The sequence below is a fragment of the Homo sapiens genome, chromosome 1, assembly GCF_000001405.40.
Source record: "Homo sapiens chromosome 1, GRCh38.p14 Primary Assembly".
Classification (NCBI taxonomy): Eukaryota; Metazoa; Chordata; class Mammalia; order Primates; family Hominidae; genus Homo; species Homo sapiens.
In genome coordinates, this window is record NC_000001.11 from 228,068,051 (window position 1) to 228,558,364 (window position 490,314).

Below are 490,314 nucleotides of genomic sequence, written 5' to 3' on the forward strand. Positions count from 1 at the left end.
AGCATGGGGGATAGTGTACAGGGATAGTGTAGGGGGAATAGCATAGGGGGATAGTGTAGAGGGATAGTGTAGGGGATAGTGTAGGGGGATAGTGTAAGGAGGATAGCATGGGGGATAGTGTAGAGGGATAGTGTAGGGGATAGTGTAGGGGGATAGTGTAAGGAGGATAGCATGGGGGATAGTGTAGAGGGATAGTGTAGGGGGAATAGCGTAGGGAGACAGTGTAAAGGGATAATATAGGGAATAGTGTTAGGGGATAGCATAGGGGGATAGTGTAGGGATATAGTATAGACGGATAGTGTAGGGGAAATAGCATAGGGGGATAGCGTAGGGGGATAATGTAGGGGCGATAGCATAGGGGAAATAGCGTGGGGGATAGTGTAGGGGGACAGTGTAGGGGGGATAGTGTAAGGGACAGTGTAGGGGGATAGTGTAAAGGGGATAGTGTAGGGGGATAGAGTAAAGGGAATAGTGTAGGAGGGATAGTGTAGGAGGATAGCATATAGGGATAGTGTAGCGGGGATAGTGAAGGGGGACAGTGTAGGGGGGATAGTGTAAAAGGGATAGTGTAGGGGGATAGTGTAGGAGGGATAGTGTAGGAGGATAGCATATAGGGATATAGAGTAGGGGGGATAGCGTAGTAGGAGCACGGTGTAGGGGGACAGCATAGGGGGATAGCCTAAAGGTATAGCGTAGGGGGATAGAGTAGCGGGGACAGCACAGGCAGATAGCATAAGGGATAGCGTAGGATGGCATGGGGGGATAGCCTAGGGGGATAGTGCAGGGGGGACAGCGTAGAAGGATAGCGTAGGAGGGATAGCATAGGGGGATATCGTAGGGGGGATAGCATACGAGGATAGCATAGGAGGGATAGCGTAGGGAAAGAGTAGGAGGATAGTGTAAAGGGATAGTGTAGGGGGTACAGTGTGGGGGGCACTGTGTAGGGGACAGCATAGGGGGGATTCTGTAGGGGGATAGTGGAGGGGGCATAGCATAAAAGGGATTGTGTAGGGGGATAGTGTAGCGGAGAGTGCGTAGGGGGGGTAGTATAGGGGGATAGCGTCGGGGATAGTGTATGGGGGATAGTGTAGGGGGACAGTGTACGAGGATAGTGTAGCGGGGATAGAACAGGAGGATAGCATGGGGGATACTGTAGGGGGGAGAGAGTAGGGGAGAGTGTAGGGGGATAGTGTAGGGGTATAGTGTAGAGGGAGTGTAGCGGGGATAGATTGAGGGGATAGGGTAGAAGGACAGCGTAGGGGAATAGTGTAGGGGTATAGTATAGAGGGATAGTGTGGGGGGGATAGATTGGGGGGATAGGGTAGAAGAACAGCGTAGGGGAATAGCGTAGCAGGGGACAGCGTAGAAGGGATAGCATAGCGGGGAGAACATAGGGGGATAGCGTAGGAGGGATAGCATAGGAGGGATAGCATGGGGGATAGCGTAGGAGGGATAGCATGGGGGATAGCATAGCAGGGATAGTGTAGGGGGGATAGCATGGGGGGATAGCATAGGAGGGATGGCATAGGGGGATAGCGTAGGAGGGATAGCATAGGGGGATAGCATAGCACGGATAGCGTAGGGGGGATAGCATGGGGGGATAGCATAGGAGGGATGGCATAGGGGGACAGCATAGCAGGGATAGCGTGGGGGGATAGCATGGGGGGATAGCATAGGGAGATAGCAAGGGGGGATAGTGTAGAAGGATAGCGTAGCAGGGATAGCATAGGGGGATAAGGTAAAGGATAGCGTAGTGGGATAGCAAAAGGGAATAGCATACAGAGATAGTGTAGGGGGATATCATAGGGGAAATAGCGTGGAGGGATAGCGAAGGGAAATAGGGTAGAGGAATAGGGTATGGAGACAGTGTAGGGGGATAGTGTAGGGGGTATTTTGCAGGGGGGATAGCAGAGGGGAGATTTTGTAGGGGGATAGTTTAGGGGCGATAGTGGAGGGGGATAGCATAGGAGGGATAGCGTAGGGGGATATCGTTGGGGGATAGTGTAGGTGGATAGTGTGGGGGGAATAGTGTAGGGGGGATAGTGTAGGGGGATAGCGTAGGGGGATAGAATAGGGGGATAGTGTAGGGGGATAGAGTAGGGGGATAGAGTAGGGGAATAGCGTAGGGGGGATAGTGTAGGGGGGTAGTGTAGGGGGATATCGTGGGGGATAATGTAGGGGGATATTATGGGGGAATAGTGTATGGGGACAGTGTAAAGGGATAGTGTGGGGGGATAGCGTTGGGGGATAGAGTAGGGGGAGAGTGTAGGGGGATAGTGTAGAAAGGATAGTGTAGGGGGATAGTGTAGGGGAGAATGTAGGGAGGAGAGTGTAGGGGATAAAGTAGGGGGATAGTGCAAGGGGAAAGTGCACAGGGATAGTATAGGGGGATTATGTAGGGGGATAGCATAGAGAGGATAGTGTAGGGGAAGAGTGTAGGAGGGATAGTGTAGGGGAATAGTGTAGGGGGGATAGTGTAGGGGGGATACTGTAGAGGGATAGTGTATAGGGATAGTGTAGGGGGATAGTGTAGTGGGAGAGTGCAGGGGGGACAGGGTAGGGGGATAATGTAGGGGAGATAATATAGGATACAGTGTAGGGGGATAGCGTCGGGGGATAGTGTAGCGGGGATAGTGTACGCGGAGAGTGTAGGGGGAATTGAGTAGGGGGAGAGTGTAGGGGGACAGTGTATGGAGATAGTGTAGGGGGAACAGTGTAGCGGGATAGCGTAGGGGGACAGCGTCAGGGGGATAGAGTAGTGGGATAGCGTAGGGAGTAGCATGGAGGGACAACAAAGGGGGATAGTGTAGGGGACATAGCATAGGGGGATAGCGTAAGGGAGACAGCATAGGGGTATAGTGCAGGGGTATAGCATAGTGGGGACAGTGTAGAGGGATAATGTTTGGGGGATAGAGTAAGGAGAATAGCATGGGGGCATAGCGTACAGTGAATAGTGTAGGGGGATAGTATAGGGAGATAGTGTAGGAGGGATAGTGTAGGGTGACAGTGTAGGGTGATATAGCAGGAAGGATAGTGTAGGGGGGATAGTGTAGGGTGATAGTATAGAGGGACAGTGTACAGGAAGCATGCAGGAGGATAGTGTAGGGCGATAGTGTAGAGGGATGGTGTAGGGGGATAATGTAGGGGGGATAGTGTAAGGGTAGAGTGCAGGGGGAGAGTGTAGGGTGATATTGCAGAAGCAATAGTGTAGGGTATAGTGTAAAGGGATAGTATAGGGGGGATAGTGTAGCGGGATGGTATAGGGGGAGAGTGTAAGGGATAGTGTAGGGGTGATAGTGTAGGGGGAATAGTGTAGGGAGATGGTATAGAGGGATAGTGTAGGGGGTAGTGTAGGGGAATAATGTAGGGTGAAGAGTGTAGGGGGATAGTGTAGGGCAATAGTGTAGGGTGATATTGCCAGGGCGATAGTGTAGGGTATCATGTAGGGGATGCTGTAGGGGGGATAGTGTAGGGTAATAGTGTAGGGGGATAGTGCAGGAGGATAGTGTAGGGGATAGTGGAGAGAAATAGTGTAGGGAGGATAGTGTAGGGGAGTAGTGTAGGGGAATAATGTAGGGGGGATAGTGTAGGGGTGATAGTGTAGGAGGGATAGTTTTGGGGATAGTATGGGGTAGAGTGTAGGGTAATATTGCAGGGGTGATAGTGTAGGGGACAGTGTAGGGCAATAGTGTAGGGGGATAGTGTAGGGCAATAGTGTAGGAGGATAGTTTGGGGGGATAGTGCAGGGGGATAGTGTAGGTGGATGGTGTTGAGGGGATAGTGTAGGGGGATAGTGCAGGGGTATAATGTAGGGGTATAGTGTAGGTGGATAATATTGGGGGACAGTTTAGGGGGAGAGTGTAGGGTGACATTGCAGGGGTGATAGTGTAGAGGGATAGTGTAGAAGGATAGAGTACGGGGGATAGTGTAGGCAGGAGAGTATAGGGGCATAGTGTAGGGGAGATAGTGTAGGGCAATAGCGTAGGGTGATATTGCCCAGGCTATAGTATAGGGGGTGCTGTAGAGGGATAGTGTAGGGGAGGAAAGTGTAGGGGGGATGGTGTAGAGCGATAGTATAGGTGATAGTATAAAGGGATAGTGTAGTGGGGATAGTGTAGGGGAACAGTGCAGGGGGGATACTGTACAGGGATAGTATGGGGGAGAGTGTAGGTGGATAGTGAAGGCGGATAGTGTGGGGCATAGTGCAGGTAGATAGTGTAGGACAATAGTGTAGGTGATAGTGTAGAGGGATAGTGTAGTGGGGATAGTGGAAGGGAATAGTGTAGGTGGATAGTGAAGGGGAATAGTGTGGGGCATAGTGTAGAGGGATAGTGTAGGGGATAGTGCAGGGGTCACAGTGCTGTTGGGGTGCCAAGGCACCGTGCTCAGTGTCCATGATGGTTTGTGTGCTTTGTGTCTGGAGCATCACGTGGGGACCCTGCAGACACAGAGTCCTGGTCACCCTCCCTGTTTCTGTGTCACTTGGCCTGCCTCAGGTGGAGGGTCAGAGGTCAGTGTGTTCCCCGTTAGTGTGGGCACTTTCCTGGGCTGTGCCTAACCATAGGTGGCTCTGCTCAGGCCATCCTGGCCCAGTGCTGCCTAAAGGTGTGCAGCTGGCCACCACCCACTCTGAATTGCTTCTTTGCAGGCCAGTCCAGGGTCAGGAAGGAGGTCTGGCGTCTGCCTCTGTCCCCTCTTCTGCTGCCTGGGACTGATAAGCAGCCTCCACCTTTATGGCATGAATCCCACCCCGGCCCCTTGGACATCGTGGCCTGCCGTGTAGCACAAGGGGCTTCCTCGGGCTTCCACACCACCAGCCTGGTGTGATGCCTGGCTCCCAGGCTCCAAGCCATGTGCCTAGTCAGCAAATGGGGCCCCTTGACTAGCCCCCAGCATGGCTGCTGTCTGCACCTGCAAGTCCATTGCACCAGTGCATCAGTTGTTTAGATCTTTCCCAGCTGTTGCCAAGGGTTCATCTCTCTCCTGGATCACAAGCACCCCTGTGTGCCAGGTGCACAGGACCTCCTCCCACCACCTGCCTACTTTGGCTCTGTGGGGGCCTCCGGGCCTGGACCACAGCGCTGGGAGACCCGGATGGGTGCCCAGGCTCTGGGCGGGTGGCTGTCCTGTGGGCCACGGTGACACTCTGTCACCTCCTCGTCTATCATCTCCTCCCATTGGGGCAGAAGGGGGCCTGGCACTCGCTGACTGCTTGAGTTCTTCTTTCTCCCCCTTCTCCTCCAACCACTGTCTCCCTCACTGCGGCCAAGCCCCCGGGCATACGCTGAGAGGGCAGTGTGACAGCCCTCCCCTGCCCTTCGTGCCAGCCTCCCTCACGGGGCCACCCACCCTCTGCATGTTCCTGTGGCACCCAGAACCTTCCACGGCAGCCCTGGCTACTCCCTGCCTCCTGAGAAAGGGGTCTCCCGGGTGTAGGTGTGTAGCTGGGCCTGCAGGTGATGGGCAGAGGAGCTGGAGAGGGCAGGGTCACCGCGCAGTCGCCTGGGAGCCGTGGGCAGCACCCAGACCCCCAGGGTAGGAGTTAGGAGCTGAAACAAGTAGGCCGGGGCAGGCCGGGGTGCTCTGGTGTCCCACAGCCAGCCTTGCCCTCCCATGGTGGGGCATTGGGGCCCATCAGTTCAGGGTATCCAGGAGAGTCTCCTTTTCATTAAGGCCAGAGGGGGCACTCACTGAAGGACCCAACAATGAGCACGGTCCCCCGCCCAGGCTGGCTGCAGGCTGCAGTGACAGGCATGGGGGCTGGAGGCCCCTGGGGCATGGTTCTGCCCACCCCGGTAGCCCAGGCCTTGGGCACAGGCAGGCGGATGCTGGCAGCAGATGCTAGGAAGACAACAATGTCTTCAGCTGGGCTTTTTAATTAACCTCAGCCGGCCCCTCCTGAAGGGCCCCAATTAAGTGAAGAATGCATGGCAGAGTGGGGTCATGCTCCGGGCGGGTTTTAATTAAAGCTCCGTGGCCTGGGCAGGAGCGCCCCCGCCTGACTGCCTCCTCCCTTGTTCTTGTGCTGGGCGACCACACACCTCCAATGGGTGCTACAGGCCTCTCCTCCTCCCGCCTGTCAGGCCCCAGACCAGGCAGCCCCTCTCTGAGCCACCATCCCGTCCTGGCATAGTCCCACCCACCTGCTGGTTCAAGCATTGGCTGAGCGTCTGTGGTGTGTCCACTGCAAAGGCAGACAGAAATCACACAACTAGTAACCATGTCAGATGTGCACATGCCATGAAGAAAGCAGGTGAGGTGAGGGACAGAGAGGGCTGGGCCACCATGCCCAGGAAAGGAACCTGCAGGAGGCAGGCAGGGAGTGCACCTGGAGGGTGGGCTCTGTGGACAGGAGCAGGGGCCTGGCTGAGCAGCTGAGGGGTCAGCCTGTGGACGCCCGCATGCAAGAATGAGAGGGAAGACAGACATGTCTCCGGAGAAGATCTATAAACAGCAGCAAGCACATGGAAAGACGCTCAAAGTCACGAGTCCTTCAGGACAGGCAAATCAAAACCACCATGAGACACCAGCTCACCCCATCAGGATGGCAGCTATTAGAGAAACAAACAAAAAAAAGTCACTGGATGCAGTGGCTCTCGCCTATAATCCCAGCTACTCAGGAGGCTGAGGTGGGAGGATCGCTTGAGGCCAGGAATTTGAGATCAGCCTGGGCAACATACTGAGACCCAGTCAGTACAAGAAAAAATATATTAATTAGCTGGCATGGTGGTGCGTGCCTACCATCCCAGGTACTCAAGAGGCTGAGGTGGGAGAATTGCTTGAGCCCAGGAGGCGGAGGCTGTAATGAGCCAAAATCACGCCACTGTACTCCAGCCTGGGTGACAGAGCAAGACCCTGTCTCTTAAAAAATTTAAATTATTTTTAAAAGGTTAAAATGGTAAGTCCTATGTTATGGGTATTTTACCACAATTTTTAAAATGAGAAAAATTTGAGGACAGAGGGCTGTGGGTATGGGGGGCTTTCAGCCGCACTCAGCAGAACAGGGGCTGCGTGGGGCTTCTGAGCAGGGACCCACACCAGGGGCCTGGCTCCCCACAAGACCCCCAGCCTCACACAATGGGGTGTGCCCCAGGACCGTGAGCCACGTATTCACGGGTCCCACCAGAAGAGCACATGCGTCCAAGAACAGCAGCTGGGCAGGGGTAGCAGGCAGGCACGTGTGTCCTGCTTTGTTCAGGGCATCTTTGCATTAATCGCCACTGCAGGACCAACATTCTCCACAACTGGCTTCCTTTAGAGACACCTGGCCTTGGGAGCAATGAACGAGGGAAGGGAGGGTCTCCTCCAGGGTCACCATGAGCACTCTCCTCTGCCCAAGCCACGCCCCCTGGCCAGCCCCGACTCTCTCTCTCAAATCTGAGCGCCAAGGACTCCCTCCCCAACGAGCCTTGTGCTGGGGGATCCCCTTGGTTCTTCTGGGGATTCGGGATACAGTGTGCCCAGGAAGGGAGTAGTCTGATCCTAGCAACCAGAGTCACCGTGGCAACAGGTGACATCAGAGCCCAGCAGCCCTGAGCCTTACACGGGACCCAACCTGCTGCCCAAACTGACCCATGGGGGAGACACATGTCCGGCTGGACAGGTCAGGTGGCTGCCTGCAGAAAACTCATGACCCTGAGGCCGTGTGGGCAGACACCCTATGCAGGGGTGCAAAGAGGATCATCTGAGGAACCCCAATGCTTTTAGCCCCAGGTATTTGACTCTCCCGGCCTTGGCACCAGACATGAGGGAAGGAGGTATACTGGCATCACAGGGTGGCCACAGCAAGTTACCACAACCTGGGTGGTTCACAACAGCAAGGGAGGTATTTCCTCGCAACTCTGCAGCCAGAAGCCCCACATTGAGGTGTCCCGGGCATGCTCCCTCCAAAGGTTCTGGGGAGGACCCTGCACAGCCTCCTCCAGCTCCTGGTGGCTCAGGTGCCTCAGGCGCATGGCCACACACTCCAGTCTCTGGCCTGTCTTCATGGCTGGTTCCCGATCTGTGCATCTCAGATCCCCCTCCTCTTTCTCTTAGACGATCACCTGTTACGGGTCCAGGGCCCACCCTAATCCAGGATGGCCTGGTCTCGACGTCACTCATTGAGGATGTCTGCCAAGACCCTGGTTCTACAGGAGGTCCTGCTCCAAGGCTCCAGCTGGATGTGAAGGGGGGTGCCCAACCTACCCCACTACAATACCTTCGAGGTAAACCCAGGCACTGACACCTCAGTTGAGACCTTAGAGCAGAACCAGGTTGCCATGGAGCCCAGGGTCCTGCTTCCCAGGAACTGTGAGAGACCATCTATGTGGACTGCTGTTTTAAACCACTAAGGTTTGCTAGAATTTGTCACCAAGCCTCGGAACACAGACGGGGACCAACAGTTCCCCTCTCCCCAAACAAGACAGGGGCCATTCAGAATCCAGTGCCTTTGTTGTGGACTGCTGTGTCCTCTGGGTCCTGTCTGCCCTATGCGGAACAAGATCCATTTGGTTTTTTGTTCTTTTTTTGTTGGAGACAGAGTCTCGCTAGAGTGCAGTGCAGGCTAGAGTGCAGTGGCATGATCAGGGCTCACTGCAGCCTCGAACTCCTGGCCTCAAGTGATCCTCCTGCCTCAGCCTCCTGAGTAGCTGGGAGTATATATACATCAAGACACTCAGCTAAGTTTTTAATGTTTTGTAGAGACGGGGTCTCACTATGTTGCCCATGCTGGTCTCAAATTCCTGAGCTCGTGATCCTCCTGTCTCAGCCTCTCAATGTGCTGGGATTACAGGCTGAGCTACCATGCCTGGCCACTTTGATTTTAGTGTCCTTCTCTGGGGTAGTGAAAAGTTGACCACCCTATAGGAGTCCCCAGTATCATTTTGAGACATTACTGCTCCGTGCAGCCCCAAGCTGGGAAGGTCACACACAGAGTGAGTCTGTGATGCATCTTGGAGACAAGGCCCCCAGCCCAGGCGTACCTCTCCTGCTAGCCTCTGCCTGGAAGCTTGGAAGGTGAAAAGGAAGCCCTGAAAGAGAGGTGCAGACCCCAGCCCCCTAAAACCTGGAGGTGGGTCTCAAGAGAAAAGCTTCACCCAGGAGGAGCCCGGCAGGCACCTTCACAATGTGCCTCTCCCTTTCCCCCATCCGTGGGGGCCTGGCCCTTCCTCACTCCCAGCCCCGCCACCTCATAGGGACGTCACCCAGGCGTTGCCATGGCCCCATGCCCTGGTCAGCCTCCTGCTGGTGTCCTCATCACACCTCCATGTGGAACCTCTCTCGCACCCACCTCCAGGCCTCATCCAGATGAGACCCCTGCCCCTTCACCCACATGGCCCTTCCCAAACGGGGCACACTCAGTCATTCTCTAAGGACAAAGGGAAGCCCCCCAACCAGCTTTCCTCACCAACACATCTCTCCCATCTCTGACTTCCTGCCGCACAAGGATCGCCTTAAACAAGCCTTACTTGATGCCAACAACCCCCGACAAGCAGAGCCTTTTGTCAAAAGTCTGCTTAGCCTCTTGTATGCCCACAGCAATGGTAGCTCACTGCCAAGATGCTTCCACATTTGGAGATGCAATCTGTTCTGTGTTGGCCCCTGCCACTGGCCTGGCTGTGTCCCCTGCCACAGACCCCGTCTGTCTCCCAGTCCCTGGTTGCCCCCAGAGAGCTCTGACTCAAAAAGGCCCTAGAGCAAAGTAGCTCCACACCTTCAGCCATGTCTCTTCAAAGCCGTGGGGCAGCACCCAGTGCATTCCCAGGGCTCTGAGCTCAGATACAGGTCTCGACGGTGGCCAAGGAGATCCCAGGCAGGCCTTGAGCTGTAGGGCAAAGTTGGTCACTTTACAGAATCCCAGGTTCTGACATCCAGCCTGGAAGTAGACCGGAAAGATCCCTCTCCCCCAGGATCCCCCCGGGGGTCTCAAGGCTCAAGTAGCCATGATCATGCCACTGCACTCCAGCTGGGGTGACAGAAAGAAGGAAGGAAGGAAGGAAGGAGGGAAGGAGGGAGGGAGGGAGGGAAGGAAGGAAGGAGGGGGAGGTACTAGGGTGGGGAGTTGGCAGGTAGACAACTTGCCCAAGTCCCACGGGCAGAAGGGAGTGTCCGAAAGTAGGCAGAGGCCCACAGTCAGGGCCACTGTCTGAGTCCAGGACAGGCAGAAGGCTCATGTGTGCAGGCAGGGACCACTCTAGCTGACAAGTGGGGTTTCACCAATGCCTACGATAAGTGATGCACGGGACTGGGGAAATGGTGCCATCAGACACTTTAAGACTTGTGGCATGTCACTTTGGGGATGCCAGGTATTTTGTTATCCTGATAGGAGGAGTGGATCGGTACATGTACCCAGAGTCAGAACTTCTTTTGTTATTAGCACCTGAAATGATAAAACCAGGCCGCCTCTGTCACTCCAGTTGATCGAGGAGTATAAACAATATTTCCAGCCAGGCGTGGTGGTACCCCCCTGTACTGCCAGCATTTTGGGAGGCTGGGTTAGGAGGGTCATTTTCCCAGTTCAATACCAGCCCAAGCAACAAAGCAATACCTTGTCTTTAAAAATAAAAATAAAAAAGAGAGAAAATATTTACAGATTTCATGCAACAGCTCTGAGATGAAAAGTTCTGATATTTCAGCAACAAAAACCACAGGTATTGCTAATACTGCTTTTGGGGAATGCTGCTTGCATTTAAGATGGGAGGAAATGCTAAATGTCACTCAGAGGTTAAGAAGAGCCAAGATGTGCTTTTCTGCAATCCCTCCCCAGGGTGCTCACCTCACCGGCTCCCCATTTGTCCACCCAGGCATGACAATAGGCTGGAACCAGAGAGAAAACAGTCCTTTCCCTGAGAAGCCAGCCTGCCTGGGAAAACAAGGTCCCCTGAGAGCTAGTCCAGGGGAGGGACATGTGCAGCTCTAGGCTTTCATCTGAGGTTTGGAGGGCTGGCAGGAGATGGGGAAACTGAGGCCGGAGTGAATATAAGGGGAAACAGGTGATGCTTTAAAAGGACCAGAAATCAGACGACTGTGAGCAAACTCCCTGGAGTTCACGGAACTCAACTGTAATTTCCTAAGCCACTGTGTAGTGCAGGCAAGCCGCTGGGACCCTCACCACTGGCCACCGGCTTCCCGAATGACCCCAGACCCCAGCCCAGGCCCAGAAGGCAGGGCAGGGCCACCCTGAGCTGGGAGGTGGGGGCTTCTCCCAGGGCCCATGCAGTCAGCATAGCCGTAATAATTCCTGTGGCGTGCTCCAGGTCCTGTGGTGTGACCAGCCAGAGGGTAGGCTTTGGGTAGGGGTCTGGGGAAGAAGGAAACAGGGCCAGGCAGAGGGGACAGCAGGGTCCTATCCCCACCTCACCCCCCAGAGAAGTCTTTAAGGGTATGAGTTCTTCCTGCCACAGGTCTTAGAGGTTGAGTGTTTGGACTAAGCCCTGAGCGTGAGGAGGAAGTACTGACTCTGGTGGAGGCAGCGCCACCCTGCAGAACACCCTGGCATCTTGCAGTGTGATTCTCCAGCTTTAGCCCACCTAGAGTCTCCCAACAGAGAGAGCGGGCAGAGCAACCATGTTGGAGACAGAGTGGGGCAGGATATCCAGAGAGGTGAACTCTGTCCTGGGATGCCTGGTGTAGTAGTGAGCTCCCCATCACTGGAGGAATCCAAGATAACATTGCAGTCTGCAGAGGCACCAAAGTGCTTGTTCCCCAAGAGGGAGGGCAGGGCTGGGGAAAGAGTAAAGGTGTTGGCAATAAGCAGACTTGGGCATGGAGTAGTCAAGCTCCAGAGGGGTTCCATCCTAGCTGTGTGACATCAGGTACGTGTGAGACCTCTCTGAACATCTGTGGCCTGGCTCAAATGCCGCACACTTCATAGCCCTGCACTCAGAGGTTGACCAAAGTGCCTGCCAGGCCTGAGGTGGGCTGGGGTCCCCTTCACCTAGCCACAATGGCTGCCTACTAGGTCTCCCACATGGGTATTCCTGCTCCTTTGCCCCAGACAGCCCATCTGTCCTTCCAGCCACCTTCCCTAGGAGGCCAGCCCGTTCTGTTGTTTGGCATCCCTGTCTCTGACCTGGTTCTCGGGTGCAGCCACCCCCAGAGGAGAGAAGCCCAGCCCAACCTGAGCTGGCGTCTTTGAGACTGACAATGGAGGCGGCCACGAAGGCTGGAGGGTCCCTGCCCAGCCTGGCCCCCAAACCCCTCCCTCCAGTCAGCTCATCCCACCCCTCTTGGCTAAACCTCATCTGATCCCAGGGACCTCAGAGGAGAGAGAAAGGGATCCCTACTCCCTAGGCAGCGTTGGGGGAGCACCTGGGCCTCAATTACCCCAGGAACTCACTGCCTGACACTTCTTAACTCCCTAGTGGGTCTCCTTCCAGGGGCAGAAATCTGGGTGTGACTACCTGGGCTCCCCTGCGCCTGTTTGGCCTGAAGACATCATCTTTGCCCCGGTGGTGGTGGGGAGCCCAAACCAGGAGCACAGAATCAGCAGGAAGGGACTTTTTATTATTATTATTTTCAGACAGGGTCTCACTCTGTCACCCAGGCTGGAGTGCAGTGGCACAGTCCTACTAGGTCACTGTAACCTTGAACTTCTGGGCCCAAGCGATCCTCCCACCTCAGCCTCCCAAGTAGCTGGGACTACAGGTGTGTGCCACCACACCTGGCTATCTTTGTAAAATTTTTGTAGAGATTATGTTGCCCAGGCTGGGGAAGGTACATTTCTTAACCCTAGGGCTGGCTATACAGGAATCCATTTTATTACTTTTTAAACTGTGCATGTATCTGACATACACTCTTTCCTGTCTGCATTTTTTCACATTAAAAAATATATATTTTAAAGGGGCCAGGCACGGTGGCTCACACTTGTAATCCCAGCACCTTGGGAGGCCGAGGCGGGTGGATCACCTGAGGTCAGGAGTTCGAGACCAGCCATGGCCAACATGGTGAAACCCTGTCTCCACTAAAAATACAAAAATTAGCTGGGCATAGGGGCAGGCGCCTGTAATCCCAGCTACTTGGGAGGCTGAGGCAGGAGAATTGCTTGAACCCGGGAGGCGGAGATTGCAGTGAGCCAAGATTGTGTCACTGCACTCCAGTATGGGCGACAGAGCAAGACTCCATCTCAAAAATAAATAAATAAATAAAAAGTATTTTAAAGGAAGGGGAGGCAGGCTCTGGTTCCCACACAATCCCCGCTCAGTGACCCTGGAGCCACCCCTGGCCACGCTCTGCCAGCAGAGAACCAAAGCCAGGTCCCTTCAGCCCTAAAGAGGCCATAACCACATGTAACCCCCGTGAAATGTCCGCACATGGCCCCGCTCTGGCTGAGCAGGGAGAGGCAGCACAACCAGAAGGTTCCACAGGCATCCACAACCCTCCCTGGGGCTTTCCAAGAGTATCTGAGATGCCTGTAGGGTGGGAGACGTCCTTCCCCTAAACAGACAACCCTGCCACAGCTTCACAGAGGTGAGATTTCGGAAGGGAGCCCCAGGCAGAAAAAGGGACTAAATTTGGGGGCAGGAGGGTCACCGCTTTTGGGGACCTTCGTAGCCCCCGCAGGTGCAGCCCTGGGGGAGAGATCTGCCCATCGCAGCCTCCAGAGGCAGTGAGGACGCCCTGCCCAAGGGGCAAGCAACGTAGGTGATGGGGGCAGCAAAGGGGCGCAGGAGGCCTGGGCCAGGCCCAGTGATCCCACCCCTCAGGCCCTGCCCCCGGGCCTCGGCCTGCACAAATCAGGTTGATTCCCGACCTCCACAATACCCAGGGCACTGTGCTGCAGGGACACTTTCCCACAAGCCCAACCCCTCACAGCAGCACAAGGGAAGAGGCAAGAAGACCTGAGGGTGGTGGGCAGAGCCAGGCCTCCAGCACACGGAACACAGAGGGACTGCAACGGTCCTCTGTTCAGGTGCCTGAGAGCGGGATCTCCTCCGCCTCAACTGGATCTCAGCTTAAAGGCCAGCTCATTAGAGACCACTGTGACCTCCCTTCTGGGCGGCCGTCCCCAACCCTGGGCCCCACCCCCACGGCCCCCGCCTCACCCCGGGGTCCCCAGGCCACCTCCTCCTTTGCTTCATCTGCGGCCAGCTCCCCGGCGTCTGCTCCGGGCCCAGGTATGAGCCCGCGCGTCACTGCGGCCGCCGGGGCGCCGAGGCCAGTGCGGGGACACAGCAAGCCTCCCGCCTTCGGACCTTCCGCCGTGGCCCCGCGAGTGCCACAGGTTTCCACAGGGCCGGGGCACGTGGACCCGCGCAGCCTGGGAGCCAGGAACCCCAACCCCGGCGAGGGGCGCCTCGCACCCCCGTCCTCACGCAGTCCCCGAGGCCTCCCGGTGACTGCCGGGTGTGGGAGGAGGAAGGTGGCAACCAGCCCCGCAGCTCCAGTTGCTGCAGGAGCCCCCCGGGCCTCAGTCTCCAAATACGCCAAACGGGCGGGAGTGAGCCACAGGCTGTCTTCGCGGAAGACTCACAGGCGCAGGCGCAGACGGGTGCGCGCCCCTAGGGTGCGCGCGAGCTAAGACCGCGGCCCGGGGCAGGGTGTCCCCGGCCCCGCCCCCTGCAGCCCTACCGGAGCCAGCGCGCCTGCGTCGCGGGCGCACGGTGGGCGGAGTTCCCGGCGTCTCCGCCCCTTACCCGGCGTGCCCCGCGCCCGGAGGCGCTGACGTGGCCGCCGTCAGAGCCGCCATCTTGTGGGAGCAAAACCAACGCCTGGCTCGGAGCAGCAGCCTCTGAGGTGAGGGCGAGGGGCGCGGGCCGGTGTGGGCCGCAGAGACGTTGGAGCCGGCGGGGGCTGGGGACTGGCCTCGGGGCGACTTGAGGTTCGCGAAGGGCACGTCGACCCCCGCGGCGGCGGCGGCGACAGGGCCGGGCCGGGGGCGGACGCAGACGGGCCGGGCTGAGGCTGGGGCCCGGCCGGAGTCGGGGCTGGGCGGACGGGCGGGTCGGTGAGCTCCTCGCACCCCTCACAGGTTCCCGAAGTCGCTCGCGGCCGCTTGTCCTCCTCTGCCTGTCCCTGCCCCCGCCCGTCGCCCGGAAGTCCGCTTGGACGCCGGGCTCTTCTCCAGGAAACCTGGGCTTCCTGCTTCCCTCGCCTCTGCCTTTCTCGTTTCCCGAGGCCGCCCGCGCGTGGACGGTTGGGATTAGCGGCCGCGGGGGCCGGTGGGGGTCGTGGGGCCTCCCCCACCCGAGTACAGGCGAGCGAGCGGCATCCGGGCGGACCCCCGCCTCGGGGACCGGGAAACTGAGGCTCGGGCGGCCTGAGACGCCGTCAAGGTCATGTAGGTGGTGGGGGCTTGCATCTTCGCCTCCCGACTCCATCCAGTTCGTGTTTGCTGTGAAGACGGTACCGGGTCAGGGGTGGTGAGAGCGGGCGGGCAGGTGGACAGGAACCCCGTGCCCTTCCCTGTCTGCTGAACGGAATGCGTGGACCTCCGGGGGAGCCCAGAGTGCCTCCCTTCACACCAGTGAGACGCAATTTGGGGTCAGCACTCAGGGCACCGGTGGCCTCCAGAGGGCCGGTCGATCTTCGCTTTAACTCCAGGGTGGTTTCCTTGACGTTGTCGGCAGTAGATAAGAAGGCCTCTTCTGAGCTGGTGAATCTTTAACCTACCTGAATCTTTAACCTGCCTGCGGAACGACCTGCTCGCAGACTCTAGGCCGCAGAGGCCGGCCCCAGCGCTCTCTCGGAGCACAGCCTGGGTGGTTACGGCGTGTGAGATTGGGGCTGGACAGCCGTGCGCACCTAGAGTGTTAAATAACCATTCCGACGGCACCTCCTGGCACTCCCTTTCAGTCCAGGCAGCCAGTTGCTGCTTTGCAGGAATTGAGCAGAAATGCACTCGGAATCGCGGGCAGGAAAAGAAGGGAGGTCGGAGGCTTTGGATGGTCCCCGAAGTCGCCGCCTAGTTGAGAGCTGTAGAGTTGGTGCCACTGCCCCTGTTGGAGTGGGCAGTTGTAGTTCTTGTTTCAGAACTAGTGGTCAGCAGTTTTCTTTGCCGGCTGTTGCAAGGCTGGTGGTTCTGGCGTTTTCCGCAGTGTGTTGGGAGGAGTGTGAGATGCCGCGGTGCAGTTGTGTGCGGCCCCTGTGGCCCTCTGCTGTTGCGTTAGCCATTGTCTAACACGTGTGACCGCATGGATGGTGTCCTCATTTAATTTGAATTTTCACCAGCACTGCCTAGGTAGCCAGAACCATAAGGTCCTGAAATGCCGTACTATTAGCTGGGTCCAAAATTGAGAAGAATTGAGTAGTGTAAATGTTAGTCACACATCTCATTGGACACATTGTTAGAGTGTGTTGTCCATGTTTTCACATGTTGGTAGACTGGAGAATAGCTGTCACTTGTCTTCAGGCGTATCTTGTTGAAAATAAATCCAAATCACTGCAGCAGTAGGAATATGCTGTTGCCTGTGAGGCAGATTTTCGGATTTGCTAGTTGAAAAAGATTTGAAACAGTTGGTTTGGACAACAGCTGAGTCACACAATGACTGTGAGTGAAAAGCAAAAACTGGTTCTGTGCCCCTCACAGTTCTGGTTTTGTACATCATGTGGTCTAGCTATGGGCTGTACCTCTTGCACAATATGGAGAGGACATTCAGACATCTTCAACTGCTCATCTGCCCCTACGGACCAGACAGGCTTGAAACTATAGGAAGATGCATTTGACCTTTCATTTTTCAGTTCAGTAGAATTTAATATGGACTGTCAGCCGCTGCGGTGATCATGGAAGTAGACCTAAGAGAAAAAAACTTGTGCAAGTTCACACGTGGAGTAGTATATGACCATGGTTTCAGAGAACTGAAGCAGTTCTTTTTAGATTCTTCAAATTAAATGTCTCCTTGGTGTATTTAAACCTGCTGTTACTCACAGGCCAGGCTCCACCAAGCTTTCCTACACACTTCTTCCTGAGCTGTGACCATTCTCCTGAGCAAGAGGCTGCAGCCAGCCTGGGCTGGCGGGCCCATACTGTCTCTCATAGGCATTCTCTCCCCTTGACCTTTCACCTCCGTAAATTCAAGAGGGTGAAAGGAAATAGAGTGCACTGTCAAAGATAATTGGGAGAGAAACACGAAAAGGCCTCGCAGTGGGGATCTTAAATTATGAGAACTTGTGTTTTCTGTGTTGTGCCTGCTCCTCATTGGCGTGGATGGTTGGTAGGGGCATTCTGCCCGTAGCGTCTGAAGTGGTCTTTTGGAAAAGATTTGGCCCCTTCATGTTGGGATTCCAGGACTTGCCTTCATCCTCAGGTTAATATTCTCCTGTGATTGTTACAAGCTCTCTAAGGCATAGTTGCATTTATTGCCTTACAGCTGCGCAGCTGCCGCACCGTCCAGATAGGTAGTTTCACATTCTCAGGTGGGTCAGATGACCTTGTTAGCGACTTGACAGACATGTCCTGGATGCTCTTTGTTCCCAGGAGGCTCTCAGGTCCTCCCCCAGGGTCCTGTCACTCAGCCACCTACAGGGATGGGGAGACAGTGAGGCTGGCTGATAAGCCATAAAGTCCTTGACTAATCCTGGTTTCCTGGTTCTCACACAGTGGTAACAAGGGCTTGCAGCCGGTTGTCAGCCAACAGACTGGGAAGGGTGGTGCTTCTTACAGGCCCTGATAACAGGAGAAGCCTAAATGACAAGAGAAGAGACAGGGAAAGCATAAAAGGCAGGCAGATTTTCACAGGCACAGCAATTGAAAATGATTCTGTTTAGAAGGCAGACATTCTCCCACACCCTTGAGGCCCAGGGCTCACTGCTGGTGTACAGCATGAAGTGGACAGGAGAGTTGATTCAGTCCATGAACATTTCAGGAAGTTAGAAGTCTATAGTTGTGGATTGCAAAATACATATCTGGCCTGCCTCCCATTTCCTGGCTAAAATACTTGGAATCTCCGAAGTGATGATGTCTTTTTGTACCCTAATGAGTTGACCAGTGATGGGCAGCCCCTACGAAACTTCAGGGTAGGGCTAGTCACAGGGCCAAGGCAGGATTAGAGGGTTTCAGCCCCACCCTCCAATTTTCCCAGAGTGGAGAGGGACTGAAGATTGAGCTGGTCACCAATAGCCAATAATTTAATCAATCACACCTATACCATGAAGTCACACTTTTGCCTTCAGTAGTTAACAGCATCTACAGCCCCGTGTTTCCACATTTGTACAAAGGAATGTTCAGACTGAACCACACTTAAGTACAATTTTGAAACAGCATGAGGCTGGGCGTAGTGCCTCACGCCTGTAATCCCAGCACTTTGGGAGGCTGAGGCGGGTGGATCATGAGGTCAGGAGATTGAGACCATCCTGGCGAACATGGTGATACCCCGACTCTACTAAAAATACAAAAAAATAGGCCAGGTGTGGTGGTGTGCACCTGTAGTCCCAGCTACCCGGGAGGCTGGGGCAGGAGAATGGCGTGAACCCGGGAGGTGGAGCTTGCAGGGAGCAGAGATCGCGCCACTGCACTCCAGCCTGGGCAACAGAGCGAGACTTTGTCTCAAAAAAAAAAAAAAGAAAAAAAAGAAACAGCATGAAATTCCTTGTTGATGGGAAATACCCGAAAGGCCTGCCTGGGTTTTCAGAGAGCTTCCAGAAAGCTGAATTCATGGAGGTTCCTGGAGAATGGCACAGCCAGGAGGGAAAGGTAGCGCCGTGTCTCTTCCCTCATACACCGCCCACTGCATCTCTCCATCTGTATCCTTTGTAACATCCTTTATGAAAAACCAGTAACCTTTAGTGTTTTTCTGAGTTCTGTGAGCCACTCTAGCAAATTAATTGAACCCAAGGGGAAGGAGTTATGGGAACCCTGATTTATAGATGGCTGTCCAGAAGCACAGGTAAAATAACCTGGAGTTTGTGATTGCCTCCAGGTAGACAGTGTCAGAATTGAACTGAATTAAACGACACCTAGCTGGTGTCTGCTGCAGAACGCAGAACTGGTTGCTTGCTTGGCATGTAGGGAGAAACCCCTGCTCATGTGGTGTGAGAAGCGACCTGTGTTATAAGAGTGTGTGAGAAACTGAGTTTGGGTTTTCCTATGTCCTCAAAATAGTATATTTTGAAAGCCTTCTAGGCAGAATGTATTAAAATAGTTTTTACTCCCTGAAGGGATGCCAGCAAGCTAGAAAGATTCATTTCCAAAGGGCTTCCAGTGGTAGCATGGCTAGACATGAGACATCTTTCCATTTGTGTCATACAGCAAGTTATTTTTGCAGTACCATATACGCTATGCGGGAAACTTTTAAGTATTTTATAGGTTTGATTTAGGTACAAATGGCCAAGAAGCTATCATCTATACTCATCCTGGGGATTGGGAACGGAGGCAGTTAGATGTGCCTGTGCTTTGTACCTTCTGTAGATGGGAATGCAGTTGCTCACTCACCAATCAAATTTATTGATTTATATTTAAAATACTATGAATACATCTTCTGGCAATTTTGGTGGTGACATTTTCCTTAAAATATTTGTACTAGCCAGGCACTGTGGCTCACACCTGTGTAGTGCAATCTACTTGGGAGGCTGAGGCAGGAGAGTGGATCACTTGAACCTAGGAGGTCAAGGTTGCAGTGAGCTGTGATCATAACCACTGCACTCCAGCTTGAGTAACAGAGCAGGACCCTTAGCTCTTAAAAAAATTTATACCTACTCATCAGCTGAGGACCTGGGGGCAGGTTTAGAAAACAGATTTTGAACACACATCCTTCCCTCCCTCTTGTGTCTGACATCACTGAGCTGCCACACTTTTGCCTTCAGTAGTTAACAGCATCTACAACCCCATTTTCCCACATTTTTATGGTCAAAAGAATGTTCAGACTGACCCACACATGAGTACAGTTTTTAAAAAGCATGCAATTCCTTGTTGATGCGATAGGTTTTTCGTGACGAACTTAATTTTTAGGGAAAGCACATCTGCAGATGTGTACAGTTGATCTTCATGAGCCCTATGGGCCTGATAAACATTCTTTTGCCATTGTTTTCTCCTCTCCTTGGTGGTGAGTCACTTGTGCAGTGCCCAGCGGAAGAGGGTGGGAGGCTGGGGAGGAAGGCCTGTTCTGGGCAAAGGAAGCCCTGCTTGATGAGCATGAGGCTCCACGGGGGCAGTGGCTGTGACGGTGAGTGCCACACAGAGCTGCCCACACTGGTGGAGGGAAGGCAGGGAGATACCAGGACCATCCGGAAGGGGCTGAGTGTCATTTGACAGGTGCCATGTGAGCAGAGATGTGAAGGAGTGGCCCGGGACAATCAGGGCAGAATCCCTGAGGTGAGTGCGCTGGCTGGCAGAGTTTGGAGACCTGTCAGGAGTAGGGTGCATACTGGGTGGGAAGCCTGCTGGGGTGTGCAGTGGCCCTCGGAGGGGGTCCGCGGTTCCCAGAAAAAGGAATTTGGTAATCTGTGGTGGCATTTTTGGGTGGCAGCACTGGCACCTTTGGCAGTGGCAAGAACACTTCCTGTCTGACCTTCATGTAGGGGAGGTCGTCTGATGTCCCAGACCTGTTATAAATATGAAAAAAAAATTTTTGTGCATAGTTTTAACAGGTGTTCTGAAGTTCCAGGAACAAAATCACCTTATAAATCAAAGATGACTGTGTATTGTTCTCTTCAGAATCACAGCAAGAATTCAGTTTCCAGAAGGAAAAGCTACAGTAGTTGCTTCATGGACATGGCTTGCCCTTGAGGTTGGTGGTGTCAGTGCATGAGCAGCCTGGTAAGGGTGGTTCTCTGGCCGCCACCCTTGGTCCTCTAGCGTGGTTGTGAAGTCACTTTCCTTTACTCCCCATTGCATCATAGTTGGGACAGAGCAGTGGTTCTCTGCCGTCTTGTGCGAGTGCTGGGATGCTGTCTCTACTTCCTTTTGGGTTGCCAGAGGCAGCATTTAGAGCACAGTGTGGGCATTATGTTGTGGACCAAGGCAGCCTATTGCAAGGACCTGATCGGGCGGCAGCCGTGGGGCAGCTCTGAGTAGAACATCGGGTCACCTGGCTGACTGGTGTGCTGAGAACACGCAGGAGGAGGCTGGAGACGGGGTTCTTGCCTGGGGAACAGGAGGGAGGCTACTCGCATCACAGCGGAGAATGCCTGTTGGGTTTGGGAGGGGGGTTTCGGCTGCAAAGCTGGCTGTCAAGGGGCAGGAATTGGGAGGAGGGTCTAAAGTCTTGAAGAGAAATGTGGGGTCGTTGTGTAGGGGCCACCATCACCTGGAGAGCAGGGCAGATGCCAGCGTGTGTGTGAGAACTAGGTCACTTGAAGGGAGGTCCCCAGAGTGTCCCCGGGGTGTGCCTTTCTCTCACCTAGGTCTGGAGTGCCTCCAGAAGCGAGGATTTCCTGCAAGGGCGGTGGCCTCCCAGGGTCTGTGGGGGGGCATCCCCGTCTCTTTACATGTCTGACTGACCAGAGTGGGGTGGGGTGGCAAGGTGGTGCTCGTCCCAAAGCTGGGGGAAACCTGGTGATGGTTCCCACTCCCATTGTTGCACTTCGCTTTTGATTTCTCTGGAAGAGCAAGTCTTTGTGTGGTGTTTCCCCTCAGCCTACATTTTTAAAATGAACGTTTCTTGAAGGCAGAAATCAAGTTTTAGGCATTGGCTCAATCACTGGTGCAGCCATTGCATTAATTTTCTTTAACCTGGTGCGGAGAAGCTACAAGGGCCCCACCCCCTTCTAGTGGTTGGAGGAAGGAGCAACTTGCTCTCCCAGTTTATGACAGCAACACCAGCAGTGTGCTGTTCCAGTTCCCCTTTTTTTTTTCAAGTGGTGTAGAAAGGGGCCTTCAGGGCCCTGGATCCCCCAGCCCCACACAATGGTGGGCCTATGTTCGTCCAGAACAGTGCCTGGCAGTAGCTCAGTGCCCAGCATGTCTGTGGTGAGTGTGTAGTTCAGGAAGTGAACTGGCAAAACTGAGTATCACCCTCTCTTCCTGGGTTCTTGCCACTCCCCTGAAAACCAGGGTAGCATTGTCACATCAGATAGCTCCGCTACGTGTGCGCTGACCATGCTGAGATGGGCACTGTGGACTCAGCCTCTGGTCATTGCTGGAACCAGCGGCCTCCATGTGAGGTACAGGGGAACGCACTGCTAGCAGATGGTTGGGATGTGGACACTCGTCCTGCCCTCTTGGCTTGGTGCTGTGCCATCGCACAGTCATTCGCTGTTTAGCATGCATGGGAGAGAGTGAAGCACAAGGGCCCAGGCCCCTGGGAGTGCCTGCCCTCAAGTTGGAAGAGCCCTTGGGCACAGCATAGGCGCCTGGCAGAATTGGACTGGGCCATGATCCAGGGCATTGGGACCTCACCTAGGAGTTGGGGTTCTGGTCAGAAGCCCTGTGGAGACAGGGTCTCCCCTGTGGGCACCAAACTGACCTCAAACTGCTGGTTCTTTGGCCCTGGGGACGGGGCTGGTTGAAGTACTCTCCCGGCAGCTGTCACCTGCAGGGAGAGGTGGGGGTAGGGGTGCTGTGTTTCTTAGCTGTTCCTCGTTGCAGTGTTAAATCCCTGCAGGTTCCTTATTCTCAGCTTGTGTTGTGAGTTTCAGTGTTGGGGGCTAATGTGGGTTTGCGTTTTTGGTCTTGGTTTTCCCAGTGGCCAGTCCATCAGCCACTGCACTGGGGGCCAGGTAGAGGCCAACTGCACCCTGCCTGCCAGAGTAGAAATACTGGTAGGCCCCAGGCTCTGCTGCCCCTTCCATGTCCTTGTGTAAGCATCCATGGACAAAGCTGACTCACGGGGTGTGCACAGCTGCAGGGAGGCCAGGAAACAGGGGTTTTATTCTAGAGGGCCTTGTGCTCAGTGACAGACCAGAGTCCCATCACTGAGAGAGCAGGGCTGGGGCAGCACAAAGGACTGGAGAGCATTTGCCATGATGCCATGTGCACAGCCAGTGCAAGTCCTTCATTGTAGCTGTGGTCAGAGGTCATGAGACACTGCCTTCAGCAGCCCTGGGAGTCCACCTGGTGTGTGGTTAGAGCTGTGCATCTGCAGATTTCAGAAGGACTTACGTTTGGTGAGGTGCTTTGAAGTAACACTTCACAAATACCAAGAAGCAAGAAATACACAAATAAGCAGGTAATGGTTCTTTGGTGTTTACATTAGCTAGTGGGCAACGGTTCTTTGGTGTTCACATTAGCTATAGTCCCAGAACTCAGTCCATGAGGTGGAATCACAAAAATGGAATTCATTTCTGGCTGTCAGTACACAAACTGATTTAAGATATCACCTTGAATTTTAAGCTGACAAACAGTGATCTAAACTGAATTTCACTGATTGCCCCACCTGAAAGTCAGACCTGATAGATAATGCCCTCCCTTAACTCAAGGCCAGCAGCAGATGTGTTAGAGGGGACCCTTGTGCCTCGCAGCCCTCATCTCCTAATGGCTGTGGGGTCACTGTGTCGAGTTGTAATGCCTAATGAGCTCCTCTAAAAACATCCTGAAACTTGTGTAAAAAAAACAGCAGACTCCCAGTGGAACTCGCCTTCAGATGCAGCCCAGAATAAGAGTTCTAGAATGTGTGTGCCATCCTTTTGTCTCAATCTGCATGATTGCAAGTCTCTTCAACATGATTGGGTGCGTGGAGTGTCTCGGTCATGTGTCTTCCCCTCTGAGCATGCCTTTTGATTCGCACCTGTGTCACAATTGTGCCAGCCTGTGAGATGTGTCTGCCTGTCACCAGTATCGGCACATTTAGTTTTCCCTTTACGTGAGTTTTGGTAAAATAGTGACAAAATGTAATGCAGTGCTCAGTCACAGAAAAATGTCAGGCCTACAGAAATGGAGCATTTGGCTGGCGGGTAGCGTGATGACCATAGGCTTTATTTGGCTGGTGTGGTAAACAAGCAGCAGCTTGTGCAGGTGAGAATAAATGGCCATATTGCATTTCATTTTAAGGACTCCCTTAAAATGAAAATCTTCGTGTGGGACATGAACACAGGCTTTCACGAAATTGATCATCTACACTATATGTATGACTGTTGAAAGGCTGTTGTTCCTCAGAAATTCTTAAAATGTTATGTAATGTACATGAGTCCCTTCAGGAAGTCATCAGCTTTGTTCAGTTTCCTCAGATTAGATAGTAAAACTGAGATTATGAACTATAAAGATGTGTGTAATTTATCTGTCAGTGAACTTGACTTTAATAAAAGCTTTTTGAAAAAGAACTCTGGGTGGGGTGCATTGGCTCACACACATAGTCCCAACTACTGTGGAGGTCAGGGCAGGAGGATCACTGGAGCCCAAGAGTTCAAGATCAGCCTGGGCAGGATAGCGAGACCCTGTCTATAGAAAATATTAAAAATCAGCTAGGCATGGTGGCTTGCCCTTGCATTCCCTGCCACTTGGGAGGCTGAGGTGGGAGGTTCGCTTGAGCCCAGGAGCTCAAGGCTGCAATGGGCTGTGATCGAACCACTGAATTCCAACCTGGGTGACAGAGTGAGGCCCTGTCTCAAAAAGAGAACTCTCGATGTCACTGGCTTTCCATGTAAGCAGAGCACATCATGTGAGCCCCATTCGTGGATGTCAGTCAGCAGAACAGAATCTTGGACCTGGAGCTTGTTTGTCCTGTGCTAGAGGTTGGAGGTGTCTCTGTCTTTCTGTTGGTTCCTGTCAGTTCAGGTCACTTAGAGATTCTGTTACATACACCAGCTCTGACAGGTTGGGGGAGATGATCAACCTTCCGCCTGCGCCTGTTCCCTTCCCTGACTCATGCCAAAGTATCCCTGAGATCTGCAAGGGACCGAGGACAGTACTGGCTGGTGGTCTGGGTACAGGCCACAGAGGCATCTGGACCCCATGTGCATCTGGACCAGTTTGGTTGGATCCATTCATGGACACAAAACGGATGTGAACTCACAGAGCTACATTTTCTCCCTGCCCCTGTTCAGGCACAGTGAGGTGTCGGGGAATGTAGCTGCCAGAGTTGACTGTCCCGTTCTTTGGTGTAATGCCTGAAGGCCACCTTTACCATTGGTCTGTGGTCCTCACTGAAGAAAGAAACATTCTTCCTAAAAGACTTTTTTTCCTCAGAGTTGGAGCCCACAGCGTGGTCAGGAAAGAGAAGTAGCCACTGGTGGCTCCTGGCATCCTCCTGCTGGGCAGCCCCTTCTCAAAGTGTGAGGGGTCCCCTTGTGTACAAGCAGGAAGGCTCTGAGAAAGTCAGGTTTGCTCCTACCACAGGATAATTCCGATGAACCTGAAAAGCGGGTTTTGGCTTGTGTGCAGGGACTCTGGTGGAAGAAAGGGTGACAGCACCTGGCCTGGGCATGACACAAGTTAGGACCCGTACCAAGAGGCCCTGGAATTGAGGGTGGGGGTTGCTGTGGACTCTTTCTCCCTCTTAGGAAACTCTATTGGGTCTCCATCTGTCACAGAAGCAGTAAATGATGTAGGGGCTGCCAGGTATAGGGTCCTGTGGGGATGCTGGAACATGCCGAGGCAGGACGTGCCAGCCACCCTCTGCCCATATGTGCAGCAGGGCCACAGATGTGCTTGTCGGTAGGAGAGACCAAGCTGTCTGTGTGCCGATGTCTTGACACCTGAGACTTCAGGTTCACCCATCCTGGTTCTGCCATTCCATTGCAGGGTGGCTTCCCTCCTTTGGGGACTCTTAACGCTTTGGTCTGTTAAAAAAAAAAAAAAAAATCCGGGCGTGGTGGCTCACTCCTGTAATCCCAGCACTTTGGGAGGCCGAGGTGGGCTGATCATCTGAGGTCAGGGGTTCGAGGCCAGCCCTGACCAACATGGTGAAACCCCGTCTCTACTAAAAATAAAAATAAAAATTAGCTCAGCGTGGTGGCACGCGCCTGTAGTCCCAGCTACTCGGGAAGCTGAGGCAAGAGAATCTCGAACCTGGGAGGCAGAGGTTGCAGTGAGCCGAGATCGCACCTGAGAGGTTGCAGTGAGCTGAGATCAAGCCACTGCACTCCAGCCTGGATGACAGAGTGAGACTCTGTCTCAAAAAAAAAAAAAAAAAAAAAAGCCACCAATGGGGAGGGCCTGGGATTACTGGCATCACAAACCCCACTGCCTGCAGGCTGCATGATCTCCTGGGCATGGTTGGCGGCACTGCCCCGGGCATGAGGAGGCAGCAGGCATGTGTGGATCACGGACAGTGCTGGGGTCGAGGGGGTTGGTGACGGTGTGACACCCCTTCCCCTGAGTGGCTGGGTGTTACTGTCAATTCTCCCAAGTGCTGTGCTTCAGTGGTCGTGGCAGTCTGGTGCTGCCTCTGCCCAACTGGCAGGCGACCCTTATTCCTGAGTCCCTGCTGACTTGGTGTCCTAGGTTTATTCCTCCTAGACTTGTTAACTTGTACAGTTAACAAGCCTTTGACACCACACACCCTCGCCTCAGCTTTCCAACCCCCTAGTAATAACAACATCAGGACTCCCTGAGTATCCTCCACCATATGTTTTCCTGGAGTAACTCATAAAAGGCCCTCTTTTCGTTCCATTTCATGCTTGGGTTTTTCATGCGAACCTGTCATTATTAGTTTTTCCGCATTGCCTAGAGTTGCCCAACCCCATAATAAGAATACGTAGGTGGCGTGCCCCATTCTTGCAGGTGTCCACTTCCTGCTCCAGTCTGAGGGGGTTGGCTAGGCTGCTGCTCTCTCTCCATGTGGGGTTGGCTAGGCTGCTGCTCTCTCTCCACGTTGCTGTGGGCTCGCATCCTCTCCCTGGTTCCCTGGGGGAGCTTCTTAGGGAGGGAGCATGTGAGAGATCTGAGGCCCTGCAGTTTGGGAGTTATTTTCATTCTCCCCTAACACTTGTTGGATACTTTGGCTGGGTATAGAATTAAAGGGTTTCGAAAGCAGTGTTTCAGAGTCTTCCATTCTCTGGGGCATCAGAGGTGTCATTTGCCCCTGTGCATTCTGGAGTCCACCTTGCACCTTTATTGGGTCTCATCTAGGTCCTTGGCTTTGCGCTTCAGCCCTTTGAGGCCGAAGCCCAGATTCCTGGGTCCCCACTCTGGAACAGGGAAAAATTTCACCCCGTAATTTCGTACGTTCTTTCTTTTTAGGGTTTCTGTTGGTTGATATCTTAAGTTACTCCTCATCTTCCTTTTTCATTCTGTTTGTTTTTGTTCTGCCTTCTGAGCACCTTCATTTTGAATTTTCCTTTTCAGCTATTTGTGTATCTATCAGGTTTCTCTCCTTGTCCTTTGTTAAAATAGTATTCTGTCTTCAGTCTCCTGTCTTGGTTGCCTCCTTGCAGATTCCTTTTATATTTGGGTCTCTTATGTTGGTGGCCTTTCAAAGGCAGACAGGCCTGTCTCTTGGTGGGGGGTGGGGGTGGGCGGAGCTCCAGTTGCTTGTGTGTGGATCTGCTGGGGCATATAGAACTCTCAGGAATTATTCTGGAATTTCATGGCTCAAGTGTGTTGTCATGGCTCAGCGCAGGCCTAAGCCCTGCTGCAGCTGCTCCCCTAGACCAAGCTTGTCCAACCCTTAGGCCGCATGTGGCCCAGGATGGCTTTGAACCCGACCCAACACAAATTTCTAATAAAACATTGAGATTTTGGGGGTTTTTGTTTTGGTTTGGTTCACCAGCTGTTGTGTTAGTATATTTTGTGTGTGGTCCAAGACAATTCTTCTTCCATTGTGGCCCAGGGTAGCCAAGATTGGACATTGCTGCCCTAGGCAGTCCCAGCTTCATCCCTTGGGTCCCAGGCGGTCCAGTTTTCTCTGCCTGGTCAATCATCACATCCAAGGTCTTCCTCCCTTTTCTCTCTGCCCTTCAAGGCGTGTGTGTCATTTTGGTGTCTTCATTGGTAGTGGTTGCAGGAGTGGACTGAGAGGGCAGGTATTCAGTCTCTTCTGTGCTCCATGGGTGGTGGTCTTCCTCTGGGCTTAGAAAACCTGGCCGTCCCCAAAAAGGGAACACTACAGTGAAGGTCCTTATAAATTTCAGAACTCATTTAAATTTCAGAATAGGTGACATGTTCAAAACCAAGAGCAAAGTGTCCAAAGGACACTGATCCAGCTTGAAGGGGTTCTGTGGCTCATCTGGGATGATGGCAGTGTTAAATCAGACACGGGCGGCCAGTTCACACCCACTGAAACACACAGGCATGTGTGGGCTCTTGCTGATGTTGAGAAATGGAGAAGAGGCATTTCCTTGCCGTAGCGTGCTGGGGTGACTGGATGAGAGAGTCACCAGCGGACAGTCATGGCTGTGATTCAGCCAAAAGCCACCTGTGTGTGGAACCCCTGGTGGAGGAGGTCTGATGAGGGGTGGGTGTGCTCACAGGCTCCTGGCATGTCCTCTTGAAGGCAGAAGCCTTCCTCACTCGGGGTAAGCCCCGCTTGCGGGTGCAGTGAAGAAGCAGTCATTGTTTCAGAAAGTGACCAGTGTTTTCTAAAGTCCCTGTTCGGGATAAAATCACCTGATTCGTGAAATTGCCCACTGGCCAGTGAGGCCAAAGCCTAACAACTTCAGTGTCCTCACAGAGGCGTCTGGGCAGTGGAGGCCCTTCCTGCTGGAGTCTCCGCAGGGCTCTGATGGTGGGTGCCAGCTGACTTAATTGCTGTCCCCGATATTTGTGTTCTGCTGAGGGAACCCCTACCCTTGCGGTGTGGGGCAGACATGGCGGGCGTGCCCCATCGAGGCTGTGTCCTCATGGGAGTGTGTCCCTGAAGGTGTCCTGCTGAGTCTGGCGTGGCCCTGTGTGCTCTGGTCCTTGTGAGTGTGGGCAGGCACAGTGAGTGGTGCTCTCTGGCCCTGGAAGGTTCTGTGTTGGGGTGTAGAGGAGCCTTGCACGCACCTGGAAGCCAGTCCTCAGGCAGCCAGCCTCCCCTCCTGCATAGGCTGGGATGAGGCAGCCTTTCTGGCCATGCAGCTGTGGGGACAGCTTCCCAAGATGAGGGCAACAGTTTCTCAATTCCTGACTCAGCCATTTTCCCTCAGCCCCCATCCTGAGGTGGATTTGGGGGGCATGGGAGGCAGGGCTCTTTCCCTGTTTCCCTGCAGGCTTCCAGGAGGTGGGGTGAGGCAGTGGTGCATCCCTGGGTGGGTGGGTTCTGAGCAACCACTGCTGGGCAGCACAGAACCAGACATGGAGCACCTTGTCTCTCCAGGTGTCCCTGGCCAGTGTCCTTCCACCTGTCCACAAGCATGGGGAACATCTTCGCCAACCTCTTCAAGGGCCTTTTTGGCAAAAAAGAAATGCGCATCCTCATGGTGGGCCTGGATGCTGCAGGGAAGACCACGATCCTCTACAAGCTTAAGCTGGGTGAGATCGTGACCACCATTCCCACCATAGGTGAGGTGGGGGCCAGCAGGGAGTGGGCTGGGCTGGGCTGGGCCAAGGTACAAGGCCTCACCCTGCATCCCGCACCCAGGCTTCAACGTGGAAACCGTGGAGTACAAGAACATCAGCTTCACTGTGTGGGACGTGGGTGGCCAGGACAAGATCCGGCCCCTGTGGCGCCACTACTTCCAGAACACACAAGGTAAGTGGCTGGGGCCTGGTCCCATGGGCACTCCTGCTTCTAGAGAGGGGGGGCCAGCCCATAGATGGGGCATCGATGCCCATAGATGCGGCAGGGGGGCTGTGTTCCCATGACCATTTGACACTGGCTGCCCGGCAGGCCTGATCTTCGTGGTGGACAGCAATGACAGAGAGCGTGTGAACGAGGCCCGTGAGGAGCTCATGAGGATGCTGGCCGAGGACGAGCTCCGGGATGCTGTCCTCCTGGTGTTCGCCAACAAGCAGGTAGGCGCCCGGGCCAGCCTGGGGAATGTGAGGAGCCAGTGTGGGTTCCGCCTGGTGGTAGGGGTTACTGGAGGCTGGTGGGGCCCCTTTCTCTGTCCTGTGGACAGCCCTTCCCACCAACCCTTCCTTCCCCCAGGACCTCCCCAACGCCATGAATGCGGCCGAGATCACAGACAAGCTGGGGCTGCACTCACTACGCCACAGGAACTGGTACATTCAGGCCACCTGCGCCACCAGCGGCGACGGGCTCTATGAAGGACTGGACTGGCTGTCCAATCAGCTCCGGAACCAGAAGTGAACGCGACCCCCCTCCCTCTCACTCCTCTTGCCCTCTGCTTTACTCTCATGTGGCAAACGTGCGGCTCGTGGTGTGAGTGCCAGAAGCTGCCTCCGTGGTTTGGTCACCGTGTGCATCGCACCGTGCTGTAAATGTGGCAGACGCAGCCTGCGGCCAGGCTTTTTATTTAATGTAAATAGTTTTTGTTTCCAATGAGGCAGTTTCTGGTACTCCTATGCAATATTACTCAGCTTTTTTTATTGTAAAAAGAAAAATCAACTCACTGTTCAGTGCTGAGAGGGGATGTAGGCCCATGGGCACCTGGCCTCCAGGAGTCGCTGTGTTGGGAGAGCCGGCCACGCCCTTGGCTTTAGAGCTGTGTTGAAATCCATTTTGGTGGTTGGTTTTTAACCCAAACTCAGTGCATTTTTTAAAATAGTTAAGAATCCAAGTCGAGAACACTTGAACACACAGAAGGGAGACCCCGCCTAGCATAGATTTGCAGTTACGGCCTGGATGCCAGTCGCCAGCCCAGCTGTTCCCCTCGGGAACATGAGGTGGTGGTGGCGCAGCAGACTGCGATCAATTCTGCATGGTCACAGTAGAGATCCCCGCAACTCGCTTGTCCTTGGGTCACCCTGCATTCCATAGCCATGTGCTTGTCCCTGTGCTCCCACGGTTCCCAGGGGCCAGGCTGGGAGCCCACAGCCACCCCACTATGCCGCAGGCCGCCCTACCCACCTTCAGGCAGCCTATGGGACGCAGGGCCCCATCTGTCCCTCGGTCGCCGTGTGGCCAGAGTGGGTCCGTCGTCCCCAACACTCGTGCTCGCTCAGACACTTTGGCAGGATGTCTGGGGCCTCACCAGCAGGAGCGCGTGCAAGCCGGGCAGGCGGTCCACCTAGACCCACAGCCCCTCGGGAGCACCCCACCTCTGTGTGTGATGTAGCTTTCTCTCCCTCAGCCTGCAAGGGTCCGATTTGCCATCGAAAAAGACAACCTCTACTTTTTTCTTTTGTATTTTGATAAACACTGAAGCTGGAGCTGTTAAATTTATCTTGGGGAAACCTCAGAACTGGTCTATTTGGTGTCGTGGAACCTCTTACTGCTTTCAATACACGATTAGTAATCAACTGTTTTGTATACTTGTTTTCAGTTTTCATTTCGACAAACAAGCACTGTAATTATAGCTATTAGAATAAAATCTCTTAACTATTTCACCGGCTCTCCAGTGCTTCCACACAGGCATGCTGCCCCCAGGAGATGGTGGGTGCATCAGCCAGCTTTACTCTAGGAAGTACAGGTGACTGCCTAGGGCCGCCACCTCAGTCCACACCCTCCCCATGTTCCCTCCTGAGTGTGCAGGCACTTCTCTGTGTCTGTGTGAGAGGCTCTTCCAGCATGGTTGCCCACAGTGACCTTGATCTCGTTTGCAGTCCTGTCGGGCCCAGCCAATGAGACCTGGGCCATACAGGGCAGGGGTCAGCAGGCACCATGGAAGACCTCAGCCTCCGTCCTTCCCTCCATCGGCCTGCTGCTGAACCCCACTTTGTATAGCTGGCTATGGGGCAGGGCCACTGCTAGCATACATAGGGCTTTGTGCCAACCAGGGAATGGTCCCTGCCTGAGTGGGCACAGCCCCCACCTCTCCTCAAGATGCCATGCAGCAGGGGGCTGCCAGTCTGGGGGTACCTGTTTCTGGGATGGGGCCATCAGCAGGTCTAAGGTCTGCCTTCTGTTGGGCAGAGTCCCAAAAGAGAGGGCTGCCCTGGCTAGGTGGCCCAACCTTCATCCCCCTTGACAGCACCCAAGACAGCACAGTCTCTACTCCAGTAGCCACCCGAGGGTGAGGGCAGAGGTCAAAGCCACAAGCTACACCTTGGCCAGGGCCCTGAGGAAGGTCTGCATAACTTCCCTTGAAATCAGAAACAGGCCAGGTGAGGGAGCTCATGCCTCTGATCCCAACACTGCAACGCTGCATTGAACTGTGATGCAGCCCAGGTGCCATCTGTCTTTATGCCATGCAGCCTGGTGGCCGCACACATCCTGAACAGCCCTGATCCTTCTTAGGGTCAGGCAGAAGGGACACCCAGCCCACTGCCTCTGGAGAAGCGGAGCTGAGGGTTGGGGTAGCAGGCAGTTGGAGGAGCTCCCCAACCCCCACACCCAATTGAGGCTGTGCCTCCACAGACTGCAGTCTTTGACCTCACCTGTCGCAGGGATAGGGCTCCCTGCCCCAGGTTCCCACATTGCCAGCTGAGCACCTGCTTCCAGGGCCTCAGCCCTCCCTGGGTTTTGGTGGGGGCTCTGGGCACACATGGGAGGACTACATTCCCCCAGGACATTAAGAATCAGATGGGCACCGGGGCTCACACCTGTAATCCCAGCACTTTGGGAGGCCAAGGCGGGCGAATCACCTGAGGTCAGGAGTTCAAGACCAGCCTGGCCAACACGGTGAGACCTCGTCTCTACTAAGAAATAACAAAAATTAGCCTGGCGTAGTGGCAGCGCCTGTAATCCCAGCAACTCAGGTTGAGACAGGAAAATCGCTTGAACCCGCGAGGCGGAGGTTGCAGTGAACTGAGATCACACCATTGCACTCCGGCCTGGGCAACAAAAGTGAAACTCAAAAAAAAAAAAAATCACCAGGTCTCAGACTCCTGGGAGACAGACCCCAGCTCCGACGTTCCAGTGGGATCTCATTAACCCCTGATACTGACCTTCCAATTTGATATACCTTCCTTTTAAAATATATTTATTGAAATACAAAGAGTCAATATAAAGAAAAATAGAGGTCACCATACTTGGCCACAGTTAGACCGCTCATAGGCCCATGGCTGCTGCAACCATGGGCAGGACACAGAGGGAGTCCAGCCTCTACTGATAAATCTGGGCAGGTTCACCTTCGCAGGCCAAGCCAGGGGCCATCCCTGGTATGCGAAACCTGGAGGTTTTCCAGGAAGCCGGCTGCTCCAGAGCTAGCTGTCAAGTCTTTAGCCCCACAGGCTGGTGCCCAGAGCCACTTCCACAGGAGCAGCCTCGGGCTTCACCCACACCCAAGGAGCTTCCGAGGCAGGAGGCAAGCAAGGTGAAGGGAGGGTTCAGGGTCCCACAACAGCAGTGAGCAGGGTCCAGCCATCAGGCCTCAGAGCCTCTGTCATGCCACCTGCGAGACGGGCTCCTCCTGTCCCCACTGTGTCCCCGCTTCCTCCTCTTACAGCAGGGGGAGTTGGAGTCGGAGTCATGGTGGTGGTGCCTGGGCCTGGGGAGACCAATGGCAGTCAGTCACTCGGAAGGAGTCAACCAGGCCCCCACCCCCAAGAGGCAGATATGGACCAGGGCATACCTCTCAGGAGATGTGGGAGAGGAGGTGGCCTCAGCTGGCCGCCTGTGCTCTTTGTCTTTCTTCTTCTTCTCTTTCTTGTGTTTCCTCTTTTTCTTTTTCTTCTTCTCCTTCTTGCTTTTCCTGTGGCTCTCACAACTACAAGGAGGATACAAGGTGTGCCTCAGACCCTAGTCTTGCAAGCCAAGAGAGTGAACACAAGCAGGCCCCATCCAGATGAAGCCACCACCCACAAGTGCGTCTTTAAATCAGTTAAATCAAACTACAAATTCCACTCCTCAGTTACGTAGTCACGTGGCCAGTGGCTACGTGGGTTAGAAACAGATGCAATATCCCCATCTCCACAGCACGCCCCTGCCCCACCCCAGCCGTGCCCTTGGCAGGTTGACACCTTCCTACCTGCACCCACCAGGCCACTCTTAGGGTCAGGCCCAGGCTCACCATCCAGGAGAAGCCCTGGAGGTGCCACCCACGGCAGGAAAAGGCCCCGCCCCAGGTCCTGAGTGCCCTCCCACGGCACAGCGCCCGACCACTGCCAGTACTTAGGACCTCTCTTCAAGGGTGACCCGAGAAACTCCCCTAGAGAAAAACCTAGGAGTAACTGGGACAGGAAGTAAAGTAGGGCAGGCCACCCGCCGGGCCGGTGCGCCAAGAGAAGCTGCCACCTGCCCGAGTGGGAGCCGCTCCGGTCCTCCCGAGACCCCCCACCCCGGGGCACAGCTAGCCCAGGTGGCACAGCCTCACCTGCTTTCCGTCTGATCCTCCGCCCGCGGCTTCCTCCTGGCCGAGGCTGCCGAGGTCCCGGGCCCGCCGCTCTCTACGCGGTGATGCTGCGGGAGAAGCGAGCTCTGCGGAGGAGTCTGCGGGCCGGCCCCACACCACGCCCCGCAGCGCCCCGGGGAGCTCCGTTCAGTGCCCCCGCCCCGCCCCACCCCTGTTAGCCCCTGCTGCGGTCAGGCGGGGCGGGGGATTACCGTGAACACAGACAGCCCCAGTTTGGCGGCCTCCTTGTCCTCTCGGGACATCGCCACGCGGCCCACGGAGCCACTGCAGGGACATGGCGATGAAGACAGTACGGCAGGGGTCCGCCTCACCCGAGCAATCGAGCCCAGTGCTGCCCTCCCCTGGAAACCCGCCCGCACCTTGCGCTCCCCAGCCCCAGCAGCCGGTCCACGCCCTTCTCCTCGGGGTCGCCTCCTTCCCGCTTGCAGACCTCCGCGAAGTCCTGCAGGTGCGAGAGCACAGGGAGCGCTCGAGTCGGCCCCACACCCACGGCCCTCCACGCGCCCCCCACCCCGGGGAGTTACCTCCTTGCTCAGGCCCGTGGGCTGCTTCTTCACGTTCTTGTAGCCACTGCGAGAGGGCCGGGGCAGGCGTCAGGACGGACGGACCTCCTCCCACCACAGGTCCTCACCACTCCAGCCTTCGTCCTCAGGGTCCCGCCCGCGCGAGTCCCCGCAGCCCCGCTCCCGCCCAGCCCGACCCCCAGTCCCCGGCCCCGGCCCCACCCTGCCCCGGCAGCGCCGTCCCAGGCACCGACCGCTGCCGTCCGCGGACACTCACAGGGCGGCCAGCAGCGCCTCGCGCTCCGCCTCCCGCACGGCTGCCAGTTCCTCCTCGCGGCTCGGGCCCGCGCATGGCGCCCGGCCCTTGGCGTACCAGGTGAGGTCGCGGCCCTTCTGCCAGCGGCCTACCGGCGCCATCAGCGAGTTGCCTGCGGACGTAGACGCTGTGAGTCCAGCGCCCGCCCGGGATCCCGGAGCCCGGAGCCCGGAGCCCGCCCACCGCGCGCACCCACCCAGGTAGTTCTCCCGCTGCTTGTCAGTCTTCACGTCCTCCCAGTTGAACTGGTCCTGCCCGCCGCGCACGCCTCCACGACTGGAGCCGAACATGGCGCCGGGAAGGCAGTTGCCTGGGGCCTGCGGCTTGCAACCTGCAACCCGCAACCCGAGACCCGCTACCCACTACCGTCGGACCCAGGCCCGACCCCGCCTCCGCGTCGCGCGCCGTGACGTCACTCCCGCGCCCACTCGGCTTCGCCGCGCGCCTCTGCGCAGCGCACTGCCCCGGATCTGTGCTCCCGCGCATCACCTCCACGTCGGCTTTGGGCGCCTGCGCACTGCGCCTACCCTGCCGGGCGCGGGAACGCCTCTGAACTGGAAGTTTAAAAATGGTTAAAACGGGGCCGGGCGGAGTGGCTCTCGCCTGTAATCCCAGCAAGTTGGGAGGCCGAGGCGGGCGGATCGCTTGAGGTCGGGAGTTCGAGACTAGCCTGTCCAACATGGTGAAACCCGGTCTCTACTCAAATACAAAAATTAGCCGGGTGTGGTGGTGCACACCTGTAATTCCAGCTACTCAGGAGGCTGAAGCAGGAGAATCACTTGAGCCGGGAGGCAGAGGTTGCAGTGAGCCGAGATCGCGCCACTGCACTCCCGCCTGGGCGACAGAGCGAGACTGTCTCAAAAATAAGAAGTTAAAATGGGCCAGGCGCGCGCGCGCCCCTGTAGCCCCAACGCTTTGAGGCTGAGGCGGGAGGATCTCGAACCCAGGACTTCGCGCCACTGCACTCCAACCTGAACGAGTGAGCGGACCCTGTCTCATAAAAAAAGAAAAAAGAAAACACACAAGATGCGCCTAGTTAACACCGCCAATTGGTCACTGCTAGTCGCGATTCCATATCGGGAGCTTAACAAGGTAATGACCTTAATGATTTGTGGAATTTCTGAGTATTACCCAGTAAACTTCTGGATGAACCAGCAGCTACCCAGACACCCTCAGAGCACTGGTCCTATCCCTGCCGTGTTAAACTGAATGTGCACCCTAACTCCCATGTGAAATCCTCACCCCAAGGCGTTGGTGCTTCGGAGGTGACTAGGTCATGAGGACAGAGCCTTCATAAAAGGGACCCCAAGAGCTTTGTGCAGCTTTCTACTGTGTGAAGGCAGCGGGAAGGAAGTCTGCAGTCTGGAAGAAACCCCTTACCAGAACCTCAGCGTGCTGGGCACCCTGATTTTGGAGGTTGTGACGTACCCCTGCTTCCCCTTTCCACTTTCATTCCCAGTGCTGACTGAGAAACAGAGTCCCTTGGCCACTCTGTGACTTCGCCAACTGTATAATTTCCTCTGCAGACTTGAACCCGAGCCATAGCCATGAACGTTCCCAGGCACAGATGACAGTAACTAGGTTGTTGCTCAAAACACAGAAAGAAACTGGACTCAGCCTGAGCCAGATTCCTCAAACCCTCATATAAATTCCATTCACCAACCCCCTCCCCCACGGACATACCTAGAGAGAACTTCATTTCTCTCACTGCCTATTGCAAGAACTGCTGCAGCCCACTCTGTACAAAAGCCCCACGAATAAATGCTCTGGGCGAATCACCCTGGCATGCTCAATCTGTAGAATCCTAACCAGCCCCATCTCAGGATGGTGTGGGGCACTCCCTTGTGGGAACTCTACTGCCACCACTTTTGGGGCAATTCCAGCCACAGGTTGAACTGGATGAAATACAGGTCTACTGTCCTGTGGGAAATTTCTGTTTCTTAGTGACCCAGTCCATGGGTCAGGCTGTTAGAGCAGGCTGGCAGACAGCCACACGTCTGGCTCATCTATCTACTTAGCAAGTACTGGCTGCCATCTCCCTCATGAGGCACTGCATGAGCTTTCATCATGGAGCAGGTGCATGGCGAGGGCAGAGCAGCAGGCCACAGCCAGGCACACAGAAGGTGACTGGCCGACTCCCAGGAAGGCTCCCTGGGGTGTAGGGCATCATCTCCTGGGTGCCATTGCAGCTTGCCAGGCCAGGGTGGACTTGGGCCATGTGGGCAGGGCCCAGCTGTGGAGTCTGACCACTGACTGGATGTCAGGTGTGGTGGAGAGGGGATAGCAGGGCCAGGTGGACATTGGGCAGGAGTCCAGGACGGCTCTGAGGCTCTGGTCTGGGCAACTGTGAGGATGAAGCAGCCACCTGTCAACATGAGGACCAGGTTTGTGGGGAAGACCTGGTCAGTTTTGAGCCCATTAGCCTGACAAGCCGTAGGCCACAGGAGGAGGGGTCACCAGGGTGGAGGTTGCATGGCCTGTGCCTGCTGGGTGGAGGCCCAGCTGGGGGCACTGGTCACAGTGGTGTCCTCTGTGACAGCAGCGAAGCTGGACCCAGGAGGGTGGCGGTCAGGGAGTGGAGGGGCAGTGGAGATCCCAGGGGAACCCACTATAGTGGGAGGAGGCTGGGTAGTGGAGGGGGGGGGCCAAGTGAGTGCACAGAGTGGCCGGGCAGCTGGCTCTATATGCCACAGGGATTGAGCCACAACTTCAGAGACGGGGGCTCCAGGGAGGCTGCTCAGGAAGTAACCCTGCAAGGCAGAGTCCCAGGCAGCCACACAGCCCATCCACGTGAGGTCAGGCACTGCTCGGTCACAAGGACAGGGGCAGGGCCAGAGGACATCCCTTGCAGGCTCTTCTCAGCAGAGCTGAAGGCCAGCGGGATGAGCAGAGGGCCAGGAACAAGCTTAAGGGGCAAGGGATGGGCCTGCAAGGTGGGGACACTGCCCAGGCTCCTCAGTTATAAGCACTGTCATCACAGGGGCATGACAGAACACACTCCCACACCTCCCTGGCAATCCCAGAACACCACTGCAAGAAGTCTTTGTCGGGCACTCCAGGTGTCAGAGAGACAGCCTGCCAGGTGGGACCCAGTAACATCCCAGGACAGGGACAGGAAGCAGTCTGGGCCCTGAGCTGTCCAAAACCTGGGTTGTTGTGCGTGTGGAAGGTGCCTGCACATTAGCTGGAGCTGGTCCTGAGTTAAATCAGCCTCTGGACAGATGAAGCAGGGTCCGTGGATCTCCCTGGGCTGTGTGTAACTGCAGTGCTCTGCAGACCCCATTAAGAGTCAAGGACAACCAGGGCTGGCTGCTCCTCTGGGGACCCTCCCAGGGCAGGACCTTCCCTGGGGCAGCCTGGGAATGCAGGGCCAGGGCAGGGAGCTGCAGGCTGTGGTCCAGATGGTCCTAGGACTGCCCCACCAAGGTTGATGCCTGAGTCCCAGAACACCCAGCCCCTCCTAGGAACCAACCTGAGGGCCACTGTGCTGTCAGAAGGGCAGTCACCTTGGTGCCCCTGAGGCTGGGAGGGCAGAGCTTAGAGCTTGGTGGTGTTGGGTACTGCCCACATGGTTGTCCACGTGCACCACAGCCCCAGAGCAGTGTCCAAAACCCACAGGTTTGATCTACACCAACCCTCACCCTGCTAGTCCACTGAGCTCTCTCTGTGCTTGAGCTGATGCCTTTCAGGGGATGAGCTGCCAGTCTGGGGCACACACCAAGTGGGGAGACAGACACAGACTCCAGGTGGCAGCTTCAAGAACGAGTGATTTAAGAACAGCCCTCCCATCTTAGCAATGTCCCGGGGTGGCTGGAGCCACGGTCACTTCTTGGTCCTGGTCCAGAACTGTCGGTAGCGCTCCACATGCAAGTCATCACTGAGCTCCTGCTCGTACTCCTTCCTCGACTGGAGCTGAGCCTCACGCTTCCGCAGCCTGGCCCGGCGCTCCTCAGGAGACAGGGTGTCCAGATCTATGGGCATCTGCAGGGGACAGACCAAGTTTCGTCCATGTGGATCGAGGGACCTTGAGAGCTACTGGGGGGACAGCCCAAGGCCTTCCTCTCAACTTACGTCTTCCATCCTATGCTAGCTTAATTTTCAAACATTCTTATTGGTCTCTCCCTTCAAAGCTTTCAATCTTTAAAATAAATTGTTCTGTGTTTTCCCCAGATTTGATGTTTTTAAAAACACACAAGGCCAGGCATGATGGCTCACTCATACCTGTAATCCCAGTGCTTTGGGAGGCCTAGGTGAGAGGATCGCTTGAGCCCAGGAGTTCAAGACTAGCCTGGGCAACACAGAGAGACCCCATCTCTACAAAAATATCTTTCAAAAAATTAGTGAGGCATGGTGGTGTGCACCTGCAGTCCCAGCTACTTGGGAAGCTGGGGTGGGAGGACCGCATGAGCCCAGGGGGTCAGGGCTGCAGTGAACCGAGATCGTGCCTCTGCACTCCAGCCTGGTTGACAGAGCAAGACCCTGTCTCAAAAAAATAAATTTAAAAAATAAAAACACACTACTGGTTAGTCCTATCTAATTTTGGTGCTTAGAGTCAGTTTTGGATCTAAGCCTTCCTCCACTCCTCCAACAACCACCTGCTCCCCTGACTCCTGTCATGTGGTACAGTGACCACAGCCACATGTCCATCCGAAGGCGACTGGTCACCAGCACCCCCACCACAGCCTCGACCCCAGCCCGGCACCTGGAAGCACCTGGAGAGGGAAGCTTACCGCCAGCATGCGCCGTGGCTCCCTGTAGCGGATGTGGATGGTGGAGCCATCCTGCTTCACCAGCAGCACGGGGTAGAGTCGTGCATAAGCCTGGCGGTGCACACGAGTGAGTGAGGCCCTGCTGCTGTCAGCTCGCCAGGAGGATGTGTGCAGGCGGCGGAGTGCAGGTCCGGTGGCCTTCACGGTGCTCTGCCTCAGCCGGCTGCAGATAAATGTTCAAGCTCTGGTCAGCCGACAGTGCTGCAGCAGAGTGCCAACATGACTGAGGCTGGCTGTGATTGGGCACTGCCGGGCCACAGGAGACATTACCAGAGCTGGTGACCCGTGCCGGGGCAGGATGAGCCTCGGGGCTTCCTCAGGAGCCACAGGCTGTGGTCAGAGGCGTTCTGGCCCCCTAGCCAGGAAGAGGCTGCCAGGCTGAGCAAGGGCACAAAGCTTCCAGCACAGGGGACAGTGGACAATAGCAAGGACTAGGGAGGATTAGAATGGCGGTTTCCTGCTGAAGAGAGGGGTTCCCTGGGGTGGCCCCTGACAGTAATCCCCAGGGACCTAAAAGTCCATGCTTACCCAAGCAGGCTGCCCACGGCCGCCATTCCTCCTTACAGCCCCAGTGGCACGTGGAGGTGGTCAGTACAGGCCCTGGCGTGCAACCTGCTAGGCAGAGAATGAAGAGATCTTTTTTAAAAGGAAGGTTCTTCCACCTAATGGTTTCTTATCAAATCCCAGCCCAGGATGCTTCCAAGACACATGTAATCACCACGCCACTCACCAACCTCTCCCAGCAACCCTTGGACTTCTCAGAACCGCCTGTAGAGGTTTTTCCAAAAGCAGAAGTTGGTCACTACTCCCAAAGATTCTGAGTCAGCCTGCGGCAGGGCCCAGGCTGTCTGTTCTGGCCGTTACCGAGTCTGCGAAACCTCTCTGAATGGACTGCAGCCTCAAAAGTGGAGCTGAGGTCATGCCTTGCTTTCTAAGGTCATTGCTAGTTTTAATAAAAACTCAGTGAAGTGAGGATTGTCATGCTTGCTTAAAGGAGAATGGAGGCCCAGGGCTGCTTTGCTGTGACCTGGATTCCCATGGGAGTCTGTGCTGAGGTGTGCGAAGTAAAAGCCCAGTTTTCAATACTCAGATTCCAGGAGATGAGGCTGCACAGAGGCCGAGCGCCCAGCTTCCTCTGGCGTACCCCTGTCTCTCACCAAGGAAGGGACCTGAAGACAGGTCCGGCTGCCTCTAAAATGGAAATCCTGCTACGTGTCCTATGCCCACATCCCTCTCCCTCGGCCTCACCAGCACAGGAGCCTGGGGCTGGTCCAGGAGGGTCTTCGGGGAAAGCTCCCTCTCCTTTCCTGCTAGACTGCATGGGGACAAGGGCTTATCACAGGTGCAGCCCCCTGTCCCCTTCCCTGCCTCCCTCCCTCCCGACTCCACCGGGAGGGTACAGCGCCTCCCGCCTCTGTTCCCGGCCCACACGAGGCGCCAACCTGCGGCCGCCACAGTCGCTGCGGAGGGGTCTGAGGACAGGCGGTCCTGACTCCCGCTGCCCGGTGGAACTAAGACCAGGGACGAGGCCACGCAGGAGATCAAGGTACTCACTGCGTTGGGTGCTGCTGCGCTGCAGCCCACGACGTCACTGGCAGGCGCTGCGTCGCGCGGTATGACGTGTTCCATGGCAGGGAGAGGCAAGAGTGGGCGGTGAGACACGAAGATATACGCCCCTGTTGGGCGGGGCCGGCGCGGCGTGATGTAATCTCGGGGGCGGGACGAAGCCTAGGTGGGCGGGGCCTGCGGGGGCGCTGTGGCGGTACAAGAACCCAGGCGGGGCCGGCGAGCAGGTGACCTCCGTCCCTACCGGGAGGACCAGGGCGGGCCGGCGAGGTCGAGGGGGACCCGCGGGTCTGAGGGAGGACGGAGTGGGGGAGTGCTGAGGGAGGACCCGGGGTGGGGAGCTGAGGGAGGATCCGCAGGGCTGAGGGAGGATCCAGGAGAGCTGATAGAGGTCCCGGAGGGCTGAGGGAGGACCCAGGGGTCCTGAGGGAGGACGCAGGGGGCTGAGGGAAGACGCAGGGGGGCTGAGGGAGGATCCTCGGAGCTGAAGGGGCATCAGCTGGGCTGAGGGAGGACCCAGGGGGACTGCGGGAGCACCCGGGCGGGGGCTGAGGGAAGGAGGATCCGCGGGGCTGAGTGGGCACCAGCTGGGCTGAGGGAGGATCCAGGGGGAGCTGCGGAAGGATCTGCGGGGCTGAGAGAGGATCTAGAAGGGGTGAGAGAGGTCCCAGGAGGCTAAGGGGGGAATCTGCAGAACTGAGGGAGGTCCCAGGGGGCAGTGAGGGAGGATCCATGGGCGCTGAGGTGGGAATCTAGGGAGGCTGAGGGAGGATCTGTGGGGATGACGGAAGTTCAAGGGGGGCTGAAGAGGCACGCAGCGGGCTGAGGAGGACCTGAGAGGCTGAAGGAGGATCCGAAAGGCTGATACAGCGGGGCTGAGGGGGGATCCGCGGGGTTGGCGGGGGCTGAGAAATGACCCTGTAGTTCACAGCAAAATGGAGTAATTTATGTCACAACGTAACCAAAATGGAGTGGGGAGGGCCCTAAGGAAGCAGCTGTCACGCATTTCTGAAATGCCAGAGAGGCTCGCTATTACCTTGTAAACAGAGCTTATTCCGGGCATTTCCACTGGCCTGCAGTATTCCAGATGAGATGTTTGGACCAGGGCAGGCAGATAGCATCGCCTATCTGCCTCAGCGAACCAGGGTCACTTTGTGCAATGAGTTCATGAGACCAGGGCCTTTGTTTTGTGAAAGTTACAAATAAGGAGTGAAATCACTTTGTCAGGCCCAGACAAACAGGGCTGGGAAGAACAGGAGGCTCAGGCTTAGTGTCTGAGATAAGAATTATTCGCAAGGACTTTCTAAAAACCCCACAAGAAACCCTTTTGTGTCATTCACGGGTCTCCTACTTTGACAAAATTTAGACCATCTTTAGGACTGCAGTAATTCAGTTAAGATGCTCGGAATAAACACTTGCCCAGTAATGGCAGCGCCACCAATGAACTGAGGACAACTTTGAGCTTTGGCGTTGGGCCCCTGGAACCAATGAACTCTTTCTAAGCAGCTTCTGTGAACCGCTCCCTTTTCGCTGATAAAAGTTCCCTTTTCACTGATAAAAAGTTCCCTTTACCCTTCCCTCACTGGGAATGCTGGTGGCTTGCTGCTGTTGATGAAAAGAGTCAAACTTTGTAAAATATTTTAAGAGATATATTCTGAGCCAAATATGAGTAACCATGGCCTGTGACACAGCCCTCAGGACAGAGGTCCTGAGAACATGTTCCCAAGGTGGTTGGGGTGCAGCTTGGTTTTATACATTTTAGGGAGGCATGAGACATCAATCAAATACATTTAAAACCTACATTGGTTTGGTTCAGAAAGGCAGGACAACTCGAAGCAGGGGTCAAGGGTGCTGGCTTCCAGCTTATAGGTAGATTGAAAAATTTTCTGTTTGACAATTGGTTGAATTTACCTGAAGACCTGGGATTAACAGAAAGGAATGTCTGGGTTAAGATAAAAGATTGTGGGTGGGGTGCAGTGGCTCACACCTGTAATCCCAGCACTTTGGGAGGCTAAGGCAGGCGGATCACGAGGTCAGGAGTTCGAGACCAGCCTGACCAACATGGTGAAACCTCCTCTCTACTAAAAATACAAAAATTAGCTGGGCGTGGTGGTGTGTGCCTGTAATCCCAGTTACTCAGGAGGCTGAGGCAGAAGAATCACTTCAGCCCAGGAGGCGGAGGTTGAAGTGAGCCGAGATTGCGCCACTGCACTCCAGCTTAGGCAATAGAGTGAGACTCCATCTAAAAAAAAAAAAAAAGGAAAGAAAAAAAAATATATATATATATGATTGTGGAGACCAAAGTTCTTATTTGCAGATGAAGCCTTCAGGTATTAGGCTTCAGAGAGAATAGGTTGTAAAATGTTTATCGGACTTAAAGTCTATGTTGATGTTAATGCCAGAGAGGTATAATGAGGCATGTCTGACCCCCACTTCTTATGGCCTGAACCAGTCTTTGAGGTTAAATTTTAAGAGTTCCAGGCCAGGCACAGTGGCTGACACCTGTAATCCCAACACTTTGGGAGGCAGAGGTGGGCGAATCACTTCAGGTCAGGAGTTCGAGACCAGCCTGGCCAACATGGTGAAACCCGGTCTCCACTAAAAAATATACAAAAATTAGCCAGGCATGGTGGTGCGCACCTGTAATCCCAGCTACTCAGGAGGCTGAGGCAGGAGAATCACTTGAACCTGGGAGGCAGAGGTTGCAGTGAGCAGAGATCGCACCACTGCACTCCAGCCTGGGTGACAGAGCAAGACTCCGTCAAAAAAAAAAAATTTTTTTTAAGAGTTCCCTGGCCGAGGAGGAAGTCCATTTAGATGGCTGGGGAGCCTTATAAATTTATTTTTTATTTTTGGTTTACACTTGATAAAAACTTCAGCCGAATTAAATTTAAAGTTTAATTGAGCAATGAATGATTCACGAATCACGCAGCCCCCAGAATCACAGCAGATTCACAGAGACTCCAGCACAGCCACGTGGTGGAAGATTCGTAGACAAAAAAAGGTAAATGATGTACAGAAATTGAAAGTAAAGTACAAAACAGCTGGATTGGTTTCAGGTTGGTGTTTGCCGTATTTGAACACAGTTTGAACGCTCAGCAGTATATGAATAGTTGAAGTGCAGCCTCTGGGATTGGCCAAGACGCAGCTATTGTTACAGTTGCATACTCCTGTTAGGTTTTCAATCTATCTACCTATTAAGCTAGGTTGCAGTTCATCCACAAGGACTCAAATATAAAAATATGAAGTCCTTCTCAGGCCATATTTAGTTTGCTTCAGCAACTACCCTCTTTTGGTCATTTTCTCAATTTTGAGAGATTGACCAAAACTTTAGTTGTTGTCACTATCACCATAGTAAATGTACTTATTTGCTCCTGAAATCCAGTGGGAAACAGTAGAACAATGAGTTTTCCAAAGGTAGGAACAAAGACTGAGTAGAGGGTACCTCTTTATGCTGGAACATCCTGTTTACAGGAGAAAAAACCTGGTCTGTTCTAGGATTTATATGTATCCTTAGTTTGATTATGTCACATTTAGCATGAGTGACTCCATTTTAGTTTGGTTTGTCCTGTTGGGACCTAGTGCATGAGCTTAGTCCAAAACAATGGCCTCCCATAATTGTGTTTTTTAAAAAATTCCCCCTTTTTGGTCAGGTTCTTACTTAGGTGAGAGTGTGACCAAAACTTGGGGCCTTAGCACCACTCTCTGTTACCATCATTTTGTGTTTCTGGTGTCAGCACATCGTTCATAGGTTATGGTATCCTCATGGTCACATATTTCTTTCAGCTCTTTCATTCCAGTTGAAGAGAGACCATTTGACGTTCTAGAGATAGCTGTGTGCAATCATTTAAAATCTTTGAGAGAATACAGTGCACCAGGGAGACTATTATTATGCCTATTGGGAGCATAATACCAAGAGTTTGGAGTATGCTCCTTACCCAGGGTCCCCATAAACCAAACCACCTAAAATTAAATAGATTAAAGAATGAGTGAGATGAAGGGTCTACTTGCTTGACTAAGTGATCTTTTCATTAATCTTCTACAACTGAATTTTTATAATCTACATTTAATGTATTCCTCCATAGGCCACAGCTGCCAGCAGCTGCACAGGTACTTTTCTATTTAACTAATTCTATTATTTAGCATAACTTTCACAAGAGAATTTAAAGTCTGTTGTGTAACGATAGTCTTTACAGTAGAATCTGCTAGAAAGCCTATTATGAGGGATATATTTCTAGTTATTGCCTATTTTATTCTAAACGATGGAAAAAGGACCTAACAAATGATGTCCTTTTAGAAAAGTGAAGGCCCCCTGACAATGTTCTCTTTAACCCATGATGTGGGTTAAGAGGAGTTTTTACTGATTATGAGGAAATATATGTACAATTAAAGTTTTTCACCTACATTGGGCCTTCGTCTTGTCTTTATCAAAGTATAAGTTTATTCATGTATAAGGCTGGCTACAAAATCCTTCACAAATAAAAGTATACCTTATAACTGAACATAATAGAACCCCTTTTCATTTCTATTATTCATAGAGGCATAAACAAGGAAAAAAATATTCAAAGATAAGAGTCTCATTATAGAAGCCTTGATCCATGATCATGGGAAAAGCTGTTCACATCAAGGATGCCATCTTCTTCTGGGAAGAAACTTTCTGGGTTAGTTTTACCTTAAGGATTCCAATGGGTGTACAGTTCCAAGAGTGTAGAGGGACCCCTTTCAGTTGTTTATGAACCCAAGGTTCAAGGTTCCAAAGTTTTGTTGCAGTGTAGAAGGACAGTCTTTCTCTGATGTTCTCAGAAGAGTCAGTCTTCAGGTTCTGGATTGTGAAGGGGTTGATTGTCCTCAGTGAACCATAAAAAGTTTTCTTTATCTGGTGAAAATATACTCTGGCATAATAATTAGCTGTTATAACATAAAACATGCATTGAAAATGACAGTGGAATGAAATTCATTTATACATGTTTAAATGACCCATCAGGTAGCCAAATGTACCTGAAGGTTTGATTACCTTCCCAGGAATATGGAACCAACCATTGGTTTTATTTTATTTTATTTTATTTTGAGATGGAGTCTCACTCTATTGCCCAGGCTGGAGTGCAGGGGCATGATCTTGGCTCACTGCAGCCTCCACCTCCCGGGTTCAAGCGATTCTCCTGCCTCAGCCTCCTGCGTAGCTGGGACTGTAGGCACCCGCCACCACGCCCAGCTAATTTTTACATTTTTAGTAGAGACAGGGTTTCACCATATTGGCCAGGCTGGTCTTGAACTCCTGACTTTGTGATCCACCCACCTCAGCCTCCCAAAGTGATGGGATTACAGGCATGAGCCACCATGCCCAGCTGTGTTTTTTTTTTACAAGAATCATCTGCTTATTTATTTTACAAAGTAATTATTTAAATTGAGTACATTTGGGCACAGTAGATATTGGACATGAAAAGTATTTGTATCAGAATGGGCATCAGAAAAATAGCAACTCATCTTACACATAATAACTAGAAAATATTATTCTGTCTGATCATTTAAGTGTTACAAATCCTGAGAATGTTATACACTGAACAAATTAGGTACTACCTTAAAATTAAATCTTGCTTGGAAATAATCCTTTAAAAATGATCTGAGGTACAAATCATCTATGTATTAAACGTGAGTCTTTGACATTATACAAAGAGTTTAAACAAATATATAAATTACAGGTCAGTGGCTCTTAAAATAGCTACCAGTCAGGTTCAAGGACACACTGTTCCGCAATTTCCCATAAGCTGGGGTTTTCCATTGCAGCCTCCACTTGCTCTTTGTTGTTTATCTGCATACTTATATCTTCTGTTGAGTGGGTTCCTTCAGAAATGTAGATTTCCAACTTATGTTTAAATGGTAAACACTGCTGAAGTTTTATTCTTAAGCACAGCCCCATAAGAATCGCCAAATATCAATGAGGTACTCTTGGTGTAAACTTGATAATAACCAGATAGTCTTCTTCATTTATCTCCTGAACTTCCATATAACTTTCCGTTACCAATTCCAGTTCTTCTAAAGTATTGGGCTTTTCTGGGTCCCAGATAGTTCGAATCAAATCATAAACCTCTAGCACTTTCTCTTCCATGATCCGGGGCTGCCGGGCAGCTCCCCACTCAAAGAGGCCCGAGAGCCACAGGATTCTGCTCAGTGTCCAGGAAAGCAGCCTCAGCTCTGCCATCCCTGGCAACTGTGGAGGTATTGGTTTTAAACAGTTTTCACAATTTACAAGTTAACCACATCAGTATATTAAATTTGGGTCATTTTATCTTTTCCATGATGAATCATAAAATCCAGAACCATTAATAACAAAAGCCTTAGAGTCTCAAGAGGGACAAGGTGGCCATCCTGGTTCTCCATGAGTCCATGCTTAACACTGGACTTATGTCCTCTTGAATACCAGTTGTTTCTCCAATTTATCATAGGTAATTTGACTCAGACCTTGGAGTTCAAATTGTATATCTAAACAATTTTAGTATTGGCTGGCTTAACATGAAAATCTGGCAAAGTATTTTCTTGGAATTTCAATAATTTTTTCTTTTTTTGAGACAGAGTCTCACTCTGTTGTCCAGGCTGGGGTACAGTGGCATGATGTTGGCGCACTGCAGCCTCCATCTCCTGGGTTCAAGTGATCCTCCTGCCTCAGCCTCCCAAGTAGCTGAGATTACAGACTTGCACCACCATACCCAGCTAATTTTTGTATTTTTAATAGATACAGGGTTTTGCCATGTTGGCCAGGCTGGTCTGAAACTCCTGACCCTGTCAGGTGATCTGCCCACCTCAGCCCCGCAAAGTGCTGGGATAACAGGTGTGAGTCACTGTGCCTGGCCTGTATTTAATTTTTTCTGTTCCACTTGAGTTAGCAGTTTTATGCAAGGGAATTTGGTTATTTCTGTCGTGTATAATAACAACATAATAACCATAATTATGATTGACAATATATATTTAGACATATTAGAATTTTAGAAATCCTATATAATTTTGGAACATATATTATTGTCCACTAAAATACAAACTGAAGATTATACATTATTTTTATTTTGACAATGCTTCTATGTAACTTAACATGTTAAATAATTCTGTTTACCTCTCTTTTGGAGGCTTTAGGGGCCCTCTGTAGCATTCCAAAGTTAGAGGTCAGAAAAGACCATTTTGGGGCCAGGTGTGGTGGCTCATGCCTGTAATCCCAGCATTTTGGGAGGCCGAGGTGGGTGAATCACCTGACACCAGGAGTTCGAGACTAGCCTGGCCAACATGGTGAAACCCCGTCTCTACTAAAAACACAAAAAATTTTCTGGGCATGGTGGCAGGTGCCTGTAATTCCAGCTACTCAGGAGGCTGAGGCAGGAGAATTGCTTGAACCCAGGAGGGGGAGGTTGCAGTGAGCCAAGATTGCACCATTGCACTCCAGCCTAGGCAACAAGAGCGAAGCTCCAGTCAAAAAAAAGAAAAAAAAAAAGAAAGACCATCTTGGGCTGGGTATGGTGGCTCACACCTGTAATCCTAGTAATCCTAGCACTAGCACTGTGGGAGGCTGAGACAGGCGGATCACTTGAGGTCAGAAGTTTGAGACCGCCCTGGCCAACATGGTGAAACCCCATTTCTACTAAATATACTAAATTTACCCAAGCATAGTGGTGCATGCCTGTAGTCCCAGCTACTTGGGAGGCTGAGGCAGGAGAATCACTTCAACCCAGGAGGTGGAGGTCGCAGTGAGCCAAAATCAAACCACTGCACTCCAGCCGGGGTGACAGGGCAAGACTCCATCTCAAAAAAAAACAAAAACAAAAAAGCCAGAGAGACAGAGAGAAAAGACCATTTTGAAGATGAAATTTGATTTTTGGAAGACTATTAAATATGTTAAAGGTTTAAGGCCAGGCACGGTGGCTCATGCCTGTAATCCCAGCACTTTGGGAGGCCAAAGCAGGTGGATCACCTGAGGTCGGGAGGTCCAGATCAGCCTGACCAACATGGAGAAACCCTGTCTCTACTAAAAATACAAAATTAGCCAGGCATGGTGGTGCGTGCCTGTAATCCCAGCTACTCAGGAGGCTGAGGCAGGAGAATAGCTTGAACCCAGGAGGTGGAGGTTGCGGTGAGCTGAGATCGTGCCATTGCACTCCAGCCTGGGCAACAAGATCGCAACTCCATCTCAAAAAAAAAATGTTAAAGGTTTAAAACATTTGATATTATGAACTAGAATTCCGGTTTACCATAAGTCATTCATTTAGCCAAAATGATGACTCAAACATTTTTCAAAAGGCAAAAACCTTTTACTCATTAATAGAAAGAAGACTTACCTTTCCAAATAATCTGTCTTGTGTATTCCCCCCTCCCCTTTTTTTTAGTAGTGTATTTAAAAGGCAAACAAAATCTTTCATTATCTTTCAATATTACATGAAAATTTTGTTCAACAGAGAAAGCCAAATTTCACCCTTGCATTAGTGTACTATTAATGTCAACCACAGTTTTTAATATAACCTCATAGACAAATGTATCCAATCTTAATCAGTTTGACCATAAGGTGAGATTTTCATAAACCTTTTATAACCCTTTACAAATTTTTGTTAAAAAGCAGATTAGTGCTTTAAGAAAACCCTGTTGTACTTTTATTTTGACGTTCAATTTAGGGAAAAAACAAATAATACCCCTTTAAATTTAGTCAATATTTTCACACATAGAATTTCTTTTACAAGGTTAATTTTTACAAACCTTCCACGATTTCTTTAAACCTTTAATTTAATTTAATTTAAAACAATCCCTTAACCCTCTAAAGTAGGCAAAAATTTATATTCCCATGCCCTCTTATAATCTCTTAACCAAAAACACATTTCATTTTCCTTACACACCTCGTAAAACCTATTTTTTTCAGTAGTTTCAATTACATGTTATAATGGTAATTCTTAGCAACTTTCACTTTTGGTGCATAAATTTTCTTTTACGAATCCTTTCACAACTTACACAGAGCATCTATGACATGCTTGGATTTTCTGACTTGTCTTAAACATCCCTCTTTTAAATAACCAGTCATTTTACTTCAGGATAAGAATTTAGCTTACAAGACCCTTTCTTATATAAAGTCTCTTTTCTTTACAAACTTCTTTTCATAGCTAGGGGGCATGGCTAATTCCACATATTCCCAGGCCTTATTTAGAATTTAATGTCTCCAAAATTATTTGAACAATTTTCAAAAGTCAAAGCAGTATATGACCTTAAGGCATTAAGGAAACCTAATATCTGACCTGCATAATTTAGACTAAATACTAAATAATAAATATCTGACCTGCATAATTTAGACTAAACACTAAATACATAAATTTTAGGCTAAAATAAATGTCTTCATTTTATTAATAATTTTTTTTCTTGGAGGCAGAGTCTCGCTCTGTTGTCCAGGCTGGAGTGCAGTGGCATGATCTGGGCTCACTGCAAGCTCTGCCTCCCCGGTTCACGCCATTCTCCTGCCTCAGCTTCCCAAGTAGCTGGGACTACAGGCCTGCCACCATGCCTAGCTAATTTTTTGTATTTTTAGTAGAGATGGGGTTTCACCATGTTAGCCAGGATGGTCTCAATCTCCTGACCTCGTGATCCGCCCCTCTTGGCCTCCCAAAGTGCTGGGATTACAGGCGTGAGCCACCGCGCCACCTGGCCTATTTTATCAATAATTTTTAAGCTGTTTTTATTTTCCAAAGATTACTAAAGTTACATGAATAAAAGGCATTACAGTTTTTATTTTAAAATATTTAAGTGCTTATTTTTGTTTAAGCCAATTAGAGCTCTTTTATATAAACATTACACACACAACAACACATATATAACTACACAGACAGACTGAAGAAGATTACTACAGTAGTTGTAAGATTTTTTCCCAGTTTTTAAGTTTCTTAATTGGATTATTCACTTTAGGGCGGAGTCCTCGGAGGAACAGGGCCAGGAAAGGGTCTCTGGTGCCTCCTGTTTTTCCCAAGGAGCTCCAGGCTGTTAGAGCCTGAATATCTGCTTTTAATTAAGCTGACTTTTAACCATAGAACTCTTTAATAAAGTCTTTCTAAAATTTCTTATTACCTGACTTTAGCCAGGCCAAATGGCTGATATTTCTGGCTTTTAAACTTTACCAAAAGTAACCTCATAGGTGCTCTGAGAAGGGAAAATTCAAGACAGTTGGTGGAGGGGAAGAGAATTTAAAAATGGCAAAGGTCACCCAAATATTAATCAGAAAGGTTCATCCCTTAATCTAGGGATTGAACCCTGAACCCGGGCCGCCATTCTGAAAAGAGAAAGCATGGCCACATAATTACAAGGTCAAGCTCCCAAGGACATAACTGACCAATTTGCTGAGCCATCTTGTAAAGTGGGCTTATGGGCGTCCTAAGCCTGTGTTCTATCCTAAGGTACCCCTCTTTATGACAGAACAACACAGAAAGACACGCAAAGCACACCAGATTTGCTACAGTTTAAGACCAGCCTCACAAATCCTTTCTTCCATTAATCAAAATTTACAGAGGAGATAAACAGTGATTTTTACCATTCATTCAATGAGTTTGCACAGAGAGAGAGAGAGAGATCAGAAGTCTGACTGGTAAGAAATTCTTACCCTTTTGCCGGCATACCAGGCTTCTGGGTTCTCTTTCCCTGAGTGGCCCTAATGACCCAGCTGGCTGCACCATAGTCCTGGGGGCCAAGACACAACACAAAGGAAAATTTTCTTTTTTCATTCTGGCCAGAGCAAAATATGTGTGATAAAACACAGACATTAGCCACTCTGCTTAGCAGCCAATATCAAACTGGCAAGACTTAAATTTGCCCCCAGATGGGCCCCATTGTCTTTAATCCAACCTCTGACTAGGAGTTTCAACATATGGTCTCTGGGCAAGATGGTTTCCCTGAGTAACAGAAAAGATAGGAAAGGAAAGGTAGAGAAATAAAAGTATTACCCATGGCAGGATGGGGAAGGTGAAGAGCTCAGGAAGGCCAGAGCAAGACCGACTCTTTGCAGCAATACTGCAAAGTTCAGGCGGCCGAATGTCAGTAGCAAAGATGTCTTTTCCAGCAGTCCCATCAGCTCTCAAGTTTCCCCATTTGGGAGGAAAAATCTCCCTATGTGCCACTATCCTGTACATACATGCCTAATCTTGTCACCCACAACCATCAGCAAAGAGTACAAGGCAAATTATTCCAAAGAGAATAGCAGTTAACATTCCATAGTGCCTAACCCGTTCTTAGCCAAAAGGGACTTTACTGAGAGCCCTCATTTTAAAATGTACTTCAATGTGTTGCTCATTCAGAACATTCCACTGTAAGTTATCTTTAGTAAGATTTTGCCATTTCTGTGAGACTTTGCTGCCTCCTAGGCCTAATGTGTAATCCAGAAGGAACTCAGTTTTCCAGAAATTAAGAATCCTATTTTTAACTAAAATATTGGCTTTATTCTCAGGTTCTCTTAATTAACTTAGCCAATGATTTTTCCTACTTAAGTGCGCAAGAAAAATGAAACAAAGGGGTAGAACACAAAAATTCCTGTGAATTTTCAAAAGCCAAATTTTATAACCCCTGCAATATTACTGCTTACTACCAGTTTGTTTCTGACTCAGTCATATGTAAAAGGCCTCTAACTGGATCAAAGCCAGTTAATTCCCGGATCAAATCCATTCCTGTACCCAGCCCAGTTTGTGTCATGACTTCCAAACCCAGTTTGAATCAGGAATTTGCTCAAAGAAACTCAGAGAGCTCAAAACACAAATCTGTGGAGCTCTGAAATCTGAGAGCTTACCCACAATCCTCAGCTGCTCCAAGAGATCAGTGGACACAAGTGGGTCCTGCAGGTACCATGCATATTCACTCAGCACTCCTGGGGGTTGCTAGAGGCTCTACCTCGAATCCCACTTCTGACACAACCTGATAAAAGAAAAACTTCAGCCAAATTAAATTTAAAGGAGTTTAACTGAGCAATGAATGATTTGTGAATTGGGCAGCCCCCAGAATCACAGCAGATTCACAGAGACTCCAGTGCAGCCACATGGTGGAAGAAGATTTATAGACAAAAAAAGGGAAATGACGTACACAAATCGAAAGTGAGGTACAGAACGGTTGGATTGGTTACAGGTTAGCCTTTGCCTTATTTGAACACAGTTTGAACACTCAGCAGGGTATGAATGGTTGAAGTATGGCATCTGGGATTGGCCCAGACTTAGCTATTGTTACAGGCACATACTCCTAAGTTTTCGATCTTGTCTACCTATTAAGCTAGGTTGCAGTTCATCCACAAAAACTTAAATATAGAAGTATAGAGCCCTCAGGCCATATTTAGTTCACTTTAACACACTCTTCTGTGCATTCTGAATTATAATCCTCATTTCTTCTCATTCCCAAGTAAACTCAACATATTTAGAGATAATTTTCTCTACTTTTTTTTTTAGGTTGACAGTTTCAAAGCAGTTTGCAGGGATTTCTCTTTGTCTTTAAAAACTCCCTTTTGTCCTGATTTTCCTCAGGTGGGCTATGACTTTCGTAGATGCTGAGTGGATTAAAACAAAGAGTTTTTCACATTATACTCTCAGAACACACTTTTTTAAAAAAAAAATCTTTAATCATTGGCTATCACAACATGCTTCTGACACCAGATGGGGATTTCTCCCCACACACTAAGCAAGCAATCAGTTCTGCAGCGGATAGCAGCTCGGTTTCCTTTGTTCAGTTCGACTCTACTTGAATGCCAATCACAAGCCCCAGGTTGCTTTAGCTGTATTCTGGCCTACCAGCTATAAAGTATGGATCCTAGGACCCCCTTTGGATTTGATTAATTTGCTAGAGCAGCTCACAGAATTCAAACACTTAGGTTTCCTGGTTTATTATAAAGCATACAGATGAACGGATGCACAGGGCGAGTTATGGGGCTGAAAGCTCCACGCTTTCTGTGGGTCAGCCACCCTCCATGAACCTCCACGTGTTCAGCTACCCAAGCTCTCCAAACCTAGTCTTTTTGGGGTGTTTATGGAGGCTTCATTACTTAGGCATGATTGACTAAATCACTGGCCATAGGTACTCAGTTTAACCTTCAGTCCCTTTCCCCTCCCCAGACATGGGGAGGTGGGGATGAGGCTGAAAATTCCAATCCTGCCTTGATCTTTTCAGTGACCAGCCCCATTCTGAAGCTACCTAGGGGCTGCCAGCCACCAGCCAACTCATTAGCATACAAAAAATCACTTACTTATAGAGATTTCAAGGACTTCAGGTGTTGTATGCCAGGAAAGACCTTTCACCCTCAAGATTTGCTGAAAATCATCTGACAAAACAGCGATGAATATATATGACACACAAATTTATTAATATGATGGGAGAAAATCTCAGAGTGACTACCCCACCACTGAGTGGGGTACAGATGGTTACTTGCCCTTAAGGGCAAGGGAGATGGGGAAGCATAAATGATTTTAGGAGCTCAGTAAATGATTTTTAGGGGAGTTCAATGGGCTTGAAGAACATACAATGGCCTCCACGAAGTCTGTTGGGCTCAGAGGGTAGACGGTGGTTTGTGACATCTGTCCAGGTGGACTGACTTCAGACTTTCTCCCTGCAATATGAATTCAGTTAATAAAAACTCAGGGAAGGGACCAGAGATAATTGTTTCCTTCTTTAGGCAGATAAGGGAGCTTCAGAGAACAACTTTATCCTGTGCTTTGGGAGAGACAGAGAATTGGGAGACATGAGGTGGGGAAGGTCAGAGAGACCTTGCAGCTTCTTCATTTCTGCATGTCAAAGCGCCATATTTTGGGGATATCTGTTTCTGAGCCCCCAAAATGGAGACAAAGCCTAAATATGTATATTTCACAATATCATACATGCATACCTTTGGTTGCAATCTTTTGCTATTCTCAAATAAAATGTTTTCTTTTAGGAAGCCAGTCTTTCTAAGGCTGACAACCCAAGGGGGTGGCATGGGTTGACTTAAGCCAGGCCTGCACAGTGGTGACCTAAGTCACTGCAGGGGCAAGTGGGGTGGGCCAGTGCAGAGCTGTGACATAAGCAGGTGACTTTCCCTATCAGAACTTTCAGTTAAGTCACTTCCATGGAAGAAGGGGCTCTTCTATGAAGAGCCTCTGTAACAGTACTGACTCCATGTTAGAGGAAAGCTTGCTTGCTTGAATACAATTATTGCTTTGCTTGAGTCTTTAGATTATTCACTAAAAACAGCCTCAGAAAAAGAGGACCTTCAACAGAGATTTTTTAAAATGTGCCAACCAACAGCTCTGGGAATGAATTGGCCGGCCTGACCATACCCACAGAAGGCCACAAAGCATTGACCAAGAAGGCAAGGATTAAATGCCCACCTGAGAATGCCCACGTTTCACAAGAATGTTTTCATTATTCTCCCTAATTTCCCTTAAAAACCCCTGATTTAGAAGCATGACTCAGAAAGGTGATCTTTGAACCCTAGTTCACTGCCTTCCCTGGGTTGCTGGCTTCTTGAATAAAGCTAACTTTCCTTTCACCAAAGCTTGTCTCTTGAGTTTTTGCCTTTCAAGCTACAAGTGGCCCAGACCTGAGTTCAGTTACACCTCTGCTAGCAACAGCCAGCACCACCAATGAACAAACACTGCCTGCAATAAGCCCCTGTGAACAGTAATTTATGTTTCAAAATATCTTACATGCACTTACTCTTTTTTGCCTTCAAAAGCTTCCTCTTGCCCCAACCCCTCAAATATGCTTATGGTCCACAAAAGCACATGCATCCCAGATTGCAATTCCTTGGCTATTAGCAAGTAAACTCTTTGTTTTGAGAACTGGTCTCTCTTGCTCATTTTGATACTGTAGGTAGTTAGGCAGACATGAGCAGGGCAGGAGAGGCCCTCCCCCAAACCAGGAATGTCAGACAATCACCAGGTGATAATCAGGCAGTTGCTAAACTGTTGCTTTAAAATAATTGATTGCAGCTGGTGCCAGGGAAAGCTGTGTCCTAATAGATAGATAACACCTGAAGCTGTTAATCAGCAGCTTCCAAATAAGATCTTAGGAGTTGGGTGAGTGGGGTCAAGCATGAGCACTAAGAGGCAAAATGGCAGAGTTTAACTGGTGTATGACCTTCCTCTAGGAACACTCAACTGGTAAGGGAAGAATGCCTCAGATGAGCATGCATACAACTCCAGTAAACACACTGTGCATGTGGCCCCTCCCAAGTGCTGGCAGGCCACTGAGCATGTAGACCGCCCACCCTAAGGGAAGAATCAGGGGAGAAGAGATGCAAGATCTCAGAAACATGCCAATGTATAAGACCCCAAGTCAAAGGTCAAATCGTGCACTTGAATCTCTCAAGTTGCCCTCATGGTCCTCTTTCGAGTGTACTTTACTTCCTTTCGTTCCTGCTCTAGAACTTTTTAATAATAAACTTTCATTCCTGCTCTAAAATTTGCCTTGGTGTGTCAAGAATTCAGGTTGGTGCAGACCCATACAGATTCACCACTGCTAACAATTTCAGGTTGACACAGAAAGGAGGAGCTTTTCCCAGATCGGCAACCTCTGGAACCATATGCAGTACCCACCTGAGTCCATTGCACTCTCAGCTTCCATGAGTAATCTTTATTCTGTGTGGTTTAGTTCTATCTTGTATTCAAACTCCCTTTTGGTTGAACTCTCTGACTTTATTCAGGATTTGTTTCTATTGACACTGCGTCCTTTCTTGTGTGTTCTGCACTGGAACAGCCTACATGCAAAAGGCCGGGGGAGCTGAGAGGCTGAAGAAAGAGGCTGAAAAATCTGAAATCTCAGAAAAAAAAATTTGATAGAGACTTATGTACAAAAGCCATGACTCAGGCAGCCTGCAGACAGTGGATCCCTGCTCTGTTACCCCCCAGACCCAGGCCTTCATAAGGAAGGAATATGTAGGGCAATTGAAGTCAACCCCGCAGGGAAAGACAAGAATTTTCCAAAAGGCAGGATTTATGATCATGTTTATGATAATGTGAAGAGATTGTTTTGACATATAGCAGGATGTGCGGTGAGTCCACACTCCTACACGTCCTAGAACTGGGGTTAATCAGAAGTGAGCATGGAAGACTAGCATCCAAGATGGAGGTGCTTTAGCCTGCACATGGTGAGTATTCTTTTGGTTTCATTTTTGGCTGCTTGCATGCAAATTAGACCTTTTCCTCTTGTTTTCATTGTTTCTAAACATCGTTTGAGAGCAAAATAACACAACATTGTTGTACACGGTTGAACACTTAAGAGCCACTGGGGTTCTCACCACCATTTTATAACAGATTCGAGTCTCCAAAGTCAAAGACTCCTTTGAAAGGACAAACTGGTCAGATACAGGCAATATTACCACTGGGGGCATACCAGTTTCAAGAAAATTTCTGTGTAACAAGGGCTCCGTGGTCACAGGTCAGACAACTTAGGGCAAAGGCCATCCACCAAGCAAAACAAGTATCCTGTGAAAGGCATACTTGTGAAAGCAGAACACTTTGTTCAAGAGTTAGTTTCCTCAAAGGACCAATAGGATTTTCTTTTTGCTTTTGAGAGATTAAGAAAGAGAATGGGATTCCCAAATTCTAAAGCATGCAGGGCAACCCTCCTTCAGGACCCCAGCCAGCTCCATGTCCAGACATTCAGGATCACCCTTGTGCACCCTTTTAAACCAATGGGCAAATTACACTAAGGATAATTTGGAGCTCCAATGGCCATTTGCAGATCAAACTTCTGAAGCTTACTTTTCTGAGAACTAAATTAGGAGACCATGGCTATAGGGTCAGTCTTAATGGGAGACATATTACAATTGGCATCTTGAGGCTTCAAATCACATTCAGGACTCAAAAATTACCTCTATACAAAACACTGTCTCAAAGCCAGTTGAGACAAGTAAACAATTAAAAGAGGCAAAAAAAAAAAAAAAAAAAAAAAAAAAAAAAAAAACCTTAGAGGACCAGACTCTCTCCTCCCTGGAACCTCCTCCCCGACTTCCTACAGCCCTTCCTATGAGCACTGATGACCCAGCTAAATCCCAAGTCTCCTATGTTCCTTTGACCAAGGCTTGGACTAAGGCTGAACTCGGAGCCATTGCCAAGGAATTCCTAAAAGTTACTGAAGACTGTAACTCATTTGCTGATGAATTCAACATGGTAATCCAGGCCTATCAGTCTGGCTTTCCCAGTCTATAACAGCTGCTTCATACACTTGTTGATGAAGGCCAAGCCCAACATTGGATGGCTAAAGCTAACTGGACCCCACCTGAACTAGACAAACGCCCCAATACTGGGAACAAGCTCACAATCTAAAGACCCACAGAGCTATTCTTAAGTTTTCCTTAAAGCCATAGACTGGAACAAGATTCAACTTGTACCCAAAACCAAATGAACAAGTTCAGAATTATTACAGTGTTACAGTTGACTCCGCATCATCTTTAAGGACAATTCTAGACTTCTGTAAATGTTTATTCTACCCAAGTAGCCTTTAATTCTATGTTTGTGAATGGCCTAACTTGAGAGCTTTCCCAGCTTGTTAAAATAATCCACATGGAATGCGGAGGCATGTCCACTCCACATTTAGTAAGGTTGGCCAATCAGCCCCATGAGGATACCAATAAAAAGAAAATTATCAAAATCCTCAACCACCAGCTGCAACAAACAGAAGCCCCCAAACAAAATCCTCCTGGCCCCTACCATTATTATAAAAAACTGGACACTGGAAGAGAGGTTGCTATAAGTTAAAGAGAGTTAAATGACCCCTCCCTCAAAACCCTCAAGGTGTATATTCCTTTATTAAGCCATTCTTGAATTGCTATAAATACCCAAGACTGGGTAATTTGTAAGAAAAAAAAGAATTAATTGGCTCACAGTTCTGCAGGCTGTGCAAGAAACATGCAGCATCTGCTTCTGGAGAGGACTCAGGAAGCTTCCAATCATGGCAAAAGGTGAAGCAGGAGCAAGAGAGAATGGGGGAGGTGCCACACACTTTTAAACAACCAGATCTCTCGAGAACTCACTCGCTATCATGAGGACTGCACCTGCACCAAGAGGATGGTGCTAAACCATTCATGAGCAATCCACCCCTGTGATCCAATTACCTCCCACCAGGCCCCACCTCCAATACTACATAGAGATTGCAATTCTTTCCTTCCTTCCTTCCTTTCTTTCTTTCTTTCTTTCTTTCTTTCTTTCTTTCTTTCTAGATAGGGCCTCACTCTGTTACTCAGTTTGGAATGCGGTGGCAAAATCTCAGCTCACTGCAACCTCTGCCTCCCATGCTCAAGCAATCTTTCCACCTCAGCCTCCTGAGTAGCTGGGACCATAGGCGCGCATCACCATGCCTGGCTAATTTTTTTGTATTTTTGGTAGAGACAGGGTTTTGCCTTGTTGCCCAGGCTGGTCTCGAACTCCTGAGTCCAGGCAATCAACCTGCCTCAGCCTTCCAGAGTCTTGGGTTTACAGGTATGAGACACTGCCCCCAGCCTGGGGATTACAATTCAACATGAAATTGGGGCAGGACATTAAAACCATATCAACTCCCAGTAATGGGACTCCAGCGAATTGTAGGGATTCTTCTCATCCTTCCCCACAACCATGTTAGGGAAATAACTCTTAAGATCAAGAATGAGGTCCTAACTGTCCTTATAGTTACTGGAGCCACATTTCCAGGGCTCAACTCCACTAACCTCAACCAGCCTCTGCTTTGGAGTAAATACAAATAGTTTTGAGTCTATAACAAACCTCAAGATGTCTTTGTAGTCCTATCTATCCTTTTCTGCCTCAGTCTCTTACAGGATCTCTTTTGTTCTTAGTAATTCAGCCCCGGTCCACATTCTTGGCCAACACTTTTTTTAAAAAATCTTTTTTATATTAAGAGAGATGGGTTTTTGCCATGTTGGCCAGGCTGGTCTTGAACTCCTAGCCTCAAGTGATCTGCCTGTCTTGGCCTCCCAAAGTGCTGGGATTACAGGCATGAGCCAGAGTGCCTGGCCTGCAAACAAACATCATGCAGGACTTTCTTTCTCCCAAAAGGGGAAAATAATTTTGGGATTTGACAAACTAGGTCAAACTGACTCAATCCTGCAACTTCCTGACTCTTTAAATACCTCAAACAAGGAAGATCTATTGGTCATAAAATCCATCACTGCAGATTATAAGGCACAAGGTCTTGTAATGTCGTGTACCAAAGTTCTTTAACACTCCAATTGTGCCAGTAAAGAAACTTAATGGTTCTGAGTAGAGATTTGTTCGAGACCTTTGTGCAATAAACAATATGGTTGCACCTCACCACTCAGTTGTATCAAACCCCCATAATTTGCTGACCTCAATTCCAACTGATGGTAGTTCTTCACTGCAATTGATCTGTGCAGTGCCTTCTTTAACATCTGGTCAGCCAGGCCAGTCAAGGCCTTTTGCTTTCACTTGGGAAGGCCAACAGTGTACCTGGACGGTCATGCCCAATGTTTCACTGAGAGCCCTTCTTACTTTCCAAAACCTTTTTTTTTTTTTTTTGAGATGGAGTCTGGCTCTGTTGCCCAGGCTGGAGTGCAGTGGCGCAATCTCGGCTCACTGCAAGCTCCGCCACCCGGGTTCATGCCATTCTCCTGCCTCAGCCTCCCGAGTAGCTGGGACTACAGGCGCCCGCCACTATGCCCGGCTAATTTTTTGTATTTTTAATACAGACTGGGTTTCACCATGTTAGCCAGGATGGTCTCGATCTCCTGACCTTGTGATTAGCCCGCCTTGGCCTCCCAAAGTGCTGGGATTACAGGCGTGAGCCACCACACCTGGCCCTTACTTTCCAAATTCTAAAGGCCAACCTGAAGGATGTCACTTTCCTCATGGGTCCACTCTACTGCAATATGTGGATGACCTCCACTGTTCTCCCTCACAGGCAGCATGTGAGGAAGACAGTGTACCCTTGTTAAAACTCCTAGCTGGTAAAGTCCATTAAGTTTCTAAGGAAAAATTACAACTGGTAAAAACCCAGGAAAAGTATTTAGGCCACCTAATTTCAGGAAGTGGACCACACTCAGACCCAGGCTGCATACAAGACATTTTATAATTCCCTATAATCCCTATAATTCCGTATAAATCTAGAACTGAGCACCAGCTTTGTGGATTTCTTGGGTTTGCTGGATCCCCAGGTCTTCTCTTCTGGCTCAGTGCCTCTGCTAAAACCAGTAAACCAGACCCCATTGTTTGGGAAGACACAGAAGATGTGGCTTTTGACAAGCTAAACAGGGAATTTTATTAAATTCCCCAGCCTTGGGACACCCTAATTAGCAACTGCTATGGTTTGAATGTTTGTCCCCTTCAAAACTCATGTTGAAACTTAATCCTCAATACAGCAGTATTGAGAAGTATCGCCTTTAGGAGGTGATTAGATCATAAGGGTTCTGCTCTTGTGAATGGGTTAATCTATCCATGGATTTGGGGATTGATGGGTTAATGGATTACTGAGCTATCCTGGGAGTGAGACTGCTGTCTTCATAAGAGGAAGAGAGACCACCCCCCTCACCATATGATGTCCCGAGCCACCTCCCTTAGGACTCTGCAGGGAGTCCCCACCAGCAAGAAGGCCCTCACCAGATATGCCCCCTTGACTTTGGACTTCCTAGCCTCCAGAACTGTGAGAAATAAATTCTTTTTCTTTATAAATTGCCCAGTCTCAGGTATTCAGTCACATCAACAGGAGACTAAGGCAACTCCTCTTCTTCACTTGATCTTAGCCAAAAGGCCGAGAAGCGACACAACCCCCAATTTTTCCTTTCTGTACATGAAAAAGAAGGAAGCACCCTGGCAGTTTTAACTGAGAAGCACGCAGCTGGCCATGGCTGGGGGGCTGAGGTGGGAGGATCACTTAAGACAGGAGTCTGGGACTAGGCTTAGCAACATAACGAGACCCCCCCCCCCACAAAAAAATTAAATATTAGCCAGGCATAGTAGCACACCTGTAGTCCCATGTACTTGGGAGGCTGTGGTGGGAGGATGACTTGAACCCAGGAGTTGAAGGCTGCAGTGAGCTATGATCACGCCACTGCACTCCAGCCTGAGTGACAGAGTGAGACCCTGTCTCTGAAGAAAATTTAAATTGAAAATTTTTTAAAAGCATGAAAATCAGCATATTCCCATATGATACTACAGTGAACAGTGGGACCTGGGAGCTTGCAGATCTCCTTGTCTGAGGGCTATCCCTGCCACCACCCTGTGGGTCAAATCCACCAAAGAAGTCGTCAGGGGATCTCCTTGGACCATTTTTGTGCCACATTTTCTTCTAGCCACCTCACCTTTTATGAGACCCTTCTGTTAACCACTCCCCATATTACTTTCTCTTGCTGTAATAAACTTAATCCCACCACTCTCCTTCCTCTCTACTCTGGGATGAGATGCCACTGTCTGATTTTAGTGGATCATCTTTTTTTTTTTTTTTTTTTTTTTTTTTTTGAGACGGAGTCTCGCTCTGTCGCCCAGGCTGGAGTGCAGTGGCCCGATCTCGGCTCACTGAAAGCTCCGCCTCCCAGGTTCACGCCATTCTCCTGCCTCAGCCTTCCAAGCAGCTGGGATCACAGGCGCCCACCACCACGCCCGGCTAACTTTTTTGTATTTTTAGTAGAGACTGGGTTTCACCGTGTTAGCCAGGATGGTCTCGATCTCCTGACCTCGTGATTCGCCCGCCTCAGCCTCCCGAAGTGCTGGAATTACAGGCGTGAGCCAACGCGCCCGGCCAGTGGATCATCTTTTGATTTCCCGAAAGGATTTACAGAAAACTCCCCTGGACTATGTGAAACTATCCCGGTTCACAGATAGCTCATACCTGCAGGATGATCGCGGTGAATATCCTGCAGGTCATGCTACGCCCACTTGCTTTGAGGTTGGGAAAGCAGCCTCTTGACCTTCAGCCACTTGAGCCCAGCAGGTGGAGCTATTTGCCCTCACTGGAGCCTGCTTTCTCGCTAAGGGGAAATCTGCTAACCATTACACAGATAGCAGGTAAGTATTTGGAGTTGCTCATGATTTTGGAATGTTGTGGAAACAGGTTTCCTCACTTTCAATAATGAACCTTATGATTTATTATATGCAATACAAATACCTGCTGCTGTGGCCATGATAAAGGTTCCAGGCCATTTGAAACTAGACTCCGTGGAGGCTAGAGGATACTACCTTGCTGAGAATGTTGCTAAGAATGCTGCCCTTAAGAGTCCTACGGATTTCTCACAGTTCTGGAGGCTAGGAAGTCCAAAGTCAAGGGGGCATATCTGGTGAGGGCCTTCTTGCTGGTGGGGACTCCCTGCAGAGTCCTAAGGGAGGTGGCTCGGGACATCATATGGTGAGGGGGGTGGTCTCTCTTCCTCTTATGAAGACATAAGGTGTAATTTTCCAGCTGGAAAGATTTTCAAAGGATGATCTTAGAACCATGACTAAAGATGAACATTATCCAGCACCAGAGGCCAAAAAAACCACAACGGGAAAAATACAGGCTGATGGTTCAGTGATAGAGAGGAACTCTGGTGTGGACCAAGTAAAAGGCCTGTCCTTTTACTTTTACCTGTACTTTTCTCCATGAAATTTCTGTTAAGTATTATGCATGAATTGAGCCATGGGGCTATGGAAAAGAGGATCACCTTTATGAATAGTACTGGTGGGGCCACGTCAATGGACTTGCTAAAAAGGGCTTACCTGACCTGCCAGACCTGCTTTGAAATCAATGCTGGAAAGCCAGTGTGAACAGCCCTTGGCCATTCTGACCTGCCTAATGGGCCACTCAGGGTTTGGCAGATGGACTTTATCCAGACACTTTCTTCACATGGGTATAAATATGTCTTAAGTAAGTTAGCATACTGAAACATTAGTTACTAAGCATAAGTTTAAACACTTTGGCATCGTGTTTTTATATGGTATAGAAAAGCTAAGTGCATTTAGGTCTAGTAACATGAAATATTGTTTCCAGAAATTATGAAATGGTGAATGCTGATATAAGTTCACCACAATGCTTGCTAGTGTTCTAGAAATTAAGATTCTAACAGTTAAAAGTTGTAATAACATATGGGATTAAACTACTAGAAAGAAAACAACTCTGTCTGCAAGGAAAAAAAGATGTGTTTGATAAGCAAAGATATGAATAACACATTTTTGTTTAACAAAGGGGTTATAAATGGTTTGTGGAAATTTTGTGTTATCAAACCTGACTGAAACTGAATGGATTTATTTGAATGGTTTTATTAAAATTAGCTTTAGCATTAATAGTACACTGGTGCAAAAGTAGTATTTGCTCTTTGTTAAGATGACAAAGTTTTCTTGGAGTATTGGTCTGAGAATGTGAAGGATTCTTTTTCCTTTCAATTGGTGTAGGAAAAAAAGATTTTGTGTTTCATCAAGATAATTTTTTGTGCTTTGGCTTTTATTAGGTCTTTATTTTTTATTTTTATTTAGTTATTTATTTTTGAGACAACGTCTGGCTCTATTGCCCAGGCTGGAGTGCAGTGGCACCATCTTGGCTCACTGCAACCTCTGCCACCTGGGCTCATGCCATCCTCCCACCTCAGCCTCTCAAGTAGCTGGGACTACAGGTGCACACCACCAGGCCCGGCTAATTTTTGTATTTTTTGTCAAGACAAGGTTTCACCATGTTGCCCAGGCTGGTCTCAAACTCGTGAACTCAAGCAATCCACCTGCCTCAGCCTCCCAAACTGCTGAGATTATAGGTGTGCACCACCATGCCCAGCCTGGGTCTTTGATTATTTAAGTGAGTCTTCACAATGTTAAAATACCTAAGTTTTTGTTGACAACTCTGTAATGTATATTTGCCTTTTGAAGTATTTTAATTATTACTCTGGTTAAATCAATGATTGTTATTCCACAGTGACCTGAGATCCTATTTTAATCAAGTGTTTTAAACCTTTTTATATTTTGACAAATTTCCCAAAATCCAATTCTAAATTAAGTTTTGAGTCAAGCTAATTTTGGGATATTCCAGAAGGCCTCTGGAACATCCAAAAGAGATATATCAAACCAATTATTTTCATTTGGCATGTTAAATTATATGGGGGTCAGGCACAGTGGCTTGCACCTGTAATTCCAGCACTTTGAGAGGCCACAGTGGATGGATCTCTTGAGCTCAGGAGTTCAAGACCAGCCTAGGCAACATGGTGAAACCCCATCTCTACCAAAAAACAAAAAATTAGCCAGGCATTGTGGCACGCACCTGTGGTCCCAGCTACTGAGGTGGGAGGATCGCTTGAGCACGGGAGGTGGAGGTTGCAGTGAGCCAAGATCGCACCACTGTACTCTGTCACCCAGAGTACAGATTGGGTGGCACTGGGTGTCAGAGCCAGACTCTGTCTCAAAACAAAACAAAACTATATGGGAAGCATTGTCAAATAACTGATGCTAAGCCATCTTTGAATTATTTTTGTGTGGACATGTTATTAATATGTGTTTCATAAATTGTATAAAATTCGTAAAACTCTGGTATGTTAGCCATGATTTTGGTTATTTTGTTAAATCATTGTATGCCACAGAAATAATTAAATTTCCTTGTCAACTGAGACATTATTATTAGGCACTCTCACCAGATCTTTACCCATGGCCATTTAAAGTGTGGTTGTTCACAGTTAATTAGTTTATACTCATGCTTTTCTAAAAGTGTTTTGCAAGCAACTATAATCCTAAAGTGGTTGTGTCTTCAAGGAGATGCATGGAAACCTTGGTGCTTTGGGAAAAATTCTCTCAAATTGGGTTTTTTCCTTTGTTCTCACACTGCCATGACAATCAACACAGAAGACTTCTGTGACGAAAGGTGTAGGGTTTTTCCCCACACACCAGGCAGTGGACACCAGCGAGGTGTCCTCCAACTCAATTCTAACACTATCTACCTGGAGACAGTGTCAGATTCCACAGGCTCGGGGCTCAGTCCCCAAGACTGCCCCTGACACTCCCAGACACCAGTTGCAAGTCCAGGTCTTGGGAACGTCTGACCAACTGGCTTCAAGTTGGGGGTGCCACAACCCTCTCTTTGGGTTTTATTAATTTGCTAGAGTGGCTCACGGAACTCAGGGAAACGTGTTTTCTTGTTTTGTTTTGTTTTTTGTTTTTGTTTTTGTTTTGAGACAGTCTTGCTCCATTGCCCGGGCTGGAGTACAGTGGCATGATCTCAGCTCACTGCAACCTCCGCCTCCCGGGTTCAAGCATTTCTCCTGCTTCAGCCTCCTGAGTAGCTGGGATCACAGGCGCCCGCCACCATGCCCAGCTAGCTTTTGTATTTTTAGTAGAGACGAGGTTTTGCCATGTTGGCCAGGCTGGTCTTGAACGCCTGACCTGAGGTGATCTGCCTGCCTTGGCCTCCCAAAGTTCTGGGATTACAGGCTTGAGCCACCGTGCCCAGCCAATTTTTTTTTAACTTGAAACACAAATGCTTTATTTAAAGACACATCTCAATTCCTGCGTGGCAGGCCAAGAATAAAATAAAGGAGAACGCAGCACACCATTCCCACTGGTCAAGTGGTCGAACCCAACATCCAAGACCCAGCCAGCAGCCAAGCTCAGCGCAACCTCCCGACCTCTGACTCTGACTGCAACAGGGTGAGCACATCGCCCTCGCACACGGGGCCTTTTACATTGTGGATGATGGAGCGGCTCGCATCCTCCATAAATTCCATGCACACCTGCGACCACTGTCCTTTAGAGCCCATTCTGCCCAGAAGCTTGGTGACCCTGACCAGCTTGATAGGCTGCATGTGGCTGGTGTCCATGATGGCAGTGCGGCGGCAGTTGGGTGAAGATAATACTTATGTTTGCTGGTTTATTAAGAAGGGTATTTTTAAGGATACAAATCAACAGCCAGATGAAGAGACGCATAGGGCGAAGTCTGGAAGGGTCCTAAGCGCAGGAGCTTCTGTCCTCATGGAGTTGGGGTGCAACACCCTCCCAGCCTGTGGATGAGTTCTTCTTCACCTTTCTCTCAGCCTCCACATGTTCAGCTCTCTGGATGCCCCCCAAATCCTGTCCTGTGGGCCTTCTATACTTTATTGGTTGTCCATGATAGAAGCATGGACAACTGTGTCAAACACGATTGGATAAAAATAAAGTCTGATCTAAACCTAGCAGGACCTGTCCACGTCCTTCCTCCAGAGTATGGCGAAGGACCCTTTCTGGAATGAGGGTCTTTTGATCCACAATCAGATTAGAGTCCTGCCTTGGGCAAGTGAAAGAGAAGGTCAGAAATATTCTGTCTCCTGAGACCCAAAGCACCCAACATGCTTTGTAACAATGGTTCTGGGAACTATGAGCTAGGAACTGTGGACAACATCTCTATATCAGGACACCACAGATGGAAAAGACTCTGACAAGTACAGATTTCTGATCATTTTAAGATCATACCACTGGGCTGGGTAAGAATTTCTAGAACTCTAAGGGAAAAGCTAGACTCACCAAATTGCTAACCCAACATCAAGCAGGACAAAAATTAATCACACAAGACTAAATGGACTGATGAATTATGGGTTTCTATGTCTTTTTAGAATTCAAAAATATTGCTGGTTCTTTCGTTTTTCAGATTTAGGGAAACCTTTTCTTTTAGGCTATCTATAGCTTAAGGCAATTTGGTAACATACCTTTGTGAACAAAAATGGAGACATTGCTTTTTTCTCCCTACCTGATCCTTCCAGAATTTAGAAACTACTCATGAGGATTCTTATTTTTATGACAAAATAATTATTTGTATATGCTCAATAGAATCTGCTCTTGGCTGGGCATCTCAGCCTCCCAAAAGTGAGGGATTAATCCCAGCACTTTGGGAGGCTGAGATGGAGGGAAGATCACTTGAGGCTAGAAGGTTGAGGCTGTAGGGAGCTATTATTGCACCACTGTGCTCCAGCCTGGGCAACAGAGTGAGGCCCTGACAGAAGAAGAGGAAGAAAGAAGAGGAAGAAGGAGGAGGAGAATCTGCCCTCTTTATAACAGGACACAATTGGAAATATTGGTTATATTATGACTGGGATATCGAAATTGAGACTGTAGATACAGACTTTGCCTGCAGTACTTACAGACGCATTCTATCTACACTGGCTTCCTAGCATCGAAAGATTTTTAAAAGTTCATTTTGAGATTCCTGATCTAAAGTTCCACCCAAGCAAACTTAAAAGAGCCTATGTGGTTGATGCTATTCTCACTGAACTTACCTAAATAAGCAGGGCAAGTTTGATGAGGCTAAACATTTTGCAAACAAATTAGTCTTACTCTGATTATCTCTGGTAGAAATGAGGGGCAACTGTAAAGAGAAAATGTATGTTTCAGAAGAAAGAACATTATAGTACACTTGTTCTTAGATTGTAGCCTTGTTTGTTGTTCTAGAGTTTTTATTATCTACCTGCAGAATGGACTGGACCCTGAATTCTTCTTGTTTCCTCCAACATATGTTGACAACTCTCCACCTTAAGAACAAAGCTACTAAGCTGGACAACTTGATGTAAGCATCAAGGGACAAGTCTCATGCCAACGTGTGGACCATACAGAGTTCACCAAACCATCTGTTGTCATAATCAGAGACAGTCATATTACAAATCAGGACCAGAAGTTGACCATTTTACATTGTGAAGCTTTTCCCCAGATATCCAAAGAAGACTAGCCTCTTGCCCCTCTCAATTTTTCCTTGCTCATGCCTATCTCTTTCACTTGGCAGGCTAATGCTGTAGTTAGAATTTCACACCAGTAGCTTCTGTGGGTTACCTGATAAATATATCGGGTCTGTCAGGCCAGACTCTCATCTTTATGACCCAACAGATCCTTTAGTTTACTTAGTGGGTAAGTTTGGCAACATCCCTGATGCAACTGTTTGGCATCAAAGCAAACCAGACCCACTTCTTCTCACTCCCTGCCTTAATTTTACATAGATTACCTACTAGCTGAACAGGAAGGGGTCTGTGTGGTTTCTGACACATCTTGTTGCACATGGGTAAATACATCAGGTATTGTAGACTCAGCTGCAAAAAATTAACAAACAGGCTACTTGGTTAAAATGGGTAGACTCCCCATCTGGCTTATTGTTTGATCTATTCAGTTTTCGTTGGTTGGGTTCACAGGGACTCTGGCTAAGGAACATACTCCAAACCCTTGGTATTATCCTCCTGACAGTCACAATAGTAGTCTCCCTGGTGTGTTGTATCCTTTCAAATGTTTTAAATGTTTGCATGTGACCATCCATTGAACATCAAATGGTCCCTCTTCAGCTGGAATGACACAAACTCAAAGAAATGCATGATCATGGCCAGGCATGGTGGCTCACGCCTGCAATCCCAGCACTTTGGGAGGCCAAGGCGGGCGGATCATGTGGTCAGAAGTTTGAGACCAGCCTGGCCAATATGGTGAAACTCCATCTCTACTAAAAATACAAAAATTAGCTGGGCATGGTGGTGGGCACCTGTAATCCCAGCTACTCAGGAGGCTGAGGCAGGAGAATTGTTTGAACCCAGGAGGTGGAGGTCGCAGTGAGCTGAGATTGTGCTATTGCACTGGGCGACAGGGCGAGACTCCGTCTCAAAAAAAAAAAGAAAGAAAGAAAAGAAAAGCATGATCATGAAGACACTGTAACCTATCAATGACATGTTGAGACCAGAAACCCAAACTGATAGTAACTGAGAGAGGCACTTTTAAGTTTTGGTCAAGCTAGGTGAGAGCCTGATCAAAATGGGTAAAAATTGTTTTTAAAAAATCATGGGAGGCCATTGTTTTGGACCGAGCTCTTGCACTAGGTCCCAATAGACCAGGCCAAACCAAAATTAAATCACTTATGTTAAATACTACATAAGAAACTAAATCCCAAAACAGATTAGTTTTTCCTCAGTTGGCATAATAAGGAAGTCCCTTCTTCTCTCTAACCCTTACAAAAGAGTAACCTGAAGTAAGCTAAGGTTATCAATCTGTTATTTTTCTATCTTGTTTCCTCGTTCTCCTCACCTTACAAAACCCATGGTTCTGCTATCGCCCAGGCAGGGGCTTTTTTTTTTTTTTTTTTTTTTTTTGAGATGGTCGCGCTCTGTCGCCCAAGCTGGAGTGCAGTGGCGCATCTCAGCTCACTGCAAGCTCCACCTCCCGGGTCCACGCCATTCTCCTGCCTCAGCCTCCTGCGTAGCTGGGACTACAGGTGCCCGCCACCACACCTGGCTAATTCAGGCAGGGGCTTTTATTCTATTTTGTAGAATGAAGGCTGCCTCAATTCATGAATCACGAATAAAAGCCAGCGAGACCTATGAATACATATGACATAATTTTGCCTCTGACAGTGAACTTCCCCTTTTTTTGCCTAAAAAGCTTCTCCTTGCCCACCTCCCCCAATGCAGCACCTATGGTATGACATAGCACATGTATTCCAGGTTACAATCCCTTGTCCAACAAACTGTTTTATTATTAGTATTTAAAAAAAATAGAGACAAGGCTTTGCCATGTTGCCCAGGCTGGTCTCCAACTCCGGGGCAAGTGATCCATCCGCCTTGGCCTCCAAAAGTGCTGGGACTGCAGGCATGAGCCATGGTGCCCAGCCCCAACACATTTTTTTGAAGTTGTATTTTTTAAAGTTTTACTTTTTTTCTTGCTCTCCTGCAGTTCACATTCAATACTTTTTTTTTTTTTTTTTGAGACGGAGTCTCATTCTGTCGTCTAGGCTGGAGTGCCGTGGCTTGATCTCGGCTCACTGCAACCTCCACCTCCCAGGTTCAAGTGATCCTCCTGCCTCAGCCACCCCAGTAGCTGGAATTACAGGGGCCCACGACCACACCCAGCTGATTTTGTATTTTTAGTAGAGACAGAGTTTCACCATTTTGGCCAGGCTAGTCCCAAACTCCTGGCCTCAGGTGATCTGCCTGCCTCGGACTCCCAAAGTGCTGGCATTACAGGTGTGAGCCACTGCACCCAGCCTTCAATAAATCTTTTTTAAAAATTTAAAATAATTTTTAGAAATAGAGTCCCGTGGCCAGGTGCAGTGGCTCACGCCTGTAATCCCAGCACTTTGGGAGGCCAAGGTTGGTGGATTACCTGAGGTTAGGAGTTCAAGACCAGCCTGGCCAACATGGTGAAACCCTGTCTCTACTAAAAATACAAAAATTAGCTGGGCGTGGTGGCGGGCGCCTGTAATCCCAGCTACTCGGGAGGCTGAGGCAGGAGAATCGCTTGAACCTAGGAGGCCCAGGTTGCAGTGAGCAGAGATGGCGTCACTGAACTCCAGCCTGGGTGACAAGAGCGAAACTCCGTCTCAAAAAATAAAAAAAGAAAGAAATAGGGTCTCGCTCTGTCACACAGACTGGAGTGCAGTGACACGAACACCGCTCACTGCAGCCTCGACTGCCCAGGCTCAAGCGACCGTCCCACGTCAGCCTCCCGAGTAGCAAGGACTACAGGCACAAAAAAGTTTTTAAATTTTTTGGTACAGAAGGGGTTTCCCTATGATCCCCAGGCTGGTCTCCAATTCCTGGCCTCAAGCGGTCCTCCCGGCTCGGACTCCCAAAGAGCTGGGATCACAGACGTGAACCACGCGCCCGGCCACATTCCCCAATTAATGGTTTTTGGAGAGTGGCCGGTTTGGAACGGGCTAGCGGAGTCGTTCGTTAGTTAGGTCCCTGCAGTGTAGATGGAGGACGGAAACGGCGCTGTGACATAAGCGGGAGGAGGCGGGCTGAGGCAGCGCTGTGACGTAGCAGATGAAAGCCGGGCCCGCGCTGCACTGAGGTACTTCTCTGAGTGACAAGCGGGACAAGTACGCCGTGGGCGGGGCCGGCGGGTCGTGATGTTAGTTCGCGCTGTGTGGAGGCGGGCCGGCGTGGCGCTGTGACGCAGCGGGAGAAGACGGGCTGGGAGGGCGCTGTGCTGAACGCCCCTGCGGTCGCGACAGGCCAGCGCAGGTGGAGGCGGGGCTAGCGAGGCACTGAGGTAAGTACTTCCCTAAGGGGCGGGGAAGAACGAGTGAGACATGGGCGGGGCAGTCGCCTCATGACGTCAGTCTCGCGCGCGGGCGGAGGTGGGCCGGTGCGGCGCTGTCACGTAGGTTCAGTGGGCGGAAGAGGTGGCCCCGGATGCTGCGGCGCCCGCTGGCCGGGCTGGCTGCGGCCGCCCTGGGCCGGGCCCCACCGGACGGTGAGTACGACAAGCGCGATCGCGAGGGTGACTCGGGTCGAGGCGGCAGCGGTCCCTGCGCTTTGCGGTCGCCCAGTCCACGCCGCCTCCGGATCTCCTCCTAGCCGAGACGCCCTGTGCCGCATTCAACTGTGGGCCCTGAGAACGGGGGAGCTCTGGAGGGCGGACGGGCTGGCAACGCAGCGGAGCCCGGGTCCCGGAGGGCGGGGCGCTCCTCAGGAGCTGGGCAGGCCGGCAGTTATCGCAGTGTCGAGCTGCTCCCCGGGCGTATAGGAGCGCTCGGTGTCTTCCCGACACCTGGGCGCGCCGCCAAAGAGAGCAGCTGGGAGTCCCTACCGCTGGCCCGGCGCGGTGTGCGCTCCGGTTCCCACCTCACCCTGCAAGCCTTGGGGTCCTGGGCGGATGGAGCCGGCTATTCCGGGGCTCCCAGGATTCTGCCTACTCCGCGGCACGGCGCAGAGACGGGGACTTGGGGAAACAGCAGGCCTTCCCGACGCATGGGTGTGGCATTTGGGGTTCGGATTCTCCAAAGCCAGAGTCCGGGTTGGGGTTCTTGAAGCTGCCCTGCTGCCATTCTTGAGCGTCGCCTTAGAAGTATGCCCCAGTAAGGACTGGTGTGGGAAGCAGGTGCCTCAAAGTTGATTTTGACCCTGCGTGTGGTGGGCCTCGGTTTCGTCTTTGCATGAAAGAGGTCGGTCCTGAGGCCCCGGGCTGGGTCCTGCTCTGCTGTCTTTGGGCTCATGGCCCCTTCCTGTCTCAGGCTTGCTCTGCTCTTTACCTGGGGTTGCTGTCGAGGACCCTGTGCAAGACTCGGCCGGTTTTTCTTTCTCCCTGATGGACAGACCCAAACATAGCCGCGCAGCATCGTGAAGGGCTGGGGCCTTCACTCCTCTGTGGCTCTGGAAGAGCCCGATTTCCTCAGGAGGTAAAGGAATGTTCCTGTCCCCCCCGGGGAAAGAAAGTGAAAATGAAAGCGCCCTGGCTGCTCCTGGTGTGGTCCCATTTAAAACGAGGTTGCTGAAGGCCAGGATGCGTGCTACCCGGATGTGTGCCCAGAAACCCTGCAGCCAAGAGCAGCCGCCTGGACCACCAGCCTCCCCTTCATCCACCTGGCCCAGCCCAGAGCCCAGGCCCACGTCTGGTGGTTTGTGTCTTACGAGAGGCCAGGCGGGGGCTGAATTCTCTCGGTTCTCAGAAGGTCAAGCCCTCTGTTAGCATCTCCTCGAACAGTGGGCCGGGGGCAAGGTGGTGACTCTGTTCAGTCCTTAGGATGGCTGGAAGCCAGAAGGAGGAGATTATGCCGCCACAGCAGGGAGTGCCTTTCCAGGAAAGCGGCTGCTGGGGCAGCATGGGAGCCCAGTCCAGGGAGCGTTCTGGCAGAGACCATTCCGGAACATGGATCTGCGCCGGCGGCTCCCAGGAGACCTTCCATCTCGGAGCTCCTGTGGAGACCACGTGCCTGGCAGGTCCTTACAGTTGTGGGTTGTGTGGCTTCTTGCCAGGCAGCTGATTGGAGTTTGCGACTGTGGGTTGGTGAGAGTGGAGAGCACAGAATGTTTGCTGGAATGCTTCCCTCTGCCCACAGGAAGACACCTTTGGCGCATGTGTTCTGGTCAGGGCAAAGGCTCCGTGGTTTCCACCGCAAGATTGCAGGAGCCTTGAGGCCTGGGCCACAGTTTTCTCCCTTGGGTGTGCTCCATGGAAGGTGGCTTTGGTGACCGCCCTGCCACTGGTCTCTCCCCAGGCAGGCAGGCAGCCTGTGCCTCCGCCCTGTCTCCAGCGGTGGTGGTGTGGCTGTGCTTCTGCAAGGCCCGCATCCACTCACTGTCTGCCCTCTGCACTCTCTGGCTGGCCAGGGCCCCCAGTAGTCTGCTCATTGTGCCCTCACGCTTGGGCAGAGCCGAACTCAGGGGACCCAGGAAGAGCGGAGTGTTGGCCCGTCCAGAGTTCTTGGCAATTGGTGTGTCATGTGTGCCTCGTGCCCTGTGCTGGGCGAGAGTGGGCACAGCTGCGCAGACAACGCCCTTGGCGAGGCTGGAGCCTGGACCCCTGCCTGGCAGCAGCTGGGTGAACTGGTGTCTTCTGCCTGCGGGCCCAGCCTCACCTCAATAGCTTACTGCTCCCTCAGGAGGGAGGAGGGGAGGCCTGGGAGCCTGGGCTTGGCGGGGTAAGGGTGGTGCAGGGGCAACACCTGTGGAGGAAACAGGCGGGGTTGGGGCCCACCAGCGTCTGCTGTCTGCTCTGTGCTGGGTTGCATCTGTTGGTGTCTGATCGTTGTCAGGGCCCTGTGGTGAAGAGACACACCTGCCACTTGCTGCTTGCGAGGAAAGGGGGAGATCCCCAACCCAGGAGCCAGAGGTGGGACTCCAGCACCCCCCATTCCTGGGAGTTGGAAGTGAGGCACGAGCTCCCCAATTCCTGGGCATCGGGGATGGGGTTTGGGGCCGAGGAGGGGATGGAGACCAGGGTCTTGTGGTAGTTTGGTGGGATCCTCAGAAGGTGTGGCTCTCCCCCTTCTGAGGACGCAAAAACTCCCAGAGTTTTTGGCGATTGATGTGCCACGTGTGCCTTGTGCCCTGTGCTGGGCGAGTGTAGGCACAGCTGTGCAGACGACGCCCTTGGCAAGGCTGGAGCCTGGACCCCTGCCTGGCAGCAGCTGGGCGAACTGGTGTCTTCTGCCTGTGGGCCCAGCTTCACTTCACTAGCTTAGCGCTCCCTCAGGAGGGAGGAGGGGAGGCCTGGTCAGTGGAGGTCACCACTGTGTTTCCTTCTGTGTGGGTTTATAGTCACGTAGCATCTAGGTTCAGACCCGAAGAGCTTGGAGCCAGGGGCTGGGGGGAACAGGGCAGGACCGGCCTTGGGGCAGCCCTGTCAGGCCCACCAGTGCCATGCTGGTTGTGGGTTGGCAGGGCAGAGTGACCTTAAGAAGGGCCAGCTCAGTGGAGCAACAGGACAGAAGCTCACATGGGGTCCAGCCCACAGGACCATTTGAGTAGCTCTCCCATATCGGGTCCTTCGAAGCACATGATTTAGCTTTACTTTTTCTCCTTCGTATTAGAAAAGTCACCATAATACCATCAAGTCATAATTTCTGTGATCTCAGTGCTTCAAGTAGGTGTGTAGCAATTGCTGGATGTGTCCTGAGAACTGTACCCCTTCCACCCTGGCGAGAAGCAGGGGCCAGAAATTCACACAAGTGGCATGGCTCATTGATTGTGGGAGACTCTGGGGGGCTCCTAGCTAGTGCATTATGGGAACCAGGCTGTGGAGGTTGCAGGGCTCGCTGGCTGGGAGAAGCTGAATGGATAAAGAACCCTGGCCACTGCAGTGCGTGCTGATGGTTGGCTGGCACGTAGAGGAGGTGGCAGGGCTGGGTGAGCAGCAGGAGCCAGGTTAGTGGGGAGGCCCGAGCTAAGCGCAGGGGCAAATTCTGCGGGTGGGAGAGCCAGGAGGGCATGGGGTGCATGGTGAGATGAAAACGATGTGTGCTTGTGACAAAAAGCCCAGAAGAGGCAGTAAGGAGGGAGGAGTCTATCCCTTATGGAGAGCACATGGACTTCTGGGTGGGTGTCCTGCAGTTCCCTTCCTCTTGAGTCTTTTTAACTGGGGGTCCGGTGTGTTTGTGATCAATGACATGTATGCGTGTGCATGTGTACCTTTGCAGGTACACATGTGTGGTGTGTGTGCATTTGCTTGGTGTGCGTGCATTTGTGTGTGTGTTTGTGTGTGCATGCATGTGTGTGTGTTTGTGGTAGGTTTGTGCACACATCCTGCATACCTTTGTGCCTGGGAGTGGCATGTGTGTGGTGGGTGTCGCTGTGCATGATGGAGTTGCAGCCGTGGTGCATTTGTGAGATTACCTCGGTGGCCTAAATTGGGGATTAGGAGGGCATCCTCAGGTCCTTCCCACTGTCTGCTCGTCTGCCCACAGGCGGCTGTGCCCTAAACAGGAGGAGGCCATTCACGCCTCGCCTGAGTTGTGTCCAAGGTGTGCGTGTGGCCAGGGGTCCATCCGCTTCCCTCTAGCCCAGCCCCTGAACACAGCTGCAGTGCACGGCCCCACTCCTCAGCTCTGCTCCCCATCCCAACTCGAAGACGCTGCCCTGGCCCTGTGTGTGCAGCTCATGTGGACTGGGAGGGCAGGGCAGGTGCAGGTCTTGGGGCAAGAGCTGGAGCTGTCTTTTCCTTCCTGCACAGCCGCAGAGCAGGTGGATGGGGCTGCTTCCCTGCAAGGGCCCAGGGCCAGGCCCCCTGGGGATTTATTCGTGGCTTAGAAGGGTGGGGCCAGAAGCAGGCGTAGTGGGGATTAGGGACTCAGCACCCCCAGCTCTCAGTCCAGCAGACAGACCCACCCCAGGCTGACTACAGAGGCTGCACCTCAGCAAACAGGTAGGCCCTGTTCTTGGGGAGGATTCCCACCAGGCAAAGGCCAGCTCCCGGGCCCTCACCTGCCACGTGTCCAAGCTAGGATCCTGTTTGCCTTTCCCTTGGGGGCTGGGAGGGAGGCCTCCAACCCCCTCTGGCATTACCAGCATCACAGATAGGAGTCCCAAGTCCTATGAGAAGTTCCTGGAATAGGTGTAGATTCAGTAGATCTTTACAAGACCATATCTGCAGGGCAAGGTACCAGAGGACAGAGGCGGGGACAGGGACACTTCCATTCCAGACCTAGCAGCCCAGCACTCAGCACCATGCATGGGAGCAAATGGCTGGACTCCTGGGTGGGGTGGGGGTCTCAGAGCAGGCTCCCAGAGGGCTTGGAGGTGACTCCACCAGGTGGGGACGGCAGCTCCCAGGTAGGGTGTCATCAGAGTAGACAGCATTGCTTGCTAGGGACCCCTGGGGAGGCTGACAGGGTCAGTGGGTTTCAGTTGGGGGGCTCCCCTGCTGAGAACCCAGTAAAGCCGGCCTTCCATTCGTCTCCCGTGTGCCCAGAGCCTGGTCTGAGGGCCGCCCTGTGCATGCCGGCCCTTCCAACGTGGCAGAGCTCAGGGGGAAGAACACCCAGGCTCTCAGGAGACTCTCAGGCCAATGTCTCCATCCCTGGGTCAGCCCTTTCCTGCCATGAATTCAGGAAGGCAGAGGCAGCTCAGCAGATGGGGACTAGAGGCCGCACTGCTATCCACAGCCTCTCTTCTCACCCCCAGGCATGTCGGGCCCCAGGCCTGTGGTGCTGAGCGGGCCTTCGGGAGCTGGGAAGAGCACCCTGCTGAAGAGGCTGCTCCAGGAGCACAGCGGCATCTTTGGCTTCAGCGTGTCCCGTGAGTCCAGGGCTCTCGTGGAGGGGTGCGTAGACCTCAAGGCTGCTGAGTAGTCCTAGCACCGTGAGCAGGCCAGGAGCCCAAACCCAACAGGCACACCCACCCTGCAGACTGTCCGAACTCTTGCACACTCCCCCCCACACAGAACCTGAGGTTATCACACTCCTGCTGTCCTGCGTGCCTGTGTCTCCCTTCCCTGGGTCTGTTGAGTACTGATAACTGGGCCACAGTGTTTCTTTCTGGGAGAACCCTCGCCTTGTAGGCTCCTGCGCCTTCCCAGTGGTGTGCTTCACTGGCTGCCTGCATCCTGGGGCTCAAGTGCTGTCGGGACTGCAAGGGAAACGCTGGGTGGGGCATTGGGCTCCGAGCAGCCCCCGATGGGTGACAGGTCTCTCTGCTAGATACCACGAGGAACCCGAGGCCCGGCGAGGAGAACGGCAAAGGTGAGTGGGGTGGGGCCCTATGGCTGGAGCACCCCCAGTGTGGGCAGGGCTGCTGGGCCCTGCAGCTGTGTTGGCTGTGCTGCCCGTCTCCTGCCCCCATCAATCCCTAATCTGTGAGATGGGTCCTTGCCTCCAAGGGCCGGTGAACTCAATCAGGGTGTCAGCGCCACAGCGTGGTGTCGCCTTCCTTGGGTACAGTGTGAGAGGCCGGCCAAGGCCTGGGGCTGTCTTCCTCCCACCTTGGAGGCGGCCACAGTGCTGCTGTCCCCAGCCCTGTCCTGGACTCGGCACTTATCAGCACTTTTGAGCTGTCTTCTGGAGTCCTGGTAAAAAGGGCTACTCTGCCTGCCTGATTCAAGACAAGGGACCCCCTTCCCAACAGCACCCCCGCCCCTTGCCGTGCAACCCAGTGGTCTCCAGTCACCCCACCACATCGTCCCCTCTGTAACCTGACGGTCTCCAGTTCCCCCACCACCTTCCCCCAGAACCTGTTGGTCTCCAGTCCCCACCCCATCACCACCAACTCCCAACTCCCCACTGGAACCCAGCAGTCTCGTATCTCCATCAGTGAGGACAGTGTGAGAAATGGTGTCTGGCTCAGGCACTTGGCAGCACTTGAGGGGTCCTCAGATGTCTCCTGCCCAGCAAGGATCTGACTAAAGCAGTCGTGGGTGTGGGAGGGGCCTGCAGGCATGCCTGGGTTGGGGGCAGCTGGCCCTGGGCACCCTGGTGCAGGTCCAGTCTGCCCTCTGGATGGCCCCTCCTCTTCCCCAGATTACTACTTTGTAACCAGGGAGGTGATGCAGCGTGACATAGCAGCCGGCGACTTCATCGAGCATGCCGAGTTCTCGGGGAACCTGTATGGCACGAGGTGGGCCATGCGTGGGTGTGGGTGGGCTCCCAGGGTTGCTGTTGGCAACAGGGATCCAGGTAGTGCCTGCTGCCTGCCCGCCATCCACACCACCCACCCCATGGTTATGAATGTGGCCAGGTTGTGGCCCAGGGCCAGGCTCCCACGTCTGTGGCCCACAGTGGCTCTTTTCATGAGGCTGCTGGGCCCGGTCCTGCCACCGTGCATTGTCCTGGCAGGGTGAAGGGTGCACAGGACACCTCATGCTCACTACAGGCACCTTGGGGAGTGGGTGGCCTCTGTTCCCTGTAGGCGGGGCAGGGCGTGGGGGTAGCAGGTTTGAGATGCTGTCGGGTGCTGGGTCCAGGCCAGGCCTAGGCTCAGCTGTGGGAGGAGAACGCTGGGCCCGGGAGGGCCTGGGTGTCCCTGAAGCTCCTGTAGGCCTCAGAGAGCCCTGGCACCCCTGCTGACCTGGCACCTCTCCCCAGCAAGGTGGCGGTGCAGGCCGTGCAGGCCATGAACCGCATCTGTGTGCTGGACGTGGACCTGCAGGGTGTGCGGAACATCAAGGCCACCGATCTGCGGCCCATCTACATCTCTGTGCAGCCGCCTTCACTGCACGTGCTGGTGTGTGCTGGGCAGGGTTGGGGGCTGGGGGCCAGGGCATGCCAGGCTCTGATTGCCACCCCCTTTTTAGGAGCAGCGGCTGCGGCAGCGCAACACTGAAACCGAGGAGAGCCTGGTGAAGCGGCTGGCTGCTGCCCAGGCCGACATGGAGAGCAGTGAGTGTGCCGTGGGATCACCAGGGAATGCCAGGAGGGGAGTCAGGGTTCTGAGGTCTGTGGCACCAGGGACCCTGTGGGTCCCCAGACCTCCTGACACCTGGAGTCCCTGTGAGGGTCCTCAGACCTCTCAACTACCTCCCAACACCTAGAGTCCCCGTGAGGGTCCCCAGAACCCACCCCCAGTCACCAAGGGTCTCATTGAGGGTCCTCAGATTTCCCTCTGTTACCCAGAGTCTCCGTGAGGGCCCCCAGACCCCCCATCGCCCAGGGTCCCATGAGATGTCCCCAACCTTCTAGCCCCGGGGGTGTCATGTGCATCCTCTTACAGCTGTTGCCTCTTCTCTGGGTCTGACTGCAGCCCACAAGAAGAGGGCATTTAATGTTCTGCTGTGTGTGTAGAGGATAGTGTAGCCCCTAACCAGAGTCCTGATGGGTGCTGGTGTCCAGACCCAAGTTCTGGGGCTCCAGAGAGAGCAGGAGTGGTGCCTGAGGACTGAGGCCCAGGGGGCGGCCCTTCCCTACCCTGCACAGGCCCGGCTGGGCTGGAAAGCTGTCCCACAGCCGCAGTGAGGACAGCCGCAGGCCAGTGGGCTGCTCTGGGGGTCGTGTGGGACCTGGGGTGGGGCTGCATGGGCTCACTGTGCCCTGACCCCAGGCCCCACCCACAGGCAAGGAGCCCGGCCTGTTTGATGTGGTCATCATTAACGACAGCCTGGACCAGGCCTACGCAGAGCTGAAGGAGGCGCTCTCTGAGGTGGGCCCATCCTTGTGCCTACCTGGGCAAGGCCCAAGGGGAGGCCTGGGGGCCAGGCCTTTGTTGTCCATGAGGCCACTGAGGTTAGATGGGACAGTCCTACCCAAGCACTGGCATGAGACACCGAGGTCCACGGTGGAGGGAGAGCAGGAAGCCCAGCCCTTCCTGGATACCAGCCCTCCCAACTCCCTTTCTTCCTCACTGGCAGGAAATCAAGAAAGCTCAAAGGACCGGCGCCTGAGGCTTGCTGTCTGTTCTCGGCACCCCGGGCCCATACAGGACCAGGGCAGCAGCATTGAGCCACCCCCTTGGCAGGCGATACGGCAGCTCTGTGCCCTTGGCCAGCATGTGGAGTGGAGGAGATGCTGCCCCTGTGGTTGGAACATCCTGGGGTGACCCCCGACCCAGCCTCGCTGGGCTGTCCCCTGTCCCTATCTCTCACTCTGGACCCAGGGCTGACATCCTAATAAAATAACTGTTGGATTAGAAACTCCATAAATGAGTGGAATGTGGCCCCAAGGTTGGTGGGGCCCCATCATCCCGATCGGGCCCTGAGCTCCGGCAGCCCACCCTAACCACCAGCCCCAAGGAGGGCCACAAGATGGCCTCTGCCTAGGCATCTGCTGCCTGCCGGCTCGTGGCTGCTGCCCCAGGGCAGCATGATGCTTGACTGGCAGGCAGGGAAGGTGGCAGGGCTGGTCCCAACCCACCTGGCAGGCTGGCAAGTGGGGAGCAGGAAGCGGCTGCATGGGGCAGCCTGAGGCTGCAGGGGTGGGCCCTGAGGGCTGCCTCTTGGTGCCCGACCCTGTGGGTCTGGCATGGGCCAGAGGTTCCAGGAGAGGCCCCTGAGCTCTGGCAGCTGGAGGTTCTAGATCTCGAGGTCTAAGGGGTTCCCTGAGGGAGATGCCCCTCCCCTAGCTGCCCCAGGGGCTGTGTGTGGTGTGTGAGGAGCCTCCTCTGCTCAGGCTGCCTCCCTCCTTCCCCAGTGCTCCCCCAGCTTGCCTGTCTAAGGCAGCACAGGGCCGTGCTGCCAGCCACCCCTAGGGTCAGCCCCAGCCCTGTTCTGAGCCTAGGTGAGGTGCCTCTGGGGTGGGGTGTAGACAGATGGGTGGGAGAGAAGGAGGCAGGCAGGGTGCCCGGCCGGAAATGGGGGCGGGGAGAAGAGTCCCCGCCCAGAGCCCAGACTGCCGGAGGATACAGGCCAGAGCCGCCTGGACTGGGCGGCTGGGCAGGGGAGGGGAGGGGAGGGCCCAGGCAGCCCCCGGTCGCTTGCTCCAGGGCAGGTGGACTGAGCTTCGGAGGCTGGGGCTGGCCTCTGACCTGCTTGGGCTTGGAGAGCCCTGCCCGCTGCCCTGCCCCCCAGGACAATCAGGGATTCAGACCCTGAGGCCGAGGGGGGAACAATGGGGCCCTTGAGGGCCCCTCCTCCAGCCCCCATTGTGCTTGGTGGTGAGAGGTGGCCCTGGCTCGGCCACACACCCTCGGGGAGGACCAGCATCCAAGCAGGTGGAAGGGCTCTGAGGGAGACTGGAATTTTCTGGCCTGGAGAAGGTAGGGTGCTGGGGTCCATGTATGTACCTCATGGGGCTGGGGGCTGTTGCCCCAGGAGACAGCCTCACGCTGTGCCCCTTGGCCTTGAGGCCCCGAAGGAGGGAGGGCTTCCTAGGGCCCAGCCATAGGAGGGTGCACTCCTTGCGCCTGCCACCCCCTCCTGGGCTCCGCTGCTCCACGCAGATGGTGGGGTGGCCCCCCCACTCCATGTCTGTGTCCTTCAGGCCCAGCTGCCTTCACCGCAGGGTGGGCACCAACCGGTGGGGTCTGCTCTGGGACAGCTGGCAAGCGGGAGGGGGGTGCCTTCAGTACCTCCCCCAGCAGCTGGGGCCCCTCAGGTAGTGATAGGGCTGGCCTCTGAAACACCAGCCAGCTGCATTGTGTCCAGGCCCAGTCCCCCACCCTCAGCGGCCACCTGGAGGTGAGGGGGCCAGCCTGCCCCTGGTATAGACAGACCTGGGGCCCTGCTCAGTCCCCTCCATAGAAGGCCACAAGCCACTAAGTTTGCACTGGGGCCCAGCCTAGGTCTGAAGCCCAGCAGACCCTGTGGTCAAGGATCCAACCCCAGTGCCTGTCAGTGCTGTGATTAACTGGGTGGAGGCCCCCCCGGGGTGCTGGGGCAGGCCCTCAGTGCAAGGAAGGGGCGGCGTGGCTGAGGAGGGGGAGGCCCACACCCCTCTGGGAGGGCGGAGCACCCCAGGGCTGCTGCGCAGGGAGGCCACAGCCCAGGCGCGGGGGCCCCCATCCCAGAGCTGGATGGCAGTGAGCCCAGGATTCCTGGCTGCTGGGCGTTCAGGAGGGAAGAGACGGGTTCGTGGATCCTGCGGGTGGAGGGCAGGGACAGCCTTAGGAGGCTGGGGTAATCATCACCCCCTCACTCCCAGTATGGATACCCGCCAGGGCTCGGTTTCTGGAGGGTGTGTGGCTCAGCTCCAGGCCTGCAACAGCCCTGGAGGCTGGCCTGGGGAGCTGCCCAGGCTTCAGCGATGACACACTCCCAGCCTGACCCAGGCCTAACTCGCCCCCTTGGTCCACCTCCAGAGGAGGAACAGCCCCTCACTTCTGGGCCTGACAGCTCTGTTCCTGCTTGGGACCCTGAGGGAGGGAACTCAAGAACAGGCTGCAGGAGGGGCCCACGCATTCACAGCGCCAACAACCCCAGGGAGGAGAGGGCTCCACGGGGGAGGAGGCACCAGCCTGGATGCTGCCTTGCCACCTGCACGTGTGCACGGCCCTGGCAAGGCCTGGGGATCCCACAGACTCATACCTCCACACCACGCTCCTCAGTGTCCCCTCACTCCCCTGACATTCCTGAGCGCCACACCCATGCTCTTGGGCTCCTGGGGGTCTGGTCAGTTCAGGAGCTGTGGCAGGCCATGTAAGGGGAGCCACCATGTGGGCAGGCACTTGGGGTCTTGGTGGGGGCACCTTGCTTTCCTGGGCCTGGTGGGGACTCCTGAGGGAGGCACGTGGTGAGGTTGAGTCTGAATAGGGAGGGTTCATGGCTATGTGTGAGAGTGAGTGTGTGAGCCCAGCTCCATGTTGAGCTCGAGCAGCAGTGTGCATGTGGCAGTGTGCACTGCTTGTGTGTGGGGGGGTGGAGGGAGGAGCGTGCCCTGTGTGTACATGTGAAGGATGCATGAGGATGGCTGGTGCCCACACCCAGTGGGGCCTACTGCTGCACAGGCAGGACAGTGAGGCCGGCCACAGAGCTGCTGGGGCAGAGTGGGCATGGAGGGAGGGTTCCAGGCCTCGGGCTTGGGTCCTAGGTGGCTGAGCTCTGCACCTCCCTCTGGACCAGGGCATCCAGAGGAGCATGGCTGAGGGTGCACTCGGGGCTGACCGTCCCAGGGCCTGGGCTGTCCAGGACAGGCAGCTGGGGGCTCAGGCAGGGACATGGAGGACAGGTAGTGGAGCTGCCACCACAGAGCTGAGCTCTGGGCATCAGGGTAGGGGGCTACGGCCTGTCAGCGGGTGAGGAGAAATTGAGGCCTGAGGATGGGTGAGTGCTGTAGCCCCCTCTGAGTGAGGACTGTCCCCACACAGGGCCCTGCAGTGGAGTGCAGGGGAAGGAGGGGACTGTGCCTGCAGGAGCTCCAGGGAAGTGGGACTGGGAATCTGCTTTGGACTGTGAGTGGACAAGCGACAGCACAGTGCCTGCCATGCGCTGGGGTACCATCATTTTCGGGGAAGGGAGGAGCCTGCCCCAGGGTCCCGCCTGGTGAACTGTGTGCGTGGGTGCCTGTCTGGTGGCTGCCCTAAACTGCAGAAAACACCCACCCTTCGCGGCCTGCCCTGGGAGGGCCTGGAGATGGAAGGAAATACCTGGGCCCCTGACCCTGTGCTACACCCAGCAGGGCGGGGCTCGTTCTGCAGTGCCTCAGGACCCTTGTTCAGACCCAGGATGAGCAGGAGCTTGATGGGGGAGGGGGCCCGGCTCTGACCGGTGTCCTGAGATACCAGGACACCAGGACACTGGTCAGAGCTGGCCCAGCCAGGTTTGCAGACAGGCAGCCTCAGCTTGGGCCTGCTTGCCCTGAAACCCTTCCCAGAGGTGGCCCCCACTGTGAGCCCCCATGGTGAGTCCCTTTGCTCTTGCTGCGCACCCCTTTGAAGCCCTTCCTGTGAGCCCCCGATGCCACCAGGGCGAGACCGCCCCCACTGTGAAGCCCCCTTTCACACCCTGGCCTAGTAGCGAGCCCCCATGAGACCCTGGTCCCCAGTATGAGAACCCTGTGAGTCCCCGGCCCTCCACCAATGCCCACATCCTCCTCTACTTCCCACAGCCTTCCCTGAGGCTGACCCTGCCTCACCACTCCCAGACCTGGGCCAGGCAGCGTCCTGGCTGGTGGCCTCCTGTGGTCACCCCCCTACCTCGCCCTGACACCTTACTAACCCCAGCAGCTGCCTCCTCCCAGACTCTGAAGCCCAAGGGTGCCTCCAGTTCTTTGGCCAAGCTGAAGCCTCTCCCCACCAATCCTCATTTTGGGCACCCTGGAGGTGTAGCTTTGGGGTGAGATCTCTTGGACTTGTGTGCACATAGTCTGCAAATCCCGGGCCTGGCTCCCTGGGGGCCAGCACCCCTCCCCTCTCCTCCCGTGGGCCTCCACCAAGCCCCTGCTGACAGCCTCATCCTGCAGCACTAGACAGTGCCCACCTCAGCTTGTCCCGCCTCTCTATCATGGTCCTTTCTTTAAGTAGGGGTTTATTTTACAGCACTTTCACAGAAAAGGGCCAAGGTGTGGATGGCTCATGCCTGTAATCCCAGCTCTTTGGGAGGCTGAGGCAGGATTGCTTGAGGCCAGGAGATCAAGGAGACGATGGTGAGTTATGATTGTGCGGCTGCACTCCAGCCTGGGCGACAGAGCGAGACCCCATCAAAAAAAAAAAAAAAAAGTAAATAGGGTCTGGCTCTGTCACCCAGGATTGAGTGCAGTGGTGTGATCTCGGCTCACTGCAATCTTTCCCTCCGGGGTTCAAGCGATTCTCCCACCTCAGCTTCCCGAGTAGCTAGAAGTACAAGCGCACCACCATGCCTGGCAAATTTTTGTATTAAGACCCCATTTCTCTTTTCTTTTTTTTTTTTTTTTTTTTGAGACAGCGTCTCACTCTGTTGCCCCAGCTAAGTACAGTGGTGCAATCTCGGCTCACTGCAACCTCCGCCTCCCAGGTTCAAGCGATTCTCCTGCCTCAGCCTCCTGAGTAGCTGGGACTACAGGCACGCGCCACCACGCCCGGCTAATTTTTGTATTTATAGTAGAGATGGGGTTTCACCATATTGGCCAGGCTGGTCTTGAACTCCTGACCTCATGACCCACCCACCTCAGCCTCACAAAGTGCTGGGATTACAGGCATGAGCCACCGTGCCCGGCTTAAGACCCCATTTCTTAAAAAATAAAAATAAAAATTGCCAGCATGGTGGCATGTGCCTGTAGTCCCAGCTACTCAGGAGGCCAAGGTGGGAGAATTGCTTGAGCTCAGTAAGATTTACAGAAATGCTGTGAGGATAGTGCAGAGTTCTTATAGACCTCACACCCAGTTTCCCCGTTGCTGACGTCTTGCATTAGCGTGACATGCTCCTCATAATGAATGGACCAATATGGATGAGCTGGGATTAACTGAGGTCCTTGCTGTATGCAGATGTCTTTGCCTCTCCCCTACAGCTCCTTTTCTGCCCCGCCATGGATCCCACATGGTGTCAGTCACCGTGTCTCCCTGGACTCCTCTTGGTTTCGGCAGCCTCCTGGGTCTCCTTGTATGGGGTGTCCTCACTGTCTGGATGAACACTGGCCGGATGTTCTGTAGCATGCCCCTTGGGTGGGATCCCTTTCACCCTCATGTTTCCTTATGAGTCTTCAGGGGGATGGGTTTTGGGAGGAATACCATGGAGTTGACGTGACCTTCCCATGAGATGCTGTGAAGCATCCACACCATTCACGATGCTTGTGATGACACCTTGGCCGCCTGGCCAGGGTTGGTGTAGGAGGCATGCTGCAGAGGCGCTCTCCCCCTCTCCCTCCCACACCCTCTGAAGCCAGGTTACCAGGTGCAGCCCACAGGTAGGGATGGGGGTCATGCTCCCCTCCAGTACAGAGTGTCCACATGGCTGCTTTGGATTGACTCTGCACAGAGGAGCTGTCTCCTGTCCCCCATTTGGTTATACATTCAGTCACGTACTTTGGCTTCTAATCTATGTCAGTCTGTAATCTGTAACACAAGACTACTTGATTTCTTTCACTGCTCAGAGGGATCCAGTCTCAGGCACTGGGTGCTCTACGTGCAGGTGCTGCTTGCACAGACTTCCTCTCTGACACTACAGTTTGCGCCAGGCTCTTCTGTACATTCCCAGCCCCAGCCCTCGGGTCTGCCAGTTCCCCACCAGGGGTTCCTGATTCCTGTGATTGGGAGTGGAGGTAGGAACCAAGGCCTGGGCCCCAGGTAGATTCTTGCTCCTAGGGTGTTTTTGCATTGAGGCCTTTGCAGGCGCCAGAGCAAAGGTGTGTGTCTGAACCCAGGTGCATCCACATAGCTGTATTTTCTATGAAACCGCCCACGTCTCTGTGAGACACCCTGTGGTCTCCAGCTGTGATCGTCATCACATGGAATAGTCACTAGCAGCATGGAAGGCGGTGACACAGCGACAGCCTCAGGGAAGGGCTGAACCTGTGTGTGTGCGCCTGTGCATGTGTGTGTGGCGAGGCCAGGTAGCAAAGGCTCCTGGTGGGAGTGGGCTCCAGCCAGTGTGGGAGCCGTGGGCAGAGCACACGAGGGGATATCTGGAGCCAGGCGTGGAATGGGGGCAGGGGACCTGGCACTAAGGCAGGTGAGGCCGCGGCATTCGCTCTGGTTAGGAGTCACAGGCAGGGCAGGAGTCCTGCTGGGTGGGCGTCCTAATGCTCCCCAGGCTTGCAGGCAAGGAGTGAAGTGCTTGAGGCCCTGCAGGCGGGGCCAGGCTCAGGATTGGCTGGGATAGGGAAGCTGCTCTGCAGAGCAGAGTGGCATTTGGGTGTGGCCCTCTGGCAGTGGCTGTGCTTGCTGGGCATCTGAGTGCCCATGTTGGGGGTGGCAGCAGGCCCAAGAGAGAATTACAGGCTGGAGGTGTGGATCTGGGAGTCCCCATAGGCGTGGCCCTGAGACCAGGACCCAGGTTCTTCCAGACCATTCCCAGGACCACTATGTGGGTGCAAGTGACACAGGCCCCCAGAGCTAAGTGCCAGCCCTCAGACGCCAGGGCACATCAGCCCAGGGCCGAGCCACAGTGGTCTCCAGAGCTGAGCCAATGGCGCCGTTTCCTCAGCTGAATCAAGGAAGCCACTCCGCAGTCAGCCACAACGGGAATGCTCACACCATGGGCACTGGCAGGCGCCATTACTGCAGGCTGCCCCCAGAGAGCCATTTGTTCAATATTGCCCCCACACAGCTGGGCAGGCTGGCCCTGGCACTGAAGGCCTCCTGCCCCATCTCTCCCTTGAGCCTGCTCTGTCTCAGGTTCCTGTCGGGCTGGAATCAGTGGGCCTTAGCCTGCTGTGATGGGTCAGGTGGGGAGGGAGGTGGGCCCTGCCTACTGGAGCCAGGGAGATAGGGGAGGTGGCCTCAGGGCTGGAGTGTGCCCGCCTGTGCATGTGTGTGCCTGATCACACGTGTGTGTGTGTGCACGGGTCTGTGTGCATGTGTGTGCATATATGTGTATGTGGTTGTGCATACGTATGTGCATGTGTGTGCATATGCACAAGTGTGTATGTGCCACTGTTTTCATGCATGTGCATCTGCATGTGAGTGCAAAGAAGCATGCCTGTGGATGTACACATACATCTGTTTGCATTAACCCTGTTTGCATGTGTGTCTGAGCATGCACGTGTACATGTGTATGCATGTGTGTGCATGGGTATCTGCATATGCATGTGCGTGTTCATGCATGTGCACGTGTGTGCATGTGTACACATGTGAATCTGTGGGTATGTATCTGAGTGTGTGTGCACATGTGAATGTGTGTGGCTCTGAGGGGTACTGCACAGATGTGAGGAAGCAGGGCCACTTCCCCAGGAACCCTGACTGCCCCCTCTTCCTGCCCCGGGTGGGGAGGCCTCAGCTGCATAAAGAGGCCGGGAGCCTCACCAGCGACTGCTGCTGGTCCCACACCTGCCGCTGCTGCCTCCCAGGCCAGGTACCGGGAGGGGGCCAGAGGCGGAGGGAGCTAAGGGGTCTCCTGCCTCAGCGACCCAGGAGCAGGTACTGGCCCTGGGGCAACCGCCAGCAGAGGGTGGGCAGGGGAGCTGCAGGAGCTCTCCTTCTTTGGAGCACAGGCCCTGCTGCACAGCCCTTTCCTGGGCACTTGCCCACCTTGGGCTTGGCTGGTCTGCGGCATAGCTGTCTCTGAGGGTCGCAGGTGCTGAGTGTGGCCTCACATCACTGGGTCTATAACCTCGCTGGACACCGTCCCTCCTGGACGGACGACTGGCTTCATCCTGACCCCAGCTAGAGATGGTCTGGGTTGAGACCATGGAGGACCAGGAACCTAGACTGGGCGGGCGGAGCCCTGGGACCCTGGGCACCTGAGAAGGGCAGCGGGACCAGCCGGGGGCTGGAGGGAGGATGGAGGATTTTGTGGAGGTGGAGGGACCCCGACGCCCCTGTCCAGGGTGTGGAGGGACCCCGACGCCCCTGTCCAGGGTGTGGAGGGAGGCAGAGCAGGGCCTCTGGGGGCCGAGGGGCTATGGGGATTGTGGACTGGTGGCACTTTGGGGTCTGGGAGCTGATGGTGGTGCAGGCACGGGGGGCTGTGAAGGACTGAGGGCTGATGGGGCTGCAGGGGCTTGGGGGCTAGGGAGCTGGAGGGGCCAGGAGGGATTGAGTGGCTAGGCAGGCTGGGGAGACCCTTTGGATGCTGAAACTCTGTGGGACCCTCCCCAACAACCTGGATGCGGCTGGGGCTGGGTTGGTGGCCATGGGTGCAGTGGACACTGAGACCACCAGTCCCCACACACTTGAGTGGTGCTTGCCTCAGTGTCCCCATCTGCCTCATGAAGGCAACTCACCCAGCTGGGGCCCTGCATCTGCACGAGCAGGGGCCGGATCAGGTGGGGGCTTCCACTTCCGTTTAAGGCGGTAAGCTCCACGTCATTGACTGTGTAAGCAGAGAGGGGCCAGCTGCGAGGCAAGCCTGGAGCCCCGGCTCTGAGCGCCGCGGGCTCCTAAGTGCAGGCCCCTGGCTGACCCCTACCCCGCCCCACAGGACCCGCCCGCCCGCCCCTATGACCAACATGAGCTGGAGCTTCCTGACGCGGCTGCTGGAGGAGATCCACAACCACTCCACCTTCGTGGGCAAGGTGTGGCTCACGGTGCTGGTGGTCTTCCGCATCGTGCTGACGGCTGTGGGCGGCGAGGCCATCTACTCGGACGAGCAGGCCAAGTTCACTTGCAACACGCGGCAGCCAGGCTGCGACAACGTCTGCTATGACGCCTTCGCGCCCCTGTCGCACGTGCGCTTCTGGGTCTTCCAGATTGTGGTCATCTCCACGCCCTCGGTCATGTACCTGGGCTACGCCGTGCACCGCCTGGCCCGTGCGTCTGAGCAGGAGCGGCGCCGCGCCCTCCGCCGCCGCCCGGGGCCACGCCGCGCGCCCCGAGCGCACCTGCCGCCCCCGCACGCCGGCTGGCCTGAGCCCGCCGACCTGGGCGAGGAGGAGCCCATGCTGGGCCTGGGCGAGGAGGAGGAGGAGGAGGAGACGGGGGCAGCCGAGGGCGCCGGCGAGGAAGCGGAGGAGGCAGGCGCGGAGGAGGCGTGCACTAAGGCGGTCGGCGCTGACGGCAAGGCGGCAGGGACCCCGGGCCCGACCGGGCAACACGATGGGCGGAGGCGCATCCAGCGGGAGGGCCTGATGCGCGTGTACGTGGCCCAGCTGGTGGCCAGGGCAGCTTTCGAGGTGGCCTTCCTGGTGGGCCAGTACCTGCTGTACGGCTTCGAGGTGCGACCGTTCTTTCCCTGCAGCCGCCAGCCCTGCCCGCACGTGGTGGACTGCTTCGTGTCGCGCCCTACTGAAAAGACGGTCTTCCTGCTGGTTATGTACGTGGTCAGCTGCCTGTGCCTGCTGCTCAACCTCTGTGAGATGGCCCACCTGGGCTTGGGCAGCGCGCAGGACGCGGTGCGCGGCCGCCGCGGCCCCCCGGCCTCCGCCCCCGCCCCCGCGCCGCGGCCCCCGCCCTGCGCCTTCCCTGCGGCGGCCGCTGGCTTGGCCTGCCCGCCCGACTACAGCCTGGTGGTGCGGGCGGCCGAGCGCGCTCGGGCGCATGACCAGAACCTGGCAAACCTGGCCCTGCAGGCGCTGCGCGACGGGGCAGCGGCTGGGGACCGCGACCGGGACAGTTCGCCGTGCGTCGGCCTCCCTGCGGCCTCCCGGGGGCCCCCCAGAGCAGGCGCCCCCGCGTCCCGGACGGGCAGTGCTACCTCTGCGGGCACTGTCGGGGAGCAGGGCCGGCCCGGCACCCACGAGCGGCCAGGAGCCAAGCCCAGGGCTGGCTCCGAGAAGGGCAGTGCCAGCAGCAGGGACGGGAAGACCACCGTGTGGATCTGAGGGCGCTGGCTTGCGAGCTGGGCCAGGGAGGAGGAGGGTTGGGGGGCTCCGGTGGAAACCTGCGACCCCTTCTCCTCAGCCTTCTCCTTAGCCGGTGGCCTCAGGCAGACTCTGCCCAGAGGGGCAGCCAGGCTGCTCAGGGAAGGGGCTGAAAGCGGCAGAGGAGTGCCCTGGCTTGGTCACCACTGGGGCCAAGGTGGGGTGGAGAGAGGCCTAGGAGCCAGAAAGGGCCCTCTGCTGTGGTCTGAACCCCAGGGGGAGTGGGGCATTGACTCCACCCCTGTCCTGAGCTGGAATAGGTCCTCTGGGATGCCAGCTCTCCCCTTTGTGCTTCCCTGCAGCAACCCATGGAGGGCCCAGGGTGCCTGGTATGGGCATCAGTTGGTGGGGGTGCGGGGGTGCGTGTCCCCATTCCCTGCAACAGCAAATGGGGCTCCTTCTTCAGCCCTCCCCTTCCCAGCCCCAAACTGAGACAGACTGGGAGCTGGGAGCCTGGGGTGGACAGGACCATACCCTCTTTGAGCTTCTGCGATGCCGGCCTTCCGTTCCTCTGGGAGGCTTGAAGTTCTGCAAAGATGTTGATATGCCTTGCAGCTTGGACCCAATGGGTGGTGGTCAGGGCCTGGGGGCTTGGCCATGCTGGGGGAATGGGGCTCTGGGTTCCTGCCTGTGGCCTGTCTGTCCTCCTCCCTAATTCAGACCCAGCCTCAAGAGGAAAGGGAGTAAAATAAAACTAACTTGTTTATAACCTTGTGTGTGCATGTGTATGCATGTGCACGTGTGGCTATGTGTGTGACTGCATGCACATGTATGTGCATTGTGTGCATGTCTGGGTGTATGCTTATATGTGTATGCATGGGTGTGTGTGCATGGCTACCACATGGGGAGACATGGCTTAGCTCCAGGCTGGCTGGGAGAGGAGACCCCTCCCCAGGGACTGGCAGGGGAGTATGGTCACAGGCGAGCCCCTGTAGCTTGTCAGACAACACTCGGGGCCTGCTCGGTGCCAGGCAGCGTGCCGGGGGCAGGGGTGGGTGGGGCAGGGTGGAGTGCACTGATGGTGAGAAAGAAAGAAAACACTCAGAGCCTCAGGTTGGGCCGCAGCTCAGTGGATGGAGGGCGGCTGTCTCAGGCCCCGTCATGACCAGGACGTCGGCCAGAGCCTGCAGGGGTGGCTTTGGCGAGGGGCAGGGGGGCTCATTAGCCCCTGGAGCACACTCCGGGTGACTGGCTACCCCCCAGCCTCCCTTAGGCCTGGTGCAGCCTGGCCGGCTGCCCCTCCTGGGCTGCACACCCCTCTCTCTGTGGTGTCCCTCAGCCAAGACTCAAGCCCAGGCTGAGCCCTGAGTCTCACCGAAGCCCAGCTCCGGGCAGATGCCAACTGCAAGCTGAGTCCCTCTCCTTTCTGGGGCTTGCCTGGCTGACCTCTGGCCCCATGTGAGCCCTGACTCAGGGAGCCACGGACAGAAATGCCGAAAGTGCAGCCTCAGGGAAGAAAAGCAAACACCAACCCCAACAGGTGTCCACTCCAGTGGGGACACACCAGGAGCCTCTCCAAGACAGGAAGGGTTTGGGGCTGTGCTGCTGGCGGTGCCGTCACGGGGGAGGCCAGGTCCCTGTGGTGGGGGCCGCGGTGTCCAGCCATGCTGGGCAACTGTGCATGGCTCACCCTTCCTCCACCTTTGGTTCTGTTCAGGCCTTCACCTGATCAGACGAGGCCAGCCACATTGCAGAGGCCAATCTGCTTTCCTCAGTCCATCTATTCAAGTCTTAGTGTCATCTGGAAATGCACTCACAGACACGCCTAGAATAATGTGTGACCCCATATCTGGGCACCCTGTGGCCCAGTCAAATGGACACATAAAATGAACCATCACAGGCCAAGCACTGTCTCACGTCTGTCATCCCAGCACTTTGGGAGGCTGAGATGGGAGCATCACTTGAGCCCAGGAGTTCAAGATGAGCCTGAGCAACACAGACCCCATGTCTACAAAAAATTTAAAAAGTAGCTGGGCATGGTGGCATGCACCTGTGGTCCCAGTACTCAGGAGGCTGGGGTGGGAGGATCACTTGAGCTAGGGAAGTCGAGGTTGCAGTGAGCTGTGATGGCACCACTGCACTCCAGCCTGGGAAACAGAGCAACACCCTGTCTCAAAATAAATAAAATTAGCCATCACAGGCAGACTGGAGGCAGAACTGCTGCTTCTTTGGGAAACTTTAGTCTTTGGCTATATATCTAGATATAGATATAAAAATAGTATATAGTATCTGTGTCTATATTTCCTATGGTTTTGTTTCTCTGGAGAACCCTGGCTAGTACACATCCCCCAGCCAGAGCTGTTCAAAGGGCACCCCAGCTTCGAGGGAAGCTGGAAATGATCTCAAACTTGGAGGGTGTGCCCGTTGGGACTGCCATAGCACCGCATCATCCACTGGGTGCCTTAAACAACAGACACTGATTATCTCACAGTCCTAGAAGGGAAGGCCAAGATTAAGGTGTGGGCGAGGCTGGTTCCTCCTGCAGCCTCCCTCCTTGGCCCGTGGATGCCATCTCCCCCGTGTGTCCTCACACAGCTGTCCCTCTGTGTGCATCTGTGTCCTAATCTCCTCTTCTTTTAAGGACACCAGCCACCGTGGATTAGGACCCACCCCAATGAACTCATTTTAACTTAATCACCTCTTTAAAGGCTTTGTCTCCAATTATAGCCACATTCTGAAGTTCCTGGAGGTTAGGGCTTCAGCACAGGAGTTTCGAGGGGACAATTCTGCTGGTATTAGAGGGTATATGCCCAGTGGGAAGCTGGATTGCCACAAGAGAAGGGGAGACGGGACCCTGGGACAGACCTCCCTTCTTGAACATTTGGGGGTGGGTGGGCCACATCAGGTTTGTGAGCATCTGCTGGTGGGCTTAGGCTCTGTTACCACACCCTCCCAGCGGGATGGCCCTAGCCAGGAGAGGCTGTGCAAGCCCAAGCCTCCACGCCATCTGCTAGTCCTCCCTCTAAGACCAAGTCCTGGATAATCTGGACGTTCCCACAATGTCATGCCTGAGCCCCACACCACCACGCAGGCCTGGCATCTCCCACTACAGTGGGACGTGGTATCTTAGTTGCTCCAGTCTGCGGACCCCCAGAAGCTAAACCCATCTCGCACTCCTGGCGCTTGATCAGTCACTTTTAGAAAACCCCTGCCTTGGTTTCCCCAGCCACCTGGGGAGGCCACGACGGTGATGAGCTGAGCCTGGCACTGCTGACACCACAGCCCCCCTCCCTCCTCTGTCCTGCATCTTCCGAGCTCTGAGGCAGGTTGGCAGGGGGGCCAGTCGCTGGTGGGCCCAGCCCTGTACACAGCAGGACACACCCAGAGCAGGCGGTGCTGGAGCAGGCTGGCGGGATGGGACTCCATGTCTCACCTCCATCCGTTTCCACAACCTCAGCCAAAACTCTCGGCTGCTCATGGGAGTGCATAGTGGGGTGAGGGGCCAGCTGCTCAGAGACTCCCTCAGAATAGGGCAGTGGCACTCTCCTTCCTCTAGGAAGGGAGGAAGCCCTGAGGCGAGAATAACAGGAAACCACCTTCCCCCAACCCCCCCACAGTACCTGGGAAGCAGGGGCTGCGACCCCTACGCCCAGGCATTTTCCAGTTCTCACTCCCCTGGCCCCTGCTTCAGCCTGGTCCCTGAAGCCAGGACAGGGGCGGGGTTTCCTCCCCCAGGTGCCAGGCCCCAGTCCCCTGCCTGCTGATAAGGAGAACAGCAGCCAGGGTGGCTGGTGTAGAGTCCAGGAAGGCTTCTTGGAGGTGGCCTGGAGTTACGGCCTCACATGGCTCAGGCACTGGAATGTGGCCCCCAGGACTCTGGAGCTGAAAGCTCTGTTTCCTTTGAGTCCATTCGAACTGAAGTGGCCCCTGGTGTTGGTGGTGGCTTCTTTGGGGTGGGGGGGCCTAGGCAGGACAGATTCGGAGCCAGTGGGCCCGGCCCGGGGCACCAGGTTGCCGCACGCCTTTCCTGCTGCCTGTGCAGGGGTGGAAGCAAATTCCTCCTCTGGCTGAGGACCAGGCTGACGTGAGCCCAGAGGAACTCGACCCCCGCCCGTGGGTGTTGTCTGCGCCACTCCCTGCCCCGGGTTTCATCCTGCCTGCCTTCCGCTCTGTCCGCATGGGGCTGCCCGGGGGGTACCGGGTCACCCTCAGGAACGCCAGGCTCTGGCAGAGGAAGGGGTGGCGGCTGCAGCCAGTGGCTAGGGAGCGCATTCTAGGCCTGGCCTATCTCAGTCAGGAAGCTGGCGTCTGGCGGGGGACTGAGGCCCAGGGACCTTGGGGGACCCAGCTGATTTGCTCCAGGCTCCTCACCATGCCCGGAGCCTCGCCTGGTTGGGTAGGCAGGGTCCGGGGCCTCACAGGGCTTGGGGCAGGTGGGGATGCTGTGAGGAGGGTCCAGAAGGGCAAGCGGGAGCTCCAGGGATGAGGAAGCTGCAGTGAAGAGAGTGGGCTAACGGCAGGGCCTCCATGGCCACATCCAGGGCCTGCGGGAATTCGCTGACTGCCCAATGTCACCTGAGCCCCTAAGGCATGCCGGCTGCTGGCCCAGGCCCTCAGGACACGGCAGGGAGCTATGGCAGAGACTTTCTGCTTGGCCAAACTCCGGCTGGGATCTGGAACTTTCTCCTAGGCCCATCTGTGCACTTGCTTGGAAAATCCAGTTTTAGTAAGAGCCCTACTGAGTCAGTTTAGCCAGAACCCCACACCCTGGATATCTCACCCTCGATGACATCCAACCAGGTCCCTCATCCTCCACCATCACCTGGTGACGTCTGATCACCCTGCCTGCCTAGAGCAAGGACCCTGTGAGGTGGGTTTAGCCAGACCCCTCAGCCCTGATGTCTCCTTAGTCATTCCCACCCACAGACCCCACGCTGCTCCTCGGCTTCTCCACCCTCTGCCCTGCTGTGTTGGGGTTGAGCTCCATCTCCCCCAAGGCCGCCAGGCAGGGCCCCACACCACATGATGCGCCTTGGTGCAGTCTTCCTCACTGATGTTACTACGCATCATGAGGAATTTTTTTATTCAACAGATACAAAGACCTCTGCTTGCTGGGACTCTGCACCATAAGGACACATTGAGTAAGTCTTCTTTGGTGCTTTGAGTGGAGGGCAGTGGAGAGGGGAATGTCAACAGGGTGCATGGGCCCCAGGAGGCCAGCAAGGCAGGGATGGCTTGGACCAGGGCAGTCAGACTCTAGGGCTGAAGGCTGCTGGGGCCACCTTGTAGATGTGTCACCTACTACCAGGGAAAGTGGCCACTGTACAGGGCTGCTCAGCAGGGGGTATGGGACATCACTCCTCGAGAAAGCACGGTGGGGTGGATATGTCATAGCAGTGTGTGGTTCCTGCCTAAATTGTCCTCTGTGAGTTCAGCTGTGAAGAGAGGACGAGAGTTATTGGAAGGACGTCCTGTGGTCTGGAAGGACGTCCTGTGGGAGGACAGGCTGGGCTCCAGGGGAGCTTGGAATCCTGCACTGAAGAGGACTATAGACACATGATGGGGGTGACCCTGGCCTGAAAAAAGCAGAAGTTACCAAGGATGTGATTTGAAGCTGTGATTGTGTCTCATCATGTCACACTGATTAGGGGTGCGGAGGGGTTGTGGGCTGGATGGTGCCTGTCCTTATCCGTGGAGACACTTGGGGATGGAGCCTCCTGCCACCTGCAGCTGAAGTCCCAATGGTCCAGCAAATGAAAAAAATGACACAACAGCCACACGTGGACGCTGGCGAACTGGTAGGAAAGAGGAAGCGGCCGGGTGCGGTAGCTCACGCCTGTAATCCCAGCACTTTGGGAGGCCAAAGCCGGTGAATCGCTTGAGCCTAGGAGTTTGAGACCAGCCTGGACAACATGGGGAGACCATTTCTACAAAAAAAATACAAAAATTAGCTGGTGTGGTGGCTAGCGCCTGTAGTTCCAGCTACTCAAGAGGCTGAGGAGGGAGGACTGCCTGAGCTCTGGAGCTTGAGGCCAGCCTGGGCAACATAACCAAGACCCTGTCTTTACAAAAAATAAAAATAAAAATAAAAATAAAAATAAAATGCTGATACATGCTAGACCGTGGATGGACTTTGAGAATACTATGCTGAGTGAAATAAGCCGTCGCAAACGACAAATCCCGTAGGATTCTGCTCCTGTGAGGTCCCTAGAGGAGGCACGCTCATGGAGCCAGAAGGTACAATGGGAGCTCCAGGGCCTCGGGAGTGGGTGTTTAACAGGGAGTTTCAGGTTGGGAGGATGAAGAGGTTCTCGAGATGAGTGACGGTGCCCGACATGGGTGGGTGAAAACGAGGAAGGCCACCGAATGGGACATGGGATGGCGCTTAAGAGGCCGGCAGAAACCTCGTTACCTACCGAGGGTGGAGCCTGCGTGCTGACGGATAGGCCGAGTCCCCGCCCCGAAACACACCCCGCGCACGATGCTCCGCCCCACACGCATGCCCCACCCACCCAGCAGGCACGCTCGCCCCGCCCGCCCCTTCCAGCTCGGGAGGCCCTGCTCCTCACGCACGCACTCTCAGTCGGCCTCAACCGGCGCTGCTCCGCCCCTCAGGCACGCACGTTCCGTTCACCCCTCACGCACGCACTCTGCGCCCGCCCCTTCCCGCCTCCCTCCGGCGGCCACCGCCAGGGGCCGCTGTGGCACCCGCCCCTCCCGCTTCCTTGGGCCCTTCCCGCTGCCCCACTCTTGTCCAAGATGGCGACCGCGGCGCTGCTTCGAGGCGCCACTCCGGGGCGCGGCGGCCCGGTCTGGCGCTGGCGGCTGCGCGCGGCCCCAAGGTGCCGCCTGGCCCACAGCTCCTGCAGTCCTGGTGGCGACCCAACGGCCGGAGCGGCCTGGGCCTGCTTCCGGCTGGACGGGCGCACCCTGCTGCGCGTGCGTGGCCCCGACGCGGCGCCCTTCCTGCTAGGGCTGCTGACCAATGAACTGCCGCTTCCGAGTCCTGCGGCCGCGGGGGCCCCGCCTGCTGCGCGCGCGGGCTACGCCCACTTCCTGAACGTGCAGGGCCGGACGCTCTATGACGTCATCTTGTACGGGTGAGCGCGTGCTGGGAGGGCGCTCGGGGGCGGGCACCCAGGGGAGTGGCCAGGGACCGGCACCCAGGGACAGGGCGGGCGCCCGGGGCCTGCAGAGGGCGTGGGGGGTGGGCACCCGGGGAGGGCCGGGATGGGGTGGAAGCTCAAGGGTGGGTGGGCCAGCGACTGGCACTCAGGGTCAGGCACCCAGGAGATTCCACTTGGGATGGACACCCAGGGGAAGCTCACCCAGGGCCCAGCACCCGGGGGAGGGCACCCAGAGGAGGGCTTGGCTCAACACCCAGGGATGGGTCAGCGACTCATCCAGGGGAGGCCTGGGGGCCAGCCCACCATATCAGAGCAGAGGCGTCTCTAGGTGGGCACCTCCCAAGTGGGCCATCTGGTGACCCTTCTCCCTCCGCAGGGACAAGGGGTTCAGGGGCCCCGCCTGGTGGCAGAGCTGTGTTTCTGAGTGACAGCTTGTGGTGACACTCCCGAGTTCTGTTTACCTTGTGTTTCCCTGTGTCTCCCCATAGCTGGTCACATTGGCATTTGGCTCAGTCATCTGTGCTGACATCACGACTGTCAGTGATGTTCATGCCGGGTCAGGGCCTTGACTGCTTACAGCCTTGGGTTTCCCTTGCCCAGCTTCCAGGGACCTGGATCCCTGAAACCTCCGCCCGGTGGAGTGGATCTGGTTCGCGGCCGCCTGCCTGCTGTCCCTGCTATGGCGGACCCGGTTCTTGTTCTCTTCAGCTTACTCCTGTGTTTTGGTTTCAGGGGATGGACACCTTTTTAATGACTTCCTGAGCTACGTGGGGTGAATTTTTGGACTCATTGTGTCTCTGCTAGTGGCTTTACCTGATATCCTGGCTGGGTGTAAAAATCTAGCTTGGAAATTGTCACCGACAATGTTCACATCACAACTTTGTTTTCTCGCTGCCAGCTTTTCTGAGAAGTCTGGTGCCGTTCTTATTTGTATGTGAACTGTGTTTTTCTCAGAAGCTTTTCTTTATTCTTGATGTCGTGAAATGTCATGCTGATGTGTCTTAGTTTGGGCTTTTTCCATATCACATCTCTGGGCACTTAGTGGGCTCTTTAAATCTAGAACCAGAGTTGGTGAAATACGGCCCTGAGGTCAGACCCAGCCCATTGCCGGTGTTTATAATAAAATTCTCTGGGAACCCCACCCGTTGGATTCCAGGTGGTCTGGGGCTTCTTTTTTTTTTTTTTTTTTGAGACGGAGTTTTGCTCTTGTTGCCCAGGCTGGAGTGCAATGGCACAATCTTGGCTCATTGCAACCTCTGCCTCCAGGGTTCAAGAGATTCTCCCGCCTCAGCCTCCCAAATAGCTGGGACTACAGGTGCCTGCCACCATGCCCGGCTAATTTTTGTATTTTTAGTAGAGACAGGGTTTCACCATATTGGCCAGGCTGTTTTCACACTCCTGACCTCAGGTGATCCACCCGCCTCGGCCTCCCAAAGTGCAGGGATTACAGGTGTGAGCCACTGTGCCCGGCCTGGGGCTGCTTTTGTCTGGAGTGGTAGAGTTGTGGCACGAGTGTGGCCCTCAAGCCTAAGTTATTCACTGGCCCTTTACAGAAAAAGTGTGCCCACCCTAGCTCAATAGGCTTAAATCTTCATGTCCCAGTTCAGAGATATAGTCATCATAGTCTGTCTTATGTATTCATTACATTCTGTCTAGCTGCTTTAATTTCTTCATCTTAAGAACTACATTCTTTGATTCTCTGGAGCCTTCTATGTTAGTACTTTGCTGTTCACATGTTAGCCTTACAATGATGTTGATTTTGGTCCCCAAATTCCCTTCCATATTTCTATAGTCCTCTCTTGTCCTTTTCCCTTTGAGTCCTAGTTCAATTGAATTCCTATTCTTAATAAGTGTTTTGTGGTGTAAAGTACAGCTGACTTTGCACTACATAGGTCACTTATGCGTGGATTTTCCTTCACCTCTGCCACCCTGAGACGGCAAGACCAACCCTTCTTCTCCTTCCTCCTCCTCAGCCTACTCAACATGGAGACCATGAGGATGAAGATGTTTATGTTGATCCATTTCCATTCAGTGAAGTGGAACTACATTTCCTCTTCCTTAGGATTTTCTTCCTGGGATTTGTAGCTTACCGTATTGTAATACAGTATATAATAGCATAAAACATAAAAAATATGTGCCACTTGACTGCGTATGTTATGCATAAGGCTTCCAGTCAACAGGAGTCTGTTAGTAGTTAAGCTTTTGGGGAGTCAAAGCTTAAAGGTGGGTTTTCAACTGTGTGGGGGCCAGTGTCCCTAGCCCTTGCATCATTCAAGGGTCAGCTGTCTGTCCTTTCTGTGTCTCAGGGCTTTTTCCTCTTCATCCTTTCTTGCCTGGTCTGGAGCTTGTCTGCAGACCTACTGGGCCCCAGCTCCCCTTACCAAGCATATGCTTGGTGGCTCCTCTGTGTCTTTCTATTTGCTCTCATTGTGGGGGTCTCTGTCCTCGAGGTCTGCAGGAGGAGTTAATTTTCTTCACTTGTGCTGGGTGTCTGGTGTGTCCGCCACTGTTCTGAGTGCTGAGGGCATTGGAGGCGGCTCTGTTCTTCCCCAGCTCAGCACTGAAGGGTGACGTCATCCAACTCTGGTCTCCCTTCTGAGATGTGACACAACGTCACAGGCCAGGGAGCTCCACTCTGAGGGGTCAGGTGGGGCGGGACCATCCTCCGTGGGATTCAGCATCTGTGTAATAATACTTGAAACCCTCTAGCTTCAGTTCTGTTGGAGTTCATGGCCCTGTTTCTCCTCAGCCGTCAGAAGAGGGACACAACAAGGTTACCTCCTTGAGTGTCTCCCCAGGGGTGGTGGGTGACAGGTGTCCAGATGCCACCCCTCCCAGCTATGTGGCATGGGTGGGCTTAGGGCTGCGCTCGTTGGGCACGTTTAGTTCAGTTCATGAGAGTGTAAACTCTTTTCCTTGTCGGGCTGCTGTTGGCTGTTGACCTCCCTCTCTGTGGTTTGCCCCCTCTGGTCACTCCTCTGGGGAGAGGGCAGCCTGCAGGTCAGGGACCACCTCTCCCTGGAAGCCTCTGTGTGTTCCTGCTTCTCTGGTCATTCCCTGCCCATCATTCCTTTATGGTTTTTTCCTGACTGTAGGATTTTTTATTTCAACTTTGATACTTAATATATCATCCTGAGCCATCGCTTCCTTAAAGCACCCTATTCTTGTTTCCTGAATGTAGCACCTTCTTTCAGATGAAACTATAGTTATTTGGTTGTTGTCTTTTAATAGGAGTTGCTTTTTAGAGCAGTTTTAGGTTCTCAGCAAAAGAGCAGAATGTGCAGAGATTTCCCATATTACCTCACAACTTCCCCCACCAGAGTGCTATTTTCGTCACAACTGATGAACCTCTGTTGACATGCCATCATCACTTGGAGTACAGTTTCCATGAGGGCTCACTCTTGGCTTGGTGTGTTCATGAGTTAGGCAAATGTATGATGACACATGTCTACCATCGTAGCATCACATACAGTAGTGTCACTGCCTTGAAATCCTCTGTGCCCTGCCCATCCATCCATCTCCCCTAACTCCTGGCCACCACTGATGTTTTCAGTGTCTCCATAGTTTCATGCTTTCCAGAATGTCCTGTAGTTGGACTCATGCATCTGTAGCCTCTTCACATTGGCGTTCTTCACTTAGTGATATGCGTTTAGATTCCTCCATGTTTTTTCATAGCTTGACAGCTAATTTCTTTTTTTTTTAGACAGAGTCTTGCTCTGTCCCCCAGGCTGTAGTGCAATGGCGCAATCTCGGCTCACTGCAACCTCTGCCTCCCAGGTTCAAGCGATTCTCCTGCCTCAGCCTCCTGAGTAGCTGGGATTACAGGCATGCACCACCACGCCCAGCTAATTTTTGTATCTTTTTTTAGTAGAGACGGGGTTTCACCATGTTGGTCAGGCTGGTCTCGAACTACTGACCTCATGATCCGCCCGCCTCGGCCTCCCAAAGTGCTGGGATTACAGGCGTGAGCCACGGCGCCCGGCCGACAGCTAATTTCTTTTAGTACTGGTTAGTATTCCATTGGATGGACCACAGTTTATTTGTCCACTCATCTACTGAGGGACATATTGGTTGCTTCCAAGTTTTGGCAATTATGGATAAAGCTGCTGTAAACATCCATGTGCAGATTTTCATATGGGTCTGAGTTTTTTTGTTTTTATTTTTTAGACACAGGGTCTCGCTCCATTGCCCAGGCTGGAGTGCAGTGGCACAGTTGTAGCTCACTGTACCTTCAAACTCCTGGGCTCAAGTGATCCTCCCACCTCAGCCTCCCAAGTAGCCAGGACTACAGGTAGTTGAGGTCTCACTATGTTGCTCGGGCTGGTCTTGAACTCCTGGGCTCAGGCGATTCTCCTGCCTCAGCTTCACAAAGTGTTGGGATTGCGGGCATGAGCCACCATGCCTGGCCTCCTTAGGGTCCCTTTCTATCAGTTGGTTTTGATCTCTCTTCATGTAGGAGGCAGAGAGAGGCTGTAGGGTCATGTTGCAGGTAGGATTGTGGTCCAGTGGCCTTGCTGCGAGCTGGCCGGGGCAAGGATGTGGACTCAGTGCAGGGCTCAGCAGGCCCAAGAGTGTCAGGGCTGTGGCCTTGTGTCTGGCCAGCACTGAGGAGCAGGAGAGACTTGTCAGGCCTCTGGTGGCCTGGGGAGGAGGGAGGAGAGAGAAGGGAAGGAGTCAGGCCGGGTCCCAGAGCAGTGTTTTCCTGAACATGACTGGAAACCCTTGGATCTGATGGCCAGGGGACCCTTTCTTTCAGTTGGCTGGGCCAGAGCCACCCCTGACCTCCCTCCTCTTCCTGCACCCTTGCTCCCACCGGGGCTTCTGGGCTCAGCAAACAAAAGCACAGGACACCCAGGTCCGTCTCAGACGAGCAACGGATGATCTGTAGGTGCATCCTATGCGGTATTTGGGATATACTAAAAAAAGTAATTTGTTGTCGATGTGAAATTCTGATTTAACCAGGTACCCTATATTTTCTTTGGCAACCCTGTCCCCTGCGCCCCTCAGCGGTATCTGGAAATATTTTTGGTTGTCATGATGGGGTGGGGTACAGGCCAGGGGTGCTGCTTAGCATCTGGACAGCCCCCACTATGGAGAATGATGAGGCTGAGAAAGCTCCCCAGGCCGGGGCTCTCCTGTGAGGCAAGTCTCCTGGCAGTCTTCAGGTGTGGCAGGGGTTGGGGTGGGCCCGGGGGTCATGTCCCAGCTCAGCTGGTCCTGAGAAGCTGCCTGGTAGACAGTCACCGGCACAGAGAGCTGGAAAGTGCCCTCGACCCCAGAACCTGGGTCCTGTGAGGACATCCACCCTGTGTGAGGCCAGGGAGTGCTCAGCAGATGGGGGCAGCAGGGGGTGTCAGCATGGGTGGGGGTTCCTGCCAAGGCAGGCAGCTGAGCTGGCCCCACCTCAGAGTGCAGGGGCCCTCAGCTTGATCTTTTCTGGGCTCCACTCTTGACTGATGGACCCATGGGGCACCCTGGCCCCACCCTGCCTGCCTTGCCCCAGCTCCTGCCCTTGCCCTGTAGGGCTCTGCGGCCTCCCCTGTGCCTGTGTGCCTGGCTCACTAGACCCTGGACCTGTGGTCCCTCAGCTCCACTCTAGTCCCCTTACTCTGTCCCTCTACTGCCTGGCGTCGCTCAGCTCCTCCCTGCCTGTCCGGCGCCCAGCATCCTGTGCCCATGACCTCACATCTGTCCCTCTGCCCGGGTCCCCCACTCACCTGTGTTTTGGTCCATCTTTGTCTGCTGACCCCACTATAGATTTTAAAAATACAAATATGCATGCACGTGGTTAAAAACTCGCTGATGTCAGATGGCTGGGATGAAAGGACTGCCTGCTGCCTTTCCTCTTGTAGTGCTCGGACACCTCTGCAGGCGAAGCTCCTTGTTTTTTTTTTTTGTTGTTGTTGTTGTTGTTTTTTCACTTCTTATTTTGAAATAATTATAGATTCACAGGAAGTTGCAAAAAAAAAAACAAAACAAAACCCGTGGGAGAGATCGCACGGACCCCTCCCCAGTTCCCCTGATTGCACACACAGGGCATATCTGGGGTCTCTGGATTTGTGTGTCTTACTTTGTGCGTCTGTGCACGCATGTGTATAACTGCAGTTTTATCACGTGTGAATATCTGTGGCCATTCTCAGGCCCACGCGGCTTCCTGCTCCTGCCCCTGAATGGGCACCCCCAACACCCCAAAACCTGTTCTCAGCTGTAAAATCGTGTCATTTCAGGAGTGTCATAGATGGATGCATCGGCCTGTCACTTTTTAGCCTTACCCTTTTCCCTCACCATAGTGCCCTCAGATCCACCCACTTCTGTCCATCTCCAGCTCCCTGTTCTTGCTGAGAAGTCCCACATGGTGTAGTGGCACCTTGATTCTCCCTTTCTGGCTGTTACCAGTATAGCTGGCTGCTGTGAGCTTTCGCTGCAGGTTTTGTGTGAGCTGCAGTCTTCGTTTCTCAGTGATCCATGCCCGGAAGTGAGAGGGCCAGGTCGTGGAGTAGTTGCTTGTTTGGTGTTGTGAGGACCTGCACCCTGTCTTCCAGAGGGCCACCCGTTTTGCCTCCCCACCAGCAGCATGCCAGTGACCTGGTTTCTCCTCATGCTGGCCAGTGTTCAGGTTCACCACTGCATCTGTCTGGGCCACATCGCCTGTGTTTCCCTGGTGGCGTGGTGACCTTTCCGCGGCACACCTGCGGCTGCCCCTCTGTGCTGTCCTTGCTGTTCCTCCCGTCATCTTAGCCCACGTGTGTAAATGACATATGTTCCCCTCCCTTGTGGGTGTTGTTTTTGATGTCCTGTGACCGCTGTCCTGGAGTGTGGGCCAGATTCACTGGCTGTCACAGCTGGCTATGCCCACCCTCCCTGCGGCAGGGTCCTCAGTGAGACCTGTGCCTACTGGTTCTGGGTGATGAGCGTGAACGTTCTCCGTGGCTGCTGGCACGTGGGCATGACCACAGGGTAGAGTGAGACTGCAGAGATGAGGGCAGCAGGCCCCTGCTTGGCACCTGAAGCCCTGGGCAACTGGCAAGGACTGAGCCCTCTCCTGGCTGGAAGGGGCTGGGCCACCTGCTCTTGGGCTTGTCTCTGGAAGGCCCTCTGGGGGTCTTACTACCTCCCTGTCTCAGCTCCCACCAGCCTGTGAAGCCCTGTGCAGTCCATACCTGCAATCAACCCCAGCCATGGAGGTGGCTGTACCCCAGGTGTCTCCACTTAGTGCCCCCCCCCCCGACATGCCCCACGCTGCCCAGCCTCTCCTCTTCCCACCATCCGTCTGGTCAGGGGTCATTCTTGTGGTGCCTGCCCAAATCCTCTGAGGAGGGCTGCCTGGAGTGCAGGTCAGAATGGCTCTGGGGCCCCGATTGGGTTCTGAGACTTGGCTTGGGGAGGCAGGTGGTGGGCATGGGCAGAGTGGGCCTCAGGCATGCTGTACCTCCCTGACAACCTCCTGGGCTCCTTGCTCCTCCCTCCTGCCCACCTTAGGACCCTTGGGCTCCTCGATGGCTTCCCTGGGCTGGAACAGGCAGGTCTGGTTCTCAGTGGCTGTGCACACCGTTCCCCTGCGGGGCCCTGCCCATCCCTGCTCCCACATCCAGCGGACTGTTGTCATTTCTGCCCTAGGCTCTGGGACTACTCCGGATGATGCCCTCGGGCAGGCTATTGCAGTTCTGCCAGTCCCTGGGCAAACAGGGTCTGTCTGCGCTGGCCCCTGTGAGCTCGTCTTTGCCTGCTTAGACGAGAGCTCCGGAGGCTCAGCTGCGCACGGCTGTGGGCAGGGCTTTCCATGCGCTGGTCCAGGTGTACCCTGCCTGGCCTGCTGTGCGTTGTCTGCACGCACCCTCGCATTGCTGTGGGCGCGGCACTCTGCGCTGGTCTCCAAGGTGCCCGCATCTAGCTGTGATGCGCGCCTTGGGAGGTGCTGCCTGGTGTGGCTGTGGGCGTGGCTCGCTGTGGGCGTGGCTCGCTGTGGGCGTGGCTCGCTGTGGGCGTGGCTCGCTGTGGGCGTGGCTCGCTGTGGGCGTGGCTCGCTGTGGGCGTGGCTCGCTGTGGGCGTGGCTCGCTGTGGGCGTGGCTCGCTGTGGGCGTGGCTCGCTGTGGGCGTGGCTCGCTGTGGGCGTGGCTCGCTGTGGGCGTGGCTCGCTGTGGGCGTGGCTCGCTGTGGGCGTGGCTCGCTGTGGGCGTGGCTCGCTGTGGGCGTGGCTCGCTGTGGGCGTGGCTCGCTGTGGGCGTGGCTCGCTGTGGGCGTGGCTCGCTGTGGGCGTGGCTCGCTGTGGGCGTGGCTCGCTGTGGGCGTGGCTCGCTGTGGGCGTGGCTCGCTGTGGGCGTGGCTCCCTGCGTGTGGTGACCTGGGCGCTTGCCTTAAAGGCGCAGCCCCTTGTGGCTGAGGGCAGAGCTCTTTGCGTTGGTCCACGGTGTGCTCCTCTGCCCGGGTAAGGCGCGCTCCCTCATGCAGCCCTTTCTGGCCCACTCAGTTGGTGAGCTGCCATGCGCCCCTGCCTCTCTCCCTGCAGGCTCCAGGAACACTCGGAGGTGTCTGGCTTCCTTCTGGAGTGTGACAGCTCGGTGCAGGGCGCGCTGCAGAAGCACCTCGCGCTATACAGGATCCGGCGGAAGGTCACGGTGGAGCCGCACCCGGAGCTGCGAGTGTGGGCGGTGTTGCCCAGTTCCCCTGAGGCCTGCGGGGCTGCATCGCTGCAGGAGAGGGCAGGGGCTGCCGCCATCCTCATCCGCGACCCGCGAACAGCACGCATGGGGTGGCGGCTCCTCACCCAGGATGAAGGCCCAGCCCTGGTGCCCGGGGGCCGGCTCGGGGACTTGTGGGATTATCACCAGCACCGATACCTGCAAGGTATGGGTGGGGTGGGCACGCTGGGCTGGATTGCACGGGTGGAGCTGGACGATGTTCAATTCTCGCTGGTTTCCCCCCTCCAATCCCTGCAGGCGTTCCTGAGGGGGTCCGAGACTTGCCTCCTGGGGTGGCCCTGCCCCTGGAGTCCAACCTGGCCTTCATGAACGGCGTGAGCTTCACCAAAGGCTGCTACATTGGCCAGGAGCTGACGGCCCGCACCCACCACATGGGCGTCATCCGCAAGCGCCTCTTCCCTGTCCGGTTCTTGGACCCCCTTCCCACCAGTGGCATCACCCCTGGTGCCACGGTGCTGACTGCCTCAGGACAGACTGTGGGCAAGTTCAGGGCTGGCCAGGGCAACGTGGGGCTGGCCCTGCTGTGGTCAGAGAAGATCAAGGGTCCTCTGCACATCAGAGCCTCTGAGGGTGCCCAGGTGGCCTTAGCCGCATCTGTGCCAGACTGGTGGCCTACAGTCTCCAAGTAGTCCGAAGCCTTGGCTGGCGCAGGCTGATGGGGAGGCTGGGGCCTGGGGCCTTTGGCCTCTGTCCAGGGTCTTCCCGTCCCATCTGTCTGCTGCGCCTACTGGGTGGGAGCCCTGGTTTCCATCTGGGAAAGTCCCCCTTGTAGGTGCCCTGCCTGGCCCCACCCATGCTCAGGGGCCCCAGGCACGTGGGTTGTTTTCTCCCTGGACTTCCTGTGGCCCCAGAGGAGCCCACCGTGTGAGTGCTGGGCTCCAGATGGCGCCGGGTCCCAATCGTGGCTCCACACAGGGTTGTCTGGGAGGACGGGACGGTGTCTCTGGCCAGCACTGGCAGCTTCCGGGCCTTGTACCCCACTCTGCCTGGCATGAGCCTCATGGGGGGTTGGTCCCTGTGCCTGGAAGCGGGGTGGTGTCCAGGGTCTGCAGGCTGGGGCTCGGGCTTTGGGAGTTGTTTCACTGTGCTTGCTTCCAGCATGTCTCAGGGTGGGGCTATGCGTGGTCTAGAGGGGTCTGGGGCATTGGATCAGGTGGCATGTGGGTGTCTACACATCGAGAAGCACACAGGGATGAGCCACTAGGTATCCCATGCTGGAGGCTTGTGGAAGGCTGTGCCCATCTCCCATGTTTCCCCACCTCTGTTCCTCCTCAGAGCCCTCCAGGAGCGTGGGGTGGGGGCCAGCGCAGGGCTCAGGAGCCAGCAGGGCAGAGTTCTGCCTGTGTGTGCTGGGTTTTGGCATAGCCTGTGTTTGCAGTGAGAGTGACTTGCTGTCAGTCACGGGGCACAGCCTCCTGTTCACCCACTGGCTTCCCCCTTCCCACTGAAGTGTGAGCTCTATGTTTCAGGGCATCTATTAAAGAGTGAGCCACAGGCAGCCCCTTGGGAGCTCTGGTTTCATTTGGGGGAGAGGGAGGTGGGGGCTTAGTTTTTGTGATCTGGCTGACTGGACCCCGGGAACAGCGCTCCTTTGAGAACGCCCAGACCTACCAGATGAAGCACTTGGCATGGCTGCAGGCCAGCAGGGGAGGCCTCAGAGGCCCAGGCTGGGCACGTGGGTGCCGAGTCTGCAAAGGACAGCCCCATGGCTGTGAGCTGTCGGCTGCAGGGCGCAGGGCCTGGGGGGCAGGCGTTTGGGCCACCAAGCTGGACGTTAGGGTGGCCACAGAGGGCCAAGCAGGCAGGGAGCCTGTGCCGCCATCCTGGGGGGCCACAGGTGCTCTCTAGAAATCTGCAGCCATGGCGGTTTTGGGGTCAGGGGTCTAAAGGCAGCTCTGAGCTGCAGTGTAGTTTGTGATCACCCAGGAGGAGGGTGTAGAGCGGATGGACGGGAGGAAGCGGCTGCAGCTGGAGGGAAGAGAGGGGCCGTCCAGCCTCACCCGCTGCAGTCAGCTCTCCTATGGGCAAGGAAACAGCTAGGTGGCCCTGACCCCTGCGGTCCTGAGAGCCGGTGGCCTTCAGCCCCTCTTGGACAGGTCATGGTCTGGAAGCGCCCAGCGCAGGATGGATTCCAGACCAGCATCCCTGCAACCTTTTCAGCCCCACTGGCTGCTGCTTTAAACTGGCATGGAGACATTTGATCAGCTTCCCAGCCAGTTTTCTCTCCAGCTCAGCCAGGAGTGGGTGCCTGTGGCCTGTGTCACCAAGAGCTGGTGTCTCCTGCATGAGGGGCATGCACCCCTGGAATGAGGGTCTGTGCCTCGAGCTCAAAGTGTCCCGGCTCTGTCATCTGCCTGAAGTTGCCTGGCTTTTCCAGTGGGGCCTCCTTGAGTGCTGCAGCATCTGGGAGCATCCTAGCCTGTCCCGTGGGTGTGGCTGGGTGAGGGCTAGGAGGTGAGCCAGGAAGGAAGCACTCCACTCCAGAGTGAGGTGCCGCCTGAGCCATCCTGTGCCCCCTCAGTGTCTTCAGGTCTCTGCAGGTGTCAGGATCTCAAAATACTTGGTTCAGATCAAACACATTTCGTGTTCTTCTGTGTCCTTTTTTTTTTTTTTTTTTTTTTTTGAGATGGAGTCTTGCTCTGTTGGCCAGGCTGGAGCTCAGTGGCACAATCTCTGCTCACTGCAACCTCTGCCTCCCAGGTTCCAGTGATTTTCCTGCCTCAGCCTCCTGGGTAGCTGGGACTACAGGCACATGCCCCATGCCCGGCTAATTTTTGTATTTTTAGTAGAGATGGGGTTTTACCATGTTGGCCAGGATGGTCTCAATTACAGGCATGAGCCACTGTGCCCAGCCTCTTCTGTGTCTTTAAAAAGGAAAGTGTCAGTCAACAAAAGAGCCCCTCTGTCATACAAACCAAATCAGTTTTCACCAAAATGTCCTTAGTCCTCTCAGAAAGGCCTGGCCTTTAGGACCTTGGAAGCAGGCCCTAAAGCGCATCGGCAGGGTCAGAGCTTTGTGTTCAGGAACACTGGGATCTGCTGAGAGCTGGTGTAGCCGCTCCAAAACTGCACACTGCTTTTCCTGTCTGCTTTAGTTTGTGTTGTAAAAACATAGGAAGTTCGTGTGTGTGTGTGTGTGTGTGAATTCAAGGCATAAGGTGCAGTTGTGTTATGTGGGTATAGTGCATGGTGGTGCAGTCTGGGCTTCTTACCCTCACACCTCCTGCCTCCCCTCGTTAGAGTCCCCCACATCCGCCTTCCACTTTCTGAGCCCACATTGCCTGTTGGGCAGCTCCTGGTTATGAGGCAGGACGTGTGGTGTTTGACTGTCTGTTTCTGAGCTGTTTTACTTAACACAGTGTATATGGTGCATCTTTAGGAAAGCATGCTTGTATTTTCCTTTCAAAGCCAGATATGGGCGGGTGTGGTGGCTCATGCCTGTGATCCCAGCACTTTGGGAGGCCGAGGCAGGAGGATTGCTTGAGCCCAGGAGTTTGAGAGCAGCCTGGGCAACATATCAAGACTCTGTCTCTTAAAAAAAAAAAAATTAGCCAGGCATGGTGGTCCACACCTGTGGTCCCACCTATTCGGGAGGCTGAAGTGCGAGGATCACTTGAGCCCAGGAGGTTGAGGCTGCAGTGAGCTGTGATTGTGCCACTGCACTCCAGCCTGGGCAACAGAGCAAGACCCTGTCTTAAAACAAAGAAAGAATAAAAAAGAAGAGAAGTTGCAGTTGGTAGTATTTCCAGAGCCCGGCAGACAGTGTAGAAACTGTGAGAAACCCACCTCCAAATCAGGCCTTAGATAGAAAACATCCTAAGAAGTATACGTTCATTGTAAAATCATTATCATCATCATCTTCTAATCCCCAAGGAGACAAGCTCCCTGTTCTGTGTTCTTGTATGAGGCGGTCAGTCAAGCGCAGCCCGAGAGGAGAGGCAGGAGCCTGGGAGAGCCTCTGCTAGACCTTTCCTGGCACTTCCCCAGGAAAGGCAAGGCAGGGCAGATGTGCGGCTGGCCAGCTGGAGTGATTTCCATGGGCTCCAAGCTGTAGGAGTGGTCCCTGGCTGCCAGAGTGCTCTGGCCAGATAGAGGTGGGCTCTGGACTGGTGAGGCTGCATTGCGGAGGCGCGCACACCCAGCTGGGCCCTTATCTGTAAGGACTGGCTGGCCTGGGAGGGGCAGTCTCCCAGCCAGAAGGTGGAATTTTTTTTTTTTTTTGAGATACCAAAACATCCTAAGGTACAGGAAAGAAATTGTCAACACACACACACAGTACCATAAACAAGGCCCAGCAGAAAGGCAGACAGAAGCACACACACCAATGTTCTGATCTTAGAGTAAGCAGACACATCACATGGAATGAGGATGTTTAATATATTTAAAGAAAACAATTTATGCACAGGAAGCAAGAGACTATAAAAATGACCAAGCAGATTTTAAAAAGAGAACTTGTTGAAATAAAAATAAAATACTCTAAAAAATATTCCATGATGTGTTTCCTGAAGAATCGGGAACTGTTTGAAGAAATGACCCAAAGTGCAGCACAGAAAGACAGAGCTGGAAAATATGAGATGGGATGAGACAAGAAGATGGAGAGTTTAGTATGACATCCGCAATTTACGAGTAATTCCAGAAGGAGGGGAAAGAGAATATGGGGTGGAGGCAAGTATTCAGAGAAATACGGCTGAGAACTTTCCCAAACCAACAGGAGCCCCTGCTCCTTAGGTTCAGGAACCAGCAGCTCCCAAGCAGCATAGTTAAAAAGCTCTACCCAAACAGTCACGTCTTGGTGAAAGTACAGAATCTCATGACAAAGAGATCTTAAGGCAGAAAAGAAAGAGATTATCTGGAAAGAAGAAAATAAGTAGTTGATTAAAAGCAACAGTGGAAGCCAGAAAGATAGTAAATAATATCTTCAAAGTCCTGGGAGAAAATAGTGATAGCCTAGAATTGTGTACCCAGAAAATCCGTCTTTCAAGAATGAGGGGCCAGGCGCAGTGGCTCACGTCTGTATTCCCAGCACTTTGGGAGGCCAAGGCAGGTGGATCACCTGAGGTCAGGAGTTCAAGACCAGCCTGATCAACATGGTGAAACCCTGTCTCTACTAAAAATATAAAAATTAGCTGGGTGTGGTGGCATATTCCTGTAATCCCAGCTACTCGGGAGGCTGAGGCAGGAGAATCACTTGAACCCAGGAGGCAGAGGTTGCAGTGAGCCAAGATTGTGCCATTGCACTCCAGCCTGGGCAATAGAATGAGACTCTGTCTCAAAAAAAAAAAAAAAAAAAAAAAAAAAAAGAGGGCTAAACGCATTTTCATACCACGAAACTGCCCTCACTCCGGAGTTTGCTGCCAGCAGAGCCTAGAGCGTCTAAGGCATGTCTGGGCTTCTGGCGAGGGATCCTGTGGGGAAGCTGGAGATGGAAGAAGGAGTGAATAGGCAGGAAGGTGGATTTGTGGGCATGTCTAAAACACCACATCTAGAAGCTTCTACTTAGAATGCCTACTTTTGGAGTTTATAAAAAAGATGCCACATGTTGAGTTGGGAGAGAGGTGCCCAAACCTACAGTGTTCTAAAGTCCCCCTACTGGTCGGAAGGAGGGCACGGACACTGACTTCAGCATCTGTTACAAGGCTTATCAGAGTTTTCAGATAATCTCTAAAAGAATGGAAATATATCTTCCAAACTATAGAGGGAAGACCATGGAATTTAAAAGCCAGTCCTTCAAGGAGAAATGAACAAACTCAAAATCGTAGTTGGGAGTGTTTTTTTTTTTTTTGAGACAGAGTCTCACTCTTGCCCAGGCTGGAGTGGAGTGGCATAAACACAGCTCACTACAGCCTCAACCTTCTGGGCTCAGATGATTCTCCTGCCTCAGCCTCCTGAGTAGCAGGAACTACAGGTGTGAGTCATCACACTCAGCTAATTTTTTTTTTTTTTTTTTACTTTTTGTAGAGATGGGGTTCTCACTGCATTGCCCAGGCTGGTCTTGAATTTCTGGGCTCAGGTGATCTTCCCACCTCAGCCTCCTGAGTAGCTGGGACCACAGGTGCATGCTAATTTTTAAAATTTTTTGTTTTTAAATGCTGGTCTTCAACTCTTGTCCCCAAGTAGCTGGGATTGGGGCATGAGGCACTGTGCTAACTTCATGTTGAAATTGAATTGCCATTCTAACAGTGTTAAGAGATGGGGCCTGTAAGAGGTGATTAGGCTGTGAGGGCTCCACTCTCCAAGGGCGGAGTTAATGTTATGAAAGGGTAAGTCCAGCCCGCTTGTGCCTCTCTTGCCCTCCAGTGTTCAAAGCACCATCTTGGAGGTGGAATTCCCAAGTCGGCCAGTTCCTGGATCTTGGACTGTCCGGTCTCCAGAACCGTGAGCCAATAAACCTCTGTTCCTTGTAAATGAGTCAGCCTCAGGTATTCTCTTGTAGCAGCACAAATGGAGGCAGACACTTCCTTCACCAATCTCATGGGAGGCCCACTCCTGTGAGCTGCCTCTAGTTCCCCAGGCCACAGACTCCATCAGGGCTCACCTGGAGCCGTCCCTGTCTCACCTGGAAGCTCTCCCACTCCTCTGGCCAGCCTGGGCATCTCCACCCAATATGAGTGATGGCGACTGATTCCCTTACTTTAGCAAGCTGGGAATAAGGAATGTTTGCCTGTTCTTATTCAGGGGTCTCTGCATCTCCACACTTGCACAGGTTGTGTGTACATACATTTTCCTGTCTTTCTGGTAAGCCCCTGGGGTGGAGCTCTGGGCCACAGGGCAGGAAAACTCAGTGTTGCTAGGAACTGCCAGACATTTTCCCGGAGTGAGTGCAGCATTTACATTCCCACCAGAAGTGTGCCAGGTTCTTGTCATACTGCGTCCTCGCCAGCGCTTGGTGCTGTCAGTCTTCTTAGTTTCCATTTAGAGATTCAGTGTTTAAATTTTGAACGTCTTGGGTGAACACCTTGGTTTGAGAAAAGTAAGAAAAAGGGTCTGTCTGGCTATGGGCCATGGAGACCCAGGGCAGTGCTCCACGTGCCAACCCTGGGGCAGGGAGCCCAAGCTAGGACTGTGACTGTCTGGGCTGTGGGCATCTGACCATCTCCAGTGTCCCCGTCTTTGATTTCCCTGGCGATGGTGCTAGCTTAGTTTGTGCGCATCGGCATTTGTGGGAGAAATGAAGGATTAATACATTTTGTTTTATGTCAGACTCTCTCAGTGAGAAGTTCTCAGGGACAATAATAGCAGGGGGTCCTGCTGAAGAAAAACTGGGAGATGGCTGAGCTCTGGTCCATCTTTCATTGATTCATTCATTTCTTCATTCATTCAACCATGTATTGAATGCTTATAGCCAATGAAAATAAAGTACACAGTATATTTTATTGCTACGGGCTCTATGGTGAAAAATGAAGCAGGAAAGCGGGACAGGGTGTGTGTGGTGGGGACGGGGTGTGTATGGTGGGGACGGGGTGTGTGGTGGGGGGACGGGAAGTGTGTGGTGGGGACGAGGTGTGTGGTGGGGACGGGGTGTGTGTGGTGGGGACGGGGTGTGTGCGGTGGGGATGGGGTGTGCGGTGGGGACGGGGTGTGTGTGGTGGGGAGATGGGGTGTGTGTGGTGGGGACGAGGTGTGCGGTGGGGACGGGGTGTGTGTGGTGGGGAGATGAGGTGTGTGCGCTGGGGACGGGGTGTGTGCGGTGGGGACGGGGTGTGTGTGCTGGGGACGGGGTGTGTGCGGTGGGGACGGGGTGTGTGCGGTGGGGACGGGGTGTGTGCGGTGGGGACGGGGTGTGTGCGGTGGGGACGGGGTGTGTGTGGGGGGATGGGGTGTGTGGGGGAGGACGGGGTTTGTATGGTGGGGACGGGGTGTGTGGTGGGTGGGGTGTTTGTGGTGGAGACAGGGATGGGGCGTGTGAGGGCACTGGAGGTGTGGATAGCAGTTGGATGCCCAGCTGGGGGTAGGCAGTCTGGAGGGTCCTGAATTTGGGAGCTCAGATGTGTGGGCCACCCGGACATGCTGGAGAAGGGCATTTGGGGAAAACGGCTCTGAGGGGTGGACACCTGCCCTCTGGCCTCACCAGCTGTGGACAGGTGTGTGCTGATTGTGTTTCTGGTCTTTTAAGGACATCGTGCTGGGCTGCAGATGTTGCTGTTTTTTAATTGAAACTTTATTGCCCGCTGGACATGGTGGCTCATGCCCCCTAATCCCCACCTAACCCTAATCCTAATCACAGCACTTTGGGAGGCTGTGGTGGGAGGATCACTTAAGCCTAGGAGGTTAAGACTGGAGTGCTGTACAATCGCACCACTGCATTCCACAGCCTGGGCAACAGAGGGGGACCCTGTCTCAAAAAAAAGAGAAACTGCTGTTGCCATAATAGTTGTAAGAAATAATACAGAGCGATCCCTTGTTCCCTCTGCCCAACTTTTCCTAACAGTGAGTCTTTGCAGAACACCACAGTCTCACACAAGGACATGGACTTTGATGCCATCCGGTGGCCTTACTTAGCCTCCGCCCATCTTGCTTAGCATCCCCAGGAAGATCCCTGTGTGGCCCTTTCACACCTATGTCTCTAACGCCATCTTATCCCTAATCCCTGGCAACCATAGCCCATCTTCCGTTTCTAGAATTTTGTCATCTCAGAAATATCATATCCAGCTGGGCATGGTGGCTCACACTTGTAATCCCAGCACTTTGGGAGACTGAGGTGGGCAGATCACTTGAGGTCAGGAGTTCGAGACCAGCCTGGCCAACATGGTGAAATTCCGTCTGTACTAAATATACAAAAATTAGTCGGGCGTGGTGGCGCACGCCTGTAATCCAGCTACTCAGGAGGCTGAGGCAGGAGAATTGCTTGAACCCGGGAGACAGAGGTTGCAGTGAGCCAAGATCGTGCCACTGTACTCCAGCCTGGGTGACAGAGTGAGTGAGACTCTGTCTCCAAAAAAAAAAAAAAAAAAGAAACGTCATATCCGTGGGGTCATCCAGGTGCTGCCTCTGGCACGAGGACATGTGCTGGAGCTCTCTTCCAGCTGTTGCGTAGTTCGTTCCTTTTTATTTCTGAGTTGTTTTTCCTAGGGTGTGAGCCACGTCTCTTTGCCCATCTGCCCATTTGTTTTGGGCTGAATCATGTCCCCCCAACAATGTCACAGGCTGAAGCCATCATCCCCAGGGACTCGGAATGTAACTGTGTTTGTAGATACGATGTTCACAAACGTTGATTAAGTTAAAATGGGGTCATATGGGAGGGCCCTAATTTAATCTGACTGTGTCCTGATAAAAAGAAGAAATCTGGACACACAAAAAGACCCCCTGGGGTGCACACAGGGAGTAAAGGCCAAGTGAGGGCACAGGGAGAAGGCAGGGGCTGCCAGCTGCGGAGAGAGGCCTCGGAGGAACCAGTCCTGCCCCCTTGATCTCGGACTCCTGCCTCCAGGACTGTGGGAAAATCAGTGTGCTGGTGGCTCAAGCCGGTCGAGGCAGCACTGAAGACACGTGGGTTGTTTGCAATTGTTGCTGTTACACCTAAAACTGCCATAAATATTCATGGTCAATTTACTGTGTGAACATGCGTTTTCATTTCTCTGGGCCTGGAAATGTGATTGCTGGGCCATATAGTAACTGCCTGTTCTGTTTTGTAAAAAACTGCTCAGCTGCTTTCTAGAGTGGCAGTCTGGTTTCACCTTCCACCAGCAGTGTGTGAGTGATCTGGTTTCTCCATGTCCTCCCCAGCACATGGGGTGGTCACTGCTTTTTGGTTCTCCCCCTTCTGATCTAAGTGTGGTGACCTCATGCTGTGATTTCAGTTTGTATTGTGTTGATGGCCAATGCCACCGAACACCTTTTCATGTGCTTACTTGCCATCTGTACATCCTCTTTGGCGAAACGTTTTTTGCCCATTCTCTCTGTTTTTTTTTTTGAGACGGAGTCTTGCTCTGTCGCCCAGGCTGGAGTGCAGTGGCACAATCTCAGCTCATTACAACCTCCGCCTCCCAGGATCAAGTGATTCTCCTGCCTCAGTCTCCCAAGTAGCTGGGACTACAGGCGCCTGCCACCACACCTGGCTAATTTTGTATTTTTAGTAGAGACTGGGTTTTGCCATGTTGGCCAGGCTGGGCTCGAATTGCTAACCTCAGGTGATCCGCCTGCCTGGGCCTCCCAAAGTGCTGGGATTATAGGCACAAGCCACTGCACCTGGCCATTTTTTGCCCACTTTCTAATTGGATTGTTCATTTAATTCTCGTTGTTTAGCATGTCTTTTTTATTTCTTTATTTTTTTGAGACAGGGTCTGGCTCTGTTGCCCAGGCTAGAGTGCAGTGGTGTGATCTTGGCTCACTGCAGCCTCAACCTCCTGGGCTCAAGCGATCCTCCTGAGTCACTGGGACTACAGGTATGAGGTGCCACACCCCGCTAATTTTTGATTTTGTAGAGATGGGGTCTCACTCTATTGCCCAGGCTGGTCTTGAACTCCTAGGCTCAGACAGTCTTCTCACCTTGGCCTCCTAAAGTGCTGGGATCACAGGAGTGAGCCCCCATACCTGGCCTCAGTAGATACTGTGATACCATATGTCAGATCCAGTCGATTCTCATTATTTGGCAGTAGTTACATCCGTGAAGTCACCAGGATTGCCAAAATAGCAAATTATCATCTATCTCTCAGCAGAGAAATACTGGGAAGGCTCCTGGGAGCCTCTGGTCACATTTTCATCACCTAATCAATGCATAACCTTGCTTTAGGTGTGTTTTGTTTGAAGATACCTGGTTTAATACAGATTGCTGGTGCGTTCACGTGGTGCTCACGGCCTGGGGCACTGTAACTCCTGCTTATCTAACACGATCTTCACCAGGCTTGTCACGGCCTTCCTGCACCTAGACGCCAGACAGCACTTCAGCACTGTGCTGGGAGGCACCTTTAAACAGCGAAATCGCCCACAAAAAGCACAAACGTGGAAAATGTGGCACCAAATAGACCATTAAATGATGCTTCACAAGTCAAAAACCACAGGCAGGGCACAACCTTCTCCACCTGAGCTGGGAAGGAGTGCACTGGGCCACGCAGAGGTTCTCACTGTGCCTAAGTCCACAGACGACTCTGAACGCTCCCAGAGGATTGATTTCGGGGTTACAAATATATTTTATTGAACAGAATGCACAAATGACAATGGGGGATGGTGTCTGGGTTGCAGTATTTCTTCCTGTCGGCAGGATGTCCTCTAGTCCTCTTCACTGAGGCTTTCACAGAGCAAACGCTGTTAACATTTTGATGAGGTCCAGTTGATTAAATTTCCCTTTTATGGATCAAGCTTTAGGTGTCAGCTTTAAGAACTCTTTGCCTAGGCCTAGATTCTGACCATTTTCTTCTTCTTTTTTTTTTTTCTTGAGATGGAGTCTGGCTCTTGTCACCCAGGCTGGAGTACAACAGCGGCATGCTCTTGGCTCACTGCAACCTCCGCCTCCCGGGTTCAAGCGATTCTCCTGCCTCAGCCTCCTGAGTAGTTGGAATTAAACAGGTGCCCACCACCACAGCCCGGCAATTTTTGTATTTTTAGTAGAGATGGGGTTTCACCATGTTGGACAGGCTAGTCTCGAACTCCTGACCTCAGGTGATCTGCCCGTCTCGGCCTCCCCAAAGTGCCGGGATTACAGGCGTGAGCCACTGCACCCAGCCTCTTCTATGTTTTTTCTACAAGCTTTGTAGTTTTATATTTTCCATTTAAGCCTGTGATCCTTTTTTTTTCAGTTGATGCATATTTTTGGGGTACATGTTATAATTTAATACATTCATACAAGTTGTAGAGATCAAACCAGTATACTTGGGGTGTCTTCATCATCTGCACGATTTGCCTTTATGCTAGAAACATTTGAATTACTCTCTTATAGCTATTTGGAAATGTACAATTGATTATTGTAAAGTACAGTCACCCTACTGCTCTCTGAAACAGTAAGTCTTATTCTGTCAAATCATGTATTTGTACCCATTCATCAACTTCTCTTATCTCTACCTCCCCACCCTCCCTGGCCTCTGGGACCCACTAGTCCTCTCCATCTCCACGAGGTCCACTGTTTCAGCTCCCACGTGAAAGCGAGAACACACGAAGTTGTCTTTCTGTGTCCGGCTTATTTCACTCAACGTAAAGACCTCCAGTTCTGGGCTGGGCACAGTGGCTCATGCCTCTAATCCCAGCACTTTGGGAGGCTGAGGCGGGCAGATCACAAGGTCAGGAGATGGAGACCATCCTGGTTAACACGGTGAAACCCTATCTCTACTAAAAATACAAAAAATTAGCCGGGCATGGTGGCACACGCCTGTGGTCCCAGCTAATTAGGAGGCTGAGGCAGGAGAATCGCTTGAACCCGGGAGGTGGAGGTTGCAGTAAGCCGAGATCGTGCCACTGTAGTGGCACGATCTCGGCTTACTGTATCACTCTAGCCTGGGTGACAGAGTGAGACTCTGTCTCAAAAAAAAAAAAAAAAAAAAAGACCTTCAGTTCCATTCATGTTGCTGCTAGTGACAGGATTTCCTTCTTTTTTATGAGTGAATAATGTAGTATACATCCACTGAATATAAGTACCATATTTTCTTTTTGTTTGACCTGGAGGCTCACTCTATCATCCAGGCTGGAGTGCAATGGTGATCTCGGCTCACTGCAACCTCCACCTCCTGGGTTCAAGTAATTCTCCTACCTCAGCCTTCCGAGTAGCTGGGATTACAGGCACCTGCCACCATGCCCAGCTAATTTTGTATTTTTAGTAAAGACATGGTTTCACCATGTTGGCCTGGGTGGTCTCGAACTTCTGACCTGAGGTGATCCTCCCACCTCAGCCTCCCCAAGTGCTGGGATTATAGTTTCTTTATAATGTGTATATAATGATGTGTATAAATACCATATTTTTAGATATAAGCCATTTTCACTGCAGTGAGATGGTACTTTGGTATAGTTTTGATGTGCATTTTTCTGATGATCAGTGATGTTGAATATTTTTCTGTATACCTATTGGTCATTTGTATGTCTTCTTTTGAAGAATGTCTATTTGGATCTTTTGCCCATTTTTAAATCAGATTACTATATTTTTTTCCTGTTGAGTTGTTTGAGCTTCTTATATATTCTGATTATTACTCCCTTGTCTGATGGGTAGTTTGTAAATATTTTCTCCCATTCTGTGGGTTGTCTCTCCATTTTGTTTCCTTCGCTGTGCAGAAGCTTTTTAGCTTCTTGTTTGCTTTCGTTGCCTGTGCTTTTGAGATCTTACACAGGAAGCATTTGCCCACACCGATGTCCTGCAGAGTTTCTCCAATGTTTTCTTCTAGCAGTTTCATAATTTCAGTTCTTACATTTAAGTCTTTAATCCATTTCGAGTTGATTTTTGTATATGGTGAGAGATAGGGGTCTAGTTTCATTCTTCTGCATATGGATATCCAGTTTATTGAAGAGACTGTCTTTTCCCCAGTGTATGTTCTTGGCACCTTTGTCAAAGATGAGTTGGTTGTAAACGGTTGGATTTCTATCTGGGTTTTCTATTCTGTTTCAATTGGCCTATGTGTCTATTTTTATGCCAGTACCATGCTGTTTTGGTTATTATAACTCTGTAGTATAGTTTGAAGTCTGGTAATGTGATGCCTCCAGTTTTGTTCTTTTTTCTCAGGATAGCTTTGGCTATCCTCGGTCTTTAGCTGGGTCTTTTGTGGTTCTATGTAAATTTTAAGATTTTTTTTCTATTTCTGTGCAGAATGTCATTGGTATTTTGATAGGGATTGCATCAAATCTGTAAATTGTTTTGGCTAGTACTGTCATTTTAACAATATTAATTCTTCCAATCCATCATCAGGGAATATCTTCCCATTATTTGGTGTCCCCTTCAGTTTCTTTCATCAGTGTTTTATAGTTTTCCTTTTATAGATCTTTCACTTTGGTAAAATTGATTTCTAGGTATTTTATATTCTTTGTAGCTATTATTATCCATGGGATTGTTTTCTTGATTTCTTTTTCAGATTGTTTGCTATTGGCCATGATCCATTTGGAGGTAATTTTTGTATAAGGTGCAGCAAGGTTTAGGCTGAGGTTCACTTTTTCCCTTTTGTGGGTATCTAGTTGCTCTGGCACCATTTGCTGAAAGGGCTGCCCTTCTCCACTGAATTGGAGCTGCACCTTTATAGAAAGGAATCAGTCTTGCATATTTGAGGGGGCTTTTTCTGGGCTCTCTATTCTGTTCCATTGATATGTGTGTCTGTCCCTCAGTGGATGCCACACTGCCCTGTTTCTGTGGCCATGTACGGTAGGAAGACTCACCAGCAGGTACAGCAATTCCTCCCACTTCCTTTTCTTTCAAGATGGTTTTAGCTGCTGGGGGTGGTGGTGGCTCACATCTGTAACCCCAGCACTTTGGGAGGCTGAGGCAGGTAGATTGCTTGAGCCCAGGAGTTCGAGAGCAGCCTGGCCAACATAGTGAGACCCCGTCTCTACAAAAAAATACAACAAAAACAATAAAAATTAGCCTGGCATGGTGGCAAACACCTGTAGTCCCAGCTTCTTGGGAGGCTGAGGTGGGAGAATTGCTTGAGCCCGGGAGGTCAAGGCTGCAGTGAGCCGAGACTGCGCCACTACATTCTAGCCTGGGTGACAGAGTGAGACCCTGCCTCAGGAAAAACAAACAAACAAAACAAAAAACAAACAAAAAAAAGCCCCAGAAACAAAAAAATAAATAGTTTTAGCAACTGTTGTGCCTGTGCCTTTCCATATAAATTCTAGAAGTAGCTTGTCTATGCCCATGAAAACCCTTGCTGGAATTGTGATAGGAATTGAATTAAGTGTGTAGATCCTTTTGGGGAGCACTGGCTTATTCTGTGAAGTAGGTAATAGTCGTGGCTCTTCATGGCTCCCGTGTGGCCCCGGTGGAGTCCCAAGATCCATGACACAGTCTTCCTTTTCTTTTAGGCTCCGATTCTTGAAGTGCTACCAGATAGGCAGCATCCCTATGGGGTCCTTGCCAACAAAGCCCCTCTGTGACCGTATTGTGGTCTTTAGGTAAGAAAAGACTGGGGCTGTGTGGCCGTGGCTGAACTGGAGTGCCACGTGGCCTCAACAACTCTCAGGACGTCCTCTGGATCCCTGTGGCCTATGTCCTGGCCATGTGCCCCAGAGTTGGTCCTCATGCCTCATGGCCCTGCTTATTATTTCTGCATGGGGAGAGCCAACCTGTGGGGCCCAGGCGTTGTGGGCAAGATCATGGTCCCTTCCTTCACCCAGCATTCAGATCAGGGACAATAACAGGCGTGGCCATGGTCCAGCAGAGGACCAACAGTTACAGCTGGGAGAATTAATTTAATGTGAACGCTGACCTTCCTCCCCTGACCCTTCTGAGAAATCTCAGAGCAGCGTCTTCTGAACCAGCGGCTTCTCTGGTTCATTTTGCTCTGATACAACAGGATGGGCTTCCAGGGCATGAGTCCCGGACGTGAGTCCCGGGCATTTGGCTGCGTTTCTGAGGCTGTGGTCACCAGGGAGCAGCCACGTTCTCCCGACGAGTCCCTGCGAGTCTGAGCCCAGCTTTGTGGTCTCAGCTCACTCGGGGTCAGTTGAGGAGGCCTCTGGGTGGGGACGTACCAGTGCCCATGAGAACGGAGCCCTGTGTGTCTGATGGTGACCATGGGGTGGCATTGAACAGAGGCATGTCCCATGTGCCTGGCTGGAATGCAGGAGGAAGAGTTCTCAGAATTGATGAAATATGAGAAATTAGTTTAAAAAATTTTTATTTTTAAAAATTGTGGTGAAATACACATAAAAAGTACCCTTTTAAACCATGTTTAAATGTCTCATTCAGTGGTATTCAGCACATTCACGGGGTTGTGCAGCCACCACCCATCTCTAGACCTCCTTTGTTTTCCCAGCCTGAAATTGTTCCCATCAAACACCAACTCCCCATACCCTCCTCAGCCCCTGGAACCACCATTCTCTCTTCTGCCTCTGTGACTGTGACGACTCCAGGGGCCTCTTATGAGTGGAATCACATGGGATTTGTCCTTTTGTGTCTGCTGCATTTCATTCAGCATGTTGTCATAGCTCGTGTCAGCATCCCTTTCCTTTTCAAGGCTGAATACTATTCCATCGTGTGGATGGCCGGCATTGTTTTTATCCATTCATCTGTGGGTATACATGTGGGTTGTTTCCACCTTTGGTTACTGTGTATAGTGGTGCTGTAAACATGGGTGTGTTAATATCTCTTCAAGACCCTGCTTTCCATTCTTCTGGGCAAGGCTGGGCATGTTGGCTCACATGTGTAATCCCAACGCTTTGGGAGGCTGAGATGGGCGGATCACTTGAGGCCAGGAGTTTGAGACCAGCCCAGGCACCATAGTAAGACCCCACTGCTACAAAAATAGAATAAAATTCCTCTGGGTATCTATCCAGAAGTGGAATGGCTGGATTATGTGGGAGTTTTGTGTGTCATTTTTTGAGGAACCTCCATACTGTTTTTCATTATAGCTGCAGCATTTTACATTCCCAGCAGCAGTGTGCAAGCATTCCCGTTTCTCCACATCCTTGCCAACACTTGTTATTTTCTGCTTTTGGATAGTGGCCATCCTAATGGATACGAGGTAATTTCTTTTTTATTTTATTATTGTTATTTTTTTGAGCCTGGGTTTCACACTATCACCCAGGCTGGAGTGCAACCTCTGCCTCCCAGGTTCCTGCCTCAGCCTCTTGAGTATCTGGGACTACAGGCGTGTGCCACCATGCCTGGCTAATTTTTGTATTTTTAGTAGAGATGGGGTTTCACCATGTGGCCAGGCTGGTCTCAAACTTCTGAGCTCAAGCTCACCTGCCTCAGCCTCCCAAAGTGTTGGGATTACAGGCGTGAGCCACTGTGCCTGGCCTGGTACAAGGTAATTTCTCATTGTGGTTTGATTTGCATTTCTCTAGTTACTATGTTGAGCACCTTCCCATGTACTTTTTGGTTGGTTGTGTGTCTTCTCTGGAGAAGTGTTTGAGTCATTTGTCCGTTTTAAGATCAGATTGTTTGTCATTTTGTTTATCCATTCATCTGATGCCTGGGCTGCTTCCACCTCGTGTCCATTGTGAGTAGTGCTACTCACATCACCTGGGTGGACAGACAGTTCATTCCGTTTTCAAGCAGTCACTGACAGTGTCGCAACTGGCCCTCCTCACAGCGTCGCAATGTACTCGAGGCCAAACCCAACCAGCCCAGGAAGGACCCCCGGCTGGGGGCCCATAGGGTGCTGGGTCTGCAGTCTTCCACTGTGGGGCAGGGCGGGGGCACTGTTCAGAAACTGTCCTTAGTGGAGGAAAATGACGCTTTTTTCCCTGCAGTCCCCAATAAGCGTTCTGCTGCAGAGAATGGAGGGCCGCTGCGAGGGGATACCAAGTGGTGAGGGTTTGCATTCCTCCTGCAGGCACACAGCCTGCGGGCACATGGCCTGTGGACACACGGCCTGCAGCCCAGGCGCCAGGTGGACGGGTCAGCAGAGGCGTTTCTTGGATTTAATTTCCCGACTGGGAATGGGTTGAGCCCCGTCTGTCCCTCTGTGTATTGGCCACACCCGTTTCTTTCCTGTCCCAGGCCTTTCCAAGTCCCTTGTCCTTCTTGCTGATTTTGTAGGCGTTATCTGCGTATCCTTGTCAGTTCTATGTATTGCCTGTATTTTCTATCAGTGTGAGGCTTGTCTTTCTTTAATGGTGTCTTTTGGGACAGGAGTTTTTAATTCCAGTGCAGTGAACTTTTATTTATTTTTCTTAAGGTTTGTGCTTTCTGTGCCTTGCTTAAAAATTCTTTCCCCGCCCTAACCTCATGATAAGAACTTCTGTAGTTATACCTTTCTATGAATGAATGAATGAGAGGGTATCGTTCTGTCACCCAGGTTGGAGTGCAGTGGCGTGATTATGGCTCATTGTAGCCTTAAATTCTTGGCCTCAAGCAATTCTCCCACCTCAGCCACCCAAGTGGCTGGGACCACAGGCATTGCGCCACCATGCCTGGCTAATTTTTGTAGTTTTTGTAGAGACGGGGGTTCGCCATGTTGTCTAGGTTGGTCTTGAACTCCTGGGCACAAGCAATCTGCCTGCCTTGGCCTCCCAGAGAGCTGGGATTCCAGGTGTGAGCCACAGCGCCTGGCCTGGACCTTTCTTCTGTAGATTTTTAATCTACTTGGGGTTGGTGTGGATGTATGGTGTGAGGTGGGAATTAACATTTTCTGGTTGACATAACTAGCTGTCCTAACACGATTCACTGAAAGTTCGTCTTTCCCCACTGACCCAGGGTGCCACTTTGGTCAGACTCCATGCGTTCACCTGTGTGAGTTTCTTTCTAGACTTCTCATTCTGCTCCACCCTGTCTGTTTGTCTGCTTCTGTGCTGGTACCGTGATGTCTTAATTACTGTACCATAAGGATCATTCTTAGTAACTGGCATGATGCTATCACAAGCTAAGGTCTTCTTCAAATAACATTTTGACTTATCTGTGTGAATTTTCGAGTCAGCCTGTTTACACACATAGTCATGCACACACACAATAGCATTTTGATCAGCATTGCATTAAATGTGTAGGTCAAGTTGGGGAGAACTGATGTCTTTGTGTTACTGAGTTTTCAAGTCCAAAAACATTACATGTCTCTCGCTTATTTTTTTTTTTTTTTTTTTGAGACGGAGTCTCGCTCTGTCGCCCAGGCTGGAGTGCAGTGGCGGGATCTCGGCTCACTGCAAGCTCCGCCTCCCGGGTTCATGCCATTCTCCTGCCTCAGCCTCCCAAGTAGCTGGGACTACAGGCGCCCGCCACTACGCCCGGCTAATTTTTTGTATTTTTAGTAGAGACGGGGTTTCACCGTTTTAGCCGGGATGGTCTCGATCTCCTGACCTCGTGATCCGCCCGCCTCGGCCTCCCAAAGTGCTGGGATTACAGGCGTGAGCCACCGCGCCTGGCCGTCTCTCGCTTATTTATGCCTACTTTAATTCTGCAAAGTTTGTATAATTTTTCTGAAGTCCTTATATATCTTTTGTTAAATGTATTTATTTAAAATAATTTTAATACTGTGGCAAAAGGCATCCTTGCGAAATTGCATTTATCTAATTTTTTGTTACTGATGTTTAGAAATAAATTTGCTAAATTTTAATTGTTCCTAGTAATTATTTTTATATAGGTAGCTTGGGGCTTTTACTTTAGACAATCATATGATCTTAAATTAATGACAGTTTTGTTTGTTTTTGGTAATCCATAAATGTTTAGTTTTTTTCCCATTCCTTTCTCTGATGGGTCAGGTTAAACAGGGGTGCTGGTGCCTCACTTGGCTCTTGATCTTAAAGGAAAGTTCATCATTGTTTTACCACTTGGTCTGGTGGTTGTTGACATTTCTTGGTAGGTACTCTTTTTGAGGTTGAGAAAGTTCTTATAACTGGAAATCCTAGTTTGCTAAGATTTTTTTTTTTTTAAATCACAAAAGTTTGTTGAAATTTATCAGTTTTGGGGAGTATGAATTGAAATGATGATTATGTTTTTCGAGGAACTTGTCCATATCACCTGTTTTCAAATTTATTTTTATAACATTTGATACAGTTTGGATCTGTGTTCCCACTAAATCTCACATTGAAATGTAGTCCCCAGTGTTGGAGGCGGGGCCTGGTAGGGGGTGTTTGGATCATGAGGGCAAATCTCTTTAACATCTAGCTTTGATCCTCTGAACTGGAGTCCTGCATCCTTGAGATAACTCTACACTCATGATGGAGTGAGAATGACAAAGGCAAACAATACCTCAGCATCACCATGGAAACCACTGGGACCTCGGGGGTCATAAGAGGGCCCCAGGGACCCACAGGCTGCTGGGATCACACTTTTGAGAACCACTGCTCTGCTGCTCTGATCAGCTCCTTATACTTGCTGCTCGGTAAGTGTTTAAGGCTGCTCCTGTCCTCAACCCAGCTGGGACCTGTTATTTTTTAACTGGAAATGGGATGTGTATTTGTTGAATAAAATTTAACAGTACAGAAGCACATGGAGTAAGAAGCCTGTCCATTTTCCATCTTCTTGAAGGTCACCATGGTCAGCAGTCTGTGCTCACCTCCAGATGCATCTGTGCTTGCAGACATAGATGTCTCTACTCACACACTTATATCCACACACAACACTTTCAAGTAGCCCTTTTCCCAGCTTAGCTGGGGTTGCACCCTCGATGTTCTGCAGCTTGCCTTTCCATGCTGGGTACAGGTGTCATGATGGTGAATTTTACGTGTCAGCTTCACTGGGCCACGGGATGCCCAAACATTTAGTCAGACATCATTTCTGGTGTATCTGTGAGGATGTTTTTGGAAGAAATTAGCATTTGAGTCAGTGACTGAGTAAAGCAGATTGCTTTTCCAAAGATGGGTGGGCCTTGTCCGATCAGTTGAAAACCTGAATAGAACAGAAAGGCTGAGTAAGAGGGAACTCCTCCTGCCCAAATGTTTTGAGGTGGGACGTTGGTCTTTTCCTGCCTTTGGACACAAACTGAGACATTGGCTCTTCCTGGATCTTGAGCCTGCTGAGTTTCAGGCTAGAATGGTACTGTGGGCTCCCTGGGTCTTCAGCCTGCTGACCGCAGATTTTAGGACTTCTCAGCCTCCATAGTCGTGTGAGCCAGTTCCTTATAATCACTCAGTCTGTTGGTCTGTCATCTATCTATCAATATCTGTCAGTCATCCATCTCCATCCATGTATCCAATCTATCTAGATCCATCTATCAATCTTCTGTACCTACCTGTCAATCATCTATTTATCTTATCTATCCATCCATCCATCCATCTCATGTATCATGTATCTTACTGGTTCATACAGAACCAATGAGAGACACTTATATCCATCTCCTGTTGTTTCTGTTTCTCTGGAGAATCCGGAGTAATACAGGTGTCATCCCCCATCAGTGCATGAGGGTCCACTGCATTTTTTCCTGTGATTGCCCCCACCTTTGACAGACCTGTCCTGTGATTCATTTGATTCTTCCCTTGGTGATTGAGTTTGTTGCCAGTTTTTTTTTTTTTTTTGCCACCATCAGCTGTCTTGAATATTCTGTTTTTAAAAACCTTATTTTGTAGAGACAGAGTCTCCCCATGTTGCCCAGGGTGGTCTGGACCTCCTGGCCTTATGCAGTCCTCCTGCCTCAGACTCCCAAAGTGCTGGGATTACAGGCATGAGCCACTGTGCCTGGCCTTGAATATTCTTGCATCTGTATCGTAATGCATGGGTAAGAATTTCTGTAAGTCACCTGTGTAACAGACATCTTTTTCAACATTTGTTTTTGGTGTCTTTTGTTGGATAGTCATTTTACATTTTAATGTAATTAAATTTATTTTTTTCCTTATTTGGGATATGTGTTTTTTTGGTGTGTCTTGTTGAAGAAATACTTGCTTGAAAATGTTCTCAATTGTATCCTAAAAGAGTTTGTTTTGCTTTTTTTTCCAGTTGAGTTTTAAAATTCATCTCAGCTTAATTTTAAAAAATTCCATCCCCTACTCCCCCTGCAGACCCTGGCAACCATCAGTCTACTTCCTGTTTTTATGGATTTACATTTTCTGGATATTTCATATAAATGGAAGCATACAGTATATAGCCTTTTGTGTCTGGCTTCTTTCACTGAGCATAATGTTTTCAAGGTTCATCCATTTTGTAGCATGGATCAATACTTCATTCCCATCTGTGGCTTACTAATATTCCATTGCATGAATATACCATATCTTGTTTATCCATTTGTCTGTTGATAGACATTTGGGTTGTTTTCATCTTTTGACTATTGTAAATCATGCTGCTGTGGACAAGCAAGCATGTATAAATTTTTGTGTGGACATATGTTTCAATTCTCTTGGGTATTTATCAAGCAGTAGAAGTGATGGATTATATGGCAACTCCACGTTTAATCAGCTTGAGTTTCGTGTATGGCATTGTATTTATTTCCTATATCTGTTGTAATAAATAACCACAAATTGAATGGCTTAAAAAAATAGACTTTACTCTTCCATAGAGGTCTGAAATCAAGGGGTGGGCAGGGTCATGGTCCCTTCAGAGGTTCCAGGGGACGATCCTTCGTTGCCTCTTCCAACTCTCAGTGGCTCCAGGTGCCCCTGGGCTTGTGGCCACATCCCTCCAGTCTCTGCCTCTGTCTTCACATGGCCACTCTCTTCCTGTCTGTCTCTATATCATCTCATCTCTGTGTATGTCTGTCTCTGTGACTAAATTTCTCCTTCTTATGAGGACACCAGTGGTTGGATTAGAGCCCACCCTGAGGACAGCATCTTAACTTCATTGTATCTGCATAGCCCCTGTCCCTCAGTAAGGTCCCATCCACAGATTCTGGGAATGAGGAGTTCAACATATCTTTTTGGGAGGACACCACTCAACCCATGATAAGTGTGAAGTAGTACTCCAGTTTTCTTTCTTTTTAGAAGAAATAAAAGATATCTTGTTATCCAGAACATTTTTCTCACTCCTCCACAGGGTCACCTTGGTATCTAAATGTGTGAGGGCCTGTTTCCAGGCTCTCTTTACTTTCGTTGGCCTGTTTTTCTAACCCCGAGTGACTGTCTTAATTACTACAGCTTCCTGAGTAGGTTCTTAGCACATTCAAGAGTCAATGCTTAGAGAGTAGAGACTGTTTCTTGCTGGGACTGTTTTCTCTGCACACTGTCCTTAATGGCCTGTTCTCTTGACTCTTCTAGATGTGCTAGCCCTGGCGCTGGCTATTGAAGAGCTAGCAGTGGCCACATGGAAGCCCTGGACAGCTTAGTGGTGTGCTCTACAAATGACTCTGTCCAGGGCATCTCCCAACACAGCAGTGGGACAAGAAGACAATGACGGGATGTTGCATGAACTGACCCTCAGAACCCAATGTCCAGGAGAACATGAACTGGGATCTTGAAGTTCTTCAGAAAGATCAGAGTGAGCGGTGGCCCTGAGTCACTCTGTAGCAGTCATGGCAGTGAGAAGAGCCACTCTCTAATCATAATGGAATTGCAAGATTGCCAAATTAAGTCACCCAGTTAATTGTGGCCCTTAATTTTACTCTAGGAATCTGTGCTGTCCTAATCTTAGCATTTCCAGGGAGACATGGCAGCTGTTGGGGGCAGGAGGAATCACCGTGTTCCATGTGACCACCAGGCTCTACAGGCTCTAATTTTAAATTATGACAGGGAGGGAGAAGGCTGAGAACCATGCTGCTGACACTGAGACAAGGGTTCCCAGAGGTTCATTTTCCCTGGACATGGCAAAAAGACTTTGCATAGCCTTTTCAAAGATTTGGCAAATACTATGGGCCAATTTTTTTTTTTTTTTTTTGAGATGGAGTCTCGCTCTGTCGCCCAGGCTGGAGTGCAGTGGCGCGATGGGCCAATTTTTATATGCATTTTCTGGCATTTATTTCAGTGGATGCAGGATAGATTATTAAAATTCCTGCACTTTACATTTTTAAAAATCCTTTTTTTTTTTTTTTTTTTTTTTGGAGACAGAGTCTCACTGTGTCGCCTAGGCTGGAGTGCAGTGGCACGATCTTGGCTCTCTGCAAGCTTTGCCTTCTGGGTTCACACCATTCTCCTGCCTCAGCCTCCCTGGTAGCTGGGACTACAGGTGCCCGCCACCACGCCCAGCTAATTTTTTGTATTTTTAGTAGAGACGGAGTTCCACTGTGTTAGCCAGGATGGTCTCGATCTCCCGACCTCATGATCTGCCCACCTTGGCCTCCCAAAGTGCTGGGATTACAGGCGCAAGCCGCCATGCCCGGCCTAAAAATTCTTACACAGGCTTTGCTTCATGAAACCCTTTATCAAACTGTTTGGTCATTTTTTGATTTTCACCTGAGTTGATAATTGCAACTGAATTCATCTTGAACATTGAGAAAACAGTAAGGACCCATGAGAGAATTTTTAAAAGTCAACCAACAATATCCCAGTCCTCACCAGCAGGTGGTTTAAAGCATCTTTCAGAATTTGAAATCAGTTTTAATGATGGTCACTAACATGAATCATGTTAACATAATTTTAAGCATGTTGTACTTAATGTTCTGATTGAGATTTTTTAAAGTTTCTGTTTTAATTGCTGTTTTGGTGAGAAGAAATGATTCAGGAGGTCTGTGCTTTGTTACCTGTACCCACATGGTGCTCAAGGTTGGGTGAGGGAAAGATGAGCAGTTAAACACACAAAAGTAGGAATTCCAGATCATCAGAGTCATTTAATTTTGTTTTGGACAAGAAACGTTTACATGCTGAATCACTCTGCCTTGTTGTTTTTTTTTTTATCCCATTGTCTCCTGGTATCCATTGTTTCCAATGAGAAATCAGCTGTTAATCTCAGTGGGCTGCCCTTGTATGTGAGGAGCTGGTTTTCTCATGTGTATGTTGGTGTGCCTAATGGTGTCCCACATTTCTTTAAGGCTCTGTTCATTTTCTTCATTCTCTCTGTTTTTTAGATTGCAGAATCTCTATCAATCTATCCTTAAGTTCTGACTCTTTTTTTTTTCCCTGCCAGTTAAAAACCTACCATTGAGCTTCTCTATTGAGTGTTTTATTTCATACATTGTACTTTTCAACTTCAGAATTTCCATTTGGTTGTTTTTATAATTTCTGTTTCTTTATTCTGTATTTGATGAGACATCATCATCGTACCTCCCTTTGCTTCTTTAAGTGTGGTTTCCCTAAGTTCTCTGAACATATTTATAATAGCTGCTTTGAAGCCTTTGCAAAGTCCAACATCTGGATCCTCTCACAGTTTATGTTGTCTGTTCTCCCTCTCCCTCCAGTATAGGTCATACTTTCCTGTTCTTTACATGCCTCGTAATTTTAATTTTTGTTGAAAACTGGATATTTCAGGCAATATATTCTATCAACTCTGGATTCTGATTCAATTCCTCCCTCTCTTGGATTTCTTTTTCAATTGTTTGCTTATGTATTTGTTTAGTGATACATATAACTGGGTATTTATCCAAAGGAAAGGAAATTAGTATATCAAAGGGCTTCCTGCACCCCCATGTTTATTGCAGCAGTATTCATAATAGCCAAGATGTAGAACCAACCTAAGTGCCTAGCAGTACCTGAATGGATAAAGAACATGTGGCATATATACACAATGGAATATAATTCAGCCATCAAAAAGAATGAAATCATGTCATTTGCAGTAACACGGATGGAACTGGAGGTTATTATGTTGAGTGAATAAACCAGGCATGGGGGTCATTTTGACCCAGTCTTTGAGGTTTGTTTTGACCCAGGACATTCTTCTTAGCTGTGTCCTGCTGAAGTTCCTCTGGTGAACTAGCTGGCCTGAGGTTGAGCTTGTTGGTCTTAAGTAAGAGGAACAGTTGTTTTCAAGAGCACCCTTAGGGTTGAACTTCCTTTCCCATGTGCTATTTCAAATAAAGTCAGTTCCTATGGGGAGCGCTTTAGAACTTTCTCTCCTTGTGAACTTCTTTTCCCCTTTGGCAAATCTTGGAGTCAGTTTTCTGGGCAGTGGCAGCCTGTGGTCTTCTTGGATTGCATCAAAGACCCAGATATACATGTCCTATGATTCCACAGACCCTGAACTGTTCCAGTAACCCAGCTGTGGAGTATCTGACTGGGAGCTCCGTGACAAGGCTTGGTGGTGTGCAGACTTGGTTTCCAGTAAGATTCTGCAACTATTTTTCTAAAGACACACACATACCTGTTTGAGCGGGAGCCAGGCATGGCTGACCTCCCCACAGAAGGGATAGGGCTGGGTGTCACTAAAGGCCAGGCCCTCTGCTCATGATGCTTTCACACCATCTTAGGAGTGAAGCTGATGGGCATCTCAGATTTGGCTTTCTCTGGCACAGGTAGGATTTAAAAATGAGGCATAGACTTTTCCTATGCATGTGTGACATGCTAGACATATGGCCTTTAAGACCACATTCAGGTCCGGGTGTGATGGCTCATGCCTGTAATCCCAGCACTTTGGGAGGCTGAGGTAGGCAGATCATGAGGTCAGGAGTTTGAGACCAGCCTGGCCAATATGGTGAAACCCCATCTCTACTGAAAATACAAAAATTAGCCAGGTGTGGGTAGCATGCTCCTGTAGTCCCAGATACTCAGGAGGCTGAGGCAGAAGAATTGCTTGAATCCAGGAGGTGAAGGTTGCAGTGAGCCTAGATTGCACCACTGCACTCCAGCCTGGGCGACAGAGCGAGACTCCATCTCAAAAATGAAACAAAACAAAACAAAAACCAAACCAAACAAACAAAAAACACATTCAGAAACCATCAGGGAGATTAAAAGAGGCACAAATACATCAAAACCAAGGTAATTACTGACCCTGTCTGCTGAGGCAACATACAGTGGCATTGTGAAGAAATGCGCTCACTGCAGCAGAAAGCCACTTCCTTACAGAGTCCCATCCTTGGGGATGGGTTTCCCAGCGCTCCTGCACTCAGGTCTCACGTGTCTGTCCCCAGATCTGCTCTTTTCATTCATGATGCAAACTCTGCAGGGTTCTTACCACAGGCTCGCCTTTGCAAAGACAACGTGATTTTCCTTCTAAAGCTCAGCCAGAGCTACCCCTGTGCTTCAGAGGAACTGGTCCCAGCCTTGTGATCAGTGGGCACCGAGTCCTGGCATGCCGAGCCCTTGCCGTGTTGTGATTGGTTGTCTCAGTGGCTAGCTCTTCACTTTCCCCCATTCTTCTTATTGTGTTAAAATACAGAGAACACAACATTTACCATTTTGACCATTTTAAGTGTCCAGTTCAGTGGCATTAAGCGCATTCATGTGGTTGTGCAGCCATCACCATCACCCATCTCCAGAGCTTCTTCATGTTCCAAACCTGACAATCTGTCCCCATGACACACCAATCCCCTTACCCCGACCCGAGCCCTTGAACCCCCATTCTACCCTCTGTCTCCATGTGTATGAATCCTCTGGGGACCTCACAGGAGTGGAATCAGTCTTTGTCTTTCTGTGCCTGGCTTATTTACTCAGCATAATGTCCTCAAGAATTATCTCTATTGTAGATGTTACAAATGTCCTGCTTTTAAAAGCTGAATTAAAAATAAACTGAAGGCCCGGTGCGGTGGCTCCCACCTGTAATCCCAGCACTTTGGGAGGCCGAGGTGGGTGGATCACCTGAGGTCAGCAGTTCGAGACCAGCCTGACCAACATGGTGAAACCCTGTCTCTACTAAAATACAAAATTAGCTGGGTGTGGTGGTGCATGCCTATAATTCCAACTACTCGGGAGGCCGAGGCAGGAGAATCGGTTGAACCTGGGAGGTGGAGGTTGCAGTGAGCTGAGATTGCGCCATTGCACTCTAGCCTGGGCAACAAGAGCGAAACTCCGTCTCAATAAATAAATAAATAAATAAATAAAATAAACTGAATAGCCGTCCTTTGTGTGTATCCACCACCTTTTGTTCATCCACTCATCTGTTGATGGACACTTGGGTTGCTTCCAGCTCTTGGCTGTTGGGAATAGTGCTGCAATAAATATGGGTGGGCCGGCTGCGGTGGCTCACATCTGTAACCTTGGTGCTTTGGGAGGCTGCAGCAGGAGGATCACTTGAGCCCAGGAGGTCAAGACCAGCCTGGGCAACATAGTGAGACCCTATCTCTATTAAAAAATGTTTTAAAATTAAAAATAAAATGGGTGTACTAATATCTTTTCGAGACCCTGCTTTCAGTTCTTTTGGGTGCATACTGATAGATGGAATTGCTGGGTCACATGGGGATTCTACATTTAATTTTTTAGGAACCATCATACTGTTTTCCACAGCGGCTGTGCACCAACTCTTTATTTTAATAAACCTTCTACCATGTAGAAGTGAAATAAATGATCGTATTTAGTAATTATCATTTTTTTCTCTACAATTTACCTTATCTAAAAAGGTAGGATTTTCCATTTTATTTCCCATTTTTGATGTGACTTTGCCTAATTTTGTAATAGATGATTTTAAAAATATGTTTTGTCACCATAGAATAGAATTTTTTTTTCTTTTTCTTTTTTTTTTTTTTTTTGCAGCACAAACAGAAAAACCAAGAGCTTCTACCCCTTGGTCTTGAAATAGAAACAAAATGAACAAACCCATTTCAAATTAGGAGAACAAGAGAATTGAAATAAGAGATCTTTTCCTCCATAATAGCATTTCTTGTTGTCAGACCAGCTTTACAAAGTAGCCTAACATGTGATCTAAAGAGGAACGTGCTGAGGTAGGCCCAGGAGAAAAATCCCAGGAAGACAAAGGCCCTGTTATTTTTATGGTGCAATTTAATACACATGAATAACTTTGAAAATTAGGTGTTTTTCAAAACAGCTTTAGTCTGTTTCTAATATATAAGGAAAATAACTTTCTTTTGTTTTATGCTACCTAAGTGTGTGGTGTCTATCCAATATGTTACTAGGGTACATGTTCACTGTAGCTATTCATGATAGCCAAGATATGGAATCAACTTGAATGTCCAAGAAAACATGGTACATATACACAATGGAGTATTATTCAGCCATCAAAAGAATGAGATCCTGTCATTAGCAGCAACGTGGATGGAACTAGAGGCCATTATGTTAAGTGAAATAAGCCAGGCACAGAAAGGGAAATATTGCATGTTGTCATTTGTATGTGGGAGCTAATTTGCACTATGTAGACATATATCAAAGCATCACATTGTACACTTTAAATATGTACAATTTTTATTTGTTATGCATCAATAAAGCTGGGATTGGGGATGCGATGGTATAAAAACTAACTCTCCTCTCTACTTGTGCAAGTGCAAGATTCTCATCTGGACAGTTGTCTTCAGACTTTTTTGTGTCCTCCTCAAGAATGTTTAGCCTCTTACAGTTAAAAAAAAAAAAAAAGCTAAATTCGAGACTATGTTTGGGTTTCACCAGTTCTTACTCATGTTGATTTCACGGAGGTAGAGAACTGAATGATGGTTACCAGAGGCTGGGGAGGGAAGCGGGAAGGGAGATGAAGAGGGGCTGGTTAATGGGTAGAGACACACAGTCAGAGAAAATGAATCAGTTCTAGTGTTTAGTAGCATGGTAGAGTGACTGTAGGTAACAATAATTCATCATATATAGTTGACCCTTGAACAACATAGGTTTGCACCACTGAGTCCACTTATACGCAGATTTTCTGGAACCAAATGGGAAGGGAACCAGCAGTGTTCTCAGGATGTCAAACCTGTGTGTATAGGGAGGGCCGGCTTGTCCTATGCTTGGGTTCCACAGGGCTGACCGTAGAACTTGAGTATGCACAGATTTTGGTATATGCGGGGGTCCAGGAACCAGCTTCCCATGTATGCTTCAAAATAGCTAGAAGAGAAGATTTGGAGTGTGAAGAAATGATCAGTGTTTGAGGGAATGGTGTCATAAACCCTGACTTGATCATTACACATTGTATGCAGGCATCAGGACATCATATGTGCCCTGTAAATATGTACAGTTATATATCAATAACAAGTAAGTAAAATTAAAACAATAACTTACTGGGGTAGCAGTCAGATTTACTTGCTCCAAATAGATTTTACTTTGCTTCTGATATGCTACTAGAGAAAGTTTACTTTGAAGTAGTGTATTTGTAAGCAACCCAGCTGCAATGAAAGGAGGTATTTCCATTAAAATATGACAGCATGACTTACAGAAGCCTTTAATTATAATTTACCATTTCTGGCCAGGCACAGTAGCTCATGCCTGTAACACCATCACTTTGGGAGGCTGAGGCGGGATGATTACTTGAGCCCGGGAGTTCAAGACCAGCCTGGGAAACAGGGAGACCCCTGTCTCTTAAAAAAAGAAAATCAAAAAATGAGCCAGGCATGGTGGCTCACACCTGTGGTTCTAGCTACTGAGGAGGCTGAGGAAGGAGGATGATGAGCCTGCGCAGTTTAAACTGCGCCACTTCACTCCAGCCTGGGTGATAAGATTATGTCTCAAAACAAAACAAAAAGGCCACATCACATTGTACACTTTAAATATAAACAATTTTTGCTTGTCAATTATAACTCAATAAAGCTGGGGCAGGTAGGGGACACGGCAGTACAGTAAAAATCCCTCACCTATCTGCTTGCACAAATGCAAGCAGATTTCCATCTGGGCAGCTTTTTTCAAACTTTTGGCAGTTGCATCCTCACAACTGCCTTATTACTTAATTACATAATATTTAACCCCTTATGCTTAAAAAAAAAACCCACGAAACTACAGACTTCATCAGTCTTTGCACTAATGTCCTCTTGTTGAGGAAGAATCTCCTTCAGGGTGGGACGATGCACTTAGCAGTCACATCTCTGTGGCCACAAAGGCTGCTTCTCATTTATACCGGGAGAAACGTTGCCAGCACAGCTGCTGTGCAGGCTTAAGCAAATTGTTTTCACCCTGTGAGCCTCAGGCCTCTCTTCTATAAGATGAGAAAACACCCTTGTTTGGGAATATCTAATAAGATACTGACATGAAAAGGCCTTATGAACGCAAAAGCGTGACACACCTGTGTGTTCTCTCGGTGCTGCTGGGATGTGCGTTTGCTGAATGTGTGTCATCTACAAGCTGGTCAAGGATGGAAAATGCCTTCCCTCCTAACATTCAGAAGGGAATGAAAACCCTCTTTCCTCCTGGAATACAGAGGAGGAAAGAACTTCATCTTTACACCCAAGCCAAGGCACCAGAGATTCTTGACATGTTCAGATACGACTTGGGGATCATAAAATGTTCAGGAAACCCTGCAGGACTGACTTACAGTTTTTTTTGCCTATAGTTTGTGGGCACCCGGGGCCCAGCCACCCCATCGCCTGGGCAGCAGGTGCAGGTCTGAGGCCTCCGGGCCCACCATCCCCCAGGCCTTGGGAGATGGCTGTGAGAACACCCCCTTCAGTTAAACTGCACCCAGGATGCCAGCCCACCCAGCTGTGAAAGCCCCTGGGAGGAGGGCTCATGGCGGGACATCCCTGTGGAAGCTGGCAACTCAAGGGACACAGTGACATTTGCTTTCCTCAGGAAATTGTGTCTGCTCCTCCTCCACCTGTACCCCTTTGAACAGACAGCAGCTCCATGAAAGTTCTCTTTGCAGTGGATTCCAGCCAGGAATAGGCAAGGTCCATGGCCAGCCACTGCATCCTGTGGCCTCCCGTGGTGTGAAGGACACCCTGGGCACAGTGCCTCCGGAAGCTCTGTAGTGTGAATATCCCACTGTCTTCAACAAATACGTTGCAGGGAAATAAGGAACAACAGGGGTCCTGTGAAGGAGGCAGAAAATCCAGCCTGAAGGCTGGCAGTGGTGTTTGGAGATGCAGCGGAGCAGGCAGCAGTGAAGAGGGTCAGGAGGGCAGGCCACTCCTGGAGGCTGTGGGGGCATTGCTTCTCCCAGGTCCAGGAGGCCCTGCAAGGGGCTGGCCCGCACAGCCATCTTCTCTGCACCCTCCACGGCCCTGTCCGGGAGGGGGTGGGGCACGTATTCGAGCACACACAATGCACACACACTTCTGCATGGCTGGGGCAGCTCAGGGCCAAGCTCCTGGTGGGGGAGTGGGCTCTCCTTCCAGCCTTTCCTTTCTCCCTGGTGCTGTGGACTGAATGTGTGTCCCGGAGATTCACACGTTGAAATGCTCACCCCCAAGGTGACAGGATTAGAACGTGAGCTTTTGGAAGTGATCAGTCATGAGATAAGGCTGCAGAATGGCATAACCGTTACTCCAGAGACCCCTCACCCTCCTTCTGATTGAGGACACATGAGAGATGTTGGCCATTGCCCGGAAGAGCCTGAGGTACGCTGTGAGGACACATAGAGGCCTGGCACTGGATCAGGGATGGGGCGAAGCCTGGAGGCACAGAGCAGATTCTGAGCACCCCCATCTTCCCCACCCTCCCTCCTGCCACAGCCTGAGCTGTCCTCCTGGGCCCAGCTCCAGATCCTGCCCGGCCGGCCCCTTCTTTGGCTCCCTGGTGCTGGTAGCTGGGGCCCTGTTGGCAGCACACCGCAGGATAAATGCCCCCAGGTGCGGGGTGCAGGGTCCCGCCTCACATGCCGTCCTGGCTCCCTCCTCCCTCCATGGAGGCCTCTGTGGGTAGAGACTCGGCTCCTCCTCTGGACCTGGGCCCTCCATGGAAAGGCACAGGGCTCCCACTGGGTGGCCCTCTCTGGCTGCTCTTCCCCCGTTGGGGCCTGCCCAGTGCCCGGTCCACACTTCTTCCTGGCCAGGGCCGTGGGGACAGGGCCAGCCCCTCTTGGGTATGAAGCAGGGTGCCATCAGCATCCCCTCCCCAGGGCTGGTCCCTCCCCCCGGTCAGGCTGGGTTCTCACAGGACACTCCTGTGCTCCCATGTAAGGATGACTCTGAGACCCAGCTGAGTGTTCCAGGAGAGCCCCCGGGTGGGCAGTGGCCTGGGCCTGGCCAAGCAGGGTGCACCAGGCTCCTGCCCCCATCCCTCCACCGCTGGCCCTCAGGTGGGTCCTGGGTCCCCTCTGGGGGCAGTACTGGGGCTGCCTCAAGATCCATCCTGGGCTCCTCTTGGGGTGGTCCCTTGTCTCCCTCAGAGCCTTCCTGGGTCCCCCAGGCTCCTTCCTGCCCCACATGCCAGGATGCTGGTTTGAAGGGGAGAGTAGGCCAGCTACGGCCCCTGGCCCGCATCACTGCTAAGGACATGGGGTCCCCCCATCCCTGGCTGTGGTCCCCAGCCCGCATCACTGCTAAGGACAAGGGTCTCTCGGTCCCTGGCTGTGGGCCCTGGCCTGCATCACTGCTGAGAACACAGGCAACCCTGGCCTCCATCACTGCTGAGGACACAGGGTCCCCCCGTCCCTGGCTGTGGCCCCCGGCCTGCATCACTGCTGAGGACACAGGTGTTCCCTGTCCCTGGCCATGGCCCCCGACCTTCATCACTGCTGAGGACACAGGTGTCTGTTCCCCATCCCTGGCCGTTGCCCCCTGGCTGGCATCACTGCTGAGGACACAGGGTCCCCCATCCCTGGCTGTGACCCCTGGCCTCCATCATTGCTAAGGACACAGGCATTTGTCCCCCTCTCCCTTGCTGTGGCCCCAAGCATCTGCCCTTTGCCTCCCACAGGGCCGAGGGTGAAACTGAATCCGGGACAGTGACACCCGGGCTATTTTGGGGCTGGGCTGGGCCGGCCTGGCCGGCACAGGGGGTGGGGTGGGGGCGGGCCCAGGCTTCTCCAGCTGACAGTGTCCGCCTGTCCTTTTGTCCCCGTCCAGTTTGAGGAGCGGCCGGAGTGTGGGCTGCTGGTAGGCAGCCTGCTGGTCCTGGGCCCTCGGAGGGAGGTGAGACCCGGCAGCCCCTGCCTCCCAGCCTGTGCCCCCAGCCTGCGTGCTGCCCAGAGCCCCCATAGAGAGAGGTGAGGAGACAGAGCCGGGCAGGGTGGGGGCTGTTCTGTGCCCTGGAGGGTGGCTCCACTAAAGGTCATGTCTGGGGAGTGGGGAAGCCTTCAGGGTCTGGCCACAGTGCAGCTCCCTGTGGCGGGGCTGGGGTTCCAGCCTCTGCTCCCTCTGAGCCCCGGAGCTGGGCTGCTCACATGGGGATGGAGCCACTAGGCTGGCCTGGGGCTGCGGGGTAGCCGGGGCGGTGCCCTGCACCCACCGTCCCCTCTACCCCGGAGTTGACCCTTGCTCAGAGAGCGGCCTGGGGGTCTGGCTGGCCCTGCCCCCAGCACTGCTGAGATAGATGCCCGCTGACAGCTGGGGCTATTTTAGGCCTGTTGGCTCAGCAGAGGGGACAGCCAGAGGGGCGCTGACACCTGACTCCAGGAAAAAATTTCCCCAGAACGCTTGAAGCCTCCGGTGGGGTCTAAGGTGAAGCACAGCCCTGGGGCGCTGCCCTTGGAACTTCATGCTGGAAGGGCACGGGAGCACAGGCTGCCCAGGTTGTCTGTCAGTGTAGGGGTGGGGAGGGCCAGCGAGGTGGCACCCTGGGAGCTGCCTCCCACTCTGGACTCTTCCCTGTGATGGTCCCGGGCCCCTGGAAGACCAGAGTGGCAAAGTTCTGCAACAGTCAGGGTGGAGGGGCTGCTGAGGGGTGGGCGGCTGTGGGTGGGGCCTGTCACCCGGGGCATGGTTTGGTGGGGGGGGGGGGAGCGTCCCACAGCGTTGGAATGAGGCCTCAAGGGGCTGAGGAGCCCAAGTGTGGTCCATGGTGGGTAAAAGGCTTTCCTGGGAGGCTGAAGTCTCCCCCTCCTGGGGAAGCTCGTGGGGTGCCCAGACCCAAAACGTGGCAGAGAAAAAAGACAGCCTCTGCAGATGTCCCAGTGCCCGATGGATTCCTGGGAGCCCCACGGGTGACCGTGGTGGCCCCCTTCCTGCTCGGCCTGTTTCTTCATCTGTGATACGGGTTGTCAGGGAGGAGGATGACTCCTGAACCCTCAAGTGTCTTTGCTTGGTGAGCCCCTCTCTGGCCCTAGGCCTGCTGACCGGTGGGGACGCCTCCTGATGGGGCTGCCATGAGCCCCCCAGACCCTGCAGTCGGCCTCCTGGGCCTGCACCAGGCGACAGAATGCAGGGCTATAGTGCCGTCCCTGGCAGCTGATGAGGACCTCAGTCTCTACCCGCTCTTCCCAGGCCAAGGTCAGCCTGTGCACCTCTGTCCCTTCAGCACAGGCAGTAACGGGAGCTCCCTGACCTGTCCCGGTCCTCTAGGCCCAGAGAGGCTACCCACACATGCTGCCTCATCTGTTCCACTGTGACCCTGGCAGGGCCAGCTGGGGATCTGGGTGTGGCAGAGGTTGGGGGAGAGGATGCCCCGTTCTGCTTTTGGGGAACCCACAGACCTGCTATATGATTTTTTTTTTTTAAGAGACTGGGCCTTGCTCTGTTGCCCAGGCTGGAGGGCAGTGGCATACTCACAGCTCACTGCAGCTTTGACCTCCTGGGCTCAAGCCATCCTCCTGCTTCAGTCTCTTGAGTAGCTGGGACAGCAGGCACCTGCCACCATGTCGAGTTAATTTGTTTTAATTGTTTTTGTAGAGATGGGGGTCTCACATGTTGCCCAGGCTGGCCTCGAACTCCTGGGCTCAAGGGATCCTCCCACCTCTGCCTCCCACAGTGCTGGGATTACATGTGCTTGCCACCACACCTGGCCTGACTGTATGACTTTGGAGAGTGCTGGGGACAGCCCAGAGCTCATGGGCCCTGCAGAGTTGATGTCAAAGTAGCCCTTTTGAGTCCTGGGAGGAGCCCATAGAGGCAAATTCCCAGAAAGGGTGAAACTCGGACCCCGGTCCCTGCTGTGGGCAGGCCCCTGCCCAGGTCCTCCCCAGCCCCAGAGCCCTGCTGTGGGTGGGGAGGCTGGGCTGCAGCATAGGTGCTGCCTGCACAGTGAGTCAGCAGACTGGTGCCCGCTGCGCAGTCCAGCCCTGCTCCAGCCTCAGACTGCCCAAGGGGATTAAGGGGGATTAACTACCTGAATCACAGGACCAGGAGGAGGGCCTGGGAACGTTGCCCTGGCTCAGCCCACAGTGGGCAGCCCAGGCCCAGAAGCTGGTGGCTCTGGCCTGAGAGAGAGTACAGGCGAGGTGCCCTGGCGGGGGCCTCTCCACCATGGGGTGGTTGTGCCTGCCAGGGCTGGAGGGAGTTAAGGCGCCCCGGGCCAGCCCAGTGCCAGTGGGGCCCACTCACACCCGCTGTTCCTACAGAAGAGCTGCATAGGCACGGTAGTGTCAACCCACACCATCTATATGGGGGGATCTGTACTGGGGCGGCTGGCCTGCTGGGCTCCGCCTGGGGTGGTCAAAGGACAGCATCACCTGGGGCCTTTGGCACTGGTGTCCACCCTCAGCCCTGCAGCATGTCCAGCTGGCCAGTGTGGCTGAGAACTGTGGGGTGACCAAGTTGGGCCTGGCTGACCCAGCCCAGCTGGTCTCAGCCTGGAGGTCTCTAGCCCTTCCAGGGGGATGTTACTGGCCTTGCCAGCTCCAGACTCTGGGGTCCCCCAGCTATGCTCCCAAGCCAGATCCCTGACTGTGCCCTGCCCTTGCATCCCAATCCCACCCTGGGGCTCAGTGGGGGGGCCTGGGAGCAAGCAGCTAAGTGGTTTCCAGTCCTTCCCGCTCATGGATAAAGAGCATGCCCCTGGGGAGGAGGGAGGTGTGTGACCCTGCAGAAGAGGTGAGGCCCCTCTGCAACAAGGGCAGCTTCAGGCCGGACTGGCCCCTCAGTGCAACCTGGAGGGGCTGCTGAAGGAGAGCTGCGTAGGGGTCGGGGGGAAGAGGAGGGAGTAAGGGCTTTGCCCAGGGCGGAGGGTGCATCTCACCTAGAAGAGGCTCAAAGGGGAGCCTGCCAGGGTGGAGAACCGGTGACCTCCTTGTGCGATAGGCAGAGGAGACGGGCATGAGACCGGTGCCCATGGTGGGCCTCCTGCACCCAGGCCTGCCGGGGCTCAGCGAGCCTCCCCTTCTTGATGTGGGGGACACACAGGCCAGCTGAAGTTTTAGGCCCGAGAGGCAGCAGTGTGTGCGGTAGGAGAAAGGATACCACCCCGCAGGTAGGGAGTGGCCTACAGTGCACCAGGCAGGTCTGCCTGCCTCAGGAAGGTGCAGCAAAGCTTGTAGGCTGGGAGGAACCAAAAATAGCGGGCACTGCGAGGGAGGGGGCCCTGCCTGGTTGCTAGGGGGTGTAGGTTTGGGACATGTGCTCCAGTAACTGCAGCTGAGGCAGTGGGTCCCTGTAGGTAGGGAGAGGGAAGGAGATGTTCTCAGCGGCTAGAAGAGCCGTTTGCAGGTGAGGTTACCAAACCCCAAATGCCCAGAAAGGGGCAAGTCTGCACTTCTGGGTCACGGTGCCAACCGGTGATGCTTCCTCAGGGCGCGGGGAGTGGGGGGGAAATAGGATGTGTGGAGGTGTTGAACTGGGTTCCTCAGGCGGCACGGTGGGGTGCACCCGGGCCTCATTCCAATCCCCACTAAGGCCATCCCCACCTACTTGCAGGTCCCCGCCGCCACCCTCATGGATCAGCCACAGTTCAGCGGGGCGCCCCGCTTTCTCACCCGGCCCAAGGCCTTCGTGGTGTCGGTGGGCAAGGACGCCACCCTCAGCTGCCAGATCGTGGGTAATCCCACGCCACAGGTGAGCTGGGAGAAGGACCAGCAGCCGGTGGCGGCCGGCGCGCGCTTCCGTCTGGCCCAGGACGGCGACCTCTACCGCCTCACTATCCTGGACCTGGCGCTGGGCGACAGTGGGCAATACGTGTGCCGCGCGCGCAATGCCATAGGCGAGGCCTTCGCTGCTGTGGGCCTGCAGGTGGACGCGGAGGCCGCGTGCGCCGAGCAGGCGCCGCACTTCCTGCTGCGGCCCACGTCCATCCGCGTGCGCGAGGGCTCAGAGGCCACCTTCCGCTGCCGCGTGGGTGGCTCCCCGAGGCCGGCAGTGAGCTGGTCCAAGGACGGGCGGCGCCTGGGTGAGCCCGACGGCCCCCGCGTGCGCGTGGAGGAGCTCGGCGAGGCAAGTGCGCTGCGCATTCGGGCGGCGCGGCCGCGCGACGGCGGCACTTACGAGGTCCGCGCCGAGAACCCGCTGGGCGCTGCCAGCGCCGCCGCGGCGCTAGTGGTGGACTCGGACGCCGCGGACACGGCCAGCCGGCCCGGGACCTCCACGGCCGCGCTCCTGGCGCACCTGCAGCGGCGGCGCGAGGCTATGCGCGCCGAGGGCGCCCCCGCCTCACCGCCCAGCACCGGCACGCGCACCTGCACGGTGACTGAAGGCAAGCACGCGCGCCTCAGCTGCTACGTGACCGGCGAGCCCAAGCCCGAGACGGTGTGGAAGAAGGACGGCCAGCTGGTGACCGAGGGCCGGCGCCACGTGGTGTACGAGGACGCGCAGGAGAACTTCGTGCTCAAGATCCTCTTCTGCAAGCAGTCGGACCGCGGCCTCTACACCTGCACGGCGTCCAACCTCGTGGGCCAGACCTACAGCTCTGTGCTGGTCGTAGTGCGCGGTGAGCTCCTGGGTGCGGGGCGCGCGGGCCCAGGCTCCTCCGCAACCCGTGCACCTGGGTCCTTTCGCCCTTGCGGTCTGCCGTTTCCCACCCGCGTCTGTCCGGTCGTGGAATCCAGGGTTGCAGGTGTCCGTTCCTGGTGCGCAAAATGCGGGCGACGCCCCACGACCTATTCTAAACACCCGCAACCCGCTTTCCCCACCCAGTCCCCTGCCCGCCCCGCCCCCTTTGCATGCCGCGCCCCCAACCCGCCACCGCTGGCCCACAGACAGGGGCGAGAGGTGTGAGAGGGGCGGGGCCGCAGGGGATCCCACCTCCTCAGCCCCGCCCTCTCCCTCCCGCTGCTCCCAACCCAACCTCCACCACTCTGCCTTCTGCTCTTCTACTCCCCCGCCCCCCAACTTCCTGTCTCCTCCCCTGCGCCCTTCCCAACCCTTAGCCCCTCTGCCTCCTGCTCGCTCCTCTCCCCAGCCCACTCCTCTACCCTGCACCCTCTCCTTTCCAGCCTCCCAGCCCCTCTGCTCCTGTCCCCTATTCCTTCCCACACCCTCACCTCTGCATCCTCCAGTCTCCTTTCCCGCCCACAATCCCCCAATTTCCCCCTTCCCACCCCGCCGTCGTCCTGCACCCTCCGGCCCCGCCCCTCTCACCAGTCTTCTCTCCTGGCAGAGCCCGCGGTTCCCTTCAAAAAGCGGCTGCAAGATCTGGAGGTGCGGGAGAAGGAGTCGGCCACGTTCCTATGTGAGGTGCCCCAGCCGTCCACTGAGGCCGCGTGGTTCAAGGAGGAGACGCGGTTGTGGGCGAGCGCCAAGTACGGCATCGAGGAGGAGGGCACCGAGCGCCGCCTGACCGTGCGCAATGTCTCGGCCGACGACGACGCGGTGTACATCTGCGAGACGCCAGAGGGCAGCCGCACGGTGGCGGAGCTCGCAGTCCAAGGCAGGCGGGGCGGGGCACGGGGCGGGGCACAGGGCGGCTTCGGGGAGGTAGCGGGGGCAAGGAGGCACCGAGAAGGGAGCCGGGGGCGGGGGAGGGGGGAGCCAGGCCGCACGGGCTGGGCGGGCACGGGGGCGGGCAGGGTGCAGACGGACTGGGCTTGCGAGGTACGAGTTGGGACTGGGGCAGGCAGGGGCGGGACTGGGGCGGGAAGGGCAGGTAAGGTGGGGGCGGAGGAGCAAGCTCGGGCCGGGCACGGGGTGGTGATTAGGGGGAAGGGGAGACGGAGTGGGCAGGGGTCTTGTGGGACCGAGCTGGGACTTGGGCCGGCGGGACAGGTAAGGGGTTGCGCGGGGGAGTGAATCGGAGGCAGTTGGGAACCGGGAGACAGGGGGCAAGCGGAGGAGCGAGTCTGGAGCGGGGCGTGCAGGGGCTGGTCTGACTGGCCCGGCTCCCTCCACCCCAGGAAACCTCCTCCGAAAGCTCCCTCGGAAGACGGCGGTGCGCGTGGGCGACACGGCTATGTTTTGCGTGGAGCTGGCGGTCCCGGTGGGCCCCGTCCACTGGCTGCGGAACCAGGAGGAAGTGGTGGCGGGGGGCCGCGTGGCCATCTCCGCGGAGGGCACGCGCCACACACTAACCATCTCCCAGTGCTGCCTGGAGGATGTGGGCCAGGTGGCCTTTATGGCTGGCGACTGCCAGACGTCCACCCAGTTCTGCGTGTCGGGTGAGGGCCTGAGGGTGCTCCCAGGATGGCATCGCTTCCCTGCTGTCTCCCTGGTCCCAGTCCCCTGCCCTCCATTACCTCAGCTCTCTGGGCTTCAGCCTGCTGTACCGAGGGCCGCCGGGCAAGACCATAGCCCTGGCCCTCCAACGTTAGGCTCCCTGAGCCCCCGCGCAGTCTTTCAGCTGCAACCAGAGAAGTGGCTGCAGGTCTGGGGCTGGAGGTTGTGGCCAGTGGTCCAGGTCCCCAGAGCAGCCCCAAGAGAGCTGGGGATCCTGTGACACCCCTCCAGGTGATTCCAGACCCAGGGCTCAGGAAGAGGCTCCCAGTAGTTGACCTCTGCCCACCCTCTACACAGCCCCCAGGAAGCCTCCCCTGCAACCCCCTGTGGATCCTGTGGTAAAGGCCAGGATGGAGAGTTCCGTGATTCTCAGCTGGTCCCCACCACCCCATGGGGAACGCCCTGTCACTATCGACGGCTACCTGGTAGAGAAGAAGAAGCTTGGCACCTACACCTGGATCAGGTGCCACGAGGCTGAATGGGTGGCTACACCTGAGCTGACCGTGGCTGATGTGGCGGAGGAGGGGAACTTCCAGTTCCGAGTGTCCGCTCTCAACAGCTTTGGTCAGAGTCCCTACCTCGAGTTCCCGGGGACTGTCCACCTGGGTAAGTGGGACCTCCCTGTTACAACCTACGGGGCTGCTCACCTGCCCCGGAATCCCCCAGGTCCAGCTTCAGGGGAGGCCAGAGTGGCCTCATGGGGACCTTCTGTGGGGAGGGGGGCTGCCAAGGCCTTGCCCTGGTGCAGTGTCCGTGGTGGGAAGGATAGGTGACCCCACTACAGGGCCCCTGGGAGCCTGCCTGTCTCCAGCAGACCCAGGGGACGGGGCTCCAGGGCTGCCCCACTCTGGTGGGGCTTGTAGGATGCTGGAGGGGTCTCAGGGCAGCTGTACCTTGTCCTTGTTCCTTCATGAGCCTGACTCATGCTATGGTCGCTCTGTGTGTTGGCTGGGCTTCCTGGAGGAGGAACATTTAGGTCTAGGCTCTGTAGGAAGAGAAGGGGAAGGCAGAGACCTCCTCAGCACTCCCCACTCCTCCTCGGCCCCTTTCTGACGCTGCCCGCCCCACAGCCCCCAAGCTGGCCGTGAGGACACCGCTGAAGGCGGTGCAGGCGGTAGAGGGTGGCGAGGTCACTTTCTCCGTGGACCTCACGGTGGCCTCAGCGGGTGAGTGGTTCCTGGATGGGCAGGCCCTGAAGGCCAGCAGTGTGTATGAGATCCACTGTGATCGCACCCGGCACACGCTCACCATCCGGGAGGTGCCCGCCAGCCTGCACGGGGCGCAGCTGAAGTTCGTGGCCAACGGCATTGAGAGCAGCATCCGGATGGAGGTCCGGGGTAGGTGGAGGGCCCCAGCTTGGGACCCTGAGCCTCATTTCTCCAGGGTGGGCGGTGTCAGGGCTCCAGGTAGGGCTGCTACAGGTCTGAGGGCCCCAGGACACCCTGTCAGCCTGCAGGTCACTGGGATGAAGCAGGCAGGGTGGTGGGCGTGTGAGGACTCACCCAGGCTGGCTGGTGGCACTGGTCCCTGGTGTCTGGGTGAGGGCCTGGGGCTGCAGGGGTCCTGCTGGGCAGAGCCTCATGTCTGTCTCCCCACTTTCCTCCTTTCCCCCTCCTGCCTCCTCTATCTTGTTAATCTTTTCCCTTCCGTTTCTTTCCTGCTTTTTTCTGTCTCTGCCATCCCATGCCTGGCTGTTCCACCTCTGTCTCCCCTGCTTCTCTGGTGTATCTGTGACCTCTGTTCTGCCATTGTCTCCCCTGCCTGCCTCTCCCTCGCTGTCCTCCTGTGCTGTTCTCCTGGGTCCCTCCCTTTATCTTTCTCTGCCCCGTGTCTGTCTCTCCTTGTCTCCCCTTCCGTCCATTCCCCTCTGTTCACCTTTCTGTGCCCCTCCGTCCATTCCCCTCTGGCCACGCATACCTGGCCCCCAGCGGCCCCAGGGCTGACTGCCAACAAGCCGCCAGCCGCAGCTGCCCGGGAGGTGCTGGCTCGGCTGCACGAGGAGGCGCAGCTGCTGGCTGAGCTGTCAGATCAGGCTGCGGCTGTGACGTGGCTGAAGGATGGTCGCACACTGTCCCCAGGCCCCAAGTATGAGGTGCAGGCATCGGCCGGGCGGCGGGTGCTCCTTGTGCGAGATGTGGCCCGGGACGATGCAGGCCTCTACGAGTGCGTCAGCCGCGGGGGCCGCATCGCCTACCAGCTCTCCGTGCAAGGTGGGAGCAGCTGGCAGCCTCTGCGGGGTTCTCTGACTTTGTGGGGAGGGTGAGGGACAGGGCAGTGGAGGCGAGCCCAGCTTGGTAGGGGGAGGGACTCCATAACTGGGTGGTTGCTCTGGTGGGCACAAGTCCCAAGGTTAGAGTCAGTAGGCCGCACTGGCTGCTTGCCCAAGCAGGGTCCCTCTAGCCTGGTGAGCCTGGGTGTCCTGTGTGGTCCCAGAAGCCGGACCAGCTCCAGCTTGTGAGCACTGTGGCCAAGTTTGTGCTCAGGGCCTCTGCAGTGCCTGACCCAGCCTGTGTCCTGCAGGCCTCGCGCGCTTTCTGCACAAGGACATGGCGGGCAGCTGTGTGGATGCCGTGGCTGGGGGCCCGGCGCAGTTTGAGTGTGAGACCTCCGAAGCCCACGTCCACGTGCACTGGTACAAGGATGGCATGGAGCTGGGCCACTCCGGTGAGCGCTTCTTGCAGGAGGATGTGGGGACGCGGCACCGGCTGGTGGCAGCCACAGTCACCAGGCAGGATGAAGGCACCTACTCCTGCCGCGTGGGCGAGGACTCTGTGGACTTCCGGCTCCGCGTCTCTGGTGAGCACGCTGTGTGTGCATGCGTCCAGGCCCATGTGGGGTGGGGAGCAGGTCCGGCTGCCTCCAGCAGAGCAGGATTGACCTTCCTGACCCTTCTTTTCTCCAGCAAATGGTTGACAGTGTCAACTGAAAAAAAAAATCAAGGTTTTAAAAGAATTAGTTTTATTCAGAAGGCTCGAGGATTGCGGCCCAGGAGTCTTTCAGACTTTCTGTTAAGCTGCTCCAAAGCAGAGTTTCAGTCTGCAGCTCATACATAGGTGGGGAAGGCTCTGCAGCTGCTCAGAAGGTACCTTTAGAGCCAGAGCTCCTCACAGCCTGGGTGCACCTTGTTACAGATGACAGAGGCACAGTCATGAATACTGCCAGACGTTATCTCATGTGCAGGGAGAAGAAGGGGCCAGCACCATTGAACTTACCTTTCCTAAAATTGCCGTACTTCAGGCTAGAGACATGGGAACCTGCACTGTGTCCCCCAGGGCTGCACTCATTCACCGGGCCAGGATTGGTGAATTCTGCTGGCAGACCAGGATGAGCAAACACAGCTTCTTATGTTTGCTGCCTCGTCCCAGAGAACATTTGCTTCTCTGTTTGGGAAAAGAAATGACTGACTAACTTCTTCTCTGTTTGGGAAAAACAGAGTTAGACTAACTAACTAACTTCTCTGTTTGGGAAAAACTAACGTTTACGTGGGTAAAGAATCTAAATGTAGAAAATAAGAAAAGATAACATGAAGGAAATTGTGGAAAGTGGACGTGGACCTGGTTTTCTTAGGCTTTAGGATAATCTTTTCCATCTGTACATGGGCCTCTGTCTCCTGCTGTGTCTCGTCCTCGCCGCCAGGGCTCACTCACAGCTCTGCAGACGCTTTTGTGTATTGTGTGTTTGTGGGCCAGGGTTAGGGCTGGCACTTCATTTAAAATGTGTTTTTATTTTATTTTGTATTTTATTTATTTTATTATTTTATTTCTTTTGAGACAGGGTCCGCCTAGGCTGGGGTACAGTGGCACCATCTCGGCTCACTGAAGCCTCAACTTCGCAGACTCAAGCAATCCTCCCACCTCAGTCTCCCAAGTAGCTGGGACCATAGGCGCGCACTATCAAGCCCAGCTAATTTTTGTATTTTTTGTAGAGATGAGGTCCTGCTATGTTGCCCAGGCTTGTCTCAAGCAATCCTCCCAGCTCAGCCTCCCAAAGTGCTTGGGCCAGAAATGTTTCTAAAGCCCTTCTCTTCGTTTTTAGGATGAGGGGACTGAGGTTGAGCAGAGCCACAGACTGGAGTGTCTCTGACAGGTTAAGATTTGAATGTAGGGGGCTCTGAGCCCTGGCTCTTTCTGGAAGCCTCCTGGGCTCAGAGATGTTGGCTGGGAGGCTGAAGGAGGAGCACAGAGGGCTTCTCAAGGAGCATGGCTGCCGGGCCTCTGTGGGCCGGATTCCGCTCACAGACCCCACAACAGGGAAGGCCCCAAGGCCAGGCTCTGGAAAACTATCCGGCTGGCTTCCAGGGGGAAATATGTGGGCGTTTAACATATAAAAGTTTAAAAATCATGCCAGCCCAGCCCTCCTAACTTTCACAGTCCAATGGCCAATTCATCCACAATGTAGAACACACCCTGTGCCTGCTCTCTGTTGTTTGAATAATCAGGGGAGTGTCTGTGAAGCTGAACCCTCTCTCTGTCTTGGTCCACATGATGGCCCGTGTCCATAGGCGGTGGACTTCCAGGACAGGCAGAAGTTTAGGGGAGAGAGAGACAGCATGCTGGGTCTGCGAAGGACACTCAGGCCACCAGGCCCTATTGATAGCTTCTCGTAGGCACACGCCCTGCCCTCCTGGCACATGCCAGGGCCCTCACTGGGCAGGGGTTGGGCATCACAGCTGCCTGTGCATGGGAAGAGCTACGCCTGAGCACACGGACCATGGAGGAGCCCATGGCAGGACTGTTCGTGCCTGGGGTACAGAATCTGATAACCTGAACCAGGCCCTGCAAACCTCACTTGGAAGGGCCTCTGACCCCACCTCCCCCCTTATGCATCCCAGAGCCCAAGGCGGTGTTTGCCAAGGAGCAGCCGGCGTGCAGGGAGGTGCAGGCTGAGGTGGGGGCCAGCGCCACGCTGAGCTGTGAGGTGGCCCAGGACCAGATGGAGGTGACGTGGTACAAGGACGGGAAGAAGTTGAGCTCCAGCTCGAAAGTGCACGTGGAGGCTGTGGGCTGTATGCGGAGGCTGGTGGTGCAGCAGGTGGGCCAGGCAGACTCCGGAGAGTACAGCTGTGAGGCCAGGGGACAGAGGGTCTCCTTCCGCCTGGACGTTGCAGGTGGGTCCCTAGTGGCATGGTCAGCACCTGTCCAGGCGGTGGAGCATGTGCTGCACTGGTACTCAGCACCTCTGCCCCTCTCTGCGTCACCTGTTCCTGGCCTGTAAGGGATGGCTGTGCTGCCCGCAGTGGTTCTGTTAGAAAATCCAGCATTCTTGTGCACACCCACAGAGCACTGTGCTGCACTAGCCAGGATCCCTTGTGTGTTTATTCAGAAGCCTGTTTTCTGCTCCTGGTTGAGACCTTGCACAGACCTGTGGCTTTTGTCTTTGTTCTGAGGGAGCTGCAGTTGTGCCTTCTGTTTAGGGCACTGCAGTCTCAGCTGACCATGGAGTCTCCTCTCCCTTGGGGACCCTTAGTGTGTCCCCTCTGCTCCCAGACTCAGTGTGTGGGGACGGCGTTCCTTGTCTTCCCCTCCTGGCCGCGCTACTGCCTGTAGCTTCTGCCTCTAGAGTAGAAAGAACCAGGAAGGTGCCGGAAGCTCATGCTTGACTGGAGTTGCGTGAAGATGACCTTGTGTGGGCCCCGCCAGGGCTTTAGAGTGAGCCCCCCAGGTGGGTTCGTCGGCAGCCCCATCACCTGCCCCTGAGGGTCCACATGCCTGTGCCCTGCCGAGGTCATGCTTTCCTCCGGGCCACCTCGTTCTCTTCCTCTGCTTCCTAAAACACCGGACATCTTCATCTTCTTCCTGCAGAGGACGCTGGGACTTCTGGGCAGTCCTGTCGCTCCTGCAGACCCCTACTGCTGCCTCGGCTCAGCCCGATCCTGGCCGAGGAAGCCCTGTGCATCTGTCACCTGCGTGATGCGGGGAGGCCTCTGGCCGCTCCCACCTTAGTGTTTAGGCTTTTTGGTGGGAGGCAGAATGCCCCTGTGGTTGGCCACCAGCTCTGGGACAGCTTTGGCACCACTCCCCATGGGGTAAATGAACCCATCCCTGCCCATCTCAAGCTACACACGTGGCTTTGCTGAGTTTGGGGTTGGGAAGGACGGTGGTGGCTCTCAGGAGCATGTGAGCAGCTCTGGCCGCTGTGGTGCCTTGGTGCCTACAGGTGCTCCGTGTGTCCCCTGGAGGTGCTGGTCTTGGTTGTAGGGGGAGCAGCCCTCTCCTCTCGGTGCTCCATGGGTGGGGCATGGGACGCAGGGATGCAGCATGTCCCTATCCAGCGAGGTCTTTCCCAAGACCCTGCTCTGTAGCTGCCATGCTACTGTGGCTGCTACCCTGTATGCAGGGAGAGGGTCAAATCAGCAAAACTGGTTTCTTGTTTTTTGGTAATTTTTTGTTGGTTTTGCTTTTTGCTAACTTCTTTCAAGATTTGTCTCTCCTCCCGGCTTCCTATGTTGGAGTATCATATCTACATTGTCTTGGTGCCTGAGTTAAAATTTCCAGTGTAATATTTGATCGCACATATGAAGTTGTCTTTGTTATCATGAAATTAAGGAAGCTCTGGTGCCAACAGTTTTTTTATTTTGTTTTGTTTTGAGACGGAGTCTCATTGTGTCACCTAGGCTGGAGTGCAGTGGTGTGATCTTGGCTCACTGCAGCCTCAACCTTTTGGGTTCAAGTGATCCTCCCGACTTGGCCTCCTGAGTTGCCGGAACCACAGGCATGTGCCACCACACGTGGTTATTTTTTAAGAATTTTTTTGTAGAGATGGGGTCTTGCTGTGTTGCCCAGGCTGGTCTTGAACTCCTGGCCTCAAGCAGTCCGCCTGCCTCGGCCTCCCAAAATGCTGGGATTACAGGTGTGAGCCACTGCACCTGACCAACAACTTTTTTTTCTTTTTGAGGTGGAGTCTTGCTCTGTCGCCCAGGCTGGAATGCAGTGGCACAGTCTCAGCTCACTGCACCCTCCGCCTCCTGGGTTCAAGCGACTCTCCTGCCTCAGCCTCCCGAGTAGCTGGGATTACAGGCACATGCCACTACGCCCAGCTAATTTTTTTATTTTTAGTAGAGACAAGGGTTTTGCCGTGTTTGCTAGGTTGGTCTCGAACTCTTGACCTCAAATGATCTGTCCACCTCGGCCTCCCAATGTGCTGGGATTACAGGCATGAGCCACTGCGCCTGGCCCAACAATTTTTTAATAATGACATTTGAGATGTAATTGATGCACAGATTTTAAGTGTATCATTTGAGGGATTTTGGAAAATGTGGATACCATGCACCACCATGTCTGCATCAAGGTACTGAGCATCTCCATCCCTCTAGAAAATTCCCTCATGCAGTCCACCCTCCACCCTGCCCCAGGCAGCTGCTGCCCTGATTCTCTCCCCATAGGTCAGTTGTGCCTTTTCTTTCTTTCTTTTCTTTCTTTTCTTTTTTTTTGAGATGGAGTCTCACTCTGTCTTCCAGGCTGGAGTGCAGTGGCGCAATCCCAGCTCACTGCAAGCTCTACCTCTCTGGTTCATGCCATTCTTCTGCCTCAGCCTCCCGAGTAACTGGGACTACAGGCGCCCGCCACCACGCCTGGCTAATTTTTTGTATTTTTAGTAGAGACAGGGTTTCACCATGTTAGCCAGGTTGGTCTTGATCTCCTGACCTCATGATCTGCCTGCCTTGGCCTCCCAAAGTGCTAGGATTACAGGCGTGAGCCACCGCGCCTGGCACAGTTATGTCTTTTCTAGAACGTCATTGAAATGTTCAGAAACCTACCCTCTACAAAATGACTTGAAATGGGACATCAAATGTATAAAGAACTTTGAAAAAAGGGATTGCCCAGGGACCAAAAAATAAGAGGGAACTGTAGGATGGGTGCAGTGGCTCACTTGTAGTCCCAACATTTTGGTGGGCCAAGAAGGGAGGATCACTTGAGCCAGAAATTTCAAGACTAGCCTGGGCAACATAGTGAGACCCCGCCTTTACAAAACATGAAAAAGTAGAATAATAATAATAATAAAACACAAAAGAATGACTGGGTGAAGTTGGGGTCTGCGTGTGCCTTGCAGTACCATAGAGCAGTCAAAACGAGCAGGAGCACAGGGCTCTGCATTGCAGCTGAAGAAGGGCGATTGACGCATGCAGCATTGTGCTGGAAAAGCAGGTTACAAAGCACAGAATGACGTTATGTGTTTAGTGGTTAACAACACGCAGTGGCAGCAACACATGGCAGCTGTGGTTTGTCTCCTGCCTGGAATCTCCGGAGATGCTCTTCTTAGCGTGCCACACACCTCACCTGTGTGAATCCTTGGTCATTCTATTTCAGACAGCAGGAAGTCGACGCACAGAGGTGAAGTCACTTTGTCCAAGGTCACACAGTGGGTAAACGGTTGAGCAGAGCAGCCTGACTTGCACATTCACCCTCAATAAACACACGTACTGAGATAATAAAAGGAGATTCCAAAACCAGGATTCAGGCTGGGGTTACCTCTGAGGGGCTGGGAACTAGTGGTGATGGCGTTCTTCTTTCTTTAGCAGGTGGGGAGTGTGTGGGTGTTCATTGTATTGGTTTTTTCTTTATTTTCTGCGTATTCTTTCTTACCCACTGATCAATAGCATGTACATATTGTTTAGAAATAGGAAGGCAGAACCCAGGGGAAAAATGAAGGGACTTTAAACTGGAGTTTCTGCAGAGCCAAGTAGGGTGTGGGGACAGGTGGAGGGGTAGGGCATGGTGTGTTTTGGTGTGTTTTAGCTTATTTTTTATTGTGGTATTCTAGTTTTTAATACTATTTTGTCTGCATGTGTATTTGTAGCTAGTTAATGGGCACAGATAGCACCTAAAGAGAAAACTGTTCTGATTTCATTTATTCAGAGTTCGAAGACAGGTTCTACGGTTAGGAATGAGAATGGTGGTCGCTTTTGTGGGGGAGGCAGCTGGGAGCTGTGTGGGTGTGGGGTGTGGGTTACACAGGTGCAGATAGCTGTCAGAACTCATAGAATTGTGCACCAGATCTGTGCATATCACTGTGCATACATGTTTGTGCATATCACTGTGCGTACATGTTATCCTAGTTAAGAGGTAGCATAAGAGATTTTTGTTTTTAGAGACAGGAATTTGTTCTGTTGCCCAGGCTGGAGTGCAGTGGTGCAGTCATGGCTTACTGCAACTTTGACCTCTCAGGCTCAAGCAATCCTCCCGCCTCAGCCTCCTGAGGAGCTGGGTACTCGCATACCACCATGCTTAGCAAATTTTTTAATTTTTTGTAGAGACAGGGTCTCACAATGTTGTCTTGGCTGGTCTTGAACTCCTGGGCTCAAGCAATCCACCTAGCTTGCCCTCCCAAAGTGCCAGGATTACAGGCGTGAGCCACTGTGCCCGGCCTCATAAGCAATTTTTCGATGTATGAGTTTCCTCTTTGTGTTGAGGGAAACCCCAGACAGGTATAGGGCAACTCTGGCTTTAGTGCAAACCAGGGGAGAAGTGGCCGGGGGATGGTCTGTTTGGGTCATGGTTTTGTGGGAGAGAGGTTCCCACATCTCCTGTGATTTTCAGCGTGAACCCAAGAGGGTGTTTGTGTTTGCTATTTCTCCAGGCTTTCTGGGTTCTCAGGCAGAGTTTTCGTAAGTGCTGAGGGCGTGATGTGGGCATTTCACACAGTATCAGCAGCTTTTCCTTTCAAAGGGGCACTCTGCCAGGGTGGTGCTTTTCTCTAAGGTGTTGTGGAATGTTTGGACTCCAGAGTATCTGCTGCATGTTGCTGATGGGCCTTGGGAAGTTCTTCCCCATGCTGATGCTTGAAGCTTCCAATATGCATTCTCTTTTGCTCAAACCCATGTCCGGCTGGCGGTTGGTGAGGCCACTGTTCATGGGCCACAGACAGCCCGTCATCAGTGGGCTCCAGCCTGAGCAGCCTCTGCATCTGAAACTTTAGTTTCTGTGCTCTGGAGTCTCTGACTGTGCATCCTTCCCTGTCCATCCCCAGAGCCCAAGGTGGTGTTTGCTAAGGAGCAGCTGGCACGCAGGAAGCTGCAGGCAGAGGCAGGAGCCAGTGCCACACTGAGCTGCGAGGTGGCCCAGGCCCAGACGGAGGTGACGTGGTACAAGGATGGGAAGAAGCTGAGCTCCAGCTCGAAAGTGTGCATGGAGGCCACAGGCTGCACGCGCAGGCTGGTTGTGCAGCAGGCAGGCCAGGCGGATGCCGGGGAGTATAGCTGCGAGGCTGGGGGCCAGCGGCTCTCCTTCCATCTGGATGTCAAAGGTCAGTTGATAGAGCAGACATTTGAGCATCTCATGGGAGCAGGTCTGGGGGCAGTGTTTCAGCGTAGGCTGGGACAGTGCTTGGCGGCCTCCTGAGGGCCTGTTTCAGTTAATTATCTGCTGCTGTGTAACAGATCACTCCAAACTTAGAGGCCTGAAAGAATGATCAGTTTACCTGTCACCATTCTGCAGGTTGAGAATTTGGTCAGGGCTCAGCAGGGGTGGCTCATCTGTATTTCATGTGGTGTTGGCTGGGGCTGGGGGATCTGACTGGCCTCATTGGTGCACCTGACTGAGGTCCAAGCTGGGATGGCTCCAGTGGATGGGGGATGGCCAGGACAATGGACCTGTCTCTTCTTGTGCTGTCAGCTGGCTTCATTTCCATGCCTGCAACCTCATTCCTCCATGGTTGCTCTCTTTTTGGACTTCTTTCCATGGTGACTGGATTCTTTTCCTAGGGAATGGTAGAAACTATGAGGCTTGTTAAGCTGGGTTCTCAGGACTCCCAGAGTGTTACTTTCCCCCATGTCCTGTTGCTCAAAGCTAAGCATAAGGCCAGCTTAGTCTGCAGGAACTAGGGTGTAGAGAAGTAGACCCTACTGTCAGTGGGGGAGTGGCATGTCCTGTTGTAGAACATTGTGCACCCAGGGTGTCTTGACTCATCACAACCTTTTTAACAGTCTATCATAAGGACATGGGATCTGTTTAATTCTCTGCCATCCTGAACATGTTACCTTTTTCTTTCAAATGCTTGCCTCATGGTCACAAGGTGGCTTCCATAGCTCCAGCCATCATGTTCAAGATGGGAAGATGTGGAAAGGGTGTGTATTAGTTTTTTTGTTTTCTGCTTATTTTTTTAACTGCTTTGTAACAAATTATCACCAACTTAGTGGCTTGAAACAATGCTCACTGAGTAGCTCACAGTTCTGTAAGTCAGAAGTGCAGGCGTGGCGTGCCTGGGTTCTCTGTTCAGGGTCTCAGAAGCTGAAGTCAGGTGCCTGCTGATTAGTTCTCTTGGTTCCTATTTCCAGCTTACCCAATTTGTTGGCAGAATTCAGTTCCTTGCAATTGTGGGTCTGTGAGCCCATGGGTCCAAGGCCCTATTTCTTGGCTGGCTGTCAGCCAGGGAGCTGCTGTCAGATCCTAGAGGCCACCTCATTCTTTGCCATGTGGCCTTCATCGTCAGGCCAGTAATGGGTAATCTCCCTTGTGTCAAGTCACTCTCAGACTTCAAATCTCTTTTGCCAGGGAAGAGACCCCTCCCATTTATGGCCTCACCTGATTAGGTCCAGCCCACTCAAGGTCATCATCCTTTCGAGGAACTTAAAGTCAACTGATATGAGACCTCATTCCATCTGCAGGCTTCCTTCACAGCAGCACCTAGATTTAGTGTTTGGGCATTCTTAGAATTCTGCCTCCCTCATTATGGATGTTTCTGGCTGTCTCTTCTGTTTGGAAAACAAAAACTTTTCTTGAAGTTGGGAGTACACCAACCCCCATGCCTCCCTGACTTGGTGGGGGTCTTGCAAGACCTTGCTCAGCTCCAGGTAGCCTGGAGAATGTGCCTATGGCCTTATAGCCTTGGCAGGGGGACGTAGAGGAGGAGGAGGTGGACCTGGGATGGGAGAAGCTGGCCTGGGACTGGCCCCACAGCCCATACCCCACAGCCTGGGTTTCCACCCCTTTCTGAGGCAGGCTGGCGGTAGGATCGGTGCATGTGTGGGGTCATACTGCCACGTGTGTCTCATTCCTGTCTGTCTGCTGAGTGACCTTGGGTGAGTTGTTGATGTTGTATCATCCCCAAATTCACATCCACCTAGAACCTCAGAATGGGGCCTCATTTGGAAACAGGGTCTTTGCAGATGTAATTAAGTAAAGCACCTTGTGATGAGGTCATGGACTAGGGTGGGCCCTGAATCCAGTGACACTGTCCTTAGGCAGACCGGGAGACACACACAGAGGAGGCAACCATGGGAGATGGAGGCTGACTCTGGAGTGATGCGGCCACAAGCCCAGAGACTCCGGGAGCCCCCAGGAGCTGGGAGAGGCAGGGTGGGTCCTCCCCTAGAGCCTCCTGAGGGAGCACAGCCCTGCTACACCTTGATCTCAGATTTCTGGCCTCCAGAACTGTAAGAGGATGATTTTCTGTCATTCTGAGCCACTTAGCTTATGGTGAGCTCTTACGGCAGCCCCCAGAAACTCAGACAGTTGGCCTCTCTGTGCCTCAGTTTCCTCATCTGTAACATGGGATTCATGATTGTGGCATCTGGGGACTGTGCTTGTGTAGGGCACTGTGAATTATAGCTGCTGGGATTGGGTTTTGGGGGATAAATAGGTCAAGGAAGGAGGGCAGGGCCAGCTTGGTGGTGTAGACACTGGCTAGCCTTCACCCCAGAGGGCCGTGGTGCAGGGTGGGAGGGGACAGAGGTGTGCCAGGCTGCAGGAGCTCAGAGGCACTAGCTGCCAGCAGAGTGGGCACCAGGGTGTCTGGAAAGGTGTCAGTGGCAGTGGCTCATCCAGCCTGTTTCCCTGTCTGTAAAATGCGGATCCCAAAGTGCACCCAGCTCTTAGGGCAGGAGAGGGGATTAACATGAGATGGTGCTTGGCAGGGGTGCACTAATTGCTTTATCCCATCTTCCTGCTGCTGTTTTTATCCCTAGGGTGACACACGACTCAGACACTAGGGGGCCCAGGCTTGCACATCTGCGGGCTCTGTCACATTTGTGCTCCAGGGAGAGAAGCAGACAATGTCTGCAGCGTGGGCCAGGGGTCCTGTGTGGCCACACAGAGGAATGCTGACGTTCAGCAAGTGCCTGGGTCCATGAGGGCTGCTAGAGCAGAACACCATAGCCTGGGTGGCTCAGGAACCACGGAAGTGTGAAGTGTGCTGCTTGCAGCTCTGGAGGTCAGAAGTCCAAGAGCAAGGTGCCAGCAGATTCCGTGTCTGGTGAGGCCGCTTCCTGTTTCATAGACGGTGCCTTCTAACTGAGTCTTCACAGTGGAAGGGGTGAGGGAGCTTTTGAGGTCTCTTTTATAAGGGCATTGATCTCATTCATGACCCAAGTGATTCCTAAAGGCTCCTCCTCCTAACACCATGACCTTGGGGATAAGGATTTCAACGTGGGAATTTTGGGGGCCACAGACATTCCAACCATAGCAGTGAGAATGTGGGAGCTAGGTTTTGTGATGCTCTCAGGGTTTTACCCCAAAGGCAGGACTGGCAGGCTAGCGTGTTCTCTGTGTAAGTGCTTTTGTTAAATTGACTTCTTAACATATTGTATCACGCCTATCTGCTGTTCGTGGAATGTTGTGTCCCCTCCACAGTTTATGTTGAAACTTAGTCCCCTGAGCAACAGTATTAAGAGGGGGCCTTTGGGAGGTGATTAGGCGTCGAAGGCTCCACCCTCGCGAATGGATGAGTACCCCTAGATTATAAAAGGGCAAGTTCACCACTTCCATCCTGTCTCGCATGTGAGACACAGCAATAATGTGCTGTCTTGGAAGCAGAGAGCAGCCCTCACCAGGCAGCTGAACCTGCTGGCACCTTTTCATTTGTTTGGTTTTTGAGACAGGGTCCTGCTCTGTCACCCAGACTGGAGTGCAGTGGTGTGACCATGACTCACTGCAGCCTCGACCGCCTGGGCTCAAGCAGTCCTCCCGCCTCAGCCTCCTGAGTAGCTGGAACTACAGGCACGTGCCACCATACCTGGCTAATTTTCTCAATTTTTTGTTTGTAGAGATGGGGTCTTGCTATGTTGCCCAGGCTGATCTCAAACTTCTGGGCTCAAGCAATCCTCCCACCTCAGCTTCCCAAAGTGCTGAGATTACAGGAATGAACCACTGTACCGGACCTGACTGATTTTTTAGAGTACGTAATTCAAGTAACATAAAATTCACCCTTTTACAGTGTACGATTTGGTGGTTTTTAGGTTGCGTAACCACACCACAGTCTAATTCCAGAACATTTTCATCAACCCTAAAAGAAACTCTATGCCCCTTCATAGTCACTCCCCATTCCCCTTCTCCTCAGCACTTAGCAACCACTAATGTGCTTTTTGTCTCCCTGGATTTGCCTGTTCCGGACATTTCATTTAAACAGAATCATATAATATGTGGCCTTTTATGTCTGTCTTTTTTTTACTGGGCATGATGTTTTCAAGGCTCATGATGTTGTAACATGTATCAGTACTTCCTTTTCATAGCTGAGTCACATTCCATTGTATGAACAGATCACATTTTGTTTATCTATGCATCAGTGGACAGGCATTTGAACTGTTGCCACTCTGGCAACTATACATAATGCTGCTATAAACGTTTGTATGCAGGCTTTGTGTGAATGTATGTTGTCAGTTCTCTTGAGTAGATACCTAAAGAGTAGGGTTGCCAGGTCATACGATAATATTATTTACCTTAGTGAGGAACTGTCAGACTGTTTTCTAGAGTGGCTGCACCATTTTACATTCTTCAATCAGCAATGTATGAAGGTTCCAGTTTCTCTACATCCTCACCAACTCTTCTTGTTTTTATTTATTTATATTTTATTTATTCTTTTTTTAGAGACAGGGTCTCACTCTATTGCCCAGGCTGGAATGCAACGGTGTGATCATGGTTCACTGTAGCATTGAACTCCTGGGATCAAGCAATCCTCCCATCTCAGCCTCCTGAGGAGCTGGGACTACAGGTGTGCACCACCACACCCAGCTAATTTTTGTATTTTTAGTAGAGATGGGGTTTCACCATGCTGGTCTTGAACTCCTCACCTCAAGTGATCCATCCACCTCAGCCTCCCAAAGTGCTGGGATTATAGGCGTGAGCTACCATGTCTAGCCATGATGCTAGACCTTTTTTTTAGATAAATGATTTGCAAATATTTTCTTTCTTTTTTTTTGATTATGTCTTTTGCTGCATGAAGGTTTTAATTTTGATAAAGTTTAGGCTGGACATAGTGATGTGTGCCTGTAATCCCACCTACTTGGGAGGCTGAGGTGGGAGGATTGCTTGAGCCCAGGAGACTGAAGCTGCAGTGAGCTGTGATTGCACCACTTTACTCCAGCCTGGGCAACAGAGTGAGACCCTGTCTAAAAAAAAATTTTTTTTTAAATAAAGCTTAATTTATCCTCTTTTGTTGCTTGTGTGTTAGGTGTCATTTCTAAGAAATCATTGCCCAATCCAAGGTCACGAGATATACACCTCTGTTTTCTTCTAAGATTTTAGTAATTTTAGCTGTTACATTTAGGGCTTTGATCCATTTTAAGTTAATTTTTGAATATGATGTGAAATAGTGGTCCAACTTCATCATTTGCATGTGGAAATGCAGCTGTCCTAGCATCATTTGTTGAAGACATTTTTCTCCATTGAATTTTCTTGGCACCCTTGACCATAAATGTAAAGGGTTTATTTCTGGATTCTCAATTCTGTTCCATTGATTTCTAAGTTTATCCTTATGTTAATACCACAGTCTTAATTACCATATCTTTGTAGTAAGTTTTGAAATTAGAAAGTGTGAGTTTTCCAACTTTGTGTGTTTTCAAGATTGTTTTGGCTATTCAAGGTCTACTGCATTTCCATATGAATTTTAGAATCAGCTTTTCAAATTTTGGAAAAAAGGTAGGTGGGATTTTGATAGGGTTTGCATTGAATGTGTAGATCGATTTGGAGAGTATTGCTGTTTCTTCTAATCCATGAGTATGGGATACATTTCTATTTATCTGGGTCTTTTAAGATTTCTTTCAATGGTGTTTTCTAATTGTCAACATATAAAGTTTGCAGTTCCTTTGTAAATTTATTGCTAAGTAGTTAATACTTTGGATGCTACTGTCCATGGAACTGTTTTCATAATTTCAGTTTTGGAGTGCCATTGCTAAGGTACAGAAAGAGAATTGACTTTTGTATATTGGTCTTTTATCCTGCAACCTTGTTGAACTTGTTGATTAGCTCTAATATTTCTTTTGTGGATTCCTGAGGATTTTCTGTACACAAGATCGTGCTATCTCTGAATAGAGACAGTTTTACTTCCCAATGACGTTTCTTCCTTTTAAAGTGTAGGCATTTACGGCTGTGCATGTCCCCTGAGCAGTGCTTTCACTGCATCCCATAGTTTGGTATGTTGTGTTTTCATTTCCATTCATCTTAAAGTATTTTCTAATTTTTCTTTTAATTTCTTTTTTAAAAGTGTGTTGCTTTATTTCCACATATTTGTGTATTTTCCAGTTTTCTTTCTGTTTTCTAGCTTTATTCCATTATGGTCAGAGAAGATACTTTGCCTGAATTCAACTTTTAAAAATGTATTGACACTTATTTTGTGGCCTAATAGATGGCCTATCCTGGACAGTGTTCCATACACACTTGAGGAAAATGTGTATTCTTCTCCTGTTGATTGGAATATTCTATACAGTCTCATGTTGACTGGAATATTCTATAGAGTGTTCTCCCTGTGGGGGATAGGTTCCAGGACTCCTGTAGATACCAAAATCCATGGATCATCAAGTTCTTTATATAGAATGATGTAGTATTTGCATATAACCTACACATATCCTTCCTTATATTTTAAATCATCTCTAGATTACTCATAGTACCTAATACAATGTAAATGCTATATAAATGCTTGTTATACTGTATTTCTAAAAATTTATATTACTTTTATTGTTGTGTCATCATTTTTTTTCCAGAATATTTTTGATCCTCGGTTGGCTGAATCTGCACACGTGTAACCTGTGAATTTGGAGGGCTGACTGTATAAATCAGTTAGGTCTAGTTGATTTATAGCATTGTTCAAGTCCTCTTGGTTTTAACAGATCTTTTTTCTAGTCATTCTATTATTGAAAGTGGGGTATTGAAGTCTCTAATATTGTAGACATTTTTTCTTTCTTTAATTCTGTTGATTTTTGCTTCTCATATATTGCCCTCTGCTTTAGGTTAGTATATGTTTATAACTGTGATATCTTACTGAGAGATTGGCCCTTTCACAGTGTGTAGTGTTGTTTGTTTCCTCTGGCGGTTTGGTTTCAGGTCTGCCTTGCCTGGTGTTTGGGAGCCATTCCTGCTCTTTTGGCTGCTATGGTTTATGAAGCATCTTCGAGCCTTCCACCTGTTTGCGTCTTTGGCTCTAAAGTGTATGTCTTATAGATAGGTGAATAATGACTTTTTAATTAAGAATTAGTTTTATAATTGAGCTGAAATTCATATAACATACAGTTAACCATTTTGAAGTGTATACTTCAGTGGCATTTAATGCATTCTCAATGTTGTGCAACCACCACCTCTGTCTAATTTCAAAATTTTTCATCAGAAATTTTTCGCCAGAACACCCCATAGTCATTGGGTTATTACTTTACATTCTTCCTTCCCCCCACCATCTGGCCACCCTGCGTTTTGCTCGTTGTCTCTACAGATTCGTTTGTTCTGGATACTTCATGTAATAGAAATCATGCAATATGTGTCGCTTGTATCTGGTTCTTTTACTTTGTGTAAACTTTTCAAGATTCCTCCAAGTTGTGCGTAACATGTTCCAGTGCTTCATTACTTTTTATGGCTGAATAATGTTCCATTGGATGTGTATATCACAGCATATCACAGATGCTGTTAATTTTTGTTGCTGTTTCTGTTGCTTTTGTTTGTGTATGTTTAGTGACTTTTCTGAACCAATTCTGTAAAGTCTATGTTCCTTATCATGGGTGGCCACTGAAGCCTCTGCTCAGTGAGCTTATTGGCCAGCTGATGATTAGAACAGTGATTTTAATAGATGTCTCCAACAATAAGTCTGCCTGTCTTTGGGGCCTGTGTGTGGAAATTGGCCCATGCATTCAACACAGCTAGGCAGACGACAGCTCTACCTGTGCCTTTACTTCTGGCCTCACAGAACCTCAAGGCTAGCCAGCTGTGTGAGTGTTAGGCCTTCTCAGGCATTACCTGAGTGTGCACACAGCCTGTGCATATGTGTGACCCTCTCTGTGCCCAGGAGTGTGTTGTTGGAGCTTTCCAAAGCCTCCTGTGGATGTCTTGTTCTCCAGCATTTCCTTTTAGGCTAGAGACTTTTGGTTAGACTATTGTTCATTGCAACCGTTCTCCACTGCTTCAAGCAGCCATTGTGTTTGTAATTACCTCTGATATTTTTTCAAAAAATGCTTCTTGAGAAAATGCTTTTGCACTGGGTGAACTACTCAGGCCAAACAAATTCAGCCCTGGTGAGCGAGTTTTCCAGGGAGCTACCAAACAGGTGAAATAATGACAGTGCTCTAGGAATGGCCCTCTCTGCGGGTTGCCAGGGTGCTGGTCTTCATCCTGATTGTGGACTGTTGGTTTTCACAGTTATCTCAGAGCTAGAGTCTGGTAGGTTTAAGAATTGGGTGGGTTAAAACACCACACATCTAGCTATTCTTACTGAGATGCAGTTGTTTTTCATGGGTGAATGCTCCCCAGATTGCTGCAAGTCTTTGATTAATTTTCAGACTTCTGAAAAGTTGATTTCAACATTTTTTTTGGCCAGTGCTTTTCTTTCTTTTGTGGAGGAGAGGTTTTTCAGAAGTTATTATTTTGTCATTTTTGCTGACATCTCTGCCAGGGGTTTTTGAATATTGAACCAGCCTTGCATTCTTTGGATGTGTTTGGGTTTGTGGTGTGTTATTCTTCTTACATACTGGATTCAGTCGGCTGATATGTTGCTGAGTATTTTTATTTTTATGTTAATGGAGAATTTTAGTTTGTGGTTTTCATATACTGTCTTTGTCTGGTTTTGATATCAGGGTAATGCTGTCCTCAAAAAAATGGGATGGAAAGCATTTCCCTTCTCTTCTGTTTTCAAGAAGATATTGTGTAGAATTGATGTTATTTCTGTTACTTTTAAAACATCTTTTTAAGTTATTTCATTGACGAAGCAAGTAATGCCATCTTGGCCTAGAGATTTCTTTTTGTGGAATATTTAAATCACCAAGACAATTTATTTAATAGATGTGGGACTGTACAAGTTGTCTATTTTATCTTGGGTGAGTATTGGTAATTTGTGGTTTCTGGGGAATTGGTCCATTTATTCAAATGGATTTAATTTATGTGCATGGAGTTGTTTGTAGTGTTTCCTTATTACCATAGTGTCTGTAGGGTCTGCAGGGATAGCCTTGTTTCATTACTGATATTGTTAGTTTGTCTTTTCTCTCTCTTTTTTTCTTTGTCTTGTTAGAGGTTTGTCAGTTTTATTGATCTTTTCAAGGAACCAGTTTTAGGTTTCATTGATTTTCTCTATTTTCATCAATGTTATTGATTTCTGCTTTTTTCTTTATTTCCATCCTTCATCTTGCTCTGGGTTTATTTTGCTCTTCCTTACCTAATTTCTTAAGGTAGACTATTAGTTTCCTGATTGAAATACTTCTTGCTAATATAAATATTTCATACAGCAATTTTTTCTCTAAGCACTGCTTTAGCTTTATCACACACATTCTGATGTGGTATTTTCTTTTTTTTTTTTTTTTTGGAGACGAAGTCTCACTCTTATCCCCCAGGCTGGAGTGCGATGGCATGATCTCAGCTCACTGCAACCTCCGCCTCCCAGATTCAAGCGATTCTCCTGCCTCAGCCTCCCATGTAGCTGGGATTACAGGCATGCACCACCATATCTGGCTAATTTTTGTGTTTTTAGTAGAGACGGGGTTTCACCATGTTGGCCAGGCTGGTCTTGAACTCCTGACCTCAGGTGATCCGCCCGCCTCAGCCTCCCAAAGTGCTAGGATTACAGGCATGAGCCACCACACCTGGCCCTGATGTGGTATTTTCATTGTTGTCCAGTTGAAGATAATTTCTAATTTCCCTTGATACTGCCTCTTAAATGTGTAGATTATTCAGAAGTGGGTTTAATTTCCATGTGTTCAGAGATTTTACTGTTACCTTTCTGTTACTGATTTGTAGTCTAATTCCATTTTGGTCAGAGAACATAACTTTGAAACATTTCAATTCTCTTAAATTTGTTTCCTGAACCAGAATATGTCCTAGGTGGGCGAACATTCTATGTGTTCTGGAAAGGAGTGTTTTCTGCTGTTGTTGGGTGGATCCTACCAGTGTCACTTAGGTCATGATGGCTCATGGTTCAGTTCATCTGTATCCTTGATGCTTTTCTGTCTGCCAGTTTTATCAGTTATTGAGAGAAGAGTGTTGAAATCCTCAGCTATGATTGTGGATTTGTCTGTTTTTACTTTCAGTGCTATCGATTTTTGCAGCATGTATTTTGAAGTTACATTGTGAAGATCATTTTGTCTTCTTTGCAAACTGACATCTTTATCCTTATGTAATGTCCCTCTTTCTCCCTGGTAATTTTCTTTGTTCTGAAATTTTCGTTGTTTGATATTAATATGAACAAACAATCCAGACTTGTATTATTAGTGTTTGTATTACATGTATTTTGCCATTCTTGTACTTTGAACCTGCCCATATAATTATATTGGAGGTGAGTTTCTTGTAGATAACATGTAGTTGGCTCACTACTTTCCAACTGATAATCTCTGTCCTACTATGGATGTATTTATTCTATTTTCATTTATGTTGTGATTAATATATTTGGATCCAGGTTGACTATTTTATTACATTTTTCTGTTTTTTCCCCTTTTTTTCGGTTCTTCTGTTTCAACTTTTCTGCCCATTTTGGGTTATTTAGATTTTTTTTTTTAGTATTTCTTTTTAATGTATCTATTGTGATTTTTTTTGGTCACCTATGGATTGCACTTAACATACTTAACTCTTCATCATCTACTTAAGATCAGTATTTTATCACCTCCACTGGAATAGAGAACTCCTACCATCACATAGGTCTCTTTTACTCCCTGACCTTTAAATTATTATGGTAGTTATCTTACGTATTATCTCTACATTCACTGAAAACCTCATCAGATAATATAATTTTTGTTTTTTAACTATGAAATTTATTTTAAAGAACTCAAGAGGAGGAATATAATCTGTTTTATTTGCCTAGATGTTCAGCATTTCTGTTACTCTTGCCTCATTCCTGCTGTTGCAAGTTTCCCTGAGATATCATTTCCCTTCTGTCTGAAGGACATCCTTTAGCAATTCTTTTAGAGCAGCTCTGCCATCAGTGCATCTTCTTAGTTTTCCTTTATTCAGAATGTGTCTATTTCACCTGCATTCCTGAAAGATATTTTTGGAAAATTGAGAATTCTGGGTTGATGGTTCTTTTCTTTTAGCACTTGAAAAAATGTTCCACTTATTCTGGCCTTCATGATTAAAAAAATATTTAATTGACAAATAAAGATTGAATATATTTAAGCTGTACAACATCATGATTTTACACACACACACACACACACACACACACACACACACACAGGGTGAGAAATTAACAGTCATTCAAACTGTTCCCCTACAAATAATGTGTTGGTCTTCTCTGCTTGCTTTCAAAATTTTTTTCTTTGTCTTTAATTTTTAACTCTTTTAAAATGATACATGTGGGTGTGGATTTTTTGGGGTTTATTCTGTTTGGGGCTTGCCAAATTCATCTAATCTGGTTTATGTCTTCTTCCAAATTTGGGAGATTTTTAGTCATTATTTCTTCAGATTATTGTTTCTGAACTATATTTTATCTTCTGCTTCTAGGGATAATGACTTCAATGTTAGATCTTTCAGAATCATCTTACAGGTCCCTGAGGCTCTGTTTTTTTGTTTTGTTTTAAATCCCTTTCTCTCTGTTGTTTGGATTGGATAATTTCTATTGATCTGTCTTCAATTTCACTAACTTTCTTCTGTTATTGATATTCAACTATTGAGCCTATACAGTGAATTATTTCAATTACTATCTTTTCTTCTTATAAACTTTCCACTCAGTTTTTCTTTATATCTTCTCTTTCTTTGCTGAGACTTTTTAATGTTCCCATTCCTTTCAAGGGTATTTGCTTTTACTTGTTGAAGCATTTTTGTATTAACTGCTTGAAAATCGTCAGATAATTCCAGCATTGGTGTCATCTTGACGGTGGTATCTGTTGGTAGTCTTTTCATGTGCATGCTACTTGATTCTTCCTATGCCCCGTAATTTCAGATGGTGTCCTGGGTATTTTGAAGACTATGTTACATGACTTCAGGTCTTCTTTACATACTAGGGGAATGTTGATTTTTTTTTTCAAGCTGGAAATCAGCCTAGTTGACTTCTGTGGGTTGATGTCTTCAAAGCCTGTGTGGTTTGATCTGTCCTGCCCGTGCACCTCCTGTGGTCGTGTGTATGTGGGCAGTGCTTTGTCCCCGAGTACAGTGATGTGTGCCTCTAGGGGGAGCCCTGGAGTTCTTGAACAACTTTGTGTTCTATTTTTCGAGCATCTCCCTTTCCAGGATCCTCTCCAGGACTTTCTGCTTTCCTGGAGCTTGCCTTTCAGTTCTACAGACAAAAAACTGGAGCTTTGTGTTTGCTGCCCTGATCCTGCTTCTTATGGTTGCAACTGTATGTGCCAGAGCTGAGCGCCAGGAGGACAGAGAAAAAAAAAATCAACAGTGCTTACCCTTGAGATCAGAGCCCCTTCCATTGAAGAGGAGTGTTTCCCTTTTTTTTTTTTTTTTTTTTTGAGATGGAGTCTCGCTCTGTCACCCAGGCTGTAGTGCAGTGGCACAATCTTGGCTCACTGCAACCTCCACCTCCTGGGTTCAAGTGATTCTCCTGCCTCAGCCTCCCAAGTATCTGGGACTACAGGCACCTGCTACCACACCCGACTAATTTGTATTTTTTGCTTTTTGATTTTTTTTTTTTTAATTGAGACAGGGTCTCACTCTGTTGCCCAGGCTGGAGTGCAGTGGTGCGATCTTGGCTCACTGCAACCTCTGCCTCCCAGGTTCAAGTGATTCTCCTGTCTCAGCCTCCCGAGTAGCTGGGATTACAGGCATGTGCCACCATGCCTGGCTAATTTTTGTGTTTTTAGTAGAGACGGGATTTTGCCATGTTAGCCAGGCTGATCAGGTGATCCATCCGCCTCAGCCTCCCAAAGTGCTAGGATTACAGGCGTGAGCCACTGTGCCTGGCCACATATGGCTAATTTTTGTATTTTTAGTAGAGGCGGGGTTTCACCATGTGGCTAGGCTGGTCTTGAACTAACCTCAAATGATCCACCCACTTCAACCTCCCAAAGTGCTGGGATTACTGGCATGAGCCATTGTGCCTGGACAGAGTGTTTCCTTTATCAGGAGTTTAGTTGTTCACACCTGCATGGTCTGGGGTGTGAGAAAGAAGAAGAAACAGGGGTGTCTTCTGTCCTCTCTGAGCACTTGTGCTTCCCTCTTCCATACCTTGAGGGAGGCTACAGGATTCACTGGGAGCCCGCTCTGCACAAATGCCCGCCTCTGGGTTTTGGGTGCACAGGTCATGGGATGAAGGGTGCTGGGACTTTGAATGCTGTTCCTCTGCCGCCCCCATCCACCTGCTGCTCTCCTTTCTGAGTGTTCAGATAGCAGCTCCTTGGTCTCACAGGTGAGATGTGGGGTGTGCACCTCCAAGAGTGGAGCCACCAGTAGGTGCTTTTGAAAACTGCAAGTTTTATTATAAATATGCAAATGAACCCAGACCTTGGCATTTCTTGCGTGAGACAAGTCTAAGCATCCTTGCGAGGGTATTTGTATCTCATTCAGGCGAATGTCGCAGGTAAACCACCAGGTAGGTAGCTGGGGACCTGATTCAGTGGCTTAGCTGCACTGAGGGGCCACCGAGACTGCTGCATGCCTCCTCCCTAGTGCAGCTGCAGGCAGGCAGTCACCTGTGCACTCACACACACATGCATGCATACAGTGCACTTACACACACATACTCTCACACACGCCTACACATACATGTGCACACACATGCTCACAATGCACTCATATGCACACACACATTCTAACATGCACACCTACACACACATGCACTCACACGTATGAATGTACACACATGCACACGTGCACTCACATGCACCTACACACACTTGCACAACATACACATGCACTCACACATACACCACCCACACATGAACACACACACATATAAACTCACACACACACACTTGCACATACATGCATACATATCCCAACAACACATTTACATATGCATAAATACATTTAAATACACACAAACAACACACAAGACATATATACACACACATACATAGACACACACAAACCTAAACATAATACACACACAATACCTACATATGCACTCACCTACATATATACACGCACAGACACCTCACTCCCACATACACCTATATACACATATACCCCCATACACACTTATACCATATACATACATTCAAACACATGTACACTTGCACACATACATATACACATTTAAACACATATACACAAACGTACACACATGTGCATACACATGCTTCATCTCATACACACAAATACATGCATGATACACATACACATGAAAACACACTTAAACATACACACTTGCTCATACATATTACATACACATATTAAAACACATTCCCATTCTCAAACACATCCACATGCAGTGTGATTGTGAGTGATTTTGTGAAGTGCATATCAAAGAGACACAGTTTCCCTGAAAGTACTTTGTGAGTCCTTCTCTAAAGCAAACATAACAAATGTCAAAGAGCTTGGGGAAGCCCTCCCTTGGTGATCAGGCAGATTCGAGGGCCATGGAATGAGCAGCAGATGTAGCTGCCCAGCTGGTTGAGTATGCTGCGGCTGTGTGACTGGATTTGCATCTGTGCTCATGCTTAGAGGTGCTCATGCGGGATGCTGGTCTGCCACATGCCCAGTGCTAGCACCGCTGCTGAAGACACGTTGCTGACAGGCTGCTGTGTGGGTCCTTGCAAGATCCTCGCAGTGCCTGAATCCATACCCGGGTCCCTGAGAACATCTGGCTGCAGAGGTTCGGCTCTGGGACTCCTCAGCATGCTCAGTGAGGCGGTAACACTTAGTCAACTTGGTTTAAAAACACAGCAGCTCTTTTAGTGATCGTTTTGAAGACAGGTGTGGACTTGGAGGTGCATTTGAAAGCTGGTGTCCACTCACTTGGGCTGTCCTGTACACCTCCGGAGTGGACTTTGGTCCTTAATTCCTGGGGATGAAAACATAGAAGTTTCACAGTTAGACTTTGACTGCACCATGGAGACTAGATTAGGATGGGGGGGATCAGAGGCGGGAGGCTCTGCCCTGCCTGGTCCAGGGAGGGGAGGGCCGGGCCTACAGAGGGACAGTGGTCCCGTGGGTGGAGGAGAGGGCTGGGTCTGCAGAGGGCCCGAGGTCCCGAGGGTGGAGAGGAGGCCATAGGCTCAAGAGCCATTTAAGAGGTGGAGCACAGGCTGGGGCGCGGTGGCCCGAAGTGTAGTCCCAGCACTTCGGGAGGCCGAGGCGGGCGGATCGCGAGGTCAGGAGATTGAGACCATCCTGGCTAACACGGTGAAACCCTGTCTCTACTAAAAATACAAAAAGTTAGCCAGGCATGGTGGTGGGCACCTGTAGTCCCAGCTACTTGGGAGGCTGAGGCAGGAGAATGGCATGAACCCAGGAGGCGGAGCTTGCAGTGAGCCAAGATTGCGCCACTGCACTCCAGCCTGGGCAACAGAGCAAGACTCCGTCTCAAAAAAAAAAAAAAGAAAAAAAAAACCAGAGGTGGAGCACAACAGAGTGGTGGCCAGGTGGGTTCAGGGTTGAGAACAGAGGAGATGGGAGGTGAACTGCAAGCTTGGGCAGATGCGTAGATGCAGGGGCTGTATCTGAGATGGGGCAGTAGGCAAGGAGTAGGTGTGCGGGGAGAAATGGGTGAGGAGCTGTTCCGTCCTGTCCAACCTGGGGCTGGAGTTGCCACAAAGGCAGTGGCAAGGAGTTCCCACAAGGGAGTGCCCCAAACCGTCCCACAGTGGGATGCTTAGGATTCCACAGAAAGAAGCACCAAACCCCAGGGCGATCAGTCCAGAGCTTTATTAGAGGAACTTGCTTACAGAGGAGGACTGCAGCATATTCTTGTAACAGACAGCAAGAAGGCAGATGTCCCACCCAGGCATGTCTGCCATGAGGGGTCAGGGTATGGAGTTTATCTCAGGGATGAGGACTCTGGCTCAGGGCCAAGCAGGGTGGCTTTCTCTGTATTTAGCAAGATGGCGGATTTCTCAGAGTCTTGAGCAACAGCCTAAACACCTTTATCCATGCCTGGTTCAAGCCTGGAGGGGAAAACTTGCAGGTGGGTCAGGACAGATAAAGAAAGTGCTGGGGATGTTGGGGGTTGCTATATTAGCCTATGTGGGACATCCAGGAGGGAGTAGCTCTCTGGGCTGGACCTCGGTCGATGCTGAGCTGACAAGGGAGCTTTGGGATTTGTTGGCATGTCAACGGCAGGAGAGGGTGGGCGTGCACCAGGACACCATGGGCAAGGGACCGTGATAACAAGGCTCGCCCTGGGGCAACACTGAGGAGGCTGAGACCACCAAGGAAGAGGCCCAAAGGAGCAGGAAGAGAATCTAGAGAGTCGTATTTTGGGGTCAGTGAAGACTTTGATGCATAAGTGACGTGCAGGTGTGAATGCCATGGTGAAGCAGGAGCGGCTGGGGAAGGGCTGAAGGACCGCAGCCCCAGTGGGCACAGGTGACCTTAGCAGGAGCAAGGGCTCCATGGCTGCTAAGCAGATCTGAGATGAGGATGTGGACACAGCTGGTGTCTACAGCTGTTTCCCCAACCAGGCTTTGAAGGGCAAGAGAGAGAGCAGGGGTAAGATGCAGGGCTGGTTCTGGCCTCTGTGGCCTCCGGTTACTGCTGTGACATGAGGGGGTGTCAGAGCCTCACCACCTGCTGCTGTCCATCTGCCAGCCCTAGCAGAGCCACCAGGTCACCAAGGATGAGCTAGTGAAAGGCAGGCAGCTGGATGCATCATTATTTCCTTTGTAAAAATTAATTTACAACATAAAAACACCATCTTTTGTATGTTGGGCACAAATATGTTTTTAAAAAGATTTTTAAAAAATCTAAGTGTCCAACAGCAGATGAATGGATGAAGAATATGTGTTGTATATTATGGTATGCAGGGGGATGCTATTCAGCTGCCACTCAACTACATGGGTGAAGCTGGAGGATGTTATGTTAAGTGAAATAAAACATAAAGACAGTTACTGCACAGTCTCACTTATATGTGGAATCCAAAAATGTTGAACTCGTAGAAGTGGAGAGTAAAGTACCGGAGGCTTGAGGGGGAGCTAGGTCATGGAGATGTTGGTCAAAGTGTACAAAGTTTCAGTTTGGAGGAATAAGTTCAAGAGATCTATTGTACAACATGGTGACTGTAGTTAATAACAATGTATTGTATTCTTGAAAATTGCTAAGAGAGTGGATTTTTAGTGTTCTCACCATAAAACGATACATATATGAGGTAATGCATATGTTAACTAGCACAATTTAGCAATTCCACAGTATATACATATTTCAAAACACATTGTTCATAATAAATGTATACGTTTTTAGTAAATTTAAAAAAGGACTTTTAGGATAAACTACAGAGAGTGAGGAAGAAGCAAAAATAATAAAAGAGGCCATGCAGAAAAATTTCAGAAATGATAAACAACATGAATCCTAAATTTATAGACTCACAAGGAATCATTGTAAGTGTAAAGAAGATAAATTCTCGGCTAGACATATCATAGTGAATTGTAGAAGGCCAAAAACCAAGAGGAGAGCCTTAAAACTACCAGACAGAAGAATATATTAACAGAACAACAGTTACCTTTCCTATAGATTTTTCAGCAGCAATGAGGAGCCCAGAAATGAAATAATGGCATAATGTCCAAATTAGCAAGGGAAAACAGCTGTCAACCTAGAATTCTATACCCAGCTAAGCTATCATTCAAAAGTGAGTGTGAAATAAAGACATTTTCAGGAAGTAGATTGACAGAGTTTACCATTCACAAAACCTTCCTGAGAGAATTACCAATAGATACACTTCATAAGAGGAAAATGTCATCTAAAGTAACATAATAGGTGCTGAAAGTAGTGATATGAGGAAACCAAAATAATGAAAAGATCCAATCCCAAGGCCTAGGATTAGATTATACCAATGGCAATTGGCCCTCTAGAAGTTGTAGGCTGCATTAGCAGTCCTTTGTGAGTCAGTGCTACTGCCCATTTTGCCAGTGTTACTTAAGGAATTATGTCTGAAAATACCTATGCATTGGTGTGCAGGTCACAAACTGTCCTTCTCTTTGTTTGTATACTTAGGAGATCACAGCTGGTAAATAAATGCCAGAGCCTGAATTGCAGCATATACCAGTCTGAAAATTATCTAACTGGGAGGCTTCAGATTCTGAGAACTAACCTATTGCCTGCCCTGTGCATCTTCAAAACGTAAAGTTCTTTTTGTTGAGAAATCCAGGAACAGGGCAGGCTTGTGGCTGAACCATCAGAGTTTTGAGATCAAGAAGGTGGGCCCTCATTCAGTTCTAGTAATTGGAATATGTCTGACCCTGTGTGTCCCACTCTGTCCCCAGAGCCCAAGGTGGTGTTTGCCAAGGACCAGGTGGCACACAGTGAGGTGCAGGCTGAGGCAGGGGCCAGTGCCACGCTGAGCTGCGAGGTGGCCCAGGCCCAGACGGAGGTGATGTGGTACAAAGATGGGAAGAAGCTGAGCTCCAGCTTGAAAGTGCATGTAGAGGCCAAGGGCTGCAGACGGAGGCTGGTGGTGCAGCAGGCAGGCAAGACAGATGCCGGGGACTACAGCTGCGAGGCCAGGGGCCAGAGGGTCTCCTTCCGCCTGCACATCACAGGTGGGTTTCTTGAGATCTTTCTTATGTTCCTTAGGATAATTTTTAGTGACATTAGCGTGGAGGTGCCACCTAATTGCCTCTTTTCTTACAAAGCTTCCCCTAAAATAACAACTAGCAGGTATTAATTTTGTGCCAAGGGGCATAGATTTTGTGAATGCTACTTGTCTTTCGGCTTGCTTAAACTTCAAAACAATCCTATGAGGAGGAACTCTGATTATTCCCATTTTAAGATAACACACAAGGAAGTAATTTACCACAGTTCACAAAGCCAGAAAATTGCAGTCAAGATTTGGACCCAGTATTCTGGGATTATTATTCCTTTTTTTCTTCTTGAAGAGTATTATCTTCAGTATTTATGTAAGCTGCTCTGCTGGTTATATATATTCTCATTTTTTTCTCATATGAAAACATATTTGTTTTCCCTTTGATTCTGAGGGCTGTTTTATGTGGGTATAACGTTACAGTTTAGCAGCTACCCCTCCACCCCCATAATATTTTAAAGAGGTCATTCCATTGTCTTCTGGCGTCCATATTTCCTTTGAAATATCAACTGTAAGATTTATTTTGGATATTTTAAGGGTCATGTATCTTTTTTCATCCTGTTGCTTTTAAGATTTTCTTTTTGAATTTGCTTCATGGCATTTTTTTCTTTGATGAACCTAGGTGTGGTTTCCTTTGTCTTCATCCGTGTTGGGATTGTAGAGCATCTTGAGTCTGTGGGTTTATGTCTCTCATCAGCTGTTTGCTGTTACTGAATCCCGAATCTTCAGCGCCTGTGAAATGGGTTGGTCCCAGATTTGTGTCTCTGACTGTGCGTCTCTCCTTGTCCACCCTCAGAGCCCAAGATGATGTTTGCAAAGGAGCAGTCAGTGCATAATGAGGTGCAGGCTGAGGCGGGGGCCAGTGCCATGCTGAGCTGTGAGGTGGCCCAGGCCCAGACGGAGGTGACGTGGTACAAGGATGGGAAGAAGCTGAGCTCCAGCTCAAAAGTGGGCATGGAGGTCAAAGGGTGCACACGGAGGCTGGTGCTGCCACAGGCGGGCAAAGCAGATGCTGGGGAGTACAGCTGTGAGGCTGGGGGCCAGAGAGTCTCCTTCCACCTGCACATCACAGGTGAGTTTTTTGAGGCCTTTCTTGTGCTTTTAGGATAGTTTTTAGGGACTTTGGGTACATATGGAGGTCTCACCCAAGGACCTTTTTTTCTCATAGAGCTTCCCCTGTAATAACAACTAGCAGGTATTAATTTTGTGCTGAAGGCCTAGATTTTGTGAAATGCTTCTTGTCTTTCTGCTTGCTTAAAATTCAAAACTATTCTGTGAGGAGTAACTTTGATTATTCCCATTTTAAGATAACACACAAGGAAGTAACTTACCACAGTTCACAAAGTCAGAAAGTTGTAGTCAGAATTTGGACCCAGTATTCTGGGATTATTATTATTTTTTTCTTCTTGAAGAATTCTGTCTTCAGTATTTATGTTAGCAGCTCTGCTGGTTATACATATTCTATCTTTTTTTCTCATACGAAAATATATTTGTTCTCCCTTTGATTCTGAGGACTGTTTTATCTGGGTATAACATTACAGTTTATCAGCTATTCCTCCACTCCCTAACATTTTAAAGAGGTCATTCCATTGTCTTCTGGCGTCCATATTTCCTTTGAAATATCAACTGTAAGATTTATTGTGGACATTTTAAGGGTCATGTATCTTTTTTCATCCTGTTGCTTTTAAGATTTTCTTTTTGAATTTGTTTCATGGCATTTTTTTCTTTGATGAACCTAGGTGTGGTTTCCTTTGTCTTCATCCGTGTTGGGATTGTAGAGCATCTTGAGTCTGTGGATTTATGTCTTTCATCAGCTGTTTGCTATTACTGAATCCTGAAGCTTCAGTGCCTGTGAAATGGGTTGGTCCCAGATCTGTGTCTCTGACTGTGCATCCTTCCTTGTCCACCCTCAGAGCCCAAGGGGGTGTTTGCGAAGGAGCAGTCAGTGCATAATGAGGTGCAGGCTGAGGCGGGGACCACTGCCATGCTGAGCTGTGAGGTGGCCCAGCCCCAGACAGAGGTGACGTGGTACAAGGACGGGAAGAAGCTGAGCTCCAGCTCAAAAGTACGCATGGAGGTCAAGGGCTGCACACGAAGGCTGGTAGTGCAGCAGGTGGGCAAAGCAGATGCTGGGGAGTACAGCTGCGAGGCTGGGGGCCAGAGAGTCTCCTTTCAACTGCACATCACAGGTGAGTTTTTTGAGGCCTTTCTTATGCTATTAGGATAATCTTTACAGACTTAGGGTGTGTATGGAAGTCCCGCCCAAGGGCCTTTTTTCTCATAAAGCTTCTCCTGTAATAACAACTAACAGGTATTAATTTTGTGCTGAGGACCTAGATTTTGTGAAGCGCTTCTAGTCTTTCTGCTTGCTTAAACTTCAAAACAATTTGCGAGGAGGAACTCTGATTATTCTCATTTTAAGATAACACACAGGGAAGTAACTCACCACAGTTCACAAAGCCAGAAAATTGCAGTCAGAATTTGGACCCAGTATTCTGGGATTACTATTCTTTTTTCTTCTTGTAGAACTATGTCTTCAGTATTTATGTTAGCAGGTCAGCTGGTCATATGCATTCTCTTACTTTTTATTTCTCTTGTGAACACATATTTGTTCCCCCTTTGATTCTGAGGGCTGTTTTATCTGGGTATAACATTACAGTTTAGCAGCTACTCCCCACTCCCTAACATTTTAAAGAGGTCATTCCATTATCTTCTGGTGTTCATATTTTCTTTGAAATATGAACTGTGAAATTTGTTATGGATATTTTGAGGGTCATGTACCTTTTTTCATCCTGTTGCTTTTAAGATTTTCTTCTTGATTTTGCTTTGTGGTAGTATTTCTTTGATGAATGTAGGTGTGGTTTCCTTTGTCTTCATCCTGGTTGGGATTGTAGAACATCTTGAGTCTGTGGGTTTATGTCTTTCATCAGTTGTTTGTTGTTACTGAATCCTGAATCTTTGGTGCCTGTGAAATGGGTTGGTCCCAGATTTGTGTCTCTGACTGCGCATCCCTCCTGTCCACCCTCAGAGCCCAAGGCAGTGTTTGCCAAGGAGCAGTTGGTGCATAATGAGGTGCGGACTGAGGCAGGGGCCAGTGCCACACTGAGCTGTGAGGTGGCCCAGGCCCAGACAGAGGTGACGTGGTACAAGGATGGGAAGAAGCTGAGCTCCAGTTCGAAAGTGCGCATAGAGGCTGCGGGCTGCATGCGGCAGCTGGTGGTGCAGCAGGCAGGCCAGGCAGATGCTGGGGAGTACACCTGTGAGGCTGGGGGCCAGCGGCTCTCCTTCCACCTGGATGTTTCAGGTCAGTGCTTTGGGGGTACTAACTTTGTAGAGGTGATGATGAGACTGGCTGATAGACTCTGGTGCTCTTCCCATTAGCCTTTACCTCTGTTGTTTCCAACCCTCCCAATTCTTATTTCATAACTGGTGTGGTTAAGGGAGGCCAAATGGGAAGGATATGTGTGGAGGGAGAGGGGCTGTTGCTGTGTACCTGGAGTGGTGTTTTCATGTGATAATGCTCAATCATACGTTCCCATCATCTGCCTAGAACCTTGCTGCTGTTCCTTCTCTACCAGGCCCCTGTGGTCCAAGGTAGACCAGGTGTCTCCACCTGGGGTTGTGTGAATTTCCTTCTACTGAATGTCTGGCAGCTCTCACATGCCTGCACCCCATACCTCATGCTTGTTCTCCCTAGTGACAGATGTTTGAATTTAACTTATCTGGGAGAAGGGGAAATTTCAGCCACACAACCGTACATAGAATTATCTCAAGATCACACTGTGGATTATCTGATTTTCTATGTCCTGGGACCTTCTCCCCTCCTTTTTATGGACATGGAAGCTGCCTGTGCACCCACAGGTAGCAAAACCTAGATCCATGTTTGTTGCAATGTCTGTGTCAAGTAAAACAGCAGCATGGATTGGTACATATGAGCCTGTGATATGCACCCATGAGGTCTGGAATTCTCTTCCAAGAACAACTCTTGTTTTCCATTGTTTTTAGTTAGAACATGTCAGATTCTCCTTGGAGCTTGATTTTTAAATTTAGAAATGGAAAGGAATAAGTAGCTTAGGTGACATTACCAGGTGCTGATACAACTGAGATGCAATAGTAGCAGTATATTAGTCTGTTCTCACACTGCTAATGAAGACATACCCAAGAGTAGGTAATTTATAAAGGAAAGAGGTTGAATTGACTCACAGTTCCCCATGGCTGGGAAGGCCTCAGGAAACTTGCAAGGCCTTAGGAAACTTACAATCATGGCGGAAGGCACCTCTTCACAGGGCTGCAGGAGAAAGAATGAGTGCTGAGTAAAGAAGCGAGCTCCTTATAAAACCATCAGATCTTGGTGGTAGTAGTCACTCACTATTACAAGAACAGCATGAGGGAAACTGCCCCCATGATTCAATTATCCCCACCTGGTCCCACCATTGACACCTGGTGATTATTACTATTCAAGGTGAGATTTGGGTGGGGACACTGAGGCAAACCATATCAGGCAGCCCCTGACTGGCAAAAGCAGTATTTATTCAGTAGCATTTCCCAGTAATTATGTTGTGCCTGTGGCTTTTCCTGACTGGGTCATAGAGAATTCTGAAACTACATTTATTTTCTTTTCATTAAGAGAATCTTAACATCAGAGATCTGTGGGCTGCAGCCTCATGTTGACGCCTGGGGGCCAACACATAACAGTCTGTTATTACCACCGTGCAGTGGTTTGTGGGTGGGTATAGATGCCAGTAAACCCACTATATATCTTTCTAAAATGCTATTTTAGGAGAGTATGACAAATATTTACTGGTATTAAATATGAACAGGTTCAACAAATTGTTAAATTGCTTAAAAAGTATATAAAAAGTAACATAAAAAGAAATACACAACTCAGATAGTCCTATAACTTTTAAATAAATGGGACTAGTAACAAAAATATTTTCAGTAAGAAATTTCTAAGCAATATCTAACAACTTTACAGTAAATTATACCAAACAATCTGCAAATAAATTATTCCATGTTCATGGAGATTCTTCTAGAGAATACAATGAAGAGAGACACTCTCTGATTTGTTTCATGTAGATAGCATAACATTGATACAAAGTAGGAAGAATTAAAAATATAGGCCAACCTATTATGGATAGCAAGGACAAAATCTTAAACAACATATTATTCATATATATTTAGCAATATACTAAGAGAATAGTATGCTATGAAGAAAGTCGTATTACCCAGGCATGGTGGTGTGCACCTGTAAGTCCCTGCTACTTGGGAGGCTGAGGCAGGAGGATATTTGAGCCCCAGGAGTTGGAGGCTGCAGTTAGCTATAATCACGTCACTGCATTCCTGCCTAGGGCAACAGAGCAAGATCCCATCTCTCAAGAAATTGAAAAACAATTAGCTGGCTGTGGTGGCATGTACCTGTAGTCCCAGCTACTTGGGAAGCTGAGGTGGGAGGATGGCTTGAACTCAGGAGACTGAAGCTGCAGTTAGCTATGATGGCATCACTGCACTCCACTCTGGGTGACAGAGTGATACCCTGTCTCAGAAAAAAAAAAAGAAGAAGAAAAACAGATTTTGGGCAATTAAACCATATGGGAAAAAAAATCAGACCAGGATCTCAACCACACACAAAGTCAACTCCAGTTGGTTAGAGATGTCAGAATCCCGGGGAAACCCATACAAGCCTTAGAGGAAAAGAGAGATGTTTCTAGTGACTTCACAGTAAAGCATGACTTCCTAAACAGAACACACATGCCCTGACCACAAAGAAACACATTTGATATATTTGAATACATTAAAATTAAAAATTTTGATTCTTTGGAAGACACCATAAGAGAATGAAAAGGCAAGCTACACAGAAAAGGAAGATATTTCTAACATGCTAACGCTCTAGTATGCTAGAGCTCACTGCTGTAGTATTTAGATGTAAAAAGAGATCCTAAAATGAAGGTGTAAAAGAAAGACAGTGCTATTGAAAGTCAGACAAAGCACTTGCACAGTGACACCATAGAAGAGTGAGGACTCCGTCCCCAGACCATCAGAAGGCGCCCAGCTGACAGTCCTCCTGACATGGCCCCAGGAAGACATGGGAGGCCCAGGCCCTCCTCCAAGAGGCCAGAGCTGACCCTCCTGACTGGCAGGAGCAGGAGCTTCAGACTCTGGGGCCCTGGGGTGAGGACGCACCCTGCACAGTCCCATGGGGAGACCCCGGCACATCTATGAGGGGAGCTGTGCAGGCGTCAGGACTCCAGTCCCTGCCCTGGAGGATCTGTCATGGTGGCCCTGCCTGGGACAGCCCATGGCACCATGCAGAATGGATGGAAAAACTATGTTTCTTGTGCTGGGAGGCAGTGGTGCAGCCTGGAGAGCATCTGTCCCTCCCACTTCCCCTCCCAGGCCTTGTCTTCCCAGTGCTGCCTTCCTGACCTAGATGGTGGTGGTAACCCTGTGCATCCCTGCCTTCCCCAGAGCCCAAGGCGGTGTTTGCAAAGGAGCAGCTGGCACACAGGAAGGTGCAGGCCGAGGCGGGGGCCATTGCCACGCTGAGCTGCGAGGTGGCCCAGGCCCAGACAGAGGTGACGTGGTACAAGGACGGGAAGAAGCTGAGCTCCAGCTCGAAAGTTCGAATGGAGGCTGTGGGCTGCACACGGAGGCTGGTGGTGCAGCAGGCATGCCAGGCGGACACCGGGGAGTATAGCTGCGAGGCCGGGGGCCAGCGGCTCTCCTTCAGCCTGGACGTGGCAGGTCAGTGCTTTGTGGGCACCGAGGAGCCTCTTCGGAGGTGATGGTGGTTCTGGCTCGTAGCACCAGCATATCTCTGTGCACTTTCCTTCCACCTTCATGTCTCGGGCTTCCCATCCTCCTGCTCCCATTTCCATCCCTGTGGCTGGGCCAAGGGAGGGGTGTGCATGGGAGGGAGAGGGGCTATTCCTGCAAACCTGGAGGTGTGTTTGCACTTTGTAATGCTCAGTCACTCATTCCTAGCACCTGCCCAGAGCCTTCCTGGTGCTCCTTGGCTTCTGGGACTCTGGATCTCCCTTGTCTTGGGTTCTGAGGTTGACCAGGCATCTCTTTCCTGGGGCTCTGTGAATATCCTGTCAGTATATGTTCTGGAAGCTACCATATGCCCTCACCCAGCAGCACATGCTAGTTCTGGTCAGCGAGAGATATTTTGATTTTTTTCCTGGTGGAGTGACCCAAACCTTCATTCCTGAAGGGTCTAGGTCATTTGTAGTCCTGCCTGGATTGGGTTGTCGTAGTTTCCCATTGACCTTAATCGCAGGGCATGATAATACTGAGAGATGTCCTAAGAGATTGCCTGTATTCCACGCATATGCCTCCTTACCTCCATTGTGAAGTAGTAGACTGATTTCATCTTGATAGTTCGGGTCAGTCACCCCAACCAACAATGTAACTCCCTTAGCCTGTTGACTTAAAGGTAGGAGGAGCCCAAAGTGGCCAGGTGGCAATCTTAACTTCCAGTTTAATGGGATCGTTGTTGTGTCTCCTGGTGGCAGCATTCCTCCTTCAGGAACTAAGACCTCTAAGCCGGCAGAACGTAATGTCATGGGAACAGGAAGCAAAAATTTTGCTAGTGGGTCACTAGGGGTGATGGTGAGTGGTGCCACTTCCACTTCCATCCCTTGATTCCTGGATTCGTGAATCCTGGCTATGGGAAAAACAGTGCCATATATTGGACACCGATTCAGAGCACAGACAGCCTCTGGAGAACTTTGCCCCAGCCCTGCAAAGTATTGACACCTAGTTGGCATTGGAATTGTGACTTCAAAAAGCTATTGCACTGTTCTATCAATCCACTTGCTTCAGGATGATGGGGAACATGGTAAGACCAGTGAATTCCATGAGCATAAGCCCACTGCCACACTTTTTTAACCATAGAGTGCTTTGGTCAGAGGCAGTGCTGTGTGAAATACCATGACGGTGGATAAGACATTCTGTGAATCCATGGATGGTAGTCTTGGTCAAAGTGTTGTGTGCAGGATAGACAAACCCATATCTGGATAAGTGTCTATTCTGGTGAGGACAAACCATTGCCCTTTCTATGATGGAAGAGGTCCAATATAATCAACCTGCCATCAAGTAGATGTCTGATCACCCTGAGAAATGGTGCCATATCGAGGGCTCATTGTTGGTCTCTGCTGCTGGCAAATTGGGCACTCAGCAGTGGCCTTAGTCAGGACTGCCTTGGTGAGTGGAAGTCCATGCTGCTGAGCACATGTGTAACCTCCATCCCTGCCACCATGGCTGCTTTGTTCATGGACCCATTGGGTGATGACAGGGGTGGCTGGGGAAGGAGGCTGAGTGGTGTCCACAGTCATCCTATTCACTTGATTATTAAAATCCTCCTCTGCTGAGGTCACCCTTTGGTGAGCACTCGCATGAGATACAAATATCTTCACAATTTTTGACCACTCAGAGAGGTCCATCCACACACCTCTTCCTCAATTTTCCAATCATGCTTCTTCCAAGTCCCTGACCATCCAGCCAAACCATTGTCTACAGCCCATGAATCAGTGTATAATCGCTCATCTGGCCATTTCTCCTTCAAGCAAAGTGCACAACGAGGTGCACTGCTTGAAGTTCTGCCCACTGGGAAGATTTCCATTTGCCCCTGTTCTTCAGGGATGTCCTAGAAAGGGGCTGTAGTGCTGCAGCTCTCCGCTTTTGGGTAGTGCCCGCATATCGTACAGAACCGTCTGTGAACCAGGCCCTAGTCTTCTCTTCCTCTGTCAGTTGATCATAGGGAACTCTCCATGAGGCCATTGGTGCAGGCTGGAGGAGAGAAGGCAGGGTGGCAGGAGTGGGGACCATGGGCATTTGAGCCACTTCCTCATGTAACTTACTTGGGCCTTCAGGACCTACTTGAGCCCGATCATGTATATACCACTTCCATTTGATGATAGAATGCTGTTGTGCATGCCCAACTTTATGGCTAGGTGGGTCAGAAAGCACCCAGGTTATGACAAGCAGTTCAAGTCACATGGTGACTTGATGATCCATAGTCAATTGTTCAGTTTCCACCAAAGCTCAGTAACAGGCCAAGAGCTGTCTCTCAAAATGAGAGTAGTTATCTGCAGAAGATGACAGGGTGTTGTTCCAAAATCCTAAAGGCCTCCACTCTGATTCACCCGTGGGGGCTGCCAAAGGCTCCAGACAGCATCCCTATCTGCCACTGGCACCTTAAGCACCACTGGATCTGCTGAGTCATATGGCCCAAGTGGCAGAGCAGCTTGCACAGCAGCCTGGACCTGTTGCAGACCCTTCTCCTGTTCTGGACCCCACTCAAAACTGGCAGCCTTTTGGGTCACTTGATAAATGATCCAGAGTAACACACCCACATGAGGAATGTGTTGCCTCCAAAATCCAAATAGACATTGTGCCTCTTTCTTGGTTGTAGGAGGGGCCAAATGCAGCAACTTATCCTTCACCTTAGAAGGAATATCTTGACAGGCCCCACACCACTCGACCCCTAGACATTTTACTGAGGTGGGAGGTCCCTGAATTTTAGTCAGATTTATTTCCCATCCTCTGGAATGCAAATGTCTCACCAGCAAGTCCAGTGTGTTTGCTGCTGTGTATATCTGTGTTCCCTTGGCTGATACATAGGGAAGCCTGAGAAATACAATTAATTTCCTTTTTTTTTTTTTTTTTAAAATAAAGAGAGTGTTGATGCCAAATAGGGGTGGGCTGAAGTCCCATGGTGACCTCTGGGTGCTAACACATAAGTTTGGTATTACATCAGCATCAGTGTTATGTGGATGTGTATAGATAACAGAAATCCCACTGTATATTTCTGTGAAGTTATTTTCAGAGAATATGACAAAATGTTTTATGTAATAAATTTGAAAAGTTGTGACAATTTGGCTAATTCCTAGTAAATTACATGAAAACTCACATAAAAGGTTACAGAAAACTTAGTCCTATAAGTTTTAAATAGATGGAGGCAGTAGTAAAAAAATCTTTTAAACCCAATAATTTTCTAGTAAACTGTTTCAAATATTCTGGAAAGCAGTTACTCCATATTCATGAATATTGTTCTGGAGAATAGAAAAAGGAGATTGACTCCATATGCCATTTTATGGTTTTTTTTTTTTGTTTGTTTGTTTGTTTGAGACAGGGCCTCACTCTATTGTCCAGGCTGGAGTACAGTGGCATGATCTTGGCTCACTGCACCCTCTGCCTCCCAGGTTCAAGTGATTTTCCTACCTCAGCCCCCCAAGTAGCTGGGATTACAGGGATGCACCACCACCACAAAAATAGCATGTGTGCCAGCTATTTTTTTGTATTTTTTTTTTTCAGTAGAGACGGGGTTTTGCCATGTTGCCCAGGCTAGTCTCAAACTTCTGGGCTCAAGCTATCCACCCGCCTTGGCCTCCCACAGTGCTGGTATTACAGGCATGAGCCACCATGCCCAGGCCATCATTTTATGTAGATAGCGTAACATTAATACCAAAATCTGACAAAGGAAGTAGGAAGAATTAAATTGTCGACCAATCTATATGGATTTGTCATTATGGATATCAAGAACACAATCATAAACAAAGTATTAGCAAATGGAATTCAGCAATGTATCAAGAAGACAGTGCACTCTGTTGAAGATCCTGGTCCCAGAATGCAAGGCTGGTTTGGCTTTAGAAGCATTAGATCAGTATAATAAGCTTGACCTTAACAGATTGAATGAAAAATGATGTAATTATCTCAATAAATGCAGATTAAAAGTATTTGATAAAATCTAGAAGATATATTTGAGAAAATTTAGCATCAACTCATTTCATAGGATTCTTAACAAACTTTATAGAAGTGTTCTTCCTTAATTTGATAAATGGTACTAGAGAAGCACCACTAGGATCCCACTCAGAGCAAACCTTGAAAGGTTTGGTTCAGAGAAGGAGACAGGGCAGTGTCACCACTTGTATCCAACATTGTACATAAGGGTAAGGAGGAAAATAACGCAAAAGGCATGGCACTTGGAAAAAGTAAAAGTGAAATTTACTGATGATATGGCCATCCACTTGGAAAATCCAATAGAGAACTTAGTAGACTAAGTAACATTGAGAATGATTATTCTGTTAAAAAAAAAAATCAACACACAGACAATACTTCTGTATCTATATACAGCAGTAAACAGTTGCAAAATGAAATTTGAAAAGACTTACAGTAGCATCAAAATTACAGTGTTTCTAATTCAAAGTCTAATAAAGATGTTTAAAGCCTGGGGAGGGGCTAGGAAATTGTTGTATATTTTGCAAGACAATTAAGAGATCTAATTAAATGGATAGAAATTCATGAAACATTAAAATATATTCATTAACAATCAGGATCCAAACAATTTTTTTTTGTGGGGGAATGAAAAGAAAATCAAAGTATGAACATTACTCTACCAGATGTCAAAAATTATCATAAAGTTACAGTAATTAAGACAATGGATTTCAATGAATGGTTAGATATCAGAACAAAGAAATGGAATAGTGAGCTCAGGAACAGTTCTATGCATCAGTGATCTCTGGATGTCCCCCTTCCTTTTTTTTTTTTTTTTTTTTTTTTAACCATGGCATCTGTGCAAGAAGTAGAGAAAGGATAGTGTTTTCTTTTTTTTTTGTTTTGAGATGGAGTCTAGCTCTGTTGTCCAGGCTGGAGTGCAGTGGCGCCATCTTGGCTCACTGCAAGCTCTGCCTCCCGGGTTCATGCCATTCTCCTGCCTCAGCCTCCCGAGTAGCTGGGACTTCAGGTGCCCGCCACCACACCCGGCTAATTTTTTTGTATTTTTAGTAGAGACGGGGTTTCACTGTGTTAGCCAGGATGGTCTTGATCTCTTGATCTCCTGACCTCGTGATCCGCCCGCCTCAGCCTCCCAAAGTGCTGGGATTACAGGCATGAGCCACTGTGCCCAGCCAAGGATAGTGTTTTCATAACTAGTGTGTGGACCATTTTAAACATATGGGAAGAATTAAAGCATATTGGTAATTCATAGCATGCGCGAGAGTCAGCTCCTGGTGGGTTAGAGACCTCAGGGTAAAAGGTAAAACAATAAACCCCAAGATGGTAAGCATAGGCTATCTACAGAATTTAGGGTAAGGAAGTGTTTAAATAGAACACAAATGCCCTAACCACAATGGACAAGATTGATATATTTGAGTACATTAAAACTAAAAGGTCTGATTCATCAGAAGGTGCCATAAGAGATGAAAACCCAAGTCACACAGGTAGGGAAGATACAAAGTGCATAATTGTGACCTCTCTAACATTAAAATATATGAAGAAGACCTTAAAGCCAGGGTCCCCAACCCCCAGGCTGTGGACCAGTACTGTTCTGTGGCCTGTTAGGAACTGGGCCGCACAGCAGGAGGTGAGTGGCAGGTGAGCATTCCCGCCTGAGCTCTGCCTCCTGTCAGATCAGCAGCAGCATTAGATTCTCATAGGAGCATGAACCCTATTGTGAACTGTGCATTGGAGGAATCTAGGTTGTGCTCCTTATGAGAATCTAATGCCTGATGATCTGAGGTGGAACAGTTTCATCCTGAAACTATCCCACCAACCCCCATCTGTGGAAAAATTGCCTTCCATGAAGCTAGTCCCTGCTGCCAAAAATGTTGGGGACTGCCTTCTTAAACTGAATAAAGACAACAAGACAGTGCTATTGATAATGGGACGGAATTGAGTAGTGACACCACAGAGGAGCAAACAGGAATGGCCAATCCTCTAGAAAGATGCTCAGCCCTGTGAGCCATCAAACAATGAAGAAAGCCACAGCGACACACCCCGCTGAGGCCAAAGCTGACCGTCCTGACAGTGGCAGAAGCGGGAGCCTCAAGACTGGGGTTCTGTGGTGAGGATGCGTCTTGCACAGCCGCATTGGGAGACCCTTGCTCCATTCATGAGGGGAAGGGTGCAGGCGTCAGGACCCCAATCCCTGCCCCAGATGAGCTTGTGTGGGCAAGATCTGTCAGCCACCCCACCAAAGACAGCCTGTGGCACCATGCAGAATGGATGGAGAAACTTCCTTGTGCTGGGAGGTGGTGGTGCAGCCTGGAGAGCGTCTGTCCCTTGCGCCTCCCCTTCCAGGCCTTCTCTCCCCAGTTCTGCCTTCCTGACCTAGATGTTGGTGGTCACCGTGTGCATCTTGCCTTCCCCAGAGCCCAAGGTGGTGTTTGCCAAGGAGCAGCCAGTGCACAGGGAGGTGCAGGCCCAGGCGGGGGCCAGCACCACACTCAGCTGCGAGGTGGCTCAGGCCCAGACGGAGGTGATGTGGTACAAGGACGGGAAGAAGCTGAGCTTCAGCTCGAAAGTGCGCATGGAGGCTGTGGGCTGCACACGGAGGCTGGTGGTGCAGCAGGCGGGCCAGGCGGTCGCCGGGGAGTACAGCTGCGAGGCGGGGAGCCAGCGGCTCTCCTTCCACCTGCACGTGGCAGGTCAGTGCTTTGGGGGTTGGAGAGTGACTTTGTGTGGAGGTGATGATGAGACTGGCTGATGGACTCCACGGCCTCCAGTGCCCTTTCCATGAGACTCCACCTCTCCACTTCTCCATGCCCTCACTTCCCGGTTTCATACCCTTGGCTGCGCCAGGCTTGGCCGGATGGGAAGGTGCAGGGAGGCCAGGCCCTGTGGTGCACCTGGAGCAGTGCTCCCATGCAGTGCAGCCTCATCACACTGAGCCCCTACTCCAAACCCCCATGCTCTTTGGTGTCCAGGCCCCTGGCGCTGTCTGGACCTGTGGTCTGAGGTGGACCAGGTGCCTCCCCTGGGAAAGTGGGGATGTCCTTTCTGTCATTCAGTACCTGCCTCCCTTCCGCACCACGTGGGGCTTCTAGCCCATGAGAGACGTTTCAAATTCATATGACCCACATAAGGGGAAATTCTGCCCATGCAGTCCCACTTGGAATTCTTTCCAGACTGAACTTCGGGGCATCAAAGCTTTTGGTGTCCCGGCAGCCTCTTTCCTTTTTTTTATTTTATTTATTTTATGGATCTAGAAGCTTTAGAAGCTCACTGTGCACCCATATGTGGCAAAATCTCGGTCCTTGTTTTCTTGCAGTGTCTGTGCAAAAAATCCCAGCCCAGAGGGCTGGTGACTGTGCCCCTGGGATACAACTGCAAGATTCCAAGTGCTTTTCTTTTTTTCTTTTTCTTTTTTTTTTTGAGACGGAGTCTCGCTCGGTCGCCCAGGCTGGAGTGCAGTGGCGCCATCTCGGCTCACTGCAAGCTCCGCCTCCTGGGTTCACGCCATTCTCCAGCCTCAGCCTCCTGAGTAGCTGGGACTACAGGCACCCGCCACCACATCAGGCTAATTTTTGTATTTTTAATAGAGACGGGTTTCACTGTGGTCTCGATCTCCTGACTTCATGATCTGCCTGCCTTGGCCTCCCAAAGTGCTGGGATTACAGGCATGAGCCTCTGTTCCCGGCCTCTTCTTAAGGCTATTCTGGCTTTCCTTTTGTCTCCAGTTAACAACTTTCTGAGTCAGAATTCCCCCTTGGAGTCTGATTTATGAATTTAGCAGTGGAAAGGAAGAAAGAGCTTAAGCTATCTCAGCACACCTAATATATGTATATATTTTGTTAAGAGAGTCTGGGCACAGTGGCTCATGCCTGTTGTAGTCCCAGCACTTTGGGAGGTCGAGGCAGGAGGATTGCTTGATCCCAGCAGTTTGAGACCAGATTAGGCACTATAGCGAGACCTCGTCTCTACAAAAACTACAGAAATTAGCTGGATGAAGTGGCACACGCCTGTAGTCCCAGCTACTCAGGAGGCTGAGGCAGGAGGATCACTTGGGCCCAGGAGTTCCAGGCTGCAGTGAGCCATGATCACACCACTGCACTCCAGCCTGGGCAACAGAGTGAGACCCTGTTTCTGGAAAAAAAAATAAAAGCAACAACAACAACAACAACAAAACAGGCTAAATGTCAGAGAGAAAAAGGTTGTGGTACTACATTGACTCCCAAATGCCAACCCATGACAGCTTGGCATTCTATCAGTATATAATCATTTGTAGTTGTGTATATATAGATACCAAAAAATCCCACTGTGTATCTTTCTAAAATATTGTGTTAAGAGAGTGCGATAAATTCTTTAATGGTAATACATTTTATAAGTTTTGGAGAATTGCCAATTTGTTAGAGAAAACTATGAAAAAGTTACACAGGAAGAAACAGACAACTCAGATAGTCCTATAGCTTTTAATTAAGTGGAACCAGTAATAAACAATATTTTTATAAAAGGTCTAAGCCCAGTGGATCTACTGATAAATTATACCAAATATTCTCAAAACAAATTATTGAATGTTCTTAGAGATCCTTTCAGAGAATAGAATGAGAAGATACACTCTTGAACCTGTTTTATGTGGATAGCATAACATAGATACCAATTATGACAACAGTATAAAGATTTGAAATTACAGGCCAGTCATTATGGATATCCAGGCCAATGCTTCAACAATATATTTTCAAAGTGGTATGACCAGTATGTCAAAAGGAAAATGCACTATGATAAAAGGCATAATTTAGAAATGCTATACTCAATATATTCAATATTCAAAACATCAGAAAATGTCATGCATGACATTAACAGATTGAAAGAGAAAATCTCAATAAATGCAGAAGAAAAGTTTGATGAAATTTAACATCATAAATTCTGAACAGCTGTTTGATAAAGTTTAGCATCAGGCCTGGCACGGTGCCTCATACCTGTAATCCCAGCACTTTGAGAGGCTGAGGCAGAAGGATTGCTTGAGCTCAGGCATTCGAGACCAGCCTCCCAAGCAGCAGGGACCACAGGAACATGCCACCATTCTGCAGGGTGCCCTGGGGATGTGACAGATCCTGCATGCAGAATGGATGGAGAAACTGTGTTCCTTGTACTGGGAGGCGGTGGTGCAGAGCCTGGAGAGCATCTGTCCCTCGCACTTCCCCTTCCAGGCCTTCTCTCCCCAGTGCTGCCTTCCTGACCTAGATGGTGGTGGCCACCCTGTGCATCCCTGCCTTCCCCAGAGCCCAAGGCGGTGTTTGCTAAGGAGCAGCCAGCACACAGGGAGGTGCAGGCTGAAGCAGGGGCTAGCGCCACACTGAGCTGTGAGGTGGCCCAGGCCCAGACAGAGGTGACTTGGTACAAGGACGGGAAGAAGCTGAGCTCCAGCTTGAAAGTGCATGTGGAGGCTGCAGGCTGTACACGGAGGCTGGTGGTGCAGCAGGCAGGCCAGGCAGACACCGGAGAGTATAGCTGTGAGGCTGGGGGCCAGCAGCTCTCCTTCCGCCTGCAAGTGGCAGGTCAGTGGTTTGGGGATGCTGAGTTACCTTGTGTGTAGGTGTTGATGAGATTGGCTGATAGACCCCAGTACTCTTTCCATTAGAGTTCATCTCTGGAAGTCTCTCGTAATCCTACCTGCCATTTTCCTACCCATGGCTGGCCCGAGGTTGGCCAGAAGGGATAAATGCATACAGGAGACACTGTGAGTTGTGTTTCCAGGCAGTAATGCTGTTCACATATTCCCAGCACCCAGTCAGAACCCACAGGTGCTCCCAGGTGTCCAGCCCTTTGGCTCAATTGAACTGAGGGGCTGCTACTGGAGGCTGAAGTAGACCAGATGTCTCTCACCTGAGGCCATCCGAGAGCTTGCACCCAGCCTCACCAGCCCGACCTGAGGGCTCCCCCTGTGGAGAGATGGTTGAATTCCATTGAACAAGGATAAGGGCAAATTTCAGCCACACAATCATTCTTGGAATTATCTCATGATTGAACTTTGGATTATCCAAGTTTTAGGTGTTCGGGGACCCTCTTCTCATCTTTCTTATGGGCATAAAAAGTCTCTGTGCACCCACATGTGGCAAAATCTATATCCTGGGTTTTTTTATTTTGTTGTTGTTGTTGTTTTTGAGACAGAGTCTGTCACCTAGGCTGGAGTACAGTGGCACGATCTCAGCTCACTGAAACCTCTGCCTCCTGGGTTCAAGCAATTCTCCTGCCTGAGCCTCCCAAGTAGCCAAGATTACAGGCGCCTGCCACCACACCTGGCTAATTTTTGTATTTTCAGTGGAGATGGGGTTTCACCATGCTAGTCAGGCTGGTCTCAAACTTCTGGCTTCAAGTGATCCACCCGCCTTGGCCTCCCAAAGTGTTGGGATTACAGGTGTGAGCCACTGCACCTGGCTTGTTTTTATTACACTGCCTACAGAATAAATGCAGAACTGGGAATTGGTGGCTCTGGACTGCGATACACCACTGTGAGGTTTGGAATTATCTTCTGAAAGTATATGTTGTTTTCATTTGCTCTTATGTCAGAACATTCTGTGACTGAACTTCCCTTAGTTTAATTTTGTATATTTAAAACTGAAGAGGAATAAACAAATCAAGCTACATCAGCACACATTTTAAAGATGAATTACTATACAGCAGCCACTGACAGATAAAGCAGTATGTGTTTCATACCGTTCTAATAATTCATGGCTAGTTGATAGAGAAATCTGAGAACGAGTTCTATTTTCCTTTAGTAAGAGAGTCTTTTGTCGGATGGAGGTGGAGTGCAGTCACACACTTGTTCATAGGTACCGACACTTAACATTGGTGTCACATCAGCATGTAGGAGTTCTTGGGGGTGTACAGATGCCAGAAACCCCACTTTGTAGGTACTTGAAATGTTGTTATTTGAGAACATGCCATTATTATTATCATTATTTTGAGACGGAGTCTCACTCTGTCACCCAGGCTGGAGTGCAGTGGTGCGATCTTCGATCTTGTCTCACTGCAACCTCCTCATCCTGGGTTCGAGCGATTCTCCCACCTCAGCCTCCCGAGTAGCTGGGACTACAGGCGCGCGCCACCATACCTGGCTAATTTTTTTGTATTTTTAGTAGAAACAAGGCTTCATTATGTTGACCGGGCTGGTCTTGAGCTCCTGACCTCAGGTGATCCACCCACCTCAGCCTCCCAAAGTGCTCTGATTACAGGTGTGAGCCACCATGCCTAACCCTATATTTATGCAAGTAAATTTGAAAAGTTTTGGCAAATTGATCAATTTCTTCAAAACTATATCAAAAGTAGAAATAGGCAAGTTGAACAGTCCTATAACCTTTTATAGAAATGCAACAAATAATCATCTTATAGAAGGTTACCCCAGTGCTCTACTGTAAACTGTACCAAATATTCTGGAAAGAAATTATTCTGTGTTCATAGACATTCCTCTAGAGTATTGAAAAAGGACCTCAGTGCTCTATCTCATTTTATGTAGGTAATAAATATCATTAATACCAAGCTCTGACAGGGTGAATATGAAGAATTAAAATTGGTCAATCTCTTATCAATATCAAGGCTCACTATCTTAAACTAAATATAGCACCCTGAATTCAGCAATTTATCAAGAGGATAACACACAATGACAAAAGTCATAGTCCAGTAATGCAAGGATGGTTTAACATGAGAAACATTAGAAAATCAGTACAAAATGTGACATTAACAGATTGAAAGAAAAACGAATGTGATTACTCCAATATGGAGACTAAAAGCATTGGATAAAATACAACATCATAAATATGCCAAAAATATTTGGAAAAATTTAGCATCAATTCATGTCATACAATTCTTAACAAACTCTAAATAAAAACATTTTTCCTTAATTTCATAAGCAATAGTATAAAGAAAACAAGCTAACATTACACAAACATGAAACCTTGAAAGCGTTGCCTTTGAGATTGGAAACAGAACAAGGACACCATCCATCACCACTTCTTCCAACATTGTATAGCAGACAGAGGAGGAAAAGAAAGTACAAGGTGGAAAACTTGGAAAATAAAACATGCACCTCACAGATGATATGGTTATTAATTTAGAAAGCCCCAAAAAAGTAATTATTAGTAAGAGATTTGGGAATGGTTACCACATAAAAGAATCAATATACAGAAAACATTTCTAGATCTATGTACCAGAAACAAGCAGATGGAAAATAATGTTTTAAGAGATTTCCAGTACCATCCAAAATCTTGTAGTTACCAACTGCAAGCCTAACAAAAGACCTTTAGATGGTTTGTGGGGGGAAATTATTAAACATTGTTGAGAGACAGTAAAAAATATCTCAATAAATGGTTAGAAAGCTGTAGGAGACCTGAAAGTGTAAATCCCAGTCAACCATAGTTCTGTTGGGTAAGAGAATGCTGACAAGCGCATAGCAAAGGCCAAGCTGCCCTTGAGGAATGCAGTGTGGGGGCCTTTGCTGTACCAGACAGCAGGGTGTCCTCTAAAGCAGCAGTGCTCCAGATACCTGGACCCAAAGGCAGGAAGAGATGAACAGATCAAAATATTTGAATACTGAGCTCAAAACAGCTTTGATGGAATCAGATTCCTCCTCCCTTTCTTTATTTTTTACCCTGGTGCTAGGAGGTGGTGTAGAGGAAGGGTGATCTTTTCACAAATGGTGCTAAGACGATTAACAGTTTACAAAAATAAAATAAAATTGGGTGTCTACCTCCCCATACAAGAAATCAACTCAATGTATGGGTAGTATAGCTCTTACCAGATAATATAGATAATATAGATTATCTGGTGACCTGTGGGTAATAGAAGATGTTTTGAACAGAACATGAATGCACTAGCCACACAGGATGAATGATATATTTGCCTGCAATAAAACTGATCACTTTATTTCATCAGAGGACCTTCATACAGGAGTGAAAGGGCAAGGCACGGAGATGGAGAAGATGTTTGTAACATACATAGCATTTAATTATATGAAGTTCCTAAAAATAAATATGTAAAAGACAGTGCTATTGAAAATTGGAGTTGGGCGTGGTGGCTCATGCCTGTAACCCAAACGCTTTGGGAGGCCAAGGCAGGAGGATTGCTTGAGCCCTGGAATTTGAGACCAGTCTGGGCAACATAGCAAGACCCTGCCTCTAGAAAATGAAAAATTAAAGAGCTAGGCATAGTGGTACATGCCTGTAGTCCCAAGCTCCTTGGGAGGTTGAGTTGGGAGGATGTCTTGAGCCTAAGGATTGAGCCTGCAGTGGGCTATGATCACACCAATGCACTCTAGCGTGGGCGACAGAGTGAGACCCTGTCTCAAAAAAAAAAAAAAAAAGAAAGAAAGAAAATTGGGCAAAACACTTTAATAGTGACATCACAGAAGAGTGAAGACTCCGTCCCCAAACCATCAGAAGGTGCCCAGCTTGACAGTCCTCCCGACAGGGACCCAGGAAGCCACAGGAGGCCCAGGCCCTCTCCGAAGAGGCCAGAGCTGACCCTCCTGACAGTGGCAGGAGCGGGAGTCTCAGACTCTGGGGCCCTGGGGTGAGGACGTGCCCTGCACAGTCCCCTGGGGAGACCCCGGCACATCCATGAGCGGAGATGTGCAGGTGTCAGGACCCCAGTCCCTGCCCTGGAGGATCTGTCATGGCGGCCCTGCCTGGGGCAGCCCTTGGTGCCGTGCGAAATGGAAGGAGAAACTGTGTTCCTTGTGCTGGGAGGTGGTGGGGCTTCTCCTGACCACACAGCCAGTGCAGAGCCTGAGGCTGGTGAAGGTTCTCTTGCTCCCTCCTCCCTGCCCAGGCCTTCTCTCCCCAGTGCTGCCTTCCTGACCTTGATGGTGGTGGTCACCCTATGCATCCCTGCCTTCCCCAGAGCCCAAGGCGGTGTTTGCCAAGGAGCAGCCAGCGAGCAGGGAGGTGCAGGCTGAGGCGGGGACCAGTGCCACGCTGAGCTGCGAGGTGGCCCAGGCCCAGACAGAGGTGACGTGGTACAAGGACGGGAAGAAACTGAGCTCCAGCTCGAAAGTGCGAATGGAGGCCGTGGGCTGCACACGGAGGCTGGTGGTGCAGGAGGCAGGCCAGGCGGACGCCGGGGAGTACAGCTGCAAGGCCGGGGATCAGCGGCTGTCCTTCCACCTGCACGTGGCAGGTCAGTGCTTTGGAGGTCCTGAGGAGCCTCTTCAGAGGTGATGGTGCTTCTGGCTCGTAGCCCCAGCATATCTCTGTGCACTTTCCTTCAGCCTTCATGTCTCGGGCTTCCCATCTTTCCACTCCCATTTCCATCCCTGTGGCTGGGCCAAGGGAGGGGTGTGCATGGGAGGGAGAGGGGCTGTTCCTGCAAACCCGGAGGCATGTTTGTACTTGGTAGTGCGCAGTCACACCTGCGGGGCACCTTCCTGGTTTTCTTAGTGTCCAAGGAGGCTCGCTGCCCCTGGCACTGGGGGTTGAGGTGGACCGGGTGTCTGTCACATGCACAGAGGTGAATGTGCTGTTGTTGAATGTCTGGTAGCTCCTGAGTCCTCACCCTATGGAGCATATGGCTCTTGCCAGGGGGAGGGGAGATGCCTCCATTTCATCCAACCAAGATCATGGGAGTTTTCAGTCACCGAATTGTCCTTGGAATTTTCCCAAAACTAAAATTTGGCTTATCATAGTTTTAGAGAAAGGGGAACACTCTTCCCTCTTCCCATATGTTACAAAATGTAGATCCCTGATTTGTTGTGATTGTGTGAATCGTAAGGAGTGGCGCCCCAGTGGAGATGTGCCTGCAGTGCATCCATGGGCTTAGAATACTATTTCTAAAACAAAGCATGTTTTCCTTTTGTCCTCAATTGGAGTATTTGGTGTCAGTGTTCTTGTAGTTTGATTTAGAAATGGAAAAGAATAAGTAGAGTAGGTGACACCACCACACTTCGTCAAAGGCGAGTTCCCTTCATAGCAGCCTCTGTTTGACATGTGTATTTACTTTATAGAATTTCCTAATGGTTACTGTGTTTGAGCCTCCATGGCTGCTTCATAGAGAAGTCTGAGAAACAAATTTATTTTCCTTTCATTAAGACAGTCTTACTGTCCAGTAACCCTGGCTGTAGGTACTACACTGACCTCTAGATGCCACCACATAACAGTTTGTTATTGCATCAGCATAGAGTGGTTTTGGGGGTGTATATACACCCAAAACCTCACTCTGTATTTTTGTCAAATTTTAAGAGAATATGACAAATTATTTTATAGAAATACATTTGTGGTAATAAATTTTATAGTAATAAATTTGAAAATATTGACAATTTGGCCAGTTCCTAGAAATATATCAAAAGTGACACAAAAATAAGTAGATAACTCTAGTAGTCCTAGAAACTTAAAAAAATGGAACCATGAAAACCATCTGCTCATAGCAAAAGATGTAAGCCTGGTGGCTCTAATTGCTAAATTATACTAAATATTTAGGAAAGAAATTATTCTATGTTCATACAGATTCTTCTACTAGGGAACAGAAAAGCAGATATACTCCCCAGATAGTCTTGTAGAAACATGATATAGCCTAGGGCAGTGGCTCATGCCTGTAATCCCAACACTTTGGGAGGCCAAGGTAGAAGGATCACTTGAGCTCAGGAGTTCGAGATCATCCTGGGCAACATAGCAAAACCCTGTCTCTAAAAAACAATTAAAAAATTAGCTGGGTGTTGTAGTGGGTGCCTGTAAGTCCTAGCTACTTGGGAGGCTGAGGTGGGAGGACTGCTTGAGCCCAGGAGGTTGAGGTTATAGTGAACTATGATGGCACCACTGCACTCCAGCTAGGTCAACAGATTGAGACTCTTGTCTCAAAAAAGAAAAAAAAAGAAAAATAAGAAATATAATATGGATATCAAAATATGACAAGGAATGTTAACAAGGATTAAAATTTTAGACCAATCTATTATGGATATCAAGGCAAAATATTAGCAACTGAATTTAGCTATCTATCAAGAGGATAAGACCCTCTAAGGAAGGATGTAGTCCCAGAATGCAAGGCTGGTTTAGTTTTAGAAACAAGTGCATCTATATAAAGGATGATGGAATTGGATGCAATGAAAAAATTATGTGATCTCAATAAATACAGAATACAATGTTTGATTAAATTTAATATTAAAGTTCAGAGGTAATATTTGATAAAATTCAGCATCAATTCATGCCATGAAATTCTTAACAAATTATAAAGTATCGTTCTTTAATCTGGTCAGTGGTACTGCAGAAAACACCAGGTAACTGCATATTTAAAGAGAACCTTGAAAGCTTTGCCTTTGAGATAGGAATCAGCACGTAGAAGCCAACCATCCCAACTTCCATTCAGCACTGTACAGCAGAGAAAGGAGGAAAAGAAAAGAAAAGGTATAACACTTGGAGAAAAACATAAGTGGGATTCACAGATTATATGAGTATCAATTCAGAAAATCCAAAAGATAGATAAATAATAAGATAAATAATAAGTTATAACAAATAATATGAGAGTTGAGAAACATCACATAGAAATTCAACATGCAGAATACACATATATATGTATGTATGTATATACGCATACACACACACACTAGCAACACAGTTGTAAAATGAAATTTTAAAAGATTTACAAGAGCGTGAAAAGCATCAAGTATAGTAAAGATGTCTGATACCTCAGTGGAGGAAAATTGTCAGATATTTTTGTTGTTGAGTCAGGATCTCACTCTGTCACCCAGAGTGGAGTTCAGTCGTGCAATCATGGCTCACTGCAGCCTCAACCTCCTGGGCTCAAGAGATCCTCCCACCTCGGCCTCCTGACTTGATGAGAATACAGGCGTGCACCACCATGCCTAGCTAATTTTTTAAGGAATTTTTTTGGTAGCGACAGGGTCTCACTATTTCGCCCAGGCTGGGCTCAAACTCCTGACCTCAAGCAATCCTCCCACCTCAGCCTCCCAAAGTGCTGGGATTACAGGTGTGAGCCACTGTGCCTGGCCATTGTGAAACATTTTTGACAGACAGTAAGAAGACCTAAATAAATAGAAACCCATGGAAGACTCAAATATGTTAATGCCCAGTCAAAACCCAAGCAAATGTTTCTCTTTGGGGAGGTGAACGTTGAGAAGCAGATTCTGAAGGCCAAGTGGAGTAACACACTCTTGAAGAGCCACTTGTGAGCATTTGTCTACCAGATATCAAGAACATTCAGCTGCAGGAATGGAGACAGCCAGGCACAACACAAGGACAGTTGTCAGACCAAAGGGACAGAATCGTGAGCTCATGATCAGACCCAAATACATGGATTCTCCCTTTTATTGCTTCTTGTTTTTTTTGTGTGTGTGTGTTTTGTGTGTTTTTTTTTTAACCTTCACACCTGCACAGGCAGTGGAGAAAGGATGATCTTCTAAAAAAAAAATAGTTCTTTGATTGTTTAACCTTACAAAAATTTAGACTAGTAACTTATTTCACACTGAAAAGTGAGTTCCAGGAAGGTTAGAGGCCACAGAGTATAAAAGGTAAAACCATAAAGCCTCTAGATGCTAACATAGATTGCTAAAAACTTCAGGGAAAGGAAAGATTTCTTAAAACTAAACAGTGGAACAATGGTATATTTAACTACATTAAAACTAAAACTTTAATTTGTCAAGACATCATTTGAGAGCGAAAAGGCCGGTCAAGGACATGGGTAAGATGTTTACAAATACACAGTTATCATTTGCTAGCATTTAAAATATATAAAGAGTTCCTAAAAATAAGGAAGGAAAAGACAGAAAAGGCTACTGAAAATTGGACAGAAGCCTGAAGAGCGACACCCCAGAAGAGCTGACGTAATGGCCAGAAGTGGTGGAAAGGGCTCCACCTTGCATGTCACCAGGCAATGCATGACAAAGCCCAGGCCTTCCCCGCAGAGGCCAACGCTGACCCTCCTGACAGTGGCAGGACTGGAAGCCTCAGTACTCTGGGGCCCTGCAGTGAGGACACGCCCTGCCCAGTCCCATGGGGAGACCCTAGCATATCCTTGAAGGGAGCTGTGTAAGCATTAGGAACCCAGTCCCTGCACTGGAGGAGCTCGTGCACGGAGGGTTTGTCACAACTGCCCCGCCTGGAATAGCCCATGGCACTGCACAGTGGATGGAGAAACTGTGATTCTTGTGCTGGGAGGTGGTGGGGCTTCTCCCAGCTACATGGCCAGTGCCAAGCTTGGGAAGGTTCTGTTTCTCCTACTTTCTTGTCTAGGCCCTCCTACCCTAGGGTGGTCTTCCTGACCTGGGCAGTATCTTTGACCTCGTGTGTCCCTCCTTGTCCATCCCCAGAGCCCAAGGTGGTGTTTGCCAAGGAGCAGCCAGCACACAGGGAGGTGCAGGCTGAGGCGGGGGCCAGTGCCACGCTGAGCTGCGAGGTGGCCCAGGCCCAGACAGAGGTGACGTGGTACAAGGATGGGAAGAAGCTGAGTTCCAGCTCGAAAGTGCGCGTGGAGGCCGTGGGCTGCACACGGAGGCTGGTGGTGCAGCAGGCGGGCCAGGCAGAGGCCGGGGAGTACAGCTGCGAGGCAGGGGGTCAGCAGCTCTCCTTCCGCCTGCAGGTGGCAGGTCAGTGCTTTGGGGATGCTGAGTGAGCCCTGTTTGTAGCTGCTGCTGTGACTGGAGTAGAACCACTGCTGACCCAGTGGGCTTTCCATTAGACTCCATCCCTCAACTTCTCCCATCCTCTCACCTCCTATTTTTATGCCTGTGGTGGAGCTGGGCTGCTTAGTGGGGAAGGGAGTGAACGGAAGGGTCAGGGCCCTCCTTGTCCATGTTGGGTGGTGTTTCTGTGCAGACATGCTGGGTCACATTTTCCCAGTACCTTCTCCAAACTACCGATGTCCCGAGGTGTCCAGGACTCTGGTCCTATCTAATGCATGAGATGGCGGTAAGCCAGACGTCCCTCCCTCGGGGATACTCCTGCAGTCCCTGCACGGCCTCATCTGGCCCCATGTGAGGGCTCTCCCTGTGGAAAGAGATTTTAATTCGTTGAGTCAGGGTGTAGGGAAATTCCAGCCACACAGTCTTATTTGGAATTATATCAACACTGAACACTGGGTTCCCAAAGTTTTCAGTGTTCTGGGACACACTTCTGTCCTTCCCTGTGGATGTAGAAGCCCTGTCAGAGCCCTGACTAAAACCCAGATCCACAGCGTTAGTGTGTGCAAAACGAGTAAAGAGCAGCACATTGGCAGGTGCGCACACGTGACGTTGGAATTCCATTTCGGAAGCCAATCTCACTTTCCTTTTGCATTCTGTTAGAATGTTCTGTGTCTGAATTCCCCTTGGAATTTGGATAGATTTAAAAGTGATAGGAATAAGTAGCTGGTGTTTCTAGCCTCCGCCTCCAGGCGGGTGAGGAGGTGACACCTGAGAATTCCTCCCTCTCACCCCTGACCCTGCCGGAAAGCGAAACTGAGATGCGGGCATTGGGCCCTGGGAAGCGTGGGGAAGGGGAAAGGAGAAAGCCAGGTGGGTTTTTAGGTCCCTTCCAGTGCCACACTGTGGGGTGTTGAGGGGCCGCGCGAGGCAGGCCCTTCCATGAGGCCTGGACTGGAGGCCTTCTCTAGGCGCCGGCGTGGCCTGGGCCGCCTGCCGCCACGCAGGGGCCGCACGCCTGGGCCCCAGGGCCCCTTTGCCGGCGGGAGGCCGGGGGGACCGACTGCTCTTGGCGCCCGGGGTCAGGGGAGGCCGGGAAACCTCGGCTCCCGGGCGACAGGCACCCAGGCCCTTCTCAGCCCCCCGGCCGCGGCCGCGCCGGGCCTCGCTTCAGCCGGGCGATTCTTCCCCTCATTTGTTGCATTGTTTGCATTAATATGAATATCTTGTTCTGTTTGTTTTGTCTCCTGAGAGCCAATAAAGCTGTGTTTTTTCTTTACACCAAAAAAAAAAAAAAAAAAAAAAAGGAATAAGTAGCTTATGGCACAGTGACACACTGGTAGAATTAAGTTATGGTGGTAGCAGTCGCTGACTGGGGAAGCCATATTTACATCATCCTGTTTCCTTGATGAGTCCTGTGCCTGCCCCCTCTCCAGCTGATTCATAGGAAGTCTGAGAATGACCTTTACTTTCCTATTGTTTGTTAGGAGAGTTTAACTTCAAACTCCAACCCTGAGCCCTGAGTGCCACCACATAACAGTTGGTGTTATATATATCTAAAATGGTTTACAAATGTGTAGATACCAAAAATACTCACTGCAAGTAAATTTGAAAAGTGTTAACAAATTATATAATTTCTAGAAACCAAAAACAGACTTAAGAAATAGATAACCTATATGCAGTTATCTACTGTTACTGAAGTTATCTCAGTTACTACAACCTAGTAAAAACTAGAACCGGTAGCGAAAAATCTTCTCATCAAACATGTGGCCCTACTGAGAAATTCTTCCAAACGTTCTGGCCAGAAATTCTTCCATGTTCATGGAAATTCTTCTGGAGAATGGAAAAAGGAAGATATACCCTCTAACTCATTATATGCAGATAGCTTAATGCCATGACTAAAATCTGGCCAGAAGATAGGAAGTTTGCACATTGTAGATCAAAGAATTATGGATATCATGGCCAATTTTTTAAACAAAACATTAGTAAACTGAATTCAGCAATACATCAAGACAATCATACAGGATGATGAAATTCATAGTCTAGGAATGAGGGCTGCTTTCATGTTAAAAACATTAGAAAATCATGATATGTGATTGAAATTTGAAAACAATGTAATTATCTTAAACTCAGAATAAAGTACCATATTTGATAAAAATTTAACCTCATATATTCAGAAGAAATGTCTGGCAAAATTTAGCATCCATCATGCCATAAAATTCTTAACAAAGTATAAATAAAAGTTTTTTTTTCCTAATTTGACACAGGGTATTACACAAAAATCACAAAGGGAGACTTTGTAAGCTTTGCCTCTGAGCCAGGGGACAGCATGAGGAAGCCAGTGGTCAACACTTCCATCCAGCATTGGATGGCACAGTTAGGAGGAAAGTAAAACGAAAGGTGTAAAAGTTAGAAAAAAGTGAATTGACAGAATATACGGTTTACCTAGAAGATAAATTATTAGAGAGTTGAGAAAGATCAACCCTTGCAAGATCTGTGTGAAGAAACTTCCGTACATGTAGACTAGCAGCAAGCAGTTGGAAAATGAAAACGTAAAAGATTGACAGACGCCTCAAAGGCATCATGTTTATGATCCCAGTCTAATAAAAGATGTCGAGAGGTTCTGTGGGGGAAGCTATGAAACACTTTTGAGAGACAGTAAAGATCTAAAGTGGATAGAAGCCATGGAAGAATGAAAGACGTTCAGTCTCAATCAAAATCCAAACAAATGTGGTTTTGGGGGATGCAAGGTTGAAAAATGACAAGTGGATTTAAAGCTCCATACATGCTTGAAGAAGAGCCGCATGTGCAGGTACCCTAGTCCCTGCCCTGGAGGAGCTCATGCATGGAGGGTTTGTCATAGCTGCCCCACCTGTGATAGCCCATGGCGCCGTGCACAGTGGATAGACAAACTGTGATTCTTGCGCTGGGAGGTGGCAGGACTTCTCCTGGCCACGCAGCCAGTGCAGAGCCTGGGGAAGGTTCTGTTTCTCCTACTTCCTCATCCAGGCCCTCCTATCCTAGGGTGGTCTTCCTGACCTAGGCTGTATCTTTGACCTCGTATGTCCTTCCTTGTCCATCCCCAGAGCCCAAGGCGGTGTTTGCCAAGGAGCAGGTGGTGTTTGCCAAGGATCAGCCGGTGCACAGGGAGGTGCAGGCTGAGGCAGGGACCAGCACCATGCTGAGCTGCGAGGTGGCCCAAGCCCAGACGGAGGTTATGTGGTACAAGGACGGGAAGAAGCTGAGCTCCAGCTCGAAAATGCGTGTGGAGGCCGTGGGCTGCACACGGAGGCTGGTGGTGCAGGAGGCAGGCCAGGCGGACGCCGGGGAGTACAGCTGCGAGGCTGGGGGCCAGCGGCTCTCCTTCCATCTGCATGTGGCTGGTGGGTGCCAGGGTTAGGCAAAATGGAGGTGATGCTGAGTGTCGGGTGTGAAACTACAAGGGCATGTTTGGGCGGCCCAAGGTGCTGTGGGCCCTGGCACCTTCCCTCTATGTAGGCCTCAGAATCTGTGTCCCCAGCTCTCCCCAGCAGCTCTCAGGCCAGTGTCCTTATGTCATGAGACTAGAGCAGGCCCATGGGCTGAGTTGACCATGGTGTGTGCCCTGCAGTGGCTGAGCCGGGGGTGGTAGGGACAGTAGCATGATGTCCTTGGGGTGTGGGTCTGGGGTCTGGGTCCGGTCTCATGTGAGGACCCCTGTCTGGGTGGTAGGGACAGTAGCGTGATGTCCTCGGGGGTCTGGGGTCCGGGTCTGGTCAGATGTGATGATTTCTGTCTGGGTGGTGGGGACAGTGGTGTGATGTCCTTGGGGTGGGGGTCTGGGTCTGGTCTAATGTGATCTGCTGACTCCTCTGTGGGTGCTGGGCCATGGGAGGGCCCGGCAGTGACTGGAGAGCGTGTACTGGGTGGTGGGGGCTTGTCTCTGTGCTCTGGGCCCTAGATCTCTGTAAGCCTGTGCTGGGCCCCTTGGTCATCACCATGTGTCCACCTGTCTTTCTGATATCCATCTCCCTTCCACCCTGTCCCTGAGCTGGGGACAACAGACCACACTCAGCTTGGCACCCTCTTTCCAATGGCCCTGCCAACACTCCGCTGCCTCTGGGCTGGCCCAGGTTGCTGGTCCATCTCTCCTGACCCTTCACGTCCTACTGCCTGTGGCCCTGCGTGGTGGGGAGGGCTGGCGACAGGTGAGGGCCCCAGGGCCCTGGAAGACCGAGGCAGGGAAGGGGCCGCATCCTGTTCCCAAGGGACATGATGATGGTGCTGCCAACATGCAGCCTTAGACCTTTGGCTCTGGTAGTGCCGGGGGGAGCTCTGTGCGTCACCGTGCACTGCTTAATGATGGACAGCCCTGCCTGGCTGTCACTGGGCTGACACATGGGCTGTGTCTGCTCTGGAGCCTCTGACCCTGCATCCCTCCTTGTCCATCCCAGAGCCCAAGGTGGTGTTTGCCAAGGAGCAGCCGGCATGCAGGGAGGTGCAGGCGGAGGCGGGGGCCAGTGCCACGCTGAGCTGTGAGGTGGCCCAGGGCCAGATGGAGGTGACATGGTACAAGGACGGGAAGAAGCTGAGCTCCAGCTCAAAAGTGCACATGGAGGCCAGCGGCTACACACGGAGGCTGGTAGTGCAGCAGGCGGGCCAGGCGGATGCTGGGGAGTACAGCTGTGAGGCGGGGGGCCAACGGCTGTCCTTCCGCCTGCACGTGGCAGGTCAGTGCTTTGGGTGAATCCACCTCGCCTGAAGCTGATGGCCACACTGTATGGTCCCTGGGATTCTGGATGGTAGTTGATGGTGCTCAGGACTGCACTGGGCCATCCTTGAAGAGCAATGGGTATCAGGGGTGCCAGGTAGCATTAGGGTGGCCCTGAAGGGAGCGGGGCCGGTCCAGGGATGACAGGGTCCCCCTCTCATGCCAACTCACCTCTACCCAGAGCTGGAGCCCCAAATTTCAGAGAGACCCTGCCGCAGGGAGCCTCTGGTGGTCAAGGAGCATGAAGACATCATCCTGACCGCCACACTGGCCACACCCTCTGCGGCCACGGTGACCTGGCTCAAGGATGGTGTGGAGATTCGCCGCAGCAAGCGGCATGAGACAGCCAGCCAGGGGGACACCCACACCCTGACCGTGCATGGCGCCCAGGTTCTGGACAGCGCCATCTACAGCTGCCGTGTGGGCGCAGAGGGGCAGGACTTCCCAGTGCAGGTGGAAGGTGAGCCGGGCATGGGGCGTGGGGCGGGGACTCCTCCAGACACCTCTGTCCCAGAGCTGGACAGGGGCGAAGCTGGGGCTCAAGTCTGGTCTGTTAAGAGCCCGGCTGATGTCCCCTTTGTGCCCACAGAGGTGGCCGCCAAGTTCTGCCGGCTGCTGGAGCCTGTGTGCGGCGAGCTGGGTGGCACGGTGACACTGGCCTGCGAGCTAAGCCCAGCGTGTGCAGAGGTGGTGTGGCGCTGCGGCAACACGCAGCTTCGGGTGGGCAAGCGCTTCCAGATGGTGGCCGAGGGGCCCGTGCGCTCACTCACTGTGTTGGGGCTGCGCGCAGAGGACGCAGGGGAGTACGTGTGTGAGAGCCGTGATGACCACACCAGTGCGCAGCTCACCGTCAGTGGTATGTAAGGGGTCGAGTGTCCCTATCCAGGGCAGCCTCCTGGAGGAGGCGGCCTTTGGTACTCCTGCAGCGTAAGGGCTCTGCCAGTCCTGTGCGCCCGCCTCTTAAGCAGTGCTCCTGTCTGCAGTGCCCCGAGTGGTGAAGTTTATGTCTGGGCTGAGCACCGTGGTCGCAGAGGAGGGCGGCGAGGCCACCTTCCAGTGCGTGGTGTCCCCCAGTGATGTGGCAGTCGTGTGGTTCCGGGACGGTGCCCTGCTTCAGCCCAGCGAGAAGTTTGCCATATCACAGAGTGGCGCCAGCCACAGCCTGACCATCTCAGACCTGGTGCTGGAGGACGCGGGCCAGATCACCGTGGAGGCTGAGGGCGCCTCATCCTCTGCTGCCCTGAGGGTCCGAGGTGAGTGTGGGGGGCAGCAGGATTTGCCTGGCTGGCCAGGGCTCCTTGCACAGGCACCTCCCCTGTGGGCTGGTTCTGAGTGGGCACCTGGAACTGCTGTCCTGTTACGGCTGGTCCGGCTGACCTCAGGAGACACGGGGTGTGTGGGCTGCAGAGAGGAGACTCCGGTAGGCTGGATGGGCCAGGTGCCTTCTCTTGGTATAGAGAAGATACAATCCTGCAGTTGCACCTGGTGGGGAATGGGGGGAGGCTGAGGCAATCCAGGGAGGCTTTCTGGAGTAGGTGGGTGCATACTTAGCCTGATGGATGGCAGGGAAGAGAGAGTGGGGTTAGCACCAGTGCAAGCAGTGACATGGGCTTCCCATGCTGCTGAAGCCAGAAGCCAGAACTTGCCCTGAAGGGAAGTGGGAGTCATGGCAGGTTCTAGAGTAAGGGAGTGATGCAGCAGATTCACCTTCTGCGGAGTTGACGGGTGGCCTGAGGCAGAGAGGCCCGCCAGCGCCTCTTCCTTAACCTGCGCAGGAGTCCTGGGCTTTGCTAAACCGCCGTTGCGCCTGGGGAAGCTCTGTCTTCCCCCCTCTGCAGTTCCTGCCAGTGCTACTAGTGGGGATCACGTCTAGGATTTCGAGGCACAAGGGCCTGGCGTCTTGTTCAGAGCAGGGGAGCTGGAGGTGGGAGCGGGGCTTAAGGAAGCTTCCTGGTTTCCTCGCTTAAAGTCGCACCCGGGAGGGTGCGCAGCTGCGGCCCGCGTGTGGCCAGGGCCGCGCTGTTTGGATTGGGATCCCGGGGCGCGGTGCCGGCAGCTCTGCCTGGGCCCGGCTCAGGGCAGGCGCCGGGGCTGTGCGGGCCCTCTGTACCTTGGCTTGTCCGTGGAGGAGGGCGAGGGCCGCCGTGACCTCCCCTCTCCTGCGACCCCAGAGGCGCCTGTGCTGTTCAAAAAGAAGCTGGAGCCGCAGACGGTGGAGGAGCGGAGCTCGGTGACCCTGGAGGTGGAGCTGACGCGGCCGTGGCCGGAGCTGAGGTGGACACGGAACGCGACGGCCCTGGCGCCGGGAAAGAACGTGGAGATCCACGCCGAGGGCGCCCGCCACCGCCTGGTTCTGCACAACGTAGGTTTTGCCGACCGTGGCTTCTTTGGCTGCGAGACGCCGGATGACAAGACACAGGCCAAACTCACCGTGGAGAGTGAGCCGCGGGCGGGAAGGGCGGGGCATCGAGGAGGAGTGAGGAGGGAGGCGGGGCATTGAGGATTAGTGAGGACGTAGGCGGGGTGCTGAGGGGAGGAGGGAGGAGGGGCACTGAGGAAGAGGGAGCGGAAAAGAGAGGAGGGAGGTGGGGCGCTGAGGGGAAGAGAGAGGAGGGAGGTGGGGCACTGAGGGGAGGAGGGAGGAGCGAGGTGGGACACTGAGGGGAGTGGCGGGCCCTCTGGAAGGGCCGTAGGGTTGGGAGAGGGGCAGGTCTCCCGCCCGAGGGGCGAGCGGTGGGGGTAGGCGTGGGGCGGCTTCCCGGCCCTCCCCGAGCTCCTGGGGAAGCCGGCTGTGCCCCAGGGTTCTAAAGGCGGTGGTCTCAGAGCAGCGGCTGACCCGTGACACCGCGTGTGCACCGCAGTGCGCCAGGTACGGCTCGTACGGGGCCTGCAGGCAGTGGAGGCACGGGAGCAGGGCACGGCTACCATGGAGGTGCAGCTGTCGCATGCGGACGTGGATGGCAGCTGGACTCGTGACGGTCTGCGGTTCCAGCAGGGGCCCACGTGCCACCTGGCTGTGCGGGGCCCCATGCACACCCTCACACTCTCGGGGCTGCGGCCAGAGGATAGTGGCCTTATGGTCTTCAAGGCCGAAGGAGTGCACACGTCGGCGCGGCTCGTGGTCACCGGTGCGTTGGGGGGCCGGCAGGGCACAGCACAGAGCACGCCTGCCTGTCCCGAGGGGGCCCCGGGAAGGTCGGTGGGTTCTCTGGGGACCTAGATGAGCCAGCTCCGTATAACTCCGTCCAGCTGGGGCACTGCCCCACCCCTGTCCCTGTCCCCATCCTGAAGGCTTCTCCAAGCCCTTTTTCTCTTCCCACCTCCTCCTTCCTCCTCCCCAGAGCTTCCCGTGAGCTTCAGCCGCCCGCTGCAGGACGTGGTGACCACTGAGAAGGAGAAGGTTACCCTGGAGTGCGAGCTGTCGCGTCCTAATGTGGATGTGCGCTGGCTGAAGGTGCCTCCCTGCCGACCCCACTCGGTTGCCTCCTCCCCTCCTCTCATGTGGGCGGGCCCAAGCAGAACCCCAGGGCTGGACCACCTGAGTGCCTGACTCGGCCTCTGCCCTGCACAGGACGGTGTGGAGCTGCGGGCAGGCAAGACGATGGCCATCGCAGCCCAGGGCGCCTGCAGGAGCCTCACCATTTACCGGTGCGAGTTCGCGGATCAGGGAGTGTATGTGTGTGATGCCCATGATGCCCAGAGCTCTGCCTCCGTGAAGGTACAAGGTGAGGGCTGCGTGGGGCATGTGGGGCATGGCAGGTATGGGCACCTCCTCCTGTCCTCCGTGTCCCCCAGCCAGGGGCTTGGCAGCTCTACTTTCACCTGCACAACCCTTGGCATGCTGGGGCACTGGGTGGGGGGTGCTGGGAGCAGCTCTGTGTGTCCGGGTGTGGCAGGGCCTCCCTTGCCACCCTAGGCCGCAACATCCAGATCGTGAGGCCCCTGGAGGATGTGGAAGTGATGGAGAAGGACGGTGCCACCTTCTCCTGTGAGGTCTCCCACGACGAAGTGCCTGGCCAGTGGTTCTGGGAGGGCAGTAAACTGCGGCCCACTGACAACGTGCGCATCCGCCAGGAAGGTTCGAGGACAGGCGGCTGTAGCAGGCACGGCCCGGCCCCCAGGTCTTCCTCTGCCCCCGCCCATACTGAGCCGCCTTTGTCCCCAGGAAGGACATACACTCTCATCTACCGGAGAGTCCTGGCGGAAGATGCAGGAGAGATCCAATTTGTAGCCGAAAATGCAGAATCGCGAGCCCAGCTCCGAGTGAAGGGTGAGGTGGGGGCTGAGGGGAGGGCGGGGCTGGACGGTGTGCATGTGTGGCCAGCTGGCTCAGCACAGGCCCGGACGCCCCAGGCCTGCTCTCAGGACGAGGACAGCAGGGACTCAGGAGGGAAGGGGGCGTCACCTCCTTGGCAGGAAGATAGGGGCCAGAGAAGCGGCCATGAGGGGCTTCTCCCTTCCTTAAAACAGATCCTGAAGAATTCTCCCTCGGGCTGCAGCGAGTGCTGGAGAGGCCAGGCATGAGGTCCTGTGGGGGAGGCATGGCAGGGGCGGGGGGTTCTACCTGGTGGCAGCGAGGAGGAGGATCAGGGAAAGTGGTGCTGGGGTGGCAGGGAGGGAGGCTCTGCAGACAGGTGGGGTGGGGATGGGCCAGTAGGGCTAATCAGAGGTATGCGGGGAGGGACATGAGTTCCTGGGACTGAGCTAGGGTATGTGGTTATGGTTCGGAAGTGGGGGTTTGGGGAGAGGACTGCAGGGGGTGGGGCTACATGGGGCAGGACCTACCCTGCTCTTGGTGGGCCGGGACAGCGGGTAGGACCTGGGCAGTGGAAGTGGGAGTGTGGGATATGGGAGGGCAGGGCGGGCAGAGGTGGGCGCACTCCCCTTGCTTGTGGTCTGCTCTGTGGAGCAGGTCCTAGCACAGCTCCAAGGGGGACACTTGGCCTGACCACCTGCTGGCCCCTGGCGGGCAGACATGGGCTGTTGGGGCCTAGTGGGGTCCAACTGAGGGCCCAAGACCCTCAGTGCCTTGTCGGAGCCTGGGCCTGGGAGCCTGGAGCACCATCTCTGATCCACCCCATGCCCCCACCACGTTCACAGAGCTGCCAGTGACCCTCGTGCGCCCGCTGCGGGACAAGATTGCCATGGAGAAGCACCGCGGTGTGCTGGAGTGTCAGGTGTCCCGGGCCAGCGCCCAGGTGCGGTGGTTCAAGGGCAGTCAGGAGCTGCAGCCCGGGCCCAAGTACGAGCTGGTCAGTGATGGCCTCTACCGCAAGCTGATCATCAGTGATGTCCACGCAGAGGACGAGGACACCTACACCTGTGACGCCGGTGATGTCAAGACCAGTGCACAGTTCTTCGTGGAAGGTGCAGGCAGGGAGGGCAGCTCTGCAGGTTGCTTTTGTTGGGGGGAGTCTCCCAGGTCCATGGTTTGCCCTACACTCCTGGAGACGCTGGGTCTGGGCAGCTCAGGAGGATGCTAGCATGCATCTAGCAGGGCGGGGGCTTGTTCCCAGGAAGGAACCCTGCCGGAGGGGCAGCATGTCCTATCCGCGGGATCCGCCAGCGACTGCTCCTCCCCAACAGAGCAATCCATCACCATTGTGCGGGGTCTGCAGGACGTGACAGTGATGGAGCCCGCTCCTGCCTGGTTTGAGTGTGAGACCTCCATCCCCTCAGTGCGGCCACCTAAGTGGCTCCTGGGGAAGACGGTGTTGCAGGCTGGGGGGAACGTGGGCCTGGAGCAGGAGGGCACGGTGCACCGGCTGATGCTGCGGCGGACCTGCTCCACCATGACCGGGCCCGTGCACTTCACCGTTGGCAAGTCGCGCTCCTCTGCCCGCCTGGTGGTCTCAGGTGAGCACTCCCGCCCCGGTGGGTGGACGTGGGGCAGAGCCACAAGAGGACAAGGTTCAGGGCTGTTGGGAGGCCTGGACAGGGCTGTGGGTGGGTACAGGGCAGGGCCATGGGAGGAGAAGGCTCAGGGCAGTGACAACACAGTTCAGGGCCACAGATGGATATCAATTAGGGCCAGGGGAGGACACAGTTCAGGACTGCAGAGGACACAGCTCAGGGCCAGGGGAAGACATAGTTCAGGGAATGGTGGACACAGCTCAGGGCCAGGGGCGGACACAGTTCAAGGCCATAGGTGAGCAGGCTCAGGGCTTGGCAGGCAGGGCAGGGTGATTGGTTCCTGTGGTGCCGTGGCCCAGCCTCTCCCCACTCCCTGCAGACATCCCCGTAGTCCTCACACGGCCGTTGGAGCCCAAGACAGGGCGTGAGCTGCAGTCAGTGGTCCTGTCCTGCGACTTCCGGCCAGCCCCCAAGGCTGTGCAGTGGTACAAGGATGACACGCCCCTGTCTCCCTCTGAGAAGTTTAAGATGAGCCTGGAGGGTCAGATGGCTGAGCTGCGCATCCTCCGGCTCATGCCTGCTGATGCTGGTGTCTACCGGTGCCAGGCGGGCAGTGCCCACAGCAGCACTGAGGTCACTGTGGAAGGTGGGGCATGAGGGGCATGGGGCTACTGAGAGGGTTTTGGGGAGGGGTTGCCTGGTGATGTGGACACTGAGGCCCGGTGTGTCTCTTGCAGCGCGGGAGGTGACAGTGACAGGGCCGCTACAGGATGCAGAGGCCACGGAGGAGGGCTGGGCCAGCTTCTCCTGTGAGCTGTCCCACGAGGATGAGGAGGTCGAGTGGTCGCTCAACGGGATGCCCCTGTACAACGACAGCTTCCATGAGATCTCACACAAGGGCCGGCGCCACACGCTGGTACTGAAGAGCATCCAGCGGGCTGATGCGGGCATAGTACGCGCCTCCTCCCTGAAGGTGTCGACCTCTGCCCGCCTGGAGGTCCGAGGTGAGTCATCCCACGAGTCTTCGGGACTCCCCACTAGGAATGGGACAGGCGCTGGCCTCCCTCACCCTCCTATCCCTCCTGCAGTGAAGCCGGTGGTGTTCCTGAAGGCGCTGGATGACCTGTCCGCAGAGGAGCGCGGCACCCTGGCCCTGCAGTGTGAAGTCTCTGACCCCGAGGCCCATGTGGTGTGGCGCAAAGATGGCGTGCAGCTGGGCCCCAGTGACAAGTATGACTTCCTGCACACGGCGGGCACGCGGGGGCTCGTGGTGCATGACGTGAGCCCTGAAGACGCCGGCCTGTACACCTGCCACGTGGGCTCCGAGGAGACCCGGGCCCGGGTCCGCGTGCACGGTGTGTGGCTGCAGGCACGGCAGAGCTCAGGGAAGGGAGGCGTGCTGGGTGGGCATGGATGTGGGGCCAGCCACTACCTGGGTGGCCCACATCATTCTCTGAGATTGAAGGGCTGCTCTGCTGAGCCGGGGAGGTCAGGGGAGCCTTCTGGGGGAGCCATGGCTTGATGTGGTCCTGTGAGGCCTGGGTGCAAGCAGGTGGACCCGGGGACAGTGGGTCCCGGAGCCAGAAATTGTCCCCGGAGCCAGGGTTGGAGGCTGTGCTGTCCCTGCCCGCTGGTCCCGACGACATAGCCTGGGGATGTTGCCCTGTACCAGGGGACGTGTCTGCATGGAAGTCATCAGGCCACTGTGGGGACACCAGTGGGGATAGCCAGGGAGAAGCCGAGATGCCAGGCAGGGGCTGTGAGTAGGCCACGTCTCTGTCCTTCACGGGGCCCCAGCAAGGCCCTAAGGCCACTGGGCTGGCAGGGTAGAGCCATCCCTGAACCCAGCCCTGCAGCCTTGGGGGCGTGCGTGCCCTGGAACCTGTCCTGCTTTTCAGGGGAAGTTCCCTCAACTGCAGGGTGGCTACCTGGCCCCCTCTGTGTGTGTGCCCGGTCCCAGTGGCATCCTGGTGTGGGTGACAGGTGGTGTAACCAGCCTGTTTGCTGGTCCTTGACAGTCTTGTAACGAGATGGGAAGGGGCAGGAGGCATGGTGAGTTTGTCCTGGAGCTGGGACTAGCCTGCCTGGAGGCCCCTCATCCGGGGTCCTGTGCCTCCTCTCCTCCCTGTGATGACCATGGGTTCTCCCTCTCCCTGCCACACTGATTGGATCAGAGCTGTTGGTTATGCAGATGCCAGGGGCAGCCAGCTCCAGCAGAGGGGCATCTACTCATTGGCTGGTGCAATGTGGCACCCTGTCCCCCAGGGCCTGGCCTCTCCCAGGGTCTGGCACCTCCCAGGGTTTGGTCCCTGTGGGGTCTGGTCCCTCTAAGGAATCCAGCTCCTCCTGGCGTCTGGTCCCTGTGGGCTCTGATCCCTCCTAGGGTCTGGTCCCTTGGGCTCTGATCCCTCCCAGGGTCTGGCCCTTCCTAGGTCTGGCCCAGGGCAGTGCTGTCCTCTTGCCTGGCCTGACAGTCTCTGATGGCCCGCAGATCTGCACGTGGGCATCACCAAGAGGCTGAAGACAATGGAGGTGCTGGAAGGGGAAAGCTGCAGCTTTGAGTGCGTCCTGTCCCACGAGAGTGCCAGCGACCCGGCCATGTGGACAGTCGGTGGGAAGACAGTGGGCAGCTCCAGCCGCTTCCAGGCCACACGTCAGGGCCGAAAATACATCCTGGTGGTCCGGGAGGCTGCACCAAGTGATGCCGGGGAGGTGGTCTTCTCTGTGCGGGGCCTCACCTCCAAGGCCTCACTCATTGTCAGAGGTAGGCAGGGCCTGCCGGACGGGGGCTTATCACCTGGGCTGAGGAGTGGGGACCCTGGGCCTGTCCCCAGGAGTCCAGGAGCTGGGCCCCCCTGGCTACAGAAGCTGGTGGGGGGGGCTTTTGGGGCCTGCCTCCCCCAGCTGCTGCAGAGCACCCCTTCTAGAAGCCGCAGGGCCTGAGTCACCTGCTGGATGCTGGGGGCGGTTCTCGAGTGGAATTGGGGTTGCACTCTTTTCTGAGCTCTGATATAGGCCTGGATTCTTTTCCAATCCGTGGTCTGAGTGCCCTGAGCACTTGGTAGCTCCCAGAGCTGTGACTCACAGGGCCAGTCTGGCAGCACTGGCCTGAGGCCCCAGCCACCTGCTCTGCTGACATCACCGCCAGCGCCCGAGTTCGCGCCCCTGACGAGCACACTTGGTGCAGCTCGGTGGGGCACACTCAGAGGATGCCAGTGTGGGCCTGAAAGATGCCAGGGGATAAAATTCTGTAGTTTTTGATCTTCCTGCCTCCCAAGTCCCACCGTGGTGACAGTGGGGACACTAACATTCCAGGACTCTGAAGCTCCTGAGGGCCGAGGTCCCAGAGTTTGGGGGTTGCAGGTTCTATTGTCTTGGTCACCAGAGAGTGAATGTTGTCAAACGCTTGTCCTTGCCCCAATCCTGGTCATGGTGGAGGTGGTAGGTTTTGGCTGGGTCTGTGCCTGGGGCTATGGCTGTAGCCCAGATGGTGGCTGGGGCTGTGGCTGCAGTCATCTGTGGCTGGTGCCGTGGCCCTGGCTGTGCTTCAAGGGCAGCTGTCCCTGCTCCCTTCAGAGAGGCCGGCCGCCATCATCAAGCCCCTGGAAGACCAGTGGGTGGCGCCAGGGGAGGACGTGGAGCTGCGCTGTGAGCTGTCACGGGCGGGAACGCCCGTGCACTGGCTGAAGGACAGGAAGGCCATCCGCAAGAGCCAGAAGTATGATGTGGTCTGCGAGGGCACGATGGCCATGCTGGTCATCCGCGGGGCCTCGCTCAAGGACGCGGGCGAGTACACGTGTGAGGTGGAGGCTTCCAAGAGCACAGCCAGCCTCCATGTGGAAGGTAAATGCCGCAGGAGCCCCACGCGTGGCCCTGGAGTGGCCTCTCTGCCCTAGCGGGGCACGGGGCCACCCCTGGAGCCTGAGCTGCTCTGTCTCAGGTGGAAGGGCTCAACTCAGGTCCCAGAGCTTCTGCAGCCGGGCCTGGAAGATAACGGGGCCGGCCTGGGGTCTGTGCAGGCCTCACGCCCCACCTATTCTGCCTCCATCTCCCTGCCCCAGAAAAAGCAAACTGCTTCACAGAGGAGCTGACCAATCTGCAGGTGGAGGAGAAAGGCACAGCTGTGTTCACGTGCAAGACGGAGCACCCCGCGGCCACAGTGACCTGGCGCAAGGGCCTCTTGGAGCTACGGGCCTCAGGGAAGCACCAGCCCAGCCAGGAGGGCCTGACCCTGCGGCTCACCATCAGTGCCCTGGAGAAGGCAGACAGCGACACCTATACCTGCGACATTGGCCAGGCCCAGTCCCGGGCCCAGCTCCTAGTGCAAGGTGAGGCGGCCAAGTGTGCTCGGGCCTAGGCTTTGAATGGCACGGAGACTTGGAGGTGGACAGGCCCAGCCTCAGTTTCTTATCATGAGGGTATAGGGGGTGCACCCTGGGTGGTCACTGAGGCTCCCCAGCATGGCTGTGAATGAGCTGCTGGTGCTCACTTACTCGTGTGTTTATTTGGTCACTGTGTGTTTCTCCCACATGCCCCGTGTGCCTGGCCCCCATGCGTAAGCTCAGCGTGTATCCGTACATAAAACGTGTCACCCTTATCCCAGAGGGACAGCCTGACTCAGCCGTGCCAGGCAGCCTCAGGTGCTCCCAGGGAAGAACTGATGGTCATTAGGGTTGTCATTGAGAGTTACAGTGGCATTTTAGTCTTTTTCTTGTTGTTTACAACAGAATACCTGAAACTGGGTAATTTATAAAGGAAATAAATTTACTTCTTACAGCTCTGGAGGCTGGGAAGTCCAAGGTCAAGGGGCCACATCTGGTGAGGGCCCTTTTGCTGACAGGAACTCTCTGCAGAGTCCCCAAGGGACGGCACAGGGCATCCCATGGGGAGGGGGCTGAGTGTGCTAGCTTGGGCCTCTCTTCATCTTCTTTTAAAGCCACCACTCATATGGAAGCACTTTAACCCATTAACCTGTTAACCCGTTGATCCATGAATGGGTTAATCCATTCCCGCCTTGGACCCAATCCCCTCTTAAAGGCTCCACCTCTTAATATTGCCACATTGGGATTAAGTTTCAACATGAGTTTCCAGGGGGACATTCAGATCATAGTAGGTGGCTGTTCGATCTTACTGTTTGGCTCCACATTTGAGTGGCAGGCAGAGTGAGAGCTGTCATTCTCTCAACTCTGTAGATAAGAAAACTGAAGCTTTAGTGGGTCCATGGCCAGGGCAAGGTCATCAGGCACATTGGGATCAGAGCAGGCGAGGCCCAGCCCCATCACCGCAGCCTTCACTTGGCTCTGAAGTCCCGGGCTGGTGTCCAGAGCTGAGTTTGCAGGAGGTCCCTACTGGGGTCTGACCACAGGGCGTTCACAGGGTTCAGTATTTGAAAGGCCCCAGTTGTGATCATCAGAAGTAACGTAAACCAGGAATCATCACTGATTTTTTCTCTCCAATGGATTTGGTGACCCTGGTGAAAGTATTCTGTTAGCACAGTAACGCCCCATGATCTAATAAAGTTGGTACCCAGAGTTAATTTTTAAAAAAGTCATCAAGAGTGAGAGTCATAAGATAACAAAAGATGCTCTTTTAAAGTTTAACATGGCTGGGCTCAGTGGCTCACGCCTGTAATCCCAGCACTTTGGGAGTCTGAGGCAGGTGGATCAAGAGGTCAGGGGTTCTAGACCAGCCTGGCCAACATGGTGAAACCCCATCTCTATTAAAAATACAAAATTAGCCAGGCATGGTGGCGCGTGCTTGTATTCTCAGCTACTCAGGAGGCTGAGGCAGGAGCGTTGCTTGAACCCGGGAGGCGGAGGTTGCAGTGAGCCAAGATCGCGCCACTGCACTCCAGCCTGGGAGACAGAGTGAGATTCCGTCTCTACAAAAATAAAATAAAATAAAATAAAAATTTAACATATGAGGATGTCGACTGGCCTGGTCTGGGAGTCCAAGCCATTTCCCTGTTTGCCATCCACTGATGGGAGCTCTTCCTCCGTGTGCATTGCCCGGGCTGGGGTCAGCTTCTTTGAGGTGGAGTTGTGCCTGCAGGACACTCGTGCATGCAGAAGGAATCTGAACGCAGGACCTGTCTCTATATTCATAAACGCTCATCTCTTACCATCCCTAATTCAACAGCCAAAAAACCTTGTTTCTAGGAATTCACATTTCCTATCTTCCAAGCATTTGATTTAAATTTCAACATAAATGTAGCCATTTTTTTTTCACACTCCTGTTTCATCTGTTACTACAAGAGTTAATTTCATGGCACAATTGTAATGATACACACAGCTGTGTAAGCAGGTTTGGGAGCCAACCGCTCCTGGGAGCACAGCTTGGAAAGGGGGCAGGAGTGTGCTCTCCTGGGTTCTCAGCAGGCTGCAGACTCACCCAGCAAGCCTTGCAGAAGGACCTCCAAGGTGCAGAGAGGTGGGCTCGGGGCTCCGAGTGGCCCTCAAACAAGTACCTTTGGACCATTCAAGCTCTGACCCACTTACTGTTTCCAGAGTTCTGTCCCTGCAAACTTGTTAAAACACAGCCACCTTGCTCTGTCCTGGGGAGCGTCTGTCCTGGGGAGCACTGCTGGCCAAGCCTGCCCAGGACGGTGGGGCCCCTGAGCAGTCTGTGCCTTTGCAGGCCGGAGAGTGCACATCATCGAGGACCTGGAGGATGTGGATGTGCAGGAGGGCTCCTCGGCCACCTTCCGTTGCCGGATCTCCCCGGCCAACTACGAGCCTGTGCACTGGTTCCTGGACAAGACACCCCTGCATGCCAACGAGCTCAATGAGATCGATGCCCAGCCCGGGGGCTACCACGTGCTGACCCTGCGGCAGCTGGCGCTCAAGGACTCGGGCACCATCTACTTTGAGGCGGGTGACCAGCGGGCCTCGGCCGCCCTGCGGGTCACTGGTGGGTTGCATGCCCGCATTGCACATGTTGCTCAGAGCTGCAGACAGGTGGAGAGGTGGATGGCAGCTCAGCCATGTGCCCAGTATCCCTGGGCTCACAGAGAAAGCACCATTGGCTTACTGTGGGGTGGGGGCTCGGAAGGCTGAATTGGGCTCTTTCAGGATGGATGCTTCTGCATGGTTTGCAGAACTGTGCTTGGCGTGGCCCGAGCCAGGCTGCATCCCCACTGGGGCAGGAGCCGCACGGAGCCTGCCCTGTTCCCTCTGCAGCCTTTTGCGTGGCCCCAGCGTGAGGGTGGCTGGTGGGTGCTGAGCCAGGGTGTTGCCTGGTCTGCAGTGAGACCCAGGGTTTCTCCCCGTTGGCCCCTCCAGCGGCAGCACGACAGGATCCCACATGCTCCTGCTTCTCTCTCTGTCCCCCAGAGAAGCCAAGCGTCTTCTCCCGGGAGCTCACAGATGCCACCATCACAGAGGGTGAGGACTTGACCCTGGTGTGCGAGACCAGCACCTGCGACATTCCTGTGTGCTGGACCAAGGATGGGAAGACCCTGCGGGGGTCTGCCCGGTGCCAGCTGAGCCATGAGGGCCACCGGGCCCAGCTGCTCATCACTGGGGCCACCCTGCAGGACAGTGGACGCTACAAGTGTGAGGCTGGGGGCGCCTGCAGCAGCTCCATTGTCAGGGTGCATGGTGAGCCCCAGCAGCCCCAAAGCCCAGCCACAGGCCAGGTGCCTATAGCTCTCTTCTCAGGCAGCACCGTCTTCAGGGCAGGGCATGTGCGCCCACAAGGAGCCCAAGGCAGGAGCACCCAGGCTCCCGTACATCCTGTATGGGGCACCCATGGCTCCCCATGTCCTTCCTGGCTCTCCCTGGCACCTTGTCCACCCTGCTCGGCTTCCGCCCTGGCCTCTGCCACCTGCAGGAGCCGCCCCGCAGAGCTGTCTCCTCTGCGTCCCTGAGGGGACGTTCCCTCTGTGCATGCCTGTGTCCCTGACCTCCCATCTTAGGAGGTGCCAGCCACAGTGGCTTAGGGCCCACCGTGACCTCATTTGACCTTACTTTCCTCATCACAGCCACGCTTTGAGGTCTGGGCTAGGGCTTCCAACTGTGAATTTGGCGGGCACAGGTCCCTGACACCCCACTCTTCTGTTCTCCTGCTTGGTTCACCCTTTCTATCCCTCACCCTCAGAGCTGCCCCTTTCCAGAAGTCTCAAGGTCGCTGCCACAGGCCCCAAAGGAGAAGGGGGACCCTGCAGCTGATGTCCCCAGCCCTCCACCACCTATAGGGGACCCCTAGTGGACTTCAGTCGGGGGAGGGCAAGCTGAGCCTGTGCCTGTCTGCAGCGCGGCCAGTGCGGTTCCAGGAGGCCCTGAAGGACCTGGAGGTGCTGGAGGGTGGTGCTGCCACACTGCGCTGTGTGCTGTCATCTGTGGCTGCGCCCGTGAAGTGGTGCTATGGAAACAACGTCCTGAGGCCAGGTGACAAATACAGCCTACGCCAGGAGGGTGCCATGCTGGAGCTGGTGGTCCGGAACCTCCGGCCGCAGGACAGCGGGCGGTACTCATGCTCCTTCGGGGACCAGACTACTTCTGCCACCCTCACAGTGACTGGTAAGTGTCTCTGTCCACCCTGCCCATGTGGCCCAAAGATGCCTCTTCCTCCAATGCAGGGGAGCAAAGACGATGCTCTCTGTGTCTGACTTTCCTGCAGCCCTGCCTGCCCAGTTCATCGGGAAACTGAGAAACAAGGAGGCCACAGAAGGGGCCACGGCCACGCTGCGGTGTGAGCTGAGCAAGGCAGCCCCTGTGGAGTGGAGAAAGGGGTCCGAGACCCTCAGAGATGGGGACAGATACTGTCTGAGGCAGGACGGGGCCATGTGTGAGCTGCAGATCCGTGGCCTGGCCATGGTGGATGCCGCGGAGTACTCGTGTGTGTGTGGAGAGGAGAGGACCTCAGCCTCACTCACCATCAGGCGTAAGACCGTGTATCCAGAGCCGTGTCCGGTGTCCAATTTTTTACCTCTGCTGTCAGTCGTACCCATTCTAGTCTACCCTGACTGTGCCATGCCCTTCCCAGCACATCACGGAATCCCTTCCAGCTTTCTGGGCTGTGGAAGGAACCAGGAGAACCCGGCATTTGCAGCCAGACTCCCACCCTCGAGGCACCCTGGGACCTGTCCTGTGGGAGTCTGTCTTATCCTCCGTCTTGCCATGGCCTGTCCCCCTGTGCTTCCCAGAATCTGATCTCCATGTCTGTCTGTCCATCTCTCCCCAGCCATGCCTGCCCACTTCATAGGAAGACTGAGACACCAAGAGAGCATAGAAGGGGCCACAGCCACGCTGCGGTGTGAGCTGAGCAAGGCGGCCCCCGTGGAGTGGAGGAAGGGGCGTGAGAGCCTCAGAGATGGGGACAGACATAGCCTGAGGCAGGACGGGGCTGTGTGCGAGCTGCAGATCTGTGGCCTGGCTGTGGCAGATGCTGGGGAGTACTCCTGTGTGTGTGGGGAGGAGAGGACCTCTGCCACTCTCACCGTGAAGGGTAATGACTGCTCCTGGCCACGTGCATGGGTGGCTATGTCTGAGCGGGTGTGCACATTCCTGCTTTGTGCTCACGTCTGCGCTGTGGCCTTCCCTGTCTTTCTGCGTGTGGTTCCTTCATTCCTTCAGTAGGGATTCCCCACACCTGCTGCGTGTTACCCGTCTCAGGAGCAGGAAGACAGCAGAGAAGAGAGGGCTGTTTGAGCCCTACAGAGTTGTAGGCAGAGACAGAGGATGTGGGGAGAACCAAATCATTACAAAAGTGAGATCACAGATCTTCTCCAGGGTAAACACTAGGAAGGCAGGAAGGCAATCAGGAGGAGCCCCAGAAGCGGAACACAGACGGGAGTGGGGGGATGGCAGGTGGGCTGGAGTGCACAGCCAGGAAGGGGAGGGTCCATTGTGAGGAGGAGAGAGGCAGGGTGACTGTGGGGAGGAGGTGATGGGGGTGACTGTGGAGAGGAGGTGATGGGGGTGACTGTGGGGAGGAGGTGATGGGGGTGACTGTGGGGAGGAGGTGATGGGGGTGACTGTGGGGAGGAGCAGCCACAGTGACTCTTTGTGTGTCAGCCAAGCAGAGCAGCTGTGTGGAGTGGCAGAAGGGGCCCAAGACAATCTGAAATGGAGGCTTTGACCAGGACAGAACGTCTGGAGCCCTGTGGTCCGCCTACGGCAGATCTAGGGTGTCCTCACGTGTGGGCGGTGGGAGTGGATCTCAGCCATGGCTGGGTCCCCTAGGGATGTGAGACTGCAGAACTCGCCCTGGGCCCTGAACCTCTCAGTCACAGCAAGGAGAGGATTCTAGCCTCAAGCCACCAGTGTTCTCAGCAGAAGGGGCAGAGCCCTGCAGGCCTGGCCTTGTGTGTCTGTGGAGCCGGGACCCATGGCCCGGTGTGGCTGGTGGCGTGGTGTGGCGTGGCGTGTTCAGGTGCTCGGGGCCTTGAAGGGCCTGGCTCACTTCCGTCAGGGAAAGCACATGGGATAAAGCCGGCCCAGGTGGAGGGCTCGGGCACCTTACAGGGAATGCAGGGAAGGACTCTCCCAAGCTCAAGGGCCTTCTCGCCCAGGACTGGTGGGCTCCCCTCACACCACAAGGAGTGAACCCTCAGCCAGTGAAGGGGCAGGTTCTGGGGGCCAGGCACAGCCATCTGGATGCCAGTGCCTGAAGCAGGTAGCTCCGGTCACAGGCACAAGTGTTGTAGACCTTTGCGGAGAGGCCGGGCCTCCATGCACCTCCAGCGGTGTCGACAGAGCACAGACAGCTTCCAAGGCATGGAGGCACCACACTACCAGGCTTGCCAGGACACCCCAGAGGGGCACAGACTTCGGGCTCTGTCACATGGCTGTGTAGCATGTTGGAGAGACACAGAGACCACAGGCGCCCGGGGGCTAATCTGTGTCCTCCTCAGACCGGTGGCTGAAGAGCAGATGACCAGAGTGGACCCCTGCCGGCTGCCTGAGGCAGTTGCTTCCAGAAGTGGGCGAGTTCCGGGAAAGCTTCAGGTGGTGGGTGCCCTGCTGGACCCCCTCTGGTGCCTGCTAAGAGGGCACCCTTGCATGCTGGAAGTTTCCACCGGACCCTGAAGCCCCAAGGATGCTCCGAGCTGCAGTTCCCCAGGGGGCGTCCAGGGGATGAAGCTGAGCACTCTGAGGCTCCAGTCTCCATCTGGTGGGCTGGGAAGCCACCCAGCCTCAGTGCACAGGAGACAGTGGCCCTCGTCTGTCCCTGTGATCCATGGCTATCTCCTGCATGCAGGGCATGTCCGGGTGGACGGTTCCTTCATGTATTCAGTTAGTTGTTTCTTATCTGCTGGACCCATGCACCAGGGCACCTGCTGCGTGGGGTTCCTGCTTGCATCATGAACACAGGGTGACAGTCAAGGTGGAGGGCGGCACCCTCCTCTCTCCCAGCAGCAGGCTCCTTACTCCCTGTCTGCCCTGGGCCCTGGCCGCCGGAGCAGCAGGAACTGATGAGAAGCAGGAGCTTGGATGATTTTGTGGGAGATTTTTAGGCAGCTGATTTTGTGTCTTTTTTCTCCAGCTATTCATCAAGATCATGAGGCTGGGTGTGGTGGCTCACACCTGTAAACCCAGCACTTTGGGAGGCCAAGGCAGGAGGATCATTTGAGCTCAGGAGTTTCAGGCCAACCTGGGCAACCCAGGGAGACCCTATCTCTACAAAAAATATAAAAATTAGCTGGTTGTGGTGGTGTGCACCTGTGGTCCCAGCTACTCAGGTGGGAGGATTGGTTGAGGCCAGAAGTTTGAGGCTGCAGTGAGCTGTGATGGCACCACTGCACTCCAGCCTAGGCGACACACTGAGACCCTGTCTGAAAAAGAAAAAAAAATTATGAAGGAGCTATGAAATAGGGAGCCACAGAATGAGGCCAGGGCCACAGTATAGTGTGAGCCACCAGGCTGGTCTTGGGCCCTTGAGCATGATGACAAATTCAGTCTGAGCCAGGATGGGCTACGGAAGACCCTGGGGATGGGGAGATGTGGTTTGGTTCCGTCTCTGCCTCCCCATCTCATGGGTCCTGTGGCCACTGCATGTGTCTGCCATCATCTTGGGGTCCCTGCTAGGATTCCAGCTCCTCTGTGTCCTGGGCGGCTTTCCCCTGTGTGTCCATGGCCAGTCTGTTCTCTGTTCCCAGGGCACTGTTTCACGTCCACATGTCCATGCTTTAATTCCTAGTTTCCTCCAGAGCGGGAGTGTGTCCTTGCTGAGTGTCCCCAGGTGTCTCCAGAGGGCCTCATGGTTTTTGTGTCCTCTCCAGCCTTGCCAGCCAGGTTCATAGAAAGTATGAGGCCTGAGGATGCCTCAAAAGGGGCCATACCGTGGTGCTGGTGGGCTGGACCGTGGGAAGCCGCAGTGCACAGCCTGTACTCAGCACACCCCAGGAGCAGCCCATGTTCAGATGGCTTCCCTGTCTTCTCAGTGTTGTCCATGTCCTGTCTCTTCTGTGGGCTCAGAGGGTGTGACTGTGGCCATCTCTTTCTGATCCCTCAGCCCTGCCAGCCAAGTTCACAGAGGGTCTGAGGAATGAAGAGGCCGTGGAAGGGGCCACAGCCATGTTGTGGTGTGAACTGAGCAAGGTGGCCCCTGTGGAGTGGAGGAAGGGGCCCGAGAACCTCAGAGATGGGGACAGATACATCCTGAGGCAGGAGGGGACCAGGTGTGAGCTGCAGATCTGTGGCCTGGCCATGGCGGACGCCGGGGAGTACTTGTGTGTGTGCGGGCAGGAGAGGACCTCAGCCACGCTCACCATCAGGGGTAAAGATCATGTGTGGCCTTGTGGACCCGTGGCTTGGTGTCTACATGTCACTGAGTCATCCTCATCTTCCAATGTGGCACAGCCCCTGTGGCAATCCCGGGGTTGTCTTTTCTCCAACTGAGGTCCTCCGGTTGTCTCCCGCCTACTCTTCTTGTCCAGGAGGTGTCCTCATGCTCATGTTCATCCCTTTGTGTTCTCTGTTCTTCCCGGGCCATTTGCTTCCTCCCCGTGTGAATGTTTATTTGCTCCTTCACATGTGGTCCTTTGGCGGTTTGTGTGGCTCCTTGTGGGTGTCCATGTCCCGTCCACAGAGTCTTCCAGACAGTCTGATGATCTCAGCGACTGCTTGGTCCTTCCCAGCTCTGCCTGCCAGGTTCATAGAAGATGTGAAAAACCAGGAGGCCAGAGAAGGGGCCACAGCTGTGCTGCAGTGTGAGCTGAACAGTGCAGCCCCTGTGGAGTGGAGAAAGGGGTCTGAGACCCTTAGAGATGGGGACAGATACAGCCTGAGGCAGGACGGGACTAAATGTGAGCTGCAGATTCGTGGCCTGGCCATGGCAGACACTGGGGAGTACTCGTGCGTGTGCGGGCAGGAGAGGACCTCGGCTATGCTCACCGTCAGGGGTAAAAGCCACATGTGGCCAAGGAGAGCCCTCTTCTGGTGTCCATGTACTGATGTCATGCCGTCTGTCTGTACTCACCCCATGTGCTCTCCCTGCATCTGCGCCACCCTGTTCCCATCACTCTGCGGAGTCCCTTCCAGCCTCTAGAGCTATTGTGGGAACCAGGAGAAACTGGCCTTGCAGCCAGCTTCCACCCCATGTGCCTCCAAAGATGGGCTCCATCATGTTGTCCTGTTGGCTTCTGCACCTTGTCCTTCATGCTGTCCTGTCCTCCCCCCACAGAGTGCTCCAGAGACTCTCACGGTCCTCATGTGTGTCTGACATACTCTGGCTCTGGCAGCCAGAGTTACATAAAGTGTGAGGACTCAGGAGGCCATGGAAGGAGCCACAGCTACAGCGCTGACAGGCTGGAGCATGGGAAGCCCCAGTCCACAGCCTGTGCTCAGCACACCCCACATGTGGCCTGTGTCCAGTTGGATTCTGTGTCTTCTCTGTGCCATCCATGTTCTGTATCTTCCATGTTCTCAGAGAGCATGATTGTGTTCATATATTCTGACCCTCCCCCAGCTCTACCCATCAAGTTCACAGAGGGTCTGAGGAACGAAGAGGCCACAGAAGGGGCAACAGCCGTGCTGCGGTGTGAGCTGAGCAAGATGGCCCCCGTGGAGTGGTGGAAGGGGCATGAGACCCTCAGAGATGGAGACAGACACAGCCTGAGGCAGGACGGGGCCAGGTGTGAGCTGCAGATCCGCGGCCTCGTGGCAGAGGACGCTGGGGAGTACCTGTGCATGTGCGGGAAGGAGAGGACCTCAGCCATGCTCACCGTCAGGGGTAAAGGCCACATGCAGCCAAGCAGCACCATGCTCTCATGTCCACGTGTTGACTTGACGCCATCCGTCTCTGCCTATGCTGCGTTCTCTCCCCATGTCTGTGCCTGCCTGTGTAACTGCACGAGCTTCTTCCAGCCTCCAGGGCTGTTGTAGGAAGCAGGAGGAAGCAGCCTCTCTAGCGGGCTCCCACTGTGTGCCTCCGAGGACTCTGTCAACATTGTCACGTTGGATTCTATGTCTTCCATCCTGTCACATTCTTTCCCCTGATGTTCTCCATGTGTTTCTGACCCTCTCTGGGCCTGGGTGCCAGAGATTCCTATAAAGCCTGAGATGTGAGGAGGCCACAGGAGGGGCCATGGCCATGTGCTGTACAGTCTGTACTGAGGGAAGTCCCAGTCCACAGCCTGTGCTCAGCACACCCCCATGCGGCCTGTGCCCAGTTGGGTTCTGTGTCTTGTCTCTGCCATCCATGTCTTTCCTATCTCTTCCAGGTACTCAGAGAATGTGATTATATCTGTGTCTTTTGACCTCCCCAGCCATGCCTTCCAAGTTCATAGAGGGTCTGAGGAATGAAGAGGCCACAGAAGGGGACACGGCCACGCTGTGGTGTGAGCTGAGCAAGGCGGCACCGGTGGAGTGGAGGAAGGGGCATGAGACCCTCAGAGATGGGGACAGACACAGCCTGAGGCAGGACGGGTCCAGGTGTGAGCTGCAGATCCGTGGCCTGGCTGTGGTGGATGCCGGGGAGTACTCGTGTGTGTGCGGGCAGGAGAGGACCTCAGCCACACTCACTGTCAGGGGTAAAGATCGTGTGTAGCTATGTGGACCATGGCTTGGTGTCTACGCATCTCTGTGTCACCACCTTCTGCCTTCAAATGTGGCATGGTTCTGTGGCAACCCCATGGTTGTCTGTCCTTTAACCAGGGTCCTCTGGGCATCTCCCTCCTCCCTTCTTATCCAGGAGGTGTTCTCATGCTCATGTCCTTCTCCTTTTGTGTTCTCTGTTCCTCTGGGGCCATTTGCTTCCTCCCCATGTGTACGTTTGTTTGCTCTTTCACGTGTGGTCCTTTGATGGTTTGTGTGGCTCCTTGTGGGTGACCATGTCTCGTCCATAGAGTCCTCCAGACGGTCTGATAATCACAATGACTGCTTGGTTCTTCCCAGCCCTGCCTGCCAGATTCATAGAAGATGTGAAAAACCAGGAGGCCAGAGAAGGGGCCACGGCCGTGCTGCAATGTGAGCTGAGCAAGGCGGCCCCCGTGGAGTGGAGGAAGGGGTCTGAGACCCTCAGAGGTGGGGACAGATACAGCCTGAGGCAGGATGGGACCAGATGTGAGCTGCAGATTCATGGCCTGTCTGTGGCAGACACTGGGGAGTACTCGTGTGTGTGCGGGCAGGAGAGGACCTCGGCCACACTCACCGTCAGGGGTAAAGACCACATGTGGCCACCTGAGTGATTCCTGTCTCCTCCCACCTAACCCACATGATCTGTGCTCTCCCAGTTCCTCTTGATGTCATTGCCATCTCATTCAGTCACTCCCCTGTGTGATACATCCCACAAATGCACTTGGAACCCACTTGGATGACCTAATCTAGGGCCTGGGAATATGGACCTCAGGAGTGAATAGGGCAGGGACCCAAAGGAGAGCCCCACAGACAGACATCAGGGTCCAGGAGAGCTGTCTGGGGCCACTGGCATCTTGCTGGGGCTTGCACATGTGCGTGGGCTCTGGGGCCCCAGGCCTAGAGGTGAGGGCCTGTGTTTCTGCTGATGGACATGCACAGTAGGGTTGGGGGCTCACCGAGGAGGTGGTCAGGCCAGGCCCCACTAAATCTGCTGAGAGTGTTTGAGTGGTTCTTGTGGTCATGCCAGGCTCCTGAAGGACTGCTGCCTTTATCTGCTCGGCGGACACAGCAGAGCACGGCATCTGGGTAACTTCACAGCAGATATTTATTTTCTCAGACTTCTGGAGTCTGAAATTCCAAGATCAAGGAGTCACTTGGTTGGTTTCTCCTTAGGCCTCTTTTCTTGGCTTGTAGATACTCTGGTCACATTGGATTGGGCCCTTCATAACAACCTCATTTTACCTTTCAAAGATACCATTTCAATACAGTGACATTGTGAAGTACTAGGGGTTAGGATTTCAACATACATGGATTTGGTGAGGGGACTCAATTCAGACCATGACATTCTGCCCTCTGGCTTCCCACAATTAATTACCGTCTAACATGCAAAATAAACTTACTCCTTCCTAACAGCCCGTAATCTTAACCCATTCCAGCATCAACTCAAAATCAAAATCTCATCTGAACGCATCTAAGTCAAGCATGAGGGAGGTGAAGTATGAGTCATTCCAAGGCAAAATTCTTCTTCAGTTGTGAAGCATGGAACCAGACAAGTTTTGTGCTTCCAAAATGCAGTGGTGGTGCAGGCATAGGATAGACGTTCCTGTTCAAAAGAGGGGAAGTTGGAAAGAAAAAACAGGTCAGGATCTTATGCAGGTCTGAACCTAGCAGAGCAAATTTCACTAGATTTTAAGGCTGGTGACTCAGTACAGTGGCTCATCTCTATAATCCTAGCACATTGGGTGGCCGAGGCAGGAGGATTACTTGAGGCCAGGTGTTCTAGACCAGCCTGGAAATATAGCAAGACCCTTTTCCTAAAAGAAAAAAGAAATTGTTAGGTTTGGTGGTACACATCTGGGGTTCCAGTTACTAGGGAGGCTGAGGCATGAAGATCACTTGAGCCTGGGAGTTTGAGGTTGCAGTGAGCTATAATTGTACCACTGCACTCCAGCCTGGGTAACAGTGAGACCCCATCTCTACCTTTTTTTTTAAAGTCTGAAAAATAATTCTCTTTGACTTAATTCCAGTCCTCCATGCCAACCAGAGTGTTATCCCCAATCTCTCAGACCTGGGTAATATCTTATCCACTCATCCTTGGGTAACAGCCTCTCCCCCTCCATTCTGGGAAGAGGTGGTCCTGATCCCTGGACCTGTAGTGGCAGTGGAAGCCCTGCTGATGCCTTTGGGGTCATTCTTTTATTTTGAAGGATAAGACATGTTTGCAGCCATATAGTGATATTAGCTCATTCTGTTGAATCCCAGAAGTCTGATAGCCTTCCTTCATTTTATCCCACCTCAATCCAGTTCACTCGAATCTGCTGGTATAAGATTATCAGAAACTGAGTTGGCCTCCCATGCAATTCATGGAGGTCCACACCATCAGACAAGAGGCTTTTCCAGATAACTGCATCTCTATTCCTGGCTTCTGTTGAGATGACTAATTGGATCCATAAATTGCACACCTGGTGCTTTAGCAAATGGTTGTCTAGCCACACCCTTGATGTTCTCTTCAGAACAGTTTCTCATTTTTTACCATGTGGTTAGGCTGAAGAATTTCCAAAGCTTCAAGTATTGGTTCCTTTTTTATTTACAATTCCTTCTTCAATTTATTTCCCTCCTCTTGCACTTTACAATAAGCAGCAAAGAGAAAACAGGTTTCATCTTCAACACTTTACTTAGAAATTTCCTCAACTAAACATGCAAAATTTTATTGTTTCTTAGTCCTACCTTCCACACACAACACAATTCGGACAAGTTCTTTGCCACTTAATAATGAGGATCGCCTTTCCTCCCCTTTTCAATAACCTGTTCTTTATTTCCATCTGAGGTCTGACCAGATGTCCATCTTTTTTAATGTCCATCTTTCCATGAACAGGTTGTTCACAGCAATCTAGGTTTTTTCCAACATGCACTTCAAATATCATCCAGCCTCCATCCATTACCCAGTTCCAAAGCCACTTCCACATTTTTAGATAATTGTTACAATGGCACCCTACTCCTGGTACCAATATTTGTGTTAGTTTTCTGACTAGATGTCTGAGGTGAAGTGTTATTAGGTTGACTTCCTCTGAGGCTTCTCTCCTTGGCTTGTTGATGCGGTCTTCTGTTTTTTCACATGGTCACTCCTCAGTGTGTCTCTGTGTCCTAATATCTGCTTTTTATAAGGACACCAGTCATATTGGAGTTGGGCACACCCTGACAACCTCATTTAACCTTAGTTACCACTTTAAAGGCCCTATCTTTAATACAGTCATGCTCTGAGGTTCTAGAGGTTAGGTTTGAATGTATTAATTTGGGGGGACACAATCAGACCATAACGGGGTAACCAGGGTGGGGCTTGCTCCATTGTACCTTGTGAGCTCTCACTTTGCTTAGAGTCAGGAGGGAAGAGAGGACAGCAGGTTGAAGGGTCAGAGGTGTGATGTAGAAGCCGCATCTGGAGTCTGTTGGGGGTTTTGGTGATTGAGCCAAGGCAATGTGTATCCAGTAAAGTCAGGACAGGAGCAGTGAGGTGGAGACAGCAGGTCCTTGTGTGGGCTGGGATGGTTGGCAGTGAGCCGAGGTATGCCCATGCATGAGCAGTGCTGGATGGAAGCCCTGCCTGGGATGGGTATCTCCTGTATGAGAATGGGAAGCAGGTGTCAGGACAAGGAGGTGCCTCCTGTGAGGCTGGAGAAAGAGAGAGAGAGAAGAGAGAGATGTATCACATTATTGCATATGTGGAAGTTGCAGGAGCCTGTCTTGCTTCCTAGTAATGATAGGACATGGGTAGGACAAGATGCCCTTTGAGAAGAGATCCAGGATGGAGCCCATCTCTCAGCCAATCTGCACCTCATAGGCAGAACACAGGAAGACCTCAGTCTCACATGGTCTTTGGTCCGCCTTATCCCATGTCTTCGAGATCTGCTTCTGTTTCCTTCCTAGATAATCAGGTTGCGTCCCTCAGATCCTCCAGAGGGTTTGATGGCTTCTGTCCATGTGACCCTTCCTAGCCCTGCCTGCACGATTCACTCAAGATCTGAAGACCAAGGAGGCCTCAGAAGGGGCCACAGCTACACTGCAGTGTGAGCTGAGCAAGGTGGCCCCTGTGGAATGGAAGAAGGGTCCTGAGACCCTCAGAGATGGGGGCAGATACAGCCTGAAGCAGGATGGGACGAGGTGTGAGCTGCAGATCCATGACCTGTCTGTGGCGGATGCTGGGGAATACTCATGCATGTGTGGACAAGAGAGGACCTCGGCCACGCTCACTGTCAGGGGTAAAGTCCATCTGTCCAGATCTGCGTTCTGGTGTCCAGTTGTTCACTTCTTGCCATCAATCTCTGCTCATTGCATGGTCTCCCCCAGACTGCCACACTCTTCACGTCATGCCACACTATCCCTTCCAGCTTCCTGGGCTGCTGAAGGAACCAGAAGAAACTCTCATCTACATCCAGATTCCCTCTCCTGTGATACTGTGGGCCCTGTTCTATTGGATTGTGTCTTGTCTTTCATCTTGTCATGTCCTATCTACCAGCGCTTTCCAAGGAATTTAATGTTCTTTGTGTTTTCTGACCCTCTCTGGCCCTGCATGGCAGATTCACGTTATCTCTGAGGCCTGAGGAGCCCACGAAGGGGCTCCTTCGTGGTTACTTCGTGATGTTACCAGGCTGAACAGAGGGAATCTACAGCCTGTGCTTGGCATACCCTGCATGTGGTCTGTGTCCAGTTGGGCTTTGTGTCTTCTCTGTGCCATCCATGTCCTGTCTCTTTCATGTGCTCAATGTAATTGTGTCCATGTCTTTCTGATCCCTCCACCAGCCCTGCCTGCCAGGTTCACAGAGGGTCTGAGGAATGAAGAGGCCATGGAAGGGGCCACAGCCACACTGCAATGTGAGCTGAGCAAGGCAGCCCCTGTGGAGTGGAGGAAAGGCCTTGAGGCTCTCAGAGATGGGGACAAATACAGCCTGAGACAAGACGGGGCTGTGTGTGAGCTGCAGATTCATGGCCTGGCTATGGCAGATAACGGGGTGTACTCATGTGTGTGTGGGCAGGAGAGGACCTCAGCTACACTCACTGTCAGGGGTAAAGATCCTATGTGGCCATGTGGGCTTGTGGCTTGGTGTATACACCTCTCTGTGTCACCACCTTCTGCCTCCAAATGTGGCACATCTCCTGTGGAAACCCTGTGATTGTCTGTCCTCTAACTGGGGCCCTCTAGGTATCTCCTGCCTCCCCTTCTCATCAGTAGATGTCCTCCTGCTCATGCATGTCCCTGTGTGTTCTCTGTGCCTCCTGGGCCATTTGCCTTCTCATTGTTTATATATTGCTCATCTAGCTATGGTCCTTTGGTGGTTTGTGTGGCTCCTTATTGGTGTCCATGTTCTGTCCGAAAAATCCTCCAGACAGTCTGATGATATCAGTGACTGTTTGGTCCTTCTCAGCCCTGCCTGCCAGATTCATAGAGGATATGAGAAACCAGAAGGCCACAGAAGGGGCTACAGTCACATTGCAATGTAAGCTGAGAAAGGCGGCCCCCGTGGAGTGGAGAAAGGGGCCCAACACCCTCAAAGATGGGGACAGGTACAGCCTGAAGCAGGATGGGACCAGTTGTGAGCTGCAGATTCGTGGCCTGGTCATAGCAGATGCTGGAGAATACTCGTGCATATGTGAGCAGGAGAGGACCTCGGCCACGCTCACTGTCAGGGGTAAAGACCACATGTGACCACCTGAGTGACTTCTGTCTTCCCCCACTTAACCCACATGTTCTGTGCTCTCCCAGTGTCTCTCAGTGTCGTTGACATTTTATTCAGTCACTCATCTTTGTGGTCCATCTCACAAATGCATGCTGAGGACCCACTTGGATGGCCTAATCTAGGGCCTGGGCATACAGACCCCAAGGGTGAATAGTGCAGGGTCCCCAGGTGTCAGGACAGGGAGAGCAGCAGGCAGGTGTCAGGGTCCAGGAGAGCTGTCTGGGGCCCCTGCCATCTTGCAAAGGCCTGTGGATGTCCACCAGCTCTTGAGCCTCAGGCATGGAGGTCAGGAAATGTATGTCCTTTGACAGACATAGCGATGGCTCAGGCCAGGCCCCTCTTCAGGCTGGTGAGTGTTCTGATTGATCCTTGTGGTCATTCCAAGCTTCTAAAGGAGTATTGTCTTCATCTGCTCAGGCTAACGTAACAAAGCACTGCAGACAGGGTGGCTCAAATAACACAGATTTATTTTCTCAGAAGTATGGGGCTGAAATCTCAAGATCAAGATGTCAGCTCCTCTCTTCTTGTAGACAGCTGTCTTCTCCCCATGTCTTCACATGGATGTCCCTCTGTGTGCATGTGTGTGTCCTAACCTCTTTTTATAAGAGCACCAGTCATACTGGATTTGGAACCACCCTAACAACCTCATTTTTCCTTTCAATGATTGTCTTTAAATACAGTGATATTCTGACGTGTACTGGGGGTTAGGACTTCAACATATGCATTTTTTCTGAGGCACAATTCAGACCATAACACTCCACCATCTGGATTCTCAAAATTCATGGCCTTCTCACGTGCAAAATATGTTTACTTCTTCCTAACAGTCCCAAATCTTAGCCCATTTCAATATCAACTAGTCCAAATCACCTCTAAATATCATCTGAGTCAACTGTGAGGGAGATAAAGTGTGACTTATACAGAGGCAAAATTTTTCTTCATCTGTGAGGCTGTGAAATCAGACAAGTTATTTGTTTTGAAGTCACAATGGTGGGACAGGCATAGGATGGACATTCTGAATCAGGGAGAAACTGGAAAGGAGGAATGAGTCACGGGTCCCAAGTAAGGTGTAACCCTAGCAGGACAAATATTATTAGGTTTTAAGGCTTTGGATTAATACCTAGTCCTCTCGACCCAACAGGGTTGCAACTCTACCCCCTCAGCCCTGAGTGGAGGTGTCTGGCTCTCTGTAACTGAGGAGGAGACAGCCTTACTTCCAGGCCTGTGCCCTCTACCCTCTGGTTATAATGCCATTCCTGTCAACTCCTGAACTAACTTTTGGGTCATTATTCCTTTTTCTTACAGAATATCTTGTTTATATCCATGTAGCTCTATTGGCCCATCCTGTGGATTCTCAGAAGTCTGACATCCTTCCTTCATTTTGTCCCATCTCTGTTCGAATCAGTTCAAGCTAGCAGCATTTCCTCTGGTATAAAGGTCTCAAAAACTTTGTCCCATGTGATCCATGTGGGTCAAAGCCACCAGACAAAAGAATTCTCCACAGATCTTTCCTTGATAATCTTATTTTTATTACTGGCTTCTGCTGAGAGGGCTGAATGGATCCATAAACCACACACCTGATCTGTTTAGCAAATGGTTGTCCAGTGTGGATATTCTCCCCAGAATAATGCTTTCTCATTTTTTTTTGCAGTATGTATAGCCTGAAAATTTTTCTGTATCTTCAAGCTCTGGTTCCTTTTTGCTTAACAAATCCTTTTTGAATTTATCTCTCTCCTCTCACATTTTCATATTAGAGAGAAATCAGGCTATGGTTTCAATTCTTTGGTTAGAAACTTCCTCAGGTAAATATATCCAATTTTGTTGTTTGCAAGTCCTATCTTCCACAAAACACTAGAATAAAATTTGACCAGGTTTTTGGCTACTTTATAACAGTGATTGTCTTTCTCCAGTTTTTAATAATATGTCCCCCGTTGTCATCTGAGGCTTGACCAGAATCACTTTTAACACCCATGTTTTCACCGACAATTGCTGCCTGCAAACACTGTTTTTTGGCATGCACCTGAAATATCTTTCAGCTACCTCCCATTACCGAGTTCTAAAGCCACATCCACATTTATAGGTATTTGTTCCTTTGGCACCCCACTCCTGGTACCAAAGTCTGAATTTGTTTGCTTGGGTTGCCATAAAGAAAGTGTCATAGACTGGGTGGTATAAATAACAGAAATCTATTTCCTCACCATTCTGGAGGCTAGATGGTTGAGATCCAGGTGTCAGTACGGTTGGCTCCTTCTGAGGCCTCTCTCCTTTGCTTGTAGACAGCCATTTTCTCTGTGTCTTCACTGGTCCTTCTCTGTTTGTGTCCTAATCTCCTTTTCTTATAAGGACAGCATTTATATTGGATTAGATACCACCCTTGTGATCCCATTTAGCATTAATCACCTCTTTAAAGGCCCTATCTCAAAAACAGTCATATTCTGAAATAGTGGAAGTTAGGACTTCAACATTTGACTTCTGTAGAAACACAACCCATAGCAGTCTATGGCTATGTAATTGGGTTAGGCCCTGCTCTGCTAACTTGTGAGCCCCCTGCCTGGAGTCAGGAGGCAAGAGAGAATGGTAGATTGGAGGTTCAGAGGTGTGGTTCAAGGCCACATCTGGTGTCTGTCATGATCTAGGTGATATGAGTCAGGGTAATATGTGGGAATGTGGATTCAGTAGGGTCAGTCTAGCAGTATGTTGGATGGAGGTAGCAGGGCCTTGTGTGGGCTGGGATGTTGTGCGGTGCGCCAGGTATATCTAGGCATGGGCACTGCTGGATGGAAGCCCTGTCTGGTCAGGCTATCTCTTGTGTGAGGGATGACAACGGGGCAGTGGATGTTGGGACCTGAAGGTGTCTGCTGTGTCATCATAGAGAGATGTCCATCACATTATTGCATATGTGGGTTGCAAGTTGGAGGAGCCTGTCTTGCTTCCCCATAATGAAAGTTCACAGGTAGGATAAGATGCCCTCTGAGAAGAGATCCAGGATGGAGCCCATCTCCCACCCAATCTGCACCTCACAGGCAGAATGCAGGAAGTCCTCACTGTCAAATGCACTTTGGTCCGCCTCATCCCAAGTCCCTCCAGCCTTCCTGCTTCTGTTTTCTTCCTGGATGTTCAGGTGTGTCCCTCAGATCCTCCAGAGGGCTTGATGGCTTCTGTCCATGTGACCCTTCCTACCTCTGCCTACCCAGTTCACTCAAGATCTGAAGACCAACGAGGCCTCAGAAGGGGCCACAGCCACATTGCAGTGTGAACTAAGCAAGGTGTCGCTGTGGAGTGGAAGAAGGGACCTGAGACCCTCAGAGATGGGGACTGTGTTCTCTGTTCCTGGGCCGTGTGCTTTCTCACCATCTGTATATTCATTTGCTTATTCTGCCATGGTCCTGTGGTGGTTTGTGTGCCTCCTTGTGTGTGTCTGTGTTCTGTCCACAGAGTTGTCCAGTTAGTCTGATGATCTCAGTGTCTGCTTGGTCCTTTCCAGCCCTGCCGGCCAGATTCATAGAAGATGTGAGAAATCACGAGGCCACAGAAGGGGCCACAGCTGTGCTGCAGTGTGAGCTGAGCAAGGCGGCCCCCGTGGAGTGGCGGAAGGGGTCTGAGACCCTCAGAGATGGGGACAGATATAGCCTGAGGCAGGACGGGACGAGGTGTGAGCTGCAGATTCGTGGCCTGGCTGTGGAGGACACTGGAGAGTATTTGTGTGTGTGCGGGCAGGAGAGAACCTCAGCTACACTCACTGTCAGGGGTAAAGATCCTGTGTGGTCACATGGACTTGTGGCTTGGAATCTAAGTGTCTCTGTGTCACCACCTTCTACTTCCAAATGTGGCACCCCTGTGGGAACCCTGAGGTTGTGTGTCCTCTAACTGGGGTCTTCTGGGCATCTCCTGCCTCTGCTTCTCCTCATCAGGAGATGTCCTCCTGTTCATCCCCATCCCTGCGTGTTCTCTGTTCCTCTTGGGCCATGTGCTTTCTCGCCTTCCGTACATTCATTTGCTTATTCTGCCATGGTCCTTTGGTGGTTTGTGTGGCTCCTCGTGTGTGTCTGTGTCCTGTCCACAGAGTTGTCCAGACAGTCTGATGATCTCAGTGACTGCTTGGTCCTTCCCAGCCCTGCCAGCCAGATTCATAGACAACATGACAAACCAGGAGGCCAGAGAAGGGGCCACGGCCACACTGCACTGTGAACTGAGCAAGGTGGCCCCTGTGGAGTGGAGGAAGGGACCTGAAACCCTCCGAGATGGGGACAGACACAGCCTGAGGCAGGATGGGACCAGGTGTGAGCTGCAGATTCGTGGCCTGTCTGTGGCAGATGCCGGGGAGTACTCGTGCGTGTGTGGGCAGGAGAGGACCTCAGCCACACTCACGATCAGGGGTAAAGATCACATGTGGCCAAGCAAAGCCATGTTCTGGTGTGCCAGTATTGATTTCATGCCATCCGTCTCCACTCATTCCGTGTTGTCTCCCTGTGTCCATGTCATCCTGTTCCCATAATTCCCCAGAATCCCTTCCAGCCTCCCGGACTGTTGCAGAAACCAGGAGAAAGCAGCATCTCTAGCCAGCTCCCACCTGTGTATCAGCATGGGCTCAGTCACATTGCCCTGTTGGGCTCTATGTCTTGTCCTCCATTCCCTCATATTCTGTCTACTGAAGTGCTCCAGATGATCTGATTTCCATGTGTGTCTGGCCCTCTTCAGCTCTATATGTGCCAGATTCATATAAAGACTGAGGTGTGAGGAGGCCACAGAGGGGGCCATGGTCATGTGCTGTACAGCCTGGACTGAGGGAAGCCACAGTGCACAGCCTGTGCTCAGCACATCCCGATGTGGCTCATGTCCATTTGGGTTCTGTGTCTTTTCTGTGTCATCCATGTCCTGTCTCTTCTGTGGGCTCAGAGGCATGATTGTGTCCATATCTTCTGACCTCCCCAGCCCTGCCCGCCAAGTTCACAAAGGGTCTGAGGAATGAAGAGGCCACAGAAGGGGCCACGGCTATGTTGCAGTGTGAGCTGAGCAAGGTGGCCCCTGTTGAGTGGAGGAAGGGACCTGAAACCCTCAGAGATGGGGACAGATACAACCTGAGGCAGGATGGGACCAGATGTGAGCTGCAGATTCATGGCCTGTCCGTGGCAGACACTGGGGAGTACTCATGTGTATGTGGTCAGGAGAAGACGTCGGCCACTCTCACTGTCAAGGGTAATGACCACACGTGGCCACATGGACTGATGTGGGTGTGTGTCCTTCCTCTGTGTGCAGTTGCAGGCACCGCACACCTTCTCCTTGTGGATGCTCCTTTCCTCTTCCTCCTGCTGTTTCCTCTGTCCCCTCTGCTCATGGGTTCCAGCGTTATCCTGTGCCCTGGTGTCTGTACTGAGCTTCAGCCATGTGACCTTGTGTACCAGTCATGGTTGTAGGGAAGGAATTCCCACCTTGTTTCCCTCCCACTGCCTCCCATCACCACCTAATCAATCCAACTTTCTGCCATCCTTCATTTGAGACCTGGAGTCTTTTAGCCACAGGGTCTCATGTCCTTCTCGGAGGGAGGCCTCTGGCGCCCAGGAAAGGGAGGCAGGACCTAGAGCCCTGGGCCCTGCAGGCTGGCCCTGGTTCTCAGTGTAGCCTTGTAGGGCAAACAGCCCCTGTGGCACTTGAGGGTCTAAGGGAACCTGGTCCCTGCCCTGGAGTCTGGGGGACACGGCCCTGTCCTGGGGTCTGGAAGACACGGCCCCACTCTGGAGTCTGAATACACATCCCTGCCCTGGGATTTGGGTGCCCACAGAAGGGAGGTGGAACCTATAGCCCTGGGCCCTGGCCTCGCCCTGGGATCTGGGGGACTCAGCTCTGCTCTCGGGTCTTGGGTACAGGGCCTCACCCTGGGTTCTGAAGTACACATCCCTGCCCTGGGCTCTGGGGTGTGTGGCCCTTTGGGGGCTGGGTGGGGGGGGCCCTGGGTGAGAGGACAGCCTCCTAAGCCCTGGGTAGATGTAGCCCCTCCGTGCTTTCCCACCACACTGCCTCCTCACTCCTGAATCACAGACTGGTGGTCCCCAGTACCATCTGAGGCAGCACTGCCTGTGGAGCCAGGCCAGGGAGCTGGGAGGAGCCCAGGCCCTCATCTGCTGGCCTGGAGAGTGATGCCTGGTATAGATCTGGAGCTGACCCTGCCCCCTGCCCCCTGCAGCCCCACAGCCAGTGTTCCGGGAGCCGCTGCAGAGTCTGCAGGCGGAGGAGGGCTCCACGGCCACCCTGCAGTGTGAGCTGTCTGAGCCCACTGCTACAGTGGTCTGGAGCAAGGGTGGCCTGCAGCTGCAGGCCAATGGGCGCCGGGAGCCACGGCTTCAGGGCTGCACCGCGGAGCTGGTGTTACAGGACCTACAACGTGAAGACACTGGCGAATACACTTGCACCTGTGGCTCCCAGGCCACCAGTGCCACCCTCACTGTCACAGGTGGGCTCCCAGGCTAGCGTGGCCCAGGATATAGCGCAGTTCTTGTGCTTTGGGCGGACCCTCGGGGCTGCCTTCCCACCTGGGGCTCCCAACTGAGACGGCTCCACAGGGTGGGGGTCCTACCTGCCTTGAGGCCCTGCCTCCTTCCTCGTAGCTGCTCTGATGCGGTTCCCCCTCCCCACTCTGCCATGCATTACACCTGTTAGTTCCCCCTTGTAGCTCCTCAGGGACCTGCCCTCATGCCCTGCTCCCTCCCCTGCAGCTGCGCCTGTGCGGTTCCTCCGAGAGCTGCAGCACCAGGAGGTGGATGAGGGAGGCACCGCACACTTATGCTGCGAGCTGAGCCGGGCGGGTGCGAGCGTGGAGTGGCGCAAGGGCTCCCTACAGCTCTTCCCTTGTGCCAAGTACCAGATGGTGCAGGATGGTGCAGCTGCAGAGCTGCTGGTACGCGGAGTGGAGCAGGAGGATGCGGGTGACTACACGTGTGACACGGGCCACACGCAGAGCATGGCCAGCCTCTCTGTCCGTGGTGAGCTGCTCACCAGCCCCTGCCTCCCACAGCCCCTCATTCTTGGTCAGCGGCAAGGGGCACTAAGCATCCCTTCCTGCATACTCCGCAGTCCCCAGGCCCAAGTTCAAGACCCGGCTTCAGAGTCTGGAGCAGGAGACAGGTGACATAGCCCGGCTGTGCTGTCAGCTGAGTGATGCAGAGTCGGGGGCCGTGGTGCAATGGCTCAAGGAGGGCGTGGAGCTGCATGCGGGCCCCAAGTACGAGATGCGGAGCCAGGGGGCCACGCGGGAGCTGCTGATCCACCAACTGGAGGCCAAGGACACGGGCGAGTATGCCTGTGTGACAGGCGGCCAGAAAACCGCTGCCTCCCTCAGGGTCACAGGTGAGTGGTGGGGCCTCCCAGAGGAGAGGGTGAGCCTGCCATCCCACTCCCTTATGGTTGCCTTCTGGGTGCACCTGAGTCCCCTGCTCTCATGCTGTCTTCCTCCTCACCCCTGCACCTCCCGGTGTACCTGTCAGGGCTCTCTGAGAGAACCTGGGCAGCAAGGAAACAGGCTGCAGCCCCTCAAGCCCACCCCTGAGGCCGGTGTGTGGGTGCCCTGCTGAGCCCCCACCTGTTTCTTCTGCAAGCCTTGCCTCCCTGCTGTGCTAGCCAGGGAGGAGCTGGCTGCAGTGTGGGAGTAGACAGGCAGTCGAGTGTCCCACGACCCCTTCCCATTCCTGAGACACAACTGCCCTCTTGGCCCACACCTCCAGCCCAGTTTCTGTCCCCAAAGAGCTCAGTGTCATGGCGGGATCTGTGCTTGTGAGCACTTCGGGACAAAAGCCATGTGGGACAGATGGGCTATGGCAAAAGAGTGTGAGAGTGCCCAGGAAGGCTTCCTGGAGGAGGGGGCGTGGGATCTTGGCCTGGGTTCTTTTACTTGGCTGGTAAAGGGAACCATCTCGCCCCACCCCTCAGAGCCTGAGGTGACCATTGTACGGGGGCTGGTTGATGCGGAGGTGACGGCCGATGAGGATGTTGAGTTCAGCTGTGAGGTGTCCAGGGCTGGAGCCACAGGCGTGCAGTGGTGCCTACAGGGCCTGCCACTGCAAAGCAATGAGGTGACAGAGGTGGCTGTGCGGGATGGCCGCATCCACACCCTGCGGCTGAAGGGCGTGACGCCCGAGGACGCTGGCACTGTCTCCTTCCATTTGGGAAACCATGCTTCCTCTGCCCAGCTCACCGTCAGAGGTAGCCACAGGCGGGCCCCACCAGTGACTGCATGGGGTGAGAATGTCTGGGCCCTGCTGGATACGGAGACATACGGCAAAGGTTCCTGCCTTTGGAGGCTGGGGGCCTGGCAGGGAGGTGGACCTGTGAGCTGGCATTTCAGGGCGGCCCTAGGATGTCAGAGGAGAGTGGGCTGAGCCAGGCTGGTGGGGCAGGTTGTCTTGGGCTTCCAGTAGGCTGACACAGTGTTGGAGTTTGGGTCTTGGCCCTTGCAGGGGGGCCACTTCAAACCATAGCCCACTCCCAGCCCTCAGTCATCTGCACCATCTCCTCTAGTTCTCACACTAGTCCCATTTACCCACCTGTCATCCATCCTTTCGTTCATCTGTTTATCCATTCACCCATCCATCCACCCATTCACTATCCATCCATCCATCATCCATCCATTATCCATCGATCCATCCACAATCCATCTATTTATCCACTGATCAGCCATCCATCCATCCACCCATTATCCATCCATTCATTCTTCCATTGATCCATTCACCCATCCACTGTCCATTAGAGAAGACTCTGCCTGCAACTGGAATGGGGAGCTGAGAACAGGCCCCCATGTGCATGTCTTTGTGCACTAGGGGAGGATACCCAGGGATGGACTCCTGGGACGATGAGACTGGGTTGATTGAGGGGGCACCTCAGACGCTGAGGCTGACACCCATGCCTCCCCTGTGTCCAGCTCCTGAGGTGACCATCCTGGAGCCCCTGCAGGACGTGCAGCTCAGTGAGGGCCAGGATGCCAGCTTCCAGTGCCGGCTATCCAGAGCTTCAGGCCAGGAGGCCCGCTGGGCTTTAGGAGGGGTGCCCCTGCAGGCCAACGAGATGAATGACATCACTGTGGAGCAGGGCACACTCCACCTGCTCACCCTGCACAAGGTGAGGCCTCTGGGACCTGAGTGTACCAGGATGGGGATGCTTCCAACTCCATTCAGAAAGGCCTTCCACAAGGGGGTTGTGCTGGGGAGGTGATGAGCTCCTGTCATTGAGGTCTGGCAAGCTGACTGGGCTCCTTCTGGTCGGGATGGGGGCTCCCAGGGCCAAGCATGTCTCTCCCTGCTTCCTAGGTGACCCTTGAGGATGCTGGAACTGTCAGTTTCCACGTGGGCACGTGTAGCTCTGAGGCCCAGCTGAAAGTCACAGGTGGGCAGCCCCTTTCCACACTGGTCGCTCTGCCTGCAGATGCCCAGTTTCCTGGGCACCAGCACAACCTACCCAGTGGCAGCTGTCAGCGGGCAGGGGGCAGAAACCCAAGACTTCCAACAGTGATCTTGTCTTGGGGCTGGCAATTTTCCAACCCCTGGCCACTGAAGCCATGGACCAGAGAGGTCACTGGGGGGTAGGCTGGTAGAAGTAGTCTTGAGAAATTCCAGGGTGTGTGTAGGGTCCCTGTCCAGGATTAATGCCACCTGCGGGAGGGAGATGGGGGGCCCAGCTGCCATAGGCTTGGGCCCTAAGGTGGAGGCAGGACCTTCCTGACTTCCACCCTCCAAACGCCTACTCCTATGATATGGATGCACGCACATGCCAAAGCATCCATGTTTATACACATCTGCATGCCTGGACAGGCTCAAAGGTGCAGATGCAAAAGCATGCCTATGACAAGTATATGGATTTGGGCAACCATGCAAACAAGATTTTAGGAACCTTCAGCTTGGCTCATACCTTGCCCCCAGAGCTGGTCATCCCTGAGTGCTAGTTCTTGAGTGCTCTTCCCCTACTGTCCTACCTTTAGGTCTCAAACGGGTCCCATCTGTGTACTCATCATCCATCTATTCATTCATCCATTTATCCATTTACCTATCCACCTTCCACCCATCTGCTATCCACCATCCATCCATCCATCCATCCATCATCTGTCCATTCATCTATCATCCATCCTTCTATCGTCTGTCCATCAATCCATTCATAATCCATCCATTCATCCATTTATCATCCATACAGCTACCATCCATCCATTCACCATCCACCATCCATCCATTCACCATCCACTCATCCACCATCCATCCATTTACTATTCATCTATCCATCCTGCTGTTCATCCATATATCCATCCATCGGCCCATTCACACATTCACCATCCATACATCATTTATACATCATCCACTCATCTATTCATTATCCATTCACACACCCACCATCCATCCACCCACCCACTGATCCATCCGCTATCCATCCATTTACTATCCATCTATCCATCCACTGTCCATTCACCCATCCTTCCATTCATCTACCATCCACCCATCCATCCATCTACCATCATCTACCCTTCCCCCATCCACTCATGTATTCATCACTCACTCATCCACTATTCACCTATCTTTTCATTCATCCACCACCTATCCACCATCTGTCATACATTCACAATCCACTTGCTATCCATTCATTCACTGTAGAATATACCCTCTAAGCTCCTACCCTTAACCAAGTCCTGAACCTCATGATGGGCCAGATGCAGTCTGCCTTCAGGGGGTCTCCAATCTGTTGGAGGAGTTGGACATGGAGATAGTGTGTCCTTCATCCTAGATGCCACCTCCCACTCCCAAGTCCTTAAAAGGAGACAGATGCAGTCAGTTCTGTTGCCTGTGGGTTTGGGAAAGGTTCCAGATGCTAGTGCCCTCAAGTTGAGTGATGAAGACGGGAAGTTTCCCAGGTGTCCTGAGCAGGGGCAGGATAGCAGGGGCCTGGTGTATTCATCAGAGTGGGCAACTGTATGGAGCAGCATGGAGCTGGGCTGTGCTTTGGCCCCTCTCTAGGTGAGGTATTCTCAGCCTGGGTGAGCTGGCTCATGTACAGACACCTGGCTATGACCTTTTGGTGAGGGCCCTGGCACAGGTGTGTAAATGGGTGCCCATCCCAGGCCCAGGTAGGTGTTGTGGTGGAAGAGCTTGGGAACTTGCTGGAGACAAGAATGAAGAGTTGGTGGGGCAAGATGAGGAGGTGGTCAGATGTGCACTTGGGGAAGACAGTCAAGGGAAGATTGGGAGCTGGTGCTGGGGTGTCAGTGGTGCACACGAGGAAGCGCACGGAGAGGCTTCCAGTGGAGGGCCTGCTTGGGTGGGCACAGGGGCTGATTTGCCTGGTGTTGTCCTGATGGGTGGCTGGTATCTCTGTAAGTTCTCCCTACTCACGCTTCCTCACCCCATAGGATGGAAGTGTCTGGGCTTTGCCAACTGCAGTTTCTCTCTCTTTGTGAGGAGGCTCACAGGATGGTCTCAGAAAGTTTCTTGGGCAAGCAAGGATGGAGGGCATCTCTGTTGCCCGATCCCAGGCAGCAGGTGGTGGAATAAGCCTTTGGTTCTGTCTTCCTCCCTTGCCTGTGGGGTGTGGGGTTCAACTCTGTGGGCAGCAGTAGCCTGGGCACATTCTCCTATCTGCCGTGACCACCCTGAGTTTCCATCTGAGAAGTGGGTGGGAGGGAGGAGGAGAGTGTGGAAGGCACAGGGCAGGCAGTGACCACAAACATGTCTGGGAAGCTCCTTGAGTTTGGGCCCTGCTGTGTGACCAGGCAGGGAGCAGTTGCCACTCAACATAAGGGCCCTGGAATTCTGGGCTGAAGGGACCTTGGAGGACATCTGGACAGAATGCCCTCTTGGGATGGGAGAAGCGTCCGCTTCCACACCCCCAGGGACAGGGAACTCACTTTCTGAGGTGAACTCCCATCCACTCACAGTAGCAGGCCCTGTGGCTTCTCCTTCCCAACCCACATTGGGTCAGATAAGGCACCAAAGGCCAGAAAGAACTCCAGCCATGGGGCTTAGAGCTTGTCCATTCTGCCTTCTGAGAAGGGCACGTGTGCCTGTCATCAGCCTCCTGTGGGTGAAACCAGGCATGTTCTGAAGGGGTGTGTGGGGGTGCGGGTCTATGAGCTGGGGCTGAGCCACTCTCCACAGGCTCACTGTGGGTGGCCTCTGTGTCTCCCTCTGTGATCAGGGTGGGCCAACTTGCCTGGGTGGATTTCTATTCCCTAACCCTAGGTCACCCTCCTGGTCTGGGTGATGTCTGCTCTGGCAGACCCGAGGGTGGCCCCTGTACCAGTTACTAGCCCCGAGGCTATTCTAGCAAGTCCCACTTTTGGTGGGGGTGAGGGGACAGGGTCTCCTGCTGCCTAGGCTGGAATGCAGTGATGTGAACATAGGTCAGTGTAGCCTCCACCCCCTGGGCTCAAGCGATCCTCCCACCGCAGCTTTGCAAGTAGCTGGGATTACAGGCACATGCCTCCACAGGGTCTCACTATGTTGCCCAGGCTGGTCTTGAACTCCTGGGCTCAAACAGTCCTCCCACCTTGACCTCCCAAAGTGCTGGGATTACAGACATGAGCCATGGTGCCTGGCCAAGTCCCACTTCTGACACCAATTCTAGAGAACAACACACTCACTGTTTTTCTCCTATTATACTCTCACAGCACAGAACACTCTGTGACCAGATGTGTGGGGGCCAAACACCAAGCAATTCTCTAGCAGACAGCAACTGGCTGTCCACACTTCAATTCAATTCTGATACTTTCTATGTGGAGTTAGAGTCAGATTTCATAGATGAAGAGCTCAGTCCCACAAGACTGCCCCACTTCAGATGCCAGTGGGAAGTCCCAAGCCACCCACACTTCTGACTGAACAGCTATGAAATGGGGTTCCCACTACCCCTCCTTGAGTTTGATTAACTTGCTAAGACAGCTCCCAGAATTCATAGAAATACTTGTATTGAGCAGCTGTTATAAAGGATACAGCTCAGGAATAGCCATGTGGAAAAGATTTAAAGGGCAAAGGATGGGGGTGGGGGTGGGCATAGACCTTCCATGTCCTCTCTGGGCGTGCCATGCTCCCAGCACTTGCATATCTTCACCAACCTGGGAACTCATCAAATCTCATTTAAGAGCTTTTATAGAGCATAATCTCTGTTCCCCTCTCCCCTTCCTAGAGGTGGGAGGGTGGGAAAATTCCAACCCTCTGAACACTTGGCCTTTCTAGAGGCCCATTCTGATGTTGTCCAGGACCCCTACCTGAGTGACCTCATTAGCATAAACTGAGATGTAGTCAAAGGAGTACATTATGAACACTCAGGAATTTCTGAGGGCTTTAGGAGCAGAGACACAATCTATTCTTGTGCCACACCCCCACACCAGTGAACCCTAAAGTAGCCCAGTCCTGTGGACTCCAGGGTGTCCCAGCCTCGCCCTCCTTCTTACCCTCTTGTGCAGAGGCAGTGCCGTGCCTGGTACGTGGCTTGCAGAATGTGGATGTCTTCGCGGGGGAGGTGGCCACGTTCTCCTGTGAGGTGTCTCACGCGGGTGGGCCGGAGGCCCGCTGGTGGCTGGATGGGACCCTGCTACAGGATGGCCCCCAGAGCGCCATCGCTGTGCGAGATGGGATCTTTCACTCCCTCATGCTCTCGGGCCTGGGGGTGGCCGACTCCGGCACTGTCATCTTCCGCGCAGGGCCCCTGGTCTCCACGGCCAAGTTGTTGATCAAAGGTATTGGCCGATGGGAACCTCTGCCATGCTGGCACTTTTGTATGCTTCCTGCGGGCTCCTGGGATCAGGAATTGGCCCCCAGGGCCACAGAGTGGGCACCACTCTATGCATGCTGTCTGCCTGCAGTGGCACAGGTGGGCATGGAGGGTGGATGAGAAGTCTGGGCTTAGGGAGTGGTATAGCTGGACACCAACCTGTGCCCTGCTGGCTACCACCTTGCTGGCCGCACGTGCCCAGCCATGAAACCCAGTCCCTTGTGAAGGCAAGAGCAGCCCCTGCTGAGCCTACCCCTGCTGTCACCTGCTTCCTCCGCTGTGGGCTCAGGCTGGGTTTCTGCCCTTCTGGGAAAGAGCTGGCCGTATGGGAGCCCCCTACCAGTGACTCACATGGTGCCTTTGTCCCCTGTGCGCCCTCAAAGAAAATGTGGAAGGTTCACCTGGGTCCTGGGGCAAACAGCCATTTATGGAGTAGGATTTGGACAGTGGAGATGGGACGGGGACCCCAAGAGAGATGGCAGAGTCCTTGCAGAAGGGGCGAGCTGGGCTGGGGCTCTGGCTCCTGAGCCAGGGCCAGAGGGCATGGGGTAGGGGGACTTTGGAGGGTGTGTGTCCCTGTTGGGGCCATGTGCCCAGGGCTAGAGGGAGGTAGGGGCAAAGGGGACCAGGAGGGGCCCCCCTGAAAAGAGACCAAGCCTGACAGTGCTATCTCCCATGGGTGGGGGTGAGGTGTGTCTGCAGTGGATAGCCCTGGGCTGTCGTGGTGGGCCCCCTTCCCTGGGCCATGTGCCAGATGGTCACTGCTCTGCCATTGCCTGCCACAGCTCTGCGCTTACTGCCGCTGAAGCCTCTAACACTGACAGCAGAGGGTGGGATGGCTGCGGTGGCTCAGCTCCGGGGGCTGACATGTGTCCGGCATGTTGGCCGACAGATCCCGTGGTGGAGGTGGTCAGTGCCATGCAGGACTTGGCCGTGGAGGAGGGTGGCTCGGCTGAGCTCCTCTGCCAGTATTCACGGCCCGTGCAGGCCACGTGGAAGATGGACGAGCGGGAGGTGCACACGGATGGGCACCGTGTCATCATAGAGCAGGACTGGAACGTGGCCAGGCTGACCTTCAGGCCGGCCTTGCCCTGTGACAGTGGCATCTATTCTTGTGAGGCTGCGGGCACCCGCGTAGTGGCCCTGCTGCAAGTGCAAGGTGAGGCCGCCTGGTGAGCAGCCCTAGGCCCGGGGCAGCTTTGGCACAGCTTGGGCTGTGCAGTGATAGTGGAATGGCAGGCAGTGTCCGGTGGCGCTGGGACACAGGTGGCTCGGACAGGTGGGAACAGGCCCCGTAGGTGGCAAGCTCGCTGCACCAGGAGCTGAGCTGTGAGTAGGCACGGCATGCACAGCTGCTGAACTTGTGGCTTCCATGAAGAATGTGTGGCCAAATTCAAGACTCCTACACGTGAACCCACAAGAGAATGAGAAAGGGAGGGGAGAGCGGAGGGCAGTGGATTAGGGAGGAGGTCTCTGGTTGTTGTGAGTCTGAGCATGGCATTCCAGGGACCAGGCAGCAGGTCTGGTAGCTCTGTTGGGGGGTGCAGAGAAAGGGGGATGTTCCCAGACCGTGAAGCTGCAGCAGGGCCATGGCGGGTAAAGCATGGCTCTGAGCCTCATGGCTGTGTTTGAGCCTGGTTGTGCGGTTGGCGAGTTTCTAGTCTTGTGAACACCTGTGAGGTTTCTCACCTGTGAGGTCAGAAGCCCAGTGCCAAAGTGGGCAGGGCATAGTGGTGGTGGTGGGGGGTGCTGGGTGACCACAGAGGCAAGCATGGGTGGCTCCACCCTGGACGCTGAGTGCCCACCTCCACATAGCTTCTGGGGAGGGGGCATTTTGTTTGGCTCTTTGTAGTTTTCAGGGCACTCCCAAGGGACGTGGGGACCCTGGAAGCGCGGGCATGGTCTGATCCTCCCTCTCCCCACAGCCAAGAACACGGTGGTGCGGGGGCTGGAGAATGTGGAGGCGCTGGAGGGCGGCGAGGCGCTGTTCGAGTGCCAGCTGTCCCAGCCCGAGGTGGCCGCCCACACCTGGCTGCTGGACGACGAACCCGTGCACACCTCGGAGAACGCCGAGGTGGTCTTCTTCGAGAACGGCCTGCGCCACCTGCTGCTGCTCAAAAACTTGCGGCCACAAGACAGCTGCCGGGTGACCTTCCTGGCTGGGGATATGGTGACGTCCGCATTCCTCACGGTCCGAGGTGACTGCGCTGTGCTGGTGCAGGGTGGGGTCAGATCCTTCCCACTAGAGACTGGGGTAGGCGGGCGGCAGAGGGGGCGGGGCTGCGGGCTGCAGCTGCAGAGGGGACGTCAGTCTCCGAGACCCTCCCGCAGGAGGCTGGGCCGCCGGAGCTGCAGAGGGGCTGAGGCCCTGGGAGCGGCACAAGGGGCAGGGTTCGCCAGGGGCCGGCCCATCCCACCTGAGGCCGGGAGCCACCCGCTTCGCAGTGGGTAGAAGCCCCCGGGGCCGAGGCCCAGGAAGGGTGGAACGGTGTGGGGCGCCGTGCGCTGAGACCAGAGGCTCTCCGGAGCCAGGAGGGGGACCTGTTGGTCTCTGGGACCCACAGGAGGCTGGGTTGAAGGCAGGCAGGACTGGGGGCCAGATGAGAGGTGTCTCTCGCAGGAGGCTGGGCTGTCTTCTGGAGAGGGGCTTGCTGGGGCCGCAGGTGGGGAGCTTCGGCCTCCCAGACCCCTCCCACCCACGCAGGTGGGACGAAGCGAGGGTATGAAGCCCAGGCCCTCCCTGCTCCGGCGCTTGCCCTCACAACCCTTCCTTGGGCACATCTGCAGGCTGGCGCCTGGAGATCCTGGAGCCTCTGAAAAACGCGGCGGTCCGGGCCGGCGCACAGGCATGCTTCACCTGCACGCTCAGCGAGGCGGTGCCCGTGGGAGAGGCGTCCTGGTACATCAATGGCGCGGCAGTGCAGCCGGATGACAGCGACTGGACTGTCACCGCCGACGGCAGTCACCACGCCCTACTGCTGCGCAGCGCCCAGCCCCACCACGCCGGGGAGGTCACCTTCGCTTGCCGCGACGCCGTGGCCTCTGCGCGGCTCACCGTGCTGGGTGGGTGGTGGGCGAGCTTTTCCCTCCCCTGCAGGTCGGGTCTGGGGCGCGCCCCGCCTCCAGAGCTTGCGAGTGCGTGGGTGACCATCCTGGGCTGGGTTCTGCAGCATCTGCCCACTCCAGAGCCTGGGGTTGACTGCCTGCGGATATGGGCCTGACCATGGGAGTCTGGGAGGCTGCTCTTGGCCAGGCATAACCATGCATGAGCCTACCACCCTGTGGATTCCTAAGGCCAAGGTCCCTTCATCCTGCCCCATCTCCCCCTCAGCTCCCCGGACTCCTAATGCAGATCTGAGCCCAGCTCTGGGGAGACAGGAGGTACAGAGACTGCCAGGGGCTCTCCATGCTGGGTGGGCTCTGGGCACATATAGTCTCCATGTGACATGCACCTGCAGCCAGTATCAGAGCCCAGTGGCTTCCAGAGGGACTGTTGGTGCCGACAGGGAGCCACCCCCCTGACCAGTCCCCCTTTTCCCCAGGCCTCCCTGATCCCCCAGAGGATGCTGAGGTGGTGGCTCGCAGCAGCCACACTGTGACACTGTCTTGGGCAGCTCCCATGAGTGATGGAGGCGGTGGTCTCTGTGGCTACCGCGTGGAGGTGAAGGAGGGGGCCACAGGCCAGTGGCGGCTGTGCCACGAGCTGGTGCCTGGACCCGAGTGTGTGGTGGATGGCCTGGCCCCCGGGGAGACCTACCGCTTCCGTGTGGCAGCTGTGGGCCCTGTGGGTGCTGGGGAACCGGTTCACCTGCCCCAGACAGTGCGGCTTGGTGAGTTGCTTCATTGGGGTCTGGGGAGTTCACAGCCCCCACAAGCTGGAGGAGGGAGGGATCCCCGGGAGTGGGGCCTGCACCCTGGGTGCATCTTTGCTGATGGGGCCTGTCCTCTGTCCGTGGACGCTGTTCCCCAGCAGAGCCACCGAAGCCTGTGCCTCCCCAGCCCTCAGCCCCTGAGAGCCGGCAGGTGGCAGCTGGTGAAGATGTCTCTCTGGAGCTTGAGGTGGTGGCTGAGGCTGGTGAGGTCATCTGGCACAAGGGAATGGAGCGCATCCAGCCCGGTGGGCGGTTCGAGGTGGTCTCCCAGGGTCGGCAACAGATGCTGGTGATCAAGGGCTTCACGGCAGAAGACCAGGGCGAGTACCACTGTGGCCTGGCTCAGGGCTCCATCTGCCCTGCGGCTGCCACCTTCCAGGGTGCGTTGTCCCTGTCCTTCCAGGTTCCAGGGTGGGGAGCTCTGGTGTGGGGGTGCAGCTTGGCCTTCCTCTCACAGGCTCTCTCAGGGAAGGGCTGAGGGTCCTTTTGAGGACCCCATCACATGGGAGAGACTGAGGCTCCACAGGGAGATGCGGCAAACCCCATGTTGCAGAGCCTTGATGGCGTAGGCCAACCTGCCTGTCCCTGAGCAGGTCCTGGGTGGTGCAGCCCTTGGTTCTCCTATTCTGGTCCCTTTAAGCTTCTGGGCCCCTGCACACAGACATCCCCTGTACTCTGAACCCCCTGAAACCCCCGGTGCTCTGATCCCTCCCACACTCTGAGGCCTGTTCCCTGAACTCTGAGCCTAATCCTCCCTGCATGGCAGCCAGCACCCCCATAAGTCTAGGCGCTCTATCCCAGAAGCAGGGCCAGAAGGGCTCAAATCAGCCCAATTTGCTTTTGCAGAGTCCTTTCCTGTTCCGGTCATCACATACCCTATGCAGGGAGGTAGACTGAGGCCTCACTCAAAGTGGGGGAGCTGAGGCTCAGGGGCTCTGAGACTTGCAAAGATTGTGCCATCTGAAGTAGCTAGTGCCAGGTGGGGAGAGAGGCCTAGCAAGGCCACAGCCCAGCTGCATACTGATAAGCAGCTGAGGTCTGGGGTGATGGCTCTGAACTAGCCCACTGACTAGTCTTTTGCCTTCCTCAGTGGCACTGAGCCCAGCCTCTGTGGATGAGGCCCCTCAGCCCAGCTTGCCCCCCGAGGCAGCCCAGGAGGGTGACCTGCACCTACTGTGGGAGGCCCTGGCTCGGAAACGTCGCATGAGCCGTGAGCCCACGCTGGACTCCATTAGCGAGCTGCCAGAGGAGGACGGCCGCTCGCAGCGCCTGCCACAGGAGGCAGAGGAGGTGGCACCTGATCTCTCTGAAGGCTACTCCACGGCCGATGAGCTGGCCCGCACTGGAGATGCTGACCTCTCACACACCAGCTCTGATGATGAGTCCCGGGCAGGCACCCCTTCCCTGGTCACCTACCTCAAGAAGGCTGGGAGGCCAGGCACCTCACCACTGGCCAGCAAGGTGAGCCCCCCCAACTTGGCCTGCAAGGAGAGGTCTGAGACCTTCATCATCTATCCATCCATCCATCCCTCCATCCACTATTCATCCATTTGCCATTCATCCACCCATCTGTGCATCTACTCATCTATCCATCTTTTCTTCCATTCATCCACTCATCTGCCATTCATCCATCTATCCATGCATCCATTCGTCCATCTTTCCTTTCTTCCTTCCATGTATCCATCCATGCATCTTTCTGTCCATCCATTCATCCATACACCATTCATCTATCCATCCATTCATGCATCCATCCACCATTCATCCACCCATCCATGCATCCATCCATCCATCCACCATTCATCCATCCATCCATGAATGCATCTTTCTAGCCATCGTTCATCCATCCATCCACCATTCATCTATCCATCCATCCATGCATCCGTCCACCATTCATCCATCCATCCATGCATCCATCCACCTGCCATCCACCCATCCATGCATGCATCCATCCACCATTCATCCATTCATTCATGCATCCATCCATCTAAACCACTCATCTACCCATCTATGCATCCATCCATCCATCCTTCCTTCCATCCACCCATCCACCCATCCACCATCCATCCATCTATGCATCCATCCATGCATGCATCCACCCATCCTTTAATTCATCCAACTGCCATCCATCTCTTCAGGCAACCGTTTTTCCATCCTTCCATCCTTCTACCTAATCAATCCATTTATACATCTGTCTTTGCTTACTTTCATCTGTTTATGCATCATCCATCTACCATCCATCCATCCATCCATTCATCCATCCTTCTATCCATCCATACATGATCCATCCATCAGTGCATGCATTTATTCTCTTCTGTCTGTCCACCATCCATCCTTCAATCCATGCATCTGTCTATTCTTCTATCTATCCATCCATCCATGTATCCATTCTTCCTTTCATTCGTTCATCCATTCATGCATTCATTCTTTCTTCTTTTCATCCACCCATTTATTTATGTGTCCATCTTTGTTTCCTTTCATCTATTCATCTGCCATCTATTCATCCATATGTTCATCTTTCTTTCCTTTCTTCCATCTATCCATCTATCCATCCACCATCTATCCATCCATGCACACATTCCTCCTTCCATCTAGTCATCCATCCACCCATCTGCCATCTACATACTCATCCATCTATCATCTATTCACCATTCTGCCATCTTTCCGTAATTCTTCCATCCATGCTTGTATCCATTCATCATCCATCTACCATCCTTCCATTTGTCCATGTATGCTTCCGTCCGTCCTTGTTTTCATCTATTCACCCATCCTCCTATCTGACATGCATCCATCTACCCACTATCCATTCATGTATCTACTCACCATCCTGTTATTCATCCATCTACCATCCACCCACCATCCTTCCATTCCATTCCATTCATCCATCCATCTACTATCCATCTGCCACTCCTGCACCTGTTCACCTGTTCATTCATTTATCTGTCAGCCTGTTTACCCACCTATACAACCATACAACTCCATCCATCTGCTGTTTATCATCCATCCACCTACTCATTCACCCATCCATCCACCATTTGTCCATGATCTATTCCTGTACTTGCTCACCTGTTTGTCTGTTTATCTGTCAGCCTGTTTCCATACCACCATCTGTCTAACCATTCACTTATCCACCAGTCACCCACCCACTCACTCATCCATGCAGCCATCCATACACCTGTTCTCCCATTCAACCATCCATTCATCGATGTATCTCTCCATCCACCCTGCATCCATCCATTCATATACACATCTGACAGTTAAAACTTTTGCCTGAAAAGTTGGAACTGGTCTCTTTATGGTGTTCTTCACAACCCTGTTCATCCTGGTCTGAGTTACTGTGTAAAGCGATTTCCAGGAAGTGGGCTTGCTTTTTGGAAGGTGCTGTCAGACATCTAGGTCAGTTGAAGCTAGAGTGGGTCCAATTGGTAGGAGGAAAAAGGGCATACTGGAGCAAGACCTGGAGCTGCCCCTGCCATGTGCTTGACACCTGTTGTGCCCTGTTCCTGGCCTCAGATTCCCTATCTCACCATGACGTCAGGCTCTGTGCCCACAGGTTGGGGCCCCAGCAGCCCCCTCTGTGAAGCCACAGCAGCAGCAGGAGCCACTGGCTGCTGTGCGCCCACCACTGGGAGACCTGAGCACCAAAGACCTGGGTGATCCCTCAATGGACAAGGCAGCTGTGAAGATCCAGGCTGCCTTTAAGGGCTACAAGGTCCGGAAGGAGATGAAGCAGCAGGAAGGGCCCATGTTCTCCCACACATTTGGGGACACCGAGGCACAGGTGGGGGATGCCCTGCGGCTGGAGTGTGTCGTGGCCAGCAAGGCAGATGTGCGAGCCCGCTGGCTGAAGGATGGTGTGGAGCTGACCGATGGGCGGCACCATCACATCGACCAGCTTGGGGATGGCACCTGCTCTCTGCTGATCACTGGCCTGGACCGTGCTGATGCTGGCTGCTACACCTGTCAGGTGAGCAACAAGTTTGGCCAGGTGACCCACAGTGCCTGTGTGGTGGTCAGTGGGTCAGAGAGTGAAGCCGAGAGCTCCTCTGGGGGTGAGCTGGACGATGCCTTCCGCCGGGCTGCCCGTCGGCTGCACCGGCTCTTCCGCACCAAAAGTCCGGCTGAAGTTTCAGATGAGGAGCTCTTCCTGAGTGCAGACGAGGGCCCTGCAGAGCCAGAGGAGCCCGCGGACTGGCAGACATACCGCGAAGATGAGCATTTCATCTGCATCCGTTTTGAGGCGCTCACTGAGGCCCGCCAGGCGGTAACTCGCTTCCAGGAGATGTTTGCCACACTGGGCATTGGGGTGGAGATCAAGCTGGTGGAACAGGGGCCTCGGAGGGTAGAGATGTGCATCAGCAAAGAGACTCCTGCCCCTGTGGTGCCTCCAGAGCCATTGCCCAGCCTACTGACTTCTGACGCTGGTGAGTCTGCACACAGCCTTGGTCTGGGGTCACGAGCCAGGGTGCAGAGGCAGGGAGAGGCAGGGGAGAAGGATCCAGGCTAGTCGTAGCTAGAGTCTGCTGCAAGCTCAAGGGGTTACCTGTGCCCACCACTGGGCTCTTCGCAGGTGCAGCCCACTGAGGTGTGAAAAGCCCTGACTTTGAGGTTAAATAGAGCTGAATTTGAACTCCAACCCTGTCTCTTACTAGCTATGTGCTTTGGGGGAAGCTGCTTAGCATCTCTGTACCTCAGCTTTCACATCTGTGAAATGAGAATGGGAATGCAGTTGTACCTTGGTATACACAGAGGATGGATTTCAGAACCCTCATGTGTACCCAAATCCACACATACTCAATCCCCAAATCAGCCCTGCAGAACCTATATATATGAAAAGTCAGCCCTCCCTATACAGGGTTTTGCATCCCACAGATGCTGTATTCTTTGATCCACATTTGGTTGAAAAATATCCACATATAAGTGGACCCATGCAGTTCAAATGCATGTTGTTCAAAGGTCGTTTGTATTCACTCTCTAGAATTTTTTAAAAATGAGACTCTGAAATGTAACCTGTATAAAATGCTGCACTCCTCATGGTCCAGTCTGCATACCATTTCCCATTCCAGCATCTAGGAGTAATTAAAAAGCCATTTCCTTATTTACTTGTGTCTCTCTAGGAATGTTAAAGAGGGTATGATGAATGACCCACAGTGTTACTTCTTGAAACTTCTCTCCAATTTTGAGCCTCTCCCTTGCTTCAAATCCCTCACCTGCTCCTCCTGGACTTACAGGCCACACAGTCTTTATCTTTGCTTTACCTCCCTTTTCCTCCCTGTTTCCAGCCCTTTATCCCTTTTGCCTCAAAGTAGCTTGGGAACCAAGCTGGCAAACAGAATTCTTAGAGAACAAGGAAGAGAGAGAGGCTTAGTAGGCAAAGATACCATTCTGTTTAGCTGTCAGTGTCTGTGAATGCTCCCATATGAATGATTGTTCCGTACATCATATGTGTCAAACCATTCATCTGGTGGCAACTTGCATGTATGTGGCAGCCGGACGTGATCATTGTTCCCTGGGGCTAACTCACCCATCTATCCCAGCCCCAGTGTTCCTGACTGAGTTGCAGAACCAAGAAGTGCAGGATGGGTATCCTGTGAGCTTTGACTGCGTGGTGACAGGTCAGCCCATGCCCAGTGTGCGCTGGTTCAAGGATGGGAAGTTGTTGGAGGAGGATGATCACTACATGATTAATGAAGACCAACAGGGTGGCCATCAGCTCATCATCACAGCCGTGGTGCCAGCAGACATGGGCGTCTACCGCTGCCTGGCCGAGAACAGCATGGGTGTCTCCTCCACCAAGGCTGAGCTCCGTGTGGACTGTGAGTACTGCGTCTGGTTTGGTGTCTCCAGGGTGGGTGGTGTAGGGGCTCCTGAGTTGGTCTTGAGGATAGTTCAGAGAGCATTCGTCTCAGCCCAGGCAGGATTTGGGGCCTCACTGTCTTGTGGCTGATGGAAAGCTGTCTGGGAGCTAGGGCCAAGACACGCCCCTAGTCTGGAGCCCCTTGGGGTAAGGGGTTGAGGGATCTCATCTCTGTGAGAGGCATCCTGGCTGGGACAGAGGCTCAGGAAGATTTGGAAGTGGACCTCATGGAGTAAGGTGAGGGGGTCAAGAAGGGTGAGTCCAGCCTACCCCAACCACTCCCTTGAGGTCCCTTTTGAAGGCTGTCAGATGGCTTGATCAGGAAGCCTCTCAGGAGAAGCTCAAGGGCATGGTGAATGGTTTGTGGCACTGTGGCATTATGAGAAATATTTATTTGACCTTTGTCCTCAGTTCCTGACACAGAGCTTCTAAATCCCTTGGAATTTCCTGGGTGATAGGAGCATCTTTTGTTCTAATAAGGTGACTCTTGGTGGGCCCCTAGTTAACTTCAGGATGAGGGGTGGTTTCCAGAAAGACCAAGCCTTTATTAGAAGCCCAAAACTGTCAGCACTACCTCCATCCTCTCGGGAGGGTGGGGATGCTGGAGATTAAGTAATTTATCATGCCTATGTGATGCAGCCTCCATACAAACCCATAAACTAAGATGTTTGGGCAGCTTGCGGGCTGTTGAACACGTGGAGGTGCCAGGATAGTTGTGCAAAGTGCCGCTCCTCTCCCTCACACCTTGCCCTATGTATCTTTTCCATGAGGCCATTCCTGAGTTATATCCTTTATAGTAAACCATTAGTAGTAAGTAAAGCACTTTTCTGAGTTCTGCGAGCCATTGTTGCAAATTATCAAACACAAGGAAGAGGGTTGTAGGAACCTCCAATTTACAGCCATTCAGTCAAAAGTATGGGTGGAAATCTGGGACTTACAACTGGCATCTAAAGTGAGAACATACTTGTGAGATTGATTCTGTTAATGTTTAGGGTCTGTGCTAACTTTGGGCAGTTAATGTCAGAATTGAATGGATGTGTTGTACATCCAGTTGGCATCAGATGTGTTGTGAGTGAAAACAGCTCAGGGACAGACTCTGGAGCCACAGAGTTGGGTAAAATCCTGGATCTGCTACTTACCAGCTATGTGATCTGGTAGAAGTGACTTTATCACTCAATGCCTCAGCCTCCTCATCTGGAAAATGGAGATCATGGAAACTGTCTTGTGGTATAGCTATGAGAGTTAAGTGAGTTGATTCATGTAAAACATTTAGTAGAACAGGCTGGGTACATAGTTAAGCACAAATTGTTAGCTGGTTTGCAAGGCAGTTGTTGGGACAGGAGAAGGATGCTGTATCTTTCAGCCTGATAAAGTCTCACTGAGTCCTCCAGCCTCTGGCTGGTACAGGCTGTGAGATGCTAAAGAAAGATTTCTTTTCTCTTTCCTGCCATCCCCTTCCATGTTGAGCCTGATGCCACAGGCCAGGCAGACAGTTTTGGAGGTGCTTTGGGGCTGGATGGGCAGCCATGGGATGGCCCTAAGATAGAACTAATAAATGGTTTCAAGAAGATCACAAGATACTAGATTGACATGCAAAAATCAGTAGTATTTGTATATACTTAAAATGAACACGTGGAAACCAAAATTAAAAACACAATAATATTTATAATAGCTTAAAATAAAAAAATTTTTTTAACTTAGATGTAAATACAACAAAACATCTACTGGATCTGTGTCCTGAAAATTACAAAATGCTGATGAAAGACAACAGAAAGGACCTAAACAAGCAGAGAGACATACCATGTTCATGGATTGGAACTCAACATAGCTAAGATGCCAAATTGATATGTAGGTTTAATGCAGTTCCTATAAAAATCCCAACAAGATTTTTTTATATACACAGATGAGCTTGTTCTAAAATGTATATGGGAAGGCACAGAACTTAAAATAGCTAAAAACCATTTTGAAAAACAAGAATAAAATGGGAAGGACCATTCTACTTAATGTTAAGATTTACTATTTAGCTTAAGTATTAAAGACAGTGTGGAATTTGTAGAGGGATTGACACATAAATCAGTGGGACAAAATGGAGAATACAGATTTAGACTCATACAAATATGTCCAAGTGATTTTTGACAAAAGTGCAAAAGCAATTAAATGGAGGAAGGATAGAATTTCAACAAATTTGGTGCTGGAGAAATTTGGACATGCATAGGCAAAAAATGACCCTTAACCTAAACTTCACACCTTATATGAAAATTAACTCAAAATCAATTGCATCCTTAAATATAAAACTTTTAGGGGAAAAAAATGGCAGAGAATCTTTAGGATCTTAGGCTATGAAAAGACTTCTTAGACTTGACAGTTAAAGCACCATCCATAAAAGGAAAAACTGGTAAACTGGATCTCACCAAAATTGAAAACTTTTGCTCTGAGAAAAACCCTGCTGTGTAGAGGATGAAATGTTACAGATTGGAAGAACATGTTCACAAATTATGTATCTTGTAAGGGACTTTTATCTAAATAAATACAAAGAATGCTCAAAATTAAGCAGTAAAGAATTTTAAAAATCCAGTTGTAACATGGGCAAAAGACTATCCAGTCATTTCATGGGAGAGGATATGCAGAAGGTAAATTAGCATATGAAAGATGTTCAACATCATTAGCCATTAGAGATAGTCAAGTTAAAACCCCAATGAGATATCACTGCATAACTACCAGAATGGCTAAAATTAAAAATGGTGATAGCACCAAATGCAAGTGAGGATACAGAGAAACTGGGTCACTCATACATTGCTGGTGGGAAAGTAAAATGGGCCAGCCACTCTGAAAACTGTGGCAGCCTCTTACAAAACTAACCATGTGCTTACCATATAACCCAACAATTTCTCTCTTTTTTTGGCATTTATATCAGAGAAATGAAAAAATTGCATTCAAACTAAAACCTGCACCCAAATGTTCATAGCACCTTTATTCCTAACAGAGCCAAGGGCTGGTAACACCCGAAATGTCCTTCAATGGGTAAATGGTTAAACAAACCACCTATGTACATCTATTCTATGGAATGCTACTCAGCCATAAAAAGGAACTATTGATGTATAATAACTGTGATAAAATTGCATCTTACTACATAAAATTAAATATATAAACATACACTCAATTGTGTTCTTGTAAAACTTTTGAAATCTCAACAAAATCAATGGATTGCATCAATGTCAGTCTTCTAGTTGTGATATTGCACTGTAGTTGGTGAGATGTTGACATTGCAGGAAGGTGGATAAAGAATAAATGGGATCTCTATATCGCTTCTTAGAACCGCGTGTGAATTTACAGTTATTCCAAAGTAAAAAGGAAAAGGAACTATTAAAGAAAAGTCAATGATCTTAAATAAGAACTTATATATTTATCCACATCATTCCATTTCTGAGTGCATCATTCCATTGTGTAGATCTAGATTTCCATCTGATACCATTTTCCTTCTGCCTGAGGACATCTTTTAATATTTCTTATAGTGTGGGTATGCTGGAATTCCTTCAGATTTTGTGTGTCAGAAAATGTCTCTACTTCACTTTTGTTTTTGAAAGATGTTTTTCCTAGGACGGTTTTTTTCTTTCCACATTTTAAAGATGTTGCTCCACTGTCTTCTAGCTTGCATTGTTTCCAGTGAGAATTAGAATGTCATTCTTGTCGTTGATTTTCTGTACATAACTTGTCTTTGTATAAGGATTTAAAACTTTTTACATATTTGCACACCATAAAATTCATCATTTACCAATGTTCAATTTAGTGGGTTTTAGTATATTCACAAGGTCTGTGCAACCATCACTTCTGTCTAATAATATGTTCTGGAATATCTGATTCTGGAACATTTTCATCATGCCTGAAAAGAAACCATTAGCAGTTACTCCCCATTCTCCCATTCCCCCAGCCCCAGGAAATAACTAATCTACTTTCTGTCTCTATGGGATAACCTATTCTGGACATTTCCTATAAATAGAATCCTACAATACATGGCCATTTCTGTCTGCCTTCTTTCACTGAGCATACTGTTTACAAAGTCCATCCATGTAGTGGCATATATTATTATCGTACACATTTTTTATGGCTGAAAAATATTCCATGGTATGTGGAGTATTTATGCATTTATCAGGTGGCATTTATCCATTGGTTGTTTTGGCTGTTATGAACAATGCTGCAGTGAACATTTGTATATGAGTGTTTGTGTGAGCATGTTTTTAATTCTCTCATGTATATACACCTAGGAGTGGAATTCCTTGGTCATGTGGCAACTTGGTTGAACTCCTAGAGGGACTACCAAGCTTTTCCACAGTAGCCACATCATTTTACATTCCCATCAGCAATGTACAAGGGTTTCAATATTGCCACATCCTTGCCAGGGCTTGTTATTGTTCATCTTTTTGATTATAGCCATCTTAATGGATATGAAGTGGTATCTCATTGTAGTTTTGATTTGCATTTCCCTAGTGACTAACTTTTCATGTGCTGGTTGGTCATTTGTATATCTTTGGAGAAATGTCTATTCAAATTTTTTGGACATTTTAAAATTGGGTAATTTGTCTTTTATTTTTGAGTTGTAAGAGTTCTTCATATATTCTTGATACTAGAGTCTTATCAGATAAAAGATTTTCAAATATGTTCTCATTCTGTGCGTGTCTTTTTACTTTCTTGAGAGTGTTCTTTGAGGCACAAAAGTGTTAAATTTTTTTTGAGATAAGGTCTTACTCTGTTGCCCAGGCTAGAGTGCAATAGCATGATCCTAGCTCACTGTAGTCTTGAACTTCTGGGCTCAAGTGATCCCCCTGACTCACCCTCCCAAGTAGCTGGGACCATAGGTGTGTGCCATTATGCCCAGCTAATTTTTTAATTTTTTTTTGTAGAGGCAGGGTCTTGCTATGTAGCCCAGGCTGGAGGGCAGTGGTCTAATTATAGCTCACTGTAACCTCAAACTCCTGGCCTCAAGTGATCCTCCTGCCTCAACAAAGGTTTTAAATTTTAATAAAGTACAATTTATCTACTTGTTCTTTGGTTGCTTGTGCTTTAGCTGTCATTTCTAAGAAACTATTGCCTAATCCAGGGTTATAAAGAGTTACACCTATGCCTATAGTAACTCATATATTTAAGTGTTTGGTCCATTTTGAGGTTTTTTTTTTTTTTTTTTTTGTATATGATATGAAGTAAGGGCCCAAGTTTGTTCTTTTAATGTGGATACCCAGTTGTCTCAGCACCATTTGTTGAAAAGACTATTTCCCCATTGAATTGTCTTGGAATTCTTGTCAAAATTTGATTTTCTCTAAATGTATGGGTTTATTTATGGACTCTAAATTCTGTTTCATTGATCTAAATGTCTTTCATTATGCCAGCACCACACTGTCCTGATTGCAGTAGCTCTGTAGTGGGTTTTGGAATTGGGAGGGTAAGTCCTCCAACTTCCTTCTTTTTCAAGATTGTTTTGCCTTTTCTGGGTGCCTTGCATTTTCATAGGAATTTTAGGATCAGCTTATCACTTTCTTCGCAAAAATTCTCTAGGTATTTTTAAAGATTTAAAAAAATAACTGGTTATGAGTAATTTGATTATGATTTTCTTTGGTGTACTTTTCTTCATGTTTGTTGAGGTTGGACTTTGTTAACCCTCTTAGAACTGTGAGTTTAGAGTTTTCATTAAGTTTGGAATTTCTGTGACCATTATTGCTTCAAATATTCTTTTCTTCAATTACAGGTATATTAAGCCATATTATTATTATCGCTTCAAATATTCTTTTCTTCAATTACCTGTATATTAAGTCACATGGAGTGTATACAGTTCACTAATGCTCTTTTCACTTTTAAAAATTCCTGTGTCTTTCATTTTGCATAGTTTTTATTCATGCCTTTATGTCTACTATCTTTTCTTCTGTAATATCTATCCTATGAATCTCATTCATTTTATTATTTGTCTCTATAAGTTCTACTTGAGTCTTTTAAAATATATTCTACATCTCTACTTAACGTTTTGAATGCAGAGAATACAATTCTAATACCTGTTTTCATGTCTCCTCTACCAGTTCTAACATCTGCATCAGTTCCGGGTTGGTTTCAGTTGATTATTTTCTACTTTATGGGTCATCTTTTCCTGTCTCTTGGTATGTCTGGTGATATTTGATTGAGTGCCTGACATTGTAAACTTTACCCTATTAGGATATTTTGTATTTCTGCATATCTTCTTGAGCTTTGTTCTGGGATACAGTGAAGATACTTGGATGCGATTTTATTCTTTGGGGCCTAGCTTTTATGATTTCTTTGGTGGCTCCAGAGCAGTGCTCAGTCTAGGGCTAATTATTTCCCACTACTGAGGCAAGAACTTTCCTGAGTATTCTACTCAATGCCCTTTGAGTTAGGAATTTTTCTAGTCTGACTGGTGGAACCAGGAGCTATTCCTGGTACTGTTTCCCCTAATCCTTTCACGTGGGTCTTTCCTCACATGCAGATACTAATCAGTATTCTGCTGAGTCCTTGAGGCAGGTCCTTTCTCTGTACAGCTTTCTTTTCTCCAGTACTTTGTCTGTGAACTCTAGCTGCCTTAGTCTCCCAGGACTCTGAGCTCCATCTTCCCATCTCAAGGAGTCTGCTGGGCCCTACCTCAGTTTCCCTTCCCTGAGCCTACAAATTCAAGGCAGGAAACTGGAGCAATCATAGGGCTCATGTTTGTTTCCTGTGTTTAAGAAATCACTGTCCTGGCCTGGTGCACTTTGGCTCATGACTGTAATCCCAGCATTTTGGGAGGCTTAGGCAGGAGGATCACTTGAGCCTGGAAGTTCACGACTAGCCTGGGCAACACAGTGAGACCCTGTCTCTACAAAAAAAAAAAATACAAAAAAATTAGCCAGGCATGGTGGTGTATATCTGTAGTCCCAGCTACTTGGGAAGCTAAGGCAAGAGGATTGCTTGAGCCTGGGAGGTTGAGGCTGCAGTGAGCTATGATTGCACCGCTGCACTCCAGCCTGGGTGACAGAGTGAGACTCTGTCTCAAAAAAAAAGAAAAGTAGAGACATAGAATATATTTTATTTAATGTTTTTATCTCTCAATATTTATTTTTCAGTTCTTTATTTTTTCCATAAGTTATTGGGGTACAGGTGGTATTTGGTTACATGAGTAAGTTCTTTAGTGGTGATTTGTGAGATTTTGGTGCACCCATCACCTGAACAGTATACACTGCACCATATTTTTAGTCCCTCGCCGCCACTCCCACGCTTCCCCCCAAGTCCCCAAAGTCCACTGAAACATTCTTTTTCTTTTTTTTTTTTTTTTGAGATGGAGTTTTGCTTTGTCGCCCAGGCTGGAGTGCAGTGGCGCGATCTCGTCTGACTGCAAGCTCCACCTCCTGGGTTCACGCCATTCTCCTGCCTCAGCCTCCAGAGTAGCTGGGATTACAGGCTCCGGCAACCACACCAGGCTAATTTTTTGTATTTTTAGTAGAGACGAGGTTTCACCGTGGTCTCGATCTCCTGACCTTGTGATCCACCCACCTCGGCCTCCCAAAGTGCTGGGATTACAGGCATGAGCCACCGTACCCAGTCAGTCCGTTGTATCATTCTTATGCCTTTGCATCCTCATAGCTTAGTTCCCACATATCAGGGAGAACATATGATGTTTGGTTTTCCATTGCTGAGTTACCTTACTTAGAATGATAGTCTCCAGTCTCATCCAGGTCACTGCAAATGCTGTTAATCCATTCCTTTTTATGGTTGTATAGTATTCCACCATATATATATATATATATATATATATATATATATATATATATATATATACCACAGTTTATTTGTCCACTCGTTGATTGACGGGCATTTGGGGTTGGTTCCATGATTTTGCAGTTGTGAACTGTGCTGCTATAAACATGCATATGCAAGTGTCTTTTTCAAATAATGACTTATTTTCCTCTGGGTAGATACCCAGTAGTGAGATTGCCAGAGCAAATGATAGTTCTACCTTTAGTCCTTTAAGGAATCTCCACACTGTACCACAGTGGCTATACTAGTTTACATTCCCACCAGCAGTGTAGAAGTGTTTCCTGATCACTGCATCCACACCAACATCTGCTGTTTTTTAACTTTTTTATTATGACCATCCTTGCAGAAGTTAGGTGGTATCACATTGTGGTTTTGATTTGCATTTCCCTGATGATTAGTGATGTTGAGACAGAATATATTTTAAAAACCCAAGTAGAACTTCCAGAGATAAAAAAATCCAATTGATAGGATTAATAGCAAGTACAGAAGAAGATTATAAATTTATTACAGAAGAGGCCGGGCGTGGTGGCTCACGCCTGTAATCCCAGCACTTTGGGAGGCCGAGGCGGGTGGATCACCAGGTCAGGAGATCAAGACCATCCTGGCTAACACAGTGAAAGCCCGTCTCTACTAAATATACAAAAAAATTAGCCGGGCATGGTGGCAGGCACCTGTGGTCCCAGCTTGGGAGGCTGAGGCAGGAGAAAGGCATGAACCCACGAGGTGGAGCTTGCAGTGAGCCGAGATTGTGCCACTGCACTCCAGCCTGGGCGACAGAGCGAGACTCCGTCTCAAAAAAAAAAATAAAATAAAATAAAATAAAATTGTTACAGAAGAAAAAATACATCATGCAAGGACATGATAGAAAGAGGATGAGGGAGCTCTCTGGGGTCCCATGGAAGTTCCACCCTCATCACCTAATACCTCCCAAGGGCCCACCTCTTCATCCATAGGGGGTTAGTATTTCAGCATATGGTCTTTGGGGGGCATCTCAACATTTAGTCCATAAGAGAGGGTAAGTCCAGCCTCAGTCACTCCATCTTGACTAGAAACACTAGTCCTAGCTTCTGGTTTTGAGGCCTGTATCTTTTCATCCCATTATTCCCTAGTAGGATGGAACTGGAAGGTTCTACCACTATCACTGTTTCTTCTGAGGCCCCTGGATCATTCGGTATTAGTTTGTTGTGTCAAAGAGGCTTGTAGTTAGTTATAGGCCTTGAAGAATGGGGCTAGTAATAGCCTGAGGTGGAGAGGCTACAATGTTGCTGTTTCCCCTGTGACTTCCTAGCTCCCAAGTCTAAGTGGCTCCCGGGCAAGGCTCTGTAGTCAGGACCTCTGAGGGCCGAGGCCATCCTGGTGCGGTAGCTTATGCTGGGGCAGATGGGATGGCAGACCTTGCTCCAGCTCCCCTCTTCCTTCCCCAGTGACAAGCACAGACTATGACACTGCAGCAGATGCCACGGAGTCCTCATCCTACTTCAGTGCCCAAGGCTACCTGTCCAGGTAGGGGCTGCCAGAGGTGGGCTGTGCCCCATGGACTGACGTCGCAGGGCCTCTCGGGGAGTGATGCTGCTGGGTGAGGGCAGGGCTTGGTCTGACAGCATCCAATCCTGGAGCCTTCCTCCAGGCCCTGGCGGTCTCTGTCCACTCAGTCAGCAAACAGGGGCTTCCAGCGTCATCCATGCCCAAGCCCCTCAGCACCCCTCCCGCCCTGCTCCCCTCGATGCCCTGCTTTATGGCTGACCCCTTTTCTGTTCTGCCAGCCGGGAGCAGGAGGGAACAGAGTCCACCACTGATGAGGGCCAGCTGCCCCAGGTGGTGGAGGAGCTGAGAGACCTCCAGGTGGCCCCTGGCACACGCCTGGCCAAGTTCCAGCTCAAGGTGAAAGGTGAGAAGGAGAGGGAGTGGGGACACAGCCATGGCAGGATGGAGGCCAAGGAGCCATACCCCATCAGCCACAATTGAAAGGAGACCCCAGCAGCGGGGTCAGGCAGTCACTCATCCCTGCTGCCTGGGTGCAGGAGGCTGACACTCTGTCACTGGTGGTGTGGGGACCCTCTCTCCAGGCCTTCATCTGTCTCCCATCTGGAGGGCACAGTGCCCGTGGGTGGTAGCCCAGGCTGACCACTCCTCCTCCCGTGGCCCAGGCTACCCTGCTCCCAGATTATACTGGTTCAAAGATGGCCAGCCCCTGACCGCATCTGCCCACATCCGCATGACTGACAAGAAGATCCTGCACACCCTGGAGATCATCTCCGTCACCCGGGAGGACTCTGGCCAGTATGCAGCCTATATCAGCAATGCCATGGGTGCTGCCTACTCGTCTGCCCGGCTGCTGGTTCGAGGTGGGTGCTCTGAGGGGCCGGGCAGAGACTTGGGCCCTGGGCAGCATCCTGGCCAGGGCTGACATCCCCTGCACACCCTGCCATATCAGGCCCTCAGCGAGGATCATTGGTCATTGCCCCTTGGTACACAGTGGCACAGGCGGCCGGAAGTTGGCCCTTCCAGGAGTGGGTGTGCAGCCCTCTGTCCTGACTGATGGGCAGGCTGGAGGTTGAAGTTGACCCAGGAAAGTGGGTCAACACTGCGGCTCTAGGTAGATCCACGCACAGCCAGAGCCGGTGGTAGCTTGGGACTAGAGGACCCTACTTCCTTATTGTTCAAAAAGTTCTGATCACTGAGAGTTCATTCCAAGTTTCACCCAAACCCGTCCTGCCACTGCTGCAGCTTTCCCCAGCGTCTCCAGGTGTGAGTCCTCTGCTGCTCTGGGCAGCATTATTTGGTTGTGTGCTGATTCCAGTGTGGGGCCACAGAGTCTGTGGCAGGGCGAGGGTGGGTGGTGGGTCATCGGGTCTGGTCCATGCGGCCTGTTGCCTCTGTCACCTGAGTGTGTAGAGTTCCAGGGCTCCAAGGCCCAGGTTTCAGGCAGGGGTTAGGGCGTTTGCTTGGGGAGCAGCGCTGCCCTTGGGTTCCCTCACTGTAGGGGGCAGAACTGCCAGGCACCCGCACAGCGCCGGGTAGGAGCCACGGTGGGGGCCTGTGTGTGCTGGGTGTCTGACTCTAGTGCCTCTTTCAGGCCCTGATGAGCCAGAAGAGAAGCCTGCATCAGGTGAGGCAGCCCCAGACAGGCAGGGAGAGGCCAGGTGGCCATGGGTGCTGAGGGCCTGAGCCTAGGGCTGGCTGCAGTGGAGGTGTGGGTGGCCATGGGCTGGCTCAGGGAGGGCGCAGCAAGGAGACAGCCCGGCCGAGGGGGAAGCGTGGTGCTGTCCAGGTGCTGGCTGTGGAGAGCCACCTGGGCGTCTGCAGACATCATCCGGGGCCAGGAGGCGGGCGGTGGGGGCTGTGCCGAGGTCTCTGCCAGCCAGCCTGTGTCCCCTAGATGTGCATGAGCAGCTGGTGCCGCCCCGAATGCTGGAGAGGTTCACCCCCAAGAAAGTGAAGAAAGGCTCCAGCATCACCTTCTCTGTGAAGGTAGAAGGTAAGGCGTTTCCTGCCCGCAGCTATGGAAAGATCACCCCTGGGGGATGGGACAGAGGTGCCCCCTCCCCACTCACATCATCCCGAGGGAAGGCCTGTGGCAGGGCTTTATCTCCAGAGACCCCGCTCCTGGCGGGGTGCACCCACCACCTCCTGCCTGCCCCTAGGACGCCCGGTGCCCACCGTGCACTGGCTCAGGGAGGAGGCTGAGAGAGGCGTGCTGTGGATTGGCCCTGACACACCGGGCTACACCGTGGCCAGCTCTGCGCAGCAGCACAGCCTGGTCCTGCTGGACGTGGGCCGGCAGCACCAGGGCACCTACACATGCATTGCCAGCAACGCTGCCGGCCAGGCCCTCTGCTCCGCCAGCCTGCACGTCTCGGGCCGTGAGTGGGGGTGGGGGGATGGGGGGATGGGGGGCTGGGGCATGGGGGGTGGGCACTGGGTGGCTTTGGGGTCTCCTTGGGGCACACTGCCCATCACCACCATCTTGGCTGGGACCCTGTGGGACCCCCTCCTTCCTCTTTTCATTCTCTGACAGCACCAGGGAGACCCCAAAATGGGTCAGGCCCTGGTGGTGCTGGTGGTTTTGAGCCTCAGAGTCGCCTCTGGGCCCAGGCCCCGTGGGTTCTGCACCGCTGGCTCCAGAGACATTTCCTGAAGCCCCCTGCATCCTGGGCCTTGCTTAGCCCCTCTGAGGACAGGAACCCCTGTTCTCCTCCCATCACTGTCAGGGTGACCACGGGCCAAGAGTGGGATGGGGAGGTGAGCTCGGGCACAGCCCCTGCTCAGGGCTTCGGAGGGACCCAGTCCAGATCTGGAATCAGATGTGCTGGGGTTGGGAGCACCGTCTGATGGCTTGCCGGTCCTCCTGACAGTGCCTAAGGTGGAGGAGCAGGAGAAAGTGAAGGAAGCGCTGATTTCCACTTTCCTGCAGGGGTGAGTGAGGGTTGCCCCTCCAGGCCAGTCCGGTCAGGGCCAGGGAGGACGCTCTAGGAGTGGGGGACAGGACAGCGCTGCCCCTGGGGAGAGCACCTGTCCCGGAGCGTGTCCTGGCTCTGCCCCATGCAGGCCATGTGGTTTGGGCCAGCTCTCTTCCTTCTCTGCATCTCAGTTTCCCCATTGTAAAGTGAGGGCTTCTGTTGGGCCTCTCTGGTATGGAGCCTCTTTCTCTGGTATCTTGGTTTGTTGCCCCCAGACCCTCTTTTTGTCAGGAGCTTCTGCATAAGGACAGAGGGTGGTGGGGTCCAGCCCAGGCCTCTCAGGACACCCCCTTCACCTGTTTAGGACCACACAAGCCATCTCAGCACAGGGGTTGGAAACTGCGAGTTTTGCTGACCTTGGTGGGCAGAGGAAAGGTACAGTCAGGGTGGGTGCATGCTTGTGAGGGGCCAGGGTGGCTGATCCCCTGATGCTTGGGGGCAGGGAGGAGGCTGCCCAGGGGTGGCTCCTGGCCTCAGAGGCCCCTCCTGAGCAGCACAGCCTTGGGACACCTGCTCACACAGCCAGGACCAACCCATGTTCTCTTAGGCCTGGACTTGAGGCTTGGTTAGTGTCAGAACCATGTCTGATCCCCGTGGATCCGGGAGCCTGTGGGGTCCCTGGGCCGGCCCTGGGCACAGAGCTCACATCCAGCAGGCTGTGTAGATACCTGGGTCTGGGTAGAACTCCTAGGTGCTGGGCACTGAGAACAGAGGCAGCACAGCCCCGCTTTGGACCCACGGCTCCTCCTGCAGCCTGATGCGCAGGTCTGGCCTCTGCTGACTCTGTCCCCAGTGCCCCTCGTCCACTGTCCACTGGCGGCCCCTGCTGTGCCCTCTGTCTCTGGACATTCTCAGCCCATTGGTCACGCCTCGGCTTGACGCTCATGAGCCAGAGTGACTCCTCATCCTGGCCAGTTCCCACTGGCCTCCTGCCCTGCCGGCCACTGAGTCTCATCATCTCCCTGCTGGACATCAGCACTATGCGGGGGAGGCCTTGGCTCTTTGTTCACCATCGGCTCCCAGGGCCCAACATGGGCCTATGGCATGGGGTGCCTGGTATACATCCGAGGGGCACGCAGCCACCTGAGCAGAGCGTTTGTATCCGCAGAAGAGCCTCTGGCTGCCAAGGAGGCCCTCGGCCACCTGTCCCTCGCTGAGGTGGGCACAGAGGAGTTCCTGCAGAAACTGACCTCCCAGATCACTGAGATGGTATCGGCCAAGATCACGCAGGGTGAGGGGCAGCAGCCCATGTGCCAGGGTCCCTGGGGTGTGTCTGGGGTGTTTGCCCTTCCCCTGAGCCCTGGAGAGCCAGAGGCAGGCCAGGGTGTCATGATCCTTGCACCCCCAGCCAAGCTGCAGGTGCCCGGAGGTGACAGTGATGAGGACTCCAAGACACCATCTGCATCCCCCCGCCATGGCCGATCACGGCCATCCTCCAGCATCCAGGAGTCTTCCTCAGAGTCAGAGGACGGCGATGCCCGAGGCGAGGTGGGCGGCTGGAACCCTCTGGGAGCAGGGCAGGGAGAGGCCCTGACCTTCCTGAAGAGAAGGTGCAGGGTGGAGAGGGACTCAGGAGGCAGGACCCCCATGGGACTCTAGGGAGGTGGGACCGCACCAAGGTGCATAGGAGGCAGGAACTGGTGAGAACAGGGTCTTCTCCTCACGGGGCCCGGCAGAGACTTGCCTTCTGGGAGAGCCATTTGTTTGATTCATTCATTCACTCCTTTGTTCCTTCAATGGAGAATGTGTCTCAGGCCTCAGTGTACCAGGCACCCTGTTAGGGCTTGGGGTGGGTGTGGAGATGGGGAGAAGGTAAACAAGTAACTGAGTGTAGGCAGTCCAGGCCTGGAGACCCTGGGGCTGTGGTGACCTCTAAGGTTGGGGGTGGGGCAGGGGAGGTCTCCCACATTCCCGCTGTTCTGCGTGGAGGGGGAACTGGGCGTGTGCACGCTGACTCTGGGGATCCCTGCCCTGTGGCTTAGGATCTCGGCAGGCCCGGCTGGCACCTCCCGGGTCTCACCACTTCAGCACCCCCATCCCTCTCTCAGATCTTTGACATCTACGTGGTCACCGCTGACTACCTGCCCCTAGGGGCTGAGCAGGATGCCATCACGCTGCGGGAAGGCCAGTATGTGGAGGTCCTGGATGCAGCCCACCCACTGCGCTGGCTTGTCCGCACCAAGCCCACCAAGTCCAGCCCCTCACGGCAGGGCTGGGTGTCACCAGCCTACCTGGACAGGAGGCTCAAGGTATCTGAATGGCCAGGCAGGAGGGGTCCTCAGGGGTCCCGGAGGCCCCTAGCAGGGTCGTCCCAATTTGAGGGGCGAGAGCCCGATCCCCGCGGGGCAGGGCCAGAGCTCAGTACCCCAACAGAAAACTCCTGTCCCTCACCAGCTGTCACCTGAGTGGGGGGCCGCTGAGGCCCCTGAGTTCCCTGGGGAGGCTGTGTCTGAAGACGAATACAAGGCAAGGCTGAGGTGAGTGACTGCCGGGCCGGAGGTGGTGGCACTGGCATCCCACCAGCTGGACAGTCTCCCAAAGAAGCAGGCCGCTTGCCCTGGCTCTGGGTCCAGGACCTAACCCTGGAGGTCTTGGGGTCATGGCCATGCTGATTCCTCTGCGGGGGCCTCTGAAACAGCGCTCCTGTGTGAGCCTGTTAGGGACGGGTGGGGGCCGAGGACAGCAGAGCAGGCCCAGAGCTGCCTGGGTTCCCGCAGCTGCCCTCCCAGCCTCGTGCTGGCAGGACCCATCTGGGTGGCTTCCTGATGTTGGGGCCGGCCTTGTCCAAGAGGGAGCCTCTCTCCACCTGCTCTCCCACTTCCTGCGAGCAGGCAACAGGCTGCGCAGCAGGAGGCGCTCCCATCTAGCAGCTGAGGGAGTGGGGGCCTCGTGGCCCACAGTCCCTGCACGGGAAGCAGGAGCTCCGTGGTCCCTTACGGCAGCCCCCTCCTGCCCAGCTCTGTGATCCAGGAGCTGCTGAGTTCTGAGCAGGCCTTCGTGGAGGAGCTGCAGTTCCTGCAGAGCCACCACCTGCAGCACCTGGAGCGCTGCCCCCACGTGCCCATAGCTGTGGCCGGCCAGAAGGCAGTCATCTTCCGCAATGTGCGGGACATCGGCCGCTTCCACAGCAGGTGGGTGGGTGGGGCCACACACACACACACACACACACACACACACACACGTCCATGCATGGACACACTGTAGGGCCAGGCCTCCTGCAGGTGGGTTGGAGCCAAGGGGGGAGAGAACCTGTGCTGACTTGATTTATCCCTCAGCACCCCTCCCCTCAGAAACCCAGACATGTGTACCTGGCTTACTCATGGGAAGGCCTGCGGTGCACCAACTGCTAACTGGCATGTGCGCAGGCCCAAGTGCATGCACACCCTCACACGTGTGCACACATGAACACATACATGTGTACAGGTGCAGCCTTTAACAGCATACACCCATGTGCATGGCACATGTGCACATCTGTAAATGCACACACATGCACACAGTACATACACCCACATACACGTGCACATCACCTATGTGCACACAGTGCATGCCTATAGACGTGCACACGCATATATGCCTGTGTACATGTATATATGTTATACACATGGACACACATATGTACATGCCCCCACACTATCTCTGCACATCTATGCATATGCACTTCTGCACACATGTGCACACCCAGCATGTACATGCACACCCTTTTATCTGCACACTTTAATACATGCACGCATGCGTATAGCATACAACACCTCCTTCCTCCACCACCTGCCTGTGTATGCAACCACATGTGTGCTCATACACATTTACATGCCTCCACAAATGTGCACGCCCACATACATGTACATATGTAATATTCATGTGAGCTTTCATACACGGCACACAAGCACTTATTTGCATGCCCACACATGTCTGCACGCACACTCTCACAGACCCCAGGAGCCACAGGGCCCCAGCCCTTGTGCAGGGGCCAGCTTCCTCCCAGAGGTGAGGGCTCAGGGCCAGGCTATGGGGCGCAGGCTGAGTCCTGATGCCATCCCCCTTCACAGCAGCTTCCTGCAGGAGTTGCAGCAGTGCGACACGGACGACGACGTGGCCATGTGCTTCATCAAGAACCAGGCGGCCTTTGAGCAGTACCTGGAGTTCCTGGTGGGGCGTGTGCAGGCTGAGTCGGTGGTCGTCAGCACGGCCATCCAGGAGTTCTACAAGGTGCCCATGCCTGAACTCATGGGCTCCTGAACCTCAGTGCCTGCCCTTGGCTCCCTTTGAAGGCTCACTGAGCCCAGGCGTCCTCCAAGGTTCATCCTGTTCTGCCCACATCAGAGCCTGCGCTCATCTTCCCCGACCTCGCCACTGCCCACAGCCTCCCTGCACCCCCCTTGGGCCTCAGTTCAGAAATGCGGGTGGAGCTGCTTTTGCAGCCCTGTGCTTCTGGGAAGGCCACTTCAGCAGCCCAAGTCCTGTGCTTGTCACCTGTCAGGAGGTGATGACAGCTGTCACCTGGGGTGTAGGCTGTGTGTGCACCCTGGGGACCCACCCTCCAGCTCTCAGGGACACAGCCATCAGTGGGCCTTGCACTCCTGCCCTAAAACCCACCCTCCTGGTTCCCACAGAAATACGCGGAGGAGGCCCTGTTGGCAGGGGACCCCTCTCAGCCCCCGCCACCACCTCTGCAGCACTACCTGGAGCAGCCAGTGGAGCGGGTGCAGCGCTACCAGGCCTTGCTGAAGGTGGGCACCACCTCCCCTGCCCCGCCTCCTCTGCCCAGGCTGGGTCTCTTGGGTTCCAGCCTGTGGAGCATTCTAAGCCCTGACCTTCGCCCCGGCCCCAGGAGCTGATCCGCAACAAGGCGCGGAACAGACAGAACTGCGCGCTGCTGGAGCAGGCCTATGCCGTGGTGTCTGCCCTGCCACAGCGCGCTGAGAACAAGCTGCACGTGTCCCTCATGGAGAACTACCCAGGCACCCTGCAGGCCCTGGGCGAGCCCATCCGCCAGGTTGGGGAGGGCCAGGGGCCGGGGCCGGGAGATGCATGTGATGTGGGTGGGTATTGGGGTGCTGGGGGCTTGTATCTGGGGCTGCCAGGAGGTGGCGGTGTGTGCATGAGTTGGGCAGAGCACTGGGTACCTGGGTGGCTGTGGGGCCTGCACCGCTGGGCAATCTGGCCCACCACAGGCTGACCGCAGCCCACACCCTCCCCCAGGGCCACTTCATCGTGTGGGAGGGTGCACCGGGGGCCCGCATGCCCTGGAAGGGCCACAACCGTCACGTGTTCCTCTTCCGCAACCACCTGGTAATCTGCAAGCCCCGGCGAGACTCCCGCACCGATACCGTCAGCTACGTGTTCCGGAACATGATGAAGGTCTGCAGGCTCTGGGCTGCTGGGCGGGGCTCCCTGTCCCTCAGCGCCGGGGTGGATGCCAGTGGCCACACCTGCAGCCGCTGGTCCAGGGTGGCCTGAATGTTTCCTCGTCGGGTCCCACATCTGTTGAGGATGGTCAGCCCGTGTCCCCCTCCCTGTGCTGACACCCTCCCCCACCCACAGCTGAGCAGCATCGACCTGAACGACCAGGTGGAGGGGGATGACCGCGCCTTCGAGGTGTGGCAGGAGCGGGAGGACTCGGTGCGCAAGTACCTGCTGCAGGCACGGACAGCCATTATCAAGAGCTCGTGGGTGAAGGAGATCTGTGGCATCCAGCAGCGTCTGGCCCTGCCTGTGTGGCGTGAGTGTCCACCTTCCCGGGGGCCCAGGTGGCTGAGCCAGGATGGGGCACCCGGCTGCAGCCGCACAGGTCCCTGCCTGGGTGGGTGTGAGGGGTGGGCTCGTTCCTGGGACAGACGGCTACAGCCTCATGGGGAGCCCCTGGGCTGGGTGTTGGGTTGGCCCTGATCCAAGGTCGGGGATACCATGGGGTCCCCAAGCTCAAGGCACCCATCCGGATCATGTCAGGGGCTGTGAAGGGTCTGGCAGCCCGGGGTCTGCTTCCTCAACCAGAACAGAATCTTCCCCCGAGCCCCCACTGCTCTCCATTTAACATGCACCTGCCTCACTCACCTGACTCCAGGTGGGGACCTTGGATGAGGGGTGACAAGGGACAGTCCCCATAGGGGCCACACCATCAGATGTGGGGCTCATGGTGCAGGGCAGGTGACCTGCCAGGTGCACCTGGGGGTGCCGCAGCCCGATGTCCCCCCACAGAGCACTCAGGGCTGTTGTGTGTCCTCAGGGCCCCCGGACTTTGAAGAGGAGCTGGCCGACTGCACAGCCGAGCTGGGTGAGACAGTCAAGCTGGCCTGCCGCGTGACGGGCACACCCAAGCCTGTCATCAGCTGGTACAAAGGTAAACCCCGGGGCCAGGGGCTGTGGCCTTCCTGTCCAGGATGCAGGCCCTGCAACAGAAAAGAGCTGCCCGAGAGAAACAGGCTGTGAGGGCTGGGGACCCAATATGGGATTTGGCTGGGAGTCTGGGGCATGGACAGGCCTTATATGTTCACTTGCCACCCGCCTTCCGAATCAAAGACAGCATGGTTGGGGACACGGAGATGCCGAGGCTTGGAGAGGAGGGAGTTCAGTGGGGGCACTCGGCTCTGCAAAGCTGCTAGTCCCATAGTCAGGGCTGATTGTGGCCAAAGGGCCCAGGTTAAATTAGCTGCCGGGAGAGCCACCTAGGGAAAGGTCCAGGCGGCACTATGCATGAACTTCCAGTTGTCCCCTCCTGGGGGGAATCATTTCTGCCAGTGACAGCACGTGACGACATGCACGGGATGGTGCCAACCAGGTGCTTCCCTGGCCATGGTGTCCAGGGTTTTGCAGGCTCAGCTGTGGAATCCTGGCTCACTGCTCTGTGGTGGGCCTTGGGCTCCAGCCCTTCTGGAGGCCAAGTTGATGCTGCGTGGCCCAGGGACCCCTAGGAATCTCAGAAATCTCACGGTCAGCATAGATGATCCCATGTGGCCCAGGGCTCCCAAGGAGAACAGATGCTTTTACCAGACAGGATATCCTAAGAGCCTGAGATCACCTCCCAGGAGCTGGGGGCCTCTCCCTGGGGAGCATCAATCCTCCCTTGTGCTGGAGCCATGTTGGGTTTCAGCAGCAGAGGGACACAGTTTGGCTCTGTCATCTGTCACCTTGTCTGTAATGCCAGGAACCTGCTGGGGAGGGCCAAGAGGGGACCTGGGACACCAGCCTGGGAGCCACCGTGCTGGAGCTGGGGACCCAGGCTCAGGGGTGGCTGTGGATTCCAGGGCCGTGTTGAAGGCTGAACTGGCCCGATTTGCTGATGGGGTGGCTGGCTGTGTGGAAAGAGCTTGGCATCCAGATGCTCACACAGTTGGGGCTGGACATCCACCAGGGTGGTTCCTTTTACAAAGGTGGAAGGCTGGGGAGAGGCGGGGTGATGTGCAGACAGGGCTGGGTGGGAGGAGGAAGCACCAGGCCTGGGAGGACCCTGCAGAATCGAGGTGCCTGCAGGGATGCAGGCGGAGGCGCTGAGGGGCGGTCGGAGAAATACAAGTAGGGCTCAGGAGAGGGATGTGGCCGGAAACGATGAATGGAACGTCGTCAGCTCACGGAGCGTCTGACCTGCCAGTCGATGCAGACGCAGAGTGCGTGTGGAGGGGTGAGGCCCAAGCACCCAGGCTTGAGAGCCCCCACTTCCAGAGTCTGCAGAGATGAGGGGACACGAACCCAGGGGAAGGAGCGGCCAGGGAGGTGGGGGCCCAGGAAGCCAGCCAGGGAGAAGCCAACGGGGAGTGGGCAGGGGGCGTCCAGGGCTGCCAGGGTCCCCAGAACTGTGGAATCTCCCATTCTACCCCTCACACATGTGCAAGTCAGCCTGTCACGGTTTACACACATACACATTACACACACTTGTACGCACACGTACATAGCGACACATAGATACATGCTACACACTCATGCATATGTACATACACACCATATATATGCATTACACGTGCATGTACATTAACACTATATGTGTAATATACATAGATGCACGTCACACATACAGATACTACACATACATGCATAGTATACAATACATATACACAAATACATACCACACACATGAATATGTACATAGATACACATTATACAGGTACACATATATGCACACATAGCACATGCACATGGATCATGCACAAGTGCACACTACATGCACCTATACAGCTACATAGATATATACACAGATACATGCAAACATGCACTATACACATACAGAGATGTATGCACATTACACACACAAGTACATACTTTACATATGCACACACACTTTATACACAGCTACACATGTGCATATATGCACACACTGTACACATATAAATATACATATTAGAGACCACACATATGTGCACACATAGATAATACTGCACACATATACATATGTACATAGCCACATACCATACACAATACACATGCACAGATACATGCAACACACATACATGCTACACGCAGACACCACACATGTATATTCATAAATACTACACATTCATGTGCATGCATACATACACAGTACACATATATACACATAGACCCACCATATACATAGGTACACACAGTCATATGTACTACACACATATCTGCATGTAAACATGCACAAATGGTACATATACACATATATACATGTATAGTTACTTGCACACACACACAAGACACAAGACCTGTTGGTCCAAGACAGAAATGGTTCATCACTCAACATGAGGCAGCAGCCAGGACAGGCTCTTGCCGCAGCTCTCAGGGGTGGTGTGGGAGAAACCTGCACATGCATGCGCTGCACCATGGATTTCAGGGGCTGCATCTCACCACCTCGGGTGTCTCCAGGGAGGGAGGCATCTCTGCTCCACTGTCCTGGAATGTCTCCTTGTGTGAGCGCTGCTGTCTGGAGCATCTGGGCTGGCCAACTGTGGGCCATTGTGCCCCAAGAGACCCAGCTCCACCCTACTTCCACAGGCTCCAGCCCCTGGGGGATTTTCCCACACTTGTGCCCAGCCCTCAGCCATCCTGGCTAATCTGACTGATGCTGGCTGGTATGCCGTCCTTCCGGTGTGACTCAGGCTGCATTTACTCAAGCCTCTCAGCAGGGGAGATGCCAGCCTGTGGGACTGCCCTGGACCACCCCAAGGCACCAGCCAACATGTGTGTGGCTCCCACACAGGAAGTCTTGAGAACACAGTTATTGTTTACAATTTGGGGGCTCCTACGAAGGCACACATCAGTACTGATTGATGGTACCTCCCAGATGACCCCCCAGGGGGTCACCTGGGCTGTCAGGTGAACCTCATCTGGCCTGGCTGACCGGCCTCCAAGCCCCCAGTTCAGTCCTTATAACCGAGTGCTGTCCTGGTGTTGCAGGCACCATCTGGGCACTCAGCCCTTCCTGTTCTCCCTGTCCATAGCAGCCGGGCCCGCGGGTCTGCCCATGACTGAGGACGGGGCTGGAGAGGAAGGACTCCAGGGAGTTTTGCCGGGGTGTGTGGGAGGGGCCATCCCAGTGTCCACTGGTCGGAGCTGATGAACGCAATGGCTTGGAGGGCTGCCCTGGGATACTTCTGGAGGAAGGCTTGGGTGGGTCATTAACGCCTGCTCCCTGGGGTCTTAGGAGCTCCCCTCCTGCCACCTGTCCAGACCTCTCCTCCGGGAGGTTAGGTTCAAGAGGAACAAAAGCTTTTTTATCAAAGCCTGCCAGAAGCCAGTTGAATGCCCTGAGCCCCGCTCCCTTTGGACCAGGCTGCCACCAAGGGGTGGTCATGGCAGAGCCTGGGTTTCCCTGTGGATGGAGGCCCTCCCCTGTCCCTTGCTTCCTAACCACCAGCCCAGTAGGCAGCTTGCAGGAGATAGCTCCTCTCTGGGGACAGCTGCACTTGGTGACCGGACTGCCTTCCAAAGGTCCGCAGGCCAGTAGGAGGTGGGCGCAGTCAGACCGCCATCCCCTTGCTGAGTGGCTCTTGTGGTAGATGTCATAGGACATCAAACTGCAGGGGGTGTGTGTGGCACACGTGGCTCATGTTAGCCACACGCTTTCATGGTGTGGCTGGAGACCCAAAGCAGCCTCACAGCAGGTGGCCTCCACAGAGACCCTGGAGAGGGACAGCTGGCCTAAGGGCCATGGAGAACATTCCCCTCGGCCCTCTGCAGGTTCACTAAACAATCACTTGCAAAAGGCAGACAGATAGGAGGAAAGGCAGACACACTTATTGAATGTGTAGACACTGGATCCTTCAGAATGAAGACCCAAAGACCCAGAAGAAGCTGTCCATTTTAATGCTTAGGTTCCATAAAGTATGGACAACTGTGTGGAAATAGGATTGGGCAAATAGGGTTGGATCTAGTGAGAACAGACTGAGTGGGGACACCCCGCTAGGCCTGTCTGTCTGGATTCTTCTTGGCCTTCTGAGCAGTGCCCTTTTCTTCTGGGTGAGAAGCAGGACCCTTGCTGGAATGGGGGTCTTGGATCCACAGCCAAACAAAGTAGGTCAGATCATTTCTTCATGGCCAGGTTTTACACAGAACGATGGAGAGAAAATTGGAGTCCTATTTTTAGGCTTTCTGGCTGGCTTTAGAGAAAAAGGTGTCCTGGTTTCTATGACCCACCTTGGGGAAGAGGGATTCTGTTTCTATGTCAGCCTGGGAGGAGAATGAGGGGCTAGAGACAGGAGGGGAGGAGAAGGTCAGAGATAAAATTTTGCTTCTGAGGCTGCTTGGGAAGCCCTCATTTTGGGGTCTTGTTTTCTGAGCCCCAACACTGGGTTCATAGGAGCGGTATGCCAGGATGGAGAGTGGGTTCACCATGTGTACTGTGTCTTCCTTTCCTGTAGGCTTGAGAATGTCTCTCCAGGATGTCCCCAGTCTGACATGTGATGTAGATTTCTGCATCTGTGCCCTGCCTGTGGTGGGGCTCAGCGATGTGGTGTCCTGGGGGCTCTGCACAGGAGCCTTGGCGGTCTGGCCGGGGTGTCCCCATCAGCAGCCTTGATTCACTTCATTGTTCATTGCCCCAGGAAGAGGTGTCTTTAACTTGCCAGCCTATTTAAAATTATCTCTGATCCTGGCATGGTGTCGCATGACTGTGATCCTGGCTGCTTGGCAGGCCGTAGCGGGAGGAGTCCATGCACTCCCTGCCGTGTCCCCTCTGCCTTCCCTTGGGGGAGTTTGTTGTCTCGGGGAAATTGCTTGAGCCAGGAAAGGATCTGTGGTATAGAGGGGATGGAAGGGGTCAGAGGACAATGACGGAACAAGGCACCCCTCTGTGGCTCAGCCAACCATGGAGGTAGGACCCCGTCTCTACCGCAAACACAGAGATCCTCTACTGTCACCCCCAGAAGAATGGAAGGCCAGCATGGTGGATGCAGGAGGCTGCTCCACAAGACGCCCAAGCTGTGGCCGTTCTTCCTTAGTGCAGGCTCGGTGCCCATCCTCTCCCCTCCAAACCAGCCAGACCTAGATGGGCTGAGCCCTCTCCTGCCTCTGCCCATCGTGGCTGCTGGTGGCCCTCCCCAAGCACTCAGTTCAGGCACGAGTGTCCGTGGCTGTGGTCTGAACAGGGTTAGAATCTTCCTCAGATCCAGCGCTGGCTCTGGCATTTATTGTGAAATGGCTGAACTGAGGCTGAACCAGCAAAGTCCCTGGCAGGGATTGGAGAAAGAGTGCCAACCAAGGCACTGCCCAGGTGTCTGTGTTTGAACCCACTTCTCAGTGCTCAGCATGCAACTACCTGCCTAGTTTCTCTCCTTAGCAGGGCAACAAAGTAGAGAAAGAGATCCACAGGGCCGCTTCTTCTTTCCCTTCCAGAAGGCCATGCCTCTGACAGTGTCACTTCCCTGTCCCCAAAATTGTAAACCAAAAACTGTGAAGGGCCCAAAATTTTACCCCACTTGCAATCTTGCAAGCCAGCCTGCCAGCCAGATATAGACAAAAGACACAAGACTCATGGGTCAGAGACAAAGACTTTTTACCAGCAGTGCCTCAGTGTCTCTCATCATTGCCCCCACCCGTTTCTGTGAGGAGGTGATGGAGCTAGGTGTTAGTTGCATGCAGGGGTTGTCCCATGAGAGAGAAACCGTGAATCTTAGGAGACATGGAGCTCTTTTTATGCGGCTGCTGGTATATCTGCCCATGCTTCACTCCAGAGATAGGGGGTGACTTCCTACCCTGGGATGCAGAAATGTCTCCCAGGAAAGGAATGGAAGGGTTTTGTCTCTGTTGTCCTGGAACACAGCCAGGCAGATGGGCATCTTCTGCTTCACTCTCCTTACTTTCTACTCTACTCTCTTCTTCTTCTTCTATTCTAAACCTGGCTGTGAGTGCCTTTGCTCAGAGGGCTGAAATGTGGAATCTGAATTCCAGGGAGAATTGTTTTCCCACAGCAAGATGAGGACAGAGCTGCTGGTAGCGTGGCGGCCCTGACAGGAGCTTTGGGGGAGAGAACTGGGGCCCAGGGGATGGGCTTAGTGGGGATGGGAAGAGACGCCTTGGAGGGTGTGAGCACAGCTCCTTTCTGGAGTTGCCATAAAGGGGTGTGGAGATCTGAGGTGGTAACCAGAAGGTTTTTGAAAAAAATTATTTAAAATTATTTCTGAGCTGGGTGGGGTGGCTCACACCTATAGTCCCAGCTACTCAGGAGGCCAAGGTGGGAGGATCACTTGAGCCCAGAAGTTTGAGACCAGCATGGGCAACAGAGTGAGGCCCTGTCTCTACAGAAAGTTAAAAAATTAGCCAGGCATGGTGGTGCACCTGAGGCGGGAGGATCACTTTTGCCCATAAGGTCGAGGCAGCAGTGAGCTGTGATGGCCCCACTGCACTCCAGCCTGGGCAACAGAGCAAGACTCCGTCTCCACAAATATATATGTGTATATGTGTGTGTGTGTATGTGTGTGTATAATGTATATATATCTTATAGTTCTATACAAATCATAAGTCGGTGCTGGTTGTGACCTTTGTGATTTAAGCAATCTGTGGGGCACACCCGGCACTATTGGAATGTGAATCGATGCCGTTTTATGTATTTAGACATTATGTGGGAAGGAGTTCTCCACAGTGAGAGGCCGTGCCTTCCCATCCCTCACCCGGGAAGGAAGCATTCCTTGGCCAGAGGTGTAGTCGGTTGTGTGTTCATACCAGGGTGATTTACTTCACATTCTTCAGTCTTCAGATTTTCGTATTAGAAAGCCGTGCGTTTGGAGGCACGAGGATGTGGCCTGGGAGAGGAGAGTGGAGTTGAGGGTGAGACTTTGGGCTGCTGTGTCCTCTGCAGGGGCAGGTTTAGGGAGAGGAGGCATGGAGGGCTGTGGGCAGTGATTTTGAGAAGGGGCTGCAGGCCCTAGGCTGGGCAGGCAGGGGTGAAGAGGGGATCAAGGTGCTGTGAGCTGGGGTGCAGTCAGTGCATTAGAGGTCCTCAGAGTATCACAGGACTGCTGAGAGCTGGGGTGACCAAGGACTCAGCTGCCCATAGAGGATGTTCTCTGTGGGGCTCAGGTCCCTTGGCCTGCCCCCTGCCTCTAGCTAGTGTCCAAAGTGGACAGAGAAAGAGACAGACAGTGAGAGACAGAGAGACAGAGACAGACACAGAGACAGAAAGGTGCAAAAGGCACAGACAGAAAAACAGACAAAGACAGAGACATGGAGTCAGAGACAGAGATACAAAGGCAGAGACAACAAGGAGACAGAAAGAGAGATAGAGACAGAAAACAGAAACAGACACAGAGATAGAGACAAAGAAAGAAACTGAGTCTAAGACAGAGGGACAAAGAAAGATGGAGATAGAGAGGCAGAGACACAGAGAGAAGGTGAGCTCGTGTCAGCCTCTCCCTCCAGGGTTGCAGGTCAGCCTGGAAGCTGGACCTGGCAGGGAGCCTGTGCCTGGCCCTTGTGCTACAAGCGTGGCCCCTCCATCCCCTCCCCGACCATAACTGCAGCCCCCAGGCCAGGCCCAGCTTCTCCCCGCTGATGAGGTGAGCCCTTGGGTCCCCACCTGGGTGACGGCCCCCGCTCGTCCTTTCCAGATGGGAAAGCAGTGCAGGTGGACCCCCACCACATCCTCATTGAAGACCCTGATGGCTCGTGTGCACTCATCCTGGACAGCCTGACCGGTGTGGACTCTGGCCAGTACATGTGCTTCGCGGCCAGCGCCGCTGGCAACTGCAGTACCCTGGGCAAGATCCTGGTGCAAGGTTAGCCTGAAGGCCTTCCTGGGGGAGGAGCCGCCCTGAGCCTCCCACCATGGCAGGCCCAGCTGCGGCGGGGTGGTGGGACAGTGGGGTGGACACATCTGACCATGTTCTGAGGGGATCATTGGGGGATCATAGAGGGCACTGGGAGGGGTGGGGATCCTGCAGCCCCTTCCCTGGCATCACTCTCAGCTCCATCATGGCATCTCTCTGTCTCTCTGTATGTCTCTGTGTCTGATGCACTGTATCTATCTCTTTCTGTCTTTGTCTCTCCTTGTCTGTATGTCTCTATCTCTGTCTTTGTCCTTTGATCTCTGTCTCTGTCACCCTGTCTCTGTATGTCTTTTTCTGTCTCTGTCCTTCTGTTTCTGTCTGTCCATCTCTATCTGTGTGTCTCTCTGTCTTTCTGTTTCTCTGTTTCTCCATCTCTGTCTGTCTCTGTTTCTTTATCTTTGTCTCCGTGTCTATGTCTCTGTCTCTTTCTGTCTCTATCTCTGTTTCAATTTCTCTTTCTCTGTCTCTTTCTGTCTCTGTTTTTCCATCTCTGTCTCTTTGTCTCTCTCTATCTCTATTTCTCTCTGTCTCTATATTTCTCTGTCTCTCTGTCTCTGTATCTTTATCTCTGTCTCTCTGTTTCTCCATCTCTTTCTTTCTGTCTCTGTGTCTCTTTCTTTGTAAGTCTTTCTGTCTCTATCTCTGTCTCTGTGTCTGTCTCTGTCTCTCTGTCTCTGTCTCTAATGTTTCTATCTGTCTCTCTCTCTGTCTCTTCCCTCCACAACCCCACAGTCCCACCACGGTTCGTGAACAAGGTCCGGGCCTCACCCTTTGTGGAGGGAGAGGACGCCCAGTTCACCTGCACCATCGAAGGCGCCCCGTACCCGCAGATCAGGTGGGGCCCAGGCCTGCCCGGGGATGGGGCATGAGGGGGTCGGCTCCCACCTGGAGCATGGGGCACGGGCCATGTGTTCCCGTGTCAGGGTGGGCTAGACATGGCCACTGGCCTTCAGCTGAGAATGGGCTTCGTGGGGCTCTGGTTCATTCTGGATGTGCGGCCCCCCTCAGCCGGGAGGACACGGCCAGGCTCTGTCTTGGCTTCTGGAAGGGTGGGCTCTCTGAGGACCCCTGGGGTCTGAGGGCAGGGCAACCGGGTCGTGAGCACAGGTAGCACAGCTGGGCGTGGCCCTGAGATAGGACATAGGAGGATGTCGCCGGCGGGGTAGAGCATGGCCCAAGTCCTGCCTCACGTGCCCTCCGGGTGGATTCCAGGTGGTACAAGGACGGGGCCCTGCTGACCACTGGCAACAAGTTCCAGACACTGAGTGAGCCTCGCAGCGGCCTGCTAGTGCTGGTGATCCGGGCGGCCAGCAAGGAGGACCTGGGGCTCTACGAGTGTGAGGTGAGGAGTGCAGGAGTGGGGACCGGCCTCGGGACCCAGGCCATCCTTGCTGGCCATCCTCTGGGGTCTGATTGTGGAGGGGCTTAAGAGCCCGGTCCCTGTCCTCAAGGTAGGGGGCTCTCGGCAGAGGCCAGGGGACACCATACCCGCTGCTACACCCTTGATGACAGGCCAGAGGCCACCATGCCACTGTCACCCCCCCATCACAGGCCGGGGGCCACCAGGCCACTGTCACCCCCCATCACAGGCCGGGGGCCACCATGCCACTGTCACTGTCATCCCTGGCCACACCACTGCCCCATGCCCTGGCCTCATTCTTCCTCTGCCTCTAAGCCTCTTCTCTGCTCCCATGTCAATCTGGATGCCTTCCTTGACTTCCCTGGCCATTTCAAGGATGCCGCTTGGTTTTTGCCTTTGGGGGACCCGGCTGGCCTCATGAATTTTGTCATTCGTGTCAAATGGAGTGTCAGTCATCCAGTGTAGCCCGGCCCTGCTCAGGTACCTTTTACCTGTGGAGACATCCAGCCTACGGGTGGACAGAGCTGCCTTCTGCTCCAGCCACTGTGTCTGCAGGGCCGGGGCAAGGGCTCCTCAGGGTGGGGCCCAGGCCCAGTTCCAGTCCTCCGGTCCTTCAAAGCCTGCAGTGCTCGTGGTGGTCGTGGTGGCTGTGTGCCAACTACGGGTGCCCCAGGCTCCAGGCGCTAGCTTCTGTCCAGTTCCTCCAGGGGCACTTGTCCGGCCACCACCTCCCGCCGTGTGGCTGCTGCTGTGAGCCTGTGGGGAGCCTGCCCCACACCACTCTGGCTGGAGAAGCCAGAGACCCAAGTGAGCTCTTGATTTGCACTGTCTGATACCATCACTAGCCACACACGGGGATTTAAATTTAAATTTAAGTCAACTAAAGTTAAATCCAAAGCTAGGTGCTGTGGCTCACGTCAGTAATCTCAACAATTTGGGAAGCCAAGGCAGGAAAATCACTTGAGCCCAGGAGTTTGAGACCAGCCTGGGCAACATATTGAAACCCTGACTCTGAAAAAAAAAGAAAAGCTAAAAAATTAGCCAGGCACAGTGGTGCACACTTGTGATCCCAGCTACTCGAAAGGTTGAGGTGGGAGGATCCCTTGAGCCCAGGAGGTGAAGGCTGTAGTGAGCTGAGATCGTGCCATTGCACTCCAGCCTGGGTCACAGAGCGAGACCCAGCTTTAAAAAATACATAAAATGAAGTTAAGTTCAGTTAAAGATTCAGTTCCCTGGCTGCTCTGGCCCCATGTCCCATGCTCAGAGCCGCACGTGGACAGGGCAGATGGAGAGCATCCTCATCACTGCAGGGGGCCCTAAGGCCGTGTGGGTCCCCCAGGGATGCTGTGGCGGGGCTGGGGCCCTTCCCCTTGTGGGAGACACACCAGGATGGGGGCTGCCCGTGCTCCCAACATGGCCACAGGGAGAGGGCCCTACCCGTGGGGAGCCTTGGGCTCTGAGCCGGCCCTGCCGTCCTTGCAGCTGGTGAACCGGCTGGGCTCCGCGCGGGCTAGTGCGGAGCTGCGCATTCAGAGCCCCATGCTGCAGGCCCAGGAGCAGTGTCACAGGGAGCAGCTCGTGGCTGCAGTGGAAGGTAAGTCCCACCCCTGTCCTCGCCACCAAGGCGGCTCCCCACGGCCCAGACCCAGGCTGGACCCTCACAGGCCTGGCCGTGTCCAGGAGGACAAGACTCTCACCCTTCCCAGTCAGGGTCTGCTGCCTGGAGGACCCTGGAGGAGGGGCTGGGCTGGCACCGTGGGGCAGGGAGAGCCACAGATGGTAGACGGGGAGGCTGCTGTGGGCCAGGCACAGGTCCCAGCCCCCTGCTGGAGGCAGCACCTGTGTGGGCTGGTGGAGGGTAGCCCCTGAGCCCAGGGCTTGGATGGAGGCTGGAGAGGTCACTCTGGGTGGGCGGGGTTCCCAAAGCCGCTGCGTTCCGGAGAGGGGAAGCCTGTGCGCAGAGGCCAGGCCTACACCCAGGGCAGCTCGCCGGTGGCAGACAGGAGGCGGTGGGCCTAAGGCAGTGGGGAGGTTGCAGCAGGAACAATAGGAAGGACATCTCTGCAGAGGGCCAGGCCGCTGGGCCCCAGCTTGGCTCCCAGGAGAAGGAGCAAGTGTCAGGGGCCTGGCCCCTCTATTCAGGGTAGGGCTGGCTGTGGAGATACCTGGCCTGGTTTGGGGCTGCTCCTGGGGTCCTGGGAGGGCCTTGGGCTGCAGAATGACTTCACTAGGGATGAAAGGTAAGGGGTGGAGGGAGAGGTGGGGCACATCACCTCATTTCTCCAGGCTCCCGGATGCTTTGTTCAGGGCAGGGGCAGCCAGGATGGGAAGAGGGTCATCGGGCATCCGTCTTGGGCTCCCAGTTGGAGCTGCCCGTCTGGACAGGTTTTGAGCCTTCCATCCCTGGGGACATGCAAGTGGAGGCTGGCCCAACACCTGGCAGAGCTGCAGCTGCCACTGTGGGAGTGGTTGGAATACATGTCCTCCAAGTCTTAAACATTGGCTCCTGCAACCCCACCTCAACTGTCTCTCCCAGTGCCCAGTGTCTGAAAGCCAGTTGCCCATCTGGACCCCACAGAGCTGGGCCATCTTTGATGCCCTCCATGACCCTCAGGGAGACCCCTCCCCTGCTGGGCAGAGGTCCTTGTTCCTCAGCCCACACGGTGCCACTGGCACTGGCCAACCTCCGACTGTGAGTGCCCCATGTCTGACGTGTCTCTGGGGGCCCTGAGACCTCCGTCAGCCCCACAACTGGTGGCCATAGCACCACACAGAACTGCTTCTGGAGCCGCCAGCACCTCAGCCTCCCATGAGTCTTGTGTCTCATGGCCAGCTGGGACACCCAGGGCTGCCTCTTGCTGGTGACAGGAGCGTCCTCCACAGTCGTTCACTTGGCTGTCACAACAAGTCTTTCTCTGGGTCTGGAGGAGGGGGTGGCAGGGGAGAGAGGCCACCAGTGCTGGACAGAGTGTCAGCGCCTCAGCAAGGTGAGAATGCAGGTCCTTGAAGAGCCTGGAGCTGGAGCCAACGCCTCCCCGCTTCTAACTCCTATCCTGCTGCTTCATCTTTAACCCAGCAGCTCTGCAGCCCAAACAGGCCCTGGCAGGCCTCTGCGGGGTGGGCGCTGCCCCCTCACTTGTGAATCATGCTGCGCACGGCTGCATCCCTCCTGTAGTCGCAAATACTCACTCTGGCCCACAGCCGATCAGGTGACAGTTTAGGTCCATGAATGAAGGTGCCAGAGAGTGTATGGGCCCAGAGGTGCCTGGCTGTCAGCCCCAAGTGCAGGGAGGATGAGTGGGGAGGCCCCGGGTTTTCCCATCACTCTGTGCAGTTCCCATCACTGGCCTGCAGGTAGTGGACACATTGGCTTTCTCTGGGGTCAGCTTAGTCTAAACACACAGAGCCTTTTGGTTGGATCTCATTCTCTCCTCACATGGGCTCTCCTCTCTCCAGGGGGAGCCTGTGAAATACACACCTACACATATGTATACACGTGCATGCACACACGTATGCATGCACATACATCTGTGCACATACACACACTTGCACATGTGTGTGCACAGAAATGCACAGTACTGTGGCTCCCAAGTGCACATATAGACGCAGGCAGTCCCTGAAATTCACGTGCTCCTCACCTGAGACAGGTGTAAAGCCTTTCTCCACATGGCAGTCTAGCAAAGCAGATGGTGTCCCACCCCCTGACCCGGAGCTGTGAGGCCATGTGCCCCAGGCCACGTCACTTGACTTCTGGGCCTCCTGCTCGTTTTTTTCCCTCAGGGTGCTGGGGAGGGTCACTGAGATGTGAAGGTGCTGGTGGCCCGTGGACTGCCCGCTGGCCAGCTGGCTTGGGCTGGGAGGGGGCCATCTTTGTGCCCTGATGATTCTGCCCGGGAGCTGCAGGGGAGAGTCCTTGAGGTGACTGGGAGGAGGAGCTGCCTGATCCCAGATGCGTCCCATCCGATCACTGGAACCACAGGCCCCATCCTGCTGGCTCTGGGGAGGGAGGCAGCTAGGAAAACCTGGAGAGACCATGGAGTGTGTGGACTGAGGATGCTCCTATAGGGAGATTTGGGCTGACGCTCACTCAGAGCTCAGCACCCTGCCCAGGCATCCCCTGGGGCTGTTCTTGGTAGGACTTCTGTGGCTTTGCGCCACAAAGCTCAGTTGTGCCACTTTCAGGACTCCAGAGTCCCTCTCTCCTGAGGATTTTTTGTAACAGAGTCCCCAGCTGCCTCAGCCTCAGTGTGGCCGCTGGCTCCCTGTGCAGCCACAGGCCATTTATTCCCTTCTAGGACTCGGTTTCTATGTCTGAGAAGTGGGATTGTAGGTCTGACAAATTCACGGGGCTCCCTTGGCACATGGGTTGAAGGAGAAGCTGGAATTTCTGTGCAGGGAGCGTAGGTAGGGTCCTCATTCTCCCCCCAGTCCCTGCAAGACCCTCGAGAGGGACAGTGGGTCCTGCCTTCACGAGGGGAAGCATTGTCCTCAGCCCTCATTCCGCAGCCACTCAGGACAGGCATCGTCACCTCCATGTCAGAGGCCCAGGAACTGGGGCTCTGAGTAGACAGGCTGCCCAGGGGCAGCTTAGCAGGTGACTACAACGCTGTGCCACTCCGATAGCTCAGCCCCTAGCACTGGCTGGTCTGTAACCCTCGCTATTCCGACTGTTTTCTTTGTAGTCACTGAGCAAGAGACTAAAGTCCCCAAGAAAACCGTCATCATGTAAGTGCAGGCGTGTTCCTAACCTTCCTTCTGACTGCAGTGCCTCCTGCATGCCACTGACCTGCCTGGATCATGCCTGTGTGGCCCAGCCACCTGCTTGCTGCCTGTCTGCTCACATAACATGCACCCTCTGACTGCCAGCACCTTACAGGTACTTGCAGTTACCTTGCATAGGCACCTTCCCCTGGGGCCTCGATTACTTCCACACTTCACAGCGCTCTCTTCCAGGGCCTCAGTACACTCCGTGGTCCCACTGTTTCAGCAGAGTAGACTTATTCCACACACTTCACAGTGGTTCATCCAGGGGTTCATCAGGAGCTAGGCCTGAGACCTGCTTTCCTCAGTGGGCCAGAGACAGAATTCTAATCCTCAGCACCCTGGGATTTACGACAGTGTTGTCCAACAGAACTTTCTGTGGTAACAGAAATGTTCTATATCTGCCAGGCGCAGTGGCGCAGGCCTGTAATACCAGCACTTTGGGAGGCCAAGGCAGGTAGATCCCCTGAGGTCAGGAGTTTGAGACCAGCCTGGCCAACATGGTGAAACCCCATCTCTACTAAAAACACAAAAATCAGCCGGGTGTGGTGGCGGGCCCCTGTAATCCCAGCCACTCAGGAGGCTGAGGCAGGAGAATTGCTTGAACCCGGGAGGCAGAGGTTGCAGTGAGCCAAGATCGTGCCACTGCACTCCAGCCTGGGTAATAGAGCAAGCTCTGTCGCGAAGAAAACAAAAAGAAATGTTCTATATCTCCCCTGTCCACCACAGTAGCCACTAGCCACTTGCGTCTGTTGAAGCATCCGGAATGTTGTCCAGTGTGATTGAAGGACAAATTTTAAATTTTAATTTTTGTTCATTTGAATTTAATTTACATAGTGCATTCATAGTGGACAGCACAGCCTTAGGGCCCTTAGAGGTCCCCAAGCCCGATTTTCACATTTGGAAGATGGGGAAACTGAAGTTCAGGGAAGAGAGGAGGTTAGCTCTGGGTGGCTAATGACTGGAAGCCACTTCCCCAGTGCCACACCCACTGTCCTTTTCTTCATCCTTCAGTGCCTCAAGGATTTAGGAAAATCACACATGCTGCTGCTGCTGAGGTAACACAAGAGGACCAGAACTGGGTGAACCCATAAATGTAGAGTTGGTTTTGACCTGAATAATCTGAGAGGACTTCCAATAGAAGGTGTGTGCAGGCGGGAGTGATGGAAGAGCTTGCAAAAGCCAGGAGGCAGGAAAGACTGTGGTTTCCTAAGGCCAGATGGCTGAGAAGCTCCAGGATGGGAAAACTCTTAGTTCTCAAGGGGCCTTCAGTTGGCCGTATTGTGGGAAAATCCCATTGCCAGACATTTGTTGAGATCCTGGGTTAACCCTTCCTTGGCTTTCTCCCTCCTCCCCTAAAACAAGTTGCTCCTATGATGCCACCCCACAATAGATGGGGCTGCCTGGATGCTGGTGAGCACCCCACTCCTGGAGGTATGCAACGGTGCCAGAGCCTCACATAGAGTAGGTCTACATTTTGTCCCTTTGGGAGCACTATTATTATCTACATTTTATGGATAAGAAAATGGAGGAGCAGAGATGGAGCCAGAATGCCCCACTGGCAAAGCTTCAGAGGCGACTCACGCCTAGGGAAAGGAGGACCAGGTGATTTACAAGCATACAAGTCCAGTCTGTTCCAGGCTTAGGAAGGTGGCAACCCTCACTCTGCAAAGCGTAATTTACCCACTCAGCTTGAGGATTGGAGGGAGCCAACTGCATAGGCATAGCGCTGAACCCAAGGGTGGACCACACAGGCAGAGGCACTGGGGAGGCAGTAGGCCTGAGAAGGAAACAGGGCTTGGAGACAGACCCCATATGCTGTGCTTGCAGTCTCAGTACAGGATGCCCATGTGTCCTTGTGGGGGTGGCAGTGAGTCCAGCATTTGGGGGATATTTAGGAGTCCCCATCCACCTGTTGGGCTGCACTCAACTTACCACCCTGCATCAGCAGATCAGGCAACATGAGGTGAGCAGATGGGGTTAGGCCCAGGCTGTCAGCAACAAGCCTACTGCCCTAGAGCCTGGGTGTGAGGCAGGAAATCAGGCCTGTGGGCACAAGTGGGCCACATCTCTGAGCCTCAGCTTCCCCATCAGTTAAGTGGAATATATCACTCCCTCCTTAATAGCTGAGGGCTGGAGGAGGCAGGACCTGTCATTGCTGTGCACCCCAAGGGGTGGTCACACATCTCTGGGCTCATGCCTGGGAGCAACTGCTTCCAGATGGAGCCCTGAGTTAGATGAAAGCAAAACTAAATGAGAGAGAGACAGTACTTTGGACAAAGCAGACAGCTGGCAGTAGCTCACTTGGTGACGACTTTGTCACCTCATACATGCCACATCCCTTGTCTTGAGCCTGAGGGAAGTGCAAGGCTGAGGGCAAAATGAGTAACAGGCAGGGAACTGGTATGTGTTGTGTGTTACTCAGCACGTTCTGCTTCCCTACGTGTTAACTCAGTTTGCTCTCAGTGCTCAGCAAGGTCAGGGGCACCGGGCACCAGAGGAGGACCTGGGCTGACTGCTCTGCTTCTCCCTCTTGGCCCCAGGCAGATTTTCAGCCTCTTTGACCCTCTCTGTCCCCTATAAAGTGGGATCAGACCCTCTCCCAGGTTACTGCAGAGTCAGACAAGAGAGCTTGCAAAGTTCCCAGCCAGTGCCCCACGCACAGCCACGTACAGCCAACCTTGCATTCTGCCTCCGTCACTCCTCCCCCATCCCATTTTGGGAGATGGAGCCAGGCAGGAGGAGGGGCTTGTCTGATGTCACACGGCTCATCATGGCCAAGCCAAGTCTGGGGCCACGTATCAGCCAGGTTTCTCCCTTGGCCTGCCTAAAGCCTTTCTGGGCCTCACACTTTCAGACCCAAAGGCCAGGAGAACAGGTCTGAGCTCAGCCCCCACCCCACCCCCACGGCATAAGCTGTCCAGCCCGTCCCTGGCTGAGGATTTTCAGGGTGTGCAGGCCCTGCCCTCTGAGAGTTGGCCACGCACCATCCCCCGTGATACAAAGCACAAAGGTGGGATGGACCTGGAGGGGAGACGGGCACCGGGGCCACTGCAATCAGGATGTGACCCGGTTTTTGGAGGCGCTTGCCTATGCAGTGCGGCACGGGCCTCCCCACGTACCTCACCTCTTGTTTTCAGATCTGCACACCAGAGACAGATTGGCCACATGGGACCTTGTGCTTTGTTTCTTTAGTTCTGTGGCAGGGGGTGGGGGACTCTGTAGGTTGGGCTCACATGCATGTGTAAGAGTTCTTTGTGCACTCTCACTGCTGGCTTGCTGGTACAATAACCTGAGCTCTCACGCTGCCCTGGCAATCCTGGGCGCTGTGCCCATCTTTTCTCGGGCCCTCTCCTCCCTCCCCCAGAGAAGAGACCATCACCACTGTGGTGAAGAGCCCACGTGGCCAACGACGGTCCCCCAGCAAGTCCCCCTCCCGCTCACCTTCCCGCTGCTCTGCCAGCCCGCTGAGGCCAGGCCTACTGGCCCCCGACCTGCTGTACCTGCCAGGTGCTGGCCAGCCCCGCAGGCCGGAGGCAGAACCAGGCCAGAAGCCCGTGGTGCCCACACTGTATGTGACGGAGGCCGAGGCCCACTCTCCAGCTCTGCCCGGACTCTCGGGGCCCCAGCCCAAGTGGGTGGAGGTGGAGGAGACCATTGAAGTCCGGGTGAAGAAGATGGGCCCGCAGGGTGTGTCTCCCACCACAGAGGTGCCCAGGAGCTCATCGGGGCATCTCTTCACACTGCCCGGTGCGACCCCCGGAGGGGACCCCAATTCCAACAACTCCAACAACAAGCTGCTGGCCCAGGAGGCCTGGGCCCAGGGCACAGCCATGGTCGGCGTCAGAGAGCCCCTTGTCTTCCGCGTGGATGCCAGAGGCAGTGTGGACTGGGCTGCTTCTGGCATGGGCAGCCTGGAGGAGGAGGGCACCATGGAGGAGGCGGGAGAGGAAGAGGGGGAAGACGGAGACGCCTTTGTGACGGAGGAGTCCCAGGACACACACAGCCTTGGGGATCGTGACCCCAAGATCCTCACGCACAACGGCCGCATGCTGACACTGGCTGACCTGGAAGATTACGTGCCTGGGGAAGGGGAGACCTTCCACTGTGGTGGCCCTGGGCCTGGCGCCCCTGATGACCCTCCCTGCGAGGTCTCGGTGATCCAGAGAGAGATCGGGGAGCCCACGGTGGGGCAGCCTGTGCTGCTCAGCGTGGGGCATGCACTGGGTCCCCGAGGCCCTCTCGGCCTCTTTAGGCCTGAGCCCCGTGGGGCGTCACCACCGGGACCCCAGGTCCGTAGCCTTGAGGGCACCTCCTTCCTCTTGCGGGAGGCCCCGGCTCGGCCTGTGGGCAGTGCTCCCTGGACGCAGTCTTTCTGCACCCGCATCCGGCGTTCTGCGGACAGTGGCCAGAGCAGCTTCACCACAGAGCTTTCCACCCAGACCGTCAACTTCGGGACAGTGGGGGAGACGGTCACCCTTCACATCTGCCCAGACAGGGATGGGGATGAGGCGGCACAGCCCTGATGCTGCTGCCATGGTGGCTTGGGGCAGCGGGGAGAAAGGAGTGTCCTTGAGGCCTAGGACGCTGCCCGGCCTCAGCAGCAGCCCTGGGAGCCTCCTGAGGGCCCTCCCTGTCCCTGGCCACGGGCCCTTCTTACCTCACTCAACTTCAGCCAGGAGGACTGGGTGGTGCTTGCAATGTTGGAATGACCGGCTCAAAGACCTCAGCTCTGGGCTGTTTCCTGTCAGCCTGGCAGGAGCCTCAGGACTGTGGACGAAGGATGTGGCCTTGGGCATTTGTCCTGTTCCCACATGGGCCTGGTCCCTCCCTCCTGGCCCCAGCCACAGCTGCCAGGCCTGACATGGCCTTGCCTCTCCTGCAGTCTTGGTGACTGAGACCCTTGGGTGGCGCTTCCCAGCTCTGCAGGCCCTCCTGGCCTTTTCTGCAGGGTGGACACAGGGTCTGTGTGTGGGCAGCAGCCCCTGTCTCTCAGCAAGAATAAAGCAGCTTCCTGTGCACCTCTCTGATTCTCCTTGCCTCTCCACTGGGCAGCCCTGGGTCCCCTCTACCTGCAGCCCTCAGGGGAGCCCCTACCCTCATCTGCCCTTGACTGTGAGGTCCCCTGGCTGGCCACTGCCTGTGGAGTCCCGGCCCACCCTGGGGTCCCTGAGTGGACCTGCGGCAGCTGGTTCCCATCATGGAGGGGCCACTCACAGGGGCACATGGCATGGCCAGAACAGCCAATCATGCTCCTTCCTGGTATGCGGGGTGCCAGGCAGGCCTTCCCCAGCCCTGGGCAGCTGGGACTGTTGTCATGGCAGACGTGGGGATGTGGTGACCCCGTGGGGCTCAGGATCTCAGCATCAGGGGTCAACTTCATTGTCTCTGGCCGGACGATCCCAGCACCATTAGCGTAAAACCCGAAGCCCTCCAGCCCCGAGGCTGGCTCAGGGGTCCTGCTGACTGCCTTGGAGTGAGGAGGGTGGAGAGGAGGGTGCCCTGGCAGTGTAGAGAGCAGCCCGGGTGTCCTCTCCTGGCTGGCGACTGGGGATGCAGCAGGGGTCCTCAGCAAGGGCTTGAAGACACAAGCAAGGCGGGAGGGTTGGGGCAGGTGACCTGCTGGACCCACGTGTGAGGTGCCTGGCTGATGACCAGGTGGACGGGGAGGCTGCTGAGGGGGAGCTGCCAGTGGGGACCACGCCCAGCAGGGCTCTGCAGGAGTCTCTTGCAGCCAGCAAGGGGCCAGGTGGGGCGGCCGGGGCCGGGGTTGCAGGTGGAGGGTAGGGCAGATTTGGGTCACAGGTGGAGGAGAGAAAGACGCCCGACAGGCGGGTGCAGGCAGGGGCTGCCCTGGGAGGGAGGGCCCATCCCCGGGGAAGGGTCCACAGTCACGGCCGCCTGGACGCCCACGGAACCCAAGCTTCCTCTGGTTCTCACCTTGGCACTAGGCTGTGCCCAGGTTTGAGGAGAGGCCAGCCCTGGTGGGGGGTTGTGATCAGTGGCAGAGCCAGGGCCTGGGGTGGGTATCCAGGCCTGGCTGCTCCCTGGAGGTGGCGACACTCTCCCGAAGGTTCCCGGGGAGGACGAGGCTGAGCTCGCGGGGGGTCTAGGAGGAGGAAGTGCCTGCCTGCAGCATGGGTCTGTGGTTTTTTCCTTTCTGTGTCCCAGGCCTCCACCTCCAGGCAGCCTCCTGAGAGGGGAGTGGGTGGGGAGCAGCCCAGTGTCGGCCCACCTGGGCGGTCTCTGAGGAGGGGGATGGGGTTCCTGGAGACCCCTCCGCAGGCTGCAGCTATCCCAGACCCCTGGGCCTCACCCCCTCTGCACTCATTTGCCCCTTCTACAGACACCACCCTGGAGCGAGCGGACCAGGAGGTCACATCTGTCCTGAAGAGACTGCTGGGCCCCAAGGCGCCAGGCCCCTCCACAGGGGACCTCACTGGCCCTGGCCCCTGCCCCAGGGGGGCACCCGCACTCCAGGAAACCGGCTCCCAGCCCCCAGTCACCGGAACTTCGGAGGCACCTGGTGAGGCCCAGATGCATGCTGATGACAAAGACCCCCAGGGATTGACCCCAACCCTGGCTGTGCAACATGAGGGGTGCCCATCCCATGGGCATTAACTGGCCAGGCCCCAGTGACCCCGATTTGGAATCCCAGTGGCTCCATGCACTGGGGGTCCTGGGCAAAGCCTACCTCTTGCTTGGCCTCAGTTTCCCCATCTGAATCTGGCACAGAATGGGTTCTGGAAGGTTCCTCCTGCTCTAAATCTGTTCCAGGAGCCAGAGGCTTCCCATGCTTGGCCTGTGATGGCCAATTCAGGTGCCCTGTGCTCCTCAGTGGACAGGGAGGAGGGGGAGCAGGGGGTGAGAAAGGAGAGGAGGAGAGAGAGGAGAAGAGGGAGAGGAGGAGAGGGGCAGAGGGGGAAGAAGACAGAAAAGGAGGAGGAGGTGGAGGAGGGAGGGGCAGAAGCAGCCAGTACCCCAGACAGACCAGACCAAACTGGCTGCTACAAGAGCCAGCTCTGTGGGTCACTCAAGCCCTTTCCCCCAGGTGTTATGATCACCTAAGCCCCTTCCCCCAGGTGTTGGGGGTCTCCTGTTATGAAGCACTTTAACGGCTTTTTTGTCTTTGGAACGGGGTCTCACTCTGTCACCTACGCTGGAGTGCAGTGTGCAGGGATACGACCACAGCTCACTGCAGCCTCAACCTCCTGGGTTTAAGCGATTCTCTCACCTCAGCCTCCCAAGTAGCTGGGACTACAGGTTCATGGCACCATGCCCGGCTAGCTTTTTTATTTTTGGGTAGAGATGGGGTATTGCTGTGTTGCCCAGGCTGCTCTCAAACTCCTGGGCTCAAGCCTTTTTCCTACCTCAGCTTCCCAAAGTGCTGGGATTACAGGTGTGAGCCTGGCCACCAACCTGCTCGAGCCCTGGCCTCGCTCCAGCCCAGTCCTCAGCTCCCTGATCAAGGACCTTTTCCTAAAGGGACAGATGGTGCATCTGGGGAAACTGAGGCCTGGGTTGGGGGAAATCTCATCCCAGGCCCTGCTGCTCACCGCAGGTGGATGGGGGCCCTGGAGTCAGGCGTCCAGAAAGCCATGAGGACAGGGCTGGAGCGAGGCCAGAGCTAGGGCAGGATGGCAGCCAGACTCCTCCCCTGCCCCGTCCAGCGTCCTCTGCATCCTGCTTGTGTAGGCTTCTCGGGTCCATGCCCTTCTCCTTCTCCTTGTTTGGCCCAGACCCTGCCTTGGTTATCTTCACACAAAGGACCATCACGGCCTTGCGTCCTGCGTGTCTACCCACTCTGGTCACCCCACCCCATCTTGCAGGGCCTTCCCTGATGCACCCTCCCCAGCCACCCCTACCTGGTCCCATCACCTTGGAGAAAGGCCGTCAGGCTGGAGCCAAGCAGGATGAGACCTCCAGGGCACAGCCCCCCACCATGGTCTCACGCTTAATTCCCTAAACACATGCTCCAACTGGAGTTTCCAACAGTCCCATAGTCCCTGTGCTGCTTCTGTGGCCTCCCGCAGGGCCAGGGGGCATAGGGTTCGGGGCAAGCAGGCCACCTTCCCCCATGAGATGAGAGGGCCACCCCTCGGGTCTGCTTTCCCACAACAGGCACGGAAGCCCCCAGGCCTTCAATGAGCTCAGGCTCCTCCCTCTAGCTGCCTGGGCACCCTGGGGCCACCTAGGGCCAAGGGGCGTCCCTCTAGGCCCCACCTTGGTGTACATTTGCTCCGTGCACCTATCACGGGGCTGGCTGGGTGCAGGGCCTGGCCCAGGAGAAGGGGCACAGCATCCCTGTCACCCTGGGAAGTGGTCTCTTCTCATTCTTCTGGCCTGTCACCCTTCCCCCCGCAGTGATCGAGGGCTGGTGTCTGCAAGGGAAGGACAGGTCAAGGTTGGGGCGGGGGTCTGGGAGGACTGGCCCTGACCCTCACTCTCACTCTGCCTCCTGGGTGGAGTGCACCCCGCCACATCCAATGGCCTGTGTGCCAGGGCCACAGTGGCTGAGCAGACAAACCTGCCCCAGGTGCCGTTTGGCCCATCCTGGGCAGATCGCGGGCTCCTTCACAGGCCTGACGCTCGTTCACTCTGTCCGATGCCTCTGCAGAGTGGGCATGGGTTGTCCTGCTCTGGCCATGACCCCACCCACCCTGCCTGTGGCAGGCATCCGTCCCACTCGTCCACCTGCTTGAAGCTCACGTGTACCCGACTCCTACAGCCACCTGCCCTGTCTCCCAGCAGCCGTGCCCCCGAGGGTGCCACAGCCCCTCCTCCACGAAGGCCCAGAGCAGGAGCCGGAGGCCATTGCCAGAGCCCAGGAATGGACTGTGCCCATTCGGTAACCTCCCCAGACTGCTGGGTCCTGCAGTGGGGGCCAACCCCCATGGGACATCCCAGGGCAGGCAGGGCAGGGCACGAGTTACCGCGGTGGCCTCACAGCCCTCACTCCACTCCTTGCCAGCAGCCACCCCGGACAGGGCAGGGCAGGGAGGAGAGGCCACCCTTGGGATGAGAGGTGTTGGGGGGCCCCCTCCACACTAAGGGTTGGGCCCCCATCTGTACATCTCATCCCAGAGAGGCTTTGCTGCAGCCTCTTCCGAGTAGTGGTGAGCAGGGATCCCCTATCTCACTGGGAGGCCTGGCTGCTCAGAACGTGTGGCGGCCCGGCAGAGCCTCACCCCACTTCCTAACCCCAGGATGGAGGGTGCAGCCTGGCCCGGGGCAGGCACAGGGGAGCTGCTCTGGGACGTCCACAGCCACGTGGTCAGAGAGACCACACAGAGGACCTACACATACCAGGCCATCGACACGCACACCGCACGTACGGGGTTGGGCCCAGCTGGGTTATAAGCGTGATCCCCATGCCCCCTGCCCAGGGCTGGGGGGCATTTGCACATCTGCAAAGGCCTCCCAGCCTGTCCCAGCCCTGCCCCAGCCTGGGACCCCCACATTCTACTCACCGTGTCTCCTCAGAGGGGCCAGAACCCTCCACTGGGGAGAGGCAAGTGGCGGTGAACTTGGTGTCCATAGGACCCTGTCCCTGAGAGCGACAGCTGAGTTAGTGAGCTCCACCGGCCCCACCAACTCCTTCTGATCACCTGGCCAGCTGAGGTCAGAGTGGGAGAGGCAGTGGTTCCATTGAAGGAGTACTCCTAACTGTCAGAAGCCTGGGCGGTCAGGATGGGGTGCTGTCGCTTGGGCTGCGGGGGGTGTTCAGTTGCCCACAGTGTATCTCAGGGTCTCACCAACCATCCAAGCATGGTAGGCTGTGGCTGGCACCCAGGGTTGTGTGGCTGGGGAGGTGGTCTCCACAGTTCCCTCCCTGCCCTCCCAGGGCCCCCATCCATGCAGGTAACCATCGAGGATGTGCAGGCACAGACAGGCGGAACGGCCCAATTCGAGGCTATCATTGAGGGCGACCCACAGCCCTCGGTGACCTGGTACAAGGTAGGCGCGCAGGTCCAAGTGGGTGAGATTCTGGGATGGCCCCAGGAGCTGGGGGGCCCACGGGAGGTGGGTGCAGTCCACACCGTGCACTTCCCCCACATCCCCCCTAGACTGGACACACAGCAGGTGTCGGAAGCACTGCTCAGTGAAGGGTGGGGTGACGGGGTCCCCCAGAGTGGGCTGATAGCAGCCCTGCCGGTCCTGTGCCTCCAGGACAGCGTCCAGCTGGTGGACAGCACCCGGCTTAGCCAGCAGCAAGAAGGCACCACATACTCCCTGGTGCTGAGGCATGTGGCCTCGAAGGATGCCGGCGTTTACACCTGCCTGGCCCAAAACACTGGTGGCCAGGTGCTCTGCAAGGCAGAGCTGCTGGTGCTTGGGGGTGAGTTGGTCTACCCCTCCTGGGCCCCAGGCTCTGCAGCCGGGCTGGCTGGGTACAGGTCTTGGCTCCATGGGGCAACCTCTCTTCCCATGGTGGTACCTGGGTGGGTGTGGTACCTGGGTGAGTGTGGTTCCATAGTCTTGGGTCCATGGAGCAGCTCCCGTCAACACCACAGCATTGGGTTCCATGGGGATCAGGGTGGTCACCTTTGCCCATACCAGCCGCTTCCCACTCCTTAGGGGACAATGAGCCGGACTCAGAGAAGCAAAGCCACCGGAGGAAGCTGCACTCCTTCTATGAGGTCAAGGAGGAGATTGGAAGGTAGCACCCAGCCCCCTTTCCCCTGGACTGCCGGATGGCTCCTTTCCCCAGGCCACCTGGGCTTCCCTCACTCCCTCCTTCCTAGGGGCGTGTTTGGCTTCGTAAAAAGAGTGCAGCACAAAGGAAACAAGATCTTGTGCGCTGCCAAGTTCATCCCCCTACGGAGCAGAACTCGGGCCCAGGCATACAGGGAGCGAGACATCCTGGCCGCGCTGAGCCACCCGCTGGTCACGGGGCTGCTGGACCAGTTTGAGACCCGCAAGACCCTCATCCTCATCCTGGAGCTGTATCCTGCCCTCAGCCCCTGAGACGGCTTGAGGAGGGGCAGGCAGGGCCAGGCCGGGGCTCAGAGGAGCCATGTGCACGGTGTCCCCTGCCTGGCTGGGTGGTGGCGACAGCCACCCAGCCAGGAATTTGGGTGGGGAGGCTTCTGTTCCACGGAGCAGTAACTGGAGTCCCCAGGGGCTACTGGTGGCTAGCTGGCCCTGATGACCTGATGCCCTCAGCAGGGATGGCGGGGGTCCTCTCCCACTCTGTAGATGGCCTCTTAGAGAGAAAGGAGCTGCCTGGCCCGGCTACTCTGGGGCTCACCCCGCCACCCACATGGCCTTGTCTTGGGGGGTCTCCTCTGGTGCTCTTGACAGGGCGTCAGCTGGACACATGGCCCCCTGCCCAAAGTCGGTGTCCTCTTTGCAGGGAGAGGGTGCTGGATGGGCTCTGTACAGAGGGGACAGGATGCCCCCTCCCACCGTGCCACTGCAGTGAGTGGCCTTGGTCCCCAGGGTCAGCCTGCAGCCCCTCCCTCTCCTCAGGGCTGGGTGCCATCTGGGGTTCAGAGGGGTCCCCGCTCCACCCTCCTCAACCCTGAGCATCATCCCCTGCTGCCTCCAGAGATCAGATGTACCCATAGACCTGGCTGCCTCACTGTGAGTGTGGGTTTCTGGGGACAGGCAGGTTTCAGCCTCCCAAGCCTGCTTTTCCTTGATGGGATCCCAGGTGCTCATCCGAGGAGCTGCTGGACCGCCTGTACAGGAAGGGCGTGGTGACGGAGGCCGAGGTGACTGGGCTGCCGCCCGCCACTGCCCCAGCCATGCACCCTGCCCCAGCCCCCGCTCAGACATCCGGTCCCTGCAGATACAGTCCCAGCCACAGCCTTCTCTAGCTCAGGGGCCTCTGGGGCTCCCCAGGGCGTGTTGACCCCTCATTGGGCTCTACACAGCCTGCCACCCCGCCTCACCTGGCCAGCTGACCAGCCCTGCCTGCCCCTCCCCCACTGAGGTTCACAAGTCCATTGTATCCTCCCCACCTTTGAGGGATCTCCTGGCTTAGGGGCACACGGGGCCCAGGAGCGCTTTGCATATCAGCTGCCGAAGCCAGGAGGAGGCTGGGCTTAAAGTGGAGAGGGAGGCTGGGGCTGGGCTCCCGCCTGAATAGCGGCCCTTGCCGCAGGTCAAGGTCTACATCCAGCAGCTGGTGGAGGGGCTGCACTACCTGCACAGCCATGGCGTTCTCCACCTGGACATAAAGGTTCGCATGTCCTCACCCCTGCACCCCAGAGCCTGGGGCCTGCAGGCCAGGTGGGGCAGGCCCACCACTCCCAGTCTGAGAGGACTTGCTTGCCTCCAGGGACAGGGAGCTCACCACCTCTAGGCAGCCCTTTCAGGTGGGGCGTGGCTCTGGTGGAGCAGAGGCTGTCCCCAAATGGCTGCACCGGGTGCTCCCCACTGTCCCACCCTGCCCCCGGGCCTCTGGGTGTCCCCACCAGGCCTATCAGCCCCAGGAGTCACCCCCTTAGGGCACGGCTCTCACCCACTCCCAACTCTCCCCAACAGCCCTCTAACATCCTGATGGTGCATCCTGCCCGGGAAGACATTAAAATCTGCGACTTTGGCTTTGCCCAGAACATCACCCCAGCAGAGCTGCAGTTCAGCCAGTACGGCTCCCCTGAGTTCGTCTCCCCCGAGATCATCCAGCAGAACCCTGTGAGCGAAGCCTCCGACATTTGGTGAGTGGGTGGCTGGGCCAACGGGTCTGGGTCTGCAACTTCTCCGGGAAGCCAGTTCCCACAGATGGCTGGGCCCTCTCCTCTGCCCCGGGGAGGCAGCAGGCAGCCTACTGGTCAGCCAAGGGGTCCTCCCTGAACCTGTCTCCTCCTGCAGCCCTGGGCTCCCCACTTCCCTGTGTGTGTGCCTCTTACCTGACAGCCAGGCCTGGGGTGACACACAGTGTGCGCTTTTGTCTTGCAGGGCCATGGGTGTCATCTCCTACCTCAGGTGAGCAGAGCCCTGCCCCATCAGCTGCCTCCTCCAAAGCTGACATGAGACCCCTCCCTTGTAGGCCCACCGAGGGCATGTGCACTGCTGGCTGCTCCCCATATCAGAAACCTGAGACCCAAGGGGCTACTATCTTGGGAACAGGCGGTCAGCCAACCCTGATAAGAGGTTCCTGCCCGGAGTGTCTCACAAACACCCTGTCATCAGAGGGCTGTGCTGGGTCACGAGGCAGCCAAACCACTGCCCTGCAGGACTGGGGGTTGTCCAGCAGCCGCTCATAACAGCCACTGCTGCCCTGAGGATGATGGTGGTATGGTATAGACTGAGCCTGGACCTCCTCAGCAGGCTGATCCTTAATTCCTAACTCAGGCTGATCTTGATCCCTGCCCCAGACTAAGCCTGGATCCCGATTTCAGACTAAGGCTGGTGCCACCCAGGCTGATTCTAGATGCCTGCCCCAGCCTGAGCCTGGATCCCCATCTTAGACTAAGGCTGGAGCCTACCCAGGCTGACCCTACATCCCTGCCCCAGCCTGAGTCTGGATCCCTACCTCAGACTAAGGCTAGTGCCCACTTAAGCTGACCCTAGATCCCGTCTGCTACTTGAGCCCAGATACTCACCCCAGGCTCAGTCTGGGTCCCTGTTCCAAGCTGAGCCTGGATCTCACTGGGGAAATGAGAGAAACTTGCTGGGATACTCAGAGCTAGATGGGAGTGGGACTAAGAGCCCATCTGCGGTCAGGGCCTCATCTGAGGGCTGGACCCTCCCTCTGTCTTCAGCCTGACCTGCTCATCCCCATTTGCCGGCGAGAGTGACCGTGCCACCCTCCTGAACGTCCTGGAGGGGCGCGTGTCATGGAGCAGCCCCATGGCTGCCCACCTCAGCGAAGACGCCAAAGACTTCATCAAGGCTACGCTGCAGAGAGCCCCTCAGTGAGTGCACCCCCAGGCTTCTCCTGCCCGGGGCCAGTCAGCCCTGCCCCGGGGGCAGCTGACCACCTGGCCCCTCCTGAGCCTTCCTCTCCCTGTAGGGCCCGGCCTAGTGCGGCCCAGTGCCTCTCCCACCCCTGGTTCCTGGTGAGTATCAGGGTCAGCCCCACACTATGCAGGGGGAGCCTGAGGCCAACAGGGGCAGGGCCTCTGGGCAACAGGGCATGTGAGCACAGAACTGTGGCTGTGGCCCGACCTCTGCCCAGCCCAGAGGACGTTTGTCCCTGTGCGTTAGTGAGAGGGCTGTGGGAACCTCAGGCTGGAACCACATTTCAGTGCCCCAGCCCCCAACCCCCAGCAGGAGGCAGGGAGAACTGCAAGGAGCTCAGGGACAGGGGGTCGCTGTCACCTCTGACCTCTGGCCTTTGCCATCTGCCCCACCTGGACATCTTGGGTGAGGGCTGTGGTGTCCTGGATCCAGGGAATCCCAGGGCTGGGGCTGCCCAGAAGGGCTTCCATCATGGGAGGGGCCCCTATCAGGGCACCATGGTCTCCCTGCCATGTGGCTGCCCACCTCGGTCTCCCAGAAATCCATGCCTGCGGAGGAGGCCCACTTCATCAACACCAAGCAGCTCAAGTTCCTCCTGGCCCGAAGTCGCTGGCAGGTGAGCCGTGACCATCTGAGTAGGGACCAGTGAAGGGGAAACTGAGGCCCCACGGGGCCAGCTGCGCACCCAGAAGTGCAGGGAAGCGGGGCTGGGCTCCTTTGAGCATGCTGAAAGGAGGCAGGAGTCATCTGCTGGGCACAGCGGGGTTGGGTGCACACAATCCCATGGGGCAGGAGGGTGGAATGACTGCACCCTGGGGGCAGAGGACCCCAGAGCTCCTGGGTCTCCCCACCTGATGCCTGCTGCCCCCCATGCGGTTCCAGCGTTCCCTGATGAGCTACAAGTCCATCCTGGTGATGCGCTCCATCCCTGAGCTGCTGCGGGGCCCACCCGACAGCCCCTCCCTCGGCGTAGCCCGGCACCTCTGCAGGGACACTGGTGGCTCCTCCAGTTCCTCCTCCTCCTCTGACAACGAGCTCGCCCCATTTGCCCGGGCTAAGTCACTGCCACCCTCCCCGGTGACACACTCACCACTGCTGCACCCCCGGGGCTTCCTGCGGCCCTCGGCCAGCCTGCCTGAGGAAGCCGAGGCCAGTGAGCGCTCCACCGAGGCCCCAGCTCCGCCTGCATCTCCCGAGGGTGCCGGGCCACCGGCCGCCCAGGGCTGCGTGCCCCGGCACAGCGTCATCCGCAGCCTGTTCTACCACCAGGCGGGTGAGAGCCCTGAGCACGGGGCCCTGGCCCCGGGGAGCAGGCGGCACCCGGCCCGGCGGCGGCACCTGCTGAAGGGCGGGTACATTGCGGGGGCGCTGCCAGGCCTGCGCGAGCCACTGATGGAGCACCGCGTGCTGGAGGAGGAGGCCGCCAGGGAGGAGCAGGCCACCCTCCTGGCCAAAGCCCCCTCATTCGAGACTGCCCTCCGGCTGCCTGCCTCTGGCACCCACTTGGCCCCTGGCCACAGCCACTCCCTGGAACATGACTCTCCGAGCACCCCCCGCCCCTCCTCGGAGGCCTGCGGTGAGGCACAGCGACTGCCTTCAGCCCCCTCCGGGGGGGCCCCTATCAGGGACATGGGGCACCCTCAGGGCTCCAAGCAGCTTCCATCCACTGGTGGCCACCCAGGCACTGCTCAGCCAGAGAGGCCATCCCCGGACAGCCCTTGGGGGCAGCCAGCCCCTTTCTGCCACCCCAAGCAGGGTTCTGCCCCCCAGGAGGGCTGCAGCCCCCACCCAGCAGTTGCCCCATGCCCTCCTGGCTCCTTCCCTCCAGGATCTTGCAAAGAGGCCCCCTTAGTACCCTCAAGCCCCTTCTTGGGACAGCCCCAGGCACCCCCTGCCCCTGCCAAAGCAAGCCCCCCATTGGACTCTAAGATGGGGCCTGGAGACATCTCTCTTCCTGGGAGGCCAAAACCCGGCCCCTGCAGTTCCCCAGGGTCAGCCTCCCAGGCGAGCTCTTCCCAAGTGAGCTCCCTCAGGGTGGGCTCCTCCCAGGTGGGCACAGAGCCTGGCCCCTCCCTGGATGCGGAGGGCTGGACCCAGGAGGCTGAGGATCTGTCCGACTCCACACCCACCTTGCAGCGGCCTCAGGAACAGGCGACCATGCGCAAGTTCTCCCTGGGTGGTCGCGGGGGCTACGCAGGCGTGGCTGGCTATGGCACCTTTGCCTTTGGTGGAGATGCAGGGGGCATGCTGGGGCAGGGGCCCATGTGGGCCAGGATAGCCTGGGCTGTGTCCCAGTCAGAGGAGGAGGAGCAGGAGGAGGCCAGGGCTGAGTCCCAGTCGGAGGAGCAGCAGGAGGCCAGGGCTGAGAGCCCACTGCCCCAGGTCAGTGCAAGGCCTGTGCCTGAGGTCGGCAGGGCTCCCACCAGGAGCTCTCCAGAGCCCACCCCATGGGAGGACATCGGGCAGGTCTCCCTGGTGCAGATCCGGGACCTGTCAGGTGATGCGGAGGCGGCCGACACAATATCCCTGGACATTTCCGAGGTGGACCCCGCCTACCTCAACCTCTCAGACCTGTACGATATCAAGTACCTCCCATTCGAGTTTATGATCTTCAGGAAAGTCCCCAAGTCCGCTCAGCCAGAGCCGCCCTCCCCCATGGCTGAGGAGGAGCTGGCCGAGTTCCCGGAGCCCACGTGGCCCTGGCCAGGTGAACTGGGCCCCCACGCAGGCCTGGAGATCACAGAGGAGTCAGAGGATGTGGACGCGCTGCTGGCAGAGGCTGCCGTGGGCAGGAAGCGCAAGTGGTCCTCGCCGTCACGCAGCCTCTTCCACTTCCCTGGGAGGCACCTGCCGCTGGATGAGCCTGCAGAGCTGGGGCTGCGTGAGAGAGTGAAGGCCTCCGTGGAGCACATCTCCCGGATCCTGAAGGGCAGGCCGGAAGGTGAACCCCCACCCCACCCCAAGCATCCTGCATGTCCAGGGGCCCCCATTCTGTACCTAAGGTTACTGCACTCCAGGTGACGGCAGGAGGCTCCCAGGGGCCCCCCGCTGGTGTCCAGGTGCTGCCCACACCTCCTGTCCCTGCCTCAGGCCTCTGAATCTTGGGATCACCTCTACAGCCCTGACAACCCTCCCCACAGGGCAGCTGGGACCCAGCCCTGGGACCTAACATAGCGGTGGAGGTCTGGGGAGGCTGTAGGTGGTATGCCCCTGGGGAAAGCATTTGAAGGGGCCAGAGTCTTCCTGAACCATAATCCTCCCTGAACCGAGTCCTCCCGAACGGCCCCAGGCCCTCCCTGACCCCAGACACCCCAACGCTGCACTCTCCCAACCCCAGATCCTGCCTGACTGCAGACCTTCCTAACCCCAGATCCTCCTGAGTCCTCCTTGACCCCATAGTCCTCTCTGACCCCAGACCCTACCTTACCCCAGACCCTCCCCAACTCCATACCCTACCTGACCCCAGACCCTCCTGACCTCAGGCCCTCCCTGACCCCAAAACCCTTCCAGACCCCCAAACCGTTCACAACCCCATAGTTCTCCCCAACCACATAGTCCTCCCTGGCCCTGGACCCTCCTGACCCCGTGCCTGGAGGTGGGGAGGGTGCCTGGTCTTCATGTTTCCTCTGTCCTCTGTGGCCTGGAAGTCTGGGGAGTGGGCAGCGGGCCAGCCGACCCCAATTTCTTCCTGTCCCAGCTGCTCGGGGTCCTTGCAGCCAGAGGCAGCTGGTACTACCCAGAGGGGCCAGGCCTCCTGACCATGACCTTCACTGGCCCTCTTCCTCCTGCAGGTCTGGAGAAGGAGGGGCCCCCCAGGAAGAAGCCAGGCCTTGCTTCCTTCCGGCTCTCAGGTCTGAAGAGCTGGGACCGAGGTGAGCAGGCCCAACACAGAGACCAGGCCCCACTGCCTCTCAGGGTCCCACCAGCGTGGCCAGACCGGTGGGGAGCAAGCTTGCACTCACATGGGTGCGGGAACAGATGAGGGGTCCTGGTGGGTGTAGTGAACTGAGCAGTCTTGGAGGACTTCCTGGAGGAGGTGATGGTGGTACAGATGGGCCAGGCTGGGGAGTTGGCAGTGGTGGGGCAGGGCTCCTCCTGGTGTCTCCAGGGTCCAGGCCATGCTCTGGGGCCTGGAGGTCACCCCTGAAGGCTGACCTCACCCTCCCTCCTCAGCGCCGACATTCCTAAGGGAGCTCTCAGATGAGACTGTGGTCCTGGGCCAGTCAGTGACACTGGCCTGCCAGGTGTCAGCCCAGCCAGCTGCCCAGGCCACCTGGAGCAAAGGTAAGAAGCTGTCCCAGGGGCTGGGGGCTGTGTGAAATCGGGTGAGTGGCCATCCTGTGAGCTGGCCCCACGGGATGCCTCGCTGTCTGGAGGAAAACTGAGGCCCAGGGAGAGGTGTGAGGCCTGGCTGTGGCATGAGGCTTGCTCTGTCCTTTTGCAGACGGAGCCCCCCTGGAGAGCAGCAGCCGTGTCCTCATCTCTGCCACCCTCAAGAACTTCCAGCTTCTGACCATCCTGGTGGTGGTGGCTGAGGACCTGGGTGTGTACACCTGCAGCGTGAGCAATGCGCTGGGGACAGTGACCACCACGGGCGTCCTCCGGAAGGCAGGTACGTGGGCCACACTGGGGGTCCCACCAGGCCAGGGAGGCTGGGCTGGGGCTGCTGGGAAGCCTCATCCTGCGTGGAATGCTTCCGGGCCCGTGCATTGGCCGCTGAGGCATCCGCTCCCTGACCCTGAGCAGCCCACATCCCTATGGGGCCAGGCACCACACATGGCCAGGGCTGCAGGAGGCCTGAGAAGGTCAACACAGAGTTCTGACCGCCCAGGCTGCCTTGGGCTGGCAGGAGGCCCTGAGCTGGTCCCAGCAGAAACAACCAGCCTTGGGAAGGATGGCCGGACGCAGCTGCTGACGTTACAGGGCTTGGAAGGAAGCCTGTTCATCCACGCTCCCTGCCAGGGAGAAAGCCCATCCCATTGGCCACTTGCCGGGAGAACTGAGTTTCTCGGGCGCATGACCCATTGCACCATCTTCCCACGTTCCTTCCATGCCCATCCCTCCAGCCTATGCAGGAGTGGGCTGCTTCCCGTTCCATGCCTCAATCAAAGTCGAGTTACAAGCACAACACAGTTCCCTGGGGCGTGTTTCTGAGGTGGTCAGGATGGGGGCTACAGGCCTAGCTCTGGGACCCCTGGCCCAATGCCCAGAGTGGGCCGGCCTGCTTGAACCTGTGCAGGGCAACCCAGTGAAGCCCAGCAGCCCCACCAAGGGCCCTTCTGACCAGAGGCTCGGCCCCTGCACAGGGTTCTGGTCACACCCAGGTGGATGGGCCAGCCCAGGAGTGGGATCTGGCAGGGCAGACACCTCCCCAGCCCCTCGCCAGGAGAGGCCCCTCCTACCATTCCTCACTGTGACTGGACCCTGAATGAACAGGACCAGGGAGGGTGGGCTCCAGAGCCCTGGTGGCTGCCAGGGTGAGGCAGGCGCCAGCCAGATATTGGCCCCTGGAGGCTGGGTGCCCACCCTGGAGTCACTGACCATTGGGCAGTGCCTTGCAGAGCGCCCCTCATCTTCGCCATGCCCGGATATCGGGGAGGTGTACGCGGATGGGGTGCTGCTGGTCTGGAAGCCCGTGGAATCCTACGGCCCTGTGACCTACATTGTGCAGTGCAGCCTAGAAGGTATGAGGTGGCCCCTGTACCCGAGGCTCCGGCCACCCCTCCCGGGAGCCATGTCTAGGGGCCCTTGGGGAGATGCCTGGCCTGCTGTGTTCCCATGGGTGGCCTCAGGGAAGGGTTTCTCCACCCCCACTGACGTGGTGTGTGGAGGCCTCAGTGGCCCCTCACGTGCTCCTGTGTGGCCAGGCGGCAGCTGGACCACACTGGCCTCCGACATCTTTGACTGCTGCTACCTGACCAGCAAGCTCTCCCGGGGTGGCACCTACACCTTCCGCACGGCATGTGTCAGCAAGGCAGGAATGGGTCCCTACAGCAGCCCCTCGGAGCAAGTCCTCCTGGGAGGGCCCAGCCACCTGGGTGAGCCACACCACACTCGGGGCTTGGAGGGTGGGAACAGCAGCTAGAAGACCCAGATTACGCTCCCTCCTGTGCAGGGTCTCCATAGCTGTCCACTTCCTTCTGGGGAGACAGCTGCTCCTGGGCTTGGCATTCGAGGCCTACACACTTTAGGGGCCGCCTCACCCCCAGGCCCCCCCTTCACTCACCTACACTCCCATGCACTCATTGACGAGCACACAAGTCCATTCTGCTTCATTCTGAGTGTTGGTAGTGAGAGTTGGTAGTGACTGGCCTGTGCTGCCTCTAGCTTTGGTGGAGGAATGCTAGGGTTGATTAGTAATGTCTGCCCTGGGCTCAAGGGAGGAAGAGAGGGCATGATTGCTATGGGTGGTCCATTCTCAAATGCCCCTGCAGCCCTCACACACACCCTCACTCAGGTTGCCTCTCACTGCTTGCTGTACCCCCTCCCTGTCCCCATACCCCCAGAACCTGAGGAACAAGAGGTGGGAGTGCGTAACTCAAAGTCCCAGCTGTCAAGGTGCCTGGGAAGGGGTGATGGGAGACGTGGGGAGAGCTGGGGCTGTGGGGATGCCCTCTTCACCCCCTCTTATCATCTGCCCCTCCTCCCACAGCCTCTGAGGAGGAGAGCCAGGGGCGGTCAGCCCAACCCCTGCCCAGCACAAAGACCTTCGCATTCCAGACACAGATCCAGAGGTGCAGTGGCCTGGGGGGCTGCAGGCGGGTGGGGCCAGGGCCTGGACCCCCCCTTGTTGACCACCCATGCCCCCACACCCACCATCTCGCTGAACTGGGCTCCTGCTGCTCTGAGTGTTGGGAATCGGGGAATGGGAGGGGACCACCCACCAGCCTGACCGCTGTCCCCTTGAGCAGGGGCCGCTTCAGCGTGGTGCGGCAATGCTGGGAGAAGGCCAGCGGGCGGGCGCTGGCCGCCAAGATCATCCCCTACCACCCCAAGGACAAGACAGCAGTGCTGCGCGAATACGAGGCCCTCAAGGGCCTGCGCCACCCGCACCTGGCCCAGCTGCACGCAGCCTACCTCAGCCCCCGGCACCTGGTGCTCATCTTGGAGCTGTGCTCTGGGCCCGAGCTGCTCCCCTGCCTGGCCGAGAGGTGAGGGTGGCCTGGGGTGGTGTGGTTGAGCTGATGGACGGACTGATGGACTGATGGACCCAGGCCTCTGGGGTGGGGCTGGAGGACCAGGCCCCTCTGCACAGCCAGTGCCCCTCCCAGTCCACGGGGAGTAGTCTCAGCCCTGGCCCTGGTGGCCCCCACCCCGGAGCCTGGGCTGAGCAGCTTCTGCCCCCCAGGGCCTCCTACTCAGAATCCGAGGTGAAGGACTACCTGTGGCAGATGTTGAGTGCCACCCAGTACCTGCACAACCAGCACATCCTGCACCTGGACCTGAGGTCCGAGAACATGATCATCACCGAATACAACCTGCTCAAGGTCGTGGACCTGGGCAATGCACAGAGCCTCAGCCAGGAGAAGGTGCTGCCCTCAGACAAGTTCAAGGACTACCTAGAGACCATGGGTGCGTGTGTGGACAGTTGGGGGGACCTCACCTGGGGCGGGGGGCAGGAAGAAGCCCCCTCTCCTCCAGTGCTGTCCTCTCTCCCAGCTCCACTGCCACCCACTCAGCCACACACCTGGCCCACACACCTGTGCCCCACCTATCCCACCTGGGACCACTCACTCATGCCCACCACCTGTGTCCCTCCACCTGAGCCCAACCACATGTGCCCCTCCCAGCTCCAGAGCTCCTGGAGGGCCAGGGGGCTGTTCCACAGACAGACATCTGGGCCATCGGTGTGACAGCCTTCATCATGTGAGTCCTCCAACCTGTCTGGGGGTTGCTAGGTGGGCGGGGCAGTCTCCCCCCTCCACCCGAGGGTGACCTCAGGGCCCCTGCACCCCCGTCCACCTGAGGGTGACCTCACGGCCCCTGCACCCTCGTCCACCCGAGGATGACCTCACGGCCCCTGCACCGGCCACCCGAGGGTGACCTCAGTGCTCCTGCATCCCCTCCCCCTCCGCCCTGGTCTACCCAAGGAGGGTGACCTCAGGGCCCGTGCACCCGCCACCTGCGCAGGCTGAGCGCCGAGTACCCGGTGAGCAGCGAGGGTGCACGCGACCTGCAGAGAGGACTGCGCAAGGGGCTGGTCCGGCTGAGCCGCTGCTACGCGGGGCTGTCCGGGGGCGCCGTGGCCTTCCTGCGCAGCACTCTGTGCGCCCAGCCCTGGTAAGGCGCGCCCCTCTCCTCCTCCTTCTCCCCGCCCCCTCCTCCCGTCCCGCCCCCTCCTCCTTCCGTCCCGCCCCGCCCCGCCCCCCCACTCCCTTTCCCCTCGGTACTCTCCCTTCCCCCTCTCCCCTTTTCCACTTGCCTTCCCCACACCCCTCCCGCCGCTGGGCCACGTGCTGAGCCTATGTCCGTCCCAGGGGCCGGCCCTGCGCGTCCAGCTGCCTGCAGTGCCCGTGGCTAACAGAGGAGGGCCCGGCCTGTTCGCGGCCCGCGCCCGTGACCTTCCCTACCGCGCGGCTGCGCGTCTTCGTGCGCAATCGCGAGAAGAGACGCGCGCTGCTGTACAAGAGGCACAACCTGGCCCAGGTGCGCTGAGGGTCGCCCCGGCCACACCCTTGGTCTCCCCGCTGGGGGTCGCTGCAGACGCGCCAATAAAAACGCACAGCCGGGCGAGAAGTCTTCCGTCTCGTTGCATTATTTTCTTTTGGGGAGGAGAGGGAGTGAGGGCTCTGTCCCCGCCTTTCTGGCTGGGGCGCCGATCAGGCTGCCCCGCTGTGTTTGGGCCTGTGAGCCCCTTAGAAGGCGTCCTTAGGGGTCGCTCCCTCACTCCGATGCTCCGCGCGTTCAGCCCCTCGGGGCGTCTCCGTCCTCACACCCATGCGCGTTTATTCCACCCGCCGTGCGCCTTCCTCTCTTCCATCACGCTGACCTGCAGCCCCGCAGCCCGCTTTCTCCGCCGTCGGGCCAGCCGCTTGTTTCCACAACTTCTCTGCCCCGGGAAGAGTTCTTGGGCAAAGCGTGCAAGCGAGGGCGAGAAGCCGCGGGCCACGATCCGCTGGAGGAGAGGAGGCTTCAGAGTCGCTGGCGCGTGGCCTCGGTGAAAAGCAACCCAGTGTTTGAGATTCCATGGGCAATGACTACGCTGGCCGAGCCCCGCCCTGCCCCTTGCCAGGAGTGCAGGAAGCCTGGGCCGTGGGGTGCGCGCGTTGTCTCTCAAACGCTGCTGAATGTCCTTTCTCCTATTCTTTGACGTGGGAAAGGGAACTTGAGATAGGTGCAGCCCAGGAGACCTGGGAGCTGGCAGGGAGGGCCTTCTCCTCTTGCACATAAAACCTTTTGCAGAGGTCCCTCAGACACAAGGCCAGGCCCCTCATACCTATGTCTAAGCATAGATGGAGAGGAGGCTAACCGACCCCTCTTGGCTAAAATGGGTCATGCTGATTCCTGGCCAGCTTAGATTTATGGGGACATCCAGTGATGGAGTTGTCCTGGCTCTCTCTGACAGCATGCAACCCAGAATGAGGCCCGGTTGTTTTAAACACTCCTTTTAATCACCAAAACAGTCAGCTCTTCATAGCATCCTCTTCTCGAGCAGCCCCAGGGTTCCCGGGGTGGGGATATGATCTCCACTGTCCCCAGCAACAAGGCTGACGTTGGACGACAGCTTCGTTCCTGGGGGGCTGGGGCTGCAGGGTGTAGACAGCAGTCTCTACCCTCCTGATTCTCAGCTCATCTCAGGGGCCCAATGACGACCACATGCTGATGGGTCCATTCTGCAATGTCCAAATGCTGAACACCTCCCCTGAAATCTTACTGAGCCCAGGACACTTTGAATCAAAATCCAAGCATCGGCCAGGCACAGTGGCTCACACCTGTAATCCCAGCACTTTGGGAGGCTGAGGTAGGAGGATCACTGGAGCCCAGGAGTTCAAGACAAGCCTGGGCAATAATAGGGAGACTCTTGTCTCTACAAAAAATAAAAAATTAGCTTGGCATGGTGGTGCATGCCACCAGCATGGTACCAGCTACTCGGGAGGTGAGCCCAGAGGTCAAGGCTGCAGTGAGCTGTGATTGTGCCACTGCACTCTAGCCTGGACCACAGAGCAAGACCCTGTCTCTAAAAAGAAAACAAACATCTTCTAACTTGAACTGACTGCCCTCACTCCCTCTGCCCCCACACTGCCTCTGACTTTACCTTCCTCCTCCTTTACGACCTCCTGAGAGTCAGCATGTCACCACTCAATGCATCACAAAGGGTACAGGCACCGTGCACTCACTTTCCCAGGACACTGATGTCAGGGCGGGGTGGGGGGGAAGGTAGTATCTTTTCCTCACCCATTGCAAGGCGCATGGATGAACCTTGCACGTATGGCCCCAATCACAAAGACAGGTTAATAAGATAAAGCATGACACACATCTATTTAACAAAAGGTTTTATGTGACAAGTGAGCCTTCAGAAACAAAAACCCAAAGAAACAGGCAAATCTGTCTATTTTTTATGCTTGGGTTTGATGAAGAATGAACAGTCATGTAAAAATATGCTTAGACAAAAAGCAGGTGCAACTTAATGGTAATAAACTGGGGGCAACTTGCCAAGGCCCGTTTGTTCAGATTCTTCTTGGCCTCTGGAATGAGGATCCTATGACCCGCTTTTGGGGGAGGTAGGTCAGAGAATTCTCTTATGGCTTCCTTCAAGGCAGAAAAGCAGGAGACGGTCAGAGAGACACAATTTCCTTCAGCTTGAGATACTCAGCATGCCAAGGTGCCGTAATTTGGGGTATTGCATTCTGAGCCCCATCACTGACATCTCACAAAACTGTAGTACAATATGACGACCATTAAGACTGGTACAGTCAAGACAGAGAACATTTCCATCTCGAGGAAACCCTTATGCTGCCCAAAAAGGCATAAAAATAACCACATCCACTTTCCTCCCACAGTAACACTCCTTAACCCTGGCACCCAACAATTTGTTCTGCACTAATATAACTTTGTCATTTTAGGAACGTTCTATAAATGGAATAATCCTATATGTGGTATCTTTTGCCTGACATCTCTGGAAATTCATGAAGACTGCTGTATGTGTCAATAGTTCATTCCTTTGTATTGCTGCAGAATATTCCATGTTACGGATGCACCACTGTTTGTTTAACCACTTATCCATTGAAGGACATTTGGGTCATTCCCAGTTTTGGGCAATTACAAATAAAGCTGCTATAATCATTCATGTACACAGGTTGCTGTGTGACTGTAAATCTTTATTACTCTAGGATAAATGCCCAAGAATGCAATGGCTGCGTCGTGTTGTCATTTCATTGGCCAGCTTTATATCCTCATGGGTGAAATATCCATTCATGTCTTTTGCCCATTTTCTAACCAGATGGTTTGTTTACTTAAATGTTGAGGATGAAGAGTTCTGTGTATATTCTGGAGACCAGCCATTTGCCATATATGTGGTTTTCAAATATGTTCTCCCACTTTTGGGCTTGTCTTTTCTTCCTCCTAACAGAGCCTTTTGTCTTTTTTGAGGCAGCATTTCAGTCTGTTGCCCAGGCTGGAGTGCAGTGGCACAACCATGGCCCATTGCAGTCTTGAACTCCTGGGCTCAAGAAATCCTCCCACCTCAGGCTCCTGAGTAGCTGGAACTAAAGGTGTATGCCATCACATCTGGCTAATTTACTTTTTTTTTTTTTTTTTTTAGAGATGGGGTCTCACTATGTTGCCCAGGCTGGTCTCAAACTCCTGGGCTCAAGAGATTTTCCCACCTCAGCCTCCCAAAGTGCTGGGATTACAGGCGTGAGCCACCTCACCTTAACAGGGTCTTTCACAGGGCAAAAGTTGTTAAAAAAGTTTTAAGCTGTGATAAAATACACATAACATTTATCATTCAACCATTTTCAAGTATACAGTTCTTTTTTTTTTTTTTTTGAGACAGAGTCTTGCTCTGTTGCCCAGGCTGGAGTGCAGTGGCACAATCTCGGCTCACTGCAACCTCCGCCTCCTGGGTTCAAGCAGTTCTCCTGCCTCAGCCTCCCAAGTAGCTGTCACTACAGGCATGTGCCACCAAACCCAGCTAATTTTTTGTATTTTTGGTAGAGACAGGGTTTCACCATGTTGGCCAGGTTGTTCTCAAACTCCTGACCTCAGGTGATCCGCCTGCCTCGGCCTCCCAAAATGCTGGGATTACAGGCATGAGCCACCGTGCCCAGCCAAGTGTACAGTTCTGTATTTTTAATTATATTCACATGTGGTGCAACCATTATCATCGTCCATCTCCAGAACTCTTCATCTTGCAAAACTGAAACTCTGTCCTCATTAAAACCCATTCTCCCTCCTCCCAGGCCCTGGTAGCCCCTATTCTACTTTCTGTCGTTATGAACTTGACTTCCTTTGATACCTCACGTAAGGAGAATGCTGTGGCATTTGCCTTCTGTGACCAGCTTATCTCACTTAGCATAGTGTCTTCCAGGTTCATCCATGGTGGTTTTGCTTGATTGCAAGACTAGGCTGTGCAGTGCCAACATTCAGACTGATCAGGAGTTCCCGAATAGTTCTCAGGGCTGTTTTATTGCTCACAGGTCTCACTCATATTGGGGGAGTCAGAAAATCACAGTGGATAAGGGGGAAGGACAAAATGTGTTTGAACCAGAGCAAGAACTGTAGGAATGAGCATGAGTCGCCATAGGAGTTGCTGGACCGTCCACTCAGAGAGTTATGTGTGAAATAAACATGGTCTGAATCTGAAACCCCTCAAGGACCAGAACACTGGACACATAGTATGGATTAGGTCTGTGTCTCTTCTCCCAAGTAACTTTCCAGTAAGGACAAATACAACATAGCCTGGGCACCAACCAACCAAAATGATGGTGAATAATAACAATTAACACTAACAACAGGGCTTAACACCATTTATAGTGCCTGTTATGCTTTAGGCATTACTGCAGGGAAATTACTCATATTATCCTAATATATCAAAACTATACAAGGGAAAAGCTCTCTTAAATGGCGTTTCTCCTCTGCTCTCACACCACAGCAGCAATCAACACAGAAGAAGATTCTGTGGCCAAACCTGTGAGGTTTCTCCCCACCACCAAGCAGCAGACACCAGCTGGGTGTCCTCAGTCCAATTCCAACACTGTCTACCTGGAGATAGTGTCAGACCCCACAGGATTGGGGCTCACTTCCCAAGACTGCCCCCCACACAGACACCAGTCAAAAGTCCAGGCCTCTGGAACATCTGACCAACTGGCTTTAAGTTGGGGTTCCCACAAACCCCTGTTTGGGTTCCATTAATATGCTACAGCGGCTCACAGAACTCAGTGAAACACTTACTTATGTTTACTGCTTTATTAAGAAGGATGTTACAAAGGATACAGACACATAGGGCAAAGTATGAAGGAAGGAAGAGGCGTGGAGCCACCCTGCCCTCCCTGGGCGTACCGTTTCCCAGGAACCTCCACATGTTCAGCTACCCGGAAGCTCTCTGAACCCAGTCCTTTTGGATTATGGAAGCTTTGTTACATAGGCATGATTGATTAAACCATTGGCCATTGGTGAACAACTTGACCTTCAGCCCCTATCCCTTCCCTGGAGATTGGGTGTGGGGCTGAAAGTCCCAACTCTCTACTCCTGCCTTTGTCTTTCCAGGGACCAGCCCCACCCTGGAACCTATCAGACAAAAGGTATTCTAAAGAAAACACTTCGGCGATCCCAAGGATTTTATGAGTTAAGAGCCAATAACTGTGGGTGAAAATCTATCAATCAATCTATCTATCTATCTATCTATCTATCTATCTATCTATATAAAATCACAACAACTTAGTATCTAGGAAACAGAAAGCTATGGCAATAAAAGGCAAAATTGATAACTGGTACATTGGTAATCATAGTAGAAGATTTTAATATATTGTGTTTAGAAATCAATAGGTCAGATATATAAAAATCAATCAATTTCTGTAACTATTGATGGCATCACTGGAAACATTTATGTGATAGACAGGAAGATAGGTAGATAGTACTTTGAAACCAGCAAATGAAGGATTCATATTACTTTCAGATATCCAGAGGCCAGCCACATAAATGACCCAGGCATTGGGTCAAAATCCTCTCAAAGTGGAGATCATACAGCCCACATTTCCTGGCCACTGTGAAATGACATTAGTCACTGTCAATCAAAGAATAAACAGCAAGTTATAGCTAGCTACTTGGACATTTTAGAAAACATCCTAAATAATTTCTCTATTAAATGGGAAAACCAAACTAATAATTAATTTTTTTTTTTTTTTTTTTTTTTTTTTTTTTTTTTTTTGAGACGGAGTCTCGCTCTGTCGCCCAGGCTGGAGTGCAGTGGCGGGATCTCGGCTCACTGCAAGCTCCGCCTCCCGGGTTCACGCCATTCTCCTGCCTCAGCCTCCCAAGTAGCTGGGACTACAGGCGCCCGCCACTACGCCCGGCTAATTTTTTGTATTTTTAGTAGAGACGGGGTTTCACCGTTTTAGCTGGGATGGTCTCGATCTCCTGACCTCGTGATCCGCCCGCCTCGGCCTCCCAAAGTGCTGGGATTACAGGCGTGAGCCACCGCGCCCGGCCTAATAATTAATTTTAAAGAGGTATCCTAAGGAGGAAGGAAGGAGGCTGGCAGCAAAGGACATTCCTTTATTTCCCCAGCTCTAGGAATTCTTAGTTCAATGTTGGGAAAATAATTTATTCTGGTCATAACAGGTTTCCTTTGGTAACATGAAAATGAGATTACTACAGAACATAGAACATTAAGTTAAAAATTCAAGTTTTTAAAATCATACCATGCAAATTTTTACTACCATATGGTATAGAAACAGATAGCATTCAAAATGCAAATAATTGGCCTATCTCCTGAGACTCTGCATTCTGTATCCAAAGGTTGATGTGTCTTCAACACAGAGGTCCTCATGCTCACCTGCAGATAAGGATACTGGTACCTTGGGCAACTGGGCTAAGAGATAAGATAGGTAGATAGATATACACAGATATAAATATATGATAGAGATATAAAGATACAGATAGAGGCAGATATAGAAATGATAGATGATATGATAGAGATCTAGAAGATAGAGAAGATAAATAGATGATATAGGTAGAGATAGAGACAAAGATATATTGAAAAATAGATAATAGAGCTATAGAAGATAGATATCTACAGATATAGATAAATGGATTGATAGAGATAGAAGATAGACACAGATAGGTAGCTAGATATGCTAGATAGAGATATGGATGGATGGATATAAATACTACAGATAGAAGAGATAGGTATAGAGATAGAAGATAGAGACAGAGTTAGATGATAGGTAGATGTAATAGAATAGATAGACATGATAGATATACAGAGATACAGAAGATAGAGATGTAGAGATAGATATACAAAGATAGATAGTTAGATAGATGCATACATTTAAGGCAACTGCATAATTTAGAGTATGTTCTCTGCCCATAACATAATTAAATTGAAAACCAGTAACCAGTTAAATATATCTGAAAAATCTCCAAGTGTTTGACATAAACAATACACTTCCAAGTAATCCATGAGTCAGAGAAGAAATGACAAAGGAGACCAAATGAGAATGAAAAAAAACTATGTCAAAATTTGTGCGATATAAAAATGAATCAAACAGGAATTCAGCTGAGGAATACAATAAGTGGACTGAAAAGTTCACTAGAGGAATTCAAGAGTAGACTTGATCAAATAGAAAAATCAGCAAACTCAAAGACAGGTCATTTAAAATTATCCAGTTAGAGGAGCAAAAAAATAATAATAAAAAGGAATAAAGAAAGCCTAAGGGAATCCTAGAACAGAGAGAGAAAGGGGCAGAATGCTTATTTAAAGAAATAATGCCCTAAAAACCAAAAAAGAAATAATGCCTTAAAACTCCCCAAATCTGGGGAGGCAAATAAACATCTAGATTTGTGAAGTCTAAACGGCCCCCAATATGATAAACCAAAGAAGTCTACACTAAGACACATTATAATCAGATTGCCAAAGTCAAAGACAAAAAGAGAATTTTGAAAGCAGCATGAGGAAAGTGACATACATGGGAGCTCCAATCAGATTACTGGGGGACTTCTCAGCAGAAACCTTGCAGGCTGAAAGAGAGTGGGATAGTATTTTCAAAGTGCTGAAGGAAAAAAAAACTGCTAACCAAGAATCTTATTCCTAGCAAAGCTTTCATTTGAAAATAAAGGCAAGATGAAGACTTTCCCAGACAAACAAAAGCTGAGGGAGTTCATCACCACTAGACCTTCTTTACAAGAAATGCTAAATGGCATTTTCCCACCTAACAGCCGAGCAAACATGAACAGAACTAAAGGAAGAAACAATAACACAATAATAGTAAGAGATTTCAATACCCCACTTTCAATAATGAATAGAACAACCAGAAGATCAATAAGCAAACAGAAAACTTGAACAACATTATACACCAATTAGATCTAAAAGACACATACAAATATTCTACCTAACAACAGCAGAAGACGCATTCTTCTCAAGCACATAGGGAACATTCTCAAGATAAACCACGTTGGGCCACAAAACAAGTATTAATAAATTTAGGAAGATTGGAATCGCCTCATAAACATACACACACCTGACAACAGAGTCTCAAAATCCATGAGGCAAAAGCTATCAGAACTAAAGGGAAAAATGGACAATTCAACAATAATGGTTAATGATTCCAATAGCACTTCCTCAATAATGAACAAAATAACTAGAAAAAATGACCAAGAATATAGAAGACTTACAAAACACTATCAGCCAATTGGGCAAAACTGACATCCATAAATGTTCTGTGTTTTCTTTTTTTTTTTGAGACGGAGTTTCGCTCTTGTTGCCCAGGCTGGAGTGCAACGGCATGATCTTGGCTCACTGCAACATCCGCCTCCCAGGTTCAAGCAATTCTCCTGCCTCAGCCTCCCTAGTAGCTGGGATTACAGGCACGCACCACCATGCCTGGCTAATTTTTTGTATTTAGTAGAGATGGGATTTTACTATGTTGGTCAGGCTGGTCTCGAACTCCTGGGCTCAGGCAATCTGCCTGCCTTGGCCTCCCAAAGTGCTGGAATTACAGGTGTGAGCCATCATGCCTGGCCACAACTGTGTGTTCTAAGATTCTAGATTTGTCTATTTGGCAACCTGTCATCACAGTGCCAACTGTATTCACTATATATTTTTATTTTCTATATTCTTGTTGCTCTGAACATGTGGCCTAGATGGCAGGGGAGAGACAGCCTCCTCCTCCCAGGGCAGGCCATTTCTCAGAGACAGCCAGAGGGCTTGCCCAGAACCACACCTTTAACCTTCAGACCAACCAATCCAGAGCCCAGATCCCAACAAGCTCCTTATCAAACCCTCAGCACAAGCCAATATGCCTAAATTAACCCAGGGCCAGGCACCTGGCAGCTAGGGATGGTCTCTGAGCCCAAAGCCCACCAGAATTATAGAGTCACCAGTCCTAAGTGTTACCCTGTCCTGCCTTGTCTTTCCCACAGAAATCCCATCAAAGGTTCTGGCCCAGGCTTGCCCCTGCTCCTTTATACCCCCTGGCTGACCCTGGTGTTTCCTCAGGTGGCCCTGGTGTCCTGGCATGCTCCTTCTCTTGGGAAAAGTAAGTGATAAATTCTTCTTTCTTTTTTTTTTTTTTTCTCTTTTTGAGATGGAGTCTCGCTCTTTCACCTAGGCTGGAGTGCATGGTGTGATCTTGGCTCACTGCAACCTCTGCCTTCCAGGTTCAAGTGATTCTCCTGCCTCCTAAGTAGCTGAGATTATAGGTGTGTGCCACCACCCCAGACTAATTTTTGTATTTTTAGTAGAGACAGGGTTTCAACATGTTAGCCAGGCTGGTCTCAAACTCCTGACCTCAAGTGATCTGCCTGCCTCGGCCTCCCAAAGTGCTGGGATTACAGATGTGTGCCACAATGCCCAGCCATAAATTCTTCTTTCAATAACATTAGGCTCTCCATGTTGTCATTCAGTCATCTCCATAAATTAAACTCTCGTGGGTATAGTCATGGACAGAACAGAACCCTCCAATGGATAACAGCAGAATGAATGTTCTTCCCAATGCACGTGGAGCCTTCTCCGGATTGGCAATCCACTAGGCTGTAAAACCGGTCTCAGCTGACACCACACAAAGAACATTTTCTGACCAAAATGGAGTTTAATTAAAGTCAACAATAGAAGGAAACTTGGAAAATTTACAAATATTTGAAAATTAAACAATGCACTTTAAAATAAACTGTGTGTCAAAGAAGAAATCTCAAACACAATTAGGAAGTATTTTGGCCAAGTGAAAATGAAAATGGCATACTGAAAGTCATGGGGTGCAGCTCAAGTAGTGCCTAAAGGGAAATGTATAGCCATAAATCCCTGCATTAGAAAAGAAGAGGCTGGGCGGCTTACGCCTGTAAGCCCAGCACTTTGGGAGGCCAAGGCGGGTGGATAACTTGAGGTCAGGGGTTTGAGACCAGCCTAGCCAACGTGGTGAAAACCCGTCTCTACTAAAAATACAAAAATTAGCTGGGTATGGTGGCAGGCACCTGTAATCCCAGCTGCTTGGGAAGCTGAGGCAGAAGAATTGCTTGAACCTGGGAGGCAGAGGTTGCAGTGAGCAGAGATCATGCCATTGCACTACAGCCTGGGTGACAAGAGCAAAACTCCATCTCAAAAAAAAAAAAAAAAAAGAAAAAAGAAGAAAGGGTTGGGTGTTGGCTCATGCCTGTAATCCCAACACTTTGGGAGGCCGAGGCAGGTGGATCACCTGAGATCAGGAGTTCAAGACCAGCCTGGCCAACATGGCGAAACCCCATCTCTACTAAAAATACAAAAATTAGCTGGGTGTGGTGGTGCACACCTGTAATCCCAGCTACTCAGGAGGCTGAGGCAGGAGACTCCCTTGAACCCAGGGGCAGAGGTTGCAGTGAGCCCAGATTGCACCACTGCACTCCAACCTGGGCGACAAGAGTGAGACTCCACCTCAAAAATAAATAAATAGAAAAGAAGAAAGATCAGAAATCAATAACCTAAGCTTCTTTTTTTTTTGAGATGGAGTCTCCCTCTGTTGCCAGGCTGGAGTGCAGTGGCGTGATCTCTCGGCTCACTGCAATCTCTGCCTCCCAGGTTCAAGTGATTCCCCTGCCTCAGCCTCCCGAGTAGCTGGGATTACAGGCACGCGCCACCACGCCTGGCTAATTTTTTGTATTTTAGTAGAGACCAGGTTTCACCATATTGGCTAGGATGGTCTCAATCTCCTGACCTCGTGATCCACTTGCCTGGGCCTCCCAAAGTGCTGGGATTACAGGCATGACCCACCGTGCCTGGCCTAAGCTTCAATTTTAAGAAAGCAGAAAAAGGCTGGGTGCAGTGGTTCATGTCTTCAATCCCAGTGCTTTGGGAGGCTGAGGTGGGAGGATTGCTTAAGCCTAGCAGATAGAAGTTGCAGTGAGCTTTGATCATGCCACTAGACTCCAGCCTGGGCAACAGAAAGAGACCCTGTATCCCCAAAAAAAAAAAAAAAAAAAAAAAAAAAAAGAGGCTGGGCACAGTGGCTCACACCTGTAATGCCAACATTTTGGGGAGGCCGAGGAGGGAGGATTACTGGAGTCCAGGAGTTTGGGACCAGCCTGGGCAACACAGGGAGACCCTGTCTCTACAAAAAAATTTAAAAATTAGCTGGGCATGGTGGTGTGCACTGGTGGTCCTAGCTACTTAGGAGGCTGAGGTGGGAAGGCTGCTTGAGCCCGCTGCAGATTGAGACTTGCAGTGGCCACAGACTGAGAGACTGAGACTTGCAGTGAGCTGAGATCATGCCACTGCACTCCAGCCTGGGCTACAGAATGAGATGCTATCTCAAAAAAAAAGAGGAGCAAACTAAACTCAAAGCATGAAAAATAAAGAAAACAATAAAGAGGAAGGTGAAAATTATTGAAATAAAAAACAGAAACATAATAGAGAAAATTAAATGCAACAAAAAGTTGTGGCCGTGTGCTGTGGCTCACGCCTGTAATCCCAGCACTTTGGGAGGCTGAGGTGGGTGGATCATGAGGTCAGGAGTTCGAGGCCAGCCTGGCAATATGGAGAAATCCTGTCTCTACTAAAAATGCAAAAATTAGCCAGGCATGGTGGCACATGCCTGTAGTCCCAGCTACTTGAGAGGCTGAGGAAGAAGAATTGCTTGAACCTGGGAGGCGGAGGTTGCAGTGAGCCGAGATTGTGGCACTGCACTCCAGCCTGGGCAAAAGAGCAAGACTGTTTCAAAAAAAGAAAAAAAATCAATTTGTGACCAAACGTTAGTTTTACTGACCAAGAGAAAATAAGCAAATATCTAGAAAGACAAAAGTTACCAAAACTGACATAACAAATGAACTATCTGACCAGTCCCATAACAAGTAAAGCAATTGAGCTAGTAATTTAAAATCCACTACAAGGGAAAGGCTGGGATCACACGGCTTCACTGGAGATTACAGAATATTAAATAAAGGGAGAAAGCGACCCTCCCAAACTCTTTCAGGACAGTGGGGGAGGGCGCTTCCTAACTCAGGAGTCCAGCATCACCCTGGTACCAAAGCCACACAAACACACCACGAAAACACTATGGACCACAGCCCAGTGGGTGGCTCAGGCCTGTAGTCCCAGCAACCGGGGAGGCAGGCGGGAGGATCGTTTGAGGCTGGGGGTTCGAGACCTCTGGGAAACATAGTGAGACCCCGTCCTTTTAGAAAACTGCAGAGCAATATCCCTCACGAGTACAGGTGTAAAAATCTTGAAGTATTAGTGAACTGCAATAGAGCAAGACAGTAAAAGGACCAAGTGGGATTTACCCCAGGAACCTAAGACTGGTTCAGTGGTGGAAAAGCAGGTAATGAAATATGCTATATTAGGAGACTAGAAATAGGCCAGAGGCGTGTTTCTGAGGAATGAAAATGTTCTAAAATTGAATCATGACAACGGTGGATTTAGTAAAAATCATTTTAATGGTACACTTGAAATAGCTGAATTTTACTGCGTGAAAACTATACCACAATTAAGTTGTTACAAAAAGTCAGGGTGGTCGGGAGAGGTGACTCCGGGCTGGGGAGGGCAGGGTAGGGCAGGGAAAGCACAGGGATCCGGGGCACGGCGGGGACAAAGCTCCACACCAGCACCAGGAGGCCTTCCTCCAGATGGCAGGGTTGCCCAAGCGAACACAGGGCACCTGGGAAGGGACAGGACATGGGAGGCGTGGAAGCAAACAGGGTGTGCGGGGCTTCTCTGGGTGCCTGGAGTGCACGGGGCTGGGTGTGGGGTGACCAGAGGCTCCGGGCACTGCTAACATGGGAGGCAATGGGCTCCGTGGCCACCCAGGGCATAAGGGGATCTAGGGTGCGTGGGTGACCCATGGGCCCTGGGGGGTCTGCTCACTGGGAGGCTGCAGGTGTGGGAGGATGGCATTGGGCACACAGGGGGCATGTGGTGGGCAAGGGTGAGATGGGGAGGGTGCAGCATGCAAGATGGGCACTGGGGTGCAGGGGGCTCAAGGGCGCAGGGGGGCACCAGGACGGTTGGGTGCTGCACAGGTGGTGCTGGGCACCCTGCATGCAGCCCACGGCATGACAATGTCCCGCAGCTCTTGGGACATCATGGGCACTCTGAGGGTGGCCAGCTACTGTCAGGTGGGCACAGCAGGTGTGGAGGAGAACATGCAATGGGAGCCTGCACAACAACCCTGTCTTTGGACCATGCTTGACGGTGCATTGGTGATGTACTGTGCAGACCTCCAGACCTGGTCCCATTGCAGAGGGCCTAATCTCATTCATGAGGGCACCACTTTCATGAACTAATTACATCCCCAAAGCCCCATCTCCTCATAACATGAACTTGCGGTGAGGATTTCAACATATGAATTTGGGGGAACCTAAATATTTGGTCAACTGCAAGCTGCACACAGTGGGGCTCCCTGACAGTGCAGGACACAGTTGTTCAGGCCGTTCACTGTCACCTCCTCTGAGAGACTGGCTCCCTGCTCAGGGTCCTGCATGTTCCCATCATCTTTCCACTGCCTGGAAGCATGGGTGACACCCACAGGGCCTCAGCACTCAGCAGGGGGACATCCGGAAAGATGAGTCATGAAGTCTGCCCTTCTCTTATGGAGTGTGCAGCTTTATTTTAAAGCTATGGCCAGAACTATCCTGGGTGCACACCCGTGGTCTCACCCACAAGGCTGCCCCCGGCTGTTACCACCAGCCAGATGGGCTCTCCGCTCTTTGCTCAGGTGTATGGTCCTTATGTGGAGCTGCTGAAGGAATTGTTTTTTGAGATAACCTGGTAAATGTTTCGTGTTCCACTGTGCTTCATTACAGTCTCCTGAGTATCATTTATTTAGTCATTCTCCCATTCTTGTCTTTTTTTTTGGTAGGGGGATAGGTGGCATTACCTAATACCATGTTGAACAAGATCAGCAATTCTGAGGTGGCGGGGGCTGCCTCACTCCAGGAGGCACAAACGCAGCAGACGGAGTCTTCAATTGGAGGGAAGCCCTGGACACAGCCGCTTGGAAACAGGCTATGGCAATACTCACCGCACCAGGCCTGGTGGCTCAGCCTGAAATCCCAGCACTTTGGAGGCCAAGATGGGTAGATCGCTTGAGCCCAGGAGTTTGAGACCAGCCTGGCCAATAGTGAGATTCCCACCTCTCCAAAAAAAAAAAAAATTAGTTGGGTATGGTGGTGTGCGCCTGTAGTCCCTCCCAGCTACTTGGGAGGCTGAGGCAGGAGGATCTCTTGAGCCCAGGAGTTCAATACCAGCTTGTATAACATGGCAAAACCCCATCTTTACAAAAATTAGCTGGGCATGGCCCCATCTGTAGCGTGCACCTGTAGTCCCAGCTACCCGAAAGGCTGAGGTGTGAGGATCAGCTGAGCCTGGGAAGTCGAGGCTGCAGTGAGTGAGCCGTGATTGCACCACTGCACTCCAGCATGGGTGACCCTGTCTCAAAAAACAACAAACAAACAAACAAAAACCCCACCCCAACACAGAGAAATGCCCAGTCCCCTGGTTTCCACTCAGACTTCTCTTTGTTGCAGCTGAATGAAACTGCTGATCTTGTTCAACATGGTATTACATAATGCCCCCCCAGGCCCCTGCCAAAAAAAAGACAAGAATGGGAGAGTGACTGAATAAATGATAATCAGGAGACTACTCGTTAAGCACAATGGAATGCAGGAAACATTTACCAGGATATCTCGAAAAAAACATTCCGGCAATAGCTCCACATAAGGAACATATATATTGAGCACAGAAAGTGGAGAGCCCATCTGTGCCTGGGTGTGGGAAGTGGCTGCCCGTCCCGGCCCTTACTTTGCCTGAGCTTCCCGCCTGCCCCGTCAACAGCCTCCCTGGGGCTCTGCCCTCTGCTGGGCAGTGGGGCACCCGCTATTGTTCCTGGACTAAGCAGGCACCAGCAGGATGACTTGTAGACAACAGCCAAAGTTTATTTAACGTGGGAATGCTTACAATAAATAAAGCAGAGGGGTAAAGAGAAACAGAACAGTACCTTGAGGACAAAGAAACCCCAAACCCAACACAAAAATCAACTCCTGCCTTCTTCTGTATGCCCCAGGCTCTGAGAAGCCACTGTTCCTCCCCAGGGTAGAGAGACTGCAAGGCCGGCGGCCAGCAGTGCACATCCCCAAGCAGCAGCTGGGACCCTGGGTCCTGAGGGGCCACTGGAGACCTAGGAAGCCTTTGCAAGGGCAAAACCCAATGGCAACATGCCCACGAAAGCTTCAAGTCAGAACGTGGGCCTGCAAAAGACATTTCTGGGCTCTGCTCTCTCCTCTAGGCCCACACACCTGCTGAACAGACATCTGTGCCCAGGCACCTCCCAGAAGCCCCTTTATTATAGGACATCTACTCTCTGTTCCTGTCCTCACTGGCCCCTCCCATCATCTCTCTGAAGACTCTTATTATGGCTGCCTCCTAATTCTTCCAGAGCAGCCACACCCAGGACTGTGACGGGCTCTCACCCACTGTGGGGTCACAGACAGGCATGGGGCTGGCTCCCATCCCAGCTGCCTCCCCCAGCATCTTCAGAGGTGGGGTACACAAGACTTTCAGGGGGCTGGCAAAGCTGCAGGAACTGTGCAGCTTAGGTGAACCCTGGATTCTGCAAGCCCCAGTGGAGTTTTCTCAGCTTCTGGAACCACAGGCCAGAGCTGCCGGGGCAATGGGGCTCCCAGCTTTGGTAAGGGCTGTTGGCATTAAGTGGCACCCGGTGGCTGGAGGGGTCTCCCAGGGAGGACGGAGCCTGCCCCACACTCTCCCACAGTTTCCTGGAGTGCTAGAATTGGGGTTCTCCCACGCAGGCTCAGAAAGGCACCAGGAGTTCCTCCTCTTGCTCAAAGGACACACTCCCTCCTCCCAGGTCCTCCAAGTGGCCAAAACACTCAGTGGCCTGGAGGGGCAGGAGAGGCAACAGGACTCCTCCAGGAGGGCCCGAGTCACTGGGGAGCCAGGGTGTCCCCGGACCCACCTTTCGGCCGGCAGATAGTCATCGGGGTCGGGCTGCTGGACAGGGGTGAGAAGAGGGGCCGCAGCGTCCCCGAGAAGGGGATCTCGGGAAAGATGAATAGCAGTGACCCATCGGTGGCACTGTAGAAAGAGAGATGTCCAGCCTCGTAGTCCAGAAAGATCCCCACGCGCCTGGGTGGGTCCCGGAGTGGAGCCAAGGCCCGTTCCGAGGAATTGTAATAGCTCCCCAGGAAGACCAGGATCCAGAAGCCGTTGCCCGCGGACAGCTCGCCCTTCTCCTTCCTGTTCACGTTCTCCCTGCACACCCCCAGGGCCCAGCTGGTGCGGTCCCCAACCTCCACCTCCCAGTAGTGGCGGCCTGAGGTGAAGCGCTCCTGGCCCAGCACGCAGGGGCCGGGGTCAAAGCGCTCTGGGCTGTCCGGCAGGGCCTGCCGTAGGTCCCCCCGCTGCACGCTCCGCCTGTCTTCAGACAGGATCAGCTCAGGGTTGGCGGTGTCCGGGTCCAAGGTCACGTCCCCTGCAGAGAGAGGCCCAAGGTCACCCAGGCACAGCCACAGGCAAGCTGGGGCCATCTGCCCATGTCCTGGGCATGTAGGTACAATCCTCCCAGTCGGACGGCCTGGCTCTCTGCCCTGGGCCTGTAGCCTCACAACCTCCTGGAGTAACTAACTGTCTCCAAGTGGACATCCTCTCCCCACTTAGCTACGTCCAGTTGCAACTTACAATGTCCTACAAATTGGTCCATGTTTTGCCTTCAGATATCAAGAGGGAATCTTGGTTGCTTTTTTTTTTTTTTTTAAAGAGGCAGGGTCTTGCTCTGTGGCCCCAGGCTGCAGTGCAGTGGTGCGATCATGGCTCACTGCAGCCTTGATCTCCTGGGCTCAAATGATCCTCCCGCCTCAGATCCTCCCAAGCTGCTGGGATTACAGGCGTGTGCCACCATGGCTGGCTCATTTTTTTGTTTTTTATTTGTAGAGATGGGAGTCTTGCTATGTTTCCCGGGTTGGTCTTGAACTGATGGCCTCAAGCAATCCTCCCGCCTGAGCCTCTCAAAGTGCTGGGATTACAGAGGTGAGCCAATGCATCCAGTCTGTTTTTCCTTTCAATCTCCAAATGAAGGATGTGAATTAGGGCAGCTGTCCCAACCCTGACCACTCCGATTTCAGATCTATCCACCTCTGGAGGCCTGCACACAGTTCCTACACAACAGGCTCCTGACCTGCTAGCAAGAGCTGAGGATAGTACTTCCTTTGGGTGACTGTGATACAAGACTCAGATTTGGGTTTTGTGCCCAGTTCCTGGCGCAGAGCTCACAGAACCCTGGGAATTTCCTGACTGATAGAAGCATCTTGTGCTATCATAAGATGCCCCTTTCCATCACACCTGAGTTGATGCCACTGCAGTGGCTGAGGTGGGGACCTGAGAGCCCAGCATAAGGCCAGCCACCAGAAAGACCAATCCTGTCAGTAGAGGGCGGGAACACTCAGCCCCAGCCTCTGACCTCAGGAAGGGGAAAGGGGTCTGAGGTTGAGCCCCATCACCAATGACCAATGATTTAATCAATCATAACCATGTAATGGAACCTCCACAAAGACACCTAAACAGCTCTTGGGGCTCAGGGAGTTTCCAGGTTGGTGAGCACACTGAGGTGCTGGGAAGGTGCACCCAGGGAGGGTGGGAAAGCTCTGAGCCCTTCCCCAGGCTTTGCCCATGTGTCTCTTCCATTTGGCTCTTCCTGAGTGGTATCCTTCACAATAAACCAATGACAGTAAGTAAAGTGCTCTTCTGAGTTCCATGGGCTGTGCTAGCGAATGCTCACATCTGCAGAGGCGCTGAGGGAACAGAAGTATGGGCAGCCCCTGGAAGTTGTGACTGGCATCTGAAGTGGGGGCAGTCTTATGGGACTGAGCCCTTAATCTGTGGGGTCTGTACTAACTCCTGTAGTGTCAGCACTGGCAATTCTGTTCAATGCTGAATGGAATCCTTGGATACCCAATTCGTTTCCAGAAGTTGAAGAATTGTTTGGTGTGAAAATACCCACACAACTGATGTCAGAAGTATGAGCAGAGGACGTTTTCCCAACAACCCACCACCATGACACTGTGAGTTTGGAGCTGGCAGTGGCAGGGCACAGAACACGTGGCTGGCTGCCCAGGTCCTTGGCAGGTCCCCTCCTGGAGTCATCTCCCCACCTGGGGCCTCCACACCTACCTCGAAACCTCCGCAGTGTCTCTACCAGTCCCGGGACCCTGCACACGGTCCTCAGCTCCATAGGCACAACTTCTGGGGGCTGCAGCTTCACATCCTGGACCCTAGAGGGGACAACCCAGGTGTTGTCGCCATGGCCAACAGCTGGGTCCCACCCCACTCCCTCCTGCCCCCCCTCCAGGAGAGGCTGGGTTCGTACCTGCGCAGGGCGTCCTTGATGTCCTATGTGGGGAGGAGAAACAGCACACTCGGTGTCAGTGACCATCGCTTGCTCCTGGAGTCCCCTCCCCGCCCCTGGAGCCTCGCCCCGTCCCCCTCTCCTACATTTGAGCGTCAGGCAGCAAAAACACACACAGGGGGCCATAAACCACCCGCAGCAAGGCTCAGACACAGGAATGCTGGACAGAGGCTCTGACATGTGTGCCAGGAGGCATCACCAATGGGGTGCAGCCCAGCCCTGCGGACCAAGGCCCACTTCTGCCTGACACTTGGATGTAGGGCATCTGGCTGTTGGCTCACTCACCCAGAGCCCCAAGTGGGCGCCTCTGGGTGCCAAGGACAGGACAGGCACACATCCCAGCCTTCAGCATAGGGGCACCTCCACCCCAGCTGGAGCCCAACCCTGTGGTTGCACTGCTTCCTCTCCCAGCTCCACCTGCCCTGCAGGCTCCCTGCTCAGCCCCACTCTTGGGCGTGCGTCCTTCCTGTGTCACTGCCTGATACGTGATAGCATCTGACTCCATGTTAGGGCCCGAATTGTGTCCATCCCGCCAAATCCGTATGTTGAAGCCAGAAACTTCAGGACTTCAGAACTTGACTATTAGAAAAAAGGGCTTTTAAAGAGGAAATCATAGTAAAATGAGGCCATTAGGGTGGGCTGCAATCCAAAATAACTTGAGTCTCATAAGAAGGGGCGACTAGGACACAGACACCCACAGAGGGGAGACCCTGTGAGGATACAGGGAAGAAAAGGCATCTACAGGCCCAAGAGATAGGCCTCAGGGGGAACCAGCTTTGACCTCAGTCTTCCAGTGTGCAGGACTGGGAGACAATCAGTCTCTGCTGGGGAAGCCTCCTGGCAGGTGGTACTAAATGTGGCAGCCCGAGCTGGCGTGATACACCCAGGTATTGGAACATCAGCTCTTAGGAGACACGGTCTTGTATCTCTTAGAGCAGTCTTCAGTGCACTGCAAGGATTTAACCCACACTGTCAAATAGACGATCCCACACCATGTTCATTCTAACACACGTGGTGCCAGCTACCAGGCCAGGATGCAGAGGTCAGTAAGACATAATCCCAGACAAGGGTTTCCCTACATGTAGGAGAAATGGCAAAGGAAGATTTCCACACATACGGGTAGTTAATTCTGTCTAGGGGGACAACAACACACTCTAGGCCCCAAAAATTTTTTAAAAAGGAGGCCAGCACTTTGGGAGGCCAAGGCAGGCAGATCACTTGAGTCCAGGAGTTCAAGACCAGCCTGGGCAACACAGCAAGGTCCCATCTCTAAAAAAAAATTTTAAAATTAGCTGAGCTTGGTGGTGTGTGCCTACAGTCCCACCTACTCAGGGGACTGAGATGGAAGGATCGCTTCAGCCCAGGACATCGAGGCTGCAGTCATAATCACATCACTGTACTCTAGCCTGGGCGACAGAGTGAGACCCTGTCTCAATAAATAATTCATAAATAAATAAATAAAGAGGAGACTCTTGGTAGGGTTCTGAAGCCCAAGAAGAATTTGTTGGTAGACACAGGGGGAGTGCGCAGGGTGAGGGAGGGGTGTGCACAGGGCAGGGGCAGATGGTGCTGGTGTGAGCAAGGCAGCTGGGAGCAGCTCCACCTTGGTTATTCTACCTGGGGTGGGCGGCCCACCCCTGGTGTCATTTGGAAACAGGTGGTGGCTGTCACAAGGCCGGGTGCAGGGGCGGCAGGAGAAGGGCTTGGGGGTAGAGGAGAACCTTGGCCTCGACAAGGGGGTTTGGTCTCTGCACAGAACACGGGCCCTCCAGGGGCAGCATTGACTTGAACAAAACCACTCTGCGGCTACAAGCAGGGCCTGCTGAAGGGGGCAGCCAGGACCCCAGAGTCCATAGCAGCCAGGGCCCCAGAGTCCACAGCAGCCAGAGCCCCAGTGGGTGGATTCCTGGGAGTCACTCAAGCCTTTACCTCCACTGTGCAACCCCTGTCCATTCGGCCTGGGTGCTGGGAACCCGGGTTGGGTTCCCCTACCCAACCGGGGGCCAAGGGTGCAAAGCCATCCCCACCTGTCCCTCTCAAACCAGCACACAGCTCACATCAACACAGAGCTGCTGAGGCTGCTCTCCTGCAACCCCCATGTGGGCAGACCCCCACAGCATGCAGGCCATGTGCTGGCAGGTTGGGGGGACAGGAGGGACCTCCCTGAAGCCTTGTAGCCAGGCCAAACCTGGGCAGGGAGCTTGGCCAAGGCATGGACGGGTGGGCCACTCAGCGGGGTGAATGCAGGTGGGTGTATGAGACCCAACACCCACCCACCCGCCCACATGCCACAATGTCTCAGCTGAAAGCCCAAATTGCATCTTCACACAAACCCTGTGGGTCCCCATTTCCAGGTCAACTCACCTTCCTTCTAAACCCTTCCTGGCTTCTCCAACACCTGTCCTCTCTGCCCTCCCTGAGGGCTCCTCCTCAGTCTTCTGGGTACCTCCCCACCCCACAATTTACTGACCACAGGACCCTCTCCTAATATTCCTCAGTCTTTCTACAGACGCTAGCCGAGCGTCCTTCCCGCTTCCCAGGCTCAAAGCCAGCTGATGTCCAAGCTGGTGCACGCGGCACACGGAGTGGAGGAGCAGATGCTGCAGACTTGGAGGTGGGGGAAACTACCTACTGGGTACAGTGTGCACCATTCGGGTGATGGCTACACTCTGACTGCACTTGTACCCCTTAAATCTACAAAAAAAAAAACAAAAAAAAAAAAACAAAAAACAAAAAAACAGAAAAAAGCTTACAATAGAAATGACAATCGAAACCAGGAGCCGGTGCCTGGACTGATGTTCTGCTGGGCTCCAGAGGCCGGCAGCAGGTCACCCCCTGTGCAAAGCCGCCCAGCCACATCTGCAGCATTGTGGGCTCCACCTGGGTCTGGCAGCCCTGCCCCACCAGTGGCTGAATTCACTCACACACGGCCTCTCTCCTCTGTGGGAGCCAGAATTGCCCAGGGGCCCATTTCCCTCTGAATCTTGGGGCCCCTTGAGTCTACACCATGCTGGGCATGGAACACGTTCTCCATTTTGTGGGAAAAACATCCAGCTGAACCCCACGGGAAGATGATAGCAGACACTCCCAGCCCACACGGGGCCTCTCAGCATGGGAGTGCCGTCAGTCCTCATCAGTGCACGCTTGCCAAGCGGAGAGAGCTGACTCCAGGCCCCCTGACCTGCCGCCAGGCCACAGGCCAGGGCGTCCACTGGTTCTGGTTTGGGGGTGCACCAAGGAAAGCCCAGGCCCAGGGGGCCGGCTCAGGGAGTGGAGCCCACACATGGGAAAAGACTCTCCTGGAAGCAGAGGAGGAGGAGACTGCCCCCCATAATGGAGATGCATGGGGTGTGCCAGCGGGGTGAAGACAGAGTGAAGGGCGAGGACTTCCTGCTGGGGACACCATGGCAGGAATCCTATGGGAGGCCCAAGGTGGTCCCAGCGAGCACATGCCCACTCTGCTGTGCCCACAGGGAGCAGCAGTGTCAGTCAGGACGAGATGGAGTGACCTTATGTAATCACTTAAGAAACATCAACTGTTTACATCTACAGAGGAAAATTGATTTTCCCTTTCTCGGCACGTGGGTTTTGGGGGTGGGACATCTGTCCTGCTGCTGACTCAGCATTTCACAGGCAACAGCCAGGCACATCCAGCCATGCCATTCACCTCTCAGCCCAGACAACCTCTCTGCCCCTGCTTCTTGCACTTTCTGGTTCTCCCTCCCCCAGTGTGGCCAGGCCATGCCCGTGTGGCCACCATGGCTGCTCCCCGCCCAGCTCACCTGCAGCAGCCCCAGAGCAGGCAGCTGGCAGCGGCCCTCGAGCTCGGCGATGAGCTCAGCTAGGTGGGCGCTCTGCTGGCCTAGGTGGGCTGCGCCCTCCCGCAGCCGGGGCAGCACCTCCAGCTCCTCCTCCTCCAGCCTCTGCAGCAGCTGCTGCTCCTCCTCTGCCAGCAAACGGCGAAGACGCTCGAACTCACCCAGCACGTTCTGCCGCTGGCTCTCCACCATCTTCTGTGGAGCCCAGGGAGAAGGACAGCTGAGGCCAGACCCCAGGCCCAGCCAGACCCCAAGTTTGGTCAGACCCCAAGCCCACCCAGAGGCCTGGCTGCACCCAACCCCACCCCCGGGGCCTGCTAAAGCCAAAGCACAGCACCAGGTGTGGCAGGACCCCAAACCCACCACCTGGTGCTGGCCAGACCCCAAACCCACCTGTGGCACCTCCCAAACCCCAAATCCACCACTCAGGGAGAGCCAAATCCCATTCTACCACACAGGACTGGCTAGACCCCAAATCTAAACCCAGGGCCGACTAGATCCCAAATCCACTATCTAGTCCCTCCCCAACTTCCAAATCCACCCATTGGCTTGGTAGAACCCTGCATCTACCACCTGGGGCCAGCTGGACTACAAATCTACCACCCAGGGTCCCTCCTGACCTCCAAATTCTCCCCTGGGGCTTCCCAGATCCCAAATCCACCACCCAGAGCCTCCCAGACCCCAAATCTACCCCAGAACTGGACAGATCCCAAATCTACTCCTCAGGATGGCTGAATCCCACATCTATGACCTAGTCCCTCAAAACCTCCAAATTTACCTCCAGGGCCCAGACCCTAAATACACCTGAGAGTTGCCACCCAAGCATGCTGGGACCCCAGGATGGGGCCCTTGCAGTATGGGAGCCCACGCCCACGACCTGGCAGGACAGGTGCACGTGGGAAAGGACCAGCCCTTCAGTGGGCTCGGTGGGGCCAGGCTGAAGCAGTGACTGGTCCTGGGGCGCCAAGGGCAAGTGTGCCTGGCCAGCATCGCCCCCTGGGGTCTCCTATACAGGACCTTCACCCCCTACCCTGCCACCCAGGACCCTGGGAGCCCCAGCACCTGCCTGCCACAAGACGCAGGTCTCATCCGCCTGGGCTTGGAACAGCAACGCATCCTGCATCTGCTTCCGGAGATGCTCCAGTGACTTCTCCAGCTTCGCCTGCGGGAGAGGCCAGGCAGGACCATGAGACATGAGTCCTGTCACAGAAGCCTGCCCTTTTGCACCTGACACCCTGTCCCCTCCTCAAAGACAATGGGGACAAACTGAAATCTGCCTGGTGAATCAGGGAACTCAATGCCCTCCAATAAGCGTGAGCCCTCATGGTAGGTGGGCAGCCTCTTGCCAGAGGCTGACAGCCCCAGCCACATTCTTTCCTTTTTCTCATATGGGGCATTTCTAGTCCTCGACCTTGCTACCCTAGCCCAGGCCTCACCCCCCTTTGCAAAGCTACCTCAAGGGTTCTGGCTGCCCACCCCATCTGTCCCCAAGCTGGCTCTGAAGGTGCTGAGCTCTCCTGTTCCCAAGCCAGTGTCTACTCCTCCTCCTCTTCCTTCTCACCTGCTGGCTCACATAAGGGCCTTGGACCAAGCCTATGCTGGGGTCCAAAAATTCTGCCCTATGCCCCCACAAATTCATAGGTTGAAATCCCAACACCCAGTGTGATGATGTTAGGAGGCGGGGGCTTTGGGAGGTGACTAGGTCAGGAGGGCAGTGCCGCCACAATGGGATTAGTGTTATAAAGGAACCCTCGCCCCTTTCACCATATGACAACACAGTGAGAGGGTGTTGTCTGTGAACCAGGAAGCACCCTCACCAGACACCAAACCTGCCAGGGCTTGATCTTAGACTTCCAGCCTCCAGAGCTGTGAGTCTCCAGCTTGTATACATCTGCCATGTGCAAACCATGGTGTTTTGGTAGGACAGTCAGCACGGACAGACATGCCTGGCTACCCACCCTATCTTTTCTCCAAGCCACTCGGGACCTTGTGCATTTTCAGCTTCATCAGCTATCACTGTAATAAGCTCCAGGATGGGTACACCTCCATTCTGCTTTCTTGGTCCTTAATTCTCATTCCCACGGTTCCTCATGCTGTGCATACCAGGAAGCAGTGAAAATCCTGTACACAAGCTCACTGTACTGTGTGTGCTTGGGGTGCCCTGAACCCACTTCTCGAAGGGTCTGCTCACTTCCACCCCATCTGACACCCTTATCAGCAACGGGCCCTGTGCTGGCCACACCTCTTTGCTTCTCAGCCACCCCAAGTCTTGGCTCTCATCTCTCGCTATCCACGCTCTGGAAGGATGGAGGTGCTGGGAGGGTCCAGAAGTCTGCCCCGGTAGCAGAGCCAGGACTTCAGCCCAGCTGCCTGGCTCCAGGTGCTCACTTTAGTTCACCACTTGGCCTCACGATTCGGGAAGACCGCTGGAGCACCAAGGACATGTCCAACTGCTTTACTGTCTCTGCCTAGGCTCAGCTCTCACGTGAGCTACAAGAACCCCAAATGGCGGTCCCTGTCCCCAGGCCTCTCTCCTCACTGCTGCCGACCTGTTCCAGAAAACTCAGGCCTGGCCCCTGTGACCCCAACCCCACCTCAAACACTTGGCCCAGTGCCTCTCACTTCTCCCTCAATGCCTCAGTCCCTACGGGACATTTTCAGTTTTCTTTTTTTGAGACGGAGTCTCGCTTTGTCCCCCAAGCTGGAGTGCAGTGGCACGATCTCGGCTCACTGCAACCTCTGCCTCCTGTGTTCAAGTGATTCTTCTGCCTCAGCCCCCTGAGTAGCTGGGATTACAGGTGCCCATCACCACACCCAGCTAATTTTTGTATTTTTTGTACAGATGGGATTTCACCATGTTGGCCAGGGTGGTCTCAAACTCCTGACCTCAGGTGATCCGCCCACCTCGGCCTCCCAAATTGCTGGGATTACAGGCGTGAGCCACCACACCTGGCCAACGTTTTCAGTTTTCAACACTAAGGTTACAAACAGCATTTGATCAGATGGAATGGGCTGTAAAGCAGCACAACATACCCAGCATGGCAAAGATCTTGCATTTCAGGTACCTGCATCTTTGTGTCTCTGGCCAGATCAGAACAGAAACCTCTTACCCTGCGTGTAGTCAGAACTGGGATGCTGGGGCTTGGTGCAGGCCTGGGATCTTCCCTGGCCTCCTCCTTCCTGTGGCAAACCCCCTCCCCACACAAGTGCCATCTGACACACAACCCAGAGAGATCTGGGGGCCATCTTCTCTCTCCCATGGTGCTGCTTCCTGGAACTGGAGCTTACTGGGACTTCCCTGTTTACCACCTCGGGGCAACCCAGCCTGGGGCTTGTTCAGCTGTCATGACCCCAGGTCAGGGCCAGGCAAGGAGTGAACCTGTCATGGAGCTAATGGGCCCCAGCTCTGGCAAGTGGACACACAGCCCCATAGGTGGGACTGAGCTTTCTAGGCCCATGGGGGCAGGTAAAAGCAGTTTGCTGTGGTTAACATAACCTAGGCTCTAAGGCAGTGAAGAACAGGATGTCATCCCCAAATATACCGCTGTGGTACAAGAATTATTCTGAGTAAAAGCAGATGCAGGAAGAGCTCTCTGTACTCCTATCTGCCTAAAAGTAGGGTATTCATTCCCCATGAGAAAGGCACCCTCTCTCTACCAGGAAGAGGAGGGCACTCTAATCCTGGGAGATGATTCTGCCTAAACAGACCTTACTACAATGACCATTATCTTGTGTTAATTCTTCCCATCTATTTCCTAGTCACTTTCCCACAATTTATCAGTCCTAGACGCCCAATCCCATTTCTGTGTCCAGTCACTTCTCCACAATTCACAAACCTTTGCTGAAATACGCTTTTCTATGAAGTTCTTGTGCATGTGAAACTTAAAATATTAATCAAATTGTATGATTTTTTTTCCTGTTAATTTGTCTTGTGCCAGTTTAATTTGCAGCCCTGAGCCACTGAACCTAACAGGGTAGAGGGAAATTTTTTTCTTCACCTGCAAAAGAAAGGGTTAAGTGCTATCCCATGAAACTATATCGAGTCAACTCTATAGAGCTATTGGGCACTCTCTGCACCCATTGGGGTAATTGGTGTCACAAGGGTAATTCTGCTGGGCTAACATGTTTCAGGTGTAGACATTCCTGCATGGGCAAAGAAAAGAAAACCCAAATGAATCTGTGTCTGAACAAGCCCACGGATATGGCTCTAAACCACCTTTCTGCTAAAATCCAAAGCAGAAGGGGACAGATTCAGATTTATTCTAGTATCCCAGAAGTTTGCTCTGTGATAGGGACAGATCAAGCTCAGTACTGATTCTAACACTGCCTTAACTGCTCATCTGGCACACACAAGTGACCATGATGCAACACACAAAGTGCAATCAAGAAAGCTCCAAAGATGCTGCCATCTGCCCCACACGTAGGCTCCCAGGAGCACACCTGCAGCAGGTCAGCGAGGAAAGAGGACAGCGGGAGGGAGCGCAGGCCAGGGAACGTGTGCCCCAGGCCCTTCAGCTCGGGTTTTATTTGGGTTTTAAGCAGCAAGACAAGGGGAGAAAAGGCAGGCTGAGCCCTGGCATCTCAGATGGCAGAGATGGCTCCCAGTACCCCACCCAGAAATGCAGGGCAGCCCTGGAGGGGAGGTTAGAGAGGAAACGACTGTGTCCCCCTCATCCTGCCCAGTCTGGGGCTTTCCCAGGACTTAAGTACTGACCTGCTAACACAGTCCCTGCAGGGAGTCCATCTAGGATCGGCCACCTCTGAGGTTCTCCCACTTTCCTCTGATTCCAGCTCCTTGCTGGCCAGGGTATGGCCACATTTTCCTTGCCCCCACTCCACCACCTTCCACCTTCCACCTTCCTCTCTTAGCCTCTATCTATGAGAGGTACGCCCCTCACCCCCGAGAGCAGGGTCTCATTGGCGGCCATGGTCCCAGCCTCAAGGGGCCTGGTTGAAACAGGCTGTGTCATGAGCCCCCACAGCCACCCTGCGCGACACCCCCCTCACAGGCCCACAGCAGGCTGCATCCTGAGCTCCCCGCCCTAGACAGAGACAGATTACTCCCGGAGCAGTCCCCCAAACCTCCCACCCGCCCAGGCCTCCCCAGTCCCCGGCTCCCCGACGCCCCTGCACGCCACCCCCGCCCAGGAGCACCTTGAGGTCTTCGGCCGCGTCCTGCAGCGGCCGCACGCGGTGCGCCCAGTGCTCCCCAGAGCGCTCGCAGGCCGCACACAGGAGGCGCAGCTCGTCGCCACAGAAGGCGGCCAGTGGCTCGCGGTGCGCGGGGCACACGCCCTGCGGGACCGGCGACGGCGGGTGCAGGCGCCGCGCCATCTCGGCCATCTTAGCAAGCGGGCGGTTGGGCCGCAGGTTCCTCTGCGGGGACAGCTCGCGGCACTCGGGGCACGCGTACGGGCCCTCGGGCTGGCCCCAGCAGCGCCGGATGCACTCGCGGCAGAAGTTGTGGCCGCAGTCGGTCATCACCGGATCCGTGAAGTAGTCGAGGCAGATGGCGCAGGTGGCCTCCTCCTGGAGGTTGGTGGACAGGTCGGGGGCGGCCATGGCGCGGACAGAGGGGAGGAAGGCGGTACTGTCCGCGGGGCGGCGGCGGGCGGCCTCGGCAGCTCGCGGGGACGCGGGGTATCCGGGTGCGGCGGCGCAGGCTCGGGCACTCCGGGGCGCGAGGCTCGGGACTCCCGGGTGCTCGGGCTCCGGGGCGCGGGGACTCCAGGGCGCAGGACTCTGGGTTTCGGTAGCGCTGGGCGCGTAGGCTCCGAGCGCTCGGGGGACGCGGGACGTAGGGATCCCGGATGCCGGCAGGAAGAGGAGCCGAGGCGGAAGCAGGAAGCGACTGGGTGGGTTTTGTGTGTTTTTTTTTTTTTTTTTTTTTTTTTTTTTTTTTTTTTGGAACAACCCGCTTTTGCCTCCGATTGGCCGCTGCCAGTCACGCGGCCCGCGGGCGGGACGGAATTGGAGAGCTTTCACTTGCTGACCTGGCGTCACCACCGCTCCGGTTCTTGTGGCCAGGTCTTTTACCCCTGCCCTGGGGAGGACTCAGGCGCAGGGGAGGGATGGGGACAGGGGGCGGGGCGCAGGGGAGGGATGGGGACAGGGGGCGGGGCGCAGGGGAGGGATGGAGCAGGGGGCAGGGCAAGGAGGGATGGGGACTCAGGGCGGGGCACACGGAAGCAACTGCAAGGACTAAGGGAGTCCGCAGCCTGGGGCATTGGAGCCCTTCGCCATACCCCTAGTGCGTCCTCACCCCCTCAGCCCGTGCTTCCCAGGGCGGGTATCCTCGGAAGGCCCGGCCCTCACAGCCTTGGCAGGCCAAGGTCAGAATGATTGGAGTTGGGGGATGGGACGGGGGCATCCCTCCAGGACCAGCTCTCCAGGAGGCCCACATTCTTTCTGCGGGAACCACTCCAAAGGGGCATGCTGTTCCAGGCAGCCCCTCGCGCAGACACTCCGGCTTTGTCGAGGTAGGAGTACGCTTACTCTGGAATTCTGCCTTGCTAGTGACTGACACAGGCTGTTAAAGTGCTTGACCCTGCAGGGGTGGGTGGGGGGTTCCTTGGAAAAGGTAAGGGCGCTGTGGAAAAGAGGCCCCTACATAAATCCTAATCTCTTTGGGATTTTGCCCCTGCTCGTGCAACTTTGGGGATCGAACGGGATGGGGGTGGGCAGCTCTGAGGCTTTTTACGGGTTCAGCCTTTCCCATTTTCCCCCATCGAAGGACCCAATAGGATGCATAGGACATTTCTATGGGCAGCCTGGGACCATCCCTGACACAGCAACCACCCCCGCTCCTCCCCACCATAGGATATTTCTACTTCTTTGACAGAGTAACCTAAACCCCTGGGGGGGCTGGGAGCCACAGATTCCTGTCATTCCAAAGTGGGGGTGGGGGCATGGCTAAAAAAAACGTGACCACGCTGTTCCTGGTGTGTAGGTATGGATTTAGAAATCGGTCCACTCAGAACGCAGGGGCTTTCAAAAGTTTCCTCTAGGAAGCATCTGTCAGTATACCCTCTTAATGTTTGACAGTTCTAATCACAATTATATTTAGAATTTGAGAAACCCCCCTGTGTGTCTAATGGCTGCCAGCGTGATGCCAGAGAACCCTGGCAGGTGGCCTGCAGTAAGCAGAAGGCCCACACCTTCTGCAGAGCCAGGAGCAGTGCCCGAGTCCCCCGGTCTGTGTCTATCCTTTCACCCACATGGTCACTGTGGAGATGACCATCTGACCAGACTTCGGAGCCCCCAGGCAGAAGAAAGGCTGCAGGGGGCCTGGGAAGGTGGCCTGGGAGTAGGTGTGCAGGTGGGACCCATCGCTTACACTGTAGAAGGACACTTCCCCGGCTTCGAAGTCCAGGAAGATGCCCATGTGGCTGGGAGGCTCCATCAGCATGACCGGGGTTAGGGCAGAGAAGGTGGATAAGTACTTGGTCCCCTTGGACAGCTGCACCACCCAGAAGCCGTTTTCGGGGCACTTGGGGACCCTGTCTTTCCGGCTCACGTTGTCCCTGCACACACCCAGGGCCCACAACGCGTCCCCGGTGATGTTCATGCCCACCTCCCAGTAGTGCCTCCCAGAGGAGAAGGCCGTCTGGCCCACAGCACAGGGGTAAGCCACAAATCGGTCCTTGCTGCAGAACCCACTGCCCTCCGGCGAAGAGCCGAGGTAGCGCCTCTGGCGGCTCTCATACAGGAGGAGGTAGGGGTACGCGGAGGTGGCATCAGGCACCACATCCTCTGTAGATGGGCGTGGTGGTGGAGAGATGGGGAGAGGTGTGGGGCATTCAGGGTCAAAGGTGGGAGTCCCCGGGCCCTAGTGGTGGATGTGGCCAATGGTCCCCTAACTCCGCAGAGGCCTCCCCTGCTGTGAATCTGGGGTTACTTGATGCTTCCACACACCAATTGTGTGTGGGCCTTGGTGGCAATAAGGTACAGGGGGCTGGGCAGAGAGACCACTGGGAACTCAACAAGATTCATCCCATGAATTAGAACCACCAGTAACGCCGCCCTACGAAGGCACAGTGAATAGCCAGTGACCGTCACCAGGCAGTGCACTTGTAGAACCCCCCCCATTGGTGGCTTCCGAGGCTAGGGGGTACAGTGGGGCATCGCCAAGAGATCCTGGGTCAGAGGTCCTGGCCCTGGGTGCCCACTTACCTAGAAAGCCTCTTAGCACTTCAATCTGTCCGGGAACTCTGCACACAGTCCTGGGTCTGGTTGGGGGGGCAACCTCTGGGCACTGCACACTCACGTTGTTCTTCCTCCGGTGGGCACACACAGGGGAGTCTTATTGACTCCCCTGGCCCGACAGTCTTATTGTCCCCCCCGCCCACCGCTGCCACTGCCCCCGCCCCTGCCTGAGGGGACCACATACCTGCTCAGGGGTTCCTTCATGTCCTGCAAAAGACAGGGACGGAGGGTGGGGAGTGAGCCAAGCTCCTGGCTCACCTCAATGTCCCTGCTCCCTTCTTGTCCGTGTCTTAGGGCAAGACCCATCCTGTCCCCTGGGCATTCCCTTCCCACAATTGAGCTTCATGGCACTCCTGAGCCTTCCCCACTGCCCTAGCTCCCACTACCACCAGAGCCCCCAGTGCCTCACCTAAGCTGAGCTACCCTGTCAGCCCACGGCCACACGCCTGAGGTCCTGCAACTCAGGAGAGGCGGAGGGACCCCTTCCAGGCAAGTGGCCACTCAACACTGACCCTCCTCTCCCATTTCAGGTGGGTGCAGCCCACTCAGCAGGAATGGGGTGGGGGCGCAATTGGGTGCAGTTTGGGGAGGGAGGGGGGTGGGTAAGAGACTGAGGCACCTGGGGATTTTCTGTAGCCTCTTTAGGGATTCAGAGTTCCCTAAAGAGATCACTGTTTACTTCTCTGGCCTGGAAGCTACAAGGGACTTGTTTTCCAAAGGCCATATTTCTAGTTGCCAGAGCGTGACCCTAACTCTAGGCAGGGACTCTCATGCAGGTGGCGCGCTTGGCCCTCTGCTCATAGGAGCACCCTTCTACCAGCTGCAGGGGCTTTTCCCTCAGTTGGTCAGCAAACCAATGTAGTGGGTTGTGAACAGGCTGCTTTGTTTTTCCTTTTCCTTTTTTTTTTTTTTCCTAGATGTGATCTCACCATCACCCAGGGTGGAGTGCAGTGGCGCAATAGCTCACTACAGCCTTGAACTCACGGGCTCAAGCAGTCTTCCTGCCTCAGCCTCCTGAGTCCTGGGACCACAGGCGCACGCCACCATGCCCTGCTAATATTTTTAAGTTTTTGTAGAGATGGCGTCTTATCAGCCGTAATCAAGCCCCCTCTCCAGGGCCATGGCACACAGGCTGGTCCCGGCAGACAGGCTGGCTGCTTCACCTCCCCACTGCCGTTGCCACACAACTCACTCCTGGGACAGTGCACCTCCTCCACACCGAGACATGGAGTCCCTGTCCCAAAGCCACACCTGGCTGCCAGGTGTCCCAAGCCACCTCTCTGGACTTGGAAGGAAATGGGGACACTGTCTCAGGTTGGAACCTGTAAGGGGCTGACTTGTGTCCCCACTAATTCACAGGTTGAAGCCTGAACCCTCAGGACCTCAGAATGTGACTGTGTTTGGAGATAGCATCTTTAAGGAGGGAGTTGAGGTCACTGGGGTGGGCCCTAATCCAGTCTGACTGGTGTCTTTATACAAGGAGATGATTAGGACAGAGACGTGCATAGAGAGATGATGCCATGAGGACGCGGGGAGGAGACGGCATCTTCAGGCCTAGGAGAGAGGCTCAGGAGGAACCAGGCCTGCCCGCACCTTGGCCTCAGCCACCCAGCCTCCAGGACTAGCAGACTGGGAGCTAACAGCCCTTTCCCGTTGGCTGCCTCTTCCCCAAGCCCAGCGCCCCCTGCCCATGCCTGTCAGAGCTCACATCCCACCCTGCCTGCCAAGCCTACTGGCTCACCTGCAGCATCTGGAGGGGCCCCTGTGTGCTCCGCTCCTCCAGCTGCAGCAGCAGCAGCTCCAGAGAGTGACCCTGCCGGTCCAGGCAGGCCACGCTCTCCCGGAGCCTGCTGGCAGTCTCCTCTTCTTCCGTCTCCAGAGCCTGGAGGAGCCTCTGCTCTTCTTCCACCAGGTAGAGGTTCATCTTCTCAAACTCCAGCACAATGCGTTCTCTCCGCTCCTTCACCTTGCCCTGCAGGAGTGGAGAAGCCCAGCATGTTGCCAGCAGGTGGCTCAGCTCCAGGGATGCTGGCACCTCTCCCCAGGGCCCTGGTGACCCACAAGATCACCAGCAACTGGAGCTTTAGTTGGGGACCAGGAACTGTGACAGAGGCCCCCACCTCTGCCATCCTGTGATACACTGAGTGTAACCCTCCGAGCCCCGAACTGCAACTTCTACACATCCAAACACCCATGCACCCTTGCTCTGAGGAGGTTCAGAATGTCCACCCCCAGATAAGCCTCTTGGGCATGTTAAACAAAATTTATGGGTGGCCATTGTTTTTTGTTTTGTTTTGTTTGAGACAGGGTCTCGCTCAGTTGCCCAGGCTGGAATGCAGTGGCACTTATTGCAACCTTGACCTCCTGGGCTCAAGTCATCTGAGTAGCTGGGACCACAGGCATGCACCACCACATCCAGCTAGTTTTTAAATTTTGTGTAGGGACAGGGTCTTGCTCTGTTGCCCAGGCTGGAGTGCAATGGCACAACCACAACTCACTGCAACTTTGACCTCCTGGCCTCAAGTGACCCTCCCACCTCAGCCTTCCAAGGAAGTGGGACGACAGACATGTGTCACCACCACCATGCCCAGCTAATTTTTAATTTTTTTGTAGAGACAGGGTCTTGCTATGTTGCCCAGGCTGGGGTTCAGTGGCATGATCATGGTTCACTGCTGTCTCAGACTCCTGGGCTCAGGTGATCCTCAGGGGCCACTGTTTTGAACTGGGCTCCTGCGCTGGGTCCTAGAAGACCAGACCCAACCAGAATGGAGTCACTGGTGCTAATGAAACCAAGGGGTTCACTGATCAGGTCAGCCTGCCCTGATTGCTTTTTGTTATTTTGTTTTTCCTTTTTCCATGAAGCTGAAGGCTGTGCCTCTGAATGCTGACGCCCACCCTTCACTGGCTCTTTATAGATAATATTCACAGGTCACCATGGGACTGGTCGCTTCAGGAATGTGGGGCAGCTCCTGTCCAGCTGAAACCAGTTGAGACCATCTGCCCTTCAAGTGGACCTGTCCCAGTGCCCGAGGTGGCCTTTTGATGTGAGAGGGCCAAAACTTCCAACCTCAGATCATGCTAAGGCTGCCGTTTCTGGTACCTGTGTCCTGTGAAATGCCATGCACCCCGACGACACCTGCACAGAATGGGCCTGCTGGACCACCCTGCCTCCGTAGTTCATAAAGACTCCCAAGCTGTATCACTTGGGAGGCAGGTTTAAGAGCTGTTCTCCCTCCTCTTCACTCAGTGGCCTTGCAAATAAATCTTTTCTCTTAGCTGGGTGCAGTGGCTAACGCCTGTAATCCCAGTGCTTTGGGAGGCTGAGGCGGGAAGATAGTTTGAGCTCAGGAGTTCAAGGCCAGCCTGGGCAATAGCAAGACCTTGTCTCTACAAAAAAAAAAAAAAAAAAAAAAAAAAAAGCTGGTCTTGGTGGCAAGTGCCTGTAGTCCCAGCTACTCAGGAGGTTGAAGCAGGAGGATCACTTGAGTCCAGGAATTTGAGGCTGCAGTGAGCTATGATTGCATCACTGTGCTCCAGCCTGGGCCACAGAGCGACTCTGACTCAAGAAAAAAACAAAAAATAACAACAAAGATCTCTAAATCTGTTTTAATTTTGTGTTTTGACAGGCATTAGGATTAAGGTTAACTAAAGGCCATTGAGAACCCGCAGAAGCAGGAAAACCTGTTTGCCTCCCCCATTAGCTGCCTAAAAAAATAAAGTGCCTGGCCTGGCGCGATGACTTATGCCTGTAATCCCAGCACTTTGGGAGGCCGAGGCAGGCAGATCACCTGAGGTCAGGAGTTCAAGACCAGCCTGACCAACATGGTGAAACCCCATCTCTACTAAAAGTACAAAAGTTAGTCGGGCATGGTGGTGGGCACCTATAGTCCCAGCTGCTTGGGAGGCTGAGGCAGAAGAATTGCTTGAACCCGGGAGGCAGAGGTTGCAGTGAACTGACACCGCACCATTGGATTCCAGCCTGGGCAACAAGAGTGAAACTCCATCTCAAAAAAAAAAAAAAAAAAAATTAAAAAGTGCCCTTTCATGAAGGAATTTCCAGTGGTCAAGGCATCTATACCAGAAAGAGAGTTCCAAAAACAACTCTTCACCTGAGACACTTGTTTAAATACTTAACCAACATCACCTGCCTCCCCAGCCCAGAGGCCCCCAAGCCCTATTCCTTTGTGGTGCTGACCTACGCCCCTGCCCTCTGGCTGCCTCCTTTGTGGTATTGAGCCCCCACCTTCTGGCTGCCTCCTTTGTGGTACTGAGCCCCCGCCCTCTGGCTGCCTCCTTTGTGGTACTGAGCCCCTACCCTCTGGCTGCCTCTTTGAGTCTGATTTTTGAGGCCCCTTCTCTCCACCCTATGTGTGCATCTGTAATTTAAAATTGCCTTTTTATCTTTTTCTCTGCTGTTCATCTGTCTTAAGTCAGTTTCATTCTGAGGCCAGCCACAGAACCTAGAAGGGTAGAGGCAACTTTCTTCTTTTCCTGCCACTGCGGCAGCATATCCCCACGGGCAGACACAGACGTGGAAATGCAGGAAGATGGAGCAGCAGCAGGAAAGGGACTGGACAGCCCTGGGCACCCACCTGCCACTCGGCTAAGCTCTGCTCCTCCCTGGCCTGCAGATTCCCTGTCCTGGTGATCTGCTCCCGAAGGTACTCCATGTCCTCCTCCAGCTTCAACTGTGGGACACACAAACCGCAGGATTTGGGATCAGCGATCCCCCTACCTCCTGCCTAGAGTCCAGTTGTGCTCGCTGAAACTGCACCCACCCCAGAGACCCTCCTCAGGAGGGGCAGGGGATCAAAATACGTCACCCAGAATGTGCCACCTTGGATTATTTTGAGCTGAAGGCACTTAAAAAAGGGCAGGTGTAAGAATTGCTGTGACCCTCGGCCTTCCTAAGAGCAGAAGGCACAGCCACCATGCCAGAGAGGACTGCCCTAGGCCAGGAGGAAAGCCATGTTCTTACCAAGGGCGGGAAAGCCGAAACCAGAGAAATCTGTGCAAAGGGACCCTGCTAAACTAACCCTCATCCTCCTCAGGTACATGTTTGGCTCTAACATGCTTCCATGGGCCTCTGGCTCCTTGGGAGCGACTCCTGGGTCATGGAAAGCTTACAGGGAATGAATTTCAGTGCTTTGCTTCTGCTTATCTGTCTCAAATCAGTTTGGTTCTCAGAGCCACCCAAAATACTCTGAGAGGAGAGGTAAGATTTTGCAATGCCTGCATCATACAGTGTAGGCCCACATTGTCCCCAGGGACACCCCTACCCAGCCACAGGCCACCTTGTCCCCTGGATGCCTCCTCCCCAGCCCCTGACTCGGGCCACTTTGTCCCTGGACACCTCCTCCCTCCCCCATGATCTGGGTCACCTTGTCCCCCTGGATGCCTCCTCCCCGGCCCCTTGACCTGGGCCCCGATGTGGCCTACCTTGTACCCCTGCACTGCCTCCTCGGCGGGCAGCACCCTGTGCAGCCGGTGCTCCCGGGACTCCCTGCACACCACACAGATGGGGCTCTGGTCCTTCTGGCAGAAAAGCTTGAGGGGCTCGTGGTGCTCCTGGCACAGGTCTTGCTTCTGCAGACCAGGATGCTGCTGCGCCATCTCGGCCACCTTGGTCAGCAGCCGGTTGGGCAGCAGGTTCCTCTGCGGGGACATCTCTCTGCACTCGGGGCAGGGGAAGGAGCCCTTCCGCTTCCGCCTCCCCTTCTTGCCCCTCGCCTTTTCCCAGCTCAGCTGGATGCAGGCTCGGCAGAAGTTGTGGCCACAGGTGGTCATCACAGGGTCTGTGAAGTAATCCAGACAGATGGAGCACGTAGCTTCCTCCTGCAGTTTTCTGGCGAGTTCCACAGCCTCCATGGCTCCTGGGAGACACGAGGCAGGTTCCCGCTTGAGGGACTCTGGAGAGAGTTGGAGGGAGCAGCCCGATGATCTGGGCGCCGGCAGTGTGCAACCGTCCTGTACAGCCTCCCTTTACAGAGGAGGGCTAGGACTGCAGTCCAGTTAGAGAGTCCAGAGTCATCATTTTTAGCCTTGTCAACAACAGACACAGATGCCTCCCCAGAAACTACACAGACCCTCCCTGACCAATGCTCTGCAGGCCCCTCCGCCTCTCCTCTCCACTGGGCCTGGACCCTACCCGTCCACTTCCGCCTGCTGCTGGCTACCCCCAGCTCCACATCTCATCAGCTCCTCCTCCCCGACAGACCGTTGCCGGCTAGGCCTTCAACCTGCCTTTCTGGAGAAGCCTGCTAGGTCAGCTTAGGGAGAAGCCCCTACCCTTGGAGCCTTCCCTTAATCACTTTCCATCCACTGACCCCACCCAGATCCCCACTCCAACTCCCCCATACATCCCCAGCTGTCTTTGCTGGCGCAACTCTCCCATTGCAAGTAGCCTGACTAAAGAGCCTTTCAAATGTCAGAATTTTTTCTTTAACAAAACCCCGTACACCAAAGGAAGAAGGGATGGGCTATCAGAGGAAAAAAGCTCTCTTCCATTCGGTAGTGAGGTGGGGTTCAGAAAAAACACGCGTGTGCATGTACGCACAGACGAACACCCATACACATACCCATGTATGTATACAAACGTGCATGTGCACACACGCATACCCACGCATACACACCACACAAATACAAACATGTACGCACAGAAACACTGATCCACAAACACAGCACACACAGGCACAGATGCACATATCGGTAAACATACATGCATGTACACACAGGTACACGCGCGCACACACGCACAGGCACACAAGCATGCACATAGATGCCCCCTGCAATCTCAACACTCGCGACCCCACGCAGTGGAGATCTACAGACTTTCGCCTACGCCACGGGGTTGCTATGGGGACCGAGTTGCAGAAGGAGTTGAAAATCGCGTCTACACTGCAAGCACGATTCTCCCCTTCCGTTCTGCCATCCCCTAAAGCGAGGGCGTCTAGGGGTCTCAGACTTCCCCGGCTCTGTCCCACGTCCAGTTTCTCGGAGCTTTCTGCACGCCAACCACCCGGCGCCAGCCCTCCGACTCCCCCCAAGAGCCCTAACGGAGGCACCCAGCCCACCCTGACCGAAGCCGGGCAGGGACAGCGGCAGCGGGCCTGGGGCTCTGGCTCTGGCTGCCGGGATGGCTGTCCTTCCCGCTCTGGTCCGCTAGGGTCCCGGTAGAGTTACCTTGTTGAAGCGCGCTAGCCCCTCCAGGGACGCGGCGGCCGGCGGAGGCGGGAAGGCCGGGCGTTGGAGGGCGAGGAGGACCGGGTTAGGCTTAGGTCGTGGCCCAGGCGCCACAGGAGGGTAGCCTAGGCGGCGGGGTGGGGGCTACTCACCGCGGGGAAGGGGGGCCCGCACAGCGCCTAGTGCACCTGGCCGAGCGCTCGCTGCCGGGAAAGGCTGGGTCTGCCCCCACGAAGCCCAGGAGGCTGCGGCCCGGCCCGGGGCGTGGGGACCTGGGGTCGGGAGGCCTAGGGACTTTGTGGCGTCAGCGGGGGCTGGGGGGCGGCGGGGGAGGGGAATGCTGGGCGAGGGAGTGTTCGGCGGCCGGGACTGGGGCGGCGCCTCTTAGGAGAGGTTGGGGGTGGCTTGGGGAAGGAAGGCGGCAGGGGGTGGAAGGCTCTGGACGAGCCGGGGACAGGCGCAGCGGGTGCTGACTGGGCGGTGGGGAGGATGTGGTCCACAGCCCAGCGAAGGGAGGAGTCTTGTTGGCCTGGGGTGGGACTTTTAGGGGAGGTTAAGGGAGTGTGGAGGGTGGGGAGTTGGGGGGTTACTTGGGGGTGGGGAGTGGAATGGGGACAGCTGGTGGGGCTAGGGGCGGGCAGGCGAGCGTCAGGGTGGGGGGAGTGGGATTGGAAGAGGCTTCTCAACCTGGGGTTGGGGCTGCGGGAGGGCACGCGAGCCCCAGGCTGGAGGGTTAGGTGAGGGGCTAAGTTGGTCGGGGTAGGGGATGGAGAGGAGTTTGTGTGGGCTGGGGTGGGGGCGAGGCAGCAGGAGCGAGTGCCTGTTGAGAAGCTATGAAGGGGGTCCCCAGGAGCAGCCAGTCAGCCGCCAGGTCTGCCCACATGGTTGGCAGTCAGCATCAGGCTGAGGGTACAGGGAGGGGCGTCCCAATCCTGTGGGCGGACCAGTTTGGAGGGACCACCTGGCAGGTCAGGTCCCCTAGAACCAGGCGGGACGGGGTGGGTCTTGCCGACACCCCAGGTGGTTTTGTTACCAGAAACAGGTCCTGATCCAGACCCCAAGAGAGGGTTTTGGATCTTGGGCAAGAAAGAATTCGGGGCAAATCCATAGAGTAAAGTGAAAGCAAGTTTATTAAGAAAGTAAAGGAATAAAGAGTGGCTACTCCATGGGCAGACCAGCCCCCAGGGCTACAGGTTGCCCATTTTTATGGCTATTTACTGATTATATGCTAAATAAGGGGTGGGGTATTCATGAGTTTCCCAGAAAAGGAAGGGCAATTCCAGAAACTGAGGGCTCCTCCCCTTCTTAGACCATATAGGGTAACTGTGACCTTGTCTTGGCATCTGTAAACTGTTGTGGCACTGGTGAGGGTATCTCATAGCATGCTAACGTATTAAAATTAGCATATAATGAGCAGTCATGATAACCAGAGGTTATTCTGGTCGCCATCTAGGTTTTGGTGGGATTTTGCTGGCCTCTTCACCACATACTGTTTCATCAGCAAGGTCTTTATGACGTGTATCTTGTGCCAACCTCCTATCCCATCCTGTGACTTGGAATGTCTAACCTCTGGGGAATGCAGCCCAGCAGGTCTCAGAATTATTTTACCCAGCCTCTATACAAGATGGAGTTGCTCTGGTTTAAAAGTCTCTTACGGTTTCAGCCAAAATGCCGCCCCCAGCCCTGCCCAGGTCCTGACTGGTGGCCATTTCTCCTGGCCTTGAGTCCCCACGCCTAGTCATCACGCTTCATCCTCCAGTAGAGGGATGCACCTTTCACATGGAGGGTTCATCTCCTGCTTTCAGGAACAGGAGCCAGAGGCCTGCGTGCCCTGAGTCAGAGTCCTGGGATTGGAGAGAGAGGACAGATGAAGAAACTAAGGCTTGGCCCACACAGGGGGTGCAGACAGGCAGGAAAACAGGGCCTTGAAGGCTAAGAGGCACCATTCTGCAATCTCCTGGGTGTGCGGGTGTAGACAGCTGGCCACAGGCATAGATGGCTGGCTTTCCCTGGGCTCACTCGGTAGAGTGTTTCTTCTGTGGTCTCTCATCACTCGCACACACAAAGGGGTCTGTGTGCTGTCAGGTGCGGGCTGGCTGCGCACACTGGCCGATTAAGTGAATTACCCTTGTGAACCCAGAATATCTGAGGCTAGTTTAAGTCAATTAGGAAGTTTATTTTGCCAAAGTTAAGGACACACGCCCATGACACAGCCATGTGCCCAAGGTGGTCCGAGCACAGCTTGGTTTTATACATTTTAGGGAGACATGAGACATCGATCAATATATGTAAGATGAACATTGGTTCCATCCAGAAAGGCGGGACAACTGGAAGTGGGGAGGGGGCTTCCAGGTCATAGGTAGATAAGAGACAAATGTTTGCATTCTTTTGAGTTTCTGATTAGCCTTTCCAAAAGAGGCAATCAGATATACATTTATCTCAGTGAGCAGAGATATGACTTTGAATAGAATGGGACGCAGGTTTGCTCTAAGCAGTTCCCAGCTTGACTTTTCCTTTTAGCTAGTGATTTTGGGGCCCAAGATTTATTTTCCCCAATAAATTGGGGATTGGGCAGACCCAATCCTCTGCCTGTCATTTGCATCAGTGAGGGGATTGTGAGCTGCAGGTTTCCTTCAATTGGGAAAACAGAATCACAGAATTAGAGGGGAAATGGAATATATCTATATCTTGCATAGCACCACACATGTCCTAGTCACCTGCTGACACGTTATCACCCTTTGTTACAAATGGTTTACAAGCAGCTGAGCCTAACAACTTCTTTGGGTTTTCACTTCTTTCCTGTACACCCCATGCATATAAAAATATTAAGATCAATACAACATGGATGCCTTTCTCCTGTTCGTCTGTCTTTGGTCAATTTAATTCACAGTCTCCTCCCATACTAGCATGATGTGGGGAATTCAACAAATACTTGTTAAAATGTGGCATCAGCCCAGGATGCTCATTATTAATGCTTTTTAGGCTCACCTGGTTATTGAGCTGAGAAATCTATCATCATGATAAAACAATTGGAATAACCTTCATATCCTCAAGTCATTAAGAAAAAATCAGATAGCAGTTATGTGTCCTGATAAATTGTTAGGTTTAATAAAAGGCAGGATGTACAGTATATGTAGTCTGCCACTATTTAGGTAAACATAATTACTGTATATGTATCTCTTGGAAAATATACAAGAAATAAACAAGAAACTCCATCTGATGAGGGAAATTAAGGGCTGAGGAACCCCCTAATTGAGGGAGGCTCAATTTTCACTATATATCCTTTTGGAATTCTTAAATTGAATTCTACTTTAATAATTTAATTCTTAAATTAAATACCACTGCTGTGGATTGTGGTTTTTTTTTTCAAATTATTTAAGCAAAGGATCAGCAATGTCAGTCTTGAAACACAAGTCTTACTTACACTGCTACAAGGTAAATATCCTTTGCCCTTACTGAATGCAGCCCCCACTAAGTTATTAACATTGTAGAAAAGATTCGAGAGCAAAATTTAAGTGCTCATGCAATTTAAAATAGGCTGAATTAAATGGAAAAGAAGAGGGGCTCCTGAAAATAGGGTAAGAGAGCCATGGCCTCTTTATGTCTTCAATTCAGACTGCTCAACAGGAGAGTCCACTGAGCCACAGAAAAACAAATCCGGATTGTTATGAACTGAATGTCTGTCTCCAAAATTCACATTTTGAAATCCTCACCTCCAAGGTGATGGTGTTAGGAGATGGAGTTCTTTGGAAAGTAATTATGCCATAAGGGTGGAGCCTTCATGAATAGGATTGGTGCCTTTCCAGAGATTTATTTTCACCTTACCCCTTGCACCACATGAGGACGCAGTGAGAAGGCCCTGTCTGTGAACCAGAAAGCAGAATCTCACCAGAAGCTCAATCTGTTGGCACCGTGACCTTGGACTTGCCAGCCACCAGATCTGTGAACAATAAATTCCTGTCGCTTATAAACCACCAAGCCATAGCATTTTGTTATAGCAGCCTGCATAGACTAAAACGAAAGAAGACAGATTAATGGGAGAAAGCATACACATTTCATTTGTACATGTACATGGGAGCCTTCACAGCAAAATGAAGACCTCAAGAGTAGTTAGGCCTAAGTGCTTATCCACTGGATGGAACAAAGGGTAGTAATTGTGAGAAAGCAACTGGAATACCTAGGGAGGCTGGGGAAGGTAAGAGCTATTTTTGTTTGTTTGTTTGTTTGTTGGAGACAGAGTCTCACTCTGTCACCCAGCCTGGAGTGCAGTGATGTGATCGTGGCTCATTGCAACCTCCACCTCCTGGGTTCAAGCAATTCTTCTGCCTCAGCCTCCCAAGTAGCTGGGACTACAGGTGCGCGCCACCACACCTGGCTGATTTTTTTTGTTTGTTTTGTTTTTTTAGTAGATACGGGGTTTCACGTTGGCCAGGCTGGTCTGGAACTCCTGACCTCAGGTGATCTGCCTGCCTTGGCCTCCCAAAGTGCTGGGATTACAGGCATGAGCCACTCTACCTGGCGATAAGAGCTACTTTAACAAAGCCTGTTTGTATACATTTTGCTGCACTTCAGTCCCCATGCCTAGTCATGCTGTTTCTCCCTGCTGGTAGAGGCAAGCACCTTTCCCATGGAGGGTTCATCACCTGCTTTCAGGAAAAGGGGTCAGAGGGCCCTTCTTACACCTGCTGTTCTTCAAGTGCCTTCAGCTCAAAATAATTCTTATATCAAATCTGCATATTTTGGGGAGGTCTATTCTGCTATCTTGTTGGGAGCTGAAAGCCTGAGGGTCGTGACCAACTCAGCATTCCACTGGAGGCTATATGACTAAACAGCAAACTGTTTATCATGAATGCAGGATGTGGGCAAACTCGCATCTGTGCCTGCCACCAGAAGGTACGCTGAGGGCCTCATTCCCTGGCTCTGTGCTCCTTGAGGTTATCTACTGGGACATCTGGAGCCTACTGTTCAAAGAATGCAGTCATGCAGGCCTGCACTAAGTCAAGCAGCTGACCACAACCACCCCCTTATCCCTGTCTCCTTTACTTAATAAGAAGGGCTCTAGAAGCTCAGGGCCCTTGTTCACTAGAAGCAAGGAGCCCCCTGACCCCTTTTTCCAAATATACTCTTTTGTCTTTGTCTTTATTCCCACTTTTGTCCTCCTTTGTTCAGTCCACCAAGGCCCATAGCACTATCTCTTAATGCCTAACTCTCCTTTCTATTATTTCTGGAATTTTAACTTTTTGATATTTAGAACCACTCTTTCCACTTTTATAAACACTGCATGCTCAGGCTACCTCCATAGTGTACATGCGCTCGAAGAGTTGAGTACACAGTGAACAGATATCCACATTTCAGTTACTATCTCACATCGTTAGAACCCACAGGATACAGAAGCAAAGGCTCTGGTCGTAATTGTAAGGGTCTGGCTCTGTTGCCCAGAATGGAGTGCAGTGGTGTGATCACGGCTTACTGCTCACTGTAACCTGGAACTCTTGGGCTCAAGCGATCTTCCCACCTCAGCCTTCTAAGTAGTTAAGACCACAGGCACACGCCATCATGCCCAGATAATTTTTGTATTTTTTGTAGAGACAGAGTCTTGCCATGTTGTCCAGGCTGGTCTTGAACTCCTTGGCCTCAAGAAATCCTCCCATCTCAGCCTCCCAAAAAGCTGGGATTATAGGCATGAGCCACTATGCCTGGCTGGAAAGACTTCCTCAAGTGCCCACTTACACGACCCAGAAAGACTTCAGTTACTTTTTTCCTGTGTCTAAACTTCCTTCCTTAGCTCCTCACCTTAGGTCCTCAGCAATCAGTTCTGAGATACAAATTGCCCTGTATTGCCTTGCTGTATCTTTATAGGGCACAATTAGTGCACTATCCACTCCATTAATCAGTGAAAACAAGGAACATATAAGGCCAAGCTCTTGTTTTTTGTTGTTGTTGTTGTTGTTTTTGTTATTGTTGTTGTTTTTGACAGGGTCTGTTGCCCAGATTGGCCTCAAAAACTCCTGGGCTCAAGCCATCCTCTCGCCTCCCCAGTAGCTAGGATTACAGGCATGTGCCACACTGCCCAACTTAGACTCTGTTCTTCATACAAAGACCAGAATGACAGGGGGCTGCTTAAGTGGCTTGGTCTCCTACAGAAGGCAAAGCTTGATCATGATCCTGTCAAGAATGCATTATCTGCATCCAGTTCCGCAAATGTAGCTAACTGCCCAAATTCCTGCTCCCTCCAGGCTATCCAGCAAGATCATCAGCAAGGTTACATAGGTTTAGCTCTCCACCACTGGGCAAGACTTTGTTAGGACAAGGGCTTTGTAAAGCACAGAAGACTTGAACTTCACCTGCTCGGGAGGCTAAGGCAGGAAGATGGCTTGAGCCCAGGAGTTCAAGGCTGGCCACTATGCTCACGTCTGTGAATAGCCACTGTACTCTAGCCTGGGCAGCATGGCAAGACCCTGTCTCTGAAAAAACAAAACAAAAAGGGAAAACTTAAATTTATCCCAAAGGAGTCTAGTATTGAAAGTCAGAGCTGACTTTCAAAACCAGAACATAGCTGTCCCTGAATATTCTAGGCTTTCTGGATAGCCCTCCAAGGATCTGGCACTCATAAGTTTAAATACATCCTGAGATTTAAAGGGTATGATGTTCAGTTGTGTGTGTACTAATAAATTGATGAAGCTTTTGAATTTTGAGTCAACAGGCTATAAATTGGGTTCAAAGAGACTTATAAAATCCACTGTTGCCTATTGATAGCACTTTATGCACATCCCTTGCTATGTATAAGAGCACCTTTTACTATCATTGCTTCTACACACAATACAGGCCCCCTTCACTCAAGCATAAGCACCTTGAAAGCAGAGTGGGCAGCAGCCACAGGAAATGGATTTTATTCCCTCCATGATCCCAGCATGGGGTAGTGCTTGGCCTCATTCAATTTAATAAAGCCTTTCACAAATAAATGATTCCAACCTGTACCAGAGGGAGACAATCCCTACATCCTTATCCTCACAGCCATCCTCAGGTTTTCCTGACATAAGTCTACTATTGGATCTGTGGCCTGCTGCCCTAGCTGTAGGATTTCTCAGCAAGTTGGTCTCTGTGTCTCTCATCCCCAGAGCACTGCCAGACTACTTTGTGGCGCTGGGAAGCCTGTTTCAAAGTGCTGGGCACATGGGCCACGCCTGTCTGCGACTGCTCAGTAAACTGACTTCCAGGGCAGAGTGCCCTCTTTGAACTTTGGGCTGGGGTTTCCCAGTATTGATTTCACTTAGGAATTAACAATGCACATGCCTAGCTGGGCTTCTCACACACAACTAGCTAGTCATCTACCCTAACAGAAGACAGGGTGAATTTACAACATACATGACTAGCCAGCCTTTTAACTGAATGGGAGATTGGGTATGTTAACACATACAATGAGATGGACTTCTAACCCGAGATGGGCCAACACCACAGCTACATATGTGTGCACATGGGTGCACGTGCACACACACACACCCCTAGCCAGCCTTCTAACCTAATGGGAGATAGCCCAAGTTAAAAAGATACACAACTAGCCAGCCTTCTAAATTAACAGGAGGTAGGCTGAGTTAAAACACACAAGTAGCTGGACTTTTTTTTGTTTTTTTTTTTGAGATTGAGTCTCGTTCTGTTGCCCACGCTGCAGTGCAGTGGCATGATCTTGGCTCACTGCAACCTCCGCCCCCTGGGTTCAAGCAGTTCTCCTGCCTCAGCCTCCCAAGTAGCTGGGATTACAGGTATGCGCCACCAAACCCGGCTAATTTTAGAGATGGGGTTTCACCATGTTGGCCAGGCTGGTCTGGAACTCCTGACCTCAGGTGATACACCCGCCTCGGCCTCCCAAAGTGCTGGGATTACAGGCGTAAGCTGCTATGCTGGTGAAGTAGCTGGACTTCTAACTTAAAATAGGCCAAGATAATACATACTACTTGCTGGCCTTAACAGGAGATGGGCTGTCAAGGCAGAAGACTAGCTGGACTGGTAACCTCACTGGAAACAAGCTGCGTGTACACACACACACACACACGCAGGACTTCTAACCTAATTTGAAAGAGGCTGAGCTGAGAACACACAAGACCAGCCAGCCTTCCAACCTAACTGTAGATAGGCTGAGTTGACACAACTAGCTGGGGTTGCTTACCTAACTGGAGATAGACCAATTAGGCTACCCTCAACACCCCGTCCCCAAAACAGACCAACCATGATTCTTATCTAAACGGATAGGCCAAGTTAGCCCCACACACTACTAGCTGGATTTGTGACTGGAGACAGGCTGAGAGGTAACGCGTGTGAGTAGCTGGCCTCCTAACTGGACAGGGTGAACACAGGATTCACCAGCCTCCCACCCTAATCAGAAGTAGGTAAGCCAGCACAGGCCAGCGGAAGGAACCCCCCGAAACCCAAGAGACTAGCTTGCTACAGCAACTCTTCGACCAGGTGGGTGGCTCTTAAAAGAGCCTTTGGGGTGAACGTTGCGCAACCTCTCAGGTGGCGAGATAGCCCTCCTAGGCCCGCTCCCCGCGGATACGGCGTGCCAGCTGGATGTCCTTAGGCATGATGGTGACCCGTTTGGCATGGATGACACACAGGTTGGTGTCCTCAAACAGCCCCACCAGGTAAGACTCGCACGCCTCCTGCAGCGCCATCACGGCCGAGCTCTGGAAGCGCAGGTCGGTCTTAAAGTCCTGAGCGATCTCGCGCATCAGCCGCTGGAAGGGCAACTTGCGGATTAGCAGCTCAGTGGACTTCTGGTAGCGGCGGATCTCGCGAAGCGCCACCGTGCCGGGCCGGTAGCGGTGCGGCTTCTTCACGCCGCCAGTGGCAGGTGCGCTCTTGCGAGCCACCTTGGTGGCCAGCTGCTTGCGCGGCGCCTTGCCACCCGTTGACTTGCGCGCAGTCTGCTTGGTTCGGGCCATGAATCCGAAACTGTTGGCCCCGCGGTGTCCTCTGCCCAGACCTCAGCGGATTGCTCGCTTTTATAGAGCTTGCCGCGTTCCCATTGGCTGGCCTCAGGTGGCGTGATGGCCCACTGCTCTCTGATTGGCCCACAGGGAACTCCACTCGGGCGCCTCTCCCTTATATTCATGCCTGTTGGTCGTGGCCACCAGAGCTGGCACCAGCATTGTGAAGGGTTGATGCGGGTAGGCCGCGGTGGTGGGGATCATCTCTCTCCAGCACAAGCTTCCTCATGTCTTCTCAGCGCTCCTCTTCTCCCTTCCCCATGACTTGGGTGGCAAGAGCCTTCCAGAAGCCAGCACATGGCATTCCACTTTTTTAAAAAATTAATTTATTTTTTTATTTTTTGAGATGGAGTTTCACTCTTGTTGCCCAGGCTGGAGTGCAATAGCGTGATCTCTGCTTACTGCAACCTCCACCTCCCAGGTTCAAGCGATTCTCCTGCCTCAGCCTCCCGAGTAACTGGAATTACAGGGATTACAGGTGTCCGCCACCATGCCTGGCTAATTTTTTGTGTTTTTAATAGAGATGGGGTTTCACCATATTGGCCAGGCTGGTCTCGAACTCCTGACCTCAGGTGATCCACCCGCCTCGGCCTCCCAAAGTGCTGGGATTACAGGCATGAGCCACCAGGCCCAGCTGGCATTTCACTTTTTTTTTTTTTTTTTTGAGACGGAGTCTCTCTCTGTCGCCCAGGCTGGAGTGCAGTGGCGCAATCCCAGCTCACTGCAAGCTCCGCCTCCCGGGTTCACGCCATTCTCCTGCCTCAGCCTACAGAGTAGCTGGGACTACAGGTGCCCGCCATCATGCCTGGCTAATTTTGTTTTGTATTTTTAGTAGAGACGGGGTTTCACCATGTTAGCCAGGATGGTCTCGATCTCCTGACCTCGTGATCCGCCCGCCTCGGCCTCCCAAAGTGTTGGGATTACAGGCGTGAGCCAGCGTGCCCGGCCGGCATTCCACTTTTACACAGTGACAAAGCTCTGGGATGCAGCCAGAGTTAAAGGAATCTCCCACTTTTTATGACCTGCAAAGAACTCCCTTACCTGTACGGCTTAGATGAGCCTTAGGATTCTGAAGAAGGTAAAGATGTGCCTTTCTGGCATATTGTCTATTTTGAGATAAAGGCACTTAAAAAAAAAAAAGAAGAAGCAGGTGTAGGAAGATCATTCTGAATTTCTTGTTGTTTCTTAAATACAAGAGATGAAATTCCCATATGAAAGATGTTCTCCTTATAGTAAAAGCAAGGGAACGTTCTTATCATCAAGGACGGGAGGTGGAAGCTTCCAAATCTCCTCCAACTCTCAAGTTGAAATTTGATCCCTAAAGTTGGAGCCCAGGGAGGGGGGGGCCAGTGGGAGGTGTGTGGGTCCTGGGGTGTCACCCTCTGAATAGAGTCCTGCCCTCCTTTAGGGTGAGTTTTCACTCTGTTGGTTCCCTGAAGAGCTGGTGTTGAAAAGAGCCTGGCACCCCTCTCCCCTCTCTCTCTGGCGTCCTCTCTCGCGGCAGCCCTGTGACCTCTGCACATACATGGGTTCCCCTTCACCTTCCACCATGAGCAGAAGCAGCCAGAGGCCCTCACCAGAAGCAGAGGTGGGCCCTATGCTTGCTTCCTTCCTTTCTCCCTCCCTCCCTTCCTTTCTCCTTCCCTCCCTTCCTCACTCCCTCCCTTCCTTTCTCCTTCCCTCCCTTCCTTTCTCCTTCCCTCCCTTCCTTTCTCCTTCCCTCCCTTCCTTTCTCCTTCCCTCCCTTCCTCACTCCCTCCCTCCCTTCCTTTTTTTCTTCTCCCTTCCCCTCCCCTCCTTTCCCTCCTTTTTTCATCTTGCTCTGTTGCCCAGGCCCCTCTTACCTCAGCCTCCCAAGTAGCTGGGACCACATCCAGCTAATTTTTAAATTTTTAATTTTTTTGTAGAGATGGGCTGTCATTATGTTGCCCAAGCTGGTCTTGAATTCCTGAGTTCAACTGATCCCCCGACCTTGGCCTCCCAAAGTGCTAGGATTACACCGTGCCCGGCCACTATGCTTTTTTTTTTTTAATTTTTTGACCTGAGTCTCACTCTGTTGCCCAGGCTGGAGTGCAGTGATGTGATCTCAGCCCACTGCAACATCCGCCTCCCGGGAAGTTCAAGCGACTCTCCTGCCTCAGCCTCCTGAGTAGCTGGGATTACAGGCGTGAGCCACTGCGCCCAGCCACTGTGCTTCTTGTACAGCCTGCGAAACCATAAGCCAAATAAACCTTTTTTTTTTTTAATAAATCATCCAGCCTCAGGTATTCCTTTAACAACATGAAACAGACCAAGATAGAAGCCAAGAGAAATCTATACAAACAAACTTTATTAAACTAACCCTTATCTTCCTAGTTGTTGCCACAGTTACTACTCTTTGTTCAACCTAGTGTGTAAGTATTTTGACTTAGTCATTTCTTCACCCCATTAACTATCCTCACTCAAGCCCCGTGGCCGTATCAAATCTCACAACTTAATAGTGTTTGTCCACCTCTGTATATAAGTGACTCTAACTGCCTCTTTGCATCTTCATTTCCTTATGAGGGCTCCTGTACCACATTAAATTTGTATTAAATAACTGTATGTTTTTCTCCTGCTCATCTCTCTAATGTCAGTCTAATTCTTGGGCCCACCCTGGACCCTAAGATAATGGAGGTAGAATTCTGCCTCCCCTACAGCGCCCCTTGTTGATGCATGACAGGCCCACTGTCTTTGTCTGTTTTGCGTTGCTGTAAAGGAATACTAGAAGCTGGGTAATTTATCAAAACTTTTTTTGGCTTATGGTTCTGCAGGCTGTATAAGAAGCAAGGCTTCAGCATCTGCTTCTGATGAGGACCTCAGGAAGCCTCCATTCATGGTGGAAGATGAAGGGGAGCCCCTGTGTGCAGAGGTCACAGGGAAAGAGAGAGGAGGAGGTGCCGGGCTGTTTTTAACAACCAGCTTTGGCAGGAACTAATAGAGCAAGAACTCCACTCCCTACAAGGGAGGGCAGGAGTCTATTCATGAAGGATCTGCCCCCAGGACCCAAGCACCTCCCACCAGGCTGCACCTCCAACACTGGAGATTAAATTTCAACATGAGAATTAATGAGACAAACACCTTATTCAAACTATAGCACCCACTACATTGCCATCTTTGCCTTATCAATGATTACCTGAACTCCTTGTCCCCATGCGTCAATCCACACAAGATGCTTGTTTGCCCAGCCTTGGTTCAGCTTCTCCCCTCCCCCAACGCCCTGATGTTTGGCCTCTCCTGGAGCAGGCCAGGCTCAGGGTAAAGTATCCTCAATCTCTTGTCCCCTCAGCCACCCTTCATCCCACTTCCCCAGACGTGGTTCTTTCCAGCCTCATTCATTCCTCCCTATATAAGAAAACTCCTTCTCTGCGTCACCTTTGGGAGCTTGCAGACATTAAGGTCAATGCTTTCTCCCTATTGCAGTATTCTGGTATCTCCTATTGCAATATCCTTTTGCATAAAGATATCTCCTTACTAAATCTGGATTGGTTTTTTTATTGGACAGTGGTTGTTACACAGAAGGCCTGCTGCCCTCTGCTCATCGGGTCTGGTTGGCTGGGCAGACAGATGGAAGGACCCTAGGACCATCCACCTGTGAAGTCCACCCAGGCTCGCCCCTGGTGTAAATGATGTGGGGTCTGACCTGGCCAGACCAGATGCTGCTCAACCCTTTAACTGCCTGGGAGGATTTGGACACGTTCCATCTTCCTGGAGCTGTCCCTCACTCGAGAGAGGCAGCCTTGGGACTCTCCAGGTGTCCTTAGGGCTAACGGGGCTGATGATGGGCGGATGATGGATTCCAGGCACCTGCTGCGACCTCCCCAGGAGCACCTGCAAAGCAGCCCTTTCTGCCTCGTGACTCTACCCAGGCCTCCCTGTGGAGTGTGGCACAGGCTTGGCCAGTTCTCCGAGTGCAGCCAAGAGGCTCATAGGTTTTGGGCACATGTCTGCGACCTCACTTTTCCAGTCATAAGGGCTTTTGCTTTTAGATTCTCAGGGGCTTTGAGCTCCCAAACCACCCAGACATAGCACAGGATGCCACCTGGTTCTATGTGTCTGAGCAAACAAATGCACTCACATGAAGCACAGAATAAAGGGCTGCCTAAATGCGGACCCACCCACCCCTGGCAAGGCTTGAAAATAGCCTCTATATTACATGTAAAAGCGCTTTTTAGATGATTAGCTGAACAGTTCATTTTCTTGATCTCCAATCATTGAGTTCTATGTCGTTAAAACCCCTAGAAGGACCAAGACGTAGAGAAAAATGTCCCCTGAAAACTTCCCAAGAGAGATTTCCTCTGCAAACTGAAGAGAATGTGAGATACAAACATTCCCCACAAGGAACTGGTCTGTCGAGGCCACACGCATTCTGTAAATCAGTGCTTTTTCTCTGTCTCCTCGTTTTCTCTCCTTATGGTCTTTGCATGTACAGCTGAGGCAGTAACGGGACTTGTATCCTCGTGTTAAAGTTCTTTGAGATTTGGGGGTCGTACGTGGTTGGTCATATTGCATCATCTCTGTAGGAGCATTCCCATCAGCAAACAATATGCTATCGCTTCTCCAATTTATAAATTGGCTTTTCTCCTTAGTCTGGGCAGCAGCAAGCCTGAAACCATCTGGACTTTCACAAACTCACTGTAAGGGCAGAGATGGGGGTCTTACAGGAACAGGCACTCCTTCTAGGTCTGGGGTAAACAGTGCACAAAGCGATGGTGAGCTCTGTCCTCCTAAGACTCTTCCAAAGCCAGTGTGCACTAGGGTTTCCCACTGTTTGTTAGAAAGAACGCCTTCCCTCTCCATCCAATGTGCCCTTCCATCTGGCATCCCACTTCTCTGGCCCACTCTGCAGGAAACTCCTCACAAGTCCTGTCCATACTGACCATCCCCAAGTTCCATCTTCCCATTCTGTGGGCCTGGTGCATGGTGAGTGCTCCATGTGTGTCCAGGAGGGTGCCAGTGGGAGACGACTTTCAGTACGGTCTGTGGGATGAACCAGTCAGTCCACAGTCACATCATCAATTGGGACGGAGCCAAGTGCCAGTCATCTACCTTGGAGCTTCCAGAAGCTGCAGGAAACACTGACATATCTCTAAAGCAGGGGAGTATGTTGGCTGTAGCCAGTTTTTTTTACAATCGGATCTTTGCTGTGTTCATAGCCACTTTCTAAGGGCCCCAGCGTGGGTGTGTCTCCACTGTCCTGATTCCCCACCGCCTCAATAGTAAAAAAGAATCCTGCCATGTGTTCAGTGTTTTTCTGAAGGATCCTTTATAATGTCTTCTTCTTTCTTTCTTTACTTTTTAAATTTGTCTGCAAAACAAGGTATTAATCTATCCATGATAGAACACACTAAAGCAAATTTTTCTCCTTAAACAGGTAAGATGAACTTCCATCCAGATTGGGTGCTCTAGAATATTTTCTTATTAAGGAGATTTCTTTTCTTGTTCAGTTTGAATAGATGGCAAGAATTCCTCACACCATGAGCTTTTTTTGTTGTCCCATGAACCCCTGTCGCAGTTTGATGAAGCCTATGGATTCTGTCTTAGAAAGACTTTTTTTTTTTGAGATGGAGTCTCACTCTGTCACCCAGGCTGGAGTGCAGTGGTGTGATCTCTGCTCATTGCAACCTCTGCCTCCTGGGTTCAAGCAATTCTCCTGCCTTGGCCTCCTTAGTAGTTGGGACTACAGGGACCAGCCACCACACCTGGCTAATTTTTTTTTTTTATTTTTAGTAGAGACAGGGTTTCACCATGTTGGTCAGGCTGGTCTTGAACTCCTCACCTCAAGTGATCCACCCACCTCAGCTTCCCAAAGTGCTGGGATTACAGGCATGAGCCACCATGCCAGGCCAAAAAGTTTTTAAATGCACAAAAATGTTAAAAAATTATTAATACAAAGGAAATCAATTATATTGAAATAAGTTGTGAAAACATATAAAATTAACTTGTCATAGAGTTATAAATGTGCATCTTTATGAATGCATTAAATAACATTTGAATTAGGAAGTATTTGTAGCTACTGTCATTTCAAAGTCGTGATGGGTGTTAAGGGTCTTCAAAGATATTTGCCATGACTGCACTGTAATAAAACTCCATCCTCTCTCCGCACATCAATTATACTTCTTTCTCAATGTTTTCATGATTGCCCTGGAGTTTGTAATATACATTTACAACCTAAGTCTACTTTTAATAACACTATCCTGCTTCATGATCAGGAGTGGTAGCTCATGCCTGTAATAAATCTCAGCACTTTGGGAGGCCAAGGCCAGCAATGGCTTGAGCCCAGGAGTTTGAGATCAGGGCAACATAGTGGGACCCCGTCTCTACAAAAAATACGAAAAAATAGCCGGGCATGGTGTCATGCAACTGTAGTCCCAGCTACTTGGGAAGCTGAGGTGGGAGGATTCCTTGAGCCTGGGAAGTTGAAGCTGCAGTGAGCTGAGACTGTGCCACTGCACTCCAGCCTGGGCAACAGAGCGAGACCCTGCCTCAAAAAAAAAAAAAAAAAGAGAAGGAGCCAAACGCTGATGCCCCCTAGGCCCAGTGACAGTGCCAGCACAAGGCCTATACAGGCACTTGGCAAATGCGCTGTGTTCTTATTGTTGCAAATGGCCTGTTAGCTTCCCAGGTCACAACGACCCCAAATAACTCCCACACCTGCACCATGCACCCAGTAGGCACTCAATAAACATTGACGTCAGGAATGGTCCGTGTGGGTCTGGTTCTGGTTCTCGTTTGTCTCTTCAGATTGTGTGTTCTTGCCTTTTGGCACGTCTTGTCATTTTGTGTTGAAGCTGGAGATAAAGTATCAGGTAATCAGAACTCTGGTATGGCTGGGGGTGGTGGCTCATGCCTGTAATCCCAACACTTTGGGAGACTAAGGTAGGAGGACTGCTTGAGGCCAGGAGTTCAAGATCAGCCTGGGCAGCATATCAAGACCCCGTCTCTAAAAGAAAAAAAAAATTAAAAAAAAAAAAAACTTAGCTGGGCATGTTCGTGTGTGCCTGTAATCCCAGCACGTTGGGAGGCCAAGGTGAGAGAATCGCTTGAGCCCAGGAGTTTGAGTCTGCAGTGATCTATGACTGTGCCACTGCACTCCAGCCTGGGCCACAGAGTGAGACCCTGTTTAAAAAAAAAAAATCGGGAACATAGGCCGTTAGCGTGAGCATTTACATCATCTGGCTCGAAACTGGGCTCTTTTTCATGTTTATTATAGCCGAAGTTTTGTTTACCTAGGGTCCTTGTTCTCATCTCCCCTCCTGACTTTAAACTTCCCTAAGAGCTCCTTCACACACTGTCCGGTGTATCATAGTGAGGACTAAGCACTGACCTTTTATCTTACCCAAATAAGCTCTCACCTTTTATCTTACCCAAATTCCCACCTACGGGGTCTAGGGAGTCAACCCCTACAAACCATAAATTCTCATCAGATGGGTTTTATTTGACCCTATATATTGTGACTGACTTTTCAATCTGACTCTGGCATAAAATTTTGAGACAAGGAAAAAATATTCAACCCCAAAATATATATTCCTTGCCATGCCTTGAAATTGCCCTGAAAAATCTCTTGTGGGAAAAATCCACATTCTATAGAGAATCCCCTTTCCCCTTTGTTTTCCTTCCTTTCTTTCCAGATCCAGGAGATAATCAACTAAGAGCCAGGCACCCTTTTAAGTCCCATAAGAAACAATTTACAACCTGCTGTCTCTGAAGTTGGCTATCTGAGCACTTCCTCTGCACAATAAAACTTGGTCTCCACAATCCTTTATTTTTAACCTGAACATTTCCTTTCTATCGATCCCAGGTCTTTAGACAAGCTCAACCAATTATCTGCCAGAAAATGTTTACATTTACTTATAGCCCGGAAGCACTTGCTTTGAGTTGTCCTGCCTTTCTGAACCAAACCAATATATTTCTTAATATTTGATTAATGTCTCATGCCTTCCTAAAATATATAAAACCAAGCTGTACCTCAACCACCTTGGGCACATGTTCTCAGGACCTCCTGAGGGCTGTGTCATGGGCCATGGTCACTCATATTTGGCTCAGAATAAATCTCTTAAAATATTTTATGGAGTTTGACTCGCTTGATCAACAGTAGCTCTTTCTGTCAGACTGTACTCACACTGGAGCCTTATGGCGTGGTGGCCGGCCTGGGGTGGAGGAAGCATTCCATAGTGTTATGATGAAATCTCAGCCTCTTATTTGGCCTGTGCCCCTGGACTGTGACCTTCACAGGTGTTTCCTAGCTGCTTTTGTCTCCTTAAGGCTAGAGGTGGCTGAAGTGGAGGGAATACCTTTCTCGAAAGGAAAATAAATCTGAAAGGAAAATAAATCTTGGTGCCCCAGAATCACTAAGCTAAAGAGAAAAGTCAAGCTGGGAACTGCTTAGGGCAAACCTACCTCTCATTCTATTCAAAGTCACCCCTCTGCTCCCTGAGATAAATGCATATCTGATGGCCTCATTTGGAGAGGCTAATCAGAAACTCAAAAGAATGCAACCATTTGTCTCTTATCTACCTATGACCTAGAAGCGCCCTCCCTGCTTCAAATTGTCCTGCCTTTGCCTCGAGTTGTCCCACCTTTCCGGACTGAACCAATGTACATATTACACATAATGATTGATGTCTCATATTTCCCTAAAATGTATAAAACCAAGCTGTGCTGAGACCACCTTGGGCACATGTCGTCAGGACCTCCTGAGGCTGTGTCACAGATGCACATCCTCAACCTTGGCAAAATAAACTCTCTAAACTAATTGAGACCTGTCTCAGACATTTGGGGGTCACACCTCCCCCAGCTGGATTAAGCCTGTTAGTGTCTCTCCCCTGAAGGGTAGGCCTTTCTTGGGGGCATGTCCTGAGTGTACTTCACCATGGTTGCTTTCCCGCCTCCTGCCACAGCCTGGAGGGGTCTTTTCTATTGCACCAAGAGAACCTAGTGGGGTTCCTACAGGTAAAAACCAAGAAAAGAGTGGGCCACCCACACCCATACTGTTGGAATTCAATTTTCCACAAATTGAAAAAAATTAAAATTCCCAAAATGGAAACACCTTCAGTCCCCAGGAAATTCTTACTCTCAGGCTGTTCCACACTGATGGCTGGAGATTTCCTGCCAGTCAAAGGCTCCGGAAGCTTCTGCTCCAGGTAATCCTGGGCTTCCTTCTCACTGGGGAAGGATGTATTTCATCATCACACAGGACGCTGGGGTTTGGTGTGCGTTGTTTTATCATAATAAGAAATGATCAATTTATTTTATCCAAACTTTGCTATTTACTTAAAAAGATAACTATCCAATATTAGCAAAAATAATTTTAGAACTAAGAATTTTTGCTTTTCAAAATTTATGAACATAATGAGTCACATTTACAGATTTCCCAATGGTTACAAGCCCTCCCATTCCCGAGAGTAGCCCCGCTTCATTCTGGCGGTGGAGAGGGCTTGGCAGGCTGGTATGTGCATTCTGATTGGCTGACATCCTGCAGTGGTTTGGTCCAATTAGAGAGCTGAACTGGCAGCATCTTATTTAAATGTGCACTTTAATCCAATCAGATGCTGGATTTCTCTAAGCCCTCATTTGAATGTAAGCCATACAAATGGGACCAGCTGTGCAAATGACATTTGCAAGGCAATGCCTTGTCTCCCACTCAAACTCCATTTCTCCACCTAGGAGGAGAACTTGACCGCTAGATGTGGTTTGTGTTCAGAATAATCAGGGGCGGGTTACAAGCTCCCCCATCACGCACCTAGTGTCCACAAGTGTGCACATCTCCACTAAGTTCCCCAGCTGCAAGGAAGCAGCTTGTATTTGCAGTAAAAGCTGTAGTTGGCAGTGTCAGCTCTTTTTGCCAGCCTAAAGCTTGTGAGAGACACTCAACTCAATTCCACCTGAGTCTGATGAATTTAATGGAAGAAAACTGAATTCCCAGGAAGTGTGGTGGTCTAACAAATTCCATCAATAGGAAGCATTTTCTTGAGTTCTGTACTTCAAATATGCTATGGAAGCAGCCACATTCCTTGTTGATGATAGTCAGGGTTAGTTTCAAAGGGTTCTAGTTGGCACAGGGATTTCTGAATCTAAAAGACAAAAATGTGGAGAGAAAATAAGTTAGTATGAAAAGACAAGGGGAATAGCTGACAATACCAGCTCCTAGTGTCACTGTCATTTTGTACATTCGGGCCGACCCCCTCCTGCCCCTCAATGGTATAATAACATGGTAACTACGATGGGATTCTTGATTGAAAGGAGGTGAGGAGGAATTTCATTCTTTCTGAAAGTCTGAACTATTGACACAGAGTATGCAATCTTATGTCCTCTCCTGAGTCTTAGAAATCCCAGAAAGGCTACTCGATAGAAATCAGTGTCCTCACCTGGAACTGTACTAAATGGATACAGCCTGGATGAGCACAGCAAGGTAAAAGGGTTGAAGCACTCATCTCTTTTTCATGTCAGAGGAGTGCTGAAGCTCTTATATAGTAACTTTCTCCTTCTTTACACAGATTATGTGTATTTAGCAGTTAACTGTGCACCGTCAATTCATAATGCCAACGAAAATGTTGTCTAGACAGGGCTTCAGTATGCTCTGTCTATTCTTACGAATTCCAGAAGCCGGCTGGGCATGGTGGCTCACACCTGTAATCCCAGCACTTTGGGAGGCCGAGGAGGGCGGATCACGAGGTCAGGAGTTTGAGACCAGCCTGGCCAACATAGTGAAACCCCGTCTCTAGTAAAAATACCAAACTTAGCTGGGCGTGGTGGTGCGTGCCTGTAATCCCAGCTACTCAGGAAGCTGAGGCAGGAGAATTGCTTGAACCCGGGAGGCGGAGGTCACAGTGAGCAGGGATAATGCCACTGCACTCCAGCCTGGGCGACAGAGCAAGATTCCGTCTCAAAAAAAAAAGAATTCCAGAAGCCTCTATTAACCCAAACTATCCTGGCTACCTCTAAAACAGACTTTGCATTCATTTTCTATTGTTGCCATAACACGTTACCACAAATACAGTGGGTTAAACCAAAGTCCATTTATTGTCATACAGCCCTGAAGGTGAGAAGTACAGATCACCCTGTGGGCAGCGCTGGTACCCTCTGAGGTCTCTCTCCTTGGCTTGCAGGTGGCTGTGTTCTCTCTGTGGCTCCTCACATTGTCTTCCTTCTGAGCGTGTCTCTGTGTCCAAATTTCCCTTTTATCAGGACACAAGTCCCACTGGATTAGGACCTACCCTAATGACCTCCTTTCAGCTACCTCTGTGAACATCCTATCTCTAAATAAGGTCACATTGTGAGGTGATGGGGGCCAGGACATATTATTTCCAATATTCATATGAATTTTGGGGTGTGACATAATTCAGCGTATAGCACACAGTCACTATAGATGTGAGATCTCATAGAATCACCACAAACTGCAAAACTGACCCCTGATCACAGTTGTCAAACAAACTTAGCCATGGGCCTTTGAGGGAATCCCCTGTGGTCAGCTGCCTCTAAAATGCCTGAAGGATTCCTGCCTCTTGGTGTTTGTGCCTGTGGGCGGTCCACACCCCTCGATTTACTGACTGGTTTGAACAAGTGGGTTCTGGCAGCAGTGATGACACTTGTGGGATTAGGTTATAGAAAGACCTCGGCTTCTCACTGGGGGTTCCCTCCTGCTCTCCCTGTGCGGCTCCGTCTGGGGAAGCTGGTGGCCAGGCTGTGTGCAGCGCAGAACAGAAGCCCACAGGAAAGAATCTAAAAGTGGATCTTGGCCGGGCCTGGTGGCTCATGCCTGTAATCCCAGCACTTTGGGAAGCCGAGGCAGGTGGATCACCTGAGGTCAGGAGTTCGAGACCAGCCTGGCTAACATGGTGAAACCCCATCTCTACTAAAAATACAAAAATTAGCCGGGTGTGATAATTACGTCTGTAATCTCAGCCACTTGGGAGGCTGAGGCAGGAGAATCACTTAAACATGGGAGGCGGAGGTTGCAGTGAGCCGAGATCACACCACTGCACTCCAGCCTGGGCAACAGACTGGGGACTCCATCTCAAAAAGCAAATTAAATAAAGTAAAAAATAAAATAAATAAATAAAACTGGATCTTGAATCTGCTGACAGTCACATGCCAGAGCCTGGGGGCAGGTTCTGCCCGAGTCAGGTCTGAGATGACTCCAGCCCTGGACAGCGCTGATGGTAGCCTTCTGACAGGCCCCAACTAGGCAGCACTGCGATTCCCGACTGCCACACAGACACTGTGGGACAATATGCATATGTTGTCTGGAGCTGCTAAGTTTTGAGGATAATTTCTTAGGCAAATATCACCTCCCTTCCGGACCAGGTCAGCCATATGTTGGATCTCTATTTGGTTAAAACCGCGAGTCACTTTGTAAGTATCAAAATCTGCCTTATGTAGCCTTTGGCCCCTAAATCAAGCTGTTAAGCAATGAGAACCTGAAACTTCAAGGAGTTTTATAGCCAGTGAATAGAAGAAAGTTCCTTTTAGGATAGTTGGGATAATAAAATAATGTCAGCTTTTTATTGTAGACTTCTAAATATCTCTAGTGTACTAAATCAGGGACTTGGATTCCCACATTAGCCAGGATTTAGGGGTGAACTGCCAACAAACAACCCCACAACCGCAAATTGGCCTTTCCTGCCTGTGGGTCTGTGAGTGGCTACAGGGCCCCCAAATGAAAGGGGGGTGCTCAGGTGCAATTAGTGCACCTCTCATTTGGGGATTCTTAGTTTAAGAGTGAGGGAATGCTATTCATCCCATTGAAAGAGGTGGGGAGTCAGCATTAGCTGGACCATATTAAATCTAAAACAGCCCAAATCCTTGTCATAATAATTCATTATTCTTCATTCCACACTCAACGTACATTGCTCTTGAAAGATAGGAGAATATCCTCCCCAAAGGATACCACCCCCTCCCCAAAGGATGCCACACCCTCCCCAAAGGATGCCACCCCTCCACAAAACAATGCCACACCCTCTCCAAAGGATGCCACCCCTCCCCAAAGGATGCCATACCCTCCCCCAAACGATGCCACACCCTCTCCAAAGGATGCCATACCCTCTTCAAAGGATGCCACCCCTCTTCAAATGACACCACTCCCTCCCCAGATGATGCCACACCCTCTCTGAAGGGTGCCACCACCTCTCCAAAGGATACCACACCCTCTCCAAAGGATGCCACCCCCTCTCCAAAGGATGCCACACCCTCCCCAAAGGATGCCACACCCTCCCCAAAGGATGCCACTCCTCTCCAAAGGATGCCACACCCTCCCCAAAGGATGCCACCCCTCCCCAAAGGGTGCCGTGCCCTCCCCAAAGGTTGCCACCTCTCTCCAAAGGATGCCACACACTTTCCAAAGGATGTCATACCCTCTCCAAAGGATGCCAGCCCTTCCCAAATGATGCCACCCCTCCCCCAAAGATGCCACACCCTCTTCAAAGGGTGCCACCCCTCCCCAAACAATGCCACCCCCTCCCCAAAGGATGCCAACTCTCCCCAAACAATGCCACCTCTCCTCAAAAATGCCACACCTTCTCCAAAGGATGCCACCCTTCCTCAAACGATGCTATCCCCTCCCCAAAGGATGCCAGCCCTCCTCAAACGATGCTACCCCCCTCCAAAGGATGCCACCCCTCCCCAAATGATGCCACCCAAAGGATGCCCCCTCCTCTCCAAAGGGTGCCATTCCCTCCCCAAATGATGCCACCGACTCTCCAAAGGATGGCACCTCCTCTGTAGAGTGTGCTATCCCCTCCCGAAAGGATGCCACCCCCTCCAAAGGATGCCACCCCTTCCAAAATGATGCCACACCCTCTCCAAAGGATGCCACCCCCTCCTTAAACAATGCCACCCCTCCCCAAAGGATACCACCCTCTCTCCAAAGGAAGCCACCCATCTCTAAAAGGTGCCACCCCCTCCTCAAGGGATGCCACCTCTTCCCCAAAGGATGCCACTTTGGCACAAGGATTATTTGGAGCTGAAGGCCAATAATAATCCATTGTTGAGAAACAACGGATGTAAAAAAGCTTTCTGCTTGCCCCTATTTTCCTAAAAGCAGGACAAAATGGACAAAGTTGTCTTTGCCTCTCCACCAGGAAGGAATCAATTTAATCATGTGAGATGATTTTAGATGCTTATCAGCCAGGAGACAGCACCAGTGAAATCTACATGCCAGGCCTTAACTCGCCGGCCCTCTCCACCACTGCTTCTCATAACTCCCCTCCTCCACATCTTTCACTGTTCGCCTTAGCTGAAGGCACTACACAGGCCGGAGTTCTCTAGCTGAACTAAGGAAAAGTCCTGCAGCAACAGTATTTGTTAGAATGTTGGGGTGCTCAGGCCTCCAAAACAGAACCTATCTCTCCGACCTTCTCCCACCCTCCTTTTACCTACTCGTTTTGCTCCCCAGGCAGGCCACAGAAATGAAAACTGTAGTCTTTCCCCACCTTTCTGTCTCGGACCTGGCCATAAGGACATTTTCTGACTTCCCTTTTCTGATTGTGGGTCATAAGACTCCCAGTTCAGAGAGGGTCCTGCCCCATACCCAGGAGGAAGGATGCTGCCCAGAGAGGCCAAGAAGAGTCTGAACACATGGGCTCTGCTGGGGTTCCCCGCTCAGTCTGTTGGGGTTACATCCACACTTTCTGTCCGGTCACATTTCTACATGGCTGTCTTCTATCATGTCCATCCAATGAAGTCTCCATAAAAGGCCCAAGGGGACAGGTTTTGGGGGCTTCTGGAGGGCTGAACTCGTGGGGGCTTGCAGGAAGGGTGAGGGAGAATTCATTTGCAGGCTGGGAGGGTGGCGCAGCCCAACTCCGCTGGGTCAGAAGGCCCTGCGCTTGGACCTTTGCAGAACTCTCCCTCTGCATTCCTTCATCTGGCTATTTATTTGTAGCCTTAAACTATTCTTTAAATAAACAGGTAAATGTAAGTAAGTGTTTCTCTAGTTTTATGAGCTGCTCTAACAAATTAATCAAGCTTAAAGAGGGAGTCGAGGGAACTCCAAGTTACAGCTGGTCAGAAGTTCTGGAGGCTTGGACTTGCCCATGGTGTCTGAAGTAGAGGCAGCCTCGGGGACTGAGCCCTCAACCTATAGGATCTGATGCAATCTCCAGGTAGATACTGTCAGAATTTGTTTATTTATTTAGTTTTTTTATTGTTATGATTATTTGAGATGGGGTCTTGCTCTGTTGCCGAGGCTGGAATGCAGTGGTGAGACCCTAGCTCACTGCAGCCTGGAACTCCTGGGCTCAAGCAATCCTACTTCAGTCTCCTGAGCAGCTGGGACTACAGGCATGCACCATCGTGCTCAGCTACTTATTTCATTCTTGTAGAGACAGAGTCTTGCTATGTTGCCCAGACTGGTCTCCAGTTCCTGGGCTCAAGCAATTCCCTCCCACCTCTGCCTCCCAACGCTGGGATTACCAAGGCATGAGCCACTGTGCCTGGCTGAAGTCGGAATTAAATTGGGTTCAAGGACACCTAACTGGTGCCCACTAAAACATTGGTTGCTTGCTTGCTTGCTGATAGGGAGAAATCCTCACATGTTTGGTCACAGATGTCTTCTGTGTTCATTGTTGTGTTGTGAGATCAGAGGAAAAACAGTTGTTTTTTTTCTACATCAGAGGACACAAATATTCAGACCATAGCAGCTGTGGCAGGAATTTGCTGTTCTATTCCAGCCAACACCTGAAGACTGGTCCAGGCTCTTCCTTTCCTAGAGCATTTACTGAAACCAGCTCACAACTGGGAATGCTTCCTTTGGCGTGTTGAGATGTCCATGTGTCTCCTACAATCTAGCAGTGGCTCCTCGAGGAACCCAGAGCCATTCCTTTGAAACCAGGAGGGAGAAGGCCTTAGTCTCTGCCAGAAGGTAGAATCCTGACTTTGGGCCTGGCTGACTAGCAGACACAGATGGTCTCATCTGATTGGCACGGAGCCCCCGCTCACCCCATCTCCTTCCCTTTAAGACACCCCGCCACCCCTACACAAATTACAATGGAGGCGACTCTGTACTGACTGCAGCTGGCACTGAATGGAAATCTGTTTTCACTGCTTTAATGTCCAGCTTTATCTTTGCGTTAACTGAAAAAATCACAGGATCTATAAATTGGAAAAGCAGATTTCACTTCTTGTAGAGGGTTACAGCCTGCAAAGTGGCCATCCCTCGGGCAGGGAAGCACAGCCTTGGCCAAACCCAGTGCCTGGGCCAAGCCCAGGCACTTTGGGGGAGGGAGGAGTTGGGGCAGGAGCTCTGTGCTTGTTTGGCTTTGCCAAACACACATATTCCACAGCCTACGGGAGGACTATGGAGATCCATGAGGGTAGCCTTCACACATGTTCACGGAACACACATGCACATGACATGTGATGCATGCTTACCTTGAGGTGGAGGCTTCACATGTAAATGTATTCCAATTAGGTCTTTCCAGGACTCAAAGGTGCTCAAGTGCACAGCGTCTGTAAACTGGCCAGGACTAGCCCAAGGTCGTGGTCTCTCATCAGCAGAAAGCTCTTGAAGTCAGTGTCTTGTCCAGTGAATGCTGCCATCATGGCTGGTGGAGCAGGGGGTCGGAGAGTCAGCCTCTGTGAGCTGGGTAAGCTGCAATTGTCTTAATGTTGCTTAGCTGGAGGCCAGTGCTTGGTTAGCTGCTGGAGTAAAAGAAAACCCTTGCAGCAGTGAAAACATGGTTTATTCTTTAAGTGTAGGGTGCTGACTTAACCCTTAGGTCTTGTTTATAATTTGTCACCTTATTGCCACAAAGACTCCATCCTGTGTCTGTGTTTTTTTAAAAAATTCTCTTAACCTCACCTGGACTGTCTCTATGTTAACATGAATGCTGTCAGTTGTGTCTAAACCTCAACAGAAAGGGGTATAATGAGATGTGTCTGACTCCCACCCTATCATGGCCAGAAACTCAGTTTTTAAGGTTCTATGGGGTCCCTTTTACCAACAGAGTGTCTGTGCAGTTGGTTAGGGGTGCTTAGGATTTTATTTTTAGTTTACAGTCTCTAAATCAGGAGACACAGACCGGCTGGCCTATTTGTAGATATGCCAATTAGCATCCAGTGAAGGCTGGCCCCGGGTTTATGTGAAATGAGGAGGGTGAAACCCCAACCTGCAAGACCCTGGGCCCAAATTGCAGTAGCAACAATGCCAAAGTTGCAGCATTTTTCACAAAACAACTCTCACCTATTATTTTCCTTGAATTTCTTGTCATAGCAAGTGCGGAAGATTCACCAGAACCATCAGGCAGAACCACACATTTGTTTTCAGAAATGTCTTTCCTTTCTTTCCACAATGTTGCTTTGGCTTAAATGTTTGTGTCAGAGACGTGTGAACCAGAGCAACTCCATCTTGAATAGGGGCTGGGTAAAATAAGGCTGAGACCTGCTGGGCTGCATTCCCAGGAGATTAAGGAGGTTAAGGCATTCTAAGTCACAGGATGAGACAGGAGGTTAGCACAAGATACAGGTCATAAAGACGCTGCTCATAAAACAGGTTGCAGTAAACAAGCTGCCCCAAACCCACCAAAACCAAGATGGCGATGAGAGTGACCTCTGGTCATCCTCACCACTACACTCCCACCAGTGCTATGACAGTTTACAAATGCCATGGCAACATCCAGAAGTTACCCTATATGGTCTAAAAAGAGGAGAAACCCTCAGCTCTGGGAATTGCCCACACCTTTCCTGGGAGACTCATGAATAATCCCCACCTTATTTAGCATATAATCAAGAAATAAACATAAAAATGGGCAACCAGCGCACCATGCCACTGCTCTGCCTATGGATTAGTCATTTTTTATTCCTTTACTTTCTTAATAAACTTGCTTTCACTTTATGGATTTGCCTCAAATTCTTTCTTGCACCAGATCCAAGAACCCTTTTTTGGGGTTTGGACTGGGACCCCTTTCGGGTAACATTTGTGTCCCCAGCCCAAACTCATCTGTGGAAGCCCCAACCCTCAATGTGAGGATGGCATAGGAGGTGGGGCCTTGGGGAGATAATTAGGTCATCAAGGTGGAGCCCTCACTGATGGGATTAGGGCCACTGTAAAATGGACTCCAGAGAGCTGCCTCACCCCTTCCATCACATGAGGTTGCAACCACAAGACTGCACTCTACAGCCCAGAAGAGGACCCTCACCAGACCCCAGCCCTGCTGACACCTTCATCTTGAACTTTCAGCCTCCAGACTGTGATCAAAAATTCTATTGTCTACAAATTGCTCAGTCTCTGGTGTTTTGTCATAGCAGCTTGAAGTGACTGAGACAAATGTCCTCACTTGAGGATGAGGCATCAGCATTATCATGGAAGGACTACCAATGATCATGGTGACTTTTTTTCTTCTTTATTTCTTTAAACTGACAAAAATTGTATATATGGTGTACAAGGTACTGTTTTGAAATATGTATTGTGTTGGGAATATGGATTGGGGAATGGCTAAATCAAGCTAATTAACATAGACATTACCTCACATATTTATTTGTGGTGAGAACACCTAAAATCTACTCTCTTAGCAATTTTCATGTACTACATTGCTGTGAATTATAGTCATTGTGTTGTACATTAGATGTCTTGAACTGACTCCTCCTGTGTCAGCGTGCCCTAGCCCCCTCCTGTGCCCTTTAGTCAGCGTCTCTGGCCCCCAGATCCTGGTGACCATCATTCCACTCTCTGCTTTATGATATCAACCTCTTTAGATTCCGCATAGAAGTGAGATTATGCAGTGTTTGTCTTTCCATATCTGGCTAATTTCACTTAACGTAATGTTCTCATTTCACCCCTGTTGTCACAAATGAGGGAATTTCATTATGTTTTAAGGCCGGAATAGTATTTCATTGTACATATGTACCATATTTTCTTTACTCATTCATCCGACAATGGATACTTAGGTTAACTCCATGTCTTGGTTATTGTAAATGGTGCTGCAGTGAACATGGTGCAGATCTCTCTTCTGGATACGGATTTCATTTCCTTTAGATATATCCCCAGCAGTGGGGTTGCTATATCGTTTGGGAATTCTATTTTGAATTTAATAATGTTTTCCATAATAACTGTACTATCACGGTGATTTTGAAGATCAATATATCTCCACAGGGTAGACAGCTACACCATCATTAAAAAAAGAGAACAGTGGCCGGGCGTGGTGGCTCATGCCTGTAATCCCAGCACTTTGGGAGGCCAAGGCGGGCAGATCACAAGGTCAGGGATTCGAGACCAGCCCGGCCAACATGGTGAAACCCCATCTCTACTAAAGATACAAAAAATTAGCCAGGCATGGTGACGCAGCGCCTGTACTCCCAGCTACTTGGGAGGCTGAGGCAGGAGAATCGCTTGAACCCAGGAGGCAGAGGTTGCAGTGAGCCGAGATCGCACCATTGCACTCCAGCCTGGGGGACAGGGTGAGACTCCATCTAAAAAAAAAAGAGAACAGTGAAAATGAGAGACAAAAGTAGCTGATTCCCAGCTTCAATTTTGTCTATAATACTAATTTTCATGAAGAGCAACATAAACTCCTTGGAGTGCAGTTAAGTCCATATCTGGAGTCAAAAAAACAAAAATTCAAAACAAAACAAAACACCCATGATAGGTCTGAAATAACTTTTTGCTGTCAGAAAGCAAAGATGAGCCGGGTGCCAGTGGCTCACACCTGTAATCCCAGCACTTTGGGAGGCCGAGGTTAGAGTTCAAGGCCATCCTGGGCAATATAGGGAGAACCTGCCTACAAAACAAAACAAAACAAAAACAAAAACAAACAAACAAAAAAAACCAAAAACACGCACACACACACAAAACAAAAAACCAATTAGGCGCTGTGGTACTCACCTGTAGTACCAGCTACTTGGGAGGCTGAGGCGGGAGGATTGCTTGAGCCAGGAGTTTTGAAGCCACAGTGAGCCTGATTAGGCGGCAGAGCTAGACCCCGTCTCAGCAAAACAAAAACAAAACAAAAACAAAAGCAAAGGTGCTTCCAACAATCAGGGTGATCCTAAAATGACAGAGCAGCGTTTTGAAAATACCTCCCCGGGGCTGCAATGTGACCATTTGAGCACTAAAAACAACCATACAAATGGTTAATTAGAACATGCCCCATTTATAAAAGGAGGAAAGTTAACATACACGTTTCTAATAAGACAACAAAAGGATGGAAATAACATTGTGTTGAATTTTTGTTGATTTTGTTAAAAAGGAGCGCGTTGACACATAGGGGGATTTTGTTTCTTTAAGTTCATGTCTGTTTATATAAAGTTTAGGTCTGGGTGTGTGTGTGTACCTGTGTAAGCAGGAAAGAGTAAACAAAATCGAGAGCCCGGGACAAATGCACTTAAGAAGGGGCGACGGGAGGGCCAGGCTCGCCGGGCTGAGTGCTGAGGAGGGGGCGCGTCCCACCCATGCAAGCCCGGAACAAAGGCGCCTGTCACTCGTCACTCTCCACGCGGGCTGGCTCTGGAAAGCCCAAAGGAAAAAACCCTCACTTTCAGGAAGAATAAGCCTCAGCCCATGTATCTAGGGAACACGTGATGCTGCAAGAAACCAGTGACTTAACGCGTGTAAAAGCAGGAGAGCGTCAGAGGTTCTGACCCCGGGGGAGGAGCAGACCCGCGGCAGCGTGCGGAGACTTAGCGGGCGGAATCTGCCACCAACGCAACCTGGCCCAGAGGTTTTGAACTGACCAACTGGGAGACGTCCCCGAGCTTGAATAAGGGCCTCAAAAGCTTAGCGTTTTATGCAGAGTCGCAACCACCCAGCGCTGGGAACCTGAGCCTGCACAACCCACTAGAAAGCACCCGTGACCGTCCCCTGCGCCCGTTATCCCTGCGCCCCGCACCCCTGTATCCCCGGCTTCTCTGCAGCTGTACACCCTGCACTGCGGCGCCCCCCAGTCCCGCTGTCCGCTCCATCGCGCAGGTCTCCAAAACGAATCCCGGCTTGGAGGGGCTCAGCGGCCCTGGGCCTGTGCGCCGTTGCGGCCGGGAGGGTCATTTTCATGCCTAAGGACCCGCCCCTTGCACGCAACCTCGGGTAGCCAGCCGGAAACGGCGTCCCGGGCTCCAAAGGACATCTCTTTTTACATTTCAGCAAAACAGCCGCACACCTTCTCCCCAGATGGCCTCTGTGCAGCCTGAAAATGCCCGCTCCCTCCAAGTCCCTGGGCAATTGCTGGGACGCATCTCAGAGACTGCGCGGGGCGGAGAAGGGGTATGTGTTTGGGCCACTAATTTGATTTTCTTGGAAACTTTCTTCCAGTCCAAACCGGAGTCAGCTCCTCTCACCCTTGTAGAAAAGCATCCCGTGGGGGCGGGGCGGGGTGGGTTGGGGCCCAGCGTTGGGGGGTTGGGGGGGCGGTCAACACACCACCCTCCCGCCCTTTGTTAAGCTATTGAAGTTCAATTTCATTCCTTCTCCGTCTTCCATTGACCAGAGAGGAAAGGAATCCTTTGAATTTTTTTTTTAAGTTCATCAAATATCCATTTAGCATCTACTATGTGCCAGGCATAGCTGTTAGTACTTGGGGTGAACGCATCAGATGAAAACATGCCTCCCTGGAGCTTGCAATTTAGTGGAGGAGGAGGTGAGAGTAAACGTGAGGTGATGGCACGGTGTTGGAGGGGTGTTCACTATAGGCAGAGGGCGCCAGGAGGCCGGTGGTCGCGTAGGACAGGGAAGGCTGCAGTTGGAGAGCAAACCTGGAGGAGCAGCCGCGGTAAGGCCCAGAGTGCGAAGACGCCGCGTCTAAGGGCAGCAGAGGGGACCTGGAACTGGAGGGTTGGAAGAAGGGTGGTCACAGGCAAGCAGAAGGGGGCCTCAGAAAGACTGGACCTTGTTTTGAGTTTTTGGAGGAACCTCCGTCCTATTTTCCGTGATGGCTGCACCAGTTTACATTCCCCTCAACAGCGTGCGAAGGGTCCCTTTTCTCCACATCGTGACCAACACTTGTTGTCTCTTGTCTTTTTGATATTAGCCATTCTAACAGGTGTTCGGAGACATTTCATTCTGATTCTGATTTGCATTTTCCTGAATTTTATTTATTTATTTATTTTTTGCGACAGGGTCTCCCTCTGTGGCCCAGGCTGGAGTGCAGTGGTGCAATCTCGGCTCACTGCAACCTAGACTTCCCGGGCTCGAGGGATACTCCCGCCTCAGCCTCTGGACTAGATGGGACCTCAGGAACGACCACGCCCCGCTGATTTTTAAAAATTTTTTGTACAGACGGAGTCTTCCTATGTTGCCCAGGCTGGTCTCCAAAGCCTGGGCTCTAGCAATCCTCCCACCTTAGGCTCTGGGATTAGAGGCATGAGCCACCCTACCGACCCTCCTAGATTAGTAATGTTGAACACCTATTCATATGCCTGTTGGCCATATGTATGCCTTCTTGGGAGAAATGCCTATTTAGGTCCTTTGTCTATTTTTAAAGTTAGGTTATTTGGTTCTTGTTTTGGTTTTGTTTTTTGCTAATAAGTTGTAGGAGCTCTTATATATTTTGGGTATTAACCCCTTACCAGATGTTTGGTTTGCAAATGTTTTCACCCATCCATAGGTTGCCTTTTAATTTTGTTGATCCAGCCATCTCACTTCTGAGTATGCCCAATGGAAATAAAATCACTGTCATAAAGAGATACTTGCACTCCCATGTTAATTACAGCACTATTCATAATAGCTGAGATACAGAAACAACCTAAATGTCCATCAGTGAATGAATAAAGAAAACGTGGTATAGATATTAGTGTTACATGCTATACTACACTATAATAATGAAAATTATTCAGGTCTAAAAAAGAAGGAAACCATGTCAACAACATGGATGAACCCAGAGGACATTATGCTAAGTGAAATAAGCCAGGCACAGAAAGACAAATAATACTGCATGAGCCAACTTATATATGGAATCTAAAAAAGTCAGGGGCTGGGTGAGGAGGAGTACAAAGCTTCAGCTATAAGATAAGTAGTTCTGGAGACCTGAAGCACAGCATGGAGACTCTGGTTAATAACATATCATGGACATAAAATTTACTGAGTAGATCTTACATGTTGTCACCGCACACACAGACACATGCACACACACACAGGTAACCACATGAGGTGATGTGTGTGTTAATTGATTTGACTGTGGTAATCATTTCACCACGTGACATGTACCAAGACATCATGCTGTGCACCTTGAATATGTACGAGCTTTATTTGTAGATCATACTGTCAGAGGCATTTGAGTTAGAGCAACTCCATCTTGAATAGGGGCTGGGTAAAATAAGGCTGAGACCTGCTGGACTGCATTCCCAGGAGGTTAGGCATTCTAAGTTACAGGATGAGATAGGAGGTCGGCACAAGATATAGGTCACAAAGACCTTGCTAATGAAACAGCACGCGGTAAAGAAGGCAGCCAAATCCCACCAAAACCAAGATGGCGACTAATGTGACCTCTGGTCGTCCTCACTGCTCATTATAATACATTAATTATCATTAATTATAAGTAAAAGATACTCCCAACAGCATCATGACAATTTACAAATGCCATGGAAACATCAGGAAGTTACCCTATATGGTCTATAAAGGGAAGGAACCCTCAGGTCCAAGAATTGCTCACCCCTTTCCTGGGAAACGCATGAATAATTCACCCCTTGTTTAGCATATAATCAAGAAATGACCATAAAAGTGGCCAACCAGTAGCCCTCAGAGCTGCTCTGCCTATGGAGTAGCCATTCTTTTATCCCTTCACTTTCTTCCTTTTTTTTTTAATGGTGAAAATATATGCATATATTTAGAATTAGCCAGCTGGACTCAGTTTAGATGATCCCAATTTTGTTGGTAACATCCAAAGCACTGTAATCAGGAGCCAGTTGAACATATGCTCTCCATCAGGCTGATCAGGGTGTTGACCTTGGCCACATTAATGTCACAGAGCTTCTTCACAGCCTGTTTGATCTGGTGCTTCTTGGCTTTAACATCCACAGTGATCACAAGTGTGTTGCTGTCTTCTATCTTCTTCATGGCAGACTCAGTGGTTAGTGGAAACTTGATGATAGCACAGTGGTCAAGCTTGTTGGGGACAATTTGCCCAGGATATTTGGGCTGCCTCCGGAGTCACAGTGTCTTGGGCCACCAGAAGGTGGGTGACATGCGGATCTTCTTTTTTTGTGTGTGGCTATGGACACCTTTCAACACTGCCTTCTTGGCCTTCAAAGCCTTTGCTTTGGCTTCGGCTTTAGGAAGGGCAGGAGTTTCCTTCTTCGCTTTCAGTGCCATCTTGTGAAAAGCTCCTTTACTTTCTTAATAAACTTGCTTTCACTTTATGGATTTGCCCTGAATTCTTTCTTGTATGAGATCCAAGAACCCTCTCTTGGGGTCTGGATCGAGACCCCTTTCCGGTAACAGTACCTCAATAAAGCTGGGAAAAAATAAAAAGGGACCAGTAAAGCATTCTCAACAACAAAGAGCGTGGGGCTTTTCTTTGTAGGGCCCTGTGAGGCCTCTGGGGGTTTTCCAAGAAGCAAGGGCTTTGAGACTGTGTGGGTAAAGCTCCTGGGGCTGGAAATGTGATAGTTTTATAACTGTGATGATAGGGCCAGGCACAATGGCTCATGCCTGTAATTGGGAGGCCAAGGCGGGAGGAATGCATGAGCACAGGTGTTGGAGACCAGCCTGGGCAATATGGTGAAACCACTGTCTCTACAAAATACAAAAAACTACCCAGGTTTGGGGAGCCTGCCTGTAGTCCCAGCTACTCAGGAGGCTGAGGTGGGAGGATTGCTTGAGGTTGAGACAGCAGTGAGCTGTGATTGTTGCCACTGCACTGCACTCCAGTCTCGGCAACAAATTGAGACGCTGTCTCGAAAAAAAAAATGTGATGATGGCAAGTCTATCATGCACAAGCATGCTGCCCCGCACACCTTCAGGGACGGTCCCACTGGTTGTAGTGATCCACTGTGCAGGTGTCCTTGAGAATGCAGCCAGGCGGGGTTTCTCCTGCCTTCCCAGAGCTCGGCTTGTGGCGGGAGTGACGTGACAGTCACCCACTCAGTGCCACGAAGGGAGGTAAAGTGGTGATTGGATGGAAAGCAGTGTGTCTGGGCTCCCTTGCCTTGGGGTCACCTCCAACAGCTGCTGTGCCCGGAGGACTCGTGAAAAGTCACCTTGAAGCTACAGGTCGTGGCATGGAAGGGCTCACAGACAATTTTAGAGTAAGAGTGTCACACCTACACTAGGTGAGTCAACTTACCCCTCTCCACCCCTCCATCCTGGGTGCACGTGTCCATAGGTGTTGTCTCTCTCTGCTGTCAGACTTTTCCCAGGATAAAGTCCTACTTACGAAGACCAGGCCTCAGGTGCGAGAGCAAGAGTGCCGGGCAATGGCACGCAGGTGTGGCCACTGAGACACAGGATGTCCTGGCCACGCTGCAGAGAAAGGTGGGCTGGAATGGTGATCCCAACGGGAGTGCCTCAAATGAGCCAGGCCTGTTTAGCGTATCCTGAATATTCAGTGCCTATTGTATACTTAGCGTTGTCCTGAATATTTAGTGCCTCTTGCATATCTAGTCATCCTAGATACCTAAGCCTCATGTTTATTTATCTTAATATTTAGTGCCTCTTGTATACTTAGGGATCATTAACATCTAACACGTACTGCATCTTGTATCTATAGTGGTCATAAGTATTCAGTACCTCTCATAAATTTAGCAATCCTGAATATTTAGTGCTTCTTGTATAGTCAGTGATCATGAATATTTAGTGCGTCTTGTACACCTAGTCACCATGAATATTTATGTGCACTTTGTATACCTAGTGATCATGAACACTTAGTGCCTCTCATACATTTATCAATCCTGGATTTTCAACGTCTCTAATATATTTAGTGATCCTGAATATTTAGTGCTTCTTGTATATTTTGTGATCATTAGTATTTAGTTCCTCCTATGCGTTTAGTGATCCTGAATATTTAGTGTCTCTGGTATATATATGTGTGTGTGTATGTATATATATATATATATATATATATATATATATATATACACATTTTTTTTTTGAGATTGAGTCTCGCTCTGTCACCCGGGCTGGAGTGCAGTGGCATGATCTCTGCTCACTGCAAGCTCTGCCCGCCGGGTTCATGCCATTCTCCTGCCTCAGCCTTCTGAGTAGCTGGGACTACAGGTACCCACCAGCACACCTGGCTAATTTTTTTGTATTTTTAATAGAGATGGGGTTTCACCGTGTTCGCCAGGATGGCACGATCTCGATCTGCTGACCTCGTGACCCGCCCGCCTCGGCCTCCCAAAGTGCTAGGATTACAGGTGTGAGCCACCGCCCCGGCCTATTTCGTGATCATTAATATTTATATCCTCCTATGTATTTAGTGATCCTGAATATTTAGTGTCTCTGGTATATTTTATGACTATGAATACTTAGTGCCTTTCTGTTGTATATTTAATGATCATGCATATTAAGTGGTGCTTATATACTTAGCAATCATCAATGTTTAGTGCCCTGAGGCCTTCTGTTTACTCACTGTCTCCTGCATATTCAGTATTTTGGTCCCGCAACCGCCTCTGCCTTTGAGGCCCACAAGCTCTACTTATGACTTACCTCTGGATCTTGTACTCCAGCCTCCAGAGCTGCGAGCCCTAAACCCTGTTGTCTGTAACTTTCCCAGGCTGTGGTATTTTGTTACAGCAGCCTGCATGGGCAACTTTCGTTTGTCTATTTTACTTAACTGAGTGACCAAAGAAGGATGGAGCCATTCCTGGGCTGGGGATGACTGGGGGAAGTCTCAGTGTTCGGTTGGGGCTGGGGCATGGAGAACCTTCTGTGGGATTCTCTGCAGGGTGAAGTCAGGCCCCTTGAACAGGTGCAAGTATCAAGAGGGTGAGTATTAGCCTGGAGCTCTGGGAAATGTCCACAGTCCATGGTTTGTGGTCACTCAAGTCGTGGTTTGGATGAGCTCATGGGAAAAAGGAAGTGTCAGGGTGGAGGCCGCAGGACCTGTGGTGAGTGGTGAGAGGTACCCCCCGCCCTGGCACACACGGTCTTGGAGCTGTCCCTCAGCACACCACACCAGGTTGGCCTGCTGACTTGCTGTGACTCCCAGCGTGCGGCCTGAGGTACAGTGAGCAGCTTCCAGGCGAGGCCCCAGGGGGCCTTGGCCCCACCACCAACCCACTGCTGAGTCACTGGTGACCCCTCCTAACCCTCCCTGACCTACCAGCTGACCCCTCCTGACCCTTTGGGTGACCCCTCATGCCTCCTCCCTGACCCAACCCTGACCCCTCCTGACCTTCCACTGACCCCTTCCTGACTCACCAGCTAACCCATCCCTGACCTTCTGGCTGACCCCCCCGACCCATCAGCTGACTCATCCCTGATCCCTCCTGACCCTCCACTGACCCTTCCCTGACTCACCAGCTGAACCCCTCCCTGAACCCTCCTGACCCTCCACTGGCCCTCAGTGGGTGGCGAATGTCCAGGAGCCAGGTCTAGCCTGTTCACCAGACACCTGCTGTCCAGGAAGCCTGGCTCCCACCCCGGCCCCACAGGCCCACCAGCCACAATGCTTTGGGCTGGTTTGTTATCTTGGCAGGAGACACCTAGAAGGGCCTGGCCAGCAGGTGACCAGCAGGGCCCACTCAGGGCCATGGGTGGGCTGAGAGCACAGCCCACTGGGCAACAAAGGTGGCCTGGGGCCCAAAGGCAGCTCCACGAGGGGTGGCTGCTGGGTCCAGGGTCTGGAAGCCAGGTGTTGCCATGGACTTGGCATCCCCAGCCGCCTGCACAGAAGCAGCTGCCACCAGGCAGTGGTGGGACAGATGTGGCCAGCATCCCACTGCCCCTGACACTTGGTGAGCGGCATGCAGGAAACTAGAGACTCTTCCAGGCAGGCCCAAGACCTGCTCTGGTGATCAGAGTCGGGGCCTCTGTGGGACAGGATAACACACAGACAGGGACAATGAGGACGAGTTCAGCACGACCCACACTGGACAGGGGTCAGAGCAGATACCCAAAACTGCTTCCCTGAAGGACTGGCATCACAAACGCTTCAATGCAGCATCTCAGGAGAGGAAGAAATTGCAGGGAAGAGGGTGGTTGTTTTTTTTGTTTCGTTTTCGTTTTTCAATTGGAAGACTCGAGCATTTTGGTGTTGAGCATGTGGGAACTGACCAGCTGGGGCTGGGGAGAGACCCACAGTCAGGAGAGAGGAGGAGAGGGATGCGGGACAAAGCTGAGCCAAGCCGAGAGTTCTGCAAAACTGCAAGCTCTCTCTGTGGGTTACTCCTGAGGCTGGCTTCAGCTGCATTCTCCTCCTGGGACATATCTCCTTTTCTCTTCCTCCTCCATAAAGTGCCTGCCCATAGGGATGTGTGAAGTGTGATGAGCAAACTTCCAGTGAAGGTGGGTGCATGTTGGGAATGCAGCGGGCGGGGAATGCAACAGGCAGGGAAAAGTCACGATGCATCCACAGGACAGACAGCCAGCCCTGCAGAGATGAGTTGCCCACAGCCACCAAGAGGGCCCTCTTCTCTCCACAAGGTCCCCAAGTGATGGCTGCTGCTGCACCAAGGGCAGTCCCTGCTCCCCCTCTTTATACCTGGGGTAGGCCAGTGGCATCCTGAAAAGCACTAGGATGGGCCTCTCTCCTCTTGGGCATCTGGTCTACCCTCCTCATAGCCCTTCTGGGACCCCAGGCTTTCTTGCCTTTCCTTCTTGTTCTCCTGGTTACGGTGATGATTTGCTACACATTCGTGTATTAGGTTCAGATTTTTAAAAAAATCGAGCGGTGAAAATCACATGACACACAATGTACCATTTTAAAGTACACAATTCAGGTGCATTTAGTACATTCACAATGTTGTGCAGTTACCACCTTTGTCTAGTTCCAGACCATCCTCATCACCCCTAAAGGAAGACCTGTCCCCACTAGGCAGGCACTCCTCTCCTCCAGCCCCTGGCAGCCACCAGTCTGCCTTCAGTCCCTGTGGATTTGCCTGTTTTGGACATTTCGTATCAGTGGACTCAGACAATCTGTGGCCTTTGTATCTGGCTTATCTCACTGAGCATGCTGTCAAGGTTCACCCTGTAGTAGCATGTCAGTGCTTCATTCCTTTTGAATGACTGAATAATATTTCATTGTAATTGGATAGATCCCAATCTGCCTACCCATTCCTCAGTTGATGGACATTTGGGTTGTTTCTACCTTCTGTATTTCATGAAGAATGCTGCCATGAGCATTTGTGTACATGTTTGTGAATAAATGTGTATTTTCATTTCTCTTGGGTATGTATACCTAGGACTGGAATTGCACGGCCATACGGTGATATCTTCTTTATGCGAGAGTCTAATGAAGCTGGGTGCTTCATTACAGGCTCATGCCTGTAATCTCAGCACTTTGGGAGGCCAAGGCGGGCAGATCACTTGAGGTCAGGAGTTCGAGACCAGCCTGGCCAATGTGGGGAAACCCCGTCTCTACTAAAAATACAAAAATTAGCTGGGTGGCCGGGCGCGGTGGCTCACACCTGTAATCCCAGCACTTTGGAAGGCCAAGGTGGGTCGGTCACCTGAGGTCAGGAGTTGTTGACCAGTCTGACCAACAAGGTGGTGAAACCCTGTCTCTACTAAAAATACAAAAATTAGCCGGGCATAGTGGCAGTCGCCTGTAGTCCCAGCTACTCGGGAGGCTGAGACAGGAGAATTGCTTGAACCCTGGAGGCAGAGGTTGCAGTGAGCTGAGATGGCGCCACTGCACCGAGATCACGCCACTGCGCTCCAGCCTGGGCTACAATGCTAAATTCCATCTCAAAAAAAAAAAATAGCTCGGCATGGTGGCAGGCACCTGTAATCCCAGCTACTTGGGAGGCTGAGGCAGAAGAATCACTTGAACCCGGTAGGCAGAAGTTCCAGTGAGCCGAGATCACGCCACTGCACTCCAGCCTGGGACACAGGGCATGGCTTTGTCTTAAAAAAATAAAAAATAAGAAAAGAGTCTAATGAGTTTTCTCTTACCAAAGCAGGCAGCACTGGATAATTTACTACATTTCTGAATCAGATAACCCGATAAAGAACCAGATCTTAGACCAGAGCTGTCCAGTGCAACTTTCTGTGATGCTGGAAACATTCTGTATCTGTGCTAACATGGCATCCACTGGCTACATGTGGTTAGGGTGACTGAGGAACTACATCTTTGTATTAAATTTTAATTATCTGAAAATTAAATAGCTTGTGTGGCTCGTTACTGTCTGTGAAACACCATAGCCTCAGAGATAACAAATGCAGTGCTACCCCAAAGTAGCCCTCCCACCACGCTGCCTCCCCCTTCACCCCATTTGAGCACCTTTTACAAAATCTGGAAATCCATGGTGATAGTTGAAACACCTAAGTCCCCAGACCCTGCAAAAACCTTAAATACCACTAAAGGGTATTTGAAGAGATAGAGTGACCTACATAGATATAAATACATAAAGATAAATTTCAACTGAAAATGAAGGCTTTCACAAGAAAAATAATGAAAAGATCTCTGGAAGGCTACACCCTCTCCTGGCCAGTCCTTGCAGTTTTGTTTTACTGAAATGGTGCCCACTCGTGATACACACTGTGAATATTGTGCTGTTTAGATCCACACTGTTGGAGCAGCTGCTTACCAATTTTTGGTTCAAATAGTTTCATAGCACTGGGATATTTTCTAAAGACATGCAGATTTGTGGTTAGCTGGTGTCCAGGAAGCCCTGACTTGAGTAGACCCAATTTTAGTAGGGTAAATATAAATTATATAATATTCCTGAATAATTTTACTGGCCTGTATTTATTATTACAATAAATACTTAATAATTGCTAATTACCCTGATCTGATAATAAATGTATTCAAAGTATCACTATGTACCCCATATAATATGCAATTGTTAGGTGTCAATTAACTAAATACTAGCACTTTGGGGATTAAAGAAAAAATAAAAACAAAGTAGGAATTATCCATATTTTGAGAAATAGATTAATGAAAACTGTACAGATAACAACAGAAGAATAACACTTTCTGAGCTCTGATTTTGTGGCAAACATTTTTTAAGGGATTATCGTGGATTAAATCAATGAACCTCTCTCCTCCAGGATTTAGGGGCTATTAACACAGCCATTTCAGTTAATTTGCCTGGAGGTCTCCGACGCTCTTAAACCCTCCATTTTATAAGGAAAAATGTAGTTACAAACCGTTATTTTCCTAAAGTCCACATGTATCATCATTCATCTGGTTCTAACAATACTCATTTTAAATTTGCTTAACTCGCAAATTTAGTTTTCCTTTTCAAAAACAGTGTACAAATTATTTTGTTCTCCAATTTTAGCAATCAATTTAAGGGGATCTTTGATTAATGTTTGACCAACCCGAATTAAACAAACTAAATTCCTTTAAATAATTATCCTATTCCAAATTAAGTCTTCTTAAAAGGTTTATACCTTTCAGCATCTACTAATCTGGTTCCTTTTAAGTACTGAAACTTTCCTCATGACCTTTAGAATTCCCAGCCAAATAAATTAAATCTTAACACTGGTGGAGCTCACATTGTTAAAACTTAGCAATTTAAATAGAAATCCATAGACTTACTCTTCAGAATTAAAGTGCAAACTACTTAGAGATCATAAATACTTTTAATATCAGATAAATCATTAAGAAATTGCATTCTGTACTTGATGACCACACGGGAACCTTGCTAGAGTCAAGAGAACTTGTCACTAGTAATTATGAAGACACCTTTACGGTGAGCGTTATTAAAACCCTACTAGAGGTTTTGGGTGGGACTCAAGAGCAAGGGGTGGCCACCTGTGGACGAGGGTTCCCTGTTGTTAACAGAACACGTTGCCCACCTCGCAAGTATGCAGCCCAATCAGTCCCCAGGGTCTCGGTTCCCGTTGCGCCCTTCCCCATGGCCACTGCGCTCATTCATGAGCCTAGGGTGATCAGGCCTCCGGCCTATAAAGAACTGCAGGATCAGTGCGGCTCTTTTCTCGAGATAGTAGGTGGCTCTGAAAAGAGCCTTTATGTCCATCAAAGGGGCCCCGGGGGCGGCGGGCGGCCTCACTTGCCCTTGGCCTTGTGGTGGCTCTCCGTCTTCTTGGGCAGCAGTACGGCCTGGATGTTGGGCAGGACGCCACCCTGCGCGATGGTCACGCGGCCCAGCAGCTTGTTGAGCTCCTCGTCGTTGCGGATGGCCAGCTGCAGGTGGCGCGGGATGATGCGCGTCTTCTTGTTGTCGCGCGCCGCGTTGCCGGCAAGCTCCAGGATCTCGGCAGTCAAGTACTCGAGCACCGCGGCCAGATAGACCGGGGCGCCGGCGCCCACGCGCTCCGAATAGTTGCCCTTGCGGAGCAACCGGTGCACGCGGCCCACGGGGAACTGCAGCCCCGCGCGCGACGAGCGCGACTTAGCCTTGGCGCGCGCCTTGCCACCCTGCTTACCACGACCGGACATTTCCGAGTCAAGGAAAAAAGACAACGGCAACCGAAAAGCGAGACTAAAAACAAGAGGGCAGTGAAGGCCAGCGAGCCCTTATGTATGGTACAGAGGTAGGCTAGACCGCGGCGTTCGATTGGATGGCTATGGTAGCCAATCAGAAAAAGAACCTGGCACTCCTAATTTGCGTATTCCTTTCCCAGCGATGACGTAGAACAACGTTTGATCCAATCAGAAGTGAGCAAATCCTGAGCCTTCATTTGAATACAAAACGTACAAATAGAGTTACTCCGAGCGCCGCGCGTTTCTGTTTGGAGAGACTCAGCCATCATGCCAGACCCGTCCAAATCGGCTCCTGCGCCCAAGAAGGGTTCTAAAAAGGCTGTCACCAAGGCACAGAAGAAGGACGGCAAGAAGCGCAAGCGCGGCCGCAAGGAGAGCTATTCTATCTACGTGTACAAGGTGCTGAAGCAGGTGCACCCCGACACCGGCATCTCGTCCAAGGCCATGGGCATCATGAACTCCTTCGTCAATGACATCTTCGAGCGCATCGCCAGCGAGGCCTCCCGCCTGGCACACTACAACAAGCGCTCCACCATCACGTCCCGCGAAGTGCAGACGGCCGTTCGCCTGCTGCTGCCCGGCGAGCTGGCCAAGCACGCCGTGTCCGAGGGCACCAAGGCTGTCACCAAGTACACCAGCTCCAAGTGAGGCGTTCCTCGGCGTCCTGAACCCAAAGGCTCTTTTCAGAGCCACCCACACGATCAAGAAAGGGTTTCGAACACGGTGAAGGGTTATGTAACCTAATGTGTCTCCATGCACCCTAGCGGTTGCCGGGTGCGGCCGAATCTGAGCCGTGTGTGTGTGTGTGTGTGTGTGTGTGTGCGCGCGCGCGCCGGCACAGAACGAGAAAAACTGCTCGTTACAGAAATCGGGGTAGAAACTGCTCAGGTGATGTAGCTCAGTAATGTTGGGAGGCGATCAAGGACCCCCTCTCCATCCCCTCCCTCCGCGCAGAGCTATTAACTCACGACGAGATTTCTTTTTTTTTTCTTTCTTTCTTTTTTTTTTTTTTTTTTTCTAGAAGAAGTCTCGCTCTGTCTCTAGGCTGGCGTGCAGTGGCGCAATCTGGGCTCACTGCAACCTCCGCCTCCTGGGTTCAAGCGATTCTCCTGCCTCAGCCTTACGAGTAGCTGGGATTACAGGCACGCCCCACCACGCCTGGCTAATTTTTTGTATTTTTAGTAGAGACGGGGTTTCACCATGTTGGCCAGGATAGTCTCGATCTTCTGACCTGGTGATCCATCCGCCTCTGCCTCCCAAAGTGCTGGGATTACAGGCGTGAACCACCGCACCTGGCCCCAAATGTCTTTTATAAGCAAGTGGTGCATTCCTGGATGTTGAGCGCTTGCGCCCGGTTCAGGACCGGGTCCAAATGAGGTTGGCGTGCGCCGTGCAGGTGAGGAGTGCGGGTCACCTCCCCCCAAAAGACCCTGTGCCAACCTCCCCAACCCTACCCGCCCCCCATGGGCGAGGCCAGACGTGGCGCAAGACCACGGGCTCTGAGGCCATGGGTGTTGTCACTTTCCCCTGGCGGTGGTGCCTGGCTCTGCATTTGCTTAAGACTTTTCCATCCCTGCCTGGACCAGACAGACATGTTTAGATTTAAGCAATGAACATTCCGGGAGGATATTTTCCTGGCAGGATACCGCGATGGCAGGATGTTTGATACCGAATCGAAGCACGGCGTCAAAGCAGCGTCCTGCGCGGGGGAGCCGGATGTAATAAGCGACCCCAGCTGCCGGTAACTTTAACCCTTATGGGAGTGGGGGTGGGGGAAGGGGTTAATTTAGGAGGAAAAGAATTCCCTTTTTCTGAGCAAATGTAGCTGCCTCCCTCTTTAGCCACATTATTTTCTGCGAGGCGTTAGCAACGCAGAATTCCTTTCCTACCCCCTCCAAATTCACGGCATTTATTTGGGGAGTGCCATTTTGGCGCAGGAAAGCTCTTTGGCACGAAGAGTTTTCACTTTGGAAAGGGCATCGTTTACGTTTTCATGACTTGGCTTTTCTTCTTTAGAAAAAGAAGATTTCCAGTAATTGCTTCCTCAAACCGTTGTGAAAATTCGAAGTACTGAGCGTTTGTGTCACCATTTCCAGCAGGGAATAAAAATTCAATAAAGTTAAATGAGAAATAATTTTTTTTTTTTTTGAGACGGAGTCTTGCTCTGTCGCCCAGGCTGGAGTGCAATGGCGCGATCTCTGCTCACTGCAACATCGGCCTCCCGGGTTCAAGCGATTCTCCTGCCTCAGCCTCCCGAGTAGCTGGGACTACAGGCGTGCGCCACCCACGCCCAGCTAATTTTTTTAATTTTTAGTAGAGACGGGGTTTCACCATGTTGGCCAGGATGGTCTCGATCTCTTGACCTCGTGATCCACCCTCCTCGGCCTCCCAAAGTGCTGGGATTACAGGCGTGAGCCACTTCTCCTGGCCGAGAAATAATTTTTAAATAAAATTCAATGAAAAATATTTTTCCCCCAAGTCATTTCTCCAAAGGGAACCCGTCGCGTGCCTGGGATGGGGAAAGAAAGGTCACCGTGAACATCCTCGACCAAAACGGCTTTGTCCCCTATTCCCCACCTTTTTTTTCCTGCGTGATTCCTCTACAAGAATCTTTGAGAACCTCGCATGTTTTAAAGCTATCTAAAATATTTTTATTTTCAATTAAAATAGTTGCAAAGATACAAATACCAACGTGGAACTTTTTAAAAATCAAAATTCTCACATCAGTCTCAAGGTGCCTTTTGGAATATCAATATGATAGTATAATCAATTCATAAAATACATGACCAAATTTTTCTTTGTCAATGCGATGTTTCAGATGATTTTTTTCCTCCTGAATGCCTATTTCCATTCTCCATTTGCCTTACAATTTCACCCTACCATAATATATCTATTGTATGTTTAATAGTGTTTTGTCTATTGTTCTCTGCAAAAAAGTCTACATTGAAATTTAAGCATACCTCTGGGTAGTCTCTCACTGTTAAGAAAAATCATCTCGACAGTACACAATTGTTCAAAACATAAATAATTTGATGTTATCAAACAGATAAACTTTTAGTGAAACTGACTCTTAATGAGCTGGATGGTGCACCCACTCTCTTCTCTCCTCTCCTTTCCACCTCAATGACTGCACACATGCAGTGTTCATATTGTTACAGTGTTAGCACAGCATGGGATCATTTCCATATGGTTACAATGCTAGCAGTGCACGGGGTCATTTCCATTCTGTTTTGTTTTGATATATGCTCCAAAAAAAATTTACAAAAAATACACAGGAATGACAATTTTGTCATAGGCACTTTATTCAATTCTTTGCATCCCTAGTTATAATCCAAATATTAAACAGTGATCCATCATCAAAAGTAAGTGGGACTTGTCAACACCCTTAGTACTGTCAAGAAATATAGGATTTGTATGAAAAGCTGTTGAATCCAGTCCTCTCCACTATGAAACAGGTGCCCAATGACTGGAACATCCAAGCCCTCGGCCTCCTACCAGCATGGATTGGAAGTCAATACCTTAAACATTTGCAGCTGTGAAACTACTCTCACAGACCCATATAGTTCTCCACCTTAATGAACTTAAAACATAGGTTTAATAAAGTGAAACCAGTCTCCAGTAGAGAGAGTGAATGATTGTGTTAGCACAAGGCAACAACACTGGTTAGTGCCAGAGATCAAATCAAGGCACAAGATGAACATTTCATGACATTTTCCAAGTGTAATTCTCTAAGAAGGCATTTTGTGATGGATAATGTCAAACGTCAGTCAATTCATGTCTCAGTCCTTCTGATTCCCCTGGCACAAACTTGAAGTAGAAACAGGCTGTCTTTTCCTGCTACATTAGCACCCCCAGGCCCAGAATGAATGGGATTTGTCCGTCTCTCCTAGGACAGGGATCTGTTAAGGGAGAGGCAAAGAAGGTAAAACAGGATCCTTGCTACTAAGATTTTATAATGGAGAAAATTCAGAGCAATCGTGTCCAGAACCCATTTCTCTAATTATAGTGTTACAACAGAGAAAGACAAATGTTAATGATAAATGAAGGCAGTGCACATCAAATATGTGAGAATCCACAGAGACTAAGGGAATTAGGACTCACTCAACAAAATGGAAGCATTTTCTGGGTTGGAGAGACATGCCAAGATTCTTAAACTAAGCCAAATTTTTAAACTAAGCTTCATCTCACCTATCTGAGATGGGTGAGTGACAATCACTTAAATACATGTCAGATTGTATGCCTACAAAATCCCTCCAGACTGGCATACAATCTGACATGTATTTAAGAGATTGCCCCTCACCCATCTCAGATGGAAATTTCAAGTCAGATTTGCTAATTATTATGCAGTAAATAAAATAATTTGGAAGGAATCATCTCCAATTAAACCAACTTTGATTAAAAAACAAAAAATAACAAATGTTGGTGAGAACGCAGGGAAAGGGGATGCTTGTACACTGCTGGTAAGAATGTAAATCAGTACAGCCACTATAGAGACAAATATGGGCATTCTTTAAAAAACTAAAAACAGACTTACCATATGATCCAGCAACCCCATTGCTGGGTATATATCCAAAAGAAAGGAAATCAGTATATCAAAGAGATGTCTGCGGTCTCATGTTCATTGCAGCACTATTTATAATAGCCAAGATAGAAAGTCAACCTTAGTGCCCATCAGTAGATATATGGATAAAGAATATGTGGTACATTTACACATTCGAATACTATTTGGCCATTAAAAAAAATGAAATCCCGTCATCAGCAACATGGATGGAACTGGAGGACATTATGTTAAGTAAAACAAATCAGGCACAGAAAGACAAATACTGCATGATCTCACTCATACGTGGGAGCTAAGAACATGCATCTCATGGAGGTAGAAAGTTGATTGCTGGTTACCAGAAGCTGGGAAGAGTGGTGGGGAAAGGAGGAGATGAAGTTGATTAATGGGTACAAAAATATGCTTAGAAGAAATGGTAACATCTAGTATTGGTTAGAAAAGTAGGGTGACTGTAGTTAACAATAATTAGTTGTATTGCTGGAGGAGAGGAATTGGAATGATCTCGACCTAAAGAGGGTGTGAATATGATGACGGATGTCCCAGTTGCCCTGGTTTGATTGTTAAGCCTATGCGTATATCAAAATATTTGTACCCCCCAAATATGTACAACTATTACGTACTACTAATAAAAAAGCATATTGCTCTGAAAAAGTGCTCTAAAAAATAAAGCCTATTTACAAAAAGAATTTGGAGGAAAGAAAACTCCCTTTAAGAAGAAACTAACCCAAGAAAATGGATTTACTTTATGAGGCCAGAGAGGTTAAATGTTGATAAATGCGTGGCTGTCATTGTGTTGGGAGTGTGCAGTGGGAACTGAGCCTGGGTAGAGTGCATCTTCTACCAGTGGGAACTGAGCCTGGAAACCGAATTCTAATTCCAGGCAACGTTTTTGCTTAGAGGGTGGGTAGCTCTCAGGTATTCGTGGTTGGGGTGTCACCGGTATGGGGTATTTTTAGGGGGAGGACAGCCTGGGCCCCAGTCAGGCCTGCATGCCTTAGTTTTTAATGTGTCATCCAGAGATCATACTTATTTTTCCTATGATTTGCTGGAGTTTTTTTTAAAAAGCACTATATTTGCATTATTCAAAATAATCTTTCACTGTGTAATATGCGTACACACACACACACACACATTTTGGGGGTAAAATACGAGAATCCCTTAATTGGGGAAATTTTAGCTGAGTGATAAGGAGATCTGTGAGCCTGCTGTTTTGATGTTTCAAGCAGGAAGGCGTGGCATAAAGAGCTGCTTAGGCGCAACGCTGCTGAAATGGTTTTGGCTAGAAGCTCACAGTGTCTAGTTGTGGCTAAGGAGGGAGGAAAGGGGCGGGAGAAGAACGGACCCAAGCGCCTCCGCCCAGACGGCGCGATAACCCCCTCACCTCCAACCCCGGACCTCAGTGAGCACGTCCTCCAGTCTCAGCCGCCAGGAGGCACTGGGGGCGGGGACGTGGCACAAGATCTTCCCGGAGGTGACCCACGCTCCTCGCGCGCAGGGCGTAAGCCACACACAGATCTTTGGATGGGATCCATGGCGCAATCGCCTGTACTGCCCCCTCTCTGACTTTGCCTGTGGCCAACACAAGACGAACGCAGCCTTTCTAAGGGAAATATGCCGTTACAAACAAGAAGCCTAATTTTGTCTCTAAGACTTGCGCCCCCACGGCTCAGTCTACTTTCCCTCATTACTCCAATTGAATCACAGGTCACAACCAGACCAGGTGGCACGCTCCTTTTGGAGCTTGGAGGTGGCTCTGAAAAGAGCCTTTGGGTTCGGGGCGCCGGGACGCACCTCACTTGGAGCTGGTGTACTTGGTGACAGCCTTAGTGCCCTCGGACACGGCGTGCTTGGCCAGCTCGCCGGGCAGCAGCAGGCGCACGGCCGTCTGCACTTCGCGGGACGTGATGGTGGAGCGCTTGTTTGTAGTGCGCCAGGCGGGAGGCCTCGCTGGCGATGCGCTCGAAGATGTCATTGACGAAGGAGTTCATGATGCCCATGGCCTTGGACGAGATGCCGGTGTCGGGGTGCACCTGCTTCAGCACCTTGTACACGTAGATAGAATAGCTCTCCTTGCGGCCGCGCTTGCGCTTCTTGCCGTCCTTCTTCTGCGCCTTGGTAATGGCCTTCTTGGAGCCCTTTTTAGAAGCCGGAGCCGCCCGCGATGGCTCCGGCATGGCGAGGTGACAAGAGCGCCTAGACGAACGCGGATGCGGGGCCGGCAGGGCTATTTGCCATCTTTATATTCAAATTAAGGCTCCAAATTTGTAGTGTCTGATTGGACGGCCTGACTCCGCGGCCGCCACTGGGAGGAATTTCTGTAAATAGCAGAGTCCGGTTCTTCTTTCCTATTGGACGGCGGTCCAACCAATCCCAAGGCATATCCGCCGCGCGCCGGAGCTGAGGTTGCGCATCTTTGTTCAAAGCCTTTGTTTTAAACCTGGAGATTTTTGTGTCTGCAGCGGATCTGGAGGTAGCTAAAGAGAAACTGAAAAACGGTTGCAACCCCAAATTGAGGTCTTCTCTGGCTGTGAGGCACATACATGGGGGCATTTTTTTTTTCTGAGGCCCACAGCTAGGGAGGGGTAGTTAGTGCTTATTTAGAAGGGGAGGTGGCGGTGGGAATGGCAGTTTGCAACGACCTTAACCCTTCGTTTCTTGCCCTTCCCTCCATTCCTCCAAAGATCAAAGAGATGCATTCTTCTCAGAATTCAATTGTAAATCCAAACGGTTCGTTAGGAAATACAGAAAATAGTACAGAAAACATGCTAAGGTACTTCAATTGGAATTGTCATGAGGCAGAGTTTTAACTGGAGAAATTGAATGGGTTTCAAATGAAACTTAGTCTTTCCTATTGTTTTTAAGGTCTCCCCAAACCCCTTCGAAGTGACAGCCGTAATGCAAAGGGATTGCTATGGGCGATCTCATTTGTTTCCCGGTATCCCCGAGAGGTGGGTACTGTGATTGCTCTAACTCCGTCAGAGCGCAGGCTTATAGAAGGCACTGTCTCCGAGCTGCGCCCCTCTCCCCGCCATTCTATTAATTCCCAATGAAGAAACGTAAGGTGTTGTGTATTTCAGCTTCAACTGAAGAGCTGGTTAAAAAAGCAGAATCTCAGGCCCACTCCTATCTGATTGAGTTAGAATTTGCATTTTAAATAGACTTGTGTGCACTTGACGATTTGAGAAGCCCTAGTCCGGAGGTCATTTATCTGCCCTAGCTGGGGCAGATAATTTACCTCTCCACACCTCCATATACTCATCTGTGAAATAAGGCTGCCAGTGCCCGCCTGATAGCGTTGCTGAGCATTAATGAGTGTGAAGCAGCGGGCAGGGTGCCCAGCATCTATTTTGTGCTTAATTCCTGTTAGCGCCTTTCCTTCTTAGGACTGATCCAGCCATAAGCAGCTTGGGCTACCTCAGCAGAGCCTGCTCTATGCCCCGGGCAGATCCATCACGTAAATATGTAGCACAAACCTTTCTCTCCCACTAGCATGCTGACTAAGCTTAACTCACAGGGAAGGATGTGGCTTTCATGTCTGAGGCTCCAGAGCACAGAGTGTGGCACCAGCAGGGGCCCAGTCAGTATCTGCTTGTGAATAAGCCTGTGAGCTGAGGCAGTACCCTCTACATTCAAGTCTGTCCTCTGAGGTCTTCTGGGCATCTTGAGACTGTGGGTTCCCTGAATGGCTTTGGGCATACCCAGCATTAAGCACTTTATCTGCTTCCTTTTGAAATATGTGGTTGATTTACCAAGCATTTCTAGAGTGCTCACTAAGAGCTGGCTAGGTAACCACTTAATAAATACTTGATTCAATTTAGTTCTCAAACAGCCCTTTGACAAAGATTCTCTGCTTGGCCAAACTCTGGTCAGGCTCCAGAACCTCCTCCTGGGTCCATCTGTGCACTTTCTTGTGAAATCCAGTTTTAGGAAGAGCCCCGCTAAGTCAGTTTAACTAGAACCCCTGATTCTGAATATCTGATCGCCCTCTGTGCTATCTGATGGGGTTCCTCATCCTCCATCCCCAGGTGATATCTGATCACCCTGCCTGCCTCCAGCAAGAGCCATGTGAGGTTCGTTTACCCAGAATCCCCCTCACACCTGATGTCTTCTTCTTCTTCTTCTTCTTCTTCTTCTTCTTCTTCTTCTTCTTCTTCTTCTTCTTCTTCTTCTTCTTCTTCTTCTTCTTCTTCTTTTTGAGATGGAATCTTGCTCTGTTGCCCAGTAGCACAATCTCAGTTCACTGCAACGTCCACCTCCCGGGTTCAAATGATTTTCCTGCCTCAGCCTCCTGAGTAGCTGGGATTACAGGCATGCCTGACCATGCTAGGCTAAGTTTTGTATTTTTAGTGGAGACAGGGTTTTGCCATATTGGCCAGGCTGGTCTCAAACTGCTGACCTCAAGTGATCCACCCTCCTCAGCCTCCCAAAGTGTTAGGATTACAGGCATGAGCCACCGTACTTGGCCCTGATGTCTCCTCTTAATACTGTTCTATCCACTAATCTACCCTACTCCTGTCTATAAATTTCCACTTGTCAGTGCGGTACTCAGAATTGAGCCCAATCTCTCTACCCTGCTGCAGAATCCCACTGCAATGGTCCTAATCCTACTCCACCGTCCTGAATGAAGCCTTCCTCACCATGGTTTAACAAACGTTAATATATGTACATATATAGCACTGCTTGCCTTGGTCCTGCCAGCCCAGTGAGATGCTGGTCTTCCCACCAGGTTCTTACTAAGGCTTCCTGGCTTCCTACTGGTGTGGAAAGGTTTGAAACAAAACTTGGAGTGGGACAGGAGGTGGGCATTCTAAGGACTTTGGGTAAGAATATGTCTTTCAGGTACTAAGATTTAGGATTTGCTCTGCCCACCATATGGTGGCTGCTTGGTGGTGTCAGGAAATCAGTCCTGGTTCTCATGGGTGGTGATTGCTAGGGACTCAATGTCTGCGTTCCCTCCAAATTTCTAGGTTGAAAACCCCCATCCCCAGGGTGATGGTGTTAGAAGGTGGGGCCTTTGGGGGATGATTATGTCATGAGGGTGGAGTGGCATGGTAGGATTCATGCCCTTATAAGAAGAGACACAAGACAGCTTGCTTTTCTCTTTCTCTCTGCTGCAGGGCCCAAGGAAAAACTTTCCTATTGCCCTCTGAAGATTCACTAAAAATCAGCTGACAAAAGACAGATTAAAAGAGAAAAGGCATACACATTTATTTGATCATAGTTTAGTGTGACAAAAAAGCCTTCAGAATGAATACAGAAGAAGCTGTCTATTTTAATGCTTAGGTTCAACAAAATATGGACTGCTATGTAGAAATAGGATTGGGCATGATCTACTGCTAATACACTGAGTGGGGACATCCAGCAAGCCCTGTCTGTCTAGATTCTTCTTGGCCTCTCTGCGTGGCATTCCTTCCTCTTGGGTATGAGACAGGACCCTCTGTGGAATGGGAGTCTTATGACGTACAACCAGACAAGGTGGCCCAGAGAATTTATGGTCAGCATTTGCACAGAAAGGCAGGAGTTAGAGTAATATTTTTAGGATTTGTGTCTGGCTGTGGGGAAAAGGGGTTGCGGTTTTTATGACCTGCCTTGGGGAAGAGGTATTCTAGTTTCTATGGCCAGTCTGGGGGAGAATGGGACTGAGACAGGAAGGCAGGAGATCAGAGAAAGTTTTTTGCTTCAGAGGTCTTCATTTTAGGATATCGCTTTCTAGCACCATGTGAGGACACAGGGAGAAGATGGCTAGGTGCAAACCAGTAAGAATGACCTCACAAAACCCAACCCTGCTGACACCCTGATCTCAGACTACTAGCCTTGGATAATCAGCACTCTTTGGGGGAAAATAACGACACAAAATGTATGTGTTATGTAACTGTAATGTGCAGTTTGTATTAAATGTCTTTTGTGTGTGTGTGTGTGTGTGTGTGTGTTTTTTTTTTGAGACAGGGTCTTGCTCTGTTGCCCAGGCCAGAGTGCAGTGGTGTGATTCATAGCTCACTGCAGCCTCAAACTCCTGGGTTCAAGCAATCCTCCTATCTCAGCCTCCCAAGTAGCTGGGACTATAGGTACGTGCCACCATGCCTGGCTAATTTTTTTTTTTTTTGTAGAGACAGGGTTTTTCTATGTTTCCCACACAGGTCTCTTTTCCCCCAAAGACTTTGATAAATTTCTGTTGTTTAAGTCTCCCCTTCTGTAGCATTTTGTTAGAACAGCCTGAGCCAATTGAGACAGTGTCTCGGATCAAGACCAACATGATGTATTGGCAGACGGACACTATGGAGTAAACTTGAAGCTTTCCTCATGTGAAGAAAAGAAGGAAAAAAGAAGAGAGGGAAGGAAGGAAAAGAAAGAAAGAAGGAAGTAAAGAAAGAAGAGGGACAGTTGGGGAGACGGAGGGAGGGAAGGACAGGGAAAGAGAAAGAAAAAAGAAAAAGAAACAGTGGCCTCTAGCTTAGTGACCAGGTTTAGATGATTAAGAAAAATAATAAACACCTCCCCCCTGCCCCCCGCACTTCTTTAATCGTTCTAGAGTACAGTACTTGGGCTGGAAGCCAGTCCACAAATGTGTTGAATGAATAACTGAATGCATGAAATCAGTCCATCTTTACACCTTAGATTTTTGTGCAGCTCTAGATGATGTATGCTTCTCTACTAGGATGAGGGCTTCCTGCAGTGAGCGCTTTCCCCACCAGCCAAGAAGCCAGGTCCCTTTAAGTCTTACAAACAAGCATTTAATACAGGTGCAGCACGGTGGCTCAGGCCTGTAATCCTAGCACTTTGAGAGACCCAAGCAGGAGGATCCCTTGAGTCCAGGAGTTTAAGACCAGCCTAGCAAACATAGCGAGACCCCTGTCTCTATTTTTTTAAGCATTTAATAAAATTGCACGTTGCAATGGCAAATGCACATGCTCCATCCAGACCCCACCGGTAGAGTGGGATCTGTGTGAGGGACAGCACCCTACAGATACAGAGAGGACAGGCTTCCAGGCTTCTCAAGGACTAGAGGGAACCTTGTACGATTTAAAGCGGAGGAACTGGGAGTGGCTGAAATGACAGGGTGTGCTATGGAGTTCTGCAGGGAACATTGGGGCCTCCCGTAATGCTTGCAGGATTGCAAAGAAGGAAAAAAGGGTTTGGGCAGCCTTGCGCTTCTCAGGGCTTCCAGTTGACATCCTATGGACAAAGGCCCTCCTGCCACAGCCAAGGCGCGTTTCCATCAGGGGCGACTCCTGGGGCGCCTGAGAGCAACCTCCTCCCGGCGCGCCCCCACCCTGCTTAAAGGCACCGGGTTGCGCCGGGCCAGCACCTGGGAGCTCCCCAGCCCAGCGCTCGGAGCACGGGGGACAAAGGCCGGTGCCCCCGGGGACCTGATGCCCAAGAGGGCAGGCCCTCTGACCAAGTCGAGGAGGCACACCGGCTGATTCCCAGCGCCCACGTCCGCAGGAGCAGCTTTTGTGCTCATTTCCATTGCATTTCAGCACTTAGAAAAGAGCTGCAAATGCCAGCGACAGGTGGTGTGGATGCAGAAGCAAAGCAGGAGCATGAAAGCCAATCAGTGAAACAGAGGCAGGCCCGGGCGAGGGCACCAGCCTGGGAACCCGAGGCGTGCTCCCTGAGCAGCAGGTTTGGGGTAACCTGAACGGCGGCCTTTGGTGGCCCTGTCCACCCAGCGAAGCAGCTCCTGCCCTACAGTAGCTTTTGGCGAAAAGCTCTTCAAGGCCAGTGATCTCCCTTCCCCAAGCTAATATTATACCACAGATTTCTCTTCTTACGTACTGCAATTAAATATCTTACGGGCTGCTGACTGCGAAGCTGGTGGCTTCAAGCAGCATTTGGAGAAGATATGGAAACCGGCAACGTACCTATCACAAGACATAAGGGAATTTTATGTAATAAATAATAAATAATAAATATTTATTATTTAACCAGGAGAGGTGGTTTCCACCAGGGAAGGGAGAGCCGGGGAGTGTGCGGGGAGGGGTGCCCTACGGTGGGCTAGGAGGGGTGCAGGGGGAGTGCAGGAGGAGGTGGGCAAGTGGGGGATACCGGGGTGGGGCGGGTTGGGAGGGGAGGGGCTCTCAGATGGGAGACAAGAAGTATGCGGGGAGGAAGGGGGGTGGGGGAGGGTGGCGGGGAGGGGAGCAGGAGTTGGGGGAGGGGCTCCGGGGGATGGGTGGGGAGGGGAGCTGGACTGATCCCCGATTTACCCTGAGGAACACGCAAGCCGGCCTCCTCCACCCTGTAAACCCCGAAGCAGCCTCATCCCTGTGCCACACGGGGGTCGAGAAATCTTGGTGACATGCAAAGATTGGGGAGAAAACATTAAGGCGCAAACGTGCATGAAATACAACAAATTCCAAACTCAGAAATAAAACCGAGGGTCGCAGAGAGGCAGCGGAATGAAGGGTGGCTTTGGAAAGCTCGAGAAGGCGCATCAGCCAATTGGTTTGTGGTGTGAGGCGGGTGAGAATGAATTTAGAACCAACTGGATACTGCACCCCTCAGTATTGGGGCGTCACAGCACCGCGGCACCCCTGCACTGCGTACCCATCTTCCCCGGCACCCCTGCAGCCCCAGCATCCCAACACTCCTGCACTCTGGTGCCGGGGCTTCCCTCTATCCCTGGCACCCCTGTGAACTCAGCACCACACCATTTGACAACTCTGCTCCCGGCACCCCTGCACTTCTGCACTCGGGTACCACTGCACCCCTGCATTCATATCCTCTGCCCCCACACCCCTGTAACCCCAGCACCCCCAGCATCCCTGCAACTGGTGACCCTTATAATCCCAGCAGCACCCCATCTGACACCCTTGCGTCCGGCACCCCAGCACTGCGGTACCCCGGCATTCGTGAAGCAGAGCACCCTGGCGCCGCATGCCCTGAGCCTGGGCTGCCCCTTCGCGCAGGAACCCAAGACGGAACCCACTCGCGTTGCGCCCGAGGAGGTGCGAGGCTGGTCCGCCAGACCCGCCCAGCACGTCACCAACACACCTAAGGAAGCCGGCTCCGGTGCCGCCTCCGTGGGGCGCAGGCTGGAGATGAAGGTCCAGGTCTCTGGACTGCGCAGAAACGCTTTTCCCAGAACCGCCCAAGACATTAACTAGGTGAAGTGGGTTATTTTCCCGAGTGCATTTGACGCTTCTTTCCCAGGCCGGGATGGGAAAATGGGCTGGCCACCGGGTCCCTGTCCATCTGTGTCCTCCAAAGGAGGCTGGAGGATCACTTGGGGCCAGGAGTTCAAAACCAGCTTGGGTGACACGACATAGCGAGACCTCGTCTCTACAAAAAAATTTAAAAAGTTAACGGGCGTGGTGGCCTGCGCCTATCGTCCCCCAGCTACTTGGGAGGATGAGGCGGGGCCATCGCTTGAGCTTGGGAGTAGGGGGCTGCAGTGAGCTGTGATCGTGCCATTGCAGTCCAGCGTAGGTGACAAAGCAAGATACTGCCTCCAAAAAAAAAAAAAAAAGCTAACCTGAGTCTAGACTGGACTCCCCAGCCAAGTCTTCTAGTCTTGTTTTGTAGCCTCAGATTCTGCACCCTGCTGTCTTCTTAAGTCACCCCTAGGGGGCATTTTGTTCCAGTGGAAGAGCAGAATATGCCTCCTGCAAGATGAGGGATTGTTGGGCTCAGGGCAATGGAGAAGAAAGTATACAGGAGAGCTCACTGCCCTCCCTCTGGGTGGCTAAAAGCAGGACATGGATTTACAGAAGGCATCCAGCCCCCACCCCACTTCACCAGGGAGAAGGGAGGTTAGCACTGAAGACAACTTTGCACCTTTATTGACTGGAGATGCTACCAGGGGATCTGCATTAGCAAGGGCTACTAACTAGACTTCATGTGTCCTTTATGTGCCTTTCTCCAAGTTGCTGTTCCTAGAGACTCAAAGTTCATCTCTCTTATCTTGTCACTTCTCTGCAGATTTACTGTTCTTTGTTGAAGATACCATAAAAGCGGGAATTCAAAGCCACCTCTTTGAGGACTACCCATTCTCTGGGGGCCACGCATGTATCTAGGAAAGGTAGCTGCTAGTAAGCTGCTATTTGTGCCTCTTGCTAATGTGTCTTTTATAACAGGGGTCAGTTTCAACTAAGAATTGATGGGGTGGAGGGTATTTTCCCCCTACATGATGTCATTAATGTGCTGGACCATCAAATAAATTCTAACACGTAATCAAAAAATTCTTCCTTCCAGAAAAGTAAGAAACTCCTATACTTTCTCTAGCAGGAGGGCTGTGGCCTGTTTGGTTTGCTATTTTAACCGTTTATCTACCCTGTGCCTACACCTGCATGGGTTCTCAACTGTACAGCTGACCCTTGAGCAACCAGAGTTTGACCTTTGAGGGTTACCGATACACCGCTTTTCTCCAGCCTTTGCTACCCCTATCCCTGAGACAGCGAGATGAAGCCCTCCTCTCCTTCCTCCTCCTCTGCAGCCTCTCAGTGTGAAGACCACGAGGATGACCTTTATGATGATTCACTTCCTTTTCATGAATAGTAACTACATGTTCTCTTTCTTAGGACTTTCTTAATAACATTTTCTTTCCTCTAGCTTACCGTATTGTAAGGACACAGTATGTAATATATAGAACATTCAAAATTTGCCTCAATCGACTGCTTATGTTATTGGTAAGGCTTCCAACAGTAGCCTATTAGTAGTTAAGTTTTGGGGGAGTCAAATTATATGTGAAGGCCAGGCACCATGGCTCACGCCTGTAATCCCAACATTTTGGGAGGCCAAAGTGGGAGGATTGCTTGAGGCCAGGAGTTTGAGACCAGCCTGGGCAACATAGCAAGATCACATCTGCACAAAAAAATAAAAAATACAAAATTTACCTGGCCATGGTGGCTCAGGCCTGTGGTTCCAGCTATTTGAGAGACTGATGTGGGAAGACTGCTTGGGCTCAGGAGTTCGAGGCTGCAGTGAGCTGTGATTACACTCCAGTATGGGCGACAGAGTGAGACCCCAACTCAAAAAAAAGTTATACTTGGATTTTCAACTGGACAGGGGTCAGCACCCTTAACCCACGCTGCCTTGTCCAAGGGAGAGCTGTGCATCCAATTACACAAGTGCTTTCTGAATGCTTTTCCCTCCTGTTCTTCCTGTCTAGCTTCTAACACCACCCTGTCCCCACCTGTAGTAACAACTTCCCTAAATTCCTCCTTATGGGCTATACAATTTTTGGGGAGAGGGTTTCCCAAAATGTGGTTCTGATATCCACACACCTACCTAACATTTCTTACTCTACATCCTCAGGGGGCTGGTCTCGAACTCCTGACCTCAAGTGATCCTCCTGCCTTGGCCTCCCAAAGTCCTGGGATTACAGGTGTGAGCCACCGTGTCCGGCCCCCAGTGAGATTTAAAAACACTCCTCAAAGGCTCCAGCCTCAAGCTGAATCTTCTACAAAACTGAACTCACCTTCTCACCCCAGCTCTCCACTCCAAGGGACGCACACCACATAGAAACCCTGGTGGTGTCATCTCACTCTTCTCCATTTCTAGTCAATGGCCACACTTCTCTCCCTAGCTCAGCACCATGGTGCTGCTCACACACGGGCAGGCATTCTAGATGAGTCCCCCATCTGGCCTAGGAACTTCCTCCCTGGCACTTGGTCTCCCTCCAACCAGTTCATGTTTCTGCATTGGGGCACTGAGAAATTCCAGCACCTGGTCACATCTCTATTGTGTAAGCCCTCACTATGTACATGGTCCCTGGATGCCCCACCCACAATCCTAATCCTGCAGCCCAGCCAGGACTCCCTGCCATCTCTTCTTCTGGGCCTCCTCTCACTTTTTAAAAATAGAATTAAAGGCCGGGCACGGTGGCTCACACCTGTAATCCCAGCACTTTGGGAGGCTGAGGTGGGTGGATCACGAGGTCAGGAGATCGAGACCATCCTGGCTAACACGATGAAATCCCGTCTCTGCTAAAAAATACAAAAAATTAGCTGGGCATGGTGGTGGGCGCCTGTAGTCCCAACTACTCGGGAGGCTGAGGCAGGAGAATGGTGTGAGCCCAGGAGCTTGCAGTGAGCTGAGATCGTGCCACTGCCCTCCAGAGTGGGAGAGAGAGCTAGACTCCATCTCAAAAAAAATAAAAATAAAAATAAAAAATTAAAAAAAAAATTACTCAGGTACAGTGAGGCCAACAGATCAGGAGACAAACACCATTGAAAAGATAGTTTATTACTCACAGTTCCCAAGAGGAGGGGTTTGCTATTGCTAAGCCTTCGATGCCACGAGGGATAGCGCCAGGGTCAGTTAAGAGGCAGATGGAGGGAGGGGAAAGTGTGGGCAGGAGCCTTTACTGTGGCTTTCACTGGAAGGAGCAGGCAAGGCAGACTAAGCTAGCTCACAATGGCTGGTTTGAATAAGCCCAGCAGGCTCTGGGTACCTAACCTTGGGATGCTTTGGGCCACACACCAAGAAAGCAATTCTATAGATTCCCCAGTGGACACCAGCTGGGTGTCCTCCAATGCAATGCAATTCCGACAGCAGAAAAATGCAAATGGGAAATTTTTAAAAGAGTCTTCAGTTTTGGCAGGTTGGCAATATGTGTAGGTATTAACCTGATGTACTCCTTTTAGTCTCCTTTTATATAAGACACAGGGGCTGGACTGTGCCATTCAAAGACATCTCTCAATTTCAACATTTTGTGATCCCCCTCACCCTTTTTCCATTTACACATAGAAAATTTGGAGTGCCAACCAAAATAACAGAGAGAGAACGATAGTGGCCTGGAGTGTGACAGCTCCATAGATGAGTGGTTGGGGCTGTGGGCTCTGGGTTGGTGAGTTTGTATATGAAATGCACAATCCCAGTAATTTTTTTTTCTAGCTGTAAATTTTTTTTTCTAGCTATAAAATTGTCCCCGGGAGAAGCTGTCCCTCCATGGCCAGTGAGGCCCTGGATGTCAAAGCCTCTGAAAATATAGAAAATCAAAGGCATGGTTACTACACTTGCATTCCTCTATCCTGCCAGGAATGCTGTTTGCTCTTTTTGGGGCTCAGAAACTGATACCCCAGCGCTTTGACATGCTGAACTGAATAAGAAGCCTCCAGGTCTCTCTGACCTTCCCCTCCTTCCTGTCTCCCAATCTTCTGTCTCTCCCAAAGCACTGGATGAAGCTGTTCTCTGAAATTCCCCTATCTGCCTAAAGTGCAGACCTGCTGCAGCAGAAAACAATGGCCTCCGATCCCTTCCCTGAGTTTCAAACGGCTGAACTCTCATCACAGGAATGAGGACTGAAGTCGGTCAACATGCCTGGACAGACCTTTTTTTTCTAGCTGTAAATATATTTTTTAGCTATAAAATTGGCCCTGGTAGAAGCTGTCTTTGTCACAAACCAACAGACTGTCCCAGACCATTGTATGTTCTTCAAGCCCGTTGAATTTCCCTAAAAAATATTTACTATCCCCCTAAAATAATGCACACTTCCTTATCTCCCTTTCCCCTAAGAGGAGAATAAAGGCCTCTGCACCCCATTGCATGGTGGGGTAACCACCCTGTGATTCTCCCCATGCATGTTAATAGATGTGTAAGCCTTTCCTCCTAGCAATCTGCCTTCTGTCAGCTGATTTTATAACAAAACTTCAGAAGATAAAGGGGAAGTTTTCCCTTGGCTCCTAAGCTGTCCACCCTGTTGATCAGAAGCAGGGCAATGCTGATAACACACCAGTAATGTCCTGATCCTTGATGCTCCTGCCCCGCAACTTTCTAGGTCTGTGCAGTTAGCCCACATCTTTTTTTTCTTTCTCTCTCTTTTTTTTTTTTTAGACGGAGTTTAGCTCTTGTTGCCCAGGCTGGAGAGCAATGGCGCGATCTCGGCTCACCGCAACCTCTGCCTCCCAGGTTCTCCTGCCTCAGCCTCCCGAGTAGCTGGGATTACAGGCGTGTGCCACCACACCTGGCTAATTTTGTATTTTTAGTAGAGATGGGGTTTCTCCATGTTGGTCAGGCTTGTCTCAAACTCCCGACTTCAGGTGATCTGCCTGCCTCGGCCTCCCAAAGTGCTGGGATTACAGGCGTGAGCCACCGCACCTGGCTAGCCCACATCTTATGATGTCCCATGTCTAGAGAGAGGGCTGTCGTCAACAATGACCTCAGATGCACACAAACCCTCAGTCAGTGCAAGAATCCAAGTATCCCCAGAGGGCCAGCAAGTCCAGTTCAAACAGGAGCTGGGAGGAAACCTGGCTGGTGCTCACCTGCTTGTTGGGGTAGGGGGCTGTTATAAAGTGAATTATGTCCCTTGAAATTCACAGGTTGAAGTCCTACCCCCAGGACCTCAGAATGTGGCTGTGTTTGGAGACAGAGCCATTAAAGAGGAAATAAAGGTAAATGAGTTCCTTGGGGTGGGCCCTACTCCCATAGGTCTGTTGTCCTCATAAGAAGGGATTAGGGCACAGACTCACAAGGAGGGATGGCCCTATGAGGACCGGGGAGGAGACTGCATCTACAGGCTCAGGAGAGACGCCTCAGGGGGAAATGACCTTGTTCACACCTTGATCTCGGACTCCAGCCTCCAGCACCATGAGAAAGTAAACTTCTATTGTTTATGGCACCCAGTCTCTCTGCTGCAGTGTTATGGTGGTGTGAACCCTAAAAATCTGAGACAGGTCTCAGTTAATTTAGAAAGTTTATTTTGCCAAGGTTGAGGACATGTGCGTGACACAGCCTCAGGAAGTCCTGCCAACACGCGCCCAAGGTGGTTGGGGCACAGCTTGGTTTTATACATTTTAGGGAGACATGAGACATCAATTAATATATTAAGAAGTACATTAGCTCCATCCCAAAAGGCGGAGACAGCTCAAAACAAGGCCGCCCCACCCACACTGTACTGGGGGCTTCCAGGTCACAAGTAGATGAGAGAGACAGATGGTTGCATTCTTTTGAGTGTCTGATAAGTCTTTCCCAAGAGGCAATCAGAATATGCGTCTATCTCTGTGAGCAGAGGGATGACTGAATAGCATGTGAGGTAGATTTGACCTGAGAGGTTCCCAGCCTGAAGGGGTCCAACTATCTTCCTTTCACAGCGGCCTGAACCAATTGAGACAGGGAGGTTGCAAGTTTTAGATGGAAGAAACCACAGAGCTGTAACTTATGTCTGAAGGGTGTGCAAGGCAAGCAAGGCCCTTTTGTGCTCTAGTCCGTATTTTTGTCAACATCCCGGTTCAAGCTGGGAACCAAGTGATAGGATCTGAACAGAGATTATCATTCATTCACTTCAGGGACCTGGGAGAGAAAACCAAATTTGCTTGGGTCAGGATTATGGAATTGCTTTATATATAGTGAATCAAAGGCTTAGAATAATAATAATAATACCTATTATTATTATTACTTTCAGTTTAGAAATATCTTAGCTTCTAGGCCAGGCATGGTGGCTCATGCCTGTAGTCCCAGCACTTTAGAAGGCTGAGGTGGGAGGACCACTTGAGCCCAGGAGTTTGAGACAAGCCTGGGCAACATGGTGAAACCTTTTCTCTACAAAAAATTTTAAAACTTAGCCAGACTTGATGGCACACACCTGTAGTCTCTGCTACTTGGGAGATTGAGGTGGGAAGATTGCTTGAGCCAGGGAGGTGGAGGCTGCAGTGAGCCCTCATTGCGCCATTGAACTCTAGCCTGGGCAACAGAGCAAGAGCAAAGCCCTGTCTCAAAATAATAATAATAATAATAATAATAATAATAATTTTAAAAACATTATGTCTCTAAATTTGTTGTAATTTTGTCTTTTGATAGGCATAAGGATTAGATTGAACTAAAGGACACTGAGAATGCATCTCTTAAGTAAGTAAATAAAATAGAAATACCTTAGGTATTTGAACTCTGAAAATTTGAGACAGGTCTCAGTTAATTTAGAAAGTTTATTTTGCCAAGGTTGAGGACAGGCACTCATGACACAGCCTCAGGAAGTCCTGACGACAAGTGCTCAAGGTGCTCGGGGCACAGCTTGGTTTTATGCATTTTAGGGAGACATGAGACATCAGTCAATATATGTAAGTACATTGGTTCAGTCTGGAAAGGCAGGAAAACCTGAAGCAAAGGCAGAAAGATTCAAAGTGGGGAGGGGCCTTCCTGGTCACAAATAGGTGAAACACAAACAGTTGCATTCTTTTGAGTTTCTGATTTGCCTTTCCAAAGGAGGCAATCAGATATGCATCTATTTCAGTGAGCAGACGGGTGACTTTAAATAGAATGGGAGGCAGGTTGGCCCTAAGCAGTTCCCAGCTTGACTTTTCTCTTTAGCCAAGTGACTTTGGGGCCCCAAGATTTATTTTCCTTTCACGGGTATATTTAGATATTTAGAATCCTAATTTTTTGAGCAATTTTGACATCTGAAATATTGAAAAGATTACCATTACAATTGCATTTAAAATGAAACATTGAGTAATTGGTTTTGACATGAGTTTTTAAGTTGAAAGGTTTAAAAATTATGCAAAGGCTATCCATAATATTGGATAATACAGTTAGCTTAATATTCGCCATCTTTAAGGGTAGCAGTTAATTTTGTGAACGTTATCTCTGCCTGCGTGGAGGGTTGCAGTGAGAGAGGCCAGGGCTCCTGGATGTTGAGGTATGGATGGTAGCCCAGCCCACCCATGCTGTCTCTGGCCCTGCAGGTGACCACAGTCCCTCATTTTTGTCTGTGGTGGCGATGGTATCTGTGCAAGGCTGTGGTTTTTTTTTTTTTTTTTCTTTTTTAATCAGGCCCCTTCGTCATTTCCTTCCTTTTCTCCCTTGGCCCCTAGCTGGTGTGTGGCTCTGGGCTTGGGCCCTGCTCGAATGCATCCTCTTTCTCTGGCCGGAGCTGGTTCCAGCCCATGATGGGAGGTCTGACCACTGGGTCCTCAGGCCCTTCCCTGGTCATGATAATGGCATCAGTGCCTGGCCCAACACCCACCCTGGATATCTGGAGGAGGGGAGCTCTGATTTGCTGGGCTGGAGTGGCTGTCAATGGAAGCCCGACCTGGCCATTTGGCCTTGAGGAGACAATTGCCTGGGGCTGTAGGGGGACCACCCAGGAGGAAGGGGACGGAGGAAGAAGTGTGTGTCCTGGGACATCCCCAGGCTCCCAGGGCTCACACTGCCTGACAGTATCAGGCTGCACTTGCAGTCTCAGGAGCCACAGGCCACCCTCCTCCACTGTCATTTACAGCCATCTGCAGTTAGGTCCTGTCACCCGCAACCTAAAGCTCCTGACACATCAAAGCAGCACACAGAGGCTTGTGGGAGTTGATGCCATCAGCCCATTTGTAATGTGTCCTCGATTTGAGAACCATGTTGGATAAGGTTGTGGTCATCAGTGGGCACTCATTTTAGTGAGGCAAGGGTGGGATTGCCTAAATGCATGTGAGATTGAAGAGCCAAGAAGACATTTTGAATTGTATTATTTATTTGACTGTGGTTGAAACATGCAGCATGAGTTGTGCCCTCCAAACAGATCTGGTGTAGGTACAGAACTGCTCAGGTATCATTTATTGCATGCTACTCTACTCAGGCACAAGGCTCTAGTTAAAAAGCATACATCTCAGCTCAGAGTCCACCTTTATCACCAGCCTGTGTGGGCCCCCTCTTATGTACACACACACACACACACACACACACACACACACACACACACTCCCAAGTACCTTGCCTGTTAAACCCATTTTCCTTGCTTAAAGGAAAGGGGTTTCCATCCCCTGCAACTCAAGACATACAGGAAAAATCAATGGACATGTTTTTTTCCAACTCTCCACTCAACATGACCCTTCTGCCACCAGATGTTGGCAGGAGTGTTTTCCCACACACCAAGCAAGCAACTCTGCAGATTCCCCAGTGGACACCAGCTGGGCGTCCTCCAGTGCAATTCTAACACCAGAACAATGTAGACAGAAATGTTTAAAAAGAGACTTTATTTTCAGCAGGTTGGAGTGTGTGTGTGTGTGTGTGTTTGTGTGTGTGTGTTAACATGCTTAGTCTCCTTTAGTAAGACACAGGGACTGGACTGAACCATCTGGAAGACATCTCTCCATTTTGACACTTTATGATTCCCCCCTACCTTTTTTTCACTTACACATAGAAAATTTGGTGTCAACTGAAATAAACCGAGACAAGCTCTCTAAAAGAAATTTATTTGGGAATAAAGCATTGCAATGGGAATACGTGTGCCATAGTAAAAAGTAAGTGCGTATTCAGAGAGGTAAAGGAAGACAAAGGTTTTTAAAGGAAAAAAATAAGAAGAATTACATAATTGTTTTGAAATAATTATCTGTGGTTAGAAATATCAATAACAAGGGTGACACCAGTCCGAAGTTAAACAGGAGGTTACTGGGGAGATGTCCTTGCAAATGTCTTTTTTGTGTACCCTGGCGATGTCCTCTGAGCAAGGCTGTGGTTTTTGTAGTCTCTTTTTTTTTTTAAATCAGGCATGCAAGCCCAAAAATCTTCTCTTCAGGACTTCTCCAATCCTATTGGTCAGGGTTTTGTGAACATTCGTGACTCCATTTCTATTCTGACAATTTTCTCAGGCAGAAGAGCAGAGTGACTTCATACCACGTAGGAAGTTGTGTTTCTTAGTTGTATTTCGCCTTTTAGGAGCAATGAAAATTAATTACTTCAGATTCCTTTTTCCCTGTGCCGGACATGAGATTTCCCAAGTCATATCTTCCTATCCAAACATCCTTGCATCTCCCATATTTCTTTTAAATACACAGCTTATGGCCTCTTCAACATTCGTTTTTGTACACTCTGATTTGTGAGACTACAATTTTAAACAGGGTAACCCGCAATGCCATAAAATACATATAACAAAAGACACATCAAATATACAAGGGAAATGTGGGATTAAAATTTCCTGTAATTAAGGCTGGGTGTGGTGGCTCTCAACTGTAATCCCAGCACTTTGGTAGGCTGAGGCGGGTGGATCACATGAGGTCACGGGTTCGAGACTAGCCTGGCCAACATGGTGAAACCCCATCTCTACTAAAAATACAAAAATTATCCGGGTGTGGTAGTGTGTGCCTATAGTCCCAGTTACCAGGGAGGCTGAGGCAGGAGAATTGCTTGAGCCCAGGAGGCGGAGGTTGCAGTGAGCCGAGATCATGCTACTGTACTCCAGCCTGGGTGACAGAGTAAGACTGTCTCAAAAATTTCCTATAATTAGAATCGTTTACCTCTCTTCTAGTCATCCATTTTTTGGTTGTTTCTGTTGCCTTACAAAAAAAAAAAAAAGACTGGCCAGGAGTGGTGGCTTACGCCTGTAATCCCAACACTTTGGGAGGCCAAGGCAGGTGCATCACCTGAGGTCAGGTGCATCACCTGAGGTCAGGAGTCTAAGACCAGCCTGATCAACAAGGTGAAACCCTGTCTCTACTAAAAATACAAAAATTAGCTGGGCGTGGTGGCAGGTGCCTTTAGTCCTAGCTACTCGGGAGGCTGAGACAAGAGAATTGCTTGAGCCCAGAAGGCAGAAGTTGCAGTGAGCTGAGATTGTGCCACTGCACCCCAGCCTGGGGGACAGAGTGAGACTCTGTCTCACAAAAAAAAAAAAAAAAAAAAAAAAAAAAGACTTCATCGCACTCTTAGAGAAAATATTCACATGCTTTTGTGGTTGCCAGTGAAATCCCCAAACATTTTACATTAATCAGTTGAAAATATTATCCTGAGAAGATGATGGTTCAGCATCCAGCACCGTTTTGTGGCGGAACAGTGTCTTATTCAGTTCTTTGATGCCAATGCGATGGGAATTCAAGAGCCCAGAGACATCCAAGACTCGTCAATGTTCTTCTGTCTTTGTGGAATCTATGAGATGTCATGCTGAGAAAAAACAAACAAACAAACAAACAAACAAAAAACCCACTGCCCACTTTGATCCTGTCTCTGATCAGAAAGTGAAAGCCTTCAATTTTCCAAACAGTTCAAGAGGCACATGAGGGAGGAGGAGTACTCTTTCCCCACCCAACTGAGTGCTCAAACGGCATCAGGCTCAGTCTCTAATCTGGAGGGTAGAGAGGAGGGAGGCTGGACAGAGAAGTGCCAGGAGGCTCAGAAAACAAGACCCAAAATGAGGACATCCTAAGCAGCCTCAGAAGCAAAAAGTTTTCTCTGACCTTCTCTGGCCCTCTGTCTCTAGCCCCTCATTCTCCCCTGTCTGGCCATAGAAACTAGAATCCCTCTTCCTCAAGGTGAGTCATAGAAACTAGAACCCAAAGCCAGCTATAACACTTAAAAAATATGACTCTAATTTTCTTTCTGCCTTTCTGTGTAAAACCCAGCCATGAAGAAATGATCTGACCTACCTTGTTAGACTGTAGATCTTAAGACCCTCACTCCAGAGAGGGTCCTGGATGGAAGGAAGGAAGGAAGGAAGACTGCTCAGAGAGGCCATAAGAATCTAGACAGACAGGCCTGGCTGGGTGTCCCCACTTAGGCTCTTCTCATTAGCTCCGACCCTATTTGCCCAATTCTATTTCTGCATGGCTGTCCATACCTTGTGGAACCTAAGCATAAAAATGGATGATTTCCCTCATATCTTGGCCAGGCATGGTGGCTCACGCCTCTAATCCCAGAACTTTGGGAGGCCGAAGTGGGCGGATCACAAGGTCAGGAGATCGAGACCATCCTGGCTAACACGGTGAACCCCCGTCTCTACTAAAAATACAAAAACTTAGTCGGGCGGTATGGCACGTGCCTGTAGTCCAGCTACTCGGGAGGCTGAGGCAGGAGAATCGCTTGAACCCGGGAGGCGGAGGTTGCAGCGAGCCGAGATCGCGCCACTGCACTCCAGCCTGGGTGACAGAGCAAGACTCCGTCTCAAAAAAAAAAAAAAAAAGGACGATTTCCCCCATATCTTTAGGTTTGTATAGACACAGTAAATAAATGTGTCTGCCTTTTCTCCAATTGATCTGCCTTTTGCAATTTTTCTTTCTTTTTTTTTTTTTTTTGAGACAGAGTCTGGCTCTGTCACCCAGGCTGGAGTGCAGTGATGCTATGTCAGCTCACTGTAGCCTCCGTCTCCTGGGTTCAAGCGATTCTCCTGCCTCAGCCTCCCGAGTAGCTGGGACTACAGGCATGCAGCACCATGCCCAGCTAATTTTTGTATTTTCAGTAGAGATGGGGTTTCACCGTGTTGGCCAGGATGGTCTCCATCTCCTGGCCTTGTGATCTGCCAGCCTCGGCCTCCCAAAGTGCTGGGATTACAGGCGTGAGCCACCGCGACCAGCCTTTTGCAATTTTTCATCAAAATTTGAGAGGACCAAGGGTTCCCCTTGGCACCTACACCAGCCACCCTGTCTTGGGAAGTGGGGATGCTGGCACCACACAATGTGGATTCTGCTGGTGGTAAGGGAGAGAGGCTTTCAGGCAACAATCTTTGCCAGTGTATACTTCCAAAAGTCTCTAATGCACACATGTGCAAGTTCATGGCTGCTACCATTTGCTAAGCCATGCCCCTAGTATTGGACCTTCAAGGTTTTTTTTTTTTTCTCCAAAATGAATAGTGATATGACATACATTTCTCTTTCTTTCTTCTCTTTCTTCCTCTCCCTTCCTCCCTCCCTCCCTTCCTTTCTCTCTTTCTTTCCTTCCTTCTTTTTCTCCTTCCTTCCTTCCTTTTCTTTCTTTCCTTCCTTTCTTCTTTTTCTTTTCCCTTTCTTCCTTCCTTCCTCTCTCCCTCCACTCCTTCCTTCTCTCCCCCACCCCCCGCCCCCACCTCTCTCTCTCTCTCTCTCTCTCTTTCTTTTTTTTAAGACAAGGTCTTAAAAAATTCTCTCATTTCCCAGGCTGGAGTGCAGTGGCATGATCACGGCTCACTACAGGCTCAATCTCCTGTGCTCGGGTGATCCTCCCACCTCAGCCTCCCAAGTAGTTGGGTCCACAGGTGCGTGCCACCACGCCCAGCTAAATTTTAAAAATTTTCTGTACAGACAGGTTCTTGCCATGTTCCCCAGGCTGGTGTTGAACTACTGGGCTCAAGCTATCCACTCACCTCAGCCTCCCAAAGTGCTGGGATTAACAGGCATGAGCCACCTCTCCCAGCCACATTTCTAAACAAAACAAAACAGCCCAATTTTTTACAACCCAATTTTTATTATTTTCATTTCCTGTTATTTTTATAGTTTGTTTTCTAAGAAAAGGAATTCCAATCAGAAAATCCTTAATCGATACTGCTACGTGGATTACAAGAAGCAGTATTCACAGAATCAAGTGTTTTTTTTGTTTGTTTGTTTTCTGTTTTTTGTTTTTTTGAAATGGAGTTTCACTCTGTTGCCCAGGCTGGAGTGCAGTGGTGTGATCTCGGCTCACTGCAACCTCCACCGCCCAGGTTCAAGCGATTCTCCTGCCTCAGCCACCCAAATAGCTGGGATTACAGGCACGTGCCACCATGCCTGGCTAATTTTTGTATTTTTTTTTTTTTTTTGAAACTGAGGGAGTCTTGCTCTGTCGCCAGGTTGGAGTGTAGTGGCATGATCTCGGCTCACTGCAACCTTCGTCTCCCGGTTCCAGCTATTCTCCTGCCTCAGCCTCTCAAGTAGCTGGGACCACAGGCGTGCACCACCATGCCCAACTAATTTTTGTATTTTTAGTAGAGACGGGGTTTCACCATGTTGGCCAGGATGGTCTCGATCTCTTGATCTTGTGATCCACCTGCCTCAGCCTCCCAAAGTGCTGGGATTACAGGCGTGTGCCACCACATCCAGCCTAATTTTTGTATTTTTAGTAGAGATAGGGTTTCACTATGTTGGCCAGGCTGGTCTTGAACTCCTGACCTCAGATGATTCACCCGCCTCGGCCTCCCAAAGTGCTGTGTTTACAGGCCTGAGCCACGGCTCCCGGCCAAGTTTCCTTTTTTTTGTTTGGTCTGCTTACTTAATAGTGGAAAGAAAGAGAGTCTCGTTTTATTTTCCTCTTTCTTAACTGGGCAGAGTGTACATTTTTTTCTCATGTGTGTTCAATCATTTGTGTGCTTTTTTTTTTGTGATTTGAAAAATCCCATGACAAGGTGTATTTTCCATCATGCTTTTCCTTACCTAATTTTATAAACTCTTTGTATATTTGTGGTTACAATGTTCCTAATTTGGCTATTTGCCTTTAATTATAATTTTTGATATTTTCTCATTCACAAGATTAGTTCATTATGAAGTTTGCTCATTTTTTATATTTTTTACTTTTCTCTCCAGCAAGTTCCTAGTTGACTCAACAATATCAGCAAGGCTCGGCTGGAAGCCTCTAATCTTTACTACACAGAAATAACCTCGGTTTACTATTCATGTTTCCCACGGGCATCTAGTGCATTTCCAAGTCGATTTAAAAAATCTTCACAAAGACAAAAATACCTCATTAGATCCTGCGCTTGCTTGGAATACAGATTTATAAAAATTTTTTTTTGTTTTTGTTTTTTAAGACAGAGTCTCGCTCTGTCGCCAGGCTAGAGTGCAGTGGCACGATCTTGGCTCACCGCAACCTCCGACTCCCTGGTTCAAGTGATTCTCCTGCCTCAGCCTCCTGAGTAGCTGGGATTACAGGCATGCGCCACCACGCCCGGCTAATTTGTGTATTTTTAGTAGAGACGGGGTTTCACCATGAGCCAGGATGGTCTCATATCTTGACCTTGTGATCCGCTCGCCTCGGCCTCGCAAAGTGCTGGGATTAGAGACGTGAGCCACGGCGCCCGGCCCAGATTAATTTTTTAAAATGCAAAACTTGCACAATCTTATTTTAACCATGCTTGCTTGTTTTCAAAATAATTAAAAAACAAAAACACAAGATTGCTCTTCCCAAAGGCTTATTTCTTTCCTTTAAATTTATTTTTTAAAGAAAAGCTAACGGCCGGGTGTAGTGGCTCACGCCTGTAATCCCAGCACTTTGGGAGGCAGAGGCGGGTGGATTACGAGGTCAGGAGTTCGAGGCCAGCCTGGCCAACATGGTGAAACCCCGTCTGTACTAAAAATACAAAAATTAGCCGGGCGTCGTGGCAGGCGCCTGCAATACCGGCTACTCGGGGGGCTGAGGCAGGAGAATCGCTTGAACCCGGGACGCGGAGGTTGCAGTGAGCCGAGATCGCGCCACTGCACTCAAGCCTGCCTGGCAACAGAGCGAGGCTGTCTCAAAAAAGAAAGAAAAGCAAAGCAAAGCTAACAAATGCTCTTCTGTCATGCATCATCACAGAATCAATGAGAGCTCCCCCCAGCCAGGAGACAGCGGACAACCAGGGTAGCTTCCCAGGGGGCCAGAGGGAGGCTGCGCGAGAAGAGGCTCAGCGGGATGGGTCCACGCAGGGAGATCCCACGCAGGGTGGGCGTATACGAGTGTCCACGTCCGGAGGGCCGTTCAAGGGCGGGTCCCTGAAGGAAGGGTGCACGCAGGGCACGTCCACGCGGGCAGGCCCGTGCACGCAGGGCGTGCCCATGCAGGGCGGGTCCGTGCAGGATGAGAGCAGCGGAGGAGGCCCACGCAGGCCATTTCCCGCCCCGTCCCCAGCCCACGCGGGCGAGCTACCGCGGGGGTACGCGCAGCTCAGATCCTAGCAGCTTACAAAAACAACCTTTTAAAAATGGAACCTTCAAGTAAAAATAAAACTTTGTTTCCCTCTTTCGCAGGAGTTACTGAAGTAGGAAGGGACAGCCCAGTAAGATTTCAGGATACGACTTGGGCCGGTCCGCAGGCAGTAGAGTGAAGCGCGCAGCTGCCAGGACTTGCGCGGTGACGTGCGCCGCTGCCAGGACCTTGCAGGTGGAGAGCATAGTTGCCAAAATCAAGGCGGAGGAGCGCACCGCCGCTAGGATCCAGGCGGAGAAGCCCACCGCGGCCAGGACCTAAGGATGCAGTACACTGCTGCCAGGATCTTGTCTGTGGAGCGCAGCGCGGCCAGGACCTCCGGCTGCAGCACACCGCTGCCAGGATCTTATCGGCAGAGCGCTCCGCGGTCCGGACCCCGCCCCGTGCGCGTCCCCGACCCCGCCCCGTGCGCGTCCCCGGCGTTGGCGTCTTCGTCCTGTTGCTGGTCTCCGTCCGGTCGCCGGCCGTCTAGGTCTCCGGCCCTCCCCAGCCGCTCCTGCGCCCTTGCCGGCCCCGCCGCCCGCAGCCCTGGCGCTCCCTGCGGGCCCCGCCGAGGCCGCCTGCGCCCTGTGCCAGCGCGCGCCCCGGGAACCGGTGCGCGCCGACTGCGGCCACCGCTTCTGTCGGGCGTGCGTGGTGCGCTTCTGGGCCGAGGAGGACGGGCCCTTCCCGTGCCCCGAGTGCGCCGACGACTGCTGGCAGCGCGCCGTGGAGCCCGGCAGGCCCCCGCTCAGCCGCCGCCTTCTGGCGCTCGAGGAGGCGGCCGCGGCGCCCGCGCGCGACGGCCCGGCCAGCGAGGCCGCGCTGCAGCTGCTGTGCCGCGCCGACGCCGGCCCGCTCTGCGCCGCCTGCCGTATGGCTGCGGGCCCCGAGCCGCCCGAGTGGGAACCGCGCTGGAGGAAGGCGCTGCGCGGCAAGGTGCGCGCCGCGGGGTCCCGTGCCCCACCCCGGACGGTGCCCTGCGCCTCTCCGCCCCCGCCCCGGTCCCCCTGAGCCCTGGGCCCTTCCCGTCTCCACTGTTCCTGTCCCCGGATTGTCCCCGTCCCCGGATTGTCCCCCTCCCCTCACCGCCACGGGTCCCCTCTCCAGCGTGTGCTGGGCCCCTCCCTCCTGCGGCTTGCCTCCCCATATTTCCTGCGTCTCTTCGGAGTCTGGTCCCCTTCCCCGTCTTGGTGTCCCCTGCTGGGCGGTGCCTTATCTCCCCACCCCCTACCTTCTACGAAGTCCTTCCCCCACCAGCGCCCATCTTTGTGGTCCCATCACTAGCTGTGCCCTGTCTCGCCCTCATAGACCCCCTCTAGTTCCTACAGATTGACTCCTCCACTCACTCTTCCCTTGGGGGAGACATCACGCCTCTTGCCCCTCTGTATTCCACTGTGTCCACAGGCCTGGCCCACCTTCTCGTCTGCTCCCCGGGCCACCCAGCCCTCGCCTGCACCCCCTGTCCCCTCTCCCATCTTTCAGAAACCCGCTCTGAGAGTCTGGCAGCAGCGGGTCCGGGAGTCTGGAGCCTTGCCCATGGCGGGTTGGTTGTGGGACACAGAATAGGAGACAACAGCCAGCCTGGGGTCCTGCTCTTCAATACAGGGGAGGGGAAGCCAGCCAGACTGTGTCCCTGGGTGCTCCTCCTGCATTGGGGGTCCTGCCACCGGGCAGAGCGACCCCCATCCGGCTCAGGCAGGGCAGGGTGTAGGGCAGGCTGTGCAGACCTTTGGTACAGGCCGAACTCACACTGAACAGGGCCACTTACAGACACAGAACTCCTAAACCCACCTAGACAGTCCCCTTAGCCCCAGCACCCAGATCCTTCTGAATAGGTGTGAAGCCCAAGAAACCTTTTGACTGCCTGTGCGTTCCTGCCCTAGACAACCGGGCTTCGAGGTTATCTCTGGGATGGTCAGACTGTGTGCAGTCAGCTGGGGTGATGTCCCTCAGTACTGGGCTGGGTTGGGGGACCCAGAGCTTCTGCCCACCCCTGGTGACCTTCTTTTCTTTACAGGAGAACAAGGGGTCTGTGGAAATCATGAGAAAGGACTTGAATGACGCCCGGGACCTGCATGGCCAGGCAGAGTCAGCAGCTGCAGTGTGGAAGGCAAGTGGGGGGACCTGGGGCAGCCTGGAATGAGGGGACTGTGGGCTCAGGGCTCTAGACAAAGGGACCACCAGGCCAAGTGGGCCAGGCCTCTGAACTGCTCAGCTGGTTGGTTGGAGGAGGGGCCTCTGGACTTAAGTGAGCTTCAGGGTATTTTTTTTAGGATGTGTTTGTATTTCTCAAATAGAATCTAGCCAAAGCCAGTGGAAGCCTCTTTTTCTCCTCACATTTTACCTGTAGGTGATGGCAGCATCAGACTTCTTTTTTTTTTCCCAAGAGACAGAGTCTCACTTCATTACCCAGGCTGAAGTGCAATGGCATGATTGTAGCTCACTGCAGCTCGAACTGGCCTCAGGCGATCCTCCCACCTCAGCCTCTGGGACTATAGGCACGTGCTACCACACCTGGTTAATTTTAAAATGCTTTTCTAGAGGTGGGGGTCTTGCTGTGTTGCCCAGGCTGGTCTCAAACTCCTGACCTTAAGCGGTTCTCCCGCCTTGGCCTCCCAAAGTGCTATTTTTTTTTTCTTTTTTAGAACACATCTGTAATTTTCTGTGGTCCTCTTGTTCTGATCTGAGAGTTGCTCATTATTTTTTAGAGGCTAGAAGTCCAAGATGAAGGAACTGGCAGATTCCCTGTCTGGTGAGGGCGTTTCCTGGTTCATAGATGGTGTCTTCTCACTGTGTCCTCACATGGTGGAAGAAGTGAGGGTGTCTCTGGGGCCTTTGTGTAAGGACACTGATTCCGTTCTTGAGAGTTCCACCCTCACAACCTCATCACCTCCCAAGGGTCCTGCCTCCTAACGCCATCACCTGAGGGATGAGGATTTCAGCATGGGGATTTGGGGAGGACACAGACATTCAGACCAGAGCAGCGTTACTTTCCTTGGGTGCCTTCCACAGTATTATATCCCAAGGGGACATCCCATAGATTCTTTTAGGTTACTCACCAGTAAAGCTCTTTAGTCGTTTAAACTCTATTTGGTGACTTTTTCCTCGTGTAGTAAAAACCTGTGTGCCATTTTCTCTGCGTTTCATAAATTCCTATCTCCTTCTTTTAACCTGAAAGACAGAGTGCTTTTCACAGGTGCAGCAGCTCTTGGGTAACTGGCTGCATCTCGAGGCTGAGGCCCACGTTTTTACCCCAGCTTGAGGCTGAGGTGGGCTCTGTGCTCCTGGTGCTGCCAAGCCCTTGCCTGCTATCCACAGGCCTGAGGTGCAGGCCTCCCTCAGACAGTGACGGGTTACACATGGGGTCCCTGATGCCACTCAGACCCCTGGCACTCCACACTGCCCTTGGGGCTGCTCTGAACTTCTCCTTGCCTTGTGAGTGGTCAACACTGCCCAGTGCAAGTGAGGCTGGAAGGCTTTGGGGACCTCCAAGTTTTCAGTAACCCTGTGTTACCCCAAGGGAATTGTTTTGCCCACAGATTTTAGCAGGTTGGAGCTTTCAATCTGTCCTGTTTTGGGGGTTTGTGGCTTAGATGCTGGGATGAGAGAAGCCACCTAAATCCAAAGGAAGGAGTTTGCAGCGTGTTGCATCAGCCAGCCAGCAGACACCCAGCTGTCATTTGCATTCTCAGCAACAAAAGCCTTGGCCCCTCATGACTATGGGTGTCACCTGCCCTGTGTGGCCCAGGGCCAGGTGGAAGCCATCCATGACTGAGTAAAATCAGAGTAGCATCCTGCTCTGCTCTCCTGTTTGCAAGGTTAGGAGTTGGCTGAAAACCAGCTGAAGAGTGGCAAGTGTGAATGCTGTTTGTTGAAGGCTGATGGGATGGTTTTCAGCCATTGGAGTTCTGGTGTGGGCACAGCAGGGACAGTTGCTGGCAAGATGGGTGTGTGTCCTGCCCTGACAGTCACGTGCCTGACAGGCTCTAGACCTAGCAGGGCCACTCAAGGATTTACTGTCCCCTTGGCCATGGGAGATGGGAGAGGGACAGTCTTCCTGTGCAGCTGAGCACTGCAGTGTAGGGGAGAAAGAACTCTATTTCTCCCCTTTTAGGGCCCCAGGCTGGGCGGGAGAATTAAACTGACATAAGCTAAACTAACAGGGTCAGGTGCAGTGGTTCATGCCTGTAATCCCAGCAACTTGGGAGGCTGAGGTGTAGGAGGATTGCTTGAGGCTAGGAGTTCGAGACCAGCCTGGGTAACATAGTGAGACCACCATCTGTACAAAAATTAATAAATTAGCCAGGTATGGTGTTGCATCTGTGGTCCCAGCTACTTGGGAGGCTGAGGTGGGAGGATCACTTAAGCCCAAGAGGTTGAGGCTGCAGTGAACTGTGATGGCACCACTGCACTCCAACATGGGTGACAGAGTGAGGCCCTATCTCAAAAAAAAAAAAAAAAAAAAAATAAAGGGAGATGGGTTAATGGGAGAAAAAACATAGGATTTTTTTTTTTTGAGATGGAGTCTTGCTCTGTTGCCCAGGCTGGAGTGCAGTGGTGCGATCTTGCCTCACTGCATCCTCCACCTCCTTGGTTCAAGTGGTTCTCCTGCCTCAGCCTCCCGAGTAACTGCGACTACAGGTGTGCACCACCACGCCTGGCTAATCTTGTATTTTTAGTGGAGATGGGGTTTCACCATGTTGGCCAGGCTGGTCTTGAACTCCTGACCTCAAGTGATCCAACCACCTCGGCCTCCCAAAGTGCTGGGATTACAGGTGTGAGCCACCGTGTCCAGCCAGGCATATTAATTTAACACAAGTTTTATACAGCACAGGCTCCCTTATAATGAAATGAAGACTCAAAGTGGCAAAATTAAATCACTTATATACTGACTTGGACAAAGACTAGCCACTTGTAAAAAAGCAACTACATGATGTGGGGATGCTTGAAAGAGTTGTTTTCACAAGGTCTGTACCAAATTCTGTCGGCCTTGACTTCCTGTCGTCCTTGATGATAAAATCATTTTATTTGATATGGGGAGGGCGTCTTTCACTTGGGAATTTCATTTGCTTTTAAGAAGCAGAATGGAGGTCAGGGTGATCTTGCACTGTTTTTTGATTTTTTTTAAAAAAGGCCTTGCTCTGTTGGCCCAGGCTGGAGTGCAGTGGTATGGTCATAGCTCACTGCAGCCTCAAACTCCTGGGCTCAAGCGATCGTCTTACCTCAGCCTCCCGAGTTGCTGGGACCATAGGTGTGCACCACTATGCCTGGCTAATGTTTTTGATTTTTAGTAGAGACAGGTTTTCACTGTTGCCCAGGCTAGTCTCGAACTCCTGGGCTCAAGCAATCCTCCCACCTCAGCCTCCCAAAGTACTGTGATTACAGGCATGAGGCACCGTGCCAGGCCTCTTCTGTTATTGTTTTTTTTTTTGTTTTTTGTTTTTTTTTGGCTCACCGCAACCTCTGCCTCCCAGGTTCAAGCGATTCTCCTGCTTCAGCCTCCCAAGTAGCTGGGACTACAGGCGTGCGCCACCACGCCCAGCTAATTTTTATATTTGTAGTAGAGATGGGGTTTCAGCAGGTTGGCCAGGATGGTCTTAATCTCCGGACCTCATGTTCTGTCTGCCTCAGCCTCCCAAAGTGCTGGGATTATAGGCGTGAGCCCCCGTGCCTGGCTTTTTTTTTTTTTTTTTTTTTTTTTGAGATGGAGTCTCGCTCTGTCGCCCAGGCTGGAGTGCAGTAGCATGAACTCGGGCTCACTGCAACCTCCGCCTCCTGGATTCAAGTGATTCACCTGCCTCAGCCTCCCGATTAGCTGGGATTACAGGCGTGCCACCACGCCTGGCTCATTTTTGTATTTTTAGTAGAGACGGGGTTTCACCATGTTGGTCAGGCTGGTCTTGAACTCCTGACCTCATGATCCGCCCGCCTTGGCCTCCTGGAGTGCTGGGATTACAAGCGTGAGCCACTGTGCCTGGCCTAATAGTCGATGTGCCTGAGCAGCATGTTTTGGAGTGGCATGTTCTTAACTCCTTCAAGAGCAAACAGGTTCCCCTTCCCCTGGGGAGGGTGGGTGAGGACACAGGTCTTTTCCTGCCACCCGTTTGCAGGGACACGTGATGGACCGTAGGAAGAAGGCACTGACCGACTACAAGAAGCTGCGGGCCTTCTTTGTGGAGGAGGAGGAGCATTTCCTGCAGGAGGCTGAGAAGGAGGAGGGGCTCCCTGAGGACGAGCTGGCTGACCCCACTGAGCGGTTCAGGTCACTGCTGCAGGCGGTCTCGGAGCTGGAGAAGAAGCATCGCAACCTGGGCCTCAGCATGCTGCTGCAGGTGCGGGAGCCCCGCTGGGTCTGCCCACCATCGGGCCAGGGTGGACGCAGGCAGCAGCGAGCCATTGGGGGACCATTGCCCGAAGTCAAGGCTTAAAAGCCCAGCCTGACTCCCACTGCCGTGGCCTTGCAGGGCTGAATTTCGGGAATGGGTGGGTGGTCAGGGAAGGTGATGGGAAGGGGTTTTAAGTTGAGGAGGGTCTGAGGTGTCCCTGACCTTCACAAAGGAGGGCACTTGGCATCCCGAGTGCCCGAGCATGGAAGGCTCCTGCCTCGCCCTGGGGTCCTGAAGGCAGAAGCAGCCAAGAAACCCAACCTCAGGGCTTTTCTTCTGCCTCTGCCCAGGGCCTGGCCTGAACCCCAGACCCTGCAGCAACCCAGATGGCCCTGAACGGTTCAGTTGCCCGTGCCAGCCATAGGTGACAAGGCTTTGGCCCTGGGGAGACGGAAGTCTGGGCCAGGCCCTGGGTTTGTTGTGCTCAGGACAGTACCTCATGCGCTGTCTCATGTGCGCTCTCTCTTTCGCTCTCTCCTTTTGCCTCTGTCTCTGACTCTGTGTGTCTCTTTCTCTTTTTGTCTCTCTGTCTTTCCCTCTCCCCTCCCATGCAGTGATGGCGCCAACCCGTGGCAGTCCCAGAGCTGGAGGCAGGAGGATGGATCCTCATCTCCATGGGAAGTGTCAGCGTGTGGCTGCCAGGGAAGCGTGGCAGGCGCCTGGCCTTGGGTCCATCTACATAGTTGCGTGTTTCAACAATGTCCATTTATCCTTCACCCCGAGGCGTGTTTTGGGGGCTGCAAACACCTCCCGGTAGAGGCTGGACCTGAGGACCCTTCCCACCTGTGCCCGTCCCTTCCTGAAGTCCTAGCCACAGCCCATCCTCCATGAGTCCCGGCAGCTCTGGGTCATGCCCTTCCCTGGTCACCCATCTGCCCCTCACCTCGTCATCCAGGGACCCAGACCCTGCACCTTCCATGTGGGCCCACAGATCCTTGGCAGGTACCTGAGGTGCACCATTGAGTGTCGGATTTGGGGTTAGCATCCAGAAAGAAGAATGCGCATGACGCTCTGTGAAGGCTGGAACTCAGGTCTTCAGGGAGAGAAAGGAAGACTGGATTGCACCTTGATGCCTCCTGAGGAGGCGGCCCCCCTCTTGAGGTGGGCGTGGGCCCGGCCCAGCCTTATCCAAGTCGCTCTGTCCACCTCCCCCTTCCTGGCCCCCACCCCACTCCTGTGCCTCCCAGGAGCCCTCCCTGTGCTCCACCTGCCTCCGCAGAAGGAAGCCTCTTTCTCTGTTTCCCTGGGTGAGGGGGCTGGCAGGTGGCTAACCCCATTTAGCATCTCCAGGCCCTGCCATCGTGTCTCATCTTGCTGTTATCTCTAGCTCTTTCCCTCCTCCCATTTCCTTTAGTAGTTGAATTTTGCAAAGCTTGTAGCAGTAGCTCAGTTGCCTGCAGCATCCTTGTGTGTAGATAAATTAGTCGACAGAAACTCAGCACTGGGGACAGGATTGCAAAGTCGGGGACATAGATGCAGACAGTTGTTGAGATTTGGGGATAGCCGGGCTTGTGAGCGGTGCCCATTTCCAGATGAAGCCTTTCAGCCCTTCTGAGTCCCCGGCCCTTGGTGCGATGTCTGTGAGTTTGACCTGCCCAGCGTGTGGGCTGGCTCAATGCTGAATAAAGTGGGTTTGTGTCAGCTCGTTTGCTTCGTCTCCGTGTGTCCACCTGGCCTCTTCCCCCTGCCCTGGCCACCCTCCAGTGTCAAAGGAAACTTCCTCGTGACACGTGCTAAAGCATGGTGAGGAGGACTTTGATTGGGACCATTGAGATGGGTGTGGGACCCTTTCCTTGGGGCCTGGGGGGAGATGGGGCTCCACCCCGACGTAGCAGGGCAGGGGTTGGAGGAGCGAGGAGCAGTATAGGGTCCATGGGTGGGAATGACTGTGAGGAGACATCAGGGCTGAGGGGGCTCTGGCTAAACCCACCTCACAGAGTCCTTGCTGCAGGCAGGCAGGGCGATCAGACATTGGCTGCAAACGGTCAGAGAGGAACCCAGTCAGGTACCATTGAGGGTGGTCAGATATTATGGTTAACCAAATTAGGGTTCTTGCTAAAACTGGATTTCATAAGAAAGGGCAAAGAGGGCCCTAGGAGAAGATTCCAGAGCCTGGCCAGAGTTTGGCCAAGTAGAGAATCTTTGTCAGCACGCCAACAACATCCCGACCCTGAGACCTCCAGTTTGTCTTTCTCACTGTCTCCGCCTGCTGCAGTCTGCTGTCATCCCTGAGCATCCCTGCCCCTGCCCTGCACACCTGTGATGCTTGCCCGGACAGGTCCTGATGGCAGAGTCTCCCACAACATCAGTGTCTCCACATCACCAGGTCCGACAGTGGCTTCACCATCCTCACCTAACCTAGCTGACCAGCAACATCCCACCCTGTCAATCACAACCTCTTTCTATTTAAGAAAATTATATATTTATGGGGCACAGTGTGATGTTTTGATATCTATGTACATTGTGGAGTGACAGATTAATGTATCCATCTCATGTTTTTTTTGGTGGTGAGAATATTTGAAATCTACACTCAGCAATTTCAAATACAGTCATCCCTCTGTGCCTAAGGGGGATTGGTTCCAGGACCCCCTCATGGATACCAAAATCTGCAGATACTCAAGTACCCTGCAGTCAGCCCTCCCTCTGCACATATGTGGGACAGTCAGATACAGAGGGCCAACTGCGTACAGTACACGGTTATCAGCTGAAGTCACCATGCTGTGCAATAGACCTTGAGTTTATTCTTGTATAGCAGGGACTCTGTACCCTCTGACTAGAATTTCCCCAAATCCTCTTGTCTCAGCCCCTGCTAACCACCGTTCTACTCTCTAATTCTATAAATCAACATTTTGATTCCACATATAAGTGAGATCATGTGATATTTGTCCTGTTCCTGGCTTATTTCACTTAATATAAATGTCCTGTAAATTCACCCATGTTGCAAATGGCAGGGTTTCCTTTTTTATGGCCAAATAGTATTCCATGATGTGTATACACCACATTTTCTTAAGCCATTTATCCACTTTATCCCTTTATCACTTTGCTTCTAGACCACGTAGGTTGATTCCGTATCTTGACTGTTGTAAAAGTGCTCTTAAGAAACACAGGAGTGTGGGTATCTCTTCCATATATTCATGTCGTTTCCTTTGGGAAAATACTTAGCAGTAGGATTGCTGGGTCACGGTACTCTTTTTAAGTTTTTGAATAACCTCCATATGCTTCTCCATAATGGCTATAATAATTTACATACTCACCAACATTTATTTTCTTTGAAATTAGTCATTCTAAGAAGTGTGAGATAATCTCATTGTGATTTGGTTTACGTTTCCCTGATGATTAATGATGTTGAGCATTTTTTTATATACCTGTTGGCCATTGGTATGTCTTCTTTTGAGAAGTGTCTCTTCAGGTTCTTTGCTCATTTTTTAGTCGTTTATTTGCTTTCCTGCTATTGAGTTTGAGTTCCATGTATATTTTGGATATTAACCCCCTACTTAATGTATGGTTTGCAAATACTCTATCCCAATTTGTGAGTTGTCTTCACTCTGTTTATGATTTCCTTTGCTGTGCAGAAGCTTTTTAGCTCTATGCAATCATGTATGTTTATTTTTCTTTTGTTGCTTGTGCTTTTAGGGTCATATGCAAGAAGTGATACAACCCTGAAACCTAGGCCAGTGTCATGGAGTTTTTCACCTGTGTTTTCTTCTACTGGCTTTACAGTTTCAGGCCTTACAATTAAGCCCTTGTCTGTTTTGAATGGATTTTTGTGTAGGGACATTCCCTCCACAAGGGCTTTCTCTGGCCTTGCTGATGCTCCTCCGTCTCCCTTGTGTCCTCTCCACTCCACCCTCTTCATGTGGAAGAACCCTTGGCATCCTCGTGTGGCCTCTCTGTCCTATCCAGCCCCCCATGGTGACCTCACACTTGCCTCTCTGACGTGGGTCTCTCTCCCAAACCCTCTTCCAGGTCCAACCACTGCCTCCATCCCAGACTTGCCCAGGGGCCCAATCCCTGCAGTCCTCAGACATCTCAGAGCTGTCTCTGAGTTGTTTTCTCTAACAGTCCACAATAGGTCTGCAAAGGAATCCTGCAGGCTCTTCCTGTAGCCAAAGACCTTGACCTCATCTTACCTGCTCCCCGCCAGTCCCCCACCGTGGCCCACTGGCACTGTCCTCTTCTGCCCAGGAGACCTGGGGACCTCATCTCCTCCCGCTGCTCCAACAATGCATTCTCAACCCAGCAGGTAGATGGGTTTCTACTTTAAAATATGTAGGATGAACCAGTCTGGTGATCCGATGTACAACAGGAGGAATGTAGGTAATAAAATTGCACTGTTTTGGGAGTTCCTGCTAAATGACTAGACTTCAGCTGCTCTTGCCACAAAATCCTAAAAGTGGTTGACTCTGGGAGGTGATGGGAATGTTAATTGCTCCCCTGTAGTGACCATTTTGCTATCTGTTTGTACTTTGTAACATCACGTTGCATACCTTAAATATACACAATGAAATTTATTAAAACAATGAAAATAAAAACTAAGCAAGAGCCTGCCCCTGCTGTACTCAAGGCCCTGCAGCAACTCAGATTCATTCCGGGAAAGCTTCGCAGTGGCCTGGGAAGTGCTACATAATCCACCCCGAGCTCTTCCTCTCTCGTCACCACTGTGCCCCCTGCTCCCTGCAGACCCAGCATGATGGCCTCTCTGTTCTTCAGCAAGCCAGGTGGGCCCTGCCTCGGCCTCTGATCTCCAGGGAACATTTCTCCCCCATACCTGTGTGGCGGTTGCCCCTCTCCTTCAGGTCTGCTCCCACAGGGTGTTTTATAGAAATGGCTTGAAACAGACGCCCTTCCTCAGCCCTTGACCACGCAAGCTCTGAGGAGCCACTGGTGTCCCTGTGGCTTTGCTGCAACCAGATCTCTCTGGTCAAGGGCAGCCCTAGGCAGGAGGATCTCCGAGGCTGGCTGTGGGTGACATGTGGAAGGAAACTGAGGCCAGGCACTGCATAGAAAAGCAACAGTTTGTTTGCTGGAAGGTAGGGGACACATTCTCAAGACACTGATGTATTTGTCCAGTAGCTCAATACTTTTTTCTCAACTCTTATTTTCAGAGCTTTGTGGGAAAGCCGTGGATAGTTGGGACCCAAAGGTCGTTTTCAGTTTCAGGATCCTGTGGCCAAAGAGAGGAGATAAAAATGCTTGGGGCCATTTTACCTTCTACATTACCTAACTGAGTAGCTATTATTTCATGAGGTTGACAGCAGCAAAATATAAGGAGATGCTTAAACTATTTAGTAACTGGAGAATCATAATTAAAACCATAATGAGATACTGCTTTAGCTCGGGGTGGGTTGGGGCGGGGGTGGTTCGGGCGGGTGGTGGGAACTGCAGCACTAGGTGATGTTGAAGTCTGAGTGATGATGGCACATTAGGTGAGCCCAGAGGTGCTGTGAGGAGTGTAGAATAAGGCCGCTGCTTTGGAGTGCAGTCTGGGGTCAAACTAAAAGGCATACCTTGGAGAAACCATGGGTTTGCTTCTAGACCATTGCAATACAGCAAATACTGCAATAAAGCAAGTCCCATGAAATGTTTGGTTTCCAAGTGCATATAAAATGCTTTTATAGGCTGTAATGTAGTCTACTAAGTATGCAGTAGCATTATGTCTAAAAAAGCCAATGTATGTACCTTAATTTTAAAATACTTTGTTGCTAAAAAATGCTAATGATCATCTGAGTGTTCAGTGAATTGCCATCTTTTTGCTGGGGGAGGGTCTTGCCTCAATGTTGGTGGCTGCTGACTAATTAGGGTGGTGGCTGCTGGAGTTTGGGGTTGCTGTGGCAATTTCTTAAAATAAGACAATGAAGTTTGTCACATCAATTGACTTCCATTCAAAAGACTTCTCTGTAGCATGTGTTGCTGTTTGATAGCAGTTTACCCACATAACATCTTTAAAAATTAGAGTCACTCTTCTCAAACCCTGCCACTGCTTTATCAACTAAGTTGATGTCAATTCTAAATCCTTTGTTGTCATTTCAACCGTGTGCACAGCATCTTCACCAGAAGTAGATTCCATCTCAAGAAAACACTTCCTTTGTTCATCCATAAGAAGCAACTTGTCATCCATTCATGTTTTCTCATGAGACTGCAGCAATTCAGTCCCATCTCCAGGCTCCACTTCCAATTCTCGTTCTCTTGCTGTTTCCACCACATCTGCAGTGACTTCCTCCCCTGAAGTCCGGGATCGCTCAGAGTCATCCATGAGGGCTGGAATCAACATCTTCCAAACTCCTGTTCATGTTGCTGTTTTGACCTCCTCCCATGAATCATGAATGTTCTTAAGGCATCTAGAATGGTGAATCCTTTCCAGCAGGTTTTTAAAAATTTTCTCCCAGATCCATCAGAGGAATCATTGTCTAAGGCAGCTGTAGCCTTATGAAATGTCTTAAATAATAAGACTTGAAAGTTAATTATGGAAGTTAACTTGAAAGTTAATAAGACTTGAATGTTGTGTTAATGGCTATTTTAATATTTTAATGGACTTAAAATAGTAAACCATGCAGTAAACAGATGTGCTGTCATGTAGGCTTTGTTGTTTCATTTATACAGCACAGGTAGAGTAGATTGAACATAATTCCTAAGGGCCTTAGAATTGTTGTAATTGGTGAATGAGCATTGGCTTTAATTTGAAGTCGCTAGCTGCATGAGCCCCTAACAAGAGAGTCACCCTGTCCTTTGAAGCTTTGGAGCCAGGCATTGGCTTCTTTCTAGCTATGAGAGTTCTGGATGGCATCTGCTTCTAATAGAAGGCTGTTTTGTGTGCATTGAAAATCCGTTGTTAGTGTGGCCCCCTTCATCAGTGATCTTAGCTGGATCTGCTGGAGAACTTGCTGCAGCGCCTTCATCAGCTCTTGCTGCTTCTCCTTGCATTTTTATGTTACAGTGATGGCTTCTTTTTTTAAACCGCATGAACCAACCCCCGCCAGCTTCAAGCTTTTCTTCTGCAGCTTCCTCGCTTCTCTCAACCTTCATAGAATTGAAGAGAGGATCTTGCTCTGGATTAGGCTTTGGATTAAGGAAATGTTGTGGCTGGTTTGATTTTCTATTCAGACCGTGCACACTTTCTGCATATCTGCAATAAGACTTTCGCTTTTTTATCATTCGTGTGTTCACTGGAGTACTTTCAGTTTCCTTCAAGAACTTCTCCTTTGCATTCACAGCTTGGCTGACTTTGGCACAAGTAGCATCTTTCTGCTTTGGATGTGCCTTCCTCACTAAGATTGATCATCTCTAGCCTTTGCCTTAAAGTGAGAGGTGTGTGACTCTTCCTTTCACTTCAACACTTAGGGGCCATTATAGGGTCATTAATTGGCCCAATTTCAGTATTGTTGTGTGCCAGGGGATAGGGAGGCCTGGGGGGAGAGAGAGAGGCAGGGGAATGGCTGGTCTGGCGAGCAGTGAGGATGTACATGCCATTTTTCCATTAAGTTTGCTGCCTTGTATGGACGCAGTTCTTGGCATCCCTAAAGAATTTCAACGGTAACATGAAAGATCCCTGATCACAGATCACCAGAACAAAAGGAACAATAACAAAAAAGCTTGAAATATTGCAGGAGTTACCAAAATGAGACACAGACACCAAGTGAGCACATGCTGCTGCGAAAATGCCACAGGTCAGCTTGCTCAACGCATGGTTGCCACCCACCTTCAATTTTTAACAAATGCAGTATGCGAAGCGCAGTAACATGAGGTATAGGCTGTATATGAAAGGCAGTTAGACCAACCGGACGCTAGGGGGAGCCAGTCCCCAACACCGGGCTTGTTTCTCACACCAGCGGCATGTCTGTCGGGTGAGTTGTTCCCAAAACCACCTCCGGTTCTATAACTCACTAGAAAAGCCCCCAGAACCCACTGAAAGCTGCTACGCTTTCCGTTACAGTTTATTATGGGGAACGGAGACAACTTTAAGTCAGCCAAGGGAGGAAACCCATGGGGGAGTCCGGGAGAGGTAACAGAGCTTCGACTGTCCTGTCCCCGTGGTGTCTGGGCTGTGCTACCTTCCGGGCACCCTGTGTGACTGCACGGGGAGTTCTGCCAACCAGGGACACTGCCCAGCCTTAGAATCCTGGGTCTCTTCTGGCATCCAGCACCTAGGGATAGCTGACTTCCCACATGGCCAGTCTTAGTCTCCAGCCTCAGAGGAAGTCGAACTGCAGGACTCAAAGGGCCCCTACCGCACATCACATTGCTGCCGCTGGACTTGGCTCAGGGACTCCCGCCCCCATGTCACAGTGTTCTCTTCAGTGCAGCCAACCTACCCTAAACCACATTATGGGACTGTCCAGTGTGACCCAAGGCCACCAGGCAAACAAAGACCCTCCTGTCAGGCATGGCATCCCAAGGGCTTTGAGGTCACTTCCCAGCAGCAGAGTGCAAGGGCAGGGGGGTGTTCTTGGGAACAGCTCAGTTGTGGACTATGCAGTTTGCATGCCCACACTGTGGTCTGAAGGTGTCCCACCCTCCACATTAGTACGTTGAAATCCTCACCTTCAAGATGATGGTGTTATGACATGGAGCATTTGGAGGTGATGAGTTCATGAATGGGATTACTGCCCTTATAAAAGGGACCCCAGAGAACTCCCTCATCTCTTACACCATGTGAGGACTCAGTGAGAAGGTGCTGTCTATGAACAAGGAATTGACCTCACCAGCCACTGGATATGCTGGTGGCTTGATCTTGGACTTCCGGCCTCCAGAGCTGTGAGCAGCACACTTTGGTGGTTTCTAAGCTGCCCAGGCTGTCCACATGGACTGGGATACTATGTATTGCATCAGTTCCACCCCTGGGCTGTTATGCCAAAGAGATGCCCACAGGGTTCCATGAGGGCACAGGCATGGGATGGTTACAGAGCCATTGGTTGCTGTGGTGACAGGTCCTCACTGCTGAGGATGTGGAAAGGTGAATATGGTGGAGGCCTCAGTGGTAACTGAACTGAGTAAAAATTGTTCTGCTACAAGGGCCTGCACATGGGGTGCCCTTGACAAGAGATGTGCACATGGGATTTGCACATGGTGGTGCCCTAGGTTGTGTGTATGTGTGCATGGATCAGAGAACTCCAGGAAGAGCCCATTTTGCTGACGATTGATTCCTAAATGCAAATGCAACTTCTTCCAAGATGCAACGTGCAGAAGAGTGGGGGCAGGGCAACAGGCTATTGCCATTCCTGAGAACCGGGCTTACCTTTTTGGAAACCTGTGGATAGACTGCCCATCCAATTGCTGTTGGTGGTAGGATGTCCCCAAGTCTCGTTCTGCTGCAGGAGAGTGGGGTCACTGAACACAGAGCTATCTACAGCTGCAGAGGCTGTCTGGCAAGCACAGGGCTGTGGATACTGCACCCACCAATGGGCTGAAGGACTTTGCAGCTCAGGAGCCTCATTGGCTGTGCCAGAGTGCGGTTTGTCTAATCTATATCCCGCCCTTTCCCCTGTAAATTTTGAGCCCTCAAAATCATCTTTAGAGAAAGGCATAGACCTGTCTCCTAGGCTCATCCTTAACTTTGGCAAATACATTTTCTAAGGTGATTGAGACTTGTCTCGTCATTTTCCCCTATTGACAGGTCCCTCTCATAAGGAAACTAATCCCATTTGTGAGGCTCCACTTTCATGACCCAGTCACCTCCCAAAGGCCCCACCTCCTAATACCATCACCTTGGGGGTAAAGATTTCAATATATAAATTTGGAGAGTGGGACACAAACATTCAGATTGTAACCCCAGTGACTGGATTTAGGGCCCACCTGAAATCCAGGATTATCTCAATCCAAGATTCCTAATCAAGTCTGCAAACAGGAAGTCCTGTTTTTCAAATTGGATCACTTTTGTAAATTCACAGAAGTGTCATTTTGGAGGGTTACCATTTAGTCCTCTCTGCGGGGTGTCTTAACTTCAATCCTCTTGGAGGCCATCTGTTGAGAAGTGTGTATGTGCGTCATATATCCATGTTATAGGTGAGGAGATGGAGGCTCAGGGACATTAAGCAGCCCCGCATCCCACAGCTAGAGGCTGCAAAGTCAGGACTGAAGCCCACTGGAGGACCCCTGTGCCCTTAAGAGAGATGTGGGGGTGGCGGCTGGACCGAGGAAGTGGATTAACTGCAGTAGATAGCGCAGTAGAGGTGAATGGAGCTACAGAGGCAGCTGGCTCCCTGCGAGCACTTTTGGGATGAGGGAACCTGCAGCCCTGGCTCCCGGGGTGGGCCATGTGCCACTGGGGTTGCCCTTTACTGTGTGATGCCATAGGCTACCTGGGGAGGTTCCTGGCCCCAACACCACCAAACGCTCCCCCTTCCTTTTCTCTGGATTTTATTTTTGCTTTACATATATTTTTAATTAACACGTAATAATTGTATATATTTGTGAGGTTTTGTTTCTGTAATTCCTTCCTTCCTGTCTGGTGCATAGGGAGGTGCCCCATAAATGTCTTCAGTGAGGGAATGACTGCATCGCCCCACGCTCTGCTCATCCTAGCAGGTGATGGGGTCTTTCTCCCCACCCCTCAGAGCAGGTTTTACACTTTCAGGTTTGAGGAAAAAGCATTTTGAGAATTGTTATGGGTTCCATTTTGTATCCCCTGCCCCCCAGTCATCTGTTGAAGTTCTAACCCCAGGACCTCAGAGTGTGACTCTAATAAGCCCCCCTTGTCCTTGGGGGATACATTCCATGACCCCCAGTGGATGCCTGAAACTGAGGATAGTACCCAATCCTACACAGCCTGTGCTTTTTCCCATACATACATAGCTATGGTAAAGTTTATACATTTGGCACAGTAAGAGATTAATAACAATAACTAATAATAAAATTAGTGGGGTGTGGTGGTGCCTGCCTGTAGTTTCATCTACTTGGGAGGTTGAGGCAGGAGGATCACTTGAGCCAAGGAGGTAGAGACCAGCCTGGGCAACAAAGTGAGATGTTGTGTGTAAAAAATATATAAAAATTTGAAAAAGGTAAATAAACTAGAATGATTATGATAATATACTGTAATAAAAGTTATGTGAATATGGTCTTTCTGTCCTGCAAAATATCTTAACAAAAATAACTACAGTGGACCATGGGTAACTGAAACTGTGGGTGAGGAGGACTATGATATTTGGAGATAGGGTCTTTTGAGAAGTAATTAAGGTTAAGTAAGTTTATTGGGGTGGGCCCTGATCCAGTAGGACTGGTATCCTTATAACAAGAGGAGATTAGGATGCAGAGACACCCAGAGGGAGGACCATGTGAGGACACTGGGAGGAGAGGACTATCTGGTAGCCATGGAGCGAGGCCTGAGGGTGAACCAATGCTGTCTACACCTTGATCTTGGACTTCCAGATCAAGGAAAGAAATAAATGCCTGTTGTCTGAGCCACTCAGTGTGCAGTGCTGTGTTAGGCAGCTCTAGGAAATGGATAGAAGAGCTGATTAAAAATGCACATTCCTGCCACTCCATGGAACTGACTTCCTAAGTCTGCACTGGGGCCCAGAAATCTGCAGGACAGGACCCTGCTCTAAGGTTCTTAGAATCCACACTGAGAAACACTAATTCCAGTTTAGTCTCACAACAGCAAAGAAGTGAGGAGAGAAGAGAGTTTCTCAAACTTCATTTCACTATGCCCCCCAGAAGGAGCCTTTTAAGACTTTTTTTTCCTCATTGTCACCACGACCCTGCAGCTTCCACAGCACAGGTACTGTGTATCTGTTTATGTGCCAGGTTCTTCAGAGGCTGCCAGCCACTGTGATGCCTTTAGCCCCTGAGAACGAATTCTCACCCCCTGGGGAGGCATGTCATTCCCAATGAGAATGCATAAAATAGAACAAGAATTGCTCTCCACTTTTTTTGTATGCATATGTACACATATGCACATGCACACACAGATGTCCATTGAGACATAGAACATTTCATTATACAGTTCACAAGGAAAGTGCTGCTTAAAAGAATCCCAACCAGAGCACAGAGAATGGGAAACTGTTATAGGATGGAGATGTGTCAGCCATGGAATTACACCTAGCAGAATGGCTGGCTGCAGATGGAACTGCAGGGGAAACTGGTGGATTTGGGGGTCCCAGAGTTGGGCCCCGAGCTAGTCTAATGCTTCTTAGGCCCTCCATCTGTGCAGGGGACCCTATTGCTCTTCTGCAAGCTTTCTGTGAGGTTAGAATGAAGGAGCAGTGGCCTTTGCATGTGCCCTCCAGAGGTCATTACTGCAGTTGTAATTTCATCCTTACGGGGTGAGATCCAGGCTGGATTTGGGGTTGGTCACTCACTATGCATCCTGAGGCAGTGAGTTCACTATGCATCCTGGGCAGTCTGGGGTGGGAGGTGGAGCCAAGATGGCCAAATAGGAACAGCTCCGGTCTACAGCTCCCAGCGTGAGCGACGCAGAAGACGGGTGATTTCTGCATTTCCATCTGAGGTACTGGGTTCATCTCACTAGGGAGTGCCAGACAGTGGGTGCAGGACAGTGGGTGCAGCACACCGTGCGCGAGCCAAAGCAGGGCGAGGGATTGCCTCACTCAGGAAGCACAAGCGGTCAGGGAGTTCCCTTTCCTAGTCAAAGAAAGGGGTGACAGACGGCACCTGGAAAATCGGGTCACTCCCACCCTAATACTGCGCTTTTCCAACAGGCTTAACAAACGGCACACGAGGAGATTATATCCCGCACCTGGCTCAGAGGGTCCTATGCCCACGGAGTCTCGCTGATTGCTAGCACAGCAGTCTGAGATCAAACTGCAAGGCAGCAGCGAGGCTGGGGGAGGGGCACCTGCCATTGCCCAGGCTTGATTAGGTAAACAAAGCAGCCTGGAAGCTCGAACTGGGTGGAGCCCACCACAGCTCAAGGAGGCCTGCCTGCCTCTGTAGGCTCCACCTCTCGGGGCAGGGCACAGACAAACAAAAAGACAGCAGTAACCTCTGCAGACTTAAGTGTCCCTGTCTGACAGCTTTGAAGAGAGTAGTGGTTCTCCCAGCACGCAGCTGGAGATCTGAGAACGGGCAGACTGCCTCCTCAAGTGGGTCCCTGACCCCCAAGTAGCCTAACTGGGAGGCACCCCCCAGTAGGGGCAGACTGACACCTCACACGGCTGGGTACTCCTCTGGGACAAAACATCCAGAGGAACCATCAGGCAGCAACACTTGCTGTTCACCAATATCCGCTGTTCTACAGCCACCACTGTTCTGCAGCCACCTCTGCTGACACCCAAGCAAACAGGGTCTGGAGTGGACCTCTAGCAAACTCCAACAGACCTGCAGCTGAGGGTCCTGTCTGTTGGAAGGAAAACTAACAAACAGAAAGGACATCCACACCAAAAACCCATCTGTACATCACCACCATCAAAGACCAAAAGTAGATAATACCACAAAGATGGAGGAAAAACAGAGCAGAAAAACTGGAAACTCCAAAAAGCAGAGTGCCTCTCCTCCTCCAAAGGAACGCAGCTTCTCACCAGCAACGGAACAAAGCTGGACAGAGAATGACTTTGACGAGGTGAGAGAAGAAGTCTCCAGACGATCAAACTACTCTGAGCTACAGGAGGAAATTCAAAACAATGGCAAAGAAGTTAAAAACTGTGAAAAAAAATTAGATGAATGTATAACTAGAATAACCAATGCAGGGAAGTCCTTAAAAGAGCTGATGGAGCTGAAAGCCAAGGCTCGAGAACTAAGTGAAGAATGCAGAAGCCTCAGGAGCCGATGCCATCAACTGGAAGAAAGGGTATCAGTGATGGAAGATGAAATGAATGAAATGAAGCAAGAAGGGAAGTTTAGAGAAAAAAGAATAAAAAGAAACGAACAAAGCCTCCAAGAAATATGGGACTATGTGAAAAGACCAAATCTACGTCTGATTGGTGTACCTGAAAGTGATGGGGAGAATGGAACCAAGTTGGAAAACACTCTACAGGATATTATCCAGGAGAACTTCCCCAACCTAGCAAGGCAGGCCAACATTCAGATTCAGGAAATACAGAGAACGCCACAAAGATACTCCTCGAGAACAGCAACTCCAAGACACATAATTGTCAGATTCACCAAAGTTGAAATGAAGGAAAAAATGTTAAGGGCAGCCAGAGAGAAAAGTCGGGTTACCCACAAAGGGAAGCCCATCAGACTAACAGCTGATCTCTCGGCAGAAACTCTACAAGCCAGAAGAGAGTGGGGGCCACTATTCAACATTCTTAAAGAAAAGAATTTTCCACCCAGAATTTCATATCCAGCCAAACTAAGCTTCATAAGTGAAGGAGAAATAAAATCCTTTACAGACAAGCAAATGCTGAGAGATTTCGTCTTTCTTTCTTTCTTTCTTTCTTTCTTTCTTTCTTTCTTTCTTTCTTTCTTTCTTCTTTCTTTCTTTCCTTCTTTCTTCTTTCATCTGTCTGACAGGATCTGGCTCTGTCACCCAGGCTGGAGTGCAGTAGCACAATCATGGCTCACTGTAGCCTTAAACTCCTGGGCTCGAGTGATTTTCCCACCTCAGCCTCCTGAGTAGCTGGGACAACAGGCACACACCACCATGCCTGGCTAATTTCTTTATTTTTATTTTTTTGTAGAGATGGGGTCTTGCTATATTGCCCAGGGTGTCCTCAAACTCCTGGCCTCAAGCAATTTTCCCGCCTCAGCCTCCCAAAATGCTGGATGACAGCTGCAAGCCACCACAAGCAACTCTGTCATAATGCAGTCTTTATAACCAGCTGAGCACAATCTCTACTCTCAAAATAGGGCTCTGAAGTCTAGGAACAAGTCCTCAGCTCCTGAAATGACAGAGGAGGAAGTGAGTGAAGTGAATGAATGAAGGACACAGTCAATATTGAGAATAATCACAGTGATTGCAACTGTAAACCCTCCCTGACGCGGCCTTGCTCTGAATGCTACTCTGTTGGTCTTTCAGGATGGTATCAGCACTCCCAGCAGACAGAGTGGCTCAGGGCTCACACCAGGTCCCTCAGCCCACACCCATCAGACTTGGGGTTCAAACTCAGATCTGTCTGTTTTCAAGACAGAGCCCAACCAGCCTGCCTGAAATCAGCCAGTGAAGACTTAATTGAGGGATTGCTAGGAGACAGATGGTCTCACTGGGTAGATCATAATCAGGCAATGCCAGAGGGAGGATCCCCACTGGCCACCCCATTCCTACTGTGTCTGAGGACACATGGACGAAGCCTCAGCTCAGGGCTTCGTGTTAGGGTCCTGGATTTGGGGTGGGGGGGCAGGATGTGCCTTGTCGGGGCTCCCTGCTCACCACGCCATGGCTCAGCCTTGTCGCTGCTGGTGGGCCGCCTCTGCTCCTTTTCTCTTCACTCCCTCTCTTCTTCCAGTGATGCTTTGTTCTTTTCCCTTTGACGTTTCCAGAAGATGCAGATGCCTCCAGCTATTACGAGTCCCATGGCAACAAGGATCAGAGGCAGAGCTGCTTTCCATGCCGTGAACTGGGAGCTTCTGGAGAAGGTAGCTGGAGAAGATTCCCAGAAGCCAGGAATATTGGGGTAAGAGAGTTTCTGTGTTCTGAGGTCAAACTTGCTAAAGAGTTCAGTAGTCCAGGGACATAATATTTGCAAATTACTGTGAAATAGTTTCCAAAATAGTATGTATTTGCACAGCTGGTCTATGGACCGAATGTCTGTGTCCCCCAAAGGGGTTGAAATCCCAACCCCTACGGTGATGATGTTAGGAGGTGAGGCCTTTGGGAAGTGATGAGGTCATGAGGGTGGAGCCCCTGTAACGGATATGATGGGAATGGTGCCCTTATAAAGGGGAGAGCCCAGAGAGCTCCCTCACCCCTTCCACCATGTGAGGACACAGTGAGAAGGCGCTGTCTATGAACCAGGAAGTGCCCTTGCCAGACACCAAATCTGCCACGCCTTGATCTTGGACTTCCCAGCTTACAAAACTGTGGGCAATAGCTATCTCTTGTTTCTAAGCCACCTGGTCTGTGGTATTTTGTTATAGGCACACAAATGGAGTAAGACAGTTGGGTTTAGACATATGCATAGGAAGTAGATATTAGATATCTATTTGTAGATAGACAAAGGGAGAAGTGATAAAAAGAAATATCGCAATAAGGTAAAAATATGGTGAATCTGAGTAAAGGGTGCACAGACAACTTTTCTATTAATCTTGCAAAGTTTCTGTAAGTTTGACATCATTTAGAAAAGTAAAAGTGAAAGTTTTTGTGAAAAGCTAAATTTGGAAACAACCAAGATATTTTTTAGTAGGTGAATGGATCAATAAACAGTGGTCCATCCAGATCCTGGAACGTTATTCATTTCACAAAAGAAACAAGTTATCAAGGCAGGAAAAGACATGGAGGAAACCTAAATGCGTACCACAAAGTGAGGGAAGTCAAAGTGAAGGGGCTACAGAGGCACCGTCCCAACTACAGGACATTCCAGAACACCTGGAAACTATGGAGACAGTGAAAACATCAGTGGTGGCCAGGAGTTAGGGGAGATGAATGAATGAGCGGAGCACGGAGGATTAAGGGCAGTGACATTATTTTGTATGATACTATGACAGATATGTGGCATTATATATTTATCTAGAACCATGGGACACCATGCCAAGAGTGAGCCCTCATGAAAACTGCACTCTGGGTGCTGACGGCATTGTCAACGGAAGTTCATCAAACATGGTGGACGTTCCTTCTGGTGTAGGGTTTTTATGCTGGGGGAAGGTGTGTGAGGGGGTTAGGGGAAGATGGGAACTCTCTGGACTTTCTACTAAAATTTGTTGTGACCCTAAAACTGCTTTAAAAAATAAAGCCTATTTTAAAAAACCCTAAAAACTGTTGATATTAGGATGTACATTTCTTGTTCCCCCAAAGGCAAGGCTCTCCCCAGGGTCCCTGCACCCTTATCTCTGTTCCTCTTCAGTAATCAGCACCCAAACAGTGCACCTCCTGGGATGCCCCAGCCATGTGAGGACAGGGACCTGCCACCCATCCCTGCTTGCCACAAACCCCACAGCTGTCTCTTAATGTCCCCAGTGTCCAGGGCCACGGAATCCTGTGCTCAGTGATTGTGAGGACAGAACTGAATAGAGGACTCACCGGGCAGGTGGCTCTCAGCCACCTTCCTCCTTTCAGGGAGGAGGGGGCTGGAGATGGAGCAGGAGAGACCCTCCACAGCCCTGTCCCAGAGCGTCAAGCTGGATGCCACAGCCCAGAGCCTGGTGGTGGCTGAGGCTGATAGATTGGTCACAGCAGGCCTAGCCTGGCCCCTGAAGTCTCTCCGTTCCACCCAGGACTTGGGGAAACAGCCTGCTGATGTGCACTCCGCCCTGACTCCATCCTGCTGGTCTGTCACCTGGATTCTGGGCTCTCTGCCCAGCCCTGAAGGAAGAGACAGCAGCTTGAATCTTTGCAGCCATGGCTGCTTCTATTTAAAGGAAAAACAAAATCTTGAGGATTTCCAATGTATTTTGGCAATTTCACAAACTGCCTACCCTGTGTTACACACCATCCCTAACAGAGTTCCCCATTTCCCAGACAAAAGAAGGGAAGCAAAGTGGAAAAGGTCCAGGAAGATTGAATAGGCATCCTGTGTTGCAGAAGTAGAATTCATGGCACAAGATGGGACCCAGGCTTGTCTGTTTCGAAGCACAAGTTCTGAGTCACTCGGGAAACCTCCCGTATCTGAAGACTCTCTTCTCTCTCTTGGCCTTTCTGTCTCCTGTCATTATTTCTCTGTCTCTCTCTTCCTCCCACTCTCTGTTGCTTACTGTCTTTCTCATTTTCTTTTACTGTCTCTCTGTCTCTGTCTCTATCTCCCTCTCTCTGTCACTGACTCTGTCTCTTTGTCTCTTTCATTCTCTCTGTGTTTCTCTCAGTTTCTCATTCTCTCTGTCTCTCTCCATCTCTGTCTCTCCTGTCTTTCATTCTCTGTCTCTGCCTGTCCCTCCCTCTCCATCTCTCTCTTTCCCCATCTCTATAATTCTGTCATTCTTTCTTCATCTCTCTCTGTCTTTCTCTCATCTCTCTGTCTTTCTCTCCATCTCTCTTTCCACCTCTGTCTGTCTCTCCCTGCTTCTTTCTCATTCTATCTCTTCTTCTCTGTGTCTCTCTCATTCCCCCCATCTCTCTCTTTCCCTTCCCTTCACTTTCCAGTCCACTGGTGTAAGGAGGGAAAGGAAGATGAGGAAGGTGGCTCTGCCTTCACCGCTGTGCTTCCCGGGAGCAGTGCAGGCCAGCACGGCAGCTGGGAGAGTGCACTCTCACCCTACTGAAAAGCCCTCCACCTGAACACGCTGGGCCCCAAGGCCATGCCTGGAAGTAGACTGACAGCCAGCTAGCCACCAGCCTTACCTGCCACCTGCACCTGCACAGTGGCCTCGCCGAACTTTACACCATCCTTGAAGCGGCAGCAGTATGTCCTGTTGTCAAAGGTGGTGACCCTGTGACTCCTCACCATGGCCTTGCCCCTGGCCACGTGGTCACTCATGAAGGTGGTCCTTCCTCTGTACTGCCACTTTTGCTCTCCATCCATGTCCATCCCTCTCTCATGCATGTGCACAGCTAGGGAGGGCTGGCACCTGTACCACCTCAGCTCCATGTCCTCGGCACTGATATTGGGGAACAGCTGGCACTGTAACTCCACGTGTCCCCCAGCCATAGCCAGAATAGGGGCATGAGGCCCAGTGACATCAAAGTCAGCTTTCCCTGGGGGAGGCAGATCAGAAAGGGCTGGGTTAGGCCATGTGTTGGGAGGCCAGGGCACTTCCCCCCTGCCCCTCCCTCTTCTTGGAAGCTTTGGGGACCTATTGAGCCCTGAGCTGCTGGGAGATGCTTCAGCTTCCCGCCATGCTGGACACACCCCCACCTATGCCAGGGCACCTGCCTCGACTTGCACAGGAGTCTGTCCCTCAGTTTTGACAGATGCTGGCCAGTGGGAGCTGCAGGAAGACCAAGGTGACAAAGCAGATGGACAGGAAGGCCTCTGGATCGCATGTCACTGCCATTCCTGCCAGGCCGGAGCCACGCACTGTCACTGGGAGAGGAGCCACCGCCAGGAAGCTAACAGGTGCAGAGGAAAAGTGCCATGGAAGAAAAAGAAGAAAAAGGTCATTTACTCTCACTCTCAAACAAGTTATTAATGCTATAAATGGAGACACAGCAAGCCTCATGTGCTCCTGTACCCATCTCCTTGCGGGTAACACACCTCTCACCCTAGTCTGTCTGCGGAATTCCACGAGGACATCCAGGAGGGAAGGGGTTTGATTTTCTAATTGCTCATAAAGAGCTGTAGCCCAGTCTCTAGCTGGTGACTGTCATGAAACTCCAGAATGCTGGGGGAGAAAACCCAGACTCGGATTAAGCAAATTCGAGGTCAGAACGACATCAAGGGATTCCCTTAATGTCCCTTGCTTTCCTGCTGTCCCCATGGGGACTTCTACAGTCAGGGGCTGGGGGCTGGGCCCAATCCTCAGAGCTCTTCAGCTGGGATGGGCAGGCCAAGACCCTCATGAGTCTCTTGTGAGCATTTCTTGTAACCTTGGTTTAGAGAGCAGGTGTTGGTAAAAAGTTCTGTGACCTTGGGCGGTTCTACCCAGCACAGCCATCCAGGTTGGGCATTTACGTGTGTGATTAGGGAGTTGTGTGGGCACAGGCTCTTGTCCTGTTTGGTTCTTGCATTGCAGGAAGGCCCTGTGGTCCTTCTGCCCTTGGGGATGGGGAGAGGGTGGAGGAAGCAGAGACACTGAAGAGCAAACCACATCCTGACCATAGACAATGCTCACCTGGCACCGAGAGCTGCTGCAGCTTCCCTGGGAAGTCCTGGCAACTTTGGGGGAATGAATTTAGTTTCCTGCCAACTCCAGGTAGGGTGTGACCCAGACCAACCACGCTGTCTCCAAGCAGTGATGTGAAAGGCAACCTAGACATCTGGCAAAAGCCGCCAAGTCCCCCAGTTTCCAGAGATTCTTCCTTTTGTTTTTTGCAAAAATATGTAACTGTACCTTTCTGGCAGTTGCAGCAGAAAAAAAAAAAAAGGCTTCCTGAAGAGTGTGATCCCCAGTGTGGAACACCCCAGGGCTGGGGAGCAGGAGATAGAGCCCGCCGGGAGGAGACGGGTCTCAGGGTGGGACCCAGGCCAGCTGAAGGAGCTGCAAATGCAGATAAAGCCTGTGGTTATCTGGCAGCGTGCAGGCCCAGCCTAGCTGGCCCAGGTCCTTCAGGAAAGGTGTTTATGATCATGTCGCAATGTCCTAATTCCTGTATTGTCCCAGAGGGACGTTCAGGGCTCCTCTTCCCCAGCCCTTCGCTGCCCTCCGTGGCTGTGGGGTCATGGGTGTCTGTTCTCACTGGTAGCATCCCTGGCCCAGCTTAGAACCTTCATGCTGATTTCTCGCACCCAGCCGCAAGGCCTATTCCCTCCTCACCTTCTTGTTTGATGATTCAAAAGTCTGGGCCTTTTCCTGGGTGGTTTTTGTGAGAAAGGAGTCCTTGCTTTCCTAGAGGGAGGAGCTTTATCCAAACTCTGCAGACGGGCTGAGCACTCCCTGTGCCTGCGGGCGGTGAGGAAATCCAAGTGCCAGGTCCCTCCTATGTCCCTCCTTGGGGGAGCGTCTCTTTGGTCAACCGGTTGTTCCCCCTTTTATATGTCAACACGTAAGAATTATGTCGTCCTGTGATCTGCTTTTACCAGACAATGACGTGACCTAAAACTCGACTCACTTGTCCTTTTTAAAAAAATAATTGACCAGACGCGGTGGCTCACACCTGTAATCCCAGTACTTTGGTAGGCTGAGGCAGGCAGATTGCCTGAGGTCAGGAGTTCAAGACCAGTCTGGCCAACGTGGTGGAAACCCATCTGTACTAAAAATACAAAAAAATTAGCCCAGCATGGTGGCCTGTGCCTGTAATCCCAGCTACTTGGGAGGCTGAGGCAGGGGAATTGCTTGAACCAGGGAGGTGGAGGTTGCAGTGAGCCAAGATCGTGCTACTGCACTCCAGCCTGGGTGACAGAGTGAGACTCTGCCTCAAAAAAACATTAATTAATATGTTGTTAAAGACAGGGTCTCACTCTGTCACCCAGGCTGGAGTACAGTGGTGTGATCTCAGCTCACTGCATCCTTGATCTCCCAGACTCAAGCAATCCTCCCATCTCAGCCTCCCAAGTAGCTGGGACCACAGGTGCACCATCATGCCTGGCTAAATTTTTGGTATTTTTTGTAGAGATAAAGTCGTGCTATGTTGCCCAGGCTTGTCTTGAACTCCTGGGCTTAAGCAATCCTCCCACTTCGGCTTATCAAAGTACCGTGGTTACTGGCATGAGCCACTGTGCTGCATCCAGTCACACTTGTCCTGATGACTTGGGAAGAAGGACTCAGGTTTGAACAATCTAGAGTGAGCCGCTACGATGTACAGAGCACACTGTGTTGAGAGCAGATTGTGATGCCTGTTGTCGGATGAAGAGTGTCACAAGCACTGGGAGAAGCTATGGCAGAGAAAGGTGTCCTGGCGGTGTGGGCTTTCAGCCCATGGGTAGGTCACCTGACACGGTGGTCCTTCTGTGCATGAGCCCATGTGTGGCCCAGAGTCTCTCATGTGGGCAGTCGGGGCTCCTGCAGACACATTCAGCTCAACCCACCTCAGGTACAATGTTTAAAGTTCAAAGGCAAGAAGAAGACAGGAGGTCACACACTGCACAATTCCATTCATATGAAATGATCAGACAGGTAAATACAGGGACAGAAAGAAAACTGTGGTTGTTGGGGCTGAGGAGATGGGGGAGGTGGAAATGGAGATGAGGAATAACTGTTTAATATTTTGGGGGTTTTATTTAGGGTGATGAAAATATTTTGGAATTAGATAGAGGTGGTGGTTGCAAAACATTGGGAATGTACTTAATGCCACCAAATGGTATGCTTTAAAATGGTCAATTTTATATTATGTAAATTTTATCTCAATTGATAAAAAAGAAAAACATTAAAAAAAGAAAAAGCAGAAAAAAAGAACAAAAACAACAGAGTGAGAGAGAGGAGAGAGAGAGAAAACAAACAAATAACAAAAAAAAGAGCTGCATATCCACCCTCTTGTGGATGGGATTATGGTTAAAAAACAAGAAAACCCCCAAATCTCAACTTTGTTAAAAATGGGATTGTCTGGCCTTTGGTGCCCTCTGCAGGAATGGATGTCAGTGCACCAGTCCCTCTTCCCAGTTTTCTTTTTCTTCTTTTCCTCAACTTTTATTTTAAATTCAGGGGTACATGTGCAGGTTTGTTACATGGATTTATTGCATGACACCACTGAGGTTTGGGATCTGAGTGATCCTATCACTCAGGTAGTGAGCATAGTACCCAATAAGTTAGTTTTTCAACCCTCTCCCTCTCCCTTTCTCTCTGCTCCAGTAGTCCCCAGGGTCTCTTGTTCTCATCCTTATGTCCATGCGTGCCCAACGTTTAGTTCCCACTTATAAGTGAGAACATGTAGCATTTGGTTTTCTGTTCCTGTATTAATTCACTTAGGATAATTGTCTCCAGCTGCATCCATGTTGCTGCAAAGGACATAATGTCACTTTTTTATGGCTGTGTTGTGTATATGTACCACATTTCTGTATGTACATATACACATGGTGTATATGTACCACATTTTCTGTATCCAGTCCCCCAATGACAGGCACCTAGGTTGATTCCATTTCTTTGCTATTGTGAATTGTGCTGCAATAAACATATGAGTGCATGTGTCTTTTTGGTAGAATGATTTCTTTTCCTTTGGTTATGTACCCAATAATGGCATTGCTGGGTCAAATGACAGTTCTACTTTTAGTTCTTTCAGAAACCTCTGAATTGCTTTCCATGGTAGCTTAACTAATACACTCCCACATGGTGTATAAATGTTGCCTTTTTCTGTACAAATTTGCCAACATCTGTTAATTTTTTCACTTTTTAGTAATAGCCATTCTGACTGGTGTGAGATAGTGTCTCATTGTGATTTTGATCTGCATTTCTGATGATTAGTGATGTTGAGCATTTTTTCACGTTTGTTGGCTGCATATATGTCTTCTTTTGAGACGTGTCTGTTCAAGTCCTTTGCCCATTTTTAAATGGAGTTGTTTTTAGCTTGTTGAATTGTTTAGGTTCCTTATAGATTCTGGATCTTAGCCCTTTGCTGATAGTTTGTGAGTATTTCATGAGTATTTGAGTTTGTGAATATTTTCTCCTGTTCTGCAGGTTGTCTGTTTACTCCATTGATGGCTGCTTTTGCTGTGCAGAAGCCCAGTTTCTCCTAAGATCCCCTAGAAGCCAGAGAGATTTTCTGTCGGAAGGAGTCCTCTTGTATTTCCCTCCCCCTCCATCTGTTCTGGGCCTGGGAGCCAGCTTTGCTCTCTGGGCCCTGAGCAGGCCAGTTTGTGTCCTCTTTTCTCAAAGCGCCTCTGAAAACAGCTCAACTGGTGTTTTCCCTGTAGACCCTCTCTCTGTCCTATAAATGGGACCAAACCCATAGGGGCAGTCTTGGAGGACAAATGACACTCTTCCTAATCTCTCCTTCTTCTCCCTATTCCCTGCACAAACTTTCTACTTTCCACAACCCCTGGGACTGTGTGCATAGGGATTCCGGATCCTCTAAGCATTTAAAACGATATTTACCCAAGTCATGGATGATATGTCTCACCTCACTCTTGGATGGTAAATTTGCTCCCTGAGGCTTTGCAATTTCTGTCTACACAGTGTCTAGTCCAGGCCCAAGTGGTACCTTGCAGCAAGCATACCCCGCTTCTGTTTTCCTAAGGCCTCCCACTCTTTAATGCAAACCATGTATTTTTTCTCAATATTATGTAAAGTGCTCTGTAAATGTAGCTGGAAGAGCCCCCTAACAAGCAGATCCGCCAAGCAGCCCCTCCAGCATGGACATTTAAGGATTGCCTTTGTGTCTTAGACTCTGGAGATAGTGTTAGTTGAATGACTACCAGGTGGGTGCAATGAAGACTAAAAGCCACAGGCTGGCCACTCTTGAGGAGACAGGACTCAGAAGGGGCACGCAAGGATGCTGGGGCCTTCAGGATGAGACGGAAGGTTCAGCAGAAGAGAAAGATAAAAGAAAAAGAAAAAGTGAGATGGGATACAGCAAGGGAAGAAGAAGAACTAAATTAAATGAAGTAAATGAAGTAGGGTCATTTTGTACACAGATTTGACGCAGATTATTTATTCATAAAAGTCTGTGTCAGGCATTCAGGTCCTTTGGAATGCATTAGTGAATCAAATGAACAAAAGTTCATTTTGTTGATATCAGGAGTTGATATCCTTCTTTCTCTAATGCCTCCTTCTCCTTTTCTTCTTCTCCACATTCTCATCTTCTTGCTACTCTCCATCCTGCTTCTCCTACCCTCCTCCTCCCACATTTTTCTTACATTATTCTTGTATTTCTCCTTTTTCTCTCTCATTTTCCCTTCCTTTTCCTCCTCCTTTTCTGCTTCTTCTTCATTATCATGATCTGCTTTGTGGTTGTCTTTTTACGCTCTCCCTCTTCTTTATTCTTCTTTGCCATCCTCATCTTGGCTATCTTTGTCATCACCTCATTCTCCTTCCCTTATCTCCTTCTCCTTCTCCTCCTCCTCTTCTTCCTTCTTCCCCTTCCCCTTCTTCCCTCCTCCTCCTCCTTCCCCTTCCCCTTCTTTCCTCCTCCTCTTTCTCCTCCTCCTCCTCCTCTTCTGAGATTTTACCAGAGCCAAACCTCGTTGCCTAAGGGAAATACCTAATTGTATTTAACTCTAAACTGCCTGACTTAATAATGGGGGTGAGGACTGAGAAAACCCATAAAAGTCATAGCCTAAGGAGACCAAGGCTTTCTACAAATAATGGCATACGTCAGCTCAGGAAAACACTTCCATTTCCACCACAAATCTGGAAAGTATTCCAGATTTTAAAGGACATACACACATAGCTCCCCAGACAGACACAAAATCACACAGCTATGTGTGTAGCTCCCCAGACAGACAAAAAATCACACAGCTATGTGTGTTATGTCCTTTAAAATCTGGAATACTGTTATTTCATTGTATCGTCTAATTTCTGTGGTAGTGCATCCCTGGGCATGTTGAATAGAAGTGGTGAGTGCAGACATCCTTGTCTTGTTTCTGATATTAGGGGGAAGGCATTCAGTCTCTCAGCATCAAGTACTTTGTTAGTTGTGGGGTTTTTATAGATGCCTCATAGCATCTCAAGGGAGGTCCTTTCCATTCCTAGTTTATTGAGTGTTTTCATCCTGAAGGGGTGCTGAAACTTGTCAAATGCTTTTTAAAAAATATTTTCTGGACCTGGCACAGTGGCTCACACCTGTAATCCCAGCACTTTGGGAAGCCGAGGCAAGTGGATCTCTTGAGCCCAGCTTGGCCAACATGGTGAAACCCTGTCTCTATAAAAAATACAAATAATTAGCTGGGCATGGTGGCATGCACCTGCAGTCCCCACTACTCGAAAAGCTGAGGTGGGATGATCACAGTAAGCTGTGATTACACTGCTGCACTCCAGCCTGGGTAACAGAGTGAGACGCTGTCTCAAAACAAAACAAAACAAAACAAAAATATGTTCTGGATATTAATACCTTACCAGACATATTATTTCCAAGTATTTTCTACAAGTGTGTGAGTAGCATTTTTACTCTATTAAAGGTGCCCCTGAGGGACAAAAGTTTTAAATTTTTATGAGATCAAATTTGTCCTTTTTTGGTTGGTGTTGACTGGGTTTGTGGTGTCATATGCAAGAAATCATTGCAAAATCCAAAGTTATGAAACTTCTGCCCTATATGTTCTTCTAAGGGTTGTTTAGTTTTAGCACTTTCTTTCAGGTCTTTGATCCATTTTGATTTCATTTTTGTATGTGGTGTAAGGAAACTGTCTAACTTCATACTTCTACAGCCCTATTTTTTTTTCAGATACTTCCTTTTCCACTGAGTGATCCTGGCACCATCTTGAAAATCATTTTATCATATATGTGAGGGCATCCATCTTGGCTTTCTATTCTACACATTGGTGTGTGTGTCTGTCTTTGTGCCAATATCACACTGTTTTGATTACTGAAACTTTCAGTAAGTTTTGAAATCAAGCACAGTGAGACTTCCAGCTTTGTTCTGCTTTTTCAATGGTTTTGGCTAATCAGAGTTTCTTGTTATTCCATATGAATTTTAGAATGGTACTTTCTTTTTTTTTTAAGTCTTTGGGATTTTGGTAGGAATTGTATTGAATTTGTATATCATTTGGGGTAATATTAACATCTTAACAGTATTAACTCTTCCAACCCATGAACAGGGGATGTGCACATACAGGTGGGTACACCCAGACAGACACATGAGCTCAGTAATCCTCAGAGATGGCACAAAGACACCAACAGATGTTCAGAAACACACAGCCCAGGCTGCCACGGTCACTACTGCCCTTCTTACCTTCCTTAGCAACAACCACCATCTGTCCACTGTGTGTTTTACTTGCATCTCTTGTTCCCTGTTTCCTACAATGTCACCTTCAAGTGGACAGGGTTATTTGTTCTGTTTTATTCACGGTAGCCCCTACTAGAAGGTCTGTTACACAGGAGGAGATTAATACTTGGTGAATCACTTGGGCTGAAACATAGACACACACACGTGCATGCGTGCGCTTGCACACACACACACACACACACACACACACAGATTTTAACAAACCTCATCATAGGTCCATAGCCACTTGATTTTCATAATGTTCTCAACTGCATGTCACGTGGCAGAGAGGTGTCTCCTGGATGATAAGCCAATACCAAAAGGTGAGTTTACCTAAATGAAAATGTAGACCCACACAAAAACCTGTACAGGGATGTGTACAGCAACATTATTCATACTTTTCAAAACTTGGCAGCAACCAAGAGGAAGAGGTATAATAAATTTAACAAAAGTACAAAACTTATAGTCTGAAACCCACAAACCTTGTTGAAAGGCATTGAAGATTTAAATGTTAGATCTCAAGAGCATAGATAAGTAGGCTTAATATTAAGAAGGCAACACTACCCAAAACAATCCACAGATTTCATACAATTCCTGTCAGTTAAGTACCTTGCAGAATTTAAAAAGTCAATGCTAAAACTCATATGGGAACAAAAAGGCCTCAGAATACCACAATGCTCTTGAAAAAGACCAAAAAAGGAAGACTCACACTTCAGTTTTAAAACTTGCCTCAAAGCAACAGTAATCTAGATTGTATACTAATGGCACAAGAAAAGTCCTTTATATCAATGAAAGACAACAGAGTCCAGGAAGAGTGAGGTGAGTATAATGGCAGAATGAGCTTCTCCAAACACCTCTCCTTGCAGAGAAACATGGAAAAACAAGCAGAATGGCCAGGAATAACTTTGTCAAAATTCTTGAATACTGTCAAAGGTTTTTTTTTTTTTTATACTTTAAGTTTTAGGGTACATGTGCACAACGTGCAGGTTAGTTACATATGTATACATGTGCCATGTTGGTGTGCTGCACCCATTAACTCGTCATTTAACATTAGATATATCTCCTAATGCTATCCCTCCCCCCTCCCCCCACCCCACAGCAGGCCCTGGTGTGTGATGTTCCCCTTCCTGTGTCCATGTGTTCTCATTGTTCAATTCCCACCTATGAGTGAGAACATGCGGTGTTTGGTTTTTTGTCCTTGCGATACTTTGCTGAGAATGATGGTTTCCAGCTTCATCCATGTCCCTACAAAGGACATGAACTCATCATTCTTTATGGCTGCATAGTATTCCATGGTGTATATGTGCCACATTTTCTTAATCCAGTCTATCATTGTTGGACATTTGGGTTGGTTCCAAGTCTTTGCTATTGTGAATAGTGCCACAATAAACATACGTGTGCATGTGTCTTTATAGCAGCATGTTTTATAATCCTTTGGGTATATACCCAGTAATGGGATGGCTGGGTAAAATGGTATTTCTGGTTCTAGATTCCTGAGGAATTGCCATACTGACTTCCACAATGGTTGAACTAGTTTACAGTCCCACCAACAGTGTAAAAGTGTTCCTATTTCTCCACATCCTCTCCAGCACCTGTTGTTTCCTGACTTTTTAATGATCGCCATTCTAACTGGTGTGAGATGATATCTCATTGTGGTTTTGATTTGCATTTCTCTGATGGCCAGTGATGATGAGCATTTTTTCATGTGTCTTTTGGCTGCATAAATGTCTTCTTTTGAGAAGCCTCTGTTCATATCCTTTGCCCACTTTTTGATGGGGTTGTTTGTTTTTTTCTTGTAAATTTGTTTGAGTTAATTGTAGATTCTGGATATTAGCCCTTTGTCAGATGAGTAGATTGCAAAAATTTTCTCCTATTCTACAGAATGGTTGCCTGTTCATTCTGATGGTAGTTTCTTTTGCTGTGCAGAAGCTCTTTAGTTTAATTAGATCCCATTTGTCAATTTTGGCTTTTGTTGCCATTGCTTTTGGTGTTTTAGACATGAAGTCCTTGCCCATGCCTATGTCCTGAATAGTATCGCCTAGGTTTTCTTCTAGGATTTTTATGGTTTTAGGTCTAACATTTAAGTCTTTAATCCATCTTGAATTAATTTTTGTATAAGGTGTAAGGAAGGGATCCAGTTTCAGCTTTCTACATATGGCTAGCCAGTTTTCCCAGCACCATTTATTAAATAGGGAATCCTTTTCCCATTTCTTGTTTTTGTCAGGTTTGTCAAAGATCAGATAGTTGTAGATATGTGGCATTATTTCTGAGGTCTCTATTCTGTTCCATTGGTCTATATCTCTGTTTTGGGACCAGTACCATGCTGTTTTGGTTACTGTAGCCTTGTAGTGTAGTTTGAAGTCAGGTAGAATGATGCCTCCAGCTTTGTTCTTTTGGCTTAGTATTGACTTGGCAATGCGGGCTCTTTTGTGGTTCCATATGAACTTAAGTAGTTTTTTCCGATTCTGTGAAGAAAGTCATTGGTAGCTTGATGGGGATGGCATTGAATCTATAAATTACTTTGGGCAGTATGGCCATTTTCATGATATTGATTCTTCCTACTCATGAGCATGGAATATTCTTCCATTTGTTTGTATCCTCTTTTATTTCATTGAGCAGTGGTTTGTAATTCTCCTTGAAGAGGTCCTTCACTTCCCTTGTAAGTTGGATTTCTAGGTATTTTATTCTCTTTGAAGCAATTGTGAATGGGAGTTCACTCATGATTTGGCTCTCTGTTTGTCTGTTACTGGTGTATAAGAATGCTTGTGATTTTTGCACATTGATTTTGTATCCTGAGACTTTGCTGAAGTTGCCTATCAGCTTAAGGAGATTTTGGGCTGAGACGATGGGGCTTTCTAGATATACAATCATGTCATCTGCAAACAGGGACAATTTGACTTCCTCTTTTCCTAATTGAATACCCTTTATTTCCTTCTCTTGCCTGATTGCCCTGGCCAGAACTTCCAACACTATGTTGAATAGGAGTGGTGAGAGAGGACATCCCTGTCTTGTGCCAGTTTTCAAAGGGAATGCTTCCAGTTTTTGCCCATTCAGTATGATATTGGCTATGGGTTTGTCATAGATAGCTCTTATTATTTTGAGATACATCCCATCAAGATCTAATTTATTGACTTTTTAGCATGAAGCATTGTTGAATTTTGTCAAAGACCTTTTCTGCATCTATTGAGATAATCATGTGGTTTTTGTCGTTGGTTCTGTTTATATGCTGGATTACATTTATTGATTTGCGTATGATGAACCAGCCTTGCATTCCAGGGATGAAACCCACTTGATCATGGTGGATAAGCTTTTTGATGTGCTGCTGGATTTGGTTTGCCAGTATTTTATTGAGGATTTTTGCATTGATGTTCATCAGGGATATTGGTCTGAAATTCTCTTTTTTTGTTGTGTCTCTGCCAGGCTTTGGTATCAGGATGATGGTGGCCTCATAAAATGAGTTAGGGAGGATTCCCTCTTTTTCTATTGATTAGAATACTTTCAAAAGGAATGGTACCAGCTCCTCCTTGTACCTCTGGTAGAATTCGGCTGTGAATCCATCTGGTCCTGGACTTTTTTTGATTGGTAAGCTATTAATTATTGCCTCAATTTCAGAGCCTGTTATTGGTCTATTCAGAGATTCAACTTATTCCTGGTTTAGTCTTGGGAGGGTGTATGTGTCGAGGAATTTATCCATTTCTTCTAGATTTTCTAGTTTATTTGCATAGAGGTGTTTACAGTATTCTCTGATGGTAGTTTGTATTTCTGTGGGATTGGTGGTGATATCCCCTTTATCATTTTTTATTGCATCTATTTGATTCTTCTCTCTTTTCTTTATTAATCTTGCTAGCAGTCTATCAATTTTGTTGATCTTTTAAAAAAAACCAGCTTCTGGATTCATTGATTTTTGAAGGGTTTTTTGTGTCTCTATTTCCTTCAGTTCTGCTCTGATCTTAGTTATTTCTCGCCTTCTGCTAGTTTTGAATGTGTTTGCTCTTGCTTCTCTAGTTCTTTTAATTGTGATGTTAGGGTGTCAAGTTTAGATCTTTCCTGCTTTCTCTTGTGGGCATTTAGTGCTATAAATTTCCCTCTACACACTGCTTTGAATGCATCCCAGAGATTCTGGTATGTTGTGTCTTTGTTCTCATTGGTTTCAAAGAACATCTTTATTTCTGCCTTAATTTCGTTATGTACCCAGTAGTCATTCAGGAGCAGGTTGTTCAGTTTCCATGTAGTTGAGTGGTTTTGAGTGAGTTTCTTAATCCTGAGTTCTAGTTTGATTGCACTGTGGTCTGACAGACAGTTTGTTATAATTTCTGTTCTTTTACATTTGCTGAGGAGAGCTTTACTTCCAACTATGTGGTCAATTTTGGAATAGGTGTGGTGTGGTGCTGAAAAGAATGTATATTCTGTTGAATTGGGGTGGAGAGTTCTGTAGATGTCTATTAGGTTCGCTTGGTCCGGAGCTGAGTTCAATTCCTGGATATCCTTGTTAACTTTCTGTCTTGTTGATCTGTCTAATGTTGACAGTGGGGTGTTAAAATCTCCCATTATTATTGTGTGGGAGTCTAATTCTCTTTGTAGGTCTCTAAGGACTTGCTTTATGAATCTGGGTGCTCCTGTATTGGGTGCATATATATTTAGGATAGTTAGCTCTTCTTGTTGAATTGATCCCTTTACCATTATGTAATGGCCTTCTTTGTCTCTTTTGATCTTTGTTGGTTTAAAGTCTGTTTTATCGGAGACTAGGAATGCAACCCCTACCTTTTTTTGTTTTCCATTTGCTTGGTAGATCTTCCTCCATCCCTTTATTTTGAGCCTATGTGTGTCTCTGCCTGTGAGATGGGTTTCCTGAATACAGCACACTGATGGGTCTTGACTCTTTATCCAATTTGCCAGTCTGTGTCTTTTAATTGGAGCATTTAGCCCATTTACATTTAAGGTTAATATTGTTATGTGTGAATTTGATCCTGTCATTATGATGTCAGCTTGTTATTTTGCTCGTTAGCTGATGCAGTTTCTTCCTAGCCTCGATGGTCTTTACAATTTGGCATGTTTTTGCAGTGGCTGGTACCAGTTGTTCCTTTCCATGTTTAGTGCTTCCTTCAGGAGCTCTTGTAAGGCAGGCCTGGTGGTGACAAAATCTCTCAGCATTTGCTTGTCTGTAAAGGATTTTATTTCTCCTTCACTTATGAAGCTTAGTTTGGCTGGATATGAAATTCTGGGTGGAAAATTCTTTTCTTTAAGAATGTTGAATAGTGGCCCCCACTCTCTTCTGGCTTGTAGAGTTTCTGCCGAGAGATCAGCTGTTAGTCTGATGGGCTTCCCTTTGTGGGTAACCCGACCTTTCTCTCTGGCTGCCCTTAACATTTTTTCCTTCATTTCAACTTTGGTGAATCTGACAATTATGTGTCTTGGAGTTGCTGTTCTCGAGGAGTATCTTTGTGGCATTCTCTGTATTTCCTGAATCTGAATGTTGGCCTGCCTTGCTAGGTTGGGGAAGTTCTCCTGGATAATATCCTGTAGAGTGTTTTCCAACTTGGTTCCATTCTCCCCGTCACTTTCAGGTACACCAATCAGACGTAGATTTGGTCTTTTCACATAGTCCCATGTTTCTTGGAGGCTTTGTTCGTTTCTTTTTATTCTTTTTTCTCTAAACTTCTCTTCTTGCTTCATTTCATTCATTTGATCTTCCATCACTGATACCCTTTCTTCCAGTTGATCAAATTGGCTACTGAGGCTTGCGCATTCATCATGTAGTTCTCCTGCCATGGTTTTCAGCTCCATCAGGTCCTTTAAGGACTTCTCTGCATTGGTTATTCTAGTTAGCCATTCGTCTAATTTTTTTTCAAGGTTTTTAACTTCTTTGCCATTGGTTCGAACTTCCTCATTTAGCTTGGTGTGGTTTGATTGTCTGAAGCCTTCTTCTCTCACCTCATCAAAGTCATTCTCCATCCAGCTTTGTTCTGTTGCTGGTGAGGAGCTGCGTTCCTTTGGAGGAGGAGAGGCACTCTGCTTTTTAGAGTTTCCAGTTTTTCTGCTGTTTTTTCCCCATCTTTGTAGTTTTATCTACCTTTGGTCTTTGATAATGGTGACATACAGATGGGTTTTGGTGTGGATGTCCTTTCTGTTTGTTAGTTTTCCTTCTAACAGTCAGGACCCTCAGCTGCAGGTCTGTTGGAGTTTGCCGGAGGTCCAGTCCAGACCCTGTTTGCCTGGGTATCAGCAGCAGAGGCTGCAGAACAGCGGATATTGGTGAACAGCAAGTGTTGCTGCCTGATGGTTCCTCTGGATGTTTTGTCCCAGAGGAGTACCCGGCCGTGTGAGATGTCAGTCTGCCCCTACTGGGGAGTGCCTCCCAGTTAGGCTACTTGGGGGTCAGGGACCCACTTGAGGAGGCAGTCTGTCCATTCTCAGATCTCCAGCTGCATGCTGGGAGAATTGCTACTCTCTTCAAAGCTGTCAGACAGGGACATTTAAGTCTGCAGAGGTTTTTGCTGCCTTTTGTTTGGCTATGCCCTGCCCCCAGAGGTGGAGTGTACAGAGGCAGGCAGGCCTCCTTGAGCTGTGGTGGGCTCCACCCAGTTCGAGCTTCCAGGCTGCTTTGTTTACCTAATCAAGCCTTGGCAATGGCGGGCGCCCCTCCCCCAGCCTCACTGCCACCTTGCCGTTTGATCTCAGACTGCTGTGCTAGCAATGAGCAAGGCTCTGTGGGTGTCGGACCCTCCAAGCCAGGTGCAGGACATAATCTCCTGGTGTGCCATTTTCTAAGACCATTGGAAAAGCGCAGTATTAGGGTGGGAGTGACCCGATTTTCCAGGTGCCGTCTGTCACCCCTTTCTTTGACTAGGAAAGGGAATTCCCTGACCCCTTGCACTTCCCGGGTGAGGGGATGCCTCGCCCTGCTTTGGCTCATGCTCGGTGCGCTGCACCCACTGTTCTGCACCCACTTTCCAACACTCCCCAGTGAGATGAACCCAGTACCTCAGATGGAAATGCAGAAATCACCCATCTTCTGCGTCGCTCATGCTGGGAGCTGTGGACTGGAGCTGTTCCTATTTGGTCATCTTGGCTCCACCCCCCTCAAAACTGTCAAGGGTTTACAGGAACCAGGTAAAGAAGAATAAACAACAGTGAAAAATGGAAGGAAAGCCTGGTGGATAGTTTACTTGTCCTTGCTCCAACCTCTCCTTGGCTTGGTGCCAGTCTTTTAGACAACAACCTGAGTTCCCAGTGTGGGGCCCTGGTCACACGTTCCAGAGGGAGTGGAGATCTTATTTGCAAATTATCATGTTTCTATGTTCCAATCTATCTGGGGGCTACGTAAAGTTCTGAAACAAGGCTCTCATCTGTTTTGTCCAAGTCAGAACCCAGTCAATGTGGAAATCTGGCAGGAATTGCTTGGAAGTGTTAAGTAAGGCTGGGCATGGTGGCTCAGGCATGTAATCTCAGTACTTTGGGAGGCTGAGGTGGGTGGATTACTTGAGGTCAGGAGCTCAAGACCAGCCTGACCAACATGGCAAAACCCTGTCTCTACTAAAAGTACAAAAATTAGCCAGGCACGGTGGTACACAGGTGTAGTCCCAGCTACTTGGAAGGGTGAGGCATGAGAATTGCATGAACCCAGGAGGCAGAGGTTGTAGTGAGCTGAGATCTTGCCACTGCACTCCAGCCTAGAGGACAGAGCAAGACTCCATCTGAAAAAAAAAAAAGAACAAAGAAGATGTTAAATAAATAAAAAGTCTGCTGCTACCTGGAAGAATACATTACAATATTGTATGTATTGACATCTACAATAGACCATATATACAGCTCAGGGGGAGAAACAGGAGTGAACATTTCTTTTAGAAATTAGGGTATTCAAAAGCACCCAGGTATACTGGGGAATTGAGAAAGCCCTATGCATGCCTGGAGCCAGGGGACATTGTCTGATAAGACCTAAAGACCTAAAGAAAGCCTTATTTTCAGCACTGGCTGATCACCAGGCACAGTTCAACAGAAAGCAAAGACTGGAGCAGTTGTTGACAGCCTGGACACGTTAAAGGAATGCCCCAGCACAGAGCCAGTCACAGAAAGAGGAAGAGGCGAGATTTTGTTTCTTCTTCTTTTTTTCTTTCTTTCTTAGCTCCTGGCATTCAAGCAAATTGCTGTCAAAACACTCAATAAACACGAGCCACAGATACAGACACCAGCAAGTACATACAAGTAATACGGTCTCCGCAAAAACACTCTGGAAAAGTAACGAAATGAATGACAACTATAGCCTTCAAAAAACAAGAACAGCAAGTGCTAGAGAATGGGGAGAGTTTCACTTTCCTTAGCCCCGGGAGGGCAGCTCAGCTTTACTTTGAGAGTAGGGTAGCTTTGAGGGCCCTGATGGATGGACCACCAGCCTGGGCACAGTGGTGCTGGGGGCATGCAGCTAGGACCAGGGGCTGTCCGCTCAAGCCTGTCCCATTGTACTAAACGAGACCAAATTGTAGGTTGTGCGCTTATGTGAGGGTGAGCCCAATGTGCCCTGCGATGGATCCCGTGACACTGTTTACATGACCTATTTGTGTGGTTACATAGCCTTTTATTTAAAAGACAGAAACCCCTTTTACGAAGTTATTAAATTAATTATATGTTTAAATGTTAAAGAAAAAAAGAGCTGCAGAGTGTTTATAAAACTGTCTTTTAGAAAAAAACAGGCAAGAAGACGATTTAACCATCTAAATGGAAAAGGGAAGAAAGTATAATAGAAACTTTGCTAGTTAAAAAAAAAGAAAAACAATCCCAAAAAAGTCCCTTTCTTGTAAACTTACAGAAAATTCTTTGTGGCTGTTGGAGTTTAGTTTGTACATACACAGAGTTATCAGACATTATTTATAAAACTTAGTTTAAAAAAGACAAAAAAAAAAAAAAAAAAGCCAAGCTGTGAGCCAACCAGAAGGCCATGCTCTTGGATATCTTTTGCAACTGTACCAAAACTGACTTACTCCTCTGCCCTTCCTGCGTCTGTCTGTTGCCAGTGCTGTGGTGTCGTCTGTGCCTGTTGAGGTTTTGTGCAGTGGTAAAGTGCTGGTGCTTCTGGTGACCTTTGACCTGTGGGTGTCACTTCTTGTGCCTGTTTCCCATGTCCAATTTTTTGAGTTTAGTTGTGCTTTTGCTTCTGCTGCCTTGCTGGACATAAGCTGGGGTGCTGGGTGGCACCTGCTGCATCAGAGCTTGAGGAGTCTGTGCCCACCAGTAGCCACTGGTCCCTAGAAGGTGAGATGTGGGGTTGTGTCATGCCCACTCCACTGAACCTTGGCTATATCTGTGTTTGGGCTTGGGCTAACCTGGGGGCAGGGTAGGTGAAATTAGGGGTTCATTGGGGTCCCCCACACTGCTTCCACATGCACCACCTCTGTCCTTGGATGGTGGCATTGCAGGGGCCAAGGAGTCACTGTGGAGTCACCGGGGTTGGCCAGGTATCTCTATCCATAGAATGCCTGAGGTCATGCAGGTGTCTCTATCATTAGAATGCCTGGGGTCAGCCAGGAGTCTTTCCTGTTAGAATACCTAGAGTCAGCCAGGTGTCTCTATCCTTAGAATGTCTGAGGTTGCCCAGGTGTCTCTATCATTAGAATGCCTGGAGTCTGCCAGGGGTCTCTCCCGTTAGAATGCCTGGGGTCAGCCAGGTGTCTTTATCCTTAGAATGCCTGAGGTCCCCCAGGTGTCTCTAAAATCAGAAAGCCTAGGTCCAACCACTAGTCTCTCCTGTTAACATGCATGGGGCCGGCCATGTGTGTCTATCCTTAGAATGCCTGAGGCCACCAAGTTGTCTCTATCCTTAGAATGCCTGAGGTTGCCCAGGTGTCTCTATCATTAGAATGCCTGAGGTCAGCCAGGAGTCTCTCCCATTAGAATGCATGGGGTCGGCCAGCTGTCTGTATCCTTAGAATGCCTGAGGTCCCCCAGGTGTCTCTATACTAATAATGCCTGTGGTTGGCCAGGAATCTTTATCATTAGAATGCCTGGGGCCGGCCAGATGTCTGTATCCTTAGAATGCCTGAGGTCCCCCAGGTGTCTCTATAATAATAATGCCTGTGGTTGATCAGGAATCTTTATCATTAGAATGCCTGGGGTCGGCCAGGAGTCTCTCCTGTTAAAATGCCTGGGGTTGGTTAGGTGTCTCTATCCTTAGAATGCCTGAGGTTGCCCAGGTGTCTCTATGATTAAAATGCCTGGGGTCAGCCAGGAGTCTCTATCATTAGAATGCCTGGGATAGGCCAGGAGTCTCTCCTGTTGAAATGCCTGGGGTGGGCCAGATGTCTCTGTTTTTAGAATGACTAAGTTTGACCAGGTATCTCTCTCATTAGAATTCCTGAGTTCAGCCAAAAGTCTGTCTCTTTAGAATGCCTGGAATTGGCCAGGTGTCTCCATCCTTAGAATACCTGAGGTTGCCCAGGTGTCTCTATCATTAGAATGCCTGGGGTCAGCCAGAAGTCTCTATCATTAGAATGCCTGGGGTAGGCCAGAAGTCTCTCCTGTTAGAATGCCTAGGTCAGCCAGGTGTCTCTATCCTTTGAATGCCTGAGGTCACCCAGGTGTCTCTATCATTAGAATGTCTGGGGTGGGCCAGGAATCTCTATTATTAGAATGCCTGGGGTCAGCCAGGAGTCTCTCCCATTAGAATGCCTGGGGTCGGCCAGGAGTCTCTCCCGTTAGGATGCCTGGAGTCAGCCAGGTGTCTCTATCATTAGAATGCCTGTGGTTGGCAAGGAGTATCTCCCATTAGAATGCCTGGATTGGGCCAGGTGTCACTATTCTTAGAATGCCTGAGGTCACCCAGGTGTCTTTATCATTACAATGCCTGGGGCTGGCCAGGAGTATCTATCACTAGAATGCCTGTGGTTGGCCAGGAGTATCTATCACTAGAATGCCTGTGGTTGGCCAGGAATCTCTCCCATTAGAATTACTGGGGTCGGCCAGGTGTCCCTATTTTTAGAATGCCTGAGGTCACCCAGGTATCTCCATCATTAGAATGTCTGGGGATGGCCTAGAGTCTCTGGATAGAGTGCCTGGGGTCAGCCAGGTGTCTCCATCCTTAGAATGCCTGAGGCCACCCAGGTGTCTTTATAACTAGAGTGTCTTGAGTTGGCCAGCAGTCTCTATCATTACAATGCCTGGGGTTGGCTAGGAGTCTCTCCCAATAGGATGCCTGGGGTCGGCCAGGTGTCTCTACCCTTAGAATGCCTGAGGTTGCCCAGGTGTCTCTATCATTAGAATGCCTGGTGTCAGCCATGAGTCTCTACCATTACAATGCCTGGGGCCGGCCAGGTGTGTCTATCTTTAGAATGCCTGGAATCAGCCAAGAGTCTCTATCATTAGAATGCCTGGGGTCAGCCAGGAGTCTCTCCTGTTAGAATGTCTGAGGTCAACCAGGTGTCTCTATTCTTAGAATGCCTGAGGTCACGAAGCATCTCTATCAGTAGAATGCCTGAGGTCAGCCTGGAGTCTCTCTCTTCAGAATGCCTGGGGTTGGCCAGGTGTCTCTACCCTTAGAATGCCTGAGGTTGCACAGATGTCTCTATCATTAGAATGCCTGAGGTTGGACTGAAGTCTTCATCATTAGAATGCCCAGGGTTGGCCAGCTGTCTATACCCTTAGAATGCCTGATGTTGCCCAGATGTCATTACCATGACATCTTAGCCATAGAATGGCTAAGGTCAGCCGGGAGTTTCTCTCATTTGAATGCCTGGGGTTGGCCAGGTATCTCTATCCTTAAAATGCCTGAGGTCACCCAGGCGTGTCTGCCATTAGAATGCATGGGGTAGGCCAGGAATCTCAGTCATTAGAATGCCTGGGGTCAGCCAGGGGTCTATATCATTAGAATGTCTGAATTTGGCCAGGAGTCTCTCTTGTTGGAATGCCAGTTGTCTCTACCTTTAGAATGTCTGATGTCGCTGAGGTGTTTCTATCATTAGAATGCCTGGGGTTGGTCAGGAGTCTCTCCTGTTATATCATTAGATATATCATTAGGGTCTATATCATTAGAATGTCTGAATTTGGCCAGGAGTCTCTCTTGTTAGAATGCCAGTTGTCTCTATCTTTAGAATGTCTGATGTTGCCGAGGCGTTTCTATTGTTAGAATGCCTGGGGTCGGCCAGGTGTTGCCATCCTTAGAATGCCTGAGGTTGCCAGATGTCCCTATCATTAGAATGTCTGAAGTTGACCAGGAATCTCTTCAGTTAGAATGCTTGGGGTCAGCCAGGTGTCTCTATTCTTAGAATGCCGGAGGTAAGCCAGGTGTCTATATCATTAGAATGCCGGGGGTCAGCCAAAAGTATATATCATTAGAATGTCTGGGGTCGGCCAGGAGTATCTCCTGTTAGAATGCCTGGGGTCAGCTGGGCGGGGTGGCTCACGCCTGTAATCCCAGCACTTTGGGAGGTGAGGCGGGCAGATCACGAGGTCAGGAGATCGAGACCAGCCTGGCTAACACAGTGAAACCCCATCTCTGCTAAAAAAAAAATACAAAATATTGGCCAGGTGTGGTGGCTCACGCCTGTAATCCCACCACTTTGGGAGGCTGAGGCGGGCGGATCATGAGGTCAGAAGATCGAGACCATCCTGGCTAACATGGTGAATCCCCGTCTCTACTAAAAATACAAAAAAATTAGCCGGGTGTGGTGGCAGGCGCCTGTAATCCCAGTTACGTGGGAGGCTGAGGCAGGAGAATGGCATGAACCTGGGAGGTGGAGCTTGCAGTGAGCCAAGATCGCGCCATTGCACTCCAGCCTGGGCAACAGAGCAAGACTCCGTCCCAAAAACAAAACAAAACAAAACACACAAAAAAAATTACCTGGGCATGGTGGCAGCACCTGTAGTCCCAGCTACATGGGAGGCTGAGGCAGGAGAATGGCGTGAACCTGGAAGGTGGAGCTTGCAGTGAGCAGAGATGCGCCACTGCACTCCAGCCTGGGCAACAGAGCCAGATTCCATCTCAAAAAAAAAAAAAAAATGCCTGGGGTCGCCCAGGTGTCTCTATTATTGCCATGCCACAGGTCAGAAGAGATTCTCTCCCATTAGAATGCCTGGGGTCTCCCAGGTGTCTCCATCATTAGAATGCCTGGGGTCGCCCAGGTGTCTCTATCATGTGAATGCCTGGGGTCAGCCAGGAGTCTCTTTTTAGAATGCCTGGGGTTGCCCAGGTGTCTCTATCATTAATATGCCTGGGGTCACCCAAGTGACTCCATTATTAGAATGCCTAAGGCTGGCCATGGGTCTCTTCCATTAGAATGCCTGAGGTTGCCATGCTGTCTCCATCATTGGAATGCCTGAAGTCGGCCAGGAGTCTCTCCCATTAGAATGCCTGGGGCCACCCAGGTGTCTCTATCATTAGACTGTCTGAAGTTGCCCAGGTGTCTCGCTCATTAGAATGCCTGGGGTTGGCCAAATGTTTCTCCCATTGGAATGCCTAAGGTCGCCCAGGTGTCTCTACCATTAAAATGCCTGGGGTAGACCAGTAGTCTCTCCCATTAGAATACCTGGGGTCTCCCAGGTGTCTATTTTTAGAATGCCTGGGGTCTTCCAGATGTCTCTATAATTAGAATGCCTGGGGTTGGCCAGGGGTCTCCCCTGTTAGAATGACTGTAGTCGCAGAAGTGTCTCTATCATTAGAATGGTTGGATTTGTCCAGGAGTCTCTCCTATTAGAATGCTGAGGTCACCCAGGTGTCTCTATCATTAGAAAGCCTAGTGTCGATGAGGAGTGTCTCCCATTAAACTGCCTGGGGTCCCCCAGGTGTCTCTATCATTACAATGCCTGGGGTTGGACAGGAGTCTCTTTTATTAAAATGCCTGGGCTTGCCCAGGTGTCTCTATCATTAGAATGCCTGCAGGTGGCCAGGAATCTCCCCCATTAGAGAGCCTGTGGTTGCCAAAATGTCTCTATCATTAGAAATACTGGGTTCACCCAGGTGCCTCTATCATTAGAAAGCCTGGGTTGGCCAGGAGTCTGTCTCATTAGAATACTTGGGGTTGTCCAGGTGTTTCTATCATTACAATGCCTGGGGTCAGCCAGGAGTCTCTCCCATTAGAATGCCTGGGGTTGCCCAGGTGTCTCTATAATTAGAATGCCCGGGGTCATCCAGGTGTCTCTATCATTAGAATGCCTGCATTCAGACAAAAGATTTTTCCATTAGAATGCCTGAGGTTGCCCAGGTGTCTCTATCATTTAAATGCCTGGGGTCAGCCAATAGTCTCTCCCTTTAAAATGCCTGGGGTCATCCAGGAGCCTCTATTATTAGAATGTCAAGTGTTGCCCAGTTGTCTCTATTATTAGAATGCCTGTGGTCAGCCAGGGTTCTCTCTCATTAGAATATTTAGGGTCGCTAAGGTGTCTCTATCATTAGAATGCCTGGGGTCGGCCCAGAGTCTGTCTCCAATTTGAATGCCTGGGATCACCCGATGTCTCTATTATTAGAATGCCTGGAATTGGCCAGGAGTTTTTCTTATTAGAATGTCTAGGGTCTCCCAGGTGTCTCCATCATTATAATGCCTGGAGTCGGCTAGGAGTCTCTCAAATTAGAATGCATGGGGTTGCCCAGGTGTCTCTATCATTAGAATGCCTGGAATTGCCCAGGTGTCTTTTTCATTAGAATGCCTGGGGTCACCCAGTTGTCTCTATCATTAGAATGCCTGGGGTCAGCCAGGAGTCTCTCCCATTAGAATGCCTGGAGTTGCCCAGGTGTGTCTATCATTAGAATGCCTGGGGTCGCTTAGGTGTCTCTATCATTAGAATGCCTGCAGTCGGCAAGGAGTCTCTCCCAACAAAATGCCTGTGGTCGCTAAGATGTCCCTATCATTAGAATGCCTGGGGTCGGCAAGGAGTCTCTCCCATTAGAATGCCTGGGGTCACCCAGGCATCTCTATTATTAAAATTCCTGTACTCAACCAGGAGTCTCTCTCATTAGAATGCCTGAGTTCACCCAGGTGACTATCATTAGAATGCCTGGGGTCAGCCAGGAGTCTCTTCAGTTAGAATGCTTGAGGTCGGCCAGATGTCTCTGTCCTTAGAATGCCTGGCATTGGCCAGAAGCCTCCATCATTAGAATCCATGAGGCTGGCCAGGCATCTCTCCCATTAGAATGCCTGGGGATGGCCAGACATCTGTTTGGCCAAATAGGAGTCTCTCTGGTTAGAATGCCTGGGGTCACCCAGGTTTCTCTATCCTTAGAATGCCTGAGGTCACCAAGGTGTCTTATCATTAGGATGACTGAGGAGGGCCAGAAATCTCTCCCGTTAGAATGCCTGTTGTCGGCTAGGTGTCTATCGTTAGAATGCCTGAGTTTGCCCAGGTGTGTCTATAATTAGAATGCCTGTGGTTGGCCAGGAGTCTCTATCATTAGAATGCTTGGGGTCGGCCAGGAGTCTCTCCTGTTAGAATGCCTGGTGTTGGCCAGGTGTCTCTATTTTTAGAACGCCTGAGGTCGCCGAGGTGTCTCCATCCTTAGAATGACTGAGGTGGCCAAGGTGTCTCCATTATTAGAATGCCTGGGCTCAGCTATGAGTCTCTATCATTAGAATGCCTGGGGTCAAGCCAGGAGTCTCTCCCTTTAGAATGCTTGAATTCGGCCAGGTGTCTCTATCCTTCCAATGCCTGAGGTCGCCAAGGTGTCTCTCTGATTAGAATGCCTGGGGTCAGCCAGGTGTCTCTCCTGTTAGAATTCCTAGGGTCAGCCAGGTGTCTTTATAGAATGCCTGAGGTTGCCCAGGTGTCTCTATCATTAGAATGCCTGAGGATTCCCAGGAGTCTCTATAATTAGAATGTCTCAGGTTGGCCAAAATTCTCTCTGGTTACAATGCCTGTGGTCGGCCAGGTTTCTCTATCCTTAGAATGCCTGAGGTCACCCATGTGTCTCTATCATTAGAAGGACTGGTGTTGGCCAGGAGTCCCATTACAATGCCAGAAGTCAGCCAGGTGGCTCTATCCTTAGAATGCCTGAGGTCACACAGTTGTCTTTACCATTAGAATGCTTGGAGTTGGCCAAAAGCCTCTATCATTAGAATGCCTGGGGTCGGCCAGGAGTTTCTCCCATTAGAATGCCTGGGGGTGGGCTAGATGTCTCTGTCCTTAGAATGCAGGAGGTCGCCAAGTGTCTTTATCATTAGAATGCCTGAGGTCAGCCAGGAGTCTTTCCTGTAAGAACACCTGGGGTTGGTCACGTGTCTCTATCTTTAAAATTCCTGGGGTAGCCCAGATATCTCTATCATTAGAATGCCTGGGGTTGGCCAGGAGTCTCTCCCATAGAAAGCTGGTGGTTGCCCAGGTGTCTATCATTACAATGCCTGGAATCAGCCACGAGTATCTCCCATTAGCATGGCTGGGGTTGTCCAGGTGTCTCTACCATTAGAATGCCTGGGGTCAGCCAAGAGTCTCTCCCATTAGAATGCCTAGGGTTGAAGAGGGGTCTCTATCATTACAATGCCTGGGGTCTGCCAGGAATCTCTCCATTAGAATGCCTGGGGTCGAGAAGTTGTTACTATCATTAGAATGTCTGGGGTTGGCCAGGTGTCTCTCTGGTTAGAATGCTTGAGGTCGCCCAGCTGTCTCTATCATTACAATGCCTGGGGTTGGCCATGAGTCTCTCCAATTAGAGTGCCTGGGGTGGCCCAAGTGTTCCTATTATTATAGTGCCTGGGGTCGCTCAGGTGTTTTTATCATTAGAGTGCCTGTGGTCAGCCAGGAGTCTCTTCCATTAGAATGCCTGGGGTCGCCCAGTTGTCTCTATCATAAGAATACCAAGGGTCAGCCACGAGTCTCTCTCATTAGAATGCCTGGGGTCGCCCAGGTGTCTCTATCATTACAATGCCTGAGGTCAGCCAGGAGTCTCTCCCATTAGAATTTCTGTAGTCACCCAGGTGTCTCTGTCATTACAATGCCTGGAATCATCCACGAGTCTCTCCCATTATAATGATTGAAATCATTCCAGTGTCTCTATCATTAGAATGCCTGGGGTAACCTAAAAGTCTCTATTATTAGAATGCCTGGGTTTGGCCTGGAGTCTCTCCCATTAGAATGCTTGGGGTCTCCCACATGTCTCTTTCTGTTGGGAAAAAGCTGAGTGTTGGGAAAAAAGCTGAGGCAGGGCTTGCATGTCTGACATGATGTCCAGGGCTCAGAGCATAAAACCTCTCGTGGCCTCTGGAATGAGTCTAGACTTGCTGGCTCCTTGCTTCTAGCTTAAACTAGAAGAACATGCTCCCCATTATCTCAAGTAGCAGAATATGTCCCATATGCTTCAAAGGAAATGCTAAACCATCACAGCTGTAGATCATGTGCTTGCCCTTTTGACCCCCACATTCTCATCACCCGTTTCTTTGCTTGATCACCAATAAATAGTCTGGGCTTCCAGAGCTCGGGGCCTTCACAGCCTCCATACTAGCATTGGCCCCCTAGACCCACTTTCTTTCTCAAACAGTCTTTTCTCATTCCTTTGACTCTGCCGGACTTCATCACCCCCATGACCTGGTGTTGAGTCTGATCACCCCGACATCTGTCATTACAGTATCTGGGGTCGGCAAGGAGTCTCTCCTATTAGAATGTCTGTAATCCATCAGGTGTCTCTATCATTAGAATGCCTGGGGTCGCCCAGTTGTCCCTTTAATTAGAATGCCTGGGGTTGGCCTGAGGTCTCTCCCAATAGAATGCCCGGGGTTGCCCAGGTCTCTCTATCATTAGAATGCCTGGGTCAGCAGGAGTCTCTCCCATTAGAATACCTGGGGTCACCCAGGTGTCTCTATCATTAGAATACATGGGGTCAGCCAAAAATCTATTCCATTAGAATGCCTGGGCTCACTCAGGTGTCTCTATTGCTAGAATGCCTAAAGTTGGCCAGGAGTCTCCCCCATTAGAATGCCTGGGGTTGCCCAGTTGTCTCTATCATTACAATGCCTAGGATTGGCCAGGGGCATCTCCCATTAGAATGTCTGTGGTGGACCAGGTATCTCTATCATTAGAATGCCTGGGGTACGCAGTGGTCTCTATCATTAGAATGCCTGTGGTCACCCAGGTTTCTCTATCAATACAATGTCTGGGGTCTGCCTGCAGTCTCTCAAATTAGAATGCCTGGGGTCAGCCAGGAGTCTCTCCATTAGAAGGCCTGAGGTTGCCCAGCTGTCTTAATCATTAGAACGCCTATGGTCGCCCAGGTGTCTTTATTATTAGAGTGCCTGGTGTCACCCAGTTGTCTCTATCATTAGAATACCTGGGGTCACCAAGCTTTCTTTATTTTTAGAATGCCTGAGGTCGGCCAGAAATCTCTTCCATTAGAATGCCTGGGGTCACCCAGGTTTCTCTATCATTAGAATGACTGGGGTTGGCCAGGAATCTCTCCCATTAGAAAGCCTGGGATCGCTCAGTTGTCTGTATCATTAGAATGCATGAGGTCAACCAGAAGTTTCTTTCATTAGAATGCCTGGCGTTGCCCAGGTGTCTCTGTAATTAGATTGCCTGGGGTCAGGTAGGTGTCTCTCCCATTAGTATGCCACGAGCTGCTTAAGTGTATCTATCATTAGAATGCCTGGGGTCACCCATTTGTCTCTATCATTAGAATTCCTGGGGTTGGCCGAAAGTCTCTCCCATTAGAATGCATGGGGTCACCCAGGTGTCTCTATTATTAGAATGCCTGTGGTTTGTCTGGAGTTTTTCACATTATAATGCCTGAGGTTGCCCAGGTGTCTCATTAGAATTACTAAGGTTGCCCAGTATTCTCTCCCTTTAGAATGCCTAGAGTCTCGTTGGTGTCTCTATCATTAGAATGCCTGGGGTTGGCCAAGGGTCCCTCTCATTAAAATGCCTAAAGTAGCCCACTTGTCTCTACCATTATAATGCCTATGGTCAGCCAGAAGTCTCTCCCATTCGAATGCCTGAAGTCGTCCAGCTGTATCTATTATTAGAATGCCTAGGGTCGGCCAGGAGTCTCTTCCATTAGAATGCCTGCAGTCATCCAGGGGTCTCTATTATTACAATGCCTAAGGTCGCCCAGGAGTCTCTCCCATTAGATTGTCTGAGGTCACCCAGGTGTCTTTCTCATGAGAATGCCTAGGGTCAGCCGGGGGTCTCTCCCCTTAGAATGCTTGGGGTCGCCCAAATGTCTCTATAATTAGAATGCCTGGGGTTGGTTGGAGTCTCTCCCATTAGAATGCATGCTGTCACCCTGGTGTTTCTATCAGTAGAATGCCTGGGGTCTCCCAGTTGTCTCTATCATTACAATGCCTGGGGTGGGCCAGAAGTCTCTCCATTAGAATGCCTGAGATGACCAGCTGTCTCTGTCATTAGAATGCCTGGGTTTGTCCAGGAATCTCAACCATTAGAATGCCTGGGGTTGCCTGGGGTTGCCCAGGTATTAGAAAGACTAGTGTTGGCCAGGAGTCCATCTTGTTAGAATACCTGGGGTACCAAGTCGTCTCTATCATTAGAATGCATGGTATTGGTCAGGAGTCTCTCCCATTAGAATGCCTGATGTTGCACACGTGTCTCTATCATCAGAATGCCTGAAAGAGCCCAGGTTTCTATATCATTAGAATGCTAGTGGCCGGCCTAGGGTCTCTCCTATTAGAATGCCTGAGATCGGGCAGGAGTCTCTTTTATTAGAGTGCCTGGGGTCTCCCTAGTGTCTCCATCATGAGAATGCCTGGGGTCAGCCAGGAGTCCTCCCCTTACAATTCCTGGGGTCACCCATGTGTCTCTATCATTAGAATGGCTGGGGTCGGTTGGGATTCTCTCATTAAAATGCAAGGGGTCGCCCAGGTGTCCCTATTATTACAATGCCTGGGGTCAGCCAGGAGTCTCTTCCATTAGAATTCCTGGGTTCCTCCAGGTGTCTCTATTATTAGAATGTCTGGAGTTAGCCAAGAGTCTCTTCCATTACTATGCCTTGGGTCACCCACTTGTCTCTATTATTACAATTCCTTGGATCAGCCAGGAAACATTCCCATTAGAATGCCTGGGGTGGCCCAAGTGTTTCTATCATTAGAATGCCTGGATTCCACCAGGAGTCTCTCCAGTTAGAATGTGTGGGTTCGTCTAGGTGTCTCCATCATTAGAATGCCTTGTGTGGCACAGCTGTCTTTATCATTAAAATGCCTGAGGTAGTCCAGGAGTCTATCCCATTAGAATGCCATTGGCTGCCCAGGTGTCTCTATCATTAGAATACCGGAATGGGGAAGGATTCTCTCCCATTAAAATAGCTGGGTTTGCCCAGGTGTCTCTATCATTAGAATGGCTGGGGTTGCTCAGGTGTCTTTATCGTTAGAATGTCTGGGTTTGGGCAGGAGTCTCTTTCATTAGAAGGCCTGGGGTCGTCCTGGTGTCTCTATTATTAGAATTCCTGGGGTTAACCAGGAGTCTCTCCCATTAGAATGCCTGAAGTCACCAAGGTGTGTCTATCATTAGAATATCTGGGGCTGGCTGAGATTCTCTCCCAGTAGAATGCCTGGGGTTGCCCAGTTATCTCTACCATTAGAATGTCTGGGGCCGGCCAGGAGTCTTTTATATTGGAATGCCTGAGGTCGCCGACGTGTCTTTATCATTAGAAAAACTAGGGTCATCTGGAAGTTTCTGTCATTAGTATGCCTGGAATGTCCCTGGTTTCTTTATCATTACGATGCCAGGTGTCAGCCTAGAGTGTCTTTCATTAGAATGCTTGGGATCGCCCAGTTGTCTCTATCATTAGAATGCCTGTGGTCGGCCAGGAGTCTCTCCCATTAAAATGCCTGGGGTCGCCAAGGTGTCTCTATCATTAGAATGCCTGGGGTTGGCCAGGAGTCTCTCCCATTAGAATGTCTAAAATCACCCAGGTATCTCTATCATTATAATGCCTGAGGTCTCCCAGGAGTCTTTTCCATTGAAATGCCTGGTGTTGCCCAGATGTCTTTATCATTACAATGCCTGGGGTCAGCCAAGATTCTCTCCCATTAGAATGCCTGGGGTCGCCCATGAGTCTCTCTCATGAGAATGCCTGAGGTTGGCCAGGAGTCTTTCCCATTACAATGCCTGGGGTTGCCCAGATTTCTCTATCATTACAATGCTTGGGGTCAGCTAGGAATCTCTCCCATTAAAATGCTTGAGGTCACCAGATGTCTCTAACATAAAAATGCCTGGGGTTAACAAGGAGTCTCTTTCATTAGATTTCCTTGGGTTGTTCAGGAGTCTCTATCATTAGATATTCTGGAGTCACCTAAGGGTCTTTATCTTTCAAATGCCTGGGGTCAACCAGGGGTATCTCCCATTAGAATGCCTGAGGCCTCCCAGGTGTCTCTGTAATTAGAATGCCCGGGGTCGCTTAGGTGTCTCTATCATAATAATGCCTGGAGTCCCACAGGTTTCTTAATAATTAGAAAGCCTGGGGTCAGCCAGGAGTCTCTCCCATTAGAATATCTGTGGTCACCCAGGTGTCTATTATTTGAATGCCTGCGGTCAGCAAGGAGTCACTGCCATGATAATGCCTGGGGTCGCCAAGCTGTCTCTACCGTTAGAATGCCTGGAATCAGCCAGAAGTCTATCCAATTAGAAAGCATGTGATCTCCCAGGTGTGTCTAACTTTAGAATGCCTGGGGTCAAAAAGGTGTCTCTATCATTAGAATGTTTGAGGTCAGCCAGGAGTCTCTCCCTTTAGAATGCATGGGTTCTCCCAGATGCCTGTATTATTAAAATACCTAGGGTCAGCCAGGAGTCTCTCCCATTAGAATGTCTGAAGTCTTCAAGGTGTCTCTATCATTAGATTGCCTTAGATAGGCCCGGAGTCTCTCCCATTAGAATGCCTGGGGTAACCCGGGTGTCTCTATTATTAGAATGCATGGGGTCAAATAAGAGTCTAATAAAAATGCCTGGGGTCACTCAGGTGTCTCTAATATTAGAATGCCTGGGGTTGGCCATGAGTCTTTCCAGTAAAATATCTTGGGTCACCTAGGTATCTCTGTCATAATGCTTGAGTTTGACCAGGAGTCTCTCCCATTAGAACGCCTGGGGTTGTCCAAGTGTCTCTATCATTTGAATGCCTGAAGTCACCCAGGTGTCTCTATCATTAGAATGTCTTGGGTTGGCCAGAAGTCTGTTCCATAAGAATGCCTGGCGTCACCCATTTGTCTCTATAATTAGAATGCCTGGGGTTGGTCAGGAGTCTCTCACATTAGAATGCCTAAAGTCGCCCGGGTGTCTCTATAATTAGAATGCCTGTGGTTGGCCATGTGTCTCTCCCATTAGAATGCCTGGAGTCTCCCAGATGTCTCTATCAATAGAATGCCAGGGGTCATCCAGGAGTCTCTCCCTTTAGAATGCCTGGGTTCACCCAACTGTCTGTATAATTAGAATGCCTGGGGTCACACAGGTGTCTCTATCACTACCATGCCTGGAGTCAACTAGGAATCTCTCCCATTAAAATGCCTGGAATCACAGAGGTGTCTCCATCATTAAAATTCCTGGGATCAGCCAGTAGTCTCTGCTATTATAATACCTGGGGTAACCGAGGTGTCACTATCATTAGAATGCCTGGGATGTGCCAGGAGTTTCTCATTTAAGAATGCTTGAAGTTGCCTAGGTGTCTCTATTATTAGAATGCCTGTGGTGAGCCAGGAGTCTCTCCCATTAGAATGTTTGGGGTTTTCCAGGTGTCTCTATTATTAGAATGTCTGGGGTTGGCCAGAAGTCTCTCCCTTTAGAATGCTTGAAGTTGCCCAGATGTCTTTAAAGTTAGAATGCCTTGGGTAGGCCAGGAGTCTCTCCCAGTAGAGTGCCTGTGGTTGCCCAGGTGTCTCTATCATTAGAATGCCTGGGGTCGGCCAGGAGTCTCTCTGTTTAGAATGACTGGGGTTGCCCAGGTGTCTCTATTATTAGAATGCCTGGGGTCAGCCACAAGTCTCTCCCAGTAGAATGCCTGGGGTTGCCCAGGTGTCTCTATAATTAGAATTACTACAGTCGGCCAGATTTTCTCCCATTAGAATTCTCAGAATCTCATAGGTGTCTCTATCATTAGAATGCTTGGGGTCACCCAAGTGTTTCTATCTTTAGAATGATGGGGTTGGCCAATGGTCTCTCCTATTAGAATGCTGGGGGTCACTCAAGTGACTATCTTTAGAATACCTGGGGTCGACCAGTTTCTCCCATTAGAATGCCTGGGGTCACCCAGGTGTCTCCATCATTAGAATGCCTAGGGTTGGCCAGGAGTCTCTTCCATTAGAATTCCAGGTGTCATACTGGTGTCTCTATCATTAGAATGCCTGGGGTCAGCCAGGGGTTTTTCTGAGTAGGATGCCCAGGTGTCTCTATCATTAGAATGCCTGAGGTAAGCCAGGAGACTCTTCAGTTAGAATGTCTGTAGTCACTGATGTGTCTCTATCATTGCAACACTTGGAGTTGACCAGGAGTTCTTCCAATTAGAATTCCTGTTGTCGCCCATGTGTCTTTATCATTACAATGCCTGGGGCCAGCCAGATGTCTTTCCAATTAGAATGCCTGAAGTCGTCCAGGTGTCTCTATGCTTATAATGCCTGGGGTCGGTCAAAAGTCTCTCCCATTAGAATGCCTGGGTTTGCCCAGCTGTTTCTATCCTTACAATGCCTAGGGTCGGCCAGGAGTCTTTCCCGTTAGAATGCCTGGGGTTGCCAAGGTTTCTCTATCATTAGAATGCCAGGGGTCAGAAAGGAGTCTCTCCCATTAGAATGCCTAAGGTCACCCAGGCATCTCTATCATTAGAATGCCTAGGGTGGCTTAGGTGTCCTATCACTAGATTTCCTGGTGTCGGAGAGGGTTATCTCCAGTTAGAATGCCTGGGGTGGCCCAGGAGTCTCTATCATTACAATGCCTGGGGCCCGCCGGGAGTCTCTCCCATTAGAATGTCTGGGGTCACAAAGGTGTCTTTATCATTACAATGCCTGGGGTCCACCAGGAGGAGTCTTTCCCATTAGAAAGCCTGGTGTCTCCCAGGTGTCTCTATCATTACAATGCCTGGGGTTCAACAGGTATCTTTATCATTAGAATGGCTTGGGTGGACCAGGAGTGTCTCCCATTAGAATGCCTGGGGTCACCCTGGAATATCTGTCATTACAAGGTTTGGAATCTGACTGCAGTGTTTCCCATTAGAATGCCTGAGGTGCCCAGGTGTTTGGTCACTAGAATGCCTGGGGTCAGCCAGAAGTCTCTTCCATTAGAAATTTGGAATTGCACAGGTATGTCTATCATTAGAAAGTCAGCGGTCGCCCAGGTGTTTCTATAATTACAATGCCTGGGGTCCACCAGGAATCTCTCCCATTAGAATGCCTGTGGTCCCCAAGGTGTCTCTATCATTAGAATGCCCAGTGTCTTTATCATTAGAATGCCTTGGGTCGGCCAGGTGTCTCTTTTATCAGAATGCTTAGTCACCCATGTGTCTTTGTCATTACAGTGCCTGGGGTCAAACATGAGTCTCTCCCATTTGAATGCCTGAGGTCGCCCAGGTGTTTCTACCATTAGAATGCCTGTGGTTGCCCAGGTGTCTCTATTATTAGAATGCCAGGGTTCAGCCAGGAGCCTCTCTCATTAGAATGTCTGTGGTCACCCAGGTGTCTATTATTAGAATGCCTGGGGTCAGCCAGGAGTCTGTCCCATTAGAATGCCTGGGTCCCCCCAGCTGTCTCTGTCATTAGAATGCCTGTGGTCGGCCAGGGGTCTCTTTCATTAGAATGCCTGTGGTCCCCCAAGTACCTCTATTTTAGAATGTCTGTTGTCTGCCAGCAGTCTCTCCCATTAGAATGCCTGGGTTCACCCAGGTGTCTCTGTCATCAGAATGCCTGTTGTTGGCCGGGTGTCTCTCCCATTAGAATGCCTAAAGTGACCCATGTGTTTCTGTAATTACAATGCCTGGGGTTGGACACGAGTCTCTCCCATTAGAATGCCTGAGGTTGCCCAGGTGTTTCTATCATTAGAATGCCTGTGGCCGCACAGGTTTCTCTATGAGTAGAATGCCTGGGGTTGATCAGGAGTCTCTCCCATTAGAATGCCTGGGGTCACCCAGGTGCCTTTATTACTACAATGCCTGGGGTCAAACATGAGCCTCTCCCATTTGCATGCCTGGGTCGACCAGGTATCTCTATTATTAGACTGGCTGGGATGTGCCAGGAATCTCTATTTTTAGAATGCCTCTTTTCGCCCAGGTGTCTCTATGAACAAAATGCCTAGGTTCAACCTGGAGTCTCTTTCAACAGAAAGCCTGGGGTTGGCCAGGAGTTTCTCCAATTAGAATGCCTTAGGTTGCCCAGTTGTCTCTGTTATTAGAATGCTTGGGGCCAGGTGTCTCTATCATGCCTGTGGTCAGACAGGAGTATCTCCAATTAGAATGCCTGGGGTCACCTAGTTGACTCTATCATTAAAATGCCTAGGGTCGCCTAGGTGACTCTATCACTAAAATGCCTAGGGTTGCCAAAATGTCTCTATCATTAGAATGCCTGTGGTCAGCCAGGAGTGTCTCCTATTAGAATGCTTGGGGTTGCCCAAATGTCATTAGAATGCCTGGGGTCAGCCAGGAGTTTCTCCCATTAGAATGTCTGAGGTCACCAAGGTGTCTAACTCTACCATTAGGAAGTCTGGGGTAGCCCAGGTGTCTCTATCATTAGAAAGCCTGAGGTTGGCCAGAAGTTTCTCCCATTAGAATGCCTGGGGTTGCCAAGGTTTTTCTAGTATTAGAATGCCTGGGGTATGCCATGAGTCTCTTTCGTTGGAATGCTTGAATTCACCCAGATCTCTCTGTCATTAGAACGCCAGGGGTCAGCCAGGGTCTGTCCCATTAGAATTCCTGTGGTCGCCCAGGTGTCTTTCTTATGAGAATGGCTGGAATTGGCCAAGAGTTTCCCTTATTAGAATGCCTGGGTCTTCCAGCTGGTTCTTCTATTAGAATGCCTGGGGTCAGCCAGAAATCTCTTTTATTAGAATTCCTGGGGTCACCCAGGTGCCTCTATCATTATAATGCCTGTGGTCGGCCAGGAGTTTCTCCCATAATAATGCCTGGGGTTGCCCAGTTGTCTCTATTATTAGAATTGCTGGGGTCTGCAAAAAGTCCCTATCATTAGAAGACTGGGGGTCCCCCCAGGTGTCTCTGTCATTAGAATGCCTGTGGTTGGCTAGTAGTCTCTCCCGTTAAAATGCCTGGGGTCGCCCAGGTGTCTGTGTCAATAGAACGACTGAGGTTGGTCAGGAGTCTCTCCCATTAGAATGCCTGGGGTCGCCCAGGTGTCTCTATTATTAGAATGCCTGGGGTCTGTCAGGAGTCTCTTTTATTACAATGCCTGGAGTCACCAAAATGTCTTTATCATTAGAATGCCTGGAGTCGGACAGGAGTCTCTTTACAGAATGCCGGGTGTCGCCTATGTGTTTCTATCATTTGAATGCCTGGGTCGGCCAGGAGTCCCTCCCACTAGAATGCCTGGCTTGCCCAGGTGTATCTATCATTAAAATGTCTAAATTCGGGTAAAAGTCTCTCCTATTAGAATGCCTGAAATTGCCCGGGTGTCTCTATCATTAGACTGCCTGGGGTCAGCCAGGATGCTCTCTCATTAGAATGCCTGTGGTCACCCAGGTGCCTCTATCATTACATTGCCTAAAACCTGCCAGGAGTCTCTCCCTTTTGAATGCCTGGAGTTGCCCAGGTGTCTCTATCATTACAATCCCTGGGGTTGGCTAGAAGTCTCCCGCAATAAAATGCCTCAGTTTGCCCAGGTGTCTCTATCATTAGAACAGCTGGGGTCACCCAGGTTTCTCTATCATTAGAATTTCTGAAGTCAGCAAGGAGTCTCTCACATTCGAATGCCTGGGGTTGCCCAGCTGTCTGTATTATAAGAATGCCTGGGGTTACCCAGGTGTCTCTATTATTAGAATGCCTGGGATCAGCCAAAACTCTGTCCCATTAGAATGCCTGGGGTCACCCACATCTCTATCATTAGAATTTCTAAGGTTGCTATGGGTCTCTCCCATTAGAATGCCTGGGGTCAACCAAGAATCTCTCTCATTAGAATGCCTGGTGTCACCCAGCTGTCCCTATCATTAGAATGCCTGGGGTCACCCAGGAGACTATTTCATTAGAATGTCTGGAGTCACCCAGTTTTCTCTATTATTAGAATGTCTGGGGTCGGCCAGGAGTCTCTCCCATTACAATGCGTGGGTTCGCCTAAATGTGTCTATTATTACAATGCCTGGGGTTGGTTAGAATGCATGAGTTCACCCAGGTGTGTGTATCATTAGAATGCCCGGGGTTGCGCATTAGTCTCTGTCATTACAATGCCTGAGGACGGCCAGGAGTCTTTCTCATTAGAATGCCTGGGGCCATCCAGGTGTGTCTATTATTAGAATGCCTGGGGTGGGCCAGAAGTCTTTCCCATTAGAATGACTGGGTTCACCCAGGTGTTATTATTAGAATGTCTGGGGTCACCCAGGAATCTTTCCCATTAGAATGATTGGAGTTGCCCAGGTGTCTCTATCTTTAGAATGCCTGAGGTCGGCCAGGAGTCTTTCATAAGAATGCCTGGGGTCATCCACGTTTCTGTCTCTTGGCCATGCCTGGGGTCGGCCAGTGGTCTCTTCCATGAGAATGCCTGGGGTGGCCAAGTTGTCTTTATCATTGTAATGCCTGGGGTGGGTCGGGGTCTCTCCTGTTAGAATGTCTGAGGTCGCTCTGGTGTCTGTATCATTAGAATTGCAGGGGTCACCCAGGTGTCTCTCTCATTAGAATGCCTTGGATCAGACAGGAATCTCTTCCATTAGAATGCTTGGAATAGCCAATGTGTCTCTATCATTACAATGCCTGGGGTTGGCCAGGTGTCTCTCCCATTAGAATGCCTGAGGTCACCCAGGTGTCTCTACCATTACAATGCCTTAAGTCGCCCAGGCGTCTCTATCATTAGAATGCCTGGGGTCAGCCCGCATATTCTCTTATTAGAATGCCTGTTGTTGCCCAGGTGTCTCCATTATTAGAATGCCTAAGTTCACCATGGAGTCTTTCTTACTAGAAGTTCTGAGATTGCTCAGCTCATGTGTCTCATTATCATTATCATTATCATTATCATTATCATTATCATTATCATTATCATTAAAAGGCCTGGTGTCTGAAAGGGGTCTCTCCCATTAGAATGCTTGGGGTCACCCAGGTGTCTCTATAATTAAAATGCCTGTTGTCAGCCTAGAGTCTCTCCCATTAAGTGCCTGGGGTCTCCCAGGAATGTCTCCCATTAAAATGCCTGGGGTTGCCCAGATGACTCTATCATTAGAATGCCTGGGATTTTCCAACAGTCTCTATCATTAGAATGCCTTGGGTTGGCCAGCAGTCTCTCTTATTGGAATGCGGGTTCGCCCAGATGTCTCTATTATTAAAATGTTTGGGGCTCACCAGGAGTATCTTCCTTTAGAATGCTTTGAATCATCCAGGTTTCTCTATCATTAGAATACCTAAGGTTGGCCAGGAGTCTCAGGAGTCTCTCCCATTAGAATGCCTTGGGTCTCCCAGGTATCTATCATTACAATGCCTACAGTCGGCCAGGAGCCTCTCTTATTAGAATGCCTGGGGTCACCCGGTGTCTTTATCATGACAATGCCTGGGGTCAGCTAGAAGTCTTTATTATTAGAATGCCTGGGGTCAGCCAGGAGTCTCTCCCATTAGAATGATGGAGTACACCCAGGTTTTTCTATCATTAGAATTTTGGGGTCAGTCAGGGGTCTGTCCCATTAGAACACCTGGGGTCACCAAGGTGTCCCTATTATTACAATGCCTGGGGTCAGCCAGTAGTCTCTCCCAATAGAATGCTTGGGGTCACACAGGTGTCTCTCTTATTATAATGCCTGGTGTCGCCCAGGTATCTCTCCATTACAATACCTTAGGTCGCCCTGGTGTCTCTAACATTAGAATGTCTGGAGTAGCCCAGGTGTCTCTATCATTAGAATGCTTGGGGTGGGCCAGCAGTCTCTTTCATTAGAATGCCTAAGATCACCGTGTTGTCTCTATTATTACAATGTCTGTGGTCAGGCAGGAGTCTCTCCCTTTAGAAAGCCTGATTTCACCCAGGTGTCTGTATCATTAGAATGACTGGGGTCATCCAGGTGTCTCTATCATTAGAATGCCTTGGGTCAGCCAGGAGTCTCTCTCATTAGAATGCCTGGGGTCACCCAGCTGTCACTATCATTACAATGCCTGGGGTTGGCTGGGAGTCTCTCCCATTAGAATGCATGGCGTTGCCCAGGTGTCTTTATCATTACAATGCCTTGAGCCGGCCAGGAGTCTCTTCCATTAGAGTGCCTGGGGTTGCCCAGCTGTCTTTATCATTACAATGCCTGGGGTTGGCCAGGAGTCTCTCCCATTAGAATGGCTGTGTTTGCCCAGATATCTCTATTATTAGAATGCTTGGGGTAGGCCAGGAATCTCTTCCATTACAATGACTGAAATTGCCCAAGAGTCCTTATCATTAGAATATCTGGGGTCACTCAGGTGTCTCTATTATTAGAATGCTTGTGTTGACCAGGAGTTTTATCCATTAGAATGCATTGAGTTGCCCAGGTGTCTCTATTATTAGAATGTCTGGGGTCAGCCAAAATCTCTCGTATTAGATTGCCTGAGATCGCCCAGGTGTCTCTATCATTTCAATGCCTACAGTGGGTCAGGAGTGTCTCCCATTAGAATGCCTGAAATTGCCCAGGTGTCTCTATCATTAGAATGCCTGGTATCAGCCTGGAATCTCTCTTTTCAGAATGCCTGAGTACCCTCAGTTTTCTCTATCATTACAATGCCTGGGGATGGGCAGGGATCACTCCCATTAGAATGCCTGGGGTCACCCAGGTGTCTCTATCATTTGAATGCCTAAGGTCGCCCAGGTGTTACTAGCATTAGAATGTATTGGGTCCAACAGGAGTATCTTTCATGAGAATGTCTGGGGTTGTCCATGTGCCTCTGTCATTACAATGCTTTGGGTCGCCCAGGTGTCTCTATCATTAGAATGCCTGTTGTCGGGCAGGAGTCTCTCTCATTAGAATGCCTGGGGTCACCAGGTGTCTCCGTTATTACAATGTCTGGGGTCACCCAAGAGTTTTTCCCATTAGAATTCCTAAGGTCGCCTATGTGGGTCTATCATAGAAATTTTGGGGTCACCCAGGTGTCTCTATCATTAAAATGCCTTTAGTCAGCCAGGAGCCTCTCACATTAGAATGCCTGGGTACCCCCAGGCCTCTCTATCATTAGAATGCCTGGGGTCAGCAAGGAGTCTCTCCAATTAGAATGTGTGGAGTTGCCCAGTTGACTTTATCATTACAATGCCTGAAGTCGACTTTGAGTCTCTCCCGTTAGAATGCCTGGGGTCACCCTGGTGTCTTCATTGTTAGAATGCCTGGAGTTGCCCAGGTGTCTCTGTCATTAGAATGCCTTGGGCTGCCCAAGTGTCCCTATCATTAGAATGCCTGAGTTCAGCCAAAAGTCTCTCTTATTAGAATGTCTGGGGTCACCAGAAGTCTTTATCATTACAATGCCTGCAATAAGCCAAATATCTTTCCTATTAAAAATGCCTGAGGTCACCCAGCTGTCTTTATCATTAGAATGCCTGGAGTAAACCAGGTGTCTCTATCATTACAATGCCTGCAGTCAGCCAGGAGTCTCTCCCATTAGAATGCCTGGAGTCTCCCAGGTGTCTTTATCATTAGAATGCCTGGAGTCACCTAAGTGTCTCTATCATTAGATAGCCTGAAGTCACCCAGTTGTCTTTTTCATTGCAATGCCTGGGGTCGGCCAGCTGTCTCTCCCCATTAGAATCCCTGAGTTCACCCCAGGTGTGTCTATTATCACAGTGCTTGGGGTCAGCCAGGAGTCTCTCCCATTAGAATGCCTGGATCACCCATTTGTCTCTATCATTACAATACTGGGGGTTGGCCAGCTGTCTCTCTTATTAGAATGCCTGGGGTCACTCAGGTGTGTCTATCATTACAATGCCTGGGGTCGATCAGGAGTCTTACCCATTAGAATGCCTGGATCACCTAGGTGTCCCCATCATTACAATGCCTGGGAAGGCCAGGAATCTCTCTTATTAAAATGCCTGGGGTCACCCAGCTGTCTCTATCCTGAAAATGCCTGAGGTCATCCAGGACTTTCTCCCATTAAAACTCCTGAAGTCACCCAGGTGTCTCTATCATTAGAATCCCTAAAGTAGGCCAGGAGTTTCCACCATTAGAATGCCTGAAGTTGCCCAGGTGTCTCTAACGTTAGAATGGCTGGAGTCAGCTGGGAATCTCTCCCATTATAATGTTTGTGATAGTCCAGGTATCTCTATCATTAGAATGCCTGGGGTCAAGAAAAACTTCCATTAGCATGCCTGGGGTTTCCCAAATGTCTCTATCATGAGAATGCTTTGGGTCATCCAGGAGTCTCTTCCATTAGAATGCCTGGGGTCGCCAAGGTGTTTCTATCATTAAAATACATGGGGAGGGCCCGGAGTCTCTCCCATTAGAATGCCTGGGGTCATCCAGCTGTCTTTATCATAAGAAAGTTTGGGGTCAGCCAGAAGTTTCTTTCATTATAATGTCATGGGTCGGCCAGGTCTCTGTCATTAGAATGCTTTCAGTCAGGCAGGAGTCTCTCATTAGAATGCCTGGAGTTGGCCAGGAATCTTTCCCATTAGAATGCCTGGGTTCACCCAGGTTTCTTATTTATTAGAATGCCTGGAGGTGCCCAGGTGTATTTACTATTAGAATGATTGGGGTTGCCCAGGTGTCTCTATCACTGGAATGCCTGGGGTCGGCCAGAAGTCTCTCCTGTTAGAATGCCTGTGGTTGTTCAGGTGTCTCTATCATTTCAATGCCTGCTGTTAGCCAGGAGTGTCTCCGATTAGAATGCCTGCCTTCACCCAGGTGTCTCTATCATTAGAATGCCTGGAGTCATCCAGTTGTCTCTATCATTAAGATGCCTGCAGTCAGCCAGGAGTCTGTCTTATTAGACTGCCTGGAGTCACTCAGGTGTCTCTATCATTAAAATGTTTGTAGTCACCCAGTTGTCTCTATCATTACAATGCTTGTGATCAGCCAGGCGTGTCTCCTATTAGAATGTCTGGGGTCACCCAGGTTTCTCTATTACTACAATGCCTGTGGTCGGCCAAAAGTTTCTCACATTAGATTGCCTGGGGTCATCCAAGTGTCTCTCTTATTAGTATGCCCGAAGTCGGCCTCGAGTCTCTCCCATTAGAACGCCTGGGGTCTCCCAGATGCCTCTATCATTTCAATCCCTGGGGTCTGCCAAAAGCCTCTCCCATTAGAATGCCTGGGGTTGCTGAGGTGTCTCTATCATCAGAATGCTTGTGCTCGGCAAGCAGTCTCTCTCATTAGACTGTTTTGGGTGGCTTAAATGTCTCTATCATTACAATGACTAGGGTAAGACAGGCATCTCTTTAATTAGAATGCCTGTGGACACAGATGAGTCCCCATTATTACAATGCCTAAGGTTGCCCAGGTGTCTCCATCATTACAATGCCTAGGGTTGGCAAAGAGTCTCTCCCATTAGAATGTCTGGGGTGGCCCAGATGTCTCTGTCATTAGAATGGCTGGGGTCGGCCAGGAGTCTCTCCCATTAGAATGCCTGGTGTCACCCAGGTGTCTGTATCATTAGAATGCTTGGCATTGGCCAGGAGTCTCTCCCACTAGAATGCCTGTGTTCACAAAAGTGTCTCTATCATTAGAATGCCTGGGGTTGTAGGGGTCGGGCAGACTGTCTTTCATTAGTATGCCTGGGGTCACCCAGTGTCTCTATCATTACAATGCCTGGGATGGGCTAGGAGTCTTTTCCATCGAAATACTTGGGGTGCCCTGGTGTCTATATCATTGGAATACCTGGGGTCAGCCATGAGCCTCTCCCATTAGAATGCATGGTGGCCCCGAAGTGTCTCTGTCATTTGAATGCCCAGGGTAAGCCAAAAGTCCCTTTCCCATTAGAATGCCTGTGGTATCCTGGGTTTCTCTATTATTAGAATGCCTGGGGTCAGCCATGAGCCTCTCTCATTAGAATGCGTGGTGGCCCCAAAGTGTCTCTGTCATTTGAATGCCCGGGGTAAGCCAAAAGTCTCTTTCCCATTAGAATGCCTGTGGTGTCCTGGGTTTCTCTATTATTACAATGCCTGGGGTCAGCCAGGAGTCTCTCCTATTAGAATGCCTGAGGCTGCCCAGGTGTCTCTATCATTAGAATGCCTGGGGTCAGCCAGGAGTCCCTCCCATTAGAATGCCTGAAATCGCCCAGCTATTTCTATTATGAGAATGCCTAGTGTGATCCAGGAGTCTCTCACATAAAATTCCTGTGGTCACCCAGGTGTCTCTGTCACTAGAATGCCTGGGGTTTCTAAGGTGTCTCTATCATTAGAAGGTTTGGGATCAGCCAGGAGTCTCTCCAATTAGAATCCATGGAGTCGCCCAGGTGTCTCCCATTAGAATGCCTGTGTTATTTCAGGTGTCTCTATCATTAGAATGCCTGCAGTCGGCCAGGGGTCTCTTCCATTAGAATGCATGGGTCCCCTAGCTGTCTCTATCATTAGAACGCCTGGGGTCAACCAGGACTGTCTTCCATTAAACTGCCAGGGGTGGTCCAGATGGCTCTATCATGAGAATGCTTTGAGTTTTCCAGCAGTCTCTCTCATTAGAGTGCCTGGGGTTGCCTAGGTGTCTTTATTATTGGAACAACTAGGCAGAGGCCAGAGTCTCTTCCCCTTAGGATGCCTGGAGTCGCCCAGGTGTCTCTATCATTAGACATAATATGTCTATCATTAGACATAAAATGTCTGGCGTTAGCCAGAAGTTTTTCCCATTAAAATGCCTGGGTTCTTGGAGGCGGAGGTTGCAGTGAGCCAAGATCGCGCCATTGCACTCCAGCCTGGGAGACAAGAGCGAGACTTCGGGAAAAAAAGAAAGCCTGGCTTCATCCAGGTATTTCTATCATTAAAATACCTTTGAATGGCCTGGAGTCTCTCCCATTAGAGTGCCTTGGTTGCCCAGTGTCTCTATCATTACAATTCCTGGGGTTGGCCAGGAGTTTCTCCCATTAGAATGCTTGGGGTTGCCCAGGTGTCTTTATCATTAGAATGCCTGGGGTGGTCCAGGTGTCTCTATCATTAGACTCCCTGGGGTCAGAAAAAAGTGTCTCCCATTAAAATGCCTGGGGTCACCCAGGTGTCTCTATTATTAAAATTCCTGCAATTGTCCGGGAGTCTCTCCCATTAGAATGCCTGCAGTCGCCCAGGTGTCTCTATTATTAGAATGCCTGCAGTCGCCCAGGTGTCTCTATTATTAGAATGCCTGGAGTCGCCCAGGAGTCTCTATTATTAGAATGCCTGCAGTCGCCCAGGTGTCTCTATTATTAGAATGCCTGGAGTCGCCCAGGAGTCTCTATTATTAGAATGCCTGCAGTCGCCCAGGTGTCTCTATTATTAGAATGCCTGGAGTCGCCCAGGAGTCTCTATCATTAAAATGCCTGTGGTCAGCCAGGAGTCTCTCCCATTAGAATGCCTGGGTCACCCATGTGTCTGTATCATTACAATGCATGGAGTTGGCCAAGAGTCCTTCCCATTAGAATGCCTGAGGTCACTGAGGTGTCTGCATCATTAGAATGCCTGGGGTTGCCCAGGTGTCTCTATCATTAGAATGCTTGGAGTCGCCCAGGTGTCTCTATCATTACAATGTCTGTGGTCGGCCAGGAGTCTCCCCCATTAGAATGCCTGGATTTGCCCAGGTTTATCTATCATTAGAATGCCCGGAGTCACCCAGGTGTCTCTATCATTAGAATGCCTGAAGTCGCCCAGGTGTCTCTACAATTAGAACGTCTGGGGTCGGCCAGAAGTGTCTTTCATTAGAAAGCCTGGGGTCACCCAAGTGTCTCTATCATTAGAATGCCTGGCATCGGCCAGAAGTTTCTCTCATCAAAATGCCTGTGGTCGTCAAGGTGTCTGAATCACTGGAATGACTGGCGTTGGCCAGAAGTCTCTCTTATCAGAATGCCTGGGGTCTCCCAGGTGTCTCTGTTATTGGAAGACTGGAGGTCGGCCAAGAGCCTCTCCCATTAGAATGCCTGAAGTCTCCCAGGAGTCTCTAGTATTAGAAGGTCTGACATCAGTCAGGGACCGCTCCCATTAGAATGCCTGGGGTCACACAGGTGTCTCTATCATTAGAATGGATAGAGAGCCGGAAGTCTCTCCCATTAAAATAGCTGTCCCTTCTGTCTGTCTCTTTCCCTCTCGCCTGTCTCGATCGCTGCCTCTATCCCTCCCTCGGTTTCTATCGCTCCATCCATCTCGTCCTACCTCTTCTTCAAGCCCTGTGTGTGTGTGTGAGCACGCGCACGCGTGCGAGAGCTCGGGTGTGTCTGTGTGTGGGGGAGTGGATTTCCTCCTGGTGGGATGTGTGTGTGTGTGTGTGCGCGCGCGCGCGCGTCTGCCCGCACGTGAGAGAGCACCCAGGTGTGTATTTGTGTGGGGAAGCAGATTTGCTCCTGGTGGTGGTGGGGTGTGTCTGGGTTTCTCTCAGCCCCTCACACCCAGGATCAGGCCGCCGCCTCTAGTGCCAGCCCGGGGCAAAGCAGGGCCAAACCCTGAACCGCTATAGCCCACGCCCTCTTGCCAATAGACCGGGTCTTGGTCGGGACAAGCGAACGTTGTGGGGGCGTTGTGAGAAAAACCCCCGCGAGGCTGGGCCGGCTGTTCGTCCTTGGGCCAGCCTTGACGGCTCTGGTTGGTTGGGGCAAGATGGGGCCTCGCAGGATCTTCTGAGCGGCGAGGGATCCAAAACGATACATCCGCGACAGGGCGGAGGAATGGAAGGGGTCCCAGGATCGTGGGCCCTGGGCCGTGACGCCTCGGAGCACTCCCTGTTCCGAGCGGGCCGGATGTGGCAGGATCCCGGGAGCTCGGGAGCCACGGGAAGGCCGCGGGCGAGCGGCTCGAGGGTCCACGATCCGAGCCCCGCGGCCCTGGGCGGGCGGTGACAGCTGGAATCCGGCCGGCAAGGCTGGCCGGGCACTTGGGGGAGCCAGGCTCCTCTTCTGGCGCCTACGACCATACCACCCTGAACGCGACTGATCTCGGAAGCTAAGCAGGGACGAGCCTGGTTAGTACTTGGATGGGAGACCGCCTGAGAATACCAGGTGCTGGAGGCTTTTTTTTTTTTTTTTTTTTAATGGCTTTTTCTTTACTTTTCTTCCAGACAGAGTCTCGCTCTGTGACCCAGGCTGGAGTGCAGACGCGCCATCTCGGCTCACTGCAAGTTCCGCCTCCCGGGTTCACGCCATACTCCGGCCTCAGGCTCCCGAGAAGCTGGGCCTACAGGCGCCCGCCACCACGCCCGGCTAATTTGTTCTATTTTTCCTAGAGACGGGGTTTCACCCTGTTAGCCGGGATGGTCTCGATCTCCTGACCTCGTGATCCACCCGCCTCGGCCTCCCAGAGTGCTGGGATTACAGGCGGGAGCCACCGCGCCCGCCCGGCCTGCTGTAGGCTTTTTTGGGTTTCCCGCTGCCTCCCTTCCCCCTGCAGTCGCCATGCTTCCGAACCTTCTCTGACTCTGCTCTCCCTTTATAGCACACCTATACCCCAGCGGCAGCCGGGGACATCCTACTTGGGGTCCCAGCTACTCAGGAGTTCAGAGGTGTCAGGGCCCAGGGCCCACGATCCTGGGACGCCCTCCGGTCCTCCGCCCTGTCGCGGAGGCAGCGTTTTGGATCCCTCGCCGCACAGGGGCTCCTGCGAGGCCCCCTCTTGCCCCACCCACCCAGAGCCGTCAGGGCTGGCCGAAGGCGAACAGCCGGCCCAGCCGCGCGGGGCCTTTCTCTCACAACGCCCCCACCACGGTCGCTTGTCCCGACCAAGACCCGGCCGGGGGGGCAAGAGGGCGTGGGGTGTAGCGGGTCGGGGGGTGGCCCTGTTTTGCCCCGGGCTGGCACTAGAGGCGGCGGCCTGATCTCGGGTGAGAGGGCCTGAGAGAAACCCAGACACACCCCACCGCCACCAGGAGCAAATCCACTCCCCCACACACAGACACACCCGGGCGCGCTCGCACGCGCGCGCGCGGACACACACACGCACACACGCACGCGCACACGCACGCACACACACGCGGCTTGAAGGAGAGCAAGGACGAGATGGATGGAGAGATAGAAACCGAGGGAGGGAGAGAGACAGCGATCGAGAGAGACAGGGGAGGGCGAGAGGGAAGGAGACAGACAGAGAGGCTGAGAAAGAGAGAGGCACAGAGAAAGAGAGAGAGAGAGACAGAGAGACAGAGGGAAAACGACAGAAGTACCGCGAGGTCCAGGGGGAAACCCAGAAGAGAGAGGCGGAGGGAGCTAGAGAGCGAGAGCGATAGAGCCTTAGAGAGGAAGCGCCCGGCTCCGTTAGGCAGCGCCCTCTTGAGCAGGCCGGGATAGGGTGGAGGGGGCTTGGGCTGCGCCCAGAACACGGGGGCCAGGCGGTCCGTGCGAGAGGACCAACGGAGCGCTGAGGCGGGCGTCTTCTTGGATGAATTGCTTGCTTTGGAGGTGGGTTTCGTAGGCTCCTGCCTTTCTTGGCACCTCCCTGTGCTCTGGGTGCCTTGCGGCGGGCCCCGAGATTTGCAGAGCGCGCCCGCCCGTTTGGCGGGAGCCGTGGCACCGGGCGGGCCCGGAGGCCTGGGTCTCTGGCGAGTCCTCGGGACTGGAGTCGTCGACACGAAGCGGGGGGCATTGGGAATCCCGGGTGCACAGGGACTGTTTTCCCGGTGGCTGGCGAAGCAATGTCCTTCCCCCGGGTAAAGCAGCCCATGCGTTCCGGAGCCGACGTCTTGGCTGGCGTCTGTGGCACCCGCTGCCCCTGCCCGCCCCTTCACCCGGTTTGGAAGGGTGCGACGACGGCGCCCGATGGGTGAATTGAATCGCCTGGGCGTTCCGGGAGCGGGAAGGCACCGCGAACGGCAGGGAACCCAGCGGCTGCGCCTTTGGGGTCCGGCCCCCTGCCCTCCCAGGCTGGAGCCGGGCTCCTGGCGGGGCGGCGGCGAGGCGGAAGCGGTGGGATGCTGCTGCCCGGCCGGCGTGCAGTAGGGGCGGACCCCCAGCAGGAGGACCCCGGCTGCGGCTGCAGCGGGGGTGTAGGTGGGCGGTAAAGGGGGAGCAGAGTCAGGGGAGGTTGGGAAGCATGGCGACTGTGGGGGGAAGGGAGGCAGCGGGGAAGCCACAAAAGCCTACAGCAGGCCGGGCGGGCGCGGTGGCTCGCGCCTGTAATCCCAGCACTCTGGGAGGCCGAGGCGGGTGGATCACGAGGTCAGGAGCTCCAGACCATCCCGGCTAACAGGGTGAAAGCCCGTCTCTAGGAAAAATAGAACAAAGTAGCCGGGCGTGGTGGCGGGCGCCTGTAGGCCCAGCTACTCGGGAGGCTGAGGCCGGGGAATGGCGTGAACCCGGGAGGCGGAGCTTGCAGTGAGCCGAGATGGCGCCACCGCACTCCAGCCTGGGCGACAGGGCGAGACTCCGTCTGGAAGAAAAGGAAAGAAACAGCAAAAAGCCAAAGAAAAAGCCTACAGCACCCGGTATTCCCAGGCGGTCTCCCATCCAAGTACTAACCAGGCCCGACCCTGCTTAGCTTCCGAGATC

The 490,314-nt window shown here is 51.7% G+C and overlaps 13 protein-coding genes, 11 long non-coding RNA genes, 3 other non-coding genes and 6 pseudogenes across 90 annotated transcripts, besides 75 other annotated features; 15 read left to right on the forward strand and 18 right to left on the reverse strand.

Annotated features, from left to right (window-relative positions):
• Positions 1 to 5,858: 5,858 nt before the first annotated feature.
• Positions 5,859 to 8,500, reverse strand: LINC02809 (long intergenic non-protein coding RNA 2809). Its single transcript, NR_158166.1, has one exon. It is a non-coding gene; the product is annotated as a long intergenic non-protein coding RNA 2809 (long non-coding RNA).
• Positions 6,845 to 7,345: an enhancer, noted in NCBI's record as "H3K4me1 hESC enhancer chr1:228262596-228263096 (GRCh37/hg19 assembly coordinates)". NCBI's record gives its function as "activates a minimal SCP1, AML or CMV promoter by ChIP-STARR-seq in primed H9 embryonic stem cells {active_cell/tissue: H9 hESC(primed)}" and the evidence as "EXISTENCE:reporter gene assay evidence [ECO:0000049][PMID:30033119]".
• Positions 7,346 to 7,846: an enhancer, noted in NCBI's record as "H3K4me1 hESC enhancer chr1:228263097-228263597 (GRCh37/hg19 assembly coordinates)". NCBI's record gives its function as "activates a minimal SCP1, AML or CMV promoter by ChIP-STARR-seq in naive H9 embryonic stem cells {active_cell/tissue: H9 hESC(naive)}" and the evidence as "EXISTENCE:reporter gene assay evidence [ECO:0000049][PMID:30033119]".
• Positions 13,955 to 14,084: a silencer, noted in NCBI's record as "silent region_1907". NCBI's record gives its function as "represses an Ori minimal core promoter by ATAC-STARR-seq in GM12878 lymphoblastoid cells {active_cell/tissue: GM12878}" and the evidence as "EXISTENCE:reporter gene assay evidence [ECO:0000049][PMID:35858748]".
• Positions 14,095 to 14,914: a silencer, noted in NCBI's record as "silent region_1908". NCBI's record gives its function as "represses an Ori minimal core promoter by ATAC-STARR-seq in GM12878 lymphoblastoid cells {active_cell/tissue: GM12878}" and the evidence as "EXISTENCE:reporter gene assay evidence [ECO:0000049][PMID:35858748]".
• Positions 14,658 to 31,162, forward strand: ARF1 (ARF GTPase 1). Of its 4 annotated transcripts, none has more exons than NM_001024226.2 (5): positions 14,658 to 14,800; positions 29,028 to 29,212; positions 29,292 to 29,402; positions 29,541 to 29,665; positions 29,802 to 31,162. In NM_001024226.2, the coding sequence occupies exons 2-5, from the start codon at positions 29,065 to 29,067 to the stop codon at positions 29,961 to 29,963; spliced, it is 546 nt and encodes a 181-aa protein (NP_001019397.1). In that variant the 5' UTR covers positions 14,658 to 14,800; positions 29,028 to 29,064; the 3' UTR covers positions 29,964 to 31,162. The 4 variants fall into 4 exon arrangements, with proteins under 4 accessions (NP_001019397.1, NP_001649.1, NP_001019399.1 ...); NM_001658.4 differs by having other exon boundaries at positions 14,658 to 14,715; NM_001024228.2 differs by lacking the exon at positions 14,658 to 14,800 and adding an exon at positions 15,084 to 15,302.
• Positions 14,945 to 15,044: a silencer, noted in NCBI's record as "silent region_1909". NCBI's record gives its function as "represses an Ori minimal core promoter by ATAC-STARR-seq in GM12878 lymphoblastoid cells {active_cell/tissue: GM12878}" and the evidence as "EXISTENCE:reporter gene assay evidence [ECO:0000049][PMID:35858748]".
• Positions 21,917 to 21,976: an enhancer, noted in NCBI's record as "active region_2688". NCBI's record gives its function as "activates an Ori minimal core promoter by ATAC-STARR-seq in GM12878 lymphoblastoid cells {active_cell/tissue: GM12878}" and the evidence as "EXISTENCE:reporter gene assay evidence [ECO:0000049][PMID:35858748]".
• Positions 28,160 to 29,129: an enhancer, noted in NCBI's record as "H3K4me1 hESC enhancer chr1:228283911-228284880 (GRCh37/hg19 assembly coordinates)". NCBI's record gives its function as "activates a minimal SCP1, AML or CMV promoter by ChIP-STARR-seq in primed H9 embryonic stem cells {active_cell/tissue: H9 hESC(primed)}" and the evidence as "EXISTENCE:reporter gene assay evidence [ECO:0000049][PMID:30033119]".
• Positions 29,130 to 30,099: an enhancer, noted in NCBI's record as "H3K4me1 hESC enhancer chr1:228284881-228285850 (GRCh37/hg19 assembly coordinates)". NCBI's record gives its function as "activates a minimal SCP1, AML or CMV promoter by ChIP-STARR-seq in primed H9 embryonic stem cells {active_cell/tissue: H9 hESC(primed)}" and the evidence as "EXISTENCE:reporter gene assay evidence [ECO:0000049][PMID:30033119]".
• Positions 29,130 to 30,385: a biological region, named in NCBI's record as "CDK7 strongly-dependent group 2 enhancer GRCh37_chr1:228284937-228286136".
• Positions 29,186 to 30,385: an enhancer, noted in NCBI's record as "CDK7 strongly-dependent group 2 enhancer chr1:228284937-228286136 (GRCh37/hg19 assembly coordinates)". NCBI's record gives its function as "activates an origin of replication core promoter dependent on BRD2, BRD4, P300/CBP, MED14 and CDK7 cofactors, with strong dependence on CDK7, by STARR-seq in HCT116 cells {active_cell/tissue: HCT116}" and the evidence as "EXISTENCE:reporter gene assay evidence [ECO:0000049][PMID:35650434]".
• MIR3620 (microRNA 3620) lies at positions 29,213 to 29,291 on the forward strand. Its single transcript, NR_037415.1, has one exon. It is a non-coding gene; the product is annotated as a microRNA 3620 (primary transcript).
• Positions 31,971 to 32,210: an enhancer, noted in NCBI's record as "active region_2689". NCBI's record gives its function as "activates an Ori minimal core promoter by ATAC-STARR-seq in GM12878 lymphoblastoid cells {active_cell/tissue: GM12878}" and the evidence as "EXISTENCE:reporter gene assay evidence [ECO:0000049][PMID:35858748]".
• C1orf35 (chromosome 1 open reading frame 35) lies at positions 32,681 to 35,275 on the reverse strand. Of its 2 annotated transcripts, NR_130975.2 has the most exons (9): positions 35,084 to 35,275; positions 34,849 to 34,999; positions 34,593 to 34,638; positions 34,428 to 34,510; positions 34,260 to 34,332; positions 34,030 to 34,115; positions 33,685 to 33,864; positions 33,289 to 33,423; positions 32,681 to 33,204 (listed from the first exon to the last, which is right to left on the reverse strand). NR_130975.2 is itself a non-coding variant. In NM_024319.4 (8 exons), exons 1-8 carry the CDS (start codon positions 35,175 to 35,177, stop codon positions 33,081 to 33,083), a joined length of 792 nt encoding a protein of 263 aa, NP_077295.1. In that variant the 5' UTR covers positions 35,178 to 35,275; the 3' UTR covers positions 32,681 to 33,080. The 2 variants fall into 2 exon arrangements, 1 of the variants encoding a protein (NP_077295.1); NM_024319.4 differs by lacking the exon at positions 33,685 to 33,864.
• Positions 33,321 to 34,041: an enhancer, noted in NCBI's record as "H3K27ac-H3K4me1 hESC enhancer chr1:228289072-228289792 (GRCh37/hg19 assembly coordinates)". NCBI's record gives its function as "activates a minimal SCP1, AML or CMV promoter by ChIP-STARR-seq in naive H9 embryonic stem cells {active_cell/tissue: H9 hESC(naive)}" and the evidence as "EXISTENCE:reporter gene assay evidence [ECO:0000049][PMID:30033119]".
• Positions 34,042 to 34,761: an enhancer, noted in NCBI's record as "H3K27ac-H3K4me1 hESC enhancer chr1:228289793-228290512 (GRCh37/hg19 assembly coordinates)". NCBI's record gives its function as "activates a minimal SCP1, AML or CMV promoter by ChIP-STARR-seq in naive H9 embryonic stem cells {active_cell/tissue: H9 hESC(naive)}" and the evidence as "EXISTENCE:reporter gene assay evidence [ECO:0000049][PMID:30033119]".
• Positions 34,110 to 34,189: a silencer, noted in NCBI's record as "silent region_1910". NCBI's record gives its function as "represses an Ori minimal core promoter by ATAC-STARR-seq in GM12878 lymphoblastoid cells {active_cell/tissue: GM12878}" and the evidence as "EXISTENCE:reporter gene assay evidence [ECO:0000049][PMID:35858748]".
• Positions 34,440 to 34,609: a silencer, noted in NCBI's record as "silent region_1911". NCBI's record gives its function as "represses an Ori minimal core promoter by ATAC-STARR-seq in GM12878 lymphoblastoid cells {active_cell/tissue: GM12878}" and the evidence as "EXISTENCE:reporter gene assay evidence [ECO:0000049][PMID:35858748]".
• Positions 34,762 to 35,482: an enhancer, noted in NCBI's record as "H3K27ac-H3K4me1 hESC enhancer chr1:228290513-228291233 (GRCh37/hg19 assembly coordinates)". NCBI's record gives its function as "activates a minimal SCP1, AML or CMV promoter by ChIP-STARR-seq in naive and primed H9 embryonic stem cells {active_cell/tissue: H9 hESC(naive and primed)}" and the evidence as "EXISTENCE:reporter gene assay evidence [ECO:0000049][PMID:30033119]".
• Positions 34,770 to 35,039: a silencer, noted in NCBI's record as "silent region_1912". NCBI's record gives its function as "represses an Ori minimal core promoter by ATAC-STARR-seq in GM12878 lymphoblastoid cells {active_cell/tissue: GM12878}" and the evidence as "EXISTENCE:reporter gene assay evidence [ECO:0000049][PMID:35858748]".
• Positions 35,483 to 36,202: an enhancer, noted in NCBI's record as "H3K27ac-H3K4me1 hESC enhancer chr1:228291234-228291953 (GRCh37/hg19 assembly coordinates)". NCBI's record gives its function as "activates a minimal SCP1, AML or CMV promoter by ChIP-STARR-seq in primed H9 embryonic stem cells {active_cell/tissue: H9 hESC(primed)}" and the evidence as "EXISTENCE:reporter gene assay evidence [ECO:0000049][PMID:30033119]".
• MRPL55 (mitochondrial ribosomal protein L55) lies at positions 38,635 to 41,249 on the reverse strand. Of its 25 annotated transcripts, none has more exons than XM_047446139.1 (6): positions 41,211 to 41,249; positions 40,905 to 40,971; positions 40,391 to 40,424; positions 40,185 to 40,268; positions 39,618 to 39,819; positions 38,635 to 38,868 (listed from the first exon to the last, which is right to left on the reverse strand). In XM_047446139.1, exons 4-6 carry the CDS (start codon positions 40,208 to 40,210, stop codon positions 38,710 to 38,712), a joined length of 387 nt encoding a protein of 128 aa, XP_047302095.1. In that variant the 5' UTR covers positions 40,211 to 40,268; positions 40,391 to 40,424; positions 40,905 to 40,971; positions 41,211 to 41,249; the 3' UTR covers positions 38,635 to 38,709. The 25 variants fall into 25 exon arrangements, with proteins under 25 accessions (XP_047302095.1, NP_852119.1, NP_852120.1 ...); NM_181454.3 differs by having other exon boundaries at positions 40,387 to 40,424; NM_181455.3 differs by having other exon boundaries at positions 40,185 to 40,271; positions 40,387 to 40,424.
• Positions 39,468 to 40,182: an enhancer, noted in NCBI's record as "H3K4me1 hESC enhancer chr1:228295219-228295933 (GRCh37/hg19 assembly coordinates)". NCBI's record gives its function as "activates a minimal SCP1, AML or CMV promoter by ChIP-STARR-seq in primed H9 embryonic stem cells {active_cell/tissue: H9 hESC(primed)}" and the evidence as "EXISTENCE:reporter gene assay evidence [ECO:0000049][PMID:30033119]".
• Positions 40,183 to 40,896: an enhancer, noted in NCBI's record as "H3K27ac-H3K4me1 hESC enhancer chr1:228295934-228296647 (GRCh37/hg19 assembly coordinates)". NCBI's record gives its function as "activates a minimal SCP1, AML or CMV promoter by ChIP-STARR-seq in primed H9 embryonic stem cells {active_cell/tissue: H9 hESC(primed)}" and the evidence as "EXISTENCE:reporter gene assay evidence [ECO:0000049][PMID:30033119]".
• Positions 41,165 to 41,334: an enhancer, noted in NCBI's record as "active region_2690". NCBI's record gives its function as "activates an Ori minimal core promoter by ATAC-STARR-seq in GM12878 lymphoblastoid cells {active_cell/tissue: GM12878}" and the evidence as "EXISTENCE:reporter gene assay evidence [ECO:0000049][PMID:35858748]".
• Positions 41,605 to 41,694: a silencer, noted in NCBI's record as "silent region_1913". NCBI's record gives its function as "represses an Ori minimal core promoter by ATAC-STARR-seq in GM12878 lymphoblastoid cells {active_cell/tissue: GM12878}" and the evidence as "EXISTENCE:reporter gene assay evidence [ECO:0000049][PMID:35858748]".
• CIAO2AP2 (CIAO2A pseudogene 2) lies at positions 46,585 to 47,434 on the reverse strand (annotated as a pseudogene).
• Positions 66,732 to 68,743, reverse strand: RPS28P3 (ribosomal protein S28 pseudogene 3; annotated as a pseudogene).
• Positions 71,856 to 71,905: an enhancer, noted in NCBI's record as "active region_2691". NCBI's record gives its function as "activates an Ori minimal core promoter by ATAC-STARR-seq in GM12878 lymphoblastoid cells {active_cell/tissue: GM12878}" and the evidence as "EXISTENCE:reporter gene assay evidence [ECO:0000049][PMID:35858748]".
• Positions 72,016 to 72,245: an enhancer, noted in NCBI's record as "active region_2692". NCBI's record gives its function as "activates an Ori minimal core promoter by ATAC-STARR-seq in GM12878 lymphoblastoid cells {active_cell/tissue: GM12878}" and the evidence as "EXISTENCE:reporter gene assay evidence [ECO:0000049][PMID:35858748]".
• Positions 72,034 to 80,905, forward strand: GUK1 (guanylate kinase 1). Of its 14 annotated transcripts, XM_005273104.6 has the most exons (10): positions 72,229 to 72,313; positions 73,074 to 73,238; positions 73,576 to 73,779; positions 77,461 to 77,574; positions 77,976 to 78,017; positions 78,792 to 78,888; positions 79,356 to 79,494; positions 79,565 to 79,649; positions 80,321 to 80,406; positions 80,615 to 80,905. In XM_005273104.6, exons 3-10 carry the CDS (start codon positions 73,584 to 73,586, stop codon positions 80,645 to 80,647), a joined length of 792 nt encoding a protein of 263 aa, XP_005273161.1. In that variant the 5' UTR covers positions 72,229 to 72,313; positions 73,074 to 73,238; positions 73,576 to 73,583; the 3' UTR covers positions 80,648 to 80,905. The 14 variants fall into 14 exon arrangements, with proteins under 14 accessions (NP_001229768.1, XP_005273161.1, XP_047274644.1 ...); XM_047418688.1 differs by having other exon boundaries at positions 72,229 to 73,238; XM_047418696.1 differs by having other exon boundaries at positions 73,074 to 73,779; positions 78,811 to 78,888.
• Positions 72,256 to 72,815: a silencer, noted in NCBI's record as "silent region_1914". NCBI's record gives its function as "represses an Ori minimal core promoter by ATAC-STARR-seq in GM12878 lymphoblastoid cells {active_cell/tissue: GM12878}" and the evidence as "EXISTENCE:reporter gene assay evidence [ECO:0000049][PMID:35858748]".
• Positions 75,837 to 76,363: an enhancer, noted in NCBI's record as "H3K4me1 hESC enhancer chr1:228331588-228332114 (GRCh37/hg19 assembly coordinates)". NCBI's record gives its function as "activates a minimal SCP1, AML or CMV promoter by ChIP-STARR-seq in naive H9 embryonic stem cells {active_cell/tissue: H9 hESC(naive)}" and the evidence as "EXISTENCE:reporter gene assay evidence [ECO:0000049][PMID:30033119]".
• Positions 76,364 to 76,888: an enhancer, noted in NCBI's record as "H3K4me1 hESC enhancer chr1:228332115-228332639 (GRCh37/hg19 assembly coordinates)". NCBI's record gives its function as "activates a minimal SCP1, AML or CMV promoter by ChIP-STARR-seq in naive H9 embryonic stem cells {active_cell/tissue: H9 hESC(naive)}" and the evidence as "EXISTENCE:reporter gene assay evidence [ECO:0000049][PMID:30033119]".
• Positions 76,400 to 76,580: a silencer, noted in NCBI's record as "fragment chr1:228332151-228332331 (GRCh37/hg19 assembly coordinates)". NCBI's record gives its function as "represses an EF-1alpha promoter that drives an FKBP-Casp9 reporter gene in an ReSE screen in HepG2 liver carcinoma cells {active_cell/tissue: HepG2}" and the evidence as "EXISTENCE:reporter gene assay evidence [ECO:0000049][PMID:32094911]".
• On the forward strand, positions 81,880 to 91,776 carry GJC2 (gap junction protein gamma 2). Its single transcript, NM_020435.4, has 2 exons — positions 81,880 to 81,957; positions 89,690 to 91,776. Exon 2 carries the CDS (start codon positions 89,709 to 89,711, stop codon positions 91,026 to 91,028), a length of 1,320 nt encoding a protein of 439 aa, NP_065168.2. The 5' UTR covers positions 81,880 to 81,957; positions 89,690 to 89,708; the 3' UTR covers positions 91,029 to 91,776.
• LOC124904534 (uncharacterized) lies at positions 93,144 to 97,132 on the forward strand. Its single transcript, XR_007066913.1, has 2 exons — positions 93,144 to 95,403; positions 96,100 to 97,132. It is a non-coding gene; the product is annotated as an uncharacterized LOC124904534 (long non-coding RNA).
• IBA57-DT (IBA57 divergent transcript) lies at positions 96,036 to 97,462 on the reverse strand. Of its 2 annotated transcripts, none has more exons than NR_103540.1 (2): positions 97,424 to 97,462; positions 96,036 to 96,442 (listed from the first exon to the last, which is right to left on the reverse strand). It is a non-coding gene; the product is annotated as an IBA57 divergent transcript (long non-coding RNA). The 2 variants fall into 2 exon arrangements; NR_103539.1 differs by lacking the exon at positions 97,424 to 97,462 and adding an exon at positions 96,604 to 96,798.
• Positions 97,339 to 98,241: an enhancer, noted in NCBI's record as "H3K27ac-H3K4me1 hESC enhancer chr1:228353090-228353992 (GRCh37/hg19 assembly coordinates)". NCBI's record gives its function as "activates a minimal SCP1, AML or CMV promoter by ChIP-STARR-seq in primed H9 embryonic stem cells {active_cell/tissue: H9 hESC(primed)}" and the evidence as "EXISTENCE:reporter gene assay evidence [ECO:0000049][PMID:30033119]".
• Positions 97,339 to 98,385: a biological region, named in NCBI's record as "H3K27ac-H3K4me1 hESC enhancer GRCh37_chr1:228353090-228353992".
• Positions 97,346 to 98,385: a silencer, noted in NCBI's record as "silent region_1915". NCBI's record gives its function as "represses an Ori minimal core promoter by ATAC-STARR-seq in GM12878 lymphoblastoid cells {active_cell/tissue: GM12878}" and the evidence as "EXISTENCE:reporter gene assay evidence [ECO:0000049][PMID:35858748]".
• Positions 97,754 to 114,207, forward strand: IBA57 (iron-sulfur cluster assembly factor IBA57). Of its 2 annotated transcripts, none has more exons than NM_001010867.4 (3): positions 97,754 to 98,107; positions 106,642 to 106,979; positions 107,072 to 114,207. In NM_001010867.4, the coding sequence occupies exons 1-3, from the start codon at positions 97,767 to 97,769 to the stop codon at positions 107,461 to 107,463; spliced, it is 1,071 nt and encodes a 356-aa protein (NP_001010867.1). In that variant the 5' UTR covers positions 97,754 to 97,766; the 3' UTR covers positions 107,464 to 114,207. The 2 variants fall into 2 exon arrangements, with proteins under 2 accessions (NP_001010867.1, NP_001297256.1); NM_001310327.2 differs by lacking the exon at positions 97,754 to 98,107 and adding an exon at positions 106,520 to 106,560.
• Positions 110,798 to 111,092: a silencer, noted in NCBI's record as "tiled region #12629; HepG2 Repressive non-DNase unmatched - State 23:Low, and K562 Repressive DNase matched - State 5:Enh". NCBI's record gives its function as "represses a minimal TATA promoter and a strong SV40 promoter by Sharpr-MPRA in HepG2 and K562 cells {active_cell/tissue: HepG2 | K562}" and the evidence as "EXISTENCE:reporter gene assay evidence [ECO:0000049][PMID:27701403]".
• Positions 119,646 to 135,530, forward strand: LOC124904536 (uncharacterized). Its single transcript, XR_007066917.1, has 2 exons — positions 119,646 to 126,717; positions 129,518 to 135,530. It is a non-coding gene; the product is annotated as an uncharacterized LOC124904536 (long non-coding RNA).
• Positions 125,135 to 125,635: an enhancer, noted in NCBI's record as "H3K4me1 hESC enhancer chr1:228380886-228381386 (GRCh37/hg19 assembly coordinates)". NCBI's record gives its function as "activates a minimal SCP1, AML or CMV promoter by ChIP-STARR-seq in primed H9 embryonic stem cells {active_cell/tissue: H9 hESC(primed)}" and the evidence as "EXISTENCE:reporter gene assay evidence [ECO:0000049][PMID:30033119]".
• OBSCN-AS1 (OBSCN antisense RNA 1) lies at positions 135,456 to 145,614 on the reverse strand. Of its 2 annotated transcripts, NR_073154.1 has the most exons (4): positions 145,372 to 145,614; positions 144,471 to 144,857; positions 141,637 to 141,714; positions 136,425 to 138,600 (listed from the first exon to the last, which is right to left on the reverse strand). It is a non-coding gene; the product is annotated as an OBSCN antisense RNA 1 (long non-coding RNA). The 2 variants fall into 2 exon arrangements; NR_073155.1 differs by lacking the exons at positions 136,425 to 138,600; positions 141,637 to 141,714; positions 144,471 to 144,857 and adding an exon at positions 135,456 to 136,105 and having other exon boundaries at positions 145,372 to 145,605.
• On the forward strand, positions 139,994 to 310,826 carry OBSCN (obscurin, cytoskeletal calmodulin and titin-interacting RhoGEF). 4 transcript variants are annotated; one of them, NM_001386125.1, is made up of 116 exons: positions 139,994 to 140,135; positions 143,716 to 144,721; positions 145,391 to 145,660; positions 146,124 to 146,384; positions 146,740 to 147,048; positions 147,513 to 147,779; positions 148,371 to 148,652; positions 148,963 to 149,238; positions 151,274 to 151,549; positions 156,409 to 156,684; positions 175,133 to 175,408; positions 176,246 to 176,521; positions 177,363 to 177,638; positions 178,478 to 178,753; positions 181,915 to 182,190; positions 188,601 to 188,876; positions 191,451 to 191,726; positions 196,066 to 196,341; positions 200,480 to 200,755; positions 203,875 to 204,171; positions 205,222 to 205,497; positions 205,720 to 205,998; positions 206,128 to 206,394; positions 206,522 to 206,791; positions 207,710 to 207,976; positions 208,400 to 208,666; positions 208,880 to 208,992; positions 209,110 to 209,263; positions 209,455 to 209,616; positions 209,704 to 209,808; positions 210,639 to 210,905; positions 211,125 to 211,394; positions 211,771 to 212,037; positions 212,129 to 212,395; positions 212,480 to 212,746; positions 213,883 to 214,155; positions 214,968 to 215,234; positions 215,453 to 215,719; positions 218,028 to 218,300; positions 218,723 to 218,989; positions 219,644 to 219,910; positions 220,011 to 220,274; positions 220,575 to 220,838; positions 223,848 to 224,111; positions 224,473 to 224,736; positions 225,303 to 225,566; positions 226,102 to 226,365; positions 226,730 to 226,993; positions 230,404 to 230,667; positions 231,209 to 231,472; positions 231,832 to 232,095; positions 235,625 to 235,888; positions 236,253 to 236,516; positions 237,073 to 237,336; positions 238,322 to 238,588; positions 238,851 to 239,117; positions 239,209 to 239,481; positions 240,061 to 240,333; positions 241,049 to 241,245; positions 241,434 to 241,509; positions 247,797 to 248,069; positions 248,659 to 248,934; positions 249,414 to 249,701; positions 249,842 to 250,123; positions 250,834 to 251,204; positions 253,294 to 254,164; positions 255,278 to 255,556; positions 264,810 to 264,888; positions 265,149 to 265,273; positions 265,533 to 265,730; positions 266,462 to 266,494; positions 266,765 to 266,863; positions 267,030 to 267,248; positions 267,741 to 267,801; positions 268,150 to 268,220; positions 268,954 to 269,076; positions 269,194 to 269,333; positions 269,894 to 270,094; positions 270,240 to 270,322; positions 270,803 to 270,976; positions 271,895 to 272,051; positions 272,456 to 272,572; positions 272,674 to 272,838; positions 273,045 to 273,203; positions 273,387 to 273,564; positions 274,069 to 274,182; positions 281,840 to 282,007; positions 282,791 to 282,893; positions 283,271 to 283,400; positions 284,901 to 285,012; positions 294,526 to 294,705; positions 296,931 to 297,027; positions 297,386 to 297,510; positions 298,024 to 298,136; positions 298,350 to 298,518; positions 298,758 to 298,839; positions 298,925 to 299,125; positions 299,836 to 299,896; positions 300,289 to 300,366; positions 300,672 to 300,844; positions 301,086 to 301,112; positions 301,892 to 302,044; positions 302,143 to 302,188; positions 302,629 to 302,706; positions 302,973 to 305,031; positions 305,882 to 305,962; positions 306,264 to 306,374; positions 306,535 to 306,702; positions 307,652 to 307,774; positions 307,958 to 308,128; positions 308,743 to 308,824; positions 309,002 to 309,241; positions 309,439 to 309,662; positions 309,881 to 309,956; positions 310,221 to 310,370; positions 310,568 to 310,826. In NM_001386125.1, exons 2-116 carry the CDS (start codon positions 143,734 to 143,736, stop codon positions 310,743 to 310,745), a joined length of 26,778 nt encoding a protein of 8,925 aa, NP_001373054.1. In that variant the 5' UTR covers positions 139,994 to 140,135; positions 143,716 to 143,733; the 3' UTR covers positions 310,746 to 310,826. The 4 variants fall into 4 exon arrangements, with proteins under 4 accessions (NP_001373054.1, NP_001258152.2, NP_443075.3 ...); NM_001271223.3 differs by having other exon boundaries at positions 309,887 to 309,956; NM_001098623.2 differs by lacking the exons at positions 151,274 to 151,549; positions 191,451 to 191,726; positions 203,875 to 204,171; ... (6 more) ...; positions 236,253 to 236,516; positions 237,073 to 237,336 and having other exon boundaries at positions 140,080 to 140,135; positions 310,568 to 310,824.
• Positions 145,692 to 145,741: a silencer, noted in NCBI's record as "silent region_1916". NCBI's record gives its function as "represses an Ori minimal core promoter by ATAC-STARR-seq in GM12878 lymphoblastoid cells {active_cell/tissue: GM12878}" and the evidence as "EXISTENCE:reporter gene assay evidence [ECO:0000049][PMID:35858748]".
• On the reverse strand, positions 198,291 to 207,978 carry LOC124904535 (uncharacterized). The gene is made up of 3 exons (XR_007066916.1): positions 207,649 to 207,978; positions 205,710 to 207,020; positions 198,291 to 201,155 (listed from the first exon to the last, which is right to left on the reverse strand). It is a non-coding gene; the product is annotated as an uncharacterized LOC124904535 (long non-coding RNA).
• Positions 247,269 to 248,143: an enhancer, noted in NCBI's record as "H3K4me1 hESC enhancer chr1:228503020-228503894 (GRCh37/hg19 assembly coordinates)". NCBI's record gives its function as "activates a minimal SCP1, AML or CMV promoter by ChIP-STARR-seq in naive H9 embryonic stem cells {active_cell/tissue: H9 hESC(naive)}" and the evidence as "EXISTENCE:reporter gene assay evidence [ECO:0000049][PMID:30033119]".
• Positions 273,018 to 273,312: an enhancer, noted in NCBI's record as "tiled region #4086; HepG2 Activating non-DNase unmatched - State 12:CtcfO, and K562 Activating DNase matched - State 4:PromP". NCBI's record gives its function as "activates a minimal TATA promoter and a strong SV40 promoter by Sharpr-MPRA in HepG2 and K562 cells {active_cell/tissue: HepG2 | K562}" and the evidence as "EXISTENCE:reporter gene assay evidence [ECO:0000049][PMID:27701403]".
• Positions 283,116 to 283,615: an enhancer, noted in NCBI's record as "H3K4me1 hESC enhancer chr1:228538867-228539366 (GRCh37/hg19 assembly coordinates)". NCBI's record gives its function as "activates a minimal SCP1, AML or CMV promoter by ChIP-STARR-seq in primed H9 embryonic stem cells {active_cell/tissue: H9 hESC(primed)}" and the evidence as "EXISTENCE:reporter gene assay evidence [ECO:0000049][PMID:30033119]".
• Positions 288,987 to 302,700, reverse strand: LOC101927401 (uncharacterized). 2 transcript variants are annotated; one of them, XR_007066914.1, is made up of 9 exons: positions 302,616 to 302,700; positions 300,146 to 300,354; positions 299,744 to 299,863; positions 298,635 to 298,752; positions 297,650 to 297,729; positions 294,120 to 294,372; positions 293,397 to 293,757; positions 292,840 to 292,949; positions 288,987 to 292,574 (listed from the first exon to the last, which is right to left on the reverse strand). It is a non-coding gene; the product is annotated as an uncharacterized LOC101927401 (long non-coding RNA). The 2 variants fall into 2 exon arrangements; XR_007066915.1 differs by having other exon boundaries at positions 298,635 to 298,812.
• Positions 299,795 to 300,363: an enhancer, noted in NCBI's record as "H3K27ac-H3K4me1 hESC enhancer chr1:228555546-228556114 (GRCh37/hg19 assembly coordinates)". NCBI's record gives its function as "activates a minimal SCP1, AML or CMV promoter by ChIP-STARR-seq in naive and primed H9 embryonic stem cells {active_cell/tissue: H9 hESC(naive and primed)}" and the evidence as "EXISTENCE:reporter gene assay evidence [ECO:0000049][PMID:30033119]".
• Positions 300,364 to 300,931: an enhancer, noted in NCBI's record as "H3K27ac-H3K4me1 hESC enhancer chr1:228556115-228556682 (GRCh37/hg19 assembly coordinates)". NCBI's record gives its function as "activates a minimal SCP1, AML or CMV promoter by ChIP-STARR-seq in primed H9 embryonic stem cells {active_cell/tissue: H9 hESC(primed)}" and the evidence as "EXISTENCE:reporter gene assay evidence [ECO:0000049][PMID:30033119]".
• Positions 301,578 to 302,144: an enhancer, noted in NCBI's record as "H3K27ac-H3K4me1 hESC enhancer chr1:228557329-228557895 (GRCh37/hg19 assembly coordinates)". NCBI's record gives its function as "activates a minimal SCP1, AML or CMV promoter by ChIP-STARR-seq in primed H9 embryonic stem cells {active_cell/tissue: H9 hESC(primed)}" and the evidence as "EXISTENCE:reporter gene assay evidence [ECO:0000049][PMID:30033119]".
• Positions 302,145 to 302,710: an enhancer, noted in NCBI's record as "H3K27ac-H3K4me1 hESC enhancer chr1:228557896-228558461 (GRCh37/hg19 assembly coordinates)". NCBI's record gives its function as "activates a minimal SCP1, AML or CMV promoter by ChIP-STARR-seq in naive H9 embryonic stem cells {active_cell/tissue: H9 hESC(naive)}" and the evidence as "EXISTENCE:reporter gene assay evidence [ECO:0000049][PMID:30033119]".
• Positions 310,548 to 310,617: an enhancer, noted in NCBI's record as "active region_2693". NCBI's record gives its function as "activates an Ori minimal core promoter by ATAC-STARR-seq in GM12878 lymphoblastoid cells {active_cell/tissue: GM12878}" and the evidence as "EXISTENCE:reporter gene assay evidence [ECO:0000049][PMID:35858748]".
• Positions 322,941 to 323,497: an enhancer, noted in NCBI's record as "H3K4me1 hESC enhancer chr1:228578692-228579248 (GRCh37/hg19 assembly coordinates)". NCBI's record gives its function as "activates a minimal SCP1, AML or CMV promoter by ChIP-STARR-seq in primed H9 embryonic stem cells {active_cell/tissue: H9 hESC(primed)}" and the evidence as "EXISTENCE:reporter gene assay evidence [ECO:0000049][PMID:30033119]".
• Positions 323,498 to 324,053: an enhancer, noted in NCBI's record as "H3K4me1 hESC enhancer chr1:228579249-228579804 (GRCh37/hg19 assembly coordinates)". NCBI's record gives its function as "activates a minimal SCP1, AML or CMV promoter by ChIP-STARR-seq in primed H9 embryonic stem cells {active_cell/tissue: H9 hESC(primed)}" and the evidence as "EXISTENCE:reporter gene assay evidence [ECO:0000049][PMID:30033119]".
• Positions 325,626 to 338,785, reverse strand: TRIM11 (tripartite motif containing 11). Of its 3 annotated transcripts, none has more exons than XM_017002412.3 (6): positions 338,104 to 338,785; positions 334,016 to 334,111; positions 332,914 to 333,141; positions 329,093 to 329,115; positions 328,897 to 328,997; positions 325,626 to 327,202 (listed from the first exon to the last, which is right to left on the reverse strand). In XM_017002412.3, exons 1-6 carry the CDS (start codon positions 338,509 to 338,511, stop codon positions 326,655 to 326,657), a joined length of 1,404 nt encoding a protein of 467 aa, XP_016857901.1. In that variant the 5' UTR covers positions 338,512 to 338,785; the 3' UTR covers positions 325,626 to 326,654. The 3 variants fall into 3 exon arrangements, with proteins under 3 accessions (XP_016857901.1, NP_660215.1, XP_011542587.1); NM_145214.3 differs by having other exon boundaries at positions 332,914 to 333,144; XM_011544285.4 differs by lacking the exon at positions 332,914 to 333,141.
• On the forward strand, positions 326,240 to 328,917 carry TRIM11-AS1 (TRIM11 antisense RNA 1). The gene is made up of 3 exons (NR_199157.1): positions 326,240 to 326,398; positions 327,661 to 327,756; positions 328,693 to 328,917. It is a non-coding gene; the product is annotated as a TRIM11 antisense RNA 1 (long non-coding RNA).
• On the reverse strand, positions 328,998 to 329,059 carry MIR6742 (microRNA 6742). The gene has a single exon (NR_106800.1). It is a non-coding gene; the product is annotated as a microRNA 6742 (primary transcript).
• Positions 331,726 to 332,401: an enhancer, noted in NCBI's record as "H3K4me1 hESC enhancer chr1:228587477-228588152 (GRCh37/hg19 assembly coordinates)". NCBI's record gives its function as "activates a minimal SCP1, AML or CMV promoter by ChIP-STARR-seq in naive H9 embryonic stem cells {active_cell/tissue: H9 hESC(naive)}" and the evidence as "EXISTENCE:reporter gene assay evidence [ECO:0000049][PMID:30033119]".
• Positions 333,754 to 334,428: an enhancer, noted in NCBI's record as "H3K4me1 hESC enhancer chr1:228589505-228590179 (GRCh37/hg19 assembly coordinates)". NCBI's record gives its function as "activates a minimal SCP1, AML or CMV promoter by ChIP-STARR-seq in primed H9 embryonic stem cells {active_cell/tissue: H9 hESC(primed)}" and the evidence as "EXISTENCE:reporter gene assay evidence [ECO:0000049][PMID:30033119]".
• Positions 338,497 to 338,736: a silencer, noted in NCBI's record as "silent region_1917". NCBI's record gives its function as "represses an Ori minimal core promoter by ATAC-STARR-seq in GM12878 lymphoblastoid cells {active_cell/tissue: GM12878}" and the evidence as "EXISTENCE:reporter gene assay evidence [ECO:0000049][PMID:35858748]".
• Positions 338,797 to 338,886: a silencer, noted in NCBI's record as "silent region_1918". NCBI's record gives its function as "represses an Ori minimal core promoter by ATAC-STARR-seq in GM12878 lymphoblastoid cells {active_cell/tissue: GM12878}" and the evidence as "EXISTENCE:reporter gene assay evidence [ECO:0000049][PMID:35858748]".
• Positions 339,027 to 339,096: a silencer, noted in NCBI's record as "silent region_1919". NCBI's record gives its function as "represses an Ori minimal core promoter by ATAC-STARR-seq in GM12878 lymphoblastoid cells {active_cell/tissue: GM12878}" and the evidence as "EXISTENCE:reporter gene assay evidence [ECO:0000049][PMID:35858748]".
• Positions 339,447 to 339,496: an enhancer, noted in NCBI's record as "active region_2694". NCBI's record gives its function as "activates an Ori minimal core promoter by ATAC-STARR-seq in GM12878 lymphoblastoid cells {active_cell/tissue: GM12878}" and the evidence as "EXISTENCE:reporter gene assay evidence [ECO:0000049][PMID:35858748]".
• Positions 339,688 to 340,347: an enhancer, noted in NCBI's record as "H3K4me1 hESC enhancer chr1:228595439-228596098 (GRCh37/hg19 assembly coordinates)". NCBI's record gives its function as "activates a minimal SCP1, AML or CMV promoter by ChIP-STARR-seq in naive H9 embryonic stem cells {active_cell/tissue: H9 hESC(naive)}" and the evidence as "EXISTENCE:reporter gene assay evidence [ECO:0000049][PMID:30033119]".
• Positions 339,885 to 348,811, reverse strand: TRIM17 (tripartite motif containing 17). Of its 13 annotated transcripts, none has more exons than NM_001438323.1 (7): positions 348,489 to 348,811; positions 346,594 to 346,949; positions 345,747 to 345,842; positions 342,896 to 343,126; positions 341,339 to 341,361; positions 341,122 to 341,225; positions 339,885 to 340,701 (listed from the first exon to the last, which is right to left on the reverse strand). In NM_001438323.1, the coding sequence occupies exons 2-7, from the start codon at positions 346,939 to 346,941 to the stop codon at positions 340,151 to 340,153; spliced, it is 1,353 nt and encodes a 450-aa protein (NP_001425252.1). In that variant the 5' UTR covers positions 346,942 to 346,949; positions 348,489 to 348,811; the 3' UTR covers positions 339,885 to 340,150. The 13 variants fall into 13 exon arrangements, with proteins under 13 accessions (NP_001425252.1, NP_001020111.1, NP_057186.1 ...); NM_001024940.3 differs by having other exon boundaries at positions 346,594 to 347,027; NM_016102.4 differs by having other exon boundaries at positions 346,594 to 347,063.
• On the forward strand, positions 341,221 to 345,207 carry LOC124904537 (uncharacterized). The gene is made up of 2 exons (XR_007066918.1): positions 341,221 to 341,684; positions 342,635 to 345,207. It is a non-coding gene; the product is annotated as an uncharacterized LOC124904537 (long non-coding RNA).
• Positions 348,270 to 348,379: a silencer, noted in NCBI's record as "silent region_1920". NCBI's record gives its function as "represses an Ori minimal core promoter by ATAC-STARR-seq in GM12878 lymphoblastoid cells {active_cell/tissue: GM12878}" and the evidence as "EXISTENCE:reporter gene assay evidence [ECO:0000049][PMID:35858748]".
• Positions 348,812 to 356,794: 7,983 nt separating the features above from the next.
• On the reverse strand, positions 356,795 to 357,310 carry H3-4 (H3.4 histone, cluster member). The gene has a single exon (NM_003493.3). It carries the CDS (start codon positions 357,273 to 357,275, stop codon positions 356,865 to 356,867), a length of 411 nt encoding a protein of 136 aa, NP_003484.1. The 5' UTR covers positions 357,276 to 357,310; the 3' UTR covers positions 356,795 to 356,864.
• A 9,913-nt stretch (positions 357,311 to 367,223) lies between these two features.
• Positions 367,224 to 376,982, reverse strand: LOC124904538 (uncharacterized). Its single transcript, XR_007066919.1, has 2 exons — positions 373,707 to 376,982; positions 367,224 to 367,411 (listed from the first exon to the last, which is right to left on the reverse strand). It is a non-coding gene; the product is annotated as an uncharacterized LOC124904538 (long non-coding RNA).
• Positions 372,339 to 372,623: a silencer, noted in NCBI's record as "fragment chr1:228628090-228628374 (GRCh37/hg19 assembly coordinates)". NCBI's record gives its function as "represses an EF-1alpha promoter that drives an FKBP-Casp9 reporter gene in an ReSE screen in HepG2 liver carcinoma cells and K562 erythroleukemia cells {active_cell/tissue: HepG2 | K562}" and the evidence as "EXISTENCE:reporter gene assay evidence [ECO:0000049][PMID:32094911]".
• On the reverse strand, positions 381,063 to 381,585 carry RPL23AP15 (ribosomal protein L23a pseudogene 15; annotated as a pseudogene).
• Positions 383,926 to 384,690: an enhancer, noted in NCBI's record as "H3K27ac-H3K4me1 hESC enhancer chr1:228639677-228640441 (GRCh37/hg19 assembly coordinates)". NCBI's record gives its function as "activates a minimal SCP1, AML or CMV promoter by ChIP-STARR-seq in naive and primed H9 embryonic stem cells {active_cell/tissue: H9 hESC(naive and primed)}" and the evidence as "EXISTENCE:reporter gene assay evidence [ECO:0000049][PMID:30033119]".
• On the reverse strand, positions 389,314 to 389,823 carry H2AC25 (H2A clustered histone 25). The gene has a single exon (NM_033445.3). The coding sequence runs from the start codon at positions 389,765 to 389,767 to the stop codon at positions 389,375 to 389,377; it is 393 nt and encodes a 130-aa protein (NP_254280.1). The 5' UTR covers positions 389,768 to 389,823; the 3' UTR covers positions 389,314 to 389,374.
• Positions 389,946 to 390,532: an enhancer, noted in NCBI's record as "H3K27ac hESC enhancer chr1:228645697-228646283 (GRCh37/hg19 assembly coordinates)". NCBI's record gives its function as "activates a minimal SCP1, AML or CMV promoter by ChIP-STARR-seq in naive H9 embryonic stem cells {active_cell/tissue: H9 hESC(naive)}" and the evidence as "EXISTENCE:reporter gene assay evidence [ECO:0000049][PMID:30033119]".
• H2BC26 (H2B clustered histone 26) lies at positions 390,053 to 390,508 on the forward strand. Its single transcript, NM_175055.3, has one exon. It carries the CDS (start codon positions 390,080 to 390,082, stop codon positions 390,458 to 390,460), a length of 381 nt encoding a protein of 126 aa, NP_778225.1. The 5' UTR covers positions 390,053 to 390,079; the 3' UTR covers positions 390,461 to 390,508.
• Positions 390,533 to 391,118: an enhancer, noted in NCBI's record as "H3K27ac hESC enhancer chr1:228646284-228646869 (GRCh37/hg19 assembly coordinates)". NCBI's record gives its function as "activates a minimal SCP1, AML or CMV promoter by ChIP-STARR-seq in naive H9 embryonic stem cells {active_cell/tissue: H9 hESC(naive)}" and the evidence as "EXISTENCE:reporter gene assay evidence [ECO:0000049][PMID:30033119]".
• Positions 391,200 to 391,249: an enhancer, noted in NCBI's record as "active region_2695". NCBI's record gives its function as "activates an Ori minimal core promoter by ATAC-STARR-seq in GM12878 lymphoblastoid cells {active_cell/tissue: GM12878}" and the evidence as "EXISTENCE:reporter gene assay evidence [ECO:0000049][PMID:35858748]".
• On the forward strand, positions 394,024 to 394,102 carry MIR4666A (microRNA 4666a). Its single transcript, NR_039812.1, has one exon. It is a non-coding gene; the product is annotated as a microRNA 4666a (primary transcript).
• Positions 396,120 to 396,525, reverse strand: H2BC27P (H2B clustered histone 27, pseudogene; annotated as a pseudogene).
• Positions 402,801 to 403,311: an enhancer, noted in NCBI's record as "H3K27ac-H3K4me1 hESC enhancer chr1:228658552-228659062 (GRCh37/hg19 assembly coordinates)". NCBI's record gives its function as "activates a minimal SCP1, AML or CMV promoter by ChIP-STARR-seq in naive H9 embryonic stem cells {active_cell/tissue: H9 hESC(naive)}" and the evidence as "EXISTENCE:reporter gene assay evidence [ECO:0000049][PMID:30033119]".
• Positions 407,961 to 408,796: an enhancer, noted in NCBI's record as "H3K4me1 hESC enhancer chr1:228663712-228664547 (GRCh37/hg19 assembly coordinates)". NCBI's record gives its function as "activates a minimal SCP1, AML or CMV promoter by ChIP-STARR-seq in naive H9 embryonic stem cells {active_cell/tissue: H9 hESC(naive)}" and the evidence as "EXISTENCE:reporter gene assay evidence [ECO:0000049][PMID:30033119]".
• Positions 418,210 to 419,071: an enhancer, noted in NCBI's record as "H3K27ac-H3K4me1 hESC enhancer chr1:228673961-228674822 (GRCh37/hg19 assembly coordinates)". NCBI's record gives its function as "activates a minimal SCP1, AML or CMV promoter by ChIP-STARR-seq in naive H9 embryonic stem cells {active_cell/tissue: H9 hESC(naive)}" and the evidence as "EXISTENCE:reporter gene assay evidence [ECO:0000049][PMID:30033119]".
• Positions 418,391 to 418,770: an enhancer, noted in NCBI's record as "active region_2696". NCBI's record gives its function as "activates an Ori minimal core promoter by ATAC-STARR-seq in GM12878 lymphoblastoid cells {active_cell/tissue: GM12878}" and the evidence as "EXISTENCE:reporter gene assay evidence [ECO:0000049][PMID:35858748]".
• Positions 419,072 to 419,932: an enhancer, noted in NCBI's record as "H3K27ac-H3K4me1 hESC enhancer chr1:228674823-228675683 (GRCh37/hg19 assembly coordinates)". NCBI's record gives its function as "activates a minimal SCP1, AML or CMV promoter by ChIP-STARR-seq in naive H9 embryonic stem cells {active_cell/tissue: H9 hESC(naive)}" and the evidence as "EXISTENCE:reporter gene assay evidence [ECO:0000049][PMID:30033119]".
• Positions 419,072 to 419,970: a biological region, named in NCBI's record as "H3K27ac-H3K4me1 hESC enhancer GRCh37_chr1:228674823-228675683".
• On the forward strand, positions 419,332 to 428,138 carry RNF187 (ring finger protein 187). Its single transcript, NM_001010858.3, has 4 exons — positions 419,332 to 419,828; positions 420,910 to 421,002; positions 425,003 to 425,224; positions 425,833 to 428,138. Exons 1-4 carry the CDS (start codon positions 419,439 to 419,441, stop codon positions 425,833 to 425,835), a joined length of 708 nt encoding a protein of 235 aa, NP_001010858.2. The 5' UTR covers positions 419,332 to 419,438; the 3' UTR covers positions 425,836 to 428,138.
• Positions 419,391 to 419,510: a silencer, noted in NCBI's record as "silent region_1921". NCBI's record gives its function as "represses an Ori minimal core promoter by ATAC-STARR-seq in GM12878 lymphoblastoid cells {active_cell/tissue: GM12878}" and the evidence as "EXISTENCE:reporter gene assay evidence [ECO:0000049][PMID:35858748]".
• Positions 419,771 to 419,970: a silencer, noted in NCBI's record as "silent region_1922". NCBI's record gives its function as "represses an Ori minimal core promoter by ATAC-STARR-seq in GM12878 lymphoblastoid cells {active_cell/tissue: GM12878}" and the evidence as "EXISTENCE:reporter gene assay evidence [ECO:0000049][PMID:35858748]".
• Positions 420,050 to 420,778: an enhancer, noted in NCBI's record as "H3K4me1 hESC enhancer chr1:228675801-228676529 (GRCh37/hg19 assembly coordinates)". NCBI's record gives its function as "activates a minimal SCP1, AML or CMV promoter by ChIP-STARR-seq in naive H9 embryonic stem cells {active_cell/tissue: H9 hESC(naive)}" and the evidence as "EXISTENCE:reporter gene assay evidence [ECO:0000049][PMID:30033119]".
• Positions 420,779 to 421,506: an enhancer, noted in NCBI's record as "H3K4me1 hESC enhancer chr1:228676530-228677257 (GRCh37/hg19 assembly coordinates)". NCBI's record gives its function as "activates a minimal SCP1, AML or CMV promoter by ChIP-STARR-seq in naive H9 embryonic stem cells {active_cell/tissue: H9 hESC(naive)}" and the evidence as "EXISTENCE:reporter gene assay evidence [ECO:0000049][PMID:30033119]".
• Positions 422,458 to 422,752: an enhancer, noted in NCBI's record as "tiled region #4602; HepG2 Activating DNase unmatched - State 14:Gen5', and K562 Activating DNase matched - State 5:Enh". NCBI's record gives its function as "activates a minimal TATA promoter and a strong SV40 promoter by Sharpr-MPRA in HepG2 and K562 cells {active_cell/tissue: HepG2 | K562}" and the evidence as "EXISTENCE:reporter gene assay evidence [ECO:0000049][PMID:27701403]".
• Positions 424,824 to 425,769: an enhancer, noted in NCBI's record as "H3K4me1 hESC enhancer chr1:228680575-228681520 (GRCh37/hg19 assembly coordinates)". NCBI's record gives its function as "activates a minimal SCP1, AML or CMV promoter by ChIP-STARR-seq in naive H9 embryonic stem cells {active_cell/tissue: H9 hESC(naive)}" and the evidence as "EXISTENCE:reporter gene assay evidence [ECO:0000049][PMID:30033119]".
• Positions 432,854 to 432,953: an enhancer, noted in NCBI's record as "active region_2697". NCBI's record gives its function as "activates an Ori minimal core promoter by ATAC-STARR-seq in GM12878 lymphoblastoid cells {active_cell/tissue: GM12878}" and the evidence as "EXISTENCE:reporter gene assay evidence [ECO:0000049][PMID:35858748]".
• Positions 432,854 to 433,212: a biological region, named in NCBI's record as "Sharpr-MPRA regulatory region 4759".
• Positions 432,918 to 433,212: an enhancer, noted in NCBI's record as "tiled region #4759; HepG2 Activating DNase unmatched - State 4:PromP, and K562 Activating DNase matched - State 5:Enh". NCBI's record gives its function as "activates a minimal TATA promoter and a strong SV40 promoter by Sharpr-MPRA in HepG2 and K562 cells {active_cell/tissue: HepG2 | K562}" and the evidence as "EXISTENCE:reporter gene assay evidence [ECO:0000049][PMID:27701403]".
• Positions 433,054 to 433,143: a silencer, noted in NCBI's record as "silent region_1923". NCBI's record gives its function as "represses an Ori minimal core promoter by ATAC-STARR-seq in GM12878 lymphoblastoid cells {active_cell/tissue: GM12878}" and the evidence as "EXISTENCE:reporter gene assay evidence [ECO:0000049][PMID:35858748]".
• BTNL10P (butyrophilin like 10, pseudogene) lies at positions 439,671 to 445,311 on the reverse strand (annotated as a pseudogene). The gene is made up of 5 exons (NR_172558.1): positions 445,031 to 445,311; positions 444,133 to 444,308; positions 443,601 to 443,954; positions 442,347 to 442,628; positions 439,671 to 440,750 (listed from the first exon to the last, which is right to left on the reverse strand). The product of NR_172558.1 is annotated as a butyrophilin like 10, pseudogene (transcript).
• LOC105373124 (uncharacterized) lies at positions 439,997 to 442,082 on the forward strand. Its single transcript, XR_949233.3, has 3 exons — positions 439,997 to 440,072; positions 440,651 to 440,784; positions 441,841 to 442,082. It is a non-coding gene; the product is annotated as an uncharacterized LOC105373124 (long non-coding RNA).
• Positions 443,088 to 443,589: an enhancer, noted in NCBI's record as "H3K4me1 hESC enhancer chr1:228698839-228699340 (GRCh37/hg19 assembly coordinates)". NCBI's record gives its function as "activates a minimal SCP1, AML or CMV promoter by ChIP-STARR-seq in primed H9 embryonic stem cells {active_cell/tissue: H9 hESC(primed)}" and the evidence as "EXISTENCE:reporter gene assay evidence [ECO:0000049][PMID:30033119]".
• Positions 480,602 to 481,271: an enhancer, noted in NCBI's record as "OCT4-NANOG hESC enhancer chr1:228736353-228737022 (GRCh37/hg19 assembly coordinates)". NCBI's record gives its function as "activates a minimal SCP1, AML or CMV promoter by ChIP-STARR-seq in primed H9 embryonic stem cells {active_cell/tissue: H9 hESC(primed)}" and the evidence as "EXISTENCE:reporter gene assay evidence [ECO:0000049][PMID:30033119]".
• Positions 487,743 to 487,851, forward strand: RNA5SP19 (RNA, 5S ribosomal pseudogene 19; annotated as a pseudogene).

Coding starts and splice junctions, on each gene's coding strand:
- OBSCN (NM_001386125.1), top strand. CDS start 143,734: ATGGATCAGCCACAGTTCAGCGGGGCGCCCCGCTTTCTCACCCGGCCC. Junction 176,522..177,362: donor CTTCCACCTGCACATCACAG/GTGAGTTTTTTG, acceptor GTCCACCCTCAG/AGCCCAAGGGGGTGTTTGCG. Junction 309,957..310,220: donor GGTGTGACAGCCTTCATCAT/GTGAGTCCTCCA, acceptor CCACCTGCGCAG/GCTGAGCGCCGAGTACCCGG.
- GJC2 (NM_020435.4), top strand. CDS start 89,709: ATGACCAACATGAGCTGGAGCTTCCTGACGCGGCTGCTGGAGGAGATC.
- H3-4 (NM_003493.3), bottom strand. CDS start 357,275: ATGGCCCGAACCAAGCAGACTGCGCGCAAGTCAACGGGTGGCAAGGCG.
- H2BC26 (NM_175055.3), top strand. CDS start 390,080: ATGCCAGACCCGTCCAAATCGGCTCCTGCGCCCAAGAAGGGTTCTAAA.
- TRIM17 (NM_001024940.3), bottom strand. CDS start 347,022: ATGGAGGCTGTGGAACTCGCCAGAAAACTGCAGGAGGAAGCTACGTGC. Junction 341,226..341,338: donor ATGAAGGAACCCCTGAGCAG/GTATGTGGTCCC, acceptor TGCCCACCGGAG/GAAGAACAACGTGAGTGTGC. Junction 340,702..341,121: donor AGTGCTAAGAGGCTTTCTAG/GTAAGTGGGCAC, acceptor GCCCATCTACAG/AGGATGTGGTGCCTGATGCC.
- MRPL55 (NM_181462.3), bottom strand. CDS start 40,210: ATGGCGGCCGTGGGCAGCCTGCTTGG. Junction 40,035..40,184: donor GCCGTGGGCAGCCTGCTTGG/GTAAGCATGGAC, acceptor GCCCTTGCTCAG/CCTGGCAGCCTCTTCCTGGC. Junction 39,820..39,926: donor GGCACGGGTCACCAGCTCTG/GTAATGTCTCCT, acceptor ATTTATCTGCAG/CCGGCTGAGGCAGAGCACCG.
- GUK1 (XM_047418686.1), top strand. CDS start 73,584: ATGGCTGGAAGCCAGAAGGAGGAGATTATGCCGCCACAGCAGGGAGTG. Junction 78,018..78,791: donor CGGCGAGGAGAACGGCAAAG/GTGAGTGGGGTG, acceptor CCTCTTCCCCAG/ATTACTACTTTGTAACCAGG. Junction 79,650..80,614: donor CCAGGCCGACATGGAGAGCA/GTGAGTGTGCCG, acceptor CCTCACTGGCAG/GAAATCAAGAAAGCTCAAAG.
- TRIM11 (NM_145214.3), bottom strand. CDS start 338,511: ATGGCCGCCCCCGACCTGTCCACCAACCTCCAGGAGGAGGCCACCTGC. Junction 333,145..334,015: donor AGACCTGCGTCTTGTGGCAG/GCAGGTGCTGGG, acceptor TGGGCTCCACAG/AAGATGGTGGAGAGCCAGCG. Junction 329,116..332,913: donor CTGCTCTGGGGCTGCTGCAG/GTGAGCTGGGCG, acceptor CTCCCCACATAG/GACATCAAGGACGCCCTGCG.
- C1orf35 (NM_024319.4), bottom strand. CDS start 35,177: ATGTTCGGCTCCAGTCGTGGAGGCGTGCGCGGCGGGCAGGACCAGTTC. Junction 34,333..34,427: donor CTGGGGCTGGGGAGCGCAAG/GTGCGGGCGGGT, acceptor ATGTCCCTGCAG/TGGCTCCGTGGGCCGCGTGG. Junction 33,205..33,288: donor TCTCCCACATCTCCTGAGAG/GTATGCCCTGGT, acceptor TGGTCTCCCCAG/GCCCAGGCACCACCACCATG.
- IBA57 (NM_001010867.4), top strand. CDS start 97,767: ATGGCGACCGCGGCGCTGCTTCGAGGCGCCACTCCGGGGCGCGGCGGC. Junction 98,108..106,641: donor TATGACGTCATCTTGTACGG/GTGAGCGCGTGC, acceptor CTCTCCCTGCAG/GCTCCAGGAACACTCGGAGG. Junction 106,980..107,071: donor CCAGCACCGATACCTGCAAG/GTATGGGTGGGG, acceptor CAATCCCTGCAG/GCGTTCCTGAGGGGGTCCGA.
- ARF1 (NM_001024226.2), top strand. CDS start 29,065: ATGGGGAACATCTTCGCCAACCTCTTCAAGGGCCTTTTTGGCAAAAAA. Junction 29,213..29,291: donor GACCACCATTCCCACCATAG/GTGAGGTGGGGG, acceptor TCCCGCACCCAG/GCTTCAACGTGGAAACCGTG. Junction 29,403..29,540: donor CTACTTCCAGAACACACAAG/GTAAGTGGCTGG, acceptor GCTGCCCGGCAG/GCCTGATCTTCGTGGTGGAC.
- H2AC25 (NM_033445.3), bottom strand. CDS start 389,767: ATGTCCGGTCGTGGTAAGCAGGGTGGCAAGGCGCGCGCCAAGGCTAAG.